Consider the following 576,716-nt stretch of genomic DNA (forward strand, 5'->3'; position numbering starts at 1 on the left):
GTTTAGTTGTACTTCAAGTAAAAGAAAGTCTCTAGTTCAGGTTTGCTTTAACAGAAGTTTAAGCAACTAGAGTTCTGCAGTTTGATTATTCACAAAATGTTGTTATAAGCCTTAGAAGAAGAATGCACTCACCGTCCTTTGTTAAACACCTTTCTGCTCTTGCATTAGCAGAGGTATTTGTCACTTGTTGCAGTAAGAAGTAAATGTTATGTCGTGTTAACCCAATTTGCTTTGCTTTTCTTGGGGGGGCTGTCATGCTTTACAAAAGATGAGGTTTCTAAATGGTCTGGAATACTTACTGAAAGCAATGTGCAGTTTGTCTTCTTTTAAAGATCAGAAGAAAATGCCCTGGGGGTATAAATATTCTGTGTATTAATGCAGGGAGCTATTTATAACCAACAAAGAATGTCTTTTGTACATTATCAGTTTGCAAGAAACAGTCCTATTCTTTTTTGGTAATGCACTTATAGTACAATGCCTGCTTTGTCCCCAGTGCTGTGATGGATGTTCTGATTTATTTTTTGTAGCATAACAGTTGTCACTTTACTGTAGCCGTGGTCTGAATACTTCATTTTTTTTTATGTTCCTCTACCCGATTTATTTTATAAGCACTGAGGTTATAGTTGGAGAAGCTAAATTAAAACTTAAATGCTAACATGTTTTTTTTTCCTTTTTTATAGTGTTTCATCTGCATTTTTTCAAATACTAAACTAAGCTATGATTTGTATTTGCAGTCTTGGATTCCAGACAGATATGGTCAGTAATGTAGTGAGTACACTTCTGGGGATGCTGCTGAAACTAACCTTAGAATTGATCCAGGTTCATTTTCCTTACTGCTACTATATCTAAAGGTGCCTATTAACGGTGCAATCTGCCAAAAGATCGACCAGTCTATTGTATCGGGTACCGATAGATGTCGAACAGTTGTTCTATAGATCGTCCTGTCTCTGTCTGTCCAAATTTTGGAATAATTATTGTGGTCTAATCTGATTGCTTATCATTTTCCCCTCCATTGGTAGGCCTGAAAGATCAGACCGATCGGACGGTCAATTGTTTGGAAATGTGGATCATTAAAGGGCACCTTTAGTTTCACAAGTGTCTCCAAAGCGATTTCCCTTTGAATTTCCATTGAAATTAATTTGGATTTGAAACACACACACACCCACACACACACACACACACACCACACACACACACACACACACACGCCACACATACGCCACACACACACCACACATACGCCACACACACACCACACACACACCACACACACACACACCACACACACACACCACACACACACACACACACACACACACACACACACACACACACACACACACACACACACACACACACACACACACACTTTTCTCCTGTTGGAAGAGCTGCAGCCACTGGGATGCGCTCAAGAGGCCACCCTGCAGTGTAAGGGAGTCTTGCCTTGAACTCCTTACTGAATAGGTACCGACACTGGCCAGGATTTGAATCCTGGTCTCCCATGGCAAAGGCGGTGTCTTTAACCAGTACACTATCCGGCCACTATAAAAACACGGAATCGATACGCAAAGACTTCCATATGCTTGCGATTGCGTTCTGTGATTCGTAGTTGAAAACGGCGTACATTGGCCTAGCAATTAAACAGTTTGTTAGAGCCAGTAACCGTATCTGAAGTAATTTTGCAGTACAGTACCTTCACTTCAGTCCCATGGTTGAGTGGCACTACCTGTCCTTTTTTTTATTTTTTAATGCTGATCTCTCCAGAGGAGAATGCTTTGTAAGTGCAGTTTATGGCTCTACATGTAGATGTCATGTATGCACACGTTTATTATAATGGATCTTCAAGTGCACCTCCAGCCAAAAAAAAGTTTGAATGACAATACATATTTGTAGTCTGTGCACTATGTACAGTTAGATGGACATATAAAGTTTACATATGGTACATTGTAGTGAATAGAACCGACTCACATCTGTATATGTAGTAGCACTTCCTTATTTCTAAAGTACACCTTCAGTATGGTGTTCTCCCTTCCAGCCAGGTTCCCTCTTCTGCTCCTCCCTGCCCTGCTCTCTGCTTGCTTGGATCAAAATACTTCTCTTTTCACAGTGTTTAGGAGAGAGGAGAGACAGCAGAACATCTGCAGCCTGTCTTTTCATGTGTGCTTGCTAGAATTCTTATTTAAGATGTCTGTCAGCCTACCTGGATTAGATCACATGGACATGGGGGGTGGAGTTATGACATCAATCCCCCAGTATCCTTTGCATCTATGGTTTGTAAAGCAAAAAAAAAATCACCCAGGCCCAATTTCACACTGGGGGTGGGGATTTCTAGACCATATGTGGAATATGGACCCTAGGGGTGAGAAAGTCACAATTTATTATGTGTGATTTTATATATCTTGGCAACTTTGTAGGTTTAAAGCAAACTGTAATTTTATAATTTAGGTACTCTTTAAATCATTGCTACTCATGCTCATTTTGCTGTCTTAATAAAAGCTCTGGATATAGCAGTGTGCGTCAGATGCGCTCGCCACTCATTAGTGGTTGCTCAGTCCATACACCAGTGGGCTTTGCCTTTCATATTTAGAGCTGTTTCCTTAATGAAATGGCTTGTTTTATTCAGTAGTCCATTCCCACCTCCATTCGTACTTTGTACTCGGCATGTTTAAGAAATTGGCTTGTATCTATTTACAGCCTTCATGAATTTTTTATACTCAAATCTAACAGTGTGGCTAAGAAATATATCTCTTTTATCAGCCATTTTCTTATCATCTTATTCTGACGCATATATATAAAAACACAGAAAACTGAGTTAACGGTTGAGTTGTGACCTACAATAATGTAGTTCTACTAATCCAGCAGGAACCAAACTGTATTCCAGTATCCCACTGTGACTGCAGATGGCTGTTATAGGACTTCTCATAAGTGCAGTTTGTGTTAAAGGGAATACATTCTAGAAAGTAATCATGACACCTGCCCTCGGTGTCTGATTCTGAGACTTAACAGTTCAGTAAATAAAGATCGGATGTGATGCTCATCTGACAAAGCCAAAGATTGATCTCCTAACGATCGTTCTTCAAGTATCGTATATGTTTAGCTTAAAATAGCGATGTAAAACATTTGTAATAAACAATTTCTTTATTATTATTATTTAGTATCTGTATTGCGTCAACCTATTCTGCAGCACTTTACAGAGTATATACTGTAGTCTTGTCACTAGCTGTCCCTCAGAGGGTCTGTAGTCTAGGGCCAATTTATAGGAAGCCAATTAACTTATGTGTATGCTTTTGGGATGTGAGAGGAAACGGGAGTGCCAGGAGGAAACCCATAAAGACACAGGGAGAACATAAAAACTCCATGTAGATAGTTTCCTGGGTGGGATTCAAACCGTGGACACTGTGCTGCATGGCGAGAGTGCTATCCATCACGCCACTGTGCTGTCCAATCAGCTACTATGTTAAAACCACAGACAGGTGAAGTGAATACTATTCATTTCAGCAGTTCTTTCCATAGGTTCCCTATGGTTCCATAGGTTCCATATGGTCCCCTACCATTCGTGTCCTTACCTCTCCCTCTAGATTGTAAGCCTTTGGGCAGGGTCCGCCTCCTTTTGTGTCCTACCTGATCTTGCACCTCCATTACTGTGAACCCATTCTATGCATCTGAGTAAACCTAACTTGCCTAATCTCCATGCTCCATCCAGTGACTGACTAAGCATTACCTGGTACTCATACTATGGTGTGTGATCTGGTTTTCTTGTATTCCTGTATTGTCATATTGCTGTATCTCACCCCTAAATATTGTCTGTAACCTAAATTAATGTTCAGCGCTGCATAATATGTTGGCGCTTTATAAATATAATAAATAAATAGGTTGGCATATATTAGGTAGCAAATGAACAGTTAGTTCTTGACAGTGATGCGTGTGGAAGCAGGGTTAGGACCTAGGTGGCTCTGGCAAGGACAAACCTTAGTGGCTAGACAACTGTGCCGGAGCATCTGGAAAGTGACAGGTCTTAACTAAAGCTATCCAAAGAAAGGTAGATAAACCAGTGGTATGGTCATGGGTGCCCAAGTTTCAATGAAGTGCATGGAAAATATACCTTTTTGTCCAGTACCACAGAAAAAGTGGTAATGAAACACAAACTACTGGAAATGCACAGTGCATCACCACTTTCTTTATATGGTGTTGTAAAGCCGCAGGCCTGTCAGGGAGCTCTTATTGCTTCCTTTACACAGTCAAAAGTGCCACAGTGGGCACATAAATGTCAGGCTTGGCCTATGCAACAATGAAAGAGGGTGGCATGATGTGATGACACATTCTCCAAATTCCCCAGATCTCGGTCCAATCTAGTATCTTCAGGATATGCTGCAGAACCAGTCCAGTCCATACAGATTCCATCAGGACTTACAGAATGACCTGGTGCCAGATGCCATGGAACCCCTTCAGCAGCCTTGTCTATTTTGGGCTTCATTGGCTCAGAACAAATAGGGCTGGCTTTCAGCAAAAGCCATATAGGGTGTGGCCTAAGGGAGAATGCCCTAGGGAGTCCAAAATAGTTGGCAGTATTTCAAGAAAAGTTCTGTTTGGTCATTCCTCTTTGGCTTTTCGATCAGTCCACAAATCTGGTGGACAGACTATTAGTGAGTGCAGAGCTTAGCAGGGTTGGAAATGTGAGTGTTTGTACATTAGAACGTTCAGTGATCTTGGGCACGCAGGATGGTCTGAGAGAAAACGGAGCTCTGTGTGCCTGCAGTACACAGCAATGAGAATGTTTTGCTTATCGACACAAGACCTCTTTATTCTTAGCTGCTTTCATAATTTTATTAGCATTTATCTCTTTACGATGCAATTTGTTGTTTAATAGACAGCGGCTAGTGAATTGATTTGCTTCTGTGGAACTACAGAGGGAGGATTTCATCAGCTGCCGGGAAGCTTCTGCAGCTTGTTTATCACGCTCCTGAATGTGTAGAAGGGTCCTTTTCCGATGGCTTGTGGATCACAAAACGCTAGGTACTTGAAAATGAATGGAAGTCACGGTTTTCATTAGTGAGATGTGTTTGGGACGTGATTTTTCCTGATCGCAATCATCATGCCTGCTGCATTTTTCATGCACTTGGGCTACCATACAAAGTATAGGACCACAGGAAAATCGCATAGCAAATGCAGCGCTACACATTTATTTTTTTTCAACTATTGAGCAACACAAAATATTTTCTCACCCTTTTTTTTTCTTTTTTCCTAACCTGTCACAAACGCACCACAATTGTACACCCACCAAATAGTGTCGGGATAAGGGTGGAATTGCTGCAGTGAAAATGGAGACACAGTCGTGTTTCTCAGTAGCTGGCACACAGTGATTTTTTTTTTTTTAGAATCTAGTATGTAAAAAAAAGCATGTAATGAAAGTAATATCCAACTTAAAAAGGGTATTTAATTGATGAAGTGTGAAAACATCTGTAAGTAAACACAGGAGAAAATGTTATTGAATCAGGGCCCATGTATGAAGGTGGGAGGCTTGCTAATAAATATAATGTATCCCAGACCAGATACCCTGAGTATAGCCCCCCTACACACCATGGGATTTCTGTTGCTCGGCAGGGATCAATACACAATCCCTTGAGTGACAGTGCTATGCTGACGCTGTAGAGATGCATCACTAGCCTCCAGACTAGTGACACATCTCTTGCTATGGAGGGAGGCGGAGGGAGAACTAGCCGTGCACAACAGAGTAATTTCCTGTGGGCAGGGGAGCAGGGAAGACAATGCGATCGGGTAGTACTCAGGCGTCTGGATCGGGCAGCCACTGTACACACTTTATCATCTGCCATGGCCGAGTTCATCCCAGCGTGTCTACATAGTATAAATTTTTTTTTATTTCTGTTCTCTAGTATTAAGGTGTAAAGGCTACGATACACAAGTAGATGTTTTTACTATTACTCGATAAGTGCTGCGCTACTACTTACTTATTGCATAAATACACAGATAAATGTATCCACAATTCTTAAAAAAGTGCTCGTTCGCACTACAAGAGCTTTTCTGAGTGCTTGTGATTTTAAAAGCGCTTGCTAATGTTATCCTGTGTGAGTGTGTTCACTTTGGAGCCCCCATGGATCCCCCATAGGATTGCATTAGCAAGAGCTTTTTAAATCTCTGGCATTTAAAGGGAACCTAAACTGAGAGGTATATGGATATTTCCTTTTTAAAAATACCAGTTGCCTGGCAGCCCTACTTATCTCTTTAGTTGCAGTAGTGGATGAATCACACACCTGAAACAAGCATGCAGCTAATCCAGTCTGACTTCAGTCAGAGCACCTGATCTGCATGCTTGTTCAGGGGCTGTGGCTAAAAGTATTAACCAGCTGAGCGGTCTGGACGAGCTCAGCTCGTCCAACACCGCCAGCGGCTGCCGCTCAGGCCCTGCTGGGCCGATTTTGATGCAATAAAAAGCAGCACACGCAGCCGGCACTTTGCCAGCCGCGTGTGCTGCCTGATCGCCGCCGCTCTGCGGCGATTCGCCGCGAGCAGCGGCGAAAGAGGGTCCCCCCAGCCGCCTGAGCCCAGCGTAGCCGGAACAAAAAGTTCCGGCCAGCGCTAAGGGCTGGATCGGAGGCGGCTGACGTCACGACGTCGGCTGACGTCGATGACGTCACTCCGCTCGTCGCTATGGCGACGATATAAGCAAAACAAGGAAGGCCGCTCATTGCGGCCTTCCTTGTTTATTCTGGGCGCCGGAGGCGATCGGAAGATCGCCTCCGGAGCGCCCTCTAGTGGGCTTTCATGCAGCCAACTTTCAGTTGGCTGCATGAAATAGTTTTTTTTTTATTTAAAAAAAAACCTCCCGCAGCCACCCTGGCGATTTAATCAGAACGCCAGGGTGGTTAAAGACACAGGATCAGCAGGAGAGTCAGGCACCTGGTATTTTAAAAGGAAAAATCTATATCCTTCTCAAGGTTCACTTTAACCTCCCTGGCGGTAAGCCCGTGCTGAGCACGGGCTATGCCGCCGGAAGGCACCGCTCAGGCCCGGCTGGGCCGATTTGCATAATCTTTTCTTTGCTACACGCAGCTAGCACTTTGCTAGCTGCGTGTGCAATGTGATCGCCGCCGCTACCTGCCGATCTGCCGCTATTCGTCGCGCCGCAGCCCCCCCCCCCCCGAACCCGTGCGCTGCCTGGCCAATAAGTGCCAGGCAGCGCTGTGGGGTGGATGGGAGTCCCCTTTGACGTCGCGACGCCGTGACGTCATCCCGCCCGTCGCCATGGAGACGGGGGAAGCCCTCCAGGAGATCCTGTTCTTTGAACGGGATCTCCTGATCTCCGATCGCTACATGAAATTTTTTTTAAAAAAAAAAGAAAACGGATTTGCTGCCCCCTGGCGGATTTTTAGCAAACCGCCAGGAGGGTTAAAAAGCTCCCATAGTGTGAATCAGTCCTAAAACCACCATAAAAAGTCACTTTGCTGCAAACCAGGGATGACTTATGGGGTTGTCCACCTAAAAACACTGTGTATTTAAATCCACTGCGCTCACCTGTTAGTCTTCCACCTAAAAACAAGCAGTGCTTCACATAGCATAATACTGTTTTGTTTTGCATATATTCAACATTTCCCAGTGATAAAGTGCCAATCAGTGCTTCAAACCATGAATTTCCCCTTCTCACACACTCATGGAGGCTCACCAGATAGATGCCACCTCGCTGTACAGGTGGGTCTCACATTTTAAATCTTGTGCATCACCCTGGCCCTTCAATGATCCACAACAACTCTTCTGTGCCACTTAAAAAAGTACTTTATTCCTCAATAAAACACATAAAATATCATAGCGCAACCTGCTTTAAAATTCAATTACATCCACGCTTCTGCACACTCTGTCTACTTACAGACTCCCAATTTGTTCTTAGCATATCATAAATGATGCTTGCGGGGCTCTGGACTGCAGCCTCTCTGTATAAGCAGCGTCCCGCTCACTCGGCAGTTCCACGCTTCCAACTGGTCTCCCCATACTCACCATGGTCTATTTCCCGGGTAGGCTATGTCAGGCGTATTCCACTAAGTCACAACAATAGACAATCACAGTCTGCTGAAACTAATACCACACAAATAATTAAATGTTTCCATGTTTTTATTGAACACACCATGTAAACATTCACAGTGCAGGTGGAAAAAGTATGTGAACCCCTAGACTAATGACATCTCCAAGAGCTAATTGGAGTGTGGTGTCAGCCAGCTGGAGTCTAATCAATGAGATGAGTTGGGAGGTGCTGGTTACAGCTGCCCTACAAGTACTGCCTGAGGTGAATGATGCCTCGCACAAAAGAGCTCTCGGAAGACCTACGATTAAGAATTGTTGACTTTCATAAAGCTGGAAAGGGTTATAAAAGTATCTCCAAAAGCCTTGCAGTTCATCAGTCCATGGTAAGACAAATTGTCTATAAATGGAGAAAGTTCAGCACTGCTGATACTCTCCCTAGGAGTGGCCGTCCTGTAAAGAGCACAGCACAGAATGCTCAATGAGGTGAAGAAGAATCCTACTGTGTCAGCTAAAGACTTACAAAAGTCTCTGGCATATACCAACATCTATTTTAGAGAATCTACAATACGTAAAATACTAAACAAGAATGGAATTAATAGGACGATACCACAGAGGAGGCCACTACTGTAAAAAAAAAATTGCTGCACAATTAAAGTTTGCAAAAGAGCACCTGGCTGTTCCACAGCAGTACTGGCAAAATATAATGTGGACAGATGAAACCAAAGTTTAGTTGTTTGGAAGAAACACACAACACTATGGCTTCAATTCATCAAGCATTACCGCATTCGGTAATGCTGAAAACAGCTGAGTTAACGGAGCACTTAAGAAAATGTTAATTCATCAAAGCTGTTACCGAATGAGAAGCTGAAATGACACAGCAATGAGATAAATTACCGACATGTGCTCAACAAATGTTAATTCATCAAGGTTCCCACACTCGCTAACACATTCGGTGTTTATCTCAAGCTCTCCCCTGTCGTTACAGGCTTCGAAAGCCTTCTGTGTAAATGTTTTCATGATTAGCAGGAGCAGGCAGCCAATAGAAACAGCCCCTGTTCTCCTGCAAGTGCTGCTGATAGGTCACACAGGCTTCTCCACACAAGCTTTCAGACCCCCCAAGCAGTGAGCAGAGAGAACGGGTCAAAATATATCCCCAGATTCCCTTCGGTGGTGTAACCCTTTCAGGCCCTGTTTGATAATGCAAAGATGCTGGTGGTGAAATCACCAAGCATGGCATTTGTAATGTCTCCAGGAAGTTCATCTACGTTGTGGCAAATAAATAAAATGTTAAGAAAGACTGATCGACAGATTCAGAGCAGCAGAGGCAGTATAAATAACAGTAACTATAACACCTTTACATCTAAAGGGATGTCTCGATGCCTTCTATTGTTATCAGCTTGTAACAACACATGGACATTCCAAGCTGCTCTGCACCACTCTGCTGTTATCGAACAGCCTTTGATGAATTGAAGCCTAGTAGTTCGGTAACTTAACGAACCTCTACCACACATGGGAAAATATTGATGAATTAGCACAGTGAAGTGTAAAATACCGAATGCGGTATTTTAAGGACTGCGGTTTTGTTATCGAACACCCTTTGATGAATTGAAGCCAATGTGTGGAGAAAAAGAGGCACAGCACACCAACATCAAAACCTCATCCCAACTGTGAAGTATAGTATAATATCAATATCACAGCGCAATAGCAATTATTTCATAAAATGCATTGGAGTGTGCTACATTTAGGCCTGGCGGGCCTGGTCAGTCTCTATTCCATAATGCAAAGCGCACATCCACATTAATAAAGTTCATTCATTTGTAACTACACAACTTCTGCATGACGATATCCTCCACCATTAGCACCCTTCTGTGAATAGACTCACCAGATATCTCTGACCACTGTTAGACTGGTCAGATATACACAATATCCAGGTAGCATTGGAGCCTCAGGTTCCTGGTGCCTCTGCTGTTATGGATATTCTGTGTCATGCAGATTTCAATATTCTATAGCTTGTTGCAAAGTTACCTCACTGCAGCTGAAGCAGATTGCTGTGTTTTCTTTGAGGTAACTTTGCAACAAGATATGGGATATTGAAATCTGCATGACACAGAATGTCCATAACAGCAGAGGCACCAGGAACCTGAGGCTCCAATGCTACCTGGATATTGTGCATATCTGACCAGTCTAACAGTGGTCAGAGATATCTGGTGAGTCTATTCACAGAAGGGTGCTAATGGTGGAGGATATCGTCATGCAGAAGTTGTGAAATATAGTGGATCATGGTTTAGGGCTGTTTTGCTGCATCAGGGCCTAAACAGACTGCTATCTAGGAAAAAGGAATTCCAAAGTTTATCAAGACTTTTTGCAGGAGAACTTACGGCCATCTGGCCACCAGCTGAAGCTCAGCAGAAGATAGGTGTTGCAACAGGACAAGGACCCAAAGCATAAAAGTAAATCAACAACAGAATGGCTGAAACAGAAAAAAATATGCCTTCTGGAGTGGGCCAGTCAGAGTCCTGACCTCAACCTGATTGGATGCTGTGGCATGACCTCAAGAAAGTGATTTACACCAGACATCCCAAGAATATTTCTGAACTGAAACAGTTCTGTAAAGAGGCATGGTCAAGAATTACTCAAGAAGGTTGTGCATGTCTGATCTGCAACTACAGGAAACGTTTGGTTGAAGTTATTGCTGCCAAAGGAGGTTCAACCAGTTATTAAATCCAAGGGTTAACATACTTTTTCCAGCTGCACTGTTAATGGTTACATGTCATGTTCAATAAAATCATGGAAACATTATGTGTGTGCTATTAGTTTCAGCAGACTGTGATTGTCTATTGTTGTGACTTAGATGAAGGTCAGATCACATTGTATGACCAATTTGTGCAGAAATCCATATAATTCCAAAGGGATCAAATACTTTTTCTTGCTACTGTAAATCATTAATACAGCACAGTATATGAATAGCAATTATGTAAAGGTCACTTTTCCACATATACGTTCATGTTACCCTTTCTTGATTCACAAATGCTGTTAGTAACTGTTTAACCTTCCTGGCGGTAATCCCGAGCTGAGTTCGGGCTATGCCGCGCAGGAGGATTTCTCAGGCTCCGCTGGGCCGATTCGCACAATTTGTTTTTTGTACACGCAGCTAGCACTTTGCTAGCTGCGTGTTCTGCCCGATCGCCGCACCGCCCCCCCCCCCCCCCCCCAGACCCCATGCGCTGCCTGGCCAATCCGTGCCAGGCAGCGCTGAGGGGTGGATCAGCACTCCCTTAGACGTCACGACATCCATGACGTCATCCCGCCCCGTCGCCATGGCGACGGGGGAAGCCCTTCAGGAAATCCCGTTCTTTGAACGGGATTTCCTGATCAAAGATCGCCGGAGGCTGTACAGCGGCTATTATGTAGCGAGCCCTAGGCTAAAAAAAAAAAATATTTAAAAACAGTGCTGCGCTGCCCCCTGGCGGTTTCTAATAGACCGCCAGGAGGGTTAAGTCGATCTATAACTGCACTTTTCTGGGTCTACTGTGGAGCTGGGCCCTGTAGCAGTCGCATTGATTACTATGGCTACAGTTACACTTTAGTAAATTACTAAATGTACAAATACCTGGATTTAGCTAAGAAACAGATTGATGAACTAAAACCAGCAGTGGCGTAGCAATAGGGGATGCGAAGGTTGCAATTGAAGCCCCTAGGCCATCCATCTTATTAGCTTTTTATTGGTGCTATGCTGGTAATGAACACCTCCATATGTGCACTGAATAGTGGTAATCCTTAACAAGCTATTTTCTCTCTCTGATTAGACCTCCCTAACACTGCAGCTGTCCTTGGTAGGTTTTGGGGCTCCATACCAATAGAGTGCTTGGGGCTCCATGTAAAACTTGCACTGGGGCCCAAGCTCCATAGTTACGCCGCTGAACACTAGAGAACATTTATTTTAAACCTGTCTGTTATTAGGTGGCAAGTGTTTGCACCCCGTACCTGTGTCATAGCAAACCAAGGTGAGAATTGGTGGAATGTTAGCAAAATCGTTATTGTGCAACTGAAATCATGTCACATTCTCACGGCAAGAACTTATTTTAATAATAATCCAGAACAGTTTGAGTTTATTACAAAAAAAACACTCCTTAAAGAATTGTGGATATAAATGTCACACACTTACTGATTCACTGACTTTTCTGTGATTCCTAACATGGATTGCTCTGACCTAGGTGAGTATTGCACATGTTTATAAATCAATCCCCTAGTGTCATTAGCCTGGGACACATTGCTGTCTATTCACAACCAGCAGAAAGAGTGCACAATTGCTATCCATAAGCCTTTCTTGCTGTGTGCGGCTCTGGTCATACTTTCCTTGCACAAAAACAAATATTTTTCTTTTATTGTAATTATTTTACAGTAAAGCAAATGTTATAACAGTTAAGACCTGCTTTACTGTACACTACACTTGCTACCGGGGTTTACTTGGGATTTAAGCCTGACCCTCTACAAACCATTTATCTTTTCACACTGAGCCCGATAGGAAATAGGATATTGACTATTTAAGCTTTTGTTTCTGAAACCTAATTCAAGTGCTGAACTCCAGAGCAGCTCTCAGCCCGCTCAGATCAGATATTTAAGTGATAGATGTATGCTGTCTATCCATCAGATTATCACGGGTACAGTTCTCTTAATTATGATACCAATAAATATCTTTGCTGCTGTTTCAATTTATTTATTGTTCTTTTTGTATATTAAGGAAAGCACAGAACAAATAGATGCATAAGAAAACTGCCTGTTAATGTAAAACTCTTCAACAAGTTTTTTAAATGTATTGTGTAGATTGATATTTCCTAGTGTAACTGCTTCCTGTAATACTTGAAGCATATTCTTCAAGTTTAGCATTAAATAGCTGGACGAGGCTGGTGGGAAGAAGGAATCATTGTTTTCTTTTCACAGCCTTGCATTCACATCTCCCCCTTATTATTTGCAGCAGATGTGAACCAGAACAATGGCACCTCATCCAAGGGCACGGCGCTGACTGACTCCACAAGCACAGAAAAAGAAGAAGAAGACTGGAAGCAAGCCAACCCAACTGATGCTCGCCCACATTTGGTCCGCCTCTTTTCCCGAGATGCTCCAGGAAGGGAGGACAACACCTTCAAAGATCGGCCCTCTGAGTCAGATGAGCTTCAAACTATCCCAGAGGACAGTGCAACAGGTTCACCAGAAACGGATTTGATGTCTTCTCAGAAACTGTCCCGCCACGGATCAAAGCCAATGGCATCAGCAAGCACTTCAGACCGCTCCAGACATGGCTATGGAGCTCATGGAAGATACAGGGACTCAGGTTTTCTTGACTCACTGGGCAGATTCTTTGGAGGTGACAGGCATGTCCCTAGGAAGGGAAAGGTGAGCACTGAGGAATAGGCGAAAACGCTAATGAGAACAAATATCTGGGGATAAATTGTGTTAGTCTATTCCTAAGAAAATACCTAAGAAACACACAAAAATCCAGCGAATAGAAATGCCTCATTTAATAAACATCTTATTTACATTATAAATGTGTAAGTAGTACGTAAGAACTGTTTAATAAATGAGGCAGATCTATTTTTACTCCTAACTTCATCTTCAATTGATGGCTTTTTTATCTTGGAACGGTACAGTGACTTTTGTGTAGGATATGGGTGTGGCTTCTGCAGCAGTCATTCTTAATTTGATACTAATGTGTATGTAATTTACAGATTATCCTTTCTGCATTCCATGCAATGTACAACTGTTAGATCTGTGCTTTAATACCTAGAATGTCTTAGACATATTGATTTAGTAATCCGGTACGCTGTTGTGCCTTACACTGCAAGGGATGTTTCTGACCACTTTATTTCCCTTTTACATCTGCAGAAAACTGTAATACTGAAATATTACATGAATGTCTGCTTAGCCAAAATCTATACAGCTGTCACTTCCTATTTTGTTTCACCACATCCGTGCTGTATTTTGCCATTCTCTACTGAACAGAACAACTGATGCTACTCTGATTTGTAGGTTAGAGTTTAAATATCTATCTGTCAGTGTGTTCAAAGTAGAGTTCAGATGCTACTTCATCTGTAATATAATGGGACATGCTGATCTATACGATCACTGGCCCTAAATTAACACTGTACACTGAATGTGTTTTTAGTAGATTTAGGAATTTTTATTTGAACCCGTAAACCTTTCATTTTTCAGGCAAGTTAATTTTTTAAATCTGAATTAAAAATACAAGTGATCAGGCAAACGTGACCATTTTTAAAATCTGCATGATGTTAGGTGACAAAAGTTTGTAACCCTATCATGGTCATAGCAGAACATAGTTGAGCAGCTATAGGTTAGTCAATTACCTTTTGTGTGATTACTATCATGTACACAGCTGCAGTTGAGAACTTTTAATGTTTTGGGTTTTTGTTTTTTTGAAAGACTCCCATTCTGTGCTGAGTATACTAAGGTCTTGCTGTGTTATGTGACTGCAATAATACAAACGCAAATAACCTTTCAGAAAGCCTCATTTTATTCTGCTACGACTCAGGCAGGAGTTACAAACTTTTGTCGCCTAAAACAAGACAACTTAGTACTCCAATTGAGGCTTCTAGTGCCAACCTCTATTGTTAATTGGTACCCCCCTAAAAAAATTTGCTTTGCTGGATCACTTATATTCTTCACTGTTTTAAATTAGTTTTTAACTTATCTTGTGTTATGTAACAACAAAGTTCTGACACTCTTAATGGACCAGTATTAAACCTGGAGAAATCAGTTAGCCCCTTTCAGTACATCAGGCACCTTTTGGTTTTTGTTAATGAGATCATATGCATTATAGTTTGGTTAGTCCGTCTCCTGAATCCTACAGTTGTCTATGTAAAAACTTTATTGCACTGTAATGAATTGCATCTCAAATCTTTGCTTTTTATACTTAGTCTGCCACTTATTTTCAAGCCTCACAATGATATCGGATTCCTACATTACAATAAGTGTTTAACAATGTTTGAAATGTATTGTGTATCCTCAATATAACTGTATAAAAATGAATTGCCTTTACTTATCTAAACTGACGTTATGGACACTTTCTTTATATAAGACTATGAGAGAACCATTAATATTTTTTTATACAGATAGGAATGCTGTCCGTGTAGCATTAGAAACCGCTAAGACTGGATAAACCAGGACAATAGATGAAATATAGGATAATAGAGGAATGATGGGAGATACTTGCATAGAGCAGATAGATGTAGGTGCAAGATGCAGTGTAATCAGTGCGGAAGCTAGAGCCTAAAATACTGTTCATACACTCCTTGCCAACGTCCCAGGAAGGGCAGGAAAATGCGCTGTTTGGGATTTAAAAATAAAGAATCCCGTATGTATCTTGTATATAGCTAGCTTCATAAATTGTAGGCCATTTTGATTTATCACATTGAGTAATGTTTTTAGGATATATATATATACGGGTACGTGCCTTGTCGCTTCCATGTTATACTCCATACGTGTAGAATTCTACTTCATAGCATTCTGGAATGTTTTTCAGCTAGTATAAAGGACTTGGAATTAGCAGGACTAGTTTTATACTAGTGGTGCATAAACAGATTTGCCTGTAACAGGCTGCTGCACTTGTGAAAGCTGTCATTTGGTTGGTTGTGCTGCATTTGTACCACTGCTTATTATAGGTATCTGTATTAACCGATGACACAAAGTGTATGCCATATTTCTCAATAGTGGAACCTGTGGCTAGCAAGTTAACGCATTGCTTATGATGTGCGATGGGCTTTGTTCTGTAGACACGCTTTTTGTAGCTTACATGAAATGTTTATTGCCTTTATGGTTCACATGTGCAGCTCTGAACCATTTACTCCATAGATAATCTACATAGGAAGTTTTCAATATATCTGTTACTTGTTACTTAAGATGAATGTTTAATTCAGCTGAGATCAAAATAAATAACTGGAATAAGATTTTAGTTCCTCTGTTTTTACTTTTCACCTTTTTAAAGTGCAAGTAGCCTAAAGGGGCCCATATACTCAGCCGATTTTCTGGGCGATCGATTAAGATCGATCGATTGCAAATCGGTTGGCCAATCGACCGATCGACTGCCGATTTTGATCAATTTCGATGGATTTCCATTGAACTGGCAGGGTGGAAAATCTAGGTCGATCTGATGAGATTGCTTATCATTTTGCATTGGCCCTAATGGAAATCTGATGGCAATAAAAAATGCCATCAGATCGAATTTCAATAGATTTCAAACTGAAATCTATTGGAATTCTATCCTAGTAAAAAATGTTCTAAAAACACATCAGATAAGAAATCCATCTGATGATCTATCTGCTGCTAATATATTATATGGGCATCTTTAGAAAGAACATTGTTCTACTTATGCAATGTAACTGTGGCTTATTGTTTTCTTTGAATTCAGATAACATTATTGTGGGCATACAAGGCATTCCTTTATTCCAGCAGAACAATTGCCTGTTTATGTCAGTGGTCTCTCTTGCTTGGGCTTACTGCAGACCGCTAATACAACCAGCTTGATTTTATCATGCTAAGTATTTAGGCTTAGCGTTCTAAATTATGTTCCAATGATATTTTTTGCTGTTCTGTATCAAAAATGGTACTTTAATGCTGCCAAAGGATGGCGTTGTATAACTCTGTTTTATTGTACGAGTATAAACCTTTGACAAATGACTTTGTACGGAATCTTTGATATGTAAGAGATTTTGTTAATAACAATGTATAATACTTTCCATCAATCCTTTAAGCTACCAGTGTACGCTGGCCTCAGAGAGCAGCAGTCATAAAGTATGCTATTTACTCAGGACATAGTCTCCCTTGAATCGTACCTCAGGGCACTTCATTAACTAACGAGTACAAGTACAATTTATACGTAGCTCCTGTGCACAAGTGCCTGCCTGGGATTACATTTATAAGTCCACTCTTAAGCCTTTCTTGAGCTCTGCAGTCGGTGTTGTGATGTTATACAGGATTACACAGATGGGTTACTTTAGTGAACTGTATGTCTTCTTCTTCTTAAAATAACTTTGTCATTTCATTAAAATTGTGAGTCCTGAGTTGCATTGGTATAGTGGTCCTAGATCTCCACCCAAACGTTCTCAGACAAGGTACACAAATACAGGTTTCCACCTGTACCGTCATTAACGGAGGTCCAATATGCACAATGGCCGCTTTTGATAGACCAGTTTTTAAGTTGGCTGGTTTAGAGTTATATTTGTATTAGAGAGAAATATAGATTTATCTAATATAGCTGTACACTAAAAGTAAATAGTATGTAACTTAATGAGAAAAATGTATAGAAAAATATATATTCTAGTTGATCGCATATTTCTGATCCTGTGACACTCCTCTGATAACCCGGCACCTGATTATAACCCCTGGCGGTGGTTATATTATGGCTGATCACATTTTACCAATCCCCTGACACTCCTCCTATAACCCAGCACGTAACATATTTGCCTTACTCGTATATTACAGCTGATTTGCTTATTGCATTTCCTCTGATGCTAACCCGATAACATAAAATGATATAGCTCTCGGCTATAATATAGCCCAACACCTTTTACCGCTTCACTGTAGCTGCGCCGATAGCCAGAGTTGGTCTGTATACTATACTATAGGCTAACTCCTGCACCCAAATTACCTTGTCGACACTGCCATTGATGCAATTTACATTACATTGCAGCCCATGGCAAAACCCAAAATACAAGGTGCACTGTGCACCCATTTTACCTGATTTGTAGAAAAATGCCCAAATAAAAGACATTAAAAGATACAATAATGAGTGAACAGTAAAGCATACAAATATAAATACATATATGTAGACTTTTAAAATGCATGAATTGACGGATTCCTTTATCATTATTACATTATATGTATTTTGAATACTACTTATATCTATCTTGCAGTAAGCTTTTCACGATTGCAGCCAATCAAGATCTATTATTATACACCAAATGCTGTGACTATAAAGCATTGAGACACTAGGGGCTTTGCTTTTACATACAGCAGGGCAGAGCAGTGGGCTGGCCACTCAATCCAATCAGGAAGCAAAGGGTAGGTCGATGACCAAGCCTTTATCCCTTAACTGGAGTACAGAAAAATGAGGTCACCAGTCTGGCTTTGCAATGTACTAGAGTTGTATTAATCGGAGGAATAGCAAAATAAAATCTCATATAACTTTTCATGTGAAACCACATCAGTACATTGGAGTTCAACTGTCTGATCTAAAAAGATGGAAACCTTAAAAGCATTAGGGCTAATTCACACTACAAGCGCTTTTCTAAGAGTTTTGTGATTTTAAAAGCTCCTGCTAATGTTATCCTATGTGCGTGTTCACACTAGAGCGTTGTGATTTTGTAAAAATCCCCCATAGGATTGAATTAGCAAGAGCTTTTAAAATCTCTAGCATTTAAAAAGCTCTTGTAGTGTGAATCAGCCCTTACTCTGCTAAGAGGGTGCATGGATTCCCTTGTAAAGAGTTGTCACTGAACAGCTTATAGAACATGTGCAGTTTTTTCAGGTGTACTACTACAACCTTTTAATACAATCTGTATGCTGACCAGTCAAATTGAACAGTAATCTGCACTATTTTTATAGAAAACTATGCAGTGGTTGGGTGCAGGGGACCTTCAGTAGATAGCAGCATTGCGTGGGTTGTCCATGATGGCCGGGCTTTGATCACCAATGCTGCTGGTCACTGCCAGTTGCTTCTGATATTATCTTCTAACCTCAAAATTCAGGTAGTTCTGCACCAGCTGCAGCATAGCGTCTGCCTTGTGCTACAAACTTATGGTACGCCTGATTTTTCTATGTCAGTATTCCTTGTACTCTCAGATCTTACATGTAACTCTTTAGTGTGGTACAATAACAATTGTAAGGTACTGTGTTTTACAAATCCGATAGATACAACTGTAACCTACATGCTGCATAGTTATTTTGTATTTGTTTTATGACAAAGTGTCTATTATACTTACTGTAATTGCTCCTTAACTTTGCTTATATATTATACTGCTATAAATGATTGTGTACTACTGCTATAAATGATCGTGTACTAACTGCCACTAACTGCAATGTATTAGATTCATGTAATATACTCATTGCTGTATTATTTAACAATGTATGTTGAATAATTTTACCTGATTGTGTTAATAGATTGCTTTGTATGTTGTATAATAAACATTTATCAAAAATCACACAGTACTAATCATTTATATTTTTATTGTTTTATCATGACTTATTTGAAGTATTTTCTTTTAGAGCAAATGTGTTGGCTTGAAATAGAGTTTGTGGCTAAATCTGACTGTCTGCTGATCCTGAAGTAGAGCGGCATCAAAGAACTGTCTGCATAAACCCTTTGTCACTCAATTGTCACTCATGTCCCTTTTTACCTTGCAGCACTTCATGCTCAACGCTAGGATTTTTAATTTCATTTTAGCTTTGTATAGTGTGAAAGGGGTTTAGAAAGGTTTGAGAGATATTATTGCTGTCAGTCTCGGGGAAAGCTGATGAAGGACACAAGGATAAATACAAAAAATTATATCTGCTGTCTTGGAGAGATTTACTTGACAGTAAGTTATGAAGCTACTTACAAAAGAAAATACGGGGCAGCAATAAATCCTTAATGAGTCCTCCATCCATTTCCACAGTATCCAAAACAAAGTAAAAACGTTTTCTTAAACTGAGCTTTGGAAATATCAGGTAGTCATTTTAGCTGAATTCCCAATTGTTCATATTAAAGCGGAATATAACCCTGCATTTCAACTTTGCTCTAAAACATTATTTACAGCATATTATATGCAACCAGCATTTTTTTTACTAGACCAGCATTGGAAGGGTTACACAGAGCTTTAAAGTTCCGTGGAGAGACATGCTGCCGCAGCCGAAGTTTAGATAGATACATTTAAGTAAACACAATGTAACAAGTGGTGAATGCTACATACTCTTTGGCTGTCCTCCAGCTCCTGCACAGTCAGAGATAGTGAGTCACATTCACCACTTGTTACATTGTGTTTACTTAAATGTATCTATCTAAACTTCGGCTGCCGCAGCATCTCTCTCCACGGAACTTTAAAGCTCTGTGTGTAACCCTTCCAATGTTGGTCTAGTAAAAAAAAAAAGGCGTTGGTTGTATATAAATGCTGTAAATAAAGTTTTAGAGCAAAGTTTAAATGCAGGGTTATATTCCGCTTTAAAGGAAACCTGAAGTTAACTTTAAAAAAGAAAAAGCGTTTCAGTGGGGCTTCTGCCAGCCCCCTGCAGCCACCTTGTGCCCACACTGTCCTGGAACAAACCTCCGGTCACTCGCCATGGCTGTTTCATTATAGACGACTTGCAAGTCAACAGCCAATGCGCCTGTGCATGTCCTTGTTCACGATCAAGTCGCTGGGAGCATCCTGCGCAGGCGCAGTATGAGTTTTCTTGAAAGTCGGTGATAACAAAACTTAGCCACGGCGGGGGATCGGAGGATCATTTCAAGACAGCTCAGGCATAGGGCAGCTGCAGGGGGCTAGCAGAAGCCCCAGGAAAATGAAACTTTTTTTTTTAAAGTTAACTTCAGGTTTCTTTCAAAGTGGTATGAATCTTTGTACTAAAAGATTTACAACATAAACTCTACTACCACAAACTTTGTAGCAAAACAGCATTCAAACAGTTAAACAGATCACTTTTTTTCTTCAGTGGAAAGCACCTTGCTTCAGCGGAAAGCTTCTGGCTGCATCTGAAGAGGTAATAACATTATCCTTTTTTTTTTTTTTTTTTTAGGTTCCTTTGTCAGATGAATTTAGTAAACATTAGCAACATGCTGAAATAGAGCTCTCTCTGCTTCTAGTATGTGTGGAACTGAGACATTATCACTAGATAGATTTTAATATATAAATTCAGCAGCTATGCAATGGCAACTGTCAGAGCAGATAAACTGTATGTTGGGGATTTGTAAACAGACAATATTACTTGAGCACAAAAGTAAATATGATAACTGCATGGGTAATAAAAAGTAGGAAAACACATTTTATTGAATGTTATGTCAGGGGTTTTTTTTTTATCCCATTTTAAGGAGCTTTCTGCACCAGTGACAAGCAGCAACCATTAGTCTTTTGTCATTAGCTACAATTGCCACTTGACATGTTGGTATTGTAGTATTATGTACAACCAGCTGTTTCAGCAATTCTGTAGCTCGCTGCAAATCGCTGATGACAGAAACATATTGCTGCTACAGATCTCAGTCATTAGAGGTGATCCAGATGTCTGTTTATGAAACTTGACCGAGGTATCCAATAATGACCGCCTCTGCTGAGAATCTAGCTTTTGTACAGCGGCCCCCGAAGCCTCGGACAGCAATCTGTCCGGTGGATTGATTTGGCCTATTGCCGGCCGAGAGCTTTGTTTTTCCCACTTACTGTCTGACTTCAATTGTACACTGCTTCATTGCCCCCTACTCACAGAATTCGTCGCTGTAACCTATTGAAAACTGATGCGCTGTGTGAGCTAGGAATTAATCACTCTGAATCAATTCCGATCTGTAAGGAATTGATTGTTTTGCAACATCAGGTGGCAATCTATGAATATATGACCACCTTAGCTACGGAGCTTCAAATTTGGCAGACACCTTAAAAACAACACACTTTAACATACAAACACCACCCAAATAAAATGACAGGTTTTTAGATCACCTCGTGTGAGGTAGAGACAGATGGGATAAATATTTTTGAGCTGAAAATGACAGAAAGTTAGTGTTTGCAATGAATGTGTTTGCAATGAATGTTTGAAATACATTCTAAAGTAGAATTGTATCTTTTTGCTAAGCAGCATGTGTGGTGAGCTCAGGTTGTACCTGCATTATCTAGTTATTGTTCTTCAGCCATAGAAGTGGACTGCGAGTGAGATAAAATAGTTTAGTCTTACTTATGTTGAGTGTTAGGAAGCCAGTAGTCAGGGCATACAATACAGCAGGAAGGAAATTCAAACGTGTTTATTAAAGTGGAAGTATAGTGAAAATAATGTAGCTGCTTATTTTTTTACAATATTATTTATCACAGGCGGTGACCTTTTTAGTCCTGTCAGGGTGATGTCTGCAGAATGTTTGTTTACTGAGGGTTCCCAAGCCGATACAAAATATACCTGGTCTCCCAAAATGCTCGTGTGGAGAATTCCGCATAGCTAATCTGCCTAGTCTAAGCATTACTGAGAGGGCAGGGCTACATTTGAAATACAGCAATATATAGATTTAGGGAGTGAAATTACCATAAAAGTGGGTATCATGAATACAGGCAGTCCCCTACTTACAAACAACTTGAGTTACAACATTCTGGAGATACAAAGCAAGTTGTCTTAATGTACAAAATATACAATACTGTACCATTTTTAATTACATATTTTTGTTGTTAGGTTACAGTATTGTATAAACTGTTATTTTTAGTTTAAAACACTTAAAAAGCACATTGAAACCAACCAAAAACATTGTTTATACTATACGTCGAAATCCATAATTGTCTGAAAGTAAATAATTTTTCCACATTTCACCATGTTTAACACAGGACTCAACTTACAAACCTATCCAACTTACAGACTCCCAGAGCATAACACGTTTGTAAGAAGGGGACCGCCTGTAATTCTACTATATGTCACTACTGTGCCTCTTTAATTGTGGGCAATGTTGTGTTTAGATGAGGGTTTGGAGAAGAGTTTATATAAGAGACGCTGTAACACCTTCTAGAGAGATACAAACAAATTCTATTCAAACCAGTGCATGTGATTGAGGGCACAGTGATATATTAGTGTAAAATCCACATGCATATGTACGGTAATTCTCTCCTTTCTGATCCCTGTTTGAATGTTAAAAAACAAAAAACTTGTTAAAATCTGTACATTCAGAAATCCAGAGTAGTGTACAGATCACTTGTTAATGGCTATTTACATAGACAACACTGAAACTGTCACATTTCTGTAAAACTTTTTTTAAAGGGGTTCTGTGGGGGGTGTTGAAGATAAAAACAGACACTTACCTGGGGCTTCCTTCTATCAGCCCCCTGTCGCAGTAATGTCCTACGCCGTCCTCCTCCGATCCGCCGTTCTCCGCCGCCGGGTCCGGTCTAGTGCGGCATGCCATCTAACTGCAACTGCACGGCCATGGCCACGCACCTGCTCACTCCTGCGTGCGTCAATGGAAGCTTACTGCACAGGCACAGTATAAGAGAACTTCTTACTGCGCCTCCGCAATAAGCTTCCGATGACGCGAGCGGGAGCGTGCATTTTTCATCTTTTTATACAAATAATTGCCCAGTGGCGGCGGCGGGGAACGGCGGATTGGAGGAGGACGGCGGCATGGGACATTACTGCTACAGGGGGCTGATAGAAGCCCCAGGTAAGTGTCTGTTTTTATCTTCAACACCTGCCCACAGAACCCCTTTAAGGACATCAGTACACAAAGTATAAAAGGGCAAGTCTTCCCACCTGGGGCCATATGCAATTCACTTTTTCTCCTGAGTTTTCTCCTAAGATAATTTTTCATCTTTAAAATTTAAAATAACTTTTTAGAACTTTGTAATGGAAAAAGTACCAAAAAGTAGGGGAAAAAGTACTATCAAAATTATTTTGAGTGTTTTCTTGCTTACTGATGGTTTAAAAGGTATTTTATTTACAAGTTGTGAAAATATCACCATGGAGAAAACTCAGGTGAAAAAGTGAATTGCATATGGTCCCTGGACTCTTATATTGCAGGGTGTAGAGTTTCTCTTCAGTATCTCCTAGTGACCATATGTAGCTAGATCTACAAAAAAATCTGACATAAGAAGACAGATGTAAAGCTCCTCCCCTACCCACTAAGACAATTCTTTGCCCTGTTGTGCCTGGTGCAGCTTACTGGAGGAGGAACATGTCTCATCTCAGGTCCGCTTATTCGCAATTCATTAATATTCAAACAATTATACCTTGATTTGATATTTCTATTGCTTCATGTAGGTCCACATTTTTCTAGCTTTAAAGGGACTCCGAGCTCTACTAAAAATAAAGTTTCACTTACTTCGGGCCTCCTCCAGCCCACTGTAGGCAGCGAGGTCCCACGGCGTCCTCCTGGCTCCTCTCCGTGTGTGTCCGCTGCCCCCCCTCCCCCGTTACCGGCTACACCTGGGCCGGGTGTCGGGCCAGCTCTTCCTGGTTAATGACGCACGCGTCATCACGGCGGCCGGCATGCGCAGACCTGTCACCGTGATGACGCACATGGAGAGGAGCCAGGAGGACGCCGGGGGACCTCGCCTCCTACGGTGGGCTGGAGGAGACCCAAGGTAAGCGAAACTTTATTTTACGTAGAGGTCAGAGTCCCTTTCAATTGAATGTTCTACCTTTTGGTTGAAAGATGCAGTAAGCTCAAGCTCCCTGTTCATCATTTGATAACCTATGAGCTGGATACTTGGAACGTTTATTGGAAATACATTCTCTGCTCACATACTGGGACCTGTACATCAGGAAAAGGTGTTATCAGTATGTTACCAGCTCCAATAAAAAAATCAAGAAACAAGCTTGTTTACAATTAGACTGCATAAATAGCTGTATATTTTAACAGTATAATCCACATTGCTGCCGCCTAAGCTGTGTATTTTCATTTAGATGTGCCATTATATCCCATTTACATTTTGTTAATGGCAATCTGTGGGCATATTTATAGGCGTAGTAATGTTGCTGATTAACCTTAGTTCACCAGTTTATCGGGTAGTTTTCACTCTCTACAGTATTGTGGAGAATGTATAATTCATCTCTCATTTGCTGGAATTCATCACTGAACTAGAGCAGCATTACTGTAAATGTTGGCAGTAATATGCTGCTATTCATAAAAACTGAATTAGTGTTTATTCTCCACCTCTAATTTATCTTGGAGCCAACAAACCATATCCAATGTCTGAGAAATACATGAGAGAGAGTACCCTCTAGTGGACACCTGCAGTAATGTAGGTGTATAATCTTCAAAGAGTAAGCCATTAGTTTGCATCACTAATATGATAGTGTCCAGTTCACTAAACTCAACTTACTATATGATTTTTATGAATATGACTTCTACCTACTGCAATTGAGATATGCTAGTTGCCCCACTGTCAAACTGCAATTCATTCAAAAACCAAGGGGCATTTTTATAAAAATGATAGATATTTTTGAAAGATCAAAAAATGTTTAAAGAGGAATTTTAACCAAGGATTGAATTTAATTCCATTCAGTAGCTGATACCCCCTTTACCTTAAGAAATATTTGCCTTTTCTCAAATAGATCATGAGGGGAGTCTGTACAGCTGATATATTAGTGAAACTCCTCCCACAGTGTGATGTCATGACCATGGTCCTGACAGTTTGCAGTCTTTGAACCTCGTTAAAGTGTGGGAAATAACAGCTTTTTCCAACTGCCCTGTGGCCGTCTTAGTCTAATAGCAATCAGTGTGTGACAGCTGGGGTGGAAGGGATGGAGGGGCGCACTTTGGCGTCTCAGCCTTGGGTGCTGGAGGACCTTGTCCCTGTTCTGTGTTATAGGACATATATAAGGCAATAAGGTGTCTGAAGCAGTATGGGGGACTATCCTCCCATAGGAAATAGATCAGAATTGCTTTTCAACTATCACATAGGCAGTTCACAAGCTTTCCACAATCGCCTAACTGCCTTTAAAAGCCTGAAAACTGCCCTGAACAGTTGCTGGGAGACTGCAAGTAGCTAATTAGAAGGTGTTTGATAAGCAGTAGCTGTACCGCTTCAGAAGCATCCGTGTGAACCAGCCCTAACAATGGCATGTTTTTGTATGAAGATAAACCTTTAAAAGTCCTGTGCAGTGTTTATTCATCCACATAAGCTTAGTGCTACAGAGGAGTTAATTACAGTATTTAAGCTTGTGACAAGTGAAGTCCAGTATAAGTTGTAGTTCCTGTAATTAGGGGCAAAAGTTCCATATGCTATAGTCACTGGTCATTTCTGTATATTACATAACGTAATTGTAAAGTACATTAGCTCCTTTTATCTCAGTTTGTCACCTATTTACATCACATGGATGATTCCCATAATTCTACAGTAGTTTTCTTCAGTTTATATAAGCCGACCGCATTACTCATTTGTACATCTGTGCAAATTAGTTATTTTTTTTTAAACAATTACTATGAAATGAGCTTATTTTTCAATCATAATAATCGTAATACGTATCTCGCCCATGAAGACAAGGTAAGTCTGCTTATTTACTATTAGGTAATGCAAAATACATTTATATTTTTATATATGCATGATATATTTTGTTATATTATGCCTTAAATCTTTGTCTCCCGGTCTTCCATTTGGATGGAAAACAACACAGTCTTAGCTTGCAACTTTATTACCAGAAATTACGTAATACTGGTTTACAGTACTAAAGCACAGCTGCCATTGCATTGTCCCGTCCACAAAGTCTCTTTCCTCATGATGACCAAACACCTGTCCTCAAGCACAGCATCCTTGCAGCAGGTTTTGCCTTCTCCAGCATGATCATGGGAGCAGACACACCTGGATTGCAGGTAAGTTAGTGGAACATTGGAACACTTTTAGCTGCAATACTGCCACGTAGAGGTAGACATCAGAATGATCTTAAACTGTCCGTGTCAAAGGTGACCACAGAGATACATTTGATGGCTGTGTGTGGCCTTCTGGAGCTGAAGTAGACTGCATGCCGACCAGGTAAGCACTCAGGTCCAATATTCTAATAGAGATAACTAGAATGTCAGGACAGGGACATTTAGAAAACCCTGCACAAATACATGCATTAGAGACAGTATATTCCTGATTGCCTATGTCAGTGTTCAGAATGCTTCAACATGAATAATTATGATCACTGATATGCTAATTTTTCTGACTTGGTGCAAATATTGTTGCAGTTTGTAGGCCGCTTGAAATGGGATCCACCAGATGCAGTTTCTGCCGATTGGTTCAATCACCAGCATCATACAAATTGCAGTAAAACTGGAATTAAGTCAGGAAAATTAGTGTTCATCTTCTCTATCATGAACAGTCCTGAGGGTGGCTGTTTTGTGATTATTGCTATGAGTTACAGATCACTCTTAAATACGTTGAATGAGGTTGTTTCTTGCGTTTACCACATTATATCAAGTAAGACCTTTACTCCTGCCTGTTTAGGTACCTGCTTGTCTCAGTCCATTAACCCCCACATCCAGCATTTTTTTTCTTCCTATTTAGAAAACTAGGCTCTTTAGGCACCCTTATGCTGTTACTAAAATGTTCCTAAATGTTATGTTTATAGCTAATCTTATGACAACTATTATTTCCTGGTTGAAGCTCAGTTCATTTCACGGGTGCTTGAGCAAAGAGGTCACCCAGAATACTGTCTTTTTTAGCTACAGTGCTATATTCCTATAACGTTCTAGTTTCTGCCCGGCCCCTACTACTCAGCAAATTTCAGGTACTATTGACCCTGACTGCAGTCACTTCTGACTCTGATCTGTGTCCTTCCCACATCTTGTGTATCAACTTCAGGGTCACACAAGCATAGCCTTACCATGACAAGGAGTCCACTGCTGGTACCTAAGTAAGAGAAAAGGTGGCCACGCACCATACAATTTTTCATATACTTTTTGGATTTTAGAATTATTTATTTTTCCAATTTTATTGTAACTTTTGAAACAGATCAATTTATCAACTGATCAATTTATCACACGTGTGTGTTTGATTTTTCCCCAACTATGGAAAAAAATGCCGGAACATTAAAAAAAATAGCTTGAGTCTATAAATCAAGAAGTTGTCAATCTATCCTACACCATTCATTCATTTAACCACTTGATGACCCAGCCTTTACCCCCCCCCCCCCCCCCCTTAAGGACCAGCGCTGATTTTTTCTGATCTGTGCTGGGTGGGCTCTACAGCCCCCAGCACAGATCAAACACCAGGCAGAGCGAACCAGATCGCACCCCTTTTTTCCCCACTAGGGGGATGATGTGCTGGGGGGGTCTGATCGCTCCTGCCTGCGTGCGGCTGGCGGGGGGGGGGCACCTCAAAGCCCCCTCCACCACAGGATTCCCCCTCTCCCTCTCCTCCCTCCCTTCCCCGGAGTTCGGAGGCTGCACAGGAACGGATCTGTCCTGTGCAGCCTCTAACAGGCTCCTGCCTGTCATGTGACAGCGATCCCCGCTGATTGGCCGGGGATCGCTGATCTAGTACAACGTTGCTACTGTTAGCAGCGTTGTACAAATGTAAACAAAGCGGATTATTTCCGCTTGTGTTTACATTTAGCCTGCGAGCCGCGATCGGCGGCCCGCAGGCTATTCACGGAGCCCCCCGCCGTGAATTGACAGGAAGCAGCCGCTCGCGCGAGCGGCTGCTTCCTGATTAAATAGCCTGCAGCCGGGGACGCCGATCTGCGTCGCTGGTCCTGCAGCTGCCACTTTGCCGACGCGCGGTATGAGTGCGCGGTCGGCAAGTGGTTAAAAAAAGAATTCCCACCATTCCCAATCGACTTCTTAATCAAATAAAATGGGAAATTCTATCTCACTTCTTGCTTGAAAAAAAAAATACTTTTGATTTTTCTATATAATCAATTGTTTTTATAAAAAATAGTAAAATCAAATCTTTTTATTGTGCTGTATGTCGCCACCTTAAGCCAGTGCAAACTCTTAGAACACATTCAAACGAATTGCACTTCCACTACATTTGTTATGATGCATAGCAGAGGAATTAACTTTTTCTCCTGAGTTTCCTCCTAGGAGATAATTTTTCATCTTCTATTTAGAATAACTTTTCAGCACTTTGCAGTTGAAAAAGTACCAAAAAGTAGGTGGAAAAGTACCATCAAAACTATTTTTAGTATGTTCTTGCTTGCTGGTGGTTTAAAAGGCATTTTATTGACTAAGTTTGAAAATATAACTTATCAACTAGGGGAAAACCCAGGAGAAAAAGTTCATTGCATATGGGCAATCATGTTTTAGGCAGGCATCAAATGGCTACTTAATGTGTTGCATTTTACAGCTTTTGAAAATTGCAATTGCAAAATATATCCACTGTGATATCTGTGTCCCTGCCAAGCTCTAGTCACAAGGACCCCAAATTCCTAGCTATATTTTGGGTCTTTTAATAAAAATCTGAGGCATGTGCCTGAAATATATGATGATGTAATGCCATGGCTATTTAGAACTCATCTCATCAGTGAAGTCTATTAAAGGCATAAGCATATATCATATGATTTGACTTATCAACTGCTGCGTAGTATGGAAATATTAAGCTTATCCTAGATTTATCTTATACTGGGCTCCTAACTGCTAAACCTTGCAGGGACATTTTAAGATGGGCATTAAACTGTGACATTTCCCCAAGTGCTTTGCTTTACAAGCAATGGCACCATAAATAATACACCATAAACATAATTGTTTCCTACAGAAAATAGTGGTAGTAAGGTTTTGTTGTATAGCTGATCGAGGGTGTATTGTGTGGGGATTCAAAGCTAAAGTCATGCTTAATAGATGCAACAAAATGGAATGCTGTAAAGTCAGACTATTAGCTCTATCAATCTTTCACAACCAGGTCTGCCATTTATATGGGACACATTTGACAATGGGCAAGGCTGCTAAGCAAATAAATACCTTCTTCACCAAAACCTATACAATAGAAGCCACAAGTCTTACTGGCTTATAGGGCAGACAGTAGGCAGAACTGAAGCAGATAATTTGGATGCACAGTCCATCCATTAAAGTAGGCACCACCATAGAACGCAATGCAAGGAGGCCATGTGATTAATTTGGATGCTAATGTTCAGCTATACCTAAACTCATGGGCTCAGCAATTAAACAAGTGCAACTTTGCTACTTACTAGTTGAGTGCACAGGAGGTTAAACCCCCGGGACTCGGCTGTTGAATAGGCACTGTTTGGCTCCACTATAGCCAAATTCCTTCTATTACTGTAGTATGTGGTGTTGGAGCTGAGCTCTGGATATTCGCATTAGGGCTTGGCTGTTAAAGTTAGAAGGTTGATGTTGGAGGATAAAGGAAATAGTCAGGGAGAGGAGGTTAGTGTTAGGGTAGGACATTGCTTCTAGAGGAGTAAAGTATAAGGAATTTAGATAGGGGTGATTAGGGAGCTGTGTGTGTGTAGGGAGGGTTGTTACTGTTGGGCAACTACAAAAGGGGTTTGCTTGGTGTGGGTGGTTAGGCGTTAGGACAGCCAGTAGTAGAATATTAATAACATTACAGATATTTTAAAGAGGAACTGTACTGAAAATAACATAATGAATGCGTTCTGACATCTTTAGTGGCAGCACGAGCATCTCTGTAGAATGTCTGTTTACTCTGTGTTCCACAGTCAGTAGAAAAAAAAACAACTGGGCCCAAATTAAATTAACTTTTTTTTCCTGAGTTCTCTCCTAGGATATATGTTCACACCTAGTCAATAAAATGCATTTTAAGCACCTGCAAGGTAGAAAAAACATTCAAAATAATTTTACCATTACTTTTTCCATCCACTGTTGTTGTTTCTTTCAAATGCAAAGTGCTATAAAGTTATTTTAACCACTTAAGGACTCAGCCTTTACCCCCCCTTAAGGACCAGCGTGTTATTTTATGATCTGTGCTAGGTGGGCTCTGCAGCCCCCAGCACAGATCAGGTTGCAGGCAGAGCGATCAGATCGCCCCCCTTTGCAGATCACTGGTCTAGGCTGTGACATCACCAGGAGGGCAGGGCCCTGGGTATCAAATCATTTATTACATTCTAGTATGTGTCACTACAGTGCCTCTTTAGCTATTGACAACACCTAGTACCCACGTTAACGGCCACCATACATACGTATCAGGACTTTGACAGCGGTAATTTACAGTATGTGCACATCAAACTATTGTATCCCATCTATGTCCCCACGGTTGGCAATATCTGCCACTACTAGATGAAATACACAGGTGGTTACCACATTACCAGCCCTGGCTGTAGAGCAGTAGAGAGGAATAGACTAACTGAATACAGTTCATCCATGTTCCTTCATTAGCTTATATTTAACTACTAGTTGCTGCACAAACCACACACTGTGGCAGCTGTTGCCTTATAAATATTAAGAGAAGTGAGAAGAAGGTGAAGGGGAACTTTAAGCAGTGAGAATCATTACCAGGCTCATGTGAAACCCCTTTGTGTAGCTGTTTGACAATTGTGTCTTATGGTAAATGTTTCACTTCCTGCCCAATAGAGGTTGGTCCTTAGCGATCCATCATGCTGTCAATAGCATTGGCGATACCTATACGAACCCCTAGATAATTGAATAAACTTGCTATGAATAATTGTTCCAAACGACAACTGGTCAATTAAAATCTAGTGTGTTTGCATAACCTAATCACTTCACCACTGAGGGGTTTTTCCCCTTATGGACCAGAGCAATTTTCACCTTTCAGCCCTACTCCCATTCATTCGCCCATAACTTTAACACGACTTATCATAACAAAATTATCTATATCTTGTTTTTTCACCACCAATTAGGCTTTCTTTGGGGGGTACACTTTGCTAAGAATTATTATGAGCGTAACTATAAGGGTTTCAGGTGTGCCTGACACTATTCATGTATTTCAGCAGGATAGCCAAGCTGTTATAAGACAAAGAACCAGTGCATGATCACGACTTGCAGCAGATACTGAGGGCTTGTTTCCACTGTTGCGGTGCGGAATCGCCTGGATTCCACCGCTGATGAAATCGCATGCGGATGCGATTCCCCATGCGTTTTTTGCCGCGAATTCGCATAGGTTAGGGTATATGCGATTTTAACCATGTCACTGCCTGTGTGAATTTACATCGGTACCTATGCGAATTCGCGGCAAAAAACGCATGTAGAAAACGCATGTGATTTCCCTATTAAATACATTGCATGCGATTCACATGCATTCCACTCTCAGGCGAATTTGTTGGCTCTTTTGTGCTTTTTTTCACCGCTCAAAAAAACGCACATCACCAACGCAACAGTGGAAACAGGCCCATCCACTTGCATACCATGTGCGAATCCGCATGCGTTGGACGCATGCGGATTCGCGATAGTGGAAACGAGCCCTGAGACTAAAACAAGGAATGCTGTGCAGTAATGTTTACTGCAAGGTATATACATGCAAAGAAACCACAAAACAGGAGTGTACAATCATTCTATTTGCAACAGGCATACAAGGAAACCACAAAACAAAAAAATACAGTTTGCACACAAAACCCTAGTGAACCACAAAATCCCAGTGAACCAATCTATCAAAGTAACTAAATATACACATAAGAAATAAGAAAAGGAAACCAGCAAAGACAATGTAAGGAACAGAATATACTGTAAGGTTTGGCAACAGGTAGGGGTTGATCAGGAATCAAAAGCAGGTTGTCCAGTGACTCAGGTCTAGCGGCATACAAAGTTCTAGCACTGTTGAGTTCCTACAGATCTCTTAAATAGAGAGACCAAAACTGCTGTATGATGAGGTGAGATAGCAAGCACAATACACCATCTGCAGTCAGACTAGGAAAATACAAGGGCTTCTCCAGACAGAATAGAGCCGCCTGCTGGTGTACAGTGAAAGTCCAGGCAAGACGATCAGAGTAACACTGCCACCAGCAGGTAGAAATTGGTTGGGCATAATTCCTTACACAGGCAACTGGTATTGTTTAAAAGGAAATAAATCTGGTAGCCTCCATATTCCTGTCACTTCAGTTGTCCTTTAACACAACTATGAACACAGAGCTAGACCAAAGCAATGTGTTGTTCACTGTAATTGACTGCATCTTCTTGAAAAAAAATTCTAGCTACGGTATACAAAATCTGAGCATGTCAAGTCTCTCCACTGACATGCTTCTACATGGTTATCAGTGACTGGAGCATTTAGTTGCTTCATGGTTAGAGCATTAGCAACAAGTCCCTCTCTGCTCTTTCACAGCTGATCACCTCTGATTTTGCACTTGTTCCTGCTAGCAACGTGCCTCTAGCAAAGGAATCATCTGTGTTTTTAATAGAAGCTTGAATTATGACAAATACGAATTCTGAGTTATTTATAGAAAATGCTACTTGCCTGGCTATTGCTCTCATATTCTGCCTTCAATACTTTCTGAGTCATTATTCTATTACATGTATGACATCAGCATGACAAGCGGGTGATTGCCTCTTTACAAAAAGGAGTTAATCCTGCAATGGACTCTTTAAATCGGGTAAAGTATGGTATGGTCCAGTGTCAGTCATGGACGAGATCTGCTGACATTAAACTAACCGTCTATAGTTTTCTTGCAAGTTTTCAAGTTTTTGCTGCAGGCAAGATATAGAACTGGATCAGAACCGTACAAATGTGATAGGTATATGCACTGGCTTATGTAGGATTTTGTAGGCTTATTCAGCAATCTGACACCATGTTACTCAGTCACACAGGATCATTTGCAATTAACTTTTTCTCCTAAGTTTTCTCCTAAGAGATATTTTTTTTCATCTTTGAAAATAACTTTTCAGCACTTTGCAATGGAAAAAGTACCAAATATTAGATGGAAAAGTACTATCTAATTTATTTTTGCTTACTGATGGTTTAAAATATCACCTTGTAAAACATTTAGGAGAAAAGGTTAATTGCATATGGGCCCCAGAGTCTTACCTCATTTGAACGTAATGGACCTCATCAAAGCTTAGGTCAATGCAACCATGACAGCATTTTTTAATAAAGGGAAACACAATCAATAAACTACCAGCCAAGGAACAGTAACAGATGATAACAGATTGGGATGTGTGAAGAAGTCAACCAGATAATCTGTTATTCATAAGTCTCCTAGTTTCTCAGGACAGTAATTCATTAACCAGCCGTGCGGTATGGACGAGCTCAGCTCGTCCATCACCGCCGGAGGCTGCCGCTCAGGCCCTGCTGGGCCGATTTTCATCAATTAAAGAGCAGCACACGCAGCCGGCACTTTGCCAGCCGCGTGTGCTGCCCGATCGCCGCCGCTCTGAGCCCAGCGTAGCCGGAACAAAAAGTTCCGGCCAGCGCTAAGGGCTGGATCGGAGGCGGCTGACGTCAGGACGTCGGCTGACGTCCATGACGTCACTCCGCTCGTCGCTATGGCGACGATGTAAGCAAAACAAGGAAGGCCGCTCATTGCGGCCTTCCTTGTTTATTCTGGGCGCCGGAGGCGATCGGAAGAACGCCTCCGGAGCGCCCTCTAGTGGGCTTTCATGCAGCCAACTTTTAGTTGGCTGCATGAAATAGTTTTTTTTTTATTTAAAAAAAACCCTCCCGCAGCCGCCCTGGCGATCTTAATAGAACGCCAGGGTGGTTAAAGTGTGGAAAGGCCAAATGGGGCTTCCAGATGTCATATTCAGACCTTACTCTGGGGTCTACAAACATCTTAGACATTTGCATTCAAATGTTTGCTTTTCCTGGATAAAATTCCCTTATTTTTGGTTTACAAAGCCAGTTCTCATACTCCTCATTAAAGAACTGTGGATAAGACCACTGCTGATGGACCCATATGTAGTCCTCATTTAAGGTGGCCACACACGATACAATAAAATTATCTGATTTTACAGCAATTCGATAAAAACGATCGGATCTCCCGAAAAAATCGAAAGCTTTTTTTTTCATTTGACTGAAAAATCCGATCGGATTTCCCGTTTTCTTCGATTTTAATCGATCCGGAATGCCAGATATTTTTCTTCAATCTTTCTAAAGATTGTATGGTGTGTGTTGGATTGTCAATTTATTAATATATACACCCTAGCAATTTTGGCAGAGTTTCCAATCATTTTTATCATAATTGGGGGGAAAATTTAACACAGGTGTGTGGTACATTGGTCAGATTTTTGAAATGTTACAATCAGTCAGAAAAATTGATTGCAATTCTTAAATTGAACAGATATTTAAAAAATTGTATGGTGTGTGGCCACCTTAAGGCACTGTAGATAAAGCTATAATATGCCTAATTAAGATACTGCAAATGGGGTGATATAGATTATTTCTGTATGCCCCAGTGACCAGCTATACACTCATTACTGCTCCTTTGTATCATTGATACAGCTGAATATTATCATTCAAATTTTTCGAGCTAACCTACATCTGATGAGGGATTTATTTATAGTCTGCTTTAGTTTCTACTGCCCTCACAGAGAAAAAAATCCTCCTCACACAGCTGCTAAAGCTGTAAGCAACTCTGTGTGTCAAACAAGTTGTAAAATGTAAAAACAGAACTTGATAGCTTATAATCAAATTACACTTCATAGATTACTGAATATATTACAAAAACTACAAGCGAATGGTTGAAAATGAGAATGTTATGGCTTTATGAAAAATAAATGTTCATACAAAATAGTTGATACCAGCATTCATTTCAAAAACATTGGCAAAGGTGCAAGAAAAAAAAATACTAAAAAAAAAAAATCTGGTGGAACGTCTCACAACTACAGTAAGTAGAAACAGGTCAGTGACAGGACTGGGTATAAAAAAAAAGGCATATCAGAAAGGCATAGTTACCTCACTGTTGAACACTGCTTCAGCAAAGAAGAATATTCCTCATGCAAATGTATATATATAAATGTATATATGCAGCTTGAAAATTGACCAATCAAGTACCACCGAAGTTTAAATTGATTGTTCCATTTTTAAGCTGCATAAAAATGTACATAAATTTGCACAATCTCGGAAATATTTGCATCTCTTTGATCATCCCTATTCCTTAACAGAAAATTGCAGCAAATTTGGAGATTGTATTAACTACAGTACTTAATATTAAGCTATTCAGATACATTTCTACACACAAGGGACAAGTCCAAAACTCCATATTGGATGGATGTGATCTTTTGTCCCTTAAGTGGCACTGCAATAAAAACACACCCTTTTCCATAGCAGAACTCACTGCAGAAACATTTCTGAAAAACATTGTTACATGTTGTTGCTGCATCAACTTAAAACTACTGTACTAATAAAAAAAACTATAAACATGATATGGATACAACAATTTATACTAGGAGGAGAGGACAAAAAGGCTACGGGTAATCTCAAAAATTACTCTAAATCACTAAGTTGAAAATATATCAAAAATACTTTGACGCCATGTATTATAAAACAATTTAAAAAAAATAAACTGAGATGGCATTCCCTCAAACAACCATTTACGTCTTACATCAGCCACCACACATACACTAACTGTATATGAAACTAAAGTCTCCCAATGTGGGGGGGGGGGGGGGGGGGAGATCTCAAATGCAGCACCATAACTCCAATTCAGTTGTACACTATCTCCAAGGAAATGAATCCCGGGCTCACGGGTAATGGATCACAGTTCAATCTCAACACTTGAGTATGTACAAACAGATTTTAAGGATTTGTTGTACTGTAATTCATAGAAGCAGAGAAAACCAGCGGTCAGCCAAGCATAGGTTTTAGTCCAGCAGTATAGAGCTGTCGAGCAAGAGGCAAAGCTGAAAGGATTGCACAGTTCCACATAAACATAAAGATCTCACCGTACCAAGGGTCTTCGTTACAGTATATATTTCCGTGCAGAAATGCATGTGTCCAGTCACTAACTGCAGATGATGGCTCACAGTGTTGTCACCCTTGCGTCAGGTACGGTAGCTTTTGACCCCGAAAGGAGGACGCAGTGTGCAGGTATGTCAGCATCTCACCACAGCTGAGCGGATGGAGCTGGTGAGCAGCCATATGCTGGAGACCAGAGTTCCAATACCTCAGTGCAGAGCGTCATTCAGTGTGAATGGCGGTCGTCCGTTTGCCCAGCAGATCCATATGGGAAAAGGTGCATGGTGCAGGGAGACGTGCGGTCTGTAAACGAGATGCCAGCTCAGCAGGTGCACGACCCTAACATGTTTCGCCGGCTTCCGGCGTCATCAGAAGGCGTGTCCCTATCCTATTCCTAAGCATATTCATATGCTGATGTGGCCAACCGGTCGCGATGGGCGAAACCGCAAAGGTGGAAGCGACACGCACGCTCCACGAGGAGGAAACAGATGCGTTCCACCACTCGCACACACACGCCTCCCAGCCACCGCAGCTCATCCCACCACGACCGGGCAGCCAGCCACCATATCCACCAATCAACACATCCATCCAAAGAATGGTGTAAACTACGTAATATATCTGACAAGTCTCACCAAAACATCAAGAAGAGATCATGAGCAAAACAACTGGCATGTCTACCAGTGTGTCAGTGTAAAAGCGCAGACACACACCTAGCTCTACAATAACGCACAATTGTGCATAAGAGCTCAAAAAAGTTTAAATTAGGCTCAAAGGTATGCATACACAGTGAGAGAGGCATTGCGCTCCCAGATTCCGAGCTCAGGGGCACTCAGGCTGACATAGAGGCAGGGGATAGGACCCTGTCAGTCAGGAGCATTGTTACATGTTGTTGCTACACCAACTTAAAACTACTGCAAAGAAAAAAACTATAAACATAATATGGATACAAACCATCCCTCTCAGGCTGATTTAAAATTGACTGAGGCAAACTGGAAAACTGTACTGTGGTCTATCAACTACCATACACTGATCCAGAGTAGGGATGGTCAATAAGATGCATGTAATTTAGAGTTGATGCAGGATTATGCAAATTTTGTATAAACATTTATGCAGTTTAAAAAAATGGACCATTCGAATTTTACCTCAGCAGGATTTGATTGGTCTAGACCTAGCTGCCACTCACTGGAAACGTGGTGCATTATGAAACCGAGAATATTACCTGAGTAAATCCTGAACTGTGGAACAGCTGAAAACCTATATCAGGAAAAAATGATTCAACTTTCAAACTGAAACAATTAATCACCTTAGTACCCAAACTTATATAGAATGCTGTTAAAGTGGATCCGAGATGAACTTTTACTCATTGCATAATTTTACTCATTGCATAATTGTGTTCCTTTCCTATTGTTTATAGGGCATACCTCAAGCCAAATACTTTTTTGCTTTTGTTTTAATACTCTAATTCCCTATAAACTAAATAAACCACGCCCATAGGTTTTCAGAGAGCCTTGGCAGTAGCAAGGGCTCATGGGAGCTCAGTCTGGGCAGGAGGAGGAGGAGGTGTTGCTAGCCATTGATTTTAGAGGCAGAGGGGAGGAGGGGGGATTAGGTTTTTTTCACAGCCAGGCTGAGTGCTCAAGATACAGATAAGCCTGCCTCTGTGTAATGTTTACAAACAACATGGCTGCTGTCATTGTATCACAGAAAGAAATAATCATTTTCTATTAAAGCTGTTTGCAGCTAGATTTGCTGTGTAAAATATCTAAACTTTAGATGAGATATATAGACAAGTTACTTGTTTTAGTTAGTTTTTCATCTCGGATCCACTTTAAAGAAGAGGTGAGGCAACACAGTGATAAACAGTTTTCAACTGTATTGCTGGAAATGTTTTTAATTAATAGGTCTAATTTTTGGTATAATAACAATAATTATTATTATTATATAGCATCGTCATCTTCCATGGCACTGTACAGAGTGAAAACAAACATGGGTACATCAAAATACAGACATTGGTACAAAATACAGAAATGGTAGACAATATGCAAGAAGTCATAGTGACAGTTCTATAGTGATTAACATACGTATGGCAATTTACAAGCCATTGCAAGATTATAATCTAAAGTAATAAGTAGCGAATAAAAGTTGGGGGCGATATAAAAGGTTTTCAACCAGGGTAGTTTTATCAGATCATATTCAGGAGGACAGCTTGATAATAGGCTGAAAGTGGATTGGCCTAGGTTAGATTGTCTGCTTGCCTGAAAAGGTGCGCTTTAAGGGTGCACTTAAAGGTTGCACGTTTTGAAGCATGATGTATATGTTTAGGAAGGGAATCCCAGAGGAAGGGAGAAGCTCATGAGAAATCCTATATTCGTGAATGGTAGGAGGTGACTAGGTGTGGGAAGAAGATCATGTGCAAAGTTGAGGTTATGGTTGGGATGGCATTTGGAGAGAAGTGAAGAGAAGTACTGGGCAGAGAGATTGTGGAGAGCTTTGCAGGTTAGAGTTTAACAGTTGAAATTAATCGGATAATGAAGAGCTTGACAGAAAAGTAGCACATGAGGAATGAAAAGTGTACTGGAAGAGTCAAGCTGCCATTGAGCAACTGAGTTCAGTATAGATTTAAAAGATAAGGCATTTATTTTAGTTTATTTAGTTTATTTCTTTTATAATACAAAGTTAAAGGACCACTATCGCGAAACAAGTAGGCAGTTAAAATCTGACAGAACCGACCGGTTTTGGGCCAGTCCATCTCCTCATGGGGGATTATTGAGTTTTCTTTGTTTACTTTTCAACAGCATTTCCTAATCCGCAATAGTGTGTAAGTGAGTAGGGAGGCTGGCTGGTATCTTACTATTTTAGCAGTTAAACTGCTGTTCAGGAAATGCTGTTGAAAATAAAGAAAACCCTGAGAACACCCCCCCCCCCCCCCCCATGAGGAGATTGTCTCGCTCAAAACCTGTTGGTTCTGTCAGATTTTAACTGCCTATTTTTTTTCACGATAGTGGTCCTTTAACCCTCTGGGGGATAATCCCGAGCTGAGCTCAGGGTAAGCTGCCACAGAGGATTTCTCAGGCCCTGGTGGGCCGATTTGCATAATTTTTTTTTGTTGCACGCAGCTAGCACTTTGCTAGCTGCGTGTATATACCGATCGCCGCTGCTCCGCGCTGATTCGCCGCTACCCGCCGTGCCGCGCCGCTCCCCCCCCCAAGACCCCGTGCGCAGCCTGGCCAATCAGTGCCAGGCAGCGCTGAGGGGTGGATCGGGACTCCCTCTGACGTCACGACGTCGTTGACGTCGATGACGTCATCCCGATCGTCGCCATGGTGACGGGGGAAGCCAAACAGGAAATCCCGTTCTGAACGGGATTTCCTGTTTGCTTTGATTGCCGGAGGCGATCGGAGGGGGTGGGCGGATGCCGCTGCACAGCGGCTATCATGTAGCTAGCGCTAGGCTAGCTACATGATTAAAAAAATAATAATTTAAAAAAAATGTGCTGCACCGCCCCCTGGCGATATTATTGTATCACCCAGGAGGTTAAAGGAGGAGGAGAACTGTGGAATGAGGTGAGAGGGGATCCAGAGCACAGGTAGTAAGTTGGAATCCAGACACTAAAGGTATAAGGGGAACGCAAGAACACACAAGAAGTGGATCCAGCAGAAGAAGAGATGGCAGGGTGGGGAAGGCAAGACGACAAACAGCACAGGAACTGGCATGTTCATAGAAATGTAGGACAGCCTCTGAAAATAAGCCTTAGCACATCTTTTGGTGCAGAAATTATTATAGGACAGTGTCTTATTTTCAGGGAAACACGGCATCTATAGCCTTGGAGATGTAATAAGAACCCAGTGTCGAAACTCGTAATATAGTAATTTGCATAGATTACGCAAATATTATATTGTTACATTATTTGGTCTAATTACTAAAAAAAAAAAAAGTAAATAGCAAGCTTCCACAATATTGGTAACAAAAAATATACCCGTCTTCCATGCGCTCTTTTACAATGCATAATGTTTACTGCTTCTGCCGGAGATCTGATGCAGAGACTTTGAACACTGTAGAGCCGTTAATCAAAATTTCAGTCCTCACAGTCAAAGTATGGAAACAACAACATGAATAAATAAACCTCATTCAGAACCGACATCTGTTATACTCCATTTCTAGACGGTGTTTGTTATTACTATGTAATTATATTTTAGTGAAAACTGTGTATGGATTTAATGGCCTGGCTTTGTAACGGTTATGAATGTTTAAATTGCTGAAAAGTGGTGATAATGTTGGAAAAGCTTCTCCTTTTTTTCATCAGGTTTTCTCTATCTATGAGGTACAGGCTATCAATTTCATAGTCATTTGGAAATCATTTATATTTTAATTTCTTGTTTATCCTTCTAGCTTGAAAGATAATTACTTTTAATGCAAATTGCAGTTCAACTGAATATAACATTGCAGACCTGTTTTTATAGAATGTGTGTGTGGGAATTCATTTCAATGGATTCAGGATTCAAAGGATATCAGTACTATACACGCATTTTAGGGTTTTGTTTTGTTTTTTTGTTATTAAAAAGCAGCCCAGGAACATTCATACTAAATATAGAACCAGGTACAAGGTACATTTTTTTTTCTAATCCAGTGTATAGGGCAGCCATGGGCAAGCAACAGCCCATGGGCTGATGAAGCAGGCCCATCGTTAGATGGCCGACTTCTGCTCCTCTCCCCATCTCCCCCCCCCGCCATCCTTAGAACGATATATGCAGAGCATGTACAATAATGTCACCTCACCCTATCACACTTCAGAATCAGAATCGTTGTATTTCGCCAAGCATGACTGGGTCATGCCCGGAATTGGGTTTGGCACAATACCAAGCGGTACATATACAGAAAGGCAGGGAATAGAAGAAAAAACGTCAGAATATGACAGTAATACAAAAAGAGTCATACTCAAATATGTACATACACAATATACATTCAGCATCAAATCAAATATACGAATGTGCATTCAGCATCAGTATGCAGCATCCTTCTGAAACACTGCTGAGGTCAAAACGTATTGTTTTCCAGTCTGCTACTATGCAGGTGGTAGTAGGGCACTGATAGAGGGTGGGAGAATGTTAAGAGAGTTTAGGAGGCTAACGGCCATAGGGAAGAAAGAGTTCTTGTGTCTGGTGGTCTTGGAGGGGATAGTCTGGAGTCTCCGGCCCAATAGAAGTGGGGTGAAAAAAGCAGTGGCCCGAGTGTGAGCGGTGATCTCCATAGTAACTGTGGCATCATGTGACCTGCTGTCTTTATGTAGCAGAGTGTCACATGACACTGCCATTGTCATGGAGATCGCCACTGGAGAGTGTGATAGGGTGAGTTATACCAAATCCTTTTCTGCCATTCTTCCACCGGGAGGGAGAGAACAAGCGAGCTGCAGTAGCAGCGGGCCGCATTCAAGAGGAATGCGGCCCGATCCTTACAAAGTTTGTCCACCCCTAGCATGGGGCACATTGGAAGCCTTGCTGATGGGAGACCACTCCCATGCCTTCTGACAACTAGATGTCGCTAATGAGGGAAGGATAACAGCCTCTTCATTTCAGAATACCCAGAAAGCCCTCTTACTAAAAAGTCTTTTAAAACGGGTATTTGTGATAAACTTTAAAGTGTACCTGAGACAAAGTATATAGAGAGCTTTATACTTACCTGGGGATTCTTCCAGACCTATGACCATCCTTCCGGGCAGCTCCGCTTGTTCACAATCCTTCCCATTAGGAAGGCTTCAATTGTGTCAGTCAGGCTATTCTGTGCATGTGTGGCCCAGCCGCCCGTGCCCCCTCATCACACTGCTGTCACCGGGAGCATTCTGTGCCTGTGCCCCAAGTAAGTATAACGTTTTATATATACTTTGTCTCAGGTTTCCTTTAAGTGAACAACTGTGGTTTCCCATGATGCATCACTCCTGAATATGCAAAGCTTCTCTTTATGCCCCTGAAGCCAGGCTGACATCCAGAACCGCTGGTGTATAGCAAGCCTATAGCTAAAACATTTTACAGAGCCACATCAATGGTTGATGTGGCACTGTACAATGTAGAAGGTATGGGCTTGCTATACACCAGCGGTTCTGGATGCTTTGCATATTTAGGAGTAGGAGTGATGCATCATGGGAAGCCACAGTTGCTCACTTAAAGCTGGATTATCACAAATGCTTTCTGTTTTAAGAAGGCAAATTATACTCAGCCTTTTCATTATGATTCACAGAGAGGTTGTCTACTGAAAACAGACTAAGTTGGGCAGAGACAGTGAGAGAAAACATCTATCAGCAAGTAGGCTATTGCTGTAGGACGCAGTCATCATAATGGTCGGGTTTATGCAAAAAAAATGACAGATCAGCACAATTGCTTATATCTCTATTGGCCAAGGCTGGTTCCTCCATATACATGGGCATGCCTATACAATGGTAAGAGGGTGATCACGTCCTCTTCCATTCCTCTTCCTTGACATAATCTCAAATGAAGAAAAATGTTTGAAAAATGCTCCTTTTCTTGAAATTTTCATCAAACTAGCATCCATGTAGTTTTTCTCAGGATGCTGCAGGCATAACAGGACTCAAATTCCATGATACTCTGACAAAGATGTTGAATTCCAGTCCTCGAGGGTCATATCCATGTCAGTATTTAGGATGGAGTGAGGAATGGAGAAATGTTGTCTACTTGGTGAACCACACCTTTCCAGATTCAGTCCCATCAATTCATTTGAGCTGTGCCAAAAATGTCTGAGGACCTCGGCCCTTGAGGACTGGAGTATGACATCCCTCTGCTCTATGCTGTCCTCCTTCATTTTTACTACATTGCATAACCCTCTAACTGCCATGTTCTCTTCACCACTGTTGTTGCTTTGCTTAACCTATCCCCTCGTCCTTATATATGCCTAAAGCCTCTTCTGCAGTAATTTTGAGTGTGGAGTCGCACTTACTTGGCTTCCATCAATCTCAGATGGTCAGGTGTGCAGATGCAATAGTCCCGGACACCATGGGACTCAAACTGTAGCAAATGAAGAGAAAGATCCGCACCACCTTCAAAAAAGCTTAGTCTATTTTATTGGAAAAAGACATACACAAGTTTAAAAAGAACTTTAAGGCAGGACAGTCCACTGTTTCGGCTCCTGCCCATCTTCATGCTGCCTAGTTTTGAAGTAACATACAAAAACACCAACATATATACAGAGAAACATCCAATCACTGAGTATATACTAATTAGAGGACCTGATGGGAAACAGCCTATTTGGAGGCGTGACTAGATATTTAAATAGGCTGTTTCCCATCAGGTCCTCTAATTAGTATATACTCAGTGATTGGTTGTTTCTCTGTATATATGTTGGTGTTTTTGTATGTTACTTCAGAGCTAGGCAGCATGAAGAAGGGCAGGAGCCGAAACAGTGGACTGTCCTGCCTTAAAGTTCTTTTAAAACTTGTGTATGTCTTTTTCCAATAAAATAGACTAAGCTTTTTTGAAGGTGGTGCGGATCTTTCTCTTCATTTGCTAAAGCCTCTTCTGCCTCACCAGCATGAAAACTCCCAACCAAAACGATAGGTCTTCTACTACCCTGCCAACATGATTAACAGTAAGTGCTGCATATCTCACACACCAATGGATACAAATAAAACAACAGACACCATATTGGTTCTTGATGATGATGATGGTGGTTATATAAGTTAATTTTATGAAATTGCTTTAGTGCCGTGTTCTTTTTGCACCTGTAGTACTTGGCATCATTCTTCAGGCACAGGGGCCAACATAAGGGCTACAATTATTGAATATATGGATTATACAGGTTTATATTTCTCCTATACATGCCATCAGTACTGAGTGACAATATGAAGAGGGAATGCTAGATTGCAAAGCATGAACCATTTATATACATATACAGCATCATACTGCCCTAAAAAAACATGCTGCTAATAGCATTTTCTGTTTCCTTCATTGACAGTGTCCTTCCTGAAAATTATAATGAATGGCCTGATTCAAGTTCAGTTAATTGCTAAACTCAGATATATATCTCTTGAAGTTCAACCTTCACACCAACCTTCCAGCTCAATGATGAGGCTTATTAACATCTGCTCCTGTTCTCTTTGATACACTTCGTGCTTTTAATCTCTGAAACTCACATCTCAGTTACAAAAGGTGACATTTTAACAGCGATAAAAGGACAGATCTGTCACTGATGCACAGTTCAACTCCTTTGGCTGGAATTACAGGACAGTTATGCAAATGTCAACAAGTAGGCGCATACTTCCATAAATATATATGGGAGCTCAATATAGTAATGCAATATCAGTTAATTAAATGTGACTTAGGTGCACAAGAAAAAAGTGCATGTAGTCTGAGGGGTAAAATATGCTTTTGAATTCTCAGTAATATCACGTTTTCCAATGCTCCATTATTATTGAATTGTGATCATAGACCGCTATCCTGACCTTAATGGCCACCTTTTCTTCCTGCATGACAAGTTTAACTTCCATGTAACCCAGATAACATGATAAGGAGGAAAGTTTGACCTTTCTCTTTCTTCTCTAGAATGAGCTGACAACATTTTCATTTAGGTGGATGCAGTCAGGAATTTCATACATATGGGATATTTGAAGAGAACCTGCATCCGGATGTTTGAGAGGTCCGATTCAGGCTTGGACCTCACACTTTGGTGCCTCTCATCCTGCTCCCAGTCCCATTGACCAATTATCACCATCTTTAGTCATGTGACATTAATTATTTGGGCATTGTTCTAATGACAATTGACCAATGAGAGCAACGCAACAGAGGAGGAAGAAGTAGGCATCATTTTATGACTCGGGGTAGTGTTTTGTTAATTCAACAGTTGGATACAGGTTTAAAGCAGTACTCCAAGGAAATAGAAGTCATGTAGCTCATATGCTCTGAACATCTGAAACTGGTGCTGATTTAGAGAGGAGGACACTAGAGAACATAGGTCAAACCTGAACTGATTTTTTTTTAAATAATAATAATAAAATTGACAATTATTTGGCAAAAGAGTGCAGTCCTCACCTGGGTCATTTGAGAACATGGTGGGGTTACTGAAAAATTAGCAGATTAGAGGATGTGTGACTGCATTCAGTGCAGCACTCTCAGTGAGACTTAAAAATAAATAATAATACCAGACTGCCCTTTATTTGTTAAAGATAAGGTCTTGCTGTGATTGGGAATACATGACTGCGTAGACTTCAGCAGTCCATGTGAAGAAAGCAATATCTACAACAAAATCTGTCCAAGGTTATTTTTTCCAGCATCACAAATTAAAAACAGGTGACATATCTCTGCCATGGTTAAGGACCCTTGTGTTTTGAAACTTGTCTACTTTGTAACCCTGGAATAAATCATTTTGGACAGATTTCTTTGTTCCTGTCATTTCTTTCTTCAGATCCTGATATGATCCAGATGAAGGTTGTATATTCATTGAAGAACATTTTTCAGTGTTCTCCACTGTTCTCCAACCAAACTAAGTAAATTACCGGGTTTCACAAAGTGATTTGTATGAGTATTCCTCCACTTTAATGGATGATGGAAGTTTGAGGAAGTCACATCACTGCTGTCCATATTTGGAAAACTGTTGAATTTCTTTTTAAATTGTAGCCATCAACATTAAGTTAATAAGTACATTTGATTGCATTGCGATGGCAAAAGCCATGGTTCGTAGAGAGCTTACAAAGCACCAAAGGAATCTCAATGTTACAAGATATCGGTCAGTATCCGTGAATCTCCATAGCATTGGGTATAGCATAAACACAGTGAATACAGTCATCAAAACAGGAGAAAATATGGGACAACAGTAACTGGATGTTCCTCCAAGATTGATGAATAGGTATGATGAAATCGGGTCAGGTAGTTTGCCAAAAGATCTTCAACAACACTGAAAGATCTGCAGGAATTCATGGAAATTACTCATACAACATGTGACAAGACTCTCCAGTATTCACCAAATGTTTAAGGGGTAAGGTTTAAGACAGAAGCATTCTTCTACAAAGAAAAACAGGCCAAGTTAAAATTTGCACACAAAAAATAAATAAAAACATTGTCTCCTCAAAACATGGGGAAATATGATATATGTTTGTCTTATGAGACCATGGCTAAACTTTGTGACCACAATTCCAGGTACATTTGGCATAAAAGCACTTTGCTTTACCAAAAAAAAAAAAACCAAAAAAAAAAAACCACCATAGGCACGCCGGGGCACAGTGAAAGCAGTATCATGCTTTGGCAGTGCTTTTATTCAGCTAGAACTGAGGATATAGTCAAGGTGGAGGAAATTATGGCCATTTCTAAATACCAATCTGGGCCCAGAATTTTCTGGTGTCTGCTAAAAAAAACAGATGAATAGAAATTTCACCAGTAGACAATTAAAGTTTTGGGATAGCCCAGACAGTGCCCAGACTTAGATCCTATAGGTTTTGTCTGCACTGTTCTGAAGAAGGGGACCCTATGTGGCCCGAAACAATTGTTAACTTTGGTGTTGACATATGATTGGAGAATAAACGTTGCTCATTGAGAAGCCGGAGTGCTAATCAATCTTTTCTACTATTAGATCCTATAGAAAATCTGTGAAGTGACCTGAAGAAGGCGGTGCATAGGTTGGCCTTGCATTTATAGCATGTTTGCTAGGCAGAGTGGGCAAAACTATGTATCATGCAGATATACGCCTACCCAAGAAGCCTGCATGTTATGATTCAATCAAAAGGTGTTTCAGCAAAGAGTATCAGTTTAAAGAGGAATTGTAGTGAAAATAACAATAAATAAAATTGTTTATTTTTTACAATATTCATTTAGAAATAATTTAGTCCTTTTTTGCCCATTGTAAAATCTTTCCTCTCCCTGATTTACATTCTGAAATTTAGGTGGTGTCATCTTTATTCCTGTCAGGTGATCTGTGCGTTTACTGAGAGTTCTGAAGCTAGTACAAAATAGACCTAATCTTCCAGAATGTTCTGGGGGGAGGGGGGAATTCTGAATCGTTAATCAGCCTAGGTTAAATATCACTGGGAGGGTAGGGCTACAATCAATATACAGCAATGAATAGATAAAAGAAAATGAACGTAAATGTGGTTATACTGAATAATTTACAGCATTCTACTATGTGTCACAATATGTCACTACAGTGCCTGTTTAAATCGCCTTAAAGGGGAACTGAAGTAAGAGGTATACGGAGGTTGCCATATTTATTTTCTTTTAATCAATACCAGTTGCCTGGCAGCCCTGCTGGTCTATTTATCTGCAGTAGTATCTGAATAACACCAGAAACAAGCATGCAGCTAGTCTTTTCAGATCTGACTTTAAAGTCTGAAACACCTGATCTGCTGCATGCTTGTTCAGGGGCTATGGCTAATTGTATTAGAGGCAGAGGATTAGCAGGGCTGCCAGGCAACTGGTATTGCTTAAAAGGAAATAAACATGGCAGCCTCCATATACTTCTCTCTTAAGTTCCCATTTAAGTGTTAGTTTAGACCCCTTTTACACTTGAATAACAAGTGTGCGTAGCGTTACCCTGCTTTACTGCAGGGTAATGCTGCAACAATGTAAGGCAATGGGGCTTAGCACACTTACCGTGTCCAATCTGCCACTGCATCACAGCAGTTGACCCTGTCGACGTACTCTGCCGCAGGGCCATATGTTTGTGATTTTGTGCGTTGTGATGCAATGCATTGGGGCCGGGCATCGCACCCCAAATGCAAACCTCAAGTTTAAAACCGGCCTTAGGCCTCTTGCACACTGAAAGCGATTCAGATTCAGATTCCGCTTTTTAATCAGTTTTTACATCCGATTCAGATTCCGATTTGCAGTGTGCAGGGAGCAAACTGCAAATCGGAATCGGATGTAAAAACTGATTAAAAAGCGGAATCGGAATCAGAATCACTTGCAGTGTGCAAGAGGCCTTAAGGATATGCACACTTATGTATCCAGCTTATTGTACGTTTATTTCCTTTATTTTTTTCGTTAACAGATTTGTTTGCTTTCCAATAGAACTGTGCACATTATAGGTCACGTTAAAGGTGATAAAAGTTTGAAATATTTTATTTATAATCTCATTTCTCTTTAGATCACAGACATCTGGCATTGAAACAGGATTGTATACACTTTTTATACCTAGCGTACATCATCACACCTTACAGCGATTATCAACAGATAACATTTAGCATTCCATGTTGAAATCAATAAATCCAACGTTACAAATCAATGCAGGAATCATTGCTGAAGGTGAAATAGCACAGGCAGTAATGGAGCTATTAGCTAATGGAATGTTATTCATGTAGCAAGAGAAAATGCAGTGCCCAATCAACCAAGCAACTTGGCCATCGTAATAGCATCATCATCTGAGTAAAGATAATCAGCTGTGAAATCTTTTATGTAAAACTCAATAAAATGTACAAATTCTATCAACATAAAGAAACTCAAGGTTTTCCGTGCATTAAATAAAGATAAGAGAAATATAGGATTATGCAGAAGTCAGGAGAAGATAGAAGCATCTACTGTTGCCACCAAAGATGTCTTACAATATATACTGCCTGTCCAAAATAAAAGGTCACACACTCTAATATTTTGTTGGACCGCCTTTAGCTTTGCATACAGCGAGCATTCACTGTAGCATTGTTTTGATGAGTTTCTGCACAACATTTATATTCATCCAGATTTGCATTGATTTTCGCTAAGATCCCAAAGATTCTCAGTGGGGTTGAGGTCTGGACTCAGTGGTGGCCAACCTATGCATAAAAATAATGCCTCATGCTCTCTGAGCCACTCCTTCACAATTTGAGCCCAAAAAATCTTGGAATGTACATGTGCCATCAGAGAAGAAGAAATTCACTGATGGAATAACCAGGCCAGCCAGCTGGCCTACCTTTGAAAACTTAAACATCAGTGCAGTCATTATATAATGGAAGGCCCTTACCTATTTGCTTTAATAAATTCAGGCGGAACTTTTTTGGACAGGCAGTATATGATGACATCATTATGACAGCTACTGTAGATTGGTTGGTTGTGATCGTGCTTCATTTTTTCTCTTGCCACATAAATAACCATGCATTGTTCACTGATTACATTACTGTCTGTGCTGTTTCCCCTGAAGACCCTTGTGCAGATGTGAACTGTTGGCTCTAGTGTTTTTAGCATGGAATTTTAAATGTGATGTGTTGCTGATCACATAGTCGGCTGGTTTAATTTGGACGTTTGAACATATGTGAAAAGAGTATCTCCAGTCTATTTTTGTCTAATTATTCAGATAAAAAGGAAAGTTCTTTTCTCTGCGCTCTGGGGAACTTGGATGGCACCAATTAGGTCCATTTATTAAATGGTTGCCCACCACTAACGCAAGGAATGTCGGGGTAAGCTGTTGCGTCTCCCCAGCAATCTTGTCCAATTTGTGCTAGTTGCTTTAGTCACTCTGAATTCTTCAGTGATTTAATTCCACAAGAGCTATTTGGGTTATATTTTTGCATAATTATGTCATCTTTTACGAAAAAATAATACATATTGCTATCAAAGTCATTCATTAAAGAATGTCATCCGTCGACTTACCTGTAATTGGAAAGGCAGAAAGATAATCAGGGAACGGTTTGTTCTTATGGAGGTCTCAGGTTTATTTAATTTTTAATGTTATTTCTTCTACTTCTCTACATAGCAATGCAGTGTTAGACTGAGCTGGCAGGCAGCTGGTAAATTCACCAGGCAGTAGTCATTCACAGAAAACTAAATGTACTGTGCTTTTTAAACGTATTTACCTTGTTCCTTGCTAGCCCACTCCAACAATGTCACCTACGCTTTTAAAAAAAAACAGACTAAATCTAATATAGCTATAATAACCAAGACTATGTTGAAAGGACAGTTTTCTTACCAGTTTTTGGGATGTGGGAGGAAACGTGAATACCCAGAGGAAGCCCACACAAATGTGTGTAGAATGTACAGAGTATATCCTTGACAGAATTCAGCCCCAGAACTCTAGAATGCTAAACCTGTGGAGAAAGACTGCCAATCAACTACCCACCAAGCTGCTTGCGTAGGGGATACTAGTTAGAACTGAACACTGAAAGTCAACTGGACGAGCTCTGGTATCATTCAGAAAAGGGAAACCTTAGTGTCTTGTGCCCAAAGCATGTATGCTGTTTGGGCATCATAATAAAGGTTATGTAGGTGAAGTTGGAGGATTTGGATGCTCTACTATTTTGCAATTATAGAGCTATAGGAGGAGTATGTGGATATTCAATGGCAGTGGCATAGCTACAGAGCCATGGGTCCTGGTGTTTTAACCTGGGCCCCCAACTCAGCATTATATGTATAATAATTAATTGCCACATTGTGTCAAAGCTGCTTCCTAAAAGACAGCCACAGTGTTAAAGAGGTGTAAGCAGGAACTCCGGAACAGTGAGAGCCATTTACACCTTGGAAATGCAGATCAGACAGCGTCATTCATAACAAGTATGTTGATATATTACTGAAAGCTACGTTTTGGACTATTTTGACATATTGTATATACCTAAGTAGGTGGTAGACATGTCAGTTATGGGAAGTAATTAGACCATACCTGCACTGACATGTTACATGATGAGGAAAACATGGGTACATATGGTACTCAACCTACTTAGAACCTGCCAGTGCTCCTTTTTTATTGTTCTGCTGTCAAAGAGTTAAGAGAGCAGGGTTATATTTATGCAAATGAAGGAGTCCAACAGCAAGTAGCGTACAGAGCTGCTCTCCAGGAAGAGTACACAGAAGGAAAATAGTTTTACCTGGTTGAGCAAACACTGCTGATAACAAAAGAAAGCTGAACAGTTTCAAAGTTCATTATTCCTTTTCTGTGGCAGCTGAATGAACCAGATTACACTAAAATGGCTGCTGTACAGACTTCAGAGGTAATATGTATCCCCTTTATTTGAGGGGGGAAAAAAGGATATGAGAATGCAGGGATTATCTATACTGTATACTATTGGTGCAACACATCCAAATAACTATGGGTTTGTACTTTGGGTTTGCATATATTTTGATGACAATGATACTTAAGCAAAAAGAAAACAACAACAACAAAATACAAAAAAAGTTGTTTTCTCTAGGTTGTATTTATGCCGAATACATAATCAGATTTTGATAAAGTTTCTATTCTTTTTTCGTTCCCTTCAACCTGATTGAGTTTTGAAGTGAACATATGCTAAGGAAAAACACTTAGAAATCTGCCACAGTAACCCTATGATCTTCAGTTAACATGATTCTGAACGTATAAAGTCCTAGCTTGCAGCATATCACAATTTCATGGCCAAATGCCCAGAAAGAAAATGTGCGGACGTTAAGAAGGTGAATCTAACTCTTTTCAGTTTGTAATATGTCCTTTTGCAGATAGCATCCATTGCATTAAACATGCAAATCAACCACATTATAATATTATTTCATTAACCTTTTTGTTTTCTCCAGGATGTGCATCTGTCCAGATCGCTGTCCAGATCCGGCTACCTCTCATCCTCTCCCCAGAGATCAAGTTCTTACTATGGCCACCATGGGAGATACCATGATGACAACCCTGTTGTTCACTTCTTCAGAAACATTGTAAGTGTTTAACAAAATGTGATCACTTATGGTGGCTAGTGGCCATACAGACTCCATTATGTTTTCTTGCAACTACAGGCTGTTTGAGAGCTTGTGGAGGGAGAAAACCATTGTTTCACAGCTGGGGGGCTGTCCTGAGCTGGTCCACTTCAGGTCCAGAGCAGTTAGACTTAAGGTGGCCACACACCATACAATTTTTTAAATATCTGTTCAGTTCAAGAGTTGCAATCAATTTTTCTGACTGATTGGAACAAGTCAAAAATCTGACCAATGTACCACACACATGTATTCAATTTTTCCCCATTTATGATAAAAAATGATTGGAAACTCTGAAAAAATTCCTAGGGTGTGTATATTAATAAATTGACAATCTAAAGGTCGCCATACGTGGTACAATGTTTCAATTAGATAATTTAGTTTGATTATTCCGTTAGACCGAATAAAAAGATATTTCCAGCATGTCCGATCATTTTTCCCGAAAAAAAAAACGGGATAATTGCTCGAATTTCTTGATCGAAAAAAAAAATATTTTCAAGTTTCATTCAATTCGATCATTTAAATCGAATAAACGGGAAAATCGAACGTTTTTATTGTACCGTGTATGGCCACCATAACACACACCATGTATCTTCAGAAAAATTGAAGAAAAATTTCCAGCATTCTGGATCGAAAAAATGGTAAATCCGATCTGATTTTTCAGTATAATGAAAAAAAAAAAAAAAAGCTTTCTATTTTATCGGGAGATCTGATCATATTTATCAATTACCGTAAAATCGGATCATTTTATTGTATCATGTGTGTCCACCTTTAGGCATTTTGTGGTTCATGTGATTATTTGACAAGTTCCCTGGATTAGTACTTTTAAGACCTCTTGATTAATAGTCTGCACTGAATAATCTGCACAGGCAGGATAAAATCATTGCCCAAGACCCACACACGGTCGGTCATCTTTGTTTTTTTCTGTCAGCTATAATGGCAATGCAAAAGACCTAATGTTATATTTATTAGGCCACATCTCAAATGGATTCTTAAAGGACAACTGAAGTAAGAGGATTATGGAGGCTGTCATACTAATTTCCTTTTAAACAATACTAATTGCCTGGCAGCCCTGCTGGTCTATTCGGCTGCTATAGTGTCTGACTCAAACCATAAACAAGCAATCAGCTAATCTTGTCAGATTTGACAACACTGTCAGAAACACCTGATCTGCATATGCTTGTTCAGCGTCTATGGCTAAAAGTATTAGAAGTAGATGGTCAGCAGGATAACCAGGCAACTGGCATTGCTTTAAAGGAAATAAATATGGCAGCCTCCATATTCCCATCACTTCAGTGGTCACTGGTCCTTTAAAGATCCACTCCAGACACAAATGTGCTCTAAGTCCTGGGCAGGCACTCGGTTGCAGAACCTTGTTTAGCTGATGCCAAATATATCAAAAGTATGGAGCCCAGGCACTGGCCACTTACTGGCATTGTTATAGCTTGCAGTATTTTTTGCTGAGTTCGTACTCTACCCATATCAATAATAATAAATGACTCTTCATTTTGACCTATGTCACCACTAGCCGATATAGAAGATTTAAACGTACAACCCAAGGACATGTGTGTGGTTCGATTTCTGGATTTTAACACCGTATTTTAACACAGCTGTTAACCTCTTTTTGAACTACCGTACTTACAAGTTGCCATATAAATGAAATACAGGAAGCTTTCAGAATAACACCATTTATTGGTCACCTTAAAAGACCTGAAGTGTAAACTTTTGTTATAGGTATACAGCAGTGAATTACTGTTCAGAGACTTGCAGTAACTCTTTCTTCTTTTTTTTTTTTTTTTTTTTTGTTAATGCATCATTGCAGGATACAGAGATTTCCTTGATCAAATCAAATCTTTTCATTAATTTTTTTTGTATTACTTCCTACATGTTCAGCAATAGTTAAGGAATTTAAGTGGGAAATGTGTGATCTGTGTGACCCTTATTGGGGCCGACCTACATTGAGAATTTTGATGTGTCTTAAAGGCATTAAAACTGGGTGCTTTGAGAAAATGGATCTCATAACGATTTTGAATTCATGTCAATTTTTAGGTGACACCGAGGACCCCACCTCCTTCTCAGCCAAAGGTACACGTTTTATTCAAAATATAGTGTTTGCATACAGTAATGCTGTTTATGGTAAGAAAAAGGACACTGCTAAGTTCATGTTGGCCATTTGATATGTAGTTTATTGATAATCTCTGCAAAACGGAAACTGCATATTTTATTGTAGCTCACGGCTGACACAGGAATGTTATATTGGTTAAAAAAACAATCAGTTTAGCACCACAGGTTTGTCTGGGGATGGATAATACCCTTCGGGACACTACCATGGCAATGTTGTAGTCTTACCGCAGTGGGCACCACATGCACCCTATGTAAACACTGTGTGTTTTTACCTAAAAAGAAAGATTAAAGCACACCTGATGTGAGAGGGATATGGAGGCTACCATATTTATTTAAACAATGCAGATTACCTGGCTATCCAGCTGATCCTCCTCTTCAAATACTTTTAGCCATAGACCCTGAACAAGCATGCAGATAAGGTGTTTCAGACCGAAGTCTGACTGGATTAGCCACATTCTTGTTCCAGGTGTGTGATTCAGACACTACTGCAGCCAAATAGATCAGCAGGTTGGCAGGCAGATGGTGTTGTTTAAAATGAAATAATTATGACAGCCTCCATGTCCCCCTCACTTCAGGTGTCCTTTAAGCCAGTCCTTAATAAATACAATGTTTAAAGCCCAGGGACAGCCTTTGTCTTGAGTGACCACTCAAGGTGCCACAGTATTTCTGTTCCAAGAGGCATTGGAACCACAGTGAAGCTCTGCCCCCAAATTGCCACAAGCTCTCAACTATGCATGGGGGGGCCCTTTCCACAAATATACTTAGGCAGGCTCTCTGGCTACCTATAGTGGGGTGGGGGCTCTTTAGCTACCTATATGGTGCTCTCTAGCTGCATATACTTGAGGGGATCTCTGGTTACCTATACAAGGGCTCTCAGTCTACCTATACTTGGCTACCTATACTTGGGGGGCTCTCAGGCTACCTATAATGGGGGCTTTCTGGCTACCTATGTGGAGGGGGGCTCTTTGGCTACCTATACTGGGGACTCTCTGGCTACCTATACTGGAGGGACCCTTCTCCTACCATGTAATATTGGGAGTGCCCTTGCTTTCTTCTTAACACTGGGCCTCCTCTGGCTATCTAAATTGAGAGGGATACATGTGGCTACCAACTACTGGGGGTTACCTTACACTGGGGGACACCTCTGGCTGCTGCATCAAAACAGGGGGGGGGGGGCTTTTCCGACTTTGCCTGAGAGCTATTAAGCCACAAAAGTGCCCTGACTCTCTCTCTGCATCTATCCCCCAGAATCCTCAGGAACTTTACTCTCCCCTCCACTCCATTAATAAGCCCATCACTCTTTCCCCAGCCACCACCAGCATCCTCAATGGCATCACTCTCTCATTTTCAGACCCTCAATAAGCTCCTCTCTTTGCCCACCAAAGTTTCTCTCAGGGTGTTGTGAAACCTAAGGCGGCCCCTGTTAAAGCCCACCCTTAACTGCTGCACTGTTACTATTGAGAGGCCCAACATGACTATTATTCTGGCACTTCCAGGCTTCCTAGGCCTTTCTCATAATCTGTTCTCTTCACTAATGCAGAGGATGATGCATGGCCACATTGTGCAATGGAAGGAAGGGGGGGGGGGGGGGCACACAAGGCTGTTACATTTCGGCAGCTGCATTGCAGGACTTTGTAGGAATGCCCTACTTTGCAATAAGCAGTACGGCGGGCAGTTGTGTACATTTCGATCTGATGTTTCCAGACCATACAAGAGATTTTGTAAGGACTGAAACGGTAACAGTAAAAAAGGGCGCAGGAGGCTAGTGGACAAATCGGGCGCCGCCATTCACTCCCATAATAAATATCGTTTAATGGGCGCCCGATAGGAAAAAAGGGCGCCGGAGAAAAATAACGTTTTAAAAGCGGCGCCCGGAGACTTAATGTTTTATTACTGCTTCTCATGATTACACATTATTTAATGATTTATACATTTTTTAATATTATTTTTAAACGCAAAACAGTACAATATTTTTTTCAAACATTATTTTTAAACGAAAAACAGTACATTTTTTTTTTTTTACATTATTTTTAAACGAAAAAAACGCACAATATGTTTTTGAAACGTTATTAATGCTTATCACAGGGGGGTCTTAGGTTTAGGCACCAACAGGGGGGTCTTAGGTTTAGGCACCAACAGGGGGGTCTTAGGTTTAGGCACCAACAGGGGGGTCTTAGGTTTAGGCACCAACAGGGGGGTCTTAGGTTTAGGCACCAACAGGGGGGTCTTAGGTTTAGGCACCACCAGGGGGGTCTTAGCTTTAGGCACCAACAGGGGGTCTTAGGTTTAGGCACCAACAGGGGGGTCTTAGGTTTAGGCACCAACAGGGGGTCTTAGGTTTAGGCACCAACAGGGGGTCTTAGGTTTAGGCACCAACAGGGGGGTCTTAGGTTTAGGCACTAACAGGGGGGTCTAGGGGTTAGGGGTAGGTACAGGGAGGGTTACTTAGTAATTTTTTTTTTAAACGTTATTATACGTTTCACTATTTAAACGAAAGATTAACGTTTTTACAATTGCCGATTTAATGCACATTATTTAATGATTTATAACTTTATAAAAACATTAATTTTTAAACGAAATACAGTACAATACATTTTTAAACGTTATCCATGCTTATCGTTTAAAACCCCGCGCCCTTTTTTCCCAGCGCCCCTTTTTAACGTACGCGACTGAAACTAGCCCTGTCATCTTCATTCTACATTACTCACAAATACAGTTTAGCATTTGGTATAAGGAATGATGCAGCAGATAGTGTATGAATTGTCTGTAAAATCCCATGTTCTTTATTATTTGTATTTGGTCATCAAATATCATTTCTGTCTCTTTTATATGCAGAGAGGACTGTTCCCCGCCAGATTTAGCTGGGTAGGTGATAAATATATTTTACTTTTTAGCCACTCTTTTCACCTGGATCTCTGCTCTGCATTTCAATCCATTTCCTGTGTTTTTTTCAGTTCTTTATTAGTTTTTAGCCTTGCAGTAATAACTGTGCTGTTGCCGCACTAACAACCTGCTTTTCAGCTTTGATTTTATTACACACCCTTTTCTCCTTTTGCCAGAATGGTCTTTATTTGCAGGAAACTGTTTGAACCACATTGGCTGAAAGACCATATCAAGTGGCCTTTTTCTCTACTAAGATGCTTGCTATGTGCATGGCAGATTATGTCTTCTCAGAGTGTGCCTAGAACAGTTGCTGATCTTTTATTCACAGCTAGTTTTCTTTCAACTTCATTTTAATGAGTTGTTTAATTTCTGCAGAGTGAAATGATGATAATTAATTGCATTTTTGTTTATCTGTTTTTTATCTCATGTAACCAAATGCATCCCTTCTAGAACTCAAAATGCTGTTTGCAAAATCTAATGGTGTTGACAAATTTAGGTAACCAAAGAATCCTTTTCTGATGCTAGGCATACACGGATAAGATTATGCGCCAGATTGAGCCGCTGGCTCGATCCCGGCGCATCCCCGCTCGTCCCCGCCGGTGCCTGTATCGATCCCCGCTCGTCCCTGCGGGCGCTCCTTATCTTCCGCTATTGTCCGCCTGCAGGGATCGAGCAGGGAATCTATCCGGCGGGTCATCGGACCTGTCGGATATTATCAATGGAGCCATCAGCGGCTCGATTGATAAGGAGCAAACGCTCCGTGTATGCCCAGCATTAAGGAGGACCTGAACTCTTGCAGAGCACATAATGAAAAGTCTGTATTCCCTGTATAGTTGCTGAAGAAATTAACTTCTTTGAGTTCTGTGTTTGTTTAGGCAGATAAACTTGTCTAATTAGTTCGTATCATCAACTGTCTACATACTGCAGGAGAGCTCTGCCATGGCAGCTCTCCATATGGTAAACACTTAACCATTTCAGTGCCTTCTGCAAAAGCAAAACCTAGTAGAACTTCATTTTTTTCCTAGGATTTCTATACATTTTAATTAAGATTTTTTTTCTCATAAAGGCCATCACTCTGTGGCTAATCTTGTACAGCATGAGGAAATGCTGATTTTCGTGCCACTTTAAGTAAAATATTGATAGAAATGGCAGCAGCTATTTGTTTCCATTTCTACATGTGACAAAATAGTTTGGCAAACTGCAGTAATGCATGGCATATCTGATTTCAGATAAGTGTAAAATATTTATTTCTATAGGTTTATCGGGTATAAATGTTGCTTCCATTTTCTTTTGACATTTATTTTCACCAGCATAAGCATAAGGCTGTGTTGGCGCTATCAGCAGGGAGAAAAAAGAACAGTGTTGGGAACAAAAGAAAACAAAGGCAGTAGTGATGATATACCACATTCTACTGTGATATTTTTTGTATGGTAATTCCCTCTTCAGGGAAATTACCAAGTTTCCTGAGAGAACATCTAAAAGACATCCAAAAGACTTTGCATGAGGTATCTGCCAGACACGATACGGCACTAAACAAATGGCCATAGTTTGATTTGAGCACATTTTAGCCACGTAGAAGTAAAATTAAACTTTAAGGAAGATAAAGATGGCAGTTTCCAAATTCCTATCGGTTCAGATTTTCTATAAAATCACAGTTGGTACTGCAAAGTTTCAGAATGTATGAGTCAACCTAACTGCATGATGAAAAAGCAGAATAATTTTATTTTATTGTCTTCTTTTTTAGAACCATCAAAACAAGTCAGTTTATTATACTAATTGTTTGTTTGCTTTTCAAGGTTACATATTTCACCTTATGTTGCCTCCAGAGACCATTTGTTTTATTAACTGTATAGTTTTGCTCTTTTATATTATTTATGCTCTCTTTTCTGGTTACAGTTAAGTGACTGGGTTGTGCATTGACATATAACAAATACTAAGCTCTTATATTATTGAATACAGAGTGGAGAAGGACACAAGAATTGGTATGGAGGATCCAGTCCCAGGTTCTATGATCACCACCACCACCATCACCACAAATCCCACAAGGGATATAAGGATGTCCACAGAGAGGGCCAAGGAACCCTGTCCCGGATCTTTAATCTGGTAATATAACTACTTCCATTGTATATAGAACTACATGATAACATGTTGCAGTTACTCTGTCCTTCTTTATTTGCCTGGTCTTTCTCCTAGTAGTCTTTCAGGTAGATTATTATCATTTCTAGACTAGGTTTGTTGATTTTATGTATCTTGTGGCAATAATTAAATTGTCCAGTTTTCTGTTCTGATGCATGCTGTTACATAAAAATCCCCAAATAACGCTTATACTATTCCACAATAAAGGCTTATTATAGATATATGTGGCTCGAAAGACAGGAATGGTCTGGCCCTGTTGAGCAGTTTATTTAATTTTGCTGTGAGGTGCATACAAATCAAGATTCATTTACATCAAGAAGACGATATTAATCGTCCAGCAGTATCCCGGGATAGGAAGTGTGGCAGTGGACATGAGTTGAACAGTCTAACAACCGTTTTGCAAATACTATTGCTTCTACTGAGGCTTAGTGTACACCCTAACCCTCATAAAAAGCAAAAGTCTTTACAAAATGGTTGGCAGTCCATGCAATCCCAGCACCCACTGCTACACTTCCTATGCCTTGCATTTCCTTCTTGATTTAAATTAATCTTTATTTGTATGCACCTGCTCTTAAGTACGTACTGTTCTGAGACAAACTTATGCGCTTTGGGTCCTATGGGAGAAAAACCCTTTACAAATGTTTTGTTGTAATTGTAGAATGACATAAACTGCTCAACGGTGCCAGACCTTTTCTGTCTTTCATGCCATTTGCAACTTTTGCTTTGAAGTCTAGAGCAAGTTGAGCCAGCCCAGGGACTGTCACGTATAACCTTCCTGCCAACAATAGGTCAGCAGCAAACCCTTGTCTTCTGGGTACCTAGCAGTTCTACATTGCACTACAGATACATGTTTAGGACATTTAGTCTGTCAGATGTTCTACAAGCAAGAACTTGAACAAGTAGTCATGTTTTTGCTATGGGAGGGGGAGAGGGAGAGGTCAGCAGATGCTACTGGCTGCTGATTATAAAGCGTTAAATCAAGAGTCACCAGACAAGGTTTACTAAGCAGCTCAATCATTTCTTCACCAATTGCTATGTATACAAATAGCCTACAGACATTTCTAGATTCAGGGAGCATAAAATATTGATATGTCCACATATAATAACTTTATGAAAAAAAACTCATAATGTGGATTCATTTTTTCACTTTTTCACATGGCTACAACATTGAAGAACTCCATGCAATTCCTCAGGGACTCATAAATAAAATTGTACTATCACTAGATTCCCTCAGAAGCATTTCATTTGGCACAAAAAAATAGCTTCTTAGTGGTGCCAGCCCAGGTGTGTGATTTGGAGCAAAAGCACTCATCAATTACATAGTCAAGCAACAGCTATTAACTAGAGTGCAGCCAACTAGAGTGCATTGGCTGTCTGTAGATAATAACCAAGTACTGGTGCCCAATGTATGTACTGTAGATCATAGCTGGAATGATTATGTAATAGCTCAGTGCTGGCACCCAAATCATACACCTTGAATACATGCTCAGCTTTTGGATTGAAGACGAAAGACAGATGGTGAGTATCAGGTTAAGAGGCATTTCAGGAGGGTTACAGCCCATCTTGAAGGGGTTTATGCCAGTGTAGAATAGTGATAGTTATCAAGAAGAGACTTAAAGGGATCCAAGCAGCTTTCTTTTTCTGCAGTTTGTCCTGGTTTCTAATAGCTGTAGGAGCTGCCATTACACCCTCCCATTCCCTCTGCCCTTATCCAGCTGAAGGTGTGAATGTATTCAAGTGTGACTCTCTAAATTCTTTGAAGTACAATGTCTTCACCCCAATGTCCAAGAACAAGTATCCCCCCCCCCCGCTGATGTAAGCTTTTGTTTTCTCTTTGCTACTGCTAATCACAATCCTTATCAGCCTACTCTTTATGCGGACAGTAGGCCATGGAAGTAGACCAATACATGCCTCAAACAAACATTTAAATGTAAAAAGAAGAGGTAGAATGGATGTTTTTTGTAATGAGACACACTGCATTTTAATGTGCTATTTAAATGCCCTGGGTGCTAAAATGATGCTCGGTTCACTTTAAGAGTTTGCATTAGAGGAGAGGTTAGGAATGAGGAAGTACTTTACTTTGGGGGACGGGGGAGTTTGGGTTAGGTATGAGGAAGGCTCTTACATTGAGGACAATGACAAAGCTGATAGCAGCATATCACTAAGCACAATATTAACATATTTGAACTACTGTATTTGAGAACTCTGCTTCCAAATTGTGCGGCAACAGAGCAAAGAGCCAATAGCTGCACTTCACTGAGCCATTTATCGAGCCTGTAATGCTGGAGGTGTATGGCGAACGTAGTCTCCTTTCATCATGTCTGGTTTGTTTTTCCTAAGTGTATCGATTACTGGTAAACTTTTTTTATTATTTGATTAAAATGTTCAAGTCAGCTGCAAGTCCTATTCAGAGCTTGTACTGTTATAAACAGTACATAAATAAACCAAAAGGATAGCATATCATTCCATATACCTACTTTTAGTGACTCTCAAGAAGAAGGTATAGCAAATTCCTTTGATAAAAGAACCTCCATAAATATGTTTAAGGAAAGAATACAGTATATTACCCCACTATGAACAAAAAGATTTTTAGCTTAATTAATGCTACTATTTGGATTTTTTACAATAAATTAACATTAATGTATGCTTGTATCCAAAGAATAGTCTTTAACTCTGTATTTTAAATATTTTATGAATATTCTTCCCATGTTATAATTTTCTTATTCTAACGTCATCAAGGGGAGAAAATCTATTAGTAAATAACGTGCAAAGTATAAAGGGCAGAGGAATTAAACTCGATTCTGGAAGCTATTAAAGCTTTACAGCATTATTAGTCTATGGATACCGGAGCCATTAACGGTCAATCATTATGCCTTCCATAAAGGACTGGCACAGCAAGGATAAGCAGTGCATGCTCTGACTTAAAGCATCACATCAGTATAGCTGTGAATAACAAAGCCTTTTAATCTTTTCAGATTTGTGACTATTTCAATTGCCCAGCTAATCATGCAGATTGCAAAGTCCCCAGACTTCAGCTTATTTGAGCACACCTTCCTGTTACATCTTCACATAATCCCAACAAAATAGTGCTGTGCTGTTTATCATTGTCTTTGATGCAAAACCACTTTTTTTTCTCCTGGTAATGCCCCTTTGCTTTGCTTCTGGCTGAGTACATGCTGGGATGATGATGATGGTTTTTATACCTTTTATGTTGTTATTCAATACTGCTGCAGGTTGGTATTTCTGCCTGCTGCTGTTCTGTAAGATTGCATGGTCCATCACGCTATCCACAGTTACCTACTGGAAAGTAATGCTGCATTTAGTTGAAAGGCCAGACATAAATGCTAAAAACTGCCTATTTCACTGCTCTCACGTTACTGCAGTAAATCCCTCAAGTACTAATAGTGATAGCTGTGATGAGATCATGCTTTTATTAGGCAAAATATAATTAGAAAGTAGATCATTTAACTATGTCACGTTAAGTCTTATAAGGAATTACAAGCCATAAAGTAATAATGTCAGTCCATAATAACTCAGGAGTGCTAGAGGTTCCCCAGTAGGGCATCTAATAGCCAAATCGATTACTTAGCCAGCATCATTTCAAAACAATTTTGAGTTTGAAAGAAACAAAGCTAGTTAGTATTTCTGTTCCTTAATATATACAGGGAAACTTTGGAAAACCTTTGTACACAGCTATGCTGAATGATAATATTTATGTGAAACTTAGCTATATTGTGACCACACATATTAGTACCAGTCGCCATGTGAATCCATCAGCAGGCAGAGCTCCTGCAGTGCTTTCCAGGAGGGGGAGCATGGCAGTCATGCCACGCACCCTCCCACTATTCTACTAGAGAAAATGATGCCTGTTAGAGAGACAAACTGCTCTCCAATTCATTTAGAGAATGAGGGTCCATATGTCTGTCCCAGTGGGAGTGAAATTGGGCTCTTGCGCCTTACGTCACTAGTAACTACAATTATTTATAGATCAACTAATTAATTCAGTTGAGACACTATTTTAGGGTACCCCTACTTTATCAGGAGCAGTAATTAGTGGAATCAGCACTTGCATCATTTAATTTTTTCACAAAAAATGTAAAATGATTACAAAATGTCTACTCCCCCTCATATTCATGAGGCCTCCCCCACCCCAATCAGCACCAATAAGCCTATACAAAAATCCAAATTCATTTTTTTCCTTCTCAAACACACACTTAGGGATCACACTTGTCTTTCAGTTTCCTGCACACTTTTTTTCTGTACGCTATGAGGTTGATTCACTATAAAAATTAGCATGCCTTATCAGAGCTAACATGCCTTATCAGTGTTAATGTGCCTTATCAGAGTACCATAGCAAGCACTATGAACTTATGCCTGCTTATTGGCAATGACGAGAGCTCCACTTGTCCTGCTCTGAGACCCTGCGGGTCCAATCACTTTAAAGGACATTATCCTCACACTTTGATTGGCTGCCTGTCAAATTTCCTATCAAGTGACAGGCAGCCTATTGGGCCAATAAAAGTGTGGGGATAATGTCCTTTAAAGTGATTGGACCCGCAGAGTCTCAGGGCAGGACGAGTGGAGCTCTCGTCATTGCCAATTAGTAGGCATAAGTTCATAGCTCTTGCTATGCTACTCTGATCTGGCATGTTAACTCTGTCTGTTAACATAAACCAGAGCCCCACTGACCTAGTTCCCTTTGTTTTTTTGCAACAAGTGCATGTAAAATTTGACAAATGCTGTCAGAGCTAATTGTTGTTAACTTGTTAAGTATTGTTTGTTTTGCACATTATCTGTGTGAAGATGTTGTTTTAAATGCAGATCAGCACAGATGGTGCAGAGTTATTGCCTGACAGTGGCAAGCTCTGTGTTTGGCAAAGCATTCATAGCGTGCTTGGCAAATGAAATCTGTCACCCTGAAGTTCAGCATATAGTTTGGCTCTGGGATAAAGGCCTGGCTGCTCCAGGGTTTAATGCTGCTAAACAGAAAGGCTGGATGGCACATTCAAGGATTTATATATTAATTATGAGCAAAACATAAATTAGTGGATGACCATTAAATACAGTGTGACCATTTTATTTCCTTCATTCTAGATGATCAAACACTTGTAAAATAAAAACATAAAACTAACAGTTTACATTTTTTTTACATAAACAGATGCCTTAAAGACTCTTTTAAAGAAGCTTTTTTAATATGTATGTCATGATATGAAGGTATACTACTGTATTACTGTTATTTTAGCAAATAAGGGCGTGTAATTATTGACAGGATACAAAAAAAAAAACAGAAAAAATACACCTTTATTTCCAAATAATATAGTGTCATCATACATTGTACTAGGAACATAATTTAAATATTGTGATAGCCAGGACAAATGGGCATATAAAATGTGTGGGTTTTATAGCAGCATTGCATATTTTAAAACTACAGGGGATGGAATTGGAGAAATTGTGTTTTTTCCCCTTGTTTTTCCTATAAAATGCATAGAAAGTAATTACTGAAAACAAGTATCGCCCCAAAAAAGACTAATTAGTGGCCAAAAAAATCCAAACAAGATATAGATCATTTAGGTGTGAGAAGCAGTGATAAGGTTATGGCCAAATAAATAGGAGGTGAAACTGGCTTTTGGCAGTAAGGGTAAAATGGCCTGTGGGGTGGAGGGGTTAGTGTTCTTCACTGTAATAATTCCAATAGCAACAATATAGATCAGAAAAAAATGGCTCATACTTATTCCCCTCATTGTTAATATTCCCGCAATGTAAACAGGGCTTACAGTTGCTGCAAAGAGAAGAAGAGAATCCTCCATTGGTACAGGGAACAATGAATTGGCTACAAAATAACTGTAAACAGATAACAATACACTATGGGAAATGTAACCAAGGCAAAACATGAACTGTATTACAATCTCTTTTTCACAGATAACACTTTCAGGAAAATACAACATTACGATAATTGAACAGATCAAATTCTAACTGACATTTCACAAAGCAGCAGGGGGTGCGCATCTTTGCAAATTTCACGTGTTAGCGATTAGAAGAAAATCAGAACTGCAGTCCTATCGCCAGCCCATAGTTCATTACAATATCAGTCATAAAGAGCTATTATCTACTGATAACTGTTACACTGTGGAGCAAATTGCTGCGCGATACATTGCGCAGCAGGACCAAAGCAGACGAAAGGCAAAAAGATAAAGAAAGTAAGGCATATTTAATAAATTGTCTATTATAATAATAATGCATTGAAGGCATCATGGTGCAGTCATTATGTATTCAATGTAGAATGCTAAAATGATGCATAATCAATATATTATGCATACACATTTGAAAACCTATGGCTAGATGGTGGGAAGAACAAATAAGAGAATTAACTTGAAATATTGATGCTTAATCCAAAGAGCTCACTGATTAAAAGTACAATGAACATGCATTTCTGATTTTGCCACCCTGAAGTGATGTAAAGAACAAAGCACCCAACACCGCCTCAAAGCTACCTTTTGTTTGCACTCTCCCATAAACAACATAAGTCTGCGCATCATGTACAGAAGTGTTAGGGCTGGTTCACACTGGCACTCAAGTGGTAAACAGATCTGTAAAAACGGATCGTATTTCTTTTCAAACTGATCTATTTCCGTTCCATTGCCGTTCAGTTGGTTCAGTTCCGTTTCCCTATATCCCCCCAGACCCCCATCACCAAAGTGGATTTTTCTGGCTAAAACTGTCCCATTTTTAGCCAGTGTGTACCACAGGCTCTGTTTCTCATTCCCCCAATGCAGTGCTTCAGGGTCCGTTTACATTCCGCTGGGCTCCACTGTCCGGAAAAATCGCGTCAGTACCAAACCTGTGGTACGTTCAGCGGAGCACAGAATGGATGCGTTCGAATGAGAAATGGATCCATAGGTTATCATTGGATCCATTCGCATCTGTTAGTTCTGTTATGCGAGTGGACCATTTTTTTTATTGCCAGTGTGAACAGGGCCTTATTGCAGCTTCTTCTATCACCAGGGTTCACACTTGTCAGTGTGGAAAATGCACAGGTTTTTCCACACATGGTTTTTCGCACACCAGCATTTAAATGTAGCATCCCCCACACCAGCTGCTGTTTGGCTACAGGAATTGCATGCAGTGTGTGATATTATGCTGTAAAAACTCAAGTTGTAAGAATTGCCAACATAAATCACTAAATCATGTGCACAGGTGTCAAACTCAAGTCCCGATGGCTGAATGTGGCCCTCCTTGCCAATTTATGTAACCCTCGAGAGCTTCACATGTGCATCAATGTAAGCAGTACACTGCCTTCCAAACCAGAGGATGACTGTGTTTCTGGTTGAAACATTGTGAGTTAGAGCCTGAGTGCAGCAACAATTCATGGGACCTCCCTGTGAAATTAGCGTGGGGGCCCCTTCTTGGAATGAAATCCCCTGTGTGGCACATAGCAGAGTAGAGGGGGAGTGGAATATATACCTGCTCCACTGCTGCATCATCTGTGTCTAATCTGTTCTTCCTAGCAGCCAAACGCAGGTAAATATTAAACCGTACTACTCTGCAGAAGGGGAAGGAACAAGGATCCAGCCTCCGATTCCCCCCACTAACCTCAAGGTCACTATTGTCACTTCATTTTATTTGAAACTGTTCAATAAATGTTACATTTTAATATACAATCTGGCCCATCATAACTTGTGATTTTTTTGCAAGTGTGGCCCATGCCTTTGTGTACATTAGCCCATTGATTAACATGGGCTCTCAATTTAATTTTCCTCTGCAGAAAACGCACACAGGTGTAAACCTGTCTCCCAAACACAATGGGCTCTATTCATAAAAGGCTGTGCCAAGAAAAATCTTGTCGGGAAAATTTCCGCATTCGGTATTTTAGACTTCTGTGTGCTAATTCATAAAAATGTATACAGTTGCAATAGAAGTTTGGTGATTTCTCGAACTAAGCTGGTGGTGCTGCCTTAATTGATACATTTTCTCCTGCAGAGACAGAGTTACAATAAAAGAGGCATCCCTAACTTCCCTTTAGATGTGCATTTTTTTTAACTGCCTCTGTTTGCACTGAATCTGCGCTGAATCTGTCTATTAGTCTTTCTAAACAATCTACCGTATTTAATTGCCCCAGCTTAGCAGAACTTAAAGAAATGTTACGCATGCAGGCTTTCTGATGTGAAATATATCTGAAAACAGATACCCAAGAGGTTAAAAAACACAGCCTGTGGTATTCCGGGAAGCCTTTTTGTTCCCCCTTCTCCGCTGCTGCTACATGGGAGATCTGTCCCCATTAACTTTGCTGTTATCGCTCTCTTGTCACCTTTTCTAAACAGACGGTATTCTCTGTCCCAATACCGCCTGCTCTAATCTATATGAATTGACATATGGTGATGTGTTGAGATAATCACCGCACAAGGCGGTAATTTACCTCACTGCTCAGGAATTTCAGCTTTTCATGCGGTAACAGCTTTTATGAATTGACATTTTGCTAAGTGGTCGGTAAAGTCAGCTGTTTTGAGCATTACCGCATGTGGGAATGCTTTATGAATTTACCCCTGTGTGTCTCAGCATTAGTCACATTCCTGTGATCCTCTGCATAGTTCTTTACCTGGCAACTTAGAGCCTTTTTTTTTTTACTGAGAGGACATGTCTCAGCTAAAAATATCTATCTAGAAACACACACCTATAAGTAAAAAGGCCAATGTAATTAATTTTCTGTGAACAATGTTTTGAAGTTTGCACATATTAAAGCAGAACTCCAGGCAGGGTGTTTAAACGTATGCTGTAGCGAGAAACCAATAAACGTACCTAACCAGGTAGTCTTCTGGTTCCTGGCCTTCCTGCTTGCTCGAGGCCACTTGGCTACCTCCAAAAGACAAGAGGTCTTTAGGCTGCCACCTCCAAGATGGCCACCACATCCCACCCCTTCTCAGAACCTGCACTACGGGAACCACTTTGATTGACAGGACAGCAGCTCAGTTATCAACTACAGGCAGCTGTATTTGTCAGTAGCATTGATATCCGATCCGATCCAGCAAAGCGGAATATTCGTGATCACTTTGAAGCAGACCCGAACTCAAGCATATCATGCAAGGAAAGTCTTTATTTCACATATGGTTGCTGAATGAATTCACTAGACTGTGTTCTGTGCTTTTTTAGCTAGATCAGAGTGTCTTATCAACAGCTGTGACACAGGCTTAACCCTTTCAGTTCATTTAGTGAAGGGAATCCAAGTAAAACTCCAACGTTTTTAGGATTTCCATAAACTGTAATGAAGATTTTTTCCCCCCTAAGGCTGGTTTCTCAGTGGGACGTTAAAGTCCCACGTTACAGCAGCCAGTAACGCAGCCTAACTCACAGCACTGTAAAATCAATGTGCTTTTCACAGTGCACAAGTTGCGTTACATTGTAATGCAGCATGTTTAAACAAAGTGCTGTATGCTGTATGTTATACTCGGCTAAGCAGCGTTAGACTGTTTGCACATGCTCAGTAATGTTGGAGGAGGAGGTCTCCCCTCCTCCTCAGCAGCCAGCCACATGGCTAATTACTATTCACTGCACTGTGGTGACTCGTGGTGGGACTGTAGTGTTGTCCGGATCATGAACGAATCGTTCATTTGATCTGGATCTTTTTTGTGAATCGAATCATCCGGATCATCACAATGTTCGGTTCACAGTGGATGTCTGTCTGGAAGAAACAGGAACATACAGAATGTACAGTGCAGGGAAAGTCGTGTCCTGCTAGTCATTTCACCTCCAGTCTGCTTCCCTAGTAAAATGATTCAAATGATTCGGTTGAAAGATCCGGATCTTTTCAATGATCCGATTTGAATGATCCGAATCCTTAAAAAGATCTGGACTTCCCATCACTATCCTGGAGCGGCTGCTTTGAGAGCCACATAACGCGGCTCAATCTGACGTTCAACTTCAACACCACCACGCGTTGCGTTAGGGGCACGTTATGCGACCTTAACGTCCCCTAAAACGCAACTTCTTGGTGAGAAAGAGGCCTAAAGGTTATCATGCTGTAGCTCATCTTTTAGTGCAGAGAGGTAGTTCTGAGTTTAGTTCCACTTTAAAAACAAATTACACAATATACACTAGGCAATAGGCTGAGCTCTTAACGAGGCCTGCTTGGCTTGATGGTAATTTCTAATTATTGTAAAAAATCACTCATAACATGTTTTAATGAGAAATCCATAATATGTCACTAATTTTATACCTATAAACCATTGTAACCATAGCGTATATTATCTGTAAAAGACCTTTCATATTATCTGTAAAATGCCTTTCATTTTTTTGGTCGTAGCAGACTATGCTCTTAGTCATAAGCTCTGTGCAGCCAGAACTGCAGTACTCTTTACAGGCCGGTCTCCAGAGAAGTGCATTATCTTATTATGCTCTGTAGAGAGCTGGCGCCTCAAGGACACATTTTCTGAGGAGTGTAATAGCAGAGGAACGATAAAGGCAGCACAAAAATGCACACCACCATTCACAATACAGATTATTGTAATTTTACTGCTGAAAGCCTGAAAATACGTGTAGCCAGGTAAAAAGTTCTTGTCATAATTCCTTGTGTAAAGCCAGACTGGCACAGTCTGGCGATGATCACATGACCATGAGGCTTTTTCAAGAAATAATATATTTAATGATTTTAATTTTATAAAAGACTGGTATTCCTACTACATGTAAATGGTGTGAGAGGAGGAGGAGAGCCATTGTGCTATACTTCTAGAATTTAGCCTTAAAGTGAACCTAAAGTGAAAATAAACTTATTAAACAATGACTTATGTGGGTAGCACAGATGGTAAATAAGCCATTAGTAGTACTTAAATATTTAGCTTTCCGGCTTTACTTTTACAATTGCCTGAGACTGTCACAAAATAGTAGCCCATTGAACTTTCCTGCAGTAAAGCCTCATTATCTCCTGTCTCCTTGACAGATATCAGCCTTTTAGCTTCAATTTACTTTTCAGGAAACTGGGCTAAATTCGACAAGCTGGGGACAAGCTCTTTTGTATAGATAAAAACTCAAATGTTTAACGTCTGATGAAGTGGAAAACAGAAAGGGGTACTACTGCTAATTAAGCATTTTTCAGTTACTGTTATAAATGATTTTTGCAAGATAAGCAATGTTTAACATAGTTAAATTGGCTGGTCAAAACTTATCTTTTCACTGATATGATTGAGGTGAGAATCTCCTCACTAGCCATGTTACCAACATCCAGCTATCTTACTGATGTGATTACAACTGTAGCAGGCTCATCTGGCTGTTATGTCACTCCCTCTCCCCTCCCTGTGAGGCGGAGATGGCAATCTCCTACCTCCCCTGCTGCTGGCTTTAGCTCTGGAGTAATGCTGGTCTGCAGGGTTTCCTGTAGTTTTGCAGGCACAGCCCTCCACACCTAACAGTGCTCTGCCTAGCTGGCTCTGCTCCTTGATCTTTGTGAGCAGGGGATCAGCAGTACTCCCAGACCAACAACAAGCGACACTGGGAGGTAGGAGATTGCTATCTCAGTCTCACACAAAGGGGGGAGGGAGTGACATAACAGCCAGAGGCTAATAAAATTTTGGGATGCATTAAAAGGGAAATAAAAACTCGAGATGCTAACATAATATTGCCCCTGTTTAACTCTCTAGTAAGGCCACATCTGGAATATTGAATTCAGTTCTGGGCACCACATTACAGGAAGGATATTGCAGTTTTAGAGCAGGTAGCAGGTACAGAGATAGGCAACAGCCGCAACAAAATTGATACGAGGGATGGAAGGTCTCACTTACCAAGAAAGGTTAGATAAACTGGGTTTATTTAGTCTAGAGAAAAGACACCTTAGAGGGGATCTAATTAACATGTATAAATACATCAGAGGGCAATATAAAAGCTTGGCGGATGAGCTTTTTGTTCCTAGGTCTTCACAAAGGACTAGAGGACATGATCTGTGCATGGAGGAAAAACGTTTTAGCCATTTATTTAGGAAAGGGTTCTTTATAGTAAGAGTGATTAAGATGTGGAATGCATTGCCACAGGAAGTAGTTATGGCAAATTCTATATCTGCATTTAAAGGGGGCTTAGATGCTTTCCTTGCATTGAAAGACATCCATGGCTATAATTACTAGGTAATGCCCAGTGATGTTGATCCAGGGATTGTATCTGTATATTGTATATGTGGAATGCATTGCCACATGAAGTAGTTATGGCAAATTCTATATCTGCATTTAAAGGGGGCTTAGATGCTTTCCTTGCAGTGAAAGACATCCATGGCTATAATTACTAGGTAATGCCCAGTGATGTTGATCCAGGGATTGTATCTGATTGCCATCTTGAGTTGGGAAGGAATTTTTTTCCCTTTTGGGGCTAATTGGACCATGCTTTGTAAGGGTTTTTGCCTTCCTCTGGATCAACAGGAATAAGTGAGGGAGCAGGCTGGTGTTGTACTTTGTTTTGTGGTTGAACTCGATGGACGTATGTCTTTTTTCAACACAGATAACTATGTAACTATGTAAGATGAGCCTGCTACAGTTGTAATCACGTCAGTAAGATAGCTGGGCGTCACTCATTCGGCTGGTGAGAAGATTCTCCCCTCAGTCATATCAGTGTATAGATTCGTTTTGACCAGCAAATTTAACTATTTTAAACATTGCTTATCTTGCAAAAATCATTTATGACAGTTACTGAAAAACGCTTCATTCGCAATAGTGCCCCTTAAGAGAATTTCTTACTAGGGCTAGTATTATATGGGTATATGTTTATCTCGTTATGTTACATGTCAGTTAAGGTACACTTAAACATTAAAACAATGTTTGTACTGTGTGTAGATGGTTGTTTACATTAAAATGAATGTAAGGGTAGTGCATATCATAGACTTGGCTAGAACCCTTGTGAAAGGACATAGAGCATGCGCACACATTAGCATAAGGGTAGTTGGCTTTGTTTGCCCAAATTCAGTATTTACTTTGATATCCTTATACATAACGCTCTAAAACACCTCTCATATGTATTCCAACATTGCCATTGCCTGGTGTTTTCACTTGAGTGTTTGAGGAGCATACAAATGTGGAATTTTAACTAGGCAAAAAAATCTATGCAAAATAAGACAGAAGAATCCCAGGCATATTAGTGCTGTGTTTAATAAAAGAATTCCATCGAGGTTAAATGGACTGGAATTTAACAGGCATGGCACTTGAAATGTATAACTCAAATTAAAAGGCAAAACAGTTACGTCTGATTAGGCTGGTGAAAGCTTCTGAATATACAGATAATAGAATTCAGTTAAATGTTGGGAATATCTGTGAACAAAAGCAGGCAGCTCCCGTTAGATAGAAGATACTTGAAGTACATAATACCTATCAGGACTGATACTGCACATTATTAGTTCAGCGAAGGGTCTACTTAATTTCACATTTAGGTAATTGGGCTCTCTAGAGGTGACAGATCTGAATATATAACAGTGTTATCAGAATAACCCACTGCAAGAATGGAAATATATATTCCTTATTTCCCATCAAGTCTTTAAGTTTGTTCAATGACCATAAATAGGAGTATATAAGAAACTAAAGACCCCCTATCACAATTTTGATTGACCCCTTTCCTTAAAGAGAACCCGAGGTGGGTTCTTAGAATCCGATTAGCACACAGAGGCTGGGTCTACATATAATGCCCAGCCTTTGTTGCCATACTGTCTCCCCCTGTGCTCTGCTATGCCCCCAAACTAAACCGCTGTGCTAGCGACACACAGCGTGTCGCCAGCAGGCTGTTTACATGTGCAGTGTCACTCTTGCCACTCCCCCGCCTCCTGTATTGCCCTGCTCCCCTTCCCTCTAATCAGCGGGAAGGGAAGGGACGCAAGCGGGGAGCGGCGCAATACAGGAGGCGGAGGAGCGGGGAGAGTGACACTGCACATGTAAACAGCCTGCTGGCGACACGCTGTATGTCGCTGTTAGTTTGGGGGGCATAGCAGAGTGCGGGGGGGCCTGGGGAGAGACAGTATGGCAACAGAGGCTGGGCATTATATGCAGATCCAGCCTCTGTGTGCTAATAGGATTCTAAGAAACCACCTCGGGTTCTCTTTAAAGGACACCTTAAGTGAGAGAGATATGAAGGCTGCCATAGCCTGAACAAGCTTGCAGATCAGATGTTTCTGACAGAAATCCAGCAAGATTAGCTACATGCTTGTTTCAGGTGTGTGATTAAGACACTACTGCTGCCCCCCAAAAAAAACAACAGGACAGCCAGGCAACTGGTATTGTTTAAAGGGAAATAAATATAGCAGCTTCCATATTTCTCTTGCTTCAGGTTCCCTTTAAAGAAACAACTAGTCTAAAGGTGGCCATACACTTATAGATGGCCACTAGATCAACCATCAGATAGATCCCTCTCTGATCTAGCTATCCACACACTGTACACCGATTAATCAATTTCAGCATGAAATCTATTGAAAACCTGTAGAGCTGACTGCAGGGCAATCCAGGTCACCCCATCTGTGCTACCCCCAGGTGTTAGCAGCAGAGTTCTCACCTGTCTTGCCAGCATGTCTCCTAACAGACACCAGTGTCTTCTCTGCCTGAGTCATGTGAGAAAAGCTGGAGATCAAACTCTAGAGGTCCGGTGTGTACTCGGCTGGTTCTCTAGTGTTGACCTCCAGCTTTTGTCACATGACACAGGGAGGAGGAGCACAGCGGTAAGGAGAGAAGACACTGGATATAGGAGGAGGCATCCCAGTGGGAAAAGTAAGAGTTCGCTCTGCTGCCAACACTCTGCGTCAGTTGCTGGCGAAGCAACATGCTGTCAACCTGCCACAGATCTAGCACAATGTTTTGTTCTGCGTGATTGACTGAATTGATCAATTTCCATTCAGGCATCCTTTGCGGCATTGATTTCTAGCACATTCTATTACAGTGATTGAATCTGCTGGATATCGACAGGGAAAAACAACAAGTATATGGCCACCTTAATGTGTCTGTTTTACCATAAAGATAGCTGTTCACCTGATGAAACCTATTACTTGCACTGATGATTACTTACGGTGCAGTCCCCAATAATAACCTCCAACCAATTGCTCTGATGATCCTTGTGTTTCTTTAGTAAAAAATCCATTTACATTGCTGGCTTTAGTGCCCATAGTAGGGATGGCAGTAGTTAGAAGAACTCATGGAGAAGCATGTGATCAGCTGATAGCTTTGTAAGGCTCTGATTTGCTGGTCATGATCATGCGTTAAACCAAGAAGTCATCATAGCAAATCAGAAACTTACAAATCTATCAGCTGGTCAAACTGATCACATGCTTCTCTGTGTGTTCTCCTCAGCATTGCCATCACTAGCCCACATAATCCATTTCTGTGCTGCACAGTGTGACTTCATCAGCTGTACTGTGATGATCATTTCCCATGATGCCACCAACATCTGAGAGTACTAGCAAGGGAAACAACAGCATCCAGTTCCTATGGGCCCTCCTACACTATAGATTTGGTTTCACTCATTATTAAATATCCATTTTTTTAATTACGGTATAATGAAAATTTTATAACATAATGCAACTATCATTCACACTTGTTTGCCATGTTCAACTCCGCCTATTTGTTCAGCAATCTTTTTTTTTATTTCCTTCCAGGGAGGAAGAGACAGCCGCTCATCTTCTCCTATGGCCAGGCGCTGAAGTTGCCAAGATGTCCACCCAAAGTGATAGAGCCTGCCTGATAACCTGAAGTGCCATTACCAATAACACTACTACTTCTTATAACCTTCGTATAAATATAAACAATCTGTCACATACAGCCAGTAAGCTGTGATCACAGATAATAATTTGTGTCACCAGTACCAGATAAATAAAATTGAGAAATGGAAGGGTGGAAAACATGGTGATGGGCCCTGCTGTCTACATTCTAATACAATATTAACACCCCCAAAAAACAAAACAAAGTCAGTTCTTCTATGAACCGAGATGTTCTAGCACTGCAGTGAAGAACACCATGGAAGGCTAAGAGGTACAAGCCATTTCTTGGCCAGACAACATGGAAGACAAACAAGTAGACGATATTTAACCAATATATATATCTTGGAGAATTTATTGGTGTGCTTCTTGCTACCTTTGGTTGATATATTGATGCTTTTTTTTTACTATATTATTTTTTAGTAACATCCATTCTCTCTCACAAGCATGTTTTTCTTTCATACTAGGTAAAGACAGCAGTAGGATAGGGGTGTAGAGGGAAAGGGCCATATTCTGCATGTGAAAAGGGGAAACTGGTGGGAATATAGATTTCTAAGAAGGGACAATGGGGTTACAAGGCACAGGAAGCCTGGACTAGAAGCTCTGTCCTTGCCATAATATGTGAGGAGAGAAATGGTGAGAGAGACTGGCTATTTTAGGACGTCTGGCAATATCCTGGCTACTGGACACACATAGAGAGCTCATACTGCTTCTTCTTGGAGCTTGTTGAATCTGTAGTGTAGAAACTTTATGCAAGCAGCCAAGAAAAGAGCAATTGATTAAGTAACCTTCTGAAAATGTCACACTGGTGCTGCCTTGCAGAGATATATTTAGACTAACTGTTGTAGTTGAGGTGAAATCGTTAACAGATTACTATTAATGACCGCATCTCCACAGTGAGGGCACTGAAATGACTGGTGCTCCAAACCGCTCTTCTGAATTGCACTGTTCTACTTTTTCTTAATGAAGGAAGAAAAAATGTACATTACAATGACCTTTGTTTAACGGATCTGTCTTTATTTTTACAGCTCTTTTAAAAAAAAAATAAGTATTTTTTTTCAGATAATACCAAGGTACAAGTGTTTGCCAATAAAAAAAGAGCTTGTTAATAAGTGCTTTAGAAGTGACACTTTAGTAATAGGTGACAGAACTTTACTAATGGAGTGCAATGGATCATGGGAGTTTAAACACACAATAATGCATATGTGTTCCATAGAAGATAAGCACCGGAGCCCAAACCTCACATTGTGACAATAGCCTTGTCATTTTCTATATGTAGAAATACTCTGCAAGAATAGTGAATATTATTCCTATTATGGTGTCTTTGAAGATATTCAAATAAAGTAATCATATTAGAATTAAATGAACTTGTGTGGTCTTTACTTTAAATGAAAATTACAGCAGTTGATGGGAAAAAAAAAGCACAAAATAAGATGCTATTTATGGGTGTGTTAAACCATAGCTCCCTTTTTCAGAGAGAACTAAACCCCTCTGTCCCTCTCTCTTCCTCATTTGTCCCTCTTTCAGGTCTGAAGTACAGTAGGGATGGCCCTGATTAGGAGAACTCATGGAGAAGCATGTGATCAGTTTGATCAGCTGATAGATTTGTAAGGTTCTGATTTGCTGTGATAACTTCCTGGTTTAACGCATGATCAGGACCAGCAAATCAGAACCTTACAAATCTATCAGCTGATCAAACTGATCACATGCTTCTCCATGAGTTCTCCTAAGCAGGGCCATCCCTAATGTACAGATCTGTGTAAATGTATGTATTTTTTCTACTGAATTGAGTTTATTTGATGCTGAACTTTATTCCCCTCCTTTAAATTGATATATTTATGTTTAAGGCCTCTTTCACACTTCACACGTCGCATAATGTAGCCCTAACGCAACGCATGTTAGCTTTGAAGTTGGACATTACATTGCACTGCGTTATGCGTCTCTTGATGCGTACGTGATGCATACTTTTTGAAGCATACGGATCGAGCAAAAACAGCGCATGCGGCACATTTAAGAAAAAAAAAAAAAGCATTACTGAGCATGTGCAAACAGTCTAATGCAGCCAAACACAAGTATAACACACAGCACACTGCACTTTCATTTAACATGCTGTGTTATACTCAAATGCAACGTGTGCATTGTGAACCAGCCCATTGATTTTTCATTGCAGTGAGTTGGGCTACGTTACAGGCTGCTGTAACGTGGGACTTTAACGTCCCACTATGAAAGCAGCCTAAATGTTAAAATGAATGATAATAGAGAGGACCAGTGTCATCTGAAATGTAAAACTTTGTCTTTTACTTTTGAATTCTTTCTGGTATCAGTGATTAGGGGTGTGGCAGGGGAGTTATTAGGGGTGTGTCTTAACTGCTCTGCCACCGGCTCACGCCAATTGGCGGTCGCAGTGGCTACCCCAGGACCACCTAACGCAGATTAGCATCAAGTCCTGGGGGCAGAGATTAGCAGGGAACACAAAAGCAAGCACGATTGTTCTCTGCCGAGACATGGAGCAAAGCTCCATGATCAGCCTGCCAGCTCGCAATCACATCTGGCAGGCGGTTTAAGAAAAAAAGCCATTTATTTACATTGTACAGCGCTGCGATCTAGCGCAGTGCTGAACTGGGGACAGCCCAGTGACTTGGCTGTCCCCTGGAGCGGCACAGAAACAGATCCCTCTCATAGAAAGCTCTGTTGGTGGCAGGAAAAGGAGGCAAGATTCATTTGTGTGCCAAGTTGTATGTCCATGCAGCGAACTATAAAAGTTGCAGTGTGCTGAATTGTAAAAATTAGCCTGGTCACTAGGGGGGTGTAAGCCTGTGGTTCTCAAGTGGTTAAAGTGTCCCTTTTTCTTATCTCAAAAAGTTGGGAGGTATGGTTCATCTATCCAGAAATTGAATGAGATATGTATGGTACTTGCTCTAGTAAAAGTCGGAATTTGTTTTTCGACACTACAAGGCAATTACTTGACTGAAGTGTTATCTCAGTTTAAAAGGGTAGTAGAGTGTTGTACCGTGTTAGCCGTTAGTAACTTAAAGAGAATCTATAAGAAAATAAATAGAGCCCCTGGGGGTTACTTAACTCGGGGGAAGTCTCTGGATCCTAATGAGGCTTCCCTTGTCTTCCTCTGTCCTTCTGTTCCAGCGCTGTCAGCCACCAATAATCCATCGGGGTTCCGGGATCATAACAATCCTGTGTGAGCTCTACTGTGCAGGCGCAAACAACCCCGCTACTGCATCTGCACGAGGCTCACACAGGATTTTTATGATCCTGGAGCCCAACACCACTGACAAGCTTGTCGGCGGACAGCACTGCGCTGGAGGGACAGAGGAGGACGGGATAAGCCTCATTAGGATCCAGAGGTTTCCCCCTCCTGAGGTAAGTACGCCTCACAGATTCTCTTTAAAAGAATATGAGTAAGCCTTCAGCTACTCGGCCTTCCCTAGATTTGAATCCTGTATGCTGACAGCTAACATTCCTCTCAAGACCCTATTTAGATGTTCTGATTTATGACAAATACATAATGGCCCATACTCACGGGCTACATAAGTGGCCTGTCACCAGCACACGTGAGCGTGTGCGCGACAGGCTGGCGACAGCCTGTCGCCAGCTCCCTCCACGTACACACGCGGAAGAGGGATCAGCTGTGCGACGGAAGCTGTCGCCGACGTTCCTCCCCCTCGCCGGAAGCGCCGTCTATTTACAATTATGTTGCTGTCGCTAGTCGCATACTCGCGCAGACTAGCGACAGTTGCGGCGGAAACTGTCGCCAGGCGATTGACTACGTCAATCACCTGGCGACATCAGCGACGAGCGACGGTTTGGGGTGCGCGCCCGTGCAACGCCTTATACTCGTGGGCGACACACGCGCGCCGTGTGTTGCGGCGACAATTGTAGCCCGTGAGTATGAGCCATTAGACCTTTTGTTTACTCAATCCTCACATAACTGAGGCTCTGACTGGCACAGAGGCATTGTAAATTCTGAGTTCAAAAGTTAACTTCAAGCAGAATTGCTGCACTATTTGTCTAGGCTGAAAAAAAATGATTGCATTAAATACCATCAACATCATACCAATATAAAAAATTGCTGACCTTGTTCAATCCTATATCTACAGATATCAACTGATCTGAATATGCTTGTTCAGGGTCTTTTGCTTCGCTTAAAGTATTAGAGGCAGAGGATCAACAGGACAGCCAGGCAATTGGCACTGCTTAAAGGGAACCCAAGGTGAGAGGGATATGGAGGCTGCCATATTCATTTCCTTATAAACCGTGCCAGTTGCCTGGTAGCCCTTTTGATCTTCTGGAAGTAGTGTTTGAGTCAAAACAAGCATATGGCTAATTCAGTAAAGTACTTGAGTACTTTATCTGCTGCATGCTTGTTCAGGTTGTATGGCTAAAAGTATTAGAGACAAAGGATCAGGAGGACTGCCAGGCAACTGGTATTGTTTAAAAGGAAATAAATATGGCAGCCTCCATATCCCCCACATTGGGTTCACTTTGAGTCTATCTTGCCGGTTATAGTCATCCAGAAAGAAGTTCCTCAATTCTAACTGGACGTGTATACATGTCCAGTGTTGCTGTCGCTGGAGCGTGCACATGTGCACGTGCTCACTGTTCATTCCCGGCGGCATTTACGTGGTGGTGATCAGGGGCCATGTCCATTCACAATAAAGAACGCGTGCACTCCCACAGGAAGACGCAGCCGGCGCTTGCAAGTCACCAGGTGCCCAAGCAGACATAATGCGCATGCGAGGGTAGTATGTCCGGGTCAGAGGGCGCGCGCTGGCCACGTCTTCCCACAGGAGTGCGCACATACTCTCACAGACATACTGCGCCTGTGCCAACCCTGGCTTTGGAACAGGGCCAGTTACAGATGAATGGAGTCAGACGCAGGGCCATGGGAGGTGCAGTAAACCTACGCGTGCCTCCTCACACAGGTGTCCATTACCAAATCATATAAGGATTAAAGTATCCTTTAAAAGGCATTTTATTAATAAGGTGTGAATAAGGTGTGAAAATATCACCTACAAGAAAACTCATGAGAAAAAGTGAATTGAATAAAGGCCAATATTTCCCAAAAAAACGAGCAAAATACTTAAACTACACCATACAAATCTAACACTTACCTCCTTAAACAATGCTCATCTCCTGAAGACCAGCAATGAAGAAAAGAACTTTGTGCAATAAAGGACCTGTGCCTAGAGGATAGAGCAGAAGATGTACTGTCAAGTCATGTATTATTTTGGCACAACCATTAGGAATGGTTTTCACCTTTTCACTCTGGCCTACTACCCCTCACAAGTGCTCTAAACCTACAGCTGAACTCTGGTCCCCTACCATTCGTGTCCTTACCTCTCCCTCTAGATTGTAAGCCTTTGGGCAGGGTCCTCCTCCTTTTGTGTCCTACCTGATCTGGCACCTCCATTACTGTGAACCCATGCCATGCATTTGAGTGAACCTAACTTGCCTAATCTCCATGCTTCATCCAGTGACTAAGCATTACCTTGTACCCATACTGTGCAGCATGATCTGGTTTTCTTGTATTCCTGTATTGTCATATTGCTGTATGTCACCCCTAAATATTGTCTGTAACCTAAATTAATGTTCAGCGCTGCGTAATATGTTGGCGCTTTATAAATACAATAAATAATAATAATAATAATAATAATGTGAAGCGCTGCTTAGCTCTTCATGGTATGTGTGTTCTTAATTTATCCTTAGTGGTGAAAAGACCAACAATCCATGTCATCACTGATTTCTGTATGAGTACTTTGCCAGTGGAGCAAGTTAGAGAAGCACACTAATGTGTTATCTGGTGTGCCATTTCTTGAAGGTTGGATTGCATCATGCAATAACTAGGATTTCTGTATTTTGCTTTCTTGCAGTTCTCCATAGGAGTCATATTGTAACCATCTCCACTGGTGTGTTTGCATTTTTGCTAAAATGCAAATATACTGCTGCATACATTTGCATCAAACCACTAGTGCATGAAAAATGCACAGAAAATGCATAAAACACGTTTTTATGTTTTAGTGGGAATGAAGCTAAACTCCTGTGAGTTCACATACATGACGAATACGCTATGCATACTCTCCTAAGCTCCCTGTTGATTTTGTGACGGTGATGTGTAAACAAACAAAAACACAGCAGAATGGGCTTCCGATGCTATAGCACCCTCCAGCAGCTCCATTGCACCCCAAGATCTTACCCACGAAGTGTGGGGCAGTCCGGCAGATGGAGGAAAGTGGACTAGCAGCAGCCATCCCCATGAGAAAGAGTCACTCACCTTCCCGCTCGTTTTTCAGCGCCGAACCTTCCTCTTCCCCTCCATCATCAGCTGCCACTGTGTATCTGTCTCTGCAGCCGGTGTTACCCATCATGTGATTCGCCAGTAAGGTGCCACATATACTACAAAGGGGAGGGGGAAGCATCTGGCCACCTATACTACAATACACAGTGCACACCACAGGTCGGCAGCTACCCGCCAATGGATCCAGCATCTGCATAGCACCCTCAATAAAAAAAAATCATGGAGCCGTCCCTGGTCAGCAGGGAGGCGAGGGGCAAACTGTAGTTTAGAGGAGGACCGATATAACGCCCAACAGCGATACATTTTTCCCTTATGCAGCGGGTAAACAACCATCAGGGGTGTACAATTTTTTCTGACTATCCATTCACTTTAAAATGTGCTTTTAAAGTTATCTTTTTTAACATTTTTACAGGAGAATTTAATTATATTCAAAAGTAAGCAAGTCAAAGAATATCAACATTACAATACGGAAAAAGATACTTGGAGCATTTTTAATCAGCTTGAATGAATAGCATGACATTATGTTGCGGTTCTTATTGTCCTGCTTCAGCAGAACTCACACTAGTTAAAAATGAAGCCTAAAACATAAAAACGCACTTCAGCCAAGGAGAAATAATGCCTGCAAAAAAAACAATGTTTCAGAATAAACCTCTCACATGAACCTGATGGACTCACACTCGCTGTACTTGTACCAGATAAACAAAACAGCCACTAGCACTTAATTGGCACAGCATGTGTATAGACGACACATAGCTCATACTATTACTCATTACAGGGAATAAGTGAATCATATTTTCAAGGTAGTAGCCACAGAAATGGTAACTGACAGAGGTGAAATAGTTCATGCAGCGCATAAGAAAACACTGCAAATGAGAAAAGCTAGAAATAGTTGTAAACCATCGTAGTAGGTGGATAATAATGATGCATCAAATATAAGAAGTAGATTGGCCAGAGAGAAATGATTCAGGAAATTTCACCAATTAAAGCTAGCCAGTGGCGTAGTAATAGGGGATGCAGAGGTAGTGACCGCACCCGGGCCCCTCTCCTTCATCCATCTTATTAGCTTTACATTGGTGCTCTACTGGTAATGAACATCTCTATTTGAGCATTAAATAGTGTTAACCCTTAGGCTGGTTTCACACCAGGACGTTGCGTTTTAGGAGACGTTATGGTCGCATAACGTGCCCCTAATGCAACGCCTGGTGCTCTCTGCTGTGGACGTCAGAGTAAACCACGTTGTGCAGCTCACTCTGGCGTCCCGTGATGCCGCGATGCATACTCTTGGACGCATGCGGCATCACGTGGTCCCGCCCAGGGCCGGGCCGAGGCAGAGGTGAGAGAGGCTCCAGCCTCAGGGCGCAGTGTAGGAGGGGCGCACAACTCACTCAGCTAACATTCCCCTGTTGTGTTTGAAGCGAGAGAAATAAGAAAAGGGGGTACACAGCAGTGCCTGCAAGCCAGATAACTAGAGATTAAGGTGTTGGGTGCCCTGGGGAGACTGTTAGTCTATCAGCAATCAGTAGTGACGGCTGGGGTGGGAGGGATGGAGGGGCGCACTTTGGTGTCTCAGCCTTGGGTGCTGGAGGACCTTGTCCCGTCTCTGGTCCCGCCAGTTAATCACCGCACAGACCGGCCGCTCCAGGAAGTAAACACTGCACGTCACACCGTGCAGTGAATATTAATTAGCCATGTGCCTGGCCGCTCTCCGCTCCTCCCCAACGTTACTGAGCATGTGCAAGCAGTCTAACGCGGCTCTGCCGCTTATAAAGTACTGCATGCAGTACGTTGTCTAATGGCACAGCGTTACTAAGTAACGCAACGTGGGCACTGTGAATAGCCCATTGATTTTTCATTGCTGTGCGGTGGGCTGCGTTACAGTCTGCTCTAACATGCGCCTGTAACGGGCTTCATATCAATAGAGTGCTTGGTGCCCCATATAAAACTCACCTCGGGCCCCAAGCTCCTCAGCTATGTCAATGAAGCTAACATAAATCACATGGCGGATTAGCATGAGATCCTTACATTAGCAATGGAAAATCCAAGAATGTACACCAAGATGCATGACCACATTTTTCAGCATTGAATGTCATCTGCCATTTACTTGCCCATATAGCAATCCTATCCAGATCCTTCAGCAATATGTTACCATCTTCCTGTGTGTTGATAATTCTGCAACAATAGCAACATTACTTTGTACTTCATAGTACTGGACCCAGTACCAATCGCTGAGGGGAACCCACTGTGGTGCACGTTAGCCTCCGAGGAAGCAAGGCTCACCCCATTGCGAAACGGTCGTAAGGCCGTGCACCCTCTGATGCCCACAGCTGCCTCCCTTCTCCAGCAGAGCACGATAAGTACCACCACTTTTCACAGATTATGTTTCTGTGAACGGTTCACCATATATGCTTGTACAACTGCTGTTCTTGCCATAAAGCTACAGTGCCAGGCATACTCTGCTTTTTCTTTTATGGGAACCCACTTCTGACGGTCAACCATATTCCTCTCACTTCAGCCTCATTCACGTTGTGTTCCGCTCGCGCGGCCGTTTGCGTTGGCCGTTTTTGGAGGAGTTTTTTTTTTCTCCACCCAGCGCTCGGGTGGGCGCTGCGTTTTTTGTAAATGCTTCAATAAGCCCTTTTTTCCAGAGCGATTGCGTTTTTTTTCACACCCCGACGCAAGTCAGGAAGTGAACTCTTTGACCCGGAAAATAATAAATACAATGTAATTATTCTTAAAAACGCAAAGGCAATCGCTGCACAAAGCGATTTTGTGAGTGTTGAGCGTTTTTTTTCCCCTATACCTTTCATCGAGGCGGAATCACCCCAAAAGTGGTCCACGCTCCGCTTTGCTGGCCGCACAGCGCACGACCCGCGCTGATCTGAACATTCTCATAGACATTCATTGCACAAGCGTTTGGCAGGCGATTTTTAAAATCGCCTACATGTGAAAAAAGGCTGAAAAAGCCTCCAGTGTGAACGAGCCGCTCAGGTGAACTTTAATACACACATTATGAGCAATGGGCATGTCTTGATGTGAAGTGTAATTATCAGCTTCCACTGCTGAGTAGAGATAGTCAATAAGATGCAAATGAGTTGATGCAGGATGATGCAGATACGGTATACAAATGTATGCAGCTTGATAATGGACCAGTCGTATTCAACATTGGTATGTTTGGTTTATTTTCAAGCTTCATACATTTGCATACAGAATCTGGATAATGCAGGATCAACTCTGAATACTTTGCATCACCTCATGTGACTGGGAGCCGGAGGATGTGAGCATAGAGTGCGGCTACTGGGAGGAAGAAGAGGCCTGATGTAGCGTGCAGTAGATCAGGTAAATATTACAGTGCTCCCTGTGCCACTCTGCATGGCGAGAGGGGCATGACCGAGTATACCCAGCTGCAGCGCCGCTGCACTGTTCTCTCAAACAGAATAATAATATTCTTAACATTTATATAGTGCTTTTCACCTGTCAGACTCAAAGCACTTACGATGGAGGCTGGCACTTCCAAAAGTATAAAGCTCTTTATTGTGACATCAATAAAAATGGCTATGCGGCCGCATAGCCATTTTTATTGATGTCACAATAAAGAGCTTTATACTTTTGGAAGTGCCAGCCTCCATCGTGTTTGCTGCAACTGTGATCTGGAGGTGTGAGGATCAATTGAGGCTTGGGCACCCACTTCCCCTTTTTGAAAGAGTGCCACTCTTTTTACCATTGGATCTAAAGACTCAAAGCACTTGACAGCTGCAGCCACTAAGGGCCATGTTGCAGTTCTAGTGAGTCTGGCCCAAAGACTCCTTACTGAATAGGTACTGACCTTAACCAGGATTCAAACCCTGGTCTCCCATGCCAAAGACAGAAACCTTAACCAGTACACCATCTAGCCACAGGATAAGGTTAAGGATACGGTTAAGGGTTGCAAAAAGTGTAGTAACGGATATGGAGGTTGGCATATGTATTTACTTTTTTAAACAATGCCAGTTGCCTGGCTGTCCTGTATATCTTTCTGACTTAAGTAGTGCCTTAGCTCAGTCACACCATGACCTGAAACAACCATGTGGTTAGTGTGGACAAAGTTAAGTCCGAGACCCCTGACTGCATACTCATTCTGGATCAGGGGCTTACAGTATGGGAGGCAGAGAAACAGCAGAACCAGCATTGTCATCATTTATAAGAAAATAAATATGGTAGCCTCCATATCCTTCTCACTACAGCAGCACTTTAAAGTGGTCTAAATCTCTGACATATAATTCAATAAAAATGTATTTTCCTACATTTTACCCATACAGCTATTATATATTTTTTTTTTTTGTGCACAAGAAATATTGTCTGTTTACAAATGACAATTCCCCAAAGTACAGTTTATCTGCTCTAAAAGCTGCCATCACATTATATTCAAGCTGCTTTTCATTATATATTAAAATATTCTAGTGAGCTGTTCTGAACTGTATGTAGCTTGAAGCACAGCAAGCTCATTTTCAGTTGTTACACACAATGGCCTCTATTCATAAAGCATTTCCACATGCAGTAATGCTCAAAACTGCTGACTTTACCGACCATTTAGCAAAGTGTCCATTCATAAAAGCTGTTTCCGCATGAAAAGCTACAATTCATGAGCAGTGCGGGAAATTACCGCCTTATGCGGTGATTATCACAACACGTCACTAATGTCAATTCATAAAGATTACAACAGGCGGAATGTGAATGGAGAATCCCAGCTGTTTAGATAATGCGATAAGCCAGTGGATAACAGCCAAGCTAATGGAGAGACAGACCTCCCAGGCAGCTGCAGTGAGAGCAGAGCAAAAAATAAAGTTGAAGAGAAATCGAGAGCCCAATATGGTGTAGTATGTCAAAATTGATTGGATAAATGAAACAGTGAGATGGTAATACTCACAAACACGGGTTACCACCTAGGTAACCACTCATTAGGCAGGTGAGGAGATTAGACCTGTCCTCACTCAGGATTAAGAAGTCGCTCTCTGTAGATAGGAAGAAAGGGGGTAGATCACCCCTCCACCTGGGGTGGACTCAAATATATTGGTAGGTGAACAGAGGCGCCAGAAGGATAAAAGTACATAACATTTTTTAAAAATTGCTGGGAGGAAGTGGTGGACTCGCCTCCGTTAAAGCAGACACCAAGGACTGTAAATATATAGATATACACATTTATTGAAAATACCCCAAAGATGTAACGCGTTTCGCGGGCACAGCCCACTTCTTCAGGCAATAAGCAGGGGATAAACAACAGCAATTCAGTTATAGCAAGCAGAGCACCCCTGTGAACAAAAGCAAAAAGTGCATCCCGGAATACCAAGGCTGTGTTTTTTAACCCCGTGGGTACCTGTTTTCAGATAAATTTCACATCAGAAAGCCTGCATGTGTAACATTTCTTGAAGTTCTTCTAAGTTGTGAAAATTAAATAGATTGTTTAGAAAGACTAATAGACAGATTCAGTGCAGATTCAGGGCAAGGAGAGGCAGTTAAAAATAAAATGCACATCTAAAGGGATGCTGGGGCTGCCTCCTTTATAGTTTCTCTGTCTCTGCACAGATAAAATGTATCAATCTCCACTTTGAATGGGATCCTAAGCTGAAGGGGCTTTCTATGGCAGGACAAAAAGTTGTGTTTAACTGTTTGAATGCTGTTCTGCTACAATTTTTGCAGTGGCGTAGCTAAGGAGCTGTGGGCCCTGATGCAAGTTCTACATTGGGGCCCTCCAAGCACTCTATACATAACAATTGATACGGCACACAAATACCTGCCAATGGCAACTACAGTGTCAGAGGTGCGAGCAGGGGATGGGGAGCAGTTTGTTAATAATTACTACTATTCAAATAATCTAAAGAAGTGATTATTATGAGCACAGGACCAATAGAGAGCTAATACTGTGTTTGAGAGAGGGCCCCTATGGCCTAAGGGCCCTGATGCGGTCACAACCTCTGCAACCTCTATTGCTACACCCCTGAATATTTGTTTGTGCTAGTAGTTTTAATGCTGTAAGGAATTTTTTAGAACAAAGACGAAATGCTGAGTTTCAGACCACGTTAAAATTACTGCTCCATTGATCAATTGCATAAATAAATGGAAAAATAAAGACTGTGGCTGAGTGCTAAGGGTTACTATTATAATTTGGTTGTTTTTTTTGTGTGTTTTTGAAATAAAGAAATACTGTTGTTGGAGAATTGCAGAGCTCTCCTCCCACTAATACTGTGCTTGTGCTCTGTTCACTGATGTGTATAGTAGCTTTTCAGACAACTGAGTGGGCTAGTCTTCAAGCAGGAGGGTCTATATCACACAAACGAATGATAGAGAGACCAGCCAAGTGTGTAGGAGGAGAGAAGTCAGGTTAGCTTTTTGCAATCCTTTCAGGAATTACATTTCTTCTGCAGATTTCTCTCACAGCACAACTTCTAAAAATATCCTTAAAGTGCATTTCATACTAGTGTAAAACAAGGATAAAATGTTAAACAATATAGTTTCATTGCTGGCATTTACTTTTAATAAAATACTCACTGTCACTGTCTTGAGTGCATGCTGTGTGACAGTGTCTGTGTGACAGTGTAATTTTCATTAACACTGCCTTGATTCCATGAAATACCTTTCTGCCTCCATTATATCAACCAAAATTTCAAGTGAACATACCCTATATGTCTTATGGCACAGATATAAAAATAGAATTTATTAGCTAGGGGCCCGTTTCCATTCATAAAGTGATGTGAATGCGGCTAGTTAGCTAATGCTGGCTGCATTACTTCCGTATCTCCTGATACGATAGTGAATTGAGGAGATGGGACGCGGGTCCGGGCGGATGTGGGCATGCTACAGATTCTCGGATCGCTCTGCACCGCTACGCACGGCATGCACGCAATGGAAACTATTCCATTGCCGTGCATGTGTTTCAGGACACCAGCGGTGCGATGCAGCTATGTAGCCGCATTGCGCCGCATCTCATGGAAATGGGCCCTTAGAAAATGATTTCTGCAGCAAAACTGGCTTAAAAATATGATCATATGAACAGAAGCAGCTGAAAAGGAGACAGATATCAGGTTGTGTTGTGCGGTTGCTCCTAGTGCTCTTGATTGCATAATTTCGCAAATTCCAATTGCAAGGTGGGTGGCACAATCTGACTGTAACTACAGCACAGACACTCAGTGGTGCAGGTACAGGCCAGAATCTGTGCTACTTACCAGGTATTTTAAACATGATTTTTACTTATGGATGGAAACAAAAAATACATTTTAGACTAGGTTCACAGTGGACCGTTGCGGCGCTGCATTATAAAGTGTTACAACACAGCTTACTGCACTGCAATGATAAGCCTATGGGATGTTAAAAGTGCAACGTTAGCGTCGCATTGTAACATGTAGCATTATGGTAACACACTGCTCCAGTGCATTACCTCTAAATGTACACCTTACCAGGTACAGGAAAGCATACTTTTCATTGACTGTTTGCTTTACTGTACCTACTCTATGTGACAGTAAGGCAGCATTAACGAACGTTACCACCAGTTTCTGTGTTGCGTTGTAATGCTTTATTGTGACTTTAACGTCACATCACAAGGCAACGTCCCACTGTGAACCTAGCCTGAAGGTCCTACAAGTCCTAGAAAACGAGAGTAATGGTCTTGTTCCCGCTTGTGGGATTAGATTATATTTTGGATGCATGCAGATTGAAAGGACATGCTTGTATGTTTGAATGTGCATGAATATGTACTGTATGCAAGTGTAAGGAATTTTTCTCGCAATACCACACACCATTGTTTAATGAAAATTCAGTAAACAATGTTTCCTGGGGCGATTGTTTGTTTCTGCATGACCACCATGTCGGATTAAATCACAGAGGATCGTTCCGTGATCGTTCATTTACGACAAAGCCAACAAGGCTTTTAGATTCAGCCAGATGGATTGGGGAAAGATTGTTCGTCAGGGGAGATCCCCAATCTATCTGGCCGTGTGTACGTCACTAAGTGTAATTGGCAAATGTAATCATTGCCTGCCAGGATAAGCTTTCTGCTTGGACTCTCCACCCCCTCCGTCCACTACTGAATTACTGCTTAAGGTGGCCATACACTTATAGATTTGCAGCAGATTCGACGATCAGATAGATTTCTGTCAGATGCCTGTCAAGTCGAATCTGACAAGAATCAATCTGATGTGTGCCACACACTAGGAACAGCATTCTGAAATCTGTTGGAAATCGATCTAAATGCATTTGATCTAAAACTAAATTTCATAGAATCGATTGATCAATCGATGGCTGAAATCGACCAGTGTATGGGCCCCTTTATTCACTACAGAAGGGGGGGGGGGGGGGTAGAGTGAAGATACCAGGCAGACAGCTTCTAGCAAGCAATAATTTACATTTACTGATTAGCAGAGGAGTACAAACTTTTACTGCTCTCGTTATTGAAAACAAACATTTTTCACTCAGTTTTTACAAACAGGGAAACTGTTAATTTATGTACATAAGAGTAGGTTCTTTAGTTTATAGAGATGAATTCTACTTTCAGGCATTAACCACTTTACCCCCGCGCGTACGTATTTCTCCGCCCCTTTTTCCATCCTTTAAAAACCAGGGACGGAGAAACACGTACTTTCCGCGTTCCCGACGCTGTCCGCGCTCCCGCTCGTAAACACGCCGCCCGCCGCTAGTAAAACCGCCGCCGCCCGCTCGCCCGGAGATCAATGAACGGGAAAATCCATTCCCGTTCGTTGATCTAAGCCCCACAATGACCCGCTGCTCTCCTATGGGCAGCGCGATCATTGTGAGAAGAAACTCACGTGTCCAGCCTCCTTATTCTTCCTCCAAGCTTCCGGAAGGAGGCTTGGAGGTCGCAATAAAGCAAAAAGTTACTGTGGCCATCTTGTGGCCAAATAGTAAACTACACCCTACACATTTTTCACATACAAATAAATGACTTTTACACAAAAAATTAACTCATTACCTCCCACACTCCCCATTTTTTTTTTTTTTTGTAATTAAAAAAAAATTCAAAAATTTACAATTAAAAAAAATACATAATTAGTTACCTTAGGGACTGAACTTTTTAAATATTTAAGTCAAGAGGGTATAACACTGTTACTTTATAAACTATGGGCTTGTAATTAGGGATGGACGCAAAACTGAAAAAAATGCACCTTTATTTCCAAATGAAATATTGGCGCCAAACATTGTGATAGGGACATAATTTAAACGGTTTTCTAACCGGGACAAAAGGGCACATAAATTTCATGGGTTTTAATTACAGTAGCATGCATTATTTAAAAACTATAATGGCCGAAAACTGAAAAATAATTTTTTTTTTCCCCACATTTTTCCTATTTTCCCATTAAAACACATTTAGAATAAAATAATTCTTGGCATAATGTCCCACCTAAAGAAAGCCTAATTGGTGGCGGAAAAAACAAGATATAGTTCATTTCATTGCGATAAGTAATGATAAAGTTATAGACGAATGAATGGAAGGAGCGCTGAAAGGTGAAAATTGCTCTGGTGGTCAGGGGGTAAAACCCCTCAGTGGTGAAGTGGTTAAATTACAGTTTAAGTATCATGCTCAGAAATATACTGTAAATAAACATTAAAAGGGGTTGTAAATCCAAAGATAAAAAAAATGCCAAAAACAGTGTCCCAAAAATATATGTAAACCCCCTTTTTTCTAAAATAGGTCCCTATATGTCAGACAATTTTCCTTTCTTTTCAACTGGTTATTTAAATAACTGCAGAAACTGGGTACTGTTAGAAGGATTGTGGGATTTTTTTTTCTTTAGCTACAATAACATCTCATTATCTCAGCATGCAAATAACAAAAATCTTCCTAATTTGGATAAGATACCGACACCATGACCAAATAATAATTGACACCCCCCCCCCCCTTTAAAGCGTTTACACAGTGATGTAAGACTGTTGTCTAGGTGATGTGCTGTGGGAGGGACAGTAAGCTGTGGCAGCAGGGAGGGCAAATTAACACTGAGCTGGGTTGCAATAAAAAAAAGATAAGGGCAGAAATGTCACTTTTGGCATCACAGAAAAACCAGCATAAATATTATTTTCTTTTTATATCACGTCTCCTAAATCTGACAGTGAACACTAAAAACAACAGGATAAGTAAGCTACATAAGTATAACGTAATAAAGAACAGAGGTGCCAAAAGATTAAAACCAGCTATTAAAACATTTAAAATTGCTTAGGAGGCAGTGGTGGACTTACCTCCTACAAGCAGACACAAGAAGCTGTGTATTCAAAAAAAGGTTAATTTTATTAGTACACTCCAGGGGGGTAATCGCAACACGTTTTGCAGGCTCAAACCCGCTTCATCAGGCAATAGATTGTTGAAGTACACAACTGGGGACAGAGGCATAGAACGGTGTGTATTCGAACCAAACGCATACATACATATAGAGTATAATGTTAGCATGATAGTGTGTTTGTTATTACACGGAGGTGGTTACAAAATAGGTAATGGTGCTTATTTAGAGGGCTGGGTGGATATGAGTGTTTGCTAGGAGGTGTTTGTGGGGTAGGCACACAATTATATCCACCTAGCTCTCTAAATAAGCACCATTTCCTATTTTGTAACCACCTCCGTGTAATAACAAACACACTGTCATGCTAACATTATACTCTACTGTATATGTATGTATGCGTTTGGTTCTAATACACACCGTTCTATGCCTCTGTCCCCAGTTGGGTACTCCAACAATCTATTGCCTGATAAAGTGGGTTTGAGCCTGCAAAACGCATTGTGATTACCCCCCTGGAGTGTACCAATAAAATTAACTTTTTTTGAATACACAGCTTTTTGTGTCTGCTTTTAGGAGGTAAGTCCACCACTGCCTCCTAAGCAATTTTAAATGTTTTAATAGCTGGTTTTACTCTTTTGGCACCTCTGTTCTTCATTACATTATATTTGATATCCACCCATGGTGGAGGGGGATACCCCTTTCTTTTTCCTGTCTACAGAGAGCGACTTCTTAATCCTCAGTGGGAACAGGATAATCTCCTCACCTGCTTATACAGTGGTTGCCTGGAGGTAACCCTGGTTTGTGAGTATAATTGTACTCGTTTCATTAACCCAATTACCATTACTTACTACACTATATTGGGCTCTTGGTTCTCTCTTTTACAAGCTACATAAGTAATTTCCTATTGGATGTTTTCTTTTTTATTTAATATGGAGTTTCATCTTACTTTAACAGGAAATGAAGTACAGATCAATTTTAAGTATCAAGTTTAAGTATTAATCCTGTACACAGTAAAAAAAAATAAAAAAAAATAAAAATAAAGAAAACAGGGATGTGAATAACGCGCCAGCAGCTCACAGCAGCAGTACACTCAGAATTTCAGTAAAAAAAATATTATCAAGAGATCAGAAAAACAAATAATCCCTGGTGTGCTTCACATTCAATTTCTTATTTCCCAAGAACGCAGTAAGGATATTGGAAGATTGAGCCAAATCCTCACAGGAATCAAGTTCAAAAAAGACAAAGAAATATTACTTACAAGGCAGTTTAACCAGTTCTACACTGCTCAGCACTTTCATATTGGTTGAAAACATCGTACATTCTTCATAAAGGCTGCTAGCTATTCAGCAATTTATGAAAACGTAAAAGAAACCCACAGCAATTATAACTGCATGAGGGATTGAAGATTCTTTGGTGGCAGCCAGCACCGTGCATATTTAGAAGCTTTCTAGGTTACAGTTATTGCTATATTGTATTACCAGAATACTTAAAGGACCACTGTCGCAAAAAATAGTAAGATGTAAAATACATGTAAACACATACAAATAAGAAGTACGTTTCTTCCAGAGTAAAAGGAGCTATAAATTACTTTTCTCCTATGTTGCTGTCACTTTACAAAAGCACTCCCTGGAAAGGATCCATGTAAAGATACAGGCCGCCCCCTACCTGTTTGCACACTATTCTGGTAGTTGGGCTGAGCAACTGCCGTTCACAAAGTGCTTTTGAAAATAAAAAAACCCCTGAGAATCCCCCATCAGGTGATGGGCTAGTCATATTGCAATTAGAAGAAATGATTGGGGAGAGAACCCTGCCCGTTTAAGCTTACAGTTTAAGGGCTCTTTCACACTACAGGCAGCGGTAAAAAGGCTAAAACGCTGCGTTTTGGCTGCAGGCGTTTTTAAGGCTTTTTTTAACGCAAACACATTACTATCAATTGTAATGAGAAACGCTGCGGTCAGCCCTAAAAAAGCTCCTGGAAGCTTCAAAACGCAACACTCCAAAATGCAGCATTAAGTGTGAAAGGTAAAATGCAAGCCTATGAACTTTCATTTTACCTTGGAAAACGCCAACTATGGCTGTGGCGTTAAAACGCTGAAAAAAGGCCTCTAGTGTGAAAGGGCCCTAAAAAAACAGGGGAGAAAACACACAGAGAGGTCATGAGCACTGAGCAAGTCACATATTGGGTGGCAATTAGTCATATTCTGAGGTAAAATCTGGCCAAAGGGAAGCTACATTTTATCTGTGTCTGAAGAGCTGAGTTTTTAGGGGTTTTAGGTTTTAAGAGTTGGAGAGTGGCCAATGCATCATAGGAAAAAATCTCAGAGCAGGAGAGAAGGTCGTGAGAAATCCTTTACACGTGAACATGAGGTGGTTATTCTATCAGATAAAAGAATGTGGTGTGTATAATGTAGCATGTGGCCAGAATAGTGTCTGGAAAACAGTGAAGAAATATAAAAAGCACAATTTGCAATGTACAGTTTTAAAATCGTGCAGCATGTTGATCTTCCTGCATACTACGCTCTCTATGGGGGAAAAACACATTTCACATGCGTTTTTAAAGAAGATATGATACTGTATTTTCCCCATCAAAAAGGCAGATTATTAAAAAATGCAAACCCAAAATGCAACCACAAACACATACAAAAAATGTAAAATGCTTTTAAAAACGCAGAAATGCACATGGCTGAAAACTCCTGGTTTTCCACACAGAAAGTATTCCTCCAGAATTTTTGTAAAACATAGGCAGAGGAGCTTGAGGAGAGCAGACACATATGGCTTCATCCTATTACCCTCACCATATACTATCTGTGCCAGCACTGTGTCCAATGCTGCTGTGTAAGGGCTTTTTTGTTAGGTTGCTGTGCCCAACTGAGGGTGGTGGTAATGAAGGTAGGAGTTGTATGCCACAAGCCCACTCCAATAATCAAGCAATTACAGTGACTAGAAATGATTAACGAGAAGATTTTTTTATCCTAGGTTTGCATGGTAATAGCCATGGGTGGCACTACACTTGGGCAATCCCACCCCCCCCCCCCCCTTCCCGGGAATCACTGTGCACCCCTGCTCCTTAACAAACATTTCACTGTTTCTAGTTTACTTTTCTTCAACAATAGCACCATAGCACCATCATTTGGACAGTCTGCTCTGCTCCAAAGCCTCTGAGTTCTGCTTGTGATATTTACATTTGTTTCCTAACATTGCTGAACTAGTTGGCCTTAATTTTATCACCTGAGTTAGGCAAAAAATATCTAAAGCTCGCCATACAAACATCGATTTTGATCACCAAAGTGGGCCCCACCAGGCAGCCATTGTGCCCATCCAAAAATTTGAGAAGCTACAGCCACCACTGGTAATAACATACAGCTTGGAATTGCCACAAATACAGCAGCTGCAGAATATTCTGTTCCAAGCTGCTTGACATTTGCATGAAAACCAAAAAAAAAAAAAATAATTCATCAACACTGCCACTCTTTATCTCCAATCGTCCGCATTTCCTTGAAGTATAACGATAACCCGTAGTGGGTTTGAAAAATCCTATTAGGTCACAGAGGCAAGTGCTGTATACAATGAGCAGCCTCAGTGTTCTTACACACTGTCTCCAGGCTCCCCCCCAGGCTCTGATGTCCCCTATAAAAGAAAAACCTCCAGGCTTGCGACACACAGATTGTCGCTAGACGGCTGTTTACCTGAAGGATGTCAGACACCGCCGCTTCCCCGCCCTCTCTATAGCCTGGCTCCCCGCCTGTGTCCCTTCCCTCCCCGCCTCCGCAAGCCGATTGGATGAAGCTTATGGAGGCGGGGAGGGAAGGGACACAGGCGGGGAGCCACACTATACAGGAGGCGGGGGAGCGGCAGTGACTGACAGCCTTCAGGTAAACAGCCAGCTAGCAACAATCTGCGTGTCGCTAGCCTGTCGTTTTTTTTTATGGGGGACAGCAGAGCCCGGGGGGAGCCTGGAGAGTGTAAGGACACAGATGCTGCTCAGTGTATACAGCACTCGACTCTGTGAACTAATAGGATTCTTTAAACTCACCTCAGGTTCTCTTTAAAGGCAGGGAGATAATACTGGCCGTCAGAGAGTTTCCTATCTGGCTGTCAGGAAGTTGGTTATCCGTATGTAGATGGGTCCAGGTATAGCTAGTTGGTAGAGCTTGCTATGTAACAGTGATAATATTATGGTGTTGAATGCAGAACTGATGTCTACAAATAAAATTCTGGCATATGGTCCTGTGGATTGCAGATGCTGTAGTAAATAGTGCAGAAACGTTAACAGCGTCATCTGTACACCTATTAGACTGTTAGGCAAATTGCAGAGGTTAGGTTGAGTAAAGTTATTTGATTCACATTCGTTTTGCCACATGGTGAAAAACCCATGCAAAATCACACATAATGTAAGTCTATGGTCTGCACAAAAATCGCATTAGTGTGTAATTCCCAGTGCGATTTTATGTGCGAATCAGATTTTTCAGATGAGAAAAATCTGTTCTTCAATGTCATGGTGGCACATTCACAAAAGAACAGCGAATCTAACATGCGTAGTCAGTGCACATTAAGTTTACAGAAATGTATGTAGTCAGCTATGTAAATGGTGGGACTCGCTTTATACGTGCATCACTTATGCTGTTTGTCAGGGCCGGCGCTACCATTAAGGCAAAGTAGGCAGCTGCCCCAGGGCCCCAGAGCTTGTAGGGGCCCCCAGTGGCTACAAGAGGAAAAAACATTTTTCAAATCGGCCTTATAGTTTTTGAGAAAATCGATTTTAAAGTTTCAAAGGAAAAAAAACACATTTAAAAACCTGCCGACTTTAATGGTTAATAGCAAATCCACCTTAAATGCTAGAAACCCTAAATTTGCAGGATATGTTAAGGAGATCATTAGGAATAAGAGGAAAAAACAATTTTTCAAAAAGACCTTATAGTTTTTGAGAAAATCGATTTTAAAGTTTAGAAGGAAAAAAGTATAGTTTTAAATGCGGTAAATGTAACTTTTAGTAGCAAACCTAACGGTAGTGTAATTTTACATGCATCAAACAAAAGTGCAATAAATTTCCTGACGGGGTTTCCAGGGGGTCCATACGCAGCCGCAGTGCTTTGGCCAGGGATCACTATACAGCCGCAATACTGTATGGCTGTATGAAGATCCCTGGCATTTTTTCCTATTTTCCCAATTTTTTTTTATGTTTAGAGTGTGGGAATTTTTTTTTTTAAATTATGTGGGGTCCCTTCTCCTGAAATTTTTAACCCCTTGTCCCCCATGCAGGCTGGGATAGCCAGAATGTGGAGCTCTGACCGATTGGGACTCCACACCCTGACTATACCAGCTGCAAAAAAGGTCCCCTAATGCCAATTTTTGTTCCGGGGTATATGTTGGGGGGGCCCCCAGGTTTATTTTGCCCTGGGGCCCCATTGTTGCTTAAACCGGCCCTGCTGTTTGTGTAACAGGTAACCTAAGTGACACATGCACAAAGCTAATTACACAATTTGAGTAACTTGCTACATAAACTGAGTAAATTATTATTATTTAGGATTTTTATAGAGCATTGACATATTTTGCAGTTTTTACAGAGTACATAGCCATGTCACTATCTGTCCCTTACAGTGGCTCACAAACTATTCCCTGCCGTAGTCATATGCCCATCGTAGTCTAGGACCAATTTAGGAAGGAGTCAATTAACTTATTGTGTTTTTGGGCAGGACAGGTTCTAGGCTTAAAGGGAAGGTCCAAGCAAAAAAAAAAAAAAATGAGATTCACTTACCTGGGGCTTCTACCAGCCCCATGTAGCCATCCTGTGCCCTCGTAGTCACTCACTGCTGCTCCAGTCCCCCGCTGGCAGCTTTCTGACCTCGGAGGTCAGGGCCAAATTGCGTACATTTTTACACATTCCCGCTAGTGCAGGAACATTAACACATACATTTTTACGTGTTAGTGGTGCGTTAGTGGTGAAACGCGTAAATTTTTGTTCCTGCACTAGCTGGAATGCGTAAAAATGTATGCAATGTGGCCCTGACCTCCGAGGTCAGAAAGCTGCCAGCGGTGAACTGGAGCAGCAGTGAGTGACTACGAGGGCACAGGATGGCTACATGGGGCTGGTAGAAGCCCCAGGTAAGTGAATCTCATTTTTTTTTTTTGCTTGAACCTTCCCTTTAAGGCTAGTTACACACCGGGACATTGCGTTATAGTGGATGTTATGGTCGCATAACGTCCCCTAACGCAACGCCTGCCGGTGTTGGTAGAGGACGTTGAGTGAGCCGCGTTAAGCGGCTCTTTCCGCATTAGGGCAGTGAGAGTGGCGCTGATTGGCCAGCGGGACCACGTGATGCGGAGTGAAACACTCCGCATCACGTGGTACCGCCAGCCAATCAGCGGCCACCAGTGCAGTGCATATTGAGTAGCCATGTGCACGGCTACGTAGCGGCCTCTCCCCGCCTCCTCTCCGTCCCAACACTGAGCATGTGCAAACAGTCTAACGCGGCTTAAAGGGATACTGTAGGGGGGTCAGGGGAAAAAGAGATCATCCCGTCCACCCCCCCATATAAAGAAGAGATCATCAATAAATCTACGCCACATTCTTACTGGCCCCCCTCCTTCCAGTATGCCTAGATTTATTGATGATCTCTTCTTTATATGGGGGGGTGGACAGGAACCTCTGGAGATGTTTTTGAACACACTTAATGACAACAACCTGGGTATCTCCCTAACTATGCAATCCAGTAAAGATATTATTCAATTTCTAGATTTGGAGATAATGAGAAATGGAAACAAAATGGGGACTAGAAGCTTCTTTAAGGAAACAGACAGAAATGGGTATATATCAACTGATAGTTGTCACCACCCAGCTTGGATAAAGGGGGTGCCAAGGGGTCAGTTTCTGAGGATGAAACGAAACTGCTCAAACCCACAGGATTTCCACAAACAGGCAGAACTTTTAAAAAGTAGATTCATGGAGAAGGGGTATCTAGAGAGAGACCTAGATGGAGAAATTGAAAGGGTAGGTAACTTGGATAGACAAATGTTGTTGGAGGAGAAAGGAGTAGGGGAAAACAAGGGTATGAACTAGCCTTTATTACAGGTTTTAATACCCAATACAAACAACTCCAGAATATATTCAGACGGCACTGGGGAATTCTGGGGACTGACCTGGTGCTTAGGAATATTATTCCGGTCCAACCGAAGTTTATATATAGAAAGGCCCAGAATTTGAAACAAATTCTTGCACCAAGTTGTGTGGAGCCCAAAAAGGTTCCACGCATGCAGGGATGGCAAACAGCAGGCTTCTTTCCATGCAGAGGCTGCAAAGGCTGTAGGGAATCAAACGGTATAAAACCAATCGGGTGGTGTCTTTTAGTAATAGAAAAAGCTTTAAAATTCAGGAATTCATCACTTGCAATGACAGATTTGTGGTGTACCTTGCCTGGTGTAAATGTGGACGGCAATATATTGGTAGGACGACGCGCACCCTCAAGGAGAGGATGGGGGAGCACGTTCGCAATATAGTTAAGGGTTACCCCAACCATGGGGTGTCAGCCCATTTTGGAAGCCATCATGAGTGTAACCCCAAGGAGTTGTCCTTTTGTGGACTACAAAAGATCATTCCAAACTGGAGGGGGTGCAACAAAACCAAAAGGGTTTCACAGGAGGAAACCAAGTGGATTCAACGTATGGGTACCCTTAGACCAGATGGCCTAAACATAGACATTGACCTGGTCTGCTTCCTGGGTGACTAAGGGGTGTGATGTGTGTACATGCACCCTGGACTGGGAGGAGGATTGGGGTGTCACCAAAAGAATGTCTGAGCAAGGAATTGGGGTGTCAATAGAAAATGTGATAGTGAGTCCTATTAACCACTTCCCGACCGCCGTATGTACAATTGGCGGCCGGGAAGTGCACCCCGCAAGGACCGCCGTATTGACAATTGGCGGCGGTCCTTGTAGGGGCATGGGCGGAGCGATCGCGATCCTCCGCCTGGCGCCGCTCACCCGCCGCAACATCCCGCCGGCCATACGGAAGCGCCGGCGGGATGTTAACCCGACGATCGCCGCATACAAAGTGTATAATACACTTTGTAATGTTTACAAAGTGTATTATACAGGCTGCCTCCTGCCCTGGTGGTCCCAGTGTCCGAGGGACCACCAGGGCAGGCTGCAGCCACCCTAGTCTGCACCAAGCACACTGATTTTTTACCCCCCCCTGCCCCAGATCTCCCACAGCACCCATCAGACCCCCCCCCTGCCCACCCCCCAGACCCCTGTTTGCACCCAATCACCCCCCTAATCACCCATCAATCACTCCCTGTCACTATCTGTCAACGCTATTTTTTTTTATCCCCCCCCCTGCCCACTGCTCCCTCCTGATCACCCCCACCCCTCAGATTCTCCCCAGACCCCCCCCCCCAGTCCCCCCCCCCATGTACTGTATGCATCTATCCCCCCTGATCACCTGTCAATCACCTGTCCATCACCTGTCAATCACCCGTCAATCACCCCCTGTCACTGCCACCCATCAATCAGCCCCTAACCTGCCCCTTGCGGGCAATCTGATCACCCCCCCACACCAATAGATCGCCCACAGATCCGACATCAGATCACCTCCCAAATCCATTGTTTACATCGATTCTCTCCTCTAAACACCCACTAATTACCCATCAATCACCCATCAATCACCCCCTATCACCACCTGTCACTTTTACCTATCAGATCAGACCCTAATCTGCCCCTTGCGGGCACCCAATCACCCGCCCACACGCTCAGATTGCCCTCTGACCCCCCCTTATCAATTCACCAGTGCATTAACTACATCTGTTCTTCCCTGTAATAACCCACTGATCACCTGTCAATCACCTGCCAATCACCTATCACCCATCAATCACCCCCTGTCACTGCCACCCATCAATCAGCCCCTAACCTGCCCCTTGCGGGCAATCTGATCACCCACCCACACCATTAGATCGCCCGCAAACCCGCCGTCAGATTACCTCCCAAATGTATCGTTTACATCTGTTATCTTCTCTAAACACCCACTAATTACCCATCAATCACCCCCTATCACCACCTGTCACTGTTACCTATCAGATCAGACCCTAATCTGCCCCTTGCGGGCACCCAATCACCCGCCCACACGCTCAGATTGCCCTCAGACCCCCCCCCCTTATCAATTCGCCAGTGCATTAATTACATCTGTCCTTCCCTGTAATAACCCACTGATCACCTGTCAATCACCTGTCCATCACCTGTCAATCACCCATCAATCACCCCCTGTCACTGCCACCCAACAATCAGCCCCTAACCTGCCCCTTGCGGGCAATCTGATCACCCACCCACACAAATAGATCGCCCGCAGATCCGACATCAGATCACCACCCAAGCGCAGCGTTTACATCTATTCTCTCCTCTAAACACCCACTAATTACCCATCAATCACCCCCTATCACCACCTGTCACTGTTACCCATCAGATCAGACCCTAATCTGCCCCTTGCGGGCACCCAATCACCCGCCTACACGCTCAGATTGCCCTCAGACCCCCCCTTATCAATTCGCCAGTGCAATATTTACATCTGTCCTTCCCTGTAATAACCCACTGATCACCTGTCAATCACCTGCCAATCACCTATCACCCATCAATCACCCCCTGTCACTGCCACCCATCAATCACCCCCTGTCACTGCCACCCATCAATCACCCGCTGTCACTGCCACCCATCAATCAGCCCCTAACCTGCCCCTTGCGGGCAAACTGATCACCCACCCACACCAATAGATCGCCCGCAGATCCGACATCAGATCACCACCCAAGCGCAGTGTTTCCATCTATTCTCTACCCTAAACACCCACTAATTACCCATCAATCACCCCCTGTCAATGCTACCTATCAGATTAGACCCCTATCTGCCCCTAGGGCACTCAATCACCCGCCCACACCCTCAGAATGCCCTCAGACTCCAGCCCTGATCACCTCGCCAGTGCATTGCTTGCATCTATTCCCCCCTCTAATCACACCTTGAGACACCCATCAATCACCTCCTGTCACCCCCTAGCACACCTACCCATCAGATCAGGCCCCAATTTGCCCCGTGTGGGCTCCTGATCACTCGGCCAAACCCTCAGATCCCCCTCAGACCCCCTTCCGATCACCTCCCCAGTGCATTGATTGCATCTATTTTCCCCTCTAACCACCCCCTGAGACACCCATCAATCACCTCCTGTCACCCCCCCTAGCACTCCTATCCATCAGATCAGGCCCAATACAACCTGTCATCTAAAAGGCCACCCTGCTTATGACCGGTTCCACAAAATTCACCCCCTCATAGACCACCTGTCATCAAAATTTGCAGATGCTTATACCCCTGAACAGTCATTTTGAGACATTTGGTTTCCAGACTACTCACGGTTTTGGGCCTGTAAAATGCCAGGGCGGTATAGGAACCCCACAAGTGACCCCATTTTAGAAAAAAAGACACCCCAAGGTATTTTGTTAGGTGTATGACGAGTTCATAGAAGATTTTATTTTTTGTCAAAAGTTAGCGGAAATTAATTTTTATTGTTTTTTTTTCCCAAAGTGTCATTTTTCACTAACTTGTGACAAAAAATAAAATCTTCTATGAACTCGCCATACACCTAACAGAATACCTTGGGGTGTCTTCTTTCTAAAATGGGGTCACTTGTGGGGTTCCTATACTGCCCTGGCATTTTAGGGCCCCTAAACCGCGAGGAGTAGTCTAGAAAACAAATGCTTCAAAATGATCTGTGAATAGGACGTTGGGCCCCTTAGCGCACCTAGGCTGCAAAAAAGTGTCACACATGTGGTACCGCCGTACTCAGGAAAAGTAGTATAATGTGTTTTGGGGTGTATTTTTACACATACCCATGCTGGGTGGGAGAAATTTCTATGTAAATGGACAATTGTGTGTAAAAAAATCAAACAATTGTCATTTACAGAGATATTTCTCCCACTTAGCATGGGTATGTGTAAAAATACACCCCAAAACGCATTATACTACTTCTCCTGAGTACGGCGGTACCACATGTGTGGCACTTTTTTACACCCTAAGTACGCTAAGGGGCCCAAAGTCCAATGAGTACCTTTAGGATTTCACAGGTCATTTTGCGACATTTGGTTTCAAGACTACTCCTCACGGTTTAGGGCCCCTAAAATGCCAGGGCAGTATAGGAACCCCACAAATGACCCCATTCTAGAAAGAAGACACCCAAAGGTATTCCGTACGGAGTATGGTGAGTTCATAGAAGTTTTTATTTTTTTGTCACAACGGAATACCTTGGGGTGTCTTCTTTCTAAAATGGGGTCATTAGTGGGGTTCCTATACTGCCCTGGCATTTTAGGGGCCCTAAACCGCGAGGAGTAGTCTTGAAACAAAAATGACCTGTGAAATCCTAAAGTTACTCATTGGACTTTGGGCCCCTTAGTGCAGTTAGGGTGCAAAAAAGTGCCACACATGTGGTATCGCCATACTCGGGAGAAGTAGTATAATGTGTTTTGGGGTGTATTTTTACACATACCCATGCTGGGTGGGAGAAATACCTCTGTAAATGACAATCTTTTGATTTTTTTACACACAATTGTCCATTTACAGAGGTATTTCTCCCACCCAGCATGGGTATGTGTAAAAATACACCCCAAAACACATTGTACTACTTCTCCCGAGTATGGCGATACCACATGTGTGGCACTTTTTTGCACCCTAACTGCGCTAAAGGGCCCAAAGTTCAATGAGTACCTTTAGGATTTCACAGGTCATTTTGAGAAATTTCGTTTCAAGACTACTCCTCACGGTTTAGGGCCCCTAAAATGCCAGGGCAGTATAGGAACCCCACAAATGACCCCATTTTAGAAAGAAGACACCCCAAGGTATTCCGTTAGTAGTATGGCGAGTTCATAGAAGATTTTATTCTTTGTCACAAGTTAGCGGAAATTGATTTTAATTGTGTTTTTTCACAAAGTGTCATTTTCCGCTAACTTTTGACAAAAAATAAAATCTTCTATGAACTCACCATACTCCTAACGGAATACCTTGGGGTATCTTCTTTCTATAATGGGGTCATTTGTGGGGTTCCTATACTGCCCTGGCATTTTAGGGGCCCTAAACCGTGAGGAGTAGTCTTGAAACGAAATTTCTCAAAATGACCTGTGAAATCCTAAAGGTACTCATTGGACTTTGGGCCCTTTAGCGCAGTTAGGGTGCAAAAAAGTGCCACACATGTGGTATCGCCGTACTCAGGAGAAATAGTATAATGTGTTTTGTGGTGTATTTTTACACATACCCATGCTGAGTGGGAGAAAGATCTCTGTAAATGGACAATTGTGTGTTATAAAAATTAACAAATTGTCATTTACAGAGATATTTCTCCCACCCAGCATGGGTATGTGTAAAAATACACCCCAAAACACATTATACTACTTCTCCTGAGTACGGCAATACCACATGTGTGGCACTTTTTTGCAGCCTAACTGCGCTAAGGGGTCCAAAGTCCAATGAGCACCTTTAGGCTTTACAGGGGTGCTTACAATTTAGCACCCACCAAAATGTCAGGACAGTAAACACACCCCACAAATGACCCCATTTTGGAAAGTAGACCCTTCAAGGTATTCAGAGAGGGGCATGGTGAGTCCGTGGCAGATTTCATTTTTTTTTGTCGCAAGTTAGAAGAAATGGAAACTTTTTTTTTTTTTCCTCACAAAGTGTCATTTTCCGCTTACTTGTGACAAAAAATAATATCTTCTATGAACTCACTATGCCTCTCAGTGAATACTTTGGGATGTCTTCTTTCCAAAATGGGGTCATTTGGGGGGTATTTATACTATCCTGGAATTCTAGCCCCTCATGAAACATGACAGGGGGTCAGAAAAGTCAGAGATGCTTGAAAATGGGAAAATTCACTTTTTGCACCATAGTTTGTAAACGCTATAACTTTTACCCAAACCAATAAATATACACTGAATGGGGTTTTTTTTTAATCAAAAACATGTTTGTCCACATTTTTCGCGCTGCATGTATACAGAAATTTTACTTTATTTGAAAAATGTCAGCACAGAAAGTTAAAAAAATCATTTTTTTGCCAAAATTCATGTCTTTTTTGATGAATATAATAAAAAGTAAAAATCGCAGGAGCAATCAAATAGCACCAAAAGAAAGCTTTATTAGTGACAAGAAAAGGAGCCAAAATTCATTTAGGTGGTAGGTTGTATGAGCGAGCAATAAACCGTGAAAGCTGCAGTGGTCTGAATGGAAAAAAAGTGGCCGGTCCTTAAGGGGTAGAAAGCCCTAGGTCCTCAAGTGGTTAAATATGTCGGTAATCCTTATTATTATAGTGGTAGAAGGGAGATCCATATTGGTAATGGAAGGGGGGACATGGAACCTTGATTGATTGGGAGGGCTAGATAATTGGGGTATTCTTAAAGTGTCACATGCAGTGTGACTATAGTATGTAATATGGGATGGGGTGGGGCTTATTGTAAAATTAGTAGTGGGGAGGGTACTTATTTATATACTAAACAAAAGGGGGAGGGGATAGAGATGGGGTACATATATATAATTATGGGGTGATAAGTTGGACTGCATGAGACACAAAGAGCAATGTTGTCATGTTGTTGTCTCTGGTTTTTGAGCAACAGTAATGGGTCTGACTAAAATGGTATGCAATGTTTATGATTTAATAACCATACATTATGGAAATATAGGAAACAATATGATGCATATACCCTGTAAATATGAATCTATGATGTTGCAGAGAATTTGCCAGTTTATGTACAGATGGAGATGATGGTTTGTTTTATACAATGTGTTGAGGTAGGGTGGCAGCTATTGAATTTGTATGGAAGTATGTAATTCCGGATATGGACTCTAGATGGGGGCAGACTTGCAGGCTTATGGAGGGTAAAATGAGCATGCGCGGGATACGTAACAGGCATAAAACAATCCGCTCTACGCATTGGACTCCAGGCCCCTGATGAGTCACTGTGTGACGAAATCGATAGGGCGGAGTTCAATGCGGAAGCGGATCAGAGCAAGCCAGTGAGCGGCGATAGGAGGACACGTGCAGCGTCTCTTCAATCCGTGTGCGCAGCGGAAGTGTTTGGGGATAGACGTGCGGACGAGCCTGCCAGCCTGGCCATCTGAACGGGGGAGAGCCCGTCTTATAAATGACTCCATGCGATGGTTTTATGAGGAATCTGTAAGTGCAATTGCGTTTTTTACAATAAATGTGTTTTTAGCAGTATTATGCTATGGTAGTTCTTTTTTGATGAGGTTGACAAGACTGGTGAAGAGCCTAGGCTGATCTGTTAAAGGGGAACTGAAGAGAGAGGTATATGGAGGCTGTCATGGTTATTTCCTTTTAGACTATACCAGTTGCCTGGCAGCCCTGCTGATCCTCTGCCTCTAATACTATTAGCTATAGCCCCTGAACAAGCATGCAGCAGATCAGGTGTTTCAGACTTATAAGTCTGATCTGACAAGACTAGCTGCATGCTTGTTTCTGGTTTTAATCAGATACTACTGCAGAGAAATAGACCAGCAGGGCTGCCAGGCAACTGGTATTGATTAAAAGGAAATAAACATGACAACCTCCATATACCTCTCTCTTCAGTTCCTCTTTAAGGTGTTTGCTGGAGAGGTGGGGGACGACCCGGGAACGGTCCCAAGGCGTATATAGACCATTGGTTGGTCTAGGTCAGCGGTGAGTGGACTACAAAGGGTGTTGGTGGAGGTCTGTGCATGTTAATGACAAGCAAGAAGTTTTGAATCAGTTTGATACCATTTATTGGCTAACTTAGAGATGGATAAACAGTGAGCTTTCGACTTATAAAAAGCCTTCGTCGGACTGGTTCCTGACCAGAACTGAAAAACACAGCTTATATACACTGACATACAGAGGAGAAACATTCTTTAGCAAACATAAATGTAATTAGATGCCTTGACTGTTACTGAGGAGGCTTTCCCAGGCATCCTATCTAAATTGATAAGATCAATAGAATCCTCAACATGACATAAAGCAGACTCTGGTGATGAAGAGACATCGTAAATTCCGAATTCAAATGGTAACTGGCCTGGTTACAAGCACCATTAATTCTAAGCTTAAGAGAATTGTGGCATTTAAAGTCAAATCGGGAAACATGAGACTAACACAAGAAACTAAGTTTATACATTGGTTCAAAACTGTACAAGATGGTTTAAACAAGGACTCTAACTTCTTGTGCTGGTACGATGGGTTTTAAATGCCACAGTTCTTTTAATTTTAATTTTTCTATCTTTTCATTCATTTTTGTGCCATATGCTGTGTAAGATGGAATTCACAGTCACTATTCATTTTATTTGCTTTCAGGTGCTGGCTTTAAATGCCACAATTCTCTTAAGCTTAGAATTAATGGTGCATGTAACCAGGCCAGTTACCATTTGAATTCGGAATTTACGATGTCTCTTCATCACCAGAGTCTGCTTTATGTCATGTTGAGGATTCTATTGATCTTATCAATTTAGATAGGATGCCTGGGAAAGCCTCCTCAGTAACAGTCAAGGCATCTAATTACATTTATGTTTGCTAAAGAATGTTTCTCCTCTGTATGTCAGTGTATATAAGCTGTGTTTTTCAGTTCTGGTCAGGAACCAGTCCGACGAAGGCTTTTTATAAGTCGAAAGCTCACTGTTTATCCATCTCTAAGTTAGCCAATAAATGGTATCATCCTGATTCAAAACTTCTTGCTTGTACTCATGGCTAACACGGTACAACACTTTACTGCTTAATGACAAGCAGAAATACAAGTTGAACACTGCATCCCTGTGGAGAAGAAAACCAGTTTTATAGCCTCACCCTCGCACTATTAGGGCTGTAGCACTTGGACTTTTAGTGTAATGGCACAAGGACTTTAATTTAGAGTTTAATGTGTTTAGGTCAACTTTTATTGCCATTTCTGAGTACTCACTAAATATAATTTTGCCTGTTGAGGACAACTACTCTGTTGTTGCATATCAAGTACTTGTATGCAAACCCTTGCTCTTGTTTCATTCCTAAATGTGTTAACTTAATATTTTGAATAGTATGGTACTATATGAAGGTATTTAACAAGAACACATTAATTCAAAGTCTTCTTTAATATACTCTCCATTCAATATTTCTTAAGAAAAAAAAATACAAAAACATTTATGAATACTAGGAAACAAAAGTCATGTCCAGAAATCAGGAAAATAAATTGGTAAAAGTGCAAATGTTCACAGTATTTCAAAGAGAATTTAAACAGTAGAAGAAAGAGGTATATAACATGAAAACTAACTATTTTACATCATTTACAAAAAGCATATTTACAAAGCATTTTTTCAAAGAATTTACAATAGTTTAAAAAAAAAAATCACCCAGATAGCATTTCTTATACTTATATATACAAATATGTACACAAAAAAAATATTAAATAGCAACAGAGGTAAAAATAGATTTTTGTAGCAAAATCTCAGTAGTGAATTCAAATTTAAGAAAAAAATGTGGGGTGTGAGCTTGGAACGCTGAGCTAAGCTTTGGCCATATTTAGATGTAGAAAGATGAGTTTGAGCTGATCAAGTTTTTAGCTATTTTTATGTCAACTACTGGGGACAAATGTTCAGAGTGAGGTGAGAATGTAGAGCTGTTACAAATGGACATGCAGATAATTTTCCGCTTTTGTTTAATTATCAAACCACATCCTCTCCTTTCCTTTAGACCAGTAAAATATCCTAAGAGTGGTAGGTGGAAGAGGTGGTATGTAAATTAAACTGCCCACAGTTCCCATCAGAATAATAATTATTATTATTTAGTACCTATATAGCACCGACATCTTCTGCAGCGCTGTACAGAGTATATTGCCTGGTCACTTAACTGTCCCTCAGAGGGCTCACAATCTAATCCCTACTATAGTCACATGTCTATATCATGTATTGTATGAATTGTAGTCTATGGCCAATTTAGAGGGAAGACAGTTAACATATCTGTAAGTTTTGGGGATGTGGGAGGAAACAAGTGCGCCCAGGAGGAAACCCACACAGCCACGGGGAGAACATACAAACTGTGTGCAGATAGTGCCCTGGCTAGGATATAAAACTGGGGACCCAGTGCTGTAAGGCAAGGGTGATAACCACTACGCCACCATGTTGCCCACTACGCTACAGTGCTGCCCTAAACAATCAAGAGATAAACCCCCAGGGAAAGGAAATACAGAGATATCTAACCAGGTCTGGTACTTTTTTTTAAAGGGCTTATTTTCTTACACTGTACAATGGTGTACAAACCGTTAAGTTACTTAATGATCTCATTTTCAATATTTTTTTATTGGAATTTCCAAAAATGTTTTAACAATATGCCAAGACATATTAAAACAATATAAAAATGATACTTAATGATCTCAAATCCTTCTCTCTATTCCTCAAGGTGCTGCGGTGAAAGCAAGTTTTCCAGCCCTCTTTTATTGCTGTACGTGATGCTAGTTTTGGTCATTTATAGTTTTTAGAAAGGAAAAAAAGTAGTGGCCCTTTCAATCAAGGCCACTCCAGTTACTTTTCCATATTATCTATTAATGAAAAAGATCAGGCATGAGGTCATTTCTGAAGAGGAGTTGGAGGGCTTTCAGTGCTGTGGTGCTGTTAGCGCTATGCCTTGGAGACAAGAGTGTTTTGGATCAATGGAGTGTAGGCTTGAGAACCAGCAAGAGCCTTAAGGAAAGGCGAGTATGATGCTTTCTCTCCAGATGTTAATATTTTTTTCCCTCAGACTTCCACTTAAAGGTTTCAAGTTGTTTTTTTTTTAAGTGGAAGTTGCACTATGTCTATTTTTAGTGTTCATTTTAGAGTGAAGAGTTAAATAGCTTCTAGATCTTCTTTATTTGATGAACAGCGCTAATAAAGCATGATTCCACAACTGAAGAGTGTTAGAAACCATTTCTAAAGGTCTTGTTAACTTTATGCACCTTGCATAACGCACATTATTCCATAACCTGGTCATCTTCTATGGCATGCATTTTAACATATCATTATCCATCAACGTGCTGGAAACAGCATGTTACAATAACGCTACCTGCCCAAGACAAAGGTGTGAACATACCCATTGAGTTGCATAGACTGCAGTGTGCTCAGGTACCAGACAAGTAACAACTAGTGTTAATGATTTTTCTTATGTGTTGTTCAGGTTGATGATCAAAGCGGAGTTTCACTTCTGAAATAGCGCAATTACTAGCACAGCCCAGTGAAGTCAGTGAAAGGCGTCTGAGATCATACAAGATTAGGAGAAGAGATGGCGTACAAGAGATTGAAGATGCAATTTTGTCCAGCTTGTATGCATATTGTACACAGCTTGGCATTTGTCCAATAAAATGCACTTCCTCCCAATATTGACTGGTCCAATTCTAAGTTGGTTACAATTTGAACAACATCTGCTTGCAATCCAGGGAAATAAGCACCTTATTGACCACCTCTACTGAGGACCTGCAGTCTGATTCAATTGCAGCTTTTGCTAGCATTAAAGAGTACCAGAGGCCTTGCTTTGCAAAGATTTTTTACTTACCCGGGGCTTCCCGCCTCATAAGCACGGATGCGTCCCTCGCCGTCCTCCGTTCGTTCGCAATCACTCAGTCGGGTCCAGTCTGGGTCTTCTGCGCATGTGCGGATCTCCCGCGTATGCGCAGTAGACTCGGACTGATGCGAGTGAGCCAGTTAGCGGGGATGATTGCTAAACTGAGGATGGCGAGGGATGCATCCTTGCTAATGGGGCTGGAGGAAGCCTAGGGTAAGTAAAGCGAGGTTTCTGGTTAACTTTAAGGCTGGGCTCACAGTGGGTATTGTGTTGCCTGTAACAGCAGGAACACAACGTAAACGGATCGGGAAAGCAGCGCTGCATGTTATCTTCACATTGTGTTGCATACAGAGAAGCATAGTCAATGAAAAGTATGCTTCTCAGTCACTGTTAACACAAGCTTTTGTGGCATGCACTGCATGCATGCTGTTATTTATACAAATAGGCAGCGCTCCGGGCCTCAGATCAAAAAACAGTACTGTGTAACCTGATGTAGACCGACAAATAGTCCCAAGTCCACTTCTATCAATGATGCAAAGCTCCAGGTTTCTTCGTCAGTTTTTCACAGGGCCAACGCAATATAAGTCTCCTTTTGTGAGTGAACTGATGAATTTTAAATCTTTTTATTAAATGGTTTTATGCTATGAGGTGTTGTTTTAGTTATAGATTGGCGTTGCTGATTTGACTGAGATTGGATTTATCCCCTCACACGATCAATCCTGCCTCCGGAGAGTATTGGAGGATTGCGGGGTGAGTGCGGACATTGAGGGGGAGTGTCGGGGTGCTCACCAGAGGTGCAATCATAAAATTAATCCCACGGTCGACTGACCATAAATTTATATCCGGGTGGTGGATTCCATGAATTGACGGAGTTACACTATTGGTCTTTTATTTTCTCTCTTTACATGTATTGCGTTGGCCCTATGTGAAAAACTGACAAAGAAACCTGGAACTTTGCATCATTCTTTGTTCTTGATTGATATGATGTTTTTGAGACCTGGGAGATTTTTTTTTCATCAAATTAAAAAAAAAAATTAGAATAGATGGAAAAAATGTTTTACCTCCTATGCCTAGGTGAAAAGACATTTCAGGCATTTCACTTATCTCAGGATGGAGACTTTTGTTAATCAATTATGTTCAACTTTTACAGTCATATGTCCCCCACTTTCTAACCTCTCTTAGGCCCCATTCACACTTGAGCGTTTTGCCGGTGATTTTGAGCGGCTAGGTGTGTACCTCTTAGTAAGATTGGAAATGTAGGTTGGGCAGGTTTTGTGGACAGATTTTTAGGCCAGACACAGTATGTGATCTGGTTGTGAGATTTGGAGGAGTTGTATCACTGCTTATTCGAGAAACCAGCTTGTACAGTGTAAAGTGGGATGGAGCAACCATAGAACATTATTTTAAGATGTCCAAAAGTTGATAAAAGTTGTGTATAATGAACTGTAGGGGTTAAATCTTTTTAGCAAATAGCCACTCATTTTTATGGTGAAATAGCTGTCACATTGATTTTTTTGTGTTTCGCAATTTTTTTTAATTCGTTACATTTTGTATTGCAATGACCTTTAAGTGAGAATAATATCTCCATAAAGCAGGTAGTTTTGGTATGGTTGATTTGGGTATTAGTGCTAGTCTAAACCACCTACTTAGGCTACCTGGGTGCCTTTTGCTGAAGCCATTCATTGGCCAAAGCATTGGCTTCGCAGTCATGCACATGAGATGAATTTGGCTGATGGGCAGTGGACTGGGTACTGAAACTGTAACCAAAACTACAGATGAAGATGATGAAATCTGAGTTTAGTGTTATGCCACCACTAGGAAGGTAATAGGGTAGTGAGAAAGTTAGCTTTAGGGTTAAAAGCGAATGGTGGCATTGGGAAAAGATTTGCCCTGGGAGGGGTTAAGGTTAGTCAGCAGAGCTAGCATTGTATTGGTGAAGGTTAATGTTATGTGATAGGAAAAGGCATTTGATTAGAGGGTAGGTTAAAGTTAAACACTAAAGTTAAAAGATATGTTAAAGTCAGGCAAACAATTGGGGAGAGGGGGGGAAGGGGCCATACTGTAAAGCTGCAGATGAAAACTGCATCACAATCCTTGCGGCAGTTAGGTCGTGCCAGTATCCACTCCATAGGCATCCTTAAATTTCAGTGCCCAATATGTCAATGACACAGGTACTAACCCCGCCCTGCTGCATAAAAATCCAGAAAGCATTTGTAACAAAATTTGGATTCAGTGTTCTTATGCCTAAAGAGGATGGACCACAACCAATTAAATACATATTTAAAATATTTAAATTATTTTAAAAAAATGGTAAAGAAACCATGCTGAAAACAGAACATGAACTCAAGGAAAAAAAAATGTAGTCCCCAACTTACGAACGACCCGCCGATACGAACGGCATGGATTCTGTGTTTCCATGGGAACAAGTAAAAAAAAAATCAAATTGGACTTGAAGTTTTTGAGAAAATCGATTTAAAAAAATTCAAAGAAAAAATGGCTTTTAAACTTGTATAAGCAGAAACAGAGCAGATGTGACACAGAGGGGGACACTGGAGGCACAGAGGATAGAGATGGCACAGTGTTCCGACTTAAGAACAGATTCAGGCTAAGAACGAACCTACAGTCCCTATCTCGTTTTTAACCGGGGACTACCTAATATATATATATATATATATATATATATATATATATATATATATATATATATATATATATATATATACACACATATACACACACATATACACAGTGGCTTGCAAAAGTATTCAGCCCCCTTGAAGTTTTCCACATTTTGTCACATTACTGCCACAAACATGAATCAATTTGATTGAAATTCCACATGAAAGACCAATACAAAGTGGTGTACACATGAGAAGTGGAACGAAAATCATACATGATTCCAAACATTTTTTACAAATAAATAACTGCAAAGTGGGGTGTGCGTAATTATTCGGCCCCCTTTGATCTGAGTGCAGTCATTTGCTTATAGACATTGCCTGATGACTGCTAATGACTAAATAGAGTGCACCTGTGTGTAATCTAATTTCAGTACAAATACAGCTGCTCTGTGACTGCCTCAAAGGTTGTCTAAGAGAATATTGGGAGCAACAACACCATGAAGTCCAAAGAACACACCAGACAGGTCAGGGATAAACTTATTGTGAAATCTAAAGCAGAATTAGGCTACAAAAAGATTTCCAAAGCCTTGAACATCCCACAGAGCACTGTTCAAGCGATCATTCAGAAATGGAAGGAGTATGGCACAACTGTAAACCTACCAAGACAAGGCCGTCCACCTAAACTCACAGGCCGAACAAGGAAAGCGATGATCAGAAATGCAGTCAAAAGGCCCATGGTGACTCTGGACGAACTGCAGAAGTCTACAGCTCAGGTGGGGGAATCTGTCCATAGGACAACTATTAGTCGTGCACTGTACAAAGTTGGCCTTTATGGAAGAGTGGCAAGAAGAAAGCCATTGTTAACAGAAAAGCATAAGAAGTCCCATTTGCAGTTTGCCACAAGCCATGTGGGAGACACAGCAAACATGTCGAAAAAGGTGCTCTGGTCAGATGAGACCAAAATGGAACTTTTTGGCTAAAATGCAAAACGCTATGTGTGGTGGAAAACTAACACTGCACATCACTCTGAACACACCATCCCACAGTCAAATATGGTGGTGGCAGCATCATGCTCTGGGGGTGCATCTCTTCAGCAGGGACAGGGAAGTTGGTCAGAGTTGATGGGAAGATGGATGGAGCCAAATACAGGGCGACTTGGAAGAAAACCTCTTGGAGACTGCAAAAGACTTGAGACTGGGGCAGAGGTTCACCTTCCAGCAGGAGAATGACCCTAAACATAAAGCCAGGGCAACAATGGAATGGCTTAAAACAAAACCTATTTATGTGTTAGAATGGCCCAGTCACAGTCCAGATCTAAATCCAATCGAGAATCTGTGGCAAGATCTGAAAACTGTTGTTCACAAACGCTGCCCATCTAATCTGACTGAGCTGGATCTGTTATGCAAAGAAGAATGGGCAAGGATTTCAGTCTCTAGATGTGCAAAGCTGGTAGAGACATACCCTAAAAGACTGGCAGCTGTAATTGCAGCAAAAGGTGATTCTACAAAGTATTGACTCAGGGGGCTGAATAATTACACACACCCCACTTTGCAGTAATTGATCTGTAAAAAATGTTTGGAATCATGTAAGATTTTCTATCCACTTCTCACATGTACACCACTTTGTATTGGTCTTTCACGTGGAATTCCAATACAATTGATTCATGTTTGTGGCAGTAATGTGACAAAATGTGGAAAACTTCAAGGGGGCCGAAAACTTTTGCAAGCCGCTGTATCCATGACATTGTTTAACTGTGAAATATTGCTGGTAAGGTGACAAATATTTTCTTTACATTTTGTAAGAAACCATAAAAAATACTTTATATCGGGGGAAAGATCATAAAAACATTGCTGAAGTAGCGAAAATGAAAACATAGATGAAACTGAAAAAAATCTTGGATTTATTGATATAACTGAATTCTAAGCTGTCACAGACAACTAAAGGAAATTCTCTTCACTAGCCATATTGAAATATACAGTCAATGGACCAGCCACTGTAATGAATAAAAAAGTAAACCCACAATGAACAGTAACATATATAAACAAATCTTCTAAACAGAATGTCCTACCAGTAGCATTATTTTATCTATATACATCGATTTTCATATATGTATACATTCTGGTGAACATGGAGTGCAATATTTTTACTTCTCTTTTTCAGTATCTCAGACTCATGCTCTTCTTCAGTATCTCAGACTCATGCTCATCTTCTAAGATGTACTTAGATTTTAGGAGTCATGGAGATGTGAACATACCGTAAAATTGCAGGAAAGCCAACAACATTGTCAGGGGTACCTGAGTGTGAATAGAAAACTCAGCACACTTTATAACAAGTGCTGATCAGCAAGTCAAACATATAGCACCAGTGTAATATGAACGTTTACAGGATGGTAAAGCGGAAATGGCACTTCACCACATGCAGATGTCTAAGGTTAAGATTTTAGATAGTTTGTCCAGGATAATAATAAGATTCAAATGGTGGAGTATTCTGGTCATCGGAAAACATTGGCTATGCCACACTGCCAGTCTCCAGATGATTCCTGAACAACTTCTTCCAAATCAAGAGTTTGGGTGAGGTCTTCCCCTCCTTCCTCCTCTGGGTGCATGGAAACCTCTTCAATAAGATCTACAACACAGTAACCATCAATAATGACACCAAAGCCAGAAACAATAGGAATGTGTGCTATTGAGTACCAACTCTCTAGAGACCAACATTTTTCACATTAAAGCACATCTGAAATAAGGGAATATGGAAGCTTTAATTTCCGTTTGCAAATGGAAACTACCTGGCTGTATGGCTAATCCTCTACCTCTAATTAGCCATAGACCCTGAACAATCCTGCAGATCAGATGCTCTAACTGAACTTTGACTGGATTAGCTGCATGCTTGTTTCAGGCCGGCTTCAGACTGCAAATTGGCGGGAACACAGTTCCCATTCATTGATCCCTGTGTGAATGAACGCCGCCGTCTGTGAGATGGCAGCGTCATTCACAAAACCACATAGTTACATGTCCACGCATTGCTTCCTCTTTGCGTAGTAATACTACTCATTAGTAGTAATACTACGCATAGGGAAGTTTTGTGTGAGGATATCTTGTGGCCAAAAAGTGAAATTACATCTAAAAACATTTTTTTTTAAATAAAAAGACCTATTTTTACATTTTAAATTAACCCCTTACCTCTCACACTCTTCAATAGTAACCCCCCACAAATGTTTGTTAAAAAAAAAAAAATTATATATATATATATATATATATAAAATGTACAATTAAAAAAAAAATACATAAAAAGTTATCTTAGGGACTGAACTTTTTTTTAATATGTATGTCAAGGGGGTATATTACTGTTACTTTATAAATTATGAGTTTGTGATAAGGGATGGACGCAAAACTGAAAACATGCACCTTTATTTCCAAATAAAATATTGGCACCATAAGTTGTACTAGGGAAAACTGCTAAATATTGTAATACCTGGGACAAATGGGCAAATAAAATGGGTGGGTTTTAATTACGGTAGCATGTATAGTTTTAAAACTATAATGGCCGAAAACTGAGAAATAATGATTTTTTTTCTATTTCTTTTCTTATTTTTCCTGTTAAAAGACATTTAGAATAAAATAATTATTAGCAAAAAGTAACCCTCAAAGAAAGCCTAATTGGTGGCAAAAAAAAAACAAGGTAGAGATCATTTTGTTGTGATAAGTAGTAATAAAGTTATAGGCGAATGAATGGAAGGAACACTGACAGGTGAAAATTGCTATGTTTTTTTAAGGGGAAAAAAACGTTGGAGGTGATGTGGTTAAAGAACCCTCCATTGATTAAAAGGTAAACAAAGCCTTATGTAGGGCATGGATTGGTCTAATGGACTCCTATGTAAGCTCTGCTCAAATTTGATCAGCAGCCTGGTTGCAGACAGAATAATCTTGCTCCAGTGGCTAGCTCTGTCCCTTTTCACCTCTAACGTGACATCACACACAATCCATTCATGTTGGCTAGGGGTAAGATGGGTGGTGCTTGATAGAATGTTGGCAGAGAGGGGTGGAGCCAACCGCTGCACTCAGACTGTTGCACGAAACTTGCAACAGGCGATATTCCGATATAATAACACGGATAAGGCAACTGATGGCACCAGGACCGGATTTACATCAAAGGAGCCTATAGGCACAGATGTCCTGGCACCCTAAACTTCGCCCTCCATGAATGTACAAGTGTACTGGCTGGCCCAGCTGTCACTTCTCCCTTAGTTCACTTGCCCATAGCTACAGGTGCCCCAAAACATTAGGTATCTAGAGGTGTCCCGGACTGAAAGGAGATCTGGTCAGTGGAATGCCGAGACCCGGGTGAGTAACCTATGATTTACACTCAACTCGAGACTCTACATAGGAAAGGAGGGCGAGAGGCACTTGGGGAGGGGTGTGAGGTGCCTTTCCATCACCAGGCGCCTGTAGGCACGTGCCTACAATGCCTTATGGTAAATCCGGTCCTGGATAGCACTGATTGTAATTACAATATCATTGCTTAATATGTGAATAGGTTTATTTTCAATACTCTTTCTTCACTTCAATAAAGTGAAAAGGCAGCATATAATTTTACAGGAATAGCACTGCCATACAGTTACAAACAAAAGGATAGAGGTTTCATTTCATCTAACGACAGCTCACAGTGTAGAACACTAATATCAGTGTCTCTAGGTCCTTTATTCTTTCATTAGCTGTACAACTATGCAAGCTAAAGACGATTTTACTTATTCAGAGAGTAACAATAGAACACCTATAATTATGTGCAAAAGAAATAATCAGAACAAAAGACTGAACATACCAGGATAAGAATGAGTCCGCTTCATATGCAGCTTCATATTGCATTTCTGTGAGAAGGTCATTGAGCAGTAATCACACTTGTATGGTTTTTCTCCTGTATGTTTTTTCATATGCACTTGCAGTGCACTCTTCTGGTTGAAAGCTTTTTCACATAACGTGCACTGAAATGGCCGTTCACCTGCAGACAGAGACAGTCAGTCAGTCAGTCAGTCAGTCAGTGTACTGTGGCAGTGTTTTTTTGTAAATGGGATAACCCTCTCAGCTGAATCTGTTCTTTTTTTTAGCTCTCTCCTGCATATATTCTATAAATATGTGTATCCCATTCAATGTCTTGAACTGTAGAATATTCAACAAGTGAGTACATTTAGAGCAGAGATTTTGGACAAGACTTAAAGAAAGACTTATGCTTCTCGAAAACTTTATTCTAATGAATAATACATACATGCAGATCCTATATGGGCAGACAAATTGTACTCTGGTAAATAAAGTGAATGCAGCTGAGTTTAGATATGTTTCACTGAGGTGCTATACCATCTGGGTTTTTGATTGTTAAAATATCGTTCCTTTTATTTAGGAATAGAACTAATTATGGGCTGTTAACCCTTTAGCAGCCAAATAAAGTAGAACTTTATTTGGCTGCAGTGCCAAATTTTTCCTGCCTCTCGGGAAGTATGACTTTCCCCAACCTGGCAGGCTAGGCAGGGTATGCAGGAGTGGGCGGCAGGGAGGCTTTTTAGTTACCTGCCTGGATCGCCTTCTCCTTTCCTCCACTGCGGCGGCGATATAACACCGACATGTCTTCTTAATTCTGATCACATGATATGACATGTGATCAGGATCCAGGAGACCGTGTCAGCCTCTTCCATCACTTCTTTACCACCACTGGTGATGTAACGCTAACACGGCGTCCTGGATCCCGATCATGTAATCAGGACCCAGATGACCCATTGGCAGTTCAGAGCTGTGGGTAGAGGAAGAGATGAAGCCGCCCGGAATGGGTAACTATAACTGCTCCCTGCCGCCCGCTAATTTGGCTGCACTAGGTAGCTTCAAACTAAAAATTTCCCTTGAAGCAGCTAATGGGTTAAAGGTATAGGCTTGCAAAGTTCAAGGGGTTGAGGTTAAAGCTACATACAAGTGCTAGACTAATGATGCCTAAAATGATAATTTATGGTAATTTTGGGTGACAGTTTAGCAATGAGCTTTGTAATCACGTGTTGCTTGCCTATCAGTCTGTTCTGTTCTATAATATATTACATTGGAACAGTACTGGCAAAATATATCAATATCACACTTTGCCCATAGGGCTCAGGCCACATAGGTACAAAAAAGGGTGATTACAAAGGTAATCTTAAAAAATAACATGTGCTGGGTGTCTGATTTCTAATACCCCCACTTGTGAAAACACATATCTTAAAAAGCGAACAATGAAGGCTCATATAGAATGACACTTTTGTGCGCTACCACATGAGATTCAACGGACGGCAGTGTAGAGTTCTGGGGGCTGAGGGTCTTTGCTGATCCCCCCACCTATATGATCAAGTGGGGTGTAGTTATCTCCTCCCACCGCACTCCACTCCGTTTGTGGCTGCACGAGTCAAAGGATGACCTGTATTGAATGATAGATCCAATTCCCACAGCCTGTCTTAGAATTACTGTGGCAAGAGTGGTGCTATCTATCACTCACATACTATTGACCCCATAGGGGTCACTGAAACAGGTGTAAAGCTGGCCATACACTGGTCCGATTTGCTGCCGTTTCGACAGCAGATTCGATCACTGTGATCGAATCTGCTGCCAATCGTTTGCGCTACATGCCGAATTTCGATCCATTTCGTCCGATCCAGTCGATCGCTCCGTCCGGAAAATTACCGTCGATCGCCCGCGGGTAAGGAGCGCGTCGCTAGCGGCGTTCGAGTGCCCGACGACCAACGCAATAGAGCCGCATACATTACTTGCTCTGCCGGCACGACTACCCCGGTCACCACTGCTCCGTGTCCGCGCTGGTCTCCGGCATGCTTCAGTTCCTCCTGCCCGGCAGGAAGTTTAAACAGTAGAGGGCGCTCTACTGTTTAACCCTTTCACCTCCAAGGGTTTTTAAATATAATTAACATGTATTTCATATTTCTATGGGAAGGTGTATAATAAGGTATTTGGATGTGGTTTTACTTTTTGGCCACAAGATGGAGATACAGAGTCAGTGTGTTCTAAAAATAGAAACAGAACCATCTGTTTATATTTGTTTGTATTTGTGTACATACAGGGACGTAGATACTCGTGCTGGAGGAGGTGAAAAGGTTAAACTTCCTGCCGGGCAGGAAGAAGTAAAGCATGCTGGACCTGGAGACCAGAGCGGAGAAGACAGCGGAGACCTGGGGACTGGAGTCGCGCTGGCGGAGCAGGTAATGTATGCGGGCATGCGGGCGGGGGGAGCGGCGGCAGCACCACCACCACAACAACAGATTGTGAATGGTTTTAGGCTGAAATCGGTTCACAATCTGTTTGCAGTAAAGGTAGCCATACGATCCCTCTCTGATTAGATTCGATCAGAGCGGGATCTATCTGTTGGTCGAATTTGATGGCAAATCGACCAGTGTATGGCTACCTTAAGCCTTCACAGAAGGTGTAGCTGGGGTATATGAGGAAAGAAATATAAGGGTGCATGCCAATATATACAGTGGGTGCTACTTAACAATTGTTTCACCCATTAATTAGGGCGACGTCAGGGGAACAGAAGTGCACAAATCAAAATACAGTATACATAATCCCCCCACCAACCAACAAAAATCCCACCAGTATCAGCCTAAGTCAGAGCTGGTCGGCTAGTGTGCTAGCCAGGTTTAAATATGAAACTATGTGTGAGAAGATCCTGAATGACAGAAATCAATATACCGTTTTGCGTTCTAATCCTATCAATACTCATAAAGAGGAATTGAAGAAAATTTTAAACGAGGCCCTCTTGAAGGGGGCATTAGATAAAGATAACTATGAATCACTCAAACACTCCATCCAACACCCTATTGTGTCTGCATTTTATGCACTTCCCAAAATACACAAAAACCAAACCGATCCACCGGGTAGACCTATTGTATCAGGGAGATGGAACCTCACTGATAGTTTAAGCCAATATGTTGACTCCTTTTTTAAACCATTTGTTGAATCATTACCCTCTTACCTATGTGACACTAAAGACGTCCTTTGCAGGTTACAAGACATACTGATTTCGGAAACCACATATTTGGCAAGCTTGGATGTCGAGGCACTTTATAGCAATATTTTTTGAGGTCTCAGGGTACCCATCTAACCACACACTCTGAATTTCTGATCAAGAGCTTGGAGTTTATCCTAACTCATACCTTTATTTTTGGAGATAAGTGCTACCACCAGCTCAGGGGCAGTGCGATGGGGACGTTGTATGCCCCATCCTATGCAAATCTGTTCCTGGGCTGGTGGGAGGACACAAGGGTGTTTAACGAGGACCTATCTTTCTTTACCTCACATGTGATATTTTGGGGTAGATTTATTGACGACATCTTGGTCCTATGGGAGGGCCCCAAGGAACTTTTTGTCAATTTTGTGGAGATAATCATAACGATGTAGGCATGCACTTTACTTTCAATATAAGATCAATGTTTTGGACCTGGAAATCAGTAAAAATGCTATGGGCAATTTGGATACAAAAATGTACCGTAAAAGCACAGCTACCAATGCCCTTTTACACTGGACAAGCGCACACCCTCGATCCTTAAAGTCAGGCATCCCCGTCTGTCAGTTCCTAAGAGCTAGAAGGAACTATCCCACGGATGAACTTTTTGAGGAAGAGTGCACCCTTCTGAGGGACAGATTCCTACAGAGAGGCTTTCCACAAAACACTATAGAGAAGGCATATGTGAGGGCCAAAAATCAAAAACGGTACTGAAACGTTGTCAACATCAAAAATCCCCAAAACTACCACCACATTCAAAAAAAGAGATTCCATTAGACTAGTGGGCACTTTTTCAAAACAATCACTCCAGATCTTTCGTATTCTTGAGAGATAATGGCCTATTCTTCATCAAGATAAAGATCTTACAAGATTTCTCTCCCCGGGGCCATCTATTACATACCGTAGAAGTGAGAATCTCACGGACATTTTAGTGCATCGTACATATACTAAACGAGAACAAAGACAATCACACCTCACATGGCTACCACCCAAACCATGTGGCCATTGTAAGGCCTGCCCATTTATGCGCACAGTGTAAAATTTGGTAGCTAAGGCAACTGAAAGGAAATTCACTATCAGGTCTGGTATATGTTGCTAGATGCCCCTGTGATTTATTATATGTGGGCAAAACTGCCAGGGCCCTGAAGGACAGGGTCCTGAAACATGCAGGTGATGTCAAGCATAAACACGATACCCCACTTGCCGTCATATGAACAGCAATCACAGTTCAAACCCGTTGGCCCTGCAATTTTGGGGACTCCAACAATGGAAATGTGGGGTCCGCCGGGGGGATTTGGACAGGAAACTATTACAATTAGAAGTCTCGTGGATATTTAGAATCGACACCCTAGCACTGAAAGGGTTAAATGAAGACTTTTCTGTCAAGTGTTTTGTATAATTCTTCACAATATCTCCAATTATGTAATGCCCCTTCTAAATCTACCTACACACGCCTAGATTAATTGTCCAGACATCCACTAGGATAGTGGGATCCATCCACTCACTATGCATTGATTCATATAATGACACCTGTTTGCGTGATTCACCCATGATAGTGGACCCTCTCCTCTCCTGCCCTCTTTTCCCTCCCCGCTCCTCCCCCATTCTATGGCACCTTATAAACAATATTGTGTTCATCTCATCCTTATTAATTTCCTCCCATCTCGCAGTTCACAATGTGATGCCAAGTATATTAAGTATGCTAGTTGTGGGGATCTAGATGCGGTGTTCATGCATCACCCCGCACTCATTAGAAATACTGTACAGTGCATCACCTACTCCATTAGGTTTTCCTTGTTCTTGCACAGACACATTGGAGGAGGATTCATTATACATGCCCAAAGAACCACATTCCATTTGTCCTATGCTCCTACCATCTATGCCAAATCAACTAGACGTTATACCTCCTCAACTATGCATTGGTCATACATCCAGCAATAGCACTCGATCAGTGCTATAACACTTTATTAATTACACACAGGCATTGCCAGCGCCGATTTCAGCATAAAAGATTATCTCGGCTGTACAGCAGCGCTATAAACAATAGATTAGTGCCACAGCATTTTACTATTTACACACAGGCACTGCCAGCATCTGCTTCAGCATAAAAATACTTGATCTCTGCTGTGCAGAAGCACTGTAAACAATAGATAAATAGGTAGCAGCTTGCACCATCTAGTAACAAGCTCTTTTATTGATAAAAAAGACAAATGATAAGACAAAATAGCAGTAGCGACGTTTCGGAGGAATACGTCCTCCTTTCTCAAGCTTCCCGTCCGCAGGTGAGACGGGAGGGGATTGGTCGCCATATTTTGGCATGCACATGTGATTGGTCAATTCTTTAGTGTTGAGGATATATAAAGAGTATGTGATTGAGTATTCTGTGTAGACACTGATAGAAGCTTGAGAAAGGAGGACGTATTCCTCCGAAACGTCGCTACTGTTATGTTGTCTTATCATGTGTCTTTTTATCAATAAAAGCGCTTGTTACTAGATGATGCCGGCTGCTACCTATTTTTGGATGTTTTTGGCACTGAAGTGTTGACGTTCCAAAAGCCTGGCACATCACCTATGGAAACTCTTGGTGTGCAGTCTAATAAACTCACTGTAAACAATAGCTATGCAGGATTGAGTGGTCGCTATGGACGCATAGCAACCAGAGGGGAAGTGATGTCACAGGATGTGACATCACGGATCCAAGAGTGAGGCTTGGACAGCGGCAGCTGATCTATGAGGAAGTATTCCTCACACAGGAGATGGGGCTGGACAATTCCTTGTGGATGTGCAATGGGGAATCGTTTTTAACACTGAACATGGATTTCCATTTGGAGGGAGGCACTGCTTAGATTGAATGCAGGTGAGGGGAGGTCCCATATCAAGTATTTAAACCTGGCTAGCACACTAGCTGACCAGCTCTGACTTGGGCTGATGCTGGTGGAATTTTTGTTGGTTGGTGGGGGGGATAATGTATACTGTATTTTGATTTGTGCACTTCTGTTCTCCTGACGTCGCCCTAATTAAGGGGTGAAACAATTGTTGAGTAGCACCCACTATATATATTTGCATGCACCCTTATATTTCTTTCCTCATATACCCCAGCTACACCTTCTGAAGGCTTGCACCTGTTTCAGTGACCCCTATTGGGTCACTAATATGTGAGTGATAGATGGCACCACTCTTACCACAGTAATTCTAAGACAGGCTGTGGGAGTCGGATCTATCACATCAATACAGGTCATCCTTTGACTCGTGCAGCCACAAACGGAGTGGAGTGCGGTGGGAGGAGATAACTACACCCCACTTGATCATATAGGTGGGGGGATCAGCAAAGACCCTCAGCCCCCAGAACTCTACACTGCCGTCCGTTGAATCCCATGTGGTAGCGCACAAAAGTGTCATTCTATATGAGCCTTCATTGTTCGCTTTTTAAGATATGTGTTTTCACAAGTCGGGGTATTACGAATCAGACACCCACCACGTGTGAATTTTTAAGATTACCTTTGTAGTCAACTTTTTTTGTACCTATGTGGCCTGAGCCCTATGGGCAAAGTGTGATATTGTTCTGTTCTATCCACAGATATTTAAGAAGGAAAACTTCACTAAGCATTACTTTTTAGTAGGAGGGCTTTTCATTCTCTTTTAGTCCCCTATACTTTCCTTGTGGTTTTGGGTCACCCGAGTTGCTTGGTTACTGTGTTCTGTTCTATGGAGTCCCACAATTTTAATATATCACCAACAATAAGCTCTTATCACCTATCCTGTCAGATTAAAGAAATGGACAACTAGAAAGAAGCTGCACAAATAAGGTCAACATAGAAGCTGTGCCAGCAGCAAACCTTTGCTGTCCACAGCAGACACCAGGCCAAGACTAGAGTTTGCTCATAAACTCCTAAGCAAAGACCTGGGCAAACAAAGTAAACACAGTGTCTGTTACCGTAAGAGAAGAAACAACATCAACTGTGAAATGTGTTGTGGAAATGTCCTGGTTTGGGGCATGCCAGGGGCCCAGCAGCAAGCTGCCATTTAGCTTTTTCTCATGGGGTCAATAAAGAAGTGTGGAGGGGACCAGGGCCGGTTCTAGACAGGCACATATAAGGGGGCAGACAGAAATTTGCAGGGGGCAAAAAAAAAATCCCTGCGCCGCGCACAGCGCGGCGCGCCAAAAAATGGGCGTGGTCGTGCAGCAGACTGTGGGCGTGGTCATGGGTGGGGCCAAATATACATGACTTTAGCAGTGGTGTTAAAGGTCTGCTGGGATAGTTTGAGCTGTGCTGTAGTGTATCCCCCAAAAATATATGTGATCTGACAGCATTTCACCAAAAATACACTGCCAAGTTGCTGATGTATGGCACCCTTAAAGGAAACCAGAGATGATTGATACTGTTTTATACATACCCAGGTTTTCCTCCAGCCCCATGCACACAGATCGCTCCCACGCCGCCGTCCTCCGCTGCCTGCAGCTCCGTTATTGGGTCACGTTAGTTCAGCCAGTCTGCGCAAGAGGAACTGCGCTCTTTACGTATCTCTCCAGCGACCACCGGAGAGATACATAGAGGGCACACTTCTCTTGCGTAGACTGGCAGAACTAACGGGACCCAATACCGCAGCAGCAGGCAGAGCAGGACGGCGGCGCGAGAGCAATCTGTGCGCACGGGGCTGGAGGAAGCCCCAGGTATGTATACAACACTGTCAATCATCTCTGGTACACTTTAAGACATTATTAATAGGAGACCAGCAGCAGCTACAAATGATTAAATTAGGATACACAAAGCTTAAGAAGCTAGGACAGGCAGTGAAAGAGTTAATAAAAGAAAACGCAGGCTGAAGTGAGCAGAGCAGATAAAAGAGCAGAGGGCAGGTCAGTCAGTGAGACTGAATAGTGAAAGGAAGTGGGGTGAGCCATTACACAGAGTATACCGGACCTCTGTGCGGATTGTTCCTGCTCCCTCAGCTGCAGATAGGAATCAGTTATTAATAAAAGAGTATCCCCTGTCCACCAATCATCACAGTAATGTGGGCACTGGATTGTCAGGTCAGTGTGGGAGGTCAGGGGACTCATACATTATACACAACATAGCGTCCATCAGCAGCACACAGGCAGTCTGACAGGCTGTGTCCTGTATGCAGAGAGCTGGGCGGCTGGGACTGGAGACGTAAATCACTTGCCTTTTCCTCTCATGTCTCCCCAGCGCGCCCATCACTCTCATTCAGATACAGATACTTGTGGCTGGCTGGCCGGGATCACATGGGGCCGGGCAGCCAGTGAGAGAGCAGAGTGTCTCACTCCTCTCTCACTGGCTGCCTGGAGTGAGAGAGCAGAGTGTCTCACTCCTCTCTCACTGGCTGCCTGGCCCCATGTGATACCCGACCAGGCTACTGAGTGTCTCTATCTCCGCCCTCTACACACAGCACAGCGGAGATAGAGGAAATGTGTCTGCGTTCCACGGACCAGGAAGCAGCAGCATATTTGAGGGGGCAAGAAGTCTATTTGAGGGGGCTCTGCCCCCTCTTGCCCCCCCCTAAAGCCGGCCCAGTGGTGGGTGGACATTGACACGAGCAGTGGCAGTCATGTGCCTCAGTTTTCAAGCCAAATCTATGGTGTTTAATGGCTTTTTTAAAATTACTTTATGAATGCTGGTCTATTAGCAGCATTTCTCTCAGATTAAGGTCCGGTTCAGAAGGATGGTTGCCTGTATCTGTTATATGAACCGGACAAAACATGGCCCATACATTTATTATGTACCGTATATGTTAAATATAGCTGAAGAAGCAAAGACATCTAAAATTATGCAATACTTATGTTTGTTTATGCATACCTTAAAAAATAATAGTGTCAATTTCAATAGGAAAAGGTCTATGACTGGCTGCTTCCATGCAAATATTTAATGAATTAGAAACTATTTTCTTAGGAGACAAAATCCTTCACTTTAAAGTTCTGTCTATTATTGAAATCAAGGTCGGCTTTTAATTAATCTACAGGCTTGAATATAGAAAAGGTTGCAATGTCATGTCATAGAAGTCAAAGACTGGACAGCCGATTGATCTTTCTAAATATCAGTAGTTTAATCTGAGACTGTAAGCTTATTTGCAAAGCACTGATAAGAGGATCTATTTAGTTTTCACATTTTCAAATGTATGCGTCAAAGCTTGGAGCTAAATGTAAAAGCAAGTATTTCTACACAGACTCCTGCAAAAGTCAATAAATTAATCACTAAGTGTCAGGGAAAGAGCATTGGATATTATGGTAAACAGAAGTGTGACCAGGGCTGTGAAGTTGGAAGCGATTTTTTGGGGACCCGGACTCGCCAAAATGCACTGACTCTAAATCCTGACATATTTAACTAATGATAAAAAAATTCAACATGAATATATATGAATAAAGTGCTATTTCACAGATAATACCAAAGAAAGAGAAGACTGGCACCATCCAATTGTACAGTATATATTATTGCTCTTTAATTCACACGCAGCATAGCTTGAAAAAGGAGCGATTGCTCCAAAATATTGCTGTTTTCTGCTGTGATGTCTTATTGAATTAAAGAGCAATGATATACATTTGGATGGTGCCGGTCTTCTACTTCTTTAAACCTGTCAATCAGGAGTGCTACCTGATTCACCTGGCACATCGTCACTGTTTACCTGGGGAGTGCTACACCTATCTGAGCAAAATTTCACAGATAATAGGCATAATACAATACTTCCCTGCTGTAAAAATACACTAGTTTCACTAGTGATGTCCCCCTTACCCATTTCGCAACTTAACATTTAAAGTGAACCTGAGGTGAAAATAAACTTATGAGCTAAGCAATTATATTTATCCTCCTACGCCTAAAAATGACTTTTTAAAGAATCCCATGGTTTTCTTTTATATTTAAACTATTATAAAGTAAGTTACATGTTTTAATGTCTCTAATCAGTGACAGTCTATTAAATGTCCCAGACATAAAATACATTAACTATTGACCTTTTTATTCCTTTCCTCTTAGCTCAGAAGTTGTATTCTGCCAGAAAAACGTATGACTGTAATTAGCATATCAGTAATGTTTACTGTATTGCTGATAAGCTACTGACAAGACAGAAGCGGTCACTTTCATATCTAAAAATTAACTCTTTCAGGCAGAAAACAAACAAACAAGTAAAACAGGCTTATTAATCTGCTTTGTACTGTACATACACATGTTTATCTTATGTCATATGTCACATCGGGTACACTTTAAACATCATTTTAATCTGAATTATAGTACATTACAGATAGGGTCTCATCCTATTCAGTTTTCCTCCTAAGTTTTCTCCTATGAGATAATTTTTCATCCTGTTCAGCACTGTGCAATTAAAAAAGTACCAAAAAGTAGGTGAAAAGGTACTTTTCTTACTTGCTGGTGCTTAAAAGGGCTTTTATTGATAAGATGTGAAAATATCACCTAGGAGAAAACTTAGGAGGAAAAGTGAATTGGATCGGGCCCAAAGTCTTTTCATAATATTTGAGATGCAGTATGTTCGTTTGAGTGAAAACGTGTAACTATTTTCAACGCTAGGACTAATTTCACAGGAGTTTAAAATTTCCTAGGCTCAGGAAATAAATTCATTAGAAAGATACAGTTAGACCCCTTTCACACAGGAGCATTTTCACTGCAATGTATTACCCTGTGGTAACGCTAAGGCAATAAAAAAGTCTATGGAGCCTTTCACACAAGTATGAACTGCGACGCACCGGAAGTGAACTTTATCGCCACACTGCTGATGCGAGGGAAACAGCACAATGGCGGGCTGGCTTGCAGGGCGAAGTGCGGCATACTGGAAGTCATGTAAGTCTATGGCGATGCATATATTTTTAAAGTACATCTGAGGTGAAAATAAACTGAATTGTATCTGTCATCCTGCTCCTAAAAATGACTTTTTTTTAGATATCCCACAGTTTTATTTTATATTTAAATCTAGTTTTTAAGTATTTAGGGTTTCATTGTCTCTGCTCAATGACACCTTCACTGACGTATGCCAGAGCTCAAATCTATAAATTATTGACCCTTTTTTATCACTTTCCTGTTCTCAGAAGCCATTTATAGCAGGTGGCAGGTGCCTGCCTAGTAGTGGTGGTCGAGCTTGCTTTGGAAATGTTCTAATTTAGTTTGGCTTTCTTTGTTCCAATGCTTCGGTTGATTTGGGAGCTGAATCTGAATACCGCTTAAGTCTCCTGATTCTAGATTTCCAGGATTGTATAGCTCATATTGGAAACACCAGTGCTATTTTTCTTTTTCGTTCCTTAGAGCTGATAATGCTAGAAAGCTTTTGCAGTAACTGAGGCAGAGGGCAATACTTTTTAAAACTCTTGTACCGATTGTCAGTAGTGTAGTGTTGTCTGGCAGTCCTGCTGATCTCTTTGGCTGCAATAGTGTCTGAATCATACACTTCAAACAAGCACGCAGCTATTCTTGTCAGATATTTGTCAGAAACATCTGTTATGCATGCTTGTTCAGGTTCTATGGTTAAAAGTATTAGAGCTAGAGGAACAGCAGGACAGCCAAGCAACTGGTATTGTTTAAAAGGAAATAAATATGCCAGCCTCTAAATCGCACTCACTTCAGATTCCCTTTAATAATAATCTCATTGCTCTTCATAGGAAGATAAAGTGAAACCAACTAGGAAATTGTAGTTCATTATCTCACACGGTGGAAAAAAAAAACCTCCACATGACAATAGAATTCCCTAAATCACAGCTCTATGACTATCCATAGTAGTAATTATCACTGTGAATATCACTGCTTGTAAGAAACTTGTTCAGTCCCTTAATAATTTTCGTTTGTGATCTTGCCATTGTCGCCTCCTGTGGTAGTGCAATCTACGGCTTAATCACTCACTCTTAATCACGCTTTCCTTCCATTATGTTAAAATATATTTTCTCCATTCACAACTCATGCTCCCTTGTCAACACTCATATTAAATTAACACTCTTTAATCTTTTAAGAAAATACTTTTCTCCTTTGTTTTGCTTCTTTCTCCCCCCCCCCCCCCCCCCCCACACACACACACACACATTTCAAGGTTATTTACAGAGGCTATAAGTTTGAATCAATGCATTTACAAGGTAAAATTGGCATAAAGACTAGGAAAATTGGAGCAATTATGAAGCAATATGCTGCATCTTCAAAAATGCATGATAAATAAACTAAAATTCTCAGAATGCGGCAAACATTTTTGTTCTACCTAATGACATTTATTAATAAGATGAAAGCTCTGGAAAATTGATAGGAGACAAAGCCTGCACATTTATCCAGACGATGAAATTAAAGGCAGTTCCTAAGGAACTGAAAAATCCAACTCCATAACAAAATGATTTTGTACTTTTTCTCTGTGATGCAGAAGAGGAACAAATTTATCATAAGTGCTCAAAAAATCCAAGGATTGCCTATCCATCAGAATACTGTCTATGTTACAATGTAAGAGCTAGATATACTATGATGCAAAGATGCATGTTCTTCTAAATGGTAAAAGGTCACTTAGATATCACTTGAAAATAATTGTAAGTATTACGGTAATTATTTCTGAAAATGTTAATAGTGTATGGAAAGAAAGCAAGGGTAAAGCTACATGATTCAATTATGGGCCACTATGGCAAGCACGATTAGGCATTAGTGACTGTCACCTTGTCTGCTCAACTGGAAATCAATTAAAATATTGAATACCACTCATTATAATACAATACTACATGGATTCCATTCCCCTATTGGTCAACATATCACAGAGAGTAGCAAGGCCTGAAAACCAAAGACTGCTCCAAGGGAGAATAGAAAGACCTGCAAAACCAAAGATAGGTCCAAGGCAGAGTAGTAAAGTTTAACTACACATGGCTTCCTACTTACAGATTTAAAGAGTCTGACTACTGGTAAATCACTGGAAAAAAAAAACTAACAGGGCTGTAAGGGTTAACACCTGCAACTTAAGGATTTCAAGTGCCAGGTCCTTTTGCACTGCATCCAGAGAAACTCTAGTACCTTATGAACTAAGACAGAACATGGGCGTCTGTCCAACCATGAAAAGAAAATGTACCATCCATTGGTGCAAAAATTCTTGCGACTGCTTGACTACTTTCGTGGCTACCAAGGAGAGGAGAGTGTAAATAATTTTTAGTGGAGGTGACACTCTGATTTAAGAGCTTGGTTTCAGGATCTTTTTCTCTCAACCACAGCTTCTGCTCTCACTTGTACTTCCCCACATAGGTCACGCACACACAATGTGAGTACAGCTCTGTACTCACATCTCCCTTAATACATCTCCCAGTATGCATCTCAGCGAATGCACAGATGACCCCCAACCGAAAGTACAAATCCGGCAGAAGCTATGGTCGCAAGGAGAAGATGGAGGATCCCAAAAGAGATGGGGGCAAAAGGATCGCCTCAGCGTAGGTAAGTAATGGTGTTCCCCTGCCGCCCAGCAGCAAACACCATTATGTTTTTTTAATGTCATTTCTAAAAGGTGATTTTTGGACAGGTTTGCATAAAAGTTTATTTGTAAGAATGATTTCTGATATTTCAAAACAATAGGCAAAAAGCTGTAATTTCTCTTAAACCAGTAAACCTGCAATTCTCAAAAAATAAATAAATAAATAAATAAATAAAAAATCGCACAACACAAACGCTGCAGAGCCCCTGCCTGCAATTCTTAAAAGAATACCACACCACATCTATCTGCATAGTCTTTACCTTCCAAAGCCTGCGCATGCGCACACCAAAGCTTGCCAGCCGCGTGGGCACAGTAGGCGGCAGCTGTGTTGTACGCACGCAGCTGCACCCATGTTGTGCATAATTATGAATGCCGTTGAGCATTATAAATGAGACAGTACTGCTTCCAATGCAGCCAGGCGTAATTCCTATACACTATTATTTCTAGAATAGCTTTAAATCTTGCAGCCATTGTCCACAAACTGCTATTCAAATAACCTTTGTTCTCACAATTATTCCTGAATGAATATCTTCTGGCATGAAAACATCAGAGGTTTGTCTCCTAGCTTTACCGTTATATTTATCATCTGTAAGTGTAATATCTCTGATAACTCTTTACACATAATTACATTGTAATATGGGCTGAGTGAAGAAACTGCAGAAAATAAGGAGGGGGAAAGAGAGCACTGGAGAGGACTGAGAACCTACACACACTGAGATTTTTCTGTGCACAGCTAGGATCCCAGAACAATTTTTAATCTTGGAGAAAAAAAAAAGTGTTCTTTTTACGCTAGTTATAAACCAGTTATATTTCCCCAATATAGGGGGAATGAAGTAGAGGTGGCAAAAAGCAACGATAAAAGAACACTTTAAATATATAAAATATCCACCTTACCGGTGTGAATGCGACTGTGCCTTTCAAGCTGGCTTGGTTTGGCAAAAGCCTTTTCACATGTGTCACACTTGAAAAATTTTGGCAACTGAGAGTTTCTTGAAGGTCCAGGCTGGTGTGTTACCATGTGCTCCTGTTACAGAATGAAGAAAAATGACTGAAAACAATACAGGCTTTAGCTGCAACAAGTATAACATTATTGGCAAAGTATGTAGCTACAGTAAGTCACCTAACAGACGACCAACAGATGCATGAATAGAAAGCAGTGGGAAAACTATAAAGTCTCTTTAATTGTCCCTAACTTATCTGGAGCCTGGGTTCTCAACGTGTGGTACGCGGACCCCAGGGGGTACTTCTGATGGTTCCAGGGGGTACTCAAGCTTGATATACTTAACCAAGCATAACAAATGTAGAGTTTTAGAAAATGATAAATCTTATTTAAACACCACCAAAGTCATATTTTATCTAATTAAAAGCAATAGTGCATGCTTGGAAATTGTTTACAACCAATTCTCATGTACTACGATTAAATATATATTTGTCAAGGGGTACTTGGGATAATGTTTACTATGCCAGGGGGTACTTGGTGAGTACAGGGTTTTAAAAGGGGTACATACCAATAAAATGTTGAGAAACACTGATCTGGAGCACAGGTCACTATGTTCTAACCACGTCTACCAACCAAAGCCCGCTATGAGCAGTATGCCTTGACATATTTTGCAGCACCAGTTATCTGGGGCCGGTTCTATACTTTTTGCCGCCTGAAGCAACCTTAAAATGGGGCAGCATCCTCACATCTGCCATTTATGTGCCCACGAACGAGATACTTTCATTTACGGCCAACAGGCTTATTGCGCCTGTTGATGCACATTTTCTTTGTTGAAGTCATTACTGCGCCTGTGCAGGCCTGGCCACGCATCTCCTTCTACATGTTCCTGTCCACAGGCGCAGGATGCTATTGTGGATGGGAACGCATAGAAGGCTACGCAGTAGCTGGTGGTGGGGGACAGGAGGATCTGATCGTGACTGTGAGGGCACCGGACAGCTGCAGGCGGCTGGTAGAACCCCGAGGTGAGTAAAACTGATTGTTTTCATTAGGCTTAAGTGTCTCTTTAAGCAATCCGGGCACTTTGTGCAGGAGTTGTCGGGGATCATAAAGATCTGATCCGCAATGATGGTCATTATCGGCGAGCGATGCTAAACGACGTTCGTGTGATCATGCGCCTGTACCCACGTCGCAAGATTGCAGAGACAACCGCTTGTCGCTCAAAAAAATATCTGGTCGGTGGGAAAATGGAAAAGTCGCAGGTGGGTACGTGCCTTTAGGCTGCCTAGTATAAATGGAATAGAAGAATGCATAAGTGAACTCTGTAGACAAACCTACAAAGCATCAGGTATCAGCTGTAGGGTCTTTCAGGCAAACTGATAGCTCAGTAACAATTTGCTGGGGGGGAGGGGGGGTAAGATCCCCTTGTTTCTTTAACAGAAAGAGAATCAAGCTCTAACAGTGGCACTCCATAGTGCTGGCTGTACAATAGAGCCAAGAAGGAGAAGAATGTGAAAGTCCCTTCTGTGAGACATAGCACCACAAAAATTATTCCTTACGTGAATAAAATACCAACAAATTATGGAAAAATATTTTTCATTTATGTAATCTGTTTTAAACTTAAAAACGTATTCAACAATGAGAAAAAGACTGCCAAACAACAAAAGCTCCAAAAAACAGCTTTTAGTTACTCGTAGCAGGAAAAAAAGCTGACAAGCTCCGCGCCCTGTCTGCGCCTCAAAATGGCCATGGGTGGGCCCTGGTCTCTCCCCCCGCGGATGCATGCCTTGCAGCCCCTACTGTGTTACGCTACTGCACCTACCTTTAGATGGGAAGCTCTCTTAAAGGCTTTATTGCACAGGTGGCAAACATGAATTCTTTCCTTGCCATGAGCTTCTTTATTATGCTCGGCCAACATGGAGGCTGAGGGAAATAAGTGGTTGCATTCAAAGCACTGGTGTATTCGGTCTTGCTTATCTGCATCACTGTTTTTATCACTGCATGTTTCAGTCGATACCTACGGAGGGAAAAAAAAAATTATAAAACTGTATGTATTGTCACTAAACTTGTACAACCATATCAGCCATAGAAAATGCATACACCAAACACATGACCATAAGAAGCCCACATATGGAAACCCAGCAAAATCAATTAATTGCCTCATGGAAAATAATGGAAAAAGTGTATTACTACTTCAACTCCATTTGCAAATTATGTAAACCATACAGGTTACTGAACACTGGTCTGGAGTCAGTAGCAGAGAGTGCAGCCAAACTCCTTGAGACATGACGTTTAACTGATCACAACTGGCCGAAGTATGGGATGATTTGTCTCTGTTTTTGACCTTCCTCTAATGCAAATAAAGTATGTTGCTGGAGATCCAATAAGATCATTATAGTATATCTATAAATCTAGAAAAAGTATGTTTGCATCGGGACGCTGTGAAAATAAAAGCTATGAAAATGGGGAAGAATACAGAGCATGTTCTTTAGCGCCTAAAGTTGATGTTTAGTGGTAAAAGTGATTCCACGCTCCCTAACAGGAGCGTAATAATAAACCTTGCAAGGGATGCTGCCGCAGGGTGACCCAGAAGCCGAAGGGGGACCAGTGGGGGGGAGAAGTTTCTTTTCCCTGACCTGAGAGACTGACAAGTATGGGTACGGAGATAAAAACTTTGTACTCTTTGCACAGTTGTTCTAATGACTGCATCTGCTCAGCCACTGATAACGAATCCTACAAAGTTTTGCAGACAAAGATTTGTATTCAGTCTCTATTCAGTGTGCAGCAGGCTCTTGTGTTCAGTGCCCAGCCCCAACCTCTCTATCTACTCATCCTCAAGAATCTGTACTGTAGTGATGCTGGCGAAGTCTGCAGAGCCAGTTCTGCTCCATCAGAGATGGACAGAGTGAGTGTAATAAGCTGAGGCTGGGAGTACACTAGTCTGTTGGTTTTCTGTATGCGGTTTCTGCACACCATGTGTGTCTGTATGTGTGAAAACAAGCACGTTTTTCACAGAAGCTAATGTAATTAATAGAGAAAATGCATGCAGTGCTTCACTGCTGTCTGTTTTTATCTGCTCGGGGAAAAACACATTCAAGTGTGCACAAGCCAATTGAATAACATTGGTTCTCAGTTTACCTGTGCAGAAAGCGAGGGGGGGGGGGAGGACTAGGTGGGCCCCATCCAAAGTTTCTCAGGGGGGTCCAGAGATTTCTAATTAAGCCCCTGCTCCCTAACCTGCCTTGATAATTGCTGGTGTATTGCACCTAAAGTTCCTAAATACAACTGCTTTTCTGTAATATTCTCCATATAACAGAACTGTATATTCATTTTTTATTGTACAGTTTAAATAATTCATACCCAAATGCGGAGAAAAAGGAGAAAGCATTTATTTTCCATGTGTCTTATTGTAAGAGGCATTAGGAAAGTACCTGGTAACTGAGCTCACTGTGGTTACTGGAAGCTTGTGCCGCATGACTGACCAATATGACCTGCTGAGAGCCAGATCCACTTTGTCCAGATAAGCTGTTGTCAGACAGGATGCCAGAAAACTGCTGAGTCTGTGAACAAACACAACAGATCATTTTCTTCTCACATATGATTAAGTGAAATAAAAACCCATAACAATTGGCATTTAAGTACAGTTTCACCTTGCAACCTAAAAGCTCAAGAAGCAGAAATTATTTTTTTTCAATTAAGGTGACATTAACAAACATTGCATCTGCTGCCAAGGTGATATTCGACATTTGTTATTGATGGGAAAAATGTGGCATTTAGTGCTACACAAATCATTTTGTAATTTATTATTACAAAATGTATATAGAGACATGTAGCACCTCTACTACCATGCCAGGGCCATCTGGACCATAATATGGACGTGCTAGGTCAATAAAATACATAGGTAAAAAAGGAGAAATCCACTCTACTGAAGAATACAAGTCAATGTCCAATCTTTATTTGTAACCCAGACACAGAAAAGGCACAGCTGACGTGTATTGGAGGTAAATCACTACTTAGTCAGCCCAAAGGCTGCATTTCCACTTGTGCGGTGCGGAATCGCCGGGAAATCACCGCAGACGAAATCGCATGCGGGTGTGATTTTGCATGCGTTTTTTCCCGCGATTTCGCATAGGGTAGTAGGTGGGCGATTTTAACCATGTCACTGCCTGTTTAAATTAACATCACCTCCTATGCGAAATCGCGGGGAAAAACGCATGCCAAAATCGCATGCGATTTCCCTATTAGATACATTGAATGCGATTCGCTTAGCGGTGTGCGGGGAGCGAATTCTGACGGCTCTGCCGTGAAGATTTTCCCCGCACACAGAAACGCTCCGCACAACGCACAAGTGGAAACAGGCCCATCCACTTGTATTGGCTGTGCGAATCCGCATGCGGACAACGCATGCGGATTCGCTATAGTGGAAATGAGCCCAAAAACTAAGGAGTATTTTAAAGTCACACTGAAGCAAAAAGAAACTTATGAGATAATGGATTGTACGTGTAGTATGGATAATTATTAGAATATAAGTAACAAAAAAAAAAAGTCTCATTTTTATTTTCTGTTATATAGCTTTATTTATAACACTGCATCATTCTGTCATATTTGCAGTTTAGAAAGACAAGACAAGACAAATAACATTTATATTGCGCTTTTCTCCTTGCGGACTCAAAGCGCCAGAGCAGAGCAGCAGCCACTAAGGTGCGCTCTATTGGCAGTAGCAGTGTAAGGGAGACTTGCCAAAGGTCTCCTACTGAATTAGTGCTGGCTTACTGAACAGGCAGAGCCGAGATTCGAACCCTGGTCTCCTATGTCAGAGGCAGAGCCCTTAACCATTACACCATCAGCCAACTGCACCACACTCTGTATTTGTAGATGTAAAACAGAGCAAAGCTAATGATCTTTCTTGCATTAAAAGCTCATCTCAAACTGACTCTCACTGTTTCTTGGCTGTTTAAGCTAGTTAGCAAATAAGACTAAGTTCAAGTTGGTCAAATAGCTGCGTATGTTTTATTTGTCATCTGTACTACACATACATTTCATTATCTCATAAGTTCATTTTTGCTTCAGAGAGAACCTGAAATCAGCAATTACGGCATATTTATGCTTACCTGGGGACTCCTCTAGCCCCATGATGTATGATCGCTCCTTCACTGTCCTCGCTAGCCGCTCCACTGTCCTAGAACCAGCACTGGTAATTGGGCCGGTCACGCACTTCTGCTCATGCACAGCCTGGCCATGTGTGCATGCCTCACCGTGCTCCCGTCCCAGGGAGCGTTCTGCATCTGCGCAGGTGCAAAACGCTCCTGGGGGCGGGTGCACAGCAGGTACCATGCATGTGCTGAAGCCTGAAACTGGCCGCAACTGGCCAGATTACTGGGGCTGAGTACAGGACAGTGGAGCGATCACCTCATGGGGCTAGAGGAAGGCAACTACGACTTGTCTGTACCTGGAATAGGAATAAAGATCAGATTTTTATTTGTATCCATCAGTATAATAGATTTCTCCTTTTTCCTACAAACTTTTTGTTTCAGTTTGCAGCTAACTATGAATGTGGTCTCAAACAATAGTATCTACCAATCATGAAATCAGTGCTTTTTCTCTCTTAACCTTCCTGGCGGTAATGCAGGAGGCTTTCTCAGGCCCTGCTGGGACGATTTGCATAATTTTTCTTTGCAACACGCAGCTAGCACTTTGCTAGCTGCGTGTGCACTCTGATCGCCGCCGCTCCGCGCCAATTACCCGCCGCTCCGCCTTCCCACCCAGACCCCGTGCGCTGCCTGGCCAATCAGTGCCAGGCAGTGCTGAGGGGTGGATCGGGACTCCCAATGACATCACGTTGGTGACGTCATCCCGCCCGTCGCCATGGGATGAACGGCCATGGGATGAACGGGATTTCCTGATCGAAGCGGGTGGGGGGATGCCGCTGCACAGCGGGCTCGCTACATAATTTAAAAAAAACAACAATAAAAAAAAACTGCTGCACTGTTTTTAATAGACCGCCAGAAGGGTTAAAGGGGACAAGAGGTGTGAGAGAGAGATATGGACGCAGCCATATTTATTTCAGTTTAAACCATACCAGTTGCCTGGCAGTCTTGCTGAATTTTCTGTGAAACAAGCATGTAGCTTATCCAGTCAGAGCATCTGATCTACAGGCTTGTTCAGGGTCTACGCTAAGAATATTATAGACAGAGGATCAGCAGGATAGTCAGGCAACTTGCATTGTTTAAAAGGAAATAAATAGGTCAGCCTCCATATCCCTTTTACCTCAGGTTTCCTTTAAAGCGGTATTGTCACCATAAAAATCAAATTTCAACAGCAACTGGTCTGAGTGTATTAAGTGATAAAGATGCTAATCCTGCATTCAAAACTTTTTCTGCTGTTATGGTTTGGAGTTATCACATACTTTAGGAGCACTGGCCCTAGTGCCAAAAAGTTGAATGCTGGGAGTTCTTTTGAATGCTGGAAGTTCTTTTTATCTATAATATATTCCTCCTCTTCCATTTATTTCCCTGCCTAGCTGATCACTTGTGTTTACAAGCAAGGCTGAGGTGACTCCGTGATTGAATGTGTAAATAAAAAAAAAAAAAGACTCTGGGAGGAGGGCAGCTAATGAATACACAATGAGCAAGAGAAGGGAGGGGGGAAAACAAGAGTCAGGAAGGATATGATGTCAGCACTAGCTTGGCAAAATGGCCACTGCCTGCAATAGGATTTTCTGCTTTTCATTTATAAAATTCACAGGAATCATTACGTGGATAGCACAATACATCTGTTATGTAAGTAGAAGTAGTATTTATCTACTTATATATGTGTTTTTTTTATTACTAGGTTAGCATGGGTGTCGCTTGTTCTTTAAGTACTTCCTACACAGTAACAGCCTAGCTTCCTATATGAGCAATTAGCTGCACAGAACAGGAAGCATTACATCTCTGGAGTAGTCACCTGCAGTAATCAGAGCACGTACATATCTGGTACCCATTGTGCTGTTAATAATCCTCTGGCAAGGCTGAAGTGGTCTTTTCAAATACAACCAGAGTAAGAAGTGTGAGATATTATAATAATAATAATAATTCTTGTAACATAGATATAAAGTGAGGGTATTACTTTTTTAATCAACAAAACTGGAACATCTCTGTAATTCGTATTGATATAGAGATACGGCACTATAAAGTCCCTGTAGATGTGTTTGTTTTACTTCTGCCCTGTCTGTCCAAAGAGGTCCACAACCATACACTGACCAGGAGTAGGGACCCCAACTTCTCTGCTTTGTAGACCAGACCCATCTATTTCTACTATCCATAAACCAATGAGAGTACCTTAGCTGACAGATTAGGAACTCTCACTTGATTGTGGAAGACAGCAATTAATGGACTGACACTCACCCTTTTGAATGGACAAAATAAGCCAAAAACTTAAAATCTAGAAGTACCATTTGTAACAGCTGTTCCAATGAGTTTATAAGATCTTGGACACCAGCGGGTTTCCCCCCGCATATTTACTATTTTAATTGCAAGTTTGAATAGCAAAAGCTTTAACAAGTTTAGTAGCAGAGGTCAAAGCAGACACTTTTACAGACAGGTACCTAACATAGTGACAGAACTGTAGTTCCTAAAGTGATACAATAAAAAAAGAATCTGTCAATACTGACAGGTGAAGGCAAGACATAGGTGCTCCTATTATGCCCTAGCAGTAATAAGTATAATGACCTAATCCCACATAGATAATGTTAGTGTAGGCTGAGGCCCCTTCCCCACTTGTGCGCGTCATGAAATACAAGAGCTGTTGCAATACACGGCACTTGCATTTCTATGTGATTCATCTCAATGTGGTTGTGATTTCCATTCATCACTATGAATGGAAATCGCAATGTGTTTGTGTATTTTTGTTGACAGCCATGTGTTAGACACTTCTGATATCCTGCAGATCCCTTCGCATTATGTTGCCGAAACCATGTCTGAAAATGCAAATGTGGTGAAGGGGCTTAAAGGAGTCACTCTCTCTCCCAAGTGTTCCTTTCCTTACATCTTGGAGGCATTACTTTCAGCCGCTATAGTATATATAGCTTCCATCTCATCAGCAAAATTACTTAATTACTTTTTTTTTTTAATTCAAAAATCATTTCTTATTTAACAATATAATTTCGTTTTAAATAGCATTTTTGTTTGACTTTATTGTAATACATGCATTTATAAACAACATGAAATAGGACTATAACTGTATTTTTTCAAGTTTTGCTAAAATATTTTGTGTATGTGGCAGATTCCATATTATCATTTTATTTATAAAATAAGTCTTTGAAAGTTTCACCAGAAGATTTAAAAGAAAAAAAAAAGAAAAGAAAACTCTAAGTATGCAAATGTGTTAAATTGCAGGAAATTGCTGCACAATGTTGCCAATGCACAATTCAAAGCAATTGTAACATAATTTAGGTAAAGTACCATAACTACTCAAACTTGAACACAAGATTATTATATATGAAAATGTGCCTTGAAGTCACGCATACTGTATAATACCTATGAGCAATTACCCTTAGCAAGACAGATTTATTTTACTGTTCCTATAAAAACAACAAAGAAATAAGAGAGGAAATAAACAAAGGAAACAAGCAACTCATCTGAGCCCCAAAACAACAGACATGCATTGACTCTGTTTCTAACCTTCCACAGAACGAAAAAAGCTGAGTGGTATTTGAAAATAAATTTTATGTCAAACGTGACAAAGTCAAATCCAATCAAAGCTGGAACCGGGACTTACCTGTTGACGCACTGCTGTGTAATGACACAATAAAAATAACATTTTACTTGATTAAGGTTGAGCCCCAGTTTCCTGCTTTCATTGGATTTGACTTGTTTGGGCATGGACGGTGTCTTGACACCTTTGTAACAAATTGTATGAATTGCCAGTGGCCTGAGGGATCGGTTTGTACTGTGAAACCTGACAGTCCACAATGTGAGATATCAGAAGTTCAGAACAAAATCTGGATTATTTAAGAAGACCGACTGCATTCTGTCTAAAAAGTTTTTATGTACATCTATTATATTTAGCCCATGGCAATGTAGTATGATTCAGTGAGGAAGGTAGTGTGACTGGGGTGATTAATCTATAATATATGTTTAGCTGTATCTCCACAAAATTACATGATTTTGAGTTGAACCCACCTATTGACATTATGCTTGTTGTTTAGGGGTAAGATTTGATTTGTGACTTTTTCAAACCTCACATCAGCAAGTTAATCATCTCTTGCGGTGTACACATTTCACTGATCTGTCCCTTTCTGATTAAAAAGCAAATAACATGCTAGTGCACACTCTATTCATAGCTAAATTGGACTGTCGCAACAGCCTCCTCTATGGTCCACTGATGAATAGCCTGGCTCCTCTCCAGTCCATCCCAAACTGCTGCTTAACTCATCCATCACTCTTCTCAATTCTCAGATTCCACTCCTCTATGTCAATATCCCAATGGTTGCCCATCTAACAAAGATTGAAGCATCTTACTCTTGCGTAAAAAGCCCTCTCCAATCTGGTTCTCCGAGATATCATAATGTTCATTTACAGATACCATACAATTCGTAATCTGTGCTGTAATAAATACAGTATTTCTGTTTATATATAATTTATCTTTTCAACCCAACTCATTCAACTCCTGTATAAGTCTGATGTGGGGTGAACCAAGGAAACTGAGGACCAGAAAGACACAAAGGAAGAACCACCAGGAGCCAATGGTGCAATATGTCTATACACCAAGATAAATAAATGTAAAAAATATGCTTACAAATTTCAAGTTGCAGGAAATGCAACAACCAATACGGCTTTATAGAGGAAAACCCGCCTCCGCTTAGGTCTGCCAAATTCCACAGATGTCACACTGCTGGTATATTGGGTAGTTTCTAGGGGTAAGGGCTACTCAAAACATACAACCAGTAAGTAGGTGAACAGAGGCGCCAGAAGGATAAAAGTACATAAAATTTTCAAAAAATTGCTGGGAGGAAGTGGTGGACTCGCCTCCGTTAAAGCAGACACCAAGTACTGTAAATATATAGATATACACATTTATTGAAAATACCCCAAAGATGCAATGCGTTTCGCGGGCACAGCCCACTTCTTCAGGCAATAAGCAGGGGATAAACAACAGCAATTCAGTTATAGCAAGCAGAGCACCTCTGTTGCTCTGCTTGCTATAACTGAATTGCTGTTGTTTATCCCCTGCTTATTGCCTGAAGAAGTGGGCTGTGCCCGCAAAACGCGTTGCATCTTTGGGGTATTTTCAATAAATGTGTATATCTATATATTTGCAGTCCTTGGTGTCTGCTTTAACGGAGGCGAGTCCACCACTTCCTCCCAGCAATTTTTAAAAAATTTTATGTACTTTTATCCTTCTGGCGCCTCTGTTCACCTACCAATATATTTGAGTCCACCCCAGGTGGAGGGGTGATCTACCCCCTTTCTTCCTATCTACAGAGAGCGACTTCTTAATCCTGAGTGAGGACAGGTCTAATCTCCTCACCTGCCTAATGAGTGGTTACCTAGGTGGTAACTCGTGTTTGTGAGTATTACCATCTCACTGTTTCATTTATCCAATCAATTTTCACATACTACACCATAGTGGGCTCTCGATTTCTCTTTAACTTTAACCAGTAAGTAGAGATGTGAGAAGTATAAATATAAAATAGTGGAGGTGTCCAAAAAGTATAAAACCCCTAAACAATATAAATAGGAAAGGTATGGTAAACCTACCTCTCCTTTGGTGAAGGAGCACATGTAGCAATCAAAAAACTCAATTCAGATTTTCATGAGTTTATAGCACAAAATGGTCAGACAATGTGTTTCTCAGGTATCTTCTACTTCATCAAGTCATTAAAAACACCAAAAAGTGCCTCTTAGCTGAAATGTAGTAGTCTTGAGCGCCTCAATGTCTTCTACATTTTGGCTAAGAGGCACTTTTTGCTTTCTTTTTTTTTTAACCTGATGAAGTGAGGGCGTTTACACCCTTAATTTAATTTAAACTCCTGTATAAGAAATTTCTAATTTGCTTTTCCCTCCCTGCTTAGGAACTAAATCAATCTCCAACTTTATTAGCAATCAATTGCGACCTAAAAAGATCACTTTTTCAAAGAAGGATATAATATGTTCTAGGCCATTTTACCGGGTTACTGACCCCACTTCTGCAAACAAAGGTTTGCATAAAGCATAGTTTAAACTCATTTACAGCTTTAGGTGTAAAATAGAAAATCAACTTGCACTCAACAATACAGATCTGGCCCTTTAAATGTGCACTGTAATATCGATGCAGCTCTCATACACTTGGTGGTGCAAGTAACCATTAAAAACAAGAAGGAGGGGGAAAGAGAGTGCTCCAATAGTGAATTAAAAGAGGATTATTAATCATATGCTTTAAAGTGTCACTTACAATTGATTAGTGTGTGCTGTGCATTGCTCAAACACCCTCAGCGGGTCTCGTCGGTCTCTCACAGCCTGGCCAGGGCTGGTAGTGTAGATGGAACATGTGGGAGAGCGTCCGTCTGGCGGGGAGCCTTGCGCAGAATGCCGTCTAACGTCCGTCACTACCGGTTTCGGCATATAGCCACGCCTTCCTCCGGTCTATATGCCGAAACTGGTAGTGATGTCAGACGGCATTCTGTGCACCGCTCCCCGCCAGACAGACCCTCTCACACATGTTCCACCTACACTACAAGCCCTGGCCAGGCTGTGAGAGATTGAGGAGTTGAGGAGACCCCATCCTCCTTGTTTTAACAGCTTTAAGTGTACCCGAGGTGACATGATGAGATGAACATGTGTATGTACGGTGCCAGGCTAATAATTAGGCTGTGTTCCTTTTTTTCTTTTACTGTCTGGAAAAGTTAATATTCAGGCATGCAAGTGACAACTTCTCTCTTGTCAGACGCTTGTAGCATTATAGTGTAGCCCTCACTGATAAGAAATTACAGCCATAAAACTTTTCCTGGCAGATAACTTCTGTGAGTAGGGGATAGATAAAAAAAAGGGCAATAGTTCATAATTTTAGCTCTGGGATGCTCAAGAGACTGCCATTGAGCAGAGACAAAAAAACAAAGCAAAAAAAAAACATTAAATCTACTTTGTTTAAAGAGAACCCGAGGTGTGTTTAAAGAATGTTATCTGCATACAGAGGCTGGATCTGCCTATACAGCCCAGCCTCTGTTGCTATCCCAAACCCCACTAAGGTCCCGCTGCACTCTGCAATCCCTCATAAATCACAGCCATGCTGTAAAGCTGTGTTTACATCTGTAGTGTCAGTCTCAGCTGCTCCCCCGCCTCCTGCATAGCTCCGGTCCCTGCCCCCATCCCTTCCCTCCAATCAGCAGGGAGGGAAGGGATGCAGGCGGGGACTGGAGTTCTGCAGGAGGCGGGGAGAGCAGCAGACTGACACTATTGAGATAAACACAGCCAGCTCTGACAAGCTGTTTGTCAGCAGCGTGGCTGTGATTTATGAGGGATTGCAGAGTGCAGGGGGACCTTAGGGGGGTTTGGGATAGCAACAGAGGCTGGGCTGTATAGGCAGATCCAGCCTCTGTATGCAGATAAAATTCTTCAAACCCACCTCGGGTTCTCTTTAAACATAATTCACTATTTCACCTGTTTTTTTCTCCTAGGAGATAATTTTCATATTCTCTTTAAAATATTTTTTTAAGCATTTTACAATAGAAACAGTTGGTGAAAAAGTACTATAAAATCATTTTGAGTATTTTCTTGCTTGCTGGTGGCATAAAAGGCATTTTATGACAAGGTGTTAAACTATCACCTACGAGAAAACTCAGGTGAAAACGTTAATTGCATATGGGCCCCGATGTCATTTTTAGGAGTAAGAAGATAGATGCAATGGTTTATCTCATCAGTTTATTTTCACCTTGGGTTCACTTTAACAATCCCTCCCATATTACTCCCACAGACCTTTAAAATGATATCCATCTTTCCATAGTTACTTGTATTACACAGGACTACACTTTTCCCAGTGTCAGCAGCTCCATTCAGCAGAATGGAGCTTCTGACTTTAGGTAAAAGTCGACCTGTGTAACAATGTAACTATGGAAAGATGGATATCATTTTAAAGCTCTCTTTCTCCTCTTTCTGGCAACACCTAAATCGTCGCCCTACGCCTTCTAGTTTTCTCTATTTTCGAGATCGAAATCGCGGCCATGCCAAATTCGATCACGAAAATAGCGAAAGCTAAAAGGCGTAGGGCGGCGGTTTATACATCATTGGAAAGAGGAGAAAGAGAGCTTTAAAATGATATGCATCTTTCCATAGTTTCTGCACTGCTCAGAGTCCCTTTAAATAAAATAATTTTTTGTACCCCATCAATAATTACAAGCCCTCATTAGCTAAAATAACAGTAATATATCCTCATGACTTACTGTAAATCCCGCTGTGAATGTGCAGTGGGAGTGTGTGTGCACCAGTCACTGATTGACAGGATGCACCAGTATGTTCTTATAGAAATACGGTAACAGGGTTCAAAGTGGAGGCATATAAACATCCAGTTTGTGTTAAGGTGTTAAAGTGAACCAGAGGTGAAAATAAACTGATGAGATAAACAACTGTATTTATCCTCCTATTCCTAAAAAAAATATGACCTTTTTTTTAGATATCCTATGGTTTTATTTTATATTTAAACAGTGGAAGCCTATTAAATGTCCCAGAGTTCAGATCCATGAACTATTGGCCTTTTTCCATCTTTCCCCTGCCCTCAGAAGTTGTTTTCTGCCAGGAAAACTTTTATGTCTGTAATTTGCTCATCAATGAGGTTTACTTTATTCTTGACAAGGTACTGACAAAGCAGAAGCTGTCACGTGCATGCCTGAAAATTAAAGCTTTCAGGCAGAAAAGTAAAACAGCCTGGTTATTAATATGTTTTGCACTGTACAGATATGTCTATCTAATCATGTCACGTGTCACCTCCGGTACACTTTAATAAACAGCTGAATTTATTATTATTGAGCTTATCACACCTGCTCTACTTGACTCCTCTTGCTTATGTTTTGCTCTGTCAAATTATTTGAGAGACAAAGACTCTGAAATACTCCCACATTCTAATAATAACCTGCCAGCCTATTGCGAATTCAGCAAGGACTTTAGTTAGTTGGGTTTACCACCCCTGGCTTATAACCAAGCATTCACTGTTTGATCGATTGAAGATTGTAAAAGATGAGGCTTTTTATTGACCAATGTTTTTCTCAGTTCAAGAACCTTTATTAAGAGTAAATGTATTATTATTTACCTCATTACCCTTATATTTCATGCAATGTGTGCTTACATTAAGGATCTTTAAAAAGCAAAACATTGCATAATTCAATGCGTTTATTTCATAGCTAAATCATGCAAAACATTACTTTTAGGAAATCATGGTTGATGAGCTTAGTTGTTTACTAAATCTGCGAGCAGCAGGTGCTATTTGTCACGGAGTGCCACCCAATAGCATTTCCAAAACCTTAAATTGTATTTCCAGGATACGATGCAAATTGACAACTTGATTAGGTGTTCTTACCCAGAAGCCTCGCTGAATTAGCGCTAATGTCTTCAGCTGTTCAGAGACTAGGCTCTCACTTAAAAAGGCTAAGAGTAGAAATGAAACCTTGCCACTAAGCTGCACCAATTAACACAGGCTCTGAATGGTTATTTTCAGGAACACATTGAGAAATTATTTTTTGTTTAGCCAGTGTTGTACTATAATCTATCTAATTATTTTATTGTACTCTAATAATATCCAGATGCAAAACAGATCACATAGCGCAAGGCAGTAAGCAACACACAGCCTGGATAGATCTATTACAATTTTTTTTAATGTGCATTACTAATTTAATAGGCATGTCTGTATATCACAAGCTTTTCAGAATAAAGGGTGAAAATAGTTTCATACTTAAAGAGGAACTGTAACCAAGGTTTTAACTTCATCCCTATCAGTAGCTGATACCCTCTTACACATAAGAAATCTTTACCTTTTCTCGAATAGTTCATCAATGGGGTTTTGTATGGCTAATATTGTAGTGAAACTCCTCCCACAGTGTGATGTCAGGACCTAGGCCCTGACAGTTTCCGGTTTGTGAGCCTTGTTGCTTTGTGGGAAATAAAGGCAGTTTCCAATTGCCAAGCAACCAGTATCTCCATCTGTGCATATGTTTATAAAAAATGCTCTGCTTGTATAATGTGTGTTATGCTATTTGCATAATTAGCACATTATACTAGTAATGTGCATGTTGTGTTCACAGTGCAAGTTTCTGTTTCTGTTACATTGTTGTGTAAATGCCACAATATACCACAAAGATAGACATTTTCGAAAGGATAACAATAGCAACAACTTTGCAACAAATGACTGCTGCAACTCCGCAACCCCACTGCCACTGATGTGAGAGGTATATGGAAGCAACAATATTTATTTCCTTTTAAGCAATACTAGTTGCCTGGCTATCCTGCTGGTCCTCTGCCTCTAATACTTTTAGCTATAGACCCTGAACAAGCATGCAGCAGATCAAGGGTTTCTGACATTTTGACATTTTTGTCAAATCTGCCAAGAATAGCTGCATGCTTGCTTCTGGTGTCATTCACACACTAATGCAGCCAAATAGACAAGCAGGGCTGCCAGGCAACTGGTATTGCTTAAAAGGAAATAAATAGGACAGTCTCAGTATACTTCTCACTTCAGTTGTCCTTTAATCTGGAGAGATCACCTCACACTTGCTAGGCTTCTCCCACCTCCTGTGATCTTTCCATCCAACAAATAACTTCTGTTGTTGCCAGCTTCTCCATACACTGACCCCCCCTTCCCTTCCCAGCCATAGTTCAGGAGAATGAAGAGTAACATGCAGCGGCTAAAAGTGGTGTTATAGGCAAGTTAACCCCCTGTGGGCCAGATTTATCAAATCATTGCTGACAGCAGGGGCATAGCAATAGGGGTTGCAGAGGTTGCACCGCATCGGGGCCCTTGGGCCACAGGGGCCCCGAAAAGGAACCTCCCTCAACTGCAGTATTAGCTCTCTATTGGTCCTGTGCTCATAATAATCACTTCTATAGATGGGATCCTGGGGGGGGCCTCCATGTGGCGATCCTGGATAGGTGCTAAATGCTGCGTGAACTAATCCCCCGCAGGGCAATCATTTTGCGGTGAGTTATTTGGCAAAACCCTGCATATCCTAGCATGTGAAAGCGAATGCAGATTTGCTTGAGCAGTGTTTCATGAATAAGCTAATTAGGCCTTATGTGCAAAGCCAGGTATAGAAGGGTTCACTTGGTGTTTGATGCACACGCCCTTTTTGCAATACGTTTTCAGTTCCTTTCTTCTGGAAGCAGGTCACCCCTTGAGCTTTACTAGGCTTGGGGTGACCTATGCTTCACTCCTCCCCTGTTGTAGTGCTCCCAAGTCGCACACATTTGGCCTGGCATAATAATGCACTTGGACGCAGTACAAAATAAGGTAGGTCCTATCCTTTGGGAGGTGGGTGCAGGCGGCCCTCCCTGGCGGTGGCAGAGCTTGGGGGGGGGGGGGGGGGGGGGGGGGGGGCGCCCCGCACTTCTCAACCTCCCCCCCCAGGGGGGCGGCTACAGAGTCACTGAGCAGTGAGAGTGCTTGGAGTGCCCTGTTGGCCCCCCTTTTCCTGGGATCCTGGGGGGGCCTCCACGTGGCGATCCTGGATAGGTGCTAAATGCTGCGCGAACTAATCCACCACAGGGCAAAAATTTTGCGGTGAGTTAGTTGGCAAAACCCTGCATATCCTGGCATGCGAAAGCGAATGCAGATTTGCTTGAGCAGTGTTTCATGAATAAGCTAATTAGGCCTTATCTGCAAAGCTAGGTATATAACAGTGCACCTCTGACACTGTAGTTGCCATTGGCAGGTTTTGGTGCACCGTATCAATTGTTATGTATAGAGTGCTTGGGGGGCCCCATTGTAATACTTGCATTTGAGGACCACAGCTCCTTAGCTACGCCACTGGCTGACAGCTTTTTCTTCTTAAACTGTTCTAACCAGCAGGGGAACTGTTCTGCAGGATAATAAGAAACTTCTTAAATCCTATGGAATAGCAGCAATTAAGCGCAGATTTCTAGAGCTGCACTACAGTTAAGAAAAGTGCTAATCCGCCCCTAAACTGCCGCAGATTAAGAAGTGCTTAATAGCAGTTCTACATAGCTTGTGCAGTGTGCAGACTAGGCTTGATTTGTGAAGGGCTCCTTCTCCCTGCTGAATTCCTCTTCAGAGCCTACCAGTATCAATACAGCTGATGTATTGATTATCTCAGCAACAGCAATTCCCCTCACACACACTTAGGTCTTAGAGACTTTCCTAACTTCTCCTATTTTACAACAGTTTTAGAAGGAATCTGCACTATCTAGTTATTTCTTAAGATGTCTGAGACAGTTCTGCACGGATTTCTAAAAACCTACCAATATTTTGTCTCAGACACGCTTGATAAATGCCCTGTGTCACTGCTTCGGGTCCCCTAACAAACAAGGACAGTTGTGCTTAATGTGAAACTAATCTCCCTCATCCCTAATGTTGCAGGGAACAAGTAGTTTTATATTTATGGGTCAACTACACACTGCAGCACTCCTCTCCTCCCTGCTACTTCTTTTTACATACATTCCCCAATGCACAAGAAAAATTGGCCATTGAGAGAAGATAGGAGGAAAGGACTGCTGCAGCACAAGGTGACAGGCAACTATAACTATTCTCTGTGCTTCCGGCTGTTGGGAGAGAGGAACACTATGGGCAGAAGGAGGGGGGTGACTACACTGAGGGAGAAACCGGGGAGTAGGGCAATTCTGGTGGTCACTGGGCACTAGTGAGTCAGGGCAATACTTGGGGGACCTTGAGGGGACAGTAGGGAATATGGCTACACTGGGAACACTAAAAATGCTCATGGGGGGGGGGGGGGGGGGGGGGGGAGAGTGTCAGAGTTGCCACATTTGCTATATGGGGGGAGAGGGTCATGGAGGTTACATCCTAGAAACAGGCTTATGCTAAAATCCTGCAATTTGCATACTTAGACAAAGACACCATTCTACAGTTGCTGTTATTTGCTGCTCCGGAGACCATTGCAGATTACAGTTTCATGACATTTCTAGCACAAGGTATTGGCGGTCATTATTTTGACTGTTATTTATACTATCAGTGATAGCAATAGAATTTAATGAACAGTTTTTGCTTTTTTGGGATATAGTTCTATTTTATCAGCGTTTTCCATAGCGTGTGTACTTGTCTGTATGGAAATGAAAAGATACACAATACAGCAAATTACTCCCTTCAGTCATTTAAACAGTAAGATTAGTCAAGATAAATGTGCACATTTCATATCATTCCTATAATCACCTTAATTTTATCCCAGTCTGCCAAATTTTCTATTCCCACCTGTTTATTTCCCTAGCCAGTTCGTTCTCCTCATCTCTTCATTACATTTTAACAGCTTCATTCTGTTCAGCAAAATGTCATCTTCAGTTCACTATTTCATCAATGTGCAAGCCTCCAAACTTTTTATTGCTTATTCACTCCTCAATAAATTCTAGGCAGTCGACCAGCCTGAGATTGCTGATTTCACCGTACAATGCCGCATAATGCTGTTTGATTACTGGAGAGACCAGACTACCTGCAAACTAAGCTGTCAAACTTGTTACAGAAGAATGGTGCTGTGATTGGAAAGTGTTCCGTACCTGGGGAGTGATGTTCAAGGTCACAGTGTCAAGTCCTCCGGCCAGCATGCTCTCAGTGTCGGCTAAAGTTAGCGTTACACTGCCATCTCCTCCGACTCCAGACGACATGACCAAATTTTGAGTAGAAACAGGGGTTTGCGTGATTGTGGTTGTACAAGGAAGACTTCCAGTTGACGTGGTTAAATCTAGGGGAAAAACGATTTGATTAAAATTATGTTAATAACACTCTTAAAAACCAAAATTAGCTTACCTGGTAATGCTGTTTTTAATAACCCTCCAGGACAGGTGCTACATATGAGATATGGGCCCGCCCCCAACAGGAAACACATCAAACTAGCCCTCTATAACTTCCACCTCTAGCCTCTACCTGCCAGTATGTTCCAATTAACTGTTCCGATAGAATGCCTCACATATTACATAAATACATGCTTATACTTAACTCCACATCGTACATGTTTACAACATATAGTTTTTCGTATGCACGTAAGTTCTTCTAGGGTGGGTCACCTGTCCTGGAGGGTTATTAAAAACAGCATTACCAGGTAAGCTAATTTTGGTTTTTTCAAATAACCCTCCAGGACAGGTGCTACATATGAGATGATATGCAATAAGCAACACTAACCTTAGGGAGGGATCACAGCTTGAAGAACTTTCCTTCCAAAAGTCTGTTCTTCCGCTGATAGTAGATCCAGCCTGTAGTGTCTAATGAAGGTGTTCGCCGTCTTCCAGGTTGCCGCCTTGCAGATGTCAGTCGCTGTAGCTCCAGCTCTGTAAGCCCAGGAAGTTGCAACTGACCTAGTTGAGTGTGCTGTTATTTCTTTTGGACAGGGCACTCCTTTAAGTCTATATGCTTCATAAATGCAGGCTTTAATCCATCTTGCTATAGAGGCTTTAGACATGCTCTTCCCTTTTGTTGCACCCGAAAAATTAACAAATAATGTTGTAGATTTTCTAAACTCTTTTACTCTATCTAAATAAAATAATAAACATCTTCTGACGTCTAACTTATGCCATCTAATTTCTCTAGGATCAGTGGCATTTTTACAAAAGGATGGCAAAACAATCTCCTGCATCCTATTGGATAAGGTAGCAACCTTCGGCAAGAATTCACTTGCTGTCTTCAGGACTACTCTATCATGAAAAATGGAACAAAACGGTTCAACAGAACTTAGAGCTTCCAGCTCACTTATCCTCCTTGCTGAGGTAATAGCCACTAAAAAAATGGTCTTCATTGTTAACAATCGTAATGGAATTTCGTTCAATGGTTCAAAATCCTCACTCATCAAACTGTTTAAAACTAAAGTCAAATCCCAACTTGGATATGAACGTTTGATTACCGGCCGAGACCGTTCTACTGATTTCAAAAATCGGATAACTAAGGGTTCCAAGGCTAACCTCCTATTCAGAAAAACTGACAGGGCTGCAACCTGCACTTTCAATGTACTCAATGCCAGCTTCTTGTCAATTCCATCTTGCAAGAATTCTAGTACTGTAGCCAGTCTATTTGATTTCAGACCTGACTCCCTTTTCCATTTAGAAAAGGTCTTCCAATATTTTAGGTAGATTGCCCTTGTAACACTCTTCCTACTGTTTAATATCGTCTTTGTCACTCTGTCAGATAGTCCCCTTCTTTTCAGGATTTGCCCTTCAGAAACCACGCTGTCAGCTGAAGATTGGGAATCTGAATCCATTCGCCTTCTTTTCTGAGGAGGTTGTGCCTGTCTCTCAACTGGATCGGTTTGTCCACTAACATTGATTTTAACATTGGGAACCAGAGTCGTTTTGGCCAATTGGGTGCAATCAGTATCAGATACATTGCAGTTGATCTCAGCTTCTGCATAACTATTGATAATAGAGGGATTGGAGGGAACGCATAGGCGATCTGAAAGTCCCATGTTTGTGCCAACGCATCTACCCCTAAAGCTCCTCTTGGGTCTAATGAGAAGAAATGGTTGCAGTGGGTGTTCTCCCAATTGGCGAACAGATCTATCTGCGGATGGCCCCATCTTTGTGTCAATTCCCTGAATATGTCTGGATTTAAACTTAGTTCCGAATTGGACAATTTTCCTCTGCTTAACAGATCCGCCATGGTATTTAGGGATCCCTTGAGGTGTACTGCTGAAATTGACTGAAGATTTTGCTCCCCCCAATCTAATATCTCCAGTACTAGTCTCAACAGCCGTTCTGACCTTGTTCCACCTTGCTTGTTCAGATACATAACCACTGTAATGTTGTCCGATCGGATCTGAATATGGTGGCCTCTTATCCTGTCTGCTGCTTGAGTCAATGCTCTTTTTACCGCCAGTAATTCTCGATAGTTTGAAGACTGAACTATCACTTCTCTTGGCCAAGTGCCCTGTAAATAAATGCCTTCTATGTGAGCCCCCCATCCTGTGAGGCTGGCATCTGTCGTTAGGACCTTCGTTACTGGACATCTCCATAAGCGACCCTGTATTAGATTGGGCTCTTGAATCCACCAATCCAAGGATTGCTTTATCTTTTCTGGTATGTATAGGGTCTGATCTAGGGCTGACTGATCTCCCTTCCAATTCTGCAGAAGCCACTGCTGTAGAGGTCTTATATGTTTTAGCGCCCAATATACCGCTGGGGCTGTGGAGGTTAAAAACCCCAACAGCCTCATGACTTGCCTGGTTGTCGTAGTTGCTTCCTTCTGACACTGCAGCACCATTGTCTGGAGCTTTAATGTCTTGTCCCCAGGGAGGAACAATCTCTGGACCACCGAGTCTACCCTGAATCCCAGAAACTGAATCTCTTGTGTTGGAAATAGGAATGATTTTTGAAAATTTACTAACCACCCCGTCTGTTCCAAAAGTTGTATCACAATATTCTTGTGCCGCTCCAGATCTTGTATACTGTCGGCTACAACTAATAAATCGTCTAGATAAGGGATTATAAGAATACCCTCCAGATGTAGAGCTCCCACAATTTCTGCCATCACCTTTGTAAAAATTCTGGGAGCTGAAGAGATTCCGAATGGAAGACAGCAAAATTGAAAATGTTCTGGGCCTGAAACTGTCATTACGCTGAAACGAAGAAAAGCTTGAGATTCTTTCCTTATTGGGATATGCCAGTAAGCATCTGTTAGATCTATATTGATCATAAAACAATCTGGGGATAGAAGGTTCCGCATCGTAAACACTGTTTCCATTCGAAATCTTTCGTACTTTATATAAGGATTCAGAGGTTTGAGGTTCAATATCAGCCGATATTTCCCCGTGGGTTTCTTTACTAGAAATATTTTTGAATAAAACCCTTGTTTCTCCTGAGCAGGTGGAACTCTGCATACTACATCTCGTGAGAGCATGTCCTGTACTATTTCCTGCATGGCCCCCCTTTCCTCTGGTAATTTTGGGGCTAAAGTCATTATAAATCGTTTGGGAGGATTTCTTGAAAACTGAATCTTGTATCCATTCTCTATTAGGTCTAAAATGAATTTGTTTTTTGTAATTTCTTTCCAACCTAATAGGAACTTCTTTAACCTTCCCCCCACCTTGTTGGCGTCATGGTTTACTTTTATTTTCCGTTGATGTAAACAACGGATTTCTCTTGGTAAATCCCCTATTGCCTGTCCAGGGTTTACGCCTCTGTTGTTCTCTACTCTGTGTCTGCCTCTTCCGAAAAAACGGTTTCTTTTTTGCTTCAAACTTCCTTTTTTTCGGAAAAGTTGCCTTTTTACTAGCTGTACGCTCCAATACTTCCTGGAGCTGTGGGCCGAACAGTAAATCACCTGAAAAAGGAAGAGTACAAGCTCTAGATTTGGATGCTTGACTACCATCCCATGTTTTTATCCATAAATTTCTACGAGCACTATTTATCAGTGCGGTGGATTTAGCCGTGATTCTTAAAGATTCTGAGGCTGCATCAATGACGTAGTCATTACCCCCCTCTACTACCTCAACAGCTTCTAAAATGTCTTTTTTAGGGGCATCCTCATTAATCAATTTCTTTATTCTTTCCAACCATACTGACATTGTGCGAGATACACAGGAAGTTGCAGCGGCTGGTTTAAAGTTGGTCGCCGTAGCCGACCATGCTTTCTTGAGAGAGAACTCAATCTTTTTATCCCCCGGATCCTTAAGTCGACCCAAATCCTCAAAAGCCAACTCATTATCTTTATCTACTTGGCTAAAGGCTGCATCAAGTTTGGGGCATGACTCCCATAATTTAGCGTCCTCCTCTGAGAAAGGAAATCGCCTTTTAAAACCTCTTGAGATAAACAATCTCTTATCCGGGTCTTTCCATTGTAACATAATCAGATTCTTCATTGAACTATGAAATGGAAAACAGAGTTGCTCTGAGGGTTCCCTACCCGTGTATAACTTATCGTGTAAAGACTTTTCAGATGTTTTCTTTTGTGGAATGTCAAGAGTTGAATAAATTGCCTTAAGTAACTCTTCAGTTTCCTCCGAGGCAAACTTAAATTTAGATGATTTAAAAGCGTCTTCCGCTTCCTCTTGTTCTGATAGTCCCTCTGAAGATCTGGATTCCAGATCCCCAGTTTCCTGGTGACTATCCTCTTCTTCAGAAGAATAAATTATTCTAGGTGTTTTTCCTAAAGCCTTCTTAGGCTTAACTGACTGAGCCGACTGCTGCCCCTGTGCTGAGGTAGTCGGCAAGCTTTCTCTGAAGGCCTTAAAGGTCTCCACCATCTCTTGACGCATAGTGAACATAAAGTCTTTACATGAAGCAGTATTATCTTCATTGATAATGCTTGATATACACTTCTGACAGGAAGCTTTTGGCCAGTGCAGTTGTAAGGGTTTATTACACAGAATGCAACTCCTGGGCCTATCAGAGCTATCAGACTCCATAGCCTCCTAGAAACATACAAAATAACATAATCAATATGTCATACTGATATTCCTTTCATACCAATTAATATGCAAGCAGATGTTGGTAATCCAAAGAAAAACTAGGCATAGTATGTTTCCACCTATTAGTGAAATACCTCTTTTTACAACAGGTATCAATGTAAAATTATATAGACCCTGTGTAAAGTCAATGTTGCTTAAAGCAACGCTAATCCAATTACTGTTAATAATAGTGACAAGCTTTTATCTTTATCATGAAAATAAGCATTGCCATATACCATAAATTATAGCACAAACCAACAATAATATGCTATATAATAGTCAGCCTTGTTGATACCATGTGGCCTAAGTTAATAATCATCATAAAATATTAAACTGTAGCCACCACTATGTACTCAGACCTTACTGATCAGACTGCGGCTTCACCATTACGCAGACCTCATGGATCAGAATACGGCAAAAACAGATTTCAGACCTCCGCAGATCAGACGGGCGACTGTCCTCCGACACTGCCCCACTTACCTGACCTGCCGTCTTCTGCTTTGCGTCCATCTCCTTCACCATCCCAACGCGTGTGAAGGATCTGAACGCCGCGGCATCTAAACAGGCGCCCGAACCGGAACTGGAAATGACGTCACCGGACGTGACGTCATACTCAGGGCGGAAGTACCCTACGGAGAACGCCAATGCCCCTGCCTCCGCATGGACCTGCTGCTCCGCACTCTGCTTCCTCCAAGAGACCACCATTACGCCTCCGCTTGGTGCTGTCCCCTCCGTCGCGCGTATGGCCTCCGCCTTAGCTGCCTCCAATGCCGCTCCTCTGGATACCGCTGCACCTGCCGGATTTAGCCAAAGGAATCCACCAGCCTGTGGATAAAAGGTAACCTCCAGACCCCACCAGGATAAGGCTACCCAAACTAGTTCTCCATGGCCTCAGCACTGCCTGGCTGCTGACCATTCCACTAGCTAGAGAGCTAGGTGTTCCCCGGAACAGGAAACACAAAGAACTGGCAGGTAGAGGCTAGAGGTGGAAGTTATAGAGGGCTAGTTTGATGTGTTTCCTGTTGGGGGCGGGCCCATATCTCATATGTAGCACCTGTCCTGGAGGGTTATTTGAAAAACAGAGATTTAAAGGACCACTATCGCGAAAAAAGTAGGCAGTTAAAATGTGACAGATGACAGGTTTTGGGCCAGTCCATCTTTTTAAGGGGGATTCTCAGGGCTTTCTTTGTTTTCAACAGCATTTCCTGAACAACAGTTGCAAAATCTAACTGACATAATAGTGTGCAAGTGATTAGGGAGGCTGGCTGGTATCTTGCTATTTTGGCAGTTAAACTGTTGTTCAGGAAATGCTGTTTAAAACAAAGCAAACCCTTGAAATACCCTATGAGGAGATGGATTGTTCCAAAACCTGTCGGTTCTGTCAGATTTTAAATGCCTACTTTTTTTGCGATAGTGGTCCTTTAACAAGCTATATTCCAGCCAAAACAATCCTACCTAAAAGGAAGCAAAATTGCTGAGCATTTGTACTCACATAAACACTATTAAAATGGTTTATGAGAAAACTAGTTTTAGAATTAAATAGCAATGAGCTAAACACGGACACTTAAACTATGTCAGAGCCCAAATACAGACGAGAAACGGGGGGAGGGGGGGAGTAGGCATGTATGGTGAGCTGTCCTGATGCTTACCGCTCCCCCCCGTTCTCCTTTCAGCCTCCTCCTGTAGCTGCAATTGCCACATACCACGGCCGGGGTTCCGTACTGATGTACGCATGCTGGCAGAGGTTGCGTGCTATAGCATGCGTGCAGCCCGGCCGAGAAGCCGCAATACTCCCGACCCTGCCTTCCAGAAGACGGGGCCACGGGGCAATTGCAGCTACAGGCTAGGGCAGAAAGGAGAACGGGGAGCGGTGAGCATCAGGACAGCTCACCATACATGCCTGCTCCCCTCGTTTTAAGAAGTAGTCCGCCGCACCACGTCTTGCATTAAAGCTCTTTTATTGGTATCAAAGTTAAAAGATAACCATGAGCAGCTATTTTAATCCCTGGTCTTTCTGACAATGGCAACTTGGTACTGCATATTTTCCGCACTAAGCTGTTAGTCTTTTTTAGCCACTGCAAACATGGTTTCACATGTAAAGCTTCAGACACTATGACCATTTATTTGATAAGCAGCACAAGGATTATTATGTTTTTATCGTTAGATTAGTGTTAGGTCTTCCCCGAGGGGGTACATCACCGCCGTGGGGAAGTCTATTAGGTAATCATTTGTGCACACATTATCACTGAAGCTAACACCCCCCTTCGCTTGTAGTGAGTGCTAGTTGTGTAATATAGTCCAGTTATTGGAGCTCTGCACATCAATGCAGATAAATCATTCAGTTATAAGTTGTTTGAAAGCGCTGCCATGTCTCCCACTTTGCAAATTGAATGTAAGTATACTTTTGGCTAGCTGCATTCACTGCTTCACAGTAGATTAGAATTAGCACATAATCTACATCTGTTTTGTATTCAAGGCATGTATTTAGTTCCAGAGGGGCTCTGCATTGCCTCTGTAGGCTTGCAATTCAGATGCATCCTTGAGCACGGTCACTTTTTTGTCTGTTCAGACACTATGAGCCCGATCCAATTCACTTTTTCTCCTAGGAGATAATTATTAATCTTTTGTTTGTTTAACTCATCAGCACTCTGCAATTGAAAAAGTACTAAAAAGTAGGTAAAAAAAGTTCTGTCAAAATTACCAGTATTCTGAGTATTTTCTGGTTTGCTTGTGACTTAAGACATTTTTTGATAAGATGTGAAATATCAAGGAGATATGTAGGCCAAAAAATGAATTAGATTGGGCCTTATGGTCCATATGCAATTAACTTTTTTCTCCTGAGTTTTACCAAGGTGATATTTTATTGTCAAAAATTCAATACAAAATGGCCTCAATTCACTAAGCAGTTTAGACTAATCTACAGATGGTTTTTAGTCTACTGATTGCTTGGTCAGTTGCATCAAAGGGGAATTCACTATTACCAAATGTTTTAGACCTGGTCTAAACCATTTGGTAATTAGGTGGGTAAAGTAGGGGAATTGATCAAAAGATGCAATTCACAAACAAGTAGCTATGACTGACATCCTTCTCCTTTGATGAGCTCTCCTCTCTATACAATTCATCTCCTGCATAATTAATTCAAAAGGTTCCATACTCACATCTGAAATACCTCACAGAATTACTTTACTGGTCTAATCTCTGTCAGAAAAAGTGGGCATGGTTACTTCTTGTTTGTCTTTATGAATTGTATAATTACTGAATGTTAGACCGAGTCTAAAAACAGGTCTAAAACATTACAAACCATCACCAGACTAAAAACCATCTGTAGACTAGTCTAAACTGCTTAGTGAATTGAGGCCAATGCGTACATTTGCCACAGCAACTAATAGAGAAAATGCACACTGTGCAAAATTATGCTGCACCAAGTTTTTTTCTACAGCATGTAAAATTCACATTTAAATGTGAACTATCTCTGACTTATATTGGCTTTAACTTGAAATGCATATTTGTACGGAAAAAGGCATGCAATGAAGTGTGCAATCTGCCTTTTCACTTTAATATCTAATACTATTAAGGTGGCCATACACTGGTCGATTTGCCATCAGATCGACCAACAGATAGATCCCTCCCTGATCGAGTCTGATCAGAGAGGGATCGTATGGCTGCCTTTACTGCAAAGAGATTGTGAATCGATTTCAGCATGAATCCGATCACAATCTGTGGAGCTGCCGCCACCCCCGCCAGCTATACATTACCTGCTCCGGCCGGCGCGAGTCCCCCTCTGTCCCTGCTGTTCCTTCTCCTGCTGGGCTCCGGGTTCCGGCTGGCTTCACTTCTTTCTGTCCGGGGAAGTTTAAGCAGTAGAGGGCGCTCCAGCTGGGTGGCTGGATAATGTAATGGTTAAGGGCTCTGCCTCTGACATGGGAGACCAGGGTTCGAATCTCGGCTCTGCCTGTTCAGTAAGCCAGCACCTATTCAGTAGGAGACCTTTGGCAAGTCTTGCTAACACTGCTACTGCCTATAGAGCGCGTCCTAGTGGCTGCAGCTCTGGTGCTTTGAGTCCGCCAGGAGAAAAGCGCTATAGAAGTGTTTGTCTTTTACTGTTTAAACTTCCTGTCGGGACAGGAAGTAAGTGAAGCCAGTCAGAACCCGGAACCCAGCGGAGAAGGAGCAGCGGGAAAAGAGGGGATACGCGCCGGCGGAGCAAGTAATGTATTGCCACTAGCGTCAGTCATCGGGCATTTGAACGCTGCTATCGACGCACTCACAACCCGCCGGCGATTGAGCAAAATCTTCCGCATGGACAGGAACGATTGATTTCGAACGGAAATCGATCGTTCTGTCAGCGTTTGCGCAACGATTTCACAGCAGATTCGATCACACTGATCAAATCTGCTGTAGATCGGCGGGAAAATTGTTAGGTGTATGGGCTCCTTTATCCTACAATCCTAACATAACATTTCTCTTCTAGTGCTAGACTATTCTACCCTAAAATAACCCCCTTAGTGCCTGCTATTATTGTTCCCCCTTACTCTAGCATAACCCTCAAAGCTTAAAATTCATCTCAAACCCACAAGGCACCCCCTAACCACACATAAAACCTGAGTTATTGCAAATACATTCTGCTTTAAGACGGAAACGTTATATTTTATTGACTGTTTTTTGTATAGTTCACACCTGGTAAAGATCTGACATGTAAGGATAAAAATGTTTTTTTCCCCCTCTTTATTGTATGTCTTAAAAAAACTATAATACTCACTTGTTAAAGTGCTAGTGTACTTACGATGATCTCATTTTATAAACTGTTATGTTACCCTCAGTATGTTCATCATAAACGGTTTTATTATACAGATAATAATCTAGCTATAGTGAATAAGGATTCCTGTTTGAAAATGTTATATGCCAGTTTTTCAAACTTACCGGTACTGGTAATGGTTTCCCTTCATGATTATTTGTCTGCATTGCTTATAATCCCTATGCAGCTCTTATTAGTGCTTAAAGGGAACCTTAACTAAAAAAAAAACCATGAGTTTCACTTACCTGGGGTATCTACCACCCCCCTGCAGCCATCCTGTGCCCTCGCAGTCTCTCATGGCTCCTCCGGTCCCCCGCTGCCAGCTAGTTTCGTTTTTGCCGACTGGGAGTCGGCCGGCAGCCATGTGTACATTTTTACGCATTCCAGCTGGTGCAGGAAGCTATCGCGGACATTAACAAGTACATTTTTACGCGTTACAGGTGCAATGCGTAAATTTTTACGCATTGCATCCGTAACGCGTAAAAATGTACTTGTTAATATCCGCTAAGCTTCCTGCACCAGTGGGAATGTGTAAAAATGTATGCATGGCTGCCGGCCGACTCCCAGTCGGCAAAAACGAAACTAGCTGGCAGCGGGGGACCGGAGGAGCCATGATTGACTGCGAGGGCACAGGATGGCTGCAGGGGGGTGGTAGATACCCCAGGTAAGTGAAACTCATGTTTTTTTTTTTTTAGTTAAAGCGGAATATAACCCTGCATTTCAACTTTGCTCTAAAACATTATTTACAGTATATTATATGCAACCAGCATTTTTTTTTTAATAGACTAGCATTGGAAGGGTTACACAGGGCTTTAAAGTTCCTGGAGATTTCTGCAGACGCATCCGAAGCTGAAATAGACACATTTTGTTTACATAAATGTATCTAAGTGTTGAATGTTACACACTTTGGCTGTCCTCCAGCTCAGTCAGAGAGAGTGAGTCACATTCAACACTTAGATACATTTATGTAAACAAAATGTAACTATCTGAGCTTCGGATGCGTCTGCAGAAATCTCCAGGAACTTTAAAGCCCTGTGTAACCCTTCCAATGCTGGTCTAGTAAAAAAAAAATGCTGGTTGCATATAATATACTGTAAATAATGTTTTAGAGCAAAGTTGAAATGCAGGGTTATATTCCGCTTTAAAGGGAAGATTCGTGCTGCAAAAAAAAAAAAAAACTGCACTCACCTGGGGCTTCTTTCAGCTCCTGGCAGTCGATCGGTGCCCTTGGCGCAGCTCCTCTCCCTCCGGGCATCCAGCGGTGAAGAAGCAGACCTCGCCAGGTCGGCTTCCGGGTCGGCGTCATGTGCGTTCCACGGCACGGGTCACGTGGTGTACATGATGTCATCGGGTCTCTACTGCGCAGTAGAGACCCGATGACGTCTCTACACCACGTAACACCCGCCGTGGAGCGCACAGAAGCCGACCTAAAAGCTGACCTGGCGAGGTCAGCTTCTTCACCGCTGGATGCCCGGAGGGAGAGGAGCTGCGGCGAGGGCACCGATCGACTACCAGGAGCTTGAAGAAGCCCCAGGTGAGTGCAGTTTTTTTTTAGCAGTGTGAACCTTCCCTTTAAGGTTCCCTTTAAACACACATAAGTAAGTCTTTTTAGATACACTTTAAGTGAAGCCTCACTGAACGTTTTATGTAGTAGTGTGTAAAAAGCCTAAGAAACAATGGGCCTACTTAGTAAAACTGTAAAACGCCACCTGACTTTAAACCAGGGATGTTGAACTCCAGTCCTAAAGGGCTGAGGACCTCACACATGTGGTTCATCAAGTAGAACACACTTCTCCATTTCTCAGTCCATCCTAAACACTGGCATGGCTATGGGCCTCGGGGACTGGATTTCGACATCTGTGCTATTAACAGTCCAACTAAATATAATATGCTTTTTAGTTCACATTGTATCAGACCAAAAACATATTTTAGAAATCAGTGTTGAGGGGCTTTATTTTTATTCTACCCATGGATGCTGTACAAAGGGGTAACTCTAGTGGCTGAATAGTGTAGTGGTTAAGGGCACTGCCTCTGACACAGAACACCATGTTTTGAATCTTGGGCGAAACAAGTACCTATTCAGTAAGGAGTTCTGAAAGGGAAACTGAGAAGGATATGGATTTTTCCTTTGAAAATAATACCAGCTGCCCGACTCTCCTGCTGATCCTGTGTCTCTAATACTTTCAGCCACAGCCCCTCAACACGCATGCAGATCAGGTGATCTGACTGGAGTCAGACTGGATTAGCTGCATGCTTGTTTCAAGTGTGTGATTCAGCCACTACTGCAGCCAAAGAGATCAGCAGGACTGACAGTCAACTGGTATTGTTTAAAAGGAAACATCCATATCCCTCTCAGTTTAGGTTCCCTTTAAGCCTCATACACACCTACCAACAATCTGTCAATCTTCCAAACTTGTCTGTTGGAAGATAAGTTGGGTGTGTGTAGCTGACAAACAACCAGATGCCCAACTGATAACAGGTTGTTTGCCAGATACAATCAGTGGATCAATCTGACCAACTATCACGCAGGTTGGAATGTGTGTACAACTCTTTTGAATAACTTTATTGTTTTTGAATGTGGACAAGATGTGAAGTTTGTCATTTAGCTTGCACACATAGTAGTTAAGTGAGTTGGGTGGCGAGTGTGTATGTACTTGTCAGGTAAACAACTTGTTGTGTTGTTGGTCGTGTTGTGCATTAAGTTGGATGTGTGTATGAGCCTTTAGGCAAGACTCCCTGACACTACAGGATGGCCCATTGGGCACGCCCTTAGTGGCTGCAGCTCTCATGCACTATGAATCCAAGAGGAGAAAAGGACTATACAAATGTAAGCATTATTCTTGTTTATATAGTGAATGCAACTAGCATAAAAATGCTAAAGCCTTCATGTGTACCTGAATTTAAGAGTTAAAAAAAGTCATAACAGTAATGCAGGGTTAGTGCAATCCTGATCTTCCTCCAATGGACCACACAATCTGCTTGATCGGAGCCCAGTGAGTCCCTGTTATTAAGGGAGTCGACAAGTAACTTGTCTCTAGGATCTCTTCCCCTCCACCATGAGGTTGTGTTCCCGGTCTCTGCTATGGTGTGGAGGATGACCAATGTAACTGTAGGGAGCCATGCCCACATCTGAACATGGAGGTGCAGATGAGAATAGGATGTTACTGTACCTGAAGCAGTGGTCAGAGTTGTGGCCTGTGATAATATGTGATCATTACTTAAAGCTAATGAGGCTTCTGAAGTCTGGTTAGAAACTGTCGGCGTATTTAATCTCAAGCTGCCATTTAGTTCAGTTGCTCCTGAGGGGCCCAGTTGCATGATATCTTGACCTAAATCAACAGAAACAAAGATTTGGGTCTGTAGAAGTTCCACTCATAATTGGAGTGTGAGGAAAGCGAACACTCAATAAGTAGGAATTACTGTTCTATTGCAAGACAGGGAGGAACACCATTTAACAGCTAATAGTCACTAGCATACATGCAGAATCTTCACAGCAAGAATGGAATGGGACCTCACAGCATGAATATATTCTACTAGTACTCATGAGGCGGGGTGAAACATTTGCCTCAGGCGGCAAACTTCTAAGGGGGGGGGGGGGGGGGGGCGCGGCTGCCGAGCCGGAGGGGTAGCGGGCAGGTCGGGGGTATTGGGCCTAGCGGTGGGGAGGGGGGTCGGACCCCCCCCCCCCTCCCTCGCCTGGGTCCCCCGATCTGCGCTCCCCTCCAGCCTGTAATTAGGAAGCTGCTGCCAGATCGTAAGAGGCACGGGCGGGGAGGACTCACCTTTTCCGCGTTCCAGCGAGCGCTCCACTGACGTCACTTCCTGCATCGCCGCCCACTGTATTGTAAGTCCGACCCCCCCTCCCCACCGCTAGGCCCAATACCCCCGACCTGCCTGCTACCCTTCCGGCTCGGCGGCCGGCCCCCCCGCACTCGCGGGCGAGGGGGGGGCTGTCCGGCGGCAGCAGCAGCTCTCTCCTAAATTTGCCTCAGGCGGCAAAAAGTCTAGGGCCGGCCCTGCTAGTACTTCTTTAATATACAGAACAATATGCCTCACATGCTGAACAACCAAGCTGTCCACAAACTATAGAAATCATATTAATTCAACCAATGTTGCACCACTATCCATTAAGAAAAGCAACAATGTCTCTAATACAAACTTCTGATTTAAAAGCACGTGTGAATTACTGGTCTAGGTATGACTACAGATAAAATGCATCACTTCTAAGTCGAAATGTCAACATGAATCACCATAAAACACAAATACCACCTACAGATCATTAAAACACCCATTGTGGAGCTCTGCTTGCATGTACCTGTGCCACCCCCAACCCTGCCTGTAAAGATTGAATACCTATCCTGCCTCTAGCTTCCTCTTACCAAACTCAGGACTTAAACTTGCTCACCACATCCTTCCTGGAACTACAAGTGGCTACCATAAGGTTAGGACCTCTAAGCAATTTGATCCTATGGAAAAATTGATGAAGAATCTCCTGACGTTATAACAAATTCCTATGTGCTCATCAGCAGTCATAAGTACTTGTACAATGGGGTTACTTTATGCAAATTTACTCTTTAATCACATAAACTTTTGAATTATCATTGTCATATGCAGAAAACTAAAATTACTTAATGGCACAGATGGGAAGAAAAATGTTAACATTTGGGCTAGTAGTAGACTTCAATAAGCACGAAGTAGAAAGTTAACTAACCAGATATAGTGAGCGTGATCTCCTGAGGGGATACATTGGATGCAGAAGTGTTGCCAGCAGCATGGGCCAAAACCTGGCTTAAACTAGAGTTATTAATGGTGAGTGTGATCTCATGTGGCCCACTTGAAGAGGATACCAAACCCTGAGAAGTCATAACCTGGGAAAGTTCATGCCCAGCTGAAAAGAGAAGAAAATGTTTAGAAGGAAAAGCTTAATCACATAAAAATACATCACGTTTTATCAGTATCATAAATTGGAAGTCAACTATGGTAATGTCAATATCACATCAGCATGTAGAAACATTGTCAATATCAACGTGCCAAATAAATGACTCTGTGGGGGAGCACATAGATTTTCTGGACAATTATACTCTTTGATTAATTTTTCAAGGCTTCTTGACTGCAAACAATAAAAAAAGTAATTTTATAATGTATCATGCTACAGTGCAACATAGCGAGCCCGAATATTAAAACAGAGACGCACAGCTGGGTTTTATGAGGAATAGTTCTATTCTAAATATTAAACAAGAAAGGAAATGCTTACTAGAATTGATAATGTTTAGGAAATTGAAAGTATAGCACAGTGAGACACAAAGCTCAGGGGGTTCATATGTAACAGCAGTTTCCTTTATTTCTAAGGCAAAGGAAGAAAGTGGGGGTTCAAAGTAAAAAGCTTAAAGCAAACCTGAAGCAAAAATAAACTTATGAGATAATACATGGTATGTGTAGTACAGCTAAGAAATAGAACATTAGTAGCAAAGAAAAGAGTCTCATATTGTTTCCAGTACAGGAAGAGTTAAAAAAAACTTCAGTTCTCTATGCAAAAAAGCTTTTCCGAGTTCTTTGATCCACTGGGTCAAATAAAACCCTGTTTTCTGAAGCGCTTAAACAGCCAAGAAACAGTGAGAGACAACTTGAGATAAGGTTTTATGGCAGGAAAGTTTAAAGGGTCATCATTTCTGCTCTGTTTTATAACTTAAAAGACAGAGAAGCTATAACACTAAAAATAATAATATGAGACTATTTTCTATTTGTTATCCATACTACACATACAATTCATCATATGTTTGACTATGAGTCCCAAAAGGTTTTTACACATACATACTGATAAACACTTTTGAAAGCTTAATGCAGATTTATAGGCATATATAAAAAAAAAAGACAGAATGGGGAAGAGGCCACACCCACACCCCATGTGTGGGCCAGGGGAATGTCTAACGAGCTCCCATGCACATCAGCACTGGGCATGGTACTTTTAGAAGGTGGAATGATTGGGCACCTTTCTAAAACTGACAGCTGTACAGTGTTTATGAAAAAGCAGGAATGTGGCTGTATACTCGTTAACTCTCTTTGCTCTAAAGCCCCATTCACACTGGGGATCGCAAAACGCCAGCAAAATTGCTAGCGTTTTGCGAGGGGGATTTTTTTTTCCTTTTGGCGTATTTTTACTGGACAATTTCACTGGACAATTTGAGCGATTGCGATTTGCTTTTTTAACACTTCAATCGCGATCGTTCTAAAATCACAAAAAAAAGCACTGCATGCACCGTGTTTTGATTTTCTGCAAGTTGACATCAATCATTGCAGTGAGAGGTATTAATTATTTTTTTAAATTAACGTATAAAATTTAATGTGAGTGTATACAGTATTTTTATTTTTTGCATGTATTTTTTTTTTTTTGGACCACTAGAAAACCTCAAACTCAGCACTGTCTCTGAACACGACAGTGCCGTTACAGCAAAGTTCATTGGCTTCTGTTGAAGCCACGATCTTTGCCTTACGGGCACTCTCATTGGTTCAGGGAAGGATACTTCCCTTTCACTAATCACGGCACTGCAGGACCCCGATGGTCGGAGCGGTGGGGGAGCTCGTAATCGCGAACGGTGCGGCTGCAGGAGAGGACGTTTTAAAGCATCTGTTGGTCCGTTAACTGGGACCAACAGGATGTTTTAAAACAATGCGTGGTCCTGTAGTGGTTAAACATAGCCAGCCAAGGGAAGTTTACAGGTCGCTGAACTGAGATGAATATTGCGTGCAGGCTATATCGTCTTGTTTGCCTGGAACGTTTAGGATACATATCTACGCTGATATTTTATTACTGCACAAATTTATTGCTGCAGATGTATCTTTGTATGTAACAAAGATGTTTGGATGTTACTGTCGAAGATTGCTATTTTTGTATATGTTCTAATTATTGCTATCCTTTTTGTTGATGAAAATATAAATTAAGATTCTAAAAAAAATATATTGTAAAACACAAAAAACAAACGTACCTGCCGTGCTGGAGGTTAGCACAGATTCCTGCTCAGAGATAGGTGCAATGGTCAGGTTTGAGGAGGATGTTGTCGCTGGCTGGAGAGACAAGCTTGCTATAGGCTGAAGTACAACATTGGCTGGCACACTATTATCACTTGTCTGTAGTGTGCTGGTAGACTGTACTGCTCCAGGTTCTCCAGTGAGAGCTTGAGGTATAATACTGCCATGCTGTAGAGTTTGCTGTAAAAGGCTGGGATCAATCTAGCAGCACAAAACAAGAAAAAATACATAAGAAATGTTTATTTGGGAATAGAGAAAATGTTGCAATATCTCTATGTGCTTAGGAATCGCTACCTGTAAAGTTATATTGTTGATGGCTGTGGCATCGATTCCAGAGATTTGTACATTCTGTCCAACAAGATTGGCAGCCAGCTGTAGCTGAATTCCCTCTAGAGTGGTGAGGCTACAGTCTGATAGTGACACTGTTAAATCCCCACCAGCTGTGAGAATATAACAAAGACACAAAACACATGAACATATTGCATGGCATATATGTCTTGTTACCTTCTTAATACATTTTGTTTAAATTAAAAGGGCATTACTAGTTTGGTAAACTATTTTAAACAAGTCACCTGAATATGAGGGACTGGGCATCCTGAACTGATCTACCAATGATTTCAAACTGCACTAGTGATTATATCATTTTGCTACAAGGGAATCCGTCTGAACTTTGCTGAAATTAGTATCTGTTAATGTATATCGCTTTGAGGTAATGATGAGGCATATGCCCAGAACCTCTAACGCATTGAAAAAATTGCACCAGCAATCACTTTCATTCCCATATGGTAAACCCCAAGAATACTGCTGAAACTCCCGGGATTATTTCTATATTGAATGTATACCACCTTGGACACACTGCAAACTTTAGCATTGTAATATTTTTATTTTTCTATGTATTATACGTGAATTGTTTGGGTGAGGAGGTTTGATTTTTGATTTTATTTGTTTATTTTGTTACATGTAATTTATTATCTTATGTGCATGCATAATTACTTTAAAGGGATACTGTAGGGGGGTCGGGGGAAAATGAGTTGAACTTACCCGGGGCTTCTAATGGTCCCCCGCAGACATCCTGTGCCCGCGCACCCACTCACTGATGCTCTGGCCCTGCCTCCGGTTCACTTCTGGAATTTCAGACTTTAAAGTCTGAAAACCACTGCGCCTGCGTTGCCGTGTCCTCGCTCCCACCTGATGTCACCAGGAGCGTACTGCGCAGGCATAGACCATACTGGGCTTGTGCTATACACTCCTAGTGACATTAGTGGGAGCAAGGACACGGCAACGCAGACGCAGTGGATTTCAGACTTTAAAGTCAGAAATTCCAGAAGTGAACCAGAGACGGGGCCGGAGCATCAGTGAGTGGCTGCACGGGCACAGGGTGTCTGCGGGGGACCATTAGAAGCCCCGGGTAAGTTCAACTCATTTTCCCCCGACCCCCCTACAGTATCCCTTTAACACTATTGTTACCTAAATAACAACTCTGCCTGCAATAAAAATGAACCTTTGATCTTCATTAAGTGTACATAGCGCATATTGGGGTAATTCTGTATTACGGATCTACTAATGAACAAGTGCTTGATCATGACTAGCACTTCACAATACAATCTTATTCAGGTGATACAATCTTATTCAGGTGGTGTCTTTATATTAGTTTACCTACCCATGAACTGACAGAAAGTGCTTCTTGTCCTTCACAATAAGCGCTAAGACCCAGCAACAAAATAATTTCTAAGGCACTGCTGTGCCCAAATTACACTATACCACTCTTGTTGAAAGCCAATAATTGGTTCCTACTTCATATCCAGAGCAGAAAGAACAGAGGAGAGCTTACACATATCATATGACCAAGAACATTCAGGCTTTAAAAAATGGAAGCATCCTTTTTTTTGTTATCAAAATGTGGTACTTCTAGTGGGTCTTTCCTCTTGTAGGACCACTCTATCCTGAAGGTGATTTTTAATCAAATTATGACATCGTACATAATAAAAGCACAGGAATCTGCGTCAATGGGATGCATTCGTGTCAGGCCATGAGTAGGCTGGCGCGGAGCCACATCTATTGCCACACATGCGGGCAGCTGTGGGCACACGGACATGGGAGCCGGCAGTCAATCTAACGCTCATTTTTGAAATGGGCCTAATCGACTACCGGTAGTTAAAAATAAATTGAAATCCTGCTAGTATATAATGACCTGAAATACATACTTCTATTATTTTGCTACAATATCTGCACAACAGAAACCAGATAATGTTTGTGCATAATCTAATTAGAAAGGAGGCTGCAGGTAACATAGGAATCTTCAGAGCTGAGCCAGCATACCGCAAAAGCATCATCCTGTGCAAAGTAGGAGTGTGTGAATCAGAAAAGTAATTTACTAGAAAATATTTTGGTAGGTAAAACATTTTAGAAATCGAATGATATGCCCTTACTAACAGCTGTTAATATTTTTAAAGCATAAACCTTACCTGAAACAGATGCGGGGAGAATGGCTTGACCAACAAGTCCTTGCTGAAGCAAACTTTGATCAAACTGGCTGGAAAGAACTGAGCCGTTTGTGATGAAAACTCCTGGATCTGTCCCAGACGAGTTCAGGAGGTTTATTGGTTGAAGTGACTCCACTGTGCTGGAGGTATTAGTGGATGCTGGTACTACAGTCTGAGAATGGGGCCTGCGCACAACTGGCTTTCTGACTTTTTTTGCATCTGATTTATAGTGGCATTGTATGTGTGTTTTCCTACGACCAGAGGTTCGGAAGCGCATGTCACAGTGAGGGCACTTAAAAGGCCTTGCTCCGGTATGAAGACGCATGTGTACCTTAAGACTGCCTTTAGTAGAAAAGGAATTGGCACAGACATGGCAGTTGAAAAGTTTCTGGCCTGTAAAGACATGAACAGAAATTAACCTGAACATACACACATAATAGGGCAAGCACCATCAACCACATAAATGATTATCAGATGTAATGGTATATGAGTGTGCAGAAAGGAACTGTAGAAACTATTTTGTTGAATAAAGATTGATCATGTTGATACGCATTTTTGAGTGGTGCGGTTTTCTTAGGGAACTTCCGTCTCTTGTTTGCTCATGAACAGAAATTAGTCTAATAACAGGATCAACGTTAACCACTTCACCACTAAGGGGTTTTTCCCCCTTATGGACCTCAGCAATTTTCACCTTACAGCACTCCTCACTTTCTCATTCACCAATGACTTTATCACTACTTATCGCACCTAAATTATCTACACGTTTTTTTTTCACCAACAAATAGGCTTTCTTTGTGTGGTACATTTGGCAAACAATGATTTTATTTTATATGCATTTTAACGGGAAGAAGAAGGAAAAAAAAAAGAAAAAATATTATTATAATAATTATTTATTAGTATTATAATTATGTCTCAGTTTTCAGCCCTTATAGTTTAAAATAAACCATTTGACACATTTTATTTGTCATTTCCCCTATTATATTTTTCCATTAGATGGCGCCTTAACGAAAGTAAAAGTTGTGTTTTTTATTTTTTCAATGAATAATATCTTCTGTTCGTTACAGCAGAGATTATTCATCAAACTGACACTTAGATTGGCTTTGGGAACATATGTCCTATTCACCAATCTGCCCTGTAAGTGCTGCAGACGGGAGCGCGTGGGGCACGCATCTGTGGCAGAAGACGAATATATACGCCCCTGGGATGCTAAGTGAAGTCCTGCAGGGCATTGATATACTGCTGCAGGAACGACAACTGGTTAAAAAAAGAAAGTTTTCACAAGATAAGGATAGAGCATCAGGGCCTAATGGCCCCATTCAGGTAAATTAACCCTTACTGCTGCGGCCCTCTACTCGGACGTGAGTGGTTACAGTTTCACTTCTTGAGAAACTCTGCTCGCTTATCCCTTGTCTTTATAGAGGAACTCCAGTGAAAATAATGTAATAAAAAAAGTGCTTCATTTTTACAATAATTATGTATAAATGATTTAGTCAGTGTTTGCCCGTTGTAAAATCTTTCCTCTCCCTGATTTACATTCTGACATTTACCACATGGTGACATTTTTACTGCTGCCAGGTGATGTCCGTGGAAGGAGATGATGCTTGTTTTTTTGGCAGTTGGACCCAGCTGTAAACAGCTGTCATTTCTCCCAATGCAATAAGGTTCACAGGCAGGAAACTGTCAGGACCATGGTCCTGACATCCCACTGTGGGAGGGGTTTGACCACAATATCAGTATCAGCCATACAGAGCCCCCTGATGATCCGTTTGTGAAAAGGAAAATATTTCTCATGGGAAAGGGGGTATCAGCTACTGATTGGGATGAAGTTCAATTCTTGATCACGGTTTTTCTTTAGGACACCCGAAGTCAAAATAAACTAATGAAATAAACAATTGTATCTATTCTCCTTCTCCTAAAAATGACTTTTTAAGATATTCCACAATTTTATTTTATATTTAACCACTTGACGACCAGGGGATTTTCCCCTTATCTGTGCTGTGTGGGCTCTGCAGCCCACAGCACAGATCGTGTTTCAGCCAGGGCGATCAGACTTCCCCCCTTTTTTCCCCACTAGGGGGATGTCCTGCTGGGGGGGGGGATCTGATCGCCACTGGCTGTTTGGGTTTTGTGGGAGGGCTCCTCAAAGCCCCCCTCCGCAGCACTATTCTGCCCTCTCCGCCCTTCCCTCCCTCCCTTCCTTGCTGTGGGCGGGACAGGATGGTGATCCGTCTTGCGCCGCCTCTAATAGGCTTTAGCCCATCAGATGCCGACGATCCCCGGCCAATCAGAGGCCGGGGATCTCCGATCTCATTTACGGCACTGCTGCGCAGCAGTGGCGTATTGATGTAAACAGCGGGGATTTCTTCCCTGCGTGTTTACAATTAGCCTGCGAGCTGCGATCGGAGGCTCGCAGGCTGTTCACAGAGACACCCTCCGTGAACCAACATGGAACGGCCGTTCAAGCGGCATGGAAACACCACTTCGACCTGCCGACGCCTATCGGCGTTAGGCGGTCGTTAAGTGGTTAAATCTGCTTTTTAAGTTTTTACTGTTTTTTTGTTTTTGCTCAAACACATTAATTGAAGTATGCCAGAGCTAACTATTGAACCTTTTTATCTCTTTACTGCTCTCAGGCACCATTTTCTGCTAGGAAAGTGTTTTATAGTTGTAATTTCTTATCAGTGAGGGTCACACTGTAGTCTGATCCAGTCCAGACTCAGACAGGAACTGCCACTTAGATACCTGATGTTTAACTCTTTCAGGCAGAGAAAGAAAAAAAGAAACACAGCCTAGTTATTTGTGTGCTATGTACATACACATGTCTATCTCATGTCACAATGTCACCTCGGTTGTCCTTTAATGCAGGAATTCATGACCCCTGAAAAGCTGTCATGAATCATTTAGTAATACTAAATAAGAACATTTATGAGCAAAAAAGCAAAACCTTTTCTATGACAGGTCTCATTTAGGTGTTTGCCTAAAGGATGGTTTAGTAGATGGCACCAATACTTCTGTATGTAGCAGTTTGGCTGTGGGATGTGTAGATAGCTTTCTAAATAGCTTTTTTAAAATGATAGCTTTCTCGATACAACACAAAAACTGCACTTTAAATATTGCAGGACTTTTTGATATATGTTTCTTCAATGCAATAGTAGGAACGGTACTTAGAAATAAGAAATCACTTTCCTAAAGTCAAATATTATGCTCAGTTGAAGAGAAAACTATTGCTGGTGTCTGCTGAAATAGATCTGTATACTCCCTACATAGTTCTGGCATTATACTGACATTAACTGTCCCATTACTCTTTTACAGTCATTAACTGTCTCATAAAAATCACACATTAAGGTAAGCGCATTCAGCCTTGAACCTTTTAAATGGCTAAAGCACAGATTTTAGAGAGAGGGGTTATAAAACTGATGTTTTGCCCAGTAACCTAGAAATGACTACAGCTATTCACTTGTAAAAGTAGGCTATGAAACGAGATTTAAATGACCTATAAATCATAACAGTAAAATAGATCAGCGAGAAAGTCATCTTAACTTAACTTTATTTCATCTAGAGCAGTGTTTCTCAACATTTTATTGGTATGTACCCCTTTTAAAACCATATACTCACGAAGTACCCCCTAGCATAGTAAACATTATCACAAGTACCCCTTGACAAATATATATTTAATCGTAGTACATTATAATTGGTTTTAAACCATTTCCAAGCTTTTACTATTGCTTATAATTAGCTAAAATACTAACTTGGCTTTGTTTAAATAAGATTTATCCTTTTCTAAAACTCTAAATTTGTTATTCTTGGTTAAATATATCAAGCCCGAGTACCCCCTGGAACCCTTAGAAGTACCCCCTGGGGTACGCGTACCACACGTTGAGAAACTATGATCTAGAGAACTGCACCCCCCTCTTTAATTTTAAATGAAAATTGAGTGATTGCCATTTTGTGTGGTTTTTGCTTGTGCTAGTCAAACCATGACATTAAAATAAATATTGCGTTTAATGAAAGACACACCTATAGGGTCTTCAGTTGTCAGTTTCTGTCCCCCTTTGCTTATATTAATGTAAGCCACAATTTGTTTTATTTAAACACAAAGGACCTAAACGGAAACATTTTTACAGCAAGTTAGAAAACTGAGAGGAAAATAAGTAAAATTGGAATGGCTACTTATGGAAAATTACCAGGCTTCATTTGTCATATGAAAGAACATGAAAAAAATGGCTGCTGTAAAAAGCTCCACTTCCACTCTTCTTTTACTTGTAGTTTGAAGAAAAATCCCTACCAATGACAGCCAGCGCAGTAAGTGCAAAATTAAAGGGATGGAAAGTAGTAAGGACATCTGTCAAGTTCAACACTCATTTAGGGATGGTTTCCATTGAACATCATTAGATGCAATTTCAGAAGAACTCTTGGTATAATTTACATTGTGTTAACCATTCCCACCAATGCATTATTATCCCGAAATTGCAAACAAATTGCATGTGGTGCACTTTTGTCAAAGTAAATGGTAGTTATTACACTTCATTTGGGCTTTAATCCTAAACAAAAGCACATTTATTACATTATGACCTTTCCAGAGACTTTTGAAAAAAAACTTGCAAAAGATCTAACCCAACATAAACCTGGTACGCATCATCAATCTTGAATGGGCAATGTTTCACCAATATTTCCAACTCCGTGTAGTATGAGGGTCAAAAGATTTTGAATACTTGGAGCAGATGGTATTCTGCATCTTGGGCGATTTTAACAAAGCCAACCTCCGCCAAGAGCTCCCACGCTTCCACCAACACATCACCTGCCCCACTAGGAACGCCAACACTATAGACCACTGCTACACGGTCATGAGGGACGCATACAAGGCCGTCCCATGGGCAGCACTAGGCTCATCTGATCACTGCCATATCCACCTAATACCCACCTACAGGAGGCGCCTGGAAACTGCAAAACTGGTCCTAAAATCCAGCAAAGTATGGTCAGATGATGCTAAACTACAACTCCAAGCTTGCTTTGACTGTACAGACTGGAAGGCCCTGGAAGTGCCTGATTTAGACGAGTGGGCGGACAACATATCCTCGTACATCAGCTTCTGCAAGGACCACTGTATACCAACGAAGACTCGCAAGCACTTCTCGAACGACAAACCGTGGTTTTCTAACAAATTATGGCACCTTCGGAGGAGCAAGGAAATGGCGTACAAGTCGGGCAACCGGGACGACTATAGGAGGGCAAAAAACATCCTAAACAGAGAACTGAGAGCCGCGAAAAAGAACTATGCAGCAAAACTAGAACAGGACCTCTCCTTGAGAGACTCACGAGCTGTCTGGAAGGGGCTTAAAGAGAAACTCCAACCAAGAATTGAACTTTATCCCAATCAGTAGCTGATACCCCCTTTTACATGATAAATAGAATGATTTTCACAAACAGACCATCAGGGGGCGCTGTGTGACTGATTTTGTGCTGAAACCACTCCCACTAGAGGCTCTGAATACCGCGGTACTCCTGGCAAACTGCCACAATGTAACAATGTTCACAGACAGGAAATGGCTGTTTAGAGCTGTCTAACAGCCAGAACAGCTAGAAACAGCTACATAACATGCCCACAGTAACAATGTCACCATGTAATACATGTCAGAATGTGAATCTGGGAGAGGAAAGATTTTACAATGAGCAAACACTGACTAAATCATTTATACATAATTATGGTAAAAAATGAAGCACTTTTTTTATTACATTATTTTCACTGGAGTTCCTCTTTAAAGCCGCTACGAACTATAAGCCCCCCCATCAACACACAACTCCCAGCACCGAGCTTTCTGAGAGCCTCAGTGAATTCTATTGCAGATTTGAGAACCAGGCGGCACCCACTGGGCCTCCTACCACCTCCTCCGAATTAGACGTCCTGCTCCCAAACCTACCTCCCCTGGCTGTGAATGAGGTCGACATCCTCAAGCACCTGTCAAAAATGAATGCGAGGAAAGCCTCAGGCCCAGATAGAGTGTCACCAGCCTGTGTGAAAACTTGTGCACGGCAGCTAGCCCCTATTCTCTCCTCCATCTTCAACAAATCCATCCAGAAAGGCAAAGTTCCAGCGTGCTTCAAGAGGTCCACCATCATCCCTGTCCCCAAAAAGCAGGGTGTCTCTGACTTCAACAACTTCAGGCCGGTGGCTCTCACATCCGTCATCATGAAAACCTTTGAAAGCATAGTTCTGCCCTTCCTAAAACGTTCCACTGAGGCACAGCTGGACCCATTCCAGTTTGCATACAGAGCGAACAGGTCCACCGATGACGCCATAAACATATGCCTGGAGCTCGTTAACGAACACCTTGACAAACCAAACTCCTACGCCAGGATCCTCCTACTCGACTTTAGCTCGGCGTTTAATACCATCAGCCCCCAAATACTCCAAGAGAACTTGGTTGGCCTCGGTGTCCACCCCACCCTACGCCATTGGATCACAGACTTCTTGAGCAACAGATCCCAGGCCGTCAAGCTGGACACTATCATCTCGCAGCCACGGACCACCAATACAGGTGCCCCTCAAGGATGTGTTCTGTCCCCATTCTTATTCTCCCTATACACCAACAATTGCAGGTCCACGGGGAACTCTGTCAAAGTCATCAACTTTGCTAATGATACAACAATAGTGGGCCTCATCTCCGGAAATGACGAGCAAGAATACCGCAAGCAGGTTGACAGAATCTGCCTCTGGTGCAGGGAAAATGGCCTAGTCCTCAATACTGCAAAAACAGTAGAGATGATTGTGGACTTTAGAAAACGTGCTGCCACCCCTCCTCCAATCTACATCGATGGTACGGAAGTGGAAAGGGTTCCCTGCACACGCCTTCTAGGCACTACAATCTCCAAGGACCTAACTTGGAAAGCCAACACGTCCTCCACTCAGAGGAAAGCCCAGCAGAGGCTATTCTTCCTACGCCAACTGAAGAAGTTCGGGATGGCCCGGGAGCTTCTGACGAACTTCTACATAGCCAAAATTGAATCTGTCCTCTGCTCCTCCATCCTTGTCTGGTACGCTGGCGCCTCCGCCAGCGACAGGCACAAACTACAGAGGGTCATAAGAGCAGCTGAAAAAAATCATCGGGAAATCACTCCCCTCACTAGACCAACTCTACAACTCCAGACTTTGCTCCAGAGCTCTGAGGATCGTCAATGACCCATCTCACCCAGGCTTCCGCTTCTTCCAGCGGCTCCCCCTGGGCCGGAGATTCCGGTCCATCTACACCAAGACTGAAAGACACAGGAATAGCTTCTTTCCCTCAGCTGTAAACTCTTTGAACTCTATGAACTTCTTACCTGACCTATTCAAGTAGCATTCGGTAGCACATGACTGCACTGCCGCACATCTTACACCTTACATACTTGAGCTCTAACTTGTGTTAACATGTATGGTTAATCGCTGTATCTGTATTGTTTACTGTATTGTTTTTTGTACTGTACTATATAGTATGTTTTATTCCACACATAGCCCTGTACATGCCAAAACCAATTCCGGGTTCGATCTAGTCGTGCTTGGCGAAATAAATGATTCTGATTCTGAGGTAAACTCTCATACTACATGAAGGTGGTACAATAGGTCAATGGTTGGCCAATCAACATTAAAGGTGTACACCAGGTTTTTAAGCCTGGTACACTTTTTCAATTATGATTGGCTAATCAGTGACTAATTTTACCATTTCCATGTAGTATGAGGATCAACAGATCTATAAGCACAGATTGTGTAGGTAAACCCTCATACCCCATGGAGGTGGTAAACTCTCATACCACATGGAGGTGGTAAACTCTCATACCACATGGAGGTGGTAAACCCTCATACTACATGGAGGTGGTAAACCCTCATGCTACATGGAGGTGGTAAGCCCTCATGCTACATGGAGGTGGTAAGCCCTCATGCTACATGGAGGTGGTAAACCCTCATACTACATGGAGGTGGTAAACCCTCATACTACATGGAGGTGGTAAACCCTCATACTACATGGAGGTGGTAAACCCTCATACCACATGGAGGTGGTAAACCCTCATACTACATGGAGGTGGTAAACCCTCATGCCACATGGAGGTTGTAAGCCCTCATGCTACATGGAGGTGGTAAGCCCTCATACCCCATGGATGTGGTAAACCCTCTCATACTACATGGAGGTGGTAAACCCTCTCATACTACATGGAGGTGGTAAACCCTCATGCTACATGGAGGTGGTAAACCCTCATACCCCATGGAGGTGGTAAACCCTCATACTACATGGAGGTGGTAAACCCTCATACTACATGGAGGTGGTAAACCCTCATACTACACGGAGGTGGTAAACCCTCATACCCCATGGATGTGGTAAACCCTCATACCCCATGGAGGTGGTAAACTCTCCTACTACATGGAGGTGGCAAACCCTCATACTACATGGAGGTGGTAAACCCTCATGCTACATGGAGGTGGTCATTCAGTGATTGGCCAACAACATTTAAAAGTGTGTAGCAGGCTTTCGGCTGTGTACACTCATCCAGTTTTGCTCGGCCTATTTTACCACTTCCATGTAGTATGAGAGCTTACCTACACAATCTGTTCATAGTATCCACAATCTATTGGCCCTCATACTACATTAGAGTGATAAAATTGGTCACTCATTGGCCAATCAAAATGGATGGGATGTGTGTATACACCTTAAAGCCTGGTACAAACTTTCAATGATGATTGGCCAATCATTGACCAACTTTACCACCTTCATGTAGTATGAGGGTCAACAGATATTGAACACTATTAGCAGATTATATAGGTAAAATCTTATACTACATAGAGATGGTAAAATTGGTCAGTGAGTGGCCAATCATAATTGAAAGTGTGTACCAGGCTTTACACCTATTGGTTTTTCTGTACCTATTTTTCTGCATGCCATGCATAATTGTATGCGAAAAAATGCACATCTTTTTCCACAGCAGAACAATGTAATTAGCCAGAAAAACATGCATGGTGTCCCAAAACAACAAACAAAAACAAAATAAAACAAAAACAGCAAGCTGTCAGTTTTCAAGAAGGAAAAAGAAAAGTGTAAACATTGAACAAAACTGTGAATAACCATGACCCTAAAGGCAAAGAAAAACCCCAGTGATTATTATCAGAAGCCCATAGGATAACATAGCTGCATGGGTAAATGAATGTTCACATTACGTAAAAATGTATGCAATCGTGACGCCTGCCTTAATATTCACACAGAAATGAAAGTTTAGGATAGGCTTCATATTGGAGAGCCTTACCTATTTTGAAATATTAAAACAGAGTTCTACTAAGTCCATCTGGGACCCAGGTACAAATGAAATCCAGTTGGAACCCATCTATATGCTCCTGCACTGTGCTCACTGTCTGACTTCAGCATTAGCCAGTGGTGACACAGGAGGAGGGAATGCTGAATTATGGCTACCTGTTGCCAATCAACAGAACCTGCTTTCAACAAATAGTAGTACTCTTATTCCAGTATTGCTGCCAGCAAGCTGTATAGCTTGGCCACCACTTCCACTATTGGCGAGCACAGGACAGGTATGCATTAACCTCTTGAGGACTGCAGGGCTAAACCCCCCTAGTGACCAGGCCATTTTAGTAAAATTGGCCACTGCAGCTTTAAGGCCAAGCTGCAGGGCCGCACAACACCGCACAAAAGTGATCCCCCCCCCTTTTCTCCCCACCAACAGAGCTCTCTGTTGGTGGGGTCTGATCGCTCCCCCATGTTTATTTTTTGTATAATAAAGATTATTGTTCGTGTTTTTAAAAAACAACAAAAAAACTTTCTTTAAACCCCTTCCCTCCCTCCCTCCCCACAGCCAGCCAATTACGGCGATCGGCTGTCATAGGCTTCTGCCTATGAGAGCCGATCGCTCTCTTGTCCCCCAGGGGGACAGCCGTGTTACACGGCTGTCCCCAGTGCAGCGCTGCTGCTGATCGCAGCACTGCACAGTGTAAATAGGCGGCGACCAGGCCGTCTAACAGTCTCCCGAGCGGCAACAGCCGCTCGGAGACTGAAGGCGGGGCGGAGCTCCGCCCCCCAAGCAGGAGATGCGGACGCAGCGTGCGCGCAATCTCCTGCAAAACAGAGCCCCAGGACTTTACGCCAATCGGCGTTAGGCGGTCCTGCTGCCGCAAACACGCCCATCAGCATGACGCGGTCAGCAAGAGGTTAGGGTCAGCACTCCCCATATATATCTATCCTACTTTAGGCTGCTTTCACAGTGGGACGTAACAGGTGCACGTTAGAGTAGCCTGTAACGCAGCCCAACTCACAGCAATGAAAAATCAATGGGCTGTTCACAGTGCCCACGTTGCGTTACATTGTAACGCTGCATGTTATATGAAGGTGCAGCATGCTGTGCGTTATACGCGTTTTTCACATGCTCAGTAACGTTTTTTTTTCCCCGTTTTATTAATGTAGGAGAGAAGGAGGGGAGAGTCCGCTGTTGTGTTTAGCCACATGGCTATTTAATATTCACTGCACTGCAGTGTTTACTTCCTGGAGCGGCCGCTTATTGGCTGGTGGGACCACGTGATGCGGAGTGTTCCGATCACATGGTCTCCGCAGACTATAGAACAAAAAAGGCGCACCAAGAGCCGCATAACGCGGCTCAATCTGGCGTCCTCCTTCAACACCATCAGGCGTTGCGTTAGGGGCACGTTATGCGACCTTAACGTCCCCTAAAACGCATCGTCCTGATGTGAAAGAGGCCTAAAAGGACCAAAAACCTTCAAAACATGGCTTGAATCCTTCTACAAACCTCTTCCCTGACACACTTTGCCTTCTATTTTTAACAATCTCCTCACAAACACATCAGGGACCAGCGGTGATGGAATACGTTTTATCACCTATTCCCAGTACCCATTACAGGTTTAAAGAAAGAATAAAAAAAAGCAATGTAAAAATGCACACTCATACACAGGTTTATTACTATAAGACATTCTGCACTATGTAATCCATACTGAACAGACAAAGCAATCACACACATATTAACTAACCTGCATGAGTTTTAACATGGGAATCCAGTGTTGATTTAACTGTAAAGGTCTTTCCACATTCATCACATTTGAACGGTTTTTCCCCAGTGTGGATTCGGATATGCCTGAAAAGCAATAGATACTATGCTTATGTGAACAGATCATATTACTTATGTATACGGATCATACTAACGGATATATAAAACACACACACAGCACATTTCAAAAATAGAAACTAATTAACTTCAAGGTAATCATATCCTTGCCTGTTGTCAGCTACAAAATTCTGGCCTCCTGAAGCTTTGCTCTTCACCTTTTCCAGCTGTAATGCCAGTCTCCCCCTTTGCTTGCCTTTTTTAGTGAGGAGCTGCAAATTATTTGTTCTCTCCTCTGCATGGTCGTATGTCCATTGCCCATTTCTGCAGCATCCTATCACCCTTCTGACATCAGCATTACTTCCTGTCCCCACTAAAAATCTCACAGTCCAGATCCCTCATGTATGTAGACACCATCCCATATACAAACCTCCACTTCTTCACAGGATTTCCCCAAAAGTATCACTGGTGTGTGCAGTTGCTGTCCCTTGCCAGCATCTATCCCATTACAGTCCACCATACAGGACTGCCATGTTGTTCACTTCCTACATGAAGTGGCGCCTGCCATCTGCGGATATCCTGTTAAATTTATTATTATTATTTTTTATTTATATAGCGCCAACATATTCCGCAGCACTTTATCTAGAGCATAACCATCTATTAAATCAAATCAGAGGGGTTAACTCAGCATGGAGATCAGTGCAAGCAACGAGTGTGTGGATCTTAACATTTGGCACTGGTTAGCTGGCAGTAGGGATGCCTTTATTGGAGGGGGACTCAAACACTGGAGGCCTAGCCATTGCGAGAGGGGAGCCTCTCCCTGACCCAATGCCAAATCTAACTCCACTCTGCATGATGACCAACCTGGTTTTGGATAGAATTTTATACCCCCTTCCTAATGTTTAACCTTACCCGCCCCCCTCCCACCAGCTGTATAACCTTAACCTTGGTCAAACAGGATGCCTAACCCTACCACACTGCCTTCTTTATGCCTAGCCAATCCTATCCTTGCTCGGCAAAGACAATCCACCAGGCAGATAGCTTCAAAGGGAAACAGGGGCCACTGTACACATCCTAGCAGATGCAGCCTCAACATGCCACCTCGGCTGAGAACTATCTTGCATGTATACAATGCATTAGGGTAGATAAGGCCACATACACACTACCTATTGCCGTCACCTGCAGAGACTTTATCCCTTGGCAACAGTTTTGGGCCGAAATTCGCACAGACGGGGTACTAGTCGCTGGATAGTGTACTGGTTAAAGGATACCTTAGCGCTGTTAAAAAATTTAAAAATAGGGGGAGAAGGCATGTGTAGGAAGCTCTCCTCATGCACACCACTACCCCCATTCTCCTCTTTCCCGCTCCGTTATGTTCTAATGACCCCCCAAAGCTACTTCTGAGTTGGGCGGGTCGGTGAGCAGTGCGTAGATGCTGCCCAGCAACGCGCATCCTTGATCACGCGCCCATGGCTCTGCACATAATGTCATGTGCAGCACCCCTGGCCACGCAATCAAGTACGTGTGTCTCAGGGCAGCGCCTGCACACCGCTCACCGACCCTCCTGACCCCTTCGGAGGGCCTTTAGAACATAACGGAGGGAGACGGATGAGAACGGAGGGAGCAGTGGCCACGAGGAGAGCTTTCTACACATGCCTGCTCGTTCTATTTTTAAATTTGTAACAGTGCTAAGGTATCCTTTAAGGGCTCTGCTTCTGTCACAGGAGACCAGGGTTCAAATCTCAGCTTTTCCTGTTCAGTAAGCCTGCATCTATTCAGTGAGGAGACCTTGGGCAAGACTCCCTAACACTGCTACTGCCTACTGAGTGTGCCCTAGTGGTTGCCGATCTAACACTTTGAGTCCACCAGGAGAGAAGCACAATATAAATGTTCTGTGTCTTGACTAGCCTAGAGGACAGTGATGTGAGTGGGCAGAAGGGATGATACACGGCACACAACAAAAGTGGCTCCCAGCGGGCAGGGTGAGCAGGAGAACAATGCATTTGGGGGTCATTTGGGCATGGAACATCGCTAAGGTTCTGCCATGCTAGTTTTTTAGGGGTCGTTGGGGCTTCCATACACATGCTATATTCTCGCCGGAGGTAGTCTTTATCAGTTGCCATGGCTGTGTTTAATCAGAGTTTAATCCAGCATGCATGTAGCTTAATATGCAATACTTTATTAATGATGGAACCCAACTGAGCAATGGTACCAGTTTGTTTTGTAATTATATATCCTTCTTTACTGAAAATAAGGAAACTACTGTATATAAAAAAAAAGTAAAAAAAAGAAAAGACAGGAAAAGAAAGAATCTGAAGCTTGGCAAACATATCTCGTTAGGAAACTGTTCCGATAATATTCGTATTTGTTCCATTGTGATAACATCCTACTGAGATCATATCATAACACCATTTGAAATGGATGCATAAACTAATCTATTCAAATCATGCTCAAGGCAATTGTGTATTTTCAACAATGAAATTCTAGACCCATTAGTTTGATGCACATCATCATCAATAATAAGCGCTGTATATATTTTCAGATTGCTGCTGATCAGATCAGACAGCGGTGCAATCAAGAATGACTACTTGTAAAATAGCTGGAAAATAATGCAAGATAAATATCCTGCAGTATGCTATATTATAGAAATTGTTTTTTAGTACACTTCACTAAACAGAGATGAGAAATAAAGAAATAAAAAATTGGACACAAAATTATCCTTCACAAAAGTCTGATAACCTCAATTACGTTATTCTGAAGAGGTTAGTAGGTGTGAAATGGTCTAGGTACATCTTGTGACTGTGGGCTTCATCATTCATCTACACTTCATGTCCCTGTGCTGACTGATCCAGTATTCAAATATATTTTTGTTGTTGTTGTTTAATCTGATTCTCTGTTTAGTTGCTATTTATATAATGTAATGCCTATTTCTTCCATCCTTTTTCGTAATGAACTATTGCATGGGGTTATTTTGCAGACATTCATTACTAAACTGATCCAATAAGAAAGCTGTGTCAGGTGGTTATGGGTAATGTTTTGCTGTAGAAAGGTGATAATGGTTTTTAGTGATAAAGCATGCCAGAATATAAATTGGCTTAAAGGAATACTATCGATACCCAAGTGTTCTAAAATGACAGTGTGCAAATAATGTCTAAGTAGCTGTGTAAACATTTTCCTACTTTTCATGTTAAATATCAGAGGCAAAAACTGTAATTTATTGAGGGTAGGGTTTAGCTATATTGGGACAAATCACTTGCAGAAGGGGTGTCTGCTTCAATGCACAGCCAGAGTTACATATCAGACTACAGAAAGCAAATATCAAACATCAAACTCTGAAAGCAAAAACAATATGAAAAAGCTGTAAGAATTAGTTACATTTCCTCTGCTCTCTTCAGACACTTCAGTCAGAAGCACAGGACACAGGAGCTGCAGCTGTTGGGAGCTCTCTTCTCTGACACACACAGAGCTACGCATAGAGTTAACTGATCAAGTGTGAGGGGAATTTCCCCTCTCCTCATGGCTCAGTCAGCCTTCAGTTTTGGCGTCAGTAAACTTTGAAAGTATTTTGCTAACAGTAAACAAAGAAGTTTCTACTAAAATGTATACACCAGTACTTAGCAGCACTTCCCAAACAATTCCTGGGTCAATTGAAAAAAATATGTGAATCGATAGTATTCCTTTAAAGGTAATAAATCTTGTCTTAAATCAGCATAAGTTATAATCTAGACAAATAAGGTAGCCATGCTCATTCTACTCAAACAAATAGGGGAAGAGAGGTGCAACTCCAGTTTTAGTGAAACTACAGTCACCACATATACTGCCTCTACAATGAATGCAGTATTTTCCCTAAAAGAGATGTTATATAGCAATGCAACAGTAATTACTTTAATTTTTTCTTCACTCAAGGCACATGATTATGCCTACAGGGAGTTGTCAAATAGCAGAGAACATCACCATCTGTTGACACTGGGTTTCTCTTCCCACATGCTTTGGAGTCCAGCGTTTCCTATAGCATAAGCATGATAACCATCTCACTCCAGCAGAGGGACAATGAGGGTAAAATAACTTTTTAGCTTTAAAGAAGAATTACTTTTGCAGTGTGATATACTTACTGACATTACAGACAAGGGTCTAAAAGAGGCAGAGTCCACACACCACTGCACAACAGATAACAGCAGGTCTGGGTATGTATGTCAGAGTTAAACTAGTCAGCACTAGTTCTGCAGTTTGTTTTGTTTTTCTTTTAGCCTTTAGATGGACTATAGATAAGGAAAACAGGCCAAATTTGTTGCACCAGATTTCTGTATGTGTAGCATGTCGGATACCTTAAGACCTGATCAGTGAAGGGATACGTGTCAGAGACTGAATGCTCAGTCGGGGATTTTATCAGGGCTGATTAGAAGCAAGCTGTGCAGTGCAGAATGAAACAGAAAGCAAGGTAGGTGTTTTCTCTAATGTTCCCACTGATATATATGGTAAAATACATGAGGGTGCTTCGTCTCTGATTCCCTTTAAAGAGATTCAGAGATGAGTCATAAGGCAGGTTTTTTTTTTTTTTTTACTTTCCCAGGGCTTCCTGCAGCCCCATAAGCACGGATGTGTCCCTAGCCGTCCTACTGCTGTCTCCCGTTCAGCTAAGGTGAGTCCCGGGGACAGGCTCAGTCAAAGCCAGTCTGGGTCTTCTGCGCATGTGCAGACCTACTGTGCATGCGCAGTAGACCCAAACTGACGTCACTGAGCCTGTTACCGGGACTCACCGCTGCTGAACGGGAGACAGCAGGAGGACGGCGAGGGACACATCCATGCTTATGGGGCTGAAGGAAGCCTCAGTCTCTTTAAAGGACAACAGAAGTGAGAGGTATATGGAAGCTGCCATATGTCTTTCCTTTTAAACAGTACCAGTTGCGTTGCAGCCCAGCTGGTCTATTTGGCTGCAGCAGTGTCTGAATCACACCAGAAACAAGCATACAGCTAATCTTGTCAGATCTGACAATGTCAGAAACACCTGATGTATGCTTGTTCAGGGTATATGTCTACAAGTATTAGAGGCAGAGGATCAGCAGGGCAGCCAGGTAACTGGTATTCATTAAAAGGAAATAAATATTGGGGAAAATATTAGCCTTACGCTTAAATAGAGTTTTGCCAAATCTCATTCATCGTGACCAGGTAGGTTTTGTCCCGGGCCGTCAGGCAGAAGACAGCACTAGACGAGCAGTCCTTTTGTCCCATTACTTACACTCCCAAAAAATCCCAAGTGTAGCCTTATCCCTAGACATTTTTAAGGCGTTTGATACCCTCTCATGGAATTACCTCAAACACACTTTAAGCAAATGGGGGCTTGATCCCTACTTCCTGAATTGGGTCGGGGGACTGTACTCCACTCCTACAGCTTCGGTGAGATTCTCAGGCCACACCTCACAAATTTTCCCCATACAGAGAGGCACTCGCCAGGGCTGCCCGCTCTCCCCTTTACTTTTCATCCTAGCTCTAGAGCCATTCGCATGTTTTCTACGTGAAAACACTGACATTAGGGGGGTAGAGAGGGCCGGCCTAGCCCATAAGCTACTTATGTTTGCAGACGACACCCTTTTATTCCTCACACAGCCTCATATCTCCATTCCAAATGCCCTCAAAGCCCTCGAACAATTTGCTCTGGTCTCTGGTCTAAAAATCAATATGACAAAATCTAAAGCTTTAGGCATCTCTCTTACACCGCACCTCGCTACTCAGCTCCAAGAATTTTGCCCCTTTCAATGGGTCCAATCTATACCCTACCTTGGCATCACCTTAACCCCCAATTATGCCTCCCTTTTCGCGGCCAACTACCCGCCACTGCTCAAATCCCTATCTACACTAACAGATAGATGGTCTACACTCCCGCTCTCATGGCTAGGGAAAATTAACTCAATCAAGATGACGTTCTTACCTAAGCTTCTTTACTACTTTCGGACCCTCCCCGTCAAAGTGCCCCCCCATTATCTACGCACTCTCCAGCATAAAATACAATCCTTTATCTGGGGTCGCAAACATCCCAGGGTTAATAAGTCAACCCTTTTTGCTCACAAATTAGACGGTGGATTGGGAGTCCCTCAGATTAGCTCTTACTACCGAGCAGCAACTATAACTCAACTAACACGGGTTTTTCAAACCTGTGATACCCCCCTGTGGGTGTTTCTTGAGATCCCAGACAGTGCCCCTATGCTACCGAGCACCCTCCTTTGGGTACCTCAAAAGATGCGGCCCACTACCCTTAGCCCCCCCATGCTTCATAGCCTCCAAGTTTGGGACTCAGTCCGATACTCTTCTCATCTCCTATCCCCCCACCTCCCCCTGCTACCTTTGGTTAACAATCCACTCTTTCTCCCAGGGTATGAGAACCCGGAAGCCTTCAGATGGTGGGTCGATAACGGCCTCACCAAAGTTATGCACTTCATTAACCCTAGAGGAGTATACAGTTGGCCAGCCCTACAAGAAAACTTCCAGGTTCCACCGAGAGAATACTTCCGATTCCTACAAATAAGACATTGGATGCAGTCCCTCACTCAAAATAGGGAACCCCCCTTCGACCCTACTCCATACGAGAACATATGTCTCCACCGCCCTAATTCCAAAGGATTAATTTCCACAATTTATTCCTTCCTGACCCGCCCAGAACACCCACTCACCCACGCTTACATCACCAAATGGGAATCCGATCTGTCGGGCACGAGAGACCGAGAGGACTGGCTTAATATATGGAGCAGGATTTCCTGCTGCTCATCGAATCTTCACACCATAGAGGCGGCATATAAGGTTATGACCCGCTGGTATCTTGTCCCAGCAAGAATAGCAAAGGTGTTCCCCTCAGCCAGCCCCTTTTGCTTTCGTGGATGTAGATCACACGGGGACATGCTCCATATTTGGTGGACCTGTCCCAGGCTCACTAGATTTTGGTGTCAAGTTTTTAGGCTACTTTCATCCCTTTTTCACATAACCATCCCCAAAAACCCTTGGCAGGCTCTCTTACACGAAAAAATAGAAGTGCTAACTTCACCCCAGAACAAACTGGCCTCTTTTGTCCTATCAGCAGCTACAATGACCATTGCTAACAACTGGAAAAAACCCTCGGTCAGCATTAACGAGGTGAAATCCCGAATCAACTCTTTCATGACTAATGAAAAGCTAACTAGTATCCTGAAGGATACTCACAAAAAATTCGAGAAGATTTGGGACCCCTGGATCCAATTAGAACACCCCCTCATGGAGAGTTCCCTGATCAGGAGGCTATGAGTCGGGATGGCCCTCTTCTCTTCTTTCCTTCTTTCTTTTTTTCATCTTCTTCTCACCCTCTCTTTCTTGATTCTTTCCCTTCTACCTAAACCCCTCAGTTGAGCTTATCATAAGCGACCTCTCTGTTGCCCGTCTATCGCTGGACGACGGGCTCAGGGGATCACAGTTTTCCCTGGCCATTGGCTAGGAACACCCCCTTCCCACCCACATACTTGCCCCAGATAGCTGGACATGGTCCTCTGGGTCACATCTCTATAAATTCTCTAATATGCATTATTCCCTGGTTTACATTATGGTTATGTTATTATTCCTTCTACTGCATGATATCTGACCGATGTTATGTTTATCACCTGGTTATTGTATGACGTCTGACCAATGCTAAATTGACTGTTACGATACCATATGGCAATATTGTTAGCCTTATTGTATCTTTTGAAAATGAAAATTTAATAAAAATTTTTTGAAAAAAAAAAAAAAAAAAAAAAAGGAAATAAATATGGCAGCTTCCATATACCCCTCACTACAGTTGTCCTTTAAGACCTGTTCAGTGAAGGAATACGTGGGCAGGAGACAACCCCCATCCTTTCTCCCCAAACACATATATACACTTTGGGCCTAATAGCAACCACTGTGGCTATACTTTACCATTACCTGACCACCACTTGCGCCTTTACTATACATTAGTGGGGGGGATTTTTAGCAAAAAAGGACTTTTGAATATACAGTACTTGATATTTAACTTTAACATTCAGTTAATTTTGGATAAAATGTGAACATCGGCTCCACAAGAGTTGATATACTAATGGGGATGTTCAGTGCAGAGTGCGGAACATCTGCTCTTCTGTTTACTTCAAACAGCCAACTATGCACCACAAAGTTGTAAGCTTCTGCACAGCTGATTGGATGTGTAAATAGAACATAGATAAAGTTATCTTCTCTTAACTGCTCCTTAATAAATCATCCAAAGGCTCCATAACATTTTAAAACAATCTAGAGGCAAATTATATAAAATACATTGGATTCAAGTAAAAGCATTATTTATATAGCGGGTTTAAATGTACGGTATTTTACATACATTAATATGCAGCTAAAACATGAGCAGCTGAAAGCCTTTGATTCTTTTCATGCCTCCATCTCTTTCTTGCTAATGCACAATGATTGTTACAGAATTTTGATAAATCCACACAAATACACTCACTGAGCACTTTATTAGGAACCCCTATACAGTTGCTCATGCATGCAACTATGAACTATCTAATTAGCCAATCAAGTTCCATCAGTGCTATGCATAAAATCATGGCGCTACAGGTCAGCTGCTTCAGTGAATGTTAACAGCAAAATTAACTAAAAATGTGAGGTCTGTGATTTGGACCTGGGAAAATAGTGCCAAACAGGCAAAATAAACCTGGGGCCCCCCCCCAACAGATACCCCGGAACAAAAATTGACATTAAGGGACCTTTTTTGCAGCTGGTATAGTCAGGGTGTGATGCCCCAATCGGTCGGAGCTCCACATTCTGGCTATCCCAGCCTGCATGAGGCACAAGGGGTTAAAAAGTTTCGGGAGGGGAGGACCCCACATCATTTAAAAAAAAAACAATTCCCACACTCTAAACATAAAAACAAATTGGGAAAATAGGAAAAAAATGCCAGGGATCTTCATACAGCAATATTGCGGCTGTATAGCGATCCCTGGCCAAAGCGCTGCGGCTGCATATGGACCCCCTTGAAACCTCGTCAGGAAATTTATTGCTCTTTCTTTTGATACATGTAAAATTACACTACCCTTAGGTTTGCTACTAAAAATGACATTTACCGCATTTAAAAGTATACTTTTTTCCTTCAAAACTTTAAAATCGATTTTCTCAAAAACTATAAGGTCTTTTTGAAAAATTGTTTTTTCCTCTTATTCCCAATGATCTCCTTAACGTATCCTGCAAACTTAGGGGTTCTAGCATTTAAGGTGGATTTGCTATAAACCGTTAAAGTCGGCAGGTTTTTAAATGTGTATTTTTTTCCCTTTGAAACTTTCAAATCGATTTTCTCAAAAACTATAAGGTCTTTTTGAAAAAAAAATTCCTCTTGTAGCCACTGGGGGCCCTTACAGGCTCTGGGGCCCTGGGGCAATTGCCTCCTTTGCCTCTATGGCAGTGCCTGCCCTGGATACAATGAGAGCAGCCATGTTCTGTTTGTCACATTACACACAGGCAAGCTCATCTGAATCTCCAGCCCTCAGCCTGTGAAAACTTCCCTCCCCTCTCCTCCTCCCTTCTGCCTCTGAAATCTCTAGTAACCTCCTCCTCCTCCTGCCCAGACTGAGCTCCCATAAGCCCTTGCTTATTAAGTCTGAGAGTGCCAAGGCACTCTGGAGAAGCTGAGGCTTGTTTTGTTTATAGGGAATTAGAGTATTAAAACAAAACAAAAAAAGTATTTGGCTTGAGGAATGCCCTTTAACTATATGAAAGGAACATAATTATGCAATGAGTAAAAGTTTATCTCGGATCCACTTTAAGCGGTTAAGTGTACATCCTGGGAATGACATACTGCTACTTAAAAACAACTCTAAAAATTAGCCAACAACGATGAAACATTTGTAAAGCGCTTTCTCTTGTAGAACCTTAAAGCGCATACGCTTGTCTCAGATCAGTACATAGTGATGTGGATGGTGGGAAAAGTTATGTCATCATAAATGCCAGACTAAAGAAGAGGCTTTTCAGTTTTGACTTAAACATGTCCAGGGTTGGAGCTGTGTTCACTAGGTTTGACAAGATATTCCAAATAGTAAGGGCAGCTTGACAGAAAGCTCTGGCTCCAAAGGTTTTTAGTTGGACTTTGGGAGTGGTCAAGTTATTGGATCTTTTGATCTAAGTAATTGGATCCTTTTGATCTAAGTAATGCAAGTGCACTGCATTATCGATCAGTGCCTCATTGTAAAGTGTTTAAAACCACAGTTACCATAAGTATAAGCACGTGAACTGTTATTCACCCTAGAACTATGCTGTTCAAGCATCATAGTGAGTGTCTAAGTGACAATTGTGAATGGATAACAGCTATGTTGTTCTTCTGACACCGACAATGTAGGCATCATAGTAAGTGACTAAAGGTTCGTACACACGCCGGACTGGAGGCAACGACGGGTCCGTCGTCACCTCCCGCTGGGTGGGCATTCCAACGACAGTCCGGCGTGTGTACGCACTGTTGGCGGACTGATACGGCTGTTTCTGAGCGATCCGCCCGGCAGATCGCTCAGAAACAGCTGTATCAGTCCGCCGACAGTGCGTACACACGCCGGACTGTCGTTGGAACGCCCACCCAGCGGGAGGGGACGACGGACCCGTCATTGCCTCCAGTCCGGCGTGTGTACGGACCTTAAGTGACACTTGTGAATTGATAAAAACTATGCTGGCCTGCCACCTACAATAGAAAAGAAAACAGGAGCGCACCTCTGGTGCAATAAATCCTTTTACTTCAATAAGCACGCAATAAAAGTTACACTCACGGTGTGTAATAGTACAGATGCGCCTGTCAGGCCTGCCGGCAAACGTCTCCTTGAACCCGCGCTTGGCCAGAGCAGCGGGGAGTGTGATGGTTGGCGTGGGAGTCGGAAGCGGTGGGCGGAGCCAGGTCGCAGCCTCAGCACAGGACTGGCTGTGTGTTCTCTGCGTGTGTGTGAGAGAGCTGAGGAAGCATGCTACTGTAACAAGCAGCCTTCCACCCATTCACATGGATATGGATTAGGATTGCACGCCTGAAGCCGGCCAGGGCTTTCCAGCGACCTGGCTCCGCCCACCGCTTCCGACTCCCACGCCAACCATCACGCTCCCCGCTGCTCTGGCCAAGCGCGGGTTCAAGGAGACGTTTGCCGGCAGGCCTGACAGGCGCATCTGTACTATTACACACCGTGAGTGTAACTTTTATTGCGTGCTTATTGAAGTAAAAGGATTTATTGTACCAGAGGTGCGCTCCTGTTTTCTTTTCTATTCTTTGCACAGATACGCTGGCGCCACCCAGCACTTGGAGCAGCACCTTTGAAGGCAAACCAGCTATTGGTTGAAGAGTGCGCAGGGTTGTTCTTCTGTGCTGCCACCTACAATGCAGGCATCATAGTCAGTGACTAAGTGACACTTGTGAATGGATAAAAAATACGGTAAATAATGTAATACCTTATCAAGTCACTGGGCTTCTTAAAGCTTTTAGGACAATAAGAGCAACAATTTGCAAACTTGGGCTCAATTTCCATCTCAGCCTGTTTGTCTTTAATCTCACTTATCCGATCTTTCTCTGCAGCTGATTGCACCAGCACTTTCTCAGATATAGTGGCTCCTTCTCTAGGTCGGATTTTTGCCAGTTCTGCAGTCTCCTCTTCTGTGAAAGTAATAACACCGTGACGGGACTTTCTCGCTGCTATTTTTTCTGAACTGTCCTCCTCTTCCTCAAGACAAACATCTCCTAATGCAAAAATAAAACAGAACATGACCTTTCTACCCACAGAGGATGGAAACATTGGTACAAGCTTCAATAACACACAATAAAAAAGAAGTTTTCTTTTTCTCTAGAGGATCCATATATAGAAAAATTGTATCAATGGGAATAGTCTTCCATGAAGAAAAAGTGAAAAGGTTTTATATGAAAAAACAGCAAACGCTATCACCAGATCTCATTCAAACAGCTAACTAATATGTCTTATTTTCCACTGAAAAGAAATCTAACTCTGAAATAAACTACCTGCAGCCTGTGTTTAGTGAAAGTAGCTTTTGGCGGAAGAAGGAGCGGACTAGCAGAATGTTTTATTTCTGAAACGCAAAAAGCAAAATATCAATATATTCTTTGTGTGATTTACAAGGAGAGAAATCACACATAATTAATTTACTACAAAAAGGGATGGAGAAAAGAAGAGAATTTCCTACTGCTGAACATTTTCCACCCCCTGCTAAATACATTGCAGAGTTCCATACGGCAACTGTGCAGATCCATTTACATATCCATTACTACGCTGGGGATGCAACTACTAGAAGTCTTCCTTAGTTTCTCAACAACATCATTTGGCTGTTTTTTCTTTTTAAAGGGAACCTTAACTGAGAGGGATATGGATGTTTCCTTTTAAACAATACCAGTTACCTGGCAGCCCTGCTGATCTCTGTGGCTGTAGTAGTGGCTAAATCACACACCTGAAACAAGCATGCAGCTAATCCAGTCTGACTTCAGTCAGAGTACCTGATCTGCATGCTTGTTGAGGGGCTGTGGCTAAAAGTGTTAGAGACACAGCATCAGCAGGAGAGTCCGGCAACTGGTATTATTTTAAAAGGAAAAATCCATATCCTTCTCAGTTTAGGTTCCCTTTAAATGCCAAACAAAGAAACGTTATGTTATCCATGACAAGTTCTATGTGCTTTGTATGCTGCCTGTGCTACAATGCGGGCACAACGCAACACATACTCGGCAAAGTCGCAGCTCGCAGGCTAAATGTAAACACGCGGGGAAGAAATCCCCTGTGTTTACATCATATGGCGGAGATCGGCGATCCCCAGCCTCTGATTGGCCGGGGATCGCCGGCATCTGATAGGCTGAAGCCTATCAGAGGCGGTGCAGGACGGATCGCCGTCCTGTGCCGCCCATAGGATGGAGGGGAGGGAGGGAAGGACAGGGAGGCTGGGAATCACTGCGGAGGGGGGCTTTGAGGAGCTCCCCCCCGTTCGGCCACACAGAGTGGCGGCGATCAGACCCCCCCAGCAGGACATCCCCCAAGTGGGGAAAAAAGGGGGGAAGTCTGATCGCCCTGCCTCTATCCTGATCTATGCTGTGGGCTGGAGAGCCCACGCAGCACAGATCAGTGAAAAACAGCCCGGTCCTAGGACAAAGTTATACAAGGCAAACAGGCCACATTATACATGATTATGTGATTTTGGGCTGGTAAGGTAGGCTCAGTAATACAAGTACAAGGTAATCATAGGAAAAGAGCACACAATCATGTAGAATACACCAGGGAAGGGAGGACCCTCAGAAGGGCTTACAATCTAAGGGGAGGGGAGATGGACACACTAGGTAGGGCTGTAGAATAAGTATTCAGTAGAGAGTTACTGTTTAGTAGAGGGTGGGTAAGTGGGTTTTGAGGGCGTGCTTGAATGTGATGAAGGAGGGAGCAAGTATGATGGATGGTGGAAAAGAGTTCCAGAGTGTGGGGGTGGCTCTTGAGAAGTCCTGAAGGCATGCATGGGAGTGGGAAATGCACGGGGCAGTTAGGTGAAGGTCGTTGGAGGAGCGCTTGGTGTTTACCTGTGAACATTCAAAGGTGAGAAGAATGGAGGCGTATGGCAGAAGTGTTCATAACGGTTTGAAGAGGGGGCAATGCAGTTCAAGGGGACAACAAAAAAGAACAGAGTTGCAGTAATGAAGGCCGCAGATGATGAGGGCATGGATGATCAGCTTGGTAGTGTCCGGGGTGTGGAAGGAGTGGATCTTGGAGATATTATGTAGGTGGAAATTGCAGGCTCTGGTGACCTTTGGGATGTGAGGGATGAAGGAAAAGGCAGAGTCCAGGATGATGCCTAGGCAATGGGCCTGGGAGGTAGAGCGAATGGTCATGTTCGATTGTAAGGTGAAAATCTTGGAAGGGTGTAGCAGTGTGGGGTGGAAAGATCTGGCGCTCAGTTTTGTCTGGATTTAGCTTCAGGAACCTAGCGGACATCCAGGAGGAACTAGCTGAAAGACAAGAGAAGACCTTGTCCATGGTGGTGGAGGAGAATCTGAGTGTCGTCAGCATAAAGGTGGCTATGCGTTACAGCACATACATAAGAAGAGCTGAGTGATAGGCACTGCTCAGCACAGCTACATACATGAGTGCATGCTAAAGACCTGAGGCGCTCTACAGACCCTTGACAGTCCTGGCACATTCCCCATTATGTGCGATGATTATGTGCGATGTCATTGTTAATGATACACAAGGGAATGCCCTGTGACCTACCACTCCTTTGAAATTGACAATCTTGGATGTAGAAGAGAGACTACAGAAATAACAGTTTTAATAAGCATATATTTTCTCCTAGATATTAAAGCAAACATAAACCTATGAGATAATGAACTGTATGTGTAGTAAAGCTAAGAAATAGAACATTAGTAGCAAAGAAGAGTGTCTCATATTGTTTTCCAGTACAGGAAGAGTTAAAAAACTTCAGTTGTTATCTATGCAAAAGAGCCTCTCTGAGCTATTCGACCAACTGGGTTAAATACTCTTGTAACCCGATTGAAACTCTGACTGCAGGAAATCCACCAGACACCAATCAAGTTCTTTTCAAGAAATATTTGTATTAAATCATAAGTATAAAAGTTTTAATGACAAAGCACATTAATAAACTTCTTTTTTTCAGCAAAGACAAACAACACCTTTCTGAGCACTTTTCCACACTACGCAGTCTCAGTTCCTTGCTTTAGTTCATCTAAGTGCTCTATTTCTGCATGCATTTTCAAATGGTAAGAACTAAGTAGATATATTAATTTTTATTCACTTTAACTCAGTGATGTGGACCACCCAGTCTGTTTAGAGAAAGATTTACATGCTGCACTGTTTTTATTACACAGGGCTCTAGGTATCCTCTTTTCCTTGTGTTTCCTAATTTCCACTCCCTTTTCCTTGTCTCTATTCTATTGTTTATCTTTCTGTTTCTCCTCCCTTTCCTCCCTTCCCTTCTTCTCCCCACTCCTGATGTGTTTATATCATTCCAGGTATAAGAAAGAGCTTAAAGAGGAGCTGTTAGGTATAGGGTCTCAGAGAAAATAAACACATATATCAGTAGCTAAAGATTGGCTGTACTTACATTACATATGCATTTCACTGTCCACGTTTGGATTTCACAGAATTTGTATATAGTATATGCAGAGATAGATGCTCCTGACAGCTCATGGCAGGCTCCATGTTTGTGAAGCCAAATGTGTCGTCATGTCCTGCCTGCTTCTGATCACAGATAAGCTCGTTCTTGAACAACACGGTGTGCAGTGAATATTAATGAGCCATGTGGCTAGGAACAATAGCTGACTCCTGCAGTGAAACTCTGCCCCGAGATTTATCAGTGTTTCGCGCTGGACTGATTAAAAGCTCCTGTACCGTCTCATTAGCAGCCGAGGGGAGGGCCCCAGAATGCTTTGCAGTTTAGCTGCGGCTTGCGTCTTTATGGGTCTATAACAGACTTTAAGATAAGCACACATCAAAGGTAACTGAGATGTTTATCTTCACTAATGGCTTTTGAGCTTCCTTCTAAACTGTTTAACACAGGAGAATAGAGGTTTAAATTAGCTTCTGCAGCCTGACAGTTACTCTTAATTGAGTGATAGCATGTCCCTTTACTAGCGTTATCAACATCCTAGGTTCTCAACGTGTGGTACGCGTACCCCAGGGGGTACTTCTAATGGTTCCAGGGGGTACTCGGGCTTGATATACTTAGCCAAGAACAACAAATTTAGAGTTTTAGAAAATGATAAATCTCATTTTAAACAACCCCAAATTAGTATTTTAGCTAATTAAAAGCAATAGTAAATGCTTGGAAATGGTTTAGAACCAATTATCATGTACTATGATTAAATATATATTTGTCAAGGGGTACTTGTGATAATGTTTACTATGCCAGGGGGTACTTGGTGAGTACAGGGTTTTAAAAGGGGTACACACCGATAAAATGTTGAGAAACACTGATCTACATGACCCTGTGTGTTCTGACCCTCCACACAACTGTTGTCAAATATACGAGGGTAACCATGGTTACCCCACGCTTAGACGGGCAGGCAAGGAGAGAGCGTGCCTAGCCGCGCCCCCCAGCCAATTGAGAGCCTTTGTGCCTAAATGGGCTGAGTTGTTGTTTCAACCACGCCCACCCCCGTCTGTCCTCTGCACTGGTATTCTCCTGGACCCCGCAGTGACAGGGATGGCGTCATGGACACGCCTATCCTCCAATCTGATTGGGTATAGCAACCTGCTTGTCAGGTTGCTATGGGAACCACCCCGGGACTCGTTCGATCAGCCTAACGGCTGGTTTCTCATGCAGACGCCGACTGGCTTGAAATTTGGAGTTACAGACTGCAATTATGCAGTCTGTTTCCGTACAGCAGTGAAGTGTGGATCTTTGGAGCGCATAGGGGACATGTGATTACACTCATGATAGTACTAGATATACAGTGCATATAGGTCAGTAAATATGAATGTCTAACCTGGTGATGTTTATGCAATAATCTTGTATTAAGAATAATTTGCATGTGATGAGGGGGAGGTACCTTGGATACTTGGGAATTGGTCACAGGTTATTTAACTGAGTTTGTATCACAGATCACGTTTAGGTCTGCACTGTATCTGATGAAGGGGACCCTCCGTGGCCCGCAAACAATTGTCATGTTGTGCATTCTATGATGGAATAAAGGCATTTTGATTATTTGCAACGGTGTGCCCAGGGCCGGGCCGAGGCATAGGCTGGAGAGGCTCCAGCCTCAGGGCGCAGTGTATGAGGGGGCGCACAATTCATTCAGCTGTCATTCCTAATTGTGTTTGAAGCAGAAAGAAATAAGAAAAGGGAATACATAGCAGTGACTGCAAGCCAGATAACTAGATATTAAGGTGTTGGGGAGGTTGTGGGCCCTGTGGCCCTCTTAATCTAATAGCAATCAGTGTGTGACAGCTGGGGTGGGAGGGATGGAGAGGCGCACTTTGGTGTCTCAGCCTTGGGTGCTGGAGGACCTTGTCCCAGCTCTGGGTGTGCCAGCCAATTTTGGATCGTTGTACTTGATGGATGTGGCTTTTTGCATCTAGGCTGTGCACCCGGATTCACACGGCAAGGTGTGCCTCTCCAGAATCTTGACATTCCACTTTAACTCAGAAGACAACTTCCACGCTCAATCCTTCCAGGTACAAAGGCTCTGTTTTCTTGTTGGCCGATCAAGAATTGTAATCCACAAGGAAATATAACAATCCACGCATCCTGTGTAAGTATTTTTTTTTCTTTTGCAGATAAACAGCTCCAACACTCCAAGGTTCATCTGGGTAAGTGTTATTCAAACCTGCAATCTTTAGTTCCTGGTATTGAATGAGTATTTGATTGAAACTTTCAATGTTCTTATTTTTCTCCACAGGACCCCATCCAAGCTACTGCAGATTATCATACAGGTAGACTCCTACTTAAATTCATTGAACTGGTTTGAATAAAATCTCTAATAAACTTCCTTTTCTTTCAGGAACTCAGAACATCACTTCTACAGGTAAGTATACTTTTCTTTATATGAACAAATATAATTCAGAGAAATGACTGCAGGAAGGTTCTCATAATAACTTGTACACATAGGCAGTGCATATAGTCGAGAAGTTGTGAACACTTTCTTTAAATTCTCTTATAGACTCCTGAGGCCTCTTGGCAGCAGTTTGATTCACTTCACATATAGAAAGTCTTTGGGATTCTTTTACACAGCTTATAAACTCCAGAGAATACCTGAACGCTTGGCTTTTGCTAGGAGCAGTTCATACATTAATACTTATATAGATCAATAAGCCTTCTTTACATTCATTTTTCCACAATGTAGCTTCTGTGACAGTTTTATATTTTCCTCTCCTGTAGGCACTGTTATAGATTTTGTCTCACAGTATAGAGGAAATCATCTCTCCAGCTTTACTGTCTTCTCTCGTATCTTCCTGCTTTCTACTCTGAATACTTCTTAATCAGCTGATTACTCTTCCTGCCTCTCTCTCTCTGCACAGTCTTCAGGTTCACTGTACCTCTCTGTTGCTCTCTTAATCACTGCAGCCAGCTTGGCACATCATCTTAGCAGCGCCATTTCCTTTCACAGATCAGTTTCTTTACAGCCAGCAAAAAAACCTGCGACACCACAGCTCCAACCAGCTCAGATCGGTTTTCTCAACTGCCACTCTGTACAGAGCATGCTCAGAAAAAAACCACCTGAGTCAGATGCAGGCTCTCTGTGTCCACCCCCTGGAGGCGGGTACTCTTCCTCTCACAGCTCTGGTTCCGCCTCTTCTGCAGCTGGTGGCCATTTTGGATCCTGGTTTTCCTAAATTCTGCAGCCTTGTGATTCAGTAACCTGTGCTAGCAGCATCTGACAGGCGGCAGCTGCTGGCCAGGCACAAAAAAAAAGGCTCTTTGCTTTCTTCTAAACTTCTGGCACTCTCCTGTTTTCTGAAGCACTTAAGCAGCCAAGAAACAAAAGGTGTCTTAGAAGTCCAACTTTAAAACAACCAAAACTGAATAAAATTAATTCTAATAATAAAAACGATAAATTAACATAAAAGCTAGGTGAAAATATCGAATAATGGGCTAAATATGCTTGGAATACTTCTCATGCTGCAGCTGCTGGATGGGACAGCCAGGTGTGATCTCAAAGGTATTTTTTGGGAAGTTGCTTGAGATATAAAAATACTCCTCTCTTGATTAAATCATTTCATGCTTTGGGTGCGAAATTCAACCTGCACAGCTGGTTCTAACGGTCATACACTGTATATACGCACATACAGAATTTCAAGAAATCTGCAAATGGTTTCCTGAAAAGAATCTGCCTTTGACCTCATAAATAAATTTCAAGACTAAATTAAAGCAAAGAATCAAATTTTTGATATTAATAAGAGTCTAGATATAAATCTGCTGTGAAATGTAATTAACTGACTGAGCAATAATTAAAACTGCTCTGCTCGAAGCTCTAAGCTATCTTGTATGAAACTGTATGGTCTGCAGAAATCTCTCTGTAGCAATAACAATTAAATTAAATAGTATTCGGCTTTTAATTTGCCAAGTCCTGAAAGCGAGATGCTACTTCTAGAATGGAAAATAAGGCAGGGTGTATCACAGACATCAGTAAGGCCTATATGTACAGAATACCCATGTGATCTCATAAAATCAAATACTTTTTTTTGAATGTACCACTGATTGGGTATACTAAATACCTTTAAGGGCTTTAAAATAGCCCAGTATAATAAGCTATAGAAAGGGTTTACTAATGGAATAGGTTTAGTATTGCTGCAAGTCAAATTGGCGAGAGATTACGATAGTTCAAATATTGGTAATATCTACAAGCTATCCATACCCAACACTGATCGCCTCTTCTACTCCTAAGTTCTAACACTAACTTCCCTTTCCACACCTAACACTATCCTTTCTCTCCATGGCTAGCACTAGCCACCATCCCCGTTACCTTAACACCTAACACTAACCCCCAGGGTTCAGCAATATTATAGGCAAACCCCGATCCTATACCCAAAAACGAAACTCCCATCCCTGCCATGCATACTGTAGCCAAACTCATAGCTAACCTTTGCACTGTCCCAACCGCTGAGTTCTGCAACAGTATAGTCAAATTCATAACCATTCCATGCACTTGGCTGTACGGTAGATGAACACTTGTACGCAAATCATAGACACAAATTTTCATTGCCATCTATGAAGGTGCCAAGTAGCAGCTGATGCCACCACGCCAAAACTTTTGTTTTATTTATTAAGTATTTATACTTAATAAAGTATTTATATAGCGCTGACATTACGCAGCGCTGTACATTGTATATTGTCTTATAACTAAATGTCCCTCAGAGCAAGGTGCTCACAATCTAATCCCTACCACAGTCATATGTTTATGTATGTATGGTGTAGTGTATGCATTGTAGTCTAGGGCCAATTTTTTTTAGGGGGAAGCCAATTAACTTATCTGTATGTTTTGGGGATGTGGGACATACAAACATACAAACGCCTTACAGATGTTGACCTGGCTGGGATTCAAACCGGGAACCCAGCGCTGCAAGGCGACAGCGCTAACCACTACGCCACGGTGCTGCCCATTTATTTGTCAGCTACAATTAGTATACAGCAGCAGGTGTTGAAACTGAGTTGCAAGCAAAATGGATTGAATGAAGGCAGAACTTTCCTGCATGACTGCTCACCTTCTAAAGTACACGGTCACCCTTTATATTTCCTTATCTAGGGTCATTTTTACTTTATAGGTTATGCAAGATTTGTAATACGGTATATTGTGATGAATGCTTTGGCTGCAGTTTAAAGGTAAGTAAAATTCAATTGTGTTATGAAAATATTGACAATGTGCCTAAGGAAAAATGTAAGCTTTAAAGGTCGAAGTGATACATATGTTTTCTTGTTTTTTTTTTAATTACAAAGTAATACTTTTTTTAATGTCAGACATAGAAATCAATTTGGCAGGGAGAACAGAAATACAAAATACTCTGACATAAAAGAACCATCACAAAAACTTCTGTAGGTTTACATGAACAGAGGAAATACACCATTAACTACTTTATCGCACTACTTTAGTAAGTGGTTAAGCTAAACATCTTTGTCATAAAAATGCCCACTTATCGAAGCAGGTCATCTCAGCACCCATACAGCCCTTATAAAAAATACTGCATGCAGAAAAGATCTGCAGAAGCCTATGACAGCCGATCGCCATAATTGGCTGGCTGTGGGGAGGGAGGGATGATAATTAAAGAGACAGGTTTTTTTTTTAATAAAAATAACAACAACAATATTTATTTAAAAAAAATAAACATGGGGGAGCGATCAGACCCCACCAACAGAGAGCTCTGTTGGTGGGGAGAAAAGGGGGGGAAATCACTTCTGTGCTGTGTTGTGCGGATCTGCAGCTTAGTCTTAAAGCTGCAGTGCCACATATTACTGAAAATGGCCTGGTCACTAGGGGGGTTTAGAACTGCAGTCCTCAAGTGGTTAAAGTGTAGTGTTCTTTTTAATTCTTCTCAAAAGTTTCATCTATTTAACTCAAGTCAATCTAATGCAGCTTCAGAACAAAAGCAGTAGATGCAAATGTTGGGCCAGTTCCAAGCTACATGTAATTTGCAACAACTTTGAAAATGATCCTCCCACCAATCACCACTGCTCTTGAAAAGTGAATGCTGTAGGATGCATGGATGTCTATTCTGTTAGCTCTTATGCAAATTAGATACAGTACACACATACAGTACATACAGTGGGATGCAAAAGTTTGGGCAACCTTGGTAATTGTCCTGTATAATTCATTGGCTGATACCATAAAAAATGTCAGTTAAATATATAATGTAGGAGACACACACAGTGATATTTGAGAAGTGAAATTAAGTTTCTTGGATTTACAGAGTGTGTGCAATAATTGTTTAAACAAAATTAGGCAGGTGCATAAATTTGGGCTCCACAAGAAAAATAATTGAAATCAATATTTAGTAGATCCTCCTTTTGCAGAAATTACAGCCTCTAAATGCTTCCTGTAGGTTCCAATGAGAGTCTGGATTCGGGTTGAAGGCATCTCTAGTTCATTCAGGTTTAATGGCTTCCGAGAATGGACAGCTCTCTTTAACTCACACCACAGATTTTCAATTATATTCTGGTCTGGGGACTGAGATGGCCATTCCAGAACGTTGTACTTGTTCCTCTGCATGAATGCCTTAGTGGATTTTGAGCAGTGTTTAGGGTTGTTGTCTTGTTGAAAGATCCAGCTCCGGCGCGACTTCAGCTTTGTCACCATTTCCTGGACACTGGTCTCCAGAATCTCCTGATATTGAGTGTAATCCATGCGTCTCTCAACTTTAACAAGATTCGCAGTCCCTGCACTGGCCACACAGCCCCACAGCATGATGGAACCACCACCAATTTTTACTGTAGGTAGCAGGTGTTTTTCTTGGAATGCTGTTTTTCCTCCATGCATAACACCCCTTGTTATGCCCAAATAACTCAATTTTAGTTTCATCAGTCCACAGCACCATATTCCAAAATGAAGCTGGCTTGTCCAAATGTGCTTTAGCTTCCTCTGCATACAGCATCTCCTTGTGTAAAGTGTGCCGAATGGTTGAACGATGCACAGTGACTCAATCTGCAGCAAGATGATGTTGTAGGTCTTTGGTGCTGGTCTGTGGGTTTACTGTTCTTACCATTCGTCGCTTTTGTTTATCCGAGATTTTTCTTGATCTGCCACTTCAAGCCTTAACTTGAACTGAGCCTGTGGTCTCCCATTTTCCCAATATGTTCCTAACTGTGGAAACAGACAGCTGAAATCTCTGAGACAGCTTTCTGTATCCTTCCCCTAAACCATGATGGTGAACAATCTTTGTCTTCAGGTCATTTGAGAGTTGTTTTGAGACCCCCATGTTGCTACTCTTCAGAGAAAATTAAAAGAACAGGGAAACTTATAATTGACCCCCTGAAAGACTCTTTCTCATAATTGGATTCACCTGTGTATGTAGATCGGAGGTCAATGAGCTTACCAAGCCAATTTGAGTTCCAATAATTAGTTCTAAAGGTTTTGGAATCAATAAAATTACAACAGTGCCCAAATTGATGCACCTGCCTAATTTTGTTTAAACAATAAACTTCATTTCACTTCTCAAATATCACTGAGTATGTTTCCTACATGATATATTTAACTGACATTTGTTATGGTAACAACCAACGATTTATACAGAAAAATCATGACAATTAACAAGGTTGCCCAAACTTTCACATCCCACTGTATATATTTCAGATCTCCACTTTTGAGTTTTCCACTTTCAGAAATCAGATTCCCTAGTTGAGGCAGCAATCAGAGCTTTAATCACTTACAGAAAGTACAAGTACCTTATGGCTGCAACCCAGAGCTCCGTGTACTCAGTGGCGTACCTATGTGTGTGCTGTGGCAAGGAGCCCCGGGTGACAAAGAGCGAGGGGTAACAAACACAGCAACTCAGGGTAGAAAATGAACTGCTAATAGCTGCTCTTTCTCTGCCTGGCTGTCACTTATGTTATCAAGTGTACACCCAGCTTGTGCTCTTGCCAACCCCCTAGTATGCATGTGCAGACATTCATGATGAACATCATGACATCTGCCTACACTGCATTGTGTTTCTGTGGCCCCACCCCCTTTTAGCACAACCAGCTGAAGCCTGAGCTAGCCCACTCCCCTCTAGGCTGAAGCAGTCCTTTAGTCCCGTCCAGTATCCACCTCCTTTTTTCTTTGTAGGCCTTGTGCAAGTAGGATATAGCAGCAACAGCAGCCTCTGATTCAGCCCACTGACAGGACACAGCATCATGGCACTGTAAATGCAAAGAGTAAGTGTGTGTCGAATGCTGCTAGAGGTGTGAGAGAGTGTGTATGTATGTGTTTTTTGGCTGCTGGATGAGAAGTGTCACAGATTGTGTGTATGTGTACTATGTGTGTTTTGATTACTGCTGAAGCGTGTGTGTGTGTTGCGGACTTTGGGGAGCTGCTCTGCTGCCTGGGCTCAGCATGGGGCATATAATGCCAGTATCAGACCAGTAAGCCTCTCAGGTTGAGCCTTATTATAATGGGGTCAATTCATAAAAGGCTGTGCGTTAAAAAAAATCTAGTCGGGAAAATACAGCATTTGGTATTTTAGACGTTTGTGCGCTAATTCATAAAAAATTTCACAGCTGCGATGGAAATGCGGTGATTTACCAAAGTAAACTGTCGGTATCAGAAGAGTAGCTGCCTGAGTGGTTACATTGCTGTTCTCCGTGCAGAGACAGCATTGCAATATAAGAGGCATCCCCAACTTCCCTTTAGATGTGCATGTTTTGTTATACTGCCTCTGCTTGCTCTGAATCTGTCTATTAGTCTTTCTTAACATTTTATTTAATTGCCACAGCTTAGAAGAACTTCAAGAAACTTTACACATGCCATGCTTTGTGGTGTTCACTCCCAGCTTAAAAACAGGAGCCCAAGAGGTTAAACACAGCCTAAGGTATTTAGGGGAAGCCTTGTTTGTTCCTATAGTTCTGCTGCTGCCTGGGGAGAGATCTCCCCAGGTGAGGTAAATTACCGCACAAGTCGGTAATTTACCTCACTGTCACTGACTGTCCTCAGAGGAGCTCACAATCTAACCATGTTCAGAGAGCAAGCAGAGTATGAATTGTGCAGAGTATGAAGAGAGTGTGTAGAGTATGAAGTGTGCAGAGTACTAAAGAGAGTGTGCAGAGTATGAAGTGTTTAAGGTATAAAAGAGAATGTGCAGAGTATGAAGTGTGCATGGCATAACGAGAGTGTGCAGAGTAGGAAATGTGCAAGGTATAAAGATAGTGTGCAGAGTATAAAGAGAATGTGCTGAGTATGAAGTGTGCAGGGTATAAAGAGAGTCTCCAGAGTATGAAGTGTGGAGGGTATAAAGAGAGTGCTCATAGCATGAAGTTTACATAGTATAAAAGAGAGTGTGCAAAGTATGAAGTTTGCAGGGTATAAAAAGAGCGTGCAGAGCAGGAAGTGTGCAAGAAGTTTTTGAAGGTTTCTGAGAAATCCTGTGTGCCAAATACCCTAGATCAGGGTTTCTCAACACGTGGTACGCGTACCCCTGGGGGTACGTGAGACCACTGCTAGGGGTACGCACACAGAGGCTTGTTAGTTGAGTCAGTCCATCTTGCTGCACTCTCACAACGTGTCCCAAGCAGCGCAACAAGCAAACAGCCAGACCCGGTCTGTCGGTAGCCACCCTGCTTGATTGCGCAACGTACACGGAAAATTGCAGGCGGCAGCGCCGAGGGCAGAACGGCTGGGTCTGGACTGGCACACACAACACGTGGGTCTCGCTTGAAAGCGGAAGAAAAGTCTTGGTGGAGCAGCTGCAGGCTCCGTGCCCGATTCCTCTGCTCTGTCTCACCGGAAGATCTAGTTTTCGGCTCCTGGGCTGGCAGCTGCATGCTTGTGGTAGCTGTGGCTGCCTGCAGTCACCTTTGCTGAACTCTGTCAGCATAGCGGAGATCGAGACCTGGTTTGCGTCCACACAGGGTGTCTTAACAGCGCCCAGCACTGTGCGTGATGTCTCTTCAGATGTGAGGACCGTCACCCTGTGCTGCCCTCCCTATCTGCTCACATTCCTGGGCTCTGCAGACAGTAGAAGAAGCTGCAGAGGAAACCTAGACTTTGGCTCCCACAGAACTAGGTGGGCACTCAGGAGGGGGGGGGGGTGTGTGTGTGTGTGTGTGTGTCTCTTTGTCTGTCACTCAGGAGGGGTGTGTGTCTGTCTGTCTCACTCAGGGGGGTGTGTGTGGGTGTGTGTGTGTCTGTCACTCAAGGGGGGTGTGTCTGTGTTGTGTCAATCACTCAGGAGGGGTGTGTGTGTCTGTCACTCAGGAGGGTTGTGTGTGTGTCTGTCACTCACTCACTCAGGAGGGTTGTGTGTGTGTGTCACTCAGGATGTCTGTCACTCAGGAGGTGTGTGTGTGTCACTCAGGAGGGGTGTGTGTGTGTCACTCAGGAGGGGTGTGTGTGTGTCACTCAGGAGGGGTGTGTGTGTGTCTCTTTGTCTGTCACTCAGGAGGGGTGTGTGTCTGTCTTACTCAGGAGGGGTGTGTGTGTGTCACTCAGGAGGGGTGTGACTGTTTTGTGTCATTCACTCAGGAGGGGTGTGTGTGTCTGTCACTCAGGAGGGTTGTGCGTGCGTCACTCAGTGTGTGTGTCTGTCACTCAGGAGGGTTGTGTCTGTGTGTGTGTGTGTGTGTGTGTGTGTGTGTGTGTGTGTGTGTGTGTGTGTGTGTGTGTGTGTGTGTGTGTGTATACATAAATAGCGTATGTATGTGTATCTCTGTCTGTGTAAATTACCTGTGTTCTCATCCACCTCTGCCAACTCGCCGAGGGTACTTTGCAAAGATGGAGTAGAAGTAAGGGGTACTTGGATTAAAAAAGTTGAGAAACACTGCCCTAGGTAAGCCACTGCATGTACTTAAGGGAAAAAACAGCTTGTTCTTCCCTCTGCATCATTGAAGTAACATTTTTTTCCTTGCTCAAAGTGGTGATCCCTATTTGGCATTTCATAGTGGTGATCAGGCTTGCCCCTTTATAAATAAGACAATCATAAAATGGTGATCAGGATTGCCCCTTTATAAATAAGACAATCAACAGATAACAGGTGATCTTCAGCCACAAGTGACAATCCTGCTAATCCTTGTATAGGGGCAAACATTTCTGCTGATCGGCAGCTTTATAAACATGGTGATCTGCAGAACTCCAGAGAAGTGCTTTCATGTCTGCAATAACAACAGCTCATTTCTGATAATTAGCTTATCCCCACTTTAATATATAGAACCTGGGTTTTCTTTTTTTTTATATGTAGGGGAATATTTACTCCCAAATACCTGTAGATATAAGTAATTCAGATACAAAATATAAATGACAGATGGCCATACTGCCCCCTGTGTATGGAAAGTATTAGTCTGCCTATCTGCTTGCTATGGTGTCATTATCTCTGGGACTACCACAACAATTCTCTATCTCTCACCAGCTGTTTACAGCATTACAAAGTGAAATCATGTTCTTTCATTAATCTGGTGCATTATCTATAATGCATAACGAGAGACTAACCGGGGTGCTCAGCTTTTTAAGAGCGACACTTGCATCATAACTTTTTGAGATCAGGAAAAACCTCAAACTATGTGTCACTGAAGTCTGTCCACAGACATTAAAGGGCAGTGGCATTGATAGCACTAAACAATCAAGAACCGTGCCCCAAAGAGTACATATTACGGCACTGCAGCATTAGTTGGGTGATGGGTGGCAGTGCAAATAGTAAAATATCAGTACGGTAATTTAAACTAACATTATTTTACTCTACTCTCTACCTGGCACACATTCTAAACTTAATCCTCCGCTATAGGTGCCTAACTCTAATCCCCCAACCTAATCCCCAATCCTAACCCCCCCCACCCCCCATAGGGGCCTAACCCTAACAACCCCACTTACCGCCTACCACTACACCCCTGTAAGTGCCTAAAAAGAAGACCCACTCCTATGTAGAAGCTGCATCTGGTGACCAAATGACCGTCTGGGCACCCTATTAACAAAAATTAGCAAAAGTGTCTATTAGATGCCTGTTATCGCGAAATATTTTATATTTGTCATTATGCAGCTGAAAAAAGGCTGCTATTTATTATTATAATTTAGAAAATAGATTTTATTTCGGAAATCTTGTACTTTTAATTTGGGTCCACTTTAACAGTACTGCTACTGCATCTCCCGAGCATGCCAAGGAAGAAGGCAGCAGTGGTTATCTGTAAGGCAATGCTGTCTACAATGTCTTGGATGATGTGGAGTGATATCTGCTGCAGCCGTATCACCTGGCACTAACATGCAGTAAATTTGCTGGTGAAGACTAGGATGTTGCAGAACGTTTTTAACTGCACACCACTGATTTTGGGGTAAACAGGCTGCCTTATTATATCTGGAGAGAAACTGGCTGTATTATTATGTTATCATCCTGATTCAAAACTTCTTATTATGTTGAGGTGGGTGTGAGGCAGGGGTAGAACAAAATGCCTAGTTATGTATGTGGAGACCAAAATGCCTAATTATGATGTCAGGGGTGCATGCTGTCTAATTATGCTGTTTGATTGATATGCTACTAAACTGTATTGTTTGAGGTGTACATACTGCCTAATTGTGGTGTGTGTGTGTGCGCGTGCGTGCGTGCGTTTTTCATACACTACTGCAGCCAAAGAGGACAGTAGGACTGCCAGGCAACTGGTATTGTTTATAAGGAAATAAATATGGCAGCTACCATATGCTTTTAACTTCTGGTTTACTTTAAAGAAAACCTGTAACGACAAAAAGTTCCCCCCGGGGGTACTCACCTCGGTAGGAGGAAGCCTCCGGATCCTATCGAGACTTCCCCTATCCTCCTGTGTCCCACGGCGGTCTCGCTCTGACCCTCCGAACAGCGGGGATGTCAATATTTACCTTCCCGGCTCCAGCGCAGGGGCAGTATCGGCACTCCGCTCAGAGATAGGCGGAAATAGCGAATCGCTGTCGGCCTGCTCTACTGCGCAGGTGCAAGTCGCCTGCGTAGTAGAGCGGACCAGACAGAGATCGGCTATTTTCGCCTATTTCCGTGCTGAGAGCCGCAACAGTGCCCTCGCTGGAGCTACGGAAGGTAAATACAACAAGCCTTATTAGGGTTGTCGAGCGTGGATTGCAGGACACTTCAGGGGAGCCAGCGCTGTATTGACTGCAGCTACAGGGGAGGGGGAATCCTCATTGGGACCCCGAGGCTCTTTAAGGGGACATGGTGCATAATTAGGTTATATGGGGATGAGCTACCTAATCATGTTCTTTTAAGGGGACATGCTACTTAAATATGTTTTTGGGGGGACATTTTGCTTAATAACTTGGTGGATATGCCTGCTTAATTCTAATTTTAAAGTGATAACTGTGGAAAACAGAACACCCCAAAACTATTATGACTGCATCCACATTTTCCTACAATTGCTCCTCCAAAGGATCTGGGATCCCAATAAGAGCAAAATGGGCATGGGATAGAGTTGAAGTTTAATTGGTGCAATTCTGAAATACATTCTCACATTAATAATCAAAGGCATGTTACCATCTTCTCTTGTGGTCCCATCACTATCAGACACAAGGCTGGCGGTAATATTCTGGTGCTTCTTCATGTGTTTCTTGCAGTGGACTGTTGTCCTGAAGGTTTCATCACAGAAAGGGCACTTGTAGGGCTTCATACTAATGTGAGTGGACATGTGCCTTGTCAGGCTGCCATTTGTAGTAAAGGTAGCATTACATATTGTGCAGCTGTAAGCTTTAACCCCTGGAAAAGCAAAATGGAGTCATCACATATCTACCACTGGATGCCTGCAGATATATTCATGAAGGGGGTTGGTAGGGGTGGGCAAGCATTACAATGGTTTGAGGCAAGTTTCATTTTTTATTTTTTTCAATATTTTTATGTTATGTGTAACAAATAAACGTTGACAGTGGCATAAACTACAATGGTAGTTCCAAATGCATGCTTGGTGCCCAATCAATGCTGGGCACGTAGAGCAGTGGTGATCATCAATTCTGTGTGAATTTGTTTTATGTACGGTATGTTAAAATCTGATATCTGAACTTCAGCTATCAAACGGAACCTGCAGCGGCAACAAAAAAAAGTTATGACGGCAGATGCTTCCCTTGGTTACACACTACCTGCATTTACAGTCAGTGCCATCAGTTGCCTTATCCTTGTTAACATAGAGCAGTGTCTCAAAATGCAAGCTACGGGTAGTCTCCGGTTAACGACAGATAGGTACTGTAGGTTTGTTCTTAACATGAATCTGTCCACAAGTCGAAACACTATGCCAGCTCTGTCCCCTGTACCTCTCTTCTAAGCCCCCCCCCATGCCTCCAGTGTCCCCCTCTGTGTCCCTTCTGTTCCTCCATGCCTTCAGTGTCTTCCTCTGTTCTCTCAGTGTGCCACCTCTGTCCCCCTGTGCCTTCATGTGTACTGCAGCAAAATACAAATTTTACTGGTTTCAAAAACATATTTCTTTGTATTTTTTAAAACTATTTTCTCAAAAACTACAAGGTCTTTTTGAAAAAACAAATCACTTGTTCCCACAGAATCGATTGTGGTAAAAAAAAAATGAACACAGAAACGACAGGAGCCCAAATGGTGCAGTATGTCACAAGTTCAATGGCAAATGTAAAAAAAAAGGTTGAGGTTCTCACAAACGAAGGTTGCACAGGGGGCAACCAACCATTGAAGGCAGGTGAAAACTTATAAACTCCACTCAGGTGACCAGCTGGAACTGGATCTGGTCCCACTCTTGGCAAAACAACAAAGGGCCTATCCGTGGTGGAGCCACTCGGTACCAGAGTACACCCCTCCAAAGAAAGGTGAAAAGCACAAAGGGGAAAAAGAGGTGCCCAATGATCAATAAAACGGTGTTAAAAACAGCTAAAACAATATAGGGAGAAGTGGCTTGCCTCAATAATGACACATTCATACACATATGAAGTTTAATTATGCATAGGCAGCGTGTTTTGTTGGTCTAATGCCCACTTCCTCAGGCCAAATACAGTGCCAGAGATGTTTCTAGAGCCAAGATAGGTGCTCCGTTCTTGGCTCTAGATACATCTCTGGCACTGTATTTGGCCAGGCAACTGGTATTGTTTAAAAGGAAATCCATATGGCAGCCTACACATCTTCTCACTACAGTTGTACTTTAAGCTATCTAGAAGGTGTGTTAATTACACCATCCAGCGGTGGCTGGATGGTGTAATGGTTAAGGGCTCTGCCTCAGACACAGGAGACCTGGGTTCGAATCGCGGCTCTACCTGTTCAGTAAGCCAGCATCTATTCAATAGGAGACCTTAGGCAAGTCTCTCTAACACTGCTACAGCCTATAGAGCGTGTCCTAGTGGCTTCAGCTCTGGCGCTTTGAGTCCGCCAGGAGAAAAGCGCGATATAAATGTTCTGTGTTTGTTTTGTTTGTTAATGAAAGATGTAAAAATTTTGATAAGCAATTAGGGCTTAAATTCTAGGACTTTAATGGGGAACAAGTAGGTTAATGGCAACAACATTTAGGGTTCTTTCACACTGAAAGTCTATGGAGACTTTCAATCCAGCACAGCACTTTTACTGAAAATCTTCTTTACTGTATAAAAAGCAAATACACGGTTACATGAAAAATTCTGTCCAAGTGGCAACAACACGCCATTTCGAGCCACACAGGCACTTGTTCATGCTACACAGTAAAACACATAATGCAACACAGAAGCTTTATATAGTGCATCACATATCTGCATCAACCAATCAGATTACCTCTATGTAAATGAACGGACCTGATGGGGAACTACTAAAAATGGCTGAAAAACCTTCTTACCATTGTTCACAGGCCATTTGAATTCAAGTCTCCACCAATCAGGAATAAATGCTGTCAGAACTACTGATGTTTAGTGATGAGCTCACGAGTCATAGAGAGTAGTTAGCTACTTGAATTTGTGATTCTAATGAGGCGTAATTGGTTCAGGTGTGCAGCTGGGACAGAGGGGGTTAATTACCCAGCTGTCCGCTGCTTCTATGCGTATCACACAGCCTCGCACATGTCCAATGGGACACATTCCATGACTCAGTACCGCGCACTTCCTCCTTTGGCCGGAAGGAGGTAGTGTGTGGTACTGAGTCGTGGCACTTGTGAATCTTCGGGTGTGACGTAACACACAAGCGCAGAGAGCTCCCGGCAAAGAGTTCTGTACTGAAGTACGCGTGTCGGCAGAGGTTGCGACCAGAAGACGAGGCCACAGGGCAATTGCAGCTACAGGAAGGGGCAGAAAGGAGAGCGGGGTGGAGCGGTGAGCATCAGGACTGCTCACCGTACATTGCGCCCCCGGTTTCTCATCTGTGTTTGGAGTCTGGTATCTTTTAAGCAAGCCACACCCAGGTTGATAGAGGTCTGAATCAGCAAATGGTCAATTACTCTCCATTTAGAAATCAACTGGGTAGTAGTGATTGATGTACCACCTTGCCCCAACCAGGTGTGATCAGGTTTCAGCAGTAGCTCGATTGAGAATAAACTGAATCACTGCCTTGCTTACTTTGCACCACTCAATGCAATACAAACAAATATGGCCTTTGATCCCCAGCCACTTCTGCCTCCACAGGCACAATTTATATTTACCACCTTCTCTGATCGCACTCTCAACATACAAATGGTCTAAAAACTTGGCTGATCATCTATGCTGGGTCAATAAATCACTGGCATTATGACTGATTCAGCTAGAAAACTAACCTCATCCATGAACACATTCATATTTTTGGGTGTCTCCAGCTCTCCCCACCAGGTATGCCTTTCTCACCCCATTCATTGCAAAAGTCTCATTAAACAAAAAAAAATTCATAAAAAAGGTGAGATTCTGTTATAGAGCCCATAACAGATTATGAGTGGACCTGGGATCTCCCTGTATCTGATTGCCGGGAGATATAAAGTGCTAGCCAGTGACAACACCACTGGTAATTATTGAAATATTATTGGAAAACAGTCATCTAAAGCAGGGGTCCCCAACCTTTTTAAGCTAGGGGCCCACTATCCCGACCAAACTTTTCTCTGGGGCCCCCCGGGGGGAGGGGGGGGGGGGGCGTGGTTAGTGGCGGCGGCAGCCCCCCTCTTTTCCCTGATTTTGAGTGTAGTATATAGTTAAGTAGGTATCTAGGTATAGTTACCCCCAGTACAGGTAGCTAACACAGTTGCCCCTGTATAAGGACTATAGTTGCCTCAGTATAGTTAGTTAGGTAGTATAGTTACCCCAATATAGTTAGTATAGTTACCCCAGTATAGTTAGCACAGTTACCCCAGTATAGTTAGCACAGTTACCCCAGTATAGCAAGTACAGTTAGCCCAGTATAGCAAGTACAGTTACCACAGTATAGCAAGTACAGTTAGCCCAGTATAGCAAGTACAGTTACCAAAGTATAGCAAGTACAGTTAGCCCAGTATAGCAAGTACAGTTAGCCCAGTATAGCAAGTATAGTTAGCCCAGTATAGCAAGTATAGTTAGCCCAGTATAGCAAGTATAGTTAGCCCAGTATAGCAAGTATAGTTAGCCCAGTATAGCAAGTATAGTTAGCCCAGTATAGCAAGTACAGTTATCCCAGTATACCTAGTACAGTTAGCCCAGTGTAGCCAGTACAGTTAGCCCAGTACAGTTAGCCCAGTGTAGCCAGTAGTTACCCCAGTATAGCTGCCCCAGTGTAGCTAGCAGAGGTGCACTCAACACCCCCCCCCCCCCCCCACCCGCGCCTGCCGCTCCTGTTACCTTATGAGCGGGCGTCCGCTTGCTTCCTTATATTCCTCCAGCAGGTGGGGTAGCGTCTTTCTGTAGCGGCGATACGCATCACCGTTACTATGGGAACCGCTGTCCCGGCTCCCTTGGCTCCTTACAGCAGCCGTGCAGGAAGCGCTGCTGTAATACGACATGCTGCGAAGAGGAGAGCCGCGGCTGGCGGAATATAAGGAAGGAAGCGGCCGCCCGCTCATAAGGTAACAGGAGCGGTGGCCGCGGGGGGAGAGGGAGAAGCTGCGGCCCCCCAGAAATCTGCCCAAGGACCCCCAGGGGGCCGCGGCCCCCAGGTTGGGGACCCATGATCTAAAGCTTCCTGTGCACAAAACAATTTTTCATGCAAATTCAGCTTCTTGATTGCATTTGCATGAATATTTTTCATCAGCTATTCAAAAGAGTTTATGCGCAATCCCAAGCAACATTATGTGGGCAATTAGTGTCAGCAGGGTGTGAACAATAAGCTCTCTACACACTGACACACCCTGAACCATACAGCGCTACTGCTGGACAGGTGTCTGTGGCCAGTCTAATATATGCTTGCCTCCATCAGACAATGCTGTATTATCCCTTTAGTTTACAGCACCAGCAGTGTGATCAGGATTGCTTGTAGCGGGATGCATGGTTTGTACTGTATGGAGCAGCAATAAACTAGCAAAGCATCTACGCAAGTACTACCGGTATTCACCAAAATTATGAATCAGTCTTGCCCCAATCACTGATATTAAATGAAATCTAAGGTGAGAGAATTTTGGAGTCTGACAATTATTTTCTTTTAAACAATGCACATTACCTGGCTGTCCTGCTGATCCTCTGCCTCTAATTATTTTAGCCATATACCCTGAAGAAACATGCAGATCAGGTGTTATGACTGAAGTCTGACAAGATAAGCTACATGCTTGTTTCAAGTGTGAGATAAAAAGGTGCAAATGGAGGTCGACACTGCTGTCACTGGTGCTTTATTAAATGTTCATTGACCGCATACACATGACCGCAAGACAAGAATTGGTGCACACACCGCATCTAGTTGGCAGATGTGTGGCGGTGGGTGCAGGGCACTGGCAGCGGTTTTGCACAGAAAGCGCTTCTACGGAGGCTCCATAAAACAAATGCCGACCTCCATTTTCACCTTTCTATCTCACCTTTAGATCTTTTATGGTCAGAGCACACTGAGGCTTAAAGGGAACCTAAACTGAGAAGATATATTTCAAGTAACGTAGCTCAGCTTCCTTTTTTCATGGTCAACTCTCAGTCGTTTTATCCTTTTTTTCCACCCAAACACTAACATTTCTATAGCCCTTGTCTCCCACAGGACTCAAAGCGCTTAGACTCTCTCATATTTAGTAGTTGGTAGTAGGATGAAGTATTCACACAACAAAAATAATATTTCTTGAAATTCCAAACTGAACAGGTGTTTGTTAAGTCTGGATTTAAACACGTCCTGAAATGGAGCTGTTCTGACCTGCTGAGGTAAGCAGTTCCATAATGTAGGGCTGCGACCAAAAGTTTCCAGGTGGACTCTGGGTATGATTAGATTATTAGAACCTATGGATCTGAGATTTCAGGGATTGCTACGCAGCTACAACATTTCTTTCATGTATCCAGGGCCCAAATTATGTAGTGACTTAAATCTCAGTAGGCCGATCTTGAATAGGATCCTTCATTTTATAGGTAGCCAATGATAGGAGTGCAGAACTGGTGTTATGTGCCAGTGACGTGGTTGGTTAACAGTCTGGCAGCAGCATTCTGTATCAGCTATAGGCGGTACAAGTCCTTTTTTGGCAGGCCACTGTAGAGAGCATTACAATAGTCCAGTCGGGATGTAATGACTATTTTTGATTATTTCACAGTTACAGTATAAGAGCAAGTGCACACCAAAAAGGGCTTGCGCTTTGTGAAGTGATTTTTCTAGGCGATTCTAGGCATGTGCCTAGCGATTTTTTAATCATGCCTAGCGATTTTTAGAGCGTTTTGGTGTAGCATTTTTTATTTATTTTTTGTTACAGTAGAGCTGTAACTGAACAGCTTCTGTAACAAAAACGCGTTGAAAATCGCTTTGATCTAGTGCTTTTCAGAGCGATTTTCCACTTTCCTATACTGTCACGCTGGCCGCCGTGATGATGCAAGGTGGCCGGCGTGGTGACGACTGATGCCATCTTTCAGGAAGAAGGAGCCCGACACTCGGGCCCAGTGTCTCCAGGAGCCATTTCTGAGCAGGGCCTGGGAGAAGAGCCAGAAGGACGCCGAGGGACCTCCCGACCTACGGGGGGCTGAAGAAAGCCCCAGGTAAGTTCAGATTTTGATTTTAGTGCATAGGAAAAGGCCCGAGCACCAAATGTTAAGTGTATCCTGGGAATAACCAGCTTCATCTGGTTGGCAGAGCTGAGGGTGCGTGGAGGGGCATAAAGTTCCAATAGATCCGCTATGTATTTGGGTCCCATGTGGTGTAGAGCCTTGGATGTCAGCAGGCAGATCTTAAAATTGATTCTCCATTTTACTGGCAACCAGTGAAGAGTTTGCAGTACTGGGGTGATGTGTGAGCTGCGGGGGGCATTGGCTAGGAGTCTGACTGCAGCATTCTGTACTAGCTGTAAGGGGCGCAGAACCTTATCTGTAGATCCGATGAACAGGGCGTTGCAGTAGTCTAGGCGGGAGGATACAATTGCATGAACCAGGACAGGTAGGTCTTCAGCTGGGATAAGGTGTTTGATTTTCGCTATATATCTTAGATGGAAGAGGGAAGACTTGACGACAGCTGATATCTGCTGTTTGAGTTTTAGATTTCCATCCAGGATCACTCCAAGGTTTCGCACAGAGTATTTATACTGTACAGTATCTCCCCCAATTGCTAGTTTGAGGTGGTGAGCGTTTTGAACTTTATCCATCATGTGTGGACCACCTACCACCAACACCTCTGTTTTATCAGAGTTCAGCCTCAGCCAGCTGGTGTTCATCCAATTTTGTAAATCCACTAGACATTTATGGATGCTGATGGGTCTTGGGTGCCAGGCTTGAAGGACAGATACAGTTGTGTGTCATCTGCATAACAATGGTATCCTAGGCCATAGTTCTGGATTATTTTGCCCAGTGGGAGCATGTAGACTGCAAAGAGTAATGGTGATAGTACAGAACCCTGTGGAACTCCATAGGGAAGTGGCACTGGATTAGAGTAGTGTGTGCCCAGACATACTTGCTGTGTTCTGCCAGATAGGAAGGTCTGAAACCAGCTAAGAACAGTACCCCTTAGGCCACAGTAATTCTTCAGTCGCTGGTTTAGTATTTCATGATCCACAGTATCAAATGCTGCAGACAAGTCAAGAAGAATCAGAATTGAGCAATCACCCTTGTCCCTTGCAGTAAGTAGATCATTCATTACCCGGACTAATGGATTTCGGCCTGCCCACTCAACTGAAACTGCTCTCACCAAAGTGGTCAACGACCTTGCCTTAGCTAAAGCTGAAGGTAAATACTCCATTCTCCTCCTCCTTGACCTGTCAGCAGCTTTTGACACAGTAGATCATCCCCTACTCCTCCAGTCCCTCCAGTCCTTGGGCATTCACGATCTCGCCCTGTCCTGGCTTTCATCCTACCTCTCCAACCGCTCCTTCACGACCACCTTCAATGAGTCCTCGTCCACCCCCAACCACCTCTCGGTGGGAGTCCCCCAAGGTTCGGTCCTTGGCCCCCTACTGTTCACCCTATACACATCCTCCATTGGCAAGGTTATCTCCTCCATGGGTTTTAACTACCATCTGTATGCAGATGACACCCAGATCTACCTCCACACCCCTGACATATCCACCACTACCATGGACAAGGTCTCCTCCTGCCTATCCGCCATCTCCTCCTGGATGTCTGCTAGGTTCCTGAAACTAAATCTAGACAAAACGGAATTTATGATCTTCCCACCCCGGCCATCCACGAACCTCCCAGACGTGCATGTCACTGTTAACCACACTACCATTCGCCCTACCTCTCAAGCCCGCTGTCTGGGTGTCACCCTGGACTCCGCACTCTCCTTCACTTCCCACATCCAAAACCTCACTAAGTCCTGCAACTTCCACCTTCGTAACATCTGTAAGATTCGCCCTTTCCTGACCTCTGCCACCACCAAACTCCTCATCCATGCCCTCATAATTTCCCGCCTTGACTACTGCAATGCCCTGCTGTCTGGTCTCCCTATGACCCGAACAGCCCCACTGCAGTCCATCATGAATGCGGCAGCCAGAATTATCCACTGCTCCCATCGCTCCACCACGGCAGATCCCCTCCTAGAATCCCTCCACTGGCTTCCTATCCAGTCCAGAATCAGATTCAAGATACTGTGTCTGACCTACAAATCTGTCCACAAAACCTGTCCAGCCTACATTTCCGATCTTACTCAGAGGTACACACCTAGCCGCTCACTCCGCTCTTCCAATGAACTTCGCCTAACCGCCCCCCGCATCACCCAGTCCCATGCACGCCTCCAGGACTTCTCAAGAGCTGCTCCAACACTATGGAACTCCCTACCTCCACCCATTAGGGCAGCCCCCTCCTTCAACATCTTCAAGAAAGCCCTCAAAACTCACCTTTTCACTCTGGCCTACTACCCCTCACAAGTGCTCTAAACCTACAGCTGAACTCTGGTCCACTACCATTCGTGTCCTTACCTCTCCCTCTAGATTGTAAGCCTTTGGGCAGGGTCCTCCTCCTTTTGTGTCCTACCTGATCTGGCACCTCCATTACTGTGAACCCATGCCATGCATTTGAGTGAAACTAACTTGCCTAATCTCCATGCTTCATCCAGTGACTGACTAAGCATTACCTTGTACTAATACTGTGCTGTGTGATCTGGTTTTCTTGTATTCCTGTATTGTCATATTGCTGTATGTCACCCCTAAATATTGTCTGTAACCTAAATTAATGTTCAGCGCTGCGTAATATGTTGGCGCTTTATAAATACAATAAATAAATAAATAAATAATGACGTTTCAGTGCTGGGCCTTTTTCTGAATCCTGACTGAAAAGTATCAAAGATGTTGTCATCTGTAAGCCTGGCTTCTAGCTGGTTGGCGACTGCTTTCTCGATAACTTTTGATAGGAATGGTAAGTTCGCCACAGGTCTGTAGTTGGTTACAGAATCAGGATCTAGTGATGGTTTCTTCAAGAGGGGTTTTATGATTGCTTTCTTTAGTTCTTCTGGGAAAAGTCCACTTTGCAAGGAGCACAGTGATTTTGTGAAGTGCTGGCCTGATCAGCTCTGGGCACTGCATTAAGGATCCAGTTGGGCCAGGATCCAGGTCGCAGGTAGTGGGGCGGAGACTTTGAATGAGAATTCCAAAATCTTCTTCACTCAGAGTGTCAAAGACTTGCCATGGTGGTACAGTAGTAGGCAGATGCAAAGTCCAGTGGTCAATTGTTGTTGTTGGTGTAATGCTGGCAAGGATGGTAGACACCTTGTTTGTGAAGAAGGCAGAGAATTCTTCACACCTTTCCCTGGAGAATGTGGTTGGGGCTTTTAGGCAGAAAGGGTTGCAGAGTGATTCCACTGTGTGGAAGAGTTGACCAGCTCGGTTGTTGGCTGTAGATATTTTGTGCGAGATAAAGTCAGATTTTTTCTTGGTTATTGCTTGTTGGTATTGTCTGAGGTGTTGAACTAGGCTAGATTTGTGCTCCTCAGACCCTGATTTACGCCACTGTCTTTCTAGTCTGAGTCCTTTCTTTTTTAGACCCATGATGGTTTTGACAAACCAATTCGCTTTCTGCTTTTTGGTTGCTGATTTGGTGCGCCATGGGGCAATGCTGTCAAGTGTTTCATATATTGTGTTGTTGTACTGGGTTACTAGAGTGTTTGGGTCCATTTGACTGTGGAGAAGATTGGTAAAATCCAGGTTGGCAGTTATCCTCTCCGGTGTTAATTTACTCAGGGGATGGATTTTGATTGTTTCTTTAGGGAGCTGCTTGATAGGGTGATGTTCAATAGTAAACTGTATTATGTGATGGTCTGACCACACCACTGGGTGTTACTAATGTCCATTCCAAGGTGGAACAGTAGGTCTAGCGTATTCCCTCCTCTGTGGGTAGCAGATTTTACAACTTGTGTGAAGCCTAGTCCACCGATGAGATTTATTAGTTCATTTGCATTTTGTGATTGAGTGTTATCAGCCCAGTTGTTGAAGTCACCAAGGATGATCCATCTCGGATAAGAGAGTCAGCATTGAAAGAAGTTCTGAGAATTCCTGTAGGAATGGGTCAGCATCTTCGGGGGGACGATAAACCACTAAAATTTTGAAGCCTTTACCAGCTGAGATCTGGGCACCTATACATTCAAAGGACTTTGTTGAGCCAACATTCAGGGCTCTGAGCTGCAGAGTTGTTTTGCCACAAACTGTTACACCCCCTCCTCTGTGGTCTCGTCTTCCCTCACTTAGGACTGAGTAATTGTATAGGATGGTTGCTTCCAATGTAGGGCCCGCATTGGCATCAATCCAGGTTTCAGTGATGCATGAAAAATCACATGTCTGAATAAGGTCCGCAATAATGGCTGTTTTATTGTTTATAGAGCAGGCATTGCAGAGCAATGCGGTTACTGCATGGGGCCTAGCATTGGCGACTGGGTTCACTGCTGGGGTGTTACTGCATCTCTGACTAGGGTCATGGTAGCTTCTGCTACTTTCAGCCTCTAATTTCCAGTAAACGTCACTGGAGATCACTGGAAAGTTCTTTTCTTTGAATGGGCCTAGGTCCCTGAAGTTGGACTGAGTCAGAGTGTGGCACTTTTTATGGGCCTGCAAAAAAACCTCAAAGGATCTGTTTGTCTCACTCACCAGTTTTAGCACCCTATACTAAGCACTGCTAATGGCAATGCAAAGGAGCTGCTCATAGAAAATCTCATATACCTAGTAAATAAACAAACACTATGCTGCCGCTCTGGGTATACACAAGTTAAACCACCTTTATTCCTGTCACATAACAGTATCAAAAAGGACATACAAACCCTCCAAAAAGTATAAACCCTGCCCTAAAAACACTTAAAACAATGCGGAGCGCTCCCTGCAACCACCAATCACAGCCATCCACATTCATCCCATACACTCAGGTACCGGTACCACTAATCGGTTGTCTTCAGAGTGTGGAGACAGGTATGGCTGACATGGGATGTTGCAGTAAGGCCTCAAGCCGGCCCCACACTGGCAAAATCAAAGTTCAGTTAACAGGCCACTTAATGACAGACACTGTGTCTCCTGTGTCTTACCACCCGATCGTCAAACACATCTCCTCCATTCATCAGCGGTTCTCTCCTGAATGTAATGTTTCCTCTCTTCTCACATTGCTGAACTGTTAGCCCGAGGTTCTGCTGTCTGCAGCTTACCACGCTGCTATTCTGCCTCCCTGCTTTCCAGATTCCGTAAGAGGAGGTCACTTCCGTATGCTCCACAGCTCTACCCTCCTTTCACAGTCAAGGGGAGCTGGAGCTGTACGGGTTGTTTCAATGCCGCGCGGCCGGCCGGCCAGTAGAGCGCTCAGAACGCACAGGATGTAGCCCCGCCCACGGACGCGTTGCGCCCGCCCACTGCGAGCTTCGTCAGGATGCGTGGCGTGGCAGGCAGGGAGAAGCTTTATGCGTACGTTTGTACGTCTAGGAGGCGTGGTTGTGGATTCCTCCGCAATTAAGACTATGACTTCCGTCAACAGACTGTCTCCTTAGTAACCATAATACTGGGTTATCAGCTGCTGCATTTCTACTTGCTCCACCATCCATACATAGAGTCTTACAAAGCTTAGGATGTATCTCTCAGAGGCTTACACTCAGATCCCTCAGTGTTTCCTTCACAATTCACAGGGTCATGCTGTTATACAACACATTATATTTAAAATTTTCCCATCTTGACGCAAGCCTTTTTTACCTCTGTGCGTTTTATTTAAAATCCCTAGAGATTCCAGCAAATTAGCTTGTTTTTTTCCCAATGTGAGATGCAGCTCTTGATGGCCCGAGAGATAGTAAGGAGCTGGCCGTATAGATTAACATTGCTCTTTGGGAAGGAATGGGTTAAGTAAGCTCTTCCTTTGATTGTTTTGTTTATCAGTGAGGGGTATACAAAAGCAAATGCTGGCCTTGAAAATCTGTTAGAAGAGGTGTGAAAAATCCATTGATATGCAGAAGCATGGGGCCTACTAAGGTTTTCTTAAGGTCTGTACACACGCGCTGGACTGCAGGCAACGACGGGTCTGTCGTCACCTCCCGCTGGACGGGTTTTCAGCAGACAGTCCGGCGTGTGTACAGTTGTCGGCAGACTGATACGGCTGTTTCTGAGCGATCTGTCGGGCGGATCGCTCAGAAACAGCCGTATCAGTCTGCAGACAGACTGTACACACGCCGGACTGTAGCTGGAACGCCCACCCAGCGGGAGACGACGACGGACCCGTCGTTGCCTGCAGTCCGGCGTGTGTACGGACCTTACGAAAGGCTATGGAGTCAATATAATTTCAGCCTCTGAATGCATTTAAAGTATTTGTACAGTCTGCAAAAAACGGATTGCCAGCTGAAAGATATTACTGGTGTTTGGGGAAGGAGGATGAATTCCCTTACCTTGGGAAGAGGACTTGGGAAGGTAGGAGATCTGCTTGCTGTGTTGCATGGACATGCTTTTTGATGTGTTTGTTTGTTTGAAGCTGTGAACCTCATGAGTATCCTGGTGGAGAAATCCTATTCAATTGTGTGTCCTTGTAGGAGTAGAGAAGGCTTTTGTTTGTTTGTGTGGCTTTTCAGCTTCCCATGCAGGACTCCAAAACCAAGGTCAGCTACACATGACTTTCATGGTGAGTACAATCCAGCTTGTAACTTAGCCATCCATAAACTTCCATAAACTTAGCATCAATAAACTTTAAGAAGATAATCTTCTAAATTAATATAGTTTATTAACCACCCTGGCGTTCTGATAAGATCGCCAGGGAGGCTGCGGGAGGGTTTTTTTTTAATAAAAAAAAAAACTATTTCATGCAGCCAACTGAAAGTTGGCTGCATGAATGCCCACTAGATGGCGCTCCGGAGGCGTTCTTCCGATCGCCTCCGGCGCCCAGAATAAACAAGGAAGGCCGCAATGAGCGGCCTTCCTTGTTTTGCTTAGATCGTCGCCATAGCGACGAGCGGAGTGACGTCATCGACGTAAGCCGACGTCCTGACGTCTGCCGCCTCCGATCCAGCCCTTAGCGCTGGCCGGAACTATTTGTTCCGGCTGCGCAGGGCTCGGGCGGCTGGGGGGACCCTCTTTCGCCGCTGCTCGCGGCGAATCGCCGCAGAGCGGCGGCGATCGGGCAGCACACGCGGCTGGCAAAGTGCCGGCTGCGTGTGCTGCACTTTATTTCATGCAAATCGGCCCAGCAGGGCCTGAGCGGCAGCCTCCGGCGGTGATGGACGAGCTGAGCTCGTCCATACCGCCAGGCTGGTTAAGGCAAATGTAAATTGTAAAACAGAGCAGCAATCTCACTAGAATGATCTTAAATGTAGGAGACCAGGGTAGTTCAAATCTTTGCTCTTCTTGTTCAGTAAGCCAGCACCTATTCAGTAGGAGACCATGGGTAAGACTCCCCAACACTGCTATTGCCTATAGAGTGCGCCCTAGTGGCTGCAGCTCTGGCGCTTTGAGTTCGCCAGGAGAAAAGCGCGATATAAATGTTCTGTGTCTTGTCTTGTCTTGTCTGTGTCTAATATGAAAATGTTTACTAATGCTAATAAAAGCAGCTAGACAAATAAGATCAGAATTCTGTCTGTTCCTCAAATAGTACATACTAATGTCAAAGCATGAATTGCCTTGAGTGTGTCTGGATTTTTCAGTAACAGAATTAATGTGTCAAAGCCTTGTAATCTTATGAATATATTTATTCAGTTTTGATGTAGGCCAGTGTGATAGTATAGGAGGGTTAATATGCAATGAACTGTAGCAGCATAAATAATTACTATTCCTAACCGAGATTATTTTTTGGAAGCAACAAATGGAAATTCATATTTTGTAAACTCAGAAGTTCATCAACAATGAATCATGGCAGAGCACTGAAGATGAATGGTTTACTATGGCCTCTCCTTCAATCTAACTCAATGCACATTTTGTTTCAGTATGCATGCAGCTTATACTTACAACCTCGCAAACAGAGTTGTTGCCAATTTTTATTTACCCAATTCCAAGCTGCATGCCAACTACAACAAAACGTGTATCAAGTCACAAAAATATGAGATTCATTGGTCATCTTTATGGTGGCCATACATGGTACAATTTTTTCATACAATCTTACCATTTCATAATTTAGGCAGTTCCCTTATATTACATAAAAATGGTAAGATTGTATGAAAAAATTGTACCATGTATGACCACCATTAGTGAGTACTAGGCTTTAAAGAGACACTGAAGTGAAAAAAATATATAATGATTTGTATGTGTAGTACAGGTAAGAAATAAAACATTAGAAGCAGAGACAGAGTCTAATGTTGTTTCCTGTACAGGAAGAGTTAAGAAATTCCAGTTATCTATGCAAATTGCCATTGAGCTCCACGATTTTCAAAGTCGCAGAGAGCTCTGTGTTCTGAAGCCTGTTATCTGAAGTGTCTGTCAAAGCATTTTCTTTTTCTGGGCAGAGAAGGGTTCAAAAGTTTGCAGACTGCTCTGTGAAATCATTTAGAATACTGAGTATTCTGTAGACTACAAATATTAGAGAATGATGCAATGTTATAAAAAAACTATATAACTGAAAATAAAAATATGAGAATATTTTCTATGGTACGAATCTTCTAGTAATTATCCGTACTACACAACCAATTCATTATATCATAATTTTTTTCTGCTTCAGTGTCTCTTTAAAGAGAACCTCAACTGAGACTGATATGGATGTTTCCTTTTAAACAATACCTGTGGCTGCAGTAGTAACTGAATCACACACCTGGAACAAGCATGCAGCTAATCCAGTCTGACTTCAGTCAGCGCACCTGATCTGCGTGCTTGTTGAGGGGCTAGGGTTAAAAGTATTAGAGACACAGGATCAGCAGGAGAGTCAGGTATCTGGAATTATTTTTCAAGGAAAAATCCATACCTTCCTAGTTTAGGTTCCCTTTAAAGTGAACCTGATGTGACCCTCAGGTCAAAATACACATACTTACACATAATAATGCTTTTTACACAGTGCACCATCCCCTACTCCTCCAGTCCATGAGCATTCATGACCTCACCTGGCTTGGCTCTCATCCTACCTCTCCAACCGCACCTTCACAACCTCCTTCAATGAGTCCTCCTCTACCCCCCATCACCTCTCGGTAGGAGTTTGAAAGGTTTTATTAATGTGCTGATTGAACCACCCTGATATTAAAAGATATACAGCACATCAAATTTTCATTTTGTCTTTTGTCTGGCCAGAAACACATTATTGTGCCATACAGGAGACAAACCTGTATTTGAATACCCACTTGGTATATTACCATAAAAGCTCTTTAACAGAGATCTGAAGATTTAGATGGACCTGGGGTGTTGAAAATTAACACATGTAACAAAGTCTACCTCTGCCAGTGTGTACAGAGAAACAAACCCTATTGTCTAAGCTGTCTGTACTATTGTCTCAAATAATTCACATGGTCACTCCGGTTCAATCTGGTTTTCCCCCCATCATCAGTGTATATATAAGATTCAGTTGTAAATAAAGATTTTAGATGCTGTTCCACTAACTTGAGTGTTTGTGGTCTGTGTCTCCCAGCTGGAGAGAGAATGTTCACTTGGAAGGGGGAGAAATTTAACCTGGGTTGCAGATCTGGATTCTGCTAAATCATCTTGTAGCTGCCTCCGATGAAATTGAGCTAACAGAGTCCCCCAAGGCTTGGTCCTTGGCCCTACTGTTCTCCCTATACACATCCTCCATTGGCAAGGTTATCTCCTCCATGGGTTTTAACAATCATCTGTATGCAGATGACACCTAGATCTACCTCCACACCCCTGACCTATCCACCACTACCATGGACAAGGTCTCCTCCTGCCTCCAGCAAGCGTGTTGGCGCTTTATAAATCCAATAAATAATAATAATAAATAAGTGCCTAAGAAGAGGGAAGCCTCTGGATGCTGTAGAAGCCTTCCCTGTCCTCCTTGCCCCTGTCACCACTTGACGAGACCCTCTAGAAGATCCGAGCCATGCTCCTCAACATGTACAGGCACAGCCGTGCTACACCCATGCGAGAATGGTCACATCTGTGCAGTAGCACAAAGCTGCTCCTGCAGGAATAGGAGCATGGCCCGGATCTTCAATCCAACTAGCTGTTGTTGGGTTTCTTTGGGGAGTCTGTGAGCAGCAACAGAGGTCCGGAGGACAGCATGGGAGGCCTCTAAGAGGATCCAGAGGCTTACCTCTTCTTAGGTAAGTATTACTGCATTTTTTGGACTATAAGACAAATGGGGGAAAAAGTCACTGCGTCTTATAATCCAAATGCAGTCCTGACTTGTGAACACCTGCCAATACGAGCCTCCAACCCGCCACAATGTTTGGGACTCCCTATACTGTGCCCATCATGCAGAGGACGACACAGGGGGGCACAAAGGGGCATAGAGGAGGACACAAGAAGGACAGAGGCAGACACATGAGGGACACAGGAGGACAAAGGAGGGCACAGGGAGATACAAGAGGTGCAAGGGGGCATGAGGTTCAATGGGAGCATAACCCCACAAGATCAAATAATCCCACACTTCACCATGGATGCACCAAGTTTAGTATATATTCTTTTCCCTGGTTTTTGTCTTCTAAACCTGGATGCGTCTTATGGTCAGGAGTGTCTTATAGTCCAAAAAATACGGTAGCTTTTTGACCCTAGGTTCGCATTAAGTACACTTTACAGCAAACCTTAAAGAGAATCTGTAACGTTAAAACGTCCCCTGGGGGGTACTCACCTCGGATGGGGGAAGCCTCAGGATCCTAATGAGGCTTCCCACGCCGTCTGCCGTCCCTCGGGGGTCTCGCTGTAGCCCTCCGTACAGCGGTGACGTAATATTTACCTTTGCAGGCTCCTGCGCAGGCGCTCTGGCTGCTTTCGCTCCGAAGGAGGCGGAAATACCCGATCTCAGTCGGGTCCGCTCTACTGCGCAGGCGCAAGTCTCCGGCGCCTGCGCAGTAGAGCGGACCCGACTGAGATCGGGTATTTCCGCCTCCTTCGGAGCGAAAGCAGCCACAGCGCCCCCGCTGGAGCCTGCAAAGGTAAATATTGAATTGAACAGTCGGCACAGTCGCCGGCTGTTCGGAGGGCTGCAGCGAGACCTCCGTGGGACAGAGGACGGCGTGGGAATCCTCATTAGGATCCTGAGGCTTCCCCCACCCGAGGTGAGTACCCCCCAGGGGATCTTTTTGTCGTTACAGAGTCTCTTTAAGGGACCCATTTCCATTTATGCCAGCTTGCATCTCTAAGAAACACGCTGACACCTTTACACCTGAATCCCTGTAGCCATGACATGCACAGCTTTGGGGATTTGGATGTGTCATGATGCTTCATAATTTCAACAGTCTGTGATTCCCTGTCCGAATTTATGTGCAGGGAATTGCTCTGAATTGTCCCTAGTAGAAACAAGCCCTAACTGATAACGGATTGTGTATGTACTTGCAGTGGTATGTAGAACTTTCCTTCTGTTGCATATTCTTATTTTCAATTTCAGGGGTTAAACCTTATTTCTGAAGTGTGCACAGCAGTCATATCAGGGAACTGTAAAATTTAGTACATTCAGCTCCCCACCAGGGCCAGTACTAGTAACAATGGGGCCCCCGGGCATGATTACCCTGGGGGCCCCCCAGACCAAAAAGCAGCATTTGTTGCAGCCAAATTTCATCCCCACGGCCCCTGATTTGGCTGCCTTCCTCCTCCCAGATCACACCCCAACTTAACTGTCCCCCTTGAGAAAGCCAGAAGCCGGCGAAACGTCTGGGAAACTGTCCTGCCTCTGCATGGGACGCCACGCTGTCCCGACCCCACTCTTTGATCACGGTGAGGCCCTCTCACCCGGCCTTCCCCAACCACCCTGCTCTGCACAGAGGAAGGTGGCAGTGTTGTTTGCCACTCAGCACAGTTTGGGACTGCAGCTGAGCACAGCTCGGGAGCTCACGCCAGCCCACATTTGATCCACACTTTGCTTGGAAACATGCACGGAGGACCTGCTGAGACTCTGTGGACTGAATACCATGGTTTGCCAGCAAGTCTGAGCGTCTCCCTGTTGATATCCAGGGGTATGGTGAGATAAGCTACTGTACACAATTGTGACATCATGCTGAGATAAACTGCATTGTATACCCTCATGATATGAAGTTTTGGGCATTTTTTTCTGGAGAGGTTTTGCTGAGACAATAACCTGGCTGATAAGTATCGTGACGGCCACGCTTGCTATTCTGTGCTCTGAGGATAAACTGCATGCTGCATGATTTCTTGCTATACAAACACACTGTGCTAACGCTGCTGGACTGTGTCTGCTATGAGTCCCATCCTTATAGGGGGACACTGCATGCCTTTCGCATGTGCACAGATTTAGTTTATATACATCCCCCTTGTACTAGAGATTGATCCCGGCGTGTGCTTGCTTGTGTGGTTTGGTGATCTGAGTGAATGTGTCATGATGGGGTGGCCATCCCATATATATATATATATATATATATATATATATATATATATATATATATATATATATGGGATGGCCACCCCATCATGACACATTCACTCAGATCACCAATCCACACAAGCAAGCACACGCCGGCATCAATCTCTAATACAAGGGGGATGTATATAAACTAAATCTGTGCACATGCGAAAGGCATGCAGTGTCCACCCATATATATATATATATTTTTTTTTTTAACAATTTGAATAATAAATTTTTGAATATTGATACGGAGTTTTTCTTTATGGGGAGTGTATGCCCTACCATTTAGTACTGTCACTGCCACAATTTTGATTATTAACTGTGCCCTAGGGGGCTCCTGCAATGTCTTTAGCAGAGTAGCATCTTGCCTTTCCCAGCAGCTGCGCTCCTCAGTCAGTCCTTCATTGCTCCATTGCAGAGGTCCCAGGGAGCACAGGTACATTGGGGAAGACACCTTGGTGGGGCTCCAACAGGCTCTGCAGCCCTGGGGCAAAAGGCCCCCTTTGCCTCTATGGAAACACCAACCCTGCTTCCCACAATAAGAAATAGTTAGCTTTTAACACTTTAATTGTTTGCTCACTAACATAAAAAAGTGTTGTGATTTTTATTTACTTTTCAGGAGAGCCCGACTGCATTTGACTGCAGTTCAACGACCTCATTTGCATACACAAAGCACTAGTAAATTAATGAAAAAAAGGCAATACCAGAAGGTGCTCAAGTACTATATGTACCCATTTCTATCTCTTCATGTCACAAGTCAGTTCAGGTATACTTTTAAGATAACCTCTACAACCTGGTAATTACCGCACCTATCAAGAGGAATCGTTTAAGAAGTTACCTGCATGCATGCATATCAACACAGCTGTGGTACCTAATACAAAAGACAAAGCATATAGTTCTGAAGCTCATACCTGTAGTAGATATCACAAGAAGCAATCAGAAAGACATTATAATGCTTAACATATTAATAATAATAATAGAATACAAAATACCCCTTGTACCAGAGAAAAATGGTTTCTCATAAAACAGCACACATATGCCTTATCTCTCCTCAGTGTAGCTCCTGCGGTGATGTAAAGAGATAATCAGTTGATGATCACTCAAAGTATAAAGGGGCCCATACACTGTTCAATTTCAGCCATCGATCGATCAATTCTATGGAATCGATCAGAAATCCATTCTATCAAATCTATCAATCGATAGATAAATCGATTGAAATTGACCGCAAATCTATCTGACAGGATGGAAAATCTAGGTCGATCTGCTGCTGACAGCAGATCAATGTCCCATAGAGTTGCAATGGATCTAATGGTCAAACAATGCATTTAGATCGATTTCCAATAGATTTCATTATGAGGAAATCTGTTCCTAGTGTGTGGCACACATCAGATAGATTTCTGTTAGATTCGACTTGACAGGCATCTGACAGAAATCTATCTGATGGTCGAATCTGCTGCAAATCTCTAAGTATATGGCCACTTTTAGACCAGAGTGGATTTCAGGAACCTAATACAACAAACAAACAAACCAACCAACCAGTGAAAACAGACACAAAAAAAAATAAGGCTCTTGTGGCAGCTGAAGGTGCTGCTTGCATACTAAGCACCCTGTTTCCTACTGTAGACCCCCCCCCCCCACCCCCCCCTGATCCTCACTCCTGCAGACATTGCTGTCTGTTCCTCTCCTAACCAATACATACATGACCTTCCCCATGTGCAATCTCTTCCCCACTCATCAGTAGAGAGGGCAGAGAGGAAGTACTAGAATTGTTTGGCGGCCCAGGCTGTTCCTTAAGGTGACACGTGCAATGACATCCTCACACCAACGTATGTTCATCGATCCTGGATATATTCTGAAACCTACTGTATTCAGCATGTCTGTTATGTCGAGGTGCAGATTATGTAGCACTTATTTGGAGTAAGCCCCTGGTAAAAGCTTGCTGTAAGAGAGGTTTCTTACCTGTATGAGTCTTTTCATGGGACTTCAGTACTCCAGATGAAACAAAGCCACGACCACACATAGAGCACTTGTATGGTTTCTCCCCTGTGTGAGAGCGAACATGCTGCTTCAGATGACTGGACTTTTTGAAGCCTTTATTGCAATACTCACATCTGTGATGGAAACAGTAGGTGAAAAGGGCTCATTATATGTCTAGCAAAAATGCATTAAGTGTTTACAAGAACGGTAATCACTTTGTAGCAATATAAATGTCTCAATAACCAAATAATGATTTTTTAATTCAAACTACTTCTCATTATACTGTATATACTATAGCGTTATGTGATTCTTGCTCTAGACCATTATATCTCTCTCTACACAAAGACAACCTTATCTAGTGGCTGCTCTTATAGGAGACAGGTCACTTGAGTCTGGATTAATGTGGGTTACTAAGTAGGCTTAGCTGCTACAATTTATTAGTATTAGTTGTACTGGCCTGTAAGCACGTCTGCTTTGATCCTCGGTAGACTCCAGAAACTGAGCTTGTTGAGTCTGCAGTTCAATTTCTTCCTGCGTCTCTTCTTGAATTAAGCGAGCGGTCTAGTGACAAGAACACAAAAGGTGATATAAAGGAGATATAAAGGAGATATAAAGATAGACAGTACCAATAAACAGCAAATGCTGGAACTGCAGAGAAAAGGAAAATACAAGCAAAAGATGGGAACAGTTAAGATGGCCAACAAAAACATCATTTGGTTTTCATGTTTCATGTAACAAGACAAAGCAAAGTACAAAGATGAAGTGAAAAGTAAAGAAGTCTAAATAAAGTTGATCAGTTTATTCCATTGGGCTCAAAGGCATCTAATAGAAAATATCTTATTTTTACACGAACATATCATTACTATATAACTATCTAAATAAGCGAGAACCTCACAGTAAATGTTTAAAGTGGAACGGTAACGACACATATTGGAATGCTGTAAATTATTCAGGATACCCAGTTTTACGTTTAAAATCCTGGTTTCAGTATCAGAAACGCTTTGTACAACTATACATTGCTGTTTATTGGTGTGTAGCCCGGCCCTACCACTAGGCTGTTTTATTATGCAAGATTAACCCCCCCCCCCCCCCCGAGCATTCTCAGAGACCAAAGATCTTTTCCACTGGTTTCGGGACTCTCCGTAAACAAACCTTCTGCACAGATAAGCTGCCAGTACTAAACATGTTGCCGTCTCTGATAAATTTCAGAATATTAGAGATCAGAAAATCAGAGAGAGGAAAGATTTTACACTTGCCAAACACTGACAAAATAATTCAGAAATTAATACAGTGGGTTGCAAAAGTATTTGGCCCCCTTGAAGTTTTCCACATTTTGTCATATTTCCGCCACAAACATGAATCAATTTTATTGGAATTCCATGTGATAGACCAATACAAAGTGGTGTACACATGAGAAGTGGAACGAAAATCACACATGATTCCAAACATTTTTTTACAAATAAATAACTGCAAAGTGGTGTGTGCATAATTATTCGGCCCCCTTTGATCTGAGTGCAGTTAGTTGCCTATAGACATTGCCTGATGAGTGCTAATGACTAAACAGAGTCCACCTGTGTGTAATCTGATGTCAGTACAAATACAGCTGCTCTGTGAGGGCCTCAGAGGTTGTCTAAGAGAATATTGGGAGCAACAACACCGTCAAGTCCAAAGAACACACAAGACAGGTCAGGGATCAAGTTATTGAGAAATTTAAAGCAGGCTTAGGCTACAAAAAGATTCCAAAGCCTTGAACATCCCACGGAGCACTGTTCAAGCGATCATTCAGAAATGGAAGGAGTATGGCACAACTGTAAACCTACCAAGACAAGGCCATCCAAATAAACTCAAAGGCTGAACAAGGAGAGTGCTGATCAGAAATGCAGTCAAAAGGCCCATGGTGACCCTGGACGAGCTGCAGAGATCTACAGTTCAGGTGGGAGACTCTGTCCATAGGACAACTATTAGTCATGCACTGTACAAAGTTGGCCTTTATGAAAGAGAAGAAAGGCATTGTTAACAGAAAGCATAAGAAGTCCCGTTTGCAGTTTGCTACAAGCCATGTGGGGGACACAGCAAACATGTGGAAGAAGGTGCTCTGGTCAGATGAGACCAAAATGGAACTTTTTGGCCAAAATGCAAAACGCTATGTGTGGCGGAAAACTAACACTGCACATCACTCTGAACACACCATCCCCACTGTCAAATATGGTGGTGGCAGCATCATGCTCGGGGGAGGGGTTGCATCTCTTCAGCAGGGACAGGGAAGCTGGTCAGAGTTGATGGGAAGATGGATGGAGCCAAATACAGGGCAAACTTGGAAGAAAACCTCTTGGAGACTGCAAAAGACTTGAGACTGGGGCGGAGGTTCACCTTCCAGCAGGACAATGACCCTAAACATAAAGCCAGGGCAACAATGGAATGGTTTAAAACAAAACATATCTATGTGTTAGAATGGCCCAGTCAAAGTCCAGATCTAAATCCAATCGAGAATCTGTGACAAGATCTGAAAACTGCTGTTCACAAACGCTGTCAATCTAATTTCAGTCTCTAGATGTGCAAAGCTGGTAGAGACATACCCTAAAAGACTGGAAGCTGTAATTGCAGCAAAAGGTGGTTCTACAAAGTATTCACTCAGGGGGCCGAATAATTACGCACACCCCACTATGCAGTTATTTATTTGTAAAAAATGTTTGGAATGATGTACGATTTTCGATCCTTTTCTCGCGTGTACACCACTTTGTATTGGTCTTTCATGTGGAATTCCAATAAAATTGATCCATGTTTGTGGCAGTAATGTGACAAAATTTGGAAAACTTCAAGGGGGCCGAATACTTGTGCAAGCCACTGTATTAAAAAAAAAAAAAAAAAAAAGCAATTTTATTCATTATAGTATTTTGACTACAGCTCCTCTTAAAGTTTTAAATCATAATGATACCATTTACTGGCTAACTTTAAAGCACACCTGAACTGAGAGGGATATGGAGTCTGGCATATTTATTTCCTTTTAAACAATGCCTGGCTGTACTGCTGATCCTCTGCCTGTAATACGTTTAGGCAGAGACTGTAAACAAGCATATGAAGATCAGGTACTCTGACTAATGTCTGACTGAATTAGTCACATGCTTGTTTCAGGTATGCGAATCAGACATTACTGCAGCCAAAGAGATCTACAGGACTTCCAGGCAACCGGTATAGTTTAAAAGGAAATCAATATGCTAAGCCACCATATCCCCCTCAGTTCAGGTGTATTTAAAGGGGTTCTGTATGGGGTTTTTAAAAACAAAAAGTGTCACTTACCTGGGGCTTTTACTTGCCCCCTGCAGGCATCTTGTCCCGCACTGGCCTCAATGATCATCGGGTTCCCGTGCCGCGGGTCACTTCCCAAGTATTCATCTAACTAGACGAATGCCACTGCGTCTTCGCGCATCCTCGCTCCCACCTCCGGGAGCTTCCCATGCAGGAACTTGTACAATAAAACTTCGTACTGAGCCTGCGCAGAAAGCTCCCGGAACCGTGAGCGGGAGAGAGAACGCGCAAAGACGCAGTTGCATTCGTCTAGTTAGATGAATACTTGGGAAGTGACCCACGGCATGGGAACTGGAGGATCGTTGAGGTCGGCGCGGGACAAGATGTCTGCAGGGGGCAGGTAGAAACCCCAGGTAAGTGACACTTTTTGTTTTCGAAAACCGATACAGAACACCTTTAAAAAGGTTCAAAGAGTTCCCACCATACAATCATATGATGAAATGCTTGCACAACCCTTGCTACGCTTATCTACTCCCCACAGAACTTCACCTGGGGCTCAGGGGAGTAGATAGGCGTACTTGTGGTTAACAGTGTGCTGTATGCCCAATAAGCTATCTGATTATGTATGTAGGGTATCATTTTAACCGTGACAAGTGAGAGAATAGATTTTGTGTTGTTTGACAACTGAGGGCTAAGTCATGTGATTTTTTTTACTGGAAAACTGAATGAAAAGCAATAAAACTGTTATTTTAATATACTCTATACCCCTAAATAAATACTTGTAAAAAAACCCAAAAGTGACAGCATTGAAAAGAGAATACATAGTTACCCTAGGGACTTAGCTTTTAAAATATGTATGCCATGAGAGTGTATTACTGTTAATCATGAAGATAAGGGCTTTTAATTACTGATAGAGTACAATGAGAAAACAAAAAACACAAACCAGAAACGAATATATTATCGCCATACATTGTACTAGGAACATTATTTAAATGTTGAGATAACCAGGACAAATTAGCAAATACAATGTGTGGGTTTTACCTATGGTACCATTGTTTATTTGAAAACTATAGTGGATGGAAATGGAGAAAGTGTATTTTTTCTTTTTTTTTTCTCATTTTTCCCTTTAAAATGCACAGATAATAACATAATTACTAAAAGCAAATATCACCCTCACAAAGGATAATTTGTGGCAAAAAAAAACAAGATATAGATCATTTACATCTGATGAGTAGCAATAAAGTTATTGGTGAATGAATGGGAGGAGCGCTGAAATGTGAAAATTGCTCTGGTTTTTAAGCAAAAAACCCTGTGGTGCTGAAGTGGTTAAAAATTATCACAACAATTTGATCATTCTAACTTATCATTTTGATAGTGTACACACGTGAATATTTTGCAAGTGCTACTGAAGTAGCTGACATTACAATTATCCTCACTAAACATTTGCAGCAGATGTTGAATCATCTGTCTGCCTCTGACAGGCAAGCTCAAGACAGGTAAGCAAAGTGATAGTTGTGCAAAGTGCCTCAAAGTGAGGAGCTACTGATGAACTGCTAAGGGAATAACCACACAATCTGCTAAATAGATTTGTATCTATTTGTATCTACTTTTTACTTCCATAATAAAAAGTAGCTTATGTTAAAAAAAAAAAAAATGCCACCCTACATGCATTCTCCACTCTACTTAGAACATTTTCCTGTCTTCCTCTCTGGTTACCTCTTCTCACTCCCACTTACAAGACTTCTCTTGATCCTATCCACTCCTCTGGAATTTCCTCCCTCAACACATACGCCAATTTTTAGGCACAACCTAAAAACTCACCTCTTCAGGCAAGTACACTTTCTCACTTAAAACACTTTGACCACTAACCACCATTTTACCATCTCATACACAGCTTCCCTGCATCTATTGCCCTATCCCTTAAAGGGATACTGTAGGGGGGTCGGGGGAAAAGGAGTTGAACTTACCCGGGGCTTCTAATGGTCCCCCGTAGACATCCTGTGCCCGCGCAGCAACTCACCGATGCTCCGGCCTCGCCTCCGGGTCACTTCTGGAATTTCAGACTTTAAAGTCTGAAAACCACTGTGCCTGCGTTGCCGTGTCCTCGCTCCCGCTGATGTCACCAGGAGCGTACTGCGCAGTCACAGACTATACTGGGCCTGCGCAGTACGCTTCTGGTGACATCAGCGGGAGAAAGGACACGGCAACGCAGGCGCTGTGGTTTTCAGGCAGGGGTCACACTTGTTTGCTTTCGTGTGCGTTTTCTGCACAGAAAAACTGATTTCAACAGAGAATTCATGTTAGTCAATGGGCTAGGTCACACTTGAATGCAGATTTTGCATGCAGGAAAAAAACTGACACCTTGCGCAATTTGTCAGTTTTCTCAATAAATTACATTAGCTGTTGTAAGGCAGGAGTCACACGTGTCCTTCAGTTTTCTGAAAAGTGTAGAAAACTGAAAGACAAGTGTGACCCCTGCCTCAGACTTTAAAGTCTGAAATTCCAGAAGTGAACCGGAGGCGGGGCTGGAGCATCGGTGAGTGGCTGCACGTGCACAGGATGCCTGCGGGGGACCATTAGAAGCCCCGGGTAAGTTCAACTAATTTTCCCCCAACCCCCCTACAGTATACCTTTAACCTTTTAGACTGTAAGGCATGTAATAAAAAACTAAACACAAATTATTAATGAAAATAAAAGAACCTGAAAAATCTTTTACATCTTGTCAATGCCAGCGAATTATGAGAGGTATAAAATGGTTATTTACCACATTAATGGTATCAGTGGTGGGTACCTCCATAAGAGTTGGCTGCTGGTAACTTGTGGACAGAGCCTGAGATTCAAGAGTACTGGAGTCCTGCAGTTGCTGCACACCTGGGAATGAAGTTTGTTGACTGAACCCATCAGTCACTGTAAATCCTGAGGGGAATATTTACATCATAAGACACAACTCAAAAGCTAAGAAGTTCATATCAAACAAATAACTATGCATTAACCACTTAAGTACCAGCGGTCTCTGCCCCCTTAAGGACCAGAGACTGCTGGTATCAGAAACCGATGTATCGCACATACCCGCCGCAACCGCCGTCCACGTTGAACACCACAGGCTACCCACTCTGACGGCAGAGTCCTGTGAGCCAGTCAGGGGCTGCTCTCATTGGCTCCTGACCGTGTCTATCAATTTAAGCCAATGGGAGTTGCTTATGTTGATAGACCGGATCAGAAGCCAAAGAAATCGGCTCCTGACCCGCTCACAGTGCTCTGCCATAACATAGACTGCAAAGTGAGTAAGCTGCGACAGGGAGATAGCGACGAGAATGCAGGGCGTCGGTGAGTTGAAATATATGCCGCCCCATAGATTTCATTTAGCGTCATCCGTAACTGGTTAAACTGCATACCTTGTGGAAGCCCTTGCTGATCAAATCCCTGTGGTGGCAAGACTTGAGGCTCATACTGGCCCATATTCTCTTGTAAGGCATGTTGAGAAGTTACAAACCTGTCTGAAAAATGTATACAGTTTAACTAGTGGAAATATTTTATGAAGTGGATTAAAAGCATTTGTCGGTTTATAATAGTTAGAAAACAAAAAATCGCATAAGTCACCAAGGAAAAAAAGTACAATGCATGATTTATAGTAAAGACTATAACTGTTATGTGTAATATATTCAAACAGCATCAGATACATTCTGGAGGAATTAAATGTGGGGGACGATGAGAGGGGAATATTGTCACAATGTGAGTGTAGAGGGATGGCAACAGCTGCATCCAGGCCATGCTTCTTGTAACCATGCTGAATGTTGGATTTGCACAGTGCTTCACGCTTGAAGATACTTCAACTAGATTATCAGGAGCTGGTAACTGACAACACTGTGTAGAATGGCGATGCTGGAACTCAATGGTAGAGATTAGTAATTGTGGATCCCCGGATAAACTGGGGGAGCACTGGTCAGGTATGAGAACAATAAGCATATACAGAAAGTGATGCTAGACCTCGCTTCATTTTATCATAGTAAATACCTTTATTTACACATCATTGCCAGACAACCACTGAATAAAATCTTAAAAACAAGGTGTCACACACCAAGATGTTAAAACGCACTGCCAGCTATACTGCCATGCAACAAACTGCCGCACAGCCAGCTACAGCACATAAACAGGTATCCTATTTGCACCACAATGTCTTGGATCTAGGCCTTATTGAATGCAAGTCTTTTTCAACTGACAACACTGACTGTAAAGGTGGCCACTAACAGTCCAATTTCTAGCGACAAATCATTAGAGCGATCAGAAATTCTGATCGGATTGGTTGTAAATAATCTCCGTTGATGGGCACAATCAATTACATACGATTATAAAATTCGTTGTCTGATTGGATTTTCCTGTAACCAAAATTTGGATTTTCTTGTTGGTTGTGATAGATAGGAAGCAAAAATTGGTTCGTTGATGGTGTAGTGAACAATTTCACTTCCGATCAGAATTTCTGATCGCTCTAACGATTTTTCACTAGAAATTGGATCATTAGTGGCCACCTTCAGAAGAGTGTCCTAGCTGAGGCTGTGTACAGTTCATCATCACTTCAGGATCTCTTTAAAGTGGTATGAAACTCAAATCGTATTTATGATCTAAATCAGGGATGTTGAACTTCAGTCCTCAAAGACTAAGGTCCTCACACAGCTCAAATTGATTGATGGGACTGGAGTGAATCAGGAAAGGTGTGGTTTAGCAAGTAGAACACATTTCTCAGTCCATCCTAATCCCTGGCATGGATATGACCCCAAAGACCGGAGATTGAAACTCGGCATAAAACGAATAGCAAAAAAGATAGAAATGGTTTCCAAGTTATTAGAAGGGTTAACACTTATACTTCATTTCCAAGCTAATTGATAAGATTGCCATTGCGGTACCAAATTTATCAGACTGTCTTGAGCTATACGAAGCTGTGTAAACAATGCAGAATTGCTTCTGCTGTAATGGTGTGTGTGTGTGTGTGTGTGTGGGGGGGGGGGGGGGGGGGGTGTTTAATGTTTTATAGCAAGGATGTATTTTTGAGTTCCATACCACTTTAAGGAATTATGCACTGAAATGGCAGTTATTTTATCTCCAACCGGGTAGTGAAGATGGACAGCCATTTGTGAGGTGACTGTGACGATGCTACAAGACAAGCTTAGGGCAGTATGGACCCTAGATAATAGTGTGATCTGGCGAAGGTGTATACTGAGCAGCTCTGGTGATCCACTGCAAATATAAGAAAAACAAGATAGAGCGCTCAGTGTGTAAGGTAACAGGAACTGCCCTAGCTGGACAAGTCTCGCCTATTTGGTGAGAACAGCCGTGTAGAGCGTTCGTTTCACCTAGAGCTGGGGACTGGGCGTAGGCACTCTGTGGGTCCAGAGGAACACCGGAGGAGAGGCATGAAATCCAGAGCCTCTCCACTGGTGTTCCTCTGGACCCACCGAGTGTCTAGGCCCAGTCCCCAGTGTTATACTTCTCCCAGTGAAAAAGTTAGGGCCATGTCATGCTGTAAAACCAAGTCTTATATGTAAAGCATATGTTAGATATTTACCTTCATCAGACTGGAGTGGTTGTTCAGCAAGTGACTGTTCTAGAGCAGGTGAAACCGTATCCATATCTGCCTGTGGACTGAGCTGTAAAATGGCTTCCTGCTGCGTGGGCACATTGTTTGACTGATGTAGGCCAGACCCTTCTATTTCCACTTGCATTTGACTGGAAACATGGATCTGATCTACTGGGGTTTCTTCTGTAGCTGCAGGTTGATGCTGTTGAAGTTGGTGGGCAACTTCATATCTGGAATGAAAGATAACAATGAAAAATCCATATGGCACAGCAAATATTATGAGCTCATATTTCTGAATGCTGCAAATAGTCCTGCATCATGTGGCTTCCCAAACCCGAGACCTATCAAGAAATAATGTTTTTTTTCAGGTAAATCCATACATACACAGATAAACATGGGTTTGTTTGGAAAGTATTAACGGTTCATCAGCCCTGAAGAATTGCTGGAGCATATAAATAACAATAAACATAATCATTTGTGCTTAAAGATTAAAACTCACATTAAACATCTGATGGATATAAAATACATTACAGAGGAAATCATTTCATTAACTCAGTTATCCTTGTGCAATTATGACTTCATAAAAGTAACACACACTTAACTCACCTGATTGATCCCCGTGAAAGGATACGTTTGATACCAGGAACAGGTGCAGAGTATCAGGAATAACATGCTCAATAATCAGCTGCTCAGTTTTTGCAACTATCATGGCCCTGTTGATCTTGGCACCATTGAAAGTAGTATCCTCCCCCAGGGCATGGATTCTAAATAGTCAGTGGACTTCACGAGAGTGTCCTGCAAAAGCTGATTTACTGCTACCTCTAGATCATTTAGCTACCTTGTTGTAAGTGACTACTAGGTTATAACTCCAGGGCTCATCTCACCAGAGACAAATAAAACAGGAGGGAGCCAAGGTCAAAACTGGCGACCAGCAGAGCACCAAAGGACCCAATTCCCCAATGCCCACATTGCAACACACGGCTAATATAGAGCATATAAATACCCAATGAGAATGAAAGACCAGGCAATGTTAGCTCAGAAAAGCTGAGTTCATTCTTACAAACTCTTGAACACATTACATTCAATAAATCTATAACACCTTAGCGAATTCAAAATTAGATTTTACCCATGAGGTAAATTATCAAACGTTTGATAAAGTGTTTGATAAAGCTTAGTGAATTGAGGCCATGTATCTAAGCAAATGAGGTTGTTGCCACTACTGACGCTTTGCTCTTTCTGACTAGCTCTATGTAGTCATAAATATACAAGAGTAATTATTTTAAGAACATGTATGGGAATAAATGCAATAAAGGTATTGTTCCATGGAGATCACAGACACTCAGAAAATGGCAAAAAGAAAGCATTATAATAACCATCACATGTTCTGTTCACAGCAAATGTGGGTTAAGGACAATAGTGGTCCTGCCTGCATTCAGCAATTATAAAAGTGTAATTGGGCCACATGAAAATAAATAGTACAAGAGAAATAACAACCAATATGTATACTTTCATATCAGAGGAAATAAGCTGGAAAAGCAGGGAACATTGTTACCTACACACTTATCATTCACATAATTATCAGGGCTTTGTTAACTTTATTTCATCTTAACTTGGCTAGTTACTAGGGAGCAGGAACGTATTCAATGTCTACAATAGCAAACTCAATACAGACAACAAACATCTAGTAAATAAAATCAATATATTAAAAATTAACTTGAAAGGTAAATGAGTTTCACATTGTATCTGTTAAAATCTTGATTGAAAAGGAGATTTTGTAAATAGATCCTAGCTTTTATATTACTGTCCAGGGTCAGCAACCATAGCCAGCGCCTCACAAAGGGTGAGGATCTGTTGACCATACTATCATCTATTGGTTTCATCAGTTTTAACACCAATTAGAAATGATTGCAATATTCGGAGAAAAATGCTTGCAGCACAGCACAGATGTACACAAACAAAAAGTAACATAACTTACCTGTGGGTTTTCATGTGTTTTTTGCAATTTAATGAGGTTTTAAATGTTTTCTGACAATAAGGACACATGTATGGCCGCAAGTCATTATGAATGCCCATGTGACGCCGCAGACTGCCACCAGTTGTAAAGGCTCCATTACATATAGGGCACTTATGGGATCTCAAGCCAGTATGCGTTCTAACGTGTGCTTTTAAGACTCCGGAGGAGGCAAAACCTCTCCCGCATTGGGTACACTTGAAGGGCTTTTCCCCAGTGTGAGATCTATGGTAAAAAAAGAGAGAGAAAAAAAAGAATTAACACCTTATGAATAAATAAGACACACAAGTTTATTGAAATGTTGTACTACAGTGAGTTGTGTCTAACACGAAAATGCACATTCCAAAAGCCTGAGCTGCAATCTAGAGAATGCAAGTTCAATTACACGTCTATATTTATGTCACAAAACATCATCTTAATTTACACCTGAAGCGAACTTTGAGTAAGAAAACACACTTAAAGAGAACCCGAGGTGGGTTTGAAGAATATTATCTGCATACAGAGGCTGGATCTGCCTATACAGCCCAGCCTCTGTTGCTATCCCAAACCCCCCTAAGGTCCCCCTGCACTCTGCAATCCCTCCATAAATCACAGCCACGCTGCTGACAAACAGCTTGTCAGAGCTGGCTGTGTTTATCTCTATAGTGTCAGTCTGCTGCTTTCCCCGCCTCCTGCAGAACTCCAGTCCCCGCCTGCATCCCTTCCCTCCCTGCTGATTGGAGGGAAGGGACGGGGGCAGGGACTGGAGCTATGCAGGAGGCAGGGGAGCAGCTGAGACTGACACTACAGATGTAAACACAGCCTCACAGCACGGCTGTGATTTATGAGGGATTGCAGAGTGCAGGGGGACCTTAGTGGGGTTTGGGATAGCAACAGAGGCTGGGCTTTATAGGCAGATCCAGCCTCTGTATGCAGATAACATTCTTTAAACACACCTCGGGTTCTCTTTAACACTGAACAGGAGGGATGCCTCTGGATCCTGTAGAGGCTTCCCACACTGCCCTCCCCAGAAGAAAGTGAAGATCAGTACTGTGCTCTTCTTCAGAAACCAGCACAGCCATACAACAGAGGTGCCTGGCCCTTCTACTGACCACATATGCTATTGCTCCATTGTTATTGTCTGATGAGGCGGGATCAAACCTGCGAAATGCGTAGCATTGTCCCCCGGAGTATGTAAATAAACTTGTTATATTTGAACAAACACATTGGCAATTTTTGTGTCTGCTTAGAGGAGGTGAGTCCACCACTGTCTCCTGTTTTCAACTTTTTAGATACTTTAATCCTTTTGGCGCCTCTGTATCCACACTATGCTATATCAAGTCCACCCCGGGTGGAGGGGTGTTACTCCCTTTTTTCCTCATCTACGGAGAGTGACTTCGTAATACTGAGTGGGGTCAGGTCTAATCTCCACACCTGCCTATACAATGGTTGCCTTGGAGGTAACCCTACTTTGTGAGTATAGCTTACTACTCTATCATACCTCATTTCAACTACTAGTACATACTACACTATATTTGGCTCTTTGTGTCCCTCCTGTGTATACTGTGCCTGTGGCTGTCCTGCATCTGCACAGTAAGCCAGAGTCGCTTATGCCTTATCTACTTCATGCTACTGCGCAGGTGCTGCACAGCGTGCTCATGCGTGAAGAGGAGAGCGGACAAGCTCTTTCGGAGGGTTCAAGTGAGGAGTGGCATGAAGGATACAGTAAGCCTCTGCAGTATTCAGAGGTTTACCTCTTCTTTGGTAAGTATGTTTTGCTACCCAAGATTTGCCTTGGATTCTCTTTAAATATGTATCATGGAAAAAATGTTTATAAAGGGAAATAAAGACCAATCTATAGACTCATATACAGTATTCTACAGCAAACTTCAGCTCATTGCTGGGGAGGCGATGAGGATCTGATAGATCTTATACTGATGCTGCAGGAGTTTTATGAGGCTGCAACTTTTTTTATAACAATTTTTTTTTTTACATATAATGTGTAGTGTAACATTATACCCTGTTATTATTATTTAGTATTTATATAGCACTGACATCTTCCACAGTACAGAGTATATATAGTCTTGTCACTAACTGTCCCTCAGAGGAGTTCACATTCTAGTCCCTACCATAGGCCATATGTCCATAACAGTCTAGGGCCAATTTAGGGAGAAGCAATTCACTTATCTGTATGTTTTTTCTGCCCTATGAGATGAATATAACATTGTATTGGAAACGAGACATAAATGAGCTCACACTGCACTTATTCTGTAAATACTTGTGGAGGGCAGTGTAAGCTAAAAAGTGGCATAAACACGCATTCTCTGATTAAAGAGAACCCGAGGTGTGTTTAAAGAATGTTATCTGCATACAGAGGCTGGATCTGCCTATACAGCCCAGCCTCTGTTGCTATCCCAAACCCCACTAAGGTCCCCCTGCACTCTGCAATCCCTTATAAATCACAGCCGTGCTGTGAGGCTGTGTTTACATCTGTAGTGTCAGTCTCAGCTGCTCCCCCGCCTCCTGCATAGCTCCGGTCCCTGCCCCGTCCCTTCCCTCCAATCAGCAGGGAGGGAAGGGATGCAGGCGGGGACTGGAGTTCTGCAGGAGGCGGGGAGAGCAGCAGACTGACACTATAGAGATAAACACAGCCAGCTCTGACAAGCTGTTTGTCAGCAGCGTGGCTGTGATTTATGAGGGATTGCAGAGTGCAGGGGGACCTTAGGGGGGTTTGGGATAGCAACAGAGGCTGGGCTGTATAGGCAAATCCAGCCTCTGTATGCAGATAATATTCTTCAAACCCACCTCGGGTTCTCTTCAAGGCTGACTGAATTAACTCATACATATGTGCTACAGCTCGCCAATCACATCTAGGTAAAAAATACACGTTTTGTTATCTCTGTCTAGAAAGTCTATTGTGTGCTGAAAAAAATGGGACTGAAGACAAAATGTCGCATTACTGGAGATTCCACTGAGGACCTATTTAAACAAAAGTATTACAACTTCAGATATGATTACCATGTCTGTAAATGAGATAATTACCTGATATGCTGTTTGAGGTGACAGGATTTCTTATAGGCACGCTGACAGTAGTAACACTTATAGGGTCGATCGACTTCATGTGAGTAACTATTAATAAAGTAGCTCTGAAAAAACTGACTGTTTCTGGGAATGGGTTGGATGAGACCTAAATGGAGAAAAAATATATATATATTATGACAATATCCATCAGTAAGTGAAATGAACACCATCCTTGTCTGTACTATGGACTGTTCATCTAGTGCTTGTGTGACAGGTTGTGTGCATTACCCCAGTTTCCAATTGCCCTGCAGGTGGCAGCAATATCAGTGACTGCACTTCTGGCACAGGGAGCCCGAGAGGATGCTGCATGCAACATTCTAGAAGAAGTAATGCATAGCTACGAAGTGATATAAGCTGTTTGTTGTTGTTGTTCTGCTTACTTCCTGGTCCAGTAGAAGTTCTAAGTAAAGGTCAGTGAAAAGTTGTCAAGTTTTTCCAAATGTTGTTTCATTTAGTAACATATGGTCTCCACGGCTAAACACTTCATATGGAACAGGTTTACGTTCAGCTACAGTTTGTACTCTCTAAAAACTCTTCTTTTATCACAAACTTTGGACTTTACTGAAAGTAACGTCTTAAAGAGACACTGAAGCGGAAAAAAAATGATGATATAATGAGTTGGTTGCGTAGTACGGATAATTACTAGGAGATTAGTAGCAAAGAAAATATTCTCATTTTTTTATTTTCAGTTATATAGTGTTTTTTTTTTTTTATAACATTGCATAATTTTCTAATATTTGCAGTTTACATACTATTCAGCATTCTAAATAATTTTCCAGAGCAGCCCAGTGAACTTTTGACCTGTTCTCTTCTTTTTCTCTGAAGAGAAAAAAAAATACAGTGACTGACAGTTGAGATAATAAGCTTCAGAAGACAGCTCTCTGCGACTTTGAAAGCCGTGGAGCTCAGTGGCTCTTTTGCATAGACAACAACTGGAGTTTCTTAACTCTTCCTCTAATGGAAACAATATTAGACTTATCTCTCTGCTCCTAATGTTTTATTTCTTAGCTGTACTACCGTTACAAATAATTATATCATCATTTTTTTGTTTTGCTTCAGTGTCTCTGTAAATGCCAATCACTGCCAAGGATAAAGGGAGGCATACACTACATGAGATTTTTAATAGATTAGACATTAGTCTCTATATAAAAACTAAATCTAATGAAAATCTATTAAAGTGGACCTGAATGCTTGCTCAGGACAGAAGGAAAACAGAGAAATGAACCCTGTATGCATTTAGAGAGTTTAACCTGTTTAATTACCCCTCATTTGTGACCAATCACAACTGTAATTTGATCTTTCAGCTGTGTCAGCTGGCTGCCTCAGCAGAGCAGCTAATTTGTAAACACCGAACGTTATCCCTATGTCTGCTTCCATGAAAGCAGGAAATAGACACACTGCAGATGTATTGCAGGAATTGTATCAGCTGTAACAAAGAAATGTTTTTCTTTAAAGGTTATACTGTTGCTCGTCTTTTAGACCAGAGAGGAAGTTCTGAGTTCAAGTCCGCCTTATGCTCTATTGATAAGTATGGAGAATCCCCCATGAGGAGATGGACCAATCCAAAACCTGTCTGATCTGTCAGATGATTACCTCTTGTAAGTAACATCAACATAGAAGAAACTTAATTTCTAGCAGATATTAATCTGGGATAAATGTACTTCTATATATACACAGGTATTTTACATTTTACAATTTTCTGTTATAGTGGTCCATTTAACCTAGCCCATACTTACTTTCCACTGTCTTTCAGCTTCTACTGTCTGCCCTCAGCTTGCCTTGCTGCTTACCCTAGTAGAGTGCCTGCCGTTAACGTACTTAATCATGTATGTTATGTAAAATGTTTCAGGTATAGAACTCGTAACCCTGTTCTTTCAGCTTTTTATTGGTTTATCATTTCATTAAAGTTTTGGCAAAAGTAGTACGGTGCTTGGAGCAGACAATGGTACTAGCGAACAATTCTGATGTGTCATTATGTTATACTGAAAATAGATACTTTATATAACAAGGTAATTCAAGGCTGGCCACAAGTACTCTGAACAGTGCTGTGTTGCAGTCATTAAAATGTTATACAACGGAAAGTAAACATTATGGCTCTGACTAACACATCTTCTACTAAATTATTGCACACTGTCATCTACAGATAATTGACTTGCTTAGCTCAGAAGAGCAAGTGATACTGCAGTTCACACCTACATTTTTCAATCCCAGCTGGCAGAGAAGGTACAGTACGTTCTCTGCAAACTGAGGAATAAAACCATTTCCTTTTGTCAGCAGCCTCTTCATTATCTAAGCAGCCAAAATGAAAAAAAAGTTCTTCTCTTAATTTTTTTTTATTGACGATTGGCAAAATTATTAGCCTTTGTTACTAGAAAACTGAGGTTTCACAGTAAATCCTAACTGTACCTTTATCTGATAATTGGACAAGCACTTCTTTGCACTACATAGCTGAACAATGCATTGTTTGTATTAATCTCAGCGAATACATAGTTCTTCCAAGACAGAGCGCTATCTTGTTGATTTCTCTTCTCTGCCACAAAACTTACTTCAATATTTATTCTCCAGATTTTAAAGAGAATCTGTATTGTTAAAAATTGCACAAAAGTAAACATACCAGTGCGTTAGGGGACATCTCCTATTACCCTCTGTCACAATTTCGCCGCTCCCCGCCGCATTAAAAATAGTCAGAAACAGTTTTAAAAAGCTTGTTTATAAACAAACAAAATGGCCACCAAAACAGGAAGTAGGTTGATGTACAGTATGTCCACACATAGAAAATACATCCATACACAAGCAGGCTGTATACAGCCTTCCTTTTGAATCTCAAGAGATCATTTGTGTGTTTACCTTCTGTCCCCCTGCAGCTCTCATTCACTAAAAGAAACAAACCCTGCGCTGTCTTTGGTAGATGATGAGGAGGTTTTTGAGCGGGTGCTGCTCCAGCGGCTGGATGGTGCCAGCAATTGTAACAAAGGAAACAAGAAGGAAACAAGAGCGCACCTCTGGTGCAATAACGTTTTGTATTTTTCTCAATCAATCACGCTGTTACAGGTTACACTTACATCAGGCCTGATGAAGGCGTGGTCTACGCCAAAACGTTGTGACGTCAGACGGCATCCCCGCGTCCTGGCTCCGCCCACCGCCTCCGACTGCCACGCAGTTTCCAACGCACCCCGCCGCTCTGGCCAAGCGCGGGACACCGGAGAGGATAGACGGCAGGCTTGACAGGCGCATTGTTTTCTTACACACTGTAAGTGTAACCTGTAACAGCGTGATTGATTGAGAAAAATACAAAACGTTATTGCACCAGAGGTGCGCTCTTGTTTCCTTCTTAGCTCTCATTCACTGAATACTAGTGACAGGCTGATCGTTTCTTCCTGCAGACAGCTCTGCCCTGTCTAATTCCTCAGTATGTGTCAGCCAGCTCCTTTCACAGCCTAACAGAGGACGATTTTTATCCAGCTCTCTTCTCTCACTGATAAGAGAGCAGAGACGCTGCTGGCTTATGTAAATAACACACACACTGGAGTGTGCATAGAGGGGCCTGGAGCGGGGTGTGCATAACAGATCAGCACGGAAGAGTTGGCAGCCTTCCAGACACAGGGCGACAAGTCCGACAGGGGAAAGATAAGCTGATTTATTACAGAGACGGTGATAGTAGAGAGTGCTGCAGTGAGCCAGAGCACATTAGAATAGGTTTAGGAAATTGTAGGATGGTAGAAAAAAGGATGACATTTTTGTTACAGAGTCTCTAGCAATAGAACTAAGGGATGCATTCACAGCATTGGCCATTACAGCCACAGAGACACTGACAACAGCAATCTTGGGGCTTGATTCACAAAAGGGTGCTAACTTACTGAGCACGCCTAAAAGCCCCTTAGCACGCCTAAAGCCATTTAGGGCGCGCAAAGTTTTGCGAAACGACGCACCGAGGGCCCCTAAAACGTTGCATGGTGCAACGTTTCGGGCGCACCCGGTGCATCGTTTCAGGGGCACCTGGTGCATCGTTTTGGTCCCACCCGGCGCAACGTTTTTCGCGCACCGCTAAACTTTGCGCGCAATCAATAAAAGCTTTGGGCGTGCTAACTGCTTAGCACCTTGGTTAGCACCCCCAAAGCTTTTAAGCGTGCTGAGTTAGCACCCTTTTGTGAATTGAGCCCTATATCTTCAAACCACGAACAATCTTTCTAACCAAAGAGCAGTCCTCACTTTTACATATGAACAGGCACGTGCAAGCAAACCCCCCTCCTTTTTAAATATCCATATAAAGGCTCCTTTGGCTGTGAAAAGAAAGCCTCGCCCTGATTACGATAAGCTCCATCCACTGCACACAGAAGCCCCACCCACCATTCACGGTAAGCTCCTTCTCCTTCTGAAACACTTTGGAGTAAAGAAGTCCCATACAGGAATCCTAGTGTAAGGCTACGTACAGACATGCGATAACAATCGTTCGTAGCAAACTACGAACAATGTTACGGTTAGGATCGGCCGACGGTCGTTTGCGGATTGTTTCTAAAAACGGATTGTTTCTAAAACGTTCTTTCGTGTACGCCTGACGAACGATCGATCGTTGCGCACGCAACAGGAAATGACATAATACACATCGGTCGTCCATCAACTTTGTAGACGATGTTATCAATTTAAATATGTGACGCATATTGTGTGTGCCAATAGAAAAAAAGGAAATGACATCAATTAATGGCCCTAAGGTGTAGTAGATTTTAGGAAGTGACGTAGTTGTCGGACGATCTTTCAGTAGCGAACGATCGATTACAGGAAATGACGAAAAAGAATGTATAAAAGCGTATAAAAGCGTTCGCATGTGCTTTGTAAGACCGCTGTGATTTCAACCGTACGTTCTGTATGTATAGTACGTACCGTTCGTTCGTCGTACTAATTCACCTGCTTTTGTTTGGCCATGCCTTGCCATCTATCTAGGCACAAGAGAGCTGACGTTGCATATTTATGTAATGTAACTTAATGACAGTATGTTTGTTTGGGCTTAAGTTGACCTTTAAAGGGAAGGTTCAGGGAGGGTGGAGAAAAAATAAAAATCAATTTCCACTTACCTGGGGCTTCCTCCAGCCCGTGGCAGGCAGGAGGTGCCCTCGCCGCCGCTCCGCAGGCTCCCGGTGGTCTCCGGTGGCCGACCCGACCTGGCCAGGCCGGCTGCCAGGTCGGGCTCTTCTGCGCTCCAAGTCCTGGTACTTCTGCGTCCCACGCCGGCGCTCTGACGTCATCGGACGTCCGCCGGGCTGTACTGCGCATGCGCAGTAGTTCTGCGCACGCGCAGTACAGCCCGGCGGACGTCCGATGACGTCAGCGCGCCGGCGTGGGACGCAGAAGTACCAGGACTTGGAGCGCAGAAGAGCCCGACCTGGCAGCCGGCCTGGCCAGGTCGGGTCAGCCACCGGAGACCACCGGGAGCCTGCAGAGCGGCGGCGAGTGCACCTCCTGCCTGCCACGGGCTGGAGGAAGCCCCAGGTAAGTGGAAATTGATTTTTATTTTTTCTCCACCCTCCCTGAACCTTTCCTTTAATAACCCTTATCTCATAATTTTGCTAAACAGATGCCCCAGAAATAGCAGATGCAGCTTAACCAAACATACTGTCATTAAGTTAGATTAGTGATGTAAATTAAAACACATAGGTAAGATCATCTATTACTATCCCTGTGAACAGTGAAGTTTGTTGTCTTGATGGCAGCCATGTATTTGTGGCAAATGAGGTGGCAGGGAGCTGGAAACACAGTTCCAACTGTTCTGTGTGGTGATCAACCGCCCCAGTTGCTAGGCAACGTGCATATTAGAAATGCTAAACATGCTTTGCACATCATCATTACAATTTATCTTATTTATTTGAAGGGCGGAGCTTCATCTTTTGTGCAGGAAGCAATAATGCTTAGGTTACACAATCAAAGTTCAAATGTTGTGAAATTGATGAAGAAACAGCCTCTTCAGTGCTGTTGAGTAGTTTTGTAGTCTGTAGGTTCACTTTCATTCAGGGCCACTCCTAGATGTTAATTAGGTTCCTGTAGTTAGCTTGGGTGCACCTTTAGCTACCTGAATTTTACAGTGATGTTCCATGTTTTGTAACGTTAATGTTCTGTACAATATGTTTTGTAAGAAGTTTTATTTTTACATTGCAAAAATAAACAGTTTTGTACCACTGCAACATATTTTAACCTAATTAATTTTTGTTTAGTGCGTGTGTGTGTGTGTTTTCTGAAGATGAAGTGTGGAAAATGTATGTACGCATGTGCAGAAGATGAGGAACGAACGATCCACGACCGATCGTTGTACAGACACACGATAGTTCAACGACGATCGGTTAAAACAATCGGGAGAAACGGATCATTCGTTACCAACGACCGTTGTCCCACATCGGTCGTTGGAACGGTCGTTTGACCTTATTTAGTGAACGATCGTCGGTCAATGTCGTCGGTAACGATCGTTTTAAACGACTATAGTCGCATGTCTGTACGCACCCTAACTATTGCTGCAGCTGTGTGGGAGCAGGTGAGATGGTGTCTCCCTGACAGCAGTGACCTCTCCCTCCCCCAACATTCACAGTGACCTCTCCCTCCACCTAGGACCCATACTCACCTCTCCCTCCCCAGCATTAGCACTGTTGTGATCCTGCATCCCCCAGCACCCACACTGACCTTTCCCTCCCTGTCCCCAGCAGCACCCATAGTGACCTCCCTCAGCACCTAAACTGACCTCTCCCTCCCCCAGCAACACCTGTAACCTCTCCCTCCCCCATCACCGCCAATTACTTCCCCCTTCCTCATCCACACTGACCTCTACTTTTCTGAACATCCACCCACACTCCATCCCCCCATGGCTGGCACCTAGTACTCACACTCACATGACACCAAGTCCCTGCACCCAGGCCTGATATTGCACTCAGTACTCACACCTGCACACAGCCTCCACATGGCACCCACTATCTGAACCAAGCACCCACTTAAAGGGGGCACTAGGGCGAAAAATTAAAAAATGTTAAATATGTGCAAACAGACAAATAAGAAGTACGTTTTTTCCAGAGTAAAATGAGCCATAAATTACTTTTCTCCTATGTTCCGGTCACTTACAGTAGGTAGTAGAAATCTGACAGAAGCGGTTTTGAACTAGTCCATCTCTTCATAGGGGATTCTCAGCCAGACTTTTATTCTTTATAAATATATTCCCTAAAAAGGATTTAAACAATGATGCTGGACAGCTTCCCTGCTCGCTGCACAGTTTTTTGGCAGTTGGACAGAGCAACTTCCATTCACTAAGTGCTTTTGAAAATAAGTAAATCCCTAGTCAAAAACCTGTCACTTCTGTCAGATTTCTACTACCTACTGTAAATGACAGCAACATAGGAGAAAGGTAATTTATGGCTCATTTTACTCTGGACAAAATGTACTTCTTATTTCTTTATGTTTGCACATATTTTAAATTTTACAATTTTTCGCCATAGTGCCCCTTTAACCAGTACCCACACCCAAAGTACCTGCATATAAAACCCACGTGACACCCAATGCCCACCCATACCCAGCACCCAGTACAGGCATGGTACCAAGTATTTGAACCATGTCACACCCAGTACCTGTACCCAGCACCTACATAACATCCAATACATGCACTCAGATCTCACATGGTACTAAGTACTTGCATTCAACACCAGCATGACACTTGATACCCACCCATAGCCAGAACCCACATGACACCCTATACCTACACCCAGAACCCACATGGCACACAGCATCTGAATCAGCACCCACATGACAACCAATCTCCTCTAGCCAGAAACGAGGAGGGGGGAATGTGTGGCCACCGTTGAAAGGTCCTACTGACTCAACACCACTGAATGTAGCCAGCGCTCCGGTGACTGAATGTATGTGTCAAGCGGAGGGACTCAGGGGGATGGTTTGGGACAGTTGGAGTTACGGGGGAGGATGAAATGAAGGTCACATGTCACTGCATGGAAAGGAGGGGGGGTTCAAAGTCCCCCCACTTGTAGGTACTACTGTGCATTTCGGGGGGGGGGGGGGGGAGGCAAGACCCCTTTTTAAATGTGAGCACCCTCACTTAAGGGCCCTCTGTTTGGCCCTGCTCATGAAGTAAAAATGTAAGAATTAATTGATGTAAGAACCATAAAGAAAGATCAAGACAAATGAAAATGTTTGGTCCAATCAATACTGCAAGTTAAAATTCATAATCACGGTCATAAGGCATATCGAAGTTAATAACAGTGGATCAATCAGCAATTAAGTTTTCCTTAGCAGAACATACTGTACACCCATATAGAAGCAGTCTCTCTTGTGTAGTGTAAAGTCCTCATTTTTATACTAGAAGGCTGAAAGAACCACTATAGTAAACAGTTTGATATTCTGTTAACCTCTACAGTAATTCACGTAATATAAGTAGAGAGAAATCCTCAGCACACTTAGTATATAAAACCCCAGAAATGCCATTTTTTCCATACATGATGACGGTTTCCTATCTGTCAACAAGGCTGCTGACTGAGATTCCACTCTTGACTTGATCTTTCCCCTGACAAGCCATTGTACCACTGCAGTAACAGACAGCCCAACAGCTACATGCAGAGGAGTAATGGTTCTTTAAGTGGACCTGAACTCTTGCACAGGACAGAAGGAAAACAGAGAATTGCACCCTGTACGTATTTAGAGAGTTTAAAGTGTCTAATTCCCTCTTATCTGTGACTAATAACAACTGTAATTTGACCTCTCAGCCGTGTCAGCTGGCTGCCTTGGCAGAGCAGCTAATTTGTAAACACAGGACATTAACTGTCTGCTTCCATGAAAGCAGTAGACCTTGCATATTTATTGCATGATTTGTATCAGCTGTAACAAATGCGCAATGCGCACTTAGTGACGCGTCCACCTGCCACTCTTCGTCGTCAGCAAGGTGGGTGGGACATCGTTAGGAGGACAGTCATCTTCCTCCAATCAGTGACTGGCATGACTGTTTCCCATCTGGTCTGCCTGGACCTGGAAGATTGTGATTGGTCAGTCCCTGGTTGCTTTGTGGGTTTATAAAGGAACATAACTTTGTTGGGTATTTGAAGTGCAGCAGGGCTTGATAAAGGAGATGTCATCCTAAACGTCGCTGTTTATGCTGTACTGACGCCTTTGAAATGAAATAAAGAGCTTTAAAATAAATTACCTGGATGGTGCCGGCTTCTGGAATTTGCTGCATTTGATCTATGGTGCTACCGGATCTACCTGGGCACATCCCCCTATTCAAGCCACAGAGAGTGCCACACTACTACACTTCTATCAGCTGTAACAAAGAAATGTTTTTCTTTAAAGGTTATTATGCTGTTATCTTTTAGAGCAGAGAGGAAGTTCTGAGTTCAGGTCCGCTTTAAAAGCATAGTGGGATGGAAGAGACCAATTAGAGGGGCATATCCTTCTCTGTAAGCTGCTCTGTGACACCTTGGACAAATACACTGAAAAGTGACATTTCTGAGCACTTTGTAACATAAATGTACTAAGGATTTGAATCTGAGGCCATTATGTGAATGACTATAGGGGTAACAACATGAAAAAGCCTTTGCTATAATGGCCCTTTCATTACACATTTTTTTCCATTATGGAAAATCCACAAAAGTTTCTGGCCCCTCTCACATGTGGTGGGTTCAATTTTCTCTGTTGGATATTTCATTATTTTTTCATTATGAAAGTGTATAGGACTGGCTCTTCATACAAGTGAAACTTGAAACATTAGAATAACCTTCAAATTTCCATTTATTTCAGTAATTCAACTAATATATGAAATAGACTCATGACATGCAAAGCAAGATACTTCAAACCCTGATTTGTTATAATTTTGATGATTATGGCTTACAGCTTATGAGAACCCCAAAATCAAAATATACCAGTAGACTTTTGTGAAAATATTCAATATTCTAGGCTTAAAATGCCAGACTAACCAGCTAATTAATCCAAAACACCTGCAAAGGGTTCCTGTTTGATGTATTAGTTTCACCTTTTAAGTTGAATTACTGAAATAAATGGACTTTTGCACATGATTCTAATTTTTCAAGTTTCGCCTGTATCTACTTAATCTGAAATATTATTTCTACTGTATATGGACAAATCTTTTAGGGGATACTGTAGCAATGCTGCTTTGGTGAGGAATACAATTCAAGTAACCATGTAACATATGGTGGGAAAAGGTAAGTAATGTACATGCAGCAATAAAGGATGCCAGGGAACATTTGTCAAGACAGGTGCAAATACAACTTGAGGAGAAATGGAGCAGCTGCCCAGAGCACCACCCATAATACTACCAATACTGCTAGCAGCTGAAACCGGATTGGTTACCTCAAACAACTTTTCCCGTTTGTCCTGCATCTGTCTTAAAAGATCAGCCCCATTAACTGACACCGAGATGCATGCATACAAGGTTACTGCTTACCTAGATCTGTGATGAGTATGGGCTCCTGCAATGGGATCTCTGACACAGACACATTATTCTTCCCAGAGCGGACTTTACCAGGCTTGCGCTGCTGACGCAACTTCCGCAGCTCACACTGCTTAAAATGTGAAGCAATGTGGGTTTTTCTGTGTCCTGAAGTACGGAACTTCTTTTCACAATGTGGACATGCAAAAGGTCTGACGCCTGAGTGAGATAAAAGCATAATACAAACAAACAAGAAATAAGTAAATTGGCAATTCCTCAGAATCTGCAGCTGAAGCTTGCTGCAATTTGGAGCAATTTGAATTAGAAATGTGGTGTTGGATTTAGTAAACTGACCCTAGCCTTATTCCCAATGTAAAAGGTTCTGTCCTTATAGGAAAACAAAAAGTACTTCGTAATCACATCTGTATATGAGACTTTTCTCTTACAGAAAAAATAAATAAAAACACACACATACTCTTCTCTTCATCATGGTCACAGCTGCATAGGTATGGAGTATCCACTGCATAACTAATCTTGGTCAGTGATGGCCTGAGCCCACTAAAAACACAGTTGTGTCCGCTTCTGTCCACTTTTCAGCATCTGTAACATTGATGTGTAACTGAAAGCGAACACAACTGCGTCAGTGGGCTCAGGTCCTCAGAGACAAATGCACGGGAAGCAGCCTTTTTTTTAAAAGGAAGTCAGTACTGCCACCTAATATATCCTTCTAGCTTCAACTTTCCTACAAGTAATACCCAGACTCAACTGGAAAGCAGACAGCATAGAGTACTCACATGGGGTGGGCCTTCTGTGAAACCAGCCATGGCTCAGGGCCCGTTTCCACTACAGCGAATCTGCATGCGTTTCCTGCATGCAGATTCGCATAGACAATACAAGTGGATGGGACTGTTTCCACTTGTCAGGATTTCTGAGCATTTTTCTGTGCAGAAAAAATCTGCACGGCAGAGCCCTCAGAATTCGCATACAATGTATTTAATAGGAAATTTGCATGCGTTTTCGTATGCGAATTTTACCGCAAATTTGCGGGCGTTTTAGCATAAAATCAATGTAAAAGCACACAGGCATTGACATGGTCAAATTCGCATACTCATTAACATATGCAAAAACGCCCACAAATTCGCGGTAAGATTCGCATCCGCATGCGAATTTGTTTTTGCGTTTTCCGTGACTAATTCGCACCGCAGAAGTGGAAACAGGCACTCAGGAGAGCCTCATCTTAGGAAAGTCAGTCTGCGGCTATCATGGGAAGGCTGCTTTGTGTACAGTCCTACCTTTGTTTTTCACATATGTGGTCTATTTCAGACTTGCTTCAGGCTACATTCACAGTGGCCATTGTGACAGCAGGAATGCAATGGATCGGGAAAGAGGTACTGCACGTTACCCATGCGTTGTGTTGCATACAGTGTAGCATACAATTAATGAAAAGTATGTTTTTCCCTTACTGTAAGGCTGCTAACACACAGGGACGTTACAGGCGCACGTTAGTGCAGCCTGTAACGCTCCCCCAACGTACAGCAATGTAACACAAGTGGGCTGTTCACACTGCCCACGTTGCGTTACATGTAACGCTGCACGTTCTTCTGAAAGTGCAGCATGCTACGGCGTTAAAGCGGCTTAAGCCGCGTTAGACTGTTTGCACATGCTCATTCAGGTTGGGGAGGAGCAGAGAGCGGCCAGGCACATGGCTAATTAACAACGTGCAGTGTTTACTTCCTGGTGCGGCCGCTCTGTGCGGCGATTGGCCGGCGGGACCACGTGATGCCGCATGCGTCCAAGAGTACGGATCACGGCATCACGGACGCCAGAGTGAGCTGCACAACGCGGCTCACTGACGTCCACATCGAAGAGCACCAGGCATTGCGTTAGGTGCACGTTATGCGACCTTAACGTAGCACCTAACGCAACGTCTTGGTGTGCAAGTAGCCTTAAAGCATGTGTTTTGTGGATTTCAATCCCGCACGCCGTTATAACGCACTGCACCCGCCGCACTGTGAATGTCACTATAGGTGGTGCTTTGCCATGCAGCAAGATGCAATACAATGGTTATGTCACACTTCAATGCACCACTGTAAACGTAGCCTTGAAGGTGATAACAATAATCCCATCAATTAAATTGTTAATAAACACAACAAAGCTGTTAGCTCACATATGATAGAGAAATATAAATGGTACTATGCCAGCAGAGCCTTTCAACTCTTTGGAGGAGAAAAAAAAAGGAACAAAAACACTAAAGGCAGCCATACACTGGTCGATGTGCCATCAGATCGACCAGCTGACAGATCCCTATCTGATCGAATCTGATCAGATAGGGATCGTATGGCTGCCTTTACTGCAAACAGATTGTGAATCGATTTCAGCCTGAAACCGATCACAATCTGTTCAGCTGCTCCTGCCGCCTGTCCTCCACCCGCGCATACATTACCTGAGGCTGGCTCCCGGGCATCTTCTCCACGCTGCACCGCTCTGTTCTTGCTCCATCTCGGCGCTTCCTGTGTCACTCCGTGACCAAGAAGTTCAAATAGAGCGCCCTCTATTTGAACTTCCTGGGTCACTGCAGTGACCCAGGAAGCGCCGGGATGGAGCGGGTGCAGCGCTGAGAAGATGCGGAGAAGACGCCCGGGAGCCCGCATCAGGTAATGTATTTTTCATCGGATCGGCCGCCGCTAGCGACGCGCACTTTACCCGCGGGCGATCGAGGGTAATTTCCCGCACGGCGCGATCGACGGACCGATCCGATTTCGGGAGGAAATCGGATCGTCGGCGGCGTTTACCGCGAACGATTGGCAGCAGATTCGATCCCAGGATCGAATCTGCTGTCGAAACGGCCGGGAATCGGGCCAGTGTATGGCCACCTTAATTTCTGCTCTCTGGGCTTTATACAGACTTGAATTCTAAATATATCTCTAGCCATGCGCTTCAGCTGCTTCCAAGCTTTCTTTCAGAAATGACACCTCATTGAAGCTGCTACTTGAGAAATATTGGAGCTATTTGGCTATTGTACTATGCTCTCTGACAGAATAATAGCTTACTTTAAAGGCAAATTAAATAATTTATTTTCTTTTATAGCCATTGACATTCCTATTCCATTAATCCTGGGCTCTGTGGCCAGGAGCAAGGTTTTGAGTGCTTGAAAATACATTTGTAGCTGTCTTTTTCTTCCTCACCACCTAGTCATATACATCAATTCATCCTTATTATGCTTAGTGGCCTCCTGCTAAGAGTGTACATAAAATAGACCATCTGAATCTAATGCAAAACAGGTGAAAGATACAGACAACTTCCAGTGTGCGGCTCATCTTTATATTAAAAAAAAAAAAATTAAAAAAATCCAACGATTAGGGCCGGTTCACACTTGCAGCAGATCCATTGAAAACGGAAAATGTTTCTAAAAATGTATCTTTTTTTTTTTTTTTTTTTTTTTACAACTTTGTTCTTTTGTAGTACATGTTTCCAGTACGTTTAAATGTATGGCAAAAATGTGTACTTCCTTTTTCAGTGTTTCTATTAAGATAATGTACCTTTTTTGACCAATTGGTAGGAAGTGGAAGTGGTTATGCTGTAATAAGAAATTTTTTAACCATATAAGACCTTGTTTAATATACTTGGGAGAGTTTTGGGAGTGGATTTGGTATCAAAGTTTCACAGTGCTTGAGGAACTGCTTGGTGATATCCTCCCAAACTAGCTTGCAATGGTGCAGGTCGCTGTACTGAGGATGTCGTGTGTCACAGAGCTCTGGGTGCTCCTGGACAGCCAATATCTGGTCCTCCACATAAAAAAAAAAATGCTTGGTCAGCATGTTTGTAGCCCTGCTCGATCCCTGCTTGTAAACAGGAAGTCTGCAAAGATGGCACTGAGGGGAGAAGCAGGAAGTTTAGGCAATCTGCTTTGGCATACAATTTACGTGAAGTTCCCATTTTGCATTGGCATTTATTGCTTCTGTGGGGATCTGCCTCCGGAAAAAAAGTGCCAAGTTTGGACTCACTGTTCAGTTTTCAGGAACCTATACAATGGATCCGCTTTTATTTGTAATATTTTTAACATTACGAACCGCTTTCATTGTTTTTTTCCACTCTAAAAAAAGCATACCGAACAGATATGTTTTTATTGCAAATGTGAACCGGCTCTCAGTGTACATTTTTCATAAGATTGCAAAGCACATACAGTATACAAGGCTTTCAGCTAGTAATAAATGAATCTGAATAATCTTTAACAAGCAGCCCTCTTTCACAGATACCTTGTCTGCTCTAAGGTGAACTAATCTCATCTGTGAAAACATACCCTTTCATAAATATACTCTGACCTTCATATTTGAGCCGACCTTGCATCATTCACAGACATTCTCCTTACAAGAAAAACTAATCTGGTAAAGGAGCAGGGAATCCAATGAGCCGCCCTAGGCCCGCGCTGTCACAGAACGATCCTCTGGTCAACAGCAGTGCTTAAGTTTAGATTTTGGCAACAGAGCCAGTCCTGCGCATGCGCAGTACAAGAAAATCGTGACGGACGTTGGCCAGAGCCAGTGGCCGGCGACTGCCTCTGTCACTGAAATCAAAACGGGGCCGGGGGGTGTTGGGGGATGGGGGTGGTCTGGTACCAGAGCTGCCAACCCGTCAATATCAGGCCTGCAGGTCTGTCGCCCCCTTCCCGCCCATGTCGGGCTCGGCACTGGTGCTAAGGGAGACCACGGCCCTGATATACCCTCAAGATAATAGGAATCTATCTGCAACAGTATGGCGGGCTTTGAAATGGTTAAAATCCCGCCGGGACTTGACTGTTAAAAAAGCGGACAAAGGTGGCAACATTGCTGTCATGTCTACCACTAATTACATCAAAGAGGCCATGAGACATTTGGGGGACACTGATACCTACACCTTAGATTAAATGGGGACCCTACTTACCGCTACCAAAATCAATCTTCTTAGAAAGGGAGTCCAAGATGAAAAGTTAGGGGGAAGATCTATTTCTCCCCTTTCCTAAGAAGCCAGTGATTTATTTTCTGCCTACGGTCCATAAGTCCCTGCTGGACTCCCCGGGCAGGCCCATCGTCTCAGGTAGGGGCTCCGTAACTGAGCCCCTTTCCAAGTACCTCGACCATGTCCTTAGACCTCTGCTAACATTTGTTCCATCCTATTTGAAGGACAAATGGTACAGCAGTTAAAGTGGCGACGGGGGGACAGCCTTTCCACCATCAATGTGGTTAACCTGTACAACAGGATACCGCAGAAAATGGGGGTGGGGGCTGTCCTCATGACTGTGGTTGGAAATCTGACCCGGAGTGTTAGTTTCTAGGTGAGCGTCTTTCGTTCGTTTTAGAACAGATTTGAGGGGAGGTGGTACAAACAAATAGCTGGTACAGCTATGGGAACTTCGGTAGCCCCAACTTTCGCCAACCTTTTTTTGGTGAAATGGGAAGAGGAATATATTTATGGGGAAAGAACCCCTATAGATATGATCAGAGGACATGGTCGAGGTATGTGGACGATGTGCATGTAATTTGGGTGTCCACCAGGGACAGGTTGTACCGCTTTATAGACTATCTAGATGATAATAGGATGAATATATGGTTCACGGGTGAATGGGGTGGTGATCATGTTGCTTTCCTCGATTCAACACTTGAGGTACAGGGAGATGCCCTTATCACAAAGGGATACAGGAAGAGCACAGCAACGGATTCAGTGCTGCACAATGATAGCTATCATCCCCCACATGTTAAATCAGCTATCCCTGTTGGCCAGTATTTGAAGTTAAAAAGAAATAATGCAAACCAGCAGGATTTTGAGATGCAGTCGGGTGAGATGTATCAGAGATTCATTGAGAGAGGGTATGTTGCTGCGGTCCAAGATAGGGCGTTGGAAAAAGTCAGGAAACAGGACAGGGACCAGTTGATGGGACAGATGGGAGGGGTTTCCCCGGTCAACAAGAAATCCAAAGACATGGTGAGGAAAGGAACAGTGCTACTTAAAAACAGATTGCATCCTTATGACTACCTGCTTGAGAGTGCAAGCCCCACTAGTGGGATAAAATACAGACACAACATTCAAATAAAATGCACCTGTCTACCACTGGAGGATGTTGGTTTCCGTAATAGCTTGCATGCAACTTATTAGGTACTCGTCCCTCCCACTGCGAAGAAGTCATCCCCCTTGGGAGGGGCCCACGGGGATGACAAAGGTGCGTTTGTAGTTTCTTGGGGGGGCTCAGCACACCTCTGATTGGTGGCCATTCGGAGGCGGCTTGGTGATGCGCTGATGCACCTGTGCGCAATTTTACATTTTTACTTGGTGGCGCACCCAGGCTATGCATATGCATAGTTTAAAATTAGATAGTATTAGGGCCCCTCCCACGGAGGATGACTTATTCGCAGTAGGAGGGACGAGTACCTAATAAGTTGCATGCAAGCTATTACGGAAAACCAACATCCTCCAATGTTAGACAGGTGCATTTTATTTGAATGATGGGTGTGTGGGATGCAATCTGTTTTTAAGTAGCGCTGTTCCTTTCCTCGCCATGTACAAATGTAAGTAACTTTGGTCAGCTGCTCCCATGTAATAGCATTGCTTATTGATGTTTATGCAGAGCTTCTGTTTGGTTTCAAGGTGTGTTTGTAGTTTCTTGGGGGGGCTCAGTGCACCTCTGATTGGTGGCCATTCAGAGGCGGCCTGGTGATGAGCTGATCCACCTATGCGCAAGAAATCCAAAGAGAATGAAAATTTTGTTTTTGTATTTGATAATACCCCTATGTCAGAAAAATCAAAGAAATCATCTTAAAAACTGGCCAATTTTGGAACGAGATACAGGTCTAGGAGAAAAGGTGCTGAAAGCAACCACTATGGCCCATAGAAAGGGATTTACCTTTGGATCCATGGTCACACAAAGTGAACATGTACAGCAGAATCAGAATTGGTTGAGTAGTAGGAGAACCAAAGAAAGTTTTCCATGTGGTTTTTGTCCTACCTGTAACCAAATGCTGAGAGTAGCAAATGTTAGGATAGGACAGCTGGTTTTCCAGGTCAGACATTTTATAATATGCAGGACTGCATTCGTTGTATATGTGCTCTTCTGTCCCTGTCTTCGATACTATATCAGTGAGACCACGCGCCCTATGCATGAGAGACTCGTGGAACACATCAAGTCTATACGTAAAGGTGGAGGAGTACCTAGGCTGGTCGAGCACTTTAGATCAGTGCATGACAGTGATCCTTCACTACTAAGAATGGCAGGTTTACTGTATGTCCCAAGACCAAGGAGGGGAGGGGACCGTGAGAGAATATTGCAGCAACGAGAAGCATATCTCATTTCTAAAACTGAAGCCATAGAGATAACGCATATAGTTTCTCAAAGGCAATTGCTTTGAAATTTCCATGTAGTAATTATCATAATTTAACTGATAGGATTGTGCAGAGGAAATTGTATATAAACTTAAGGCGTCAGTTCTCTAGTTCTTAAGCAAATCTATATATTATATGTATTATTTCAGAAATACAAGTTTTATTATATAGTTGATACTCATTATAAGGCAATAGATATAGCTTATTCATATGGACTCTCTATTCTCAGAAGAAATAGAGAGAAGCTACATAACCGTTTGATCTCCGGATCACTAAGATAAAGGTTTGAAAATACAGATCATATACTATTACTATGCTCAATGATAACTACCATAACTACCTGATGTAATAAAACTCAACACCACAGCACCTTTAGAGTATAAGATTTGAATACATCTCTCCAACAAATGTAATAAATCTTTCGATGATCATCGTGGTCATAGACCACAACTAGAATTTAATACAATTTGTATTCATTTTTGTCTGTATAATGTTAAAAGTTACTGTTCAAGCTATGTCAAAGTGTATATTTTGACTGTTATGTCTTTGAAATTTCAATAAAAAACACTGAAATTGGAAATTGTATATAGAATGTAAACAAATAGTTAATAGTGGACAATTGTCCTGGTTGTAATTCCTCTCCATGAACTCTTCTACTGGGTCTTATTCGGGGTCTTTTTCCCCAAGTCACTATAATGGTTCGTTTTCACCCTATAACAAGTATCCATTATCTAAATGAAGTACATTATTGTTGGTCATTTTCCTTTAAAACTTGTGTAATATCTTAGCTTGGTAACTTGCTCCCCCTTGTAGATTTGCTGTTCCATTTATTTACTAAAGTTTTTGCTACTTCAGTCTGCAGCATAATTGTTCCCATGTGAGTGAATGTTCGCCTTTTGGAACGCATCTTCTAGCCGTGGGACGCAGCCGACCGGATATACGTGTCCCGTGCACATGCGTACGTTTATCCACATGGAGCTACGTCACCCGAATGGAGCAAGCGTATTGGCTGGCGGGAGCATGTGAGCGCACCCGGAAGTGCTCTTAAAGGGGCACTATGGCGAAAAATTATGTTTTATAGTCACTATACTATGCATAGCTGTTTGTAGAGCATAGTAGTTTACATGTAGTGAGGCACAGGGGTTTTTTGTTAAAACACTGACATCAGCATGGTATACATTTGCAGTCACGTCGGCAGAAGTACCTTTCCGGCGAGACTCAGCCTGATCCATGTAGTTGTAGGAGGCATCTTTCCCTGTTGCTGTAACTGGCGTTACGGTTTTCCCCTCTCTGCAGCGCTGGAAGGTTTGTTCTAAATTACAACTGCACGATCGTGTAGTTATACTGATCCCCCATGCGCCGTAAAGAGTAGCAGCTTATCTGCTGTGCGGGGAGTGGAACGCACCCTCCCTCTTAGGTGGGACGCAACTGCGTGTGAGGAGGACTGTGGAGGAACGCATCATCATTACTGATGACGCTGCCCGGAAAGGACCCCTGTAGCGAAGCTGGCATTGAAACGGACACCTAATGTTGTCCGTTTCTATGGCTACCAGGCTTCGCTCTGTGAAGTGCGCAGACAGAGCAGCGGCAATGCCAGCTTCGCTACAGGGGTCCTTGCCGGGCAGCGTCATCAGTTGCATTTTACTGGTGCCCACATGCTTTTTTTACTGTTGATTGAAGCCACAGCAGCTATAGTGAATACTACAGGGCCCTGGTGGTATTAAATGGGTTCACTTCTTTCCTTCATCCGGTGACTTTACATATCTGTGCCCATGTTCTGTATACATTGTACATTGCATGTGAGTGTGCCATGTTCTTTATACATTGCATCTGAGTGTGCCATGTTCTGTATACATTGTACATTGCATGTGAGTGTGCCATGTTCTTTATACATTGCATCTGAGTGTGCCATGTTCTGTATACATTGCATGTGAGTGGGCCATGTTCTGTATACATTGTACATTGCATGTGAGTGTGCCATGTTCTGTATACATTGTACATTGCATGTGAGTGTGCCATGTTCTGTATACATTGTACATTGCATGTGAGTGTGCCATGTTCTGTATACATTGTACATTGCATCTGAGTGTGCCATGTTCTGTATACATTGCATCTGAGTGTGCCATGTTCTGTATACATTGTACATTGCATGTGAGTGTGCCGTGTTCTGTATACATTGTATGCGAGTGTGCCATGTTCTGTATACATTGTACATTGCATGTGAGTGTGCAATGTTCTGTATACATTGTACATTGCATGTGAGTGTGCCATGTTCTGTATACATTGTACATTGCATGTGAGTGTGCTGTGTTCTGTATACATTGTATGCGAGTGTGCCATGTTCTGTATACATTGTACATTGCATGTGAGTGTGCCATGTTCTGTATACATTGTACATTGCCTGTGAGTGTGCCATGTTCTGTATACATTGTACATTGCATGTGAGTGTGCCATGTTCTGTATACATTGTACATTGCATGTGAGTGTGCCATGCTCTGTATACATTGCACATTGCATGTGAGTGTGCCATGTTCTGTATACATTGTACATTGCATGTGAGTGTGCCATGCTCTGTATACATTGTACATTGCATGTGAGTGTGCCATGCTTTGTATACATTGTACATTGCATGGGAGTGTGCCATGTTCTGTATACATTGTACATTGCATGGGAGTGTGCCATGTTCTGTATACATTGTACATTGCATGGGAGTGTGCCATGTTCTGTATACATTGTACATTGCATGTGAGTGTGCCATGTTCTGTATACATTGTACATTGCATGTGAGTGTGCCATGTTCTGTATACATTGTACATTGCATGTGAGTGTGCCATGCTCTGTATACATTGTACATTGCATGGGGGTGTGCCATGCTCTGTATACATTGTACATTGCATGGGAGTGTGCCATGTTCTGTATACATTGTACATTGCATGTGAGTGTGCCATGTTCTGTATACATTGTACATTGCATGTGAGTGTGCCATGTTCTGTATACATTGTACATTGCATGTGAGTGTGCCATGTTCTGTATACATTGTACATTGCATGTGAGTGTGCCATGTTCTGTATACATTGTACATTGCACATTGCATGTGAGTGTGCCATGCTCTGTATACATTGTACATTGCATGTGAGTGTGCCATGCTCTGTATACATTGTACATTGCATGTGAGTGTGCCATGCTCTGTATACATTGTACATTGCATGTGAGTGTGCCATGCTCTGTATACATTGTACATTGCATGTGAGTGTGCCATGTTCTGTATACATTGTACATTGCATGGGAGTGTGCCATGTTCTGTATACATTGTACATTGCATGGGAGTGTGCCATGTTCTGTATACATTGTACATTGCATGTGAGTGTGCCATGTTCTGTATACATTGTACAATGCATGTGAGTGTGCCATGCTCTGTATACATTGTACATTGCATGTGAGTGTGCCATGTTCTGTATACATTGTACATTGCATGGGAGTGTGCCATGCTCTGTATACATTGTACATTGCATGGGAGTGTGCCATATTCTGTATACATTGTACATTGCATGGGAGTGTGCCATGTTCTGTATACATTGTACATTGCATGGGAGTGTGCCATGTTCTGTATACATTGTACATTGCATGGGAGTGTGCCATGTTCTGTATACATTGTACATTGCATGTGAGTGTGCCGTGTTCTGTATACATTGTATGCGAGTGTGCCATGTTCTGTATACATTGTACATTGCATGTGAGTGTGCCATGTTCTGTATACATTGTACATTGCATGTGAGTGTGCCATGTTCTGTATACATTGTACATTGCCTGTGAGTGTGCCATGTTCTGTATACATTGTACATTGCATGTGAGTGTGCCATGTTCTGTATACATTGTACATTGCATGTGAGTGTGCCATGCTCTGTATACATTGCACATTGCATGTGAGTGTGCCATGTTCTGTATACATTGTACATTGCATGTGAGTGTGCCATGCTCTGTATACATTGTACATTGCATGTGAGTGTGCCATGCTTTGTATACATTGTACATTGCATGGGAGTGTGCCATGTTCTGTATACATTGTACATTGCATGTGAGTGTGCCATGTTCTGTATACATTGTACATTGCGTGTGAGTGTGCCATGTTCTGTATACATTGTACATTGTGTGTGAGTGTGCCATGTTCTGTATACATTGAACATTGTGTGTGAGTGTGCCATGTTCTGTATACATTGTGTGGGAGTGTGCCATGTTCTGTATACATTGTACATTGTGTGTGAGTGTGCCATGTTCTGTATACATTGTACATTGCATGCGAGTGTGCCATGCTCTGTATACATTGTACATTGCATGTGAGTGTGCCATGCTCTGTATACATTGTACATTGCATGTGGGTGTGCCATGCTCTGTATACATTGTACATTGCATGTGAGTGTGCCATGTTCTGTATACATTGTACATTGTGTGTGAGTGTGCCATGTTCTGTATACATTGTACATTGCGTGTGAGTGTGCCATGTTCTGTATACATTGTACATTGCGTGTGAGTGTGCCATGTTCTGTATACATTGTACATTGTGTGTGAGTGTGCCATGTTCTGTATACATTGTACATTGTGTGTGAGTGTGCCATGCTCTGTATACATTGTACATTGTGTGTGAGTGTGCCATGTTCTGTATACATTGAACATTGTGTGTGAGTGTGCCATGTTCTGTATACATTGTGTGTGAGTGTGCCATGTTCTGTATACATTGTACAGTGTGTGTGAGTGTGCCATGTTCTGTATACATTGTACATTGCATGTGAGTGTGCCATGTTCTGTATACATTGTACATTGCATGTGAGTGTGCCATGCTCTGTATACATTGTACATTGCATGTGAGTGTGCCATGCTCTGTATACATTGTACATTGCATGTGAGTGTGCCATGTTCTGTATACATTGTACATTGTGTGTGAGTGTGCCATGTTCTGTATACATTGTACATTGCGTGTGAGTGTGCCATGTTCTGTATACATTGTACATTGCGTGTGAGTGTGCCATATTCTGTATACATTGTACATTGCGTGTGAGTGTGCCATGTTCTGTATACATTGTACATTGCGTGTGAGTGTGCCATGTTCTGTATACATTGTACATTGTGTGTGAGTGTGCCATGTTCTGTATACATTGAACATTGTGTGTGAGTGTGCCATGTTCTGTATACATTGTGTGTGAGTGTGCCATGTTCTGTATACATTGTACATTGTGTGTGAGTGTGCCATGTTCTGTATACATTGTACATTGCATGCGAGTGTGCCATGCTCTGTATACATTGTACATTGCATGTGAGTGTGCCATGCTCTGTATACATTGTACATTGCATGTGGGTGTGCCATGCTCTGTATACATTGTACATTGCATGTGGGTGTGCCATGCTCTGTATACATTGTACATTGCATGTGAGTGTGCCATGTTCTGTATACATTGTACATTGTGTGTGAGTGTGCCATGTTCTGTATACATTGTACATTGCGTGTGAGTGTGCCATGTTCTGTATACATTGTACATTGCGTGTGAGTGTGCCATGTTCTGTATACATTGTACATTGTGTGTGAGTGTGCCATGTTCTGTATACATTGTACATTGTGTGTGAGTGTGCCATGTTCTGTATACATTGAACATTGTGTGTGAGTGTGCCATGTTCTGTATACATTGTGTGTGAGTGTGCCATGTTCTGTATACATTGTACATTGTGTGTGAGTGTGCCATGTTCTGTATACATTGTACATTGCATGCGAGTGTGCCATGCTCTGTATACATTGTACATTGCATGTGAGTGTGCCATGCTCTGTATACATTGTACATTGCATGTAGGTGTGCCATGCTCTGTATACATTGTACATTGCATGTGAGTGTGCCATGTTCTGTATACATTGTACATTGTGTGTGAGTGTGCCATGTTCTGTATACATTGTACATTGCGTGTGAGTGTGCCATGTTCTGTATACATTGTACATTGCGTGTGAGTGTGCCATGTTCTGTATACATTGTACATTGTGTGTGAGTGTGCCATGTTCTGTATACATTGTACATTGTGTGTGAGTGTGCCATGTTCTGTATACATTGTACATTGTGTGTGAGTGTGCCATGTTCTGTATACATTGTACATTGTGTGTGAGTGTGCCATGTTCTGTATACATTGTACATTGTGTGTGAGTGTGCCATGTTCTGTATACATTGTACATTGTGTGTGAGTGTGCCATGTTCTGTATACATTGTACATTGTGCGCGAGTGTGCCATGTTCTGTATACATTGTACATTGTGCGTGAGTGTGCCATGTTCTGTATACATTGTACATTGTGTGCGAGTGTGCCATGTTCTGTATACATTGTACATTGTGTGTGAGTGTGCCATGTTCTGTATACATTGTACATTGTGTGTGAGTGTGCCATGTTCTGTATACATTGTACATTGTGTGTGAGTGTGCCATGTTCTGTATACATTGTGTGTGAGTGTGCCATGTTCTGTATACATTGTACATTGTGTGTGAGTGTGCCATGTTCTGTATACATTGTACATTGTGTGTGAGTGTGCCATGTTCTGTATACATTGTACATTGTGTGTGAGTGTGCCATGTCCCCACCTGTCATTCTGTAGAAGAAGGTGTCATTGCAGCGTGCCCAAGTCCGAAGGCCCTTTAAAATGTTACTATTGGACCCCCTGATCCCTAGATATACCAATGAGTACACAGATGCATATTTATTACTAAATTATTAAAGTATCTTAACCATTGTCAAAAACTTGGGGCTGATAATTTATAAATAAATAAAAAAAGAAGAAAAGAGGAATCAATAAAAATGGCTTACCAGTGTGCAGGCGTATGTGAACCTTTAGGCTTCCGGAGGTAGAAAAGCATTTCATGCAGTAGTCACATTTAAAAGCTTTAATGCCGCTGTGTGTCTTGATGTGAGCCGTAAGCGTGCTTTTTACAGCGAAGGCCCTGAAACACTGCAAACACTTGAATGGCTTCTCATGTGTGTGGATACGGATGTGTCGCACCAAGTCGCTGGGCTTCTTGAATTCTTTCACGCAATATGTACAAACGTGCCACCGGACTCCACTTTCCTCTCGGACTGACCCTGAAACTAAATGATATCTCATCACTCACTTGGGACTATAGTGATTAATCAACACGCTATCATAGTTGTCATATTGTTCTTAGTGTAACTGCTTTCGTGCTCATCACACATGAACAGTCTGCATCGGTAACAGAGGTCAATGTCCTCCAACCAGCCAACATTAGAAATAAAAAGTGCATTTCAGAATACGATCAGTAAAAAATGCAAAATACTACTAATAGGTGGTGAAATTGCAGCAGAGGGAGCCTGCCAATCCCACACTCCATGTCTTACCTCTAGGATTAGTACATAGCAAGGAAATGAGCAGTGCTACTTAAAAACAGACTAGTGCCTACCTGCAAAAGAGTGCAAGCCCCACTTGTGGGGTCGAATACACACCGAGCATACACATGACCTGTCTACAACTAGAGGAGGATGTTGGTTTCCATTAACAGCTTGCATGCAACCTATCAAGTACTCGTCCCTCCCACTGCGAAGAAGTCAATCCTCCATGGGAGGGGCCTAACACTAACTAAATCCTAACCTATGTATATGCATAGCCTGGGTGCGGCTAATCAAATAAAATCGAAAATTGAAAATTGTGCAAAAGGTGGATCAGCGCAACACCAGGCCGCCTCCGAATGGCCTCCATCAGAGATGCGCTGAGCCCCCCCAGGAACTACAAACGCACCTTGAACCAAACAGAAGCTCTGCATATACACCAAAAGCATGGCTGTTAAGTGGGAGCAGCTGACCAAAAACGAATTACATTAGTACATAGCAAGGAAATGAGCAGCGCTACTTAAAAACAGACTAGTGCCTACCTGCAAAAGAGTGCAAGCCCCACTTGTGGGGTCGAATACACACCGAGCATACACATGACCTGTCTACCACTAGATTTTATTTGATTAGCCGCACCCAGGCTATGCATATACATAGGTTTGGATTTAGTTAGTGTTAGGCCCCTCCCATGGAGGATTGACTTCTTCGCAAGGGGAGGGACGAGTACTTAATAGGTTGCATGCAAGCTGTTAATGGAAACCAACATCCTCCTCTAGTGGTAGACAGGTCATGTGTATGCTCGGTGTGTATTCGACCCCACAAGTGGGGCTTGCACTCTTTTGCAGGTAGGCACTAGTCTGTTTTTAAGTAGCGCTGCTCATTTCCTTGCTATGTACTAATGTAATTCGTTTTTGATCAGCTGCTCCCACTTAACAGCCATGCTTTTGGTGTATATGCAGAGCTTCTGTTTGGTTCAAGGTGCGTTTGTAGTTCCTGGGGGGGCTCAGCGCATCTCTGATGGAGGCCATTCGGAGGCGGCCTGGTGTTGCGCTGATCCACCTTTTGCGCAATTTTCAATTTACCTCTAGGATTGCTTGTATTTAATTTGCATGTTAACTCTAGTCCAAAATAATTGTCCAAGAGAAAGCTATGTACTAAAACAAGCATAAAACAGCTACCAGTTAGCATGTGCTGGCATTTATATTTACACAAAGGTTAAGAACCCATCATTGGTTATCTTTAGTTATGCGTACACGGGTCAACACTTTTGTGGATGACAGGATAATAACTTATAAAGGTTTAAACCAGCCAACGTCAAGAGAGTGTGGCAAGTGACTTTTTCATAGACATACTACTGTAAACATGAATGTGCCACCCACAGACAAGAATCTTACACTCAGCCTGGCAAAAAGTAAATTATTAGGCTACATGTACAGTTAGGTTCATAAATATTTGGACAGAGACAACTTTTTTTTTATTATTTTGGTTCTGTACGTTACCACAATGAATTTTAAATGAAACTGCTCAGATGCAGTTGAAGTTCAGACTTTTAGCTTTAATTCAATGGCGAGAACAAAACGACTGCAAAAAAATGTGAGGCAACTAAAACATTTTTATTAACACAATCCCTTCATTTCAGGGGCTCAAAAGTAATTGGACAATTGTCTCAAAGGCTATTTCATGGGATGGTGTGGGCAAAAACTTTGTTATGCCATCAATCAATTAAGCAGATAAAAGGCCTGGGAGTTGATTTGAGGTGTGGCGCTTGCGAGTGGAAGATTTTGCTGTGAACAGACAACATCCGGTTTAAGGTGGCCATACACTGGTCGATTTGCCATCAGATTCGACCAACAGATAGATCCCTCTCTGATCGAATCTGATCAGAGAGGGATCGTATGGCTGCCTTTACTGCAAACAGATTGTGAACCGATTTCAGCCTGAAACCGTTCACAATCTGTTGTGGTGGTGGTGCTGCCGCCGCTTCCCCCCCATCCCGCATACATTACCTGCTCCGCCGGCGCGACTGCCCCCGCTCGTCTCCGCTTTTCTCCGCTCTGGTCTCCGGCTCCAGCATGCTTCACTTCTTCCTGCCCGGCAGGAAGTTTAAACAGTAGAGCGCCCTCTACTGTTTAAACTTCCTGCCGGGCAGGAATAAGTGAAGGCCTGCCGGAGACCAGAGCGGAGAAGAGCGGAGACGAGCGGGGGCAGTCGCGCCGGTGGAGCAGGTAATGTATGCGGGCTCAATTGCGTCGGTCACTCGAACGCCGCTAGCGATGCGCTCTTTACCCGCGGGCGATCGACGGTAATTTTCCGCACGGCGCGATCGGACGAAATGAATCGAAATTCGGCGTGTAGCGCGAACGATTGGCAGCAGGTTCGATCCCAGTGATCGAATCTGCTGACGAAACGGCGGTAAATCGGGCCAGTGTATGGCCAGCTTAAAGGAGCTCTCCATCCAAAATACAGATCCAAAATTAGAAAAAGTTCTCTATCCATATATTTATGGACCTAACTGTACTGTATGTGAATTAGAAATTTTAGAACTCCTACATGCCACCTGGTCATTTGCATTAACTTTAAAGAGACACTGAAGTCTCGTAAAAATCATGTTTTTATTTAAAAAAAATTGTTTATCATCATAGCCCAACCTAAACTGCCGCATCCTCGCCGCTGAAATCTAACTAAATACCCCCTAACTCCCCCCTCCCTCTCCCCCGCAAAATCCACGAATTTCTTGGTTGTGGATTTTGCTGCTGTTGGAGGCAGAGCTTTCCGCCGCAGCTCTGCCTCCTTACGCGTCCATCAGCTGCGTATTCCCGCCTCTCCCCTGCCCCTCTCAGTGAAAGAAGACTGAGAGGGGCGGGGGAGAGGCGGCAATCCGGGCTGACAGACGCGCTGAGAGGCAGAGCTGCGGCTCATAGCTCTGCCTCCCACGGAAGCGCTGCCTGGATTGCCCTTCAGGGAGTTTGGGGGGATTTAGTTAGATTAGAGCGGCGGGGATGCGGCAGTTTAGGTAGGGCAAGAACGTTAAACACTTTTTAAAATAAAAACATGATTTTTACGAGACTTCAAAGTCTCTTTAATACACTGTGTAGAAATGGAGCTGGACTTTATTCGGACAGACATTGGGTTGTGAAATGAAATGAATATTAGTGGTCAGTATGGCATTCAATATTGTTCAGTAAGCATTCATAACATTCACAAACACCCTTAGGACTCGTTTCCATTCCTTGTTTCCAGGCACGTTTGCAAGGTGGGCGCTGGACTAATTTGTGCCATACATGAGATATAATGAGGTCTCTGGACACTGTGGCCAAGACTCTTTTAACACAGAAGGAATAAGCCCTATAAAACATCCTATGGATCTCTACAAACGTTCACCATAAAAATGTGTTTTTAAACTAAGTGACATTTCCAAAGAGAAATTTCTGAAGATATTGCTGCCTCCTGACAACCTTTTGCCTATTGTGAAATTAGAATAAAATATCTTTTGCACATAATCCTCTTGAAAGGGAAATAATAAAAAACAAGGAGTTTCACTATTCACATCATTTTTATGTGATCTTGTCATCTAAAGAAGTTATGGGTTACCTACAGTTTATTTTATTTTCCGTTTTACAGTCATTTCATAGTGTCTTAGGGGATGTACAGTATATTAAGTGTTTTTTGTTTTGTTTTTTTTCTGCACAAGTTTTCTGCTGCAGAACTTTTTCCCTAAGTGGCTTGTTTAGACTTCTCTCCTACTAGTTTACTGGCACTTAGAATGATGGATGCAAATGTGTATTGACAGCCCACAAAATATACAGTGGGTAAGTTCAGTCTTCACTTTGAGCACTGAAGAGAATAGAATTTGTATGCTTGCCTGATATAAATTTTCATCATTGTTGGCAAACTTGCAGGAATTACGATAAGCACCCTAAAAGGCAATTCAAGTATCTGTCAAGAAATTTTAAAATAGCTCACAAGCCAGAAAAACAACTCTTAAAAAATAAAATTTCTTAAACTGGTATAACTTGGGGATTGTTTTTCACTGAATGCATCAGAATATCCTTTCTAAAAATGTATTGTATGGTGGAAAACTCTCTGATCTCAGACTCATACAACGCCATAGGTTTCCCCACCAATGAATTATGTAACTCAAGAACATCTGATGTTAGTCCTTCAGTGGTGTGGGCCTTTATCCAAACTCTGTTTGAATGAAGAATGCTTTCAGGGTTGGGCTCTGCAGAAACAATTTGGACCTGAAGTAATCTCATGCCTTACATGAGACCTGTTTGTTTGTATTAGAAGCACCCTTACATTCCTGTCCCAGGTGGTGGATGTAACACACGGATCCATGTTCTCACCTGCAAGTCCGGATGAGCCACAAATTGGGCTTTAAACTTGTTAATGCTAAAGGAAATTTGCTGATATATTACTAATGCATCTCTAAACACTCCTGTATGACCACAACATAAATCAGACATTGTGCTACCAATCCAAAAAATAAGGTTGCTTCAACTGGACACCTTTTCTAATTCTAGAAGATATTTCACGACTCCTGCAGAGTGACTTTCGTACTAGATGAGATTTCAGGGCATTTTATAAGTGCTGGCAACTTACTTCAGCCAATAGTCTAGTTAACTGACACTAGTTAGCACAAAAAAACTCAAAAACAACTCAAGATAGACTTGAAGCATTTGAGAGCTGCAGTTACTGTTGTTAGTAGAGATGGATTGTAGAAGTGCCTGACAGAGTTTCTACAGACTTCAAAATGCCTAGGCAAACACAGCATTGTATGATGATGACAAATGGAGTAGAGCTTTCCTGTTTAGGGATGGATGTTCCATTTTAACATTGATGGCCTCTTAATCCTTCTTACAAATCAGTTTCCTTCTTACTCGACTTAAGTGGACCTGAACTATTGCACAGGACAGAAGGGAAACCAGAGAGAAATGCACCCAGTATGTATTTAGAGAGTCTAGCCTGTCTAATTCTCCCTCATTTGTGTCTAATCACAAGTTGTAATTTGATCTCTCCCCTTTGTCACATGACTGCTACGGCAGAGTTGGCAGATAAGCTCTTTTGAAAGCACAGGGGGTTAACAATTTGTCTGCTTTCATGAATCAGGAAGTAGAAACAGTGCAGACTTATTTTAGAATTTCTATCAGCTGTAACAAAGAAACGGTTTTTGTTTGAAGGTTATTATGCTGTTGCGTATCTTTTAGAGCAGTGGGGACTTTCTGAGTTCAGGTCCACTTTAAAGTAAATAAAAATATTCTAGAACAGCAAAGGGTGCCCAACTAACGTTGTATCATTTTTCTTTGGCTGGATCAGGGGTGCCCACACTTTTTTGGCTCGCGAGCTACTTTTAAAACCGCTACGGCCACGAGATCTACCACCCCCTCCCCCCAGCATTCTAGATCCCCTCCCCCCATAGAAAGAGGGACAAAGTCCTGAAAGTGGGACAAATGAGGAGGAAAGAGGGACAGGCTCCCAAAGAGGGACTGTCCCTCCAAAACAGAGGGGAGCTATGATAATGAACAAGGATTGGTCAGAAGGCTCAGCAAAAAAGTTGTGAGGAATCAAAGATAAATGGGAGAAAGAGGGAAGGATTGTTCCAGGGAAGGGAAAACAAAGTTTCTGTGTTTAAAAAAAAAACAGAGAGAGAGGGCAATTAAAATGCCAAAATGGAGCTAATGTGTAAGAATTTGAATAATAAGAGGGTTAAAAGAGGTGTGCAGGATAAGACCCCCCCAGGAGTTCAGGACTACACAAAAGAAAGAAGTAAAGTACTGATAAGCCATAAAGTACCCAGTGAGAGGAAGGATCAGCGGGGACAGCGAGCTGCACGCACGGAACTCCCGGCCAGCGTCATATGAGAAGAGACAGACACAGGCTGGAAAGTGACAGCAGCTGACTGAGCAGGGAAGTTACCGAAAGAAGAGGAGCCGCCGATCAGTGCAGGGTAAAGGGGACGCACAGGTCAGACACCAGCAGCACAGCCTGGTCTGCAGAAATAGTACACACTGTGCACAGACAGAGAGCGCAGAATAATGCAGTTCGGCGGGCTATGCAGTTTCCTACTGATGGGGTGCCAGCCAAATCCCGGGATTCTGCCTGGACAGTTGTGGACTATGTTACACTACCTCACGTCATGCAGCCAGGGAGGAGAAGACGCTGCGTACGCAGGCAGCCTGGAGGGGAAGAGACGCACGGCTCACAAGCAGCCTGGAGGGGAGGAGACCTGGTTCCTCATTGGCTCCTCTACCCTCTAGCTGCGCCTCCTCTTTAGCCGCACCTCTCCCCTCTTCTCCCTGATGCGAGCAGCAGCAAAATCTGACAGCTGCCGGCTGCATGGCTTCAGATTTTGACAGGACACGGCCAGGCGGCCACGATCTACTCATCAGGCGGTCACGATCTACCGGTAGATCGCGATCGACCCATTGGGCACCCTTGGGCTAGATCATGACCTGGATAACAAGACTCTTCACGGAAATCCTGTGCTACCTGGTGTAAACGTAGATTTCTTCTTAAATATTCTCTTCTCAGACCTCTCCAGTTTGTCGCCATCTTCTTGTTCCTCGCCAGGCCCTTGATCGCTGCAGTCCATTTGCTGAGTTGAAAGACATTCAATTTCTTGATCAGTTGTCTTGGCCTGAGTGTCATTGGGAAGTGATGTGACCGGGATTGATGACAGGCCACTATTTTCTAGAGCTTGCTAATATGAGAGCAAGAAAAAAGGTTATTACATCATTAATCATTGTACTTCTTTCTGTCATGTTCAATGGCATGTAATATTCTAACAAAACCTTTATCTATAGAGAATAATTTCACAAAGCAAGGTATTTAATTCTATACTGAAAACCAGTATTGAACATTCCTATAAAGCATATCCCTATAGATAAGGACAGGGACCATACACTTTTTCTTTTAGGATACTGACCTATCTCTGACCTTATGCTCCTGAAGCCTCCTAAGCCATACATGTAAAGGCTTCAAACCACAACATAGACGTGCTATAGCCTGCATCAATCTATACAAAGGGCAGTGTCTGGTCAAGCTATCAAAAGACGGTTGCATGTGAAAAACAATATCATGAGGCATTTGTACATTAGTGTTTACTTGACAAACACATATTATGAGCCTGCCATCTGTTCTTCAGTAATTTAATGGTGAGTACATGCAATTTTTTCTATCTGAATGGATTATAGTATACAGAGAGTGTCCCTGACATTAACCTTAACTACACTAAAGGTCTACTTTAAATCAACCGACCCATAGATTTAAGTCAGTATTATAGCTATACAGTATATAGATCACCACATGTGATATTTAGTTAAAGTGGACCTGAACTCAGAACTCCTTTCTGCTTTAAAAGATACACAACAGCATAATAACCTTTAAACAAAAAAAAACATGCATTTGTTACAGCTGATACAAATCCTAAAATAAATTTGCAGTTTCTACTTCCTGATTCAAGTAAGCAGACATATTGTTTACAGCCTGTGCTTTCAAATGGGCTTATCTGCTTATCTGCTATAGACAGTCATGTGACACAATGGAGGATCAAATTACAACTTGTGGTTAGACAAAAAATGAGGGGGAATTAGACAGGCTAAACTCTCTAAATACATACAGGGTGCATTTCTATACGTTTTCCTTCTGTCCTGTGCAAGAGTTCAGGTCCACTTTAAAACCATAATCCCCGGGGCATCGAAACAGTGCAATCTTTAAAATTCACTCTGAATAAAAAAGATCAGACTCTGCTGAGTAAGTAAATACCATATAGCATTCCTAAATTTAAAATGGTTTATTTTTGGGAATCTGAAAAAAATGGAAGTACTCTGATTGTTAAATAGGAAACCTACCATTAAAAAAAAAAACTTTAGTATTTCTATTATCCACCATTATTATTAAATAATGCCTTAAATGTATTGTTATGTATCTAACAGTAAATATCTAAGATACTGAGCAGTTAGACCACATGTGGCTGAACAGCTTAGGGGTAGAAAAATGGGGAATTACAGGATGATAGGGTTTAGAAAATCTCCACACAAAAAAAATCTAGCATCAATGACCACAGTTTAAAATGTAAAACTAAATAGGATGCAGTAAATCAAAGCACACAATGAAAGTGTGACTAAAAGCATATGTTCGCAAATGCCAGAAGCTTGGCAAGCAAAATGGATGAGCCTGATGCTCTGGCAAATGACAAAGATTATGATTCCATTGCAGTTTCAGAGGCCTGGCGGCATTCAGTATACAGCTGGGCTGTCAATATGCACAGCTATGCGCTACTTCGGAGGGCCAGAGTATCGGGTATTTTATGTTACAATGTATAAATACACAGACAATTGATCAGGTCACTTAAGTATCTATAGTAACCTAAAGTTAGATCTGATCAATAATTACATTTCTGTTCTAAAACGCAAACTGTTACTGCCGTGTTCACATTACAAACATTGGTCACCATTAGCCTGTACTCAAAAGTTATCAGCACTACAGCAGAAGGGTGGTAACGAGCTTGGAAAATCGGTTTGCAAGTGCAGAAACAGTGGGGTGTTTCAAAGCCTATTATATAAACAGAGATCAGACAGTTTTCTGTCAGGATAAGCACAGTGTAACAGATTATATTGTACATATTGAAGGTAACATGGCTGTATGTCAAATGGGAGTGGCATAATCAATTAGCCCAAATTTAAGACCTTTTAAAAACATCTAAGCAGAAGTACATTGAAGGCCTGCTCACACAAGCAGCAGGGGCGAGCGGGAAAAAAGCACCCCTGCTGCTAGTGTATGAAGTGGCATGGGCCCATTCATTGCAAGTGAGTGGGACTGGTCAACTCCACTGTGTCAAAATCAGGCTGGATGCCAGTGGTGCGAAATTCACTGTGCCAGTGATGGGGATCACCAGATAGCAGCAGGGATGACGTGGTGTAGTGCACACTGCTCTGCATCTCATATCGTGCTGATGATCAAGTATTATGGGTCGAATTACATTTGTGTTCACAAACTGATAAATTCATTACTAGAAAATGCTTCAGGTACTCCATGATTATTGAGGAGGTTGAGTCTCAACCCCTAGTATAATGCAAAAGGGCCATAGAAGCTGGTACAATTCACATTGCGGGAGACCAACTATTTTGATATGGACTGAAACAGCACTGAGCAAACAACGGCCCACAGGCCAGATACGCTGTACATCCGGTCCGCCAATAGGCAGCTGGATTCCTCTCCTTCCCCCCTCCATCCCTGCAGAGTCACGAGTGGGCTGTAACAGGGGGACTTAAAACTCACCTTGCTCGCCAAATCCAGCGTGGCATCTCCATGGCAATAGGGCGTCACGTGACTCACCGTCAGGACATTGCTAGCATAATACACCATGGAGGCGCCATGCTGGAATTGGCAAGCAGGATAAGTTTAAAGTCGCCCTGATACCGCCCACTGAAGATTCTGTGGGGAGGGAGGGGAGGTAATTGAGGAATGTGGCCAGAGCATGCAAAGTTTGCCCAGCCCTGGACTAGAACAAGGTCACTGAAGGTAATTTTAAAAAGCAGAAAATATATAAGCCTGTGCATTCGAGCAGGTGGGGAAAAAGTTAGATGCTTAGCTAGGTAGAGAGGTCCAGAGGCTTCCCTCCTCTTTCTCAACCCCACCAATGCAACACACGGACCCTCTGAGCATATCCAACAAGAGCTTGTCGAATATGTTCTCATGGCCGCGGTCCTTGCTGTGTAGGGGTGTGATCGGTAATGCGCTTATGCGAGTATGGCCGCACCTCTACAGTAAGCGGAAGCCACATTTTAAGTGCTCAGTATTGAGATCAGTATAGAATTTACGTAATTCTGTAATGTTTTCCATAGAATATGGCTTAGAGAATATTGTGATTTAATTAAAGTAGCAAGAAGATAGCTACGGTAGTTTGATCACTAAAAGCAAAAAAGCAAAAAAAAAAAGCTGGTTTTCAAAAAATTAATAAATATATGTTTGGCTTTAATATAACAGGTTTAAGTAATTGTTGTGCAGTTTCCCGGGAATTTTTATTACAACTAGATGAATTAAAAATAATTCTGTTCACGCATAAGCATGGTCGGCTTAGCTTTAAAGAGAAACTCCGACCAAGAATTGAACTTTATCCCAATCAGTAGCCGATACCCCCTTTTACATGAGAAATCTATTCCTTTTCACAAACAGACCATCAGGGGGTGCTGTATGGCTGATATTGTGGTGAAACCCCTCCCACAAAGAAATTCTGAGTACGTACTCTTGGCAGTTTCCTGTCTGTCAACCTTGCTGCATTGTGGGAAATAGCTGTTTACACCTGTTTCCAACTGCCAAAAAAACATGCAGCAGCTACATCACCTGCCAACAGTAAAAATGTCACCATGTGATAAATGTCAGAATGTAAATCAGGGAATTAAAAGATTTTACAATGGGCAAACACTGACTAAATCATTTATACGTAATTATTGTAAAAATGAAGCACTTTTTTATTACATTATTTTCACTGGAGTTCCTCTTTAAGTTAGGAGTTGATGTATCAAATTAAGATACCCCTAAAAAGGCATTTGTGTGATTTGACTGCCCCGGTCACTTGGGCACAGGGTAAGCCGGATGACAGCTCACCCTGCTGCCACTGAGATACTGGGTGGCAATAATTACTGTTCCCCCTCCAAGTCATAGCAATTCGGAGGGAGAAGTAATTCAGGGCCCGGCTATTGCCTGTACCTGAATTACACTGTGCATGGCCATAGACGTAATAACATTAGGAAGAGCAAGCGCAAAAATGACTTGCTTGGCCTAAAAAGGTCTTTGAAAGAATCCTGAATAAAAAGGAAGTTAATTGGAGTTGTATTTGGAAACAAAAATAGATATAACATCCTTTTAGATGATTTCCAGTGTTGGGAGAGTTTGGAATAGGAATAACATTTCCAAGGGAGTTGAGGTCCTATACAGAATTTTTTTAAGGAAAGAGTAAAGGAGAGTGATCTGATTCAGACTGTGGTTCGAAATCAATTTTGTTCAATAGAATTCATCAATTCAATTAAAGTGTGTCAGGGCTAAGTCAGTACAAAGGAGAGCCATGTATTTTAGAGAAGCAAGAAAATTGATGGTCATTTGGATGCTTGAGTCCCAAAGACTAGAAAAAAACTAAAGAAATAATTTTTTTGAGCAAGGTAGGTTGCGTTATAGGAATAGAGGGTTTAAGTCTGTCTTTAGTGTATTCCATACAGTTATTAAAATCCCCAATTAGTAATATGGGAATAATCAGTAATATGTGAAATGATTTCTTCTAGATTTACAAAAGAATTGGCTGGGAGTACGTATGAGGCACTAAAACAAGTTCAGATTGATATAGTAAACAGTGTAGTACAACAAATCTACCATATGGATCTACAGTATATAGTACTGGAAACTACTGGTAAATCAAATTCAACAGTTCTATAGATTAAAACAGAAACTCCTCTAGAGCCTAGGTTCCCAACATGTAGTAAGAGTATTTCTGGGGGTACTTGGGTTCTTCAGTATGAAGGGAAAAATTAATGAAAATGGTGGATAATCCATTCACGGTTTAAACATTGGGTGGTTGAGGGGGTGTTGCAAATCTCCTTAAGGCAATAATTGAATGAGAACATTTTTTAAGACCATTAAAATCTGATTGCCTTTTAGACGGTGTAAATGCTTGCATATTTAACCAGTGGTTGCCATGTTGTTTCTATCTTTTGACTTGGTTGCCATATGTTAAGGATATCATTTGTATGTTTATCGCAATTCTTGCTCAGAATGTTACATTTTATAGTGCAACGTGAAAACGCAAAAATTTGAAGTAAAAAAAACAACAAACTGATTGCCTTTTAAGGGGATCTACCAGATGCACTCTGAATGTTGCATATACTGTATTTTTGGGACTAGAAGACTCACTTTTTCTCCCCCAAAAGTGGGGGAAAAAAGTCACTGCGTCTTATAGTCCAAATGCAGGGAGTTCCTGACTTGTGAACACCTGTCAATACAAACCTCCAACCCGCCGCAATGTCGGGGACTACCTGTACTGTGCCTATTAATCATGGTCAAGTAGACGCAAATAACTTCGAATTGATGCAAATGTATGCAGCTTTAAAATGAACCAATCAAAATTTTACCTCAGCAGGATTTGATTGGTTCATTTTCAAGCTGCATAAAAATTTGATTTGCATCAACTCGAAGTCATTTTCATCTATTTGACCATCACTAGTGCCTATGCAGAGTAGGACACAGGGGGACAAATGGAGGACACAGGGGGACAAAAGGGGGCATAGAGGAGGATACAAGGGGGACACAAAGGGGCATACAGGAGGACACGTGGGGGTCAGAAGAGGACACAGGGAGACAAGAGGTACAAGGGGGCAAGAGGTACAAAGGGTACATAATCCACATGATGCCCCTTCACCATGGATGCACCAGGTGTGTATATATATATATATATATATATATATATATATATATATATATATATATATATATATATATATTTTTCCCTGGTTTTTGTCCTCTAAACTTAGGTGCATCTAATGGTCAGGAGCGCTCTTACAATTGCAATGTATTACTGCACATAAAATTGCTTCAATTTCATCACTCTACAATATCCCACTGTGAATGTAGCTTTAAAAGACCATATTTTTGCTTGCTAACATTTTAGCACACAAGGAAAGATGCAATAGATAAGACCGCTCAAACTCTATTACCTAAAGCAAGGTGCTGGAAACCAATTGCGGCAGATCAGGATACAGACAGAACGAAATCCGCACACCCGCAGGTAGAGTCCAAGGGTTTTTATTAAATCCAACTCACAAAGGCAGTAAAATGGCTAACATGTTTCGGATCATATCCTTACTCATAGCCTAAACATAATGACATCTTGGTGGACCATATATACTTAAACAGCCCCGCCCCTAAGGGTGTACACCCCTGGGACCAAAGGGGATTTAAAGGTGCAGGAATGAAAACCTGCAGGAATGTATACATGGAGAAAACCACCATCATAATATTACTATGTATAAAAACACAGAATACAGTATTTAAGATGCAAAAATACAAAAATACAAAACTGCACAATACAAAATTAAGACGATATCAATATATAAAATTAATGTCAAGATGTCATTATGTTTAGGCTATGAGTAAGGATATGATCCGAAACATGTCAGCCATTTTACTGCCTTTGTGAGTTGGATTTAATAAAAACCCTTGGACTCTACCTGCGGGTGTGCGGATTTCGTTCTGTCTGTATTTTAGCACACAAATTGTGTTTTTTTTATTTTATTTTAAGGAGAGACCAAGAACATAAATGGGAATTTTTATATCAAATTCAATTCATGAATTTCTGGTCATTTGATTACATCGATTTTAGATTAGAAGTGAATATAGGCTGATGTGATATAGACTTTAAGGGCTGGTTCACACTACAAGTGGTTTTCTAAGCTTTAAAAAGCTCTTGCAAATGAAATGTTATGTGTGATTTTTAAATGGCGCTTGTAGTTGAACCAGTCCTAAAGCAAATTTGAAGCAAGTTTTAAAAAATTGCTTAGCTACTCACCTAAAAAGAGGGAAGAAACTGGATCCCATAGAGCCTTCCCTGTCTGCTCTCTGTTTCCTTGTTCCCCCGTTCAAAAAAGCTTAGGAAAGACCTGAGTTGCCAAGTGCTTCCAAAGATGGGTGTGGTACAGTCCCGCTTGTCTTCGGAGGTTGGGGACATGAGTACTTCCGAAAGCTGCCCAAGAAGGGCCAAAGACGTATTTGACTTGAAGGTTGCATAATTTCACCTGGGGGACAGAGCTGGCATAAGGACACCAAGAGAGGACCAAGAAGGCTCTAAGCTATGGGATATGGAGCCTTCCCTCTTTTTGGGTGAGTAGCTAAGTATTTTTTGTAAACTCACGTCAGGGTTAAAGCGGAACTGAAATCACCTCCCAAAATTTTTTTTCACTTACCTGGTGCTCCTGTCATCCCCCTGCAGCCGACCTGTACCCACAAAGTTACCATACGATTCTCCATTCGCGGCTCACTATCACTTCAGTTGGAGTACACTGCACCTGTGCAGCCCAGGCCGTGTGTCCTCGTTCACGCTCCCATCGCCAGGTATAGATTTTCTAGTGCTGTACCAGCGCAGGGTGCTCCTGCTATGGGAGTGCGGAAAAGGATGCGTGCGGCCAGGGTGCAGTGGTTGTCGACTTAAAGTCAGCTTCCACTGCGTGAAGAAAAGTGAGACACGGCAGGGGAGCGGAGTATCGGTTCAGGATGGCGTGGGCAGAGATCGGCTGCAGGGGGCTGGCAGAAGCCCCAGGTAAGTGAAACTCTTATTTTTTTTAGGTGATTTCAGTTCTGCTTTAACTTCCCAGCACTGGTCAGAATCCTGAGTAAACAAACACCCAGAAAAATATGCAAGAAATTTGCAACTTTTGTAGGCCAACAAATTGTATAGGTAAAATGCTCAATCCAAGTGAGATTACATGGGACTCTTTTTCTCAGTATGACCGGATGCAGGCTGTCCAGAGGGGGCCTATGCTCACCTGATATCAAATATCTACAGAGGAGATCAACATAACCTCCATTCCTGAGATGGGTAGAAATCAACTGGTGGCTTCTGAGAGTAGTCAACTCACTTGAATCAAACAGTTGTACAGGGTGGAATAATCCAGGTCATTTCTCAGGTAGCCCCTGAGACAACCAGGGAGTAGAGATAGTCAAAAATAATATTTTCTGAATTGATGAATATTTGATAGCAGTTTCATACAAGGCAGCTTGAAAATAGACAAATCAAATGCAGAACCATTTACCATACTTACCTGGGAGCAAGAACTCCTAGTCATTACATACTAGCTCGCATTCCCTTATTTGACCAGAAAAGTGATGTTAACAGCTGGATTTGATACTAAACAAAGTAAAAACATTTGTCTTCATGTCATTTGCAGTGGGGAGCCCTTTTATCTCAGTGTCCACCTACTCACCTGAAGAATGTCTCTGTTAATGCCCACAGCAATATTCAGTGGCTGTCCTGACTGCGGAGAGGGATTTTCTACAGACACAGGCTCAGACAACTCTAGAAGCTGCTGAATAACATCAGTCACAGCTGGCTGAGGTCCTTGCTGTCCAGAAGCTGAAGAGCCGGTGGTGTCTGTCTGAGCTGCAACAGGTCGGAACACTACTGCCTGCTGTGGAAAGAAGAACAAAATTCACTAATAAAGTCACCTCCAATTTCCTCAGAAAAATACTGCCATTGCAGAGATTCAAAATAAAGTATGATTAATGTCAAGCGAATTAGCCCACTTCCAAAGGCAATAACCACTTGGCTTGCCAGTCCTGCCCATTTCCCTTTTACATTAGCTTCAATTGATCTCTGTGGGATTTTTTTTGCCTTTCATGTCTTTCAAATTACATTTAATCCCTTTTGTCGAGCTGCGGGGTGGCCGTTCCATGTGTCCACCAACAGCGCTAGAAACAAGTAATTTACTTCCAGCTCTCTTCAATCTGCCTGGCCTTGCTACATAATCCGAGAATTCAAAAAAACACCACCATCAAATGTGAAAGTGCAAAGAACAGAAAACAGATCAAAATTTAATTTACTTGAATACAAAATTAAGAAATCATCTTTAAAAGCCGAGTTACCAAACCCTTGTTCCCATTTAGGTGAAGTATGAAATTTGGCCAGACAAAGAACTGGACAACCTTTACACGCCAATTTGACTTATTATAAAATGTATTTACATGGCACAGCTTCCAGCATGAATCTAAAAACACAGCTTTTTCTTTTCACTGAAGGACAATGTTACACGTTGTCAGTTCTGGACACACAGCTGGACAGAGCTAGTGGGCAGAGCTGTGAAAATAGAGGAATTACTTTGAAAACCATCACACCTAAATACAAAACTGAGGTTCTTGAATTCTGAAAGCACACGTTCCCTGTAAATAACAAGCATTATTTTTAAAACAGGGGTGGAGGCGCCCAATGCATCAAAGATAGGCTAATAAGCTGTTAACCTTATAAACAGAGAGGTAATCTTACCTCTCTTGAAGAATTTGGACCAGTTTATTGAATAAAGGTCTTTTATTTAGGCACATAAAATTGACAAAGCGTTTCACGGGTGCTTGCCCGCTTCCTCAGGTCAGTGAAAAAACAGGTGCCTTAACTGCTATGGCTGTGTAGCAAGCATGAGCACCAAACGGGTCCCTTCCAGGTAAATGGGTATAGAGGGTCAAATTTGACCCTATACCTATTTAATATACAATGGTAAAAAATAAACTAAGTAAAAAAAAAAAATGTCTTTATTATTCTGTTTTTCATCTGTCACTTCTTTCTTCTTTTAAATCTTGATTAAAGCGTCCTCCCACCGGACCCGCCGTGATATTTCCCGCTGCCGCCTAGTGGATGAATGGGCAGCCCCAGCGGGACATTCAAAGATGCTTCTGCTGGGGCTCCCATTAAAAAGAAGATGGCAGTGGCGAAGGTCCCAGTGGGTCCCACGGGCAGCGACAAGCGGCGGGTAAGTGTGGGGAGCGAGGCAGCAGTGCCGTGGTGCTGATGGACAGCTTCATGGCATAAATGCCTTACTCCCCATCACATTGGACACAAGAGCATCGCTCAGGCAAATACCTAGTATTCACCTGAGTTATGCTCCTTTATGCTAGGAAACTGCTCAGGTGAAATTGGCAATTGAGTTTGCCGGTAAATCCTGAGCGATGTGATGTGATAAGAAGCTCGCACATTTTGAGCTTCTTATCACCTCAAATTGCATGTGGCCTGTGGAGTTGATTTGAGTTGCGGTGCTTGCGTGGGTAATCTTTTGCTGTGAACAGACAACATGCAGTCAAAGGAGCTCTCCATGTGGGTGAACAAAAGACAGATCTAAAAACACAGCCAGAGTGACAGCCTGTACTGCATCCCTGATAGCTGGTGTAACAGAGCTAGAGCCTGGTACACATATCTAATTCTGATTGGCCAATTTTACCACTTCCATGTAGTACAAGCTTACCTACACAATCAGTTCATAGTTTTCACAGTCTGGTATTGACCTTCATACTACATGGAGGTGGTAAAATTGGGCAATCAATATTGGACTTGCGTATGCACCCTAGGACAGAGGTGAGACACTCATGGCAGGGAAACAGCACAAGGAGGATGAGCTCAGGCCAAGAGGCACAAGAAAAGGTTATTCAATATTCCTTTAAAATGAAAAGACACCAAAAAATAAAAATGAAAAGAACTGTCTGATGTGGTTATGAAAGTTTATGAGGCCATGAAAAAATGAAATTCACATGAATTCTGGGGTGGTTCAGGAGAAAAGTTGTTATAATTCTTAAGTATTCCACATTATTTGTAAAGGGAGCCCGACTTTGAGCAGTTTTCACTGAATGCTTTAACCGTATAGAGAATCAAATTCTCATGTTCCAGGCTAAATATTGCCTATTATCAAAATGACTACGAACTGAATAAAAAGAAGCAAGAGGAAGTTGCAATTACAGAAAACTTTGATAAAGGGTTATTTCATTTTTCTCTCTTCTGCATGATTGGAAGCGGATTTGAATGCTCCAAGAAAGAATGGGAATAAGCTGGTGATTGATTGTAATAGCAGTATTTCTTTTTAATAAGAACAGAAATCCATCTTTTTTTTTGCTAGTTTTTGTAAAGTGCTAAGCCAAGGACTTATAGGATTTATAAAACTTTTACAAGTGTTCTATGATAAACATGCAAAAAAATAAATAAAAAAAATAAAAAGAACTACGGAACAAGCATTACATTTTTCTTCTTCTTACATTTTTCCATTTGTCATCAGATGCTTGCTGCAGGAGAGTTGTGTCAGACATTGCTGGTGGCTGTGATGTATCCTTTCAATGACAAATCATTTTTTAATAGCTAACAGTGAAAATGACAAGCTTGAAAATAAATCCTAAAAATTAGCAAACAAATGAGTAACACCAATCAACTACAAAAACAGACTTGGCATTTTTAATCCAGTAATATACCCATTTCAAAAAAAAATTACAGTAAGCCATTTTCCGCTTGTAAACCTACTTTCCGCTATCTCCCTCCTAGCTATTGTCTTTGGTGCTTTAATACTTCAAAGTATTAAAGGCTGGATTCACAGTGGTGCGCTGCATAACCCACGCATTATAATGAATGAACTGCAATGGAGATTGGATATAGACTTTAAAGTGAACCTGAGATAAAAGACAACTCAGATTCTATACTTATCTGGGGCTTCCTTAAAGTGACCCAGAGATAAAAAAAAACCTGAAATATTTGATACTTACCCAGGGCCCCATAAGCTTGCCCTAGTCCCACTCCTTCCTCCCGTTGTCTGCCGTTCGCCATCTGCCATGGTCTGCATGCGCAGAAGATGCAGACTGGACACGACTGAGCTGGTACCGGGGCTGATTGTGGCTGAACGGCAGGCAGCGGGAGGAAGGCGTGGGACTCAGACGAGCTTATGGGGCTGGTCGAAACCCCGGGTAAGTGTCAAATCTTTCGGGTTTTTTTTTCTTCTTAATTTCTGGTACACTTTAAGCCCCCTTGAGGCCGCTCAGTCCCTTACCGTCTCCATGGATGGCTCCTGTCCCCCGCAGTATGACCCGGTAAACTATCCGTTGCGCGTGCACAGTCTGGACACGTGTGCTTCCTCATCGCTGGGAGCATTCTGCGCCTGTGCATTAGTACTGCACAAGTGTAGAACGCTTCCAGCCACGAGAGCATGACAGGGGAGCCAGGCTTTCAGACCGTTTGAGGGACAGAAGCCATCCGGGGCGATGGCGAGGAACTGAGCGGCTTCAAGGGGGCTTAAGGATGAGCACTGTAATAACAGCTAAGGAGATTTTGGCGCAGCCGTCGCCACTATAGGCTGGAATAGGAATTACGGCTATAGCGGCAATTTGAGAGCCATCAAATTACTACAAAAACACTGTAATTCGGCCGCCAGCAATAATTACACCTTTCCCCCACTATGCATGGTGGCCTGGAAGGGGAATAGTAATTACCGCTGCCGGCCAATTCATAGGCACGTGCTTAAAGCGGAATATAACCCTGCATTTCAACTTTGCTCTAAAACATTATTTACAGTATATTATATGCAACCAGCATTTTTTTTTTTTACCAGACCAGCATTGGAAGGGTTACACAGGGCTTTAAAGTTCCTTTAGATTTCTGCAGACGCATGGAAGCTGAAATAGATACATTTTGTTTACATAATGTATCTAAGTCTTGAATGTGACTCATCTCTCTCACTGAGAAGGAGCTTGGACGACAGCCAAAGAGTGTGTAACTGTTTATCAATAGATACATGTAACTAAATAGAATGTATCTATCTGAACTTCTGCATATCTCTCCAGGACCTTTAAACCTCTGTGTTTAACCCTTCCAATGCTGGTCTAGTAAAAAAAAAAAATGCTTTTTGCATATAATATGCTGTAAATAATATTTTAGAGCAAAGTTGAAATGCAGGGTTATATTCCGCTTTAAGGAAGAAGCCCCTAGTATGGTACCCTAGTATGGTGTTTCATCTCGGGTACACTTTAATACAAAGCCTGCATGCAGCGAGATAGAGTAATGGGATCCATTGCAATGCAGTACTGAGAATAGCCCCATATAATTATATGGGTAGTGAACTGACATGCAGAATTCTGCAACACAACAGAGCACGGTGAATAAGAAGAAAAGTGCTCTGCACACTTTAAAGCGGAACTGAAGTATCTTTAAAAAAAAAAAAAAAAAAAAAAAAAAAAAAGATTTTCACTTACCTGGGGCTTCTCCCAGCCCCCTGCAGCCGACCTGTGCCTACGCCATATCAAAACAATCCTCCATTTCACCACCGTGGATCACTTTTCTATACGCAGTGGAAGCCAATTTCTAAGTCAACGTCCACTGCACCCTGGCCACGTGTATCCTCCTACGTGTTCCTGTGGCCCGGAGCATCCTGCGCAGGCGCAGTAAGAGAAAATCTCTACTGCACCTGATGAGGACGCGCACGGCCACTGCCGCGCAGGCACAGTGAAAGAAAGAAGTGAAAGTGATCTGCTAAAAGTATTACACAGGCAGAGGATCAGCAGGGCAGCCAGAAAATCTGCATTGTAGAGCAGAATCAGGAGACAGTGTATCATTTCTGCACCCCACAGTCATATTAACTTGCCCTATTAGACATCAGGGTTGATTCAATAACTGCCGGCAATATTGGCAAGCTCAGGCAGCGCACGGCAATATTACCATTACTACAGCCAGCAGTCTACCAGATGTTACGCAACTAACGTGACCTGCAGCACATGGGTCATGCATTACCGTAGTAACGCTCGTGTTAATCATGTACTGTGGGTTGTGTTAATTGCGTGACACAAAGCAACACTGTTGGTGCTAGTAATTGTAATAATGCCATGCAGTCAGTGCATCAACCCCATGGTGCCCTGCTGGGGTGTGTTATGGAAAACCACAACATTTAAGGGTGTCACCCTTTGCTATATAAGATTTGTTTTGCCCAGTGTCTTGGGGATGTCATTAGAGAGGGTATTAATAGCCAAAACTGAATCTAGATGATATTAGCTCACACTATCAAAAACATGTCTTACACGGACAATTACTGGGATATAACAAATTCTTACAACAGATTTTAAAGGGAAAAAGTGTATAAATACTTTTTGGGCATGACGGTGGGCAGCTGGCAAGGCATCTTTTGCTTTAAAGTTTTAAGTACTTCATTCAATGTTTAGCCTCACACAAAATTCTACATAATAATATGTGCATATGTGCTAAATTAGATACATCGGCATCAGTAATATTTTTGTTTTTAAAAAAATTACTGAAAAAAAAAAACTCACTGAAGACACTGAGAGGCCTCCTAAACTATGAGGTGCTGTAAGAAGCCCCAGGTAAGTAAAAGTAATCACCGGCAGATAAGACAATGAGCAAACAAAAGTTTTCACATCAGCAGGGGGTGGGGGGGGGGGGGTGGAGAAAGGACTATGTACTTCAAACAGTTTAGACTAGACACACTTTATTACATTCACATCTTCCCCTGGATAAATGAGGGAAGAGAGAAGGGGCAGTACTAGTGTCTGCGCAGTAGTACTGCACAGGCGCAGAACACTCCCGGCGACAGGAATGAGCGCTCCACCAGGCCGCACATGTGCAGTCAGCCCTGGACCGGAGGACTTTCCGGGCCCAAACGAGGAGGCGGAGGAAGCTGGTGTGGGAGCAATAAGCCTGGAGAGGCGTGGAGGAAGCCCCAGGTACATTTTTATTTTTTCCCATCTCAGGTTCTCTTTAAAAGGTGCACTATGGTGAAAAAAAAAATCTACTGTAGCATGTACCTAATAAGAATATCATCACATGTTCAGCACTGTTTATTTCTGTTGTTGTTTTATTTAAAGGTTGACTAGAAAGGTTATTTCACAGCATATTTAGAGATCCTGTCCATCAAAGCACAGGCTTACTGACGCATTCTCCCCTGCACATTTGGGCTGTGCTAATAGCTGAGAATTGCTGTTTCCCCAGGTGAAGCAGGAGTACAAGACATTTTGTATCTGACATTCTTGTAGGCTCTGAAGCAAGTACTGTTATATGCTGGGGGAGAACACATAGGCAAATAAACAAGCAGCTTTAGTAATTGTTATAAACAAGATATGAACTCACAATCTTCAGCTCCAAAGGCTAAGTCATTACCTCTGCACTTGCAGGCTTGCTCGTGTTAGGAAGCATTAAAGTATATTTTGGGGATTTTATTGCTCGGTAGTTTGAGCTAATGCAGTTCTTGTTTCTACCTCTGTTGGGCCCTTCAGAGGTAGAACAGAAAATTGCATTAGCTAAAATGTTTAAAAGCCTCCCTGCAAATGTAAAACATTTACATAATCCACACTATATATTACAGAAATGTGCCTATTTACCGTGGTGATGTGTGTTGGTGCTCCAGCTGAGGGTGATGTAGTCTGTGATCCCAGTACATGCATCTTGCTGATGTGAGTATTCAGACTGCCAAGGCTTTTAAAAACACAACTACAATCTGTACAGTTGTATGTAACACCATTCTTTACCTTTAACAAAAATGATAAATATTAGATACAGTCATGTGTAAAAAAACAACCTTAAAATGTCCAACATTGAAGAGAGGAGAAAGACAGAAGAAAGAGAATCATTAACAGGACAGGTCTTATACTTGTCCAACACTTTTATCTAGGAGATGGTCAGCAGATTTGACCATTGGTGGCCACTAAGGCCCAGTGCACACCGAGCGGTTTTTGGAGCGATCCGCCGGCCGCATCCGCCTGGAAAAATGCTTGGCTAATGTATTGCAATGGGATGGTGCACACCGGCGGTTTGAGGTTTTTGCCAAGCCACAAACGCGCCTCCTGCTGCGCGTTTGCAAAAAAACCTCAAACCGCCGGTGTGCACCACACATTGAAATACAATAGCCAAGCGTTTTCACTGGCTGATGCGGCTGGTGGATCGCATACAAAATCCACTTGGTGTGCACCCGGCCAAATATCTGCTCTCTGCTCCCAAAACCGCTAGCGTTTTGATGATCTGCTAGCGGTTTTGGTGTGCACTGGGCCTAAGTATCCAATCTTATTTGTCCAATCTTACCATTTCTATGGAATATAAGGGACTGCCTAAAGTATCCATTCAATATATTCACTCAGTTTACCCTACTACTACATAATTTGGTAAGATTGAACTAAAAAGATTGGATCATTAGTGGCCACCATAAAGGAGGCCACTAACGGTCCAATTTCTAGCAAAAAATTGCTGGAGCGATCAGAAATTCTGATCGGATTGGTTGTTAATAATCTCTATTGATGGGCACAATGGATTACAAACGATTATAAAAACAGTCATCGGATTTGATTTTTGTCAAACCAAAATTTGTATTTCCTTGTCGGTTGTGATAGATGGGAAGCAAAGATTGGTTCACTGATGGTATAGTGAACGATTTCACTTCTATAGAAATTGGAACGTTCGTGGTCACCATAAAGGTGGCCACACACAATACATTAAAATAATCCGATTTTACGTCAATTCAATAAAAATGATCGGATCTCCCCCCAAAAAAATCGAAAGCTTTTTTTTTTCATTCGACCGAAAAATCCGAACGGATTTCCCATTTTTTTCGATTTTTATCTATCCGGAATGTCAGATATTTTTTCTTCAATTTCTCTAAAGATTGTATGGTGTGTGTTAGATTGTCAATTTATTAATATACACACCCAAGCAATTTTCTCAGCGTTTCCAATCATTTTTATCATAATTGGGGAAAAATTGAATATAGGTGTGTGGTACATCGGTCATATTTTTGAAATGTTACAATCAGTCAAAAAAACTGATTGCAATTCTTAAATTGAACAGATATTTAAAAATGTATTGGTGTGTGGCCACCTTAAGATAGATCCCTCTCCCCTATATCACATCTCTTTTAACATCTTTAGTAATAGAGAAAACTAAGCTCTCCTGGCCTAATATGGAGCAACCATCAGCAAACTCACCTTATCCACCCTCACTTTCCGCAACACTGTGGGAACTAGAGTCAGTGTAAGTAAGAGTGCGTACAGACATCAGACTATAGTCGTTGGAAACGATCGTTACCGACAACATTGCCCGACGATCGTTCGTAAAAAGTGCACGAACGATCATTAAAACGAACGACCAACGAGATATGTCGTTGGTAAAGAACGATCCATTCTGCCAGATCTTTTCCAACGACCATCGTTCAAAAAGTAATGTCTGTACAACGATCGGTCGTTGATCGTTCGTTCTCAAAGCTTTGCACATGCTCAAACAGTTCTTTTTGACACTTGTGTTTGAAATCAGTTTATACATCATGTTGCGCACGCAACGCTCGTTCCAAGATCGTTCGTACACGAACGATGTTCAAAGTAGCCTTTCTTCAAACGATCATCGGCCGATACCTCCTTTAACATCGTTCGTCGTTCAGAACGAACGATCGTTATCGTATGTCTGTACGTACCCTAAGGCATAATCATCATACGGCTGTCTCCAATTCATCAATAATGCACTCACTACCAATGGTCTTTCTCTAGAGCTTAAAGAAATTATTTAAATATAATGCTGACAGATAGACTATATTTTGTTTTACCCACTAAAAAATATTTGTCAGTTAGATATGAAGTACACTTCCTGCTCTACCTGCTTGTTTATTTATACTGTAGTACTAATTCACATTCCCTGACTTTGACTTTATTTCATCCTTTAGCCTCAGAAGTGCTTTCTAGGGATGGTTAATCAGATACAAAGAATTCTGATTTGATGGAAATGCTTGTGCTAATTTTATGCAGCTTGAAAATAGATCAATAAACTGCCACCGTAGCAAAATATGATTGGTCTATGTTCAAGGAGCATAAATTCATAAAATGTAGCCTAAAATTGGCATCAACTCAGTTATCTGCATCTCAAAAACCATCACTAGTGCTTTCATCACAGCTAACATTTCCTTGTGATTTGATGTATAATATTATTATATTGGATTAAAATAGCACCAGCCTCTTCCGTTGTGTTGTACAATAGAGAATACAAAGTATAGACAGTAAGGGCCCTTTTCCACTAGCGGCGTTTGCGATGCTGAATCGCAAAATTACAAACCGCTAGTGATTTTTTACATCGCTACGGTTTGCTAAATAACATAGGAATCGCGGTAGGTTATTTCCACTACCGCGATTCGTTTTTGCCTCAAACGCGATCGCCCTGTGGAGCGATATTTGCCGCGATTTCGCTATGCACACTACAGCATAGCAAAATCGTGAACGCAATCGCCGGAACTTTCCTGCATTTTGCGATTCAGCAATCGCTACCGTCCAGCGTGAACACTAGCGATTGCTAGTGGAAAAGGGCCCTTACAAAACTATAGGATGCAGAAAACAGACAATTAAACAGGTCAGCTAGTGCATTGTACATAGACAGAAAATACACAACCACTGAACACAGCAATAATGGCACATAAGGTGAACGAGAGCCCTGCCTATTTAACCTCCTGAGCGGTATGGACGAGCTCAGCTCGTCCATCACCGCCGGAGGCTGCCGCTCAGGCCCTGCTGGGCCGATTTTCTTCAAATAAAGTGCAGCACACGCAGCCGGCACTTTGCCAGCCGCGTGTGCTGCCTGATCGCCGCCGCTCTGCGGCGATTCGCCGCGAGCAGCGGCGAAAGAGGGTCCCCACAGCCGCCTGAGCCCTGCGCAGCCGGAACAAAAAGTTCCGGCCAGCGCTAAGGGCTGGATCGGAGGCGGCTGACGTCAGGACGTCGGCTGACGTCCATGACGTCACTCCGCTCGTCGCTATGGCGACGATCTAAGCAAAACAAGGAAGGCCGCTCATTGCGGCCTTCCTTGTTTATTCTGGGCGCCGGAGGCGGTCGGAAGAACGCCTCCGGAGCACCCTCTAGTGGGCTTTCATGCAGCCAACTTTCAGTTGGCTGCATGAAATAGTTTTTTTTTTATTTAAAAAAACCCCTCCCGCAGCCTCCCTGGCGATCTCAATAGAACGCCGGGGAGGTTAAGCATCATTTCTGAGGAGGAGAGGGAAAGGAGATAGGACTGTAGTTGAGAAGGACAAGATAAGACAAGACAAATAACATTTACATTGCGCTTTTCTCATGGCGCACTGAAAGCACGTCAGGGCTGCAGCCACTAGGGCACGCTCAGTAGGCAGTAGCAGTGTTATGGCGTCTAGCCTAAGGACTCCTTACTGGATAGGTGCTGGCTTGCTGAACAGGTTTCTTTAGTATAGGTCTGCCTATTACCAGTGAGCGCCAATATAGCCGTAATTCATATTACGGCCTATAGTGGTGCCCAAATTACCTGCTCACATCAAGCACTTTGTGGATTACTTCTCACATGAAATATCAGCAGCCAGTGCCCAGATATTTGTGGATAGGTAACCTATTATTCAGCTGTAGTAAGTCTCCCAATCCTCACCTCCTGTGTTCCTACTGACTGCTCAACAGTCAGCGCTAGACATGGTAATTGAACTGATCTTTTTTCCACCTTGCATGCACATATGATACAAATTGTGTGCAGCCTGGAGACTGACCAGCTCAGATTGGCAGGAAGAGCATTCAGACTGTCCCCGTTCTAAACCAGCATGTAGGAATTTCCTTCAGTGCATCGGAGTACCGATAACTGCATCTGTCTCATCCATGAAGGTTATCTGAACTAGAAAAGAAGGAAAAGTAGACTGCAAGGCATGGCTTCTAGTGTAAAGATAGCCGAAATTGTATAAATAATTGTAAAGGTTACCATTTTATTGATTGATTCTGTTCAAATGTATTTTATGACAAAAGCGTACAGGTTAATAGCACAAAACAGACCTCCAGAAGACTGGATTGGCGTACCAGTGTACCAGGAGAAAGAAGGGCATCAGAATGACTGATGCTTCTCCATCCAGGGCTCATTATTCCCATCAATTCCTGCTGACACTTTCAGCAGCTCACAGTCTGCAAATAGACAGTAACTGGATGCTGGAGTGTTTACCTCTGAATGAACCCGTTGTATGTGCGACTGCAGATTGCCTTTCTGAGAGAAGGCAGCCGGACAGAAAGCGCAGGCATGAGGCTTCTCCCCAGTGTGCTTCACCATATGAGTGGCTAGCGCCCCCTTTTGGTTAAAAGCTTTTCCACACAGATTACACTTGAAGGGTCTTTCACCTGCAATAATAAACCATAAATAGGTGTGGTTACTGCAAGAGCAAAGTAAAAGTATGCAAAAAGGATCACATAAAACTCAAGAAATACAGCAGCTCTCCGACATGGTCAGGAAAGGCATTTATTTTTCACAAACTAAAAAGTAACAGTATGAAACACTGATAATGGACTATAGGCTGTATCCCACATATGCAAATGCAGCCAATGACAGGTTGCTGCTCGTCACAGCTGATTGGCTGCTACTGAACATAACTGGAAGCTTTGCACAATTATCACTCAAGCAGCTCATAAGAGAGAAGTGTCATAAACATAAAACAAGACATTCAGAAATACTTTCATATACGGTATTACCTTTCCATATTGCCTATCGCAACATTTCTGAAGTTTTAAGACTATAACAGTTTCCAAATGACATGTTTAATTTTATAACAAGAAGGCAACTTTGGAAAAAATATGCACAACAGTCATTTTCAAGCTACCAGCCTGACTGACACACTCTGGATTGTTTTAGCTCGCAAGATGCGGATTAGTTACATTTTAGGGCAGGGACACAAAAGGTAGTTTTCATATTCAAGAGCCAATAAATCTTTTTTTCCTGAGCTTTCTCACAGGAGCACTTTTCCGATTTTACCAATTCCTTTCCAGCTTTCGTTACACAAAATATACAGTACTTAAAACATTCTGTCCTAAGAGCAACTTAAAGTGCATCTTAGAGAAAATAAATATTTATAAACAATGTTTTCTTGAATAGAAAGTAGAACAGTTCACAATCACTTATGGCTCTTTCACATCAGAGCTTGCGTTGGAGAATGCTCAAAGCATACGTTTTGTTGTATGCGTTTTAATATGCGTTGCACTGCAGTGAGTGTGCGTTTTTAATCCGTTTTCAATGCGTTACAGGACATAGGAAAACGCAGGTAATTTTTTTTTCTTTTAGTTTTCAACTTTCTACATTGTTCCTCTGTTGCATTCTGGGACTGATTGCCTGCGTTAACGGATTAAAAACGCGCATAGTGTGCGTTTTACAGTGACTAACATTGTAACGCATAAAGCTAGCGTTGGCCGAAAAACTGCGCCTGGGTGCAGTGTAACGCAACGCACAAAAAGGCTGCGTTATATGTGAAAGCTAAAATGAAAGTCTATGGACTTTCATTTCACCTTGGGTAACGCAAACTTTATCCTTTGCGTTGAAACGCAGAAAATCTGACCTAATGTGAAAGAGCCCTTAGGCATAAGAATAAAGAGGAAGGCAATCATCACTATAGAACAAGTGGCATAAACACATTATTTAGAACCTTACAAACAAACATATTCTGTACAAGAGCAATATAACAAAATGAAATCTTAACTAGTCCCCTGGTATGTGACACAATTTCCCCTTCGATCCCTTATACCTGGGGGGGAGGGGGGCTCCTCCTGGATCTGTCTCTCTAGATACCAATGTGTTAAAGGGGCACTATGGCGAAAATTGTAAAATTTAAAATATGTGCAAGTGTAGACAAATAAGAAGTATGCTTTTTCCAGAGTAAAATGAGCCATAAATGACTTTTCTCCTATGTTGCTGTCACTTACAGTAGGTAGTAGAAATCTGACAGAAGTGACAGGTTTTGGACTAGTCTATCTCTTCATAGGGGATTCTTAGCAAGGCTTTTATCCTTTATAAAGATATCCCCTAAAAAGGATTTATACAATGATGCTGGCCAGCTTCCCTGCTCGCTGCAAAGTTTTTTGGCAGTTGGACAGAGCGCCTCTGAGGCGCTATTCGTGCTACTGACGAGCTACTGTTTGTCCCCTATCTTATTGCCTGATGAAGCGGGCTGTGCCTGCGAAACGCGTTGCATCTTTTGGGGTATCAATAATACATTTGTTTAATTCAGACAGTATTTTGAGTCTGCTTTCCGGAGGCAAGTCCACCACTGCCTCCGAGCAAATTTTTAAATTTGTATTACCTTTTATCCTGCTGGCGCCTCTGTTCTCTTACGATATGACCTATGTATGGTTATTTTGACTTATAATTTTCAGTTCAGGTTCTCTTTAAAGTCAATGGGAATCATTAAACAGTAACTGTTAGGCTACAAAAGCTCATTTAAACCTCTATTCTCCTGTGTTAAACAGTTTAGAAGTAAGCCAAAAAGGCAATACTGAAGTTGAAAATCTCTCTTACTTTGTTGTTGGCTGAATAGCAATCCTCTTTATTCCCAAGCTCCTAAGGAGTCCGCAGGTCGCATAACAGAGATACTGCAGAGCATGCTGGGGCTGCTTCTTCTCCCTACTGCACTTCCTTGGTCCTCCCCTTCATTTCCCTATCCCGTCCTAAGGCTGCTTTCACAGTGGGAAGTTACAGGCTCATGTTACAGCAGCCTGTAACTTGCAGCCCAACTCACAGCACTGAAAAATCAATGTGCTGTTCACAGTGCACATGCAGCGTTAGAGTATACTGCAGGAGTCTGCTATTGTTCCTAGCCACGTGGCTAATTAATATTCACTGCACAGTAGTGTTGAATCATTGAAAAGATCCGGACTTCCCAGTATAGAACTAAAACGGCTCACCTCTCTGACAGCCTCCCCTGGACGATCGCTAGCACCCCCCCCCCCACTGACAGCATGATCACCCCCCCCCCCCCCACCATATTCCCCCCCCCCCCCATGCTGAGTGACAGACAATATGCCCCGTTAGACCAGAGACTGGTGGGAGTGTCTGAGGGCTGGAACTTGGGAGGGCTAAAGAATCATCAATCAGGAAGCAGGGTAAGGGAGGATATTACATCACAATTGGCTTCATGCAAGACAGTCAAACATGGAACCTGCCATGAGTTGTCAGGAGCATAAATCTATGCAAATACTATATACACATTCTGTAAAATCCAAACGTGGACAGTGAAATGCATATGTAATTCAAGTACAGCCAATATTTAGCTACTGACATATGTGTTTTTTTTTCTCTGAGACCCTATACCTAACAGCTATTCTTTAAAAGAAAAAAAAAGCCAAATACTTACCTAGGAAGAGGGTAAGCTCTGGGCCCTGTAGAGCAGTGTTCCACAACCCTATTCTCAGGGCCCACAAACAGTGCATGCTTTGTAGAAACCCACAGAGGTAGTTAATCAGCTCTGCTGAGACACTAATTACCTCATCTGTGAATGTGTGTGGTTTCCTGCAAAACATGTACTGTTGGTGGGCCTTGAGGACAGGGTTGGGGAGCCTTCCTGCTCCTCTCCTGGTTACCTCATTGCAGCCCTAGCTCCCCCATTTGAATTATCTGCTGCAGGGAACTTCAGATCTCTTCGGGAGCCGGGTCCCCCCGAAGACAGGCTCCATATTTTTAAGGAAAGGTGGGGGGAAAGGCTGCGCATCCCTAAACACATGTAGCAATTGAATGGTTAATCGCACAGGCATACACCGCCTCTGTCAGACTGAAAAATGCATGCCCTGCATCCAAGACAAGTGCTAACATTTATTAAACTAGGAGGAACTTTAGCTTCCAATATGCGCTGGCGTTCTCCTCGCCGAGGCTACATATTGTGCACGCACGAGAGGGCGCTAGTGCGAGCACAGACTGGAGCGACCCATCTTCGGAAACACTCAGGCTCCCGAAGACTTCCAAAGCGGCAGAGAGAGCAGTATTTGACCAAACTGGGCGAATACTGCTACCTGGGAAACAGCCCTGGAAAGGAGACCAGGAGAGGAGAGGGAAGGCTTTACAGGACCCAGTGCCTTCCCTCTCCTTAGGTGTGTATCTCGCAGTTTTGTTTTCTCAAATGATTCCCGACTTTCCCAAACTTCGAAAAACTATTTAGTATGAGTTTCTTTCTGTTGGGAAGTTTCAAGCCAGTTCATCAAATAGGCATTATTTCAACTTGAACCTAGTGGTCTTGGGTCACCCTGCACTGCTTGGGTATTCTGTCAACTTGAACTCTTATGGGAGAAAAGCACTATAGAAAGGTTATAGTTATTGTTAGAAAATTGTTTTTCGTGCCAGAGCAGAAATTAATAATGAAAGTTTTTGCTCCCCCTAGTGACTTTTGCTCCATCTATTTTTGAGATCCCAAACAATGCCCAATCTGGGGTAAATGGCATATAGTTTAGTAGCTGTAAATAAATATTTACAAATACACTTAACCTCAGCTATGTATATGGCCTCTGGACACATCCAGGCTCCTTAATGTGTTTGTCGTCCCTGCAGTCTTTCTGCTGTAACCCCCCCCCCCCACCCCGGTTTGTAGCGCATGGGTGGTCCACTCTGCATCCTGGGCACACATAGATCAGAAACATTTAGAAAGTTGCATGCCCAGGATGCTCCCGGTGATGGATGCTGCACACAGCAGTGTGGGAGCGAGTACAGAGAGGATGCACAGATGGACAGCACATCAGATGGACAGCACATGCGCCCTGGAGATTCCCCTGGAGTTTCGAACGGGGGCTAAATCGGCAAGACGGAGGGTAGGCCACACACAATAAGGAGCCAGCATGTGTTTAGAAACGATGTACATCATATTCTTTAACATTTATTTCCCCTCAGGTTTATTTTAAGTCTGATAATATTACTCTGAAAGTGAACCTGAAGTGAAAATAAAAACTTATGAAATTATGCTTTGTGTAGTCTGCATGATACACAGAACAATAGTCTCATATTTTTATTTTCAGTTTAATGGCTTAATTTTTAAGATTGCATCAGACTGTCATAGTTGCTGCTTAGAATGCACAACTGTTCCTTGATGAGCTGAAAGATTAGTAATGAACTTTCCTGCACTTAAACCTCATTAGAAGCCTTATGCTGGGTACACACTATGAAATTTTCTGGGCGATTTACTGTCAGATCGATTATTTCCAACATGTCCGATTTGCTTTCCGACCAATTTCCGATCGATTTCCTATTAAAGTTAGCGGATATCGATCGGAAAATGCTCGGAAATCGATCGGAAAGCAAATCACATGTTGGAAAAAATCGATTTGACAGTAAATCGACCATTATTATTATTATTATTTAGTATTTATATAAATCGACCATAAAATCTCATAGTGTGTACCCAGCATTATGTCACACTTTCTCAGCTGTTGTAGCCTCTATTTACTTTTCAGGAAGCTGGACTGAATCTGATAAGCTCTTTTGGATAGATAACAATTCACATTTTTTTCTTGCTGCACTGGAAAACAGAAAGGTATTTCAGAGAATTTCTTACTAGGGCAGGACTAGTTTAATATATACCGGTTGATCACGTCACTTCAGGTAAACTTTGTCTACTTTTTAACATTTTTCACTTGCTAGGTGTTGAAAAGATATTTTAGACAACATGAAAAACCCACCCTAAGAAAAAAATTATTGATCAGGTTCAGAAGCCCCGTCGTGGGAGAAGCTTTTTGAATCTTTAGAATGGATACTGTCCAACCGAGGGGGCCTCAGTCCACACTGGTGTGCTGACAGTATTTGGATCTGCCAAGTACAGGTAGTCCCCGGTTAACGAACAAGATAGGGACTGTAGGTTCATTCTTAACCTGAATCTGTTAAGTCGGAACACTGTGCCATCTTTGTGCCCTGTACCTCTTCTGTGCCCCCCATGCCTCCAGTGCCCCCCTCTGTGTCACCTCTGCACCTGCTTATACAAGTTTAAAAACCATTTTTTTGTTTGCTTTTTATTTATTTTTTTAAATCTATTTTCTCAAAAACTATAAACCCAATTTGAAAAAACATTTTTTTACTTGTTCCCATGGCATTACAGAATCCATGCCGTTCATATCGGCGGGTCGTTTGTAATTTGGGCGTTCGTAAGTCGGGGACTACCTGTAGAAAGGTTTACTGAATCATAATCTGCGACTTGGGGGCACAGAGGAGATTGTATGTAACGGTAGCCTGCAGGAAAGCCTCAGGGGGCCACATTCGGCCCGTGGGCCTTAGTTTGAGGACCACTGGTTTACACAATCATTTGTTCCTAATGGTGCAAACCACACTCGCAGATTTGGCCAGATAGATTGAGGAACGATAGTTCCTCTGCAGAGATCTCGCATCAACTTTAGAGACAGGCCAAAGATCTAACCACTGCACATTCATTCTGCAGCTACCTGTGACTTGCACATCTATGCTTCTTCTGTAGTAAGCAACAATACAGGTCTCTGGAACTACAAATCATGCTCAGGGATGTGGCTAATAACAGAAATTAATATGCAGCGTTTTTGTGCAGTGACTGTTGCCAGCACAGGATACTAATGAATGTACAATATATACAATTAATCTACAGTACACTGCTAGGCATTCAGCTAAAAATGGTTAAAAATGTCAGCAGCTGATTAACTACATTAAAATAATCAGTAAGGCCTCTTTCACAGTGGGACGTTAAAGTCGCACGTTATAAAAAATGATAACGCAGACTAACGCACAGCAATGCAAAGTCTGTGCGACATTCACAGTACGCACACGTTTTGTTGTGTGTAACGTGTAGCAATATTTAGAAAGTGCTGCATGCTGTGTGTTTAGCAATGTATTTGTACTGACATTAGATTACACACAGGTGCACTCTATTTAGTCATTAGCACTCATCAGGCAATGTCTATGGGCAACTGACTGCACTCAGACCAAAGGGGGCTGAATAATTACGCACACCCCACTTTGAAGTTATTTATTTGTTAAAAAAAAAATGTTTGGAATCATGTATGATTTTCGTTCCACTTCTCACGTGTACACCACTTTGTATTGGTCTTTCACGTGGAATTCCAATAAAATTGATTCATGTTTGTAGCAGTAATGTGACAAAATGTGGAAAACTTCAAGGGGGCCGAATACTTTTCCAAAACACTGTAAACTGTTCACAGCATGTTTTTATGAATGGATATATCTGTCCATACAGCTAGGGAGGTTAAACTGACCAATTAGAATTCTTCCTATTGAGATCAGTCAGTGATAGTTGACTTTCACTGTGTACATTCTAACAATATATAAAGCAGCTGCTATACAGTTGCTGCTTCAGCACTAAACGTAAGCTTCTCCTTTTGTGTGACCTCCAGTTACCCTCACATCCTACTGCTTTTACAGTCACACATTAAAGGGATACTGTAGGGGGGTCTAAGGCAAATGAGTTGAACTTACCCGGGGCTTCTAATGGTCCCCCACAGACATCCTGTGTTGGCGCAGCCACTCACCGATGCTCTGGCCCCACCTCCAGTTCACTTCTGGCATTTCTGACTTTAAAGTCAGAAAACCACTGCGCCTGCGTTGCCATGTCCTCACTCCCGCTGATGTCATCAGGAGTGTACTGCGCAGACACAGACCATACTGGGCCTGCGCTGTGCGCTCTTGGTGACATCAGCGGGATCGAGGACACGGCAACGCAGGCGCAGTGGTTTTCAGACTTTAAAGTCTGAAATTCCAGAAGTGAACCGGAGGCGGGGCCGGAGCATCGGTGAGTGGCTGCGCCAACACAGGATGTCTGCGGGGGACCGTTATAAGCCCCGGGTAAGTTCAACTCATTTTCCCCTGACTCCCCCTACAGTATCCCTTTAAAGTCCACATTCAGGCACAGCTTGGCTAAGGGGCAGAAGGCAAAAAGTAGAGGTACATGGATCATACTGCAGCACTGCTGCTACAATCATTTATTTGAAAAAGCAAGAAGTTTTAAATCAGGATGATACCATTTATTGGCTAACTACAAATGAATAAGAATAAACAAGCTTTCGGCCTTGCAGCCTTCGTCAGGGTTACATCCTGTTAGTTTGCAAGCTGGTGGTACAGACAGCTTATATACATGCAACATCAAAGGGGAAAACAGATTTTTTTTCAAGCATAAATATGTCATTAAGATGCCTTAACCTTCCTGGCGGTTAATTTTTTTTTTCAAATAGTGAAAAAAAAGTTTTTTGTTTTTTTTTATTTTTATTTTTTGTTTTGTTTCATGTAAAGCTACCAGAGTGGTAGCTACATGAAACACCACTAGAGGGCGCATGTGGCCCTCTAGTCCGATTGCCGCCGGCAACAATAGCAAACAGGGGAACGCGTATATAACGCGTTCCCGTTTGGCTTCTCCTGTCGCCATGGCGACGATCGGCATGACGTCATGGACGTCAGCCGACGTCCTGACGTCAGGCGCACTCGATCCAGCCCATAGCGCTGCCCGGAACTCATTGGTCCGGGCAGCGCAGGGCTCTGGCGGGGGGGCCTCTTCTGCCGCTGCGTGCGGGCGATCGCCGCAGATCGGCGGCGATCAAGCTGTGCGCGCAGCTAGCAAAGTGCTAGCTGCGCGCACAGCACTTTACATTGTGAAAATCGCCCCACCAGGGGCTGAGATATCTCCCTGTGCGGCATAGCCCGAGCTCAGCTCGGGCTTACCGCCAGGGAGGTTAATTCAAACAGACCATCTAAATGGGGTGAGATAAGGATCCTTGTTTACTCCATTGCTCACAGACCTGGTATTAGGATTGACCCAGGGGTATCGTAAATTCTTAGTTCACAAGTTCAGCTAGAGTGGCTGAGACAGTTTAAATATCATCAATCTCATACCAATATAGAAAGTTGTTGTCCTTATTCAAACCCTTCTCCACAGCTTTGAACCAATTTGTAAATTTTGTTTCTGCTATTAATCGGTCATTTGACGTTTTGAAGCCGCCCTTCAGGGCAGTGACACGAAGATCATTCATGCTGTGTCCGTTGGACCGAAAGTGTGTAGCAACTGGGAGTCCAGATTTGGTATCATTAATAGTGTGCCTGTGTCCATTCATACGTTTGCGCAGAGTTTGTCCAGTTTGTCCAGTTTCTCCCAATTATTATTATTTGAAAAAGAGCATGCTTACAGCAAATGTGGTGGAGCGGCTATGTAAGGCTGCATGGGCACACTGAGACGGAAGTTCTCAGGAAGATTGTTTTATACCGCTAGTGCTTGTTCACCAACGAGGTCTGACAGGGGGCATGCCGCTGTAACATGGGTTAAATGGCACACGTAGCTGAAGCAATTCCGCCTGTGTGTCATAGGCATGCCCTAGTAACCCGGGCAACCCAGGATAGGCACACTGTCCGTGTAGAATAGGCTTATTACAAACAGACAGTAAATTGTGCATATTGAGAAACCAGTGGGGGGTATAATCTTGTATAGGGGGGAATTCTACTCAGAGACTCCATGAGAGCTAAAGACAGGGGAAGTATAAGCAGGAGAGGGGAAAAAAGAAAAAAAAAAAAAAAAGCCCAAGCGTGCTGGTATGGACTCAAACCAGTGTAGCAATAGGTGTGAGCTATCCCAGGTGCATCCTGGGTCTAGAAGGAGAGAGCAGGAGGGAGAGAGAGCAAGAGGGATGAGCAGGAAGCCCAGTGTAAAGCTCTGTACATGTGCTCAATTAAAATCAGCTCGGCTGATAATCTGGCATGTGTACAGTGGCCTCCATCCAGCAAGCGATTCTCCAGGCGGATGTATTTGCTTAAAGTGGATCCGAGATAAACTTTTACTCATTGCATAATTGTGTTCCTTTCATATTAGTTTATAGGGCATTCCTCAAGCCAAATAGTTTTTTTTTAAATACTCTAATTTCCTATAAACTAAACAAGCCTCGCCCAAAGCTTCTCCAGTGCCTTGGCACTTTCAAACAGATGTAGCAAGGGCTTATGAGAGTTCAGTATGGGCAGGAGGAGGAGGTGTTACTAGCCAGATATATCAGAGGCAGAGGGGAGGAGGGGGAGGAGAGGGGAGTGAAGTTTTCATAGGCTGAGGGCTGGAGATGCACAGCAGCTTGCCTGTGTGTAATGTGACAAACAGAACATGGCCACTCTCATTGTATCACAGGAAGAAATAATTATATACCAGTGATGGCTAACCTTGGCACTCCAGCTGTGACAAAACTACAAATCCCATCATGCCTTTGCCTCCCTGAGTTATGCTTAGAGTAGCCAGAGTATTGCAATGCCTCATGGGACTTGTAGTTCCACCACAGCTGGAGTGCCAAGGTTAGCCATCACTGCCATATACTGTTGAAGCTGCTTTTAACTAGATTTACTCTGTAAACTATCTAAACTTTAGATAAGATATACAGACAAGTTACTTGTTATAGTTAGTTTTTCATCTCAGATTCACTTTAAGCAATGGCCGATACCTTTCCTCTCGCCGCTCACCCCACCTGTGTTTAAAGGATTGGTCCCCGATGCCCGTTGGTGACACCAGTCACACGTGTCTATGGGCCTTAAAGAGAATCTGTATTGTTAAAATCGCACAAAAGTAAACATACCAGTGCGTTAGGGGACATCTCCTATTACCCTCTGTCACAATTTCGCAGCTCCTCGCCACATTAAAAGTGGTTAAAAACAGTTTTAAAAAGTTTGTTTATAAACAAACAAAATGGCTACCAAAACAGGAAGTAGGTGTACAGTATGTCCACACATAGAAAATACATCCATACACAAGCAGGCTGTATACACCCTTCCTTTTGAATCTCAAGAGATCATTTGTGTGTTTCTTTCCCCCTGCATCTCTCATGCACTGAAGTTTCAGGCTGCTCTTTTCTTCCTGCAAACAGCTTTGCCCTTGTCTGAATTTCCTCAGTATGTGAAAGCCCAGCCAGCTCAGAGGACGATTTATCCAGCTTGTAAAAGATAAGAGAGAAGCTGCCCTAATCTAAATAATACACAGGCAGTGTGCATAGAGGGGCCTGGAAGGGGGAGTTCATAGCAGAACCACAACACTAAAGAACTTGGCAGCCTTCCAGACACAGGCCGACAAGTCTGACAGGGGAAAGATAAGCTGATTTATTACAGAGACTGTGATAGCAGAAAGTGCTGCAGTAAGCCAGAACACATTAGAATAGCTTTTGGAACTTGTAGGATGATAAAAAACAGGATGCAATTTTTGTTACGGAGTCTCTTTAACAGAGAACAGAACTGAGAATTATATGGAGGCTGACATATCGATTTCCTTTTAAACAATACCAGTTGACTTACTGTGCTGCTGATCATCTGCCTCTAATGCTTTTAACCATAGACCATGAACAAGCATATGCAGATCAGGTGCTCTGACCGAAGCCTGACTGGATTAGCCGCATGCTTGTTTCAGGAGTGGGATTCAGACACCACTGCAGCCAATGATCAACAGGACTGCTGGGCAACTGGTAACAATAGGTCAGCCTCCATATCCCTCTCACCTTTGGTTTCCTTTAAGCTACAGACACACCAATCAGAAAAGAATGGGGGTCTCTTAACCCATAAGAGATGGACGAAAAGCAGAATAATATGCTAGCAGACCAGATAAGGGCAAGGGAATGCCTCAACTATACTGTAAAATATTGTAAAGGTAACAACAGGATGCTAACCAAAACAATTCTCTTGATTTAAAATGTAAACCTGTTCATGCAAATCATATGCAAACTAAAGGACTACAAATAATAATCATTAAAGAGACACTGAAGCGAAAAAAATGATGATATGATTTGTATGTGTAGTACAGCTAAGAAATAAAACATTAAGATCAGATACATCAGTCTAATTGTTTCCAGTACAGGAAGAGTTGAGAAACTCCAGTTGTTATCTGTATGCAAACAAGCCATTAAGCTCTCCGACTAAGTTAGTCGTGGAGAGGGCTGATATCTGACTTTTATTATCGCAACTGTAAGTGAACTGTTTACTTTTTCTCTGCTAGAGGAGAGGTCATTACTTCACAGACTGCTCTGAAAGAATCATTTTGAATGCCGAGTGTTGTGTAATCTGCACATATTATAGAATAATGCAATGTTAGAAAAAAACACTATATACCTGAAAATAAAAGTATGAGAATATTTTCTTTGCTGCTAATCTTCTAGTAATTATTCATAGTACACAACCAATTCATTATATCATATATTTTTTTCGCTTCAGTGTCTCTTTAAGCTTTGTCTAAAAGTGTAATCGAAATAGGTGTGTGTTAAATGGTTTTCATTTGTTAACCAAGCACAGAACATAACATTAGGCTGATGTAACCTAATCAGAATGTAAATACCTTTCTAAATATCAAACACATTTAGTAATACAAGTTTATTAGGTTGTTGGATTTCTTTTATATTACTTCTGAAACAAATCATGAAACAAATCAGAATAGCACTGTGTTTTAAAAGTAAAGATCTTTTTTGTTAGCCAAGAGTGACCTCTAGTGTTTGGAATTACAAAATACAGTTTTAGCCAGTTACCTCCAACAGCACAGGAAAAACAATATACATGTTTACTATATATCTGTAAAACTATTTGTATTCCCATGATAGGGTTTTCAGGAAAAAGTGTGTTTGGGTTCCAAAGTGCTCGATAAATAAAGTCAACGGTATGTAGCCTCCATATCTTTGACTTGCCACACCAGGATGGAGATGACAGCCAGGGATCTTGTAAATCTCAAAGGAAAACCGTATTTACAAGCTTAATTACAGTCGTCCATCTGCCCACTCAGAGTGTTTAAATAAATTCTGTGCCAAATTTCACCAGCAGTGTTCCATAAAAAGACCAGATCCTGTGCTGCCTATCCTCCTTTGCGTGTGCTGCCCACTGTAAATACAGTGGGTTGCAAAAGTATTCGGCCCCCTTGAAGTTTTCCACATTTTGTCATATTACTGCCACAAATATGAATCAATTTTATTGGAATTCCACATGAAAGACCAACACAAAGTGGTGTACACATGAGAAGTGGAACGAAAATCATACATGATTCCAAACATTTTTTACAAATAAATAACTGCAAAGTGGTGTGTGCATAATTATTCGGCCCCCTTTTATCTGAGTGCAGTCAGTTGCCTATAGACATTGCCTGAGGAGTGCTAATGACTAAATAGAGTGCACCCGTGTGTAACCTAATGTCAGTACAAATACAGCTGCTCTGTGAGGGCCTCAGAGGTTGTCTAAGAGAATGGGAGCAACAACACCATGAAGTCCAAAGAACACACAAGACAGGTCAGGGATCAAGTTATTGAGAAATTTAAAGCAGGCTTAGACTACAAAAAGATTTACAAAGCCTTGAACATCCCACGGAGCACTGTTCAAGCGATCATTCAGAAATGGAAGGAGTATGGCACAACTGTAAACCTACCAAGACAAAGCCATCCACCTAAACTCACAGGCCGAACAAGGAGAGCGCTGATCAGAAATGCAGTCAAGAGGCCCATGGTGACTCTAAACGAGCTGCAGAAATCTACAGCTCAGGTGGGAGACTCTGTCCATAGGACAACTATTAGTCATGCACTGTACAAAGTTGGCCTTTATGGAAGAGTGGCAAGAAGAAAGGCATTGTTAACAGGAAGCAGTTTGCCACAAGCCATGTGGGGGACACAGCAACCATGTAGAAGAAGGTGCTCTGGTCAGATGAGACCAAAATGAAACTTTTTGGCTAAAATGCAAAACGCTACGTGTGGCGGAAAACTAACACTGCACATCACTCTGAACACACCATACCCACTGTCAAATATGGTGGTGGCAGCATCGTGCTCGGGGGGGGCATCTCTTCAGCAGGGACAGGGAAGCTGGTCAGAGTTGATGTGAAGATGGATGGAGCCAAATACAGGGCAAACTTGGAAGAAAACCTCTTGGAGACTGCAAAAGACTTGAGACTGGGGCAGAGGTTCACCTTCCAGCAGGACAATGACCCTAAACATAAAGCCAAGGCAACAATGGAATGGTTTAAAACAAAACATATCTATGTGTTAGAATGGTCCAGTCAAAGTCCAGATCTAAATCCAATCGAGAATCTGTGGCAAGATCTGAAAACTGCTGTTCACAAACGCTGTCCATCTAATCTGACTGAGCTGGAGCTGTTTTGCAAAGAAGAATGGGCAAGGATTTCAGTCTCTAGATGTGCAAAGCTGGTAGAGACATACCCTAAAAGACTGGCAGCTGTAATTGCAGCAAAAGGTGGTTCTACAAAGTATTGACTCAGGGGGCTGAATAATTACGCACACCCCACTTTGCAGTTATTTATTTGTAAAAAAAATGTTTGGAATGATGTATGATTTTCGATCCACTTCTCACATGTACACCACTTTGTAGTGGTCTTTCACGTGGCATTCCAATAAAATTGATGCATGTTTGTGGCAGTAATGTGACAAAATGTGGAAAACTTCAAGGGGGCCGAATACTTTTGCAACCCACTGTAAATAGGGACATCATCCTCACCTAGTGAAGTCAGCTTCAGACATCTTTGAAGCAAACGTCTGACATCAAAGCCAACAAACTAGAAGCCAACAGTAAACAAGAATGTTACCTGGATCACAGAGATTGCAGTGTTTCAGACTTTTTGTGAATGGTTGTCAAGCTTAAACCTCCGCTCCCTGGGTTGATCGGGACACACCTGCACAGTGATCTTATGGAACGTTTTGGTGGGATATGGCATAACTGTTTTGGTAGCACTTTAAAAGAGAAATAGAAACTATACTTGTGTTTGTAACTACAAGTATCCTTTAAAGGCAATCATAAGTTTAAGGGATAATGAGGCTGCTTTATGTACTTTCTTTTTTTCTTTAAAAAAAATGCTAATTTCCTGCCTCGAACTGACTTGCTGGTGCTGTCAACTAAACTTTCAGGTGTTTTTTCTTCAATGGCTGCATGCTTGTATCAGGTAAAACTCAAACTACTGACATCAAAACATCACCATAACCCTCAGCCAGCTGGCATTTAAAAAAAAATTAGAATTAAAAAAGCAGGCACTTTATTAAACTTTGTAGACAATAGTCAGCACTCAGCTATATAACAGCTAAGCATAAGTACCCAAATCATACACTGCGGCTGGATCAACACTTGTCTATCAGTTTTCTGTGTCAGTTTTTCTGCATGAGTCGTCTGACCGTGCAATCGTTTTCCTGCATGTGAAAAATGCATTCAAGTGTGAACTAGCCCACTGTTTAACACTGGTTATCAGTTTTCTTGTGCAGAAAACACAGAAAAACTGACAAGTGTGGACAGACCCTTAGGCCCTCTTCCCACTGACCATTTTTGGATTGGAAAAACAGACATGTTCAAGAATGTTATGTTATTTATAGGATCCAGTGTAGTGAACCAAGACTTCCTACACCTGCACCTTTACACCCTGTGAAAGGATCACTAACCACAGTGCTGAGCTAAGGTCTGGCTATTGTGACCTTAGCTCATGTGGGGCACTCAGCAGGCTTCCACTAGAATGAAGGGCTAACCTGGAGCAGTGGCAAATGTTAAAGAACAAGCGACACCCAGGCTGACCTAGAAATAAAAAAAAAAACCACATATATAAGTAGATAAATACTACTTCTACTTACATAACAAATGTATTGTGCTATCCATGTAATAATTCCTGTGAATTGTATAAAGGGAAAGCACAAAATCCTATTCTAGGCAGAGGCCATCTTGCCAAGCTAATGCTGACATCATATCCTCCCTGACTCGTCCCCCCCCCCCTTATCTTGCTCATTGTGTATTCATTAGCTGCCCTCCTCCCAGAGACTTCAGACACTCCCACTGAGGTGTATACTAACAACTGCACTGTCTTTGTTTTTATTTACACATCCAATCACTCAGTCACCTCAGCCTTGCTTGTAAACACAAGTAATTAGAGGGTGTTTCTGATAAGCAGCTAGGCAGGGAAATAAATTGAAGATGAGGAATATATTATAGATAAAAATAACTCCCAGCATTCAACTCTTTGGCACTGTTTGGCACTAGGGCCAGTGCTCCTAAAGCATGTGGTCATTTGATAACTGCATAATTGTGTAATGCACCAGGCAGTACACAACTTGCAGGGCAGCAATGCAATGGCTTTTTAATTAGATCGCAACAGAATCTGGTGGAAAATAAATCCTGTAATGTGGTGTTTCAATTGCTGCGCAGTGATCATAAGCACAACTGGAAGCAATACCAAGTCTTCAACTAGGTGGCAGGGAGATTGGCAGCTGTATCATTGTGTACTCTATAAAGCAGTAAAAACACTAGCAGGTCAGCAGTGTAATCGATTTTCCGACACGTTTATGCTGACAGGAGACAGAGATAGAATACTGGAATGTGGTACATGGATCACTACTCTGTGATGAATTTCCACTCAGGGAGAAAATGATTCCTATCTGAAGTGGGCTGCCTGTTTACAGCTACCTTTATTTTGCACTGCTCAAGAAAGAACTCTCTAAACTTTCAATGGAATAAGCAATGAATAAGAACATAACCTAGAATTAATATCTCTTTTGCCCTTCATTATTTATTTTAGCCTAGGTCAATTAGTCAGGAGTTCAGCTAATTCCCTAGGCATTGTAATACTTGGCGGGCAGCTACAGGAACAACAGAATGAGCAATTGAGAAAGATATGAAAGTGTGTTGATGGGGCTGGATCAGGTGGGACAGACCACTAAAGAGTTTCTGTAAACCCACATGGCCATGTACTGTTATTAAAAGAACAACACTGGGTGAAATCAGTGATTTTTCAAAGCAGACTGCAACAGGAAAAGTACTCAGACATTAATTTTAATAAGACCTCTTGCATACTACATAATTTTTTTATACAATCCGATTTTTTATTCTGATTAAAAAAAATTTAGCAGCATGCAGTACTTTTTTTAAAATCAGAATCAAAAATCAGATAGCATAAAAAAAAAATTGGAATCGCATGTAGTGTACAAGAGGCCTTACTTTTATAAAAATCGGAAAATACTTCAAAGTATCCTGGAGGAAGCATCAGAGTCATGTGAAACGCAACGTGATTCGCAAGTCAGTAAACTCCTCCCGACCCTGTCCGCTTGTTCGGTACTGAACAGAGGCAGTCAGGAGTATTCACGTGTTTCAGATGGGCTATGCCGAATTCCAACACCAACACTAGTGCCCACAGTTAAAGATTAGCAAAAGCCCCCTCCCGGTTTCTCCCCGATTACCTCTTGTCAGTGATGAGGAAATGGCAGGAGGAATTTAGAGAGCAGATAGAAACCTGGTTTGTCCAAAAAAAGTTGCACAGATATCTCAATAGAAAAAGGGGCTACAGGACCCAGGCAGTCAGGTAATTTTACTATACTTATTGCAAAAACTAGAAAACGGTGTGCACAGCCATGGTTTAAATTTATTACGTCATATAGATTTAAAAAAATAGTCAATTAAACTGAACTAGTCCAAACCAAGTGAATTCCAGTCACTGCCATATTAGGCATAGGAACTACACTGTGTATTAAGAAACCCACTAGCGCAAGGCTCACCCAGAAACATTTCTCCTAGTTTCTAGTACACATGAATAAAAATCTGCTATAACCAATTAGTTGTAAACATATTTGTATTTACTAATACAACTCATAAAATATGATGCTATGTCAGGCATGATGTGTTGTTCCTGTCCCCTGATATAGCCAAGACAATAAACAATTTAAGTCGTTAGGCAACAGCTGATAACTTCATGCCAAGGAAAAAAAAATGTGCAAACCTTCATCTTGCCATAAAGAGCAATATGAACTCCAAGCCACTCTGAGGCAACACCTGCTTTATTTTAGAATGTGAGCTTAGCCTTCTACAGTTACCTATAGTGGAGTATTAATCTTCTGTTAAAGTTTAGTGATATTGAACATTACACATAACTTCATAACTGTGTATCAACTCTTCTTCAATACCCTAATATATTCAATATAAAACTTTACTTGTATATGTTACGGCCAGAACCCGAAGTGTGGCCACTTCTAGTTCTGGCCGGCCACTTCGCGTTCTGGCCGGCCAATGCGCGAAGTGGCCGCAGCGCAGCGGCCAATGTTAGAAATGGAATGTTTCCTTTTAATATTAATATAGTTTTCCGGGCGTCTCTGGCCAAAATGTAGCAAAACAGTTCGTTCATTGAATGAAATGAAGCTGGCGGCTCCGCCTCCTCTCCTCCGCCCCTGCCTCTTCTCTCTCTCTTTCTCTCTTTTCTTCGGGCAGCCGGCGGGGACACGCGTGTCCCCGAGAGTCGTTCGTGGCGCCAGGAAAGCAGAGCGGGGAGGCTGCAGACATTGCTTCTGCCAGCACCCGCTCTGCAGGGACGAACGACAGGATTGCCTGCCGCGACTAACGACTCTGGGGGGGGACACGCATGTCCCCCGCTGCCAGTATCGGGGAGAAGAGAGAGAGGCAGGGGCGGAGGAGAGGAGGCGGAGCAGAAGCCAGGCGGCTTCATCCTTCTACATTGCCGCCAGCTTCATTTCATTTAATGAACGAACTGTTTTGCTACATTTTGGCCAGAGACGGCCGGAAAACTACATTAATAATAAAAGGAAACATTCCATTTCTAACATTGGCCGCTGCGCTGCGGCCACTTCGCGCATTGGCCGGCCAGAACCCGAAGTGGCCGGCCAGAACTAGAAGTGGCCACACTTCGGGTTCTGGCCGTTACATATACAAAGAATTGTCAGCAGTAAACAGGCAACTTAAAGGTTAACATAAAAGATAATCAGCATTTATACTCCGCTGTTTCAGACATTTTCCACTATACTTAAGAATCTTTCACTGATTTGAAAAAAACTACTGTTCCCCTAAAGAATAATGCTCTTATTACAAGTGAACCTATATCGAGAATGATTCTAGTCAGGAAAATGAGCTGATGCGAGATCTGATTGTTGAAAAGTGGGAAGATGGCAAGTTGTTGAAAATGATGAGAACATTGGAGATCTGTGGTTAGCTCAGTATTACATGATACAATTACTAACTGGTTCCCACTAAAGTTTTTTAGACGATAGCAAATAAGACAGTGCTGAATTAGCAAGGGCAGCATTTGTCCTTCTGAAGGTCAGTTACCGGTACTTTATATAGTGATTTTCATAGTATGTATAAGAATATGGCACTACACTAACAATGATAAGATCAGAAAACTTAGAGCTAAGCCATAACACACAGATATTTAGCTGCTAAAAATCTCCTGCTGCAGCTGTTCCTAATGTAATTAAATGAAGTTGCTTCCATGTCACACTAGGAGCAACTTGTATTTGCACAGATCTGTATTGTAGCTGCTATAACAGTTTCAGAGCTATGATCTTTATGAATTAGTTACACATTGCAGTTGGTGTGCAGTGATTAACAAACAAATCACCAAATATATACACTTTCACTCATCTAGACAGAAAGAAATTGAGCCCAACAAAGTTAGGCCCGGTTCACATTAGCGGTTGTTTGCCAAACGGACCGGATGACCTGACCGGATCCGGACCGGATCCGGATCGGAACCGTACGGTTCTGATCCGGATCCGATCCGGATCCGGTCAGGTTGCATCAGGTGGCAATCAGGATGCGATCAGGATGCGATCCGGATCCGTTTGGCAAAATATACGTAAAAAAAAAAAAAAAATGTTGGGGTCTGGGAGGTCAGCAGAAGGGGGACCTGTGGAATCAGGCCCTCTGCTGTTTAGCACTCACCTCCACCTCCGACATGCTGCCAACATCCTGCCAACACCTCCAGCTCGTGCTGCTCCACTCCAAAATGCTTGCCCATGTGTCCCCAGCCAATATCGCCGCAAAAATCCGCATAGGAAGTGGGGTAGAAGATCCGGATTTCTCAGCCAGTGTGTTGTGCGGCCTCCGGTTCCCATTTGTTTGTATTGGCCGGATGGTGCAGTCCGGCTCCGCCCCGGATACGGCTGCCGGAGGGGCCGGATGAAAAAATAGCGCATGTTGGAACGGAGGCCGGAGTCCGGATCCGGCCCGGATCCGGTCCGGCTCCGGTTCTGCAGAACGGACCCATGTGAACGGACGCATAGGCTTTAATTGCTATGCCGTGCGTCCGTTCCGTCCGTTCTGCAGGCGGTGCGGCTCCGGCACGGCGATTCCGGAGGGCCACCGCAAGTGTGAACCAGCCCTTAGCATCTGATGATCAGTTGGGTAGCAGCTGCTTAAAGAGACACTGAAGCGGAAAACAAAAATTATGATATAATGAATTGGTTGTGTAGTACAGCTAAGAAATAAAGCATTATGAACAAAGACACAAGTCTAATATTTGTTTCCAGTACAGGAAGAGTTAAGAAACTCCAGTTGTTATCTATGCAAATAGCCATTGAGCTCTGCGACTTTGAAAGAGCTCTGACTTCCGATTAGCTTATCTCAACTATATTGTGTTTTTCTTTTGCAGAGAATAGTTCAGGACAGGTCAAAAGTTCACTGCCTGTTCTGCAAAAACATTTAGAATACTGAATAGTGTTAAACTGCAAATATTAGAGAATGAAGCAATGTTATATAAAAAAAAAGCTGTATAACTGAAAATAAAAATATGAGAATCTTTTTTTTGCTACTAATGTTCTAGTAATCACCCCTACTACACAAACAATGATATAATGTTTTTTTCACTTCAGTGTCTCTTTAATTAACCAGCAGCTAGAGGCTTTAATGCGTGCCCGAGGCAATATGTGACATGATGAGATAAACAGGTGTGTGTACAGCACAAAACATACTAATAAACAGGCTGTTTTTCTGGTTTTATTTAGCTGCATAGAAGAGATCATTTCCAGGCATAGAAGTGACAGCTTCCATCTTGTCGGTACCTTGTCAGGAATATAGTAAACATCACTGATAAGCAAATTACAGCCATAAAAGTTTTACTGGCAGAATACAACTTCTGAGGGAAGAGAGAGATAAAATACATGAACCATTTACCTTTTTCTAACACTGGGACACATAATAGGCTGCCACTGATTAGAGACAGTAAAACATTCAACCTATTTTGTAAATGTTTAAATAACTATGGGATACTTAAAAAGTTATTTTTAGGAGGATAAATATAATTTTTTTATCTCATCAGTTTATTTTCACCTCCGGTTCACTTCAATATGCTAAAATTAATTCCCTCCTTGTGTTAGTGGAGATTTAGATGGTAGGACATATTTTGCTCACCACTTCTAGTATAGGCCTAGTTTGTCAAACGCCATTGGATAACATCAGGAGCAGCTGCAGCTTGCGACTTACAGCTGCTACAAAGCTTTGTGTGTGATATAAACCTTTTTGATCTAAGTCAGTCCTTAACTATTCCTGCTTCCACATCTGGTGTGAGCACCAGGAATTTAGACTACACTCTTGGGATACTGGGAAAGTAGCACAGAGCTGGATTTGAACAGGAAGCCAGAGGCAGTACTTGGGATCAAAGATGAAGAAAAAACCTTATCATAAATGCTTCTAGTGCGTACAGGCAGTAAAATGTTTGATGGCCAACGTGGTCAGTCCTGATAGTTTATGTACTCAGCTGAATATCTGTAGAGTGATCCCCTTCTTCTCAGTCTCCTTCCCCTTAATAAGGCAGTAATTGCAGCTCAGACAATCTGAACAGTCATTGGTTATTTACAGAGTGCCAACCAAAATGATCACAGCCAATCAGTTTAACCATCAAGACCCAAGTGTCTGTATAGGGCTCTAGTGTACAGTTACTGTGAGCTAAGGGCTAGTGGTGTAAAATACCAGCACACATAAAGCTGTGCTGTCATACAGCTGTGTGGCTCAGGAATAAAACTCACAAGGAAATGCATGCAGAAACTTGAACAAATAGGCATTGCTTTCTATGCAGTATCCTTGCAGATTTTCAGACATGTGTACTGTATTGCAAAAAACGTGCACTGCAATGCATATGGTGGAAATTAGCCCTAAGACCTTGGAACTTTAAAAGTAACTCAAGGTGTGAGACCTATGGAAGCTGTCATATGTATTTCCTTTTAAACAATACCAGTTGCCTGGCTGTCCTGCTGATCTTTCTGGTCAGTAGGATCTAAATCACACACCTGAAACAAGCATGCAGCTAATATTGTCAGACATCTGATCTGCATACTTGTTCAAGGTCTATGGTTTGAAGTATTAGAGGCAGAGGATCAGCAGGACTACCAGGCAATACACATTTAAAAGGAAACAAACATGTCAGCCTCCATATCCCTCTCACCTTGGGTTCCCTTTAAGGAAACCTGAGGTGAGAGACATATGAAGGCTGAACAATGTATTTGGTTTTAAACAATGCTAATTGCCTGGCCATAGAACCCAAACAAGCATTTAGCTCAGACGTCTCTGACTCAACACTGACTGGATTAGCTGTATGTTTGTTTCAGAAAGATGAGCAAAACTGCTAGGCAACTGATATTGTATAGAAGAAAATAAATATGGCAGCCTCCAGATGATGCTCACCTCATGTTCTTTTTAAAAGGAATACTATTAAAGTTACTCAATCTGTGCCATTTGCACTGTCGGCGATGGGAAAGTGGGCCAGTCCATTATCTGAGGGGGATTCTTCTTATTTAGTGCGGCTAAAACGAATTGGCTGGGCAGAATAGGAGCGAGAGCAGTTGTCTCTCGCTCTTCACAGTAACTTACTTCGGCGGGTCACACGCTGTATAACCCGCTCTGGTGAGGGGGAGACTCACTGTAGTATAATCCACTGCCGCACTAAATAAGAAGAATCCCCCTCAGATAATGACCTGGCCCACTTTCCTGTGGCCATCAGTGAGTAATTGGGACGCCGTCTACAAGGTAGATAAGAATAAAAAGACATTGCACAGCAAACGTATAAGCCGTCTCCATTCTAACTAATATTGCCACATTCATTTATGCAGATGGCACAGATTGAGTAACTGTAATAGTATTCCCCTTAGAGCAGAGATTTCAAAATAAATGTCTGTGGATTGTTCTTTTTATAAGATCAATGTGCGATGCAAGGACAGATACTGATTAACGATGACTTATTTCATCTTACAGGGCTTCAAACCATCGTAGGGTGGCACTTGAGGCCGGGGGGGGTACAAACAGATGGCACAGGATTAGAATTTAAAAAATAACCTGCTTGGTGTAATGAATAGCGGAGACACCGCCGCGCGGTCTAGCGACGGGGCGGCTGTCTCCGCGTTCAGGCCGGCGGTTTCCGCACAGCAACAGGTCTCTGGTTTGCCTGGGCCTTCTAGTGCACACAGATGGAGAGCTACGCGCGCGCGCCAGAGGACAGGACCTTTATGCCAGCAGAAGTATCAGCTGATCAGGACGATCAGCTGATCCCAGCAAAACTCCTGATTGGTTGAGTGGCTGGGGGCGGCGCTGCGGATCGCTGTAGTATATATAGAACTTACTTGTCAGTTGCTGGTTGTCTGCCGTTGCGAATACTAACGTGTGAGCACTCAGACCTCAGTCAGATCCTACAGTGTGTTAAAACCAGTTGGAACTGGGAATTCACACTTAGCCAGATTCCGCTCTTGAACCTTACTGTGTTATACTTTATATCAGTTCCAGGGTGTTGAGACCAAGGACCTCATACCCAAGCTTAGGATTACTGTGTCATTACTGTGTTATCCTTTAGACCAGTTCCGGGGTGTTGAGACCAAGGACCTCACACCTCAGACAAGGATTGTGCTTATTTGTTATGACCTCTGGCTCTGTTGACCTCTCTCTTGTTTTCTGATTCGGTACCTCTGCCCATCTGTCTTCTAGTTGCCAACCTTGCCTGTACCCGGTTACCGAATCAGCTTTCTGTCTCTGTACCTTATCTGCTCGTGTGTTGCCGACCTGGCCTGTCTGACCCTTCTGGCTGTCACTCATCCCTCGAGTGATCAGTCTGACTGTACTACTCGTGACACTCATCCTTCAGGTGTGAATTAGCTGCAAGGGCTTCCTGCTCCTCAGGAAGTCCTGTCTGCAGTCCAGCCAGGGGCCTCTATCCATCAGGGAATCCTTGGTTGCAGTACAGTCTGTCTCTCATATGCTCAGGAGGACAGCTGAAGTACAGCCAGTGGCCACCTGCACCCCAGGGGTCCACTGGCTGCAGTAGAGTCTGTATCTCCCGCTCCTCGGGAGATAACCTTTCTTACTGTTGCACCAAACACGTTACCACACTAGGTGTCCTGTGTTAAGCTATACTGGTATTATTGGTGATTCTGCAGATCACACATAATCGGGTATAGCGTCTGCATTATTGGTGATACTGCAGATCACCAATAATCAGAAATCCTCTGTGTGCTGACACCAATCGTTACACTTGTTTTTTTTTTTTTCAAGCAGTCGCCTAAAAAAACCTGTATCTGTACAGAACAGGAAAACCCTGGGCTTTGTCTACTCCATATAGTATATCTGAACTCCATATAGTATATCTGAATTAGATGGCCACAGCAAAATTGTCTTCGCAATCCTTACTCTGAAATTTTTTTCTGTTGTATTATTAACAAAAAAGACAGATGCAGAGGTTGTAAAGTGAAAGTATTTTTTGAAAAAGAAAGCCTAGTTTTAGTCTTACCTGTGTGTATTCTTATATGTCGTGTCAACTGACTTGGCTTTTGAAAAGTTTTGCCACAGTGTGGGCAGGAGTAAGAGAATCCGCTTCTGTCTACGTTCCTGTTGTATGATCTGGTGCTTGCAACTCTGTAAACAACAACAAAGTATATTCACAAGTATACACAAGCAGAAAAAGCAGAAAACACCTGCAAAAAATGCACAATAAAGAGAACATATAGCATTTCCTCTACTTAGCTGTACTTTAAATACTCAAATTCTGCAAGACTGGTAATTTGCTGTCCTTTAAAGTGATGTTCTACTAAATTATTGATAAAGCAAGTGATACAGAAGTTCATTGCCTGTACAGGAGATATGAAAACTGCTGGTATTGCAGACTAGAAGGACTGAAGCTTGATTAAGTAAGATGTAAGTATTCAGCTGAATAATGAGAATCATTTGCCCAAAATGCATAAAGAATAAGAAAAAAAACAAACTTGGGTTTATGTGCAGAATGATATCTTGCCTTATCTTTGGATTCATGCTGTGATGTAAGTGTAAATTCATACACAGTCATCTACATCATCTTAATTATCACCACAGGAAATGCTGCACCTCACATCTTCTAGCTTTCTATACTAAAATCAATACTACAAAGTAAATTCCATCTGCCTTTTAGATAAAGAAAGCAAGAATATCGTTGTTACAAGCTGCACATACCTATAACCTTGCCTCTACTATCTGCTAATCAAAGCAGTAATGCTGCCGAAGGGCATAACAAGAACTAAACAGTTAAGCCTGGTACACACATTCAACTTTGACTGGCCAATCATTGGGAAATGTTACCACTTCCATGCAGTATAAGGGTTTTCCTATACAATCTGTTCATAATATTCAATATTTGTTGACCCTCATACTACACTGAGGTGGTAAAATTGGTCAGTGATTGGCCAATCATAATTGAAAGTGTGTACCAGGCTTTACATTTCAGAAATCATTTTTGATTGGACAGCAATATCCCAAAAATAATGTTGACAGTTTTCACTGTCTTAAAGATCACTATCACTAAAACGTGTGTACATATACATAAAAAGTTTACATTTGTCCAAGAGTAAAGCACACTGCACATCGCTTTGTATCTGTTACTTTTTTGTACCACATTTTTGGGCTTAAAGTGCATGTATATGTGTGTGTGTGTAGGGAGGGGTTGTGGGACACAGCCTATGTGCGGGGGGCTCCCTATGCAGGGTATGCATTAGAAGCGCGGCAGTTACCTTAGTTACCTCTCCTTGCTCCAGTCCTTGTGTCCCTCTACAGCCTCGCAACTCTTTGCTAGAACTCTGGGACATCACTGCAGTCACATGACAGAGAGCCCAGAGCTCTCGCAGTGGGTACAAGGACAACTTGAGCAGCAGTGAGGAGATATATATTGTTACGACACACTCCAAAGTGTATTCTGCAGCAGGGACATGCTTCTAATGTGCATTCTGCATGATGGGATAGGGTCAGATATTGGAAGAAGGGCCTATTGGCAGGTCAACACGTTTCACCTATTTGTTAGACCAAAAGTGGGGGGCTTGTCCACTTTTAAATCCTAAAATCCTCCATGAGGAGATGAACTAGTCCAAAACCTGTTGATAAGAGATTTAGAGCCACCAAATGTAAATACCTACTGTAACTAAAAGCTACATAGGAGGAAAAATAATACATTTACAGTTCCATTTTGGTCTGGGATAAATGTACATTTTGTTTGTATGTAAGCATCGTAAATGTTATAGTTTTTTTTTTCTTTTTGTCATAGTGGCACATTTAGGCTAGTTCAAAGTTACCTTACTGGCATCAGGCACTATAAGGTGGCGAGCAACAACCTATAAATATCCATTAATTTCTATGCAAACCTAAACATCACATAATAAATTCAAGTTCAACCAGGTAAATGATGACCTCACCAATATCAATATTTTACCTGGATTACCACCTTACACTACTAAATATTTAATCAGACTTATCAAAATTGATGAGAATTCCTCCAAGTAGCTTTGAGTTTTTTGATGCTGTACAAAGTCATGGGGTTATTAATTGCTCTGCCGACTGCTGGAAAACATGGTTAGCTTATAATGAATGAACAGTGATTTTTGCCTGTCATTTATCAATGTGTGCACCAGATATAAGCAAATCATACAGAACTGTGCATGAAAACTGAGGGCTAAACAGCTATCCAGTAGCTGTGTGGACTGGGAGAAATGAGAATTTAAAGGACAACTGTAGCCAGAGGGATATGGAGGCTGCCATATTTATTTCCTTTTAAGCAATACCAGTTGCCTGGTTGTCCTGATGATCATCTGTCTATTATACTTTTAGCCGTAGACCCTGAACAAGCATATGCAGATCAGGCGATTCTGACATTATTGTCAGATCTGAAAAGATAAGCTGCATGCTTGTTTCTGGTGTGATTCAGACACTACTGCAGCCAAATAGATCAGCAGGGCTGCCAGGCAACTGGTATTGCTTAAAAGGAAATAAATATGGCAGCATCTATATACCTCTCACTTCAGTTGTCCTTAAGGCTGGTTTCACAGTGGAACGTTAAAATCCCACGTTACAGCAGCCAGTAACGCAGCCCAACTCACAGCACTGCAAAATCAATGTGCTGTTCACAGTGCACACATTGCGTTACATACAGTGGGTTGCAAAAGTATTCGGCCCCCTTGAAGTTTTCCACATTTTGTCATATTACTGCCACAAACATGAATCAATTTTATTGGAATTCCACATGAAAGACCAACACAAAGTGGTGTACACGAGAAGTGGAACGAAAATCATACATGATTCCAAACATTTTTTACAAATAAATAACTGCAAAGTGGTGTGCATAATTATTCGGCCCCCTTTGATCTGAGTGCAGTCAGTTGCCTATAGACATTGCCTGATGAGTGCTAATGACTAAATAGAGTGCACCTGTGTGTAATCTAATGTCAGTACAAATACAGCTGCTCTGTGAGGGCCTCAGAGGTTGTCTAAGAGAATATTGGGAGCAACAACACCGTGAAGTCCAAAGAACATACAAGACAGGTCCAAGACAGGTCAGGGATCACGTTATTGAGAAATTTAAAGAAGGCTTAGGCTACAAAAAGATTTACAAAGCCTTGAACATCCCAAGGAGCACTGTTCAAGCGATCATTCAGAAATGGAAGGAGTATGGCACAACTGTAAACCTACCAAGACAAGGCCATCCACCTAAACTCACAGGACGAACAAGGAGAGCGCTGATCAGAAATGCAGTCAAGAGGTCCATGGTGACTCTGAACGAGCTGCAGAGATCTAAAGCTCAGGTGGGAGACTCTGTCCATAGGACAACTATTAGTCAGGCACTGTACAAAGTTGACCTTTATGGAAGAGTGGCAAGAAGAAAGGCATTGTTATCAGAAAGCATAAGAAGTCCTGTTTGCAGTTTGCCACAAGCCATGTGGGGGACACAGCAACCATGTGGAAGAAGGTGCTCTGGTCAGATGAGACCAAAATGGAACTTTTTGGCCAAAATGCAAAACGCTGTGTGGCAGAAAACTAACACTGCACATCACTCTGAACACACCATCCCCACTGTCAAATATGGTGGTGGCAGCATCATGCTCGGGGGGTGCATCTCGTCAGCAGAGACAGGGAAGCTGGTCAGAGTTGATGGGAAGATGGATGGAGCCAAATACAGGGCAAACTTGGAAGAAAACCTCTTGGAGACTGCAAAAGACTTGAGACTGGGGCGGAGGTTCACCTTCCAGCAGGACAATGACCCTAAACATAAAGCCAAGGCAACAATGGAATGGTTTAAAACAAAACATATCTATGTGTTAGAATGGCCCAGTCAAAGTTTAGATCTAAATCCAATCGAGAATCTGTGGCAAGATCTGAAAACTGCTGTTCACAAACGCTGTCCATCTAATCTGATTGAGCTGGAGCTGTTTTGCAAAGAAGAATGGGCAAGGATTTCAGTCTCTAGATGTGCAAAGCTGGTAGAGACATACCCTAAAAGACTGGCAACTGTAATTGCAGCAAAAGGTGGTTCTACAAAGTATTGACTCAGGGGGCCGAACAATTACGCACATCCCACTTTGCAGTTATTTATTTGTAAAAAATGTTTGGAATGATGTACGATTTTCAATCCACTTCTCACATGTACACCACTTTGTATTGGTCTTTCACGTGGAATTCCAATAAAACTGATGCATGTTTGTGGCAGTAATGTGACAAAATGTGGAAAACTTCAAGGGGGCCGAATACTTTTGCAACCCACTGTAGTAACGCAGCACGTTTAAACAAAGTGCTGCATGCTGTACGTTATACTGAGCTAAGCCACCTAAGCCACGTTAGACTGTTTGCACATGCTCAGTAATGTTGGAGGAGGAGGTCTCCCCTCCTCCTCCGCTGCCAGCCACATGGCTAATTAATATTCACTGAGCTGTGGTGAGTCGTGGTGGAACTGCAGTGTTGTCCGGATCATGAACGAATCGTTCATTTGATCCGGATCCTTTTTGTGAGTCGAATCATCCAGATCATCACAATGAAAGATTCGGTTCACAGTGGATGTCTGTCTGGAAGAAACAGGAACATACAGAATGTACAGTGCAGGGAAAGTCCTGTCCTGCTAGTCATTTCACCCAGTCTGCTTCCCTAGTAAAATGATTCAAATGATTCGGTTCAAAGATCCGGATCTTTTCAATGATCCGATTCAAATGATCCAAATACTTAAAAAGATCCAGACTTCCTATCACTAACCTGGAGAGGCTGCTTTGAGAGCTGCATAACGCAGCTCAATCTGACGTCCAACTTCAACACCACCATGCGTTGCGTTAGGGGCACGTTATGTGACCATAATGTCCCCTAAAACGCAACGTCTTGGTGGGAAAGTAACCTTAAGCAAAACAATAAGGAGAGAGTACAAACGAGAGCATTGTCAGGCGTTAAGGGAGAGCACAGATCCGATAGATGCAATAACATTGCTCCATTCTTGTCATTTAGGCATGTGCACCTTAGCAAAGATGACATGAGGTAGTGGAGAGTACAGATGATGTTCGTTTTGAAAGTGATTTACTTGAAATGGATTAGTGAGCCTATATACAGACTAGCAGACCCAAGCCCGTTTAAAAACGGGCTTTAGGGTCTGTTTCTCGCCGCCGCATGTTACTGCACATGCCGCGCACACACCAGGCCATCCACGCGCCTGCCCGTCTCCCTGACCCCGTCCTCCTGTCTCTGTGAGGCTGGGTCCATGCTGCGCACATGCGCAGTAGCAAAAAGCATGGACCAAGCTATACAGGGACAGCGTGACACAGGGACACAGCGGTTTTATTATAGAGGATAGACACTAGCTCTGCAAATGAGTACCATCACAGGAAACATTTTGGTCTGGAGTTGACCTTTAAACTATAGATTTTAATAGATGAATAAGGAGACAACATTTATAAGCAGCAATGAGCTGATTTACAAAGAGACAAACACACACTGGGAAGTACTTTTGAAGCCATTTATAGGAGCTCAGTACATGCTCTTCCTCTTAAAGTTTCAGATCAGCAGGCAATGGGCAATGTTTGCAGAAATTTTCCTGGCCTGCACCAAAGCCAGATGACTCACCGGATTTTGAAATGTGTTTTCATATGGTCTTTAAGCTGTAGTGCAGTTTCAAAGGTTTTCTTGCACGACTTGCAGCTGTAGGTTTTATTCCCAGTCACCTCTTGTCGGTGTTCCTCCATGTGCAGAGACAGATGGCTTTGTAATGTGAACTCATCTCCACACTCTGCACAGATGAGGGTCTAGGAGAAAAAAAAATGTGTACAATAATGTCTTTCCTAGAATATTTAATATACTGACACAGCATGGCTTTTAAAACTTAGAGGACAACTGCAGTGAGATGAATATGGAGGTTGCCATACTGATTTTCTTTTAAATAATACCAGGTAGCCTGGCAGCCCTGCTGGTCAATTTGGTTGCAGTAGCGTCTGAATAACACCAGAAACAAGCATGCAGCTAATCTTGTCAGATCTGACAATGTCAGAAACACCTGATCTGCATATGCTTGTTCAGGGTCTTTGGCTGAAAGTATTAGAGGAAGATTATCAGCAGGGCAACCAGACAACTGGTATTGGAAATAACTATGGGAGCCTCCATATCCCTCTCACTTCAGTAGTCCTTTAAATGGTTTCGAGACAAAAATAGTAGTAGCAGTAAGGTATTGTACCATGTTAGCCATCAGTAAAAGCAAGAAGTTTTGTATCAGGATGATACCATTTATTGGCTAACTTAAAAGAATAAGAGTAAGCAAGCTTTCGGCTGTAAAGCCTTCATCGGGCTTCAATCCTGTTTGCTTGCAAGCTGATGGAACAGATGGCTATAGAAGGAAAAAAAATTTTTTTAGATTGGTATGAGGCTGATGATATTTAATGCCAGAACTTAGCCTATATAGCTAAACATGTGAACTCAGAATTTACGATGCCTCTGTGACAGTCTGAGTCCTCAGTCTGTTAGTATTGTGTAAACAAGGAGTCTTATCTCAGCTAACAACCTTCCACCCCATTTAGATGTTCTGTTTCACTTAAGGCATCTTAATGACATCTATTTATGCTTGAAAAAAAATCTATGTATCCCCTTTTGATGTTACATGTATATAGCTGTCTATTTCAACAACTTGTGGGCAAACAGGATTGAAGCCTGACGAAGGCTTTACAGCCGAAAGCTTGCTAACTCTTATGCTTTAAGTTAGCCAATAAATGGTATCATCCGGATACAAAACTTCTTGTTTTTTGGGGGGACAAAAAGTGATTCATTAAATTACAGATTGATCATCTACCTGTACCAACCCCTTAAGGGGCCCATACACTGGTCGATTTCAGCCATCGATCAATTGATTCTATAGAATCGATTGATCAGAAATCGATCATTTCAAATCTATTATCGATCAATTTGTGGCCGATTTCAATCGATTTGATCTATCTGGCAGGATGGAAGAGCTAGGTCGATCTGCTGCTGGCAGCAGATCGATGGGCCATAGAGTTACATTGGATCTAATGGTCCAATAATGCATTTAGATATATTTCCAATAGATTTCAGTCTGAAATATATTGGAAATCTGTTCCTAGTGTGTGGCACACATCAGATAGATTCCTGTCAGATTCGACTTGACAGGCATCTGACAGAAATTTATCTGATGGTCGAATCTGCTGCAAATCTGTAAGTGTATGGCCACCTTTATCCATTCCCTTACTAAACACCTTGATTACAGAACCTCACCTTATGGAAAACTACGGCAAGTTATCATACAAAGGACCAGCAGGAAGCTGCAAACTGGAAGTGCTGCTGTCAATCAGGATCCCATGAGGACAGCCTCATATTGCCTAATAATGACAAGCATAGTTCTATTCCCTTATGACAATGTATAGCCCGGGGTAGAGTTACCCATTAAAAAGAGACTGTGTAACAAAATCTTCAGCCTTATTTCTTCTATCCTATAAGTTCCTATACCTGTTTTAATGTTGTCTGTCTTACTGCAGCCTTTTCTAGTTGCACAGTGGCTGTATTATCTCCGTTATATAATCTAATCTTCTTTCCTCTGACGGCTTTGTCGGGCTCAGGCAGGAATGTGCTGCTCTTCTTGTAATAGGATAGAAGCTATACACACCCTCTCCACGCCCACTGCAGGCTCTGTGTGAGTAGCAGACTGAGCTCCTCTCAGCCTATCACACTCTGGTTAGCAGCCATGTCTTTTGTTTGTAAACACTGCCTAAAACTGGCAATTACAAGCCAGGGTCGCAGCAGGGAGTTGCAGAAACAGCACATAGCAACCCAGGAGAACATAATGAATATAATGGTATTTTTAATTGTAAGAATTTTAGAGTACAGATTCTCTTTAAGATGATTATTCAATTCATGTTGGTTAAGTAAAAAAAAAAAAAAAAAAAAAAAAAAAAAAAGATTAACATTTCTGTTTTGGCAGTACCAGTACGTACCTCCCCACCAGTCTGCCAGAACACATCTACAGTCATTGAACTGCCTATACAAAAGCCATTTTGCTAAAGCCAGCATGCCAATATGCCCTCTGCCTGGGAACTCTGAAAACAGACCTGGTTATTGCTACATAGGGCCCTTTTCCACTGAGAGCCATTTGCTTCAAATCGCAAAATGCTAGTGATTTTTAAATCGTTAGGGTTGGTACTTTAACATAGGGATTGTGAAAAGTATTTTCCACTATCGCGATTTGATTTTCTGTAAATCACAATAGCTTTTTGGAGCAATTTTACCTGTGAATGTGCTTTATGTTAAAGAGAACCCGAGGTGTGTTTAAAAAAAGTTATCTGCATACAGAGGCTGGATCTGCCTATACAGCCCAGCCTCTGTTGCTATCCCAAACCCCACTAAGGTCACCCTGCACTCTGCAATCCCTCATAAATCACAGCCATGCTGTGAGGCTGTGTTTACATCTGTAGTGTCAGTCTCAGCTGCTCCCCCACCTCCTGCATAGCTCCGGTCCCTGCCCCCGTCCCTTCCCTCCAATCAGCAGGGAGGGAAAAGATGCAGACGGGGACTGGAGTTCTGCAGGAGGCGGGGAGAGCAGCAGACTGACACTATAGAGATAAACAAAGCCAGCTCTGACAAGCTGTTTGTCAGCAGCGTGGCTGTGATTTATGAGGGATTGCAGAGTGCAGGGGGACCTTAGGGGGGTTTGGGATAGCAACAGAGGCTGGGATGTATAGGCAGATCCAGCCTCTGTATGCAGACAATATTCTTCAAACCCACCTCGGGTTCTCTTTAAAAAGATAAATGCAAAATCGCAATCGCATAACAAAATTGATGAAAAAATGCAGTCGCTTGAGTTTGCGTTTTCCTTTTGCGATTATTAGTGGAAAAGGGTGCATAAGAAACTTGTCCTAAGCAGTTGGCGTTTATGTAAACAATCCAAGGGCTCCAAGGCTTCCATGCAGGGACAACATATCTGGCTTTAATCTCACCATGTATCCTTTCACCTTTGCTGTCATGATAACATTGTTCTGACACAGTAAATGGCAAGTATAAACTTACTGGGAGGATTTGGGGAAGATTACTGGTACACCTACTGTAGCGGGGAGATTTAGGTTAGGTGTTCAGGTGAAGAGAGCGCTGGGCTCATTATTAGGGAGAAGGCTAGTGTTAGCAGCAATTACTTTAATGCTTTCCAGGTTTTTTGTATAGAGAGATGTCTGGAACCCTCCATCTCTCTGAGGATGTATTCTGATCCTATGCCTGCCAACATTGAGAAAACAGGTGCTCATGCAACCCTAGATGCTGTCAAACATTCACTGTGATTAAGTAGCCTTACAGAAAATTCTCAATTTAGAAATGTAATACATTTTAACTGTTAGAATCCACCGGAAGGGTTCTACCCACAATTATTTATTTCAAAACAAATGTTCCAGTTTATACCTCTCTTTTTTATTGAAATAATAAAAAAATAAAGCATACAAAACTTGTATGCAAGCAATGCATATATCAGTTCTGCATAATCCTGTCCTCTAGATTAGAAGACAGCCCATCCACTCTGCTGCAATGCTTAATTTACCTATATACACACACACACACACACACACACACACACACATTTTATGAAAAAAAAATTATTCAGCTAGATTTTGGAATTTCATAAGATGATACATAGATCTGTGACTTTATTTAGTTCTGTAGGGATATACCAGCCTGTTGGAAATATCACAGTGGAAAACACTGTTTCTCTGGATATGCCTAGAAATCCATTTCGAGAGAAACACCCAAATAGGCAATTTGGGAAAAAAAATAGCATGGTAAATCACCGCATTCAGTATTTTAGACTTTGGGAGCGAATTCATAAAAATGTTCACAGGTGAGATAGAAGTTTGGTTATTTACTGGCTTCAATGGACAAAACCCTGTGTAGAGATAGCATTACAATTGTAAGAGGCATCCTGACATCCCTTTAGATGTACATGTTTTGCTGTAATATTTGTAATACTGCCTCAGCACGCTTTGAATCTGTTTAGTAGTCTTTCTTAACATTTTATTCATTTGCCACAGCTTAGATGAACTTCCAGGAGACTTTACACATGCCCTGCTTAGCTGATTTTTCCACTAGCTACTCTGCATTTTCAAACAGGAATGGAAGAGGTTATACTGCCGAAGACAGTCAGGGTAAACTTCTTTTGTTTCGTTCTCTCTGCTCACTGCCTGGTGGTAGGAGGCTTTGGGTCCTATCAAGATGCATTATCCCGACTTGCAGGAGACCGCTATTTCTTTTGGCTTCTGCTTCTGTCAGTCATAGCTTTTCTTGCATAAACATGGCGGCATACTCATGGGTTTGGCCACGCCCCCTGACCCCTATAGGACAGACTTCTCTATAAGTATAATGAATCGCCCCCCCTCCGCCATTCTTTTTTTCTGTCCTCAATGGACAGGTTCTCTGTGAGTTTTTTTTTTTTTTTTTTTTTTTCCTTTTTCTTATGTCATTTTTTAAGGGGCCTCCAGGTAACAGGATACTAAATGTATCCATGACACTGGTGTGAGCACAGGGGGTGTGCTATTGTATGTTTCTCTAGTTCACCCGGTGCTGGGCAGTATCCTAAAAAGAGTGCTTTTCTCTCTCTCTTTATGTATTTTATTCGGATTTTTTTAGTGAAAACACCATATTTTGTTCCTTTTGTGTTTTCACAGTCCGGATGAGAGAGAAGAAGGGCTTAAGGTCGCTAAAGGCATCCAGCCCTTGCCAAATAGACCTGATCCTCGCTCTCAAGACAGCTATCAGCTTTATCTGCAGTCAAGCTTACCTAGAAGAAGTTCTCCTAATATGGACTATGACTATAGGAGAAACTCTGCTAGAAATATTGATTACATAAGGCAAATACCAGAACAACGTTCAGGGAGAAGCCGTCATAGCGAGTTCAGAGACAGGTCTCCTAGAAGATATAATGACTATCAATATGATTTTAGACGATCATACAGACGTCCACCTTCATATGGCGAATATGACTCTGATCATTTTTCACCAAGGAGATATCGATATGCAAATCATTCCCCGCAAAGGCATCAGCAGCCTAGGTCCCAGTCTTCTGACTCAGAAGACTTGGTTCGACATAAAAAAACCAGACCCTAATCTATGCTGGTCTTGTGCACAACCGTCTATTCCTGGTAAAAAAGTATGTGAATCCTGTTTTACAGAACTGGCGAGGGAAAAAGATAAGGATAACGAACAAGTGCTATCTTTTATACAGCAAGCAGTTCAGGACACTTTTCAAAAAATGTCGGCTACTCAATCTAATACAGCACCAGCACCACCACCGCAAACAGATGATACAATGTCTCAAATTGATATGCCTCCTATAGGTTTTGATTTTGCATTGATTCCTGCTTTTGTGACTGCTATAAAAACAGCAATTGATTGGCAGGAAGGGGATGATGGTAATCAGGAACCGGATAAGTATTATCCGCACCTCCAGACTCAGCCTAAATCTTTTCCCTTTATGAAAATAATTAAAGATGTTATACTAAAGGAGTGGTCTAGACAAGACAAAAAACCTGCCTTATCCAACAGGTTCTCAAAACTGTATCCATTGAAAGATGAGGAAGCAAAACTGATTGAGTCAGCCCCTGTGGTAGATGCTTCTATAATGAGACTGGCCAAACATGTAACCTTGCCAATGGATGATGCCATACTTTTCAAAGACCCATTGGACAGGAAAATTGACATGGATATGAAGAAAGCCTTTTTAGCTTCAGGAGCTGCCTGTAAACCAGCAATAGCCTTGACTTCATTGGCAAAGGCCATAAAAATATGGGTGGAGAATGTAGAGATTATGTTAAACTCAGACACAGACAAACAAACCATCATTAAAGCACTAGAGGAGTTAAAACTTTCAGGAGACTTTGTAGGAGAGGCAGCAATAGACGTAATAAGGTCATCAGCAAGATCAATGTTGCATAACGTCACCGCAAAGCGAGGCCTCTGGTTGAAACCCTGGTCTGCAGACCAGGCATCAAGGAATAATTGGTGCAAAATTCCATATGATGGTGTCCACCTTTTCGGCCCTGTCATGGACAAAGCAATCTCCTTGGTTTCAGGGGGGAAAACAGGACTTATCCCACAGGATAAAAAGCAACAAAACTATAGACAGCAGGGCCCTAAAAGATCAACTAGGTTTCAGCAAGCTAAATCATACAGACCAGGAAAGCAGTTCAACAAGAACTGGAGGGGTACTCAATCTTCCTTCATCAGGAATAACAAAAATAAGGCAACAACTTCCTCTCAACAAAATAAAAAACCTTTTTGAGGGTGCGCCCACTCGGGAGACTCCGGTAGGGGCAAGGCTTCGTCACTACTGGAGATCTTGGGTGGAAATTTTAGAGGATACTTGGGTGCTGAAGACAATAAAACAAGGTCATACCTGGAGATTCAAAAGGAGGCCTCCGACAAGCAGATTTGTATTAACAAATGTACCGGAAAACAGGATGAAACAGCAAATATTAATGAATTATGTACATTCTCTGAAGTCAGCAAAAGCGGTAATAGAGGTGCCAATTCATCAAAGATTCAAAGGGATCTATTCGCCTCTATTCTTAGTGCCAAAAGCAACAGGAGACTGGAGGCCAGTTCTGGATTTAAAATTCCTAAATCGCTACATAAAGGTGAGCCACTTCAAAATGGAGTCCCTGCAATCAATAACTCCAATGATACAAGTGAACGACTGGATGACCTCTATAGATCTAGCCGATGCATATCTTCATGTCCCTATAAACCAAAAGTTTCAAAAATTTCTTCGTTTTGCAGTGCAGGAAAAGCATTACCAGTTCCAATCACTACCATTCGGGATATCTACAGCACCGAGGACGTTCACAAAAATTTTATTACCAGTCATAGCATTCCTCAGGGCTCAGGGCTTAAGAACGTTTCACTATCTAGACGATATACTTCTTCTACACCAAGACAAAACTATTCTGCGCAATCACCAGAGGACATTGTTAGACACATTGAAAAGTTTAGGATGGTTAATAAACCTGAAAAAAAGTCAGCTTGTTCCGTCACAAGATATGCTGTTTTTAGGGGCCAGATTCAAGACAACGGAAAACAAAATTATGTTACCGAATCAAAAAATAGACGCAATTGTACAGAAAGTGGATCAAGTTCTTCACTCCCGTCGATTATCTGCAAGAAGCTGCATGAGTCTTCTGGGGACATTGTCGTCCACAATTCCAATGGTGAGATGGGCCCATTGGCACATGAGAGTTCTTCAAAACTTCTTTCTAAGGAGGTGGAACAGGAAATGTTTGAATCAACCTCTGTCTCTGACGAGAGAAGTGAAGTCGTCCCTGGTATGGTGGAAATGCAGAACTCACCTGCTGAGCTGTCATCAGATCCAGCCCCCAGATCCAGTTTTGATCACGTCAGATGCAAGTATAGTAGGCTGGGGGGCTCATTGCAACAACATCTTCATCCAGGACAAATGGATCACTCGGCAGAGTTATGTCCCGTCCAATGTCTTGGAACTAAGGGCAGCTTACATGGCATTAAGATCTTTTCTCTTTCTGATACAGGGCAAAAATGTTCTACTGAGGATAGACAATATTACAGCAGTAACCTACATAAGACGGCAAGGAGGCACTTGGAGTCTAACCCTCTTACAAGAGACAAGCGAAATAATGAGGTGGGCTCAAAAGCATCTATTCAATCTTACAGCCACATACCTGCCGGGGGAAAGAAATATCGTAGCAGATCGCTTGAGCAGGAGTTTTGCGGACCCAAACGAATGGCAGCTGAACAATCAGGTATTCACTTTATTAGTCGAAAGATGGGGAATACCGGAGATAGATCTTTGGGCAACGTCAAGGAACTCGAAACTACCGAAGTTTTTCACGAGATATCCCCATCCCCGGTCGATGGGAACAGATTGTCTGACGCAGAAATGGAGATTCAAAAAGGGGTATGCTTTCCCACCATTCCCAATGATCCCCAGATTTCTCCAAAAAGTATTAAAAGAGTCCTCCACGATCATAACTATAATGCCGTTTTGGCCTCGGAGGCCCTGGTTTGCGTTAGCCAAGGAACTGAGCATAGTGGAACCGATGCCTCTACCACTCAGACACGACCTTCTGTACCAGGAAAACCTTCTATACCCAGAGGTGGAGTCACTACATTTGACAGCCTGGCTACTGAAAGGCAAGCATATTTAGAACAAGGTTGTTCAAATAAAGTTGTAGAGACATTACTCAAGGCTAGGAAACCTTCAACAAATCGGACATACTATAAAATCTGGGAGAAATTTCATGACCATGCAACAAAATATAACTTTGATAAGCTATCCCCATCTGTAGGGAACATACTGGACTTTCTTCAAACAGGAGTGGAAAAATCGTTAAGCCTCTCAGCACTACGAGTACAAGTTTCAGCACTGTCTGCTTTAACGGGTTTAAAATGGGCATATCATCCATTAATAATACAATTCTTAAAAGCAGTGATGAAAATTCGTCCACCAAGAACACCGTTTTTTCCCAAATGGGACTTATGCATAGTATTAGAGGCATTGTCTTCTTCTCCTTTTCACCCGGTGGAAACACCCTCTTTACAGGACACAACTTTAAAAACATTGTTCCTAACAGCAATTTCATCTGCTAAAAGGGTGTCCGATATTCAAGCTCTCGGCTGTTCAGAAGGATTGCTAGAATTTTTTCCAGACAGGGTAGTGCTGAGACCAGTTCTTTCATACGTTCCGAAAGTGGCTTCAAGCTTCCACATCAATCAAGAATTAACACTTCCTACATTTACGGTTGAGGGAGATAGTCACCCACTGGATGTAGGTAGAGCATTAAAGGCATACTTAACAATCACAGCACCATTTAGATCTTCTGATCATTTGTTTATAAATTACCAGGGGGTTAACAAAGGTAAAAAAGTCACGGCAAGGACTCTCTCTGCCTGGTTGGTGAAAGTGATTCAAAGAAGCTACCAACTGAGGGGTCTACCAATACCCCAGGAGATAAAGGCTCATTCAACACGAGGAATGGCAGCCTCATATGCTTGTTTCTCTAAAGTCTCTATGGACACAATTTGTAAGGCGGCCAGCTGGTCCTCAGTGAATACATTTATGTCACATTACTGTATTGACCCTGCTTCATTATCTTTATCATTTGGGAAAGCTGTATTGTCGGCAAATTGTAAATAAATTAGTGTGTTTATTGCAATCATTATTACCCTCCCTTGTGTTTAATTTGGTACATCCCATGAGTATGCCGCCATGTTTATGCAAGAAACTAGAAAATTGAATACTTACCTTCCGTAATTTTCTTTTCTTGTATAAACAATGGCGGCATACGAATCCCACCCTTCTGTCCATTCGAGGACTGATTTATACAAAGAATGGCGGAGGGGGGGCGATTCATTATACTTATAGAGAAGTCTGTCCTATAGGGGTCAGGGGGCGTGGCCAAACCCATGAGTATGCCGCCATTGTTTATACAAGAAAAGAAAATTACGGAAGGTAAGTATTCAATTTTCTAGTATCCCTCTCTGCTTGTCTGAATCACGATGGCTTCCAAACAGTATTGCACACTCTCCGCTCTCATTTCGCCACACCAGAGGTGCCGGTAAAATTTCAGGCTTTTACGGCATGATCTATTCTTTATGACATTTACTGACATTTGTTGTGGTATTTACCGCACAAGTCAGTAATTTACCTCACTGCTCAGTAACTTAAGCTTTTCATGCGGTAACAGCCTTTATGACTTGACATTTTCCTAAGTGTTGGTAAAGTAAGCTGTTTTCAGCATTTCCGAATGTGGTAATGCTTTATGAATGGAGGCCATAGTGAGATTAACGTCCTGAACAAAGCCAATGTGAGTGTTGTTATGATATTAAGAGATTTAAAAATGGCCTGGACACACTTGTTGGTACCCCTAGAAAAGATCATCAATAATTGTATGAGATTTTTCAAACTTGCTGTTTTCCTTAATTAGTATCTCACGTCTCTAGCTGGATTCACAGCATGACATGTGTTAAAATGTGTGTGAACTGCAATCGAGACTGGACAGAGACTTTAAAGAGAATCTGTAATTAACAGTTTTAGGCAGTGTTTACAAACAAACTAACCAGCTTGTGATAGGCTCACATAAACAGAGTGTGTGAGTCATACAGAGTGTGCAGGGGGCCTGCAGAGGGTGTGTATCGCTTCTATCCAATCACAAGCAGCCCTGCACATTCCACACATTCAAGCCTTAGCCTGACAGACACGACAGAGGAAAGGAGATAAGATTTATTACAGAGACAGTGCAATTAGGAAAGGCTGCAGTAAGCCAGAGCAGATTAGAACAGGCATAGGAACTTATAGGATAGAAGAACTAAGGCTGAAACATTTGTTACAGAGTCTCTTTAATACAAAGCCTGCATGCAGCTTTTAAACAATACTAGTTGCCTGGCAGTCCTGATGAGCTCTTTGGATGCAGTATTGTCTGAATCACAACTGAAACATGCATGTGGCTAATCCAGTCAGACTTCAGTCAAAAATAATTGATTTGTATGCTTGTTCAGGGTCTGTGGCTAAAAGCATTAGAGGCAGGGTATCAGCAGAAGAGCCAGGCAATGTGCAGTTTTTAAGAGAAAATAATTACCGGTATGTTATCCCTCTCACTTCAGATATGCTTTAAAGAAACGCTGTAACAAAAACAATTTTTTTTCTCCTGGGGGGTACTTACCTCGGGGAGGGGGAAGCCTCGGGGTCCCAATGAGGCTTCCCCCTCCCCTGTAGCTGCAGGCAATCCAGTGCTGGCTCCCCCAAAGTCTCCAGCAATCCAGGCTTGACAAGCTACATTTATTTACCTTCCCTGGCTCTGTTGCGACTCTCAGCACGGAGATAGGCAGAAATAGTTGTTCTCTGTCAGGTCCGCTGTACTACGCAGGTGCAGGAGACTTGCGCCTGCGCAATAGAGCGGCCCGACAGCGATCAGCTATTTCCGCCTATCTCCAAGCGGAGAGCAAATAATGCGCCTGCACTGGAGCCGGGAAGGTAAATATTTACATCCCCGCCGTTTCGGGAGCTTTTTGGCCACTGGCGTGGGACACAGGAGGACAGGGAAAGCCTCGATAGGATCCGGAGGCTTCCCCCACAGGAGGTGAGTACCCCCCCCCCCCAGGGGAACTTTTTCTCGTTACAGGTTTTCTTTAATCCTGACAGAGCTGGAGCAGTTTGCTTAGGAAAAGTGGGCCAAACTATCTGCTGACAGGTGCAAGAGTCTCACTGAAAGTTATTTTCATTTGTTTTGTTACTTTAATTAAACTCTGAAGCAAAAGACAAAGAGTGTCAAACTGTAAGAGTCTGAAGTCATTTCAGAGGCAACTCTATAGGTTGCCATACATCAGACGACTTAGAGGATGATCAACCATCCAATTCGGTTATTATAATTGAAGGTGCCGACAAGAGCCTCCCAGATCGACGATGTGACCCATTTGGGGCCAAAATTGGTCGAATGTATAAATCAGATATGCTGCAAGATGTCGGGCCGACATGCTGAATCGGGTGCACGGTGGTAACTGCGTTTCATATCGAGATAAGCAACTAACACAACGGAACCCACAGTACTGATGTCACAAACGCACCCACATATACGCTCAAACCACATGGGGCACGTGTATGTGAGAAAGAGGGCAGAGACGGAGGCAACAGCGGACACCGACAGGTAAAGTATTCCTGTCGGGAGGGGGGCACATTTTACACTAAGGGGACAACGGTGTCACTAGACCAATTCCCAAAGGTTTTTATGCCCGAAGTTGATCAGGATTTGGCCTGCAGTTTATGGCGTCCAACAGATCTCTCTCCGATCAGATAGATCTCTTGGTCTGCCTGCCCATACATTGTCTGATGAATGGGCACCTTATGAGTTATTTTTTTCATCATGGAGGGGGCACCATGTTTGTAGGCTCCTGTATTTGTTTGATATTACAACATAACCAGAAAAAAAACGTACAAAAGGAAGTAAAGTTATGTTGTGCATTTAATATGCTTGCCTTGTATTGGAGTGGATTGGATCCACTGTCCTCTTATTGGTGTTTCTGTCCCTATTTCAGAGCTTTTCTGATTTGATGAGAGGAAACGCTAACATGAGGTAAATATATTAAAGCCTGACAAGGGACCTATCCATGCAAAAGATGCCCGTCATTCACCTTTACCTACTGTTCTCAGGGAAAGCTGTCCTGATGCGAGAGAAAAGCACTCACCTCTTCCTTCTCATGAAGCATGATGTGAGCTTTGAGGCTAGCAACGCGGGAGAACTTCTTGTTGCATGCTGGACATGTGGGGTCATCCGCATTGTGTGTAGATTTATGAAGGGTAAGATTAAATTCAAGATTAAAAGACATCGGGCACTGATCACAACGATGAGGCTGCATGACAGACAGGGAAACATACATTTAACATCTTCAAATGATTAGGAGAAAATTCTGAGAGGTTCAGTCAGAATACACAGAAATGGTTACATGGCAAGTAAGAAAAGCCTTTATCCAACTATAGAACATGCATGGAAAATCAATATACAACTACACCAGTGTCACTCACTCATCACAGAGCTCTGAGCTGGCTCTTATTTTGGGTACATATTTCGGCGCCACTCAGTTCGGCCCTGGGAGAGCGAGCCGAATGACGGCTCTGTCTGCTGCCGCTAAATAAATACCATTCCCCCTCCGAGTTGTCGCAACTCGGAGGGAGATGTAATTCGGGGTCTGGCAACCGCCGGAGGCTCAAATTACTGCTACGCGGGGAGCGCATCATAGCATTGCTGCTATGACGGCGCCCAGCATCGGCGCTCGGCTCTTAGAGCTGCGTGCCGAAATGAACTGATCAGCTTATTTTGACTATATAGTTTGTGAAGTGCTATAAAAGATGTCAGCTCTATAAAAACAAATAATAATATGATAGCGACATTTAGGAATACTGTAGGGGGTCGGGGAAAATGAGTTGAACTTACCCGGGGCTTCTAATGGTCCCCCACAGACATCCTGTGCCCATGGAGCCACTCACCAATGCTCCGGCCCCGCCTCCGGTTCACTTCTGGAATTTCAGACTTTAAAGTCTGAAAACCACTGCACCTGCGTTGCCGTGTCCTCGCTCCCACTGATGTCACCAGGAGCGTACTGTGCAGGCCCCTGACCCCCATACAGTATTCCTTTAACTTTGACTGTGGTAGAGATTAGATTGTGAGCTCTTTGGAGAAGAGTCAGTGACATGACTATGAATGTTACTCTAAAAATTCATTATTTCTCAGTTTTCAGCCACTATAGCTTGTAAATAAGTGCTAGTGTAGATAAAACCCACACATTTTATTTACCCATTTGTCCTGGTTATTATGACATTTAAATTATGTTCCTAGTACAATGTACTGTGACAATGGGAAATAAAGGTGTATTTTTTCTGGTTTGTGTTTATGTTTTTTTCATTGTACTCTATCAATAATTACAAGCCCTTATTTTCAAAAATAATAGTAATACACCCTCACAGCATACATATTTAAAAAGTCGAGTCCCTAAGGTAATTCATTTATGTATTTTCTTTTAAATTCTGTCACTTCTGGGGTTTCTTTTTTACAAGTTTTTTTTATTTTGGTATTGAGTATAGGAAAATCAACTTTATTTTTTGGGATATTTTGACAGAAAATCACAATCACTAAGTGCTTAGCAATTGTGATTTTCAGTGTAAAACAGCACTAAATGAAGAATGACAGTTGCTGGCTGTAACAGTCATTATTCACAAAACAACAGGCATTCATTGGCTCAGGGAACACATGTTCCCTTGCACCTATGATTGCAGCTGCTGGTGTGCATGTGCACCGGGACCCGTGGAATGCATGCACACGATCACCCGTGTAAAGCACTCATTTAGTATATGTATATCTAGGTCCCTGGTTTAAGTGAAGTTTTAAAGGGGAGTAGATATGCGCACCAGCAGTGTGGAAGAGGTAAGAAAAAGAAGAGACAGAGCTCATGGCTTATGCAGAGAGAAGGCACTGGATCCTTTAGAGCAGGGCTTTCCAACCTGTGGTACGTGTAGCACAAGTGATAATTTGTTGGCCAGGTGGTACTCCAAGTTTGCCTGTCATTTAATTGCCCGCAGTTCTGGTCCCATCCTGCCTCCACAAAGTTTGGCTCCCCCTTGCTCACTCCTCGCTGTGCTGCCCTGCAGCATACTTCAGACCTCAGATCAGCAATGAGGAGACACCCAGACGAATGGTGCACAGTGACAGCGGGTAAACTTCAAAAAGAGGAAGTGACATCACTGCTCACTTCCTGTATTTGAAGTATACGTGCTATCACTGTGCACTGTTCGCCTGGCTGTCTCTACTGTGGCCGGGCTACCACTGATCTGAGGTCTGAACTATTACGCAGGGCAGCACAGTGAGGAGAGAGGAAAGGGGGACTGAACTTTGTGGTGAGTCATTGCCCATCTCTCTGGTGGTGAAGGGAGGCTACCTATATTGAAGCAGGGAGGAACTGGAAAAGCAGAGTTAGTACCTGCTAACGATGTTTTCAACAATCCTTCAGGGCAAAGGTGAGACGTCGCTCCTCCCAGGAACAGGAACAGACAGCACTTCCCCTATAAAAAAGTCACATGGTTAGTCCACCCTCAGTGCGTTTAGCCAAGTACCCGACAGGTGAACATTCCATTAACCCATAACCGTGCAACTATCAGACACAGACAATTAACACCCGGGTGGGATCGTTGCCCTGAAGGATTGTTGAAAACATCGTTAGCAGGTACTAACTCTGCTTTTTCCCCACAATCCTTTAGGGCAAAGGTGAGACGATTAACAAGTAATACAACCTCAGGGTGGGACCACTGCTTGGAGAACCTTTCTACCAAACGCTTGGTCGTGTGCAGACAATGCATCAATTCGGTAAGGACGGATGAACGTAAAAAAGCTTGACCACGTTGCTGCCTTACATATTTGCTCAGGCGAAGCCCCTGCATTATTAGCCCAAGAAGCTGCCCTAGCTCTAGTAGAATGCGCTTTAAATGAGGCAGGAGCCTCACTTCCCATAACTCTGTAAGCTTCTATAATAGATTTAGAAGCTCTCTGACCTACAGTTTTCCCTGACAATAAACCAAAGAATCTGTATTCCTGACATCTGCAGTTCTGTTCAAATATTCCAGAACACATCTTCTAACATCTAATGAGTGAAAAATCCTCTCTTTTCCACACTTTGGATTCACACAAAAAGTAGGCAAAATAATATCATGCGACCTGTGAAACCTAGACATAACCTTCGGACAAAACTCTGGATATGTCTGTAACCCTAATGTATCCTGAAAGTAAGGACTTTCCATAGACAAAGCTTGTAGCTCACTGACCCTTCTGGCTGTAGTGATGACTACTAAAAAATACTGTTTTTAATGTAAGATATCTAAAAGAACTGTCCTTAAGAGGCTCTAAGGAACTTTTGGACAGTCCCTTTAAAACCCCCGATAATCCCAAGGAGAAACGTATGGTTTATAAACTGGCAGTTTCCTAGAAAAAGCCTTCAGAAACCTCACTATCAAAAGGAGAGGAAGACAAGGGGATAACTGAAAAAGCAGATAAAGCAGCAATCTGCACTTTAAGCGTACTTACAGAAACATTTTTATCCCAACCCTCCTGAAGAAAATCCAGGACTGCTGGAACTGACAGGCTATCAAACTTAAAGCCGGACAGCCGAAGATGGAAAGTTTTCCAGTATTTCAAGTAAATCTTCCTAGTAACTTCTTTACGGATACCCATCAATGTAGAGGCTGCCTTGTCAGATACTCCCAATTTTTGAGTAAGGATCCAGACTGACAGATTCAATCTGCCTGGATGTGGATGCCACAGGTTCCCTTGCAGCAGCAGATCTGGCCTGCAAGGAAGTCTCCAAGGGTCCCCTAAGGTGCAATCAAAATCATCCGATTTTGACAACCTCTTGCTGATAACTGCCGGAATCAAATTGAGAGGAGGAAATGCATACCGAAGTGGAAAGTTCCACTCCTGAATGAATGCAGTCACCCCCAGATATATGCTTTTTTGGATTGAGGGAGAAGAAACTCTGAATCTGGCCATGGTCTTCTGTTGTGAACAGATCGATTGACTGTGTTCCCCATCGTTTTGTGATGTCTGGGAACACCTCTCTCTGTTTAGAGACCACTCTGATGACAGAATCCTGCTTCTGCTCAGTTTGTCTGCCTCTATATTGAGTTTTCCCTCGAGACGAACAGCTCTCAAGGATAACATATTCTTTCCTGCCCAGGACAAGATCTCCTCCACTTCTTCTTGCAACAACAGGGATCTCGTGCCTCCCTGTTTGTTGACAAAACGCTACTGCCGTAACATTGTCAGAGTGGATCAGAACATTGGACTGTGACAGTATCGATCGCGCCTGAAATAAGGCCCGCTTTACGTAATTCCCTCCAGTTGGATGACCTCAGACTCCAGTTCTGTCCACTTCCCTTGAAAGGCTCTGTGAGCTATACGAGCTCTCCAGCCCCAAGCGCTTGCATCCGTAGTAATTACCTTGTCTACAGGCTCCTTCCAAAGCCTTCTTTTCACAAGGTTGGATTCCTCCAACCACCACTGCAGAGACAACAAAACAGTTTGAGGAATTGTGACTTTGAAATCTTATGTTTATGGACGACCGTCCCAATTTCCTAGAAGGAAACTCTGCAACTTCCTGATGTGCGCCAGTGCCCAGGGTACTGCCACCATTGTGGATGACATCAATCCCAGCACAGACAAAATCATCCTTAGGGAAACCTTGTCTTCCCTCTGTAATGATTTCACTGCCAAATTTATCTTTAGGATATTTTCCGGAGGAAAGAAAATCCTCTGTTTTAATGAATGCACTAGCATGCCTAGAAAAGGCGTTTTCTGACTTGGAATCAAAGAGTACTTCTCTAGGTTGATAATCCAACCTAGGGATCGGAGATGTTCCGATACCAGATTTAAATGGTTTGTCAGTTGCACGGTTATGGGTTAATGGAATGTTCACCTGTCGGGTACTTGGCTAAACGCACTGAGGGTGGACTAACCATGTGACTTTTTTATAGGGGAAGTGCTGTCTGTTCCTGTGAGGAGCGACGTCTCACCTTTGCCCTGAAGGATTGTGGGGAAAAGACTACCTAAATTGACAATCTACCTACAGATTGCCAATAATTGCAATCTGTAGGCTAGCAATCTAATTTTATTCCTTTTCCCCACCAATGCCTCCTGCTATTCTTTTCCTATATGCCCCCCCCCCCCCCCCCTTTTCTTAAAGTGTACCTGTAAGGAAAAAGTGCCCTTGGAAGGTACTTACCTTGGGAGGCGGAAGCCTCTGGATCCTAAAGAGGCTTCTCCCTTCCTCCTCAGTAGAGGGGGATCCAGCACTGGGACCCCCCAAAGATCTCCTTGCTGACGTGAGCACATGCACATTAGCATCTCTCCACTCGAGCTCCAGTGGAAACAGCCGAGTCTGATCGGGTCAGATCTACTGCGCAGTGGTGGTACTTGAACTTTTTCAAACAGTAAAAGTGCTACAATTAGTGAAAAGGTTGAAAAGCGCTGCTATAGAACCTTCACGCTCCTCTCTCAGGGTCCTCGTTCCAGCACTGTCACTACCCAAGTGCTTCTGAAGATGGGTGATTTGGTACCAAGCATGTGCATGCACATTTACCTTGAGATTCCCACTGATATACCTAGCCTAAACTACTCATGCCTAAGGCCTCTTGCACACTGCAAGTGATTCCGATTCAGATTCCGCTTTTTAATCGGTTTTTACATCCGATTCAGATTCCGATTTGCAGTGTGTAGGGAGCAAACTGCAAATCGGAATCTGAATCGGATGTAAAAACTGATTAAAAAGCGGAATCTGAATCGGAATCACTTGCAGTGTGCAAGAGGCCTACACTGACCTTGAACACATTCCTACCCGTAGCTGTACCTACTCTAAACCTAAGTTTATTGCACTGTGATTATCACCCTGAATTATATTTTGTGTTCTTAAAAAATCAAAGCTCTGAAAAGCATTGCTCCAACACTGCATGCTGTCCGCATGCAGAACATTGCATAGACAGATGAGAATCATTAACAAAGAGAAGTATCCTCTTATTTAATATACACAATGCTCCTTCAAAAATAGGGACAGTTGGATGAAATGCACAAATGTGAGCTTTTCTAGGATTTATTGAACATTAAAGCCAATTCACCTTATCATTCCTCTCATGGTCCCGCATATGTTTCTGGTACTGGGTCTCCTTAGGGAAGGATAACAAGCATATGTCACACTTGTAGGATGATCCATGGGAGGAGTAACTGTTGTTTTCAGCGCTTGCTGTTAAAGCTCCATCTGTAAAGTTATCCGTAAAAGGAATTAAATAAAAATACACTATACATAATTCTTGCTAGTAGTTAGCATGAAAATGATTGCAGATATACAAGTACAATGTACAGTTTCTTCCCTCAGAATTCTCTAAATATATATTCATATAGCTGGTCTACAGCTGTACATCTGCTCTGACCACAATGCAGTTCAAGTTGAGCCTAACGCAATGGGTTTTATTTGTAGCTAGATGTGTGTGTTCTTTAACACCAGGGCATTACATTTATAACCCTAATGAGTGGATTTGTGTTTTTTGTGCAGCTAATACATAATAGCTGGGTAAAGAGGGAATATTCATTTCTTTTGTCTAAATAGAAAAAAGGAGAGGTTTAGTATGTCACAAGGGGCCGAGTCACTTATTTATACTGCGTATTTGTCTTTATTTTACTTTGCAGGGAAATCAGGAGCAGTTATGTGCTTAGGCAGGTCTGACTTGTATCTGGAAACATGCCAACTACTAGCTTTAGGGACATCTATAAAATATGTCTGTACAGCTTTTTATAGCATGCAAACAACCCATCAGCAATTACATACATCTTTAAAAGTACGTTTGTAAAGATGCAACACCCAATCTGTATATCTGTTAACGTCCTCTTAAGTGGTTACGTACTTACAACTAAGCGTGCTTAAAATAACTTAAAACAAGGCCCTGAACAATAATGCATGATAGGGCTGGTGCACACCTAAAAGTGCTAGCAGAATCAAAACCGCTAAGCGTTTTTGGAAGCAATTTTTCAGAGCAATTTCAGGAATATGCCTAGCCATTTTCTAGGTAGGTCTAGCGATTTTTGGAGCATTGTGGTGTAGCAATTTTAAATTTTTAGTACAGTTAGAGCTGGAAGTGAACAGATTTAAAAGAAGAAAAAAAAAACCCCGCTTGGAAAATCACTGTGTTCTAGCATTTTTTTAGAGTGATTTTCCACGTTTCCTATACATAACATTGAGGCTGAATCGCCTCAGAAATGCTGCAGGACCCGCGTTTGCAAAAAAAAAAAAAAAAAAATTAATCACATCGCTCTGGTGTGGTCCATCCCATACAAATACATTAGCCAAGCGCTTTTCAAAGTGGTAGCGTTTTTCAGAAGTGCTAAGAAGTGCTCTTGGAGTGCATCAGCCCATATTTGCATTATTTTTCACCGTTTTAGTTACAGACAGATCCCCAGCATGTAATAGTAAGGTCCCGTTTCCCCTGCAGCCGCACGAGTCTGCGAGATGTGTGGCGGCACTTCCGGATCTGCGGTTAGGCTGACGAATCCCATGAGCCGTGCCATGCACGGCTATGGGATTCGCACAGATTCAGATGGAAATGCCGTTCAAATCGCTAACACAAGCGATTTGGCTGGCGGGGCCATTGTTCTCTATGGCAGAGTTTCCCCGCGCGATTTGCCTGTGGGGAAACACTGCGGATTCTGCCTGGTTACCGCGCAAGTGGAAACGGGCTCTAAATAAGATGCAGTCTGTGTTGGTCTGTGCTTGATTCATCTGTCTCAGACTTTACCAACTGCACCAACTGACTCTGTACACTCATAATTATCTTTATGTTCAAGTGCTGATAACATCTTTACACTTTGTATAGGAGAAGGGCTGCTCCCGAGTTACTTTTACATTGTCAGCAAAAGGTAATGTGTATGAACCTTCGCAAATGTGCCCATTTACTGATCACCTGGCAAACAGCTCCAGGGGAACCTTGTCCAATACTAATCTCTATACATGTGATGTAGCTCTGAATGCTCCAAAGAGATCATATTTCCATCTTATTTAAAAACTAAATCTTTAGCATCTTGCAACTGAAAAGTACTGAAACATATACTGTATATGTTGATGCTAGAATTTTATGTACCTGTATCATGACCATACTTGTTATGTTGCTGCTACAAATGTCTTCACATGTGGCATAGCTACTACGGTATACAAATATTTTTTTCTGTTGATTAGCTACTGCCCACACATATCTGATTAATTCACTTTGATTTGAGTCTAAGCAGCTTATCAAAGGCAAGTCTGAGTGGTCATGTTGGAAATATCTGTATAGGGGGGGTGGGAAAGGAGCAGTGGTGGATTGACAGCACAGAGCACTGCACTGTGACTAGCAGTATTCATTCTTATCCAGGTTTAACTTTAGGAACCTGGCAGACATCCAGGAAGAGATAGCCAAGAGGCAGGAGGTGGTGTGGAGGTAAATCTGGGTGTCCCCTGCATATAGGTGATATTGAAGCCCACAGAAGAGAAAAGTTTGCCTATGGAGGCGGTGTAAATTGAGAATAGCAGGGGACCAAGAACAGAGCCTTGGGGGACCGCATCTGAAAGGGGGGGTGGAGGTTGAGGAGGAACCCTTGAAGGTGGTATTAAAGAAGCAATTTGAGAGGTAGGAGGAGAACCATGCAAGGGCCCGGTCTTGGATACCCACAGATTGCAGTTATTGGAAAAACAGGGAATGATCAACAGTGTCAAATGCTGATGAGAGGTCAAGGAGGAGAAGGATGGTGTATTTTCCTTCAGCCTTGGCGAACATGAGGGCATTGATGGATTTTGGTGAGGGCAGTCTCGGTGGAGTGGGCTGTCTGAAATCCTGATTATAGGGGGTCAAATAGGGAGTTGGAGCCAAGGTAATGGGTCATGTATTGGTGGACTAGACACTCCAGGAGTTTAGATGCAATAGGGAGGAGGGAGATGGGGCGGTAGCTGGATGGGAGTGAGGGGTTAAGTGAGGGTTTTTTTTAGTAGGGGAAGTACAGTGGCCTGTTTAAAGTCAGAGGGGAAGGTGCCTGTGGAGAGGGAGAGGTTAAGCAGAAAGGTGAGGAATGGAGCCAGAGCAGGGACTTGTGGACAGAGTTGGACGACACAGGGTCTAGGGGGCTGGAGGTGGCAGGAGAAGAGGCTAGGAGGTGGCTGACTTGATCCTCTGTGACAGGAGTGAAGGCGGTGGGTGGTGTGTGGGAGAGGTATGTCGGGGGGGGGGAAGAAGTGATGGAGTGGCTGCAGGAGGTTTCTTGTCGGATGCTGGCTATTTTGTCAGTAAAGTGGGTGGACAGATCAGTGGCCGAGAGGGCGGAGGTGGGGTTAAGAAGGGAGTTGAAGGTGGCAAAGAGGTGCCAAGAGTTAGAGGCTTAGGATCTGATCAGGGCAGCAAAATAATTTTTTTGGCATCAGTTAATGCAGAATAGAACAGCTGCAGGTTGGCCTTGTACTCCAATAAGTCAGAGTTGAGGCTTACAAATTTATTTCCTTTTGATCAATTCATATTGACTGGCTGTCCTGCTGATCCTCTGCCTCTAATACTTTTAGCCCTACACTCTGAACAAGCATGTAAATCAGATTTTTCTGACTGAAGTCTAACTTAGCTATATGCTTGTTTCAAGTTTGTGATTTAGCAACTGGTAAGGTTTAAAAGAAAATAAATATGGCATCCTCCATATCCCTTTGACTTCAGTTGTCCTTTAACCTCCCTGGCGGTCTATTAAAACCGCCAGGGGGCAGCACAGCACTTAAGATAGTCACAGATAGTCGCTGTGCAGCGGCATCCCCCCACCCCCTAAGATCGCCTCCGGCGATCAGCACAAACAGAAAATCCCGTTCAGAACGGGAGAGGCGAATCGGAGCGGAAAGTACACGCAGCTAGCAAAGTGCTAGCTGCGTGTACAAAAAAATTATGCAAATCGGCCCAGCAGGGCCTGAGAAATCCTCCTGCGCGCATAGCCGGACCTCACCGCCAGGGAGGTTAATAGGTTTTAGCAGACTGGAATGCCCCATGTAGGGGAGGAATCCATCATCCAATTGAATGAGGATCATGTTGGGCAATAAGTAACCCATATATGGCCATTTTTTTGCTTTTATTTACTGGAGCGGATAACAAGCACCATGTTCTACACATGGCCTGCAGAAAGCACATGCTTTAATTTTCCAGTGGAGAAGAATTTTTCTTTCTAGGTCTTATAAAGCACCATCCTGTGTCTACAAGGGTTTATTAGGAAGTGTTGTCCTTTCAGCCGCGGGGTGCACACAAAAGAACTTTTGGGCCAGTGCATGAAAAAAAACAATGATTATTTTGTTTTTTCACAAGAATATTTTAATTTTCCCTTCCATTGTACAATGAGCTGTCTGTCCTTGCCATCACAGTGCTCATAACTCATCTAACATTAGATAGATGAAGATTTCTTCCCATTAGACAGGTTTATAAATTGTTAAAGTCGCTTTGTCATATGATTGACCATTGGTAGCATACTCTATGTACTATTGCGCTCGCATTTGTGAACACTCTATGTTGCATGCTGATTTCTGTCCGCTTCTTGTGTTTCCACGTTAGCTGTAATTGAATGTGGTCTAAAAGTACAGGTAGTTCCCAGTGAATGAATGAGATAGGTACTGTAGGTTCGTTCTTAACCTGAATCGGTTAGAACACTGTGCCATCTCTGTCTCCTGTACCCACTCTATACCCCCTGTGCCTCCAGTGTTACCTATGTTCCCCCATGCCTTCAGTGTCCCCCTCTGTGCCACTCAAGTCAGCAAATGCGACGTCACAAGGCCAATTCCCAAAAGATTTTACGCTGAAATCAATCGTGAATTGGCCTGCGGTGTATGGGCAGGCAAGATCTCTCTCTGATCAGATTCGATCAGAGAAAGATCTGTCTCTTGGTCAAATCTGCCTATCATCGCTGGAAATAGCCGACTTACCAGCTATTTCCAGCCGCTTCAGGGCTGATCTTTAATGTATTTGTGCTGTGAAAATTATGGTTTAGTGCCATCACACTTAGTACAGTTGAAGTAGAGTAATGTGACTTGTATATGACAGGACAGCCCATAGCTGAATTTGGATTAATAAAATACAGTATTTTTCGCCGTATAAGACGCACTTTTTCTTCCCCAAAATTTTTGGGGAAAAGTGGGTGCGTCTTATCCGGCGAAGGTACAGATTTTGGGATGCAGAGGTGCGCAGGAAAGCGGTATATACATTACCTGCTCCTGCCGCTGCGCTCCTGGCTCCAGTCCTGCTTCGCGATCCTCTTCTGCCATCCACCGATGCCTGCTGCTACAGCCACCGCGCTCCTGGCTCCAGTCTTGCTTCACGATCCTCTTCTGCCATCCACCGATGCCTGCTGCTACAGCTGCCATGATCCTGGCTCCAGTCCTGCTTCGCGATCCTCTTCTCCCATCTACCGCTGTTGCAGCCACCGAACATCGCTGGCTGGTGAGTCCTAATAAGCCGCGCAAGGATTACGCAATCAGTACACGTGCGCCAGGGTCATGCATGTGTGACTCCGGCGCACGTGTGCTGATTGCGTAATCACCGTGCGGCTAATTGGGACTCACCGGCAAGCGATGTTCGGCGGCTGTAGCAGCAGTAGATGGGAGAAGAGGATCGCGAAGCAGGACTGGAGCCAGGATCATGGCAGCAGGAGCAGGTACCGTATATACTGTATTTACGCTGCTGGCACAGGGGGATATGGACAGGGGGACATGGCCGGCACACCGGGACACGGACGGCACAGGGGGACACTGACAGGGGGGCATGGCTGGCAGGAGGACACTGACAGGGGGACATGGCTGGCACAGGGGGACACTGACAGGGGGACATGGCTGGCACAGGGACACTGACAGGGGGACATGGCTGGCACAGGGACACTGACAGGGGGACATGGCTGGCACAGGGACACTGACAGGGGGGCATGGCTGGTAGAGGGACACTGACAGGGGGACATGGCTGGCACAGGGACACTGACAGGGGGACATGGCTGGCACAGGGACACTGACAGGGGGGCATGGCTGGCACAGGGACACTGACAGGGGGGCATGGCTGGCACAGGGACACTGACAGGGGGGCATGGCTGGCACAGGGACACTGACAGGGGGGCATGGCTGGCAGGAGGACACTGACAGGGGGACATGGCTGGCACAGGGACACTGACAGGGGGACATGGCTGGCACAGGGACACTGACAGGGTGCATGGCTGGCACAGGGACACTGACAGGGGGGCATGGCTGGCACAGGGACACTGACAGGGGGGCATGGCTGGCACAGGGACACTGACAGGGGGGCATGGCTGGCACAGGGACACTGACAGGGGGGCATGGCTGGCAGAGGAACACTGACAGGGGGACATGGCTGGCAGAGGAACACTGACATAGGGACATGGCTGGCACAGGGACACTGACAGGGGGACATGGCTGGCACAGGGACACTGACAGGGGGACATGGCTGGCACAGGGGGAGACTGACAGGGGGACATGGCTGCCACAGGGGGACATGGCTGGCACAGAAGGGCATGGTTGGCACAGAAGGGCATGGTTGGCACAGGACATTACAGGCACAGGGGGAAACAGCAGGCAGAGGGGGACACAGGAACAGCCAATCCCTACACTGACCACATAGGGGAACACAGGCAGGCAACATGGGAATAGGCAATCATTACACTGTCCCCTTATGTGGTCAGTGTAATAGTATGTAGAGTAACTGGGGGGTGAAAAGTCCTTAAGACGTCCCTGCATCATAGACACACCAAGGTTTAGTTTTTTCTTTTTTTCCTGATTTTTGCCTTCTAAATCTGGGTGCGTCTTATATGCCAGAGCGTCTTATACGGCGAAAAATACGGTAACTATTACGCCAAGGTAAACCAGATTTCTTTCAAACGGTATGGGTGTGGTGATCACAACCTATTGATTTTCTTGCACTGGAACTCCATTTCTTTTCTGCTATCGGTGAGGAGCAGGTAACCCCACACTTTATTGAACACGGACACTCATGGGGTTAAAAACAGTGCAATTCGTGCTTGTGGCTGACAGATGGGCGCCTGAGCTCCCTGACAAGTGCAGTTCATGTGTCTGTCTGAGGGAGGCCTTAGATATATAGAACAAGACAGCCTGAAGTGAAAGACAGCTTAATACAAATCTGGTATAAAGAAGTACTGGTATTCTATAACTGGTTAGCTAAAGGTATTTTCCAAGTTATGGCTACTGTCATACGGACACGTTGTGCATCATACATTATAACTGCATAGTAAATGTGATGCAATTATGTGGTCATGGTACATTCAAATTGGTGTGTTAGCAGTTCGATGGAATCCTTTGGATAAATGTGAGGTATGCTGTGCGGTACTGGACAATGTGCGCATTTAAGGCTCATTTCCACTAACTGCAAATTCATATCGCAATGTTCCGCAATGACTCTGCAATCAATGCATATCAATGGAGTAGTTTCCATTGAATGCGGTTGAGCCATTGCGGAGCAATACAGTGAGCTGCGGGAGAAAATATGGATTGCAGTAGTGACAGAGCGGTTGTCTGCAATATGGAAAGCAGGAGGCAGAAAGCACCCGGTTAGTGGAAACCGGATCTTACAGTTGTAGTAAAGCATACTTTTCACAAACTGTGTGATTCACTGCAGTGTTGGGAAGCTGGGATGTGAAAACATCTTTTGTGAGAAAACCCAAAACAGGTTAGGGTGCATTGATACTATAACAGGTGCACAGCAGAATAATTATGCATATCAACGGATTGCCCATTAAATTTTTTTGGGCCTGTTCACAGCTCTGTGTTATAACAGATCATATCATTTTGTAGTTATGTGTTAATGCGTGTGTATAACGTGCCCTGTGTCCAGTGCAGTTCACGCACATTATAATGCAGTGTTCTGCAGCACACACACTGTGAATTCCACCATAATAAGTTAGAGCAGCCTTTCTCAACCTTTCAACCCTGGAGGAACCCTGCAAATAGCTTTTGGATCTCAAGGAACCCCTGCAAACAATTTTTTGAACTCGAGGAACCCCCACACTTATTTTGCAGGAGGCATGATCTTTAAAAGTATGTGTGGCTGTTTATTTCACTACCCCTATTACACTGCCACTCATTATACTGCCTCCTAAGCCCCTAATTTAGTGCTTCTTGTTACAGTACCACCTATTATAGTGGTTGAGAAAGCCTGAGTTAGATGTCTTCCTTCCTTGTTTCCAGATTCCATCTTTTCCCATACTTTTTCACAATTTCCTTCCCACCCAGGGCTGGTTCTAGACTTTTTGCTGCCTGAGGCAAACTTGTGAAGATGCGCCCCCTCCAATTTGGAATGATCGCACAGCACCCGACATTTTTCATCCTCAGTACAGGTAGGTAGGTAGCCAGGTATATGGGCCCCTGTATAGGGTAGCCAGGTATAGTTGCCCCCAGTACAGATAGCATAGTTGCCCCAGTATAGTTGACTCCAGTATAGCTAGTTAGTTAGCACACATGTGGAAGAAGGTTCTCTGGTCAGATGAGACCAAAATGGAACTTTTTGAAAAAAATACTAAGGCTATCATTCATAAGTGTGTTCGGTAAAGAAAATCAGTGCAGGAAAACACCGCATTCGGTATTTTAGACTTCTGTGTGCTCATCCATAAAAATGTTTACAGTTGTGATAGCAGTGCGGTGATTTCCCAAACTAGGCTGGGTCTAGGCTGTCGGTAGGCTGGCGTAACAGAAGCTGCCTGAGTCCCTCCGTGCGCTGCTCTCACTGCTGCTGCTTGGGAGGTCTGTCTCCATTGACTTAGCTATAATATGCATGCTTATCGCTACTTCCAAGGGAGTGGTATTCCCCGTCCTCACACCGCTTGCTCTTATCTTTTATCAGAGGCGTAGCAATAGGGGTTGCAGAGGTTGCGACCGCATCGGGGCCCTTGGGCCAGAGGGGCCCTCCCTCAACTACAGTATTAGCTCTCTATTGGTCCTGTGCTCATAATAATCACTTCTATAGATACTTTGAATAGTGGTAATCATTAACACACTGTTTCCCATCCCCTTCTTGCACCTCTGACACTGTAGTTGCCATTGGCAGGTTTTGGTGCGCTGAATCAATTGTTATGTATAGAGTGCTTGGGGGGCCCCAATGTAAAACTTGCACCGGGGGCCCACAGCTCCTTAGCTACGCCCCTGTCTTTTATTATTTCAAGAAATGATCAATTTTTTCATTTAGGTACAACTGCCTCATACTTATTAGTCACTGAGTAACCTCCACTTTTTGCACTTGTTTCCTCTTACTTTCCCTGCACTAGTTTTAATAAATATAATCTGCTGTGTGCAACACAAGGTGTACATCAATGAAACAATTTTGATTGTACAATTTTACTAATCCTATGTAGTAGATCGGTAATTTTAGCAAATAGACTTGAAAAAGTTCAGTAGTCCCTCATATTAGAAACTGTAAGACTGTACAATCACGTTAGTATAATTAGAAAAGTACTAGTTTGAAAATAAGCAGTGACATAGAAGTTACACATTGAACAGAGTTCCAGTTTAATAACACATTGTAAATATGCGTACGAATATACTTGTACTATAAGCACATAAGCTGCACCATGCAGGGCAATAGAAACACACAGATATCCGCAGCCATAACTCGCTGCTGGGCGTACAGTACGTGTGCAGCACTACATGCAGCTGGCACAACTCCCGCAGCGCGGCCCCTGCTACACACACCGGTAGCGGACTACACATATCCCCTCCATCCATACAACACAGCCTCATCCTCCGCTGCCTGTAGTCCGGGTGCTACGGCCCCCACCCAGATCATTCCGCACAGTCTCCGGGAGAAGACGCCTCACACTTGTACAGTCCGGCCTCTCCTCTACATCCGGGGACTATATGTGCTCATACACACAATCCTATCTGTGTGTGGCAGAAGCTGCTTCTGGTCACTGCAAGCTGCGTTCTCTTTTACCCAATTGAGGTTTTTTTTACCTGACTGCGATACGTCTTCGGCCCGTGGTTTTGGGGGTCGGCCCCGCGGCATTGGGCTCGGATTATTTTTTCTTTCAGGATAATGTCGCCTCTTCCTCTTTTTTCACAACGGCGGCGGAAGCAGCACTGGGAGGAGAAGGAAGAAGACGCGTCCGCGGCGGAGGAAGCACGGTGGGGCGGGGTTTTGGTGATGACGTTAGCGATCAGTATTGAACCTGTTGCGATTATGTTCATTTTCCCAGTAGGGGTCCTGTGTGGCGCTGGCTGGGTTGTTCTGGCTGCACATGGAACTGATGGTCGTGCATTCAAACACAGGCTGGAGTACTCGCTCGCTGTGACAGCGCTGGTTGATCCATTCGCAATGCGAGTTGGGAGTTGTAGTCCCTTTCAGTGCATACATGGTGTTTATGAGCAGTTTTAAAAATGTCTAGTAGCTAGCGAGCTGTTATAAACCCAGGCTATGATTACTTGTTACTTTTTGTTTTAAAGTTTTAGGTAAAACATTTTCTTTACAATACTTTATTAAGGATTTTGCGTTTTATTGCAGACTGTCACATACATTTTCAATTTCTTGTCTGCGTTTCTTCATTGTGGGCGCCATTGACTGTGTGCATTGAAACCATCTTTCTCTGCTGATGACAAACTGGCATCTATTCACAATAAATGTGCAGGGGCAAACGCAGGATTTTTAAGGGGGGGGGGGGGGTTCCTGAAAGGTCCAGAAGCACGTATGTCCCGAGTGCTTCCGAATACAGGTGGCTCCATACTGCCCATGCACAAAAGTGCGCTGGCGTGTTACGGAGCTGCCTATCTTTGGAAGTACTCAAGGACACTAGTGTTTCTGAGGGCTTCTGGTAGCAGCAAATGTGAATGGGGTACAGCGCTGGAACAACTCCCCAAGAGAGGAACAGGAGATAGACTTAGTTTGGACAATTCAGTGGAATATGCTACATAGTTTCACATAGCGCAAGCGATACCCATATGATGCAGGGATATATGCATCTGCGGAAGATGTCGGCGCTACATAAATACTAAATAATAATATTTTGCCTCACCAGGATTGCACTTTTATTTAGCTTTCCTGTAAGACAAGAACACACAGTCAGCTCTAGGGGAAGAGGGAAACAAAGGTGAATGAGGGAGGGCTGGTGCACACCAAGAGTGCTTCTGAGCGTTTTTCAAATCAACAGTGATTTGAAAAGCGCTTGGCTAATGTTACCCTATGTGGGTGTTCCCACAGCAGCGTTGTGACTTTTTCAAAATCGCAGGTATACTGCATGTAGCATGTTTTTGAGCAATTCATTCAAAAATCGCTCTGAAAATCACTTCACAAAATCACACTCACAAATTGCTAGCGATTGCTATTGTCATTTTGGCGTGCACTAGCCCAGAGAGAGGAGTGGAGAAATTGAGAATAGCCTGAGATGGAGCAGAGAACTTATCTGTATTGAAGTCCCACATCACACAGGCTACTTGCCTGTAATCGGACTCCTGTCCCTGTCAGTCTCTCACACAAGTCAGAAAGAAGCCCTCCTGGAGTCTAGGGACTGTCAAAAACTTTTCAGCTTGTTATCCACACCTTATCCACACATGCAGTCGTTATAACAATGGGGAGAGACCAGACAGATGTTTGCCCACAGACCCTGAGTCCAGGCAAGCTCTGCATCATGCTGTGCATATTTACCAGCTTGCCTGCACTCTAATTTCATCATGTCTGACACTTCTGTGCTGTGGAGAGTCCAGGACTCCATAATCAACATTCTCTCACTGCAGGCTGCATCTTCTTGTGAGGGTTGTGAGGGAAGCTCGGCTGCCTCTCTCATTCTATTAGCTGGAGGGAGGCACCAGAAGTAAGAAGGGAGGGAGAATGAGGCTGTTTATATTATGCAGGCTTCCCTGGCTGAATACACAGCTCAGTGCAGTGGGGAGGTTCCAGACACCCGGAATAGCCCCCTGAGTTCGCCAGTGATGTGCGGTAAATTTTGGTTAAAGGCACCCCTCAGCAAAAATAACTATCGAAATGCTGTTCTGACCCTTATTCAGCAGCACCCCCAAAAGGATTAGGATGCATGCCGAGGCACCCCTGGCAAGTGCTCGAGGCACCCCAGGGTGCCACGGCACCCAGTTTGAGAACCCCTGCGTTAAACAGTTGTTAGAATTGCAGAAAATATTGGTTTCCGTGAAAAAATTCTAAAGTTCAGCAAACACTGCTCAAAAGGCTGTAGACTACATGTAACTGAGTGTAAAGTAGAGATTAGTGATGGATCGTTCGCGAACGAGCCGACTCTTTGCTGTGAACGACAAGAGCCGGTTCTCAGTTTTGAAAGAACCGATGGCTCAGCCGCCCCACACAGCTCTGATTTGCTGTGTAATAAAGGGCGCTGAGGCATGCTGGGAGATGTAGTCCTCCACTTGCAGCTTGTAGAAGTGTGGGGCAGAGCAGTAGCAGGAGGGATTGCCCCAGTCAGAGAAGCAGTGTGGAGTTGTCATGGAGACGGGGGCGGGGCTTTTACTCCGATTCTGAGTGGTGTCTAGTGATATTTAATGAAGAGCCGATTCAGAGCCGGCTCTTTAATGGGAGCCGATTCAGTAGAGCCGATTCTCCGAGAAGAGCCGGAATTCCCATCACTAGTAGAGATGAGAAGTCCTGATCTTTTCAATGATTCGGATGATTCGAATTGGATCATTGAAAAGATCCAGATCTCGAATCATTTTACTAGGGAAGCATTGAAATGACTATCAGGACAGGACTTTCCCTGCAGTGGACAGAGAAGGGAAGGGGGTGGACGGACAGAGAAGCTGAGAAGATGGACAGAGGGCAGGGAGTGGACAGAGCAGGGAGGAGGTGGACGAAGAGGGGTGAGCAGAGAGCAGAAATGTTTTGCACACATTACCCACATGTTGCAATCATATGCTTTAAATATGTTTCCCTTATATGTTTATCTGTATACTTTGATTGCAAACGTCTCACAGTGAAAGAAAGCATTCCAAAATGTGTCCTTTTCTCACCTCCAACACTCATCATACATTTAGGGAGAAGATAAGTGCAGCTGTTTAGAGCAGAGTGCAGGAGTATCATATTGCACTGCAATCACAGTGCCTGCCCTGTCATTCTAGCCCAGCACGCTGTCTGCAAAGTTACTGAGCTGTGCTTCTGAGCCAAACGTTTCCCATTTGTTCACTATGCACTACAACGGAACAGACAGCCTAAAATGAGCAGCACATTCCAGCCAGTACGTGTGCTCTACACATATCTGGCAGTGGCACCCATGTCCCTTCTCTCATCTACCTGTCCCTCCAACTGAGCGATCCATCTCTGCTCTGCTTCCAGGACGCCCGCTGAGAGGGGGGTGCCGCTCTTGGCTCCACCCCTTTGTGAATCCAATCGTTCATTTTGATGATCCGGATGATTAGACTCACAAAAGAGATTCGGATCAAAGATCCGAATCGTTCATGATCCGGACAACACTAGTGTAAAGTGAAAAAATGGCGCCGGGTACTTACAGATGATAAAAAAATTGGTAATTAAAGATTAAATAATGCTTTCTTTTTCCATTATGAATTTAATTTTTTACTGAATTTACTTCTAAAATAACACATTTTTACCATGTTTCCACACTTTTTTTTACCGCACTTTTTCTCCAGTTGGTCATTTCAGGCAGAAAACATTGTAAATGTAGACATGGTTATGTTCAGTCTAATTTTCCACGTGCAGTAACTGCGGTGTGGTTATAAAAATCATCCGACTCCTCCGTTTATGAAATCTCTGATTCCAGGTACCCAAAATAGCTCCTACTCCTTAGGCTAGGTTTCCATTTGTGCGAAAACGGGCCGATTCCCTGGCCACGAATTCGGATGGAATTTGGCAGCATATAGAAGTCTATGAAAAGCTTCCAAATTCGTGACTGGGGAAAAATTTGAGGCCCTGCAGCAAACATTTGGTTCTTTTCCATTAGCCGGGCGCATCCACTAGGTGGCGATAAAACTCCACCAGAGTTACATCTTTTCCTACTATCCATGGCGGCCTGGAGGGGGAATAGTAATTAACGCCACCTGGTGGTTGTGCCCAGCTAACGGAATATTACCAAAAATTCTTGGGTCGCTGTCCGAATCCCATAGCCGCGCATAGCGCGGCTAAAGGGATTCGCTGCGAGAGGCGAGCAGCTGTGACGGCATCGCGTCCCGCACGATGCATGCCACGCACAAGTGGAAACGAGCCCTTAGTCTAATACTTACCAGGGCTGTGAATTTGGTATTAAAATTATCCGACTCCTCAGTTTATGAAACCTGACTACAGGTACCCAAAATTGCTCCAACTCCACAGCCCTGGAATAGAGGCCTTTGAATTTGGAAGCTAATGATTTACTTACATGATCAGCCGATTCCCAAAGCTAGATGAAAAGAAATAACAATAATATTTATATAGCGCTTTTCTCCCGGGGGACACAAAGCGATGTGACCCTGCATTATGCAGTCTCAAAGGCTTGGGAAAAGAGGTGAGTTTTTAGCCTTTTTTTTAAAAGCTGTCCAGAGAAGGAGCCTCTCGTACTGATTGTGGAAGTGAGTTCCATAGAGTAGGGGCTGCGTAGGAAAAGGCCCGAGCACCAAATGTTAAGTGTATCCTGCGAATAACCAGCTTCATCTTGTTGGCAGAGCGGAGGGTGCGTGGAGGGGCATAAAGTTCCAAAAGATCCGCTATGTATTTGGGTCCCATGTGGTGTAGAGCCTTGAATGTCAGCAGGCATATCTTAAAATTGATTCTCAATTTTACTGGAAACCAGTGAAGAGTTTGCAGTACTGGGGTGATGTGTGAGCTGCGGGGGGCATTGGCTAGGAGTCTGGCTGCAGCATTCTGTACTAGCTGTAAGGGGCGCAGAACCTTATCTGTAGATCCGATGAACAGGGCGTTGCAGTAGTCTAGGCGGGAGGATACAAATGCATGAACCAGGGCAGGTAGGTCTTCAGCTGGGATAAGGTGGTTGATTTTCGCTATATTTCTTAGATGGAAGAAGGAAGACTTGACGACAGCTGATACCTGCTGTCTGAGTTTTAGATTTCCATCCAGGATCACCCCAAGGTTTCGCACAGTTTCTTTATACTGTACAGTATCTCCCCCAATTGCTAGATTGAGGTCGTAAGCGTTTTGAACTTTATCCATCATGTGTGGACCACCTACCACCAACACCTCTGTTTTGTCAGAGTTCAGCCTCAGCCAGCTGGTGTTTATCCAATTTTGTAAATCCACTAGACACGCATTTATGGGTGCTGATGGGTCTTGGGTGCCAGGCTTGAAGGACAGATACAGTTGTGTGTCATCTGCATAACAATGGTATCCTAGGCCATAGTTCTGGATTATTTTGCCCAGTGGGAGCATGTAGACTGGAAAGAGTAATGGTGATAGTACAGAACCCTGTGGGACTCCATAGGCAAGGGGCACTGGATTAGAGTAGTGTGTGCCCAGACATACTTGCTGTGTCCTGCCAGATAGGAAGGTCTGAAACCAGCTAAGAACAGTACCCCTTAGGCCACAGTAATTCTTCAGTCGCTGGATTAGTATTTCATGATCCACAGTATCAAATGCTGCTGACAAGTCAAGGAGAATCAGAATTGATCAATCACCCTTGTCCCTTGCAGTAAGTAGATCATTCATTACTCGGACTAATGCCGTTTCAGTGCTGTGCCTTTTCCTGAATCCTGACTGAAAGGTATCAAAGATGTTGTTATCTGTAAGCCTGGCTTCTAGCTGGTTGGCGACTGCTTTCTCAATAACTTTTGATAGGAATGGTAAGTTCGCCACAGGTCTGTAGTTGGTTACAGAATCAGGATCTAGTGATGGTTTCTTCAAGAGGGGTTTTATGATTGCTTTCTTTAGTTCTTTTGGGAAAAGTCCACTTTGCAAGGAGCACTGAGTGATTTTGTGAAGTGCTGGCCTGATCAGCTCTGGGCACTGCATTAAGGATCCAGTTGGGCCAGGATCCAGGTCGCAGGTAATGGGGCGGAGACTGAGAATTCCAAAATCTTCTTCACTCAGAGTGTGAAAGACTTGCCATGGTGGTACGGTAGTAGGCATATGCAAAGTCCAGTGGTCAGTTGATGGTGTTGGTGTAATGCTGGCACGGATGGTAGACACCTTGTTTGTGAAGAAGGCAGAGAATTCTTCACACCTTTCCCTGGAGAATGTGGTTGGGGCTTTTAGGCAGGAAGGACTGCAGAGTGATTCCACTGTGTGGAAGAAAGGAGCAGCTCTGTTGTTGGCTGTAGATATTTTGTGCGAGATAAAGTCTGATTTTTTCTTGGTTATTGCTTGTTAGTATTGTCTGAGGTGTTGAACTAGGCTAGATTTGTGCTCCTCAGATCCTGATTTATGCCACTGTCTTTCTAGTCTGCGCCCTTTCTTTTTTAGATCCATGATGGTTTTGTCAAACCAATTAGCTTTCTGCTTTCTGGTTGCTGATTTGGTGCGTCATGGGGCAATACTGTCAAGTGTTTCATATATTGTGTTGTTGTACTGGGTTACTAGAGTGTTTGGGTCCATTTGACTGTGGAGCAGATTTGTAAAATCCAGGTTGGCAGTTATCCTCTCCGGTGTTAATTTACTCAGGGGACGGGTTTTGATTGTTTCTTTAGGGAGCTGCTTGATAGGGTGATGTTCAATAGCAAACTGTATTATGTGATGGTCTGACCACACCACTGGGGTTACTGTTATGTTACTAATGTCCATTTCAAGGTTGAACAGTAAGTCTAGAAATATTAGAACATGGAATTTTCGGTTGGAGATCATAGAATAGTAGGCGGCACCTGGAACGCCCGTTTTACACAAGTAGCTGCAGGTGGTGAATCCACAAATTGCTCTAGTACACCTGCCAGGAGAAACAGACTATTTGGGTCCGAGTGGCACCTGGCAAATTCATAATAAAATACAGACTATAGCTGGTAATTTAGAAATCCAGCAAAGGACCAGCACCACAGCAGTGTATTATAGCTCAAATACTTTAACGAGACATCAAAAGAAGCAACTTCTTTTGATGTCTCATTAAAGTATTTGAGCTACAATGCACTGCTGTTGTGCCGGTCCTTTGCTGGATTTCTATTGTTACGACCCCTTTGCTACTGGGGTGGGACCTTGGCACACACTTATTTTTGATCTTGCATTGGTGCTCCTGGATCTATTTTTGCATATAGCTGGAAATTTGGGCATGAGGACACCAACAAAAGTAGCAGTGACAGTAGTCTGCTACAGTGGTTTGCAAAAGTATTCGGCCCCCTTGAAGTTTTCCACATTTTGTCATATTACTGCCTCAAACATGAATCAATTTTATTGGAATTCCATGTGACAGACCAATACAAAGTAGTGTACACGTGAGAAGTGGAACAAAAAACATTTATGATTCCAAACATTTAAAAAAAAAAAAATAACTGCAAAGTGGTGTGTGCGTAATTATTCAGCCCCCTGAGTCAATACTTTGTAGAACCACCTTTTGCTGCAATTACAGCTGCCAGTCTTTTAGGGTATGTCTCTACCAGCTTTGCACATCTAGAGACTGAAATCCTTGCCCATTGTTCTTTGCAAAAGAGCTCCAGCTCAGTCAGATTAGATGAACAGCAGTTTTCACATCTTGCCACAGATTCTTGATTAGATTTAGATCTGGACTTTGACTGGGCCATTTTAACACATGGATATGTTTTGTTTTAAACCATTCCATTGTTGCCCTGGCTTTATGTTTAGGGTCGTTGTCCTGCGGGAAGGTGAACCTCCGCCCCAGTCTCAAGTCTTTTGCAGACTCCAAGAGGTTTTTTCCAAGATTGCCCTGTACTTGGCTCCATCCATCTTCCCATCAATTCTGACCAGCTTCCCTGCCCCTGCTGAAGAGAAGCACCCCCAGAGCATGATGCTGCCACCACCATATTTGACAGTGGGGATTGAGTGTTCAGAGTGATGTGCAGTGTAAGGCCTGGTTCACATTAGCGTTCGCTGTCCGGATTCGCCTGATCGGATCCGGACCGTATACTGTACAAACGGAACGTACGTTCCGCATAGCAATGCAAAGTCTATGCGGACGTTCACATGCAGCCGTTCCGTACAGAACGGAGCCGGATCAGATCCGGACTCCGGACACTTTTCCAACATGCGCTGTTTTTCGGGTCCGGATCAACCAGGCCACGCACCAGGACCGGAGCCTGACTGCACCATCCGGAAATAGAAACCAATGGGAAACGGAAAGCACAGAACACACTGGCTACAAACACCTGACGTTCTACCCCACTTCCTATGCGTATTCTAGTGGCCATTTTGGATGGAGACACATGGGCCAAGCATTTCTGGAGTGGAGCAGCATGCTGGAGCTGTTTGGCAGTATGTCGGAGGTGGAGGTTAGGCCTAAACAGCGGAGGACCTGATTCTACAGGTGCACCTTCTGCTGACCTCCCAGACCCCAACAATTATATAGTTTTATTTATAACTTTTACCAAACGGATCCGGATCGCAGCCGTATACATACCTGATGCAACCAGACCGGATCCGATCCGGTCCGTTTGGCACAGAAACGCAAGTGTGAACGGGGCCTTAGTTTTCCACCACACATCGTTTTGCATTTTGGCCAAAAAGTTACATTTTGGTCTCATCTGACCCGAGCACCTTCTTCCACATGTTTGCTGTGTCCCCCACATGGCTTGTGGCAAACTGCAAACGGGACTTCTTATGCTTTTCTATTAACAATGGCTTTCTTCTTGCCACTCTTCCATAAAGGCCAACTTTGTGCAGTGCACGACTAATAGTTGTCCTATGGATAGATTCCCCCACCTGAGCTGTAGATCTCTGCGGCTCATCCAGAGTCACCATGGGCCTCTTGACTGCATTTCTGATCAGCGCTCTCCTTGTTCGGCCTGTGAGTTTAGGTGGACGGCCTTGTCTTGGTAGGTTTACAGTTGTGCCATACTCCTTCCATTAGTAGCCAACTCTGGTGCAAAATAGTAGTAATTGTAGTATATCGGTAAAATTATGCCTGTCAGGTCACAAAATCTAATGTAATCACAACTCGCTGGAAAGCGCTTGGTATAGGTATGTGGGAGGGGCCTTTCTTATGGAGACACATTTGAGTGCAGCCACGCTCAGAAATGACACGAGATGCTTTTTGGTACCATTTTGCGCGTTGTCTGTCACACATGGGGTCACGGACACTCCTCTTGAGCTGCATGAAATTTTAGCAGGAAGGCGTTCGGTTGTCAGCAGACTGGTGGATAAACTGTGTGCGCTAGTGTCTGTATGCACTTTAAAGCGGACCCAAACCAAACATTTTTTTAATACAAAATATTTAGTTGCACCACTCTGACACATACAAAGATAAATAAACACTCCTTCAAGCCTATAAGCATTTCAGTGCATGCTTTTCGCCCTTCTCCTTTCATAACTAGGGTTATACAGGTGGCAGCCATTCCGTATGAGCTTAGTAGGAGGTTTTAGATCATGGGTGTGTTTGTCATCAGCTACCCTCCCTCACAGGGGTGTTGTCTATGTGAAATCTCACACAAGCTGAGATCACCTCCCCAGTGACATCATCAGTAGCAGCCTGTATTTTGTTTTTGTTTTTTAATCTCCTCCACCAGTCTGCCAGATTCTGTCCCGGCAATATGAAAGAAAGGGAGGGGTTCCTCCAGAAAATGTAAAATATGTTATTTGTCATGATGCAGCTGAAAAAAAGGCTGCTATTTATTATAATTTAGAAAATTTTATTTCTGAAATGTTGTATTTTTAATTTGGGTCCACTTTAACCATGATATTCTGCAGTTGCAACATTCATGGGTTTGCCTGGGTGGTGTTTTTTGCAGTGATTGTGAATATCAACCTGGCTGATTAGGCCAGATTACAGCTATTCATGTAGGAGATCACAGCATTGTGTTTTTATTATTCCAACACATCTTCATTGATCCATGGAGGGTTCCTAGCGGACTGCACCACCTTTTTACTTTTGTGTGGTGTGACGTTTATGAGCCTTTAAAGGGATGGTCCAAGCAAAATAGAAAAATGAGTTTAACTTACCTGGGGCTTCTACCAGCCCCATGCAGCCATCCTGTGCCCTCGTAGTCACTGCTGCTCCAGTCCCCCGCTGGCAGCATTCCGACCTCGGATTGCGTACATTTTTACGCATTCCTGCTAGTGCAGAAACATTAACACATACATTTTTACGCGTTAGTGGTTTAATGCGTAAATTTTTAACCACTAACGAGTAAAAATGTATATGTTAATCTTCCTGCACTAGCGGGAATGTGTAAAAATGTACGCAATGCGGCCCGCCGACCTCCGAGGTCAGAATGCTGCCAGCGGGGGACTGGAGCAGCAGTGAGTGACTACGACATTTTATACATACTTGGGGCTTCCTCCAGCCCCATGCGCACGGATTGCTCCCACGCTGCTGTCCTCCGCTTCCTGCAGCTCCTGTATCAGGTCCCATAACTTCCTTCAGTCGCGGCCAGTTGCTGGAGAGATACGTGAAGAGCGCACTTCCTCTTGCACAGACTGGCCACGACTAGAGGAAGTTACAGGACCCGGTACCTGAGCTGCAGGCAGCGGAGGACGGTGGTGTGGAAGCGATCCGTGCGGATGGGGCTGAAGGAAGCCCCAGGTATGTATAAAACGGTAAGTATTATTCATCTGTGGTTTCCTTTAAAGGGAACCATAGACGAAGCACCCTCATGTATTTTCCCATATATATCAGTGGGAACATTAGAGAAAACACCTACCCTACTCTGTTTCATTCTGCACTGCACAGCTTGCTTCTAATCAGTCTTGATAAAATCCCCGACTGAGGTTTCAGTCTGGCTTTGCTCAGGAATATTTATAGCTCGGTCTGTGTTCTCTCGTGTCTTTTCAAGTCCAAGCCTGCCCCCTGCTGGCTCTGCTCAGGAATCATTATAGCGGAGTCATTATAGTAAAGCCAGACTAAATGCTCAGTCCGTGATTTTATCAGGTCTGATCAGAAACAAGCTGTGCAGTGCAGAATGAAACAGAAAGCATGGTAGGTGTTTTCTCTAATGTTCCCACTGATCTATATGGTAAAATACATGAGGGTGCTTCGTCTCTGGTTCACTTTAAATCTGTGGAAAATTTAGCAGGCATGTGACTGCTGTTCCTAGAATGTCAGGGCTAGAGTGGCACTTTAACTGCCCAAGACATTTTTGGAACAGTAATCAATATTTTTATGTTTACATTGGTTTAGTCTTTGAACATTAGATAGAACATATCAACACTTACATGTAAAATTTACTTGAGGCGTCAAACGTTAAAAAAATCATCACTTAACTAAGAAAGGGGGCCTCTGGATCCTAGAAAGGCTTCCTACGCCATCCTATGGTCCCCCGTAGCCGAGCGTGGACCCCCAGAAGATTACCGACAAGGGCTTGTCTGTAGTCATATCGGGATCACTCTTCTCTTCAGGCACGAGTGTGGCTGTACTGCGCATGCGCGAGCCGGAGTGAACTGAAGCTGCTCGTGCTACTGTGCAGGTTCGGCCGTGCTTGTGCGGGTGCAACATAGCTGCGCTCGTGTCAGAAGAACAGCGCGGTACCGATGCTTCAGGAGGGTCCAGGTGAGCAGTGTGGGACCAGAGGGCAGTGTGGGAAGCCTCTGGAGGATCCAGAGGCTCCTCTCTTAACTCATTTGCAGTTTCAAATGAAATTTTTAAAGCTGCTGTGCATTCTAAACCTCTGCTGGCAAATCTTGTTTGGCTTCCTAGTGCAGGTGGCAGGGAGCAGTTATAGTTCCCTGTTCCAGACAGCTTCTTCTCTTTCTCCATCAGTGGCTCTGAACTTCTAACAAGTTTTCTGGGTCCCAATCACATGATATGATATGTGGTCGGGATCCAGGAGACTGTGTCAGCATTACAGCACCACCCAGTGATGGAAGAGGGGTAATGGAAGAGATTCTGACTCTCCCATCACCCTCTTCCACCACCGGGTGGTGCTGTAACACTGACACAATCTCCTGGATCATGATCACATGTCATATCATGTGATCAGAACCGAGAATGCATGTCCGGATTACATTGCCGCTGCAAGGAGTAAGAAGAAGCCGGTCCAGACAGGTAACCTTTTTTTTTTTTTAAAACAAATGCAGCGGATACATGTGGTAAGAGAGCACATTACAGATAAAGCATACTGCAATGCCTGGCAGATCTCCTTCAGCTGCTATGCCCTAATCTACCACAACCTTCACCCTACGTGGTGGGTCCCCGCTTGAACGGGAGATGAGGAAACACATGCGCGGCTTCGGTTACACCCAGGCCTTGGAGGTGCAAGGTATAGCAGCTGAGGCCAAGAAAGCCAGAGTGCCACCAGAACAAACAAGACTATGTAGCTGGGTGATTAAAAAAAATAGGCTACGCAGATCACCACAGGCGTTATGGACAAGGAAGCAAGATTGCCCACAGCAACAAGACACACTGGTTGCTCAGGACGACCGCAGTCCTGAGCTTCTGACTGAGTAAGGAATAGACAGACAGAAGGATTGTTTGCCTAACAATAGCAAATATTTACACTGATACAGACAAGACAAACAGGAGCTAATAGCAACCGCTGCTACAGTCACGTCCACAGGAATAGAGCTAGCAGGATAACCACCAGTCACCAACGTGGTGAAGGAAGTTTCCCACTAGCAGGATGGTAAGACTTCACTTACCCCCGCGGGTGCAGTGAACGTCCAGGCAGGCAAGGTAATACAAAGCAAAGCAATACAAAATACAACTATTACAGCATGGACCCAGCAACAACTCGGGTAAGCTATGTCAAGCAAGGTCTGGAATGAGAGACAGGCTTTTATATGGACATCGGCCAATGGGAACAGATATGCAAATTCCCACACAGCTGAATGGTAATCATGCAATCCTGTGCTACACTGATTGAAGGCTGTAAGCTGTGTGTGAATAGAAGAGATTCTTATTACAAATGCATGCATGTAAGAAATCCACAGCTGCCTGACTGCAGTTAAACTGCAGCAAGCCATAGGCGGATTCATGACATCATCCTGGGATACTCTATACTACAGTGTGATTGCAAATACCAAAGATTCTCATGGCAATTGCAAACAAAACCAAGCAACCAAATGCAGGTAGAGAAATCAAAACGGCTCGGCAGCAGCTCCGCTGCAACTGGCAGGAGGGATCCTTACACAGGGCCGGCCTTAGGTTTTACAGCGCCCTGAGCATAACCAGATTTTGCCCCCCCATTTCATCCTCTTTGCGTGTGAGCGCACCACACACACACGCTAATGAGGGGGGGGGGGGGTGGTATCTGCTGCCTAAATACACTAGAAGGGGATCTGCGACTGCAAGACCAGTAGCCTATATACACTAAAGGGGGAATCTGCCTACATCTACAAGACTAGTAGCCTATATACACTAAGGGGGGGGGGTCTACCATAGGTAGGTGCCCCTTAGTATAGGTTAGATAGGTAGCTGCCCCCAGTATAGATTAGATAGGTAGCTGCCCCCAGTATAGGTTAGATAGGTAGCTGCCCCCAGTATAGATTAGATAGGTTGCTGCTCCCAGTATACATTAGATAGGTTGCTGCCCCCAGTATAGATTAGATAGGTAGCTTCCCCCAGTATATATTAGATAGGTAGCTGCCCCCAGTATAGATTAGATAGGTAGCTGCCCCCCCTCCAGTATAGGTTAGATAGGTAGGTGCCCCCAGTATAGATTAGATAGGTAGCTGCCCCCCCCCCCCCCTCCCAGTATAGATTAGATAGGTTGCTGCCCCCAGTATAGATTAGATCGGTAGCTGCCCCCAGTATAGATTAGATAGGTAGCAGCCCCCCAGTATAGGTTAGATAGGTAGGTGCCCCCAGTATAGATTAGATAGGTAGCTGCCCCCCCCAGTATAGGTTAGATAGGTAGGTGCCCCCAGTATAGATTAGATAGGTAGCTGCCCCACAGTATAGGTTAGATAGGTAGGTGCCCCCAGTATTGTCTAGATAGGTAGTTCCCCCAGTATAGATTAGATAGGTAGCTGCACCCCCCCCCCCTCCCAGTATAGGTTAGATAGGTAGCTGCCCCCAGTATAGATTAGATAGGTAGCTGCCCCCCAGTATAGATTAGATAGGTAGCTGCCCCCCAGTATAGGTTAGATAGGTAGGTGCCCCCAGTATTGGCTAGATAGGTAGCTGCCCCCAGTATAGGTTAGATAGGTAGCTACCCCCCACCCCCCAGTATAGGTTAGATAGGTAGCTGCCCCCAGTATATATTAGATAGGTTGCTGCTCCCAGTATAGATTAGATAGGTTGCTGCCCCCAGTATAGATTAGATAGGTAGCTGCCCCCCAGTATAGGTTAGATAGGTAGGTGCCCCCAGTATAGATTAGATAGGTAGCTGCCCCCCCCCCCCCCAGTATAGGTTAGATAGGTAGCTGCCCCCCAGTATAGGTTAGATAGGTAGGTGCCCCCAGTATTGGCTAGATAGGTAGCTCCCCCAGTATAGATTAGATAGGTAGCTGCCCCCAGTATAGATTAGATAGGTAGCTGCCCCCAGTATAGATTAGATAGGTAGGTGCCCCCAGTATAGGTTAGATAGGTAGGTGCCCCCAGTATTGGCTAGATAGGTAGCTGCCCCCAGTATAGATTAGATAGGTAGGTGCCCCCCAGTATAGGTTAGATAGGTAGGTGCCCCCAGTATTGGCTAGATAGGTAGCTGCCCCCAGTATTGGCTAGATAGGTAGCTGCCCCCAGTATAGATTAGATAGGTAGCTGCCCCCCCCTCATAGTGGAGGGGGAGCCGCAGGGGGGGGCAGCCTGACCTCTCCCTCCCTTCCTCTCCGGGCCACCCTCCGTGCCCCCCCCCTCCGATGCAGACTGCAGAGAGAACAACTCACCTCCCTGGTTCCGATCGCCGGCGCCTCTCACTTGCCGCTGGTCTCCTCTTCTACATTGTCACTGATGCACACTAAACTTCCTGTTAAGCAGTCTGCATTGGAGGGGGGAGCACGGAGGGTGGCTCGGAGAGGAAGGGAGGGAGAGGTTGGGCTGCCCTCCCCGCGGCTCCCCCTCTATCACGGGTATGTTTGCCAACTTTGCCCCCCATCACCCCCATCAGTGGCACCAGGGGGCGGAGCGAGACGGACCCAGCCGGGGCCGCAGCTTCCGCATTAAAACACAGGCGGCAGGAGCGCCCCCTGGAAGCCGGCGCCCTAAGCGATCGCATCGGTCGCTCAGGTCAAAGGCCAGCCCTGTCCTTACACATACATCATATTCATACCCTGCATTGGTGTGTAATAGGAATTGAATTAATTAGAAGTTATTAGAGCGGTTCTTCCATCAGTCCCAGACAAGGTGAAACCTCTTTAATGCGCCTCGGTGCGTATAGACCAGTTTTTTTATGAGGTGGGGTGCTGTCTAGCATTTTATCCAGCTAGGTAATGTAGGCGGCATGGTCGCAAGCCACCTGCACACCACCTCCTGATGTCCCATAAACAGCACCTCAGTGAGGAAGGTCTTAAGAGAACCTTCCATACCTTCATCTTGAATGACACCAAGGATGCATATAATTGGGTCAGAGTTCATGGGGCAACCCATTGTGTCGTTTAAGAACTTAGTAATTTGTGTCACAGTAGCCCATAACTACAGGACAGTTCCAGTTGAGATGGAAAAAGGAGGGTGAGGGAGATTGGCATTTGGGGCAGTTGTCTGAGATTTGCGGGTTGTATTTAACAATTCTGCTAGGTGTCAGGTAAGCCTAATGACCAGACCGGTAACTTTAAAAGCTCCCTGCTGCCCACTCTGCATACCCTGCCAGGCTGGGGAAGGCACAGTGGCAGGAAAAATTTTGGCCATGCAGACAAAGTTTTACTTTATTTGGCTGCTAAAGGGTTAAGTAATCGTTCCAGTGCAGGGTCCCTCTTCATCTTCTGGCAAGCACTTTATAGAAATGGTAAGATTGTATCATTAGCACTTTTAAAGCTGTAATGCCTGGTACACACAAGTAAGTCCATGGGAACCTTTAAAGGAAACCTGAACTGAGTAAAATGTAAAATAAACACATGATGTACCTGCAAATATTACATACTTACTTTGCCGTCAGTTCCTCTCAGGAGCTCATCGTTTTCTTCTTACAATGATCTCTTCCAGCATGACAAGATTTTCTCAGAACTGAAATATATCGGTTGATGACAGTTATATATCAGTTGTTATCAGTTATAGCTGAAAGGACAACTGATGTGAAACGTAATGTCCATGTTTCCCTATGGCTCAAGTGGGTAATATTACAGTTTAACAGTGTGCTGACCCAGAAGCTCTTACAGGGTCGTTGCCATTTTTAAAATGGAAGACAGAATTCTAATGATCACAGTGGACAAACGGAGGATGCAGGAGAGGAGAAAGAGATTTAGGAGTAGAACACATGAGAGGTAAGTATGACCTATATTTTGACTTAATTCTCAGTTCAGATTTGTTTTAAGGCAGTTGATCAATTTCTTTAAAGTATCAGCCAGTGACCAAAAAATGATCACTCCAATGCAGAATTCACTTGAGTGGGCATTATTTTGGTCTGATCTTTCGTTCATTGAGGGGTGAATATTGATTTGTGTGTATCAGTATAGAAAACCTCTCAGCTGAAGCTTCATTAAGAGACGTTTGTGTTCTCATAGTCAGAATCCAGCACTCCCCAGACACTTTTATTGTTAAATAAGAACAATAACAGTGGTTGTGGGGTGCCTTAGGCACAATACATAAATGTCATTCCTGGTGTAAAAATGTATTTTCTTTCTTTATTGAACCTGCCAAAAAATGTAAATAAAAAGTTAGAATGAATGCCCCATTTTTTGCTTTATCTTCACTGATGTGGGTTTACAACAGGTACTCTGAGGACACAAAACACTAATTTTTCTTAAAGGACACCATATCTTAATTGGTCCCACATAGTGTTGGGCGAACATCTAGATGTTCGGGCCGAACAGGCCGAACATGGCCGCGATGTTCGGGTGTTCGACCCGAACTCCGAACATAATGGAAGTCAATGGGGACCCGAACTTTTGTGGTTTGTAAAGCCTCCTTACATGCTACATACCCCAAATTTACAGGGTATGTGCACCTTGGGAGTGGGTACAAGAGGAAAAAAAATTTAGCAAAAAGAGCTTATAGTTTTTGAGAAAATCGATTTTAAAGTTTCAAAGGGAAAACTGTCTTTTAAATGCGGGAAATGTCTGTTTTCTTTGCACAGGTAACATGCTTTTTGTCGGCATGCAGTCATAAATGTAATACATATAAGAGGTTCCAGGAAAAGGGACCGGTAATGCTAACCCAGCAGCAGCACACGTGATGGAACAGGAGGAGGGTGGCGCAGGAGGAGAAGGCCACGCTTTGAGACACAACAACCCAGGCCTTGCATGAGGACAAGAAGCGTGCGGATAGCATGCTTTGTACCACCATGCAGTCATAAATGTAATAAAGATAAGTGGTTCAATAAACAGGGACCACGCGGCAACGCTAACCCAGCAGCAGCACACGTGATGGAACAGGAGGAGGCGCAGGAGGAGAAGGCCACGCTTTGTGAGACACAACAACCCAGGCCTTGCATGAGGACAAAAAGCGTGCGGATAGCATGCTTTGTACCGCCATGTAGTCATAAATGTAATAAAGATAAGAGGTTCAATAAACAGGGACCACGCGGCAACGCTAACCCAGCAGCAGCAGCAGCACACGTGATGGAACAGGAGGAGGCGCAGGAGGAGAAGGCCACGCTTTGTGAGACACAACAACCCAGGCCTTGCATGAGGACAAAAAGCGTGCGGATAGCATGCTTTGTACCGCCATGTAGTCATAAATGTAATAAAGATAAGAGGTTCCATAAACAGGGACCGGCAACGGTAACCCAGCAGCAGCAGCAGCAGCAGCAGCACACGTGATGGAACAGGAGGAGGCGCAGGAGGTAGACGGCCACGCTTTGTGAGACACAACAACCCAGGCCTTGCATGAGGACAAAAAGCGTGCGGATAGCATGCTTTGTACCGCCATGTAGTCATAAATGTAATAAAGATAAGAGGTTCCATAAACAGGGACCGGCAACGGTAACCCAGCAGCAGCAGCAGCACACGTGATGGAACAGGAGGAGGCGCAGGAGGAGAAGGCCACGCTTTGTGAGACACAACAACCCAGGCCTTGCATGAGGACAAAAAGCGTGCGGATAGCATGCTTTGTACCGCCATGTAGTCATAAATGTAATAAAGATAAGAGGTTCCATAAACAGGGACCGGCAACGGTAACCCAGCAGCAGCAGCAGCAGCAGCAGCACACGTGATGGAACAGGATGAGGCGCAGGAGGAGAAAGCCACGCTTTGTGAGACACAACAACCCAGGCCTTGCATGAGGACAAAAAGCGTGCGGATATAGCAGCAATGCTTTTTGCCGCCATGCAGTCATAAATGTAATACAGATGAGAGGTTCAATAAACAGGGACCGGAAACGCTAAACCATCCCAGATGTTCATCGGTCATGTTACTTGGTTGGGGTCCAGGAGTGTTGCGTAGTCGTTTCCAATCCAGGATTGATTCATTTTAATTTGAGTCAGACGGTCTGCATTTTCTGTGGAGAGGCGGATACGCCGATCTGTGATGATGCCTCCGGCAGCACTGAAACAGCGTTCCGACATAACGCTGGCTGCCGGGCAAGCCAGCACCTCTATTGCGTACATTGCCAGTTCGTGCCAGGTGTCTAGCTTCATGCCCGGTTTCAGGTCCAGCGGTGCCAGCCACAAATCCGTCTGTTCCTTTATTCCCCTCCAAATTTCCTCCCCTGTGTGCTGCTTATCCCCAAGGCAGATCAGCTTCAGCAACGCTTGCTGACGCATGCCAACAGCTGTGCTGCACTGCTTCCACGATCCTACTGCTGCTGGTGCTGGGTTAGCATTTCCGGATGAGGTACAGCTTTGAGATGCGTTGGAGGAGAAGGAGTCAGAGAGGTAGGTGCTGCTGTTGTTATCCAGCTGTTTGCGGCGTGGGCAACACCCGCGCCGTAGCAGGTGAGGAATCGCTGCCAGGCTCCACAAGGTTCACCCAGTGCGCGGTAAGGGAGATGTATCGACCCTGGCCGAACGCACTCGTCCAGGTGTCAGTGGTGAGGTGAACCTTGCAGGCAACGGCATTCTTCAAGCTTCGGGTTATTTAGCTGACCACGTGCTCATGCAACTCAGGCACTGCAGAGCGCGCAAAGTGGTAGCGGCTGGGAACCACGTAACGTGGGATGGCCACTGACATCATGCCCTTGAAGCTGTTTGTCTCCACCACTCGATATGGCAGCATTTCGCAGGCCAGAAGCTTGGCTATGCTGGCTGGCTGTTACTGCCACGGCCCGGGGGTCATTTGCTGGCAATTTCCTCTTGTGCTCAAACATCTCAGAGACAGACAACTCAACCGTAGCGCTGCACACCGAAGGGCTGTTGGTTGTTGTGTTTGATGAACACTGGGAGACCTCAAGAGCACTAGTCCGGAAAGTGACAGTGTCAGCATCGTCTGATGTTTGTGAATGTTGTGAACCACGCAATGGCTGGGCTACTGCTGCTGCTGAGGCGGGTCTGGTGGTGAGTCTGGTGAACCCAAGGGAGGCAGTGTTGCTGGTGGTACCCTGTCCTGCCGCGTTTGCCCACAGAGTGGGATGTTTGGATAGAATGTGGCGGCTCATGCTGGTGGTGGAGAGGTTGTTAATACTTTTCCCCCTGCTCAGGCGGGTCTTGCACACCTTGCAAATCGCCATGGTAACATCCTCAGTGCAGTCTTCAAAGAAAGCCCAGACTTTAACTGGCTGAGGACTCGGACCTCGTGCGTGATGTGCTGGTGCTGCTTAACCCACTGCTGGACGCTTGAGAGGTCATCCAAGTAATTATCTGGTCCTGTTCTTTTGGATCTGTGAGGGTTGTTGTCCTGGACAACATGGGCAGTATTGAGTGGGTTTTCTTGGGTGCTCCCCTGTGGCCTGTACGTGAACCGTCAGGGGAAACACCTCTTCCCTTGCCCCTCCCTCTTTCACCGGATTTCTTCCTCATTTCACTTATCCTTAAAGTACACGCTGACTGGCAGCAGTACAGTGGCAGTACAGAAATGCTATACAGTGGTGGGTGAGCGGTGTACCACTATTGTCAGCAGTGACACAGAGCACAATGCTATACAGTGGCGGGTGAGCGGTGTACTACTGTTCCCAGCAGACACAGAGTGGAAGTAAACACAATGCTATATAGTGTGGCTGAGCCGTGTACACAGAGTGGCATTAAACACAATGCTATATAGTCTGCTATATAGTCACCCCGAACAGGGTGATGTTCTGCAGAACCCAAACAGTGGCAAACACTGTTCGCCCAACACTACTGGGAGGGAACGCAGATTTTAGTACCTAAACACACGATACAACATGTTTTCCGGGGTCGGACTCTGAGGCACATACAGATGGTCCCGATCATCATCCTCATCATACAACTCTTCTCCTGAGTCTGACCCACCCACCACCTCTGCCACCCCAACATCCCCAGACACAGACCCCTCATCGTCCTCAACATTAACTTGGGATGCTGGCCTGAGCCAGACCTCCTCCTCCACATCAGGCCCCATCATCTCCTCAATGGCAGCCCTCATTAATCGCTCTGGCGACGGACTGATGGACACAACGTTCTCCTCCGGGGAGGGCTGCTGCTGACCACTGGCTGCTGGGGTGGATGTTATAGCTTGCGTGGGGCGTTGGCTGTTGCTGTTGTTGGGAGTGCTGCTCACAGCGGAGGTCTCTGGGGAACTCATGTTGAGCTCATATAGTGGTTGACGGTGAGTGGAGTATTACTGATCCCAGCAATATACACACTGACTGGCAGAGTACGCAATGCTATATAGTGTGGCTGAGCGGTGTACACAGAGTGGCAGTAAACACAATGCTATATAGTCTGGCTGAGCGAGCGGTGTACTACTGTTCCCAGCAGAATCAGAGTGGCAGTAAACAATGGTATATAGTCTGGCTGAGCGGTGTACACAGAGTGTCAGTAAACAATGGTATATAGTCTGGCTGAGCGAGCGGTGTACTACTGTTCCCAGCAGAATCAGAGTGGCAGTAAACAATGGTATATAGTCTGGCTGAGCGAGCGGTGTACTACTGTTCCCAGCAGAATCAGAGTGGCAGTAAACAATGGTATATAGTCTGGCTGAGCGGTGTACACAGAGTGTCAGTAAACAATGGTATATAGTCTGGCTGAGCGAGCGGTGTACTACTGTTCCCAGCAGAATCAGAGTGGCAGTAAACAATGGTATATAGTCTGGCTGAGCGGTGTACACAGAGTGTCAGTAAACAATGGTATATAGTCTGGCTGAGCGGTGTACACACAATGCTATATAGTCTGCTATATAGTGTCAGTAAACAATGGTATATAGTCTGGCTGAGCGAGCGGTGTACTACTGTTCCCAGCAGAATCAGAGTGGCAGTAAACAATGGTATATAGTCTGGCTGAGCGGTGTACACAGAGTTTCAGTAAACAATGGTATATAGTCTGGCTGAGCGGTGTACACAGAGTGTCAGTAAACAATGGTATATAGTCTGGCTGAGCGGTGTACACAGAGTGGCAGTAAACACAATGCTATATAGTCTGGCTGAGCGAGCGGTGTACTACTGTTCCCAGCAGAATCAGAGTGGCAGTAAACAATGGTATATAGTCTGGCTGAGCGGTGTACACAGAGTGTCAGTAAACAATGGTATATAGTCTGGCTGAGCGGTGTACACAGAGTGTCAGTAAACAATGGTATATAGTCTGGCTGAGCGGTGTACACAGAGTGGCAGTAAACACAATGCTATATACTCTGGCTGAGCGAGCGGTGTACTACTGTTCCCAGCAGACACAGAACAGTAAACAGAATGCTATATAGTGTGGCTGAGCGAGCGGTGTACCACTATTCCCAGCAGACACAGAACAGTAAACAGAATGCTATATAGTGTGGCTGAGCGAGCGGTGTACCACTATTCCCAGCAGACACAGAACAGTAAACAGAATGCTATATAGTGTGGCTGAGCGAGCGGTGTACCACTATTCCAAACAGACACAGAACAGTGAACAGAATGCTATATAGTGTGGCTGAGCGAGCGGTGTACCACTATTCCCAGCAGACACAGAGTGGCAGTAAACAGAATGCTATATAGTGTGGCTGAGCGAGGTACACAGAGTGGCAGTAAACAGAATGCTATATAGTGTGGCTGAGCAAGCGGTGTACTACTATTCCCAGCAGACACAGAGTGGCAGTAAACAGAATGCTATATAGTGTGGCTGAGCGAGGTACACAGAGTGGCAGTAAACAGAATGCTATATAGTGTGGCTGAGCAAGCGGTGTACTACTGTTCCCAGCAGTGACACAATGACAGGGGGGACCCTGGCTAGCGTGGCTGGAGCGCGAACTACCCTGCCTGCCTACCCAAAGCTAAACCCACAGACAAATGGCGGAGATATGACGTGGTTCGGGTATTTATTTACCCGAACCACGTGACAGTTCGGCCAATCAGAGCGCGTTCGGGTCCGAACCACGTGACCCGTTCGGCCAATCACAGCGCTAGCCGAACGTTCGGGGAACGTTCGGCCATGCGCTCTTAGTTCGGCCATATGGCCGAACGGTTTGGCCGAGCACCGTCAGGTGTTCGGCCGAACTCGAACATCACCCGAACAGGGTGATGTTCTGCAGAACCCGAACAGTGGCGAACACTGTTCGCCCAACACTAGTCCCACAATACCTTTGAACAGAAGAAAACAAGCAGTTGATGCCTGCATGAACATGGCCTATGTTGGATCTGTTTCTGTCTTCATATACTGGTGAGCCTGTGCATAACATCTAATGGCCCATTCTCACGGGCTACAATTGTCGCCGCAACACGCAGCGCGCGCATGTTGCGGCGTCGCACGTGAGTATGAGGCGTTGTACGGGCGCGCACCCTGAACTGTCGCTCGTTGCTGCTGTCGACAGGTGATTGGCGCGGTCAATCGCCCGTCGACAGTTGCCGCCGCAACTCTGCCGCAACTGTCGCTTGTCTGCGTGAGTATGCGAACTGGCAACAGCAACCAGCAGCAGGGAATACCCTGAGCTTCCGGCGGGGGAAGGAACTTCAGCGACAGCTTCCTTCACGTCAGTTGCCAGGTCCCTCCGCCGTGTGTATGCGGAGGGACCTGGCGACGAGCTGTCGCCGGCCTGTCGCGCACACGCTCCCGTATGCTAGCGATAGGCCAGAAATGTTGCCCGTGAGTATGGGGCATAACAGTTTAGTAATCTGCATTCACAAATGTTACTGCAGCTGAGTTGAGGGAGTCAGTGTCAGGCACTGTGGGTGGGGCTTCTACTGCTTGGATTGCATCATGCTGCTGTGCAGACTAAAAGGGGGCAGGCATGGTGTGTTTCTTTCTCAGACAATTGAAGCCTATACTACTGAAAAACTGGCACAGGCATGGACCCCGATTCTTCCACTTCGGTCTCCCAAACTTCATGGTATTGTGATTTTCTGCACTGTTCTGCATTAATTAACTTTCTGTGCATGAGCACCATTTGAATGATGAGTGTCAGCTCAGCGTGTGCGCACAGCCAGGAAGATTGATGGAACTGAGCAAGGAGTCTTTAGACCAAAGGTGTTAATCTCAATCACACAAAGGGTGGGGGGTTAAGTGTAGATGCGCTAGATTAAATGTGGCTGATAAAGATTGTCTCTACCAATATCTAGCCATGTGTTCAGTGGCCCCTGATACCCCTCGATGTGTTGTCGGCTGATCCGCCTGGCAGAGCAACACGACTGAGTGCATTGTTCTCTCCACTCAATCTGCCTGCTCGGCAACACTCCTTGTGTGCCACTCCGTTGGTCCTCCTTTCCCTCTTGCATAGCAACAGAAGGCATTGCTAGCCTCCAGGCTAGTGACATGCCTGTTCAGCCTTGGCCCTGCACTGTCACCTGAGGAATACCAGTCCTTCTCTTGTCACATGCCTTGTATATGTGTATGAGGCTAAAGCTCCTGGCCAAATTGTCTATTAAGATTTAATAAGGGGAGTGTTTGCTAGTCAGCCTAAATCATCAGGTGCAATACCTGAATGGGTAGTTTTCCTCTAGATGGGTAGGCAGCATGCTGTCATCTTCAGTAAAACCAAGCAACCTGTGCTGTACTTTATTCCATGAATTTGCTCACAGCAAACTGAAAGTTACATTTGCATTGTAGGTTTCCCAGACAGGTGGGGAGAAGGATGACAGCTCCAAACAGCCCAAATCTGTTTCACATAAGAAGTATGCTTGCTCGCAGTTTTCGGGGGTATGGACAGGAAGTAGAAAAAGCGGCGCTTTTAAACGTGCACTACACGTGTGCACCAACTTTAGACCTTTCCACTGCCTGTATATAACAAATAACAGGAGATGGGAAGGGAGCACTCGCATAAGACAGAAAGTTACCTGTGCATACATACATAGGCTATTGTCCACCATCTCCATAAAATGCCAGACACCGGTACAAAAGCTGGGGTGTCCTACTATGTAAACAGTTTGCTGTGAACATTTATACAGCGCAGGTTGGTGCTCTCTGCGTTTCCTCCTTTGTTTTACTACTCACATTCATGCACATTTGAAGCTCTCACGGGCCACATAAAATAGTAAGCTGGGCTGAATTCAGCAATATGCTGGAGCCTTTGCAACAGAGAAAATATTATACATGGTGGGTATATTCCATCAGCTTTGATGGCCATAAAAACATAGCATTAGAAGGGCCAAGTGACAATCTCAAAAGTTTTTAACAAATTATTTAGAAAGCAGGTTTACTTTAGAGGAGCCCTGGAGCTACCCAACATAAAAAAAAACAGAGCATACATAATTGTAATAATACAAAATACATAATTTGAGGGTTACCTACAGTGTAAACTAAACGTAAAGTCCAAATACTCTGGTGCCTTGAGCAGAGGTAATTAGGCAAAGTGAAATGAACCACTCATGCCCAGTAAGGGCCCTTTTCCACTGTAAAGTGATGCGAATGCGGCTACCTAGCCGCATCGCATCAATTCCGCTGCTGGCGGCGCCACCTCCGCATCTCCTGATGCGGAAGTGTATGGAGGGGATGGCGGGAGGATGCGGCCGTGTGAGAATCTGTAGCATGCTGCAGTTTCTCGGATCGCTCCACACTACTCCGCACACAATGCACACAGTGCATTAGTTACAGGACACCCGCAGTGTGATGCGGCTATGTAGCTCACTCGCACCGCATGTAATGGAAACAGGCCCTAAAAGGATGCCCTTTTGCACAAAGCTGGACAATCGCAGTTGAGGAACTAGATGTGTGTGTGTGTGAAGGAAGGGGGGTTAAGATTACACGTCAGTGGGGGTTTAGGTTAGCATCTGGTTCAGAGGGTGATTAGGGTTAGGTATCAAAGGGAGGTAGTTAGGGTTAGGCATCAGCAGGGGGGTGGTCAGGCTTAGGAACAGATGGGCGAGGGGAGGTTAGGGTGAGGCATAGGTAGAGGGAGGGTTCTATGTGAGAATAGGTTTAGTTGTAGTAAAATATCCATATCATTTACCACTATTTTACTATCATAATTTGCACTTCATAACAGAAGAATTGTGGTAATTTACTAATATTCTACTGATTCTAACTGATTGATATGAAGTTCAATCCTGGGTTAAAATTCCTCTTTGAATCTACTACCATAGGCTAATTTTAAGCCGGGATTCATAGAACTAGCTTGCTCAAACACCCTGAGGTAATTACAAGTACCACTTACTACCATGAGAGCAATGTCCCCTTAATATAATTTCATATTTAGAACAGTTCCTTCCTAATATTTCAAATGGAACTTGCCATGCTGCTGCTTTTCAAAGTAATCCACATCAATTTCATGCTTGTTCACTGCCCGCATAATGTGGTGTTACTAATAGTAGGTGGAACATTAGCAAATCATAGACTGTCTTAATACTAATTTAATGAATATAATCATGTTATTTTCCATTTTTGTGTATTAATATATTGCCTAAATAGTATGCCATTTTTAATAAAAACATTTCATAGCTTGACAGTTTTATTATCTGTCACCTAAGGGAGCTATAAAGAGTATTTATATCCTGTTTGTCAAACGTAAGACATTAACAGCGTATTTTATGCAGACACATTGATAAGCCATTTGCCAAGATTTTTCTTACTCTGAAAACAGGCTAAGGAAATACAGTATATGTGCAAAGCTGAGATTTTAGTCTTCTAATGGATGTACAACCCACAAGAGGTCACCATAGCACACATCCTTCTCAGCACACACAACAATTTCCTGCAGCCTAACAAATGAGAGGTAGACTTTTCTGTAACACTTTGGTATCTAAGCTTTCATTGCAATAAAATTACTTGACATGACTTTTTTTTGGCACAACTGTCAGTGCCAACTACATGTGATCAATGACATGCAAATAATCCCAGTTTGCCTGCCAATTTAATGCAAACTGTATCTAGCCAGGTTGGGATTGGGCCAAAGATCAAATGATCTCTTTATCGAATATGATTGGCCCAATTGAAAACTGCACAACATTTTTATGCAAGCTGGAATTGTTAGCATCTTATTGACCATCTCTGGTACCAACCAATGTATTGCACTAAAAGACTCCTTAAAGTGGATCCAAGATGAAAAACGAAATATAACTAAAAGTAACTTGTTACCGTATATATCTTATCTAAAGTTTAGATAGTTTACACAGTAAACCTAGCTACAAACAGCTTACAGGCCTAGTGCACACCAGAGCGGTTCGGCTGCGGTTTGCGATCTGCTTGCGGGTGCAGATCCGCTAGGGTAATGTATTTCAATGGGCTGGTGCACACCAGAGCGGGAGGCGTTTTGCAGAAACGCATACTCCCGGGCTGCTGCAGATTTTGGATTGCGGATGCGTTTCTGCCTCAATGTTAAGTATAGGAAAAACGCAAACCGCTCTGAAAAACGGCACTTCAGAGCGGTTTGCCAGGCGTTTTTTGTTACAGTAGCTGTTCAGTAACAGCTTTACTGTAACAATACATGAAATCTACTATACCAAAACCGCTACACAAAACCGCAAAACGCTAGCTGAAACGCTACAGAAAAAGATGAAAAAGCGTTTCAAAATCTGCTAGCAGTTTGCGGATCTGCTAGCGGTTTTTGGTGTGCACCAGGCCTAACAGTATGTGTTTATTTCTTCCTGTGAAACAATGAGAGCAGCCATATTCTGCTTGTCATCATTACACAGGAAAGCTGCTTTGCATTTCCACCCCTCAGCCTGTGAAAAACTCCACTCCCCTCTCCTCCTCTCTCCGCCCCCCTTGCCTCTGAAATCTCATGCATGCTTCAGCAAAAGCCTCCTCCTCCCAAGGCTGAGCTACCATGAGCACTTGCAGCATGGGAATCAGAATGCCTAGGTGTTGGAGGAGCTGGGGACAGAAATACATTAATTTACATGCAATTAGGTAATAAGCAAAAAAAAACATTTGGGGCAAGAATGCTTAATAAACTATATGCAAGGGGCAGAAAAATGAAGGCAGTAAGTGATCCCGAGGTGAGAGTGATATGGAGGCTGCCATATTTGTTTCCTTTTAAACAATACCAGCCCTGCTAATCTATTTGGCTGCAGTAGTGTCTGAAGTACACCAGAAAAAAGCATGCAGCTAATCTTGTCAGTTCTGAAACACCTGATCTGCATATGCTTGTTCAGGCTATGTTCACATTATAAGTCACCAGCGCTATCACGAGCTCTGAGCGATTTATTGAGAGTTTTTTTAAAGAGCTTTTCTAAGCGATGTTTTTTTTCACTTTATGACATCAGTCAGGAAGTAAACTCTTTTTTTACCCGGAAATGAACAAATACAATGGGCCTGATTCACAAAGCGGTGCAAACACTTTGCACGCCTGTGAAAAGCCCTTTATCACGCCTAAACTTAGTTTAGGCGTGATCTGAAGGAATTTGCGCGAACTCCCGCGCGCAAAGCTTTGCGCGTGCAGCGCACCGTGCTTTGCGCGAAGCGCCTATTAAACCCTATGGGACTTTGCGCGCGAGCGTGCGCGTTTGCGCGCACAAAACTTTGCGCGCGGGAGCTTCGCGCGAATTATAGCACAAAGCGGTGATAACTTTGCTAGTGCTAAAGTCTTTTAGGCGTGATAACTGAGTTATCACTGCTTTGTGAATCAGGCCATATGTATGTATTCATAGAAGCGCTCGGGAAATCACTATACAAAGCGCTTTGCGATTTCCCTATACCTTCCATTGTGCCAAAGCACACAGAAAATGGAACATGTAGCGCGTTTGTGATTTTAGTAAAATCGAAACGCGCACATGTAAACACTGTCACAGGGAATCATTGCACAAGCGCTTTTGCAGTGATTCCTAAAATCTCCAGAGCTTTAAAAAACCGCAACACTCGTAGTGTGAACGGATCACCCACAAGCTTCCCCCCTACTGTGGTAAGTGTTAAACTTTTTCTTTCTCAGTTTTCAGGTTTACTTTAAAGGGTACCTGAGACACAGTAAGAAAAATAATTTATACTTACCTGGGTCTTCCGCCGACCCTATGTACACCGTTGCCTCCGTTGCCGTCCTCCTCAGCCACTATTTTTGTCTGCAATCTCTCCCAGTATTAAAGAGACTCCGTAACAAAAATTGCATCCTGTTTTATCATCCTACAAGTTCCAAAAGCTATTCTAATGTGTTCTGGCTTACTGCAGCACTTTCTACTATAACAGTCTCTGTAATAAATCAATGTATCTTTCCCCTGTCAGACTTGTCGGTCTGTATCTGGAAGGCTGCCAAGTTCTTCAGTGTTGTGGTTCTGTGATGCATCTTCCCCCTCCAGGCCTCTCTCTGCACACTGCCTGTGTGTTATTTAGATCCTAGGTTCTCAACATGCGGTACGCGTACCCCAGGTGGTACATCTGATGGGTCCAGGGGGTACTCGGGCTTGATATACTTGACCAAGAATAACAAATTTAGAGATTTAGAAAATTATAATTCTTATTTAAACAACATCAAATTAGTATTTTAGCTAATTAAAAGCAATAATAAATGATTGCACATTGTTTAGAACCAATTATCATGTACTACGATTAAATATATATTTGTCAAGGGGTACTTGTGATCATGTTTACTATGCTAGGGGGTACTCGATGAGTACAGGGTTTTAAAAGGGGTACACACTTATAAAATGTTGAGAAACACTGATTTAGATTATGGCAGGTTCTCTCTGCTCTATTATCTTTTACAAGCTGGATAAATCGTCCTCTGAGCTGGCTGGGCTTTCACATACTGAGGATTACAGACAAGGGCAAAGCTGTTTGCAAGAAGAAAAGAGCAGCCTGAAACTTCAGTGCATGAGAGCAGAAGGGGGAAAGAAACACACAATGATCTCTTGAGATACAAAATGAAGGGTGTATACAGCCTGCTTGTGTATGGATGTATTATCTATGTGTGGACATGCTGTACATAAACCTACTTCCTGTTTTGGTGGCCATTTTGTTTGTTTATAAACAAACTTTTTAAAACTGTTTTTAACCACTTTTAATGCGGCGGGGAGCGGCAAAATTGTGACAGAGGGTAATAGGAGATGTCCCCTAACGCACTGGTATGTTTACTTTTGTGCGATTTTAACAATACAGATTCTCTTTAAGGTTCCAGTCAAGCCAGTCGACGCATGCCCCCATCGGGCTCCAGTCGCTGGGATTGTCCTGCACCTGGGCAGATAGATTTGCAGGCACAGAACTCTCCCATGTTAAGGACAGACGTGTGGCTGGGAAGCGCATGCGCAGTGGAACCTGACTGGCACGAATGGAGCCCTAATACCAAGCGAGATTGCAGACTAGCAGAGTGGCCGGGGAGCATGGCGAGGGAGACAATGGTGAACATGGGACTAGAGGAAGTCCCTGGTAAGTATCAATAATTTTTCTTGCTTTGTCTCAGGTACCCTTTAAGCCATTGTTCACAGTGCCCATTGTGTTCCCTGTAGCAGCGGGAACGTAATGGATTGGGACAGTGGCGCTGTACGTTATGTTTGCCATGAATCTGGTAACGCATTGCATGCAGTGCGTTTTACTGCAACCCGTTATACAGTAACGCACCCACCGCGCTGTAAGTGTGACACAGTTCATTGCAGTGTGAAAAGTAGCATTAGAGTAACTGTTACACCGCATCACTGTGAATGGGCCCTCAAACTTATTTGACTTATGTAACTTGCCATATGTTTATGGTCTATGGATCATAAAGGTCTTTTTAAAATATACCTGCACAAGCACAGGAAAACATATAAGTGTTGTATATTGAAAATGCAACTGCAACTGTTCTAGGATTTCTAGTCAAATTATTTAATTAAAGCCAAATAAATTAGAGGGCTGGCCTATCATATAATCTTCACCTACTTGAATAAACCATATATAGCAAGAATTTACGGAAACAGAGTGGGTTTTAAAGTGATACTGAAGTGAAAAAAAAGGCAGATACTCCCCTATGGAGAGGAAAGTCTCTTGATTCTATAGAGCCTTGCCCGTTCTCTCTCAGTGTCCTCTGTGCAGCGCTGTCACCCCATTGCAGGTATTCAACCAACTGGTCAAATAAGCCTTTGCAGGTCCTCGGAAAGCATGCACAGTCTGGAGCCGCTGTCTTCAGAAGCACTGGTGGACACGATTGTTTCCGGAGCCTACCAAGGGCTCCTGGAGGCTGCAAATTTAAATGGGGGACAGAGCTGGAACAAGAGGAGCTGGAAGGCTTTATGAGATCCAAAGACTTCCCTCTCCAAAGGTGAGTTTCTGACTTTTTATTTTTTGTTTGCTTCATTATTGCTTTAATGGAGTAAGTCACATCGTAAAATAATACTCAAATGGAAAAACAATGTAAAATTAACAAGGATATCTGCAGAGGCATAACTACTGAGACAGCAAACTCTGCATCCTCAGACGTGCTCAGCACCATGGAATGGCCCAACCAGCATACAGGTACCAATCTATTATAACTTGGTGGTGCTGTTATATAACCCCTGCTTATCCATGCTAATGCCCGATTGGGAGTAAGAAGAGTGTATAAATGGCGGGGGGGGGGGGGGGCATTTTGTAGTTTATGCCATCATAGATCTGTTTGTATCTTCAAATTGTAACATGAACTGTTTGCCTAATTTAATTACAGAACCAGTACAGTGAAAGAATTAAGCAGTTAAAATGTGACAGAACAAACAGGTTTGGACTAGTCCATCTCCTCATGAGGTTTTCTTTTGTTTTCAAAAGCATTTCCTTTGCAGTTGAAAAGTCTTAACTGCAAAAATGGTGCACAAGCTAATAGGGAGGCTGGCTGGCATCTTACTATTTTGGCAGTTAAACTGCTGTTCAGGAAATGCTTTCAAAAAGAAAGGAAATCCCGAGAATCCCCCATGAGGAGATGGACTAGTCCAAAACCTGTCGGTTCTGTCACATTTTAACTGCTTACTTTTTTCGCTATAATGAAAGTCTATTTCGGGGAGTTTGTATAGTGTGGTAAGGGGTTAGAATCTCTCCTTGATGTCATTATATAGTCTGTGTGAAATTCCATACGTTTTTCTCTAGAAGAGGTTCAGAGGCTGCAGCAAGTGAGTTAAAAAAAGCATATTTAGAAATGTTAATGCTCCGTTACTTTTTATTTCATGAACTTTTTTGTCATTTGTATTAAGGCTTCCACGTGTGTTATCTAGAGTCTATAAAGCACAAATATTTGCATACAACTGGAAATCAGAAAAAATAAGGTGACAATTATTACATGTTCTGTAAATTGATATGCTTATCTACACAGCTTGTTTATTTAAATTGAACACAATATCACTGCACTTACCCATTATGAAATCAGCCCTCTTGTTCCCATATATCTATGGTTTCTTAAATTCTTTGTTTCATCTGAATTTCAGACGGAATATAAAATGCACTTATATATCTGTATTCAGTTTCTGATAGGTGAAAAATTGATTTCAGATGTCTGTTCAAAATGAATGATCCAACGAGCTGGAAAACCATTGATTCTTCCTGGCGCGATCTAGATGTGTTAACTGCATAAAGATTGACTGAAAACATATTTGTTGTAACAATAATTTCTATTGTATATTCACTTGTGACTAGGATTGTTTGTTCAATTGTAATTTATGGTAAATCTCCTAGAAAACAACCTTGAACATTTGTGGTCCAGTCAATGGAAAAAACCCCCACAATTCTGAATCCAAAAGCAAATGAAAACAAAACTGCCAAAAATAAAATAAAAGGTCTTCCTGCTTTGTGCAGTTTACCTTTTCAAAGACATGGAAATGGAAATTGTTGGCGCTCTGCACACTAAAGTGTACACTAAACAATCTATTGTCATGGTTACGTAACTAACAGTGGTTAAATGGACCAAGACAGTCTTAATAAGAAACCTAGTGGTATATGAATTTATTCACGTTCCCAGACTAATAAAGAGAATTATAAGAATAAAACTAAAAATAAGGATAAGGAACACAAGATTGGGGGTAGTTAGACAGTGGCAAGGATTGAACAAAAACTGCTACCCTAAAAAGGAATCACGCAGTGGCGTAGCTAAGGAGCAGTGGGCCCTGATGCAAGTTTTACAATGCGCTCCCCCCAAGCACTCTATACATAACAATTGATACGGTGCACCAAAACCTGCCAATGGCAACTATAGTGTCAGAGGTGCAAGAAGGGGATGGGGAACAGTTTGTTAATGATTACCACTATTCAAAGTATCTATAGAAGTGATTATTACGTACACAGGACCAATAGAAAGCTAATACTACAGTTGAGGGAGGGCCCCTCTGGCCCAAGGGCCCGATGCGGTCGCTACTAGAGTTGGGCCGAACCTCCGATTTTAGGTTCGCGAACTTCCGCAAAAGGTTCGGTTCGCGAAAAAGTTCGCGAACCGCAATAGACTTCAATGGGGAGGCGAACTTTGAAAGTTTAAAAAAATTCTATCAACTGGAAAAATGATAGAAAACATGTTTCAAAAGCTCTAATACCTGGAGCCCCACCTAATTGAGTGAAATACCCACCCACTCACCTCCAAGCAAGGTCCTTTATACCATTTGCCTGCCTACACTAATTAGTTATGGGACAGCTGCTACACACTCTGCTAGGGAGATTTTAATTGGCCTCCTCCCTCCACCCACTACCCTTCTACCTCCTACCGGAGGGAGGAGGGTCTCTTCTGCCAGGGAATTATACTATTTTAAAAACCAGTATACATCATACCATAGCTGGGAATACATACATGAGTATACATCATACCATAGCTGGGGATACATACATGAGTATACATCATACCATAGCTGGGAATTGAACCTAGATCTCACTGTGTGGTGGGCACGTCACCCTAAGCACAGTACCACTACAGAAGTAAGTGAAGCTAGCCTAAAATTTAACATTTATGCTCAATGCAATAGAACCATTAGGTTGCTTAAAGGAGAACTGTAGTGAGAGGTATATGGAGGCTGCCATATTGATTTCCTTTTAAGCTATACCAGTTGCCTGGCAGCCCTGCTGATCTATTTGGCTGCAGTAGTGTGAATCACACCAGAAACAAGCATGCAGCTAATCTTGTCAGATCTTACAAAAATGTCAAACACCAGATCATACCATAGCTGGGAATCGAACCCAGATCTCACTGTGTGGTGGGCACGTCACCCTAAGCACTGTACCACTACAGAAGTAAGTGAAGCTAGCCTAAAATTTAACATTAATGCTCAATGCAATAGAACCATTAGGTTGCTTAAAGGAGAACTGTAGTGAGAGGTATATGGAGGCTGCCATATTGATTTCCTTTTAAGCTATACCAGTTGCCTGGCAGCCCTGCTGATTAGCTGCATGCTTGTGTCTGTGCTATTCAGATATTACTGCAGCCAAATAGATCTGCCAGGCAACTGGTATTGTTTAAATGGAAATAAATATGGCAGCCTCCATCTACCTCTCACTCGAGTTAGCCTTTAAAGGGACCCTGAACAGTCAATAAAAATGAAATTGATACTTACCTGGGGCTTCCTCCAGCCCACTGTAGGCCGCTAGGTCCCCCGGAGTGCTCCTGGCTCCTCTCCCGGTCCTGCTGGTGGATCGTCACTGGCGACTTTCGGGCTGAAGGTTGGCCGTACATGTCCTGGACGGGGACGTTCTGTGTCATTGCACCAGCCGGCCAACAGTCCTGCGGATGCACAGCCGACCTTCAGCCAGAAAGTCGCCAGTAACGGAGCTGCCAGCGGGACTGGGAGAGGAGCCAGGAGGACGCCGGGGGACCTCGCGCCCTACGGTAAGTACCAATTTCATTTTTATTGACAGCTCAGGGTCCCTTTAAGCTTCAAAAATATCCAAATGAAAAAAATAAAGCGTTTTATATTCATCACTTGGTGGTGTACATTTGGGCTGTACATTGTACCAGTATAAACAAAGTAAATATAGCATATGCCTCAACATTATGTTATGTGAATAATACATAATCAACTTGGGATTTGTCACCTTGATTATGACAAAGGGGCTGATGGGAAAGAGTGGGAATCTGCTTTCATAGCAGCATGTGTCTCACCCCCCTTAGGCCGAATTTTCACCAGATATTCCCTCAACAGGAGAATGGTGGCCATATTTAGCCAATGCAAACATGCCATTCTCTCCACAATGTCAAGTTTGACCGAACTGGCCGTCTCTAACGGAGTAAAAATAAGTAAATAAAATAAAAATTCCTGTAAGAATTTATTATAAAAATATGTTTGAACCAAACAGGCTTTTGTTGTTATTGTTATTTGTACATCTGTCTGGATCTAGACAGATGTTTAGGAGGAACATTTAGATCATTCCAATTAGGAAGTGAATGTAAAATGTTCTTCGTAGCAATGTGTCATTGCGCACATTTGGCACATTTGTGCTAATATAGACATATTTCTTCATTTACAGAAATGTGTGTTTGCTATAGGTGTAACTAAGCAAAGGTGTCATTTTCTTTCGTCTCATAATAGTAACTATAGCAACCAAGTCACTGACCTATTTCCTATTATATCTCAAAGTAAACAACTCGGTTTCCAATTTTCATACGTACATTTTTTGGTATGTTCAATTTACCTTATAGAATTTCTATCCAGTGCAGCATTTGTCCGAGTCAGTATAGGCCCTTCAGGCATATGTTTTCCAAGCTCATTATGTCACTGGCCCTCCAAGTCAATAATACCTTAAAAAGAGAGAACATCATTAGGAAACTGGATATGCTTTTTACTTTCTATTATTCTGTCTGTGAACCTTCGCTATATGGAATGAAAAAGGAATTCAATATGACTTGGAAATGCCTACTAACATGTCAGCAGGAATATGTGCACTCATGTCTGACTGAACAAAATGGTATCCGACAGTAACCCAGCCTAATTGATCTTTTTTTTTTACACCCTAGCAAAGAAACACACTGATCATCTTTTGCTGTTAGCAGCTGAAACTGACATTAACCATGTTGGAGAAAAGACATAATGGGTGTTTATATGCTTATACAGGTAAACTTTATCAGCAGGGTTTGGATTTGTATTTAGTAAATTTACATCAGAAACATAAGGCTTAATTGTTTTTTTTTTTACATAAGAAGTATTATGCGTCCAGGTTTGTACAAGTAGGAAGGCTGCAAACGTGCAGTAACAAATAGAAACAAATTTAAAGAGGAACTCCAGTGAAAATAATGTAATAAAAATGCTTCAATTATCTTTTAAATCCCTGATTTACACTGACATTTATCACATGGTGACATTTTTACTGCTGGCAGGTGATGTAGCTGCTGCTTGCTTTTTTGACAGTTGGAAACAGCTGTAAACAGCTATTTCCCACAATGCAACAAGGTTCACAGACAGGAAACTGCCAGGAGTACCAGGGTCTTCAGAGTTTCTTGTGTGAGGGGTTTCACCACAATATCAGCCATACAGAGCCCCCTGATGATCTGTTTGGGAAAAGGAATAGATTTCTCATGTAAAAGGGGGTATCAGCTACTGATTGGGACGAAGTTCAATTATTGGTCACGATTTCTCTTTAAGGCACCGTGAACAGAGGTAAACTAAGAAAATCTGGACTTACCTGGGGCTTCCTCCAGTCCCTCCCCCCCCCCCCCCCCTTAGCAAGCAAGGTCCCTCGGTGTCCGGTGGGTCCCCTTTATGGTCCCGCTGGTAGCTCCGGTAACCTAGTGGCTTCGGCTGATGTGCGGACTGGTGCATCATCGCACCCGTTGCTGTAAGGGTCCTGCGCATGCGCGGTTCAGTCTTTCAGTCAGGTGCCTGGACGAGCTGCGTATGCACGACAACAGCCAAAGTCACTAGGTTAACAGCCGCCAGCGGGACCATGAAGGGGACCCATAGGATGCGATGGACCTCACGGGCTACTGGGGGCCGGAGGAAGCCCCAAGTAATTTCACACTTGCTATTTTTAACTCTGTTAAGAGTTCCTTTAAACCACAGCACGGAGATCTGGTTACTGTGCTCCAGGCCTGGGGTCCTGGAGCACCGGATTTATCTTTGGCAGTGTTCCTAAAATATCTTACAAGTGGCCCCTTTTCAGCAGTGCAAAGTATTTGCATTATTGGCATATTATCAACCTCAGTATGTTAGGTACAAGCTTTTATTCCTTGACTGTGCTAATAGTTATTATAATAATTATTTATATAGCGCCAACATCTTCCGCAGCGCTGTCCAGCGTATATTATCTTGTCACTAACTGTCCCTTAGAGGGGCTCACAATCTAATACCTTCCCTACCAGAGTCATATATTCATGTATGTAGTGTGTAGTATGTATTGTAGTCTCAGGCCAATTTAGGGGGACGCCAGTTAACTTATCTGTATGTTTTTGGGGTGTTGGAGGAAATCGGAATGCTTGAAGGAAACCCACACAGACACAGGGAGAACATACAAACTCCTTGCAGATAGTGCCCTGGCTGGGATTCAAACCGGGGACCCATCACTGCAAGGCGAGAGCGCTAACCACTACCCACTGTGCAGAGTGCTGATCTCAGCTACCCTCACTGTTTTGCAAAATCTCCTGTTTTGAACAGCACTTCAGCAAACTCTAACAATGGGCTAGTGATTAGTCAGTTTATAATGTAAACAACAGGAGTGCCATTCTACTGTTTTAAAACACAGGTAAAATCAGTAATTAAAATATGTGGCATTATTGATTGAAGCCTCCTTTTAAATGGACCCTTAGCATACGGCGTAGGTTTGCATTTAAGCATACCCACGAATACTTGGTAATACCCTTTCAGTTACCGCCTGTGTTGTAAAGGTCACGCAAATTCTGGATGTAGAGAAACTGACTCCAATGAATGCCTATGGGCTTGTTTCCACTAAACGCGATTTGTCTGATGCAATTTTCCCATAGGCATTCATTGGAGTCGGTTTTCTGCATCCAGAATCCGTGTGTAGTGGAAACAGGTCCTAAGTCAGTATAAGTTATTATTGAACTATGGCTCCTTCAGCAGATTGCTGTGATCTTTGTGAGGGAGGAGCATAGGTATAGATTGGCACATGCCATGCACTTAGTGCCGTAGCTAAGAAGCTATGGACCCCGGTACAAGTTTTACATGCGCCCCCCCCAGCACTCTACACATACAGTAACAATTGATACGGCGCACCAAAACCTGCCAAGGACGACCACAGTGTCAGAGAGGTGCAAGAAGCGCATGGGGAGCAGCTTGTTAATGATTATTATCATTCATTTTATAGAAGTGATTATTTCAAGCACAGGACCAATAAAGAGCTAATACTGCGGTTGAGGGAGGGCCCTGTTTGGTCGAGACCTTTGCAACCCCTATTGCTACGCCACTGCATGCACTATTGGCACCTCCTTAGCCCGGCTTAAGGTCTCTTGCATGCTACATGCGATTTTGATTTTTTTTATCTGATCCGATATTGGATTCCGATTAAAAAACATACTGCATGTTGCCAACATTTTTTATCAGAATTCAAAATCGGACATATAAAAAATCGGAATCGCATGTAGCGTGCAAGAGGCATGAGCTTGGTTGCAAGTTTGAAGTTGTCATATAAAAGTTCTGAACAATTTAGCAAATTCACTTGTTCTTATGAGAGATGAAGTATGAACTATAAATAAAAACAGAACGTTTTGACTTGCAAAATAATGTTAATCCCATATTTGGTTGGAAAGACAACACGAGAAATATTATTGTTTTTGAAAATGATTTGCTTATTTACAACATATTTCAACATGTTTCAAGACATTTGGGACAAGATCATGTTGTCAATATGTTTGTGTTGCATCACTTCTTCTTTCAACAATCCTCTGGGTAAACATCAGGGAAACAAGGTGGCCATTTTCTATGGGTTTAAAGGTGAAATATTTTGCTGGTAAAGGATTTCAGCTGTTCAATAGTTTCAGGTTTCCTCTCTCATAGTTTTTCTTTCACAATTTCAATTAGTGTTTTCAGTGGGCGAGACAGCTAAAATTAAAGTGCACCTAAACTGAGAGGGCTATGGATGTTTCCTTTTAAACAATAACAGTTGCCTGGCAGTCCTGCTGATCTCTTTGGTGGCAGTAGTGGCTGAATCACACACCTGAAACAAGCATGCATGCAGCTAACCCAGTCTGATTTCAGTCAGAGCACCTGATCTGCATGCTTGTTGAGGGGATGTGGCTAAGAGTATTAGAGACACAAAATAAGCAGGAGAGTAATGCCTAGTACACACTAGCAATTTTGATGGATCAATCATTGGTCGATTTTACCACCTCCATGTAGTATGAGGACCAAACAGATTTTCAATTCTATGCAGATTATATAGGTAAATGGTCATACTACATGGAGGTGGTAAAATTGACCAATGATTGATCCATCAAAATTGCTAGTGTGTACTAGGCATAAGGCAACTGGTATTATTTAAAAGGAAAAATCCATATCCTTCTCAGTTAAGGTTCACTTTAAAACGAGATAAACAGAGGAACACCAAGAGCCCCAATAGTGTAGTATGTATTGACAAAGGGGGTAATGACAAAGAGTAATAGTTGTTATACTCACAAACATGGGTCACCAATAGGCAACCACTGTAAAGGCAGGTGGGGAGATTATCCTGACCCCACTCAGGAATAAGAAGTCGCTCTCTGTAGATAGTAGAAAGGGTCGCAACCCTCCACCAAGGGTGGATACAATATTATATAAGAGAGAACAGAGGCGCCAAAAGGATAAAAGGGGTTTTAAAGGAGCTTAAAAGCCAAAACTTGGTAATTAGAGGAGGCAGTGGTGGACTTACCGCCTCCAAGCAGACACAACACGACTGTACATTCAGTCTATTTATTAACGAACTCCAGATAAAACAAAGCAACGCGTTTCACGGGTCAGCGCCCGCTTCCTCAGGCAATAGAAAAAGGAGTTACAGCATCTAGCAAAACAAACGACACTCAGCGCCTCTGCCAAGGCAGAGGCGCTGAGTGTCGTTTGTTTTGCTAGATGCTGTAACTCCTTTTTCTATTGCCTGAGGAAGCGGGCGCTGACCCGTGAAACGCGTTGCTTTGTTTTATCTGGAGTTCGTTAATAAATAGACTGAATGTACAGTCATGTTGTGTCTGCTTGGAGGCGGAAGTCCACCACTGCCTCCTCTAATTACCAAGTTTTGGCTTTTAAGCTCCTTTAAAACCCCTTTTATCCTTTTGGCGCCTCTGTTCTCTCTTATATAAGGTTCACTTTAAGCAGGTCAATTTAGTACCCAGACTTTTTATACTACAAAGCCATACGTGTAGAACAGGCCTGGGCAATGTTTAAGTGGTCCAGGCCCAGAGCTGCAGACCGCAGGCCACAATCCCTTTTAGCATCTCCCTCCCTGCAGTGTTGTGAGTGGCTATAGGAATAAGTTAACACTCACCTAATTTCCGCTTTTAGCATCGGGTCTCCATGGCAACAGGGCAGCACATGACACCTCCATCAGGACGTTCCAGCATATTACACCTACTTTTTTGCACTTCAATTGCAGAGTGCTTAAAAGTTATTTTAAACAGAAGAAGAAAAATTATCTCAGTCTAAGGGCCAGTTTAAGCAACAATGGGGCCCCAGGGCAAATTAAACCTGGGGGGCCCCCCCAACAGATACCCCGGAGCAAAAATTGGCATTATGGGTCCTTTTTTGCAGCTGGTATAGTCAGGGTTTGAAGCCCCAATCGGTCGGAGCTCCACATTCTGGCTACCCCAGCCTGCATGGGGGACAAGGGGTTAAAAAGTTTCAGGAGGGCTGACCCCACATAATTTTTTTTTAAAAAATTCCCACACTAAACATAAAAAAAGAAAATTGGGAAAATAGGAAAAAAATGCCAGGGATCTTCATACAGCCATATTGCGGCTGTATAGCGATCCCTGGCCAAAGCGCTGCGGCTGCGTATGGACCCCCTGGAAACCCCGTCAGGAAATGTATTGCTCTTTCTTTTGATACATGTACAATTACACTACCGTTAGTTACTAAAAGTGACATTTACCGCATTTTAAAAGTATACTTTTTTCCTTCGAAATTTTTAAATCGATTTTCTCAAAAACTATAAGGTCTTTTTGAAAAATTGTTTTTTTCTTCTTATTCCCAATGATCTCCTTAACCTCTTGCCGCCCGCGTCACACCAATGGGCGCAGAAGCCTATGACAGCCGATCGCCGTAATTGGCTGGCTGTGGGGAGGGAGGGAGGGATGGGGTTTAAAGAAACAGCCTGTTTAAAAAAAAAAAAAAACACAAACGAAAAAATTGATTGAAAAAAAAATAAACATGGGGGGAGCGATCAGACCCCACCAACAGGGAGCTCTGTTGGTGGGGAGAAAAGGGGGGGGGATCACTTGTGTTCAGTGTTGTGCGGCCCTGCAGCTTGGCCTTAAAGCTGCAGTGGCCAATTTTACTCAAAATGGCCTGGTCACTAGGGGGGTTTAGCCCTGCAGTCCTCAAGAGGTTAACATATCCAGCAAATTTAGGGATTCTAGAATTTAAGGAGGATTTGCTATTAACCATTAAAGTCGGCTGGTTTTTAAATGTGTATTTTTTTTTCCTTTGAAACTTTAAAATCGATTTTCTCAAAAACTATAAGGTCGATTTGAAAAATTTTTTTCCTCTTGTAGCCACTGCGGGCCCCTACAAGCTCTGGGGCCCTGGGGAAGCTGCCTCCACTGCCTCTATGGTAGCGCCGGCCCTGTCTCCAAGGTGAAACTTAGTAGAAAAAAGTGAATTAGATCAGTATCAATGTTTAAGTCATTAAGTAATTTTGTTACCAGCTGTTTGGACATTAATGGCTTTGTGTTGAGTTATTTTGATGGGACACAATCTGTATTTAGTTTTATTAAATATTTAAAACATTGGTGACAAATGTCCAGAGTATAATTTGCATCATAGTTCTTTGTCATTTTTCTTGTAATAATTTTGTACAGTATTTGTATAGATATGATATAGACAAACAACATAAAAGAGAAAACAGCAGTTTTTCTCTCTCTCTCTCTCTCTCTCTCTCTCTCTCTCTCTCTCTCTCTCTCTCTCTCTTTTATCCTTAATTCGTAACTTCAACCATCTTCCCCGTCCTTCTTTGCCCATATATACAGCTCTTCCCCTTCCCCAGTCATTCACCATTCTATCTTCCACAATCCAACATTATTATTTTAGTAGATTAAATCATATATTGTTTGGATGTGCCCTGTTTTTATTGTGAACCAACTAGTTTTCCAGCAACTCGTCCACTGTACACTCTTCCCAAAAGTAACACATTCTCTCTATCCATTCTTTGACCGACAAAGGATTTGCATTTCATACATCGTACTATATCCATCGTACTATAAGGGGCGTTGCTAGGGTCATGGGAGATCCGGGGCACCCCTGGGCACCACGGGAGGTCCAGTGGGCAAAAATGGGTGTGCTCATGCCATTTAAAAGTGGGTGTGGCTATGGATGCAGCCAAATGTACATGAACCTAGCAGTGGTGTAACTTAAATATCATGTACAGGCAGCATTTCACACAAATAGGTAGAGTCCCCTCACCTGGCTTCTTGTCCTCCGCTGGCTGGCCTGGTGCTGTGCTCAGCTGGTGGTTGTGACGTGCAGGGTTGGTGGTAATGTTGTGCTGGTGAGGATGCTGTGCTGGGCTGAAGGTGATGCTAAGGCCTGGCTGGTGATGCTGCTGGGCTGCTTGGCAGTCATGCTGTGCTGGCCTGGCTGGCGGTGATGCTGGCCTGGCTGATGGTGTTATTGATCTGGCCGGCCTGGCTGGTGGCAATGCTGCTCTGGCCAGCCTGGCTGGTGGCAATGCTGCTCTGGCCAGCCTGGCTGGTGGTAATGCTGGTCTGGCTGGCCTGGCTGGTGGTGATGCTGGCCTGGCTGACCTGTTGTGATGCTGGCTTGGCTGGTGGCAATCCTGGTCTGGCTGGCCTGGCTGGTGGTGATGCTGGCTTGGCTGGTGGTGATACTGGTCTGGCCAGCCTGGCTGGTGATAATGCTGGTCTGGTTGACCTGTTGTGATGCTGGCCTGGCTAAATATATCATATAGGAGACACGCACAGTGATATTTGAGAAGTGAAATAAAGTTTATTGGATTTACAGAAAGTGTGCAATAATTGTTTAAACAAAATTAGGCAGGTGCATAAATTTGGGCACCACAAAAAATAAATAAAATCAATATTTAGTAGATCCTCCTTTTGCAGAAATTACTCTAAAAGCTTCCTGTAGGTTCCAATAAGAGTCTGGATTCTGGTTGAAGGTATTTTGGACCATTCCTCTTTACAAAACATTTCTAGTTCATTCAGGTTTGATGGCTTCCAAGCATGGACAGCTCTCTTTAACTCACACCACAATTATATTCAGGTCTGGGGACTGAGATGGCCATTCCAGAACATTGTACTTGATCCTCTGCATGAATGCCTTAGTGGATTTTGGGTAGTGTTTAGGGTCGTTGTTTTGTTGAAAGATCCAGCCCCGTCACAGCTTCAGCTTTGTCACTGATTCCTGGACATTGGTCTCTAGAATCTGCTGATCTGAGTGGAATCCATGCGTCCCTCAACTTTGACAAGATTCCCAGTCCCTGCACTGGCCACACAGCCCCACAGCATGTTGGAACCACCACCACATTTTACTGCAGGTAGCAGGTGTTTTTTTTTTAAATGCTGTGTATTTTTTCTTTTATGCATAACGCCCCTTGTTATGCACAAACAACCAACAATTTATACAGGAAAATCATGACGATTAACAACGTTGCCCAAAATGTTACATCCCACTGTATATATTTATATTTCCCTTTTTTTAAATACTACACTACATTATCACTCCTGTTTGTTTTGTTTTTTTGTTCTTTTTTTTTTCAGTTTCTGGATCTGGGGCTCATCTACAGAGAGGCCATTACCAGCTACATTGACTACTACTTGTTCAATTCAGGATTAAAATGGACACAATAATGACTTTTTTTATACAGCGGGAAACATGGTAGCACTTTCAAACAGTAGTTTGAATGATCAATCTTCATGGATGTGCAGAGCTCCAGTAACTGGATACACCTAGCACTCACTACAGGCAAAGGGGGGTGTTAGCTTCAGTAAATAATGTGTGCACAGATTATTACCTAATAGACTTCCCCATGGCGATGAGGGACCCCTCGGGGAAGGCCTAACACTAGTCTAGGAATAAAAACATAATATTCCTTGTGCTGCTAATCATAAATGGTGTACACATTACATCAAGCAGACAGACAGACAAATGACAGCACCCAAGACTGCACCTGCAATGTAAACCAACAGAGGCAATGCACAGCCCCACTGGGGCTAAATACATGCCTTTAATGCAAAACAGATGCAAATTATGTACTAATTCTAATCTAAAAAATGTGAATGTAGATTTGAAGCAATGAATGCAGCAAGCCACTAGTATACTTATGTTCAATTTGTACAACCACTGTCTTGACACTTTTATGTCCACCATCACTGCTCCTTTTCCTCCGTGTAGTTGCTGTTTTTCCACTTGAGGTGTATACAAACAATCAACGAGTGACAAAATTTTGTCCCCCTATGGAGGGGGAAAGAGGGACAATGGTACACCCCCAGTGGAGCAGCTTCCCTGGACAAGGTAAGTAGGAGAACAGTGGATTCATCTGCCAATTGTTGCTTAAAGCTTTTGCTTGCTGGATCATTAAAGAAACTTCTGCAGTCCTAGGTGGAGACTTGTAGAAACACTAGATTCTCAACAGAGACGGTCCTGACCAGCCACGTCAGCTGAGAACACACTAGCATGTGCACCGGCCTTTATTTACATCCTTGCAAACAGTTCTTATATTATGCAAAACTATGGAGCCTGAGTCAGTATGCTCAGGATCTGACAAGGGAACACTCTCGAAAGTTAATATTTCAACGAACTAATGTTAGTATAAATAGAGTATCACATACAGAGTACTTCCTTTCAGTCCCATTTTACAAAGACTTGAAGAATGTTAGAAATACACACCATCTATAAAAATATGTCTTCTTTATTGTAGCTCTTAAAAAGATAACACAGAGACTGTATATGCATATAAATACAGTATGGTATCTTTATAAAAGCTGTAATAAAAAAGGCTTTTATTGTTATGGATTGTAGTGACTCTTAACAATTTTCTACTGTTATAGAAAATAATATGTCCTCATTCTAGCAGTTTATTTAAAGACACACCCAAGTTCCACTCTCTGTTCAGGTGGCTAGCCAGCTCATCTGACTCACACAGCAGTTGTCTGGCATGTCTGTGTTATTATCATTATTTTAGTACTGTACTTATATAGCGCCAACATCTTACACAGCGCTGTACAGAGTATATTGTCTTGTCACTTAACTCTCTCTCAGAGGGGCTCACAATCTAATCCCTACTATAATCACATGTCTATGTATGCATCATGTAGTGTATGTTTTGCTGTCTGGGGCTAATTTAGGGGGAAGCCAATTAACCTCCTGAGCGTTACGCCGCTCAGGAGGTTTTGCCAGTTTTGGCCCGCCTGTCCCCCCCCCCCCCAGAGATCTCATGCCTGATAACCCTCTAGCTAGCACTAGGCTAGCTAGTACAAATGCCTGGCACCCTCTGATCGCCGCGGCTCCCCCGTTAATACATTACCCAGCCTGGATCCAGCGATCGGCGCAGCCTCACCGCACAGCTCCGGTCTTCACTATGGGGAGGATCACACATGACAGAGACCGATACAGAGACTGAAGCTGTGCAGGGAGGCTGCTCAATCGTGGGATCCAGGGGGGGGGATGTATAAACGGGGAGATTGCAGGGGATCCAGGGGTGCCGGACACTCTTACTAGCTAGCCTAGTGCTAGCTAGAGGGTTTTCAGCCATTGGATCAAATTTTTTCTGCATAGCGGGCATACCACTAAGGAGGTTAACTCATCTGTATGTTTTTGGAATGTGGGAGAAAACTGGAGTGCCTGGAGGAAACCCACACAGACATGGGGAGAACATACAAACTGTGTGTAGATAGGTGGGATGGCATTTGAACTGGGGATCCAGCCCTGCAAGGTGAGAGTGCTAACCTCTACACCAACAAGCTGATCATGTTATGTGTCTTATTTCTCAAAAGTTTAAAGTTTCCTTTAAATTAACACACAATGAAGGAAATGTACCCAATGTAAATGTATGCAATGTTTTGAAGACTTATTAACACTGCAATGCAGTCACCTGTTTGCTGTCTGTTGCAGCTATGACTCCATTCAATATTGATGAATAGGGCACCACTGCTCTACACTATTAAAGTTATACTGCAGTGACTGCTGTGTAATAATGCATCACACTGCAATGCATAAGTGTGAACTATAAAGACTATCACTGAGCCATTTGTGTGCTGTGTCCAAAAATTCATTATCTCTCCGTTTTTGGCCATTATAGTTGTAAAATAATACATGCCTCCATAATTAAAACCCACGTATTGTATTTGCCCATTTGTCCCAGTTATTACACCGTTTAAATTATTTCCCTATCACAATGTATGGCTACAATATTTTATTTGGAAATAAAGGTGTATTTTTTCCGTTTTGCATCCATCACTATTTACAAGCTTATAATAAAAAAAAAAAAAATAGAAATATTTCATCTTTACATAGATATTTAAAAAGATTAGACCCTTAGGTAAATATTTACATGTTGTTTTTTTATTGTAATGTTTTTTGTTTTTTCATTATTAAACATTTTATTTGGGTATTTTTGGGAAGGTGGGATGTAAATAGTAATTTTTTTAATGTAAATATATGTTTATTTTTTTTAATGTAGATGTAGTTTTACTTTTTGGCCACAAGATGGCAACCTTAGGTTTGTTTACATGACGTCACTCTAAGCGTAACATGTACGCTTAGAGAGACATAGGGGGACATAGGAGGCAGAAAAAGCGAGGCTTCCAAGAGAAGTAGTCGCTTTTTCTGCGGGGGAGAGGAATCAGTGATCGGGCACCATGGCCCGATTCATTGATTCCTGGGCTAACGATCCATGGCCGGGAGCACGCGTGCACACACTCGATCGGCCGCGGGAGCGCACATGGCCTTCTGGACGTAGCTATTACGTCCAGAAAGCTTAAATGCTTAAACTCTGACAAAATATTCAATAAAAATGTGTTTTCCTACTTTTTATAACCCATACAATTATCATATTTGCTTTTGTGCACAAGTATTATTATTCATTTAGAAATTATAAGTGCCCAAAGTTCAGTTTATTTACTTTGAAAGCTGCTGGTTTATTTTATTTATAACTGTTGTATTTCTATTGTAAATGCACCCAGTAATGATTTCTGAGCAGTGTTTCAGTTCAGGACTCGTTAGCAGAAGTTTCTGCACTGTCAGAGAATGTTTACTTAATTGTATCAAGTGAAGAATGTGAACACAAGATAAGGTTATCACCAGTTCGGATGCGGCTGCCCCTGCAGGAGAAAAAGTTAGTCCTGTGATTTAAAGAGAACCTGTAACAAAAAAAAGTTCCCCTGAGTGTACTCACCTTCGGGAGAGGGAAGCCTCAGGGTCCCAATGAGGCTTCCCACTCCCCTGTAGCTGCAGGCAGTCCAGTGCTGGCTCCCCCAAAGTGTCCGGCAATCCTCCCTCGACAAGCCTGATAAGCGCTGATTTATTTACCTTTCCTGGCTCCAGCGGGGGCGCTGTTGTGTCTCTCCGTACGGAGATAGGCGAAAATAGCCAATCTCTGTCGGGGCCGCTCTACTGCGCAGGTGCAGGTGCCTGCGCAGTAGAGCAGGCCGACAACAATCGGCTATTTCTGCCTATCTCCGAGTGGAGAGCCGATACTGCGCCTGCGCTGGAGCCGGAAAGGTAAATATTTACATCCCCACTGTTCGGGAGCTTTATCTCCGCAAATTTGGAAAAACGCCATTCGCATACAAGTTCTGTCAAGTGTAAAGAGGGCCTTAAGCGGTATTAACCACTTGAGGACCAGAGGTTTATACCCCCCTAGTGACCAGGCCATTGTTTACAATTCAGCACTTCCCAAATTTAACGGTTTATTGCTTGGTCATACAACTTAGCACCCTAATTAATTTTACTATCTTTTCTTCTCACAAATAGAGCTTTCTTTTGGTGGTATCCGATTGCTGCTGCTAATTTTTTTTTAAATTAATAACTACACTTAGTTACATACACTACACTACACTACACTACACATACATAGTAATATGTCTATGGCAGAGATTATTATTATTATTGTTGATTTATATAGCGCCAGCATCTTCTGTGGTGCTGTACAATGGCATACAGGGTGTAACAATACAAAATAAACAATACAACAGTTAATACAAGACAAGAGTGGATAACAGCTAATGCAGTGAACAAATTAACTACATATTTTACAAGGGGTGGGAGGTATGTGCAGCACCCATTGCCCAGCATTGTGAGACAAAAGGGGAAGGGAGCCCTCGCCAAAAGGCCTTACAGTCTAAGGTTTAAGGTATAGGACAATAGGTAGAGGGAAGCTGTGTATCGGGTGGTAGAAATGGTGGTCGGTGGGCAAAGTGTCCTAGGTAGGAGAGTATGCTTGCCTGAAGAGGTGAGTTTTCAGATTGTGCCTAAAAATAGTAAGTGTGGGTGAGTGACAGATGTGTTGAGGGAGAGTGTTCCAGAGGAGGGGAGAGGATCGAGAGAAATCTTGTAAGCGGGAGTGAGAAGAGAAGACAAGGATTAGATTGTGAGCCCTTCCAAGGAACAGTTTAGCGACAAGGCTTTCCTCTATACAGCACTGCGCAAGATGCCAGCGCTATATACATATTATTTTATATATAAAGAGCACAGCCTGCCAGCGCTGATCAGCCGCTGGGAGGCTGATCGTCATGTCCCGCTGTGTTTACAGATGGGAGCTTGCGCTCTAATCTCGCTCCTCGCTCGATGACGCCACATGGCGTGATGGAGGAACTACAGAGCCACTCTGCGGCCGCCAATCCTCATTAGGTGATTGCAGAGAGGTTAAACACTGCTTTTAAAATCATAAAAAAATGTATTCTACATTGATTGCAATGCATATATATCATTCCCCAGCCAATAACTAATTATGACATATTTAGGAGTATGTACCTGTTTGAACCTGCAGTCCCTTAGAGACCTATGCCAAGTAGCAGAAAGTAGATTTTTCTGTGATTGTGATTTTTCAGTGTTTTCCTGCAACTGCAGTCTTGGAGTGATTTTGAATTTTGGAGCAATTTCTTTTCAGTAATATTAGGGCTATTCTTGTGTAATTGTGTTTGTCATGCAGAAGTGAACTCAAGATGGACGCTCACCAGAGATCGATTAGCCTCCTTGCGACTGCCTTACACCAATTGGCGGTCGCAAGGTTGCAGCACCAGGACCGCACAACGCTAATTGGCGTGAACTGCACAAGGGTGTGATTTTCTGGGGATCACATGTACCGATGCGCGGGCATCCCCGATTGAGTGACGGAGCTCTGCTCCGTCAACAGTCTACCAGTGGCAATCGCCACTGGGAGACAGACGGCGACACCGCCGTCTATTTACATTGTACAGTGCTGCGATCTACGGCAGCGCTGTACTGAGGACGGCTGTCCCCTGGGGAGGCTCAGAGAGTCATCGGCTTTCAAAGGCTGATGCCTGTGCTTTGGACACAGAAAAAACGTGTTACAGGTACAGTACATTTATTGTGAGGGTGCCTAATAAATGTTTTTTTTTTTTTTTTAATTCATCATACATGGAGTTTCATCTCATTTTCATTCTTGATTTTCAAAATGATCTGTACAGATCATTTCTGGTAGCAGGTGTCTACAGTATGCATGAGTCTTTTGTGACATAATTTGGTTGAAGTACTCTGTAAAGCACTGTGGAGAATGGAGGCACTATACAAATATATCATATTAATAAACAGCAAAACAATATTCTGTGCTGCTGATCCAGAAGAAGACATGACAGTTTTAATAAATGCATGTGAGCAGAGGCTGGTGAATAATATTACACTGTATATATACAGCTGTGCTGTTACACAGGAGGATTATTATTGTGACCTTTATGAACCATATTAGTTTACTTACCGTGCCAATTGTCATCTTCTGTGAGATTTTCTGTGGACATTATTGTGTTCAAGTAGGAATGTTTATTGATGCACTCATCCCTTTATTCATGTTGGATTAGCACGGTACGTTCCATATTATTTGTGTCTCCAAACAGGATGAAATAGTCTGTTTCAGGGAGTGTGGCTCTTATGAATACAGTACGACTAGAAATGTGGACTAGATGCATCCATTTCAACAGCTGCACACCATACAGAATACTGATTAATAGCACGTCTGTATTAGAGCAGCGATGCTATAGCAATCCTCAACATAATCTGAGCATTCCATAAGTTGTCGACGCCCCATTGCTGTTTGTGTGTGCTGAAGTAAATGAATCTATTTAGTTGTCCTGTTAACAGGTTCACCTTCTGTATATTTGCTGAAAAAGGCCTTTGCATTGTTATTAAGAGATGGGGAAAGATTCTGTTACACACGTACAGTAGTAATCTTTCATGGACTGTAGATACAAAGCCCCCAGACTGTCTGTTGACAGCCTTCTTTGTATGCACATACCACAGGAGTCAGAAATGCACGCCATGCGCCAGTAAAAGTCTGCATACCAGCTTCCTTTCAAAAACAACTGTACTGAGGGAGGAAAGTGTTTTTCAATTTACTGGCTCTGTCTATGCTAAGAGGTTGCTTGAGGAGGGACTGCTGTGAAATGTAACAAAGCTCCTTTGGCAGTAAATGAATGGAAATATGTGTGGACACATGTACTGCACTGAATACTTTTATTACACAGCGCTTCCTTTATATATGTGTATTAGGAAATATCATAGGAAACATGAACTTTGTGTACAGTCAACGAACACAAGACCGATGTTCTTCAAGACTTAATGGACACGTTGTTTGTATCTCCTGTAGTCATATAATCCCACATAATGAATAAATGAATAATAACTCTTGCTTGAGCAAAGCTCTTCCACTAATTAGCCATATATGAATAATGTCTATTATTGTTAGCAATGTGTCTTTGTGACATGGATGTTCCCAGGTCAGCAAATATTTCCTTAAAAACCTTTAAGGAATAAAAATCAATCAAGGGCCATTTGTCTTGGTCTGTTTAACCCTTTAGCAGCCAATTTATTTTGAGGCATGCAAGTTCTCAAGGCCAATTTATTTTAGCACTTTTTATTTATTTTCTTGCTTTTAATTAGTACTGCTGTAATGTTTATTCATGGCCACTTGTTACTAGGGGGCACTGTGAGAACAGAGAAACTCTGCTTTCAGTTTCTATATGTTCTGCTAGAGAGAGAGATCAAAGCATTCAAATAATTTACAGCACAACAAGTTCTGCCAACTGAGGCCAAAAGCAGTGCACTTATCTCAAATGAGATAACTCTATTAAAGCTGCTAATGGGTTAATAATAATGAAGACAGGGTCACAATTTGCTACTTTGGAGCGAATCAGAACTATTTCGAGGCTTGCAAAGGTCAGGCTTAGGACACTAGGGGCGCTGTGCCAAAGATCTTTATTTCTTGCCAGATATACACAACTGCGAAGAAAAACTGCCTGCCTTCTGCATATAATGTAGATTGGAGAAAAAATAAACAAGAAATAAAAACATTATATAAACGCATCCTTAAATGATGCTTTCAGGGAATCTCATTTATTATTTATCCATGGATCAAAGCACATATTTGACATTTAAGTAAACTTGCTACTTCTTTCACCAAAATAAAGAAAAGTGTACAAAACACGGTGTATATATTTATTGTATACAGCTCGCAAGAAACTGTTGTAAATAAGATGCGTGCTAGCATGTATGTCAGCGGTAAAAACATTTTTTACCAAAAAATTGATTTTATTTCTGCAAAATCAAAATGCATATGAAGAGTGTCTGATGACACATCTGGGGCTTTTTGTATAAATAGCCCCCCAGGTTTGCTCCAGAGCAGGGTACCTTTAATTGCACGTGACATGTTGCCAATAGTAGAATATTGGTCATATCAGTAGCACGAGCGGAAGGTAGGAGAGAGGTAACTCACTTCTCCAGGCTCCATTGGTGATCTACTGTCTCCAGCCATCGGGCTACGTGACGAGACAGGAAGCTCTAATCATAGATGGAGGAGCCTGGAGAGGCGAGTTACTTCTTTCTTTTGCTCCGCTCACACATCTCTGCACGCAGATTTCCACAATCTCTCTCCGCTGTACATCTCAATAGTTTCCAGATACCAACCCAATCGCAATCTCAGATCACATGACCTTCTTTTGTCCTCCTCTAGAATTACCTTTTTGTATTCACGTTTATTTTGCAGGTGCTTCACCCCTCCTCTGGAATGCCTTTCCACAACACATCCATCACTCTCCAACGTCTGATATCTTTAAACATTCCCTCAAAACTCACTTTTTTCCGACAAGCATACGCTTTACCATAGGCCATTCCCTCTCTAAAGCCAAGTTGCACCTGCTACTAAATAGCCTAAACACACACTGCCTCTTGGTATGATTATTGTATACAACCCCTCCTCTTGGCTCCCCTGCCCCCCTCATTCCTTTAGATTGTAAGCTTGCATAGGGCTCTCTTACACTTTTGTGTCTTTGTTATACATTTCATTCTGTAACGATGGTTGTCAGCACACAGAGAGAATCTGATTATTGGTGATCTGCAGTATCACCAAGAATACAGATCTATACTTGATTATGGATGATCTGCAGAATCACCAATAATACAGATATAGTACTAACCTCTGGACACCTCTGAATATATATTTTGAGTGTTTGGTGTAACAGTATGACTTTGAGTAATCCACCTGATGAGCAGGTGGCCTTTGGCAGTACAGGAGGTACTGCTATAGAGAGTACAGAAACCCTCCAGCAGCCTGAGACTCTCCAAAGGGTGGAGTCAGGCTGAAGGTAGGAAGGGCCAGAGAGTAAGTGACACCTGAAGGTGGATGTCACTGACTGATCTGGAGACTATCTCTTTAATGGAGGGAGATAGCTCTCGAGGTCAGGCAAGCCAGGTCGGCAACACACGGACAGACAAAGTACAAAGACAGAAGGCTGATTCGGTATCCAAGGCAGGCAGGGTTTGGCAACAGAATATCAGATATGCGTGGTACCGAATCAGAGAGCAGAGGGATTGTCAGGAAAGCAACAGGTCATAACAAATATCAAACAATGCCTAGTCTTGGGTGTGAGGTCCGTGGTTTCTATTCATTGTGTTAATTTTGTCACTGTAATGACAAAAGTAATTCTGTATTGTGTACTTATTCTGCATTTTGTATATTGCTGTACACCATTGTCTGTATTATTAGGTATTAGGTTTGTATCCTACTTTGTACAGTGCCATGGAATATGTTGGCGCTTTATAAATCAATAATAATAATGTGGTCCTTCCACAGTCTTTTCTCTTCAATTATATTGAATAGCCAACAAATACCGGTACTGTTATCAATCACCTTTCTGACCCAGCTGGTTTCAGTAAAATTAATTAATAAAGTGTTATATTTAATGATACACTGAAGTGAAAAAAAAAGTCATGATATAATGAATTGGTTGTGTAGTACAGCTAAGAAATAAAGCATTAGAAGCAGAGACATACGTCTAATATTTGTTTCCAGTACAGGAAGAGTTAAAGAGACACAGCGAAAAAAAAAATTATGATATCATGAATTGGTTGTGTAGTAGGGGTAATTACTAGAACATTGGTAGCAGAAAAAATATTCTCATATTTTTATTTTCAGTTATACAGCTTTTTTTTTATAACATTGGATCATTCTCTAATATTTGCAGTTTATACATTACTCAGCATTCTAAAAGTTTTTTGCAGAACAGGCAAGGAACTTTTGACCTGTCCTGATTTGAACTGTTCTCTGGAAAAGAAAAACACAATACAGTGGAGATAACCCAATCAGAAGTCAGAGCTCTCCACGACTTTCATAGTCGCAGAGCTCAATGGCTATTTGCATAGATAACAACTGGAGTTTCTTTTGATGTCCTTGCTCTATTTTAATAGTGCTCTCTTCACAGAATTGTTCTAGTATATACTGTACTACTGGGGGTCCTTCTACCTTAACTGAAGGGGGTTACTGGCTCCCTATACTGGGGGGGGGGGAGGCTCTCTGGCCACACAGCCCCTCTTTCTAGCTATACTGGGGGTCATATCTGGCTACCTATACTGGGGAAGGTACCTATACTGGGACCTACCCCTGTCTACCTATGCTGGGGAAGGGGGCTATTTCTGCTGCCTATTAACCTGGGGGGCTATCTGAGGCTATCTTATACTGAGGGATACCTCTGGCCAGGGCAGTTTCTATGCTAAATTGCACCCAGAGCGAGGGCGTAAAATGCACCCCCCACGTGGAGACAGGTATAGGTGCCCACAGTATAGATTAGCCCGGTCTAGCTGCCCCCAGTATAAGTAGCCAGCTATAAGTCCCTCCTGTATAGGTAGCCAGTATAGTTGCCCCCAGTATAGGTTAGATAGGTAGGTGCCCCTGTATAGTTTAGATAGGTAGATGCCTCCAATATAGGTAGCCAGTATATTTGCCTCAGTATAGGTTAGATAGGTAGGTGCCCCCATATAGGTTAGATATGTAGGTGCCCCCAGTATAGGTTAGATAGGTAGGTGCCTCCAATATAGGTAGCCAGCATAATTGCCCCCAGTATAGGTTAGATAGGTAGGTTCCCCCAGTATAGGCTAGCTAGTATAGTTGCCCCCAGTATAGGTTAGATAGGTAGGCACGCAGTATAGGTTAAATAGGTAGGTACTCCTCAGTATAGGTTAGATAGGTAGATGCCCCCGGTATAGGTTAGATAGGTAGGTGCCCCTCAGTATAGGTTAGATAGGTATATGTCCCCAGTATAGGTTAGATAGGTAGGTGCATGCAGTATAGGCTAGATAGGTAGGTACCCCTCAGTATAGGTTAGATAGGAAGATGCCCCCAGTATAGATAAGATAGGTAAGTGCACGCAGTATAGGTTAAATAGGTTAGATAGGTAGATGCCACCAGTATAAGTTAGATAGGTAGATGCCCCCAGTATAGGTGAGATAGGTAGATGCCCCCAGTATAGATTAGATAGGTAGGCGCATGCAGTATAGGTTAGATAGATAGGTACCCCTCAGTATAGGTTGGATAGGTAGGTGTCTCCAGCATTGGGGCAGGGAAGAGCGGGCATAGCAGAGTTTCAGCACACCTTCCTCGATCCCTGCACGCAGCCTCTATCTTCTTCCTGTCCCGTCGCCAGTCGCATCAGTAAGAGCTCCCCCTGGGATGACATGCGGTTACGTCATCACAGTGCGTGCTGTTACCATCGTGACAGGCGGCGGGACAGGATGAAGATAGAGGCTGCATGCGGGGATCGAGAAAGGTGAGTTGAAACTTCGCTTTGCCCGCTCCGCCTGACGCCCCGTGCGGCCGCACTACTTGCACGCCCGTAAAACCGGGCCTAAACATGGCAGTTTCTAGGCTAAATTTCACCCAGGGCAAGGGTGTAAAAATTGTGCTCTCCCTCCCCCTCCCCCGTGGAGCCAGGTATAGATGCCCGCAATATAGGTTAGCCAGGTCTAGTTGCACCCAGTGTAGGTGGCCAGCTATAGGTCCCCCCAGTATAGGTAGCCAGGCATAAGTGCCCCCAGTATAGGTAGCCAGTATAATTGTCCCCAGTATAGGTTAGCCAGGTAGGTGCCTCCAGTATAGGTAGCCATTATAGTTGCCCCCAGAATAGGTTAGATAGGCAGGTGCATCCAGTATAGGTTAGATAGGTAGGTGCCCCCAGTATAGGATAGCTAGGTAGGTGCCTCCAATATAGGTAGCCAGTATAGTTGCCCCCAGTATAGGCTAGATAGGTAGGTGCCCACAGTATAGGTTAGATAGGTAGGTGCCCACAGTCTAAGTTAGATAGGTAGGTATCCACAGTATAGGTTAGAAAGGAGCCCACAGTATCGATTAGATAGGTAGGTGCCCCCAGTCGGTAGGTCCCCCAGTATAGGATAGATAGGTTGGTGCTCCCAGTATAGGTTAGATAGGTAGGTGCCCCCAGTATAGATTAGATATGTAGAAGCCCTCAATATATGTTAGATAGGTAGGTGCACCCAGTATAGGTTAGATAGGTAGGTGCCTGCAGTATAGGTTAGATAGATAGGAGACCCAGTAAATGTTAGATAGGTAGGTGCCCCCCCATAATGGAGTGGGGAACTGCGCCCTCACTGGGACTCAATCATCCAAGAGGAGGGCAGCCTGACTTCTCCATCCCTTCATCTTCCTGGGGGCCACCCTCTGTGCTCCCCCCTCCGCTGCAGAGTGAGTGCAGAGAAGCCTGGTAAGAGGAACTCACCTCCATGCCTCTCCAATCGCTGCTCACTTGCCGCTGGTCTCCTCCGTCTACATAGCCGCTGATACACACTCTACTTCCTATTAATCAGGAAGTAGAGCGTGTATTAGCGGCAATGCAGAGGAGACCAGCGGCAAGTGAACAGCGATTGGAGAGGCAGGGAGGTGAGTTCCTCTTACCAGGCTTCCCTGCACTCCCTCTGCAGTGGAGGGGGGAGCACGGAGGGTGGCCCCCAAGAAGAGGAAGGGAGGGAGAAGTCAGGCCGTCCTACCCACGGCTGATTGAGTCCCAGTGAGCCCCCCCCCCCAATATGGCGCCCCCCCTTTCCCTTTACAGCGCTCAGGGCAACCGCACACCTGGCATGCCCCTAAAAAACGGGGCTGCATTTCCACTCTCACTTGAAGAGGATCCTGGAATGCAGCACAGGACTGTGAGATGGGGTGCAACCATTATCAATCAGGGCCGGATTTCTGGAAAGGCCACAAATGCCTTGGATGGCTACAGGCCGAGGGACACCGGAACATAAAAGAGGGGTTGTTGCATGTGAAAGATAAGGATGAAAATGGAGAGTAACACATGAAAAAAGGTAAACTGATGCCCAAGGAAGCTGTTCTTGAAAGAGAGGGGCTGCTGTACATAGACAGGACATAGATGAGGGAGCCGCACATGGACTGGGAGGGGTGCTTCTGAACATGAAAGGCAAGCCACACAATACTTGGTTTAGGGACTCAAAAAGTATAATGCTGGGAATACACAATGAGTTTTTTTGGAAGACTTACTGTCCGATTGATTTTCCGATCGGTTTCCCAATCATTTTTCTGATTGATCTCCATTCACTTCTATGAGAAAATTGATCAGAAAAACAGCCGCCCTTGGCCATCTTGTCAATCACCCTCCATCCACTGGTAAGTTTATGGAGGGGTAGTGTGGCTTGAGGAACAAATGTGTTGGGACAGCCAGAATAAACAATAATAATATAACAGAGACATTTTAAATAATCAGCTTTCTACTTGAATCCTTAAGATATCAGTTTTGGTTATGTGACTTTAGCCTAGGTAAAAAAACACAGGAAGTACAGACGTGTACCAGCATCTATGTCAGCTGTAAAAGCAGCACGTATAGTAGCATGAGGGACTGTATCCACAGTGGATAAATCCTCACTGAGAATCCAAGAAAATTCTTTAAATAAGTTTGATATAACTTTTACCTAGTTTTTGGTACTTTTTCAGTTGCTAGGTACTAACAAATTATTCTTAAATATGATACAAAATAATCTGTTAGGAGAAAAGTTAATTGGTTGTGTCACTGTATCCTCTGATTATTTTTCCACATATTCACCAACTTAATTTAAGCATGTACTATATGTTTTTACAAGGTTTAGAATCCATTTTTTGTAGTAGCATCACACTCCTCACCTATGAGTTGGAGGAATTGGAGACAGGTAGAGTGTGTCATGTTAATACTGCTGAATGCACAGTAACTGGCATTCTGCAGTCATGTGACAAGTGGGACAGGGAGAGAAGAGGTTTACTGTCAGATGCAAGTTAAATTACACAGAAAGAATACCTTGTGTGGCAGATAAAAGCGAATGGCTTTTACTTTCTGGATAACTCTCTAATACAGTATATACACCTTCATGAACCTTATAGAAGTTAAACTTGTCTTTTGTAACATTTCATCAACTGAAGCATCTGTATCCAGTGTGTCATTGTGAGGTTATGTAATTCAATTTCCTGTGGATATTGATTTGTATTTTCATTTGTGGATTTGGATGTGGACTGGAAGAGGTTTTCATAAAATTGTTGTAAGTGCTTTGTTATTACTGATGCCTTAAAGACAGCATTATCCATTTCATTGTTTAATACTGTAGAGAAAGCTGTTGATGGCTTCTCAACGTAGGCCAAAAATTAACTTGTCTAGTCTAGCTATTGTATCCAGTTCTAAACAAAGCCTTCCTTGCAAAATATACCTGCCTTATTTTTTCTGGCATCTGTGTTATAGTGTATAAATATTTGAATAAGGCTGTCCTTATCTTCCTGATGTATTTTGCAATATCAGAGCACATTTTGGACAGTTCTTCTGTAGATGTTTTGATTTTTTTTTATTAATGTTACAGATAGTGAACTTATGAAAGTCTCTTATGATAAATAAGTATAAGGACTCGCTGACACTATGCACAAATAACTGGGCCATAATGCAGTGTGTTAGAAATAACTAGCCATAAACAGGTCGAAGATTTCAACTACCTTTGTCTGCAAGAGGTCAACATTACACTTGCATTGTATATGACACATTGGGCCTGATGCAATTTTTCTGGTACTAACGTCAGGAGAGCACTGCTTGTTACACTATTACCATGGTAATGCATGTGCTGCTATGGTAATGTGCGTAATGCCATGTGTTACTATAGCAACACACACATTGTCCCAGTACCAGAAGTGGTGCTAAAAAAGTAACAGGCATTGCTCCCCTGGCATTAGTGCTGGTAAAATTGCTGTGCACTTCCTGCTCATGGAAAATTTACCGCCCTTTTTTGCATTAGGTCCCTTTGGCCTTATTAATTTAAGTTGTCTGTTCGTTTTTGACACCTTAGCCCACATACAATTCACTTTTTCTCCTGAGTTCTCTCCTAGGAGATAGTTTCACTCCTTGTCATGAAATGCCTTTTACCAGCAAGCAAGAATGTACTGAAAATAATTGTGATGGTACATTTCAACAACAAGAAAAAGTTAATTGCATATGGGCCCTTATCAGTTAAATACTTTTGAGTACTCAGCACACAAGGAAATACTCAAAAATAAGTCTGATATTACTTTTCATCTTGGTTTTTAGTACTTTTTCAGTTACTGAGTGAAAAGTTATTTAAAAATAACATTTTCCTTGGAGAAAAGTCAGAAACGTTGATTGAATAAGGGCTCATATGTGTTGCCTTGTACGCTCATACCATAATGTGAATGAGGTCTGGTATATGACTGGCTACTGCAGATACAGTGATATCTTTGGAACATCAAACAACACTTCATTATTGTCATCAGCTCTGCTGTACACCTTTGTTATAGCAGCCCCTGCTGCAGGAATGTAGAGTAGCTTCAGGGCAAATTGGGGAGGCAACAGATCTATTTGGTATGTCAAAGCCATTCTTCTGTTTTTTTCCTTTGCTGTCTACATATGTGTTTGGGGTTATTAGGCTCTACTTATACAAGATTGTGATCAGACAATGTCCACAATGGCAGGCACCAGTGCCAAAAATAATCTAACTTTTATAATGTGTGTAAACATAACAGGTATATTTTTCAGTGTTAAGGTGCCCATGCATCTAGTGATTTTGGCTGCTGATCGACCAAGAGACAGATCTCTCTCTGATCAGAACTGATTGGGGGGAGATCTGTGGCTCCCATGAACCACAGGCCGATTCCCAATCGATTTCAGCATGAACTCTTTTAGGAATTGGTTTAGTGATACTGCCCCAGTGCCTGTGCATGAATACTTTACCTGTCGGTGTGTGCCGCGGTCTCCGTCCTCTCCCTCAAACACGAGCCCACATTACGTCGGCAACCACTTGGGGCACAAGTGTGTGAGGAAGAGGACGGAGACAGCGGCAGACATCAACAGGTAAAGTATTCATACACGAGCACCAGGAGGGCACATGTTACATGTTACATTCATATCCAATCAATACATCGTCGCTAGGGCATGCTCTTGGCAGCATTTATTTTCATCTGTTTATTATCCTTGAATCAAATGGCCAGTGGCCACCAAGTCGAATGATGTATGGCCACCTTTAGAGTTTTGCTGCCTTCCTTGTTCTATCCTTTCATATCCTCAAAGAACTGATTTGGTTTGGAAAGTGTGATTGCTGTTTTTTCTAAAACTACACAGACCATCACATTGACATCCCTATTGCATAGAACCTTTGCCTCTAGGTGATAATAAGACACAAATGTGGCCACCACATGGAGGGCTGTTGTGAAGGCAGGTGTGGGATAGTAAATTCCCAGCATTTCTAAAAGGTGTTGAGTTTATTTCTTTAAATAAGGTTAAATGTATTCTTACATGATTTACTTAGACAGTTATAATATTCAGTATCTTTGCTTTAAAAATAAATTTAGAAATACAATTTAACAAGTATGCCAGCCAAATAGTGGGTAAAAGCTGTAATGTTAGGAGTGTGCTAACTCATAATACAAAAATAGAGACATAAAAACAACAATGGGGGAAACCATACATTTCAGTTTAATTTGTATATCTAGTAAAAAAAAACAAAAAACCAGTATTAAACCCAGGGATGAGCAGAAACTACGCCAGTGCGAATTTACGCATCGTAGTTTGCATCTATGCATCGTAGTTCGTAGGTGAAGTGTCAAAACTACACTTCCGAATTTACGTGTAGCAAAGTACTGTTACGCGTAGCTTACGCCCACTATGTGTAGTTAACATGTGTATTGCGTAGTGAACTACGAATGCGTTACTTTTCCGCATGTGATTGTATGCTTACAAATTTACGCATTGGAAAGGGGAATGTACGCATAGAAGAGTTCCCGGTACAAGCATTTACAAAGGAATTAATGCATAAAATTTTCTTCATACGGGCATAAGCATCCACATACACTACGCTTCGCACTACGCGTAATTGTATTTTAACGCGTAGTCTACGAAATGCATACGAAGCGAATATTTTATTTTGAAGCCGTAGTTTGGCGAAGCGTAATTGCGTGAAACTACGCGTAGTTCCAGCGTGGCGAAATTGGCTGACTACGACCATCCCTGATTAAACCATCAATATTAAAGACTATTACTACTGTTATAATGGATATCTCTGCAACTGTTGGCAATACACTATATTGAGGATCAGTAGATCATATTTATTTCACCATGCTATTCACCGGCTCATGCAGTTCACGCTACTCATATGTACAACTGCATCCAAAGTGTAAGGCCTGGTTCACACATAAATCTGTACATTTCCAGTCCACCCCAGTCCTGTCAGTTTTGCATCAGTTTTCTATCAGTTTTATCTTACTGGATTAGAAATGTACACATTTTATGTGTGAACCCACAGAAAACTGTTGTACAGATTTATGTGTAAACACATCCATAGAAACATGTACAAAACTGATACCAATTGTCAAAAACTCGCTGGGCTGGATTGGACACCTTTTTATGTGTGAACCAAGCCTAAAATTAGAGGATTATAAACACTGGACCTTTTAACAGAAGCGTCCATTTATGAAATCTGAAAACCTTATGCATGTAAGGCAGTTTCCGATTCCTATAGAACACCATACAATAGCTTCTCTGACAAATGACTCCAAGCAGTCATAAAAGAATGCTGATTACTCCACTCTATCCTGATGAAGTTGGGTATCTTAGCAAAATGCTTAGGTGTGCACTGCAGGCCCTCCCCTTCTGGTTCTGTGCTCCCTACACAATTATTTATACCAAATAACAATTTATAGGTAAACTGCCCTGATACCCAGTGAGGTCAGCAGATTGTCCATGCACCACCTCTCCCCCATCCACAAGATTCCATGTGCCAGCAGGAAGATACACCTCTCTAGACTGACACTCCAAGCAGATGAGCTTTTGATGAATCACACTGAAGTAAATCAAAAGGTCTTTCCTTTTTTTCACAATCTGCTTCTAAAGTGAGAAAAGTGGTGGGGTGGGTGAGGGGCAGGGAGAGCCATGTGTAATTAGGTTAGGGTCAGTGTTGTGGCCCCTGGGCCATACGTTGGACAAGCCAGGTTTAGGTCTGTGAAGGTCTTATGACCTTCTGCAAATTAACACTTATGAGAGGCATTACAAACTTTGTATTCTGGAATATATGAAAGAGGCTTTCATCGATTACTTCCCCTCCGCTTTTCAGTATGGTTCCCTCCTAAACCAGCACATTTATCACAGCACTGCTCCAGGGCCTTTCCACCTCTGAAATAAAAATCACTCTCAAGCTCCTCAAACAATTTGCCAAAAACTGACCTTTTTTCTTTTTTAGCTCTCCACCATATCATCACCTCTGGTGATGTGCCTTACGGGGCAAATACTTTATTATTTCTGTTCATTTGTTTCCCCATTTTCAACTCAAATTATTTTACTGAGAAAAGTGATCTACACAGAAAAAATTGTATCAATTCCCCTGAATATGTATACAGCATAACAGAATGACATTCAAAGTTCTTAGAGTGTATATAAGGCTTTGTACACACATATTAGGATGGTCAACACAGATATTAGGGCTTGATCTCTCTGGTGACAGTTTGAGGTAGAGTGCTGTACAGACACATTGCTAGCCTGCAGGCTAGCGACACATGCTATTGCTATGGGGGGTGGCGGGGAGAAAGTAGGGACAATGGCGCGGCAGCACTTATTGAAATAGGAGGCAGGAGGAGAGCCAAGGCCTTAGCCTGCATTCAGACAAGATGTTCTGGCAGGCTGGATCTCTTTGAATCAAAGAAAACCTGCGCTGCCTCTCAGTTCACTAAGCATATCAAAGTCCCATGAAATATTCACTTGCAATTTTTCCTCCACTCTCGTCTTCAACGCTTAATGCACCTCAGAAAAAACACAAACAGAAAAAAATTTAATCGCATAGACTGTCAGTCCAAAGACAGATTATCTTCCACCGGCTATGACCCGCATGATAGGTTCTATGATGTCACCACTCTGTGTTCCACCACCTCTGGGAACCGCTCTCACCTTTACTGATGGCTGCCTAGACCCCACAGACAGCTTACAAGTATATGAAACTCCAATGATCATTGAGGCCTCTTATGCTCTATATCTTGTATTGCACCTCATGCAAGACCAAAAACAAGGAACAACTTCACTGCGTAGCCCCTGATGAGTCATTAAGACGAAACGCGTTGGGCATGGCGTGCTGGGCAGGAGGTGTGACAGTGCACAGAGGAGACGTCCTCGGAGTTTTTTCAATCTGATATGCCTGAAATTTTCACTGTTTTTGCAGTGGGCTGTGTATACTCAAGGGACCTGTGTCTGCTGGAGTGGGAATCCGTGGTCACAAATAGGACCGTGCATTCCAGCGTTTGTAGCTGTCTGTGGTGTGGGCAGCCTGTGTATCAGGTGAGCACAGCTCTTATAAGGTGGTGGGGGCACGAGTGTGCTAGGGTGGTCCCCACTAAATGTGACACAATGATTTTTTTCTGGCACTGGGATCCCTCAGTTAAATATTTTAAAGCAGCCTACGCAATGAAGTTGTTCCTTGTTTTTGGTCTTGCATGAGGTGCAATACAAGATATAGAGCATAAGAGGCCTCAAAGATCGTTGGAGTTTCATATACTTGTAAGCTGTCTGTGGGGTCTAGGTAGCCATCAGTAAAGGTGAGAGCGGTTCCCAGAGGTGGTGGAACACAGAGTGGTGACATCATAGAACCTATCACCCGGGTCATAGCCGGTGGAAGATAATCTGTCTTTGGACTGACAGTCTATGCGATGAAATTTTTTTCTGTTTGTGTTTTTTCTGAGGTGCATTGAGCGTTGAAGACAAGAGTGGAGGAAAAATTGCAAGTGAATATTTCATGGGACTTTGATATGCTTAGTGGACTGAGAGGCAGCGCAGGTTTTCTCTGATTCAAATTGCTTTTCATGTTTAATGTGACATATGAACTTTTTGCAGCATACCCACAGTGCATGTAGGTATAGTGGTAGTCTGTGGAGCGCGCTGAGATACCAGCAGTTTGAGGCTGGATCTCTTGCTGATGCTTTGGAGCCACCGTACACACACTACATTCCACACGTTAGAACCATCTAATGCAGCACTGGGCAAACTACGCCCCCCGGGCTGTATCTGGCGCTGCTTCTCCGGCCCTCCGACGGGCGGCTGGATCCCCATTTCTTTCCACCTCCCTCCTTGAAAAGTTGCGAGCGGGGGATTTGAAACTCACCTGGCTCACTGATGTCCTGTGTCACTTCTCCATGGCAACAGGGCATCACATGGCGTGACATTAGGACGCGCCAGCGTGTAAGACGCTGGAACGTCCTGATGTCACGTCATGTGACGCCCTGTTGCCATGGAGATGTGACGCGGGACATCGATGAGTGAGGTGAGTTTCAAATCTCTGTTGCCCGCTCACAACTTTTGATGGAGGGAGGGAGGTTGGAATTTCAGGCATGCGGTCTGCACAATGCGGCCCGTGCCACATAAAGTTTGCCCATGCTTGATCTAGTGTGTGTACAAAGCTTCAGTCATTTGTCGGTAAATCAGAATAAAAACTTTTCTAGCATCCTAGATATGATGAATGATAAATTAGCCATAATGCCACTGCTGCCATATTAATATTATTGATATTTCCTGTCTATGTTTTTTATGTGCTTTGCTGTGCATGTCATGACCACTTATCAAAAAAAAAGGAAAAAAAGGATAATTTTCTAAATGATAACATCCACATTTCAGCACAGCCAGTAAGTTTTTTTTTTTTAGATGCCTCCAGGACAATAGCATTGTAAATAATTTGTCCCTCTTCATAAAACACATCTGATCATAAAGATTCTGTTTATTTATTTATTTTTATAACAACATGTAATGTCTAGTTTCCTATTATGCAAAATACATTTTTTTTAAATCATGAATAATCTCAACTAGTTTATAAATAGACTATATAAAAAAAACATTTTCACGAGTAATCACAGTCGATTTATAAATAAACTATTTAACATGTTGCAGAAAAAAAATATTCAAAATAAGTTTTCTTTGCCTTACCTTATATTACTTTTCTCAATTTCATTTTAGTTACTGTTTTATTTCCGGGTGCTGGAAAGATGTATAGACATAATGAAAAAATTGTAAAGTGACTTAACTTATGAGAAAAATAAATATATATCCAGGCCTATCTCCTTTTAAATTAACAAGATTAGATATACTTGCAGTAGATAAAAAAAGAAAAAACAATCAACTGTAGCCAGCTGCATAAATGTGCCTGTATGTCTTCCTAAACATTTCTGTGTGCTTCTTATATATATGTTTTAAAAACAAATATATCTGTGGATTTGTTAGAAGTGGTAAGCTTGGTGAATTTGAGTTCCATTCAGTGAAATACTTCTGTCTCTTGTGCACTGACATGAACTAATGAGAGGGCCTCAAAGGCCAGCAGACTACTCAGATGATTGTTATTTATTATGTAGAAATGTAAGCAGAAAAAAACATGAATGTGTTAGGTATTGGTTATATACTCTACACTTTTCTGAAGTCTGTAGTATTTTGTAGTTGTGTGACCAAGTCAGTATTAGCATTTTAATACAGCAAATATAGTATGGCTGGAATATAATAAGACCTGGGCCCTTTTCCACCGAAAATCACAATCCGCATCTCAAACACACTGATATTGTGATTTTCTCTTTTTATACTGTTTGTCCGACACAATTATCATGCGTGTCCAATGGTCACACTGTGTAATTGTGTATGTTGTACCCAACAGAAAACAACATTAATTTAGTCCAACTGAAAACACAGGAAAAATGCTGCATGTGGTGCGTTTCAGATTTTCCAAAAATGTAATCAGCAAAATAAGTTTTATGTTATTAGTGTGCAAATGACTTGATTGCACTGAACAAATGCTCTTCTTTTGATACACTGAACTTTTCTTTTCACCTATGCTTGCCCTTGAAACCAGTTGTGCCTGATCAAACTTTTTTCCCTAGGGTTGAATACTTTCATTTTGTATAAAAAATAATAAATCAGGGAAGTATGAAACACTACAAATGGATGCTTTCTTTTTGGATTTTTCGTCTGCTGGTTTTACTGGCAAATTCTCTAAGTGGTGCAGATTCTTGATTTACTGCTGTGCAATAAAGGGAACTCTGTAGTCAACAATGGAGCTTAATTATCAGTCAGCAAGTCAGGACTCATAGACCTGGGCACCGGAAAGTTGCAGACTTCTTTTCCTGCAGCGATAAAGCAAAAACATGTTTAATTGATGCTCTTTAAGCAAAGGAAAAAAAACGAAAAAAAACTGTGAAGTAAATACTGCTGTATACCTTTATCAGCTAGCTTTGTGCCTAAACTGCTTATAGGCTGGGTGCACACATTTATTTATTTATTGTATTTATAAAGCGCCAACATATTACGCAGCGCTGGACATTAGTTTAGGTTACAGACAATATTTAGGGGTGACATACAGCAAAATGACAATACAGTCAGGAATACAAGAAAGACCAGATCACGCAGCACAGTATGAGTACAAGGTAATGCTTAGTCAGCCACTGGATGGGAGCATGTAGATTAGGCAAGTTAGGTTCACTCAGATGCCTAGCATGGGTTCACTGTAATGGAGGTGCATGATCAGGTAGGACACAAAAGGTGGAGGACCCTGCCCAAAGGCTTACAATCTAGAGGGAGAGGTAAGGGCACAAAAAGTAGGGGACCAGAGTTCAGCTGTGGGTTTAGAGCACTTGTGTGGGGTAGTAGGCCAGAGTGAAAAGGTGAGTTTTGAGGGCCTTCTTGAAGATGTTGAAGGAGGGGGCTGCCCTAATGGGTGGAGGTAGGGAGTTCCATAGTGTTGGAGCAGCTCTTGAGAAGTCCTGGAGGCGTGCATGGGACTGGGTGATGCGGGGAGTGGTCAGGTGTAGTTCATTGGAAGAGCGGAGTGAGCGGCTAGGTGTGTACCTGAGTAAGATTGGAAATGTAGGTTGGACAGGTTTTGTGGACAGATTTGTAGGTCAGACACAGTATCTTGAATCTGATTCTGGACTGGATAGGAAGCCAGTGGAGGGATTCAAGGAGGGGATCCGCTGTGGTGGAGCGATGGGAGTAGTGGATAATTCTGGCTGCCGCATTCATGATGGACTGCAGTGGGGCTATTTGGGTCATAGGGAGACCAGACAGAAGGGCATTGCAGTAGTCATGACCGGAAATATGAGGGCATGGATGAGGAGTTTGGTGGAGGCAGAAGTCAGGAAAGGGCGAATCTTACAGATGTTACAAAGGTGGAAGTTGCAGGACTTTGTGAGGTTTTGGATGTGGGGAGTGAAGGAGAGTGCGGAGTCCAGGGTGACACCCAGACAGCGGGCTTGAGAGGTAGGGCGAATGATAGTGTGGTTAACAGTGACATGCACATCTGGAAGGTTCATGGATGGCCGAAGTGGGAAGATCATAAATTCTGTTTTGTCTAGATTTAGTTTCAGGAACTTAGCGGACATCCAGGAGCAGATGGCTGATAGGCAGGAGGAGACCTTGTCCATGGAAGTGGTGGATATGTCAGGGGTGTGGAGGTAGATCTGGGTGTCATCTGCATACAGATGATAGTTAAAACTCATGGAGGAGATAACCTTGCCAATGGAGGATGTGTATAGGGTGAACAGTAGGGGGCCAAGGACCGAGCCTTGGGGGACTCCCACCGAGAGGTGGTTGGGGGTGGATGAGGACTCATTGAAGGTGGTCGTTAAGGAGCGGTTGGAGAGGTAGGATGAAAGCCAGGTCAGGGCGAGATCGTGAATGCCCATGGACTGGAAGGACTGGAGGAGTAGGGGATGATCTACTGTGTCAAAAGCTGCTGAAAGGTCAAGGAGGAGGAGAATGGAGTATTTACCTTCAGCTTTAGCTAAGGCAAGGTCATTGACCACTTTGGTGAGAGCAGTTTCGGTTGAGTGGGCAGGCCGAAATCCAGATTGCAGTGGGTCTAGCAGTGAGTTGGCATTGAGGTACTGGGTCAGGTGTTTGTGAACCAGACGCTCAAGGAGTTTTGAGGCAAAGGGGTGGAGGGAGATAGGGCGGTAGTTGGAGGGTAGCGAGGGGTTGAGGGAGGGTTTCTTGAGCGGGGGTAGTACAGTGGCCTGCTTGAAGTCTGAAGGGAAGGTGCCTGTGGATAGGGAGAGGTTAAACAGGGTAGTGAGGACTGGGGCAAATTCAGTGAAGTGAGGCTGGAGTAAATCAGAAGGGATGGAAGTAGGGGTATGGGAAGTCTGCAGTAGGTGGTTGACTTCCTCGGTGGTAGTAGGAGTGAAAGAGGTGAGGGGAGGATAGGGTGGAGGACGAACTGGTTGGGAGGGGGTGGGAGGTGAAGATTGAAGATTGGATATTTCCTGACGGATGGAGACAATTTTGTTGGTGAAGTGGGTAGCTAAATCTGTGGCAGAGAGGTAGGAAAGGGAGGGTGGGGCGGAATATTGGTGGAGCAGCTTTCTCTAGGGCTGATGAGAGAGTTTGACGATACTGAGCTACAGCAAGATTAGGACAGGTTAGGGTGGGGAGAGTGGAGGAGAGGGCATGGAGGGGGTCAGCAAGGACGCTAGGGTTGAGCTTGCGTAGGTCTCGCTAGCATCGACCAGGTGGGTGGGTGATTAATTTGGAGGTGCCTTCCGTGAGGAGGTTGAAGGTGTGGAAAGGGTGTGATGTCAAGGTCTGCAAGGTTGGTGAATTTAGTGAATATAAGGTCGAGAGTGGGACCTGCAGTGTGAGTGGGGGTGTTGGTGTGTTGTACTAGGCCAAGTGAGTTGGCAATGGAGAGTAGCCGGGTCACAATGGAGTTCAGGGCTTCATCGATGGGAATATTGAAATCCCTGAGGATGAAGGTGGGAAGGTCAGAGGAGAGGATGTGAGGGAGCCAGGAGGCAAGGTCATCGAGAAATTGTGGGGTGGAGCCCGGAGGGCGGTATAAGACCACAACAATGGCAGGAAGGGGGTGGTAGAGGCGGATGGTGTGGGCCTCGTATTATGTTAGTTGTAGGGAGGTAGGTGGGGTGAGGACACGGAAGGTGCAGGATGGGAAGAGAAGCAGACCCACCCCTCCCCCATTCCAGTTGTCTGGTCTGGGGGTGTGACCGAGGTGAAGCCCACCATAGGAGAGGGCAGCCTCTGCGGCAGAGTCAGAGGGGGTGAGCCATGTCTCAGTGAGTGCGAAGATGGTGGGGGATTTGGAGAGGAAGAGGTCTTGGACTACTGTAAGTTTATTGCGGACGGATCTGGCATTCCAGAGACCACAGGGTAGGGGGAGCATGTGTTTGTGGGTGGGATGGATGGAAATAAGGTTGGGGCAAGGATGGATGTTTACTTTATTTGTGGACAGAGGGCTGTAAAGTGTGTGAAGCAGGTCAGCAGGGGATGCTTGTCTGGCAGCAGGCTGTGGCCCAGGATTGGGTGATATATCATCAGCTGCAAGTAAAAGTAGGAGGGAGAGAGTAAGCAAATGTGAATGAGATTTAGATGTTTGTGAGGTTTTTGAGCTGCTGGGGGAAGAGAGAGACTTCAGGGGAGCTAACAGTTCATGAGAAGCTGAGTAAGGTGAGGAAAGCAGAGCAGGTGAAATGAATATGGAGTGTGGTACATTGGGAGGATGCATATTGCAATGCAACTTGTAGATGTTTGCAGACAGGCAGAACATAAGAAAAGGCGCAGTAAACATGGTAATGGTCTCTGATTATAACCAGGAAATTTCAAACCACTAAACAGTTTATATAAGTATGCAGTTAGTGCAAGCAAACCTGTGTAAATAAAGAAGCAGAGTCTACTTGGCTGTGTAACATGTGTCCAGCAGTGGCATTTTTAGCAATAGTATTGGAGGCGTTCTGGATGCAGAGTAGTAGTTTCCAGCAGAGTCCTGTGGCTGTTGAATCCTGTTTAAATTCTTGGTAAGTTGTAAATCACTTTGTAATAAATGGCACTTTGGAATTAAATGGCACCAAATGACCTAGGCCGCAAGTGGCCTTCTTGCAGCGTTTAAATAGGTATGATAGCTGCCATGGTTGAAATGGAAGTGATTCTCAATTAGAAATTTGGAAAACCATTCAGCTGAGGATGGGGGTGGCTACCAAAAAAACAGGCCTGCTGCAATAAATAATTGGTGCTCACTGGGCTGGAACACAAGGATTCACAAATGTAATATGGGAATTTACAAACACTGCTAAACTACTTAAATTTATATTAAACAATCTTAGTAGCAATGTATACAGCAATCGTACCAATTAAACGTGCAGATAACGATTGCAGTCAGAGATTGTAAAGCAGACTTTGCAAGAGGAAGCAACAATCGTACCAATTAAACGTGCAGATAATGATTGCAGTCAGAGATTGTAAAGCAGACTTTGCAAGAGGAAGCAACAATCGTACCAATTAAACGTGCAGATAATGATTGCAGTCAGAGATTGTAAAGCAGACTTTGCAAGAGGAAGCAACAATCGTACCAATTAAACGTGCAGAAAATGATTGCAGTCAGAGATTGTAAAGCAGACTTTGCAAGAGGAAGCAACAATCGTACCAATTAAACGTGCAGAAAATGATTGCAGTCAGAGATTGTAAAGCAGACTTTGCAAGAGGAAGCAACAATTGTACCAATTAAACGTGCAGATAATGATTGCAGTCAGAGATTGTAACATAACATGAAAGGCTGCATTTTATGTCATGTTTTCTTTTTATGTTGTGTGCATTTTTTGTGCATTTTTTGCTGCGTTTTTGGTGATTTTGCGTTTTTTCCCCGCAGATGCGTTTTTCAAGCATTTTGCGTGCGTTTTAATGCGTTTGCTGTTTGCATATGCGTTTTGTATGCGTTTTTCATGCATTTTTTATATTTCCATTTATGCAAATCACTAGGAAGACAACAGGAAGCAGAAATACATCACAAAACAATTTTTGGGGGAAAAAACGCATATAAAAACGCATGAAAAACGCATACCATGTGTGCACCTAGCCATAGGGACAGTTATTATAATGACCCAATCACTTTGCTGGGCACGACCACTTTTTACTGTGGTAACATGTCAATGAAATGTAATTTTTTTATATCAATTTAAACAACCTGGCACATAAAACCCCAAATTATCCCCGATCAATAATGGAGTCATAACAGTTGACTGATTTGAGCTTCCTAGGCATCTCATCCGGCTTGCTGCGTGTGACAGTACTATTTACATATCTGTCCAGTTAACTCTACATCAGGACTAAATTATTTAGCACTCTCTGCAATCCATCCCACCCTTTTCTGTGTCCCCATGGCGCAGCTAGGTCTGATGTACAGTTAAAGGACCTCTATCGCAAAAATTGTGTAAAATTTAAAATACATGTGTACACACTCTTAAATATACTTTTAAAAGGAACCTAAACTGAGAGGGATATGGATGTTTTATTTCAAACAATACCAGTTGCCTGGCAGTGCGTCTGATCTCTTTGGCTGCAGTAGTGGCTGAATCACAGACCTGAAACAAGCATGCAGCTAATCCAGTCTGACTTCAGTCAGAGCACATGATCTGCATGCTTGTTTAGGGGCTGTGGCTGAAAGCATTAGAGACACAGGATCAGCAGGAGAGTCAGGAAACTGGTATTATTTTAAAAGGAAAAATCCATAGCCTTCTCAGTTTAGGTACCCTTTAAAGAGACTCTGAAGAGAGTCTACATTTACTTTTTTAACATGCAGCCATGTAATGAACTATAACCCCAGCTAAAATGCCGCTATCCCGCTGCAAAACGAGGGGTTAATACCCCCCAAATCCCCTCCGCGGTGCCCGGGGAGCGCTTCCTGAAGAGGCAGAGCTAAGCCCTGTAGCTCTGCCTCAATCCCCACTGATCGCCGCTAGTGTTGGGCGAACAGTGTTCGCCACTGTTCGGGTTCTGCAGAACATCACCCTGTTCGGGTGATGTTCGAGTTCGGCCGAACACCTGATGGTGCTCGGCCAAACCGTTCGGCCACATGGCCGAACTAAGAGCGCATGGCCGAACGTTCCCCGAACGTTCGGCTAGCGCTGTGATTGGCCGAACGGGTCACGTGGTTCGGACCCCGAACGCGCTCTGATTGGCCGAACGGGTCACGTGGTTCGGCCCGACCGCGCTCTGATTGGCCGAACGGTCACGTGGTTCGGGTAAATAAATACCTGAACCACGTCATATCTCCGCCATTTGTCTGTGGGTTTAGCTTTGGGTAGGCAGGCAGGGTAGTTCGCGCTCCAGCCACGCTAGCCAGGGTCCCCCCAGTCATTGTGTGTCGCTGCTGGGAACAGTAGTACAATGCTCGCTCAGCCACACTATATAGCATTGTGTGTACTGCCACTGTGTACCTCGCTCAGCCACGCTATATATAGCATTGTTTACTGCCACTGTGTGTACACGGCTCAGCCAGACTATATAGCATTGTGTGTACTGCCACTCTGTGTACACCGCTCAGCCAGACTATATAGCATTGTTTACTGCCACTCTGTGTACACCGCTCAGCCAGACTATATAGCATTGTTTACTGCCACTCTGTGTACACCGCTCAGCCAGACTATATAGCATTGTGAGTACTGCCACTCTGTGTACACCGCTCAGCCAGACTATATAGCATTGTGTGTACTGCCACTGTGTGTACACCGCTCAGCCAGACTATATAGCATTGTGTGTACTGCCACTGTGTGTACACCGCTCAGCCAGACTATATAGCATTGTTTACTGCCACTGTGTGTACACGGCTCAGCCAGACTATATAGCATTGTGTGTACTGCCACTCTGTGTACACCGCTCAGCCAGACTATATAGCATTGTGTGTACTGCCACTCTGTGTACACCGCTCAGCCAGACTATATAGCATTGTTTACTGCCACTGTGTGTACACGGCTCAGCCACACTATATAGCATTGTGTTTACTGCCACTCTGTGTACACCGCTCAGCCAGACTATATAGCATTGTGTGTACTGCCACTCTGTGTACACCGCTCAGCCAGACTATATAGCATTGTTTACTGCCACTGTGTGTACACGGCTCAGCCAGACTATATAGCATTGTTTACTGCCACTGTGTGTACACGGCTCAGCCAGACTATATAGCATTGTGTGTACTGCCACTCTGTGTACACCGCTCAGTCAGACTATATAGCATTGTTTACTGCCACTGTGTGTACACGGCTCAGCCACACTATATAGCATTGTGTTTACTGCCACTCTGTGTCTGCTGAGAACAGTAGTACACCGCTCACACGCCACTGTATAGCATTGTGCTCTGTGTCGCTGCTGGCAATAGTGGTACACCGCTCACCCACCACTGTATAGCATTTCTGTACTGCCACTGTACTGCTGCCAGTCAGCGTGTACTTTAAGGATAAATGAAATGAGGAAGAAATCCGGTGAAAGAGGGAGGGGCAAGGGAAGAGGTGTTTCCCCTGACGGTTCACGTACAGGCCACAGGGGAGCACCGAAGAAAACCCACTCAATACCGCCCATGTTGTCCAGGACAACAACCCTCACAAATCCAAAAGAACAGGACCAGATAATTACTTGGATGACCTCTCAAGCGTCCAGCAGTGGGTTAAGCAGCACCAGCACATCACGCACGAGGTCCGAGTCCTCAGCCAGTTACAAGGAGCCAGTGGGCACAAAGCTGACACAACCGGCAGCGACACCACGCACACAACTGCCAGATAACCAGTCCGATGAATTACCTCAGGACACAATGGGGTATTCGCAGGAGCTATTCCCAGGCCAACAAACTTCCACCTTTGAAAGGTCAATGGAGGAACAGCCAGAAATGTTGTGCCCGGATTCACAACCATTAACTGTGGGAAATGCACCGGGCACTGAAATACAACAAGGCGAGTCCGAGGACTTTGAAACCCAAATCCCAGAGCAAGTTGGGCAGGAGGGGTTGCAATTGCAGGAGGTCGGCCCAAGAAGCTCTGGAAGATGACGTTGGAGTGAGCTGCGCAGAGGTTGTTCTGGGGAGCTCTACTCCACGGCGGCGGCCCCCCACAATGACATATGACGAGTTTGAGGAGATGGAAAAGGAGGGTATGGACAATGTGGACAGAGACCCAGATTTTGTTTGTGAACGAGAACATCGCCGTCGTAGCAGCAGCACAGATGAGTCTGTTGAAGAACCCACTGCTGCACGAGTTCGCCTTGTGCCACAAGGTAGGCGGCGCGAAATTTCAGGCACCACAAGCGTGGAAGTTCAAGTGAGAGGCAAAAGAGGCGCAAACAGAAATCGCCAGCAAGGCAGGTGCTCCAAAGTCTGGGCTTTCTTTGAAGACTGCACTGAGGATGTTACCATGGCGATTTGCAAGGTGTGCAAGACCCGCCTGAGCAGGGGGAAAAGTATTAACAACCTCTCCACCACCAGCATGAGCCGCCACATGCTATCCAAACATCCCACTCTGTGGGCAAACTCGACAGGACAGGGTACCAGCAACACTGCCTCCCTTGGGTTCACCAGACTCACCACCAGACCCGCCTCAGCAGCAGCAGTAGCCCAGCCATTGCGTGGTTCACAACATTCACAAACATCAGACGACGCTGACACTGTCACTTTCCAGAGTAGTGCTCTTGAGGTCTCCCAGTCTTCATCAAACACAACAACCAACAGCCCTTCAGTGTGCAGCCCTACGGTTCAGTTGTCTGTCTCGGAGATGTTTGAGCGCAAGAGGAAATTGCCAGCAAATGACCCCCGGGCCGTGGCAGTAACAGCCAGCATAGCCAAGCTTCTGGCCTGCGAAATGCTGCCATATCGAGTGGTGGAGACAAACAGCTTCAAGGGCATGATGTCAGTGGCCATCCCACGTTACGTGGTTCCCAGCCGCTACCACTTTGCACGCTCTGCAGTGCCTGAGTTGCATGAGCACGTGGTCAGCAAAATAACCCGAAGCTTGAAGAATGCCGTTGCCTGCAAGGTTCACCTCACCACTGACACCTGGACGAGTACATTCGGCCAGGGTCGATACATCTCCCTTACCGCGCACTGGGTGAACCTTGTGGAGCCTGGCAGCGATTCCTCACCTGCTACGGCGCGGGTGTTGCCCACGCCGCAAACAGCTGCACCGCCGTCCCTCCCACTGGATAACAACAGCAGCAGCTACCTCTCTGACTCCTTCTCCTCCAACGCATCTCAAAGCTGTACCTCATCCGGAAACGCGAACCCAGCACCAGCAGCAGTAGGATCGTGGAAGCAGTGCAGCACAGCTGTTGGCATGCTTCAGCAAGCGTTGCTGAAGCGGATCTGCCTTGGGGATAAGCAGCACACAGGGGAGGAAATTTGGAGGGGAATAAAGGAACAGACGGATTTGTGGCTGGCACCGCTGGACCTGAAACCAGGCATGGTTGTGTGTGATAATGGGAGTAATCTCATTCGCGCTTTAAGGTTGGCTAAGCTGACACACATCCCTTGCCTGGCGCACGTGATGAACCTAGTAGTTCAGCGGTTCCTGAAGACATACCCAGGTGTGGCCGATCTTCTGTTGAAGGTGCGACGAGTGGCCAAACATTGTAGAAATTCCAGTACTGCTTCGGGGGCACTCGCCAAGATGCAGGAGCGCTTCAATCTCCCCCACCATCGCTTGCTGTGTGATGTCCCTACGCGCTGGAATTCTACGCTGCACATGCTAGCCCGCTTTTGCGAGCAGAAGAGTGCAGTGGTCCAGTACATGACGGCGCAGTACCGAGGCGCATCCGGCCAGCTGCCAAGCTTCTGTGGATCCGATTGGGCCAACATGTTGGACCTCTGCCAAGTCCTCCAAAATTTTGAGCAATCCACGTTGCTTGTGAGCAGTGACAACTCTTCAGTCAGCATTACCATACCACTGCTGTGTTTACTGAAGAGGTCAATGTTGAAAATCAAGGAAGCAGCTGTCATGATGCAACTGGGGGAATCTGAAGGAGAAAACGTTAAGCGTGATGGTACCAACATCAGGCCATCCGCCTCAGGAAACGCTGGCCCCAGCAGCTATGACGAAGAAGAGGAGGAGGAACAGCTGGAGTTGGAGCAGGAATTTCCTGCCACCACTGACGAGGGCCAGAGCGGTGCACGTTGGACTTCCACAATTCAGCGCGAATGGTCAGCAGAAGCAGACCAGGAAGAAGGTGACGACTATGATGCATCACAACAACTATCACAACGCTCACAAGAGGATGATGAGGATTCTGGTAGGACTCTGGCACACATGGCTCAATTCATGCTAGACTGCATTGAACGCGACCCACGCATTGTGCGCATTCTGGACAACACCAATTACTGGGTTTATACCCTTCTGGATCCACGGTACAAACACAATGTTCCAAAACTGCTTGAAGAAAGAGTCAGACAGGTCAAAATGGAAGAATACCAGCAGGCCCTTGTGGAGACTTTAGAGAGGAGATTGACATCCTGCCCCTCCTCTAGCCAGTTGTACGCCGACAGACTGACTTCCGCAAACCCAGGACGACCAGGAGGGCAGCAAACAACACAAGCCGCAGCTAGTGCCCAAAAGGGAATGGTATCGGCAGTGTCCTTGGAGTGGGAACATTTTCTGACACCCATGCAGCAGCAGCCCACTGAACAGCAAGCGTGCAGATCCACCTCCAACACCGATCGCCTGGAGAAGATGGTCAAGGACTACATGTCAGATGGCGTAGCTGTGTCTAACAATCCATCTGCACCCTTCAACTATTGGGTATCGAAGCTAGACACCTGGCACGAACTGGCAATGTACGCAATAGAGGTGCTGGCTTGCCCGGCAGCCAGCGTTATGTCGGAACGCTGTTTCAGTGCTGCCGGAGGCATTGTCACAGATCGGCGTATCCGCCTCTCCACAGAAAATGCAGACCGTCTGACTCAAATTAAAATGAATCAATCCTGGATTGGAAACGACTACGCAACACTCCAGGACCCCAACCAAGTAACATGACCAATGAACATCTGGGATGGTTTAGCGTTTCCGGTCCCTGTTTATTGAACCTCTCATCTGTATTACATTTATGACTGCATGGCGGCAAAAAGCATTGCTGCTATATCCGCACGCTTTTTGTCCTCATGCAAGGCCTGGGTTGTTGTGTCTCAAAAAGCATGGCCTTCTCCTCCTGCGCCTGCTCCTGTTCCATCATGTGTGCTGCTGCTGCTGCTGGGTTAGCGTTACCGGTCCCTGTTTATGGAACCTCTTCTCTTTATTACATTTATGACTGCATGGCGGTAAAAAGCATGCTATCCGCACGCTTCTTGTCCTCATGCAAGGCCTGGGTTGTTGTGTCTCAAAGCGTGGCCTTCTCCTCCTGCGCCTCCTCCTGTTCCATCACGTGTGCTGCTGCTGCTGCTGGGTTAGCGTTACCGGTCCCTGTTTATGGAACCTCTTCTCTTTATTACATTTATGACTGCATGGCGGTAAAAAGCATGCTATCCGCACGCTTCTTGTCCTCATGCAAGGCCTGGGTTGTTGTGTCTCAAAGCGTGGCCTTCTCCTCCTGCGCCTCCTCCTGTTCCATCACGTGTGCTGCTGCTGGGTTAGCGTTACCGGTCCCTGTTTATGGAACCTCTTCTCTTTATTACATTTATGACTGCATGGCGGTAAAAAGCATGCTATCCGCACGCTTCTTGTCCTCATGCAAGGCCTGGGTTGTTGTGTCTCAAAGCGTGGCCTTCTCCTCCTGCGCCTCCTCCTGTTCCATCACGTGTGCTGCTGCTGCTGCTGGGTTAGCGTTACCGGTCCCTGTTTATGGAACCTCTTCTCTTTATTACATTTATGACTGCATGGCGGTAAAAAGCATGCTATCCGCACGCTTCTTGTCCTCATGCAAGGCCTGGGTTGTTGTGTCTCAAAAAGCGTGGCCTTCTCCTCCTGCGCCTCCTCCTGTTCCATCACGTGTGCTGCTGCTGCTGCTGGGTTAGCGTTACCGGTCCCTGTTTATGGAACCTCTTCTAATTATTTCATTTATGACTGCATGGCGGTAAAAAGCATGCTATCCGCACGCTTCTTGTCCTCATGCAAGGCCTGGGTTGTTGTGTCTCAAAAAGCGTGGCCTTCTCCTCCTGCGCCTCCTCCTGTTCCATCACGTGTGCTGCTGCTGCTGCTGGGTTAGCGTTACCGGTCCCTGTTTATGGAACCTCTTCTCTTTATTACATTTATGACTGCATGGCGGTAAAAAGCATGTTACCTGTGCAAAGAAACATGACATTTTCAGCATTTAAAAGACAGTTTTTCCTTTGAAACTTTACAATCAATTTTCTCAAAAACTATAAGCTCTTTTTCAAATATTTTTTTCCCTCTTGTACCCACTGCCAAGGTGCACATACCCTGCTAATTTGGGGTATGTAGCATGTAATGAAGCTTTACAAAGCACGAAAGTTCGGGTCCCCATTGACTTCCATTATGTTCGGAGTTCGGCGCGAACACCCGAACATCGCGGCGATGTTCGGCGAATGTTCTCAAACCCGAACATCTAGGTGTTCGCCCAACACTAATCGCCGCCTCTCCCCACCCCTCTCAATCTTCCTTCACAGAAAGGGGCGGGGGAGAGGCGGAGATCCGCGTGGCGATTGACGCGCATGGAGGCGTCCAGGAAGAGCAAAATCCACGACCAAGAAAGTCGTGGATTTTGCAGGGGGGGGGGGGGGGGGGGGTTGGGGGTATAAACCCCTCGTCTTGCCACAGGATAGCGGCGGTTTAGCTGGGGTTACAGTTCTTTACATGGCTGCATGTTAAAATAGTGAATTTAGACTCGCTTCAGAGTCTCTTTAAGTTATAAATGGTAACATTCTGACTCAAAACTTCTTGCTTTTATGTGTACACATACAGTATTTATAAAAAGTAGGTTTCACCTAAATTAAAATGCAGTATGAATTACTTTTCTCTTGTGTTGCAGTCGCTTACAGAAGCAGTAAAAATCTGACAGGTTTTCGACTAGTCCATCTCCTGATGGGGGATTCTTAGTACGAGTCAAGTCGTTTCGGCACCAACTCAGCACTGCGCTGCATCTGATTTGTGTGCCGCCATAGGTCGTAAGGTAATTACGGCTTCAACGGGGCAGGCTGAGTACACAATCATCGTAATTTGGATGCTGGCAATAGCCGGACCCTGAATTTACATGGTCAAGGATAAAAACAGTTAATCAGTAGGGCAATCTATTTGTTATATTACTTGAGATTAACTTGTGCAGGGAGAGACGTCTTTTCGTTTCTCCCAGAGCCCAAATTACCGCACGGCCGGAACATATGCACTCTTCCCGGTATCTCCTTTATTCTTTACAAAAGCAGTCCCTGGAATGGATTGATACAAAGAATTTGGCCAGTTCGTCTATTTATTTTTACACTATTTTAGCAGTTAAACTGAGCAATTGATGTTCAGTAAGTACTTTTAAAAATAAAGAAAACACTGAGAATCCCCGTTAGGAGATGCACTAGTCCAAAACCTGTCAGATCTTTCAGATTTCTTCTGCCTTCTTCACTGTGAGTGACAGGTATGTAGGAGAAAATAATTTATAGTACATTTTAATCTGGGCAAAATTTACTTTTTTTATAAATATGTGTACAATTTTCAATTTAGATTTAACTGGATAGATAAGTAAATATTTTAAATGTTACAATTTTTCGGGATATGGAAAAATGCTGACACATGCAGTTCTGAGCGCACATTAGGGGTTTGCAAAGAGAGGACAGCAACTGCCAGACTAGCAGAATGCACTGACAGCAGTCTATACGTGCAGACTGGAGGTAAAGGGAATGAGCACAGTGATCAGCCACAACATTAAAAACACTGACAGGTGAGCTGAATATTAAGCGGGGAGTGAACAGTTAAAAGGGAACCTGAGCAGTAAGGAAAACAGGAAATCCGGACTTACCTGGGGCTTTCTCCAGCCCCCCGTAGCCCGCGAGGTCCCCTGGCGCCCTCTTTGTCCCTTCTGTGTTCCCGCTGGCGGCTCCGGTAATTCGGTGACTTCGAATGAAGTCGCGCATGCTGCCATCATGCCAGCTGCTGTAAGAGTCCTGCTCATGCACGGTTCTCTAAAGACTGAAGCGTGCATACGCAGAACTCTTATGGCACCTGGCGTGATGATGCTCAGGGTGCGCAACTTCAGCCAAAGTCGCCGGATTGCCAAAGCTGCCAGCGGGACCACGGAAGGGACCAAGAGGACGCCCAAGACCACACGGGCTACGGGGAGGCTGCAGGAAGCCCCAGGTAAGTACAGATTTCCTTTTTTTCCTTACTGCTCCGGGTCCCTTTAAGTCTTGAAAATGAGCAAGCTAGTGTAAGGTTCTGAGTGACTTTGAACCAAATTGTAATACATAGCTAGATTCTGACTGATTCAGAATCACCTAAGTGACAGTGGAGGTGGGAATCCGGTATGCAGTATAAAGTAGTCCAAGGAAGGATAACCAGTGAACGAGTGACAGATGCATGCGGAGAGAATAGGCCAAGCTAAGCTGCCTAGTCCAGTCCCACAGAGGAATTATTTTACCACAATCTGCTAAAAAACATAATGCTGGCATGGAAGAAAAGTGTCCAAGCATACAGTGCATGGCAGCGTGCCTCATATGGAGCTACAAAACCCAATCCATCAGAGTGCCCATACTGACCTCTGTTTACATGTGCCAACACTGCACATGTGACAGTTAAGACTAGAACATGGAGCAGTGAAAGACAGCAGCCTGATGTGCTGAATACCCCTAAATTCTACCATATTTCAAACCAACCAAGCATATGCTGATAAAACAAGTCCATCCCATGGTGAACCCACCTTGCAAATTACAAAATTACAGGCTACCTTCAGAGATTTTATGGGTCAGTGTATGTAAAGAGAAGCATGTGCAAGCAAATACTCCTTCCCAAGTGTCTCCACCCCAATACCCTCTAGATTGTAAGCTCACAAGGGCAGGGAACTCCTCCTACCATTTTTTATTCTGCTGTAATCTGTGATATGAATGTGTACTAGTATTAGTGATGTCTTAATCCAGACGTCAACTATGTATGCATTTGTAGTTGTATTGCTAGGTGCAAGAAGGGGATGGGAAACAGTTTGTTAGGGCCCTTTTCCACTAGCAATTGCAATCACAAACGCCAGCGATTGCGATTTTTCATTCATTCTGTTATGCGATTGCAATTGCAATTTTTCATTTGCATTGCATTATCACTTTAACCAGTTCGGCCTATCTGGACGAGCTTCCTTGTCCAGATAGGCACTGCAGCTTTCCCTGCGTGGTGCATGCCCGCCGCTAGCTCCCCGATCAGTGAATGGGAATATAATTCCCATTCACCGATCTAACTTCCCCGCAGAAATACCGACGCTTTCTCTACAGAGAGCGCGGTATTTCTGCCCCCAGGAAACAACTCCTCTGATTTTTAGTTCCTGGATGCGAGATTGTTCGCATCCAGGAATTTTTTCACTGTGGCCATCTTGTGGCCAAATAGTAAACTGCACCCACATACATTTTTAATTAAAGAATTATATTATTTTACATGTAAAATAAACAGTTTCCCTCCCACACCAAAAATTACCCACATACATTTTTTATTAAAAAAAAATAAAAAAAATACAATAAAAAAAACCCAAAAACAACATAAATAGTTACCCAAGGGTCTGAACTTTTTAAATATGCACGTCAAGAGAGTATGTTATTATATTATTTAAAATTATAAGCTTATAAATAGTGATGGACGCAAATTGAAAAAATGCACCTTTATTTCTAAATGAAATATCAGCACCATAAATTGTGGTAGGGACATCGTATAAACGGTGTAATAACCGGGACAGGTGGGCAAATAAAATACATGCGTTTTAATTACGGTAGCGTATATTAATTTCAAACTGTAATGGCCAAAAACTGAGAAATAATTAATTTTTTTCATTTCTTTCTTAATCTTCCTGTTAAAATGGATTTAAAAAAAAAAAAATCTTAGCAAAATGTACTACCCAAAGAAAGCCTAATTAGTGGTGGAAAAACAAGATCTAGATCAATTCATTGTGATAAGTAGCAATAAAGTTATAGGCGAATGAATGGGAGGTGAACGTTGCTCGGATGCATGAGATTTTCGGCACTGCGGTGCTGAACCGGTTAAAAATCACTCCAGAAAGCGATTGCGATTTCCAAATCGAATCACTATAGTGGAAAATACTTCTCATGATTTCTATGATAAAGTAACAACCCTAGCGATTTAAAAATCACTAGCGATTTGCGATTTTGCGATTCAGCTGTGTAGTGGAAAAAGGCCCTAAATGATTAATACTTGTAATGGATTGCGGAGACACCGCCGCGCGGTCTTGCAGCGGGGCGGCTGTCTCCGCGTTCAGACCGGCAGTTTCCGCACAGCAGCAAGCGTCTGGTTTGTCTGAGCCTAGTATTGCACACAGATGGAGAGCTACGCGCGCGCGTGCTAGGAGGCAGGACCTTTATGCCAATAGGAGAGGGATCAGCTGATCAGGACGATCAGCTGATCCCAGTGCAGTGGGTGATTGGCTGAGTGGGACTGGGCGGCGCTGAGGAGCGCTGCACTATATATACTTCTTGCCTGTCAGTTGCTGGTTGTCTGCCGTTGCGAATACTAACGTGTGAGCACTCAGACCAGTCAGATCTCACAGTGTGTTAGAACCAGGAGGACCTGGGAATTCACACTTAGCCAGATTACGTTTGTGTCATTGATGTGTTATACTTTAGACCAGTTCCAGGGTGTTGTGACCAAGGACCTCACACCCAAGCTTAGGGATACTGTGTCATTGCTGTGTTATACTTTAGACCAGTTCCAGGGTGTTGTGACCAAGGACCTCACACCCAAGCTTAGGGATACTGTGTCATTGCTGTGTTATTATTTAGACCAGTTCCAGGGTGTTGTGACCAAGGACCACACACTCAAGCTTAGGAACATTGTGCTATTACTGTGTTATACTCTAGACTAGTTCCAGGGTGTCGAGACCAAGGAACTCACACCCCAGTCTAGGACTTTGTTATACTTATATGTTATGACCATTTGCTCTGTCGACCTTTCTCTTGCTTTCTGATTCGGTACTTCTGCATATCTGCCTACTTGTTGCCAGACCCTGCCTGTACCCGGTTACCGAATCAGTCTCTCTCTCTCTGTACCTGATCTGCTCGTGTGTTGCCGACCTGGTCTGCCCGACCACTCTTGCTGTCACTCTCCCTGAGTGCTTAGTTTATCTGTACTAGCAGTAACACCATTTCACCAGGTGTCAGCTGCAACCAGGACTCCTGCTCCTCAGAGAGTCCAGCCTGTTCGCAGCCAGTGGTCTCTTACTCTGGCTGCAGTACGGTTTAACATCTGATATCATTATCTCTGGTTACCAGGTCCTCACTATCAAGGAGATAGTTTCTGCACTGCCCAGGGCCACCTGCCCCTCAGGTGGCTCTTGGCCGAGCCGTTTACATCTCCCGTTCCTCGGGAGATAGCCTTCAGTTCATCTACCACTTTACTCATTAGGTGTCCAGAGGTTAGTCATACTTGTATTATTGGTGATTCTGCAGATCATCCATAATCAAGTATACATCTGTATTGTTGATGATTCTGCAGATCATCAACAATCAGATTCTCTCTGTGTGCTGACACCAATCGTCACAGAATGGCAGACCTGAAAAACCAAATGGACGCACTTAACAGCTGTCTTGATGCACTCACCACCTCGGTGGAAAATTTCATCAGGGTGCTGGACGGTCATCAGACTCAGATCACAGCATTGTCTGGGTCCATACATGTCCTCCAGACGGCTGTAAACGCAGTGCGATCCCCTCCAGTTACAGATTTACGCATGTCTGTACCCAAAAGGTTTTCTGGTCATAGATCTGACTTTCAGAACTTTAAGAATCGAGTAATGTCGTATTTTGAACTGAGACCCAATTTATCAGGAACTGAGGCACAGAGAATTACATTTATTAAGACCCTTTTGTCAAGGAATTCTCAAACTTGGGCATATAGCCTGCAGGTAGGGCATGAGGCTTTAACGTCAGTTGAAGAATTTTTTAAGGCCATGGCCATAATTTATGATGATCCAGACATTGCCTCCACTGCTGAGCGGAAGCTTAAGACCTTGCGTCAAGGCAAGGATCCGGTAGAAGTCTATGCAGCTGAATTCAGGAAGTGGTCTGTGTTTGCTAGGTGGGGGTCATTTGCACTGTTTTTTTTCAGGGATGTCAGACGCAGTCTCGGATTTGATGTTGGGACACCATGAACCAAAAACTATTGATGAGGCAATCGCTTTAGCAGTACGGGTTTATCGCCGTTTACGGTATCAGAAACAAACCCGTGGTAAGAACACTGTAAGATATGTCTCCTACGCTTCCCCTCCACCCGTCTCACCTCCGCCAGAGCCAATGCAAATTGGACAGTCCAAATTGACACGGGTGGAGAGGAATCGCAGGAAAACAGAACAGCTCTGTTTATACTGTGCAGAGGAGGGTCATAAAGTGCAGAATTGTCCCAAGATGTCAGGAAACGCTGCCGCCTAGGTGTAGTCAGAGGTAATACCCTAGGCGCGCAGTCTTTACCTCTAAACAACAATCGTTTGCTCCTTCCCTGTTCTGTCACATGGGAGGGCCGGACTGTTACCACTGAAGTTTTCGTAGACTCTGGTTCAGCGGCTAACTTTATAGATTACGAGTTTGCAAAAAATTTGGGGATTCCTATACTCCCATTAGACCAACAGGTTTTGGTCACTGCTGTAGATGACTCTCCTCTGCAAAGTAGACATCCTCTGTCTCGAACCCCGAATTTGAGGTTCAGTGTTGGGGTGCTACATAAGGAGAATCTGCAATTTCTGGTCCTGCGTATGGCAACCTCCACCGTCATTCTTGGCATGCCCTGGTTACAACTTCACTCCCCTCAGATAGATTGGGTTTCAGGTCAGCTAATGAGCTGGTCTACCCATTGTTATCATCATTATTTAGCGAAAGTAACCGTGGGTAACACCAAGATTCAGATTAAAGGTGTGCCAAAACAATACACAGAATTTGCTGACGTGTTCTGTCCCAAATCGGCAGATAAACTTCCCCCCCACCGTACCTTCGACTGTCCCATCGATTTGAGATCTGGTTGTATGCCTCCCAGGGGTCACCTCTATAATCTGTCTGGGCCTGAGAAACTAGCTATGCAGGAATACATCAGAGAAAACTTGGCTAAGGGGTTCATCCGTCCCTCCCGTTCACCAGCAGGGGCGGGATTCTTTTTTGTAAAAAAAAAAAGGATGGAGGCCTTCGTCCCTGCATTGATTATCGAGGCTTAAACAAGATCACAGTGAAAAATCGTTATCCTTTACCCTTGATTGACGATTTATTCACTCAGGTTACCAACGCCAAGATTTTCTCAAAGCTAGATCTGAGAGGTGCATACAACCTAGTTCGTATTAGGGATGGTGACGAATGGAAGACGGCCTTTGACACGCCCGACGGGCATTACAAGTATCTGGTGATGCCCTTCGGGTTGTGTAACGCTCCGGCCATCTTCCAGGAGTTGATTAATGAGGTATTCAGGGAGGTGTTGGGGAAGTTCGTCTTGGTCTATCTGGACGATATACTGATCTTTTCATCCAATCTCTCGGAACACCGCAAGCATGTTAAGTTTGTTCTAGAGAAGTTAAGACAGAATCTGCTTTATGCCAAACTGGAGAAATGCCTCTTCAAAGTGACTTCTGTTGCCTTCTTGGGGTACATTATCTCTACATCTGGCCTCCCTATGGATCCAGAAAAGGTTTCTGCTGTCCTGGAGTGGCCTCAGCCTGTAGGACTGAAGGCACTCCAGAGATTTCTGGGCTTTGCCAACTACTACAGAAGGTTTATAAAGGGGTACTCTACAATAGTCTCGCCCTTCACCAGTCTCACCAAGAAAGGGGCTGATACTCACCACTGGTCAGCGGAGGCTCATGCTGCCTTTTCTACACTGAAAAAACTGTTCTGTTCCGCACCTATATTGAGACATGTTGATGTCACCTTCCCCTTTATCGTGGAGGTTGATGCTTCAGAGGTGGGGGTGGGAGCTGTATTGTCTCAGAGATCAGGCTTGCAGGGCAAACTCCACCCATGTGCCTACTTTTCTTGTAGGTTTTCACCCGCAGAGAAAAACTATGACATAGGCAACCGGGAGCTTTTAGCCATCAAATTAGCTTTTGAGGAATGGCGACACTGGCTAGAAGGTGCAGAACACACTATCACAGTTTATACAGATCATAAGAATCTGGAGTACATAGAAGGTGCCAAGAGACTTAGCCCCCGTCAGGCCTGGTGGTCCCTGTTCTTTGCAAGATTCAGATTTGTAATTACGTATACCCCTGGTATTAAAAACATCAAGGCCGACGCCTTGTCCAGGTGTTTCGAACCCGAGACAGTACAGCCTTCAGCCCCTGAGACCATTCTACCTCAGAAGGTAGTTCTGGCAGCCACTGAGACCTGGAAGGATTGGACAGTCACTCTGAGTCCTTACCAACAGGATGTTCCAGAGGGGAAGCCTGATGGGGTCATGTTTGTGCCATTGCTTTTCCGTCTACAACTCTTGCAACTGTTTCATTCCCACAAGAATGCTGGTCATCCCGGGGCCACCAGAACTCAGGATTTACTGGCAGATGTGCTTGGTGGCCTACATTGGCAACAGATTGTAAGGAGTTTGTAAGGGAGTGTGCAGTATGTGCTAGGAGTAAACCCTCTCGTCAGGCCTCTGTTGGTACCTTACAACCCTTGCCAGTCCCAAGTGAACCATGGACCCATGTGTCTATGGATTTTGTGGGTGAACTCCCCAGGCCTGAGGGCAAGACGGTCATTTGGGTGGTAGTGGACAGATTCAGTAAGATGGCTCATTTTGTTCCTTTGAAAGGACTCCTCTTGGCCCAGGAATTGGCTGATCTCTTCATCCAGCACATTTTCCGGCTGCATGGTATTCCGGAAAATGTAGTGTCAGATCGGGGAGTCCAATTTGTTTCTAAGTTTTGGAGAGCCTTTTGCCATCAGCTGGATATGGAGCTTGCATTCTCTTCAGGCTACCACCCACAGACCAATGGCCAGACCGAGAGAGTTAACCAATCCCTAGAACAGTTTCTAAGATGTTATGTTGCAGATGCGCAATCCGATTGGGTAAAATTTTTGCCGTTCGCAGAATTTGCACACAACAACCTGAAAAGCTCTTCTTCAGGATTTTCCCCATTCCAGGTAGTCTCGGGAAGTTCACCTAAGTTTGCTCCATTGCCGGTGGCATCTACACCATTCCCGGCTCTGGAGGATTAGCAGAGAGCTTTAAAGGAGATTTGGGGAATGGTTAAGAGGAACCTGGGGAAAGCTTTCCAAACCCAGAAAAGACAGGCAGATAAAAGGCGGTCCGTAGAGTGGAAGTTCTCTCCAGGAGATTTGGTGTGGGTATCCACTCTGCATTTGGCCTTGAAGCAGCTGTCACCCAAACTGGGTCCTAGATTTATAGGACCATTCCCAGTGTCCAAGAAAATTAATAATGTCGCGCGATTGATCTCCCAGCCATTATGAGGTGTGAGATCATTCCATGTGTCTCTATTGAAGCCAGCAGTGCACGTGGATTCCTCCCCCCCCCCCATGTTGGTTGATGACCAACCAGAATATGAGATTGAAAAGATCCTGGACTCTCGCTTAGTGCAGAATTCCGTACAGTATCTGGTCCACTGGAAAGGATATGGTGTGGAGGAAAGATCTTGGGTGCCAGATTGTCACATGCATTCGGAGGGATTAAAGAAAGAATTTTATGACTCACATCCTGGGAAGCCTGGTGGGAAGTGTCCGGAGTCCACTCCTCAGGGGGGGGGGGTACTGTAATGGATTGCGGAGACACCGCTGCGTGGTCTGGCAGCGGGGCGGCTGTCTCCGCGTTCAGACCGGTGGTTTCCGCACAGCAGCATGTGTATGGCTTGTCTGAGTCTAGTAGTGCACACAGATGGAGAGCTACGCACGCGCGCGCTAGGAGGCAGGACCTTTATGCCAATAGGAAAGGGATCAGCTGATCAGGACGATTAGCTGATCCCAGCGCAGTGGGTGATTGGCTGAGTGGGACTGGGCGGCGCTGAGGAGCGCTGCACTATATATACTTCTTGCCTGTCAGTTGCTGGTTGTCTGCCATTGCGAATACTAACGTGTGAGCACTCAGACCAGTCAGATCTCACAGTGTGTTAGAACCAGGAGGACCTGGGAATTCACACTTAGCCAGATTACGTTTGTGTCATTGATGTGTTATACTTTAGACCAGTTCCAGGGTGTTGTGACCAAGGACCTCACACCCAAGCTTAGGGATACTGTGTCATTGCTGTGTTATACTTTAGACCAGTTCCAGGGTGTTGTGACCAAGGACCTCACACCCAAGCTTAGGGATACTGTGTCATTGCTGTGTTATACTTTAGACCAGTTCCAGGGTGTTGTGACCAAGGACCTCACACCCAAGCTTAGGGATACTGTGTCATTGCTGTGTTATACTTTAGACCAGCAAGCAATGGGCAGCGCTCACAGGCTGCAAGTGAAGTGAAAGCTCCAGAGATATGCCCAGCCCCTTGGGGCTAAATACACACCTTGAATACAAATCAGATGCAAATTATGTGCTAACACTAATCTAAATTCTAAAATTTGAATGCAAGCTGACACCCCTGGAGGCAGCTAGCCTGAAGTATACTTAAGTTTTGTACAGCAGAAGGAAATGGCAGCGCTTCCAAACAGACGCTGCACCTGAATTGACTACCTGCACAGGTATGCAGAGCTCAAATAACGGGCAGGTTACACACCTTGCATTCAAAACAGGTACAGTAAAGGGGGGCATTAGCTTCAGCTTGCATTCAAATTTTAGAATTTAGATTAGTGTTAGCACATAATTTGCATCTGATTTGTATTCAAGGTGTGTATTTAGCCCCAAGGGGCTGGGCATATCTCTGGAGCTTTCACTTCACTTGCAGCCTGTGAGCGCTGCCCATTGCTTGCTGTCTTCTGAACAAATGTGTATACCATTTATGGCTAGCTGCACCAGGTAAGGATTATGATTTTAATTTTAGACTAGCTAGGGTTCACTGTTGGATATGTTTCACTGTTGAATATGTTTCACTGTTACATTAGTTTGAGGTTTTAACCTTTTTTTTTGGACAATTTTCATTGTTTGAACATGCTTCACTTTTTTATATGTTTCACTGCTAGATTAGTGGTTAGTTTCTCTCCTATGGGGCACGTCACCGCCGTTGGAGAGTCTATTAGGGATAATTTGTGCACAACTTATGCTGAAGCTAACGCCCCCCTTTACTGTACCTGTTTTGAATGCAAGGTGTGTAACCTGCCCGTTATTTGAGCTCTGCATACCTGTGCAGGTAGTCAATTCAGGTGCAGCGTCTGTTTGGAAGCGCTGCCATTTCCTTCTGCTATACTTTAGACCAGTTCCAGGGTGTTGTGACCAAGGACCTCACACCCAAGCTTAGGGATACTGTGTCATTGCTGTGTTATACTTTAGACCAGTTCCAGGGTGTTGTGACCAAGGACCACACACTCAAGCTTAGGAACATTGTGCTATTACTGTGTTATACTCTAGACTAGTTCCAGGGTGTCGTGACCAAGGAACTCACACCCCAGTCTAGGACTTTGTTATACTTATATGTTATGACCATTTGCTCTGTCGACCTTTCTCTTGCTTTCTGATTCGGTAACTTCTGCATATCTGCCTACTTGTTGCCAGACCCTGCCTGTACCCGGTTACCGAATCAGTCTCTCTCTCTCTGTACCTGATCTGCTCGTGTGTTGCCGACCTGGCCTGCCCGACCACTCTAGCTGTCACTCTCCCTGAGTGCTCAGTTTATCCGTACTAGCAGTAACACCATTCCACCAGGTGTCAGCTGCAACCAGGACTCCTGCTCCTCAGAGAGTCCGGCCTGTTAGCAGCCAGTGGTCTCTTACTCTGGCTGCAGTATGGTTTAACATCTGATATCATTATCCCTGGTTACCAGGTCCTCACTATCAAGGAGATAGTTTCTGCACTGCCCAGGGTCACCTGCCCCTCAGGTGACTCTTGGCCGAGCCGTTTACATCTCCCGCTCCTCGGGAGATAGCCTTCAGTTCATCTAGCACTTTACTCATTAGGTGTTCAGAGGTTAGTCATACTTGTATTATTGGTGATTCTGCAGATCATCCATAATCAAGTATACATCTGTATTGTTGATGATTCTGCAGATCATCAACAATCAGATTCTCTCTGTGTGCTGACACCAATCATTACAATACTATTCAAAGCATCTACAGAAGTGAATATTATCAGCACAGCTGCAATAAAGAGCTAATACGGTGGTTGAGGGTGGGCCCCTCTGGCCCAAGGGCCCTAATGCGGTCGCAACCTCTGAACCCACCTAATGCTACGCCACTGGCTGCAGTGAGAATAATCCTATAGGGATACATTGGCAGCAGCGCTTTGCTGATCACCAGTGATCAGCAAAGTGCTGAAAAGCACTTCGAGAGTTAACCAGGTCTAAAACAGGCCGATTCAGCCATAAACCTAAATAAATAACTGTAATCTATGTGCTTCATAATTATGAATGCTTTAATGCAATAACAGTATTTCCATCATAAATCCCTAGATGTGTAAATACCCTCCCATAAAACCATTTCCCCCTATCACAATGTAAGGTAGCTGGAACTTACACAGCCAGCATTCTTTTCAGTCTCCATTCATAGAATTTACATGCAGGTGATCTGCCCCTAATATTACAATTGGAGATCTGCCAAATGTCCTTTTGGGTATGTTTCTCCATAAGTTAGTTGATGTTACACTACGATTCAAGGTTGGTTAATGTAAGTTTGTTTACACACAATTAAGACTTGCATGAAAAAGTTACTTTGTAGCAGAACATCACATTACATAGAGGAATATCTGCCTCAACAGAGGCTCTTACTGCTCCGTTGCACTGCCTTCGCTACAGTTGGCTCTCTGCACTGTATATGAAGTTACAGATGGCTTATGCAGCATTCCCAATTGAATCCATCCAGTCACACTGAAGAGGACACTTGCTATATCAACCTCTGATGGGAAATCCTATGGGGTTTAGCTGACAGACCACTTCAGAGCGCTCACAGCTGAAGACTTGAGAAGCTGGGAAAATGGGCCCAGGAGCCACCTTGGAAAGAATGGTGCCACCATAGGGACCTATTATAAAAGCTGTGATTTGGTTAAGGTTAGGCAACACAGGGGGGGTGAGAGAAATGTTACATGCCACCAGGTAGGGTGGGTTAGACATTGGTAGAGGGAGGTCTAAAGGTTAGGCATCAGTAGAGGGAGGATTTTATGTGGATTAGGTTAAGTCATAGTAAAATATCTGTAAAAATTACCAAATATTTTGCTATTATTTAACTATTGGAACTAAGTAGTACTATATCTGTAATCTTGACAGTATTCTACTAGCGGCAATCCACTGCACCCATGGCCGGATTTCTGGCAAGGCCAGATAGGCCATGGCCTAAGGCACCAGATAAACAAGGGGCGGCCTGCAGACAGTGGGCATTATTTGCAGGGCATTATTTGCAAGTGTCCAAACAAATGAAAGTGGTCAGGATAACTGCACTAATAGTACCAGCTGGCATCTGCCTGTGCTGTGCTACAGGCAGCTGCAGTCCGCTAACCAAACATTTGTGAACAGTGTGTGACTAGCAAAAAGCCAGACCTTGTCCAATGACATAGCAGCAGCTCCAGGCAGTTACAGAAGGCCGGGTCTTACACACTTGGTGTGGGGGATGAAAGGACCAGGGGCAGCACCAGCAAATAGTACAGAATACAGAAGGCAGCCTCTCACAGTACCCATTTCTTAATTATTGATTGGCCAGCGCTGTTACCCTGGAGACAGCAGTGGGTACAGGACTCACTTTTACGTGTTGCTGACCCCACCCAATGTCCAATTGTGAGCCACTTTTGACTATGTGTGTGTGGTGGACGGCTCCCACCACGCCCATCACCTGTAGATCACTTGATTGACCAGTTCCCCCGTGTGACATGATTGATTCACTTCACGTTGCCATGGAGACCTCGGCACTAGCCCCAATAGTGAACACCATCGGCTCAAAAAATTTTGGATGGGTGTGTGTGGAGAGAGGTGATAGGATACGGTTTCGGTTGGGGCGGCTGGTAATAGTCGGCCTTGGGCGGTAAGAAGTACAAATCCGGCCCTGACTGCACCCTTTTTTCAAGGCACATTTATTACATGAATGCGGAGACTTTTATTAAGGACAAAAGCTGGCCTGCACCCATATACTGTAGATTGTCATTGCACTACACATTAAGATCAGTTTGTATCTTTAAAGCAATGCTGATGGCGTATTTAATTGTGAAGAAAACTTGCTGACTGCAAGAGCCACATGACTAACTGGGCAGCCACTGGAAAACCTGAAAGGAGGAGTAACAGAACTTCAGTAAATAGAAGCTGATTAGTTAGTTCCAGAAACAACAATCAGATTACTTATCCACAGATATCTGGACAATAACATCATGCATTATGTATAGTCAGTGTAATGCAATCCTTTCTTTACTTTGGTGAATATAGCTATGGATTTTTTTCTAATAAAAAAACTTGAGGCAAAAACTGTAACTAAAAAAATGTAATCTATGTATAGTATACCTCTTTCCTTCTCCATGTTTCTGATTATCTTAGTGGTGCTTTTATTATTTATTTATGCATCTTCAAATCCCCCTTCTGCATCTGCTAACAAATGCAATAACCACAATTGCACCTGCAGTCTACACCCATCCTTCAGAAGGTGAGGATAAAACAATAAATCACTGTGTATGAGTTCCTCCACAAAAGCCAGTATCTTAACCACTTAACATCTCAGTCGTTTTCAGCTTATGCATCCGAGCAATGTTCACCTCCCATTCATTAGCCTATAACTTTATCACTACTTATCACAATGAACTGATCTATATCTTGTTTTTTCCGCCACCAATTCGGCTTTCTTTGGGGGGTACATTTTGCTAAGAGCCACTTTACTGTAAATGCATTTTAACAGGAAGAATCAGAAAAAAAATGAAAAAATTCATTATTTGTCAGTTTTCGGCCATTATAGTTTTAAAATAATACATGCCTCCATAATTAAAACCCACGTATTGTTATTGCCCATTTGTCACGGTTATTTCACCATTTAAATTATGTCCCTATCACAATGTATCGCGACAATATTTTATTTGGAAATAAAAGAGCATTTTTTCCGTTTTGCATACATCACTATTTACAAGCTTATAAAAAAAAATAGAGAGAAATATTTCATCTTTACATAGATATTTAAAAAGTTTAGACCCTTAGGTAAATATTTATGTTTTTTTTTGTTTTTTTTTATTAAACATTTTATGTGGGCATTTTTGGGAGGGTGGGATATAAAAGTGTTTAATTTGGGGAAATATTGGTGTATTGTAATGTTTTTGTGAATTTACTTGTAGTTTTACTTTTTGGCCACAAGATGGCAATCTCGATTTTTTTTACATGACGTCACTCTAAGCGTACAATGTACGCTTAGAGAGACACAGCTTCAGAAAGAGCGAAGCTTCCGAGAGAAGCTGTCGCTTTTTCAGCGGGGGAGAGGAATCAATGATCGGGCTCCATAGCCCGATAAATTGATTCCGTGGCTACCGACTCCGCGGCCGGGAGTGCGCGTGCACGCGCGCGATCGGCCGCGGGAGCGCGCGGGAGCGCGCCTGTCCTCCTTGACGTTTTTATACGTCAAGGAGGACAAAGTGGTTAAAGACGATAACACGCTAACATAATATTTTTTACTGAAGACTGTGTTACACTATATGTGGCAATTTTGGTTTAGCAGTCTTCTACTTACTCAAGAGCAGTGGGATATATGACTGGGAGCCAATCAAAAGATGCATAGTTTCAAGTGGCAACCCACCAGAAGATGGAAGAGAGGATGAGGACAGAACACTGATGAAGGACAGAACAGCTGAATAAAAAGAATCTGCAACCCAATCTTAGAGTCATAGGCTATTTAATTTGGTAAAGGGGAATGAGAACTCATGAGGCACCTAAGTTTAGATCCCCCTTGGGCTCTTCTTAATTAGAATATGTGGAAGCTTTTTGATGTCTCTTTAGCCACCTGGCTATTTTATTAATTTTAGGACACTGGCCCTTATCCTCCTAGGAGATATTTTTTCATCTTTTGTTTAAAATAACCTTTCAGCACACTACAATTAAAAAGTTACCAAAAAGCAGGTGATAAAGTACTGTGAAAAACTAATCTGAGTATTTTATTGCTTGTTGGTGGCTCCAAAGGCATTTTCTTGATAACGTGTGAAAATATAACCTAGGAGAAAACTTATAAAAAAAAGGGAATTGTATAAGGGCCCTTGGTCCATATCCAAATAACATTTTCTCCTGAGGTTTCTCCTAGGAGATCATTTTTCATCTACTATTTAGAATAATTTTTCAGCACTTTGCAATTAAAAAAAAAATTCCTGCTCGCTGGTGATTTAAAAGGAATTTTATTTACAAGTTTGAAAATATTACTTAAAGAGGAACTCCATTGAAAATAATGTAATAAAAAAAAGTGCTTCATTTTTACAATAATTATGTATAAATGATTTAGTCAGTGTTTGCCCATTATAAAATATTTTAAATCCCTGATTTACACTCTGACATTTATCACATGGTGACATTTCTACTGCTGGAAGGTGATTTAGCCGCTGCATGCTTTTTTTGGTAGTTGGAAACAGCTATTTCCCACAATGCAACAAGGTTCACAGAGTTCACAGTCAGGAAACTGCCAGGAGTACCATGGTCCTCAGAGTTTCTTGTGGGAGGGGTTTCACCACAATATCAGCCATACAGAGCCCCCTGATGATTTGTTTGTGAAAAGGAATACTGTATATTCCTGCGTATAAGACTACTTTTTAACCCTTGAAAATCTTCTGAAAAGTTGGGGGTCGTCTTATACGCCGGGTGTCATTGATGCCGGGTGATACGCCCTATCCTGTTACAGCCTCTCAGATCTCCCTGCTAAGGAAGCGGAATCTATTCTTCCATACCGCTCTGATAAACAAGTAGACAAGGAGAGCTGACCAGTCTACTTAAGGAGAGTTTGACCAATGCAACAAGTCAATTGACTATATACTGTTATATACTGGGTAACACATACAGTACAGCGCTAGTATCTGTTCATACACAGCACCAGTACATGGTTTTTTTATTTTTATTTTAAATTTGGTGTGCGTTGGAAGAGGGGTAGTCTTATACGGCAAGTATATCCCAAACTCTATATTTTAACTGGAAAAGTTGGGGGGTCGTCTTATACGCCCAGTCGTCTTATACGCCGGAATATATGGTAGATTTCTCATGTAAAAGGGGGTATCAGCTACTGATTGAGATGAAGTTCAATTCTTGGTCACGGTTTCTCTTTAAAGGACCACTATCACGAAAAATTGTAAAATGTAAAATACATTTAAACATATACAAATAAGAAGTATGTTTATTTCAGAGTAAAATGAGCCATAAATACTTTTCTCCCATCTTGCTGTCACTTACAGTAGGAAGTAGAAATCTGACAGAATTGACAGGCTGAAAGGCCCATACACACGGGGTACGGCCGTCGCCGCAACCACGTAGCACGCGCGTGTTGCGGCGACAGGTCGCCCGTGTGTATGACGCGCGCGCCCCGAACTGTCACCCTTCGGAGCTGTCGCCAGGCGATTGACATGTTCAGTCGCGGGCTACAGCTGTCGCCGCAACTTCGCCGGAACTGTCGCTAGTCCCGCGTGAGTATGCGGGCTAGCGACAGGAGACCTACGCGAGTGAATGGAGCATCCGGCCGGGGGATGCTTCATTCACAAACAGCTTCCGCCGCGTCTCTGCCTTTCTGGCGAGACATGTGGACAGCTGTCGCCGGCAGCGAGCTGTCGCTCCCTGTTCGCGTGCGCGCATGCAACGGGGGACAATTGTCCCCCGTGTGTATGTAGCTTTGGACTGGTCTCTTCATGGGGGGATTCTCAGGAAGGGATTTATTCTTTATAAAAACATTCCCTGAAAATAATTATGATGCTGGCCAGACTCCCTGCTCGCTGTACACTTTTTTGGCAGTTGAAAGGGAGCAACTGCCATTCACAATTCACTAAATGCTTTTGAAAATAAACAAAACCCTGAGAATCCCCCATGAGGAGATGGGCTAGTCCAAAACCTGCCGGTTCTGTCAGATTTGTACTACCTACAGTAAGTGACAGCAACATAGGAGAGAAGCAATGTATGGCTCATTTTACACTGGAAGAAACGTAATTTTCATTTGCATGTGTTTACATGTATTTTAGATGTTATGATTTTTGCGATAGTGGTTCTTTAAGAGAAAACTCAGGAGAAAGTAATCAAATCAAATGCATGTGGGCCTGTAACGATTTGTGTCAGCAAAGATCAGAATTCTGATTATTAGGTGATCTGCAGTATCACCTATAATGCAGATATATACCTGATTATATGGTGATCTGCAGAATCACCTATAATGCTGGTATATCAGAAGCTGATGTGACAACAAATAGCAATGAGTGGTTGGTGCAACAGTAATACTGATAGGTAACTATACCTCACCAGAGGAGCTGGTGGGTACTATCAGTACAGCGCCCCTCACCAGAGTCAAGGGCCCTCTGGTGAGAGTAGAGTGGTCAGACAGATCGGGTTCGGCAACAGACAGACAGATGCAGTACAAAATCGGAAGGCAGAGACAGGAAGATTTAAACAGGCAGAGTCAGCAGCAAGATCAGATGGGCAGAGGTACAGAATCACTGAGCAGAAGAATGGTTAGGATGAGCCAGAGTCATACACAAATAATAACACAACAAGTATTCGTTAAGGCTATCAAACAATTCCTATCTTGTGTGAAATCCCCGGTTTCCTCCCGGATCAAAGCACACCGGAACTATCTAAGGGTCTGAGCGCTAACACCAAGTATTCGCAACAGCAAACAAGTTGTGAGTGATACAGCAAGGCTTATGAAGCAGAGGAGACCTTTCTGGCATGCCCTCTCCTATCAACCAATGAGGAGCGGCGAGCGTCTCCTCTGACGTCAGCCAACCGACCGGTCAGCTGACAAGCCTCCTCCCCGCATAAAGGTCCTGTCTGTGCGCGCGCGCATGCGACAAGGCAACCCTATGTGCAACTGACAGTTCCGTCCTCGGCGTGCTGGACGCCTGAGGCCCGGATACACTGCTAGACAGGGTGGTAGCGCTGTTCACTGCGGCTGCCTCTCTAGCGTTTGTTACACGGCCTTTGTCTTTTATGAATAAATGCCTAGAGTACATTCCGTTTTACTGTTTTATGTATAGTTTGAAGCCTACTGACTTTACCTGCTAACTCTGATGCCTGTAGTAGGTTGACAAGTGACTCAGTGAAAAGGTAGTTCCTGGTTATCTCTCTTCCCCTGTTGGCTGACAGTGATAATTAGGGGTTGTTTCATCTCAACAACTCAGAATGTGATGTAGGCCGGTTCTACACTTTCTGCTGCCTCAAGCAAACTTTGGAGGATGCACTGCCCCTTCCTTCCGCTGATATATATATATATATATATATATATATATATATATATATATATATACTAGCTGGTTGCCCGGGTATGTATTTGGCTTGTGTTGGCTCTGCCCACTTTTCCTAACCCTAACACACAATTACTTAATGACCAAGTATGTGAGCTTTGCGGTCTTTGGCATCAATAATTTGCAATGAAATAAAATTAATCTGATTGGATGTGGCTCCACCCCTTTTCTAAATTCGAACCCCAATCACCTAATGGCCAACTGTACCAGGTACAGATGATTAACAGTGCAAGAATGGCAGCAATTAAATATTCCCCTTAAAAAACAATAGGTGGATTTTGATTGGCTTTTATAGGCCCCACCCACTTTTCTGAATATTAATCCCAGTCACCCAGTGACCAACTGTGCAAAGTTTGAGAATCCTACCATTAACAGTGTAAGAATGGCTGCAGTTTACATTTGCGCAATGAAATTTGTATTTTTCTCCACCCACTTATTTCCTAGCATTGTTCAGGTATGTATTTGGCTGGTGTAGGCTCCGCCTACTATTTCTAACCCTAACACACAATTACTCAATAACCAAGTTTGTGAGCTTTGTGGTCTTTGGCATCAATAATTTGCATTGAGATTAAACAAATCTGATTGGCTGTTTGTGGCTCCACCCCTTTGTCTGAATTTGAACCCCAGTCACCCAATGACCAACTGTACCAGGTTTAAGGCTTGTGCCATTAACAGTGCAAGAATGGTAGCAATTACATATTCCCCTTGAAAATCAATAGGTGAAATTTGATTGACTTTTGTAGGCTCCACCCACTTCTCAGAATATTAATTCCATTTACCCAGTGACCAATTGTGCAAAGTTTGAGAACCCTACCATTAAAAGTGTAAGAATTGCTGCAGTTTACATTTTCTCAGTGAAATTTGCATTTGTCTCCGCCTACTGATGAACCGGCATTGCCCGATTATGTATTTTGCAGGTGCTGGCTGTGCCCACTTTTCCTAACCCTAACACACAATTAATCAGTTACTCAATGACCAAGTTTGTGAGCTTTGCGGTCTTTGGCATCAATAACCTGCATTAAAATGCAACAAATCCTATTGGCTGTGTGTGGCTCCACCCTGTTTTATGAATGTAAGCCCCAGTCACCCAATGATCAACTGTACCAGGTTTGAGGCTTGTGCCATTAACAGTGCAAGAATGGCAGCAATGAAATACTCCCCTGAAAAATCAATAGGTAATTTTTGATTGCCTTTTGTAGGCTCCACCCACTTTTCTGAATATTAACCCCAGTCACCCAGTAACCAACTGTGCAAAGTTTGAGAACCCTACTATTAACAGTGTAAGAATGGCTGCTGTTTACATTTTCCCAGTAAAATTTGTATTTGTCTCCGCCCACTTATGACCCGGCGTTGCCCGCTTATGCATTTGGCTGGTGTTGGCTGTGCCCACTTTTCTAACCCTAACGCATAATCAATCAATTACTCAATTACCAAGTTTGTGAGCTTTGCAGTGTTTGGCATCAATAATTTGCATTGGAATGAAACAAATCTAATTGCCTTTTTGTGGCTCCACCCCCTTTCTGAAATTGAACCCTAGTCACCCAATGATCAGCTGTACCAGGTTTGAGGCTTGTGCCATTAACAGTGCAAGAATGGCAGCAATGTAAATATTCCCCTTGAAAATCAATAGGTTAATTTTGATTGGCTTTTATAGGCTCCACCCACTTTTCTGAATATTAATCTCAGTCACCCAACGACCAACTGTGCAAAGTTTGAGAACCCTACCATTAACAGTGTAAGAATGGCTGCAGTTTACATTTTCCAGTGAAATTTGTATTTGTCTCCTTTTTGGTTATGGGAATAAAAAGTATTCTATACTTTATTCCAGGTAATGTACTATGTGTGTGCCAAATTTCATTCAAATCCGTTCAGCCATTTTTGCTAGAGTTGGGCCGAACGGTTCGCCTGCGAACGGTTCCATGCGAACTTCAGTGGTTCGCGTTCGCGTCCCGCAGGCGAACCTTTGCGGAAGTTCGGTTCGCCCCATAATGCACATGGAGGGTCAACTTTGACCCTCTACATCACAGTCAGCAGGCCCAGTGTAGCCAATTAGGCTACACTAGCCCCTGGAGCCCCACCCCCCCTTATATAAGGCAGGCAGCGGCGGCCATTACGGCCACTCGTGTGCCTGCATTAGTCAGAGTAGGGCGAGCTGCTGCAGACTGTCTCTCAGGGAAAGATTAGTTAGGCTTAGCTTGTTCCTGTCTGGCTGCATACCTGTTCTGTGAACCCACCACTGCATACCTGTGCTGTGAACCCACCACTGCATACCTGTGCTGTGAACCCACCACTGCATACCTGTTCTGTTCAGTGGACCCGCCACTGTATACCTGTTCATTGAACCCACCACTGCATACCTGTGCTGTGAACCCACCACTGCATACCTGTGCTGTGAACCCACCACTGCATACCTGTGCTGTGAACCCACCACTGCATACCTGTTCTGTTCAGTGGACCCGCCACTGCATACCTGTTCTGTTTAGTGAACCGCCACTGTATACCTGTTCTGTTTAGTGAACCCGCCACTGCATACCTGTTCTGTTCAGTGGACCCACCGCATCAGTGCGCATACCTGTGCAGTTAAGTGAACCCGCCACTGCATACCTGTTCTGTTAAGTGGACCCGCCACTGCATACCTGTTCTGTTTAGTGAACCCGCCACTGCATACCTGTTCTGTTCAGTGAACCCACCGCATCAGTGCGCATACCTGTGCAGTTAAGTGAACCCGCCACTGCATACCTGTTCTGTTCAGTGGACCCGCCACTGCATACCTGTTCTGTTTAGTGAACCGCCACTATATACCTGTTCTGTTTAGTGAACCCGCCACTGCATACCTGTTCTGTTCAGTGGACCCGCCACTGCATACCTGTTCTGTTTAGTGAACCGCCACTGTATACCTGTTCTGTTTAGTGAACCGCCACTGTATACCTGTTCTGTTTAGTGAACCCGCCACTGCATACCTGTTCTGTTCAGTGGACCCACCGCATCAGTGCGCATACCTGTGCAGTTAAGTGAACCCGCCACTGCATACCTGTTCTGTTCAGTGGACCCGCCACTGCATACCTGTTCTGTTTAGTGAACCCGCCACTGCATACCTGTTCTGTTCAGTGAACCCACCGCATCAGTGCGCATACCTGTGCAGTTAAGTGAACCCGCCACTGCATACCTGTTCTGTTCAGTGGACCCGCCACTGCATACCTGTTCTGTTTAGTGAACCGCCACTGTATACCTGTTCTGTTTAGTGAACCCGCCACTGCATACCTGTTCTGTTCAGTGGACCCGCCACTGCATACCTGTTCTGTTTAGTGAACCCGCCACTGCATACCTGTTCTGTTTAGTGAACCGCCACTGTATACCTGTTCTGTTTAGTGAACCCGCCACTGCATACCTGTTCTGTTCAGTGGACCCGCCACTGCATACCTGTTCTGTTTAGTGAACCCGCCACTGCATACCTGTTCTGTTCAGTGAACCCACCGCATCAGTGCGCATACCTGTGCAGTTAAGTGAACCCGCCACTGCATACCTGTTCTGTTCAGTGGACCCGCCACTGCATACCTGTTCTGTTTAGTGAACCGCCACTGTATACCTGTTCTGTTTAGTGAACCCGCCACTGCATACCTGTTCTGTTCAGTGGACCCGCCACTGCATACCTGTTCTGTTTAGTGAACCCGCCACTGCATACCTGTTCTGTTCAGTGAACCCACCGCATCAGTGCGCATACCTGTGCAGTTAAGTGAACCCGCCACTGCATACCTGTTCTGTTCAGTGGACCCGCCACTGCATACCTGTTCTGTTTAGTGAACTGCCACTGTATACCTGTTCTGTTTAGTGAACCCGCCACTGCATACCTGTTCTGTTCAGTGAACCCACCGCATCAGTGCGCATACCTGTGCAGTTAAGTGAACCCGCCACTGCATACCTGTTCTGTTCAGTGGACCCGCCACTGCATACCTGTTCTGTGAACCCGCCACTGTATACCTGTTCTGTTCAGTGAACCCACCGCATCAGTGCGCATACCTGTGCAGTTAAGTGAACCCACCTACCTTCGTGAGTGCACGCAGTGTGATATACCACTCCGTGCATACCCGATATGGACAAAACAGGTAGAGGAAGAGGTAGTGGCAGAGCCAGAGGAAGGCCACCCGGCAGGTCTGCGCGAGGTCGTGTAAATGTAATTTCGTGTGGACCTGGCCCACAGTACAGTGCTCGGAAGAAGGCACGTCCCATCACCTCCCAAGATTGTCAGGACGTGGTTGAGTATTTAGCGACACAGAACACCTCATCTTGCTCAGCCACCAGTGCTACTACTAGCACCACTTCCGCTGCATTTGACACTTCGCAAGAATTATTTAGTGGTGAAATCACTGATGCACAGCCATTGTTGTTACAGCCAGATGAATTTTCACCAGCTCATATGTCTGAGTTACGCGGCAACATTATGGATGTAACGTGTAAGGAGGATGAAGGACCTACTGATGTTGGTGCATGTTTGGATTTGTCTGAGGCAAGCGAAGCTGGGCAGGATGATTACGATGATGACGATGATAGGGATCCTCTGTATGTACCCAATAGAGGAGATGAAGAGGGGGACAGTTCAGAGGGGGAGTCAGAGAGTAGGAGGAGGAGAGAAGTTGCTGAAAGAAGCTAGGGCAGCTCTTCGTCAGAAACAGCTGGTGGCAGTGTCCGGCACCATGTATTGCCACCTATGTACAGCCAGCCAACTTGCCCTTCAGCATCAGCTGCTGAGGTCCCCATAGTGCCCACATCCCAGGGTGGCTCAGCGGTGTGGAAATTTTTTAACCACTTGAGGACCTAGGGCTTTCTACCCCTTAAGGACCGGCCACTTTTTTTCCATTCAGACCACTGCAGCTTTCACGGTTTATTGCTCGCTCATACAACCTACCACCTAAATGAATTTTGGCTCCTTTTCTTGTCACTAATAAAGCTTTCTTTTGATGCTATTTGATTGCTCCTGCGATTTTTACTTTTTATTATATTCATCAAAAAAGACATGAATTTTGGCAAAAAAATGATTTTTTTAACTTTCTGTGCTGACATTTTTCAAATAAAGTAAAATTTCTGTATACATGCAGCGCGAAAAATGTGGACAAACATGTTTTTGATAAAAAAAAAAACCCATTCAGTGTATATTTATTGGTTTGGGTAAAAGTTATAGCGTTTACAAACTATGGTGCCAAAAGTGAATTTTCCCATTTTCAAGCATCTCTGACTTTTCTGACCCCCTGTCATGTTTCATGAGGGGCTAGAATTCCAGGATAGTATAAATACCCCCCAAATGACCCCATTTTGGAAAGAAGACATCCCAAAGTATTCACTGAGAGGCATAGTGAGTTCATAGAAGATATTATTTTTTGTCACAAGTAAGCGGAAAATGACACTTTGTGAGAAAAAAAAAAAAAAAAAAAAGTTTCCATTTCTTCTAAATTGCGACAAAAAAAAAATGAAATCTGCCACGGACTCACCATGCCCCTCTCTGAATACCTTGAAGGGTCTACTTTCCAAAATGGGATCATTTGTGGGGTGTGTTTACTGTCCTGACATTTTGGGGGGTGCTAAATTGTAAGCACCCCTGTAAAGCCTAAAGGTGCTCATTGGACTTTGGACCCCTTAGCGCAGTTAGGCTGCAAAAAAGTGCCACACATGTGGTATTGCCGTACTCAGGAGAAGTAGTATAATGTGTTTTGGGGTGTATTTTTACACATACCCATGCTGGGTGGGAGAAATATCTCTGTAAATGACAATTTGTTAATTTTTTTTACACACAATTGTCCATTTACAGAGATATTTCTCCCACTCAGCATGGGTATGTGTAAAAATACACCACAAAACACATTATACTACTTCTCCTGAGTACGGCGATACCACATGTGTGGCACTTTTTTGCACCCTAACTGCGCTAAAGGGCCCAAAGTCCAATGAGTACCTTTAGGATTTCACAGGTCATTTTGAGAAATTTCGTTTCAAGACTACTCCTCACGGTTTAGGGCCCCTAAAATGCCAGGGCAGTATAGGAACCCCACAAATGACCCCATTTTAGAAAGAAGACACCCCAAGGTATTCCGTTAGTAGTATGGCGAGTTCATAGAAGATTTTATTTTTTGTCACAAGTTAGCGGAAAATGACACTTTGTGAAAAAACACAATTAAAATCAATTTCCGCTAACTTTTGACAAAAAATAAAATCTTCTATGAACTCACCATACTCCTAACGGAATACCTTGGGGTGTCTTCTTTCTAAAATGGGGTCATTTGTGGGGTTCCTATACTGCCCTGGCATTTTAGGGGCCCTAAACCGTGAGGAGTAGTCTTGAAACGAAATTTCTCAAAATGACCTGTGAAATCCTAAAGGTACTCATTGGACTTTGGGCCCTTTAGCGCAGTTAGGGTGCAAAAAAGTGCCACACATGTGGTATCGCCATACTCGGGAGAAGTAGTACAATGTGTTTTGGGGTGTATTTTTACACATACCCATGCTGGGTGGGAGAAATACCTCTGTAAATGGACAATTGTGTGTAAAAAAATCAAAAGATTGTCATTTACAGAGGTATTTCTCCCACCCAGCATGGGTATGTGTAAAAATACACCCCAAAACACATTGTACTACTTCTCCCGAGTACGGCGATACCACATGTGTGGCACTTTTTTGCACCCTAACTGCACTAAGGGGCCCAAAGTCCAATGAGTACCTTTAGGATTTCACAGGTCATTTTTGTTTCAAGACTACTCCTCACGGTTTAGGGCCCCTAAAATGCCAGGGCAGTATAGGAACCCCACTAATGACCCCATTTTAGAAAGAAGACACCCCAAGGTATTCCGTTAGGAGTATGGTGAGTTCATAGAAGTTTTTATTTTTTTGTCACAAGTTAGCGGAAATTGATTTTAATAGTTTTTTTTCACAAAGTGTCATTTTCCGCTAACTTGTGACAAAAAATAAAATCTTCTATGAACTCACCATACTCCGTACGGAATACCTTTGGGTGTCTTCTTTCTAGAATGGGGTCATTTGTGGGGTTCCTATACTGCCCTGGCATTTTAGGGGCCCTAAACCGTGAGGAGTAGTCTTGAAACCAAATGTCGCAAAATGACCTGTGAAATCCTAAAGGTACTCATTGGACTTTGGGCCCCTTAGCGTACTTAGGGTGTAAAAAAGTGCCACACATGTGGTACCGCTGTACTCAGGAGAAGTAGTATAATGCGTTTTGGGGTGTATTTTTACACATACCCATGCTAAGTGGGAGAAATATCTCTGTAAATGACAATTGTTTGATTTTTTTACACACAATTGTCCATTTACATAGAAATTTCTCCCACCCAGCATGGGTATGTGTAAAAATACACCCCAAAACACATTATACTACTTTTCCTGAGTACGGCGGTACCACATGTGTGACACTTTTTTGCAGCCTAGGTGCGCTAAGGGGCCCAACGTCCTATTCACAGGTCATTTTGAAGCATTTGTTTTCTAGACTACTCTTCGCGGTTTAGGGCCCCTAAAATGCCAGGGCAGTATAGGAACCCCACAAGTGACCCCATTTTAGAAAGAAGACACCCCAAGGTATTCCGTTAGGTGTATGGCGAGTTCATAGAAGATTTTATTTTTTGTCACAAGTTAGTGAAAAATGACACTTTGTGAAAAAAAACCAATAAAAATTAATTTCCGCTAACTTTTGACAAAAAATTAAATCTTCTATGAACTCGTCATACACCTAACATAATACCTTGGGGTGTCTTTTTTTTCTAAAATGGGGTCACTTGTGGGGTTCCTATACCGCCCTGGCATTTTACAGGCCCAAAACCGTGAGTAGTCTGGAAACCAAATGTCTCAAAATGACTGTTCAGGGGTATAAGCATCTGCAAATTTTGATGACAGGTGGTCTATGAGGGGGCGAATTTTGTGGAACCGGTCATAAGCAGGGTGGCCTTTTAGATGACAGGTTGTATTGGGCCTGATCTGATGGATAGGAGTGCTAGGGGGGTGACAGGAGGTGATTGATGGGTGTCTCAGGGGGTGGTTAGAGGGGAAAATAGATGCAATCCATGCACTGGGGAGGTGATCGGAAGGGGGTCTGAGGGTTTGGCCGAGTGATCAGGAGCCCACACGGGGCAAATTGGGGCCTGATCTGATGGGTAGGTGTGCTAGGGGGTGACAGGAGGTGATTGATGGGTGTCTCAAGGTGTGATTAGAGGGGGGAATGGATGCAAGCAATGCACTGGCGAGGTGATCAGGGCTGGGGTCTGAGGGCATTCTGAGGGTGTGGGCGGGTGATTGAGTGCCCTAGGGGCAGATAGGGGTCTAATCTGATAGGTAGCAGTGACAGGGGGTGATTGATGGGTAATTAGTGGGTGTTTAGGGTAGAGAATAGATGGAAACACTGCGCTTGGGTGGTGATCTGATGTCGGATCTGCGGGCGATCTATTGGTGTGGGTGGGTGATCAGTTTGCCCGCAAGGGGCAGGTTAGGGGCTGATTGATGGGTGGCAGTGACAGCGGGTGATTGATGGGTGGCAGTGACAGGGGGTGATTGATGAGTGGCAGTGACAGGGGGTGATTGATGGGTGATTGATAGGTGATTGACAGGTAATCAGTGGGTTATTACAGGGGAGAACAGATGTAAATATTGCACTGGCGAATTGATAAGGGGGGGTCTGAGGGCAATCTGAGCGTGTAGGCGGTCGATTGGGTGCCCGCAAGGGGCAGATTAGGGTCTGATCTGATAGGTAACAGTGACAGGTGGTGATAGGGAGTGATTGATGGGTGATTGATGGGTAATTAGTGGGTGTTTAGAGGAGAGAATAGATGGAAACACTGCGCTTGGGTGGTGATCTGATGTCGGATCTGCGGGCGATCTATTGGTGTGGGTGGGTGATCAGATTGCCCGCAAGGGGCAGGTTAGGGGCTGATTGTTGGGTGGCAGTGACAGGGGGTGATTGATGGGTGATAGGTGATTGGCAGGTGATTGACAGGTGATCAGTGGGTTATTACAGGGAAGGACAGATGTAATTAATGCACTGGCGAATTGATAAGGGGGGGGGGGGGTCTGAGGGCAATCTGAGCGTGTGGGCGGGTGATTGGGTGCCCGCAAGGGGCAGATTAGGGTCTGATCTGATAGGTAACAGTGACAGGTGGTGATAGGGGGTGATTGATGGGTAATTAGTGGGTGTTTAGAGAAGATAACAGATGTAAACGATACATTTGGGAGGTAATCTGACGGCGGGTTTGCGGGCGATCTAATGGTGTGGGTGGGTGATCAGATTGCCCGCAAGGGGCAGGTTAGGGGCTGATTGATGGGTGGCAGTGACAGGGGGTGACAGGGGGTGATTGATGGGTGATAGGTGATTGGCAGGTGATTGACAGGTGATCAGTGGGTTATTACAGGGAAGAACAGATGTAATTAATGCACTGGTGAATTGATAAGGGGGGGTCAGAGGGCAATCTGAGCGTGTGGGCGGGTGATTGGGTGCCCGCAAGGGGCAGATTAGGGTCTGATCTGATAGGTAACAGTGACAGGTGGTGATAGGGGGTGATTGATGGGTAATTAGTGGGTGTTTAGAGAAGATAAAAGATGTAAACGATACATTTGGGAGGTAATCTGACGGCGGGTTTGCGGGCGATCTAATGGTGTGGGTGGGTGATCAGATTGCCCGCAAGGGGCAGGTTAGGGGCTGATTGATGGGTGGCAGTGACAGGGGGTGATTGATGGGTGATAGGTGATTGGCAGGTGATTGACAGGTGATCAGTGGGTTATTACAGGGAAGAACAGATGTAATTAATGCACTGGTGAATTGATAAGGGGGGGTCAGAGGGCAATCTGAGCGTGTGGGCGGGTGATTGGGTGCCCGCAAGGGGCAGATTAGGGTCTGATCTGATAGGTAAAAGTGACAAGTGGTGATAGGGGGTGATTGATGGGTGATTGATGGGTAATTAGTGGGTGTTTAGAGGAGAGAATAGATGTAAACAATGGATTTGGGAGGTGATCTGATGTCGGATCTGTGGGCGATCTATTGGTGTGGGGGGGTGATCAGATTGCCCGCAAGGGGCAGGTTAGGGGCTGATTGATGGGTGGCAGTGACAGGGGGTGATTGATGGGTGATTGATGGGTGATTGACGGGTGATTGACAGGTGATTGACAGGTGATTGACAGGTGATCAGGGGGATAGATGCATACAGTAAACAGGGGGGGGTGGTCTGGGGGGGGGGTCTGGGGAGAATCTGAGGGGTGGGGGGTGATCAGGAGGGGGCAGGGAGCAGGGGGGGGGATAAAAAAAAAAATAGCGTTGACAGATAGTGACAGGGAGTGATTGATGGGTGATTAGGGGGGTGATTGGGTGCAAACAGGGGTCTGGGGGGTGGGCAGGGGGGGGTCTGATGGGTGCTGTGGGCGATCTGGGGCAGGGGGGGGAGAAATCAGTGTGCTTGGGTGCAGACTAGGGTGGCTGCAGCCTGCCCTGGTGGTCCCTCGGACACTGGGACCACCAGGGCAGGAGGCAGCCTGTATAATACACTTTGTAAACATTACAAAGTGTATTATACACTTTGTATGCGGCGATCGCGGGGTTAACATCCCGCCGGCGCTTCCGTATAGCCGGCGGGATGTTGCGGCGAGCGAGCGGTGACAGGCGCCGGCGGAGGATCGCGTCACGGATGACGCGATCGCTCCGCCCATGCCCTTAAATGGACCGCCGCCTCTGTGGGTGAGGCCGTCCTGCAGGGCTCCACTTCCCCGCCGCCCCTGTGTAGTGGGCGGTCGGGAAGTGGTTAATGTGTGTGCCTCAGATCGGACCAAAGCCATCTGTTCGCTCTGCCAACAAAAATTGAGCCGTGGAAAGGCCAACACTCACGTAGGGACAAGTGCCTTACGAAGGCACCTGGAGAAAAGGCACAAACAGCAATGGGATGGCCACCTGAGCAAAAGCAGCAGCAGCACACAAAAGCAAAGCCACCCTCCTTCTCCTCTTCCTCCTCCATCAGGTGCATTATCTGCTTCTGCCGCTTTCTCCCTTCCACCTTCACAGGCACCCTCCTCCACTCCGCCTCTGCCCTTGAGCGGTTCCTGCTCCTCTGCCCACAGCAGCAGTCAGGTGTCCGTGAAGGAAATGTTTGAGCGGAAGAAGCCAATTTCGGCCAGTCACCCCCTTGCCCGGCGTCTGACAGCTGGCGTGGCGAAACTGTTAGCTCGGCAGCTGTTACCATACCGGCTGGTGGACTCTGAGGCCTTCCGTAAATTTGTGGCCATCGGAACACCGCAGTGGAAGATGCCAGGCCGCACTTATTTTTCGAGAAAGGCCATACCCCAACTGCACCGTGAAGTTGAGAGGCAAGTGGTGTCATCTCTTGCGAAGAGCGTTGGGTCAAGGGTACACCTGACCACGGATGCCTGGTCTGCCAAGCACGGGCAGGGCCGCTACATTACCTACACAGCCCATTGGGTGAACCTGGTGGTGAACGATGGCAAGCAGGGCGCAGCGGACCAAATTGTGACACCTCCACGGCTTGCAGGCAGGCCTCCTGCCACCTCCTCTCCTCCTGCTACATGCTCTTCGCTGTCCTCCTCCTCCTTGGCTGAGTGGCAGTTCTCCTCTCCAGCTACACAGCCCCAGCTCCGCAGGGCCTATGCTGCATGCCAGGTACAACGGTGTCACACCATCTTAGACATGGCTTGTCTCAAAGTGGAGAGTCACACTGGAGCAGCTCTCCTGGCTGCTCTTAAGAAACAGGTGGATGAGTGGCTGACCCCGCACCACCTGGAGATAGGCAACGTGGTGTGCGACAACGGCAGCAATCTGCTTGCCGCTTTGCATATGGGGAAGCTGACACACATACCCTGCATGGCACATGTCATGAATCTAGTGGTTCAAAGATTTGTGGCAAAGTACCCTGGCTTAGCGGATGTCCTGAAGCAGGCCAGGAAGTTCTGTGGGCATTTGAGGCGGTCTTACACAGCCATGGCACGCTTTGCGGAAATTCAGCGCAAAAACAACATGCCGGTGAGACGCCTCATTTGCGATAGCCCGACTCGCTGGAACTCGACCCTGCTCATGTTCTCCCGCCTGCTAGAACAGAAGAAAGCCGTGACCCACTACCTCTACAACTACAGTAGAATGAAACAGTCTGGGAAGATGGGGATGTTCTGGCCCGACAACTGGACACTGATGGAGAATGCATGCAGGCTCATGCGGCCGTTTGAGGAGGTGACCAACCTGGTGAGCCGCAGTGAGGGCACCATCAGCGACTTAATTCCCTACGCTTACTTCTTGGAGCGTGCTGTGCGTAGAGTGGCGGATGAAGCTGTGAATGAGCGTGACCAGGAACCGTTACTGCAGGAACAGGCATGGGACCAATTTTCATCAGACCCAGCTGTTTCCTCAACACCTGCAGCAGCACAGAGGGGGGAGGAGGAGGAAGAAGAGAAGTCGTGTGCAGAAGACGAATCAGACTCAGAGGATGATGAGCAAGGTGTTTCTTTGGGGGAGGAGGAGGAGGGGACAGCGGCAGGAGAACAACCTCAGCAGGCATCGCAAGGGGCTTGTGCTGCTCAACCTTCCCGTGGTATTGTTCGCGGCTGGGGGGAGGAGGTTGACTTACCTGACGTCACTGAGGAAGAGCAAGAGGAGATGGAGGGTACTGGATCCGACTTTGTGCAGATGTCGTCTTTTATGCTGTCCTGCCTGTTGAGGGACCCCCGTATAAAAAACCTCAAGGGGAATGAGCTGTACTGGGTGGCCACACTACTAGACCCTCGGTACAGGCACAAAGTGGCGGACCTGTTACCAACTCACCGGAAGGTGGAAAGGATGCAGCACATGCAGAACCAGCTGTCAACTATGCTTTACAATGCCTTTAAGGGTGATGTGACGGCACAACGCCAGCAAGGTACCACTGCCACTAATCCTCCTCCCGTGTCCACGCAGTCAAAGACAGGACGCTCCAGCGATCTCATGGTGATGTCGGACATGCGGACGTTCTTTAGTCCAACGCCTCGCCGTAGCCCTTCCGGATCCACCCTCCACCAACGCCTGGAACGGCAGGTAGCCGACTACCTGGCCTTAAGTGTGGATGTAGACACTGCTGTGAACAGCGATGAGGAACCCTTGAACTACTGGGTGCGCAGGCTTGACCTGTGGCCAGAGCTGTCCCAATTTGCCATCCAACTTCTCTCCTGCCCTGCCGCAAGCGTCCTCTCAGAAAGGACCTTCAGCGCAGCTGGAGGCATTGTCACAGAGAAGAGAAGTCGCCTAAGTCACAAAAGTGTTAAGTACCTCACCTTTATCAAAATGAATGAGGCATGGATCCCGGAGGGCTGCTGCCCGCCCCAAGACTAAGTCAGTCCCCGCACATACAGCATCTCTGCCTGCACGCCGTGTGACTGGCTGCCTGGCCTGCCCCAAGAAGACTAAGTCGCTCCCAGTCCCTCCACACAGCATGTCTGCCTGCAGGCCGCTTGACTACCTTCTCCGCCACCACCAACAGGGTCCGGGACTCCAGGCGGATTGCTGAATTTTTTAGGCCGCTGCTAGCAGCGGCCGCTGTAATAATTTTTCGGGTGCGTGTACATGACTGCCTAATTTTTCTGGCTGCACTGCGGGCAGCTGCAACAACAAAAGAAAAGGCATGTACATGCGCCCATTCCCCTTCGTGATCATTACCTTGCCGTGGTGAAGGGGCTTGCGTATCACAATGGAGCAATGACCGGCGCCTAGATGAGTGTCTCGGGGGGCACACCCACGATAATAAGGTCGTTGCCTCATTGTGGTCAGACCAAATTTGATCAGCTGGACAGTCACTGTTCTGTCATTCAGCTACATCAGCCAGGTGACCATATGGGCTGTAAAGCCACCAAAACCTGCACTCTCGCCATGGTGCGCACCAGTAAAGCACGGCCGTCACTACACAAACAGCTGTTTGCGGTGCGTTACACGATGAGTTTGGTGTGTCAGTGTGAAGCAGTACCTTAATTACACTACCTGATTGATTTATACACATGCAAGATGTTTGAAAGCACTTTAGGCCTGTCATTTAGCATTCAATGTGATTTCTGCCCTTAAAACGCTGCTTTGCGTCAAATCCAGATTTTTCCCGGGGACTTTTGGCATGTATCCCACTCCGCCATCCCCCCCTCCAGGTGTTAGACCCCTTGAAACATCTTTTCCATCACTTTTGTGGCCAGCATAATTATTTTTTTTTTTCAAAGTTCGCATTCCCATTGAAGTCTATTGCGGTTCGCGAACTTTAACGCGAACCGAACCTTTCGCGAAAGTTCGCGAACCCGGTTCGCGAACCGAAAATCGGAGGTTCGGCCCAACACTAATTTTTGCGCGATCGAGTAACAAACATCCAAACATCCAAACTTTCCCGTTTATTACATTAGTAGGATGTGTGTATATACACACATATATATATATATATATATATATATATATATATATATATATATATATATATATATATATACATATATATATATATATATATATATACATACATATACACACATATATATATACACAGGTAGTGCAGGTATGAATGATCCGCCAATTTGAATGGCATGGATTCTGTGATTCTGTGGAAACAAATCAAAAAATATTTCAATTTGGACTTGTAGTTTTTGAGAAAATCGATTTTAAAAAGTTCAAAGAAAAAAATGACTTTTAAATTTGTATGAGGAGGTACAGAGGGCAGAGGTGACACAGAGGGGGACACTGGAGGAACAGGGGGGCACAGAGGAGGTACAGAGGACAGTGATGGCACAGTGTCCAGACTTAATATTAATTAATCCAGGTTAAGACTGAACCTACAGTCCCTATCTCATTCGTTAACCAGAGAAATCACCATGGCAAAGCAGGGGAAGCTTTGGCGCGCAACCAATAGGGCAGGGGTGCTGGCACCAGACCGGCCAATCACAGCCGCCCACTGCTCCTTTTGCTAACTGGTGGTCTGGATGTAGGTAGTTTTGAGCACTGAACAACCACCCATAACTAACCAAATAAGGTTCAAGGCCACCATGTCTACATCACATGCAGGGAAATAATCCCACCAACAAATTGTAGACTTTGAAGTTGTTAGTTGGTCTCATTGCAAGTCCCTTTTTACAACTATTTTACAGGTACTACATTAGAGTTAATTAAGGATAAGGAACAATAGATATTTTATAACAGATCCCTGAAGCTCAGCTTTAAATTAGAGGACATTAAGTGCTTTAAAAAGATCAGCATTAAAGAAATAATTTAATATTAGTGAAAGGATGTATTAAATGTTGGATAAAACTGAGCCTGGCAGATTCACATTACTCTAAAATATGGCTTCTTTACCTTCATTTCCCTCTGAAACATACTGAAGTCTCTTTTAAGATAGCATATAAAGAGACAGAAAGGTCAACAAAGAACTGCCTTGCCTTGATTGTTTAAAATTTATTCCTGTGAAGTCCTTCATCCAGATCACTTTGAAAGTGTTGATTCAAGAACGCACTAGCCTAGTTCAATGCTTCATACCGCATGGACATTAAACGACACCCAGAAAGAGAAAAATGTTGTAGCATATGCTGATTTTCTTGCAAATTTAAAGGCATTAATCTATTTGCTGATCTTCAAACCAGTATGCATTAATGTTACAGAAACTCAGATCAAAGTTAATCTGGATAAAAGCCGGTGTGTAGAATGCAGCACAGTAAATGAAGTACAAATGCTGTTCAAAGCTTTCCTTAACAGAAGCTAGCTCCATGAATTATGAAAGTCTGGGAAAAGTAAGAGTTTGAACAGATGTGGGCCAAATGTGGCCTGTTTGCTTTTCTAAAGTACAGCAGTGACCAACTGTACATTATAGCAGTAACATAATACAGTGATCCTATAACAAATTACCATGATCTCTGTAATATGACATTTTCTGCTGTATTCTAGTCCAGTATTTCTCAAACACGTCCCCTGGGCCCACCAACAAACACATCATGTTTTGGAATCTCTGGGAATAATCCCTGAGGACAGGATTGAGGAAAACTGACCTAAACCGATATTAAGCAAGCATTTCAATTGCAGTCCACAAAGAAAGGGGTGTGTATCTAGTGGTGTAATAAGGTTAGAGGATCAAAACTGCCTTCAGGCATGAAGGTTGGTTGGGCTGATGTCCATATTACACAGTACTAGGGAGACATGGAAATCACCACTCATAAACAATGTACTCATTTAAATGATTTGAAGAATATGTAATTCTTTATTTATTTACACTGTACACCATGTCCCAACATCTCTGATAATGGGATTGTACCACTAGCATATGTTTATTTAAAAAAGCTTTATTCACTTTTCATACTGGTAAGGTGTTAAAGTCACACTTCTTGTATGTGAATGTCTAGTGTACTAAAATAAATGAATAAAATGGTATGTTTCACAAGCTGCACGTGTGTTGAATACGGTAACAAGTATGTATGTAAATAGGAAGTCAGTTTTGCGAACTAGGTAATAAACAACGAATAGAGCAAATATGATTAAAGGGGAACTGAAGAGAGAGGTATATGGAGGCTGTCATGTTTATTTCCTTTTAGACAATACCAGTTGCCTGGCAGCCCTGCTGATCCTCTGCCTCTAATACTATTAGCCATAGCCCCTGAACAAGCATGCAGCAGATCAGGTGTTTCAGTGGTTCAGACTTATAAGTCTGATCTGACAAGACTAGCTGCGTGCTTGTTTCTGGTTGTAATCAGATACTACTGCAGAGAAATAGACCAGCAGGGCTGCCAGGCAACTGGTATTGATTAAAAGGAAATAAACATGACAGCCTCCATATACCTCTCTCTTCAGTTCCCCTTTAAGCATTATAAATCATAATATAGGCTACACAACATGGATTTATAACAAAAGAGCATGACCCTGTAGTAAACGGCACTAAACAGTGTAGCACTGTGCAGTGAGTTTGTGTTCTGTCACTGCAGTGGACTGAACAGATATTGGATAGAATGAGTATGTCAGCACATGCCTAAACAGATTCTGGGCCATATGCAATTCACTTTTTCTCATGAGTTTTCTCCCAGGAGATAATTTTTCATCTTCAATTTAAATGAACGTTTTAGCACTTTGCAATGGAAAAAGTACCCAAAAGTAAGCGAAAAAGTACTGTCCAAATTATTTTGAGTATTTGTTTGCTTGTTGGTGGTGTAAAAGGCATATTATTTACAAGTTGTGAAAACATCACCTAGGAGAAAACTCAGGTGAAAAAGTGAATTGCATATGGGCCAGGATGCATTGGGCTTGATTCACTAATGTGTGGCAACTCATATCATGGCCGTTTTCGCGTGCATTTCCACTTTTGCGCACAATTGCGAATTTGCACGTGAAATTGCAAATTTTAGTGCGAAAATGATATTGTTTGCGTGCGAGAATTTGCGATTGTGCACAATAATTCGCGATTGCGTGGGCAAATTTGCAATCGTGAAAATACACGCAAAACGGTGAATCAAGCCCATTGACTTGTCTGTTTGTCCATTGCGGTTCGTTCCATGATTTTTTTGATGTGTAGTGAGAGGCAGCCCCCTAGGTCTTCTTATAAGCTATTTTTTCTAGCAATACACAAGGAGCCTGAGGCTAGGGGCTACTGGTTCTCTAATTGTAGAACCGCCATTTCAAACACAATTCTCGGAGTGATCTCTCCAATTGGCTCTGCAGTCAGTAATGCAATTGCTCCGGGATTGCTCCTAAAATGCTGTGTGCAGCTGTTTGCAATCGCTCCATGATCACAACGCTCTCAGTGGAACCACCCCCATAGGGATGGACCCGCCCAATCACCAGCGACTGGCAAGCACTGAAAAAGCACTCCCAGTGGGCCCAAGCCCCCTAGCCACATATTATATTTTAATATTTACTTTTTCTACTTTAACCACTTCCTGCAAAATGGTTTTAAACCGTCCTAATTTTGCAGTAATTAGTACAAATAGGACATTTTATAAATCTCTGTTTTGCTAACCTAAATATCCATTGACATGCATGGCTGCTGCGGGGGTGGGGGCAGAATGCATGAAATGGTTAATAGAGAATAATTTAAAAAAAACCATTCACTGTGAGGGCAGTCTCTCCAGCCATTCACGAAACTCAGGATTATATTTTCAACACAATAGTGGAATACAAACATTGGATGGATACTTCATAATATGTATGCATAGAGTTACATTTTAGCATGCTTGAAGGAACATCTGTACTTTAATACACTAAGCAATTTAAATGTTATTAAACAGCTGCATCTGGAAACTGCAAATGGAGAAATAAGCTGTAGCTATAAAGCTATGGAATATCCCCAGTGATGAAGAGGTTAAGGAGGGATCGTGTGATGGGGCTGATGCTTCCCTTCTCTTCTTCTGCAGTTCTGATGTAAATCGTTGTGAAACTGAATTCTACTACAGGTGAGATCTAGCGCTTTCTGCACAAATAATAAAAGGATAAGATGACTGTACCGTCAGGCCATGGCAGCACCTTATACTCAAACCACAGGCAAGTTGTGTTAATATGTTACTTTGTAATAACGGTGCACATAGATCTATTGTTCCAACTCAATTCACTAGGCCCCACCTCCAGATCTTTTGCTTGCTTCACTTGTTCAGCTCTGCTAATATCTTTCATTTCCTTCCTTCTCATCTCAGAAAACTGCAGATGGTTTACTTGCCGTTAAGAATGACAGCATCCCCCTGCATACCTCTAATCTCCCACGGTTTCATCCTATTTAATTGCCAAGCTGACCTTGACTATGTAGAAATTAGTTCACTGTGCTCAACAACATTTGCTGACTATTTTTCACAGAGCCAGCATGCTCAGACATTCCAACGTGCACTGCACCAGTGAAACCAATTATAACATTGGGCTGAGGGCATTGGCAAGCTGTCCAGGGGAGTCATTAGGTAGTGCTGGATGCCCACCTATATGTAACAGGTCACAAATGAAAAATAAAGAACTACAAAAAAAGAGTATAGAAATGTTTTACAATTATACACTAAAAGGAAATTTGTGTGTATATATATATATATATATATATATATATATATATATATATATATATATATATATATATATAATATTTTATTGATTTCTAAAGCACCAACATATTCCGTGGCACTGTACAAAATAAGAAACAAATATGGGGTATATAATAATACAGACAAAAGGAATACACCAATATACAAAAAACATAATTGGTGACAAAATACAGAGTAGATACAAAATACTGAATTAGTAATTACATTGACAAAAATAGCATGATGAATTAAATTTGTAATGAATTCCAAGCTATATATATATATATATATATATATATATATATATATATATATAAATAATTGTATACATATACAGACCAAAAGTTTGGACACAGCTTCTCATTCAAAGAGTTTTCTTTATTGTATGAACATTGTAGATTCACACTGAAGGCATCCAAACTATGAATTAACACGTGGAAGTATGGTATATAACCAAAAAGTGTGAAACAACTGAAAATATGTCATATTCCAGGTTCTTCAAAGTAGCCACCTTTTGTTTTGATTACTGCTTTGCACACTCTTGGCATTCTCTTGATGAGCTTCAAGAGGTAGTCACCTGAAATGGTCTTCCAACAGTCTTGAATGAGTTCCCAGAGATGCTTAGCACTTGTTGGCCCTTTTGCCTTCACTCTGTGGTCCAGCTCACCCCAAACCATCTCGATTGGGTTCAGGTCTGGTGACTGTGGAGGCCAAAAAAAATAAATTACATACTGAGAATCCCCCATGAAGAGATGGACTAGTAAAAAACCTGTGGCACGTGTTGACCACTCACAATACTGAGTCTTGTTTTAAGGACATTACATTTAAAGGGATACTGTAGGGGGGTCGGGGGAAAATGAGTTGAAGTTACCTGGGGCTTCTAATGGTCCCGGCAGACATCCTGTGCCCGCGCAGCCACTCACCGATGCTCCGGCTCCGCCTCCAGTTCACTTCTGAAATTTCTGACTTTAGTCAGAAAACCACTGCGCCTGCATTGCTGTCTTCTCGCTCCCGCTGATGGCACCAGGAGCATACTGCGCAGACCAAAGACCATACTGGACTTGTGCAATACACTCCTGGTGACATCAGCGGGAGCGAGGATGCAGCTGCGCAGGCGCAGTGGTTTTCAGACTTTAAAGTCTGAAATTCCAGAAGTGAACCAGAGGCGGGGCCGGAGCATTGGTGAGTGGCTGCGCGGGCACAGGATGTCTGCGGGGGGCCATTAGAAGCCCTGGGTAAGTTCAACTCATTTTCCGCCGACCCCCCTACAGTATCCCTTTAAGTTGAATCAGCCTGTAGTGTTTTTTTCCACTTTAATTTTGAGCGTGACTCCAAATCCAAACCTCCATGGTTTGATAAATTTGATTTCCATTGATACATTTTTAGTGATTTTGTTGTCAGCACATTAAACTATTTAAAGAACAAAGGGGTTGATTCACTAAACTGCATTATTTTTTTTTACGGACGTAACTTTTCTGTGCGCGTATTGCGTTGCACAATACGCGTGCAGAAAAGTTACGTCCGTAAAAACAACGCAAGGAGCGCACAATAGGAGCATTATGCTATACCATGCGTATGTTACATAGCGTGTGGTAATATGGTGTAACTGCACTGAATTACATGCATAAGTAAACAACACTCATCTAATGGTTATAGCCCATGATTGCGCGCGTAATTCTTCACTCGCCATGTGTAATTCAATGGGCCTGATTCACAAAGCGGTGCTAACCCAGTTAGCACGCCTAAAAGACTTTAGGCGTGATAACCATTGCACCACGCTGGTGAAAGGCCAGTTTGGGCGTGATAAGTTTAGGCATGATAAGTTTAGGTGTGATAAGTTTAGATAACATTAGATCGCACGCAAAGCAGCGCCATTAAACTCTATGCAAAGTGCACCAGACTTTGCTAGCGCAAAACTTTTGATCAGCTGTGCACTGCGGTGCTAACCCAGTTGGTGCTATAGTTATCATGCCTAAACTTATCACGCCTAAACTTATCACACCTAAACTTATCACGCCTAAACTGAGTTTAGGCGTGATAAAGGGCTTTTCACCAGCGTGCTAACTGTTAGCACCGCTTTGTGAATCAAGCCCATTGTTTTTCTATATAGCCAGTAATTAGTGGTGGATTTTTTGTGCTGTAACAATGGACACATTAATACAATTTTAACACAAAACAATTGTTTATAATCACCACAGTTAACTATCAGGAAGGATTGGTCAGGTCCATTCACAATGAAAATAAAAAAATAAATAACAAATAAATAAATAACTACTTAAACAAAGATCCCAGTATACATTCATAGCACACACATTGCACAATACTAAAAAACAATAAAATGGTGTTGGGGCCCACAGTTGTAAAGGGCCCCAACACCATTTAATTGCCACACAAACAGCAAGGAAATATACAAATACACACAGTTACTTGACCAGTCTCAAGCTGTGCTGCTGCTGCTGCTGCAGTGCAATGCTTATATAGGCCAAGAACAACTGAAATATATTAGTGAATGCCAACTAACACAAGTACACACGTAAAAAGTTACGTGTGCACACACTAAAGTTAATGCCGCACACTACCGACCACACGCCAGCATTAGGGCGTGTAAAATATTACGCATATACTTAACACACGTAAAGTGAATAGCGCGTGTAAAGTGTATAGTGAATCAACCCCAAAGTATTTAATAAGAATATTTCATTCATTCAGATCTAGGATGTCTTATTTTTGTGTTCCCTTTATATTTTGAGCAGTGTATATATCAGTGTATTACAATACTTTTTGTAAATAAATGTTATTTAAAATAAAAAAACTTTCCATTTTTAGTTCGTAGCCAGCTATGAGCTTCCAAAGATATCTGAAGTTGAAAATACATGTATTTGCAAGCCTGCAATTTGTACTCCCTTGTCCCTCATTCAGGGAACAAAGATTGCCGTGCACAGGCATAGCCAGGGGCGTAACTAGGCCCCACCGGACCCCCCTGCAGAATTTCTGAGCGGGCTCCCCCCCCCCTGGGGCCCGCTCGGGCTGTTTTGTGGGGGTTGGAGGGGACGCAGCATGAGGGGAAAGCCATGCAGCAATTCGGTGGGGAGGGGGGAAGGTCCCCCCCCCTCCCTCACCTCGGGGCTCTCCCCTCTGCGCTCCCCTCCGCCTTAAATCTAAGTCCGGGCAGTGTCTGGGCAGCGGCGGGCAATCTTCGGGTGATCCGGATAGTAGTTATCCGGATGACACCCAGTACTGCTGTGCTGTGTGGGCTGGGCGGAGGATCAAGCTTACCCTTCTGACGTCTTCTCCGGCCGTCCCTCGGCGCCTCCCACGATCAGGGATGGATCTAGGGGGGGGGGGCAAGCGGGTCTCTTGCCCCAGGCGCAGTTTGTTGAATTCTTAAAAAGGCGGCAAAATTTGGATGGGGAATGGCAGTTTAGGCGCCAAAACCTGACCTTGCCCCAGGCGCAACTTGGGGCAACTTGGTCTAGATCCGTCCCTGCCCACGATGCGTTCCACTCGGCGCTCACGTGACTTCAAACACTTCCTCCTTCAACCCCTTGGAACCCCTGGGCATTTATGTTGACTTCTGGTTGCAACCGATTGTGAGATCGAATGTTCGGTGTCTGAAAGACACTACACATTTTCTTAACACATTAGGTCAGATGGATTACAGGGAGATTAAATATCTTGTAAGATCTGGTTAACCTTTACAATAACATAATTCATGAGGAAGCTTTAGCATCAGTGAAGAATAAGCTTATGGTTGATAATAGCATATCAAATGAGATGCTTTTGTTTATCATGTCCATCCTTGAAATTAGCCTCTCTCATTCCTATTTTAGGTTTGGAGACGAACATTATCTGCAGACCCTCGGCGTGCCAATGGGAGCCCCTTATGCCCCTACGGTGGCAAATCTAGTAATGTCCGATTTTGAGGACATCCATTTTTTGGGTGATGAGGCACCCGGGAGCATCCGAGGGTACTGCAGATTCATAGACGACCTGTTCTTTGGATGGACGGGATCTGAGGAGGAGCTTGGCCTGTTTTTCCAAGAAATTAACAGGAAACATTCCACCCTTAAATTTAAGATGGAGTATAGCGTGGAGACGCTTCATTTCCTTGATGTGGAAATTAGAAGGAAAAGCGACGGATTCGAAACCGATTTGTATCGTAAAAGCACCGATAAAAATGGTTTTTTATTGGCCAGTAGTTGCCATCCGAGACCATTGATTAATGGTCTCCCTAAGAGCCAGTACATTCGGTTAAAGCGTATCACGTCTGATGATACGTTATATTGGAGGCAGGCTGAGCTCCTCACTCAGGATTTTGTAATAAGAGGGTATGATCAGAGAAGATGTGAGGAGTTAGCAGTAGAGGTGGGAGCTATGAATAGGGAAGCACTGAGAACTTATTGTGTACAGAAGGATGATAATGACACTAATGTAAATTTTATTACGACATTTTGCAGGGAGTCCTCGATTCTGCGGGACAATGTCCTCCAGTTTTGGCCACTGGTGGAGGCGGATCCTCAGCTTGCCCAGATCTGCCGAGCACCCCCTAGGTTCGTCTACCGCAAGGGTAAGTCCATTAAAGACCAATTGGTAAGGGCGGACATTGGGAGATCTAAATTACCCCGCCAGGTGTTTTTGGGTACCCCTAGGAAAGGGACCTTTCCATGTCTCAATTGCCAGCATTGCAATGGCATCATAAGGGGGCCCAACGTACAAAGTACTAGATCGGTTAAGCCGGTCCCTATTAGAGATTTCGCTACTTGCGATTCGACGGGTGTTGTGTACTTAATCAAATGCCCTTGCGGTCTGTCCTATGTTGGCCAGACCTCAAGGGACATTAAAACTAGACTCAACGAGCATAAGAGCAACATTCGCCACCCCGAAGCGTGTAAAAAGAAAAAGGATGAGGAGAAAAAACGGGAATATCCCCTCGCACGCCATTTCGCGGAATTTAATCATGGCGTGAGCCAGCTTCGATGGCAGGTACTCGAAGTGGTTCAGCGCCAAGAAGGTAGAGAATTTAGGAGTGCGCTGTTGCGGCGTGAGGCTTGGTGGATGGACAGGTTGGGGACGCAGTCCCCCAGTGGCCTTAACGAGGACTTCAGTTTAAAGTGCTTCTTATGATAAATGGTTGTCCTTTCAGGAGTAAGGGTTAATGTTCTGGAAAAGTTTTGTGCCCGCCCCTTAATGCTTTGGAGGGGTGTGTCAATATGTGTGTGTTTTATATGAAGGTCTAAGTTTGTTCAGATGGTTAAGCACTTGAGAAAGGGCATGTAGCCCGAAACGTTGTGCTTTTTTGTCTGCTGTATAACCGCATGCATTATTACAATAAATTCTGAAGATTATTCGCGCAAGGGTTGAGTCCGGAATCGATTGATTGTGTATGGACTGGATTATGATTGGAGGCTTGATGGACCTCCTACGATGATCTGTGACTCCCCGAGATTAACAGAGTGATTCCTGGGGTCTGTGGACAACCCCCGTTGTGTTTGTAAGCTTGATCCTCCGCCCAGCCCGCACAGCACAGCAGTACTGGGTAGTGATGGGAATTCCGGCTCTTCTTGGAGAATCGGCTCTTCTGAATCGGCTCCCATTAAAGAGCCGGCTCTTACGGCTCTCAATCGGCTCTTCATTAAATATCACTAGACACCACTCAGAATCGGAGTAAAAGCCCCGCCCCCGTCTCCATGACAACTCCAGACTGCTTCTTTTGCTCGGGCAATCCCTCCTGCTACTGCTCTGTTCCGCTCCTACAAGCTGCACGAGGAGGACTACATCTCCCAGCATGCCTCAGCGCCCTTTATTACACAGCAAACCAGAGCTGTGTGGGGCGGGTGAGGCATCGGCTCTTTCAAAACTGAGAACCGGCTCTTGTCGTTCACAGCAAAGAGCCGGCTCTTAGAGCCGGCTCGTTCGCGAACGACCCATCACTAGTACTGGGTGTCATCTGGATAACTACTGTCCGGATCACCCGAAGATTGCCCGCCGCTGCCCAGACACTGCCCGGACTTAGATTTAAGGTGGAGGGGAGCGCAGAGGGGAGAGCCCCGAGGTGAGGGAGGGGGGGGACCTTCCCTCCTCCCCGCCGAATTGCTGCATGGCTTTCCCCTCATGCTGCGTCCCCTCCAACCCCCACAAAACGGCCCCGAGCGGGCCCCAGGAGGGGGGCTGGGCCCCCCCGCGGGTGCAGGGGCTGCAGGCCCTATTGTTAAGCCAGTGGGCATAGCATGGCAATTGTGCCAGTACTAATGCTGGAGGAGCACCGAACATTAACCTATTGGCTCCATACACCTTACTGGGGTAATGGGCACCTACACTACAATCTTAGCGCAGTTTGGGGAATCAGAGTCCTTATGGGATACTAACGGCCTAGAATCCTCTCATCTATCTGCAGGAATCATAGCTACACAGAGCAACAACTGCCTGCTAGTTACTGTCTTCATCTGGACTGATCCATTGACTAATAGCACATCTGGATACCCCCATATCGCAGTCTCGGGTAGGATCCATGTTGAATAACTGGATTTTTTTCATGATTACATGTAAACAAGCTGAAATGAGGAAATTGCCTGCTTCTCACCAACAGCAGAGTTCCATTTTTTTCCTCGTATAAGGTCAGTATTGTAGCCTGAAATGATTGTCATTTCATTGTTTTGTATGACAAAGTATGACTGTGCAGATGCATTGCTCAGCTCCAGCTAAGCAGTCTGTTCTGTCCTGTGTAGAAATAAGAGGGGGCAATAAGCAGCGGATGAGCAAGCAACACCCAGGGGGAGAACTATTAATAACAATAGTGCTTGTTTCTTGTGATGGATAACTGAACAGTGTCCTTTCAAACAATACCAGTTGCCTGGCAGCCCTGCTGATCTATTTGGCTGCAGTAATGTCTGAACAACACCAGAAACAAGCATGCAGCACTTACTACTTAAAAAAAAACTTGTTCAGGGTATATGGCTAAAAGTATTAGAGGCAGAGGATCAGCAGGATAGCCAGGCAACTGGAATGGTTTAAAAGGAAATAAATATGTCAGCCTTCATATCTCTCTCACTTCAGTTGCCCTTTAAAGGGACACTTAAGTCAAACAAAAAAAATGAGTTTTACTCACCTAGGGCTTCCAATAGCCCCCTGCAGCTGTCCGGTGCCCTCGCCATCTCCCTCTGATCCTCCTGGCTCCGCCAGCAGCCACTTCCTGTTTCGGTGACAGGAGCTGACAGGCTGGGAACGCGAGTGATTCTTCGCGTTCCCAGACACATTAGCACCCTCTATGCTGCTATATGGTATATGATATATGCTATAGCAGCATAGATGGCGCTATTGTGGCCAGGAATGCGAAGAATCACTCGCGTCCCCAGTCTGTCAGCTCCTGTCACCGAAACAGGAAGTGGCTGCCGGCGGGGCCAGGAGGATCGGAGGGAGACAGCGAGAGCACCGGACAGCTGCAGGGGGCTATTGGAAGCCCCAGGTGAGTAAAACTCATTTTTTTTTTTACTTAAGTGTCCCTTTAAACATAAACCTCCTATTCCTGTTTTTGTAATTATCTCATGTTTTTTGTTATTTACATTTACTAGTTTACTTTAGAGCACTATGTAAATGACGCTGGTGTTTTACAAATGAGGAACAATAATGACAACAGTAGTTATAATAATAATTGTGTTATTAACCAGCTCAAGCATTCAGCAAGAAGTGCAATATATTTTAAGTGTCTTGCATCTAATGCACAGCTCATTATGCAATGTAGTCCGGCTGTGTCCATTTTAATGGGTTGTTTTCCACGGTGTTCATTGTGTTTATTGATCTGCAGTCCTGCACGCTCATCTAATGTTGTCCCAGCCTTTTACACTGAGTTCTGGCAATGATCTGCTAGCCATGCTGCTCCTGCATTCCATCCAGAGAAATGAAGCAGTAAATGAGACTGTTTATGAAAACAATGCACTAGTGTGGCCAGCAGGTGGCGCTCTTCAGACCACAGCCATTCTCCAGCACAATAAAATAAGCCAGGAAGCCAGGCAGCTGATGGCATGGAATTTTATGTGACGTGTGCTTGATGCAGCTGTAATGTGGAAAATGAGAACCACACAGGATTTATAGAGCCTGCCAAAAAAACTGTATCTTAAAATCATTATTTAACATACGAAATAATAAGAACTAAATCATGTTTTTCTTATATAGTAGGTGTGTGGTAACAAGAAATAGCTAAATATTGATTTAACATGTTAATGTAATAGCAGTACGCCACAGTCTCTTAAAGTGGAACTGGACTTTCCAGACAGACTACTACTGCAAACACAGAACACAGTAGGCTGTAAAAGGTATTACAATGCCAAAGTATGCACTAAATCACAGGTAACTTTATTGTCGTGGCGTACCCCTTTAAAATGCAAACATCCTAAAATCAGTTATAAACAAACACACCAGGGATACTATAAATATAATACAGTGCAGCAAATGTATTACAATCACGTGATCATCCAAAAATGATTCTACAGTACACCATTTGAAAATATATAGCATTAAATAGCATAGTGTATATAGCATTAATATAGTGCACTAATATACTATTAGTGCACAAAACAAGAAATTCATAGTGAACTTACAGATTCATAAGTGGCAGACCTATATGCTGGATAATGTATATGGTAAAGGGGCGCTATGTCAAAAAAACCTGTAAAAATGAAAATACATCATGTGTACGCACAAGTATAAGATGTACATTTGTCCCAAACTAAAGTGCACTGTAAATGAATTTCTTTCTAGGTAGCTTTTACTTAATCTAATTTACTTTTAATTTAATGGTTTTAACCTCTTAAGGTCATGTACATATAATAATAGCTCCTGTTAAAACGGGCGCCAGCTATATAGCCGATATTAAAAATATAGTTTATAATGCTGATATTCTTCTATTTCCCACTGTAACCTCTATTTTTTGTGTAGTAAAATAGGCACCAGGAAAACTGATAAAATGTTATTTTTTATCACTTTTCCTGTTGGCGCTTTATGTTTGCGCTTTTTCCAGCACTGCGTAATATGTTGGCGCTTTATGAATATATTAAATAAATAAGAAAAGAAATAAAACATTGGTTAATTTACCGATATTATACTACTTCATTCATGTAGTAAAATACTGTATTGGTAATATTTAACTATGACCTAACCTCTCCGTACTCTCACATAGAACCCTCCCATGGTAGTGCCTAACCTCCCCCCCCCTCCCCCCAGTGGTGCCTAACCTTAAAGAGACACTTAAGCCCAAAAACAAAATCAGTTTTACTCACCTGGGGCTTCTTCCAGCCCCCTCAGCTGTCCGGTGCCCTCGCAGTTATGATTGGATCCTCCTGTACCTCGCCGCCAGTACTTTCACTTTGCCGGCAGGCCCCGAAAGGCCTGGTCACGTGTAGCCTTCTACGCGTTCCCGTCCGCAATAGCGTCTTGCGCCTGCACAGGGCGCTATTGCGGATGTGAACGCGTAGAAGGAGATGCATGGGCAGGCCTGTCGGACGAAAATGAAAGTACCTGGTGGCGAGGTACAGGAGGATCCAGTCATAACTGTGAGGGCACCGGACAGCTGAGGGGGCTGGTAAAAGCCCCAGGTGAGTAAAACTGTTTTCTTTTTTCAGCGTTTAGGATCCCTTTAAATGATTCAGCTCTCCTCTGCATGCCATGAACACCTCTTCCAATTTGAAGCGTGACTAGCGACTACCTATCAGTGTTGCTTGCAAATTTTTGCCAAAGTCATTTTCGCAATAAAAATGGTAATTTTGATTTCAAGAATATATCTGCGAAAATACATTGTATTTTTGCAATATGGACAAAGGAAACAAGTTTTGATTTGCGATGCTCGAAAAATCACAAAAAAGGCAAAAAATCACAAACATTACAAAATGAGTTTCAAAGGCATTTTTGATCAAAAGTACAATTTTACAATTTTTCAAAAATGAACGCAAAAAAAATTTAAGCATTTTCGCTTATCATTAGAACCTCCAGGCACTGAACCATCCTCCTAGCCATTACATAAAGATCAAGGGAAAAAAGGGGGGTCGGAGGGCATATACACAAAAACTGTAAAACTAGTTTTAGTTTAAATGTACAAAAACCTTTATTAATTATTAACAACAACCATATTTAAAAGTGAACACAGACGCTATTTTAGGAAACCAATGCATCACTGCCTCCATACCCGCATTCATCCACTCCTGACTAAGATCACCTAATGTGATCAGGGATCCCAAAAAGTCACTAACAGGCCTGTGAAAAGCAAAAGGAGTTAATCCAGCTCCAAATGCACAAAGTCAATGTTAGCAAGCAAATGCAGCTAAAGTAGGGTGTTTGACTCACCCCAAGCAGCCTCCAGCAGAGTAATGGCAGCAAACAGCATCGTACGTTACCAGACTCGGTATGTAGTAGAGATGGCTTCAGGAACAATCCTGTGGTGCAGGTCCCTCAACCCACCACCGGAGCTCCTCCTAGCCAACTGGGCCCTCCACTATGAAGCAGCTGTTTCGGTGCTCGGGGCCTGAGCTGGGCTCCACTATAGCACACATGTTATGGTGCGCACTCCATGCAAGGGTAATCTGGAGTTCAGTCTGAAAGTAGCTCTGATCTGGGAAGCACACGTATGAGGAGTGTGCTGGGCTACAGAGGTAATCTGACTATTGTGCTGTGTCTGGCTTGTGCAGAGGGTGTTTCAGTGCAAGTATTACACTTGTCCTGTGTGGATAGGGCTTCCGGATTAAGTTTAGTTAGAGCCCACAAAGTGGCAAGGTGTATATTTTATGTTTTGTTTTTAGTTTTATGTACAAAGTGTAAATACTTGTACAGGCCCGGATTTACCTCACAGGAGCCTATAGGCACAGATGTCCTGGCACCCTAGACTCCGCCCTCCATGAACCTACAAACCTCACCAAACCGCACCGCAAGTGAGCTGGCTGGTCCAGCTGTCACTTCTCCCTTACTTCCCTTGCCCATAATAGGAAGCTACAGGTGCCCCTTAGTATTAGGTTGCCAGAACTACCCTCAATATTAAGTAGCTAGAGGTGACCCCAAGTATTAGGTAGCTAAAGGAACTTCCATATTAACCACTTGATGACCCAGCCTTTACCCCCCCCCCCCCCCCTTAAGGACCAGCGCTGGTTTTTGTGATCTGTGCAGGGTGGGCTCTGCAGCCCCCAGCACAAATCAGGGTGCATGCAGAGCAATCAGATCGCCCCCCTTTTTTCCCCACTATGGGGATGATGTGCAGGGGGGGGGGTCTGATCGCTCCTGCCTGAGGTTTGCGGGGGGCACCTCAAAGCCCCCCTCCGCAGCGAAATTCCCCCCTCCCTCTCCTACCTGTCCCCCCTGGTGATCGGAGCTGCACAGGACGCTATCCGTCCTGTGCAGCCTGTGACAGGATGTCCTCTGTCACATGGCGGCGATCCCCGGCCGCTGATTGGCCGGGGATCGACGATCTGCCTTACAGCGCTGCTGCGCAGCAGCGCCGTTCAATGTAAACAAAGGACACAAATGTCTCCTGCGTTTACATTTAGTCTGCGAGCCACGATCCGCGGCTCGCAGGCTATTCACGGAGACCCGCTCCGTGATCTAACAGGAAACGGCCGCTCGCGCGAGCGGCCTTTCCTGATTGATTAGGGAGGCACCTGGCGACGCAGATCTGCGTCGCTGGTCCTCCAGCTACCACTTTGCCGCCGCACGGTATGAGTGTGCGGTCGGCAAGTGGTTAAGTAGCTAGAGGTGTCCCTGACTGGAAGAAGATCTCGTCAGTAGAATGCCGAGAGCAGGGAAGCCTCTCATTTACACTAGCAACAGAACTTTGCATAGGGAAGGAGGGAGGGAGGCACTCAGGGAGGGGAGTGAGCCGCCTTTCCATCAACAGGCGCCTGTAGGCACGTACCTACAGTGCCTTATGGTAAATCCGGCCCTGTACTTGTAAATAACTTGTACAGCACCAAAAAACTTGGTGTTGGTGAAATACAAAGTCTGTTTCGTATCAAACGTTCTTGCACCATGCCTGTCCCAGAATGTTAGAGAAAAATATGGAGGCTGACATATTTATTTTCTTTAACGTCTACCTGAACTCTTGCACAGGAAGGAAAACATAGAGACATGCACCCTGTATGTATTTAGAGAGTTTATCCTGTCTAATCCACCCTCATCTGTAACTAAGCACAAGTTGTATTTTGATCCCTCAGCTGTGTCAGCTCAGGAATCTCATCTGCCACAGCAGAGCAGATAATCTGTAAACACAGGATGTTAACAATATGTCTGCTTCCATGAAAGCAGGAAGCAGACACAACGCAGAGGTATTGCAGGATTTGTATCAGATATAACAAAGAAATGTTGAAAGGTTATTATGTTGTTGCTCAACTTTTGGAGCAGAGAGGAAGTTGCTAGTTAAGGACCTCTTTAAATGATGTTAATAGCCTGGCTGTCCTGCTGATCCACTAACACTAAGGGCTCATTCACACTCAAGGCGGTTTTTTTTTTTTTTTTAAGCGCCTGCGCTTTTTCATAATCGCCCTCAAAGCACGTACACCATGCTATCCTATGCGCTAGTTCAGATTGGGGCGATCTGTCTGCTTTCAGTTCAGAGAAGCGCTGCATGGAACGTTTTCGGGACGATTTTGCTATAATGGAAGGTATAGGAAAAACGCAAAACGCGCACAAAATCGTTTTGCACAGCAATTGAGTTCGCGTTTTTAAGAATAAATACATTGAATTTATACTTTTTCGGATCAAAGAGTTCACTTCCTGACTGACGTGAGGAAGTGAAAACACAGAATCGCTCTGCAAAACCGCCTACAAAACGCTTACCAAAAACGCCCCTAACACACAGAAATCGCCGGGAAGGGGGAAAAAATAGATTCAAAAACGTCCAACTGCAACGCCAACGTGAACGGAACGCAATGTGAACGAGGCCTAAGGCTAAGTTCACAGTGGGCATTGCGTTCCCTGTAAAAGCAGGAACACAATGGAATGGGAAAGTCATGTCACATGTTCTCCATGCGTTGCGTTGCATACATTAAAGTTACACCGCAACTGACCTGCTGCACTGTTAAGTTCGCATAGCAAGGTGCATTGCAGTGTGATGTTCCGTGTTACATTGTGGCCATTACTTTTCACCGTAATGCTGTGAATGTAGCCTTAAAGTGAACCTTAAGCCTAAAAAAAAGCCTTCCTTGCCGCAATAGCAGCATAGGGGGCGATATTGTGGTTGGGAACGCAAAGAATCACTCGCGTTCCCAGCCTGACGGCCGGTGACGGCGAAACTGGAAGTAGCCGCCGGCGGGGACAGGAGGATCGGAGCGACTCTACGTGGGCACCGATCAGCTGCAGGGGGCTAAGGGAAGCCCCAGGTGAGTAAAACTCATTTTTTTGGGGGGTTCACTTTAAAGAGGAACTCCAGTGAAAATAATGTAATCAAAAAGTGCTTCATTTTTACAATAATTAGGTATAAATGATTTAATCAGTGTTTGCCCATTAAAAATATTATATATTAAAATCTTTCCTATCCCTGATTTACATTCTGATATTTATCACATTGGCCTCAATTCACTAAGATCATGCTGGAGATAATAAGGCAAGAGAAAACTTACCTCCACACAGTGAGAGAGTTATCTTATCTCTTCATTCCTTAAGTTACCTCCTCTGTAGTTAAAGAGACTCTGAAGCGAACAAAAATTGCTATTTTTACTTGCTAGTTCGCTTCAGAAGTCTCATTAGGTGTAAACCGCTGCATGCCCGCCACAAAACGAGCGCTTTAGACCCCTCAAATCCCCAGAGGCAGGGCTTTCTGCTGTAGCTCTGCCTCTCCTGACATCACTCGCCGCGTGTATCTCCGCCTCTCCCCGCCCCTCTCTGTGAAGGAAGAGTGAGAGGGGCGGGGAGGCGGCGATCCGCAGCAATTGACATCCGGAGAGGCAGAGCTGCAGCTGAAGACTCTGCCCCTTCCAGGAAGCGCCGTTTGGATTGCCCCCGAGGATTTTGGGGGTCTAAAGCGCTCGTTTTGCGGGGAGGATGCGGCGGTTTATATCTAATGAGCGGACAGAAGTGAACTAGCAGGTAAAAACAGCAATTTTTGTTCACTTCAGTCTCTCTTTAAGGCTGCTTTCACAGTGAGACGTTACAGGCGCACATTAGAGCAGCCTGTAACGCACCTTACCGCACAGTATTGAAAAATCAATGGGCTGTTCACAGTGCCCACGTTGCGTTACATTGTAACGCTGCACGTCAAGACAACGTACTGCATGCAGTACTTTATACATGGCTAAGCCGCGTTAGACTGCTTGCACATGCTCATTGCTCAGTAATGTTGGGGAGGAGGGGAGAGCGGCCAGGCACATGGCTAATTAATATTCACTGCACTTTGTGACGTGTGCAGTGTTTACTTCCTGGAGCGGCCGCTCTGTGCAGCGAGTGGCTGGCGGGACCACGTGATGCCGCATGCGTCCAAGAGTACGCATCACGGCATCACGGGCGCCAGGGTGAGCTGCACAACGCGGCTCGCTCTGACGTCCACATACAAGACCACCAGGCGTTGCGTTAGGGGCACGTTATGCGACCATAACGTCCCCTAAAACGCAACGTCCTGGTGGAAAGTAGCCTAAGTTACCTCCTCTGTAGTTAAGTTACCTCCTCTGTAGTTATTTTCACACGCAGTTAATTAACAGCCTGTCTTTAACTTTAGAATTCTGGAGTTATTTTAAGGATTAAAGAGTTAACTTAAAGACAGAAGAGTTAACTTTAGGTTTGCCTGAGGTAAAATGTTTCCTGAATACTACATGCCTCATCACTATGGTAATAACTTTAGAAACGTTATTAAAGATAGGACATAGGAGATAAGTTTAGAGAATTGATGCCATATTGACATGTTTACTGTTGGCAGGTGATGTCAGTGGAAGGAGATGCTGCTTGCTTTTTTTGGCAGTTGGAAATAGCTGTGAACAGCTGTTATTTCCCACAATGCAACAAGGCACCCACAGTGTGATGTCAGCACCATGGTCCTGACATCACACTGTAGGAGGGGTTTCACCACAATATCAGCCATACAGAGCCCCCTGATGATCCGTTTGTGAAAAGGAAAACATTTCTAATGGAAAGGAGATATCAGCAACTGATTGGGATGAAGTTCAATTCTTAGTTACGGTTTCTCTTTAACCTATTTTGGTTCCTGGACGTAGTTTCTACGTCCAGGAACCATGCGCGCTACCGCGCGCTCCCGCGGCCGATCGCGCGCGTGCACGCGCACTCCCGGCCGCGGATTCGGTAGCCAGGGAATCAATGTATCGGGCTACGGTGCCTGATCATTGATTCCTCTCCCCCGCTGAAAAAGCGACAGCTTCTCTCAGAAGCTGCGCCTTTTCTGGCCGTTCCCTTCCCGATGCGTCACTGTAAGCGTATGTTACGCTTAGAGTGACGTCATGTAAACAAAATCATGGCCGCCATCTTGTGGCCAAAAAGTAATACTACACCTGTAAAAAAAAATATTTAAAATTAACACACATTTACATTATAAATCTATTGTTTACCTCCCACCCTCCCAAAACTACCCAAATAAAATGTTTACAATTAAAAAAAAAAACATTACAATAAAAAAAACATGTAAATATTTACCTAAGGGTCTAAACTTTTTAAATATCAATGTAAAGATGAAATATTTCTATATTTTTTTTATTTTAAACTTGTAAATAGTGATAGATGCAAAACGGAAAAAATGCACCTTTATTTCCAAATAAAATATTGTCGCCATACATTGTGATAGGGACATAATTTTAACAGTGTTATAACCGGGACATATGGGCAAATACAATACGTGAGTTTTAATTATGGAGGCATGTATTATTTTAAAACTATAATGGCTGAAAACTGAGAAATAATGAATTTTTTCCGTTTTTTCTTATTCTTCCCGTTAAAATGCATTTACAGTAAAGTGGCTCTTAGCAAAAAGTACCCCCCAAAGAAAGCCTAATTGGTGGCGGAAAAAACAAGATATAGATCAGTGCATTGTGATAAGTAGTGATAAAGTTATAGGCTAATGAATGGGAGGTGAACATTTCTCACGTGAAAACGACGGAACCTGAATGGGTTAAACTTTTAGCCATGGACACTGTACAATCATGCAGATTAGTGCTCTGACTGAAGTCTTACTAAATTAGCTGCATGCTTGTTTCAGGTGTATGATTCAGGCACTACTGACACATAAAAGATCAGCAGGACTGCCTGGTAACTTGTATTGTTTAAAAAGAAATAAATATGGCAGCTACCATATGCATTTCACTTCAGGTTCCCTTTAAATGAACTTGTTGAAAATCTCTCCCCCATTTTCCATGCTTACACTTTGCCACTTTAAATCCTGAGCATAAACATCTCCCTGTTACAAGTAAACAGTCAGTGTGAGTTGTGTGTTTTTTCTTTTGTTTGGCTAAAAATCCGGCACAGTTCTGTAAGTTTCCATGTAGCAGTCACAACAGTTATTTCTATTGACAGTATTTTAGAAACATGTCTGTGGCCGAGTATTGCTTCCACAATGTATGTTTATACCGTGTATTGGGTTGCAAGAGCTCTGGTGTTTCTCTGGCACCTAGATACTTACTGCTTCCATGCACGTCGCCTCCAGTGCTGCTAGAGAAAAACAAACAGTGCCATGTTACTAAAAGAAACTCAGTTTGTATTATAGTATTAAATGTAATTATTTCCATCTGTTTTGTTATATTTTACAGTCCAAACTTATAACACATAATGTAATTTCAATCTATTTTCTCTTCACAGTTATGTAAAGACGTGTTTGCATAAAGTGGAACCTTCAAGCAAAAATATTATTTTTACCTTTGAAATGCAGAAGTCATCCATATAACAAAATGGATAGTTCTAGCCCTGGATCGCTGCAGTTTTGAGAACCCAGTGCAGGAGGAAGTATTGGAACTGCTAGTGAGCAGTGAGTTTATTAGGGCAGGGTTCACATTCACACTATTATTATTATTGTTATTGATTTATAAAGCGCCAACATATTCCGTGGCGCTGTACAAAGTAAGAAACAAACATGGGGTACATAATAATACAGACAATGGTGTACACCAATATACAAGATACATAATTAGTGACAAAATACAAAGAATGATACAAAATACAAATTATAGAATTGGTAATGACAGTGATAAAATTAACATGATGAATACAATGTATAATGGTTACCAAGACACAAAAGGGGGAGAGAGCCCTGCCCTTGCGAGCTTACAATCTAAAGGGAAAGGGGGGGGAAACAGGAGGAGGGGTAGTATGCAGCAAATATATAGAGGCTTTGTGTTTTAGGATACCTAGTAGGAGTGCAATTTGGTCTTAGTACAAAGGGAAGTGGCCTAAGGTAGAGCATATGCTTGTCGGAACAAGTGTGTTTTTAGAGAGCGTTTAAAGGTAACAAGGGTTGGCGAGTGACGGATGTGTTGTGGGAGGGCATTCCAGAGGAGGGGTGAAGCGCGTGCGAAGTCTTGTAAACGTGAATGTGAGGAGTTGATTCTAGAAGAGGACAACAGAAGATCATGTGCCGATCTGAGATTGCCTAATACGCCTAATATGCCTAATACACACGGTACGATTTTCCGTGCGATAGATGGATCCGATTGATAATATCCGTCATGTCCGATATTGCTCCCAATCGTTTCCACGCTCAATTTCTCATAGCGGTGAATGGAAAAAGAAAAACTAATGAAGATAAGAGAATTGAGCGCAGAAACAAGTGCGGAATCGGAAAAAAACGATCTGGTCGCAAAATCGCACGGAAGATTTTACCGTGAGTACCCAGCATTAAAAATGCAAGCAATTTGCGATTTTCTGAAATCATGACCGCCACATATCTAATATATTCCAATTACGTCACAATTTTTATGCCTTCTTATGCATTTGCGCTTTGAGGTTTTTTTCTTAGTTTTAAAGGAACCAGAGGTGTGAGACCTATGAAAGCTGCCATATTTATTGCCTTTTAAACAATACCAGTTACCTGGCAGTCCTGCTGGTCTTTCTGGTCAGTAGTGTCTCTAATGCTGGGAATACACCATGAGTTTTTATTTTGCAGATAGATGGCTCGATAGATAGATTTCCGACAGGTCCGATCTGATTTTGATTGTTTTTCTGTTCAATTTTCTCACAGAAGTGACTGGGAATCGATCAGAAAAACGATTGGAAAATCGATCAGCCAGTAAATCTGCCAGAAAAACTCATCATGTATTTCCAGCATAAATCACATACCTGAAACAAGCATGTAGCTAGTCTTGTCAGATTTGTCATAGACACAGGGGCGTTGCTAGCCCTATTTTGGGGGGGCCCATGCCCCCAATCTGTCCTGGGGTGCCACGGATCTCCCGGCCGCCGCTGCCCCGCTCTGCCCTGCTGTCCCCACTGCGCTGCCATTCAGACCTCGATCAGCGCCGGGCGACCAGATAGAGCGGGCGCTAAGACCTAGCGGACAACGCTGATATGCGGAAGTGACATCACTTCCGCATATTTGTGCCCGGCGCCCGCTGTATCAGGTCGGGTCGCTCGCTGATCCTGAGGTCTGAAGCGGCAAGGTAGGTGGGGTGGGGAGCGCGCCTGCCACTCACTACCTAACGGGGGTCCTAGTCACTCACTCACTACCTAACAGGGGTCCCTGCTGTCACTCACTAACGGCGGTCCCTGCTGTCACTCACTACCTAACGGGGGTCCCTGCTGTCACTCACTACCTAACGGGCGTCCCTGCTGTCACTCACTATCTAAACGGGTGTCCCTGCTGTCACTATTTAACTGGGGGTCCCTGCTGTCACTCACTATTTAACTGGGGGTCCCTGCTGTCACTCACTACCTAACGGGGGTCCCTGCTGTCACTCACTACCTAATGGGGGTCCCTGCTGTCACTCACTAACGGGGGTCCCTGCTGTCACTCACTACCTAACGGGGGTCCCTGCTGTCACTCACTACCTAACGGGGGTCCCTGCTGTCACTCACTACCCTAACGGGGGTCCCTGCTGTCACTCACTATCTAAACGGGGGTCCCTGCTGTCACTCACTATTTAACTGGGGGTCCCTGCTGTCACTCACTATTTAACTGGGGGTCCCTGCTGTCACTCACTACCTAACGGGGGTCCCTGCTGTCACTCACTATCTAACGGGGGTCCCTGCTGTCACTCACTATTTAACTGGGGGTCCCGCTGTCACTCACTATTTAACTGGGGGTCCCTGCTGTCACTCACTATTTAACTGGGGGTCCCTGCTGTCACTCACTATTTAACTGGGGGTCCCTGCTGTCACTCACTATTTAACTGGGGGTCCCTGCTGTCACTCACTATTTAACTGGGGTCCCTGCTGTCACTCACTACCTAACGGGGGGCCCTGCTGTCACTCACTATCTAAACGGGGGTCCCTGCTGTCACTCACTACCCAACTGTGGGGGTCCCTGCTGTCACTCACTACCCAACTGGGGGGCCCTGCTGTCACTCACTACCCAACTGGGGGTCCCTGTCACTCACTACCTAACTGGGGGGTCCCTGTCACTACCTAACTGGGGGGTGCCTGTCACTGCCTACACTGGGGGGCTCCTGTCACTAACTGAACTGGGGGGCTCCTGTCACTACCTAAACTGGGGTACTCCTGGCGCTACCTTAACTAGGGGGCACCTGTCGCTACCTAAACTATCCAGGCCAGCCAGCCCAGCATCACCACCAGCCAACCAGCCCAGACTGCTGAATTTGTCTTGTTGGGGGCCTCAAGATTGCTGAATTTGTCTTGTTGGGGGCCTCACGCTTGCTGACTTTATCTTGTTGGGGGCCTCATGATTGCTAAATTTGTCTTGTTGGGGGCCTCATGATTTCTGAATTTGTCTTGATAGGGGCCTCATGATTGCTGAATTTGTCTTGTTGAGGGTCACATGATTGCTAACTGCGAGACTATGGAAAAAAAATGAATCATCATCATATGAGACAATAGCATTAAACCTACTTTTTTAGCTTTTTAAAACAGAAAATAAAACTGGGAGGTTCTAAAAAAATGAATATATTTTTTCAGGAGTAGGATGGATGAAATTGTTTATCTTTTCAGTTTTTCAACTTGGATTTTCCATAATGTTCATGTATGTGCTAAAACGTTTGTATAGTATTTAGTTTAAATTGCTGTTGCCACTTTGCGATAGATAAGTGACTTGTGGGTTGCAGTTTGGGCCTCCAAAAAGTTCGCCACCACTGTCCTAATCTAATGTACGATTGGCCCCACCCATGGCCACGCCCACTCACTGCATGACCACGCCCATTTTTCGCCACTGATTGTTTTTATTAATATTCCTGAAAGGTTCTAGCCTTAATTATTAAGTGTATTCAGGATAATGCACTCTTTCCATCCATTCGTGGTTATTAATAGTATTTTTTCTATTATACAAACGTGACGTGTCACAAAGATCTGAGCATTTGGCGTGATGTGTCACAACGTCAAAAAGGTTGGGAAGCACTGTTCTAGGAGATATCTCAGGAGAAAAAGAGAATTGCATATGGGCCTGTGTGTGTGTATACATGCGTGCGTGCGTGTGTGTATATGCACATGGGAAGAGGATGAAGGGGGGGGGCACAAAAATGAGGTTTCGCTCAGGGCGCTGTGAAACCTAAGGCCGGCCCTGTTTGTGTATGCAGGAAATTGCTTGCAGAAATCACTATGACAAGTGTGAAAGAACCTTAGACTGGACACTGATGTGTTTTTGTTTGTTTGTTTGTTTGGCAGGGTTGTTAATGTGTTTTGAAAGGAAACTTGAAATGAGAAATATATGGAGACTGACATATTTTTTTTTACAATACCAGTTGCCTGGCTGTCCTGCTGATCTCTTTTTCATCAGTAATGTTTGAATCACACACCTGAAACAAGCGTACAGCTAATCGTCTGTGACTAAAAGTATTATAAGTGGAGGACCAGCAGGACAGCCATGCAACTGGTATTGTTTAAAATTAAATAAATACAGTATGTCTGCTTTCATCCTACTCAGTAGGTTTCTTTTTGCCCTGGCTCAGTTCACAAAGTCCAGTTACTGCGACAAATCCAGTTTGTTGTTAGAGTTCCTTTGGCTTCCGTGAAGCCAACTCCAGCAGCAACTGCTAGCAACAAAGATGACACAAGCAGAAGCATTATTCAGCTGTTGGTCCTGACTTCTGAGACGTTAGTGATGGTCAGGGTGGGGTGTGAGGGACAATTGCCAACAAACCTTGCCAGTATCATATCAATAACCATTTTTGTTCAAGACTCACCATATTTAGACTTATTTTACTTCTCTGCTGAATCCATGTTTTTGCAGGGGTAGTTTGTAATTTTTATCATCCTTAATGCCAAATTTTAATATCATAAACTTTATATATATGTTAGCTACAGGTGACTAGAGGACCAGTTCTTATTTCCCCCAGGTTTTATTTCTCTGGGCAAATTAAAATGTGGCATGAAGGTTGTGTGTTTACAACTAAGTAATAAACTTTGGTTAGAAACACTTTGAAGCTCTCATGGATAAGTATCTGATGTGGCTTGTTGAGTTCTGTTTTCTCTGATAACTCTCTCATGTTACAGAGTACAAAAACAAGCTTAGCTAAGGACAACCCCCACTGTGTATATGCTTTTGAATGTATCTTGAAGGCAAGTGTGTGTGTGTGTGCGTGCGTGCGTGCGTGTGTGTGTGTGTGTGTGTGCGTGCGTGTGTGTGTGCGTGCGTGTGTGTGTGTAAAGGGGGGGTGATTGTCATTACTTACCTACCTACCCGTATGAGATCTACCATGTTCTCCAGGGAGGGATGGCAATAATATTCACCTTAACCCCACCTCCCCAATGGTACACTGTTTCGTACCTCCCTTATGGGGAGGTTCAATTAAAAAATATATATTCCAGGTGCTCAGTTGCTTTTAAGTTAAAGAAGTGCTCTGCCTCATCACACGGCAGTCTGTATGCTCTGTTAGAAGTAAAATTACTATAAGCATATCCAGGAATTCCCACTCTACTGCAAGAATAATTAGCAGAACATGGCAAGAGTCCTTGCTACTCATTTTTAGCACCTAGCCTAATGTGTCCACTTGCAGAAAACACTGACACTCCGATGTGCAAGTTTCTGCTAGAAGCCCTATGGAATGCTAATGTTTATACTGTACATACAATATCTTAAACAGAGATCAAGCAAAACTCTGAGCCTCTCACAAGTGAACCACCATACATCCCAAGAGTGTCACAATTTGCAGTGTTTGTCTCAGGAGTTGTTAGGTGACTGGTTTCTTGACCATAATTCCCTTGCTGTAAGACAGCATGGTTCAGCCATGCTTGGAAATGTATCACAGTGTAGCAGATGTCACATGACACCACCTTTAACAGTGTTTTTAAACATTATTGTACATTAACTTGAAGAACAACTGAAGTGAGAAGAATATGGAGGCTGCCATATTCATTTTCTTTTAAACAATACCAGTTGCCTAGAAGCCCTCCTGGTCTATCTGACTGCAGTAGTGTCTGAATAACACCAAAAATATGTATGCGGCTAATCTTGTCTGACAATAATGTCAGAAACACCTAAACTGCATATACTTGTTCAGGGTATATGATTTAAAGTATTAGAGGCAGAGGATCTGCAGGATAGCCAGGCAACTGGGATTGCATAAAAGGAAGTGAATATGGCAGCCTCCATATCACTCTCACTTCAGATGTCCTTTAATTTTTGGGTCTTACATTTTGATCAGGCTCTCATCATGCGATATGCTGGATTTTGACTGTTTTAAGTTAAAAGGTTTTAACTTCTATTACATATAGTAATACATTTAATTAATATAACTGAACACTGACATGGACTGGAAGTTTAATGGCCACAACATTTTTTAATTGGTTTTAAATAACTTTCTTTAACAAACTCTTAAAAACCATTTTCAGCTTATTACACTTAACTTTATAACATACCCATTAAGCTATCACAATCCAAGCAATAACTTAACATCAAGCTGAATCATATTTCCCTGCCCAACCACCAAGATCCAAATAGGCCAAACGACTGAGCACTTAAAAAATGCTGGGACAAAATGGAGGGCTTGAGGGAACTTGTCACTGACAGCTTCAGTTGGCATTAGACCATCTGACATCCCAGCATATGCATCCTCCATCCAATTTGCTCCTGCGACAAGAATAATCCCCCAACAACAAGTCCACAATATCACATCAAGCTAGCACCGGAAAGTTAGGCCAATGAACATCTAGCTAAACCAATCATCACAGTTACTGTGCATTTTGGGAGGTGGCTTCTTGTTTCAGATGTCACTGTTCAATGTGGTACCTGCCTTATAGAAATCTGTCATTCTGTGCACACTACAGGTATGCGCATACATTTAAAATGGGCATGGGAAAATTTTGGCGTGGGGTACAGCCGAAAGACGTCTCACTATGCGACTGCTGAAAGTCTGGGGTGGCTTTAATACTATTCCCCCTCCGAGTTGCCACAACGCGTGGGGGGGGGTGCATAATTTGGGCACCGGCTGTTTCCTGCGGCCTAGTTACCTTTTTTCCGAATTTGAGCTCTGGCAATCACTAATGCCCAAATTAGTCACTGAGGGCCGCTGTATCCGCTTACGGTGGCGCCCAAATAATTGGCACAGCTCTGTGCTAAAATTAGCTGTCTCACAGATATGCTTTTGCACACTTCAAAGTTTACCCTGTGTGGCAGGAGACAATGGCAGCGCTTCCAATCAGAGGCTGCACCCGAATTGACTACCTGCAATACATGTATAGACTAGCGCTCCACAATGTGGACAAAATTACACAACTTGCATTCAAAACAGGTACAGCAAACTAGGGCGTTAGCTTCAGTAGAAATAATATGTGCGCAAATTATTCCCTACTAGACTTCCTCACAGCTTTTGGTACATTATAACCAATGTTCCATTCATATTTTTTCCACGCTGGTAATGTGTAAGAAACTGCCCAGACTGTTTCACTGTGATTTTTTTTTGTTTTTATTCCTGCAGCTTTTTACATTCCTCCCTCAATGTTTGCATTTTTTCACATTCCAATGTTTCCAACTCTTTCATAACCAGTTCTAGAAGCCTGTGGGAATTATCTACTAAAGAGCCATTTATTACACCGGTCCACTGAATCTCTGTTTATATCTAACTCCTAGTACAGGATAAAATATACTATATTCCCTACACCTCACTGAGCACGTCAAGCCAACGCAGATTACCTGGGCTGCATAACATTATTCTTTAGCAAATGACCCCATAGCTTAGAATTCTTCATTGTCTCTAATTCACACATGTCTTGCTTCAGAAAACCTTTTTTATTGTTGTATTGTTAAAGGAAACATAAGATTACTTCCTCATTTGCACTCCCATTACCACTTTTTGCGGGCTTTGTCTATTGTGTGTGATTGTGAGGGTAATTATAAGATACTCTTGTCATGGATCTACAAATGTAATGTAGCTGAGTTATTTCAAAATGAATATATTGTAGAGGTTTTGGGCATTTATTTTAGTTTCTCTTCAGTTTTACGATTTCTTTGGAATTTGAATTAGGACAAACATGGACTTTTCTCTCTCTATGCTTCATAAACTGCATGGATTCCTAGACAAGCTCCACATTCACATTATTGCTCTATTAAATGCTGTTGGTTAAAATAACACACCTTCATCAGACTCATCGTCATATATCTCCAGCTGTTTTGGATCAGAGAAGGACTAAACAAAATCAATTGGGAAGCTGTGGTCAGTATCACTTTCTGACCCCACAATGAGATTTAGGTGAGTTCAAATTATTAGCACACTACCTTTCAGTAAGTATATGTTAGATCTTTTTTTTAATTTCTGATTTTGTATGAGATATTTCACTTTACATCTTACAGTAAAACTAAAGCCGCATCTACACGAGTAAATGCGGCCGCGATGCTCCTTATCAATCGAGCCGCTGATGCGGCTCGATTGATAAGATCCGACAGGACGGATCTCCGCACCGCCGATTCCCTGCTCGATCCCCGCGAGGGGACAATGGCAGGGAATCGTGCGGGAGATAAGCGGCGCCGGCGGGGACGAGCGGGCACGAGCGGGGAATCAAATGCGGGGCACGCGCGGCGAGCGGGGACGCGGCGGGCACGCGGAAGAGGCGATCCGGCGACTAATCGAGCCGCCGGATCGCTGCAATGTCCCTTCGTGTAGATGGGGCTTAAAGCCGCCGGATCGCCTCTTCCGCGTGCCCGCCGCGTCCCCACTCGCCGCGCGTGCCCCGCATTCGATTCCCTGCTCGTCCCCACCGGCGCCGCTTATCTCCCGCACAATTCCCTGCCATTGTCCCCTCGCGGGGATCGAGCAGGGAATCGGCGGTGCGGAGATCCGTTCTGTCGGATCTTATCAATCGAGCCGCATCAGCGGCTAGATTGATAAGGAGCATCGCGGCCGCATCGACTCGTGTAGATGCGGCTTTACACTGAAGCGTCATATAGTAGAATACAGCAAATTATTCACGATACTCACTTTAAGATAATTCTTGTGGTTTCAGCATCAAAAACACTTCATAAATCTATATATTGGTATGTAGCCCTCCCAGAGTTGCTTAGCCTAGGCTGTTTAGTAATGTCTAAATTTATAAATGAATATTGTAAAAAAAATGTGCAATTTTTGTTATGTCATCTTCACTACAGTTCCTCGGTCAAGTCAAGACATACTGTAACAGCAATGCGTACAGGGACATAATGGTTAAATTAGTAAAAATTGAATAACAAAAATAATGCCATGGTACATTTTAATTCACATGTAATTAAAATGTATATTTTGTAAAGAATGATTCTATTCATTTAGAATAATTACTAGTGGGTTCCCAGTTCTCAATGGATTTTCAGACCATTACATTCTTTCACAGGGTAGGATCAAAACAGTCATTACCTATTAGATAAACTTTCCCCCTGTTGAGTCAGTGGAAGTAGTGTTTGAGTATTCCATTTCCAACAACTTCCACAGCTCCCACATGAGCACCGGAGTTTAGCGAACCCTTTACAGGTTGCTATGCTAAACTTGCAGGTTCAGCCATGGTAAGTTCCATACCTCAGCAATGAGTACTGTGCATGTCAGGAATCAACATATGTACGGTACACATCAATGAGGTACAGGGCTTGCAAAGGCTGAGTCCGCAAGTGCACTGTGGAAGGCTGCTTTGATTCTCCCCGTGAGAGAATGTAATGGTCTTAAAGTCTGTGGGGATCTGGGCACGGGTGTAGCTAGAAATGACTGGGCCCCATAGCAAAAAAAAATTATGCCCCCCCCCCACACACACACACACGACCTTCCAGCCACATGGACCTCGGACCTCCCACCCAAACATTTTGTGGGGAAATCTGATTTCCCCACAAAATGCAACCAGATTGTCAGCAGATTTCCCTACAACATGCAACCAGATTGTGGGCAGATTTCCCTACAATATGCAACCAGATTGTCGGCAGATTTCCCAACAAAATGCAACCAGATTGTCGGCAGATTTCCCAACAAAATGCAACCAGATTATCGGCAGATTTCCACACAATATGCAACCAGATTGTCGGCAGATTTCCCCACAAAATGCAACCAGATTTTTGGCAGATTTCCCCACAAAATGCAACCAGATTGTCGGCAGATTTCCCAACAAAATGCAACCAGATTATCTACAGATTTCCACACAATATGCAACCAGATTGTCGGCAGATTTCCTCACAAAATGCAACCAGATTTTCGGCAGATTTCCCTACAATATGCAACCAGATTGTCTGCAGATTTCCCCACAAAATGCAACCAGATTTTTGGCAGATTTCCCCACAAAATGCAACCAGATTGTCGGCAGATTTCCCTACAATATGCAACCAGATTGTCGGCAGATTTCCCAACAAAATGCAACCAGATTGTCGGCAGATTTCCCAACAAAATGCAACCAGATTGGCGGCAGATTTCCCCACAAATTGCAACCAGGTTGTTGGCAGATTTCCCCACAAATTGCAATCAGATTGTCGCCAAATTTCCCCACAAAATGCAATCAGATTGTCGCCAGATTTCCCCACAAAATGCAGTATATGTAGTTAGGTCTATAGTGGACTAACATTAATTACTTGGAGGGAGAGTGGTTGGGCAGGCTGGCACACTATTTGTGGTGCAGGCACTGCACTAGGTAGGCAGTTAGGTAGCTGGGTGGGAGGGTAGGCAGATAGGTAGACGGGTGGGAGGGTAGGCAGGTAGGTGGATGGGTGGGCAGTTAGGTAGCCAGGTGGGAAGTTAGGTAGAAGGGTGGGCAGTTAGGTAGCCGGGTGGGAAGTTAGGTAGCCAGGTGGGAAGTTAGGTAGCTGGGTGGCAGCGTGGGCAGTTAGGTAGCCGAGTGGGCAGTTAGGTAGCTGGGTGGCAGGGCAGGCAGGTAGGTAGCTGGGTGGGCAGTTAGGTAGCTGGGTGGCAGGGTAGTCAGATAGGTAGCCAGGTGGGCAGCTAGGTAGCTGGGTGACAGGGTAGGCAGATAGGTAGCAGGGTAGGCAGATAGGTAGCTGGGTGGCAGGTTAGGCAGTTAGGTAGCTGGGTGGCAGGGTGGGTAGTTAGGTAGCTATGTGGGCAGTTAGGTAGCTGGGTGGCAGGGTAGGCAGATAGGTAGCCAGGTGGGCAGCTAGGTAGCTGGGTGGCAGGGTGGGCAGTTAGGTAGCTGGGTGGGAGGGTGGGCAGTTAGGTATCCAGGTGGGAGGGTGGGCAGTTAGGTAGCCAGGTAGGTGGGTGGGCAGTTAGGTAGCTGAGTGGCAGTATAGGCAGATAGGTAGCCAGGTGGGCAGCTAGGTAGCTGGGTGGCAGGGTAGGCAGATAGGTAGCTGGGTGGCAGGGTGGGCAGTTAGGTAGCGGGTGGGAGGGTGAGCAGTTAGGTAGGCAGTTAGGTAGCCGGGTGGGAGGGTAGGCAGTTAGGTAGCCGGGTGGGAGGGTGGGCAGTTAGGTAGCCGGGTGGGAGGGTAGGTAGCCAAGTAGTTAGTGGGGTAGGGGCCCGACTCCTATACCCCCTGCCTCACCTGGGGTCCCCCCTCCTTCCATCAGCGGCGAGAGAGCGGCATATACAGGAAGATCCGGCGGGGTAATCAGCCGCTAGAGGTTCAGCTGCCTCCCGGGCTACGGTGTCTCCTCTCTGAATTGCTGCTCGCAATAAACCAGGAAGTGGTGCGAGCAGCAATACAAAGGAGACAGCGTAGCCCGGAGGCAGCTGAACCTCTAGCGGCTGATTACCCCGCCAGAGCTTCCTGTATATGCCTCACCTCCCGCCGCTGATAAAAGGAGGGGGGACCCCAGGTGAGGCGCCGAGGTGAGGGAGGGGGGCCCCGACCGGCAGCATCACTATTGGTTTAATAACTGTAAATTAATACATTAATTATTTTTGCATGAATTGTATTAAATGTTGAAAGACTGTAGCATTACCTTTGTTATTTAACTCGCTAAAGACCCGGCAGTTAAAATTTTCTCATTGAAAAAGACCATTTATGGGGCTAGCAGCCTCAGGTTTACACTATGTTTTAACTGTTAGCCAGTGGTTACGTCCCTTCCATGAGGGCACGTCAATGCCGTGGAAAAGTCTAGTACTGAACACTCTGCGCGCAAACTGTTTTTTGGAAGCTAACGTCCTCCATTTGCTGCATCTGCTTTGAATTCAAGTTGTGTAACCTGCCAGTGTTTTGGGCTCTGCAATATATGCAATTGGTCAACTCAGATGCAGCCTGTATTTGGAAACGCTGCCAATATCTACTGTTGTACAAAAATGTAATCTACTTATGGTTAGCTGCATGCATGTGTATCAGTTTGCATTTAATTTATCTAGATTAGGGTATAGTGAATAGATTGCATCTGATTTGTATTCAAGGTGTGCATTTAAAGGACAACTGAAGTGAGAGGGATATGGAGGCTGCCATATTTATTTCCATCTAAGCAAAGCCAGTTGCCAGGCCTACCTGCTGATCCTCTGCCTCTAATTCTATTAGCCATAGCCCCTGAAGAAGCATGCAGCAGATCAGGTGTTTCTGACATTAATGTCAGATCTGACAAGACTAACAATAACAATAATATTTTTATAGCGCTTTTCTCCCTGGGGACTCAAAGCACTGTGACCCTGCATTATACAGTCTCAAAGGCTAGCAAAAAGAGGTGAGTTTTTAGCCTTTTTTTAAAGCTGTCCAGAGAAGGAGCCTCTTGTGCTGCATGCTGCATGCTTGTATGTTTCTGGTGTTATTCAGATACTACTGCAGAGAAATAGACCAGCAGGGATGCCAGGCACCTGGTATTGATTAAAAGGAAATAAATATGGCAGCCTCCGTATACCTCAGTTCCCCTTTAAGTCCCTGGGGGCGCTGCACACCTCTCTTGGTTTCATTTCAGTTGCAGCCTGATTGGAAGCGCTACCAATTTTTTCCTGTTCTAAATCAGATTGGCTGTTTGTGGCTCCGCCCCCTTTTTCTGAATTTGTATCCCAGTCACCCATTGACCGACTGTAGCAGGTTTTAGGCCTCTGCCATTGACAGTGTAAGAATGGCAGCTATTTAAATATTGCCCTTGAAAATCAATAGGTGAATTTTGATTTGCTGTTGTAGGCCCCATAATCGCAATGATCTCAGAGAGTGGCCAGCTCTCTATCCAGGTGAAAATACAATAGAAAAGCAAGAAAACAGAGTGAATGTTTATCGGCCCAGTAATATCAAATTCAAATGTAAAACTCAACTTTTAATTACAATAACAATCAATGGTCTCATGACATAGCATATAATAGTCCTTATTGTACGTTTGCCACCTATAAATTGCCTAACGCATGTTTCACAGCCCACAACATGGTCGCTTTTTTAGAGGCATAATTTTGTAGGTTTACAGTTAGTGATAAAGAACAATTTTCACCAATCTGAGTAATATCCAATAGTAATCACTGTAACTAGAGTAAGAAGGCTTTTAGACGTATTACTAGTAAATATTAGTTTTCGTGTAAGGCTGCTGTACAGTATCAACAGCGGTGTGGCAATGGTTCAGCTTGAATAGGCTGGCAATGTTACTGCCAGACTATTCAAGCTGAACCAACGGCACACCGACGGCAGCCTTACACCACAGACAGCTCCAAGAAGACATGTAACAAGGAGCTCGTAGAATGCCAGAAAAGAGGGCTGACACTGTGAAACATCCTATAAGCTTATCTGGGATATAATACCACTGGGTAAGCATTTTATATCGCGAATCCATGACATTTGTTCTCGCTCCAACGGTTGTGCAGGCTGCAGGCACTCAGCTCATACTAACTTAGCATCTATCACTTCCACTGTGCTGCCTCCATACAACTCCTCCATCCCCAGGGCCAATAGGGACAGAGCAAACTTGCTTGCCTCGCCTCTAAGGCCACCTCTTCCTCTGCACCAGGCACAGGGCGTGGAACTCTGGCCCTGGCCCCACCTCAAACTCTACCTCCACCAGCCTGAAGTTTGGGATGCCAGGCTGCCTGACCGTTTGACATGCTGACCCCCCCCCCCCCCCCCGCCACAGCGTCCCCAAGTCTGGCATGATGAAAGAGCAGGTGCTGAGTTGCAGCTTGAGGGAGAAGTGAGACAGTGGACGGTTGGATCACTGAGGCTATGTGAGGCAGCAGGCAGGTACATATTGGACAACCTAACCACGCTGGGGATCCTCCATCTTCTCAAGCTTCTGCCAGCATTTTTCATTCCTGGAGGCGGTCACATGCACTCTGCAGTCCATGCTGGGAGATGTGAGTACAGAGCTGCAATACAAATGCTGGCAGAAGCTGCTGTCATCTTGAGAAGATAAAGGATCCTGAACAGGCCAGGGACCAGCACCCTGTAGGTAAGCAATGGTGCTCCCCCGCACACCCAGCAGCACACACCATTACAAACCTTCCTTACGGGGTGGTTTGTTTTTTAAAAAGTAAATAAACGCTGCTTAGTACCCTTTAATTAGGCTATGTCAAAACTAAAAGCTGGATGCAAAATGGTGCATTCAGTGTAGCCTGAGCAGCCCTATTGCAGTGTCCTTTAAGTGTATTCACACTACTCCCGGTTGTGCCTCCAGCCCACCACTGCCCCCATCATTGTCACCGCCATTTGAGTCCTACCGCTGGTGCTAAGCTCAGGGGAAAGCACCAGTAAACTCAGAGCCCCGGCAGAAGAATAGGGCTACTATTGGCTAAGTCAATAGGATCCTACCTGCAACAGGGAGAATTTTTATTGGTCCACCACTCATGAACCAATGAAAATCTTCACTGGTGCTAAAGAGGATTTTCATTAGTCTGTTTCACAGAAGACAGGAGAGTTCATCTGGAGTGGAGGGGGAAAAACAGCCCAGTGGAGGAGTTGGTAATAGTACGGGATAGGCTAGATTTATTGCCTAAACTGAGCAGGAAATGTTTAAACTGCGAAAAGGACCAAAGGTCCAGTAGGGGAAGCTGAAAGCCTGTATGGTACATATGGTGTCAGTGTTGCGTAATATGTCAGTGCTGCATAATATGTTGGCGCTTTATAAGTACAATAAAAAAAAAAAAAAATAGTGACTATCAATGTTATTTTTCAAAGAAGGAAGAGTTACCATGGACAGAAAGTAAAAGATAATCTCCAATGGAGGACACAGACATCAGTAAACCTTTATCTGAAGGAGGACACAGACATCAATAAATATTTCTCCAGGAGGGTACAGACACCAGTAAATCTTTCTCCAAAGGGAGCACAGACATCTATAAACCTTTCTCTGAAGGAGGGCACAGACACCAATAAACCTTTCTCCAAAGGAGGGCACAGACCTCAATAAACTCCTTTAAAAAGTCCTAACCCCTTTCCACCCTTCTATTTTATGTTAAACTGGGTTGTAAAGAGAATTCATTCTTGTTACTCTAAGGACTGCTTCACACAAAAAAGTGCTATGTGATCAATGATTTTGGAGCAATTTTATGGCGTCATTGAAGCAATTTTTCACGGCACTTATGCTTTTTTATACTTTTTACAAAATCGTAGTGTGATGCTACATGCAGCACTTTTTTTTAATTCAAAAAACAAACCACTTCAGTGTAAAAAAGTAGCCCATTTGATTACATTAACCAAATGCTTTTAAAAATGCTAGCAATTAAGAGCTCTTAGTGTGAAACAGCCCTAAAAAGAAGTAAGCTGGGTGTTTTTGTTAGTAAGAATAACCACATGAAACCAAGAAAAAAAAAACATACCAAATAAATTAGATTTTCTATTGCTGCTCTTTCCCCAGCTCCAAGATTGATGACGCAGTGAAAGTCTGAAGGGGTGAAATTGCTCTGTTGACACCCCAATGTGACCTTACTGCATAACCATGATGCTGTACCCACCCTCCGTATTGGCACACATAATACAGCAGATGTGCCCATAATCTGGTAACAGCATTACATGAATATCACAAAGTATGGGCCAATGGAAGGGGGTTGAGGAGGTACCGTAATGGAGATAGATGTGCTAGTATGTTACGGTTAGGCTACCTTGTGTCTGTGGAGAAGGCTAAGTCCCCATTAGGGCTCACCAGAACTAGTTCAGCACTGCCCTGCAACACTTACAATCACAGCAAAGTTTTGAAAATATTGTCCAAAGAAATGCTTACAAACTCATCTACTAAAATAGTCCAGCCCTGAATGACCCCTCAAAGTCCAGAGCTATTATGTTGTCTGTTATCTCTCTCAACATATTTGTGTTTACATAGCTGTGCTTTACGGTCATCAAATGAGTTAGATGCCGCATCAGGAGCTGTAGAACTCATCTGCAGACAATGTCTAAAATGGTTTATTGATTAAGGTAAAATGTTATTAGAGTGACTCTGCAGTATGTTGGGCTTTTTGTTTAGTTTAAGTTTAAAGGGTGATTGAAGTTACAGTACATTTTACACATCCATCTGTCTATGCAGGAATTTTAACTTTTACAATATGATGCATAGCCTTTTAAGTTTTTTTTGAATGTCTAGCCAATGGATCTCAGAGTCAGCAGTGGAGACATGACTGAATCTGCTTTGCCCTCTCCTACTGCTTGATGTTTCTGTTAACCTGCCTGGCGTTCTATTAAGATCGCCAGGCAGGCTGCGGGAGGGTTTTTTTTTAATAAAAAAAAAACTATTTCATGCAGCCAACTGAAAGTTGGCTGCATGAAAGCCCACTAGAGGGCGCTCCGGAGGCGTTCTTCCGATCGCCTCCGGCGCCCAGAATAAACAAGGAAGGCCGCAATGAGCGGCCTTCCTTGTTTTGCTTACATCGTCGCCATAGCGACGAGCGGAGTGACGTCATCGACGTCAGCCGACGTCCTGACGTCAGCCGCCTCCGATCCAGCCCTTAGCGCTGGCCGGAACTTTTTGTTCCGGCTACGCTGGGCTCAGGCGGCTGGGGGGACCCTCTTTCGCCGCTGCTCGCGGCGGATCGCCGCAGAGCGGCGGCGATCAGGCAGCACACGCGGCTGGCAAAGTGCCGGCTGCGTGTGCTGCTTTTTATTTGAGCCAAATCGGCCCAGCAGGGCCTGAGCGGCAGGCTCCGGCGGTACTGGACGAGCTGAGCTCGTCCAGACCGCCCAGCAGGTTAAGCGTATGATGGCCACGCTCTGTACTCTATTGAATGAGTAAGGGCTAGTCCACAGTGCTCAGTTGTGTTGCAAAATAACTCTGCATCTTAGGCTACGTTTCCACTGGAGCGTGACATTTTCGCCTGCAGAAAATCGTATAAGATTTTTGTGATTGGTTAAAATTTGCATATACATTTTTACGCTTTTTTTTTTTGTACGTGAAAATTCGCATTAGTTAAATATAACAATCTGCCTAGTAACAGCTTAGTCAAGACTGCTGACAACTTCCTGTAACCATGGATCTAATGCGAATTTTCAGGCAAATAACACGAAAATTCGCATTGCCTATACAAAGCATTGTATGCTAATCGTACGTGAAGTCTGAAAAAAATTATTACGGACCTTGCATTGAATGGAAACAGCCCCATTCACTAACATTAGTTGCAAAATCAATACAAATTTTCTGAGAGAAAAATCTGACACAAAACGCACAAGTGGAAACCAGGCCTTAAAGGAGTTATCAGGCGAAAATAGCCCAAATGGGCTTTACTCACCTGGGGCTTTCTCCAGCCCCTTGCAGCTAACTGTCCCATGCTGACCACTCCGCTCCCCGGCGCTGTCCCAGTCTCCGGTGTCTATATTCAGGCCGACCGCAGGGTCGGCCTTAGTGCGGCTGCGTGAAGTGCCGCTGTCAGTCATGGCCACGTGGGCCACGGCGAACTGCGCAGGCGCAGTAGTTCTGTAGAAAGGGTCTGGAGAAAGCCCCAGGTAAGTAAAGCCCATTTGGGCTATTTTTGCCTGATAACTCATTTAACTCACATACAATTCTATGGGTCTGTTCACAGTACTGCATCCTAATAGATCACGTTATTCTAACTCCCTGCATGCAGGCTTTGTATTATAGTCTACGTCCAATTCCCATTGCAGTTCACACATATTATAATGTATGCAGTATGCAACTGATCACTATGAACCTAGCCTTACTTTTTTCCCAATGCTAAAACAGTGATGTTCTAGTGCAGCGCCGTCCAACTGGTGGCCCGCGGGCTGCATCCAGCCAGCCAGAGGTTTTTCTACAGCCCACCTGCTCTTTCTTCCCTCTGTTCCTCGTACCTTTTTTTTCACTTGCTTGGCGGTCTGTCCACCCTCCGCCCAAGTCCTCTGCCCTCCGCACTGGACATTTTTCAGAAGACGTGGACAGTGATTGGTGTGCCAGTTAAGGGCCTGTTTCCAGTAGCGGTCGGCGGATCGCCTCACCACCTTCCCTTTCTCCCGTCAGCAGTGTACCATGCTCTCAATCTCCCTCCATCCCCGACAGCAGCACGAGGAACTGTTTCCATGGAAAAAAAATTGTATCCCATGCAGCTGAGGGGAATTTGCGGCAATGGAAAGTACTGTATTGTGCTGGTTGTATATTTTGCGGTGCGGTGCTTTGCTTTGCGTACCACACCCAAAAGAAAAAACAAACCAGCTCTGTGCAGTACTTTCCATTGCTGCAAATTCCCCTCTGCTGTATACTATGCATAGGATACAATTGTTTAGTGGAAACAGTTCCTCATGCTGCTGTCGGGGAGGGAGGGAGGTCAAGAGCCTGGTAGGGAACCTGGTCTACTTGCATTCTGTGAGAAACTGCTGCCAGATTGTGTGTTTTGTGGGAAGCTGCTGCCAGATTGTGTGTTTTGTGAGAAGCTGCTGCCAGATTGTGTGTTTTGTGAGAAGCTGCTGCCAGATTATGTGTTTTGTGAGAAGCTGCTGCCAGATTATTATGTGTTTTGTGGGAAGCTGCTGCCACCTTATGTGTTTTGTGGGAAGCTGCTGCCAGCTTATGTGTTTTGTGGGAAGCTGCTGCCAGATTATGTGTTTTGTGAAAAGCTGCTGCCAGATTGTGTGTTTTGTGGGAAGCTGCTGCCAGATTGTGTGTTTTGTGGGAAGCTGCTGCCAGATTATGTGTTTTGTGAAAAGCTGCTGCCAGCTTATGTGTTTTGTGGGAAGCTGCTGCCAGATTATGTGTTTTGTGAGAAGCTGCTGCCAGATTGTGTGTTTTGTGGGAAGCTGCTGCCAGGTTGTGTGTTTTGTGGGAAGCTGCTGCCAGATTGTGTGTTTTGTGGGAAGCTGCTGCCAGATTATGTGTTTTGTGAAAAGCTGCTGCCAGATTATGTGTTTTGTGGGAAGCTGCTGCCAGATTATGTGTTTTGTGAGAAGCTGCTGCCAGATTGTGTGTTTTGTGGGAAGCTGCTGCCAGGTTGTGTGTTTTGTGGGAAGCTGCTGCCAGATTGTGTGTTTTGTGGGAAGCTGCTGCCAGATTATGTGTTTTGTGAGAAGCTGCTGCCTCCTTATGTTTTTTGTGAGAAGCTGCTGCCAGATTGTGTGTTTTGTGGGAAGCTGCCGAGTCGGGATGTGAGTCGGGGGGAAGTGGGAGTCGGCCCTCCACCATGTAGTCTGAAAAAAAATTGGCCCTCTATGCCCATGAAGTTGGACATCACTCTTTTAGTGGAGGGAGGGAGCAAGACTTCTCTCCTGATCCAAGCTGATTGTACCTGATAAAACTGAAGAGCATCAAAAAATACTTAATATTATTAATTTTATTTTTTAAGTACATCTTTCAGCATAAAAATGTTTTAAAGCTCTGACAGTCAATAAAAATATGTTTTCCTGCTTTTAATTACCCATAGAGTTACCATATTTGCTTTTGTGTGCAAATAATATTGTCTGTTTGCAAATTACAAGTTCACAAAGTACAGTTTATCTGCTCTGAAAGCTACCATTGCATTTATTACATGGCTCCTGTATTTTTATATTAGTAAGTATCTAGTGATAATGTCTCTCCTTTTACACCTTCTGACCAGCATGCAGCTGAGATAAAGCACTGCTTGGAATGTTTAATAATAATGGCTAAGCTTCCCACTGAAGATGCGAGTGCTGTGGTTAAGGCCTCCTTCCCACTGGGAATGGCAAAGCAAAATCATTAGCATTTTGCAACGCGACTTTCCAGCAATTTTTCACTGTACAGGAAAGCAATTTTGGAGCGATTGTGTATTGAAACGCAATCACTCCAAATTTGCTGTAAATTTCAGCGAATTGCAGGAAATCGCTAGGTATGAACACTGCCATACACATTACATTGCAGTAACGTTTTTCAAAATGCTAGCAATTGCCAGCAAGTAAAAACGCTGCTGAAATCGCTAGTAGATGCTTCAGTGTAAATGAGGCCTAAGTGTTTGAACACTTGAACACACACGCACACACACACACACACACACACACACACACACACACACACACACACACACACACACACACACACACACACACACACACACACACACACACACACACACACACACACACACACACACACACACACACACACACACACACACACACACACACACACACACCAAATAAAAGTGTATTTGTTGACATCTGTTACTAGAACAGGAAGTGAAAGAAATCTAGGCCATCTTCACTTCCCTAATCTATATAAGACTAAAAAAGGAAAAAGCATTAGCTGGGGTTACTATTTAGCATTCTATAGATTTTAATAAAAACTTGTATCTTTACTGGATGTTTTAAAACTTTTTTATTGTCTAATGTAGTTTTGCTTTCAATAGAATAATAATGATAATAATAATAGTACAGCATAATTGTCATAAAGACAAACTGTAGCGTTTATCCAAATGCAAGTCATTTGCAGATGTGTTTTCATGGAAGACATATAAAACATTAATACTTGTTTTTTTTTCTGTGTTCTGAAAGAGCCATTATTTGTATGCTAAATCCCTTTAAGGCTTTGAAACAATGTGTATTTTAGCATTTGCTACTTTGAGTGTTTTTTAGAAGATATTGACATTTTTGTTTTCTATTTCTGCTGCTGTAGCTTCAAAATCTGAATCAATAATTTATCATGTTGCTGAACTGAAAGTGGCAAAGTGATTAAATTTTAAAGAGCTATCATATGCAACATGATGTAGTAGTGCAGTCTCAAGCACCATTACCAGTATACCCTTGGTGCAAACATACAATGGATAACTATTGCCCTTAAGTGATAGCTGCCTAGCATCCAGCGTTCTCTAGACCTCCTTAACTAATATGCTCTTGCTTTACTGAGCAATGAGACAGCTGAGGTATTCAGCAATATATGCCACATATAACAGTCAGAGGAACTGGCCACATACATTACATAACATACATGTATCATTTCCCTAAAGCAAAACTGGAAAAGCAAAAGTGAAAAATCCATTTCAGCAGTATGAATGATTATGTAAGTTAGCATACTAACTGATTCATGGAAAACAAGGAAGTGTAAAATATATTGTACTGATTACTGTAGGTGTACATTTGGTGGCTGGATGATGTAATGGTTAAGGGCTCTGCCTCTGAGACAGGAGACCTGGGTTCGAATCCCGGCTCTGCCTGTTCAGTAAGCCAGCACCTATTCAGTAGGAGACTTTAGGCAAGTCTCTCTAACACTGCTACTGCCTATAGAGCGCGTCCTAGTGGCTGCAGCTCTGGTGCTTTGAGTCCGCCAGGAGAAAAGCGCGATATAAATGTTCTGTGTTTGTTTGTTTGTTGTACATTTTACATTTTACATTTACATAATATGTAAATATATATATATTTCTCTACTAAAAATGTGTTTATTTGACTCTAAACTTTTTTCCCATCTTTTAAATTGATATTTTAATTAATAATTATAATTTTAGAATATTGATATAAAGGAGAATGATCCAGGATAGAAAGGACCGATATGCTGTGAATTATAAAAACAACATATTTTTCTTATGAAATCTTTAAGGTATACGTGACTAGGGGTGTGACGGGGCATTATCAGGGGTGTGGCAGGGGCATGGCTTAAGTGTCCCTCTTTTTCATCTCAAAAAGTTGGGAGGTATGCCCAAGCCCAATTAACATTTTATTTTAGCTTCAAATACAGTGGAAGAGAGGAGAGCCTCTGGTTATTTCAACAATGAGAAAAGAAAATCTCACTCCTGTCCCATTGACACTTTTCTCTAGAACAGGAAATGGTAGATCCCTGTAATGTAGACAAACTGCTTAAAAATGTATACAGCTCGAAGCTTTCCTTGTAGAGTTCAAACCTTTCATGTTTTGTTGCCAACTGTAGTAAGAAAACCCTTTACTTTCTGCACCAGTGACACCCACACCTCATAGCAAAACCCTGGGAGTCACTAGGACAGGAAATAAATAGAATCTCTGTATCTACCTGTTAGAGACACATAGACACACTGGCAACCTTGCAATCATTTGTGGCTTGATAGCATAAGTAAAATAGCACAACAGCTCAGACAGCAGTCTTCACGAACAGCAAGCAGATGCAAGCTTTCTGATGTGACCTCATAACATTTGTCTAGTCTAAAGCTACATACACACTTGCCCAATCTTTCACCTGAACAAATTAAGACGGTTTTGGAACAAGTGCTGTACAGATACGCTGTTTGGCTTACAACTGAGCAGTGTGCTCTGCTGTATGGAGAGGGTATGGAATAGATATACAAGTGGAACCAAACTGCAGGAATAATAGGCATTAAGGAACAGCATTCTGAGTAGCAGATTGCTATAAGAAAGGCCAGTGACATCAGGGCACACATGCATACACATTTCTAGCAGAACTGAAAAGGAATGATTTACACTGTGTAGCATTAGTCAACATTACTACTTCCTAATATTTATTTTATTTTTATTATCTTTCAAAAGTTATTAGCTGTTGTCAACACTCTCTCTAGCCTGCCGGCCAACTCAGCTATTTGAATGAGTCTGGAGAAAATTAGAAAAACATACATACAAAGCACTTCCAACAGAATTAATGAACTGTGAAAACAGCTATCCAGCCAGAACTGCAATATAAGAAAATACACAACTGCTGCAGCACCCAGGAAATGTAACGCAATAAAATAAGCGCAAAACGACTTATCACAAATGTGTAAACACAAAAGGGCAAAACCAAACCAGATGACCTGTATTCATTAAAGCGGACATGAACTCAGAAAGTCCTCCCTGCACTAAAGGATACACAACAGCATAATAACCTTTAAAGAAAAACATTTCTTTTCTATAACAAAGAAAAGCTCTGACATATGGCCATTGTGTGTATGGATGTATGTGGCGTGGCATTGGTGGTTGTGACGGGGTGGCCATCCTATGTTGTTTTTAAAGCACTCATTAATTATTTATTCATACACCTAATACAAATTTGATATTTTTATAATATATATTTAACGCATTCGCGTTCCGTTGTTTTCACTTGAGCAATGTTCACCTCCCATTCATTAGCCTATAACTTTATCACTACTTATCACAATGAACTGATCTATATCTTGTTTTTTCCGCCACCAATTAGGCTTTCTTTGGGGGGTACATTTTGCCAAGAGCCACTTTACTGTAAATGCATTTTAACAGGAAGAATAAGAAAAAACTGAAAAAATGCATTATTTCTCAGTTTTCAGCCATTATAGTTTTAAAATAATAGATGCCTCCATACGTATTGTATTTGCCCATATGTCCCGGTTATTACACCGTTAAAATTATGTCCCTATCAAATGTATGGCGACAATATTTTATTTGGAAATAAAGGTGCATTTTTTCCATTTTGCATCTATCACTATTTACAAGTTTAAAATAAAAAAAATATAGAAATATTTCATCTTTACCTTGATATTTAAAAAGTTTAGACCCTTAGGTAAATATTTACATGTTTTTTTTTATTGTAATGTTTTGGTTTTTTTTTTTTATATTAAACATTTAATTTGGGTATTTTTGGGAGGGTGGGATGTAAACCATTTTTTTTAATGTAATTGTGTGTTGATTTAAATTTTTTTCACTTTTTGTTGTAGTTTTACTTTCTGGCCACAAGATGGCGGCCATGAGTTTGTTTACATGACGTCACTCTAAGCGTAACACACGCTTAGAGTGACGCATCAGGGAGGGAACAGCCAGAAAAGGCGCATCTTCCGAGAGAAGCTGTCGCTTTTTCAGCGGGGGAGAGGAATCAGTGATCGGGCACCATAGCCCGATTCACTGATTGCCTGGCTAACGAACCGCGGGCCAGGAGCGCGCGTGCATGCGCGCGATCGGCCACGGGAGCGCGCGGCAGCGCGCATGGTTCCTAGACGTAGTTTTTACGTCCAGGAACCAAAATAGGTTAATGTATGATTTTTTTATGATGATACAGGTTTAAGACTAGACACGTATGTTCCACTGTTGATTGCCATTTTCAGATTGATATTGTATTTCTTTGCTATAGCTGATACAAATCCTAAAATAAAATAAATAAATAAGACACGCCGTATAACAGACCAGAAGCGACCAAGAACAAAACACATACCAAATAAGAATAAAGCATCATATATCTAGGTGACCTTAGTAAAGATACAGATCCAAACACAAATACTATGATATGTACAAAATATGAATACACCCAATCAAAAGCAAACACCAAAGGATGCATGCACAGCCAAGCTAGAGAGCCTATCGATGATGAAATACAGTGCAAATGGAAAAAAAGAAAGCAATTTGAATAACAAAAATAATGACAGATAGAAATAAGCATTTAACCTTGTTCATAGATAATATGGTGGCTGCTAAGAGTCAGGCTGCATTGTATATAGATTTACCATCTTCCCTACAATGCTCATTATAGGAAATATGCTTGTAGAGAGCTTCCTGGCACTTTAATGCTGTACTTGCTGGTGCAGGAATGTAGTCAGCCCTTTCAGCTGCCCACCTAACCAACCACAAGCTTTGTAATGTGCCCAGGAGGCTTGTCGTTAGTCGCTTTTTGCAGATGGAACTGGTACCAACAGGTGAGTGATCTGCTACAATAGGCTATATAGCCTTGGTTTTGTAAATGTCAAAGCTTTATACAATACCAGTAAACCTATAATTTTCAAAAGAATAGCACACCATAACTGCCACAGAGCCCACCACTGCACAAAGCCTGAGCGCATGCACTCCAAAGTCTGCTCACTGTAAGAGCACAGTATGCCCCGCTTGTGGTATGCGCGCACAGCTGCATCCATGACATGCATAATTACAGCTGTTGTTTAGTATTACGCTCTACTGCGTAGGTGCAAGTCTCCTGCACCTGCGTAGTAGAGCTGAGCTGACCCGACAGAGATCGGTTATTTCCGCCTATCTCCAATCTGAGAGCCGCAACAGCGCCCCGCTGGATCCAGGGAAGGTAAATATATCAAGCCTTGTGATATATGATGCTTTATTCTTATTTGGTATGTGTTTTGTTCTTTGTCGCTTCTGGTCTGGTTGCTTGTCAGGTACCAGTCCGACGAAGGCTTTTTATAAGCCGAAAGCTCACTGTTTATCCATCTCTAAGTTAGCCAATAAATGGTATCATCCTGATTCAAAACTCCTTGCGTTTAGTATTATAGATATCGTTACCTTACTGAACCCTGGTTCCCATTCTAGGGAAATTAAATAAATATGCCAGCCTCCATATCCCTCTCACCTCAGGTTCCCTTTAATACCTCCCAGCTGAAGTGCATTAAAGAAACCTGTAATAAAAAAACGTTCCCTGGGGGTACTTACCTCGGGAGGGGGAAGCCTCGGGGTCCCCATGAGGCTTCCCCCATCCTGTAGCTGCAGGCAATCCAGCGCTGGCTCCCCGAAGTGTCCCGCAATCCTGGCTCGACAAGCCTGACAAGGCTTGATATATTTACCTTCCCTGGCTCCAGCGGGGGCGCTGTTGCGGCTCTCAGTTTGGAGATAGGCGGAAATAGCCGATCTCTGTCGGGTCAGCTCTACTATGCAGGTGCAGGAGACTTGCACTTACGCAGTAGAGCGGACCGACAGCGATCGGCTATTTCCACCTATCCGAGCGGAGAGCCGATACTGCGCCTGCTCTGGAGCCGGGAAGGTAAATATTTACATCCCCGCTGTTCGGAGGGGCACAGCGAGACCGCCGTGGGACACAGGAGGATAGGGGAAGCCTTGATAGGATCTGGAAGCTTCCCCTACTCGAGGTAAGTACCCCCCCAGGGGAACTTTTTTTAGTTACAAGATGAGATTACCTTATCATGTGTTAATCACAGCTCTTAAAGCGAACCCGAGGTGGGTTTTAAAAATCCTAATTGCACACAGAGGCTGGGTCTGCATATAATGCCCAGCCTCTGTTGCTATATTGTTCTCCCCAGACCCCCCCTGCGCTCTACTTGCCCCCCATAAATCAAACCGCTGTGCTAGCGGCATGCAACGCGTTAATAGCCGTCTGTTTACATGGCCACTTTCACTCTCTTCCGCTCCCCCGCCTCCTCTATGTCGCCGCTCCCCGCCTGCGTCCCTTCCCTCCAATCAGCGTGGAGGGAAGGGACGCAGGAGGGGAGCGGCGATATGGAGGAGGCGGGGGAGCGGCAGAGAGTGACAGTGGCCATGTAAACAGCCAGCTATCGACACACTGCGTGTCACTAGCACGGTGGTTTGATTTATGGGGGCAAGCAGAGCGTGTGGGGGGGGGGGGTCTTGGGGAGAACAATATAGCAACAGAGGCTGGGCATTATATGCAGACCCAGCCTCTGTGTGCAATTAGGATTTTTAAAACCCACCTTGGGTTCTCTTTAAAAATCGATACATGGTCAATTATACCGTATCTTAATTGAGACACAGAGTGGTATATTTATATTCCATAAATATACTGTAACTATTAGTGGTGGTAGATATATGAAACAAATATATATGTACAGTATATAAAATGCTATTCATTCATTTAACTATTAGCATTTTCCTTTTATCGTCTTAAAGGGACTCCGAGCAGTGCAGAAACTATGGAAAGATGCATATCATTTTAAAGCTCTCTTTCTCCTCTTTCCAATGATATATAAACCGCCGCCCTACGCCTTTTAGTTTTCGCTATTTTCGCGATTGAAATTGCCGCGGCCGCGATTTCAATCGCGAAAATAGAGAAAACTAAAAGGCGTAGGGCGACGATTTAGGTGTCGCCAGAAAGAGGAGAAAGAGAGCTTTAAAATGATATCCATCTTTCCATAGTTACTTGTATTACACAGGACGACACTTTCCCCAGTGTCAGCAGCTCCATTCAGCAGAAAAAGTCGCCCTGAGTAATACAATGTAACTATGGAAAGATGGATATCATTTTAAAGCTCTCTTTCTCCTCTTTCTGACGACACCTAAATCGTCGCCCTACGCCTTTTAGTTTTCTCTATTTTCATGATTGAAATCGCGCCCGTGGCAATTTCAATCGCGAAAATAGCGAAAACTAAAAGGCGTAGGGCGACGGTTTATATATCATTGGAAAGAGGAGAAAGAGAGCTTTAAAATGATATGCATCTTTCCATAGTTTCTGCACTGCTCGGAGTCCCTAAACATGTCTCCAATTCAACCAATTTTCTATAGTCACCTATTATATTTTTAGTGCATGTTTTGTATTTTTAAGGGTACTGTGTTGACTTGTCTTATTCAAGACTTATATGATAACCTGATAATTGTGATACTGAACTGTGCTGCTCCAAGTTATATAGTGTATAAAGGGAAATAACACTTTTGCTTAGAAAAACTCAACCCATACAGTTTTTAATCTATCACTCATGATTTCACTTTGCATGATTTTTTTACAAATATTTTTCTAAATTATTTAGAAAACCTTCAAATGGAAACCTTGCAAATGCCTAAAAGATGTAAAATACAGTAGAATGCTGGTAAAGTTATGTTAAACATAAAATGTGGCAGAAGCTGGAAAATGCACCACCTAGGGGGGGAACGCTCCATACTCATTGTTCCGTCATGAAAAATAATGAATTCTGCAGTCTTCAGAAAAACAACATGTGACGAATGGTGAAATCCAGGAGAAAGGGATGGTTTATGTTATTTAAAAAATAGAAATTGGAGATTCTATTAAATACTAAATAAAATTTGGGGCGAATAAAGGGGATAAACTAGCATACTTACAATTAAAATCGTATGTGCATTCCCAGGTCAAAGATATTGTGCAAGTATCACGACAGACTGAATTTGACAAATGAATAGCGCCAGGACGGGCACCCAGGACATTGTTTGAACTATATGGTGGCTTGCAGGGGGTGGAGTTACAAAAGGGAAAATATTTAGTTACTAAAGCATAAAAGAAAAGATTACAGGATGATACGGTTGGTGATAAGATGATACAGGGGCATGTGCTGCTTAGAAAACTAGTTAATGTAAAAGATGGAGGACATCCCATCTCTTATTTATTTATTGTATTTATAAAGCGCCAACATATTAAGCAGCACTTTTATTTTATCTTTTATCCATACATATTTCATTCATACATATTTTAATCTTTTATTCATACATAAGGCCAAATATGCGTTAAAGTATCTCACCCCGCCCTCCCACTACTAACCGTATTGTCCAAAGTGCAACCTTCTAAATGCCGGTCTGTATCATTGTGTTTGGGAATGCACCTACATAGATCACTTCTGGGACAGAGTTGTCACTTTTGCTAATGAGATATGTGCCAAAAATATAAAGAAAAACAGAGAGTTGTGCTTATTCCATCACTATGATTTAGGAGAATCAGATTCAACTCAGAAACCTCCAGTTTTATATCATATAATACTAGCCACAGCTAGAAAATGCATATTTAACAGCTGGTTAGATAAAATGCCTCCATCTCAGAAAATGTTAGAGCAAGAGCTAGGCCTTTTATTTAGCAGAGAGAAACCTAATACTTTCCAGGCAAAGGAGAAGAGGACTAAAGCTTTTTTTTTTTTAAGATCTGATTCTGGAAGCCTTTTATCCAGCGTCATCTCTGTGAACGGGAAAGACAGTTACTTATGTCACATTTTGAGCATACTTCCTGGTATCGCATAGGAGATCTAAGTGGGTCTTTGGGAGTGCGAGTGGTACCTTCTGGACCCAGCCAAGTGGTTCAAGCAATTGGACAAGACGGGAAGTGGTTCAAGCAATTGGAAGAAGGGGACAAGAAGTGGTACCTTCTGGACCCAGCCAAGTGGTTCAAGCAATTAGACAAGAAGTGTATGTTTATTAAGTTGCTTCCATTTTGTTTTCTTTTAATCAATGAAGAGAGACGAGGGCCAGAAGGGAGGAAATGGGAGGTGGAGTTTCTGAGCCTTTCTATGTATATTCACTTTTCATGTAAACTGTACAATGTTATTTTTTCACTGACTCTTTTATCTAAATGATGTGGAACAAAGTTGTACAGTATTTCTTTGTGCTCTTGAAAAGAAATAAAAATAGTTTTGAAAAGAAAATTCTAAATAAAAATAATGCTATATAAAAAATATAGAGCACACTAACATACTATTGTTTTTGTGTGCCTATTATCCTTATTTAGGCAAACAAAAAGATGATCAAGTTACACCAGAACTGGTTTGGTTAGCGATTCACTTTGTAATTATCATTCTGTGATATTTCTAGATTGTCTGGGTATTTTAACCTGCTAACGACTGCTCAACGCCGTTTGGCATAAGCAGAGTGGCAGCCCCAGGACCACTCCACGCTAATTGGCGTGAAGTCCTAGGGGTGGAGTTTGCAGGGGATCGCGCACGCCGATGTGTGCGCCTTCCCGCTTGAATGACGGAGTAGAGACTATTTACTGTTTACAGCGCTGCAATCTACGGCACGGCAGTACAGGAAAGAGCCGTATGACACTGAGAGACGCAGGAGCAATCCGCTGTCATAGGCTGAAGTCTATGACAGACGATCGCTGTCATTGGCTCGCGGGGGAGGAAGGGCAGAGTTGTAATTAAAAAAAATACTAATGTTTATTATGAAATTGAAGAAATAAATATTTATAAAAAAAATATACATCCTGGGAGCGATCATAGCCCACAAACAGAAAGCTCTGTTGGTGAGCAGAAAAGGGAGGGAGGGGAATCACTTGTATGCTGAGTTGTGCAGCCCTGCAGCAGGGCCTTAAAGAGAACACGAGGTGGGAATCTTAGAGTTAAATCTATACACAGAGGCTGGGTCTGGCTATAGTGCCCAGCCTCTGTTGCTAGTTGAATATTCCCTAAATCCCCCCTGCTCTCTGCACAAGCCCATAAATTACAGCCGCGCTGGCAACACTGAGCGTGTCGCAGCGGGCTCTGTTTACCATTCTAGTGCCACTCATGCCGCTCCCCCGCCTCCTGCAGAGCGCCGATCCCCGCCCACGTCCCTTCTCTCGCCACTGATTAGAGAGAAGGGACTCGGGCAGGGAACTGCGCTCTGCAGGAGGCGGGGGAGCGGCATGAGTGACACTAGAAAGGTAAACAGAGCCAGACAGCGCGGCTGTAATTTATGGGCTCCTGCAGAGCGCAGGGGGATTAGGGAATATTCAACTAGCAACAAAGGCTGGGCACTATAGCCAGACCCAGCCTCTGTGTATAGATTTAACTCTAAGATTCCCACCTCGGGTTTTCTTTAAAGCTGAAGTGGCCTGTTTTGTAAAAAATGGCTTGGTCACTAGGGGGGTTTAAAACCGTAGTCCTTAAGAGGTTATATCAAACTACCAAGGCACCATTTTTACATGTATGCAGTTGGAAGAAACCCCAGGTAAGTAAAATCCACTTTTTTTGTCCCAGTAGTTCAGGTGGGCTTGAAGTGAGAGGAATATGGAAGCTTCCATCTCCATTCCCTTATAAACAATGCCAGTTGCCTTGCAGTCATGCTGAGCTTTATGCCTGCGGATGACGTAGCTCCCATACGGCGACGGCTCCAATCACAGAAGAGGTGCGATGCCTGGAAGATGCAGAGCTTATCCCCGTGTTATACCGGATGTGCGCGCATCCTCATTTTCAGTGGAACACAGCATGATCAAGCATCCAGGAGGACGCAAAACAGCCGTCGCTTATCCCATGATCATCCCCAATCTCCCACCACAAGTGTTGCAATAAAACCACACTGGTACAGGACGGGTGGTCCACGTGCCTTTTTCTTCCCATTTGCTACATATGGATTCCTTCCTTCATTTCAATTGAAGGGAGCACACGTCCAGCAGCATGATCTGGGGATGCAACAGCAGTAGTGAGATTCATATTTGCCTTTGTACTTGCACACAACTCAAGGGGAGTACCACAAGTTTTTCTTTAATTTGCACTTTATGCTTTAGATGTTTGTGTCCCTCACCTGCAACAAGCATGCAGCCAGTGGAGTAAAGGTAGCCGTACACATAGTGATGATGGGCAAATTCGACCAAGAGACAAATCTCTCAAATCTGATTAGAGAGAGATCTGAGCTGCCCATACACTGCAGGTTGATTCCTGATCGATTTCAGAATGAAATCTCTCGGGAATTGTCCAAGCCCATCGCGTCTGCCGCATCGCCGCTGTGTGTGTATGTATGTAATGTACTGTATATGTGCTGTAATGTGCATTTATACACTACCTGTCCGGTGTCGCGGTGCCCGTCCATCTTACGCCTCTCTGTAATTAGCCACATACACGCTGCTGCCGTGGCACGTGTGACGCCACGCGCCAGTATGCTATGTGCCAGCAGCGAGTATGTGCAGTAGAGCAGCGGAAGATGGACGGACACCGCGATACAGAACAGGTAATATATAAACGCACATTACAGCACATAGACATTGCGGGAACAGCGCCAGGGGCTTCATAGCGTTTGTCACTCGTCCTGATATCGCTCGCTGTTACCGCCATGCACCGATTGAGTAAGTCGGCGCGACATCTTGCAGTATGCCCGACCAATTAATGCAACCAGTTTTGGCCCGAAATTGTTTGCATCGTTGATCGGGCGTGCACTCGGCGGCACAAATTTTCATCCAATTATAATAATCAAATTGGATGGTCGATCGGCCATTCACCTGATGTATGGCCACCTTTAGACCAGAGTCAAAGCATCTGATCTGCATGCTCATTCTGGGCTAGTGACTTAAAGTATTAGAGACATAGCATCAGCACAGAAATCAGGCAACTGGCATTGTTACATAATATTTATTCTAGAATGTATACATTTCATATTCACCATTTATTTTCATAAGTCATTTTCTATTCTGCTGTAAATTATCCTTCTAGCTGGGTTATCTCAAAAAACAGATATATCAAACAACGATGATTTAAATAGTAGCAGGTAATATAATCACTTGTCCCTATAGCTCGTACACACACTTGATTTCCTGGAACGTCCGTCTGACCCTCCCGCTGGGCGGGCGTTCCAGCGACAGTACAGCGTGTGTACAGTCTGTCTGCAGACTGATAAGGCTGTTTCTGAACGATCCGCTGCGCTGACCCGTCGTTCCAGGAAATCAAGCGTGTGTACGAGCCTTTAGATTCCAGTAAACCCCCTCCTCATTGCATGTCTAACTGCAAGATTTTTCTTTCTTATGCTGGGATAACACCATACAATTTTCTGTTAGATTCTTCTGTTAGATTTTTCTGTTAAGCCTCATCTACACGCGTAGAAGAGGCTCCGATCCGGCGGCTCGATTAGCCACCGGATCGCCTCTTCCGCGTCCCCGCGCATACCCGTCGCGTCCCCGCTCGCCCACACGTGCGCCACTTATCTTACACTCGATTCCCTGCCATTGTCCCCTCGCGGGAAACGAGCAGGGAATCGGCGGTAGCAAGATCCGACCTGTCGGATCTTATCAATCGAGCCGCATCAGCGGCTCGATTGATAAGTAACATCGGAGCCTCATCTAGGCGTGTAGATTTTTCTGTTAGATTTTCTGTTAGAATGCATAATTAGATTATTTTGTGTAGAGAATGGTCATTATCTCTGGTGCATTGTCTTCTGGTCATCTCCTGCTGAGTAGAACAATGCCTAATTGCTCGGAAGATAGATGGTAAGATGGTAAATTTCCAACGTGTTGAACTAAAGGTAGCCATACACTCCTTAAGGTGCCCATACACTCGTCAGATTAGCAGCAGATAGATCATCAGATGGATTTCTTATCCATCTGATGTGTTTTTAGAACATTTTTTACTAGGATAGAATTCCAATAGAAATCTATTGGAATTTGATCTGATGGCATTTTTTTGCCATCAGATTTCCATTAGGGCCAATGCAAAAGGATAAGCAATCTCATCAGATCGACCTAGATTTTCCTCCCTGCCAGTTCGATGGAAATCCATAGAAATCGATGGAAATCGACCGTCGATCGGTCAATTGGCCAAACGATTTGCAATTAAATGATCGATTTTGATCGATCGATCGGCCAGAAAATCGGCTGAGTGTATGAGCCCCTTTAGATTAGCAGCAGATAGATCATGAGATAGATTTCTGATCTATCTGATGTGTTTAGGAACATTTTTTACTAGGAACAGATTTCCAATAGATTTCAGTTTGAAATCTATTGAAAATCGATCTGATGCCATTTTTTTGCAATCAGATTTCCATTAGGGCCAATGAAAAATCTCAACAGATCGACCTAGATTTGTCAGCCTGCCAGATCGATTGAAATCGGCCGCAAATTGGTTTATTGATTTGCAATCGATCAATTGGTCAAAAATCGGCATGTGTATGGGCCCCTTTAGAGAACCTAACAGAAAAATCTAACAGGAAATTGTATGGTGTAATCCCAGCATAAAATGACTCTTTTCTTTGGATGCCCTTCACTGCTGCACAACACAAAAGTTGGCCAAATATCTGAGGAATGGATTGTTTAAAATTCTTCACCTAATGTACACATCCACTTTTCTATACATTCTGGACAATCCCTGCATTGTTATTTGTCAGATGTGTTATTTATATCAGCCTCATGGTGCTTTATGCAAAGTGTTAAATTAACATCCAAAAGATTTAGTTTGATAAAACTTAGTGTGTGTATATTCTGCATATACGGTACTTAAATATCAATAAAGTTATACTCACTAAGATGCAGAGCTCCCCTCTCCCCAAGTGCAGCAATTTTACATTTACTTGTTGCTGGTCAACTCCTCTTTATTTAGGCACTGCCCAAGCTGCTGTACTCTTCATTGTTCCTTCATGAGGCAGGCAGCCGGTGAGCATAGCTCTGACAGCTGAAAGCAGACATGAACTCAGAACCTCCTCTCTTCTCTAAAATATAATCAACAGCATAGTAACCTTAAAGAGAACCTGAACTGAAAATAAAAAGTCAAAATAAGCATATACAGGTCATAGTTACCTCCTGTGTAGTCTACTCCTCAATCTCTTTCTCCTCTCATGCGTCCCATTTGTCCACTGTGATCAATGGAATTCTCCATCCTCCATTTTAAAAATGGCCATTACCCCATAACAGCTCCCTGGTCAGCACACTGTTAAACTGTAATATCACCCACTTGAGCCATAGGGAGACATGGACATTACCTTGCACATTCAGTTGTAACTGACAGCTGCTGATATATAACTGACAGCAACTGGTATATTTCAGTTCTGACAAAAAATTGTCAGAACTGGAAGGGATTACTGTAAGAAGAAAATGGTGAGCTTCTGAGAGGAACTGATGGTGAAGTAAGTATGTAATATTCATTTGCCGCTACATCATGTGTTAATTTAAAATAATTTTACTCGCTTCAGGTTCCCTTTAACCCTCCTGGCGGTTTGCAAAAAAATCGCCAGGGGGCAGCAAATCTTTTTTTTTAAATTTTTTTTTTTTTTTTCATGTAGCGAGACAAAGTCTCGCTACATGATAGCCGCTGCTCAGCGGCATCCCCCCAGCCCCTCCGATCGCCGCCGGCGATCGGAGATCCGGAGATCCCGTTCAAAGAACGGGATCTCCTGGAGGGCTTCCCCCGTCGCCATGGCGACGGGCGGGATGACGTCACCGACGTCATCGACGTCGTGACGTCAGAGGGGACTCCGATCTGCCCCATAGCGCTGCCTGGCACTGATTGGCCAGGCAGCGCACGGGGTCTGGGGGGGGGGGGCGGCCGCGGCGAGAGGAATTGCGGCGGATCGGCGGGTAGCGGCGGCGATCGGGCACTGCACGCAGCTAGCAAAGTGCTAGCTGCGTGCAGCAAAAAAAAAATTATGCAAATCGGCCCAGCGGGGCCTGAGCGGTGCCTTCCGGCGGCATAGCCCGAACTCAGTTCGGGCTTACCGCCAGGAAGGTTAAGGCTAGGTTCACAGTGGGATGTTGCATTACGATGTGGCATTAAAGTCGCAATGCAAAATTACAAGGCAACAAAAATGTTGCATACAGTAGATACAGTGAGTCATACAGGCAATAAAAAGTATGCTTCCCTGTATCTGTTAACTTCTGCATTTAGAAGTAACGCACTGCAGCAGTGCGTTACCATAAAGCAACATTTACAACATGATGCTAACATCGCACTGTGAACGTTGCATAGCCTTAACATAGCAGTGCAGTAAATTGCGTTATATATTTATATCTCAGGATCATAACGTTCCACTGTGAACGGAGCCTTAAAGGAAAATATTTATTTGTTACAACTGATACAAGTCCTGCAATAAATCTGAAGTGTGTCGACTTCTTGCTTTCATGGAAGCACACATTTATTTATTTATTGTATTTATAAAGCGCCAACATATTAAGCAGCGCTGAACATTAATTTAGGTTACAGACAATATTTAGGGGTGACATACAGCAAAATGACAATACAGGAATACAAGAAAACCAGATCACACAGCACAGTATGAGTACAAGGTAATGCTTAGTCAGTCACTGGATGGGAGCATGGTGATTAGGCAAGTTAGGTTCACTCAGATGCATAGGATGGGTTCACAGTAATGGAGGTGCATGATCAGGTAGGACATAAAAGGAGGTGGACCCTGCCCAAAGGCTTACAATCTAGAGGGAGAGGTAAGAACACGAACGGTAGGGGACCAGAGTTCAGCTGTAGGTTTAGAGCACTTGTGAGGGGTAGTAGGCCAGAGTGAAAAGGTGAGTTTTGAGGGCTTTCTTGAAGATGTTGAAGGAGGGGGCTGCCCTAATGGATGGAGGTAGGGAGTTCCATAGTGTTGGAGCAGCTCTTGAGAAGTCCTGGAGGCGTGCATGGGACTGGGTGATGCGGGGGGCGGTTAGGCGAAGTTCATTGGAAGGTGTGTACCTCTGAGTAAGATCGGAAATGTAGGTTGGACAGGTTTTGTAGACAGATTTGTAGGTCAGACACAGTATCTTGAATCTGATTCTGGACTGGATAGGAAGCCAGTGGAGGGATTCTAGGAGGGGATCTGCTGTGGTGGAGCGATGGGAGCAGCGGATAATTCTGGCTGCCGCATTCATGATAGACTGCAGTGGGGCTGTTCGGGTCATAGGGAGACCAGACAGCAGGGCTTTGCAGTAGTCAAGGCGGGGAATTATGAGGGCATGGATGAGGAGTTTGGTGGTGGCAGAGGTCAGGAAAGGGTGAATCTTACAGATGTTACGAAGGTGGAAGTTGCAGGACTTTGTGAGGTTTTGGATGTGGGAAGTGAAGGAGAGTGCGGAGTCCAGGGTGACACCCAGACAACGGGCTTGAGAGGTAGGGCGAATGGTAGTGTGGTTAACAGTGACATGCACATCTGGGAGGTTCGTGGATGGCCGGGGTGGGAAGATCATAAATTCCGTTTTGTCTAGATTTAGTTTCAGGAACCTAGCGGACATCCAGGAGGAGATGGCTGATAGGCAGGAGGAGACCTTGTCCATGGTAGTGGTGGATATGTCAGGGGTGTGAAGGTAGATCTGTGTGACGTACCTCCAGAGTAGGATACCGTTGAGCTGAGAGCAGCAACCCTTGCAACTAGTCAACTGTTCACCCTGGAGTTGAAACAGGGATTCCCAGTAGACAAGGGGCAGGAGTGCTCGCGACACTGATGGCGTGGCGCCGAAACGCGTGACCAAGGTAGCGACGTGGCACTCCCGCAGACCAAGTCGGGTGGTGCAATGACTTGGTGATCCGAGGAACCTGTAAGTGAGGCAAGCAGAGAGGTTAGTTCCACCGGCGAAGGTCGGCAACAAGACAGGTCTTTGGACAGGCAGAGGGTCGGCAACAGGACAGGTTCTCGGACAAGCAGTGGTCGGCAACAGAGCGGGTAGTCGTACGGAGCAATAGTCGGCAACGGAGCGGGCAGTCAGACAAGCCAGGATCAGCATCCAAGAGGTTAACGGGCAGAACAAAGTTCACACACAGGAGTACACACAACAAGCTGCAATACTACAGCACTGGTCGCTTGCACTCTCCAGACTGAAATAGGCCGTTTGGCGCGAATGGCATGACGCGCCACGCACGCACGCGCACACGCAAGCGTGCCCGCGCGCATGCGCAACGCGCCCGCAACCCGGAAATGCACATAACAGACCCCTAATGCGCGCGCGCGTGCCGCGCTACATCGACAACCTTCGCCGCCAACGCTTGCGCCGCGCCACGCAACGCACATAGGCACTGAACGCCAGAACCCCATTCCTGGGACCCCGACGACCCCCGCCAGGATGTCTGCCGGCATTCGTGTGTACCAGCCGCCACGTCTGGACAGGTAACTGACCGTGACAATGCCCCCCCCCAAGGAGCATACTCCGGATGCCAACCGTAATTGGTTTACCCGGGAACTTGGCATAAAATTCCTTCAACAGTTCAGGTGCATGCATATTGGAAGCTGGTTCCCAGGTATTCTCTTCTGGGCCATAGCCCTTCTATTTTACCAAGAACTGTAAACGACTACCCCTCTTCCTTGAATCCAAGACTTGTTCCACCTCAAACTCCTCTTCACCATCCACCAGCACAGGAGGTGGAGGTGGAATGATTCGGTCAGAAAAGGGATCTTCCTCCACAGGTTTCAGTAAGGCTACATGAAAAACAGGATGAATTTTTAGATTCTGGGGTAACTCCAGTTCATAGGCCACCTGGCTGATTTTCTTTTTTACAGGAAATGGTCCAACGAACTTAGGCCCCAATTTTTTGGAAGGACATGACAATTTCAGGTTTGTCGTAGATAACCAGACTAGGTCTCCTATCTTGAAATCCATATTACCCCTCCTGTGACGATCCGCCTTCTTCTTGAATGATTCCTGGGCGGCTGACATGGTTTGTTGCAATAACTTATTGTTATCAGAGAAAAATTCAATTAATTCAGTAGCAGCAGGTACGGATGATTCTGATATGAGATTTGGCAAGAAAGACGGATGATAGCCATAATTGGCAAAGAATGGCGTCTGTTGAGTAGATGAATGAACCGAGTTATTGTATGCGAATTCAGCCAGCGGAAGAAGATGAACCCAGTTATCTTGAGAGCAGGTAGAAAAACATCTAAGGTACTGTTCAAGAGTCTGGTTGGTACGCTCGGTTTGCCCATTAGATTGTGGGTGATATGCAGAAGAAAAGTGCAGTTGGATGTTCAGTAACTTACACAGGGCTCTCCAAAACTGTGAGGTGAATTGTGTACCCCTGTCTGAAATGATGTCTCCAGGAATCCCGTGTAGACGAATAATTTCTTTAATAAAGGTACGGGCAGTTGTCTGAGCTGACGGAGTGTTCTGCATAGGTACAAAATGTGCCATTTTCGATAAACGATCCACCACTACAAAAATGGTATTGTAGCTGTCGGAATCAGGTAGTTCGACAATAAAGTCCATAGATATGGAGAGCCATGGCCTAGATGGTACTGGAAGAGGGTTTAGAAGCCCCCAAGGTCTAAGTCTAGTTCCTTTGCAACGGTTACAGACCCGGCAAGACGTTACATAAGCTTTACAGTCTTTCCGTAATTCTGGCCACCAAAAATTCCGCCTAAGCAGTTCCTGCGTCTTGCTTACCCCGAAGTGACCTGCCAACTCGTGATCGTGGCATAACTTAAGCACAGCTGATCGTAATTCCCTAGGGACAAAAATTTTTCCCTCCCATATCCAGAGACCATCCTTCTGTGATAGTGGTATCTTAATCTCTTCAGAATGAACAGGTACGGCCTGACGGATCTGGTTAACTAGTTCTGGCTGTAGCATCAAAAAATTTTGGCTAGACAACACTGTATCCATAACTGGTTGGACCTCATCATCAGGGAACATTCGTGACAAAGCGTCAGGTTTAGTGTTCTTCGATCCGGGTCGATAAGTAATATGAAATGTAAATCGAGTAAAGAAAAGAGCCCATCTGGCTTGCCTAGGATTCAGACGTCTGGCGGTCTTGAGGTACTCCAGATTCCGATGGTCGGTATAAATCAGTATTGGGTGAGTTGCTCCCTCTAGTAGGTATCTCCACTCTTCTAGAGCATCCTTAATGGCCAATAGTTCCCTGTCTCCCACATTATAGTTCTTCTCAGACAGGGACAATTTCCGGGAGAAAAATGTCACTGGGTGGAGCAACACTTTGGGACCCCTCCTTTGTGAAAGTACTGCCCCTACTGCGGTTTCGGATGCGTCCACTTCCAAGACAAAAGGTAAAGCTGGATCTGGGTGTTTGAGTATCGGGGCAGAGGTAAAGTAAAGTTTCAATTTATCAAAGGCTTTCTGAGCTTCTCCAGTCCATTTGAAAGGTTTCTGTTGCTGAGTGAGTTGTGTAATTGGTAGGACTATGGCTGAAAAGTTTCTGATAAATCTACGGTAAAAGTTTGCGAATCCTATAAATCTTTGGACCGCTTTTCTATTCGTAGGAGCTGGCCAATCTAAAATAGCTTGAATCTTTTGAGGATCCATGATGAAGCCATTGGCAGAGATGATAAGCCCCAGAAACTGAATCGACTCCTGTTCAAACTGACATTTTTCTGCTTTTACATAAAGTTGATGAATCCTGAGTCGTGCTAGGACCTGTGAAACTTGATGACGATGTATTTCTAAGGAAGGAGAGAAGATTCTGATTCTGAAAAAAAAAAAAAAAGATTAGGATGTCATCCAAATAAACGATGATGAATCGATCCAGAAAATCTTTTAACACATCATTAATGAAATATTGGAAGGTTGCCGGAGCGTTGCACAGACCGAAGGGCATAACTAGATACTCAAAATGTCCGTATCGAGACCTGAAAGCCGTCTTCCATTCATCTCCTGTTCTTATTCTTATCAAATTATACGCCCCTCTCAGATCGAGTTTTGTAAAAATCTTGGCTTCACGTAGCTTTTGAAATAGCTCTGGAATCAATGGTAACGGGTAGCGATTCTTAATGGTGACTTTATTAAGCTCTCTATAATCAATGCAGGGACGAAGTGTTTTATCTTTTTTCTCCACAAAGAAGATGCCTGCCCCTGCTGGTGAGGTTGATGGCTGGATAAATCCTTTTCTTAAGTTTTCTTCAATATATTGTTTCAACACTTTCTGTTCCGGCTCTGATAGTGGAAACATCTTGCCAAACGGGACAGCTGCCCCAGGAATCAAATCAATTGGACAGTCATAGGGACGATGGGGAGGTAGCAGATCAGCCCCTTTTTCGTCAAACACATCCAAAAAATCGTGATATTGTTCCGGAATAAGTTGCTGCAAAGGTGAGATACACAGTAGAGATCCAGTGGAATTGCAGATTGTCTTAATACAATGATTTTCACAGTAAGGAGAAGAGAAACAAACTTCCCCAGTAATCCAATTGATCAATGGGTTATGTGCTTTTAACCACGGTAAACCCAAAACAATAGGGTACAGAGGAGAGGCCACTAGGTCAAACTTGAGTAACTCCCGATGATTCATCAGACTGAAGGTGTTGATCAATGTGGTTTCCAAGGTCACAGGCCCAGAACTGATCGATGATCCATCTGCCAAATGGATATGGAGTGGTTCCTTCCGGGATTGCATTGGGATTTGATGTTGAGTGGCAAATGAAATGTCCATGAAGCAGCTGCAGGCTCCTGAATCAATTATAGCGGTAATATTAAGGTTTCTTCCTGGAAGCTGTAACAAGATGGGAATAGAAAAATGGTTATTCTCGAAAGTAACCGAGGTAGAATATGATGTCTTATAAGTAGATTCCTTACCCAATGGTCGGACTGGACATGACTGGATAAAGTGTCCCGAGGCTCCGCAATAGAAACAAAGGTTATTTTGTCTTCTTCGTGCTCTTTCTTCAGTGGTTAAGGCTGACCGGATGACTCCTAACTGCATGGGTTCCGGCTGATCTGCAGAAGCAGCAACAGTAGGTGAAGCGGACATCACAGGGGGTGCTGAAGTAGGAACAAAGAAAGACCGTGAGGATCCTGCTGTAGATCTTTCTAACTGTCTCTCCCGAAATCTCCGGTCAATCTGTAAGGCCGATATGATCAGCGCATCCAATGTTGCAGGTACTCCAACCCGTGCCAGTTCATCCTTAAGACTTTCCGATAATCCCAAACGATATTGGTGACGTAATGCAGACTCATTCCACTCCGTATCTGATGCCAAACAGCGGAATTCTGACGTGTACTCCTCTACCGTACGTCTACCCTGTCGTAGGTTACTCAAGGCTGTTCCTGCCGTTACACTGCGTTGTGGGTCGTCATAGAGAAGGGCCATGGCCGTAAAGAGTTCCGCAGTAGAATTCAAACAAGGATGCTTCTTATCCATTAGCTGATGAGCCCATGACTGAGGTTCTCCGGATAACAGGGAGACAATAAATCCCACTTGAGTTTCTTCTGAAGCAAACGTGCGAGGTTGCAATGCAAAATATAGTTGACAAGAGTGTTGAAAAGCGCGGAACTTGCCACGGTTTCCAGAAAAACGTTCCGGGATCGGCACTCGGGGTTCCGGGGCATAAGTCAGAGGGGCTGGAGTTACATTGACCGGTGCTGATACAGGGACAGGTTGAGCCACAGCAGGGGCAGGTAATTGCTGAATAGGAGCAGGATTCGCATTGGTCATAGCGTCGAATTGTCCCTGAAGTCGTTGGTGTCCCGCTTGAAGCTCCTTAATAGCATCGGTTAATGTGGACATCTGGTTGCATAGGGTACTCAGGACGTTTGCTGCCTCAGTGGTATCCATTTTGTGGCTGTAGTATTCTGTGACGTACCTCCAGAGTAGGATACCATTGAGCTGAGAGCAGCAACCCTTGCAACTAGTCAACTGTTCACCCTGGAGTTGAAACAGGGATTCCCAGTAGACAAGGGGCAGGAGTGCTCGCGACACTGATGGCGTGGCGCCGAAACGCGTGACCAAGGTAGCGACGTGGCACTCCCGCGGACCAAGTCGGGTGGTGCAATGACTTGGTGATCCGAGGAACCCGTAAGTGAGGCAAGCAGAGAGGTTAGTTCCACCGGCGAAGGTCGGCAACAAGACAGGTCTTTGGACAGGCAGAGGGTCGGCAACAGGACAGGTTCTCGGACAAGCAGTGGTCGGCAACAGAGCGGGTAGTCGTACGGAGCAATAGTCGGCAACGGAGCGGGCAGTCAGACAAGCCAGGATCAGCATCCAAGAGGTTAACGGGCAGAACAAAGTTCACACACAGGAGTACACACAACAAGCTGCAATACTACAGCACTGGTCGCTTGCACTCTCCAGACTGAAATAGGCCGTTTGGCGCGAATGGCATGACGCGTCACGCACGCACGCGCACACGCAAGCGTGCCCGCGCGCATGCGCAACGCGCCCGCAACCCGGAAATGCACATAACAGACCCCTAATGCACGCGCGCGTGCCGCGCTACGTCGACAGCCTTCGCCGCCAACGCTTGCGCCGCGCCACGCAACACACATAGGCACTGAACGCCAGAACCCCATTCCTGGGACCCCGACGACCCCCGCCAGGATGTCTGCCGGCATTCGTGTGTACCAGCCGCCACGTCTGGACAGGTAACTGACCGTGACAATCTGGGTGTCATCTGCATACAGATGATAGTTAAAACCCATGGAGGAGATAACCTTGCCAATGGAGGATGTGTATAGGGTGAACAGTAGGGGGCCAAGGACCGAACCTTGGGGGACTCCCACCGAGAGGTGGTTGGGGGTGGACGAGGACTCATTGAAGGCGGTCGTGAAGGAGCGGTTGGAGACAGAGCCGGATCATCAACCAGGCACCTCAAGCACCTGATTGGGGCCCGGTTCGGGGTCTAAGGGCCCCCCTCTGAGCCCCTCGGCATGCAATACATTATCTTTTACATGCCTGTAGCTGCCGCTGCGGTTAAGTGGCCCCATCAGCATGTAATAATCGTCTGATCTGGCTTTTCAACCTGCCTGCCTGCCCACTCTACTGCGGTTTCCGAAAACACGCTGGCTGAGCGTCCTGGTTTCTATGGAAACAGACGCTCTCCAGCCCGCAGAGAATCAGTGTGTGCCCTCCACTGCATTCCTCACATCAGCGTGCACACTAATGTGAGCCGGCTCATACTGACCCGCCGGGGTACCAGTAATTTTCCCAGGGGGCCCCGCCTCTACATCTCTGGTGGTCCCCGCACAGTGCTGCCCCAGCTGCCCGCACAAGTGTTTGACAATGCTGAGCTGCTTATCAGAAGATGCTGATCTTCTGAGTAGATGAGCCAGGTTCCACCTACCCCTCCTCCTCTTGCTTCCTCCCCCCTTGATGTTGATCAGCTGCGTGTCAGCATTCCGCAGCTACTGTCTGTGGCGCGAAATTTGTACTAGAGGAGTGAGGAGCAGTGGAGCGAGCCGAGCACTGGGAGCTGCACATGGAGGTCGGAGAGGAAGATAAGAGACACAGCCAGACCCAGCCGGCAGCTGTACATGGAAGGAGATCAGGAGATCGGAGACAGAGATAACAGCTACATAGCCTGCTGCAAGATGTACATGGAGGTGGGAGACGAAGCCAGAGAGGGAAGGGTGATATACTCTGGCTTCTTATTTTTGCCATTTGATCTCTATTCTTTACTATTCTGTCTCCATCTCTGTGCCCACCCTCTCTCCCTGTGCATCTCTCTCTCTCTCTCTCTCTCTCTCTGTGACTTCTCTCCTTGCATCCTGCGCTGTGCTCACCTTCCTACCTTCCTTATGTCCCCCCTGTGCCCACCTTCCATGCTTCCCCCTCTGTGCCCACCTTCCATGTGCCCCCCCCTATGCCCACCTTTCTTGCGTGCCCCTGCGCCCACCTTCCTTGCGTGCCCCTGCACCCACCTTCCTTGCGTGCCCCTGCGCCCACCTTCCTTGCGTGCCCCTGCGCCCACCTTCCTTGCGTGCCCCTGCACCCACCTTCCTTGCGTGCCCCTGCGCCCACCTTCCTTGCGTTCCCCCTGCGCCTACCTTTCTTGCGTGCCCCTGTGCCCACCTTCCTTGCGTTTCCCCTGTGCCCACATTTCTTGCGTGCCCCTGTGCCCACCTTCCTTGCGTTCCCCCTGTGCCCACCTTCCTTGCGTGCCCCTGTGCCCACCTTCCTTGCGTGCCCCTGTGCCCGCCTTCCTTTCGTTCACCCTGTGCCCACCTTCCTTGCGCTACCCCTGTGCCCACCTTCCATGGGAGGGGGGGTGAGGGAGGGGGCCCAAATCTGCTACTTTGCTTAGGGCCCCATTTGGCCTTAATCCGGCTCTGGTTGGAGAGGTAGGATGAAAGCCAGGACAGGGCGAGATCGTGAATGCCCAAGGACTGGAGGGACTGGAGGAGTAGGGGATGATCTACTGTGTCAAAAGCTGCTGAAAGGTCAAGGAGGAGGAGAATAGAGTATTTACCTTCAGCTTTAGCTAAGGCAAGGTCGTTGACCACTTTGGTGAAAGCAGTTTTGGTTGAGTAGGCAGGCCGAAATCCAGATTGCAGTGGGTCTAGCAGTGAGTTGGCATTGAGGTACTGGGTCAGACGTTTGTGAACCAGACGCTCAAGGAGTTTTGAGGCAAAGGGGAGGAGGGAGATAGGACGGTAGTTGGAGGGTAGCGAGGGGTTGAGGGAGGGTTTCTTGAGCAGGGGTAGTACAGTGGCCTGCTTGAAGTCTGAGGGGAAGGTGCCTGTGGATAGGGAGAGGTTGAACAGGGTAGTGAGGACTGGGGCCAATTCCGTGAAGTGAGGCTGGAGTAAATCAGAAGGGATGGGGTCAAGGGGGGAAGTAGTGGTATGGGAAGTCTGCAGTAGGTGGTTGACTTCCTCGGTGGTAGTAGGAGTGAAGGATGTGATGGGAGGATAGGGTGGAGGAGGAGCTGGTTGGGAGGGGGTGGGAGGTGAAGATTGGAGATTGGATATTTCCTGGCGGATGGAGACACTTTTGTTGGTGAGGTGGGTGGCTAAATCTGTGGCAGAGATGGAGGAAATGGAGGGTGGGGGGGGTGGGTTTAAGCAGGAAGTTGAAAGTGGCAAAAAGACGCCGAGGGTTGGAAGCTTGTGCTCCGATGAGCTTGGTAAAGTATTCCTGCTTCGCATGAGCAAGGGCAGTGTGGAACTGCAGCAGGTTGGTCTTGTACTGTAGGAAATCCTGGTTAAGTCTAGTTTTTCTCCATTTCCGTTGAGTGGCGCGTGTTTTCCTCTGGAGGTTGCGAGTATGGGTAGTGCGCCAGGGCTGGGGGTTAGGGGGTCAGTTGCGGCGAAATCTTGGTGGAGCAGCTTTCTCTAGGGCTGATGAGAGAACATCAGGGTTAAGAGAACAGGGTTAACATTCTGTGTCTACAAATTAGCTGCCCTGCCGAGGTAGCCAGCTGGCACAGCTAAGAGATCAAATTACAGTTGTGATTAGTCACAGATGAGGGGGGAATTAGACAGGGTAAACTCTCTAAATATATACAGGGTGCATTGCTCTATGTTTTCCTTCTGTCCTGTGCAGGTGTTCTGGTTCACTTTAAGAAGCAATTGCTTTCACCACGCTCCATATGTGTGCTCTGCAGGAAGAGTAAGGGGGGGACTCTAGTAATTAAGACTTGATTAATTACTTAGTACAAGTATAAATGAGACAGTGAATACAAAAAATGGGACTGTGAAAAATGTGTCAAAAGCATTTAAACAGAAATAGACAGTAAAACTGGACAACAGGAAGTAGAATCACAGTGTATATGGAAGATGGCTATTAAATACACAAAGTGTGGCAAGAACAAATAGGATGTAAGCAGAGATCGAAAAATGAAGGACTTGATTCACAAAGGTTACTTATTTTTCACCTTAACTGTAAGAAGTGCTAATGCAGGAGATAAACAAATAAGGAGAGATAATTCATGAGATAAAAAGATAAGGAGAGCTAAACCACGATATAAATAATTTAAGGAGAGTTAAGGTGCATATACACACACTACAAGAGGAAATGGGGTGGGTAAGAGATTATATTACCTATCTATTTTAATAAACACAACTAATGTAACTTAATGACAGTATGTTTGTTTAGGCTGAAGTTCCTCTTTAAGGTGTGTACACATGCACTACAAAAGGCAACAACGGGTCTGCCGGACCCTCCCGCTGGGTGGTCTTTTAGACGACAGTGGCGCGTGTGTATGCGCTGTTGGCGGACTGATAAGGCTGTTTCTGCAGCGGATCGTTCAGAAACAGCCTTATCAGTCCGCCGACAGCGCGTACACACGCGCTACTGTCAGCTAAAAGACCGCCCAGAAAGTGGGTCCGGCGGACCCGTCGTTGCCTTTTGTAGTGCATGTGTACGCACCTTAAAGAGGAACTTCAGCGTAAACAAACATACTGTCATTAACCTATTTTGGTTCCTGGACGTAGTTTCTACGTCCAGGAACCATGCGCGCTACCGCGCGCCCCCACGGCCGATCGTGCGCGTGCACGCGCACTCCCGGCCGCGGATTTGGTAGCCAAGCAATCAGTGAATCGGGCTACGGAGCCCGATCATTGATTCCTCTCCCCCGCTGAAAAAGCGACAGCTTCTCTCGGAAGCTGAGCTTTTTCTGGCCGTCCTCTTCCTGAAGCGCGTGCTACGCTTAGAGTGACGTCATGTAAACAAACTCATGGCCGCCATCTTGTGGCCAAAAAGTAATACTACACCTGAAAAAAAAACAACACAGAATTAACACACATTTACATTATAAATCTATTGTTTACCTCCCACCCTCCCAAAAGTACCCAAATAAAAAGTTTAGTATAAAAAAAAAAAACCATTACAATAAAAAAAAAATGTAAATATTTACCTAAGGGTCTAAACTTTTTAAATATCAATGTAAAGATGAAATATTTCTATATTTTTTTTATTTTAAACTTGTAAATAGTGATAGATGCAAAATAGAAAAAATGCACCTTTATTTCCAAATAAAATATTGTCGCCATACATTGTGATAGGGACATAATTTTAATGGTGTAATAACCGGGACATATTGGCAAATACAAAACGTGAGTTTTAATTATGGAGGCATGTATTATTTTAAAACTATAATGGCTGAAAACTGAGAAATAATGAATTTTTCCATTTTTTTCTTATTCTTCCTGTTAAAATGCATTTACAGTAAAGTGGCTCTTAGCAAAATGTACCCCCCAAAGAAAGCCTAATTGGTGGCGGAAAAAACAAGATATAGATCAGTGCATTGTGATAAGTAGTGATAAAGTTATAGGCTAATGAATGGGAGGTGAACATTTCTCACGTGAAAACGACGGAACCTGAATGGGTTAAGTTACATTAGTTATGTTTATTAAAATAGATAGGGATACCCATCCCGTTTTAAAAGAACAGGCAAATGTTTGATTTCATGAGGGCAGCCATCTTTTTGGTTGAAAGGAGGTGAAAGGGAGCATGAGACACAGTTCCAACTGTCCTGTGTGCTGAACACCCCTCCCAGTTGCTAGGCAACGTGAACAACAACATAGGAATCATGCTTTGCACAGCATCAGGGAAAAAAAGCCCGGGCAGTTTTCTTTGATGGCTGGAGCTTACCTGAAAATGCAGCTAAAATGATGCTTTGGTAAGAAAAACAAAGTTCTGATGCTGTGAAACTGTTAAAGAAACACCAAGCCTTTTCAGTTCTGCTGAGTAGATTTTTAGTCCCGAGGTTCACTTTAAAGGAGAGCTAAACCATGAGTTATTTTTAATAGGTAGAGCTAAACAATGAGTTAAGTCAGTTAAGGAGAGCTAAATCATGTTTTAAGTCATTTAAGATTAGATTGAGAGCCCCTCTGAGGGACAGCTAAGTGACAAGATAATATATATACTCTGTGCAGCGCTGTGTAAGATGTCGGCACTATATAGGTACTAAAAATAATAATAAATAATAATTTAAGGAGAGATACATTGTAAGTTAATAAGTAAGGTGAGATAATTTAACAGAGAAGCTTTGTGAATCAGGCCCGAAGATTGTTATGACTGCTTGACAAGAAGTACGTCACTGTTTTCCCCCAATCGACACGTGTGTCACACCGCTACCGCAACAATCTACAGTATTGTTGTGATGCCATAGACTCCTATGCCAATACCTGCCGCATGGTACCGCTCATACCATGCGGCAACTTACTGCAGAGTCTGCATTGCTTGAGCGTCGTTGTGAGCACTGCAGGTAGTATAGCCAGTCTTATTGAGACTAATGGCTACTGTGACGGGGGAGTGGCAGAGAGCATACCGCACCACCATGTGTGTAGCCTCAGAGTCCTTGATAGAAAGGTTTTGAGATTAATTTACCGGTATATAAAGGAGCTGAATTATATACTAGAGATGAAAATATAGTTATGTTTTTGAAAGCCCAGAGAATAAGAGGAATTGCTCATGTATCTAGAATGATAAAGGCACACCAAAATTCGGATTAATTGGGCGCCTGGCAACACCAGAACAAAGAGGCATGTAACTGATCAGAAAATTACGTGGATAAAAAATGTAGTGACAAAATGGAAAGAGATGACTGCTGACAGAAATACCTGGGGAACCCCTGCAAGGTTGTCCTGCCACAGGAGTTATAGAAGGGGAAAGGTAGCGTATGAGTAGTCAGCAATGCTTTGGATTTGCACAGCATACAAGATGCCAATGACCTGCTATTTACCCACAGAGCTGCATGCTAGAAGAGTTGCATTGTGATGCCAGAGAACAGACAGGTCACACGTTCCGTATGATGGTTGCCTGACACGGTCAAGCTTTTCTAGGGATGTCTGTGGTTGTACAACAGAGTCTTTGAGGGACCAGTAAGATCTGCTCATATAGGCTTGTGCCCCAACTGTATTTATAATCCACAACCCCTTTCTAAACCCACATTTGCTTACTGTACAAATAACATAGAGTTGTTGTCAAAACCCAGTTATACTGCTTCCATGTTACAGCAGATTACAAGAAACAAGTGCCTTCTTGGATGTTGTCAGAAATCCCATCCCACACAGCAGGGGATTGTGCCTCATGGTGGTAAAGTCCAGGAGGCTGGCCCTAATCTCTGTAAAGCCTGTACAAACATGCAAGTTTAAATGGCCAATGATCGTCCAATTTTACCACTTCCATAAAGTATGACAGCTTACCTATACAATCTGGTCATAGTATTCAAAGTCTGTTGGCCCTCATACTACATAGAGCTGGTAAAATTGGTCAGTGATTTTCAGTATGATTGCGCTCTCAGTGTAAATTTTATACATCCACCTCTCCCCCCTTCATGGACTCACTCACCAGATGTTGCGGTCTATTAGGAGACCAAGCAGCGCTTTCGGGGTGTATGGCCCCCCCGATGCCTCACGATCTCACTGGTTCCACTCCTCAGTAGGTGCAGACTTTCCCAGTCCGTGTTGAGTAAGGTCCTTGGGGTGTAGAGTATGTGAATAGAAAAAAAATGGGAAGACCAGCTTCCTATCGTGTAATCCAGTTTATTTAAAAAACTTGTTAAAAAGTTCTTATGAGCCAGCATACGTAGAATACACTTCCAGGTATGAAAAGGAATCAATTACAGGCGGCCGCCTATAGCCCGCTTCACCCTTCAGTGTTAAAGTGTCTGCTGCTCGAATGCCGCTGAGACGCCAGACCGCCAAGCCGGTGGCCAGCGCTCGTTCTGCTCTGCGTGATTGCGTCACTCCGTGGCTCCGCCCTACGCGTTTCGTTGCCTAGCAACTCATCAGGGGCTACACGGAGTGACGTGTGCGCCCTTGTTTTAAAGCCTATCAGGCCGCCAGCCCGGAAGTGACTCCTCCTTTACAATGTATTACGTAAAAAATGCACATTAATATAAAACTTTTCCCTCTTGTAGTTCAAAGCCCTACACAAAATCCGTAAGTAAACGGAAATCAGTAATATTTAAGAATGTATCACCCTTCATCTCTAAATGCGTCTCAAACGCAGTGTACCACCTAAAATGCAGAAATCGATTGGTCAACACTGATTGTGAACTAACTGTCCACATAGTAGGAATAATAGCATCTGATCAACAATTCATAAACAACCCACACCTTACGACTTTCTGCCTCCCTTAGATTGCATCAAATGGTGCTAATCAAAGGTGACAGGTTTCCCACTTTAATTTTATTTCCTTTTCTTTTTTTATAGCTAGGTTATCTGGTCCCAAAACCGCAACAAATAAGATAAAAATAAACATAAAAGAATTGAGAGCATGTAATGTTATACCTTATGATTATTGATTGGCCAAATGACACTAGTTTGGTGTTACTGTTTGGGGTCCAGGTGGCACGGTTGGATAGGAGACAGACATTTGTGAGAAAGAGTAAAGATAGGGACCCAAACAATATACCTTTTATCACTGGGTTCAGCCGACAATATCGGGAAATGGAGAGAATTATCAAAAGACACTGGAAAGTTCTCAAAGCTGATGCTCAACTAGGATCCATCCTAACAGATAGGCCACAATTTATCTATAGGAAAGCCAACAATCTAAAATCTCTGCTGGCCCCGAGTTGTGTAAACCCCCCAAAAAAACAAAAAAACCCCTGGCAAACTGATGGATTTTATCCATGTAGTTCTTGCAGATTATGTCAGAATGGGCTTACTAAAAAGGCCTCTAGTGTGACTTCTAGCACCAATGGTCGTGAATTCAAAATAAGGGGGTTTATCACATGTTCTACCAAGTATGTTGTCTATTGTTTGACATGTATCTGTGGTAGGCAATATATTGGCAGGACAAGTAGAGAGCTAAAGGAGCGATTGGGTGAACATTATTCTAAAATTGGAAAGGGACACACTAACCATAGTGTCCCAAGACATTTTGTTGACAATCACATCTGTAGACTCAGTCAGATGTCCATGGTAGGCCTAGAGAAATTGCAACCCTCTTGGCAGGGAAGCAACAAAATCCGAGAGCTATCAAAATTGGAAACTAAATATATCTATGAACTTGAAACGCTTAATCCTGCAGGTTTGAATATAGAAATAGATTTAAATTGCTTTTTGAATAATTCCTAACCAGTGAAAACATGTGCCTGGGGACATTCTTGGAGGGCTGGGGCCGTTTTTGTGACCAAAGCCAATTATGGATAACTGGGTGGGGTGGACACACTGTGGACCCCAAACAGTAACACCAAACTAGTGTCATTTGGCCAATCAATAATCATAAGGTATAACATTACATGCTCTCAATTCTTTTATGTTTATTTTTATCTTATTTGTTGCGGTTTTGGGACCAGATAACCTAGCTATAAAAAAAGAAAAGGAAATAAAATTAAAGTGGGAAACCTGTCACCTTTGATTAGCACCATTTGATGCAATCTAAGGGAGGCAGAAAGTTGTAAGGTGTGGGTTGTTTATGAATTGTTGATCAGATGCTATTATTCCTACTATGTGGACAGTTAGTTCACAATCAGTGTTGACCAATCGATTTCTGCATTTTAGGTGGTACACTGCGTTTGAGACGCATTTAGAGATGAAGGGTGATACATTCTTAAATATTACTGATTTCCGTTTACTTACGGATTTTGTGTAGGGCTTTGAACTACAAGAGGGAAAAGTTTTATATTAATGTGCATTTTTTACGTAATACATTGTAAAGGAGGAGTCACTTCCGGGCTGGTGGCCTGATAGGCTTTAAAGCAAGGGCGCACACGACACTCCGTGTAGCCCCTGATGAGTTGCTAGGCAACGAAACGCGTAGGGCGGAGCCACGGAGTGACGCAATCACGCAGAGCAGAATGAGCGCTGGCCACCGGCTTGGCGGTCTGGCGTCTCAGCGGCATTCAAGCAGCAGACACTTTAACACTGAAGGGTGAAGCGGGCTATAGGCGGCCGCCTGTAATTGATTCCTTTTCATACCTGGAAGTGTATTCTACGTATGCTGGCTCATATGAACTTTTTAACAAGTTTTTTAAATAAACTGGATTACACGATAGGAAGCTGGTCTTCCCATTTTTTTTCTATTCACATACTCTACACCCCAAGGACCTTACTCAACACGGACTGGGAAAGTCTGCACCTACTGAGGAGTGGAACCAGTGAGATCGTGAGGCAACGGGGGGGGCCATACACCCCGAAAGCGCTGCTTGGTCTCCTAATAGACCGCAACATCTGGTGAGTGAGTCCATGAAGGGGGGAGAGGTGGATGTATAAAATTTACACTGAGAGTGCAATCATACTGAAAATTACTGTATAAAGCTGGACATAACCCAGGACTTTGACTGCAGCACTTGGTGCAAACATATGTGGACTCTAAAGAATTGATACCACATTAACACTTTTAAACTGTGATTTTATTGCAGGGCGAGCGCTGTTTATATTTGATTTGTAAAATTGGTCAGTGATTGTCCAGTTAAAATTTTATGTTTATGCACCTTAGGTCTCAAGGTGTGCACACACATCCAATTTTTATTGGCCAAATTTTCCACCTCCATGTAGTATGCCAGTTTATCAACACAATCTGTTCATAGTATTAAAAAATTGGCCAATCCTTAGCCATTCAAAATTGGATGCGTGTATTAAGCTTGGTTTACACCTTCAATTTACAGTGGAGATAGGATATGGAGCACTTGGGGAAATAAATGTTAATTACGGTAATAGTGTCTTGGCTGTTATTCATACTAAGGACTCTTGAAGTGCAGTGCGAGAATGTTGAGCACTTAGCAATCATACTTTTCAATCTTATCTCATCTTGTTCTAAGAGAAAATTATCATTTTATCATTATTGTAGCAATTATTTAAAGTGTAAGTTTACATTTAAAGAGATGCACGATATTTTAAATGATATTCATTTTACTTATTATGTAACAAAATTATTGTATACTTGTTGAAGAAACAAGTATTTTACGAAGAAAAAGGCAGGTAACCATTTGATAACCACACCCCCCTTGCCCCTTCCCAATAAGGTAACCTTATGTGTATGAAGATGTAATAACTGCAATGATAGAGGCTTGTTCTCTATAGCAGTGCAATGTAAACCTGTTAGGACACTTCAATGTTTAAAGGGCCCGTTTCCAGTAGGGCGGTTTCAGCGGCGATTCTGCAGAGTTTCCCCGCACATGATTCGCACAGGGAAACTCTGCCATAGGGGATGATGGCGCGGCGGCGGAATCGCTTGCGGGAGCGATTCGCCCGGAACCCCCCGCAGAATTCGCCGCGGAGGCTGCGAATCCCATAGCCGTGCATGGCACGGCTCATGGGATTCGCCTGCGATCCCGCCCACCGGCTCAGTGCAGCGTGCGTCTGCGAGACGCACGCCGCACTAGTGGAGACGAGCCCTTATTGCTACAAAAATAAAAAGAAGATGTTTTGTAATATTTTGTATTTTCCAAATAAAAACAAAATATGTTTTGAAAAAAAAAACATTTTTAATAATAAAATAATTGAAACAATTACACTCAAAACAGTTTGCAATGCAACTGTGCATTGTGTTAGCCTGTGGTAAAAAAGGGTAACACAATACACAAAGGAACCTTAAGCTGCAATGGCAATGCAAGTATATTGGGCCTTGCACACTTATCGTGTTGCGTTACTGCTGCCAAGTCTGCAGCGAGTTACTGTATGACTTCTGTAGCGACACAGGAGCGGAAGTCTTTGGAGTCAATGGTTGATGCAAAACTGTAATTGACGGGAGCGTGGTGCGTCACGGCACGCATGTGCAGACTGATGGGAATCCCAGTGATGTACTTTCTGCCCAGCAGGGAATACATCACTTAGCGGGGGTCGGCTCTATGCATATGAATTTTTTGGCACACTCTGTCGCAGGGTCATATGTTTGTAATTTTTTGCATTGCAGTGGGATGCAGCAGGAGCATTGCAAACACGCCGCAATGCAAAAAATAAGTGTAAAACCGGCCTAAATGTAAATTCAATGGCTAGCACAGTCTCAATCTATGCAGCTGAGAAGCAGATGGCAACCTCACATTCGATACCAACTTCTGCTTCTTCCATCCACTAGAGGGCAGTGTTAGAAGACAGAAAGATGAAGTCTTCGTTACTCTGAAAGAGCAGCGCAGTGCTCCTTTTCTAACTGCCTTTCTGACAGAGGCGCTATATATCTGGCTTTTGACCCGACTTTGCTCCCTCCGAAAATTGTTTGCCTGAAGAAGCGGGACTGTTACCCATGAAACGCGTTGCACGTCCTGACGATGCGCCACAGTGCATAGGCACGAAACGGCTGTTGACCTTACTCTCTCTGCCTGTACCTCTCTCCATGGTGGTGATGTATATGGAATTTTAAACCTTATGGAATAAAGGCTATGTTTTACCTGATGTGCACAACCGCTCAATCTTGGAATGGCGTTGCACTTTTAGAGCTCATAATAAATGTTACTTTAAACTTGAAGTAACCTGCCCGTTGTCTGGCCATTTTTTCAGAAAGGAGGTGAGTCCAACCCCTTCCCCCTTTTTAACAATTTTAACTAATTTTACTCTACTTGGCGCCTCTGTTGTTATAAACATAATTTCTGTTGTTACTGCTCTTATCCTTTGATAAAACAGAATCAGCTAATATTCAAACTGCAGTCACATACATCAACCAGTCAGAAAGCATCACCATTCTTACAGCTGGAAGGTGATATCTTTTTGGTTACTATGGGTAAGACCTATCGTTCCCCAGCCTTCTCTTATGAAATAAACCTTTGAGTAATTGTATGAGGCTACAGGCTTAGAGCCAAGATAAATTCCAGTGCATTTAGGGGTTTTCTGATATGTGTGTGATGCCATGTGTTTACCATGTGTTTACAATACATTCTCATCAACATGAAATAGCAGTTGGAAAAGCAGAATGTGACAAGCTGTGTATTTACAAAAACACAATACAGTGCATGGTGCAAGCAAGAATAAACTCGTTTACGCTGCAACATAAAATTCAGCTCAGGTTTCAAAATACTCTTTTTCGAATATGCTACAAATTCAAAACATAAGTGCATGTGTACAATACTGCAAAGATTACTGCTTCTCCAAATACAACACATTTTCATCATCGTCTGTCTTCTAATGTTGTTTTGTGATCAAACACATGTATATATAAAAATATTGTAAGAATATTATTCATCGATACAACCAGGAGTGTGTTTGGGAAAAGGTATTATCTAGCCAAGTGTCATGTGCGATGTCACCTCCCATTGGCTAATATAATACATTTATATATATATGAGTATATTTGTTCTACAAACATATATTTATGCTGAGCTGAGCTTTATTTTTATGCTGTCACATTAATCTTCACAATTGCCTTCCCTAGCTGTGGGAAATTATAAGGTATTGCTGTGAAGGGGTGTGCAGAAGGCATGGAAGTTGTAGGAAATCAAATGAAAATTCTGGTTCTGAGTTGGTTCATGTGCTGGTAATTTTAGCGTTAGGAATAATCAGTGTTAGAAAAGATGTCTGGTCTATGAAACAATCACCACCACCTACAGTAAAAAACAGGTAAGTAAAATCTTCTCACTTTGTAACATCAGGACCAGATATGGTGCTCTTTAAGCTAGGATCACAGTAGTGCATTGCGGAGCGGCATAGTGACCCCTTTGTAACGCGGCTTACGGCACTGCAATGCACCACCTATGCCATGTTCACAGTGCGGCGGGTGCGTTGAGGTATAACGCCGTGTGGCATCATAATGCACTGCATGTATGCAGTGTGTTTCTGCAACACATATTAACAGTAACAGTGAAGCATACTTTTCATTAACTGTATGTTTCCCTGATTGTGACGCAACTCACAAATAATGCAAGGTGCCTTTTCCCATTCCATTGCGTTGCTGCTGTTAAAGCTAGGGAATGTATCACAACGGCCACTGTGAGCCAAACCTGAAACCAAAACTGAAGTGAAAAATAAATTCCAGGTTTGATACTCAGGGAAGGGGAAGGCTCAAAAATAGTATAGAGCCTTCCTGATCCTCAGCGTGGCCCGTTGTTCCTCTGTTAATCTTTATTCTGCTATGATGATTGTTTGCAGAGCCACACAAAAGATTTAGTTTTCAGGAGAGGTGCAGTCTGATTGATCCATTGAACTGATAAAGCACTTGTTTATTAACCCTTTCAATCAATAAGAATAAAAGTGAACACAGGCAATTTGTAGGTAGGAATAGCACTATGTGTACACTTGGTAAAGGGAACTAAGCACCCTTTTTTCCTGCAGTTTCTCCTGGTATCTAATAGCTATAGGAGCTGCCATGCCCCCCCCCCCAGCTGGCCTTATTTATCCAGAGGGAAGTTATGAAGTTAGCATCTGTGACTTCTCTAAACTCGTTGAAGCACAGTGTCCTATCTACCCCCCAAGAAAAGCCTTGTGAAACCCAGTGAAGGTATAGGGTATGGATGGAACATTATTTTTTATTTCTTGCTTTATGAAATAATGAGACAAACAGAGATGTAAGAAATCTGGGTATCTTAAACGCTGTGTTGCATACCGTTGCTATAGTTTTCTGAAAACTTCCAAATAAAGTTATAGCAGCTGCAGGCTGAAGTGGAAATGTAACGATTGTGGAATTCTCTCCGTGGTCAGCACACAGGACGCGCGCTGACACTGCGGAAATCCTCCACAAGCATATAATTTGAGAGAACCCAGCAAAAGGTGCAACGCACCTGTAGAGGGAAATTCCTGTCAGCAGATGGAGCTGTGGAGTGCAGAGGAACAGATCCTCTGCCCTGCCACAGACGCCAGATAGGAATTGTACGAAGGGTAGAAACGCAGGGCAAGATAGCCCTTAAAGAGAGAGAGTAAAGCGACAGAGTGTATGTGTGTCCACCAATCTAGTCGCCATCCAGCGACGATGAACACACAACCATGAAGATCAGGTGAGAAGGCAATCGCAAGAGATGGCGATTGCTAACAGCGACACAAGACAGAATAAGCACAGAGGAGGAATATATGTATGTCCACCAATCTCGTCGCCAACCTGCGACGGTGAACACACAACAGAGGAAACCAAGTGAGAACGCAATCGCAAGAGAATCAATTACAAATGAGAATGAGCACAGGGACAGAATGTATATGTGTGCACCAATCTAGTCGCCAATCCACGACGGTGCACACACAACAGTAGAAACAAAGTAGGAACGCAATCGTGAGAGAGGCGATTGCCAGAGGTGACACAAGACTTAAGCAAGATAGGGCACGAGAGTAGCAAAGGCACAGCAAATCATACAATGAGAAGATAAGGAAAATAACAAACGCTATCTAAAGCGAACACCGCCCTCATTCGCAACAGCGAACGCGTTTACAGTGCGATCTCCGCACGTTAAGCGCAACAGAGACAAGCACGCCTAACTAACCACCGACACACAAACACGAAACAGAGAACGTGAGCGCTTGCTTAACGGTTACCTCACCGAGCCTACAGCAAGCGTTCGTATCAGACAAGACAGACAGACGGACGGGAAACAGGATAGGAAAGTTCCACTGCTCTTTCCGCCAGAGCGAGTGCGATCCAAGTAAAGCAACAGAGCTTAGCAGGATCCACTGCTCTTTCCACCAGAGCGAGTGTGAACCAAGTATAGGAACAGAGTTAGCAGGATCCACTGCTCTTTCCGCCAGAGCGAGTGCGATCCAAGTTCAGGGACGGGATAGGAAAGATCCACTGCTCTTTCCGCCAGAGCGAGTGCGATCCGGGTTCAGGGACAGGATCACAGATCAGAAGGATCCACAGCCGCTACCGCTAGGGGCTAGTGCGATCCAAGCAAGACAGACAGATGAAATAGCCGGTAGCAACCGCTGCTCCAGCTATACTCCAAGAAAGCCGATCAGAAGAATCCACAGCCGCTACCGCTAGAGGCTAGTGCGATCCAAGTAAGACAGATGAAACAGAAGGGGCTACCAGTAGCAACCGCTGCTCTTGTTAGCAGCCACAGACAGACAGGACGATTTCCTATCGACCACCGTTGGCGACAGGATAATCACAGCAGAGAGGCAACATAGACAAAACAGATAAGCAAGCTAACTGCACTAGAGGAGCTGCCTAGTGCAGTCCCCAGAATTACTCTAAGATAACTATAACAATCCAACAGGGAAGGCTGACACTCCAGGAGTGTATTTAACAAACCGTTATGACCAGCAAAGCCTTCTGGGAGCAGAAGGCTTTTATACTGCCAGCCCTCAAAGGATACAGCTGGGCAATTTGCATGTATGCAAATCCCTCAGCAAAGCAACTCTGAAAGTTGCAAGATGAAGCCAGGTCTCTTTTCCAGAGACCTGCATCTCTCAGACATAAGGAAAAGTCAAACAGCTGTCTGCCTGTGCAGCCAGCTGAGCGGATCATTACAGGAAAGATGTTATTTGATGGAATTCAATCACAAATGGGCTTGTATAGGGGTGACAATTTATGTAGATTTTAAAATTAAGGTTTAATTTAATGACCGCCTAACGCCGATAGGCGTCGGCAGGTCGAAGTGGTGTTACCATGGAATCACAAGCGGCCGTTCCATGTCAGTTCACGGAGGGTGTCTCCGTGAACAGCCTGCGAGCCTCCGATTGCGGCTCGCAGGCTAAATGTAAACACGCGGGGAAGAAATCCCAGCTGTTTACATCATACGGCTTTGCATCGCCTTAAAGGAGATCGGCGATCCCCAGCCTCTGATTGGCCAGGGATCGCCGGCATCTGATAGGCTGAAGCCTATCAGAGGCGGTGCATCCGTCCTGCGCCGCCCAGGGGAAGGAGGGGAGGGAGGGAAAGGGAGCGAGGCTGCGAATCGCCTCGGAGGGGGGCTTTGAGGAGCCCCCCCCCCGCTACCCACATAGTGCCGGCGGCGATCAGACTCCCCCCAGCAGGACATCCCCTAGTGGGGAAAAAAGGGGGGGAAGTCTGGTCGCCCTGGCTGCCTGCGATATGTGCTGTGGGCTGGAGAGCCCACGCTGCACAGATTAGTGCAAACAAGCCCGGTCCTTAAGTGGTTAACTATGTGTTACAAAGACAGGAGATTGCACAATGTGATCCCTCAGGTTAGAGCAGAGGCAAACAGCCAAGCATAAATTGAGCATTAGTGGAAACCTGAGGGAGTATGGAGTCCATGAGTGTGAGGCTCTGCCCCCTGAATACTACCGTCTCACATGAGTCATTACATTGGTTGGTGCTTTGTAAAATGGGGTGGCAATCTCCTCCTCCCCCCCTCTTACTATGCAGGGAAATCCCTTGCTCAGTGTACCCCTTTTAAATCCTTGTACTCGCCAAGTACCCCTTAGCATAGTAAACATTAACACAAGTACCCCTTGACAAACATATATTTCATCGTAGGACTTGATAATTGGTTCTAAACAATTTCCAAGCATTTGCTATTGCTTTTAATTAGCTAAAACACTAATTTGGTGTTGTTTAAATAAGATTGATCATTTTCTAAAACTCTAAATGTGTTGTTCTTGGTTAAGTATATCAAGCTCGAGTACCCCTTGGAGCCATCAGAAGTACCCCCTGGGGTACATGTACCACACGTTGAGAACCTAGGTTATTATAGGGCACAAGAGGTAAGTAAGGCATTTGAAAGGGGAGAGGGGATTGAAATTCAAATATACATACTGTATAAAGCAATCATAATATACAGGTATAATATACAGGTTGGATTATAGTGGCTCTGTATAATTAACAGCTGACACATCATTGCATTCCAGCGGATCTGGAGGTGTGTTTAGCTTCTAAGGACAACAATGGTTAATTTGCATATATTCAGCAGTGATGCACTGGGAGACATCTAAAGCTCACTCCAACCTGAATTATCTCAAATTCTTTCTGATTTAAGAAAGTGAACGTTTGCTTTCCATAGCATTTAGTAAGGAGGCTTGTAGGACCATTGTAGCCCCTTACACACTCCAATGAGTTCTGGTTCACCATGAGCTTGGTGGTTAGTCTGTACCACTTTGAAACATACCTTTTTTTTTTTTTTGAAAACCGATGAAATAATATGGTTCAACAGAAAAAAAAAACTTTAATAAAATTATGCCAGAATGACGGACAAGAAATCAATCTCTTTTATCATTGGTGAACACCATAGTGTTTGTTTATGCATATTAAGGTCAGGGCGGGTTTTCTAGCTACAGTGGGGCCCTGGGGCAAAAGTAACTTGAGGGTTCCCCCCCCCCCCCCCCCCCAGTCTCTGAGTCGAATCCCAGGACCCATCCCACCTCACTTCAAGCCAAACAAAACATCAGCAGGGCTGCAGGATGGTAAGCATGGATTCACACACTAGTGACAGCCACCTCTCTGCAAACTGCCACCTCTAGGCTTGTGCCTAGTGTGCCTAGTGCCAAATACGGCCCAGGGTGTACTGGATCTTCCAGGATCCTAGCAATACATCTGAGCCAGACGATCAGCATGACAAGTCAAAAGTAAGCATTTATAAAATGATAGCAACATAGCAGCTTCGGTAGTTCTTTAATCATAGGTATACCTTATTGTTAAAAAAGTACAATTAATGCTATATTATTGTTGTTATTAAAATCCCATAATCTTTATTATATAAAAATCAAACACACTCCAAGACAGCTACAAAACTGCAGAGCCCAATGCAGGGATGTCTTGTGGTCAAGAAACAAACAAATTCCTTACACTCCCGCTGCAGAAATCAGTCACTTCCACAAATCCTTTTACTCTTCTCGGTTATGTGCACTGCGCTGCTCCAGTTTTAGGGATACAGAGAAATCTAGACTCGAGAACGGAGCACTCCGTAGTGCATTACCATAAAAAATCTGCTTTATTTGCAAGACAGATACATACTCACAAAATGTGCAGATTTTAACATATACATCATTTGATAACAAACTCGATGCAAAACAATTCATTATTCTAAAGATGTGCCTATGGCTTTTTTGCATTCCATTTCTTTTTTTTTTTGCATTAATTGTTACATCACCATTGTTTTTTGCAGAGCCCAAGAAAAGGCCACAAATGTAACCATTATAAAAAGCTAACAACCAGGGCTATTCAGATGTGGGGGTTTTGCAGGGTGCTAATAGCGATTTGTTGTCTTTTACAATAACCCTTTGGAGTTTTGTTTGAAATCGAATTACTTCAGGGTGGGTCAGGACTTCTATTTACAGATACAGGGAGTTCCTATGGGGGCCCCGTATGCAATAAGTCTGGCGAATATGTACATGACAGAGTTTGAGATGGCATTTATTCTTAACAATGAGATTTTTTTTCTCAGTTTGGCAAAGGTTTTTGCAGATATATTGATGACCTGTTTTTTTGTTGGCAGGTCCTGAAAGTGCATTAAATGATTTTTTTGACAGGCTCAACCTCTGCCATGAAACATTGAAATTCACTTTGGAATACAATGCTACGAACTTGCATTTTTTTGGATGTCAATGTAGAGATTAGTGAAGGTGTATTCATGACTGATTTGTATTGCAAGGATTGCAAGGACACTGACAGAAACAGTGCACTTTTGGCCACCAGTTGCCATCCTCCAGCTCTCAAGAAAGGACTTCCAAAGAGCCAATTGATTAGAGCTATGAGAATTACCTCAAACGATAAAAAATTCCTTGTGCAATCTAAAAGGATGATTGATGATTATGTAGCAAGAGGATACACTAGAGAGGAAGTAGAAAAAACGGCTGTGGAGGTCTTAAAAATGGACCGAAGTGAATTGAGACAGAAGAGACAGAGCAAGGAGTATGGTAATGGTGTCCAATTTATTCTGACCTATGACAATTATGCCAATGACATCAGGAAATGCCTGACTAGTGCATGGTCAGTCATAGAGTCGGATCCACTCTTGGCCAAGATTTTTCCCTCTCCACCCGTACTGTGTACAGAAAGGGGAAAAGCGTGCACAATTATTTGGTGAGGGCTGATGTAAAGCAGTTCAAAACCGGAATTGGAACGTTTATCCCATGTCGGAATGGTACTTTTCCTTGTCTAAATTGCCAAAATTGCTCCTCAATTATCAGGGGCAATTTTGTAAGACATACGACAAAAGGGACGAAATTGAAGATTCGCTGAAATTTTTCGTGTTTGACGACGAATGTCGTGTATTTGTTAAAGTGTCCTTGCGGTATGGGTTATGTCGGACAAACCACATGGGATATCAGGACTAGATTGAATGAACACAGAAGTAACATCAGAACATTTAAGGCTGAAAAATCGATTAAAACCAAAGATCAGTTTGAAACTCCCGTAGGTAGACACTTCCATCAATGCCGACATATGGTGGGAGACCTAAGATGGTGTGTATTGGAAAAGGTATACCACGTTGAGGGGGTTGACCCACAGACCTTACTGCTGCACAGGGAAAGCAAATGGATAAGTGGACTGGGGAATCTGACCCCTAATGGAATTAATGAGGCATTTAATTTGAAATGTTTCCTATAAGTAATTATTTGCTATAAGTGTAGACCTGTCTCTTTAAGCTTTGTGCCCACCCACTTTTCTGGGTGTGTTTTATGTAAATTGTATATCTTTTAAATAGACTGTTGCAATTTGTTCTGTAAGCACTTGAAAAAGACCTTGTGGTCGAAACGTTGTGCTCTGCACGGTGGTATTTGCAATAAACCAGCCAAGGGGCCTTAAAGAGGAACTGTAACGCCAAAACGGCCCCTGGGGGGTACTCACCTCGGGTGGGGGAAGCCTCAGGATCCTAATGAGGCTTCCCACGCCGTCCTGCGTCCCTCGGGGGTCTCGCTGTAGCCCTCCGTGCAGTCCGGGCAGCGGTGACGTCATTATTTACCTTCCTGGCTCCTGCGCAGGCGCTCTGATGCCTCTCGGCGCCGAAGTAGGCGGAAATACCCGATCGCCGTCGGGTCTGCTCTACTGCGCAGGCGCAAGTTTCCGGCGCCTGCGCAGTAGAGCGGACCCGACGGAGATCGGGTATTTCCGTCTATTTCCGTGCCGAAAGTCGCCACAGCGCCCCCGCTGGAGCCAGCAAAGGTAAATATTGAACTGACAGTCGGCACAGTCGCCGGCTGTTCGGAGGGCTGCGGCGAGACCCCCGTGGGACAGAGGACGGCGTGGGAAGCCTCATTAGGATCCGGAGGCTTCCCCCACCCGAGGTGAGTACCCCCCAGGGGAGGTTTTTGTTGTTACAGAGTCTCTTTAAATCCAGGTAGAGACCCAGTCCTTTTTGTTCTTGTACTGAAGTTACCCTATGGTGGATGAGAGTTTTGACTGGTTGACTCCCTGGTGCTGTACTCATTGGGTTGCAGCGCTGAGACTTTTCCAATTAACCGTCTGTACTTGGACAGGCAGTCTGTAAGTCACATCAGATTATCTCTTCCTGTATAGCCTGTCCTTTTGGGACTGGCGTCCGTCCAAAGGGAGGCTTATTACCGCGATCCAAATGCGCATGAGTGCACCGCGGTACATCCTCATCCTCAGGCGGCTGAGCCAGAACATTTATTACACTTCCTCCTCCATTCCTTCATCTCTCCCTCCCTCCAATCAGGAAGTCTCTTTGGTGCTGGCTCCTCTCTCTCACTGATTAAAAGAGAGAGGCTTACTGACAGCAGCTTGCAGGAGAGTGAGAATGCCTAGCGAACCTTTGCTTTCCGTAGCATTTAGTAAAGAGGGTTTTAGGACTATTGTAGTCCCTTACACACTCCAGTGAGTTCTGGTTCACCATGAGCTTGCTGGTTAGTTTGTACCTCTGGGTGTTTCAAGTCCTACTCCATAGAGCCATATTAATCCACGGCATGCAGTGATGAAGACCAACCAGGCCCTCAAAACTCACCTTTTCACTCTAGCCTATTACCCCTCACAAGTGCTCTAAACCCACAGCTGAACTCTGGTCCCCTACCTTTCGTGTCCTTACCTCTCCCTCTAGATTGTAAAACTTTGGGCAGAGTCCTCCTCCTTTTGTGTCCTACCTGATCATGCACCTCCATTACGGTGAACCCATGCTATGCATCTGAGTGAACCTAACTTGCCTAATCTCCATGCTTCCCTCCAGTGACTAAGCATTACCTTGTACTCATACTGTGCAGCATGATCTGATCTTTCTTGTATTCCTGTATTGTCATTTTGCTGTATGTCACCCCTAAATATTGTCCGTAACCTAAACTAATGTCCAGCGCTGCGTAATATGTTGGCGCTTTATCAATACCATAAATAAATAAATAAACCAGTCTGAAACAATCTGTATGAATGTTGGATTATAGTGCCTCTGTATAATTAACAGCTGACACATCATTGCATTCCAGCGGATCTGGAGGTGTGTTTAGCTTCTAAGGACGACAATGGTTAATTTGCATATATTCAGCAGTGATGCTCTGGGAGACATCTCAGCGTTAACTGCAACCTGAATTATCGCAAATACTTTCTGTTTTAAGAAAGCAAACTTTTGCCTTCCAATATACAGGTAGTTTCCGATTTACAAACATTCAATTTACAAATGACCCACTGAACAGCCCAAAATGGGAACAAGTAAAAAAAAAAAAATCCAAAAAGACCTTGTAGTTTTTTTTAGAAAATAAAAAAATAAAACAAAAAAATGTTTTTTAGCCTTGGTAAAATTGCATTTTCTGTGGTACATTATACTACATATCGAGTTCTGAGTCCTGCATACACATTTTATGCATTTTAAAGCAAACCTTTGATCTAGCACTGGGACCCGCTGCAAGTTTGCGTGGATTACGCTAAATTCATTCAATTCAAAATTGTAATTATATACAATAGTAATTGCAAAATTTTATGAGAAGTTTTGCATAAGCAAAATTTGCACATTATGATCATTATTATTATTATTTAGTATTTATATAGCGCCGACATCTTCCGCAGTGCTGCACAGAGTATATTGTCTTGTTACTTAACTGTCTCTCTGAGGGGCTCACAATCTAGTCCCTACCATTGTCATATGTCTATGTATGTATTGTGTAGTGTGTGTATCGTAGTCTAGGGCCAATTTTTTGGGGGAAGCCAATTAACTTCTCTGTATTTTTTGGGGGATGTGGGAGGACACCGGAGTACCCGGAGGAAACCCACGCAGACACGGGGAGAACATACAAACTCCTTCTAGATGTTGACCTGGCTGAAATTCGAACCGGGGACCCAGCGTTGCAAGGCAAGAGCGCAAACCACTACGCCACCATGTTGATCATCGCTAGCAAAGGGGCACCAAAGGTGACACAATGGGGGTCAGAGGTGGCATAAAGGGGGACACTGGAGGTACAGGGGACAAAGATGGCACAGTGTTTAGGACAACGGATTCAGGTTAAGAACGAACCTACAGTCCCTATCTCATTTGTAAACCGGGGACTACCTGTATAAACATTGCAGTAAAAATGTTTAAGTTTATTCCAGCATTTGCCTACTTTTTAACTGAAATTCCCATACATTTTTTTCCTGTGTGAATGTGTGATCACTAGTTTTCAATGCACCTTTACATCTGTTTAGTCAATCCCCCAGTTTGTTTTCCTAAGGGACCTTGACACTGTCGAGACATAAAGCCAGGGAAAGAGCTATAGCACACAATTACACTTTATGGCAATCAGTAAATAGTCAAGGTGGACCATCTCTACACCACACAGCTACTATACCACATATGTTAAAAGAACAAATAGTTTTAAAAGTGGTTGTGCTCAGCTCCTCGAGTTCCGTCTCTGTGTCTTATCTATGCACACTTGTAAGCAACCTAAGTCCAAACCAGTGGCCTTGTTTAACACTCGTTTTCATTGTTGGCTAATAGTATTGATTTGTTCTTAGTGTTATCACTATTAATAGTAGTGATAATTATTATTATTGTTGTTATATTTATAGTAGCTGTAGCTGTATTAGTAGCAAAAGCTTCTACACACTCATTGCAGGTACAGAAATATGCTAGAAATTGGCATGAGGCATCCTGCATGCTAAAATCATTTAAAGCATACCTGACGCAAAGAAAGCATGTAAAATGACATATATACTGTCTTAAAGCACTTACTGCAGAAATATGTCATGCTGTTCATCGCTTTCAGGGTCCCTGTAAAAAAAAAAAGTTATATACTATCCTCAGAAGAGGAAAGCCTCTGGATAGTCTAGGTTTCCCAATCCATCCACATGCCAACAATTGCTCCACAGGGTCCCTCTGACCATATCCAGCAAGAGGGATGGTCAGAGTGATGGATGAACATCATGAATGAACATTCACAAACGTTTCTGGGACAGTTTGTTCATGGCAGACCCCATCTGTCACGGAAACATTCATGAACGGTCCATGAATGTGTTAGGCTTGTCTGGTATAGCCCAGCACGTAACACCTGCACAAACACCTACCTAGTACAAAACTAATAATAACCCTGCAGGTAGATGTAGCATACAGACTGACAGATAGTATCCACCAAACAGGACCAATAATAATAATACAAGGCACAGTATCACAATGATATAGTCACCTGAGGCCTGACAGATGAGGCAATCCAGATGAGAGCCAGATGACTGCAAGCAGGAGAGATGGGATGCAGTGCAGATCAGGTGCTTAGAGATAGCGTGGTCAGTACTAGCCAGTTGTCAGGGCAGGCAGCGTTTATGCAAATCCTTACCCAGTCCGAGGTCGATCCAGGCGGCAATCAAACAGAGTCAAGGTACAAGTAGGGTCGGCAACAGGTAATCCAATCGAAGGCGAAGTCAGGAACAAGCAGTGGTCGGCCACGGTAATCAATCTAGAGTAAAGCTTGGTCAGGATACAAGGCAAGGTTGGCAACAGAGATCAATCAGAGTGTGAGCGCATACCCAGCCACCAGCCACAGCTAATGCTATCACGGGCGATAACTGAGGGCGCTCACCTTAGCTTTATACAAGGACTAACCAATGAGAAAGTAAAGGAATCCAAATAAACCAATCGCACAGCAGCGTGTCATCAGATTAGCTGACACGCAATGAACCCATGTGGCTACTGTTTACGCATACTGAGAACGCGTCCACCACTTCTCCAATGGGAGCTGAGCGCCATGCGCTCCAGTGACGTCATGAAGCCACCGAAACCCAGAGACTTGTGCCTCAGCATGCGTCTCGGCGTTCCGCCACCACGAGAGGCCACAGGATCTTGTAGAATGTTTGTTTGGGATGTTCATCCATCAGTGCGTCAGATGTGGAGCAGTAGAAATGGGTGCAAGACACATATTTTTAAAAGAGCACTGTAACGAAAAATCCACAATGCTGGATGGATTGCGGAAATACGGTCGCATCCGTTCCGGCAGGCGGACTTTCCAACGCGGGATGCGGAAATTTGTCCGCATCCGTTGCGCAAAACCTTCCGAGCACACAGCGCCAAACTCACCAGCGTGCTGCTCACCAGGGCTCTGTCATCGTGCCTCTAGGGGGTGCGCGCGCATGCCGGACACGCCTTTATGCTCCCAGAAAGCGGGTCAGCTGACCTGGAGGTCAGCTGACGTTGTTAGCTTGCTCTGATTGGTTGCTGCTTGGGGTGGAGACTCCTTTCCCAGGCAGTATTTAAGGAAGTGCTTTTCAGTAGCACTTCGTCTGTGTTTGCGATACCCTGTATCAGCACTCAGACCTAGTCAGTTCCCGTGTGATAATCCGGCAGGACCCCGGCTCTTGTCACACCTAGTCAGCCTTGTATTTGATATTGTGTTATATATTGGTTTATCGACAATATATACACATATTATACTGTCTTGATTTATCGTGTATGATTCTGTGCCTGTCTTGACTATTCTTCTGTTTCCTGATTCTGTACTTCACCAGCCTGTACTGTTATCGACTATTGGCTTGGTTTCCGACTATTCTCTTGTCTCACGTTTCTGTACTGTTGCCGCCTGATCTGTTGCCGAACCTTATTTTGTCTGACCTTTCTCCCTTCAGTGGAACGTCTCCCACTGTAGGGTTCTATCAGAGGCTTGCCTCTTTGAGACGACCGCCACTAGCAAACCCTTGCTGCTATAGGCCGAGACTCCTCCATTACGTCCTTTGGAGGATCTCACACACGGGGTTCCCATTCAGAGGTAACCACACCTCTGAGGAATTACTGTGTGGTGGACTTTTCCACAGACTTGTGAATTTACACTGTATATCATTGTTGTCTGCTGTTCCAGCTTGCTGGAGGTTGTATTTCTGTGCCCTATAGAGATACTCTATTGCACCAAGCACCTTCTTGCATCCGATTGTTCCGTGTCACGCTATACTTGCATTATTGGTGATTCTGCAGATCACCATATAATCAGGTATAGCATCTGTATTATTGGTGATACTGCAGCTCACCAATAATCAGAAAATCTGTGCTTGCTGACACCAATCGTTACAAGCACCCACTATTTGTAGCCACAGTTCGCATAGCAGATGGCCTTGTAAACAAAGTGTCGGGGGTTAAGGTTAGGCGCCTATGGGGGGTTAAGGTTAGTTGCACACCAGGAAGGGATTAAGGTTAGGCGCCCACCAGGGTAGGGGTTAAGGTTAGGCATCAGGGGCAGGGGGGAGTTAAGGCTAGGCACCACCGGGGAGAGTTAAGGTTAGACACCACCAGGGGGGAGTCGTGAAACAGAACACACAAAATGCAAAACGTGTTTGCTGTTGGGTTTTGCGTTTTTTGGTGTGAAAGAGCCCTTACACAGACCCCCTGTCTATGTAAGGGCTCTTTCACACTAAAAAACTCAAAACTCAACAGCAAACATGTTTTGCAATTCGTGTTTTCTGTTTCACGATTTTCGCTATGTTGGCCCCAAAGTACAAGAAAAATGTAGCAGAACTATACAAATGCATATAGTATGAATGCATTCCCATGACTGCAATTGTAACTTTACTGCACTTGTGTTGGGAAAATCACAAGCCTTTTCAAAAACGAAATGGAATTCAGCCGGTGTGAAAGGGCCCTGAGGAAAGGAAGAGGTTAGGCCAGGCCCAGATTTACATCACAGGAGCCTATAGGCACAGATGTGCTGGCACCTTGGACTTCATCCTCCATGAACCTATGAACCCCCACCAAACTGCACAAGATACCATCAATATTAAGTAGTTAGAGGTGCCCCTGACTGAAGGAAAATCTCGTTAGTGGAATGCCGAGAGCAGGGTGAGTAACAGGACTCTGCATAGGGAAGGAGAGAGGAATGCGCTGGCTCGGGGTGGGGAGTGAGCCGCCTTTCCATCACCAGGCGCCTGTAGGCACGTCCCTATAGTGCCTTATAGTAAATCCGGCCCTGGGTTAGGCCATAGTAAAATATCAGTAAATATTACCAACTTTGTAGGATATAAATCAGGTAGTAGAAGACCAGTAAACTTATCTTGAAAAATTGGCTAGTTTGTCATTTTAGGTTAACATTTTAAAAATGAGGATCTCATCATTAATGCACTATACTTTCATTACTGATTTTCGCTCTGTTTTAAAATGTAGAAATGTGAATCACATTGTTTACACAATGCAAGTTGTATGCAGAACTGGAAAAATCAAAACGGGCACAAAGTGACCCCTTAGCCTACATTCATAGTGCTGCGTTGTGCCACAACAGAGCTTTGTTATCATGGACTATTGAGTAGTAAGTGCAACTTTCACAGTGTACCTAAGTAGGTGTAAGCCACTGGATGGTCCCGATACATCTCGTGTCTTCCTTGACCCCACTGTCACTGCTGCTGGCCATTACCCTCATCTTGTTCGTGGCCTCTCTCCCCTTAGTGAACAACCGTACTGTGCATGCAGGAGCATGACTGTGCTCATACATGGAGAGAAGTGTGGCCGCTAGAACATATCAGACCGCGTAATGGGGCACCCCTGCTTTTCTTTTCTTTCAGGTTGACTTTGTGCCGGTTTTGATTTTTACAGATCTGCATACAATTTGCACAGTGTAAACAATGTGATTTACATCCCTATATTCTAAAACAGAGTTAAAATCAGTAATGAAAGTATTGTGCATTAATAATGTGATCCTCATTGTCAAATGTTAACCTAAAAACAAGCCTTTTGTTTCTGGATTGTATTTACAGTGATGAAACATAAGTACAGTAGTTCCTGATTTAACAAGGCACAACTGCAATTTACAGTAAGCTGGGAGTTATTTATTATTATTATACACATGGAATCCATAGGGACCACAGTACAGCAGTCTTTCTGAGGCACATCAGTTGTAAATGAGTTCAGCTCTCACAATTTTCTGCCTCAGCAAGTCTTTTCATTCCATCTCTTGCTCTCATGTCTATGTTGTATGAGGTGGGTGGGGACGTAATAGGAAGTTGTGGAGATCAAGGAGGAAACCTAACAATACATAGGTGAGAGAGAGGGAATGCACTTATTATTACAGAGGCGGTCTATAACCTGACTCGCCAGTTCCTCTTTGCCGTAAGTGCACCAGAATTATTGCACAGGACTAATTCATTAATTAATCAATGTAAATAATCTGTCAGCTAATGAATTATTTGCACTGGCCCCTTGCAGAGTTCCAATGCCGCCTCTACTCATTATGGGACCTGTTGAGCAAAAAAATCATGTAAATGTGACTTTTAAGCTCATCTCATCTTACTATGTTTGTGTCAGTAACCACACCAAACTCTGAGAGAAGGAAGGAATGCTTCTGCTTACATAGCAGTTCAGAAATCTGTGAGAAAGATGAAGGGGGGGAGGGCAGCTTTAAACCCAGCAGCTTGAGAGAAGCAGAGACCTAGCAGCTCAATATCATCCTATTTAACAGTGCAGTATAAATTTATGACATGGTGCTAATGTTTAGTAGGCTGTAACCTATATTCAAATATGGCACAATGAAGTCTGGCCTCATTTGAAAGAGATAATATTATCAGCAGCTGTATATATGTGTTTAAAGGAAAATTAGACCTATATATGCATACATGTACGTGTGGATAATTGAATGACCTTGCAAGTAATACCAGCAATAAACGGCTGCTATTCTGGAACAAAGAGAAGGGTTGAACTCTTATTATATCCAGTGATTATTTATAGCAGAGCTACGCCATTTATTTAATGCATCACCTCTGCTAAGTTCTCTCGCCACCTTTAATATGGCGAAAAGCAATGTTAAAAACACAGGAACCAATCAAATGCAGTCTTTCATTATTCTGACAGCTCTAGGGTCTAAGCTAATAAAAGCTGTATTTGTGTGATTGCTTCATACAGGTTGTCTACATGTGAGTGCTCTTTGCCCTGGCTTAGTAAATAAGCTCCCATATGGAGATCTGTGGTTGCTGTGCTGTAGGAGAGTAGAGTGGGGGTGGTTGGGAAATAGCATAAACAGACATAGAGCAGACCAGCAGTTTAAGGGCTTTGTCTGAGTGACCTCAGCACCATGAAATATCTCAGCCACTACACATGAAGTGATTATATTCCTCACAGCACAGAGGCAGTGCTGAGCTGTACCAGTTTAGGGGAATAAAAAAAAAGAAGAAGAAGAAAACGGTTTGTTCATAAAGCACAACAGGTTATAGCAACCTGCTTTCTTTGCCGAGTTCCTCTTTTTACTAACTGGTGTACCTGTTCTTCATCTCTGCAGATTTACAGTCGGCCTGGTGTTTTGTACATCTTTGACCTCAGCCTGGCTTTACACACTGATCATTGTGTTGCACACATGCTGGGATACTTGCAGCTGTGCAGTGATTCATGATAAACCTTCTGTGGCGACTTTCTGGGTTTTTCCATGGTGCAGTCTCCTGTATGTTTTACTGTCCGCAGCAGCTGTCTATGGCTGTCAGACAATTCACCTTCCAGTAAAGTGCAGTTATACTTCTGCAGGGCGTACAATGGGTACCTCATTTAGATGCAAACTGATAATTAGAACTTTTGTTTCCTCCCTACTGCTTTAGATTGTAAGCTCACAAGGGCAGGGCTCTTTTGTGTCTTGTAATGCTGTATACTTTGTTAATCACCACATACAGGTAAGGCCTCTTTCACAGTGTGACGTTAAAGTCGCACGTTAGAAAATATTCTAATGTGGACTAACGCACAGCAATAGAAAGTCTGTGCAACATTCACAGTGCACATGTTGCATTGTGTGTAATGTGTAGCAATATTTAGAAAGTGCTGCATGCTGTGCGTTTAGCAATACATTTGCTGTGTTATGTGTGTTGCACATGCTCAGTAAGGTTTTTTCTTTTTTTTTAAAAAATGTAACGCATGCGCCGTTTTCGTTCCATCACTGTGCGAGGAAAACGGTGCACCAAACGCAGGCCTAAATAACGTCCATATTATAGTCTTTCAATGCGTTGCATTAGGGGCACGTTATGCGACCTTAACGTTGCATCAAATGCAACGTCCCACTGTGAAAGAGGCCTTAAACTAAAAAAAAAAATAGAATATTGTGCAAAAGTCCATTTATTTCAGTAAAAGGTGTAACCAATATATGCAATAGGAACCCTTTGCAGGTGTTTTAGATTAGATAGCTGATTAGAGTCTGACACTTTGAGCCTAGAATATTAAACCTTCTCACAATATTCTAATGGTCTGAGATTTTGATTTTGGTGTTCTCATAGGCTGTAAGCCATAATCATCAAAATGATATCAAATAAAGGCTTGAAATATCTTGCTTTGCATGTAATGAGTCTATTTCATATATTAGTTATACCGTTTAACCACTTCTGTGCCAGGGGGGTATTTTTCTGATCGGTGCTGCGTGGGCTCTCCAGCCCGCAGCACCGATCAGATAGTAGCCAGGGCGATCAGACTTCCCCCCCCCCCCCTTTTTTCCCCACTAGGGGGATGTCCTGCTGGGGGGGTCTGATCGCCGCCGGCTGCTTGCGCTTGCGGGGGGCTCTTTAACCACTTCCCGACCGCCCACTACACAGGGGCGGCGGGGAAGTGGAGCCCTGCAGGACGGCCTCACCCACAGAGGCGGCGGTCCATTTAAGGGCATGGGCGGAGCGATCGCGTCATCCGTGACGCGATCCTCCGCCGGCGCCTGTCACCGCTCGCTCGCCGCAACATCCCGCCGGCTATACGGAAGCGCCGGCGGGATGTTAACCCCGCGATCGCCGCATACAAAGTGTATAATACACTTTGTAATGTTTACAAAGTGTATTATACAGGCTGCCTCCTGCCCTGGTGGTCCCAGTGTCCGAGGGACCACCAGGGCAGGCTGCAGCCACCCTAGTCTGCACCAAGCACACTGATTTTCTCCCCCCCCCCGCCCCAGATCGCCCACAGCACCCATCAGACCCCCCCCCTGCCCACCCCCCAGACCCCTGTTTGCACCCAATCACCCCCCTAATCACCCATCAATCACTCCCTGTCACTATCTGTCAACGCTATTTTTTTTTTTATCCCCCCCCCTGCTCCCTGCCCCCTCCTGATCACCCCCCACCCCTCAGATTCTCCCCAGACCCCCCCCCCCAGACCACCCCCCCCTGTTTACTGTATGCATCTATCCCCCTGATCACCTGTCAATCACCTGTCAATCACCTGTCAATCACCCGTCAATCACCCATCAATCACCCGTCAATCACCCCCTGTCACTGCCACCCATCAATCAGCCCCTAACCTGCCCCTTGCGGGCAATCTGATCACCCCCCCACACCAATAGATCGCCCACAGATCCGACATCAGATCACCTCCCAAATCCATTGTTTACATCTATTCTCTCCTCTAAACACCCACTAATTACCCATCAATCACCCATCAATCACCCCCTATCACCACTTGTCACTTTTACCTATCAGATCAGACCCTAATCTGCCCCTTGCGGGCACCCAATCACCCGCCCACACGCTCAGATTGCCCTCTGACCCCCCCTTATCAATTCACCAGTGCATTAATTACATCTGTTCTTCCCTGTAATAACCCACTGATCACCTGTCAATCACCTGCCAATCACCTATCACCCATCAATCACCCCCTGTCACTGCCACCCATCAATCAGCCCCTAACCTGCCCCTTGCGGGCAATCTGATCACCCACCCACACCATTAGATCGCCCGCAAACCCGCCGTCAGATTACCTCCCAAATGTATCGTTTACATCTGTTATCTTCTCTAAACACCCACTAATTACCCATCAATCACCCCCTATCACCACCTGTCACTGTTACCTATCAGATCAGACCCTAATCTGCCCCTTGCGGGCACCCAATCACCCGCCCACACGCTCAGATTGCCCTCAGACCCCCCCCCCCCCTTATCAATTCGCCAGTGCATTAATTACATCTGTCCTTCCCTGTAATAACCCACTGATCACCTGTCAATCACCTGCCAATCACCTATCACCCATCAATCACCCCCTGTCACTGCCACCCAACAATCAGCCCCTAACCTGCCCCTTGCGGGCAATCTGATCACCCACCCACACCAATAGATCGCCCGCAGATCCGACATCAGATCACCACCCAAGCGCAGTGTTTCCATCTATTCTCTCCTCTAAACACCCACTAATTACCCATCAATCACCCATCAATCACTCCCTATCACCACCTGTCACTGTTACCTATCAGATCAGACCCTAATCTGCCCCTTGCGGGCACCCAATCGACCGCCTACACGCTCAGATTGCCCTCAGACCCCCCCTTATCAATTCGCCAGTGCAATATTTACATCTGTTCTCCCCTGTAATAACCCACTGATTACCTGTCAATCACCTATCAATCACCCATCAATCACCCCCTGTCACTGCCACCCATCAATCACCCCCTGTCACTGCCACCCATCAATCACCCGCTGTCACTGCCACCCATCAATCAGCCCCTAACCTGCCCCTTGCGGGCAAACTGATCACCCACCCACACCAATAGATCGCCCGCAGATCCGACATCAGATCACCACCCAAGCGCAGTGTTTCCATCTATTCTCTACCCTAAACACCCACTAATTACCCATCAATCACCCCCTGTCACTGCTACCTATCAGATTAGACCCCTATCTGCCCCTAGGGCACTCAATCACCCGCCCACACCCTCAGAATGCCCTCAGACCCCAGCCCTGATCACCTCGCCAGTGCATTGCTTGCATCCATTCCCCCCTCTAATCACACCTTGAGACACCCATCAATCACCTCCTGTCACCCCCTAGCACACCTACCCATCAGATCAGGCCCCAATTTGCCCCGTGTGGGCTCCTGATCACTCGGCCAAACCCTCAGACCCCCTTCCGATCACCTCCCCAGTGCATGGATTGCATCTATTTTCCCCTCTAACCACCCCCTGAGACACCCATCAATCACCTCCTGTCACCCCCCTAGCACTCCTATCCATCAGATCAGGCCCAATACAACCTGTCATCTAAAAGCCCACCCTGCTTATGACCGGTTCCACAAAATTCGCCCCCTCATAGACCACCTGTCATCAAAATTTGCAGATGCTTATACCCCTGAACAGTCATTTTGAGACATTTGGTTTCCAGACTACTCACGGTTTTGGGCCTGTAAAATGCCAGGGCGGTATAGGAACCCCACAAGTGACCCCATTTTAGAAAAAAAAGACACCCCAAGGTATTATGTTAGGTGTATGACGAGTTCATAGAAGATTTAATTTTTTGTCAAAAGTTAGCGGAAATTAATTTTTATTAGTTTTTTTTCACAAAGTGTCATTTTTCACTAACTTGTGACAAAAAATAAAATCTTCTATGAACTTGCCATACACCTAACGGAATACCTTGGGGTGTCTTCTTTCTAAAATGGGGTCACTTGTGGGGTTCCTATACTGCCCTGGCATTTTAGGGGCCCTAAACCGCGAGGAGTAGTCTAGAAAACAAATGCTTCAAAATGACCTGTGAATAGGACGTTGGGCCCCTTAGCGCACCTAGGCTGCAAAAAAGTGTCACACATGTGGTACCGCCGTACTCAGGAAAAGTAGTATAATGTGTTTTGGGGTGTATTTTTACACATACCCATGCTGGGTGGGAGAAATTTCTATGTAAATGGACAATTGTGTGTAAAAAAATCAAACAATTGTCATTTACAGAGATATTTCTCCCACTTAGCATGGGTATGTGTAAAAATACACCCCAAAACGCATTATACTACTTCTCCTGAGTACAGCGGTACCACATGTGTGGCACTTTTTTACACCCTAAGTACGCTAAGGGGCCCAAAGTCCAATGAGTACCTTTAGGATTTCACAGGTCATTTTGCGACATTTGGTTTCAAGACTACTCCTCACGGTTTAGGGCCCCTAAAATGCCAGGGCAGTATAGGAACCCCACAAATGACCCCATTCTAGAAAGAAGACACCCAAAGGTATTCCGTACGGAGTATGGTGAGTTCATAGAAGATTTTATTTTTTGTCACAAGTTAGCGGAAAATGACACTTTGTGAAAAAAAACTATTAAAATCAATTTCCGCTAACTTGTGACAAAAAAATAAAAACTTCTATGAACTCACCATACTCCTAACGGAATACCTTGGGGTGTCTTCTTTCTAAAATGGGGTCATTAGTGGGGTTCCTATACTGCCCTGGCATTTTAGGGGCCCTAAACCGTGAGGAGTAGTCTTGAAACAAAAATGACCTGTGAAATCCTAAAGGTACTCATTGGACTTTGGGCCCCTTAGCGTACTTAGGGTGTAAAAAAGTGCCACACATGTGGTACCGCCGTACTCAGGAGAAGTAGTATAATGCGTTTTGGGGTGTATTTTTACACATACCCATGCTAAGTGGGAGAAATATCTCTGTAAATGACAATTGTTTGATTTTTTTACACACAATTGTCCATTTACATAGAAATTTCTCCCACCCAGCATGGGTATGTGTAAAAATACACCCCAAAACACATTGTACTACTTCTCCCGAGTATGGCGATACCACATGTGTGGCACTTTTTTGCACCCTAAGTGCGCTAAAGGGCCCAAAGTCCAATGAGTACCTTTAGGATTTCACAGGTCATTTTGAGAAATTTCGTTTCAAGACTACTCCTCACGGTTTAGGGCCCCTAAAATGCCAGGGCAGTATAGGAACCCCACAAATGACCCCATTTTAGAAAGAAGACACCCCAAGGTATTCCGTTAGGAGTATGGTGAGTTCATAGAAGATTTTATTTTTTGTCAAAAGTTAGCGGAAATTGATTTTAATTGTGTTTTTTCACAAAGTGTCATTTTCCGCTAACTTGTGACAAAAAATAAAATCTTCTATGAACTCGCCATACTACTAACGGAATACCTTGGGGTGTCTTCTTTCTAAAATGGGGTCATTTGTGGGGTTCCTATACTGCCCTGGCATTTTAGGGGCCCTAAACCGTGAGGAGTAGTCTTGAAACGAAATTTCTCAAAATGACCTGTGAAATCCTAAAGGTACTCATTGGACTTTGGGCCCTTTAGCGCAGTTAGGGTGCAAAAAAGTGCCACACATGTGGTATCGCCGTACTCAGGAGAAGTAGTATAATGTGTTTTGTGGTGTATTTTTACACATACCCATGCTGAGTGGGAGAAATATCTCTGTAAATGGACAATTGTGTGTAAAAAAAATTAACAAATTGTCATTTACAGAGATATTTCTCCCACCCAGCATGGGTATGTGTAAAAATACACCTCAAAACACATTATACTACTTCTCCTGAGTACGGCAATACCACATGTGTGGCACTTTTTTGCAGCCTAACTGCGCTAAGGGGTCCAAAGTCCAATGAGCACCTTTAGGCTTTACAGGGGTGCTTACAATTTAGCACCCCCCAAAATGTCAGGACAGTAAACACACCCCACAAATGATCCCATTTTGGAAAGTAGACCCTTCAAGGTATTCAGAGAGGGGCATGGTGAGTCCGTGGCAGATTTCATTTTTTTTTGTCGCAAGTTAGAAGAAATAGAAACTTTTTTTTTTTTTTTTTTTCCTCACAAAGTGTCATTTTCCGCTTACTTGTGACAAAAAATAATATCTTCTATGAACTCACTATGCCTCTCAGTGAATACTTTGGGATGTCTTCTTTCCAAAATGGGGTCATTTGGGGGGTATTTATACTATCCTGGAATTCTAGCCCCTCATGAAACATGACAGGGGGTCAGAAAAGTCAGAGATGCTTGAAAATGGGAAAATTCACTTTTGGCACCATAGTTTGTAAACGCTATAACTTTTACCCAAACCAATAAATATACACTGAATGGGTTTTTTTTAATCAAAAACATGTTTGTCCACATTTTTCGCGCTGCATGTATACAGAAATTTTACTTTATTTGAAAAATGTCAGCACAGAAAGTTAAAAAAATCATTTTTTTGCCAAAATTCATGTCTTTTTTGATGAATATAATAAAAAGTAAAAATCGCAGGAGCAATCAAATAGCATCAAAAGAAAGCTTTATTAGTGACAAGAAAAGGAGCCAAAATTCATTTAGGTGGTAGGTTGTATGAGCGAGCAATAAACCGTGAAAGCTGCAGTGGTCTGAATGGAAAAAAAGTGGCCGGTCCTTAAGGGGTAGAAAGCCCTAGGTCCTCAAGTGGTTAAAGCTCCCCTCCGCAGCGCTTCCTGGCCTCCTTCCCCTTCCCTCCCTCTCCCTCCCCCTGTGAGCGGCGCAGGACGGATTTCCGTCCTGCGCCTGACGGGATAGGCCGTATATATGTAAACACCGGGGAAGATCTTCCCCGCGTGTTTACATTTACCCTGCGATCCGTGATCGGCGGCTCGCAGGGTGTTCACGGAGACACCCTCCGTGAACTGACATGGAACGGCCGTTTCCATGGAATCCACTTCAGGATTCAGGGGCGTACTTAAGCGTACGCAGAATCCTGAAGTGGTTAAGTTGAATTACTGAATAAATGGTCTTTTGCACAATTCATTTTTTAAGTTTCACCTATAATTGTCACTGTAACTTATAGGGCCTGATTCACAAAGCGGTGCTAACAGTTAGCACTCTGGTGAAAAGCCCTTTATCATGCCTAAACTCAGTTTAGGCATGATAAGTTTAGGTGTGATAAGTTTAGGTGTGATAAGTTTAGGCATGATAAGTTTAAGTACCAACTGGGTTAGCACCGCAGTGCACAGCTGATCCTAAGTTTTGCGCTAGCAAAGTCTGGTGCACTTCGCATAGCGTTTAATGGCGCTGCTTTGCGTGCGGGACTTTGCGTGCGATCTAAACTTATCTAAACTTATCTTGCCTAAACTTATCATGCCTAAACTTATCACGCCTAAACTGACTTTTCACCAGTGTGGTGCAATGGTTATCATGCCTAAAGTCTAGCACCGTTTTGTGAATCGAGCCCTTATTGTCTACCATTTTTATATGCACCAATGTCTGTATTGTTATGTCTGTAAGGAATGCACCCTTGTTTGTTTCTTCCATGGAAGATGATGGCGCTATAGAAATTCTTAATATTAATTTTGTAACCAGTTAAAAGGGAAATTTTGCCAAGTGCCATTGGACTGGTAATTTTTTTTTTTTTGTTGAGGGGGAAGGGTTAGTCTATTAGCACATTGGGTCGTAATTGATGGATGTATGCCTTCTTTCAATAGTCCAGAGAGACAAGACAATAGTCTGAAAGATCCAAGAATTATTAAAAAAAAAAAAGAGCAATAAATGTGTGGGAGAACTTTCTTTTTTTTGTTAGTACAGCAAATAGTAGAAACGCCCATTAGCAGATCATTGCACTTTGAATCTCCCAGGAGAAAGTTCACAATGGATCCGTTGCAATGTGCCTGTAAAGATGCATATTCTGTCATATCATTAAAGTGAACCTACGGACTAAAAATCTACTCAGCAGAACTGAAAAGGGCTTGGTGTTTCTTTAACAGTTTCACAGCATCAGAACTTTGTTTTTCTTACCAAAGCATAATTTTTAGCTGCATTTTTAGCTAATCGCCACCCAACAAAGAAAACTGCCCGGGCTTTTTTTCCCTGATGCTGTGCAAAGCATGATGAAATTTCCTATGTTGTTATTCATGTTGCCTAGAAACTGGGAGGGGTGATCAGCACACAGGACAGTTGGAACTGTGTCTCATGCTCCCTGTCACCTCCTTTCAACCAAAAAGATGGCTGCCCTCATGAAATCAAACATTTGCCTGTTCTTTCAAAACAGTGTGGGTAAGAGTTCCTCTAAGAAGATTAATTCAAGCACTTTCTTGACATTGTTTAACACAACAAAATTACTTTTCATGACAACCCCACAGTGGATATAGGGAACATAGTGATAGTAACAAAGGTAGAAAGAGAAGAAATTATACAGGTATGCCAGGTATTACAGATATTTAAACAATTTGTACACGGTGTTAAAGGGACCCTGCGCAGTGGGTTAAATTTAAAATTGGTACTTACTTTCCTCCAGCCCACCGTAGGCTGCGAGGTCCCCTGGCGTCCTCCTGGCTCCATTCCGGGTCCCGCTGGCGGCTCCGTTACTAGCAACACTCCAGTTGAGTGTTGGCCAAGCGCTTCCTGAACTGTGACGCTCCGCATCATCACACTGGCTGGCTTGACAGTCCTGCTCATGCGCGATTAATAGTTAGAAAACTGCGCATGCGCAGGACTGTCACGCTGGCCACCATGATGACGCGGAGCATCACAGTTCAGGAAGTATTGGGCCAACACTCAGCTGGAGTGTCGCTGGTTATGGAGCCGCCAGCGGGACCCAGAATGGAGTCAGGAGGACACTGGGGGACCTCACAGCCTATGGTGGGCTGGAGGAAGCCCCAGGTAAGTACCAAGTTTAAATTTAACCCACTGCTCAGGGTCCCTTTAATCATCTAAGAGAGGATTCAGAGTTCATCAAGTTTATGGCAGATGGGTAAAAGCTGGTTTTCAGTCTGTTTGTGTGTATGTGGATTGATCTAAAACATTTACCTGATGGGAGGAGCTCAAACAAGGTGTTTCCAGGGTGAGTGTTGTCCTTGATAATGTTTTTGTAAAGACACTTTTAATGCTGCTTGATATTGTTTTGGGCCATTCTCATACAGCAAATCTTGAATTGATCTTTAGGCTCTGATGAAGTGAATTTGGCTTACCTCCAGAAATTAACTTATGTTTAGTGAAAATACAAAAATATATGACATTTTTACAAAAATTATATATTTTTTTCTAGAAAATAAGTGAAAGTTACTTCGGCAGCATGGAGGCGTAGTGGTTAGCGCTCTCGCCTTGCAGCGCTGGGTTCAAATCCCAACAAGGTCAACATCTGCAAGGAGTTTGTATGTTCTCCCCATGTCTGCGTGGGTTTCTGAGATTCCTCCAGGCACTTCGGTTTCCTCCCATATCCTAAACACATAAAGATAAGTTAATTGGCTACCCCTAAATTGCCCCTAGACTATGATACATGCACTACACAATACATGCATAGACATATGACGATGGTAGGTGACTAGATTGTGAGCCCCTCTGAGGGATAGTTAGTGACAAGACTATATATAATCTGTACAGCACTGCGTAATATGTTGGCGCTATATAAATACTTAGAATAAATAAATAAAGTTAATCATGAATGTGAAAACATATATTTATAAAACTAACAGTTCTGAAAAAAATTTTTTTTAAACAAAAATGTGTATTTTATGAATATTCATTCTGTTTTCACAAATACCAGCAACAAAGAATTGCTATGACCTTTGTTCACATCACATTGCAAAGTTTTTTCTGTGTCATTTTTAGGAGCAGTTGTCATACTAAATAACTTGTAATATTATTTCAGGCCACATGGGATCTCAGGACTGATGATGTAACTAAGTCTTTGATTCTAATATCCGGGCCTAACAAGGGAAACTAATGTATTACTGTGTGTTGTACAAGCAAAAAAAAGGGTTGTCAAATACAAGCAGGAAATGTTTACCATTTCCTTGGCTTACTGCTTCTATCATCATTTAAATGCACTCTTCTTGTACTCATCTTTATTGAACTGTAAATGTCTATTAGCAGTATTATTATTTAGCATTTATACTTCATAGCACTGACATCTTCCACATTTATGCACAACAATTTACCAAGTACATAGTCATGTCACTAAAGCCTGGTACATACTTTCAATTATGACTTGCCAATCACTGACCAATTTTGCCATCTTCGTGTAGTACAAGAGTCTACCTACATAATCTGCTCATAGTATTCAATATCTGTTGACCTTCATACTACATAGAGGTGGTAAAATTGGTCAGTGATTGGCCAATCATATCTGAAATTGTGTACCAGGCTCAACTGTCCCTCAGAGAAGTTCAAAATCGAATCCCCACAATAGCAATATTTCCATTGTAGACTAGGGCCAATTTAAGGTTGAAGCCAATTAACTTACCAGTATGTTTTTGGAATGTGGGAACCGTTCCATTTTCCTGTATCTTTCAGTCATAGTTATCATAATTTGCCATTACCTATAATATATATATATATATATATATATATATATATACACATATACATATATATGTATATATATATATATATATATATATATATATATATATATATATATATATATATACACCGTATTTTCCGCCGTATAAGACACTCTGGAATATAAGACGCACCCAGGTTTACAGGGAAAAAACCAGGGGTAAGAAATATATACTTAACCTGGTGCGTCCATATTCCAGGAGTGTCTTGTACATGTTCTCCTCCAAATGGTGTCCTTCTATGTTCCCATATCTCCCCATGTGTCCTCCTGTATCCCCCATATGTCCTCCTGTCTGCCCCATGTGTCCTCCTGCGTCCCCCATGTGTCCTCCTGTCTGCCCATGTCTCCCCCATGTGTCCTCCTGTCTCCCTATGTGTCCTCCTGTCTCCCCCATGTGTCCTCCTGTCTGCCCCATGTGTCCTCCTGTCTCCCCATATGTCCTACTGTCTCTCCATGTGTCCTCATGTCTCCCCCATGTGTCCTCCTGTCCCCCCCCATGCGTCCTCCTGTCTTCCCCATGTTTCCTCCTGTCTCCCCATGTGTCCTCCTGTCTCCCCCCCATGTGTCCTCCTGTCCCCCCATGTGTCCTCCTGTATCCCCCATGTGTCCTGCTGTCTCCCCATGTGTCCTCCTGTGTCCCCATGTGTCCTCTTGTAACCCCCATATTTCCTCCTGTGTCCCCCATGTCTGCCCCATTTGTCCTCCCATGTCCCCCATGTCTGCCCCATGTGTCCTCCTGTGTCCTCGCATGTGCATGCAGTGATCCCAGCTCCCCACACGTGCCTCTGTTCCCTCCTCTTGTGTTTTCTGGCCCCCCTGGGTCTTTAGCAGCAGCTGCCTTACCTATCCGTAATGCCCGCGGGGATTGCAGACCTTTTCACAGCCGCGCAGTTTGCTCTAGTGATTGGCTAGTGATGATGACACAATCATCACAAGCCAATCACTAGTAAGCCACACGGATGTGAAGGAGGTCTGCAATCCCCGTGGGCATGGCGGAAAAAAGGATAAAGCAGCTGCTGCTAAACACCAGGGGGGGGGGGGGTTAAGTTGGGCAGGGAACACAAAGGGAGAAAGCAGAGGCACGCTGCAGGAACGCAGGCAGGGAATCCCTGGCGGGTCGCTGGTTTATATCGGCGGGCGTTCGTAAGTCAGGGATTCCCTGCCTTTGCCTTATAAGACGCAGGGGCTTTTTCTCCCCTTTGTTTGGGGAGAAAAATTGCGTCTCATACAGCGGGAAATACAGTATATATATATATATATCCTACTGATATTATAAATGGGAAAGTTCGGATGTTTGTATGTTTGTTACTTGATCACGCAAAAGTGGCTGCACGGATCTAAATGAAATTTGGCACACATATAGTACATTACCTAGAATAAAATATTAATACAAATTTCAATGGGAAAATGTAAACTGCAGCCATTCTTACACTGTTAATGGCAGGGAGGGTTCTCAGACTTTGCACAGTTGGTCGCTGGGTTACTAGGATTACTATTCAGAAAAGTGGTTTGAGCCTATAAAAGCCAATCAAAATTCACCTTTTTATTTTCAAGGGGAATATTTAATTGCTGCCGTTCTTGCACTGCAAATGGCACAAGCCTCAAACCTGGTACAGTTGTTCATTGAGTGATGGGTTCAAATTCAGAAAAGGGGTGGAGCCACAAACAGCCAATCAGATTTGTTTCATTTCAATGCAAATTATTGATGTGAAAGACCGCAAAGCTCACAAACCTGGTCACTGAGTAATTGAGTAATTGTGTGTAAGGGTTAGAAAAAGAGCGTGGAGCTAAAACCAGCCAAATGTATACCTGGGCAACGCCGGGCCATCAGCTAGTGTATGTATATATATATATTTCGATTGCGCGCCTCAGGCAGCAGCAGCTGCACAGTCTATCTGGACGGATATCCCCGTCCAGATAGACTTAAGTGGTTAAAGGGGTTCTGTGTGTTTTTTTGTTTTTTTTAAACTGACACTTACCTGGGGCTTCTACTGGCCCCCTGCAGCTGTCCTGTCCCGTTCCTCTATGATCCTCTATTCTCTGCCGCCGGTTACAGCCCAATTATATGACTAACTAGGTGAATGCAACTGCGCATGCGCGGCCATGATCGCGAGCGTTCTAGCTCCCGCTCGCGTCTCTGGGAGCCTACTGCACAGGCGCAGTACAAGAAAACTTCGTACTGCACCTGTGCAGGAGGCTCCCAGAGACGCGAGCGAAAGTGAAGACGTGCGTAGCCGCGGTCACGCAGGTGCAGTCGCATTCATCTACTTAGACGAATAATTGGTCGGTAACCGGCGGCGGGGAACAGGGGATCATAGAGGACAGCGTGGGCGGCTGCAGGTGGCAGGTAGAAGCCCCAGGTAAGTGTCAGTTTTTATTTTTTTAAAAACACAGAACTCCTTTAAATATGTTGTTATGAGTTCTGAGAGAACAATAAAGATTTTTGTTGTTGTTGTTTTTAAGCCTGCTTCACTTCAATGCAGACTCAGAGTTACAGAAAAACGAAGGCTAGGTGGGGCAACAAATCTTTAAATCAGATCAGATAGATGGGTTTAGAGATCAAGAAAAAATGGACGAGCACCATCAACAATATTGAATACACAAGGCCAATAGATATGCTAATCTTAATAATAATTTTTTTGATGTGTGCAGAAAGGCCAATAAATCAATATACTGCACCAGGAGAACAAGAATTGGCCCTACAAAACCGCACCACACAAAATGTAGAAAAGTACAAAATAGCCTTTATTGAACCATACAATAAATAAAACCATAAAAACAGGAGCACTATATCAATAATGAGGCCTTCAGTAAACAATTAGGTCAATCATAAACATGTGAATACACATAATAGTAATATGCTGTCCCGCAAACTACACCGGCAACCTGTAAAAAGATGTGAATGCACCAAAAGTACAGCTGAACACCCCGTAAGGAATGAACAGATTGAGGATGGGTGTGAAATGGGGATATAAACGTCTATCCCCTGTGCCAAATCTATCTAGCAAATGGTGGGGAAAGCACAGGCTTGTGCGCGGCTTCTTGCGGCAAATCGCGACGGCTCCAGCACACGCGCCCTCCTGTCCCGCTCCACCGGTAAGCACTCCTTTTCCGTGCACTTCACCACACGGATTCCGTGACTCCGGGCTCACAGCCCTATTCACTGCACTATCCACTCTTTGGGAGTCGTATTTGGCTCCCACAGGCACGCTGTATTCTATTGCTTCATCTGAAGCTCCTCTTCCCAGCACACACACGCCATCGGGCATCTCCACATGTTGTGCACAAGCCTGTGCTTTCCCCACCATTTGCTAGATAGATTTGGCACAGGGGATAGACGTTTATATCCCCATTTCACACCCATCCTCAATCTGTTCATTCCTTACAGTTCAGCTGTACTTTTGGTGCATTCACATCTTTTTACAGGTTGCCGGTGTAGTTTGCGGGACAGCATATTACTATTATGTGTATTCACATGTTTATGATTGACCTAATTGTTTACTGAGGACCTCATTATTGATATAGTGCTCCTGTTTTTATGGTTTTATTTATTGTATGGTTCAATAAAGGCTATTTTGTACTTTTCTACATTTTGTGTGGTGCGGTTTTGTAGGGCCAATTCTTGTTCTCCTGGTGCAGATAGATGGGTTTATCTTTTTTAACTATCACAAAATGTATAAAAACTGCACATTTATAAATTTACTGCATTTACTGCACAGTGATGCTGCTAACATGGTCTGCTTTTACTTTAACTAATAAATCATTATGTTAATTTTTTATTGTCTATTTTCAAACTCATTAATAAACAAAAAGATAATTATTATGTAGTTATTGCTATGGAGGAAAAAAGTTTTAGCTATTTGTTTAGGAAAGGGTTCTTTACAGTAAGAGTGATTAAAATGTGGAATGTATTGCCACAGGAAGTAGTTATGGCAAATTCTGCATCTGCGTTTAAGGGGGGCTTAGATGCTTTCCTTGCGTTGAAGACATCCATGGCTATAATTACAAGATAATACTTTTGGGGCTAATTGGACTATGCCTTGTAAGGGCTCTTCGCCTTCTTCTGTATCAACAGGGATATGTGAGGGGCAGACTAGTGTTGTACCTTATTTTCTGCTTAAACTTGATGGATGGATGTAATTTTTCATCCCAAATAACTATGCTTGTTTTACAAACATAAGACAGCAGCGCATTCTGTATCAAGAGAAACCGTGACCAAGGATTGAACTTCATCCCAATCTGTAGCTGATACCCTCTTTCCCATGAGAAATCTTTTCCTTCTCTCAAACCGATCATCAGGGGGCTCTGGATGGCTGATATTGTGGTGAAACCCCTCCCACAGTGTGATGTCGGGACCATGGTTCTGATATCACACTGTGGGAGTCTTGTTGCATTGTGGGAAATAACAGCTGTTTACAGCTGTTTCCAACTGCCAAAAAAAAAAAAAAAAACAGCATCTCCTTCCACTGACATCACCTGCCAGCAGTAAAAATGTCACCATGTGTTAAATGTCAGAATGTAAATCAGGAAGAGGAAAGATTTTACAACTGGCAAACAGTGACTAAATCTAAAAACTATTGTAAAAATGAAGCAATTTTTATTACCTTATTTTCACCGGAGTACCTCTTTAAATGAAAATTCTAGCTGCAGCTAAAGCCTCATGCAGACACTGGAGATATGTCAGCCAAAGTGATATTTTGCAATTGTTTCAGCCAACACCCTGCTAGCAGCTAGGGATGGCTTAGGCATACTAGGCCCACCTGAGCTGCTGTAGGAAGAAACAAATAGGCTTCCTGTAGTACTTGGGGACATAGTGGTCAAAATTTCCACTGAGGTTAATAGCTTAATAGGGGCCAGTTGACTATGCCATTTTTAATGAACTATCCTTTTTTTCGATCAGATCATTAATCAGAGCATTAAGGAATACCCAGACAGCTCATGGTGATCCAAGACCCCCTGGAATGTATAAATGGAAAGGAAACTGGAGGTTAGAGGCATATGGAAGGTGACATGTTTATTTCCTTTTAAATAATGCACATTGCCTGGCTGTCCTGCTTGTCCTCTGCATCTAATACTTTAAACCATAGACCCTGAACAAGCATACAGATCAGATGTCTATCTATCAGATGCTTGTTTCAGGATTCTGATGTAGACCCTACTAACCAGAAAGATCAGCAGGACTGCCAGGCAACTGGTATTGTTTAAAATGAAATAAATATGGCATCCTCCATAGGTCTCACACCTTGGGTTCACTTTAAAGACGCAAACAAGCCCTCTATTAAAAAGCAATGCTAAATGTAATTTTGCCTTCTTAAAACAGAAGGAATTTGCGATAATTCAGCTGTAAGTGAGCAACTTATAGCTGAATTATATTTAGCTCTGCAGACTCCTGTATTAAAGTATCCAGACCGTTCCTGATATTGAAACCAGTTGTGATCTGCCATGTTGATTGACCAGTTCTTTAAAGAAACAATCGATAAAGCAATCTTTAAGAATCAATTGGGCCCACCAGCTTCTCTGTTTTCACACCAGACAATCTGAAATATCTGATATTTAAAGATTATTTTTTACTAAAGTTGTACCAAGGGCACCTTAAAGAGAATCTGTACTCTGAAATTCTTACAATAAAAAGCATACCATTCTATTCATTATGTGCTCCTGGTCCCCTCTGTGCTGTTTCTGCCATTCTCTGCTGCAAACCTGGCTTGTAATTGCCAGTTTTAGGCAGTGTTTACAAACAAACTAACCAGCTTCTAATAGGCTCAGCTAAGCAGAGTGTGTTAGTCACACAGAGCCTGCAGGGGGTGTGTACAGCTTCTAGCTAATCACAAGCAGCCCTGCACATTCCAGTCTGACTGCCTCAGCCTGACTGTGCCGACTATAGAGAGAAGATTAGATCATATAACAGAGATAACACAGCTACTGTGCAATTAGGAAAAGCTGCAGTAAGCCAGACCACATTAGAAAAGGCATAGGAACTTATAGCATAGAAGAAATAAAGATAAACAATTTGTTACAGAGTCTCTTTAAAGAGACTCCGTAACAAAAATTGCATCCTGTTTTTTATCATCCTACATGTTCCAAAAGCTATTCTAATGTGTTCTGGCTAACTGCAGCACTTTCTACTATGACAGTCTCTGTAATAAATCAATGTATCTTTCCCCTGTCAGACTTGTCGGCCTGTGTCTGGAAGGCTGCCAAGTTCTTCAGTGTTGTGGTTCTGCTATGAACTCACTCTTTCTGGCCCCTCTATGCACACTGCCTGTGTGTTATTTCGATAAGAGAGAAGAGAGAAGTTTCTCTAATCAGCTGGATAGATCGTCCTCTGAGCTGGCTGGGCTTTCACATACTGAGGAATTACAAACAAGGGCAAAGCTGTTTGCAAGAAGAAAAGAGCAGCCTGAAACTTCAGTGCATGAGAACTGCAGGGGGAAAGAAACACACAAATGATCTCTTGAGATTCAAAAGGAATGCTGTATACAGCCTGCTTATGTATGGATGTATTTTCTATGTGTGGACATACTGTACATCAACCTACTTCCTGTTTTGGTGGCCATTTTGTTTGTTTACAAACAAACTTTTTAAAACTGTTTTTAACCACTTTTAATGCGGCGAGGAGCGGCGAAATTGTGACAGAGGGTAATAGGAGATGTCCCCTAAAGCACTGGTATGTTTACTTTTGAGCAATTTTAACAATACAGATTCTCTTTAAGAAAAATCAAAATCCAAGTAAGAGACAAAAACACACACACACAAAAAAAACAAATAATCATTTCAGCTGTCAAATGTGTCATGTCTGTTATTAGGCACCTGCAAAGGTGCCCTTCTGCTTATCATGTGTTACATGTGACATTACAGCCATAGAGATGGCTAGTGACATCAGGTCACCATGGTCACCTCATTCCTAAATCGGTATTAGCAGAGCCGGGACAAGGTCCTCCAGCACCCAAGGCTGAGACACCAAAGTGCGCCCCTCCATCCCTGCCACCCCAGCTGTTACACACTGATTGCTATTAGACTAAGAGGCGCCACAGGGCCCACAACCTCCCCAACACCTTAATATCTAGTTATCTGGCTTGCAATCACTGCCATGTATCCCCTTTTCTTATTTCTTTCTGCTTCAAACACAATTAGGAATGACAGCTGAATGAATTCTGCGCCCCCTCCTACACTGCGCCCTGAGGCTGGAGCCTCTCCAGCCTATGCCTCGGCCCGGCCCTGGGTATTAGAGTAGACAGTGCTGGCTAGAAGGGGAGTCATTGGTATAATTCCCTTGAGAAAAATATTAGGGAGCTAACCCTTATATTTATGGCTTGTACTATGTGTATCAGCATCATAGGTCAGTGATGGGGGAGTTATTCAAACAAGATACACATAAATGATCATCACAGGGTGGGAGAGTTATTATTTTTATTTAGTATATAGCACTGACATCTTCCGCAGCGCTGTACACAGTATATAGTATTATTACTAACTGTCCCTCAGAGGGGCTCACAATCTAATCCCTACCATAGTCCTATGTCTATGTATGTATTGCATAGTGTATGTATTGTAGTCTAGGGCCTAGTTAGTTGGAAGCCACTTAACTTATCTGTATGTTTTTGGCATGTGGGAGGAGTGCTTGGAGAAAAAACACGTAGACATGTGGGTAAATACAAACTCCATGCAGATAATGCCCTTGCTGGCATTTGAACCATGGACCTAGCACTCCAGGCCAAGAGTGCTATCTACTATGCCACCATGCAAACAAAATAATAAAAAAAAATTAAAGTTTTAAAGAATGTATAAAAACAAAACGTATAATAACAATATTGCACACATTTTTAAACTATCAGGGATAATAGTATTTGCCTTTTTAAGGCTGCAATTTTTCCTCTTGTGTTTATTCAGCCTACTCTACATGTTTTTAGTGCATACATTTTTATTTAGCGCTGTCTTCATTTTTGAGGTTTATATTTGTGTATTTATTGCTGTATTTATTCAGAGACTTATTACTGCCAGTACAACTGTCTGCCTTGCAATTTTCAGGTTATTTTGAGATTTGAATGTGTAAAATATTTTTCTCCTGAACTGTGAA

The 576,716-nt window shown here is 43.3% G+C and overlaps 2 protein-coding genes across 10 annotated transcripts in view; one reads left to right on the plus strand and one right to left on the minus strand.

The window, feature by feature from the left end:
- Positions 1-76,287, plus strand: part of MBP (myelin basic protein) — a 255,162-nt gene extending 178,875 nt beyond the window's left edge. The window contains exons 4-9 of one of the 2 annotated variants that reach the window (XM_068237053.1): positions 13,010-13,425; positions 51,923-52,054; positions 54,140-54,175; positions 57,050-57,079; positions 59,057-59,200; positions 74,826-76,287. In XM_068237053.1, coding sequence (XP_068093154.1) covers positions 13,010-13,425; positions 51,923-52,054; positions 54,140-54,175; positions 57,050-57,079; positions 59,057-59,200; positions 74,826-74,870 — 803 coding nt within the window. In that variant the 3' untranslated portion in view covers positions 74,871-76,287. Of the gene's footprint in view, positions 1-13,006; positions 13,426-51,922; positions 52,055-54,139; positions 54,176-57,049; positions 57,080-59,056; positions 59,201-74,825 lie in introns of both variants that reach the window. The other variant, XM_068237052.1, reaches the window with a different exon arrangement.
- Positions 76,288-114,489: 38,202 nt separating this feature from the next.
- ZNF236 (zinc finger protein 236) lies at positions 114,490-370,350 on the minus strand. 8 transcript variants are annotated; one of them, XM_068237059.1, is made up of 33 exons: positions 370,287-370,350; positions 344,358-344,497; positions 338,393-338,557; positions 325,775-325,953; positions 320,175-320,299; positions 295,898-296,070; positions 291,307-291,453; positions 287,197-287,268; positions 284,394-284,597; positions 275,917-276,127; positions 268,894-269,172; positions 254,729-254,932; positions 244,258-244,402; positions 241,201-241,461; positions 239,214-239,455; positions 237,049-237,150; positions 236,418-236,569; positions 230,865-230,968; positions 230,390-230,541; positions 209,580-209,798; positions 192,415-192,700; positions 180,911-181,014; positions 169,882-170,292; positions 167,711-167,856; positions 167,374-167,617; positions 165,102-165,278; positions 163,561-163,719; positions 150,722-150,906; positions 135,473-135,601; positions 133,864-134,058; positions 131,999-132,128; positions 117,464-117,640; positions 114,491-115,270 (listed from the first exon to the last, which is right to left on the minus strand). In XM_068237059.1, the coding sequence occupies exons 2-33, from the start codon at positions 344,382-344,384 to the stop codon at positions 115,137-115,139; spliced, it is 5,640 nt and encodes a 1,879-aa protein (XP_068093160.1). In that variant the 5' UTR covers positions 344,385-344,497; positions 370,287-370,350; the 3' UTR covers positions 114,491-115,136. The 8 variants fall into 8 exon arrangements, with proteins under 8 accessions (XP_068093159.1, XP_068093160.1, XP_068093156.1 ...); XM_068237055.1 differs by lacking the exon at positions 370,287-370,350 and adding an exon at positions 354,236-354,568 and having other exon boundaries at positions 236,445-236,569; XM_068237054.1 differs by lacking the exon at positions 370,287-370,350 and adding an exon at positions 354,236-354,568.
- Between the last annotated feature and the right edge of the window lie 206,366 nt (positions 370,351-576,716).

Source organism: Hyperolius riggenbachi, chromosome 5, assembly GCF_040937935.1.
Source record: "Hyperolius riggenbachi isolate aHypRig1 chromosome 5, aHypRig1.pri, whole genome shotgun sequence".
Lineage (NCBI taxonomy): Eukaryota > Metazoa > Chordata > Amphibia > Anura > Hyperoliidae > Hyperolius > Hyperolius riggenbachi.

Excerpts from the sequence above, each read along its gene's own strand:
- ZNF236 (XM_068237054.1), bottom strand. The coding sequence starts at position 354,287 with ATGCCGCGGGGCCGACCCCCAAAACCACGGGCCGAAGACGTATCGCAG. Across the intron at positions 287,269-291,306 it reads CACCAACACACATCACCACG|GATACATCACAGCCACCAGC; the intron begins GTAAATAGGCAC and ends TGTCATTGAAAG. Across the intron at positions 284,598-287,196 it reads CTGATGACAAATGGAAAAAT|CAGGCAGTAGTGTTCCGACC; the intron begins GTAAGAAGAAGA and ends TTCTTTCCACAG.